The sequence below is a fragment of the Aythya ferina genome (genome assembly GCF_964211825.1).
Source record: "Aythya ferina genome assembly, chromosome: 1".
Taxonomy (NCBI): domain Eukaryota; kingdom Metazoa; phylum Chordata; class Aves; order Anseriformes; family Anatidae; genus Aythya; species Aythya ferina.
Window position 1 is genome coordinate 142,490,884 of NC_140296.1, and position 576,716 is coordinate 143,067,599.

At 40.2% G+C, this 576,716-nt stretch overlaps 6 protein-coding genes and 5 long non-coding RNA genes across 40 annotated transcripts in view; 3 read left to right on the forward strand and 8 right to left on the reverse strand.

Moving 5' to 3' along the window:
- Positions 1 to 960: 960 nt before the first annotated feature.
- Positions 961 to 303,280, reverse strand: ERC1 (ELKS/RAB6-interacting/CAST family member 1). 16 transcript variants are annotated; one of them, XM_084511005.1, is made up of 20 exons: positions 303,158 to 303,240; positions 302,339 to 302,475; positions 293,066 to 293,899; positions 238,364 to 238,780; positions 224,063 to 224,137; positions 222,001 to 222,156; positions 220,123 to 220,206; positions 217,057 to 217,224; positions 208,887 to 209,054; positions 189,427 to 189,564; positions 187,957 to 188,097; positions 186,692 to 186,832; positions 173,368 to 173,561; positions 144,414 to 144,549; positions 124,954 to 125,085; positions 110,010 to 110,170; positions 63,424 to 63,568; positions 36,510 to 36,611; positions 19,821 to 20,009; positions 961 to 8,016 (listed from the first exon to the last, which is right to left on the reverse strand). In XM_084511005.1, the coding sequence occupies exons 3-20, from the start codon at positions 293,732 to 293,734 to the stop codon at positions 7,879 to 7,881; spliced, it is 3,354 nt and encodes a 1,117-aa protein (XP_084367131.1). In that variant the 5' UTR covers positions 293,735 to 293,899; positions 302,339 to 302,475; positions 303,158 to 303,240; the 3' UTR covers positions 961 to 7,878. The 16 variants fall into 16 exon arrangements, with proteins under 16 accessions (XP_084367131.1, XP_084367122.1, XP_084367130.1 ...); XM_084510996.1 differs by having other exon boundaries at positions 302,284 to 302,475; XM_084511004.1 differs by lacking the exon at positions 303,158 to 303,240 and adding an exon at positions 302,947 to 303,013 and having other exon boundaries at positions 302,284 to 302,475.
- On the forward strand, positions 303,269 to 318,629 carry RAD52 (RAD52 homolog, DNA repair protein). 3 transcript variants are annotated; one of them, XM_084511103.1, is made up of 13 exons: positions 303,269 to 303,392; positions 305,220 to 305,347; positions 308,557 to 308,645; positions 309,948 to 310,049; positions 310,585 to 310,678; positions 311,982 to 312,049; positions 312,330 to 312,448; positions 312,537 to 312,612; positions 315,499 to 315,695; positions 315,900 to 316,042; positions 316,664 to 316,744; positions 317,283 to 317,528; positions 317,823 to 318,629. In XM_084511103.1, exons 3-13 carry the CDS (start codon positions 308,559 to 308,561, stop codon positions 317,879 to 317,881), a joined length of 1,272 nt encoding a protein of 423 aa, XP_084367229.1. In that variant the 5' UTR covers positions 303,269 to 303,392; positions 305,220 to 305,347; positions 308,557 to 308,558; the 3' UTR covers positions 317,882 to 318,629. The 3 variants fall into 3 exon arrangements, with proteins under 3 accessions (XP_084367229.1, XP_084367230.1, XP_084367231.1); XM_084511104.1 differs by having other exon boundaries at positions 315,906 to 316,042; XM_084511105.1 differs by lacking the exon at positions 309,948 to 310,049.
- Positions 309,910 to 316,074, reverse strand: LOC311432651. 3 transcript variants are annotated; one of them, XR_014690216.1, is made up of 4 exons: positions 315,946 to 316,074; positions 314,473 to 314,591; positions 313,460 to 313,597; positions 309,910 to 310,106 (listed from the first exon to the last, which is right to left on the reverse strand). It is a non-coding gene; the product is annotated as an uncharacterized lncRNA (long non-coding RNA). The 3 variants fall into 3 exon arrangements; XR_014690217.1 differs by lacking the exon at positions 309,910 to 310,106 and adding an exon at positions 311,567 to 311,903; XR_014690218.1 differs by lacking the exon at positions 309,910 to 310,106 and adding an exon at positions 311,567 to 311,903 and having other exon boundaries at positions 313,460 to 314,591.
- Positions 318,630 to 322,441: 3,812 nt separating the features above from the next.
- Positions 322,442 to 426,572, reverse strand: WNK1 (WNK lysine deficient protein kinase 1). 8 transcript variants are annotated; one of them, XM_084510936.1, is made up of 32 exons: positions 425,652 to 426,572; positions 392,897 to 393,069; positions 388,322 to 388,542; positions 386,186 to 386,343; positions 367,954 to 368,042; positions 366,324 to 366,543; positions 365,767 to 366,103; positions 364,509 to 364,696; positions 359,023 to 359,451; positions 355,744 to 355,815; positions 354,984 to 355,133; positions 353,449 to 353,922; positions 352,124 to 352,405; positions 351,933 to 351,986; positions 351,349 to 351,440; positions 350,641 to 350,803; positions 349,962 to 350,078; positions 347,621 to 347,794; positions 346,765 to 346,816; positions 346,464 to 346,604; positions 344,681 to 346,107; positions 340,519 to 340,602; positions 336,728 to 336,814; positions 335,966 to 336,035; positions 334,398 to 334,477; positions 333,226 to 333,884; positions 332,119 to 332,321; positions 330,889 to 331,083; positions 329,560 to 329,631; positions 327,200 to 327,241; positions 323,879 to 324,066; positions 322,442 to 323,586 (listed from the first exon to the last, which is right to left on the reverse strand). In XM_084510936.1, exons 1-32 carry the CDS (start codon positions 426,432 to 426,434, stop codon positions 323,272 to 323,274), a joined length of 7,791 nt encoding a protein of 2,596 aa, XP_084367062.1. In that variant the 5' UTR covers positions 426,435 to 426,572; the 3' UTR covers positions 322,442 to 323,271. The 8 variants fall into 8 exon arrangements, with proteins under 8 accessions (XP_084367062.1, XP_084367066.1, XP_084367063.1 ...); XM_084510940.1 differs by lacking the exon at positions 359,023 to 359,451 and having other exon boundaries at positions 329,539 to 329,631; XM_084510937.1 differs by lacking the exon at positions 351,933 to 351,986 and having other exon boundaries at positions 329,539 to 329,631.
- LOC311432668 lies at positions 380,566 to 386,236 on the forward strand. Its single transcript, XR_014690232.1, has 3 exons — positions 380,566 to 381,133; positions 384,509 to 384,580; positions 386,114 to 386,236. It is a non-coding gene; the product is annotated as an uncharacterized lncRNA (long non-coding RNA).
- A 3,796-nt stretch (positions 426,573 to 430,368) lies between the features above and the next one.
- LOC311430300 lies at positions 430,369 to 445,712 on the reverse strand. Its single transcript, XR_014688680.1, has 2 exons — positions 445,592 to 445,712; positions 430,369 to 430,939 (listed from the first exon to the last, which is right to left on the reverse strand). It is a non-coding gene; the product is annotated as an uncharacterized lncRNA (long non-coding RNA).
- An 8,326-nt stretch (positions 445,713 to 454,038) lies between these two features.
- On the reverse strand, positions 454,039 to 455,082 carry LOC311430299. Its single transcript, XR_014688679.1, has 3 exons — positions 454,957 to 455,082; positions 454,660 to 454,828; positions 454,039 to 454,271 (listed from the first exon to the last, which is right to left on the reverse strand). It is a non-coding gene; the product is annotated as an uncharacterized lncRNA (long non-coding RNA).
- A 51-nt stretch (positions 455,083 to 455,133) lies between these two features.
- On the forward strand, positions 455,134 to 501,548 carry NINJ2 (ninjurin 2). The gene is made up of 4 exons (XM_084506825.1): positions 455,134 to 455,421; positions 498,473 to 498,704; positions 499,428 to 499,612; positions 500,488 to 501,548. Exons 1-3 carry the CDS (start codon positions 455,236 to 455,238, stop codon positions 499,589 to 499,591), a joined length of 582 nt encoding a protein of 193 aa, XP_084362951.1. The 5' UTR covers positions 455,134 to 455,235; the 3' UTR covers positions 499,592 to 499,612; positions 500,488 to 501,548.
- LOC311430298 lies at positions 455,513 to 497,393 on the reverse strand. Of its 2 annotated transcripts, XR_014688677.1 has the most exons (4): positions 497,323 to 497,393; positions 459,808 to 460,021; positions 458,918 to 459,067; positions 455,513 to 455,650 (listed from the first exon to the last, which is right to left on the reverse strand). It is a non-coding gene; the product is annotated as an uncharacterized lncRNA (long non-coding RNA). The 2 variants fall into 2 exon arrangements; XR_014688678.1 differs by lacking the exon at positions 455,513 to 455,650 and having other exon boundaries at positions 458,478 to 459,067.
- A 1,540-nt stretch (positions 501,549 to 503,088) lies between the features above and the next one.
- B4GALNT3 (beta-1,4-N-acetyl-galactosaminyltransferase 3) lies at positions 503,089 to 557,905 on the reverse strand. Its single transcript, XM_084506824.1, has 20 exons — positions 557,695 to 557,905; positions 527,133 to 527,236; positions 526,399 to 526,476; positions 520,536 to 520,631; positions 519,921 to 520,011; positions 518,968 to 519,068; positions 518,550 to 518,617; positions 517,918 to 517,996; positions 517,392 to 517,458; positions 515,743 to 515,886; positions 515,224 to 515,333; positions 514,784 to 514,884; positions 513,386 to 513,462; positions 511,917 to 512,922; positions 510,100 to 510,398; positions 509,687 to 509,840; positions 508,902 to 508,974; positions 508,282 to 508,435; positions 507,639 to 507,765; positions 503,089 to 506,884 (listed from the first exon to the last, which is right to left on the reverse strand). The coding sequence occupies exons 1-20, from the start codon at positions 557,834 to 557,836 to the stop codon at positions 506,776 to 506,778; spliced, it is 3,180 nt and encodes a 1,059-aa protein (XP_084362950.1). The 5' UTR covers positions 557,837 to 557,905; the 3' UTR covers positions 503,089 to 506,775.
- Positions 557,906 to 560,486: 2,581 nt separating this feature from the next.
- CCDC77 (coiled-coil domain containing 77) overlaps positions 560,487 to 576,716 on the reverse strand; it is a 16,321-nt gene continuing 91 nt past the window's right edge. The window contains exons 2-11 of one of the 3 annotated variants that reach the window (XM_084507306.1): positions 575,136 to 575,352; positions 573,648 to 573,790; positions 572,582 to 572,678; positions 571,186 to 571,252; positions 570,356 to 570,450; positions 568,901 to 569,049; positions 568,315 to 568,555; positions 567,314 to 567,439; positions 567,077 to 567,229; positions 560,487 to 565,292 (exon numbers count right to left, since the gene is read on the reverse strand). In XM_084507306.1, coding sequence (XP_084363432.1) covers positions 565,146 to 565,292; positions 567,077 to 567,229; positions 567,314 to 567,439; positions 568,315 to 568,555; positions 568,901 to 569,049; positions 570,356 to 570,450; positions 571,186 to 571,252; positions 572,582 to 572,678; positions 573,648 to 573,790; positions 575,136 to 575,352 — 1,435 coding nt within the window. In that variant the 3' untranslated portion in view covers positions 560,487 to 565,145. Of the gene's footprint in view, positions 565,293 to 567,076; positions 567,230 to 567,313; positions 567,440 to 567,835; positions 567,936 to 568,314; positions 568,556 to 568,900; positions 569,050 to 570,355; positions 570,451 to 571,185; positions 571,253 to 572,581; positions 572,679 to 573,647; positions 573,791 to 575,135; positions 575,353 to 576,716 lie in introns of those variants that run through there. The other 2 variants (XM_084507308.1, XM_084507307.1) reach the window with 2 other exon arrangements.

Consider the following 576,716-nt stretch of genomic DNA (forward strand, 5'->3'; position numbering starts at 1 on the left):
ATCTAGTGCGAGCAGAAAGGACAAGGCCAGCAGAAAATCTCAGCAAACAATCTGCTGCACGGATAGACAAAAGGGGGAAGGAACGGAGAGGCTTTAAAAGAGAAATTAATTGGAAAGTGTCCTGACGTGGGGAAGTCTTGTCTCCCTGGGCTTTGGGATAGCTGCAGAGAATCTGGTGGAGTGTGTTTAAAATGGACATTGTTCTACCACTGGGACCTGGTGTTGCAATGCTATTCTCTTTAGAACAGTTAAGAAATGCCAGAAAAATGAGATTGTACAGTGACATTACTCAGGCAATCTCCTGTGTCCTCAAAATGCAGCTGGAAGCTGGACACTGGGTTGAATTTGTTTCCTCCAGTGCTGCAGGGGGGCACGGGCCACCTCAGGTGACAAAGCTGCAACTCTCCAGTGGTGGCTGGTGCCGCGGGGACAGGACTCACCTTCAGGTTTCTTGTGAAGCACGCTGCTGCATAAGGCAGCCTTGCTGGCCTTTGCACAGCAAGTCTTTCCAAGCACATTACTCCATACGACGTGATCCTGAAATTGGCTCAACGCTCGATGTACATCTGGGATTCAGTCACTCATTAGCAACGTTGAAGTCACATTTATTTGGAAAACAAGCGAGAGACAAAGGGAAGAGCTCACCATAAACACGGTTGCTTTATCTCCACTTACCTGGCCCATGAGGTCCCAGAGTATCTGGGACACCCCTACGTTGATGCTCGCTCACGTTTACCTTGCGGCAGCCCCTCTACACCCACCCACACTGCCAGGTGCAGGGGGAGCCAAGCCCCCCAGCAGGGTTGTCCCAGATCTGGGTCAGCAGATCCGACCCCAAGCCTGCTCTCAAGGAACTGCCACGCAGCCGCCCAGACCTCCTGCATGCCCACTGATCCTTGCTGTGCAGGGAGGGTACCGAGCAAGATGCACTGAGAGTTACTGAAATGAAGACATGGCACAGAATTTTTAAATAATTTTATAATTTCCTGATGAACTTAGTCTGTGAATAAAAAAAGAAGAAAAAATGAACAAAGTGTTTATATTATCAAGGCAAAGTTGAATATAACACATTTTCTTTGCAGTTTCATTATCCTGTCAGTAACATGACTCCAGCGATAAAACACATACAAGTTGAAGGCAGCGTGCACACTTGCATCACGGACATCAATGTCTCCCGCTGCTGTTATTTCAAAAAGGAATTCAAGTACACTAGATCCCATACCCAAAGCCTGTCTCCCCCTCCACTAAAGTGCAACATGTCTCTTCCAAAGCAAATGAGGGACCCATATCTGCAGACTGGATGGAGTATCCCACAGCTTTTTAATCCTTGGGGCAATCCTCCAGATTGCCTCCCCCCAAACACACACTTTGTGAACCAGAACCCGCTGTGTGGCCCTCATCATTTACTGTCTTGGAGGGAAACAGCAATGTACTAATGTAGTGGGCTTGGAGCGGCATGTTAGACTAGCATAGAAGTTATTCCCCCATTCATGGTCCCATTTGATACATCCTCCTTCAGACTCTGAACAGATAAAGGCATTCGCCACCCAAACCTCCCCAGATATACTGTAACAAGCATCTCAGAAAGGGCCAGGTGCAGCCAGCTGCCCTTGAGCAGGCACAGAAGACAGGGCACGTCCCATGTGCTGCCAAATGAAGTGCAAAGGGTGGCCACGCTTCATGAGGACTGAGGCTTGGCCGTGTCCACGTAGAGCTGGCAAGGTGAGGGAGATTAAAGGAATGAGGCTGACTTGTAAAATCTGGCTTCAAATTTGGATTTTAGATGATACCCACATTTCATAATAAAAGAGACTACACATGACTGATGAAGAGATCAATTTTTTGGTCAGTCCAAATGGAAAAAATAATGTTTTGAGCAGTAAAACCACATGAGCATCGAGAACTGAAGGCAGAAAAATCTACTTAAAAGCAAAATCATTTTAATTGACTTTCAAGATCCAAACTGGAAGTGCAAGTAGCATATGATAATTAAATTTGAAAGAAAAAATAATTTAATGAATTACTTTACCTATATCATAGCAAAGCAATTTGTGGTTTGTTTTTTATGTCTCTCTATGTTACATGCCAATTTATCCTCACATTGCTCCTTCTAGCTCTGAGGTAACCACAGCAGAAGGCAGCTGCTAGTCCTTTAAGGTAACATAAACTGTTGTGGATATGTGACCATGACTGGACACAAGGAGATAAAAATCTGAAAATGGGCCTACACTCCACTCCTAACTATTCCAGCCAATCTTGCACGTGTCCCTGGCATTTGCAAGTGCAGTCCAGAAGACTAAAAATTTGGCCAAAGTGTCTGGTCCACTTACATCAATGGTTCATATTTTAAGGGACACCCGATGTAGGCAACTGTTACTAGAAAAGACTGATTTCCAAAATACTCCTTCATTCTGCCCATTTCTGTATTACACATGTAGCATGTACAGTATAAAACTGGGAAAGAGGGAATTCACAATACAGGGTTCGTAACATTTCCGAAGAGGCCAAGCTCTCCTGGACCTCAAAAGCCTGTAAAAGGCCACTGGTTATAATTATGAGCCCACAAATCCTTTTCCGTACAATCCTGAGAGGAGGAGTCAAGGCTTTGTTGCTTCTGTACTTGAATTCCTTTTGATGAAACTTATTTTTTTATATATTTTTAAAACACATCTTTTTCGGTTCTACTACTATCTTTTTTAATCCGACAACAGACACACATTGTTGGTAACTGCCCCAGCCTTAGGACCACACAGACAATATCGACAAGCAGAAAACAAAACAGGAAAAAACGCCCCTGAAAAAGTCAGGAGAGATACTGATGACAGGGTTACAGCACTCACCACACACACTGGAAAAAGTCAGGATTTCTGTGTTTATGCTTTTGACACTAAAAAGTTTCAAAACAGTTTTTCTTTCTTTCTTTTTTTTTTTTTTTTTTTTTTTAATAGTCAGTGGACACAGCCATTTTGTTCAGAAGGATTTGCTGATGTGTAAGGTTCCTCCCGTATATGTGGAAAAAAACAATTAAAAACATCATTTTGCTTAAAAATCCCCCCAGACACTCGTTTTCCTCACCGCGCTGACAAGACTGATTGGCGGGGCTGCTCTCGCCAGCGGTGGCCGCCCAGGCCGCCCTTCGCCTGACCCTTCCACCCCACCAGCTTCACTGGGGCAGTGTTAGTTATCCATTGCCTTCTGCTTCCTCCCCGATTCCCTGTTTCAGTGCAGATGTTGAGCTGAGCAGAGGCTTCTTTTAATGTCAGATGCCTTGATTGTACTCTTTCCCTTTTTATTTCATCAGTGTCATTGAGAAATGCATGCGTTACTTTACATAGTGATTTTTTTTGCTTTACAATGGTATCAGCACACAGCTCTTCACATTCTTTGTAAAGAGCCCTTCAGTGGCATTGACTGGCAATTAGTACAGGAGTGGGGACTCAACCCTGTTAACCTTTTATCAGTTGCAGAAATTTCCCAACAAATTGAGCATTAGCAGCAGAATGGGTGGAATTAGAGGGCAAATGAAAATAGGTGCCCCTTTGGTTCAAAAAACAGAGTTATGTGTACAAGCTTATGACATTAATGCTCCCTTGTGCAAAATACTGAGAGCCACAAAGTACCAGCAAATCTGATAGAGAAGGTGTATTCCAGCAGTGCAACTGGAAACTGCAACAAACAGCCTTGTGCATCGCATGACCTTCGCCTTCCATCCCCTGGACTTGGCAAAAATCAGATACTCCAGAGAGAGTTTGGCATTTTCTAGAGGGATAGCTGGTTAAAGGCAGTCAAAATGAGTGAGAATACCAGAAGCTTAGCGTTTCGCTTGGGAGCACTCCAGTCAATTCTTCCAATCACAAATAGTGCTAATGTTCTCACACTGCAACTCTAGTGTTATAATGTCCTTTTAGTGTTTTAAATGAGGCTTGATTCAGAGGAAAATATGTACTTGGGCTCATGGATATCATCAACATCATGGTTGGGGTGTCAGCTTTTACACTGTACATGGGCTTCAGGCTTGAGTTATTTTTTAGCCCAAACACAGCTAAAATTACCTATTTAATTTTCTACAGACAGCTTCTCAAGTCCTTAAATCCCTGTTTCTTTATAAATGACAGCTTGTAAGAAAAAAAAATATCAAAGCAATCAAGACTTTCACAACTCCCAGAGCAAATGGAAGTTCACAAAAGAGGAGAAGAACAAGCAAGTTTCCCCAGGCACACTGGGAACTGGGTGGGGGCCCATGGAGCAGGAAGGGCCCCTGAATTTCCCAGAAGTGCTGCAGTGTAGGACTGTTGTGTTAGGAAACTGTCTGCATCTCCCTGGCTGCTGACACCTGGATAAAAAGATTTTAAAGGAGCTGGGGAGGGTTAGGCAACTGGATGAGTGTCATGGTATATGCACACATATGGCCCTTCTGATATGTAGTTTCTTGATGGATTACAATAACCAAATCCATTAATTACCCTAAGGCCAGCGGTGTGGCACTCACTCCATACAAGCAAAAGGAAAAGCTTTCACTGGTCATGCTCAGCAGTGACCAGCAGCATCTCCCAAATCCCACAGTTTCCCAAGCTATTCACTGTGACAAGATCTCTATCTACACAGGATCAGGGAGATTATCTGAAATAGTTCAATGGAGATCAAGTCGGATCAAGTCTGTTCCCAAATGAGATCTGCTCTCTCCCTGAAAGCACTTTACTGAGGTCTAAGATCAATGTTTAAGATGGTAAGTCTAGAAGCCCCAGAAGATAACAGTAGTTAACGAGAAAACTTACAAAGGCCCAATAATCCAGATGGGAAGAACAGCAGGTGTGTGGCTTGCAGATAAAGACCAAATGGCCAGTGTGAAAACTAGCCAGGCTTGACAAATCCTTTCAGGGATGAAGCTGGGAGATGTGTAAACAGTGAGATTCACCTGGTTTCAGATGCATGGGTCCTAAACATGCTGTCACGACAGCAACATGCCTTTTGCTGAGGCACTCTCCAACCTAGAAACAGAGCCTCAGGCTGGCAGCTGAGTTAAGGATGCACGAGAACCAGCACTGAAACTGGGAGCTTTCCTGTGATGTACGGGCAATGCAGCAAACAAATGCAATTGAAATAACAGCCAGAAATGACCACCCCTTGCTCCCATCCCCTCCCCCTTCCCCTGCAGCAGAAACGCTATCAAGGAACATCTCAGTAAGAGGTTTACAAGCAGGAGTCATTTGAACCATCGATAAGGGAAATTCCACAGCTTCTCACAGAGGAAGGATTGTTTTACAGCAGGGAACCAGGGCAGCTGGAGATTTGACCATATAAGTTAATGAGATAGTCAGGAGTGGTGGTGGTGGTGTGATGATGTTAGGCTGATGGCCCTGATGGTTTTACAGGCAGCATTAAATTCCTGGAGTGAGTAATTAGGGGTGATGAAGAAAAAGCAAGAGGAAAGATTTCAAAACAACTGCTCCTATCAAAACGTGCTGACTCAAATAATAGGACCAAAGGGGTGGTTCTGGTATGAGGCATGGCTCAGTGGTATGTACAGTCACTGTCTACATACCTTCCGGTATTTCCCCCTTGCAAACATTCAGGTTCCCATTACTCTCCTGTTCCATGAGAAAAAAAAAGCTTTGGGACACAGGCTATTACTACACTGAGGACTAAAGCTACATGTCCCGATTTGCAAAGCGCTGGCAGTTCAAAACACAGAAAAGGTGTGAACCACCTCTTCTTTGGAGATAAGATATTTCTTCCCAGCAGACATGGTTATGGATGCTTCCATGGTTGCTTCTTTGGAATCATTACAGCTGAATGAATTTGGGTGTGATTTATTTTCAATCAGTTAGTTTTCAATATAATCTATGAGTATATAAGTTTTCAGTTTTGCCCAATTTTCAGTGGTTGAAAAGAAGACAGGGTACAGCTTCACTTATTCAAACTTTTGTTGGTCTCCTTTCTATTAGAAGCAATCAATCAGTCACTTCTAAGTATAAAAATACGGTGTGAAGGACCTACAGGGGAGCTGTGCCATGGATTTGAAAGACATAAGAAATGCAGTTTTTCTGAAAGGGTTTGAAACATTTTACTTAGCGTAGCAGTTTAGTGCTTAAGCTCAAAATAAAGTAAGTTATGGAATTAAATTGAGGGCTCTGAATGGGAGGTTTACTGAGAGAGATTATGAATGCTATAATCAGCTGATGTTTCTAAAACTTGTAAAATCTGTTAGAGTTACAGCAATGGCTGCAGGAGTCACAGGGTTTAAAATTAGCTGGTGACTAGAAAGCCAAGATTTCATCCACTGCTGTGTTGATATTTGGTCTCCTTTCCCCCTCCCCTTGTTCTCTTAAGTAATATGAGAAAGCCCGAGGAGAATACCTCCTTTAAGGAGCACACGGGGACACGTTAAAGGATTCTGTCCTGCAGATGCCCTCAGAAACACATAACCATTGGCAACCAGGAGAAAAAACATGCCTCCCCTTTAACACAGAGTCCAAGAATGAACATGAAAGTCCTACCCATAAAATAGGATTCTGATTTGCTACCACAATGACAAATTGACCTGCTATTTCAGGTCATATTACCTATCAGCAGGGGCTTTAATGAGTGTCAAAGATGGCTGGGAGCAAGAGTAAGGCCTCTCATATACATATAAGAATTGCACTGGTTTAACTAAAGCTGTGATTTTATACCTATCTACTCAGAGGGGTGCCAACCCCAGTAGAGATGCTCCTCTTTATAAGAAGGGGTTATTGCTCTGAATTCAAACTCATTCCTTGTCAACCTAAGCTAAACCAAAATAAATTAAATTATAATTATAATAAGAACTATGTTACCAATTTACCTAAATTAGTTTTAAAATTATACTTCTAAGCTAAGTGATGCAATCTGCTCATGTACAAAATGCCTGAAACTATTCTGATGGCAGCTAGTGTTCACAAACCTGTGGCCTGAAAAAATAGCAATGGACAAACTATACAAATCGATCCTGGGAGCTGACCTGTTGACCACACCTGCTTGAATGGAGAGAGCTCTCTATAAAATAAGAACTTAGGAGGTACAGACCTATGATGAGAAACTTCAGCTAAAAAACAAACAAAAACCCAAGAAGCCGACAGATGAAAACAGTTATATGAAAATATGCCCCACTCAGCATTTCAGAGTCAAATCAGTGAACAATAAAAATCAAAGTTAAGTAAACAGAAAGTACCAGTATGCCTACCTTGTTTCCCAGCTGCCAGACGAAGTGACTAACAGGGCCAAATTGGGAAACTTTCCTTTCCTCTCCTCTCTCTGTTATTTAAGAACATAAGAAATATTGAGACAGGCAGTGAGACCTGAGCTAGCTAGCTGATACTGGCCAGTTGTGAGCCATAACCAGAGCACACTCAGGTTTAGGTTTTAGCACTATGAAATTGAGGCTTTCAGCTTTTATGAAAAAAAAAAAAAAAAAAAAAAAAAAAAAAAAAAGAAGCAATAAATGGCAAAGGCAAAGGCTATCCTTCTGCAACCTTATGGAGAACTAGAGCTTCTTGCATTCAGTGGATCCCCTCTTCTTCGCTCAGGAGACTTGGAAGAGCTCTGCTTAGCTGCATCCAAAATCACAATACCATCAACAAAGTCAGTGGGGAATTGGATGCTAAAGTAGAAAGGCAGTGAGAAGCTGAACACAAGCATGATTGATTAATCACAGACTGGAAGAACCTAGAGAGCAGATAGTTTTTAGAGTATGTTGTTTGTCTGTGTTTTTTTTTTTTTTTCTTTTTCTTTTGTTTTCCTTGTAAAAGGTGCACCAGAAGTTTCTATTCCATTTTCTGTCTTTCACCCTCCTCTCATGGCTCCTTGGACTGACTGGGCTTGGCCACTGGTGTGCTGCTCCAGCGGGGCCAGTGGCCGAGGTCATGATGACTCCTCAAGTGCATTGACGACTTGCTCCAGGATGTCAGGGCACTGATCCGCTATCTGCTGTAAGATGGCATTGGCAAACTCCTGCAGCTCTGCGCTTTCCTTCTCGCCCTTTTCTAACTCGTCACGAAGCTGCAAGAAACACACAGAGCCACGATCATTCTCTGCTATTAAACACGTTCACTGCATAACAAGTCCTGCCCAGCAGGCTCAGCTCTAAGCTAAAACACCAGCTTCAGAAAGGCAGCTAGCAGAGTGCTCCATGCTGGGCACTTCCAGGATTGACGCCTTCCCTTGGTGACTCCCCTCTCTTGATGTCACTTTTTGCAGTCTGCGGGACCAGATTTGTGACCTTCCCAGTACAGGCCATGTCAACACGGGAAAACTAAGTGGCTTAACTACTCCCAAGTAGATTGTATTATGATAAATACTAGAAAACCTTCCTCTGTAGAATGTTTTTTTTTTTTTTTTTTTTTTTTTTCCTGAAAGCAACTGTGTTCCAGAAAAAAAAATATACTATTTTGCTAGTGTATTAAATAGTTTGACTTTTATTCATGAATAACAGGATGCATTAACTTAGGAATTACTTCCTATATGACATCAACAGAAATGTTACATAACTGTACGAAGTGCACTCAGCGACAACCAGAATTCTAATTTGTCTGTGGAAATAATCACTTTCAGATATGGTGCTTCCTCACTCAGTCATAAGGGTACCATACAGAACTGTGGTGGAGCATACACATTTGTTGTTTACTGACTATAAACTTCCTATTGGATTACTCTTTGTTCAGAGTAGTTGGCTCAGAATGAGACGTGAAACTTCAAAACTTTATCTTATGTGCTTTTTGTATCATCTACAAACTGTTTGTCCAACAAATGGTGTTACAAACCACACCACGCAACACACTGGAGTTTATGTGAACATAGTTTTTAGCTCTGAATCTAATGGCCCTGCCAGAATTAGGGGCCCGCAGCCTTAGCAAAGAGCAGGAAACATCTGCCTTCAGTAACCTGTTTATCTGACCAGCAATTGATAAAGCCCATGCTGGCCTGTGAACTGTGCAGAAGAATCCCAAGCAAGGCTGTAATTTGTGCAAGCATTAAGGGATTACTGTAGTCACAATGGTCTGAGGGTCTAACAGAGCGAGGAGACGCAGCATCTCTTACTAGCCCAGACGATATCATTAAATAGATTGGATAAGCTTTCAAGCATACAGCTTTGTCATATACCATACAGCAAAAAACCTGCTCTGTTTTATTAGTGGTATTATTTCTTCTAATTCATTCTCCATAAACATAAGACAAGTATATTTGTAGCAGGTACCTATACTTAGATTGGGTTCTGAAGTTCATTGCAAGCTGTTGCATTTAAACGTCTTTGTCATTTTCAGCAGCCGTAGTGATTACCTTATCTGGTTTTGAACCTTCCTTTAAATATTTTTGAGTTTATATTACCACCCTTCAGCCCCATAACACTTCTTATTCTTAAGTTATTAATATTTTTATTGGAACTCTACGGTGTTCATATGTGACACTGAAAGAATGTCACACTGGAATTTCTCATCCGTGAAGGGATACCTGCTCACCAGCATATTTTGTACTTCTGTAACACTGATTGCTGTAGGTTTTAATAAGGAACAATGGTCAGATGGTAGGACAACAGATCAGTTTACCCCAGTAAGAGCACAATGCAGGGGGAAAGGTTTTATTTCTACAGCTAAAATTCTGTTCAGATAGGACAGCGTGTCTCTGCTTAGAGGTGGTATCAAGGAAAGCGTAAGATTGCTACGCTGTTACTGCAAGAAATACTGCGTATAACCAAACAGCCTAAGAATGACTACAAAATAAATACAAATGCTTTTTAGGGAAGCTATGGCATACACTTCTATAGACAAAAGTGAGAGAAAGGAAATTAAAAGGGCAGGCCAGCTCTACTACTCCCTTTACTAGGCAGGGTAGCATATAGTAAATTATTTGGGTTTTGCGTGCTGAATGTTAGTTTAATGTGCTCTTATGTGCCTTGTTCCTACTGGCTGCCATACTCACAGCACAGCTATATGAATCTGAGAGGGGCTGATGCCAAGAATCACAAGGCAAAAGCAACCCGATCCTGCTCCACAGAATGACATGAGCCGGGGAAGGGGGGAAACGAGCGGGAGGGGAGCACGCGGGGCTCCGTGAGGGCTCTCGGGGGAGCGGGGAGGGAATCCAGCAGGAACCCAGCACGGCTCAGGAACGGCACGCTGCGGTTCTGCGATTAGCCTAGTTCCAGCAGCCTGGCAGAGTTGTTAGTCGGAAACCTGCAATGGGTGGCTAAGCCTAGGGGAGGTCCATTCAGCAAGCAGGATTGAAAGAGCTGGCGCTGCACGTAAGAAGCCAGGAGATGCGGTCTGAGGAGCTACGTCCCGAGTTGCTGGTTGCTCAGCCTAGTGAGATGCCAGCAGCTCACGTGGGCCCAGAAACAGCAGCCTGCAAACCACCTACTGCTGGGAAATTCATGGGGCTGGTTTCAGTACGGGACTCTGAGGCATGGCTTCCTTGGCTTCTGGGGCCAAAGCGAAGATTTCAGTGTCATTCATCGGAAGGGTGGAAGGTCATGGAGGCTAGGGGAGACAGAAGGCAATGGGAGAAGAAGCAAATGATGTCATTCTCCTTTTCTTTATCCGTCCCCTTGCAGGAGCCTGTTCTGGGCTCTCGAGTCACCAGAAGAGGACCAGGAGAGGGCAGTGTTAGCAGGGAAAGCACAGCCCGGGCTCCCCATGGGCCATGCTCCACCACCACCTTCTGAGCAGAGATCTGTCCTCCAGGTACGCCAGCCAAATCTTCCACGTGAAACCCCAAGAAAGGACAAAAAAATGTACAACATCAACAGAACTTAAAAGTACCTCGGTGGGATTAACCTTCAGAAGTGAAAGGAGGTTGGTGGGCAAGGGGGAATGCTGTTGGCTGTTGTCCTCAGCCAAGCAGCACAGCAAAGTCGGTGACTTCTCAGTTTCTTGCTGCATAATTCATTTATGTGGATGTATGTATAATACGAATATTTCTTACAAAATCAAGAGAAGCCCAACAGCATAAGCCCCCACCAAGGCTGAAATAAATCAAATGCAATCAAACAAAAGTAGCAAACTTAACCAGATGAAGAAAATAGATGAAGAAAACTTTCTCAAAAAGTAAGTTTTGGGCCATCAAGAGGAGACTGCTCTGAATGCTGAAGGCAAGCAATAATACTCTGTAAATCAGCATAGACAGAAAGTCTGTGCAGCTGTCTCACAGATGTCTGTGATGCAACATCTTTGAAATAAATAGCAATGATAGCCTTGCATCAAGTTTGCTAGCTTCAGAACATCTAGGTTTAATAATGAGATTTCTACTTAAACAAAGTCATCTTAATTGACTGTGTGGCTGGTACAGCATTTCTGTATCATCTATGTCATCTCTGTTTACATCATTCCTCTCAGAAACAGCTGTGACCAGCATACGTCACTCCTCATTCAGACAAGCTTCTTAATGGGGAACATCCGTGGTATAACTTGATTCACCTAGACGTTTGGCAGTCCAAAATTTAGAGAATTTCTTTAAATTTATTACTATCAGCTCTTCTCCTGGTTACCTAGGTTTTCTTGTTGTGAATGCAAACATAAAGAGTGCCATGCCATTTTTCTATGAAAATAAAGAAGTGTTAACAGTCTTTTTCAGTTGGTATTTTCAGCTCAGGATATGATAAGACTCATACACCTGCCTCATAGAAATGGCATAAAAAGAGAAGGTCAGATATACTTTCCCGGTTGATGACAAGTAAAAATAGGCGACCTGGAAAGAAAGGGATAGCAAGGACTCCCAAAGTGCTTCATAGCATTTATGCTTTATCTAGGGACAGAAGAACAGAAGAGACATTTCTGTGTCTCAGGGGGATGTAAGCTTGCAGATAACCTGCAACAAATTCAGACACTTTTCACCACTGCTGCCTTCCTGGGTTTAGAGCAAGTCATGATACTTTGCCATTTATAGTTAAACTCCATTAGTGAAAATAAATAAACAAATATATTCACCATGAAATTACCTTGCATTTGTACTTCTCCGGAAGTTATTTAAAGATTAATTGTCATTCAGAGGGAAAATAAGTTCATAGTTTTGAAATATGATGCCATGGTTTTACCCGTGTACTAGGTGAACCACGGTGCTGCTCTGCAGAGCCTCAGTGGCCTTTGCTTGCCCTACTATGTATGCAAGGCAACATTAAGCTAAGAACCTGCTATATTTATTTATATGGAGGATATTTCCTCTGGAATGCATTATTCTCCTCTCAGTAATTCTGCACAAACGGTGATGAAAAAAAGGCAAATAAAAAAAAAATAATGTATCGCATGCGGATGAATTCTGCCTATGGACAGTAAAGCTGAAAGTAGGAAAGGAATTGCTTGTAGAGAGAAGCACAAAGGCAAATTAAGTGCAGGGCTTCTACAAGGCTACAATGTTGGGATCTGTAATCACATTTTCCCCAAAGTTCAGGTGCTTTTGTATCAGACTATGGCTACTCTGAAAAACAGTGTTAGAGCTTAAAATAACAGAAGTAAGCAACAAAAAGAAACTCAACTGATTTATCTTAGCCTTTGCTTTGTCTGAAAATCAGTTAAACTACAGTGTACCTGGGGCAAACATCATCTTTGCATCTTTCCAGACACATCAGTCTAAATACATATGTTTGGAGTAATGAGAGCTGATTATATACTACCCTTTATTTCTCAACTTTATTAGACTTATAAAATGGACCAAAGAATGGGTTAGGAATATAGAACTCCCAGTCTGCCAAACATTTTTTTTCAAACATATATAATTTTTTTTTTCTCTATCTGGAAATGTTTTATCTTTTATCAAAATATTTAAAAATCATTTAAAAATTAAAATGAGATTTCGAGGTAAACATTCTGGCTTGCCTTTTTAGAGTAATGTCTAAACGTTAAAAATATGCTTTAAATATATCTAAACACAGTTGAATAGATTTCACCACCTATTTTGAGAAAGAACACCCTTAAGAATTTGTTGAGGGATACCAAAGCACATATTTGACAAACTTTGTACATGTGATTTATCCTGCATTTCTGAGCATCACCAAGCTTTGCAAATAGCAGAAATATTATTTCTTTGGTAGTTTAGGAAATTTCAAAAGAAATGGGAAGAAGGAATTAAATAAGTATGTGTATGTTATATTTTGCATTTGGCTGGAGAAGTTTGCCTGTGAATCCTGTCCTTGCAGGTAACAAAGAGTAGTGCATGCCTGTGTCACAGGGCTACCAGTGAGGGCAAGGCGCCGCTGTACTGCACGTACCTGGTACAGGTGAACCCCACTGCCCTCATCTATAGCGACTCACAGTTTGGCATCTTACTGGGACGGTGAAAAGCAGTTAGGCAGCAACTTCCCCTGGTTTCGGTTGTTAAACATTACCTTATATGTCAGCTTGCTCTTGTGCAGCAAGATGACTAGGCACTGCAATTAGTCTGTAATCCCCGCTTCATTCTGTACCTACACCTCACCCCTTCCCTCCTCTGCTGGTGAATGGGGCTGCAGGGCTCCATGGGGACTCTGTGGGTTTATTAAAGGCAGTGACTGATAGCAGCAATCACATGACAGGGAAACTCACCTATCTACAAGACAAATCTGAAAGAAAACTCTTTTAAGTCCTTGCTTAAAACTTTAAAAAGCTAAGAAGGCTTAGGGTCCAGTTTTTGTTGTTGTTGTTTTTTTTTTTTTTTTTTTGCTTTGTACCTCCCGAGTGCTAAAAACAGAGAAGAGGACAAAGCAGCAGGTTGTTAAATGAAATTAAGTTACATGCATCCATTTATTTTAGGATCAGAGCTTGAGCTCTTCCTACTTGTTTCACATTACGTATTTCTCTTTAAGAGGAAGTTCAGGACTTTTGTTTATTAAGAAGTGATGGAGAATCCTGTTAGCTCGGAAATTTCTGACAGACATTCCAAGAAAGAAAATTCTGTGGAATATTTTGTTTTTGTACAACCCAGTGAGGCCAACAAGCAACACAAGGATGCAGCTGCTCCTGCGTGTGGTTACCTTCACGCATGAAGGACACCCCGCAGACCTCCCCAGCTGTCCCTCTACGCAAGCAAACCACAACCCCCTAGCGATGTCTCATGCCAGCGGAGGCTGCAGAAAAACTCCTTGAGGACCACAGCATCTGAGAGAGGCACGGAGTAGCGGAACCTGTTACTAATAACAAAACACATGGAGAGGTGAGTTGTCTTTAAACAAATGCAGTAATAGCTCAGAGGTTGTCACTCCATCTGCTTGCAGGAACTGCTTGAATTGAGACCACACAACATTTTAGGCACTTGTCCCACCGAACACTTGACCTTATCCTGAAAGCAATGCTTTTCTCTTTAGATCTCTTTCCAAAGTATGAATAATTAGGGTTATTGACTGACAGTATATATCTCAATTAACATTAATTATACTAATTCCATGCACAAATAAAAACGGACACTGTTATATCAGAATCAACTTATGGATAGCGTTTGTAACTTCGATCAGTATTTAAGAATTATGACACTGATTCCAAGTTCTTATCCTCACCCAAAACATTAATTTAATATAAAGGCTCACGATGCTACATAATGTAATAATTTTAGAGAGTTCCCGTATCCATTATGTTCCCAGCTAACCTCAGCAAATGCATTTGCACTTAAAGCAGTATATAAATTGTTGCAATTATTACTTCTAATTTCTAACAGAGACCAGAAGTGGGCTGTTTAACTTTAACATACATTATGCATTCCCATAGGATTACAAATTAAAAATAAATGACATAAATCAGGTGGGGGAGATAACAAGCTAATGGAAGAGCAGTCCAAGAAGGAACACAGGATAAACTCTGAAGTAATGTAGTAACTTGGAAGTACTCAATGCAAAACCACACAGTAATTTCTTTACAGAAACTAAATAAGTAATTTCTCATAGATGATACAGAAGTAGGAACACGAGATGACTCTGAACAAAGAAGTATACAGGAAGTTTATAGAATAGCTGTTTGTAATTCAGAGTTAAGTTTATCCCACTTACGATATTGTTTGTATAACAAAATGTGTGTTTAATACTTGAAAAATTCAGCAGGCATATATGCCATTTTAAAACTGATTTTTAAAGCCATGTATATGCAGTCTGGTGTCCTTCTGTACAAAAAGCTTAACATTAACTCTGATGAGAGTGAAATGTGAGTCACGTACGATGTAAATTATGCTGCTCCTTGGAACTAAGCCACGACTAGTTAGCTGATGCAGCAGGTTTTCACTGATACAGTGAAGTCGCATTATTACCTTTTTCCTTCCTCTATTTTGAGCAGCCAAGAAGAGAAATTCCCAGTTTCTCAGGAGAGGATTAGTAACCAGGAATCCCTAGACAGTCTGTGCTTTGGCTGAAGTTTGTACACGGGGAGAGGAGATAATGTTCCTTTACTACAAGGGCTCTTCTATGACAATGAAGTTTTTCAAAAGTGCTTCCCTCTCTCAGCTCATGGCCGAAGCTATGGTACAACGCTGGACCAGTAGTCGTGTGAGACTGCCTTCCATTGCCGGTGTCCCCTGAGAGAGTATCTCATGGAAGTAAGCCTGCCCAGCTCCTACAGGCTGCTGTTGATGCCCAGGTGACAATACAAATGGTGCTGGAAACACCTCTGGAGAAACAGGAAGAGGTCTATTGTACAGAAAAAGTGGTGCCTGGGGGTGGGCAGGAATAGCCAGGATGAAGCCTGGATATGTCAGACATGGCTGGGAAGAGCCACTGATGGCAGGGAGCTAGGGAGCAAATGCTACCCCCTACTACTTGCAGGGCTAAGAAAATTATTTTAATCAGACTTTTCTGATATATATATATATTTTCCCCCTCAGAATGACCTTCAGCTGGATTTGAAGTGATGAGAAACATTTTTTATATTGGTTAAGCTACTGGTGGAATAAATACTGTTGTCTATCTGGTTGCTGTATTAATTTGTCTTTTTAGTTTCTCACACTGCTGCCTTCCAGCCACAGTGCAGCACAGCCCCAACTTATTTAAATGATGGTTTTCAGCAAGTTCCTGTTTCTTTTCCATTCTCCCCTTTTGTAAAGATAAGAAAAAAAACAAAAACTGAACTATAAATAAAAATGTGGAACATATCATTACGTTCTTAATGTCATTTCCTTTCATATAGGAACAAAATCCCTCACTTCAAGGCAACCCACTGAAATGTGAAACGTAGTTGAAGTTCTACAGAGCCCAAGAATATTAACATAATGATATGTTTAGGGCAAAGTGAAAGAAAATATTATATTTAATAGAAATTGCTAGCATAATGCAATTATTTATAATGAATGAATGGAATTTTTATTTCTCAGTGTCAAGATTTGGAACATTCATCCTTCTTTCTGGTAACTCCAATTTTTTAATAAGAAAAGTTGAACAGGACATGAACTAGTCGAAGGAGGACAGTTCCAGCAACAGTGCTGGCTAAAATGTTTGGGTATATTGGGTCAGAACTGACTCAGAGTAATATTTTCCACCACATGAATAACTTAACGACATGGTTCGAAGCACCGTAGATTCCCTACTGCCCACAACTTAGTCTCGTATACCCAGTTTAGATTAGTTTTTGAGATACCATATACTCGTAAAATACTGCCTTCAGGACTTCATTAAAAGTGCACCAAAATTTTACTACAGTAATGCAGCTTTAGAAAATGTCTTTGAAAAAATGCCAACAAAGTTAATTCAAACAATTATATAGCATTCTGGTCCCAGATTTTGATTAAAATCAATTGAAGTCACTAAGGAATACAGTTGAACTCAATGGTATCATAAAGAAACTATTATACATGAAAGGTACCAATTATCAATCAAACTTTGAGAATCCACAAAATTATTTATGTGGCAACGTAATCCCCTTTGAACTACGGTGTTGATGCTGGCAGATGCTTTTCCAACAATGACTTGTACATTAGTTTCCGTGGGTCACTGCATATGTGCTAGAAGAGTGAAAATCTTCCATCTACTTCATACACTGGTTTTACCTACCAAAAGAAGCCACAGAAAACTCCTACTATTTGTACCCAGATCTGCCCAGCAGGTATGAAAAATCTAAACAGTATTGACTACGAAACTCATCAATCTAAAGAGTATTGACTATTGAAACACAGCAGGACCAACTTTCACCAATAATAGTTGCTGGAGTGGGAGATCACAGCTCTAAAAGCAACAGCATGAAAATGAATTCTCAGCTATTTGTTAAAAAAGAAAAAAAAACCAAACTACTATATAATCTAATTGGTGAGAAGTGGATACATTGGCATCACTCTTAAGTGTCATTGGTTTTCAGTTAAATGTATCCTCCCTAACTATGGTAACACTTCTTAACGTTCAAGAAGATTAATTTTTTCCCACTGAAGCTTGTGAAGCATTATCTACAGATCATATTAGAAGGGACAGGAGAGAATTTAATGCACTGGATTTGAAGTCATTTACAAAACTCATTAAAATTCCAAAGATGCAAAACGGGTATTCTGTCGTGGGCTTCTGCAAATCTGGAGAAATTACCCCTCCCTCCCATGGGAATACTTTAAACACAAAGGAAATTCTGCAGTTAGAAACAGAAAGGCTCCACAGAAGATAAATGAAAAATGTGGTTTGCAAATTGAAATGTATCATTAGTTTGTATTTTCCAATTGAAGCTTGTTAAATGCAATCTAAGTGAGCATGGGAAAGCAGAAGAGACTGCTACATTTTATTTTAGCAAATATTAATGATATATGGCAATCACAAATGGAATAGTAACTTTAAACAACTGGGGGGATAGTAATGCACAATTAAGGCAATAATGGGAGAGGACAGAAAAATCTAAAGACAACTTAGATAATTTCTTTTCTCACAATTTACATTTGAATGCTTTCTTCACTGGGTAACCCATAAATGTTGCTAGTAGACTGGCACAGTTCAAATAACCTTTTATTAGACCAGTACACAGAACTGGAAAAAAACAGGTAACTGTTTTGGGTAGACTGTTTATTCAGAAGGACTTGCCAAAGAAAACCTTTTCCATTTTCTTCACCTATGCCTCTTGATTATAGAATCACAGAATGTCCCAAGTTAGAAGAGACCCATAAGGATCATTGAGTCTAATTCCTAACAGACCTAACAGAAGACATCACCTAGCCACACAGGTCTTATATTCAAAGACTGTAACAGATAGCAGACTAGCCAATTTCAGGTGTATCCAAACTTTGCCCACATACAGCCTTTATTTTTTGTTGTCAGAGATGGCCTCCCATACCAGTTTTACATTCATTGATTCATCTCAATCTGAAAGACATGGTGATTCAAAATCATGTGCCTCATGTTTTGATCTATAATGTAGAAGCTGTACCTCTTTAATATATGAGGATGGCATGCATTATACTGAAAACCTTTTAATCCTGGATCAGTGAGTACAAAATCCCAGAGACAAAAAAATGCTGACTTGGTGCATAGGGGATAGCAGGATCTGTTGGAAAAAGGAATGTGCCAAGCCTATAGAGACAAATGTAGATATTGAGTGAGGCACACAGCACATGTTGAATCAAGGAAATGTATGAAGACAGGTAGAAAGACAGAGACCAACTGTTTTGTACCATCTAGGTCCTGTTACAGGCATATTTATCTCTAGAGGTCTGCTCTTCTTTCTGAACTGTTAGATGTGCTCCTGTTGGCTTCCTGTAATTTAGTTTCCAAGCTGCTGTCTCAAACTTTTGAATAAAAATTCAGCCTTGAATTGAAGGAAACATGCTTAAACATCACAGAAGAAGAAAACCAGAGCTGAAGTATTCAGGTTAGACTCAAGATAGTGTTCACTGACCTGCAAATCCCCTTTTAATTACATTGGCCTTGCACTATTTCATCTACATACTGGGTGTGGTGCATGTATATATATATACACACATACATATACATGGAAGTGAATAATTTAGTAAAAGAATTGGCATTATAATCCAAAGTCAGGGTCAAAAGGATAAAATTAGTCACATCTATTTCTGGTACAAACTTCTTATATTCATTTAACTAATGTGTTTGTAATATAGGAGTAAAATTAAAAATTAAAGTGTTGAAATAGGAAGGAATGAGAAAAAAGGGTTGTGGAGAATGATGGATTATAGTATGAAAACAAGAGATAAAAACTGCCAGTGAAGGGATTAAGGAAGGCAAGACATCACTAGAGTTGGGAGAAAGGAAGATTATTTCTGCAGCTGAATTATAGCTAGATTGACAGTCTTTGTAGAGACTTCATCAGAGAAGCTGTTATTAAACCCTTTCAGTTCAGTATTCCAAAACTTCTGGAAATACAGTGTTGGATTTCTGAAATCACTCTATGTGTATGTATGTGTGTGTGTTCACATGTGCATGGGTGGGTTGCACTTAGCACAATGGGTCCAAATCTCAATTCAGGTATCTGGGCAAGGTGGTAATACAAAAAAGTATTGATAGAACATACTACTGCAGATGGTAACACTGGTTATATTTACGTAAAGTGTGTGACTCATAAAAATGTGCCAATTAAAATATAAATGATTAATGTCCTCTAAAAAAGATTTAAGATCCCTATCACTATGTTAAGTTATAAAGTACAGCGAAAATCTGTTAACAGGTAAAACATGGCAAAAGTGGTATCTTGTGTTAGTGGGTTAGATTTCCCTTGTGTGTAAATATATGTCCTCAAACAGGGAAAAAAGGCAAATAAAATTCCACAATAAATATTAAAGGCAATTTCAAAAAGCATTGGCTCCTTCCTCCAACCGAACAGTGGGTCTTTGCTACCTGTTTTCATGACTTAAGGAATGATTTCACGTTTTGATGTGGTGCATCACTAAGACCTACACCAACATTTCAGGCTTTTGTTCAGATCTTCAGATGACAAACTCACCTGCTCCTGGGACATATTCTGCAGCTCTTTCTCCCAAGCTGTCCGGTCATCATCCAGGTGGTAGGAAGCAGGTGGGGTGAGTCCACGCAGAATCAGGGGGTCACGGTCATGGCAGAGGGCTGTCAGATGTCCAATGTATAACTTCAACTTGCTGCGATTCTGATCGAGTTCTAAGAGGGGCTGAATTGTCTGAAATAAGAGAACAGAAGAAGTCAAGAACTGTCTGAGACACAAGCAATGATGAAGGAAAAGATCAAGGGCAAGGTTACATACTTGTTCAGCTTTATACTGAAAGAAACCTGAACACTCTCCCTCCCCACAGTATTCCTATCATATAGTCGCATAACCATCCAGCACTGAGGCAGAAAGAAATGAAGGACATCAGGAGCAGAGAAAGATGACAGCCATCTTATTGATATATGAAATAATGATGATATGGGGTGAAAAATGAAACAGTATGAATTAAATGGATTAAGTCTATTGATTATCCAGCAGCACTCAGTCAGCTATTTCCACTCCCTTCTTTAAAGAAAATATATTTTTTTGGATTAAAGGTGCCTGTCAACAGTAAAAGCAAGTGCAATTGAGATTCTCCCTCATTTTAAAAACAACCATTTCACTATTACATAAGTATGCATTAAACATGTTCCAAAGAGTGAAATTTCCAATGATGTCAAGTTGCTGGTTTCAAAGATGAACATCTCTCTATGGTAGAAAACGGAGAGATGTATCTTAAACAGAAAGTCTTCTATTAGTTTTGAAAAGGTGATGACTTTCAATTACTATTGCAAGCCAGATTCTACACAACAGACTAAAAACATAAAATCAAAGAACTCTAATAAGTACTATTTTATTTCATTATACATTACCTAATCTGAATGCTCATTGCAAGCCCTGGCATCATCCAGTTCCCACAAAAATTATCAGAAGAGCCATTTTTCATTTGCTTTACTAAAAAATAGAGTTCAAATGGATAAATACATATGTGGAAACCCTCACTATATCCCCACCCAAACTATTTCATATTGTTCTAGGTATTCATGGGCATATATTCAAAAGTGCAGTATACAAAGCTTTGACTCTAAGGTTTGCAGCTGATCAAAAATTAAAGAAGAACCAGGCACTGTGCCTCCACTCCATAAAATGAGGTGTTGAAGCTATAAGCACTGATGCGCACCAGCTACAAGAGTTGGAAAGCCTTGCTACAGTGCTGGCAACTTGTCTTTGTGTTCCCAGGCAGAGGCTGCACCTGCTCTCTGCTAACAGGCTTGGGATATCTTTTCAGTAGGACATCTCTGACCCCACTAATGAATAAGGAGTGAGATAATCTCTGAGTCAACAGAAACAGGGTGCTGGCACCACTTTCAACAAAGACCCTGGCTTCGAGCCCTTTTAATAAGGCTGTCAGGGCTCACTTATTTTGTTTCTAACACTGTTCTACATGGATTAATTTCTGTAGAGTGAGAGGATCTGAGAGCGGTGGCTAAGCAGCTAACTAATGTCAAACTCCTTGTCCCACAGAGAGCCAGCTGCGCTTGACAGCCGACAGCAGAACATCAGGGTGGCGGCAGCGAAGACAAGCCAGCAGCAGCCAGGCTGAAGGGACAGACAAGAAACCTGCAAAGAGAGTAAGCTCGCATGCCCTGTTATAAACCTTACCACTATGTGTGGCCTCGGGGCAACATCTGTTTACAGATATGAACACGTATAAAAATATGGTTTGGTGTATCAAGACTGCAAACTGCTGCAGGGCAGAATACTGTTCTCTTGTAGAGGGCAGTAGGAAGGGATATTTTAGTAACATCAGCACAGTCACACTTCACTTCCATCACCAAGTACAATGTTCTTTAACCAATTGCACCCATCAGCTTTGGTTGCTTGGTGAATTTACATTACCTATCTCAGTTTCTTATAATGTGGATCATGTGGATTATGATCTGAAAGTGCACTGCCTATACAGGTGTAAAAAAAAAACCCTGTGACATTTCTAATTTAACTGATGTCTTTCCTTACTATACCGTTTCTCCACAGGGGGGAGAATGATGGGAGATCATACCCTGAAAAAATACTGTTTCATTAAAATGTGGAAAATAAGTCGTCAATGTCTAATAAAGCTGACCAATCAACACAGTAGGTGCCTTGCATTCTCTTACAGATAACACATTCTATCAAATATCCATCCGATGTGCAAATTCCACTCTGTAAAGACCTGGACTTGCCAACCTTCCTGACTGTTCTTTGTGATAAAGAGAAAGCAGAGCTATCTGGCAAGTAGTGATGGAAGACTTTAATATAAGAGTTGAATTTGATTGCTTGGGGATGTTCTTTCTGTACCCTTCCCCCTTACCTTGAGCAGCACGTTTCTCCCTTTCTGAAGATAGGCCAAATGAGGCGTGTGAAAGTTCTTAACTAGCAGCGCTCCCAAAGCTGTTCACAGAGCAATCATTTCTCTCACTTGGGATCCATTAAACCCTGCCAGTCAAGTAGGAAATGCCCTTCTATTTGCGTTCCTGCCATATCTACTTTGAACTAGACACTTAGCAAAAGGCACCGTGCTTCCCACGCAGCAGAGCTGCCACTGTCTTATCTCAAGAGGGTGTAAGAGCACTTGCTAAGTGGAAAGGCAGGGCAGTACTGGACGCATAAACCACATCATGCTCCCATGTTCAGCTCAGAGCTGTAGAGCTTTCTAAGAAAACAATGGGGAGACAGGCCAAGCCCAGGAATCTCTTCTGAAGCAGCCAATCTTCATTAGTTGCACTGATACGTTTGGACCATCCTCATCAAAGCATGGAATGAAGTCTGCTTAATGTACCACCTAGTTCTGAATATTGCAAATAGCCAGCTATGTGTGAAAGTTCATTTCACTAAAAAAAGCAGTCACTACAATGCTGAAGTGGAGACACAAAATGCCTTAACAAATTTCTGATACAAAACCAAAGCATCTCTTCTACCAACAGAACAGACATTTGGGAAGGTGTTTCCAAACAAATCCAACTTGGAAACAACATGCCCAGTCTTTTCTGAGATTTCACACACACAAAAAAACCTTTGAGCATGACAAATAGGAGTCTATTTGTAGCTCTGCAAGCCATTATGACAAAAATACGCTTTAGAATAAAATTAATACTGCTTCTTCAACTGTAGTTCTGCTGTTGCTGTACAATGGTCAGCTTAAATATAGGCAACTGTATTTAAAAGATTTTATGATAAAAGCCTGCATTTAAATTCATATATGCACTGCATAGATAAGAAAAGGTACTAGTAACCGAATCTGGCTGGAAAGACTTATCTAAATGTTTAGTCACGCTTATTGTGAAAGATGAATACACCTTAGATACAGAGACTGTTGTGTCTAAAAGTTTGTCTGAACAGTGTCTAATGTAAATATGCAAAAACACGTAAGTAGTTATATGAGAAAGAAAGCCAGTGAATGGGTGGTATAAGTGCAGCAGTGTCGAACTGAGACAAATGCGATATTGACTATCCGTAAATGTCTGCAGAGTAAAGTATGGTTTTAATCAACATGTAATAGGACTCAGTCACCACAACCACCAGCTTTAAATTACTGGTTCTCCAGGCAAAAGGACTAATGACCCAGTCACCTTTCTCCCTGCTAGAATTCCCTTCTTCTCCAAAGGAAGCAACCACTTTTCTTTGCCAGAACTAACTAATTAACTTTAGTTAGTTAACTTCAGAGAATATGTTTTAAATTTCTACTTTGCAATAAATCTGCAGCTCCCCATTTGGAGTGGAAGGAAGTCTTTTATGTGTCCAGTCTGTTTTTCCATTTGCATCAGTTGATCTAGAAAAAAGTTAGTTGCTTACAGAATCTCCTTACCCCTCAGAATCATGCATATGGATCAACAGCCGTAATCCTTTTTCTTACAGAAACATACCTCTGAATCCTCTGGGCAAACAAAAAGAAGAAAGTAACATCTTGACACAGCAGTGCTAATACAGAGTACCATGCATAAACTTGGCATTGGCATGACTGCTGTCATTAGCTTGCCTATGCTGCTTGCAACGTAATGTTGCATGCATTTGTATTCACTACAGAATGCAACAAGGCAGAGTAATGTACATATGTGGTCTTCATTTTGCAACCAAATAATTCAGTAAACTTTTCTCCACTTACCCATAAATATTTGAGAGAATCTCTGAAGAACAGCTATACCAAGAAGAAAATGAAGAAAATAAAATGGAACTGATAAATAATCTCAGGGTCAAAGTAAATAAAGTGAGATCAAAATATAACTAGATTTGCAAAAGTGTTTGAAAGAAGTGTGCATGGAAGGAATCAGGAAGTTTCCAAGGAATTAACCGGTTTGAGTAATGCTCTAGCTTGCTAGCCTGGTCTGTGGACCTTGACTGTACTTTGTAGATTCTGCAAAGGCACAAAACCAATGACAACGATGACACCTTAAAAACTTCAGACTGGATATAGCAAATAGGCTTTGAAAAGAATCAAGTTAAATCAGGTAGCCCTTTATCTCTTATCTAGCACATTTATCATGCAAGCACAGCAAATTATTTTCAGCTCCAGTTTTTAGCCTTCGTTGCTTACAGACACTGCCCAACAAAACTTACATGTACTTCTCAAACTACCGTTACACAGGAGATGGGCTTGAAGTCTCAGTAAATAGAGACTTGATTTGTTAAAAAGAAATTATTCCAAGGAGGACCTGAAAAAGCCAACAAAAGATGGAACAGATCATAGTGGGCCCTCAGATGCCTAAAGAAAAAAAAGTCTCCTGTATCTGGGTTTTGTTACAGATATCATCATAAAAGAAAATTTTGCCAATATAGCAAAATTTCTCGTATTGTAAGATATGGAAATAAACTAAGAAACAGAATGATACAGTCTGGAAGTATTTGCATGGCAAATTGAATTATGCCTTTTCTCTGCTCAAACCATTTGTGTTTGTTTGGCAACAAATGCAAGGGTTCAACTATGATCATCGTGCAACCATTGAATGCAGTGGAGTTTTATGAGGCATGAATTTGGCTCAGAAAGTGCAAAGCTTTCCCAAATTCAGAACAATTTATCACTGATGTCTTCCCTTCATTATTTTAAATGGAAACAGAAGAAAGTTCTCAAAAAGACTCTGCCTGACCTCAGTTCAGTTCAGCTCAGTTCACTGCTGTACAGAGATACTTGGTTTCTTCAAGAGACCACAATACAAAGGCTCAAGGACAGGCTCAGTTTTCTTTAGATTTGTTTTAGAGACAAAAATGGATTTAAATCTAACCTTCATCATTTTCTCCTCATAAAACAAAACAAAACAACATGCGTGAGGAGGTGAAAGAGATTCTGGCTATTTTGACAGAGCTGTCTTACTCAGTTCATTTCTGACAGAATCAATTAGGAAGTCATTTTTATAAAGCAAATTCTTTCTGAAATTTTTATACACCATGAACAAATCCCATGGATTAATGATTTCCAGAGTTCACCCTCTTCATCTTGGGAAAAATCCAGACCAGAAGAATAGAAAAAGCACAAAACAGGGAAAGTAGATTTTTGTTCTCTCATTTAAGTAAAATCTTTTTTGCCATAATGTAGGTGAATCAAATAATTGCAGTGGGTTGGTAGGATTCCTAAAGCACTGAAAAAATATTTCGAAAATATTTTTCTACATAACAAATCCAGAAGTGCTTTTTCATAACACTGGCAACTTTTGCTTACATGGGCTGTGAAGCAAAATTTTGTGGGGAACCATGTGCGGAATAGCAGGGACTACTAGAGATCAGAACTGAAATACACTGGCAGGACTGTGTGAAGCTTATAATTGGCACATTGGGAAATACTAAAGTTCAGCAAGGGGGTACTTCAGCAGAGCTGAAAGGTTTCTCTACATACGGCGACTCCAGCTTGAATTTTACCTGTTTCACCAGTCCCTTGCTTTCAAAAGCAAGAGCATTCACCGAAATCCTCACCCACTAAATATAACTAACTGCTCTATGCACACATGGCATCTCTTTCTTCTGTAACAGCCCATATGTCTCTTTCCTAGTTGAGTCAAAGGACAGAAATTTGTGACTTAATTGCAAGATGAGATCAGAACATGCAAACTCAAATGTTGTATTTATTTGTCTAAGTTTTCTTTTGTTTTCAAAATCTCTTGGGAATCTATCAACCCAGCAACTTAACTCTCCCAAAAACAGGTGGAACAAAGCAGAGTAAGGTCTACAGAGAATCTAACATCTTCCACTGCTTTTTAATATGTCAATATCCACTTAATTTGAGAGTGTCATTCCTATAAGTTTTGATAGTTACCAGGTGAAAATTTTCAATAATAAAATTTTCAATAATAAAATTGATTACAGAAAGCTGTGAAACTGGGTAGTCAAACTTGGGACACTGAAAATTAGGATATCATCAAGAAAAAAAAAGAAGTATTCCTGTAGCAAATGAAAATGGTTCAACAAGCAAAGTGCTCACAGCTTGTACAATGAAACCGTGGACTTAAAAAAGCATCCTCTTGATCAAACTTCTGAAGATGCAATTAAGGAAGTGAAAGTTTTGATTTCACAGAACACATTTTATTCAGATTCCTTCATCACAAGAATATTGCAACTTGAGAATATGTAACATCAACCTGCTTGTATTTTTAATCTGTTAAAATTTTCTAGCACTCATTCTCTTATTAAGAGTGAACAAGAAAGCACATATATTCCTTGCTATGCTGTAGTTTGTCTATTACTTCTTCCTATTACAAGAGATAAAAGGAAACAGCAGCTAAAATGCTTTTGTTTGAAAGCCGAAAATTTTATCACATATACTGGGAGAATCTGTCCATGTGAATGCTTATGTATCAGGGACTGCATTCTTTCGTCTCCCTGCTGTCTGATACATTGTTAATGGAAAACAGAAGGCATTTCTTAAGTAGTCTACCAGAGAACACAATCAGTGCTCTTCCTGTTCAGATGAACTATAACCTCCCTGTTCATGGGTGATACGAATCTTCGTCTTGTCCCTCTCTAACACTGAGTCTTCATTCAGTTGTTTCAGCTCTCTACCTGCTACATGACACTTTCAAAGCAAAGCCACATGAAGCCACAGTCTGCCTGGTTTGTCTGTCATCAAGATTTCCTTGTGGAATTCTTTGCTCTCCATTCAAATGCAAATTTCCATCAATAAATATAAATATACACATATAAATATCTATATAAATTCTTCTCTATAAGATGCATTAAATTAACAGATGTAGTTGGATTGCCTGTGGTGAGACTACTATGAGTTGGAACCTGGCATCTCTGTCAGTAATTACAAACTTCACCAGCCAGGAAAATATAGCGTCTAGGTTGGCTACATGCCCTTATCAGTTTTTATTTTAGTCATATTTCTCTCAAGCTTGTTTTCATAGTTAATAAATTGGAAAGCAGGTTTGGGCTTGGTTCTTTCTCTACTCTAATGCTGTTCATCCTCCCTCATTTCTTTTCTCCAAACTGCACTGGCACACCCCGGCTGGCTGCAGCTACTCCACTCCTGTCTCTATCCCGTCTATGAGTGCCAGAGCTCAACTTCACTCTCCTTTATGCTACCAACAGCATACTCACAGTGAGCAGAAGCTTCCTCCATGGTTGCACACTGGCATGTGGATGAAGGCTATAAGAAATCTAAATGACTAAGTAATTGGGAGATAGTACAGACTATCAAAAAAGTCTGTAAGTGACAACGCTCTCCTGGAAGCAGCCAGAAACAAATAAAAATGTTTGAGTATAGAATTCTTACTTGCTACAAAGAACAAGCTGTGAGTAGAAGAACATATTGAGCTGTAAATCAGAAAAGAAAATAAGACACAGACCTGGAATAATCTGATTTGGTAGATATGAATGATAGCCTCTTTGCAATTGTTTTGCTGAAAAGCTCAAATCTCTACAAAAAGAAACCAGCCATCTGTTTTGAATGTTTTAGAATATAAGTATCTATTTGTGTTCTACTTTGATCTGTAAGAATAATAGGAAGACAGTGATACAATCCAGTTACACCTCTGTTGTGAGTGCTTAATTCATCCCAGAACTGCAGATTACAAAATTCCATCTGGAAATCTTAGCCTTATCTTTCTGGGATCAGAAAGAAGACTAACAGTGTATCAAGATCAATTCTTTTGTGCTGGTAGATAAAACATTATTGGACAGAGAATATATTCTTCCAATATAAAATAGTTACTAAGATAGCAAAATAGTATAGTTAAAAAACCAAGCTAACAAAAGAACTGTTCCCAGGGAAAGGACTGGGAGCAGAACTTAATGCCTTTTTAAGGATAGCATTCTTCTCAGGCTGGCCCATCCCAGTCTAACAATACTCTATGTACTGGCTAAAAGATTGCATGCCAGTACAGGAACAGAATAAGAGAGAAGGTGGAAAGGAATGGTTTCCAAACTGGGATGACAGAACATTAATCATATAACAAAATACTAAGGTTGATATCACTCTCTCTTAAATTGGTCACTCCAACGAGATGGGATTGTTACTTACACTGAAATAAGAAAGTCACTGCAAAAGGCTTTTCATTATTCAGTCATTACAGTCAAAATGCTTGAAAAGTCTTGAAAAGAATAGATAACTGTTTGATAGGTAAATCAAACATTTTGATTTTGAACTGTACTTCTTGAGTGAACAGCTGTCAGTCTATGCACCCTCCTTGTGCCTCCTTGCCTGAGCTTGATGGCAGAGAAGTCTTTCAGTTTCATAATTAACAATGACGCCCACATAAACAGGACTCCAGAAAAGCAGGGATGGAAGGCAGGTCCTGTGATTAACCAGGACAACTGTATTCAAAGTGCTACCCTTGTAAGGATTAATTAGTTACATCATCTTATTGGAGTGCATCGCACCAGGGTTCTTACTGCTACAAGTTTAGCCCATCTGGAAAGTGGGAGTGAGGAGTCCTGACTGTTACAGTATGACAAAACAAATCTGGCATCTTATCTCTCAGTCAGGCCAAGCGATAATGTTTAAATAAAGTAAGATTATTTCATGTAGCCGCCTTCAAATTTTGCACAGTGAATGTCTCTAAGGCAAGGCACATTCTTTCACAGTGATTTTACACATATGAAAGAACTATAACAGATATAATACAGATACACCACACAATTAATTTGTAGATTTTTATGGAGGAAGAAATAACCCTTCGGAAAACAAAAGATGACAATGAAAAGGGAGAGAGCTGTCTAAAGAGCTTTGTTCAGTATGCTATAATTAGAGCTCCTTCAAATATTTAACACATGGGTTAATGGGTTATTATCCCTTTTTTTGTGAAGGAATAGGATCTTGGAAAGAAAAATAAAATAATTAATAAATCAAGTTGAACACAAATCTAACACAATTTTGGGAACAAATTCAAAATGAGGTATCAGAATCACCATTATACCACTGTAACAACACAGTTTTAGGACGTTGTGTAATAATATTACCTAGCACTTATGTAGCACTTTTCCCAAGCAGAACTTACACTTCACAAAAACTTCAGCTCATTTTACGATTACAGAATTTGAGACAGAGAGAAAGAAAAGAAGCGAGTGGTGGGAGACAATGCCAGGAAAGAATTTATCTTCTGAATCGTGGTCTAGTACCGCATCCAGTAAAGTATGTTGTAATATGAGTCAGGCATGAAAGCTTGATTTTTTTGACCTAACAATTAAAAAGACCATACTGAAAATAAATTTATTTAAAAAGCATCTGCAGAGAAGTTTATTAGCTCACAGTGTAGTAAGTGACAAGACTGAGAACCTAAAAGAATTGTGACAGTAGGATGAGCAGCCCTCTACATTCTGCAAGCATAAAATGTGCTTCATGTTGAGAGAAAGATCACATTTATGCAGTGAATGAATGTCCATGTAATCATCTGAAAATGGATCTCATCATGAATAAGATATATCCTTTGCTGAAGGAAATCAGTATATTTATTCAAGCACCAAAGAGTGCATGAAAAAAATGAGTATTCCTCTCAAGCTTCTCAAAGTACAGGCACTTTTTCTTCTGCAGTGTTCTCAATAAGAAGTTCATGGGTGTTAGCAACTGTGGTAAGGGTTGCATTAAGTCCTGAGATGTCCTATCCTATCTCCCTCAATATCATTACTTCTGTCCCTCTTACTCTACCATCATACTAGCCACAGCTCTTCAGACTACTGTCATTTGTCTCCTACTTCTGCCATCATCCTCTAAATCTGTATGAATAGCTAGGTGTGCTGACTGACTAGGTGCCCATGTTTATGCATTTCCTTTCAGCTGTCAGATGGAAATAAATAAATACCCCCTCAAAAGAAAGAAAAAGGAAATCATGAATGTTCATCTGGGGCATTCCTGAGGGTGAGAGAAAATTGGTCTTCAGACACCAGAAACATGGCTTACAAGCTTGAGCATTCAGTTGTTGTTTTTGTCTGCATCTGCTTGTATCAACTTCTCTGGGAGCATAACTCTTTCTATTGTTTTCACCTCAAGACTTTTTAATACCTTTATCCCAACAGAAGGAACACAGAAAGGTCATTCAAGCTACATTACCCTTGAATAGTCACAAATGTCTATTTAGTATAAGACTGTTTTTGGAAACAATTTATTCACAAGAGATGTCCTTTAGAATATTATAATCTAATGATGAGAAACTATACCTTAAAAAAAAATCAAACAATTCGTTTCACAAAATCACAGAATGGCCAAGGTTGGAAGGAACCTCTGAAGATCATCTAGTCCAAACCCCCTGCTGAGCAGGATCACCTAGAGCACATTGCGCAGGGTGGCATCCAGGCTGGTTTTGAGTATCTCCAGATAAGGAGACTCCACAACCTCTCTGGGCAACCTGTTCCAGTGCTGTCACTCTCACAGTAAAGAATTGCCCTCTCATATTCAGCTGGAACCTCCTGTACTTCAGTTTGTGCCCATTGCCTCTCGTCCTGTTGCTGGGCACAACTGAAAAGAGACCAGCTCCATCCTCTTGACACATTCCTCTCAGATATTTATACACATTGGTGAGGTCTCCCCTCAGTCTTCTCTTTTCCAGGCTGAACAGGCCCAGTTCTCTCAGCCTGTCCTTGTACAACAGGTGCTCCAGTCCTCTAACCACCTTAGTAGCCCTCCTCTGGACTTGCTCCAGTAGTTCCATGTCCCTCCTCTACTGAGGAGCCCATTAAACATATTGATGACTTCTTTTTTTTTTTCCCAGTTCTTAAGTTTGGATGACTCTTGTCTACAGGGAAACCTTAAGCAAAGCCAATTACAAAATTAAAAATATAGCCTTTGCTACGCAATACATACGTAATCTGTTGATGTCACCATTATAATTTGCATTTTTTGAAAAGAAATCTATAAAATTTACTTGAGTTGACTGTTTTTCAGTTCTCAAAAACAATTTAAATATTTTCCTGTTCTGTCACCCTCCTCTTTCCACCACAGACATTAACTCTGAAATCTTAAAAAGATGTGTTAAATTATGCTAATGTCTTGAGGAGTCAACTCACAGTACTTATTGTTTCTGTGTTAAAATTTGTGAAACTCAAGTATTAGAAAAACATCACAAAAAGAGGTCTTTTGTCTTGCAAATTTTTTTTTTTTTTTTTCTTACAGTAATAGTAATGTTCTAATATTTTCATCATCTTGAAAAAGAAAATTTTATGTGCTCTAGTTTAATGCTAGCTCTTTGGCTATTACGCTGTTACTTTAATAAGCATGAAATTAATTTTCAAATTTTGTTCCTGGAATTCAAGCACAGCAAAGCCAAATGTTTTGCTCCTTAGCAGGCATATCCGTGACTTCAGATTTTTTTGGCAATCATTATTAGAAAACGCTTCCACAGAATGAGTTCCAAAATTGTATGGTGATGGCATCTCTTAGGTTCCAACTTCTACTGCAAGCCAGAGCCATGGAATATGGGAAGAGGAATGCTATATAACGGCATGCACGCTCAAAAACACAGACATAGTATGTATAAATTATAAACTGGAATAAATGTCTCAGTTCTCAAAGTTTCACTTTTGCTCTTTCTGTATTCTTACTCTTAGCACTTTTAACTTATCCTTGCTTTTCCATGTGTCCTTCATTCTGATTGCCTTTCACTCTTCTGACAGCTTTTATGTTATCCTATACCCACAACAGCCATCCAACAAAATCAGTTCTTCTTTTTGATGTGCAGAGTTAACACAAGCAGATTTCTGAACCATGCTCACACTTTCTCACATAGTAGATAGCATGGCTGTACTTAGCAAGAAAGCTAGATGAGTAGAGCAGCTTGAGAAATTTATGTATGGAAGCTCTGCTGCTTCTTTCCCAAATATAGCATATGCACGGCACATGTTTACAAGAATATACACATGCATACATACATATCGTTAATATGTATTTGATATCATAAAGTTTAAATCCCTTTTAATTTTGATAAAAGTAATAACTGATTAAGCCATTGGCCAGACCATTTTAGTATTTGAGAAAGACAAAGGGGTACCCTCATGAGAAAGCACATTTGAATATGCTTGGATATAGAGAAGCATAGAGCTCCATCTGGGGAATAAAAGGAGTCATGAGAAATTCAGACAGAAAGGAAATGAGAGAATCTGTCCTACAGAAAAAGGCTGGTATTTACACTGAACTGTAAATTACCATTCTATGAAACTACAGGTAGGGCGCATATGTTTAGAAGTAATACTGCATTTCAGTGGAACTGTATCTGATAGTGCTGTCATTTTAGCATTAACATTTTCAGTCAATTCCAGAATTTAGAAGGGAAAAGGCCTTTTGTAATATATATATATAAATAATGTAGTTTGTTACTGTACATATTTTGGTGAATTCCATTATCTTCAGTATTGACCAGAGAAGATTGCATCTTCAGACCTAAAGGAATCTTGCAAAAATAAAATTATCTCCAAGTCTTACAGTATTAGGCACTATTTGAAAGTCATTGTAACATATACATTCCATTTAACACATGCAGATTTAAGTACTTCATGGCTTAAAATCTTCTCTTTACAAAGGGAAGGAGGAGTTTTTCTCTGAATGTACGTGGAATATCATGATAAAAACATGTACTTTGTTAGGAATAACAGGCTTGGGAGGCATCAATCGGCTTTAAGCTTTTCTCTGTTGATGTATGCAAGACAGACTTGAGACTGACGTGTTTCTCAGATGGGATGCCTGTTAGGTGAGGATGCTGGGTGCCTCATTATTTTCACTAGGATATTCTGTAACACGCTTTCCTTGCTCTGCTGTCATAATGTGGAAGCTAAGGAAAATGCCTCAAGTACAAAGCAAAAGCATATAACATATTTAACTGGTATGAGGAGCACCTATTAATTCAGTAAACTAAGAAGTCATTCTCTTAGCACAGGTACATTCATAGATGAATCAGTAGATGGGAGAAAAAAAAAAGAAAGATCTTTCTATCAGTGTTTGTTATATAATCTTCATTTTTGCTCTGGTATGAAAATCAGAATAATCCCTACCTTGATTGCAAGTGTCTTCTTTCTTTTCATCGTTTTCTTACCTGATCATTCCTGTTTAATTGCCATGCTTCAGCAAAACTTTACAAGCATTCTCTCTAAAACCTTTAGCATCATATACTAACACGTAACCATTACAAGAGCAGTGATTCAAAAAGAACGCAAAATCAACAATGAGTCTAGATTAATGAAGCATAGTTTTTTTCACTAAGAGATTTTCTCACTTCAAACCCCAAGGCATGAAATTCAAGTTTGACAATGCCACAGTTGGATTAAATTTTCAGATGGTTGACTTGAAAAGACATATCTGATCTATAGTCAGACAGACATATAACCCTGCAGTTAATTGAGCAAGTGTGAAGAGATGAGAGTAACTTGTTCTTTCTTTCTTTTTTCTTTTTATTTTTTACAAATCTGTTTTAAAGTAATAATTTCCACAGAGTTTTTCAGAAGAATTTTCTTACAAATAATTGATATGGAAAAATCAAATTCTGAGAAAAGCTACAAAGAAACTCATGTGGAATATTTTTTCTTAAGGATACATGAAAAAGTTCCATATAATTTTTTAAACTAATATCATCACTTCTCAATCCTTTAAAATACTTTAAGTAGTTAAATAAATTTATTTTGCTTTAAAATTGATACTACAAGGCTTAAATTAATTCTATGCACTGTAGCCTTATAATCCATATTTGATCTTTGCAGCTCTGAATCTCAAGGCTCCTGGACAGGAAAGCATGTTTTCTTCTTTGCTAGAAAATGTCTCTGTCCTGTGCACTGCCTTCTGTTCCGGAAATGTGTGTTGTTTTTTTTTGCAGAGATAATTTGACAGCAGAAAAGATAAAAGTATAGGGGCAGATATAGGGAAACAAAACGCAGTTTAAATGACAAAGAGCTACCAATTTCTTCCCCATTTTTTTTTGAAAGAATGGAAGATATGGGAGGAAGAGAGGAAGCTTAAGGGGATGTTACTCTTTACCTTCAAATTTACAGACGATTTATATTCTGAGTCAGTATCAAGAATCATCTGTTCTGAGCTGATAAATATTTGTGAGTATTTAGGTCAGCCTGCATGGCAGCAATCTCAGCAGCAGATCTCAACATGCTTAAAACCTTTAGGAGGAACATTATCTGCTGGAGGAACATTATCTCTGAGCAAATTTTTTACCAACCAGAATCGAAAAAGCATACATAGATTTGGCTACAGTGCAAACTACTTTGAAAAAGAATCTTACTGAAAACATTTCCTCCGTGAAGTTAATGATAAATTATGAGAGACATTTCCTGTTCTCTCATATGTACTAAGAGTTTGCTTTGCATATAAACTCAATTACATGCCCGGGAAAGTTTTCCCCACAACATCATGAAACAATGACATGATTATTAGAAGAAGAAAATCGCAAATGACAAATAAACACACAAGAAACACCCACATGCAGAGACTATGCAAGCAAGGGAGAAGGGGTACGCCCCGGTTTCACAATGCACGCAGCAGCAAGATGGCAGAGTGACTGTTGGAAACTTTTCTAATGGCAAGAGAAGTTGATTCTCACCGTTCTGAACAAAATGGCTGAGCTAAGAGCATCTGACTGGTTATGCCCAAATACCCTCCTCCTCATCCTAGTGGTGCAGAGGTGACATTGGGAGAAAAGCCCCAGAGCAGCGTGGGAATGAAATAAAGAGTTGGTTAGTATTTAAAGCACATATGTAAGTACATATAGTAGTAAAAAGTGTGGTCTTAATTCCTTACACAATATTCAAAGTTACACTTTGAGGTACAGCTTGCTTTGCTTTCTTGTAGGCTTTGCTAACTTTTAAAATACCCCTATGCAAAAGGAAAAGTACAGTTGGACCCTCCTCCTGCCCTCTCCTTCCAGCTGCCCTGTCTTTGAGGCCTTTGCAAGAACTTCCTTAAATATTTAATCTTTTCATTTAATCTGTCAATGCTACACTGCCTTCACTTGCAAGCATGTACTACAGTTACACCGTGGAAATGGCTTCATTTCACTCCACACTTGCAATTCAGAAACAACAGATATTCTAATATTTCATCTAAAACACAGTTAGGAAAGCAATTTAATTTGTAGCCTTAACAATTGCAACTTTCCTGAAGGAGCTAAAACCAACATTTTCCAAAAACATTTCAGGAAAGTTAAAGATGCTCAATTTGTAGTTCTTTCTTTATCATTTAGAGGAGGGTATTACAAGATGCAGAAGGAAGTTGCTTTGAAAAAGAGAATTTTTCTGCTTTCCTTTGCATCCCTTACTATTTTCTGATACAGACATAAAGAGAAATATTAATTATTTGTGTTGTGTTTTTTTTCAAGGTGAATATATATATATATATATATATATATATATATATATATATATACCACCCCTCCATTTTCCTCATAACTCAGTACCTTACTCAATTTCTGTATTTCACAAGGTTGATGCTTAAAGGTCTAGAATGAGATGCCTTCCCTCAGTTCTCAACAATTTCTAGCTCAGCCAGAGGGCAAAGAGGAGTGCCAAACATTCCTTCATTTTGTCAAGGCAGTGATTAATGATCGCTAATATTTTAATTAAATTGGAATGGATGAGATTACAACATGGGATATGCAATTACGTTGGCATTCTCTGTGCTACCCAAGGGATAGATAATCTTTCTGATAGTTATCAAACACACGGCTGTGCTTCGTAAATGACACAAGAGGCTCCTCACTGCCTTGGAGATGGTAAATTGATTTTCCTTCAGTTCATGGCCCATTGAGTTTGTGAGGGAGTAGTCTGTGCTCATTTGGCACAGAGGCCAGGATTTCCTCATGGGAAATGAAAGGAACTGCTCATATGCAATGCATAGATCAGAAAGCTGATCCTGGAGCATGATTTCCTGCTACTGAAGACAAGAAACAGTCCTGGACACTCCACACATTCAAGCAGCAAACCCGAGTTATTAGATCTGAATATGCTACACAGGACTCCAGTCTTGCATTTTAAGACAGTAGCATTTCTTTCTTCTCTTTCATTGTCTGCCCCCTCTTCTCCACCCACTTAATAACAGCTTGGTACCAGGAACTGTTTGTTCACATTTTGGGAGTTTTCAAGGAAGCCAGCACAACAGCAACATCAGTTTCTGCTTTATAACTGCACTGTGGAATGCCATTTTTGTTCCAAGATACTGCAAGCATGTTGGGGAAAATTACATATAACTCAAAATAATCAGCCACCATAGTAAAATTACTTGACAAGAGAAAAAGAGAGACACTTTACCTGGTCTGGGGAGGGCTTGTGGTTGGTTTGGTTGGAATGGGATGAGGATTTGAGGTGGTCATCCTCATAGTTGTCAGCCATCAGCTTCATACGGTTCTGAGTCTATGCAAGAAACAGAAGAATTTCAGCCTAACGTGGTCATACAGACTAAAGGGACCATAAGCTACTTAGGCTATCCTGTATATCCAAAATCCATACGTGTAAAAAAAAAATTCAAATATACACACAAAACATTAGTAGGTATTACTATACGAATAGGAAACACATTCAAACTAGTTTACTACGAGGCAAAGTTAGTTTTGCAATTAACTGGCTCATCTGACCTTCACCTAATAAAACTGGCGCTGTAGATATGTGTACAAAGAAACCAATTACTTGTTAAAGAATCTTGGGATTAAGATTGAAACACCAGCTTGGAGAAAAAAAAACAATTAAAACATCAGTTGGATGTACTTAAGTAATTTAAAAAAAGAAGTCGGCTTAAAAAAAAGGTAAACAAGGTGATAATAGTAGGAAAGTTGAATATTGACTATTTACTGAAAAAAACATTTAATCTAAATATGCAAAACCATTTTCAGTTAATATACCAGACAGTACAAAAATCCTGAGGTTACTCAGAAAAATCTGAACAATAAAAAAAACTTTCCTGTGAGGAAGTTAGGAAGTTAATAAATTAGTCTTTGGGAAGAAGAGGTGATGTAATAAAGATGTATAAAATTACAAACTGCATACAGTCAAGCAAAGAATTAACAAAATTTGAAATGAGTTTCTTTACTTTTCTTAGATTTTTTTCAACTTCACAGGAAATGTCAAGATTCAGAAGATATACATATATATTAATCACAAAATATAAAATACATATGGAATTATTGACTACTATATATATGGAAGATACATTTTGTATGAGTTTAAACACAAATGAAAATTCAAGGGGCACTTCCACCTTGCACAAGGACAACTGAGTACAAGGTTCTCCTGTTCTCCTTATTTCTAGGCAATATATTGTTTAAAAAAAAAAAACAAACAAACAGGTAAAATAAATTGAATACTACCTTAACATTACCACTCTAGTTAAGCAATTTCAATGAACATGAGAATACACTACCTAGCTTTGTCTGCAAAGGAAAAAGTCAGCGACATGAAGCCCTGTTAGTATACAACTATCCTGAAAGGAGGTCCCCAGGTACCTACAAACACACACACATTGCTTACAAGGACCATTCAGACAGAAATAACGCTCTGCAAGTAGATTTCAAAAGACAGCCGGATCTTGGGTCTTGCAATATGAACTGCTGCCTTCGTGTCAGCTGCTTCAGTTGAGGTTGTCTGGCTGCCACTGTCACTGGGCTCTCACATCTGGAGCAGACCCCAAATGGAAAGATGGCATTTCCCAGTTTATAACGTAGATGAAGCCCCACTTTGAGCTTTGTAAAATTCCTGTATTACAAAAAGCCAAAAAGGCTAGCCAGACCTGTGTTAGATATGATACATAGTAAATTATGTATAGCTAGACATATTAAAATCATCAAAGATTTACTAAAATTAAATGTCTTAAATGAAAGCTCAAAGCTCACTGTAAAATGCCAGTTGTTGATTCAATCTCTTCATAACTGAATGAATTTCTCATGGAAAAATATAATTTTAATGAGCCTCAAAGCTAGAGAACGTAGATTCTAATTGACTGCATTCAGATCATTATAAAGAAGGTCCAGGGCTTGAATCTGGATTTGATTTTATTTTGGATTAATTTAACAAAAAACTAATAACAAACTGAGCTTAAGCAATAAGCAATTTAATCACACGAAATCTTTATATTGTTTGCTCTGTTTTGTCAAACAAGTTTTGAATTCCAAGTCTGACTCATCATTCATAAATCATTACTTGAAGTGTTCTACATTAATACAACCAGTTTACTGTCAAGGTATATTCCCTATATTTATTATTTTATTACATTTAAGACTGGATATTTAATAAATTCTTCTCTGCAAGGAGACCGAATGATTTTAAATGATTTTGCCTTTCTTTGGAATTTTTTCATTTTGATAATAACTTTCCACATGACTTTCAATGTGTATGTGAACGGATCTGTTAAGAAGCAGAAGTTTACCGGAAGACTGGTACAAAACATTAACTTTTGTGACAAAAGAAAATAGCTACTCCCAGACAGAGGCAGCATGCTTTATGCTTTTGCATGTAAAAAAACCTGTCTTAGTGCCAATATAGGAATGAAAGAATATACATATCTAATCATCTGAAGCACAACATCGCTCACAGAAAATTCTGAAGTGGAATTTAAGAGGTTGCATACCCCTGACTTTTAACTTCAAGTAGAATATCCTACTGTTAATACTTAGCAGAAAGCATGACATGAGGCTGAGAGAATTGGACAGGTTTAGCCTGAGAAAGAGGAGGCTTCCTCAATTATTTTGATAGGAGGAAAGCTACATTCTTCCTGGAGGGGACAGGACAAGAGACAGTGTATACAAATTAGAAAACAGAAGGTTCTAGTTAGAGATCAGGAAAACCCTTTTCATAACAAGGATTATCCAGCACTAGAACAGGCATCTCCATCCTTGCAGATTCTCAAAACTCAACCGGACAAGGTCTTGAGCAGTCTGCTCTGATCAGACATGCTTTGAGCAGGTGGTTGGACTAGACGGTATGCAAAAGTCCATTGCCATCTAAATTATGCTGTAATTCTTAGTATTTGGACTTTTCATTTTCAAATAATTTTATAGTTATCAAGGCTGGAGTTTTCAAAAGTGGAAAAAGCTCAGTTCCAAAATACTTCCTCTTTCCACAAATATTTAGCAGCTTAGCTCCATTACAGCCATTTGAATATTTAAGCCAGACCAATGTTTCCAACACCCCAATGACAAACATACAGAATCAGTTCACCTAGAAGGAAGTTTTCTATGTTGCTCCTTTAATCCAACTTGAGCTTCTACTGTTTCGGCTGTTATTCTAAGAGAGCATGTGTCTGATACAAATATCTTGGCAAGAAAACAACAAATTCAGCACTGTGATTTCTCCACAGGAACTAATTGACACATATATATCCTTGGAATGAGGCAAAAATTCAGAAATGGAAGAAAAAAAGTTTATTTCCTGGTGTATACTACAAGTTATTTTCCAGCATTAAAGTTCTAAGCAGTGTTGCAGACATATTTCTAATATAATGTAACAATTTTCTAATTCTCTCTATGTCAAACATGGAAATAAAATGCTTCTGCTTTAGACTTGAATGCTAACTGAAGAACTTCTAATTGGGAGATTTCAAAATAACTGGAAATACATGAACTGAATTTTCTCCTATTGCTTCTCTCCAGAAAAAAAAAAAAAAATGTTCACAAGGATGGAAATTTCTAGAGTACTGGCATATGGCTGTTGTAATGATTTAAAAACAAACCATTTACTTTACTGTGGGGAACCACTCCAACATCCTGCAGTCCTAAACTGCGTGTCATTGTGCTATTATACAATCCTCTCCCACCTTATGAGGTTATGGCTCAGATCCTAGGGCAAACATTTCTACATCACTGTAAAAAATGTGAACAACAAAGTGGTTTAACCACTGTGTCCTGTGAGAAAATAAATGAGCAATGCAGACAAATCAGTTGTGTCAGGAGAACATTTGTCTAAAACCTACAGAGCTTGTAATCAGAACTAGTGATGATAAGAACTGGATGCCAGATCCAAATTTTGCTTAAAACATATCATTTGCCACTATAGGTACCTTCTTCATGCATGTGAAGATGAAACACTAGACTGAAAAAAAGAGACAAAACCCCACAAAACTCAGTAGGTTTCTTGATTTTTTCCAGAAGGTTTCTTTCTGTTTCGACAGAGTGGATTTCCTAAACTTATTCTTTCCCCTCCAGTCACAAAACAAACAAACAAAAAGAAAAAAGCACCAAAACCCCAAACAACAACAAACACACACAACACACACACACACACACGAAACACTCCCCGTCAGAACCTTAGAAATCACTCTTCAGTCTCCCAGTAATCACTGCACAAAAGAACAGTCCCACAACCCTTTAGACTAGCGTCAATCCTCAAAATTACTGAAGAACCAATGTGCAATTTCAGGCTCCTAACTGAAAGCCAGATAGTTTGCCATAAGAGATTTGCGGGCCACATACAGTGAACTGCAGGTCTAGGGCATAACATATGACAAAAGCTTTCTCTAATTATATACGACTATGCTGAAAACAATCAGATCATGCCTGCCACCCCCTCACACTTTTTTTTTTTCCCCAGAACTTCTGCTGTCCTTTTATCACCTCTCTGATACACATATCCTTAATGCGCTTCCTGCTTCTAGTCATTATTTAACCTCAGCCCTTGTCCTATTCCTTGCTATAACAGGTGGTTATTTTAAAAGAAAAAGCACCTGAGAAAAAATGAGATAAACTTGTTTTTAATAGTAAATGTGAATGCTCAGCATTAGCACTGCTTTTAAACATGCTCTTTTCTTCTGTTGTTTCGTGGTTCTGCACTACACACTTATTGTTAACTGTATATTCCCCATACTTTTTCTGGTTATCATACAGTTTGTTTCTGCCTGTGCATTATATTCAATAAATGTTTGGGTAAACAAGGAAATTACCATGGAGTAGAGCAGTTCTAATGCAGCCAACACCTGAAAGCTTTCATTCCAAACAGCACTTGTATAATATTTTAGTTGCCAAAACTGTAGCCATGGTGAATTTTGTTTAAGTATCATTATGTTCCTACTTCATGGATGTACTGCTTCCAGGCAAACTCACCTGCAGGTTCCTAAGAGTAAGCTATTTTATGTTCATTGCAGGCTACACCAGTAGCATGTTTGTGCACCTGTGTCCTGAAGACCAAATTAATAGATTTTATCACAGCTAAATTACTATAAGAGAAAAAAATAGACCTCAAGCTGATCCACAATGTAGGAAAGTCAGATACATATCCTGCTGGTAAAACCTAGAGGAGTGCTGCCCAGGACTGACAAGCTCTCTATAGTGGAATTCCACACATAAATTTGAAAACTACAATTTTATTTTCAGACATCGTTTATATTTTAGAGAATAGTTTTATTTGAAAGCTTGTACTACATTGTACATTGCAATGAGAATACAAAGCTTTCTTAAGCATTTCAGTGGGATAGCTAGTGTTCTGGTAACCACGACACTGGCCAGTTTTTGAAACCAAATTTTATTTGAAGGAACAGCATACTTCTGTATCTCTGGACAAGACCTCTAATAAACATCAGATACTAGCTCATAAGCTATGCATTCCCTATATTAATTTAGGCAGCTTCATACTCACATTGCATTAACTTACTCAAAGAGTTCTTGTCAAATCTCCTCCACCATGGGACACTGTGGAAACCATGACATCAGTGACTGCTTCCTCATTTTTTGTAAAATACTTGAGTAATGCAATTCTGGCTTTGCTAACCAGTCTAAACAAGCTTTATTAATCCTTTAATGTGGAGCTTAAAAAAGCCCCACATTAAGTAAACATTAATATAATGACTGTACTTGTGACAAATGGATATGCGGTAGAGAGAGTATGTCAGTGAGTTAAAGGAGTCATCCCATTTCTTTCATAGAATCATGATTCAGCTCTCAGAGCTGGATGTTTCACTGAGAGCAAACACACAGAACTGCAACAGTCTGAAAACTTTTTCTCTATTAATAATGTAGCAATATATATATATTTTTCTAGGTCATTAGCCAAATCCAGTAACTGAAAATCATGCTCCTGCAAAGACTTTCACATAGTCCTTTTTTCCTTTCTGAGAACACGCACTGAGACATACTCTCTGCAAATACCCAACCATCTCCCTGCTGGAATCTGGCTGCCAGAAACAATGAGAACAAACCCTCTTCACCTCTCATTACAACGTGATGCTGTGCATAACTACCTTGGGCATAATATCCACCTTGAGCATGGGGTCTCTGAGAGACTGCATCAAGTGTTTTATTGAATGTGCCCTTTACATTCATAATATTTAATGGTCCAGGAGACATTTTTCAGGTCTGTGAAGATATGGTACATGCTGAATTGTCATTTTTATTTATAATGTTTAAAAGACACGTCATTAATAAGGTTTGTTTTTCCTTTTGGCTATGTTTCATATTTGCAACTGAAATTGCAGTATTAGCAGCAAACAAACACAATGTTCATCTGAATGCAAATGAAAAACCTTTTCATTACTGAAATTCTGTACATCCCGGAATCTATGTTTTAGCGATGGCGACAAAGAGCAAGTGCTCCATGCAGCTGACAGGAGTTTTTCAAATCCCACAGGATTTAACACAGATTCTACCTGAGATAAAGGCTTCTCCATCAACTATTGGCAATGTTACAGCAATGTTACATTATAAAGTGAATGACTTTATCAGCTCAGTTAATTTCTCTATTTAGTTATTTCATTTTTCTGTTCATCTCCCCACCTGCCATAATTACAGAGAAACTTCGTTCTGGAGAATTCATATTCAACTTCATATTCACACTTTGAACTAAACTAATGGAGATCATTTGTATAGGAAGTCCTCTCTGAGGCTTGACATATGCAGATATATGTGGACGGATTTAAAAAACAATCTTTGAACTGAAACCTTCCTTGTACAGGAATGTGTCTCTTGGAGCTTTAATAGTTCCCTAGGAGATTAACAAATAACCAGCTACAGGTTTGCCTGCTGACAAAGTTCACTGAAGCCTATTGCTCTGGATCCTCTCTGGTATAGAGAAAACCAGTGGTACAACTGACAACACAAATCAGACCTTGTGCTTAGGATGCATTATTGTGTTATATCCACACGAGCATTATTCCATCTGTTCTTTTAGCCCTCTTGTACTCTCTTTAAGAGACACATCAAGCTGTGTTTAGGTCTGACTGAACAGTGGTAATATAACTGCTTCTCTTGTATTTCACAGAATCACAAAGAATCACAGAATTTCTAGGTTGGAAGAGACCTCAAGGTCATTGAGTCCAACCTCTACCTAACACTAAAGTCCTCCACTAAACCATATGGCTAAGCTTTACATCTAAACATCTTTTGAAGACTTCCAGGGATGGTGACTCCACCACTTCCCTGGGCAGCCTGTTCCAATGCCTCACAACCCTTTCAGTAAAGAAGTTCTTCCTAACAACCAACCTAAAACTCCCCTGGTGCAACTTAAGCCCATTCCCCCTCGTCCTGTCACCAGGCACGTGGGAGAACAGACCAACCCCCACCTCGCTACAGCCTCCTTTAAGGTACCTGTAGAGAGCAATAAGGTCACCCCTGAGCCTCCTTTTCTCCAGGCTTTGTTTCACAAGGCCCGGAATCTACCAGACACAGATTTAAAAGATAAAAAAACTAGAAGAATAAAATAATAATAATAAAAAAACCCTTCTCATCTCATGGCTAACTACTCAGGAGTAAAACGTATTTTTGTTCTTTGGCATCTTTTCATTACATATAAGGGTCTTTGGCAGAAAGATCAGTAAGGTGTGTTTTGCTATGCCTTAAAGACATGTCAACAAGGACTGAAGTCTAAGACCATTTACCATCATATTGTAAATTATAAAAAATTTATACAGACTAGGTGACTTTAAAGCAGGATCTAAAGGCCAAATGCCATCCTGTGACAATATCCCCAAAGAATACTGGATCCCTCATCCTACACAGCCCCCCAAAATTATTTAGTGAAATTGATCTGAAGACAGCAAGCAAACCAAATGAACTGCTGTTTTAATTCTTAGGACAAAATCAGAGAACTGGTTCTATATATCTTCCAGCAGTGAGCATATACAACCTCTACTTTCTAGGTTTAAAGTAAGCAGGTATTTTTTACGAGCCTGCCCCATGGTGCTGTCTATCAGGGCAAGTCTGATCTCAGCTCCATGCCAGAGCAGAAAAGAAGGTCCTTACTGTGCCTTTCCTGCCAGAGAAAGTATGAGCTGTTGCCTCTGCTGCCACATGCCCTGAAAGCAAAAATCGACTCATTTATTTAGATCAGCTTAACATCAACTGGTTGTTGCTAAATCACGCTGCTACATCCATTCTTCATCTATTGTGTAGTCCTCATTACCTCTTTCATCAGTTAAGAACTGATTTCTTTTGCAGACAGCATGGCTACTCTTGAAGAGCATAGCAGTCCACTTTATTACTCATTTTATGCTAGCTAATGAAATCTGCGTGCTTTGGATTTGTATTCTACATCTTCTAAGCATGGCCTTCAGCCCTATAATAATCTCTTTCTCCAGTCCTCCTCCCCCATGGTGTCTCCAGGCAAGAGTCAACTGGGACCAGTGTGAAAGTATGTATGTTCTGAATGCCCAGGCATATGCATATGCTATAGCCAAACAAAATACATCACGGTGCAGTTCTTCTTGCCTTTCCCTGTGTGGGAGCACTTCTTTAGACTTTTTTCTCTTCTACCCAGCTGTGGATGTTAATTAATTTCCTGTAAGTTTCACGATCTTTGAGACTTCTTTCCTTCCATCAAATTTGGTTGGAATGGTTGATAAATTCAAAAGCTACTTGGTGGGGACTACAGATTGGATAAACAAATGGATAGTGCTGTCATTTAAACTCTGATTTGCAGGACATTAAGATAAAAGCTGGTCCAAGCTAGTATGTTTTGCTCAAGTTGTAATAGTTTGTATGTACTCTCCATGTTCTGTAGTTTTCTGATGCTACTCTCCATGCCTTTTCTTTAAGACTCTGGGAGGCCAAATTGCTACAAATTCTCAAAAGAAGAGCAGTGAGACTCATGTTTAGCTCATGTGTCTCCTGAATGTTTAATGTATACAGTTTATTCAGTCTCTTTAACTTACTTTGATGCACACCACTAAAGACAACTGACTTCAAGAAAAAAATGAAACGCTACTTCTATAGTAATGTGAAAGGAAATACCATTCTTTGTCATGGTCCTCATTACTCAAACTGCTGAGAACTCCTGATTGTACTTCTCCTGCTCATTTCCCCCCCCTCATAGTGTGTTTGTGGGCCCAAGCTAAAAATCCCATTTTACATTTTATCATCTGTGAGAAAAATAAGGTGAAGCACAATTTGCTTATACATAGAGCATAAACATTTCTAACAACTGTTGGTGATACATGTAATTTACAAAGGAAAAAAATCAAAAATAGTCTCATTATGCTAATTAATTCCAAGATATAAAAAAAGTGATTACTTTAAACTTGAGCAATTTAAGTAACAAGGTTAAGCACCAGAGATAGGTTTGTCTTACAAAATCTATAAATATCTGAAGGCAAAAACTCTAAATTACCTACATAGTATCGCACAGAACAAATATTTCTATTGAAAACTAAGAAAGTTTTTGTTTGTTTGTTTGTTTTGTTTTGTTTTACATAGATAATGGGGCTTTCTGTTTTATTATAACTTGAAATTTCTCCTTCCCTTTTCACTTCAGCTTATCTCCACACCCTGGTCATTTTATTCTCTTCTATATAACTTCATCCCTCTTTCCTTCATTATTTTTTCTATTTGGCTCTCCTTTCCAAAGGAAACCCGCTTGCTTATGCTCAACACAGCTGCCTGTATTACTCCAAATGACTTACTCACTCTGCTTCTGTGTCATAGTCTTTCAACTAGTTTCATTCAGAATCTTTCTCAGTGCAGTGGTACTTATGAAAACTGATTGGCAAAGTCCCACCTAGGACTTTATATGGAAGATGCATCCTACTGTAAAATCTTAAAACCTAAGTCATTATCACCTGCTTTGACAAAATCATTTGTAGGCCATCTGCTCAAGTACTTATACCTTTCCTAGCTGATATAATTTGAGTTTTCAAATCTTTGTCTGTTGTGGCTGTGTTTTTACAGTAAATATAGTAAAAGTATTCTTTTTTCCAGATGTTTTTATTTTTTGAAGGTATATACTAGTGTTTTAACCACAGCTCTTTTAGCCTTACATATTTTCACCGTTATTTGACTCACCACTTCAATTGCATTTGCCTGCAGCTTCAAAGAGTTGTTAATAGCAAACCCCCTCTATGCATGCTGTTCTTGGCAAAAAAATAGTTATGTACAGATACAAATTCCTAGATTCTAAAGCGATGTGAGCTGCTCAGTATCATCTCAACACAGACTGTCTGTAACAGCCCAGAACCTAGCTCTGGGTGTATACATGAATGTGTCTGTGTCTACATGATATAAACAGTGTTGATAGCAACATTTATGGAAAAAAAATAATTTACAAACCTTTAAGACCATTTGGCATGTTCTGAAATTAATTTAAAAAGCTGTTGTGTATGAAAGATAGAAGAAGAAAAACAATGCTATTATTTTTTTGGCCTCACTTTCATCTTTCAATCTAGGCAAAATTCCCCATATCATGGAGGGAAGAGTTGAAAGGGCATTTCCTTTGACAGCCAACAGGGCTTTGCTGCCCTGATCTAAATTAATGCTAAGAATTTTCTTTGTATGGCCAATTATTAGGGCTGACATCCACGTAGAACAGCCCTGTCTCATAAGATTCATACAAACACACAGACATTACATTCCTGTCTGTCCGCACCATCTGTGCGTGTGGTCTGCAGACACAGAATTCCTGTCCATCTACACTGTCCCTGTGTTTGGTCCACAGAGGCAGAATTCCTGCCCAAGCACATAGCAGCATATGTGTAATACAAGGTTGCACAGATGATTCCTGTCCATCTGCCCTGCTATTGCATGCACTATAGAAGCAAGGGGAATCACAATAAATTAAAACTTTTTTTCTTTTTTGCCCTGCAGAGGTTGGTTTTTAAGTCTGCATCAATGCTTAATTAATAGGACTAGCTGGAAAACCTGAGAAACAATCAGATTTTCTACTGCATTTGTGCCAAAATTATTCTTATTAAGGAAAAATAAATTCATGGCACAAATATGCCAGTTTGGTCAGATAAGTTTCTCTAAGGTGTATGCATTTCATACATTATTCCTGCCACTGCCTTCTCTATTTCTAACCTGTTGTCTTTCTCTGGTTTATATTATATTATGCCATGAGACAGCAGTAGAGGCTCACCCCCTGGGCACCATAAAGCACACTGTAAAGCTTAGAAAAATCTTAGAAAATTCCATCTCTCCTACAGAACCAGCAGAAGGAAAAGGTCTGTGGAACAAGATGAAAAACTAGGCAGATCATACCTTTGCTGTTTCTTCCTTAATGATCATTTTAGTGCAAAGTCATTAAACTTAGAGAGGTGATGGGAAAGCAGATACGAGAAGAGAAAGAGAAATCTTTTCATCATCTGATACAATGAAAAGGATAGAGATGCATAATGAGGAACTACTCTTAGCTTGTTCTCCCTGGTATCCCCCAGTCTGTGGATCCTTCTTTTTCCAGTCTGGGAGCACCCACTGATACCTTGCCTGTCTCTTTGTGAGATACAGAAGAGATACAAAATGAAAATTTGTGCATATAAATATTTTCCTGACAAAGAGAAGAAAAATATAGAACAAGAAGGTACAGTACTTATTACTTCCACAGAGCAAATAAACCCATGCAGTCTTCCAAGTTTAAACAACTTATGTATGCATGTTTTCTTAAGGATCTCTATATTGCTTTCACTATTCTTTTTTTTCCCAACAACATTAATGTCAGCAGTTGGCAGCAGTTTGGGTTACGGGCTGAAACAAAGGAGGTGAGGCCAAGGTTTTATCTAATAGTGTTTTGGAGATGGAGGGCACACTGGCGTGGTGTCAGAAATTACAGTTAAGTTTCAGCTTAATGTGAAACAAGTGGGAAGATTCATTTCTTAAACCATTAAAAGGATCAAGTATGGTGTAACAGTGAAACCGAGTGTTTAAAAAATTAAAGTTCTCTCCTTAGGAAAAATTCCGCTGTAAAAACAAGAGATGCCCAGGTTGTTCAAATCCTATGAAGAACTTGGTAAGGGTCAGCTGTGAGAGCTCCATTTATTTTTTGTTTATTCAACTACAGGAAATATTTGTATTCACTCTAGGAAAGACAGGAATCGGTGGTAAACAGAAAGGGAACAAAAGACTGAGTTCTGTGATTGTAAAGTTGTGATCAAAGAAAGAGAACAATACCCCTAATAAAGCAGCCATCCCTTAACCAGGGCTGTATTGAAGATAAAAGACCATTACTTCCCCCAGGCACCAGTACCAATACTTAAGATCAGACTTAATATTCATTTGAAGACAAAAGCATTATGGAAGTTGGGAGACTAATATTCACTTATTGATAACCTAAAATTGTGTGACATGTTACTGCAAAGGCAAACTTACTCATATATGAAACTGAATGTGCTTTAGTACCTCACTGATCTTATCTCCATATGATAAATGTGTGATTTCACCATGTAAATTCAGATAGTAATTTTCTGTTATCTGAGTTTGAGACTTATTTGCCTTTACGCACACAATCTTTAAAAGCACTTCTTGGTACTGAAAAGACTCAAACCTTTGGTACCATGTTTTAAGGCAAAGAAAGGGCAGGACAGAAGCCATTCGTTTACTTTGTGTTCAATAAAAGTCCACTCAGAGACAGCAGAACACAAATGCCCTAACACAATCTGTCAAAATCACTACCTCGTATTTGACAGCATTGTCCACAGACATGCATTCACGGGAGGAACGGGAAGCGGGATTTCCATCAGTATCAACTTTCTCATCCTTATCTTTCAGAGTTGGCAGCTGTTAACAGAATCCTCACAGCTTCCCAAGTCAGAAAGGAGCAAAAAAATCTCCATCCTCTCCTTACACACATTTATAAATGTCAAGTGGAAAAAACATGATACCTAGGGAAAAAATGCATGCCTTTTCTTTGGTCATGAATATTTTTTCATCTCAGAGAGCAGGGCATAGAGAACATACTGTACATATCAAGGAATAAGAGTCATGGATTTACTTAGCACCAAAACCTGAATAAAGTTGGTTTTTTTTTTTTTATTTGTTTTGTTTTTTAAGACTTTGATTCTTCAGAACATAATAGCATGAATTTAACAGAACTGAGGGGAGTCTGCAGCTATCAGCACCCGTCCATTTGCAGATTCTATCATAAGTAACTGATACCTAATTTCATAACTCTGTGACTGGTTTTGATAAACCTGATATGCTATTCTACCAATTTAGTATGCAAATTAGTGAAGGGTTAGAATCAAGAAACTAGATCTAATTGCCAGCATATATCTCAGTTTTCCAACTGCAATATGAAACTTCTATTTTATTCTGCACTATCTGTGCACTAGCCCAAGATACAGTGTACTGGACTAGGTTCAATTGGATTGATTCAGAAAGGGGAATTATTTTCAGAATTTCATGGAGCTTAATACAGTATATGATGAAAAACCTGTAGACAGAGATATTGCAGGGCATAAGCTGAAAAACATCCAAGACCGCTGTTCGTCAACAGCTCACTATTTACTGAAGCTGAAGTACATTCTGTAGAGTTAAGACTTAATTTTGATTTAATTTGATGATGGGGATTACAATTCTCTATTGCCGGCTATGTATTTTTCCTTTTGCAAGCAAAAAACTCACTGATTTATTATGTTATTCCACAGCTAAAACCCCAAATATGCAACATATACTATCTTATAGATCATTATTTTTCATTGCATATTTCTAGGCACACAATTCTTTCCACCATTCTTCCTTCAAGTAAAGAACACAATTACTTGCATATTAATTTGTACAACTGCTAATCTGCAATCTACTTGAAATCTTCTACATCTTTTGTTTATCTCTATAAGACAAACAGTCAACACAGATCTCTGACTTTCACATTCTCCTTAAATTTTTTTGGAACACATGTTGCATTATCTATCACCTCACCAGTTACAGTTCTTATATGAATTAGAACCAGTACTAAAGCTGGTAAAACGGTTTTGGCTTTCTGCCTCTACCTTTCTACCAACTATCAATATGTGAATTTGATATCAGCTGTTCAATGGCATCTTTCACAATTAATAGATTCAGAACCCCTTGGTAAGGAATATCCTCTGGAAACTCAATGCAAGGCTGCTCTTCAAAGTCATTTTTGATTATTTGTCAATTCTTTAAAAACATTTGAAGAAGTGGGGACTTCCATCACTTTTCCTGCAGCCTGATCCTTAATCATTTAATGCTACAGACAGAAAGTTGCTAATTTTTTCCTTTCAGCTTACCTCCTCACAGTTTGTAAACTAATTATGTTTTACCTTACTTAGTAATGATTAAGACAAGTTTCCAGAATACAATTTTACAATACTCTGCTAGAAAAAAACTGTAAAAATGAACTAAATTTTGTAAAAACATGTTATGCGAGCTGTGCCTGTAGCAAAGATTCTGAAACTCTAAACTGACAGAAAGGCATCAGCAAACCCACTGAAATGGGTTTCAGACAGTTGAAAGGCGAATTGCTATTTATTTAAGAGAGAACACTGAAGTGACACGTTCACTAGACTTTTCATCCAAACAGAAGTAACCACAAGTAAAGTCTTGCTTTACAGCATAAGTATGAAACTGTTCAATGTGTTGTGTCTTCCCTGTGGAATAATACCAGTAAATGTAGGAACAGATGATCATAACGTACCAAGTTGGCACATTTTGACTGGAGATGAAGTTAACAAGACATGTGTCTTCTAGACAATTGCTGATGCCAGGTAAAACAGCTTAAACTAATAAGAATTGTTATTATAGAAAAAGACACATCAAATCAATTAAATATTAAGGATGATCACATGCTCATCTTGGAAAATCACTGTATTTTTACTGCATTACAAGTCATTCTAAATTTTCCTTTGTTAGAACTGAAATTTTAGCGTTAAATCCCTTTTTATTCACACACAATATATTCCTGGGTTTGTTTTTATCAGGATGAGATCTGATCTCATCCTCTTTGTCATCAAAACTTCAGAGTTCAGTAAACAATGTGTCTAAATGACAAGACTTAAATGTAATCATAAACTCTCTGTTTTTCCGGTCAGCGTTCAAACATCATCAATCCAAATACCGAAACTGTGATGCCAAACCAGCTCAGCCACAAGAACCAGTTGTTGGAAAGTCTCAAATATTTTATCCCTGAGGCACATCCTGCCACTGGACAGCAAACAGGAAGTCATTGTGTATGGACCCTTCCCAACTACCGCACAAGCTGTAACAGTCAAGCAAAAGAAGATGCACCCATAATTTTATTCCTTGAATTAAGGACTATTGGCAATCTCGAGCGCTTCTAAACTGCTGGTTCTAAGCTTTTGTATCTATCTCATGAATTCCTCAGCTAACAGAAAGACTGTCAGAAACTGAGGGTAACTGCTTTCAACATAAAATTTACAGCACAGAAGTCTTACAAAAATTAATAAACACATGATCTGTTCCAATATCTTCTCTTTATTTAACCACAAAAAAAGGCCTATCTGATTAGTGGTTTGTGCCACGATAACTACAGAAAATCACCATGTAGTACAATTCCAATGTGAAATGACAATGACTATATCTATATTGCACCAATGTCCAGAAATAGTATTCACAGACTAAGGAATTACTATTTTTAGGTCCCAAACTAGACTTCCTAGTACAGTCTTCTGGAGCCACTGAGCTCATCCATTGTTCTTAACTCATCATTACAACTCACAAGCCAGTTCTCCCCTGTGTGGGCTTAACAAGTATAACTGATGACAAGAACCATCAGGCTGGTTGTCACTTCATGGAGAAGGCACATAAATGGGATGTAGGGTCTCTCAACTGCTAACCTAGATTTGTTCAGCAATCCTGATTTTCTAGCCAGGGACAACGATGCTTCAATAACTTAGGATGGGACTTTTTAATCCTTGAATGAGAGAGACTGTAAATGTGGCAGTGGATGCTGTCAACAATTATCCTATTAATGTATATTAATTTGTGCAAAGTTTTAGTGAATTAAAAAGCTGTAAAACCATAATATGAAAATCTTAACACATTCAATAAAATGGAGGAATATTTCTAATAGACTGAAAGAGTTTATTTTTGAAAACTGAGATCAAACTTGGGAAAAATATCAGTCTATAGAGTATTTCTGTAATGTTACAAATGTCTGGAAATAATGGTAGCAAGCGCTGCTTTGTCATCTGAGTTCCAAAGCAATTTTATAAACCTCAGTCTTTCAGTGAGGAAATGAACCTCGGCCTCCAAGCAAACCTACAGAGCCACCATTGCAATGCCCTAAAAACTGCTGACTGAAGTCCTAGTCAAGGCACAAGCAGAAAACAGGCATGCCTGTTTACAGCAGGGCCAACAGGCAGTTTATTTCTCTGGCACCATGAGGCCAGCTACAGCAAGGAACTTGCTTGAACATACATCATTATTTAGTAATACAAGAGGTAGAGGGTAAAGGTAAAAGGAGGAAGGAGAGGGGAATGAGTGTATATGTAATACCACAGGAAGATGAAATGCTGCCACAGAAGACTGCTGACACTGCACTGAATGCTGTTACTGTGGTAACTGATGATTAAAAATGATGGGAAAAAAGTCTGGAACACATGGTAAGGAGAAGGTAGTTTCTTTATGTTGTACTTCAAGGCTGTGTTCAAGGGCATGATAGAGCCTCGCTTTCAGTGCCTGCTCGGCTGTTGTCAGGTTGCTCGGGTCTGTTCCTGGCAGAAGTCCCTGCTTGACAGAAACAATTACCGAGGAGCAATGACTGGCAAAGCAAGCAGTGCCGTGATTGATAATCTGGGTGGATTACAGGCCTTCGACAAAAGCCATGATGCTTAACTTTGACAGCTGGCAATGTTTGATGAGAGCCAATTAGTGGATATACATCACTTCAGCCAGAAGTCTCTTCTGTTTCTAGTCCAATAGCTTCCTGAATAGGAAGTGCACAGAATGCTTTCCCTCACTTCTGTCTGCTCACATATATGCCAGCTACACCATCATAACTGCTAAAACCATACTATAAAAACTACATATTTTGGCATCTCTGTACATTAAAGACAGTAGATTCAAATTTTGTAAAGTTGCGTTTGACTCTTCAGATTGAGGTGGTAGAAGACCATGAAAAAAGTCACTTTACCATGACTCTACATGCCTTAGACTGTGTAATTGAAGCTGTAACTGCACTATTAAGGTAATACTTCCACTACAAGTGGCAATATTTCACAAAATGCTTCACTACTTAAAAATTTTCTAGCAAAGTATCTGTCCTTTGCTGTTTCAAGCAGGTTAACACAACACTTGGAGAATATTAGCATTCAAAGAATACCTTCTGTTTTGCCCAATACTTGCAGAAACTTTTGATGTGAAAGTTCCCTTCAAACCCTTCTGCCTGTTCTTAGCTTTCTTATCACATAGGTTTTATTTCCCCATTTTTTCATCTATTTCCACTCTTGTTAGTGCAAGCATGCAGATACTGTGGCAAAAAGATCAATAATGGAAGATGAATCCAAGTTCCCTGATCTCATCACTTATTTCAGACATTTAATTTTACCTTGTTTTCTTGGCTACGAAGAAGTCACCACTACCACACTCAAAATAACTTAAATACATCTTCCTCTATACTTCCTAAGTCCCCTTCTGACAGTGTCATGATTTGAGAGGTACCTCCACTCATTAAACTAGGTGAGCAAAATGGCACCACCAAGAACTCTCAGATGCTCTTGGAGAACAATGGCAGTTCTGTCACAGAAACAGCTACATTTAGCAGTTATCTTCTGGGATTGTATCCATATCACCTAAAGATGAAATTCTTTTGCTGTTAGGATAATCTGACATGGTTTCAAATCAGTGCAGCTAAGGCAAAGCAAAGACTAACTGCATAACTTGCAGAATCTGTATTATTTCATCAGCAGGGTGGTAATAAAAACCTACAGAAGTGTGGTAGTTCTGATACAACTCCATGGCAGTGAGAGAAAAAAGCTTGCCTGTCAGCTGCCTCTGACCCATTTTACATTCTCCTGTTACAAAGAGAAATCACGCTAACCAGTGGAACTTCACTTTGGAAAAGTTCACAGCAGAGAAGTGTCAAGTGTCAGTGTGCTGGGTTTCCAGGGAAACAAGCAACAGTGGAAAACGAGTATTTTCAGGGGGGAGAAGCTATTCTGGAATCTAAAATTCTTTCCTTTTCCTCATGATCCCACGAACCACATTTACTTGAGAAACGAATCTTTACAGTACCTTGGCCTCATAAGGAAAGTCAGCCAAAATCTTTGCAGGAAAGAAGCACAAAGTAGTACAGAAAAAAACATCTTTGGGACTTGAAAGTCTAGATTAAATAGGTATTAAATATTGCATAAATGCTGAATATTACTAGTCACGACCAAATAATTTCTCTCAGTTTACGGGAATGGTAAGTAAAGCCCCTCAATTCATGTTGGCCTCCAGAGGAAGGAGTGATTATGATAAGGAGACAGAAGCAGAACGGAACAACACATATCAAAGATTCCTCTGAATGGCAAGCAGACTTAGCACATAACCCATACTTACAATAGCACGAGGTTTCTTATCTCCCTTTGCTAAGATAGAAAGGAACTTTTTCAAAAAGTTGAGAGTAACTGAACAACAAGAGTGTATATGGGTAAAACAGGAAAGGTGAGGTGCCAGATGAAATGGAAGCACTGAGGGATAAAAAGTAGACATTACTGATGTAGATTAGAACGAAAAAGAAGCCAAAGACAATGGTTTATCTTCCACTCTGACAAAAGTGAAAGCTATCAAAAGTAAAGCCAAGAAGATCAGAATGCTCATGCCTTTTCTCTGTCTATCTTCTCTAAAGACTGTACTCAGTTGACTAACAAAATTAATTTCAATACCCAGATAATATCATTTTAGGTCAGAAAAGAACAAACAGGATGGTACTCAGAAAAATCAGATGTCTTCAAATTTACTAATCCTGATAAACTCTTTCCTACTATAGTATAATCTACTATAATGAAAGCTATTAATGGTTATTTTGGGGAACCTGGGGGGAATGGTGGGGTTTTGGAAGACTCTGTTAAGGTCTCTGACACTGTATCACATGACACACTCACTAACAACTTCAGGCTAAGGAAAAGCCTCATTTTGAGTTTTGTCCAATTTTGGATACCACACTTGGAGAAAGAAATAGACAAATTAAATGAAATCTGAGAAAGCACAACAGGAGGGATCAGGTATCTAGAAAACAAGACATATGAAAACTGGAAGAACTGAGACTGCCCGATTTAAAGAAAAACACAGAGGAGATACCATCAGTAAACCAAAAGGGCTGCTAAAAACAGCTATGAAACAAGTCTTTTTTTATTATTATTATTTCTTTCTTTCTATGCTCATACCAGATAGAAAAAAAAAAAAAAAAAAAGTAGTAATGTGCTTAAATTGCAGTAAGGAAAATTACAGATGCACAATGACATTATAATGATAAAGACAGATGAGCCATAGAAAAGATTTCTCAAGATTGAAAGTCTCCACTAAGAGTATTTAAGAACAGATTACTGGCATAATTGGTTCTGTTTTAAGGTGAGATGAATTTTCTATGATTAAAATATAAAAGTGTGGGCACTAAACTGTTTAGGAAATTATACTCCAAAGTACTTATCAACTGTTCACTAACAAAATGGATGAATAAATCAAGTGTGTTACATGAAGCTCTGTCCTGAGCCCAGTACTATTCAGTATTTTTTCATTAACAACCTGTGTGATAAAAGAAACTATGTTTATGAAATATGAAGGAAGAAGCTTAGGTGAGTGATTTTGCAAGCATGCTAAAGTACAGAACCAAAACTCAAAATGTTCTTAAAAGGCTGTGGAACTCATTGCAGGCAGAAGGGATACTCAATAGAGGTGTTTCCCTATCCTCTCTCCACCCAGCTGAAAGCACTAAAGGCCAATGAGGCAGATGTCCTGGTGGGCATCTGTCATAAAGTGCCTAACCAGGCCAAAGAGGCAGATGAAATATTCTACAAACAGCTGAGAGAAGTCTTGCAATTGCTAGCGCTTGTTCTCGTGGGGGATTTCAACTTACCAGATGTCTGCTGGAAATACAACACAGCAGAGTCTAGGAGGTTTCTATAGCACATGGAAGATAACTTCCTGACACAGCTGGTGAGTGAGCCAAATACGGATGGTGCCCCGCTGGACCTCTTGCTCATTAGTAGAGAGGAACTTGTGGATGATGTGAAGGTTGAAGGCCAACTTAGGCACAGTGATCATGAATTAACTGAGTTTTTGATTTTTGGAAAAGTAAGGAGGGGGGTTAGCAAAACTGCCACCCTGGACTTCTAGAGGGCAGACTTTAGCCTGTTAAGTAGACTGGTTGCCAGAGTCCCTTGGGAGGCAGTCCTGAAGGGCAGAGGTATCCAGAAAAGGTGGACCCTCTCAAGAAAGAAATCCTGAAGACACAGGAGCAGGCCATTCCTACATGCTGAAGAATGAGCCAGCGTGGAAGAAGACTGGCCTGGCTGAACAAAGAGCTGTGGCTAGAGCTCAGGAAGAAAAAGAGGGTTTATGACCTTGGGAAGAAGGGGCAGGCCACTCAGGAGGACTACAAAAATGTCATGAGGCTGTGCAGGGACAAAATTAGAAGGGCCAAAGCCCAAATTGAACTCAATCTGGCTACTGCTGTTAAAGACAATTAAAAAAATGTTTTTACAAACACGTAAACAAGAAATGGAGGACTAAGGAGAATCTCCATCCTTTATTGGATGTGGGGGGAAACACATTGACAAGAGATGAGGAAAAGGCTGAGGTACTTAATGACTTTTTTGCCTCAGTCTTTAGCATCAAGATCAGTTGTTCTCCAAGAACTCTGTCCTCTGAGATGGCAGGTAGGGATAGGGAGCAGAATGATGCCCTCATAATCAAAGAAGAAATGTTTAGTGACTTGCTACTCCACTTAGATGTACAAAAGTTTATGGAGCCAAATGGAAGGGGTATTGAGACAGCTGGCAGAACTGCTCACCAAGCTGCTTTCCACCATTTATCAGCAGTTCTGGCTATCATGGGAGGTCCCAGTCAACTGGTGGCTAGCAAATGTGATGCCCATCTGCAAGAAGGGCCAGAAGGAGGATCCCAGAAATGACAGGCCTGCCAGTCTGACCTTGATGCTGGGGAAGCTCATGGAGCAGATTATCTTGAACACGATCACACAACACTTACAGGACCACCAGGTGATCAGGCCCAGTCAGCATGGGTTTATCAAAGACAGGTCCTGCTTGACGAACCTGATCTCCCTTCTATGACAAGGTGATGCGCTCAGTGGATGAGGAAGAGGCTGTGGATGTGGTCTAACTAGACTTCAGTAAGGCTTTTGACACTGTTTCCCATGGCATTCTCCTAAAGAAGCTGGCTGCTCAAGGTTTAGATGGGTGTATGCTTTGTTGGATTAAAAACTGGCTGGGTGGCCAGGCTCAAAGAGTTGTGGTGAGTGGAGTTAAATCCAGCTGGAGGCTGGTCACTAGTGGTGTCCCCTGGGGCTCAGTATCGGGGTGAGTTCTCTTAAATGATCTAGATGAGGGGATCGAGTACACACTTGGCAAGTTTGCAGATGACACCACGTGCACAAGTGTTGATCTGCTCGAGGGTAGGAGAGCTCTACAGAGGGATCTGGATAGACTGGACCAATGGGCCAAATGTATGAAGTTCAATAAGCATAAAGGCGTGGGGCAACACAACTCCATGCAATGCTACAGGCTGGGCGAAGAGTGGCTGAAAAGCCATCGGGCGGAAAGGGACCTGAGGGTATTGGTCAACAGCCTTCTGAATACAAGCCAGCATTGCGCTCAGGTGGACACGAAAGCCAACAGCATCTCTTGCTGATACAAGAAGGCGTGTAACAGAAATAGTGGGGCCAGCAAGACTAGGGAAATGATTGTCCCTCTGTACTGGGCTCTGGTAAGGCCATACCTTGAATACTGTGTTCAGTTTTGGGCCCTTCACTAGAAGGAAGCCATCAAGGTGCTGGAGCATTTCCAAAGAAGGGCAAAAAAGCTGGTGAAAGGTCTAGAGAACAAGTCTTATGAGGAGTGGCTAAGGGAGCTGGAGTTGTTTAGCTTGGAGAAAAGAAGGCTCAGGGGAGACCTTATTGTATTTTACAATTACCTTAAAGGAGGTCATAGTAAGGTGGGGATCAGGCTCTTATCCCAAGCACCAAGTGATGATGAGGGGAAATGGCCTCAAGTTGCACCAGGGGAGGTTTAGATTGGATATTAGGAGAATTTTCTTTACTGAAAGAGTTGTGTGGCATTGGAACAGGCTGCCCAGGGAAGTGGTTGAGCCACCATCCCTGTAGATGTTCAAGAAACATGTAGATTTAGAACTTAGTAGCATGGCTTAGTGGTGGACTTCAGTACTAGGTTAAACGTTGGACTAGATGATCTTAGAGGTCTTTTCCAACCTGAATGATTCTATGATCTGAAAAGTATGTTAAGAAAAGGCAGTATAATACAAATGTACCCAGGAATCCAGTATGCACTGTAATCTAGATTCACACAACTTAGAATGAAAATTTTGAGATTCCATCATCAATAACACTGAATCAAGCTAGTTTCTGATAATTTCTGCAACAGTATATTAAAAAAGAATTGGGAATAATTGTGAAATATATATAATAGAATCACAGAATTATAGATGGTTTAGGTTGGAAGGGACCTAAAAAGTTATTTAAAAACAATTCAATTGAATAACACTCCAAGCTCAGAAAACAGACACTGAAACAATTCAGTACCTCCTAACAATTTCAACACTATTACTTAACATTTATGGCATAGTAGTGCCTCGAGATGTCGGTGAAGCTGGGCCCCCACTGTGCTAGACACTGTACTAGACACTGCACAAACACAGAAAATGACAATCTTTGCTCCAAATAACTCTTTGTAGAAAACCCCAAACTTTTGAGACTCAAAGCCCACAGACAGGAAAACCTCAGCCCATTCATATATGCCTTCCACTTAAAACTCAAGTCTACAAGAGTAGGACTTCACACTGGTATAACAAATATATCTTGATTTTTAAAACTTAGCCTGACTAGAAGATGAATAAATGGCAAATAGGCTCTTTTCTAACAGATGAGTGGTAGATGTGCTGCCACAAAAGAGGCCAGTTTGTTGGGACTCTTTCAATTCCAGCATGACACACATTGCAGGGACTTCTGTATGGCATATAATCTGAGCACACTGGCTGGCGCTCGCCACACTACATCTGGACTTTGTTAGGTAACCTTCAGCTCTGTTTTCTTGCATCAGCTCTGGCCCCCTCATGTGAAGCAGCCTCCCAACCACTCTTTCACTATGAGCTAGTCAAGGAGACAAAGTACTTTGGGAGGAAGTAAATTGGGACCACATTAGCTGGTGACCCTCGCCCTGCAATTGGCCTCCCTTTCCGATGATAGAGGAAATCCCTCATACAAACTGACAACCAATATGAAACAGGCAGCTCCATTTACTGGAAAGCCTGGTCAATGCTGAGTGCCTCATTAGGAAACGGTCTCTATATTGAGCCACATTCCTGCAATTCTGAGCCTAGAAACTCTAAATTAAAACAACATTGATGCCATATCCTCTTTCTGAAATGCCTCTCTTCATCCAAACTTTAACATACATACTTAAAGAAATTAAAGACCCAAAATGTCTTTGGCAGTACTCCTTCCTTCTCTTTCACAGTAATACCCTTCCTGCACAAGTGGCTTGGAAAGTGACAATGTTGGGAAGGGACAAAGGAGAATTAAAGCAAAGAATAACTGTGGAATCTTCCAGAGTTGGTATAACCTTTTCTTGATGAATCTGTGTGTCGTCACCTACAGTTTTAAGTGAGTAAAAATCACCTGAAATTGTGGGGCTGAAGAACTTGGACATTATTTTTTAAGATGTAAATTGAGGCTTATCAATAGACGGTTCATGTTTTAGGAAAGAACTGCATATTTATACATCCTAAGAAAGGTAAAATTAACAGTGAGTCAGTCTACTAACAGCAGAAGCTATTGTAGCCACACAATGATTATCAGCACAAGCAATGAAAAGGTATAATCTGAACCCCATGCATAGACAATTTGATCCATTCACATTCATTATTGCAGGGTAGTCAGAAAAAACACTTTTCTAAAACATTATCTCTCTCAGAGGCTTTTTACCAGTTTGCAGTTGGGTTCGGAAATAAGGTCTATGGTATGTACCACAGTATGTGTAACTCTTCACACAAACCACCCACTTCCGATAGTGCTCAGCACTTCTGTTTGTGTCCTACATACGTGGAAACGGGAACCTCTTAGTCAACTGTGCCTACCAGCCAACTGGAAGAGCTGCTTTCCCACAACAAACTGTAAGCGTTTCCTAGAAATGGGATGGACTGAAATATAACATGATTATCAGGGAGGTCAACAGTTCTGAAATAGTATTAAAAACACAAGGAAGGAATTATCAAGGTCAGAATTCCAGATCTGAATCTGAAGGGATGAATGAACGTTTTAAGATCCAGAATTGATTTTCAAAGTCTTCCAGAAGATCCTGATTAACTAGGATCACTTGCCTTTCTTGAACAGCTGTGTTTAATACATCTGTAAATTTAAACGACTTTTCATTCACAATTTCTACTGGAAATTTAGGAATTTCTACTGATGAAGAAGCACAGCAAAATACAAGGCTGTTGACCTGTTTGACCTGCACTAACCAAAGAGGACCACAAGGGCCAAGTACACTGATAACTTGCAAAATGTGGAAAAATGAAATTCCCTTTGACTATATCTGTAATGAGGATCGTGGAAAATTTAATAGCCTCTCTGCTGCACAACCTTCTACTTCTGGAGCTGTTAAATTCTGTACGATTTGAGTTGGTGACCTTAGTGCAGAAAAAGTACATACCAAAGCTGCTGGTATTGAACAAATAAATGTGATGTCATCCCCTATAACTTGGTGAGTTGTCTGTTGATTTAATTACTGTTCCATAAGTAACTTTGAAAAGCTTTTCTTTTAGTAGTATTGAAGGTGGCACACACACAAAAAGGATAAAAGATAATACTTACAACCTTAAGATGTATGATAGATTTTAGGGAGCGTATGTCAAGTCTCTGATAGGTCAAATAAATATCTCTCAGGTAGAGTTTAAATATAGCACAGATTGTTTATATATAAACATATATTCTGCCTTAGGGACTGGGGATGGACTGGACAATACCTTGCAGTACTTTTATATGTGGTTTTGTATTTGTTCTTATATTCCTTATATGTAATACTCATATCAGGCATGTTTTGAGGAGATTACGATTTACTATTTGCTTTCTTCACAGTTCTTTTTAAGAGAAAGAACAATGACAAGTCTCTACCGCTGATGGCAGTTCTGGAACCAGAAGCTTCAAAGGCATTTGGATATTCCAACAGATTTTTTGAAGAAGTGCTACTGTTTCAAAACAGAGCACGTCAGCCCAGAATTGGTCTCACTTCATGGCAAGAACAAATTCAGGTTAATCTCTTGTGCATTTGAAGTTTATTTTGGAAATGAATTATCCCACACCTATGCACAAAAGCACTTAAAATGGGCATCCTTAAGGGAAATGTCTTTTTAGGAACAGTATATATTATGGGACTTAACATCACTGAAAAATAATGATGTGAACTACAGCAATACTAAAAATCAACTAAGTGAAACCTAAGTCACTACAGATAATCACAACATTAATAAATAAATTGCATACATACAATCTTCGGTAGAAAAAAAATCCCTAAAGATCATTCTGTCTACCAGCCAAGGATAATCAGAAGGAAACTCAGGACAAGTTGCATGAAGTAGCTAGCATTTAAACTCAGGACAAGAACTGCTAATAAAAATTTCCAATTTCTCTTAGAACAAGTATTAACATATACTAAGGCTGTTACGTCTACCAACAATTAAATGAAGAAAATAAGTACTTTACATTGCTGTGAACACTTCTGAATCCCATTTTAGTAGGAAGTCATATGGATGACAAGTGAAAGTAATTGCAACTGTTGCTCAAAAGTAAATAAGTACACTGTATCTCCCACTCATTTTAAAGCTGTTGTGAAACTATACAATTACTGTTGTAAAATTAAAATTTAAATAATTGCCATCTTAAAAATACACAGCCAGTAACCTACTTGTGTTTCCTAAAGAAGCAGCAGAGAAATCCCTTATTACGGCAGAGACCTGGTTTTGTCTTAGTGTTCTTGACCTCAACAGAAATGATCTGTTTGACAGATGAAATGCTGTGCATGATAAAACTTCTTGAAGATGGAATCAGTGGTATTGAAACAGTTGATACTGGGCTGACAGCAGTATTACATGTTCTTACAGGGAATGTGGCATGGCGCTAACACAGAAGAATCCAACAAAATTGCTGAAGTGAAAAATCTACCCAGATCCTGGATCTCTTATTGTCAGGGTTGCCTTCTGCTTCCACAGTGTTTTATCAGTAATGTATTTTTCACTTTGCATTTAATACTGAAACAAAATTTTATGGGCTTGAATAGAAACATAGTTTTTCTGATTGTTGTACTAACACAGAAAGGTCTTAGGAACAGGAGAAGGACAGAAATAGAAATGGACCGATCTCCCCACTCACGTGGCCTCCCAGATTCCACTCAAGTAACCAGCATTCCTTTATGAGCTTCTGTCACAGATTAGAAACCACAACAGAGACCGTGTGGTGTAATATGGTTCAATTTGACCTTTATGGCAAGGACAAATTTCATCCATTTATGCTTCCTCCCTGACAAGGCAAATATAGAACACCAAAAGAAGTATCACTCAATTTCCCCGAGTCTCTGGAAGTTAAGAATAAATGTCTTTTTCATTCAGTTTCCTACATAGTGTAGCACGTGTACGACAAAAGCAGTGATACAAGGAAACCCCTCTGATTATGGTGGCTGTTTAATTAAAGTCTTCGTGCTCAGTAGCTAGTTTGAAATTGTTATTCATGTACTTTTTGTCCCAACAGACAAAGGGATTATGCATTATTATTTCCATCAACCAAAATAATAATGTCACACCAAATTACGAACTGGTTTCTCTCCTATCCCTCCTCTACCCACCTGCTGCTTGAGCTGTTGTACGAGGCGGTCTTTCTCTCGCTTGAGTGCAGCCACTTCATCTTGGGTCTTCTTCTTGGAGGATGAAAGTTCTAGCAGAGCAATATTGGCATCTTTTTCACTAATGGCAGCAAGAAGGGCTTCCTGTCTGAAAAACACAGATACATGATTATCCTGCAAAACTAGGAGCGCTTAACAAAGAACCATAGACATACCATATACCATAAACATTGTAAGAGCATGCAACTCTGCTGGGCAGAAATAAATGCGGTTGTCCCGGTTATGTCCATTGGTGGAGCTGGAAGTCAGACCCAGCTGCCTACCCCAAGGTGATAGTGCTTATAGGATAAGAAAAACATATAATAAAGCTATAATTTTGCATTCGGCTCCTAATTTTTTTTAATAACAACCATTTATTGCTTCTTCAGATGAGCATTTTCATTCTTTATAACGTTCTAAACATTTCCAGAATGGACTTTAAGAATGCATACAGAAATACTTGACTAATCGTAAGACTTCCGTGCTAAATTATTGTTAGGTTATGCTGTGTACTCATGCAGCTATTTTAGAAGGAAGGTGGCATGTGACAAGTTTATTGAAATCACTTGAGCAACACAGTGTATTCCCAGAAGCATACAATGACACAGACACTTTTGTGCTACATGACAGATGTTGAAATAGATGCCCTCAAGGATGCTTGATCTATTCTTTGACTTTTTTGTGAGCAACTAACTTAGTGATGAGCTCTTCAGATGCATGTCGGAAGGGAAAGATAGGCATGCTCTCATCACAAACCTTTTTCAGCTTTGCAAAAATGCTGTAAGCAAAAAAAATCTGTAGTAATATAAGAACTTGATATAGAAATAACTCATCACACTCCTACCCAATTGCAAAAAAATTCTCACAAATACCCTTGCAGTTCAGAAACATTTTGTAGATACTGGAAAGAGGGGAGATACAGATAATAACCCTGTCAATAAAATAGCAGTTCTCAAATGTACTCAAAGGATTTCTATATGTTAGGAAAACCAACTATTTCTGCCTTTTGACCTTAATTCTCACCTTTAGGTGCTGTGCTTAAGTAAAGATGTGCAACAGGACATAAAGGAAAAAATTGACCTTATTCTCCAATAGGGGTGGCTTGTCCCCCCTCTCACAACAGAAGTATTCACCTTGTGAAGAAGGGATAGAATAGACATCCTTTCTAACCTTTTGTGGCCATTTGAAAGATGGCATCAGGCAGGAGTGATGAAGAAAGAGGAACTTGGAACTTACAGCTTTCATATCTACCTTTTCTTTAAAAATTTAATTGCAAATGGAGTTAAAGTTGTAAAGATCCCAAATTCCCAAATAATCCGAATTTTGACCTAATTATATATAAAAAATAGCATATTAATGTTGATAATTCGAGAAAAAAAATTTAAAGAATAACCAAAGGTGCTAAAATTATTCTGCTAATCATGTCAACAGTAATTATTATGCTAATGCTGTTGCATAAACAGTTGTTTATTAAAGATATGATAAATGTTAAAGAATCTTAGTGTAAACAATTAAGATTGATGTTAATTATACCATTACATCCTTCTGTTGTCAAGATCTTTTTTTAATCAAGCGTCACCATCACAATCTGGTGATTTAGGATAACAATGGCAAACTGTTGAGGGTAGTATTGACACTTAATCTGCTTTTTCTAATTCATCTATTATCAATCCTTAAGGAGACTAAGTCAGCTTTCTCATTTCCTTTCTGTATCTCCTTTCTAAACAACTTAACTTAATTTTAATCTTAGGAATTTTTAATTGTGACAAAACAAAAATACTTGCTGGAAAAAGTACTCATCAGGCTCCCTGTGAGTGAAGAGATGACTGAGCAAATTTGAAAAGAATGGGACAAATGGACGCTGCTACCATTTAATATTGATGTCTTAAACATATACATCCAATATATATATCCACAGGGCTTTGAAACTGATGGCTTAGAAAGGGAAACAATTGGTACTACTGGAATACAGAAAATTTTATGTTAGATGCTGAAAGCCTCTCCATTTTTATGACCTTGCATGAAAAGATGCATCTATTACTGCCATGTGTCTGAGAATGGGGAGTGAAATAGTTCCATCAGGGAGTTCAGGGCTTAAATCAACGGTATAGGGAGATGCATACCTAAATAAGTAGGATGTAATCAGATAGTTTGCATTGGCTGCAGCTGAGTTTGATGAAGAATTTACTGTCCTGGATAAATACTAATCCCCCCTCCAAACTGTAAGAATAACAGCACATATATTTGCTTCTTGACCTTGCCCTTTTAAAAAGTCCGAACAATAGTTTTTCCTCTTTAAACACCCTCAACACATCATTTTAATAGAATGGGACCAAGCAATATCTACACATGCAGTTATGCTGACAGATCTGAGTAGACAGTAGCCTCTGAGAAACTCAGGGTTGCAACCCTTTAGCCGAGTGCAGCAGTAGCCAGCACAGCACTTTGGACCACAGATAAAGAAGAGTTATGTGAACGGCGTGTGCACTCCACAGCACCAGAGCAGAAGCCACTAGTTTCTGAAGCAGCTTCTCTTAGGAAGTTGTAGGTATGAGACATCCCTTTTGAAAAAACTCTTGTTATTTTTACAGGTGAGAAAAACTTAAATACACATCTCTCACTTGAAAGGTGTGGAGTTTTGCTAAGACAATAGGTGAATTGATGAGATTCATTGATGAGAAAGTTCACTGCTACTTTCACAGCAATGATAGTTGGGAATGGAAGAAGAACTTTTTCTTATGGATTACAGTTTAAATGAGAAGAGGATGATGATGTATGACCTGGCTTCCTTCTGATCCCAGTCTGTGACCATGCTCTTACAAATATTTACACCAGTTAAAGCTGAAGACCTGCACAGGCAGAACATTAAAACAAGCAAACAAACAACAAAAAAAAACAGTGCTAAGATTTGATCTCTGTTTGTCCCTTCTGTTGGTCCAATGATTACCAGTTTTGCTGAAGTTACCCGTATGCTTGCTCTTGTAAGGATCTCAACTAAAGCCATATATCCAGTATATATGTATATAAAAGCAAAGACAACAACAACAAAAACCCCATGCATTTCAAGAAGAAAAAGTGTGTATTTCAACAGACAAAATTTTTCACTATCTGACAGCAGAATGGAAACATAATGGACTTTCGGTGGCTGGAATTCATCTCTGGATTTATACAAGCATTTCTTGTACATACTAACAGAGTAAGCTTGCTTTAGGTGGACTACCAAAACATCAGAAACTTGACAAATCCTGTTTAGAGGGCACCTAGATATTGCCTAGACTGTATGTAGAAAACACAGCACCTTAAATTATTCCTTGTACTTCATGACACGATACCACAAAGTCAGGCGTTTCTAGATGTTTCAGAATATTTGAAAGATAATCCAAATACATTTATGCTACAGAGAAATACAGATATTCTGGTGATCTAACAGAAATGAGAAGAAGAAAGGAAAAGGTGCACCTCAGAATCCCAGTTTCAGTGTCAAGATTAGAGGTGTGGGAACAACTGATAATGGTTGCACTATTACTGCAACTTTGGTTCTGTTGCTTTTGCTGTATGGAAAAGTATCCAGCTTTGGATGTCTGCCTGAAACATGAAAAATATCAATAGAATGAAGTGACAGAACATGATACACGACCTCTGCTTTTTCTGGCTATCGGTGTCCTGGGAAAGACAGACTGGTTCAGAGTTCTGGTAATTTTCACTTTCTTTAGAGTAATCTGTTTTGATTCTAAAGAAACACTTATTCTTTTAATAGTAAATCCACAATCCTTGCTGATGATTCAGGACCAGAGCCAAGAATATCTCTCTAACAGTATCTATGTAGCCATTACTCTGGCATGGAAATTTGAGGTGCCTCAAATAGCATATAATGCATACCTTCTGCAATCAGATCCTTTGTTGCTCATCTCTACTTAAATGAAAACTCCAGGACCAGGACAATGAGATATGAGAAGCGATCTGTTATCAATTTATTGCTGCATAATACTGATCACAATGGCTTAGAAAAGAAGCATCCTACTATCCAAAACTTCAGTTCTGCATTGTGTGTGAAATGGGATTGTTGGTCAAGAAGTGGGGAGAAAGGAGTTGTGTCTTTCTGAATCTTTTCTGGAACTGATGCAAGATGAAGTTTGAACCAAAATAAGAAAAATATCCTCTGATGTGATACATGCATACTAGCTGTACTTTTTAATTCTACAAGCTAATTGGATAATCTTTAATAAGGGAGAAGTATAAATTTCACTGTCACCTCTGCTGAAAAGGAGACATGTCTGTAATGGTGCACTACTAATGGTGTTCAGCAGAGCCTGGAATTGCTAGAATGCTTCCAGAAGCCAGGAAAGAACAAATATCACCACGTAAAATAAATTTTTTGTGTCTGAAGAGCAATATTAATTTCTAGTAGTTTCCCTTCTCAAGTGCTGCTATCCCCACACAGGCCAGAAGAACTTATGGTAAGAGAAGGTGAGGTTGTAAAAAGGAGAAAATGGGCTGCTGTGAGAAGGGCGTAGTAGCACATGAACAAACCTGGGTCAGAAGTGCTGGAGTCAGTAGTATAGGCTCAACTTCAGCTTAGGTAGCAGTCAGTGGTATAGCCTTTGCTTGGTCTGCATCTCTAGTTTACAACACTGCAAATGTCCTAAGAGGTAGGCAAAGCATGTACTCGTTGCAAAACCCAAGATGGTTGATCTTTTACAATAACGTAGGTTAGGTCGAGTTTCTGTATCAACTGTAACTCAGCAGGGGGAACACTGTCTTAGGATTCAAGGAAATGGCCTCAAGTCACACCAGTGGAGGTTTAGGTTGGATATGAGGAAGAATTTCTTAACAGAGAGGGTGCTGTCAGGCACTGGAAGGGGCTGCACGGCAAAGTGGTGGAGTTCCCATCCCTGGAGGTATTTTAAGAGTTGTGTGGACATGGCGCTTAGGGACATGGTTTAGTGGTGGACTTGGTAGTGCTAGGTGAATGGTTGGACTTGGCGATCTTATCAGTCTTTTCCAACCTAAATGAGTGCATGATTCTATTTATCCCCCCATTTGGGCAGGTGCTGTAGCCTGTGCCAAGGCTTTACTGCCACTCATAAGCAGTAAGGAGGCAGGAGGCTTTAAAGTGACCTAACATAGTATTATGAGAACAAGAAAATCTAGTGAAAATAGAATTAGGCTGAAGCCTTTTCACTGAATGGGAATTATGACTGCTACAGACTGGAGTTGTACCAAGACAGGTAAATTCAATTCTTAAGAGACAGTGGTGGATATATTCTGAAGCTTGATATGGCAATATAGCTGTCCTCTGGCATACCTCTGGATTCACCCATCAGCTTCCCTTTTCTCAGCATTTCAGCTGGGTCTGAGAGTTCTTACACTTGATACCAAAGACACAGTGATAATGAATGACTCCAACTCTAAGATACAGATGGATTCAGAGGATTAAAATATTTTATGGAAGGTAGTGAAGACTGCAGAGGTGAGAAGTCATTGAAAATTGCCATGATTGAATTCTTCCAATGAGAAATATTCTAAGCCTATAAAGCACTCCTGATGAGGTTGTCCTGTCGCATCTATTGGCTATCCTAATACTTTTGTTGAGACACAACAAAGAACAGTATGCAAAGACACATCTCTTGAATGTAAATGTCTGTTTTTGAGAAGATAGCGGGACAAGATGGCAACAGTTTAAATTTCATCTTGGTTTTCACTATGGGTCTTGAATCAAGGTAAAGCTTTAAGAATGTCCCTCAGCCACAGAAAGCATTTTTATTTTTATTTTTATTTTGATGAAAGCTAAAAAAGAGAACAATATACTATTATACACTTACATATTACTAAGACTGTAGAAATAGAAGGCATTAAGCATATCAGTATTTTCTAAACCTCTCTGCAGCACAGCAGACAGGGCTTAAAGTTATACAACATTTAAATTAAGATGCTGAAGAGTATTATTCTTAAAGATCACTTCAGCTGCAGCGACTTTAGTAAAAATGGCAGGTGCTAGCATCTCATATACCTGTTTACAGAGACCCTAGAAAAAGACAAACACAGCTGAGATGAGATTTCTCACATGGGTCTGGGTGAGGATAAATAAGTGATCTGCAGCTTGAGTGACCAGGTGTTTGAATGAGCCTGGAAAATGGCAAACTGCAGCTCATACAGATTTAGTTACCAAGAACCACAGCATATTTTTGCAAACGGGGACGTGAGACTTTCTAACTAGTCAGTAACCCTCAGCACTGCAGGACTAATATTCTGGATTCCTAGATAATGAGTTGTAGCAGGATAAGCCAAAGAAGATTTAAAAAGGTTCATCAACAACATTTTAAGTGTTTTAACTACCAGAGTAGCCATGCGTGTTCTCTGGCATACAAATAATAATCACATCAAGATGTCTTTAAATGGTTCCCTATAGCACTTGGTTTTGGGAGACCACGTAGTCCTTTACAGCTCTTTCCTAGTGAAGGAGAGGAATCCTTTTGGTAAAACCTTATCAGAAAATGAACTTTATAAGGAGGTTTTAAACTATACAGCACAGTTCTGAGGATGTTAACATAGGAATAATTATTAGCTGTATAATTAGGAGGAATAACAGGCTGCAGTCAACACTTGATGATGCTTCAAAGCATAAATATTTTAAAAATTCATTAAAATAATTTTACATATTTCAGGAAGAACACAAATTCCATATATAAATATTACAAACATATTATCTATGTAATTCCAAATTATGAGATTCATTCCTACATGGAATATTTCTGAAAGTGCAAACTAAATAACTTAAAAGCAGTATTGAGACCATCTGCAGCATTGATCTTAATGCCACTGAGGACTTGGGTTAATTATATGAAACCTGATTTCATTAAACCCACTCAGGCAGGTACAAGCTCTACAAGCTCACAGCAATCCAGTCAGCTGCTTCAACGGAGACTGTTGCTCTTCTGTGAGGAATGACTGACCTGCCAGGGTTCTCAAGTTGGTATATTAGGATAAACTGTAATTACGCCTGGAATGCCTTTAGTATGCAAGGTTTAGATGTAGAAAGGTTTTGCTATTTTATAAACTGTTTAGTCTCCAGCTGTTCTGCCATCAGTCTCCACAGAAAGAAAGAGCTACTAGTTGGACAGTACTTGCTTCAGTTGTGTGATTTTAGTTCACAGCATTTACTCAAAGCCTACAGCAAATGCTGATCGAACTTCTAATGTTTTTCTATCACAGATATTTTTAAGACTTAAAATGGCAAATCGCCATTAAAATAAGAACTATATTATTTGCATATGAATTAAAAACACCCTTCCCTTCAAAGTAACAACATAAAAAAATATCAGACAAAGAGATTCTGATAAAATTTCCAGTTTTATGTCAGATAGACAGTTAGGCAGCAGCTTAGAACATAGAAGTGTTAGGACACAGTATTTAGTAATTTCATAAGTTTAGTAGAACAATACTGTTTGGCTGAGTGACATTTGATAAACTATTAAAAAGTAATTACCAATATAATACACAAAACATCTGACCCAATGGGATGGTTATCCTAGCGTTAATGCCATATTTTTCATAATAAACTGTGTCAATGCATCTGCAATGGTAGTTCTAAACTCAGCGTTTTTTTCCCCACTTTTTTGTCTGGTTACAGAATATCTTCAGAAAATTAAGAAACTTAGACTGCTCTGGACCACATAGAGAGAATTCCAGATTATGACACTCTGAGGCCCTGGCAGCTGGAACCCACCATCCTGCCACTCTGTTTACTGCACCTGCAGTACCTCTTAAGGTAGGAGGCAGCTCACACAAAGTTCTAGATACTAAAGTTAGGTTCTTAAACAGCTTGGACAAATACAGACAGGAAGATCAGAGAACACCATTTTAATATACTAACAGACCAGCACTTTATTTGAAAACAGCTGCCAAATGCTGCACCAGCTATAATTTCATCAGCATTTAAGATGCTGCCATACAAAAAACACAAAGAAGGAGCACAAACCCCTATTTATCTAAAAGAAACAGTAGCAACATCATGCTGCAATAAGGTGGGAAAAATGCAATATACTACCTGTTCTTTTAATTACAGCTGGCAGTATTCAAACCTCAGGCTGGAATTAATTTGGGAAATTAATTTGGAAATGGCAAAAAAAAAAAAAAAAAAAAAGCAATTACTTCGGGAAATTATTTTTCCAAACACAAACATACACCCTCAATCAAAGGGATAATATTTCTTTCATTCTTGTACTTCCTTTCTGAATCAACAAGTTACCTTTGTCTTGTGTGGACAGCATTTCCACAGTCTCTCAACCCCATGATCTAGATTGTCACAGCTGCCATATTTACTCATGGCTTACAGAAAACACTGATCAAGATTTTACAGCTTTTCTATCACAGACATTTAAAATGTGATAGATTCAAATTTAAAATGCCTGTGATATAAAATAGCAAATTACAGTGATAATAAGAACTGTATTCTGTAAGAAAGAATTCAGATAAACTGAGAAAAAAAATCAGAAGTCATTTGCCATCAGCATATTGAAGCCTCCTGAATTTACACCTTTTCACTGTTCTCTTCAATATTATCACATACAAGTGAACACAACTGGAAAACAAGAGATAAACACGTACATTCTTTGTGACTGCAGTTGTGTGGTCACAAGAGATGCTCCTTTAATTTTCTATTGCACGAATAGTGTGATAATAGCAAATGTTGCCTTTAGAAACAGGTAGCATTATCATTTGTGCCACACTTGTTAAAAAAAAAAAAAATGTTGCTAATATCATATTTGGACTTTTCTATGCAACTTTTCTCTAACATCCTAAATGCTTAGAATCACAGAAGCATCATAGTCATGCTCACGTCTCAGCTCTGAGTACTCAGAATTTCAGTACAGCTCTTTACTGTGCCTGCCAATGGTTCCAGAAGAAATTTGAAGGTTTTTGCGGAGAGATTTTTCAATCAACTCCTAGTTTACTGAACTATTTTTATTGATTAATTACTCCAGTGAGAAAGGGGCTGCTACACACAGCTGCTAGACTGAGTATGAGCCTTACCTACTTGCCTCTGAAGAGTGGTAGATTCTGAAGATGGCACATTTTAGAATCCTAACATTTGATATTATAAGTGATTTGTCCTATAAAGAGTAGTAACTATCCTTGTTTGACCAGCCTTCCGTGTAGAAACCAGAGAGGAGGCAGATGTACTCACAAGGCTTCTGAGTTCCACAGAGCTGACTTTTCTGAGAGGGAATTCCTTGCACTGTCTGCCTTCTTCTATAGTTTAACAGCAGTCCAAATAGAGCATAAATTAAGGTATAATTTCCATCCAAGCAATGCAGTCCACCAGAATATGTACAGCAGATTTTGAAAAATGACGTTATAAGAAAGGCAGCTCTTGTTTCTTTCCTGTGACACAGTAAAGTACAGGTTGAGCTTTGGCTTAGCGTGTGGTTTCACAATCAGCTTAAGCTGACATAAGACAGGGCTCTTGTTGAAGAAGATGGTTCCTTTTCAGGTTCCTGCTCCCTCCCTGGTGTCAGCACTACTGACTGTGTATCCCTGAAACCTGTTGATCCAGTTAAAACTTCACCCTGGCTAAATAGGAGAAACCAAAATCTGTCCACAGGTTCCTTATCCCTAAAGGAGCTCAAGACACTGCTACAGCATCAAGGCTAGTACAGTCTGAGCTTAAGAATAAAAGTGAATCATGCTATTCACATTGATTATAACACATCAAACAACAAGAAGTGCTAAGGTGAAAACAATTGTTCTTTAATTAATTATGTCTGTGTGAATCACCCTCCAGGTGAAAGCTGGTAGAAAGAAATTTCAGCTGTGTCAGTCAACAATGATTGCAATACTGCGGTCTTGGTGTGGTCTTTGATCCTGTGAAAAGATCAAGCCATGACTTACAACATAGTTGGATGAAGAAACTATCCAACCTACAGACTTGAATCAAAGATTTTAACTGATGGAGAATTGACCTCCTTGCTAAATGACTATCATGACTGTTATTTCTGGTTGGTGTAATTATCACTTACTTTTGCATCTGTCTTGTTTCCATAATTGATTTACTCATTCCAATATGTCATCATGCCTTCTTTTCTTTATATTTTATCAGTCTGCTCACTGGAAACTAAGGTGAAGGCATTCATTTACTTTCAGTATGATATGTATAGTGCTGCTAATCCCAGCCCTGTCCCCACTGCATTGTGAGTTCCACTTCTTTTCCTGATCTTTTTATTTCATACATATAAAATGTCTTATTATTTAATTTCCTTTGGATAATATAATACAACATTAGTTATGACAATTCTCACTTTATTCCTATAATGTCTGCCTCCAAAAAACAGCTCTCTTTCTTGGTTATTTTTTAAGGTGATGTGCATACTGCTGCACACTCCTAATTTTGTTTGGATGCAGATAGACAGTCAATTAGGTTTGTAATTCTTCCTTACACTTTCTTCTCTTTGTTTGGGATGCAAAGACCTCAAAGTTTTGTTGGACTTTTCATTTATAAACTCCCTTCTTCCTTTACACTCAAATCCTTGAGTTCCTCTGTTCAATTTACTTGCAAATACTCTTATTTTTTCAAGTATTTTGTACAGCTTTTAAAAATTTAAATATATGTATACTCAATTCATGGTCACTCCAGCTGAAGTTGGTTTTGTTGATGATTTCCTCTCTAGCATCATCAACACTAATTACCATCCTGAAGTCTTTAACAATGTTACTTTTTGGTGATCAAGTAAATATTTTGTCAAGAAGTGCAGCAATTTCTCTGATTTGTATCCAGTAATTAATGTCTGAGAAAGAACATGTTTCTCCATTGCTATTTACCTCTACCACACCTCTATGCCTAAAGTCAATAGCAGGCTATCATCCACTCCTTTTATGGTCCTTAAGTTATTAAGTCCTCATACTGTCACTTTTTTTTTTCTTTTAAATTTCCTCAGAATCTCCTGTATCTTTAATGTATGCCTACCATTTCTAGGTTTCCTGAACAACTTCTACACACATTCTAGCTGCGCATACTATCCTATTATCCATTAATTGCCATTATCCTGGTGACATCTGGTTTCATTTTACATACCAGATGTGTAGAGCTACTTCTTTTTGTTGTTCTTTCACAAACATCTCAATTTTCCTCTGCTCTTCAACAAATTTTCTCTCTAGAGTTACAGACTTCTTTCATTACTTACTGACTATTTGATGACCAACCTGGATACATCTCTCCTAAATTCCTCCTCCTTCTTTGAGGGTTCTTTTGTATGCTTGTGCAAGCCTTTCTTCCAGAACCACTTTGTTTCATCTCTAAAAGATATATTTCCTCTCAGGTCAAACACAGCTTATGGGATTGTTTACATTACCACTGCAAAGGGTGTCTTAGCATTTGGTGATAGTAACTACGGCAGCACTAATGCTGACATCTGTTCCATCCTAATCCTAACACTTACTACCTGTACTTCAGGCTTTTCTTGTTGCTGCTGCTGCCCAGGGGATGGATTGAAAAGGGAGTATAAAAACTGTCAAGTGCCTGGATATGGCTGGGGATAGCAGCATCAGACAAAAAAGATGATAGATCATTCAACACTGAGGCATCACTTTGCTTTCTGCTCGTGGTAGCTTCAATGACTGCTGTATTAGTGCTTAAAAAAAAAAAAAAAAAAGTGTTTCTAAGCAAATAGAAGTTGTTGAAAGGTTCAAGGACAGGAATGGAGCAGTTGTCAGTGGTTATGGATAAAATTTGGATATGCTTAGTTCTGTAATTGCAACAGAAGAGGCCTGAGAAGTTTCATTTCCTTTCTTTTTCCAGACCAAGGTAGGTGCAGCTACTTGCAGACGCTCAGTGCAGATTTGTTTGAATTGGCATTACAATATATTCTGATGAGTTCTGAAGATAAACAATTTTCCAGATGCTTACACTAAAGCAGCTGGCATTCAACAGTACGTAGGAAGCATCCCACCGTCTTCTGTTTTTATCTCTATCCAGTCCCAGTTCTGGGGAAGAATGAGAAAAAACTGAAGCTATATGCTGTAAAACAGTTTAAGAGACTGAGTATGCATGTTCTGCTCCAAAATAAGTGCTGTTAAGCCTGATCTAAACCTTGAAAATAGACTCTTGACAACCCTTTATTATCAGATCCCTGCTCATCATGATATATGATGTTGTACAAAGCTTTTTTTTTTCACGTACAGATTTAAGGTTTTATAAACAGATTAATGAAGATCAATAATCTCAAAATAAGCTGTTATTGTCTATGTTTTATAATGAGAAACAAGTGCATAAAAATTAAGCAACATGTTGAAAGTGACAGTAAGTCATTCATGTGTGAGGGAATTTGAAGAACAAACAAGCAAACCACCACCATTTTAGCACATATTCCAGTTCAAAACACCTTTTCTATTGAGCAGATTTGAAGTTGTGTTTATCCTTTACTTTAAAACTACATGAAGCACCCATGAAAATCACTTCATTGAAGAAACATTATCACATGTAAATGGACCTCTAATATCTTAGAAAAAGTAAAAAACTCAGATTTCAAGCATATGAAATAGAAAGGAATATGATTGCCTTAAAACAAACTTAAACCTGCTTGCTATCACAGAGTCCATCTCTCCAGAAATCTTGTCTGCATATAGATAACAGAAGGCATGGGAGTTTCCATTTAAATAAATTCTTGCTTGTTTTGATATAGATGCCCTTTAATTGGTTGTACAATTGCTAAGAAGTATAATTTGGCATCTGCTTAGGTGTAAGATTTGTGGCTAGGTTAATTTCTTGCAATAAAAATTCTTGCTAAATTCCGAGTTGTTTAACTTCTGTCTGCTTTACAGAAGAATTAAACATATTTTCCAAGGCTGATCTCAGGATGAGAAGGTTAAGGCAGACATTTGAGCATGTTGCAAAGAAGAGGACTGCTTTCTAGGTTACAGCTTCTTCATTCTAATAGTATTATTTACAAAATATTAGACTTCTATTGGTTCTTTATAATGTCTAAACTATTTTAAATGATAAAATTAAGACAGACAAATTTGTTACAGGAATACACAATGGAGATTTACACTCAGTTGTATAGAGATTCACAGGGAACAATGGCAGAAAATAATTGAGGCAGGGTGATATGGACAACTTTTGATCCTGAGACTATCCTTAAGTAATGAGTATTTTGCATAACACCGGGGAAAAAAATCTGAGCATTTTCTGAGGTATATGGATCAATGAATGTATAAAAAAGTATAAAGATGCTTTATGTAGAAAAAATCTTTTAAAAACTGAGATGGAAAGACCACCAACACATCTAACACAGGTGTGAGATTTTTAAAGCTAACAACTGCTAACTGCAGAACACATAAACAAGCATAGTCAGTTGAAATAGAAACATGACTAAGTATTTAAAACAGAAATGGAGCTGAGAGTTAAGATCTATTCTTCATGCCTATCACTGGTGGTCTGACAAAGAGCACATCATCTAACCGCCTCTGTAAATACACAGTACAGTGACATCCTGAGCTGAAGAGTCAGGTGTTGTTTTTTTTTTTTTTTTTTTTTTCTCTCTCTCTCTTATTTATTTGTTGTTAGCATTAAGGAAAAAGGGGATTACCAAAATCTTGCACACCTAAAGCTGCCTTGTTTTTTGCTAAGAGCACCATGATTTTCACTTCTTCACAGAAGAGGCTGAAAGCGCTACACAAGGTCACAACACCGAAGCAGTGAAGAAACGCCTGAGGAGCAAGAGGATCCCCCTGTCGCCAAACCCCTCGCAGACACACAGCACAGAGCTCTCGGGCAAGACAAGTGAAACTGCCCGCTCCGAGCAAACTCACTTTATGGATTTATGGCAGCCTCTAGTTAAAGCCCATCTGGGTTGGACGGGGGGGCCGGGACGACCATGTGCTGGTTACATTTTTGCCATTCCTGCTGCGGTATGGCATGAATAAATCACAGGGCTGAGGTCAGAACAGCCAGCCCATAAAGTGATTCATGGACCCAGCAGCACATTCCCCTAGGACTATGTACTTTATTACAGTAAACCTCAGAACAAGATACAATTTCCTGTCTCAAGGAGCAGCCTTTAAATCAGGACACCTGGACAGCCCTGCAACCACTTAAAGAAACAATAGGCCTCAGCCCCACCGCTGCCTCACGCTGGCCTGCGCTCGCCCCAGGCCTGTTGCGTTCGACACTAAATACCACCTCGAGGAACAACCTCCTTCCGCAACACATCACGGGGGGACGAGACTGTGGAGTAAACCTTCTGATACCATCCTGTTCTTCAGACGTAGCTTCCTCACCCAAGAAATGCACATTCTCCAGCTGTTACTTCTCTTTCCACTTGAGCTTTTAGTTCTCTTCTGTGCTGTCAGAATTTGACCCAAAACGTTAAGACAGCAAAGAAACTTGAAAGGTAATTCACTTGTTTCTCTACTAGTGAGCAGATCCTTCACTCACAGCATTACTTATTTGGAAGCTGAAGAACCTGCTGTGCAATTTCAGTTACAATACGGATGTTCTCCTTGCAGTCTAGGGCACTGATCTGACTTTTGGTTTTGGCACCTGGAAAGCAACCCAAGTGGTGACAGAGATTATGGTATTGTTAGGCTTCTGAAAACTCACAGTTTCACCTAAGAGTAATGTTGCCTCCTATGCCACAAGTTACGTTTTCAGGAGAAAGAATAACAGAAAACTCATTTTAAGCCAAGAAACAAAGCACTGGTTATTTTCTGCTCTAATTATCCTGAGGAGCCCTGTTTCTTAACACTGAAATCCCATAAACCTCTTGGCTGCAGAGGAGCAAGCTGTCACTGACCTGACTTATATTCTTATAGTCCCTTGGACTTGTCGTGCCTTGGTTAGGCACATGCTGGATGTATTTTTGCTGTTCTCCTTAGAAACAACATGAAAAATTGAAAATGGAGGCTTCCCATGTCCACACAAATTGTGGCTACTAAAGTTGGACAGAAGAAAATCTGCTTTGCTCCTTCAAATCCATAATGGATCATATGAAAGAAAGTTTCACACAGGTATACTTGTTCAGCAGACATCATTCAATGAGGAACGTGAATAAGAAAAGAGAAGGAAGCTTCCTTCCAAGCATTTCATGGCTATGGTCATTCTGTAGAATCACTCTGCAAATAGTGGAAGAGATCCTGATTATTTTCACCCATCAAGTTTCTTTCAAATCTTAAAATTGTAAACATAACAAGGTAACATTTCCTGAGAAGCTGCCTCATAAAAAACAGCCAGGAACATAAAGCTTACATATACCGAAACACACCTAAAAGACTTGATGACTTGCAGAGAATGAGACTTTAAGAGAAAGTGATAGAGGAGAGAGAGTTTTACGGAAATTTAGGGGAGAATTCAAACACAGGAAGTAAAGAATGCTATTGAAATGATCAATGTAGAAAAAAAAAATCTAGATAAGGAAAGAGAAGGATCGGTAAAGCAGATGTAAGTAATACTAAACTCATCAGATTTGTCCAGGATGGAACCCTCACGAAGCTATTTGCTTCATGATTACTTTTCCTACAAGTGAAAACAGTTATGTAGAAAACTACTTCCACCACCTGCTTATTTTCTTTTATTGTACTTAAAGGATATCCTTCACTGTTGTAGATTGTTTCAGAGCTTACAGCAAGCAGAATCAAGGCTTATTCATAGATTTTATCCTATACGATTTCCTGTACAGAACAAATACTTACATCGTATTCAGTTACTCCCACTGAACCCAGTGACTTGCTCTGGAGGATAAGAAAATCTCAGAAAGACAACCACTTGTGACTGAAAGCCATGAAGAATTAACTGTTATTCCTCTGAGTTTGTCCCAGTGGTTAGTCGTTTCCAGTGTCAAAAAGTCAGGTCTCTTGCTAATCCTATTTTTTCTGGCTTCATTTGCTAGATACTGATCCTTGTTTTGACTGTTTGCTGGAATAAACATTATTTTAATATCATTATTATTTCCTTTCTAGACATTAGAACTCTACAGAATATCATGATAACCAAGAACTTACCATAAAAGTAAAATTCATATTCTATTCCTAGTCATTAATCCTACTTTTATATAGCCAAATTTTTTTTGCAGCCAATGTCACACTGCATTTTTCCATAACATCCCAGTATCTTTTCCAAGCCATTCCTCTTAAAACAGTGTATAATATTTCCGTATTATTCTAATTTATATCCCTAGTATTCAGACGCACTTTGTGTAAATGCATTCACATTAAAAGAAGCAATTTAAATTGTTATACATGACTTTTTAACATTAGGTAATGTTATGATGTTTTATTTATCATCTGCAGTTTCTACTGACTGTTATTTTACACTTATTTACAGCTCACTAATAAAATGATTATTAGCATCAAGACTAGTACCAATATTAAGGAAGCTCAAACATAAATAGCTCTACTTAATTTTAATTGTAAATGGTAAATACTGATAACGCTCACTTTAAGAATATCGTCTATTCAAAACTAATAATATGATGGTAGAATTGGTCATTTAGAGAACTCAAATGTAAGGCAAGAATTAGTTGTATTGAACAAGTGGTTTGTTTTCTTTTAGGCAAACTTTGGATATAATAAAGGAACATTATGTGTTTTTGGCATGACATATTTTACACAAACCAAGCTGACTGATATTAATTATCTAATTATTTCTTTACACTATAAGAATTCTTTATCAGATTATTCATTATTTTGCTCATAAATTGTAACAGTTAATCCAGTTAATCAACTTACAGCTAGTTAGTCATCCTGCCTCCTATTCTGCAACACTTCCACAACTTTAGCATTTCCTTAACTTCTAGAATTTCACCAGAATTCCAATATTTATTAATCTTTCAAGAAGCCAAAATTCCCTTTAGCCAATTCCTTTAAGTGTTCTTAGATACCAAAAATCTTGGCATACCACCCCTAACACATGCATAACATCTTCAGCAGTTTCTTATGTTGTAAATGGAGAGATATGGAATGCCACAGTGCTTTTCTAAGAAGAAAGGCAAAACACTTCTGTTCAATTCACATGTGATCCAAAGAAATATGAAAAGATGTCTAAACAAGTGAAATAGTAGTTTAGTCATACTACAAATACCCAAAAGGGCTTAATTGAACTGAAGAAAAAATGGAACAAATTAACTTTGCTTTTCCAGTAATCTTAATTAAGCTGACTACTTTACTTTTACTTAACCAAACCCAGCAAAGTTTTATAATTAAAAAGCTTTTTAATAATTTGAATGCTGGCATAAAAAAAAAAAAAAAAAAAAAAAAAAAAAAGTCCATCATTTCTTCACCACAGCATATATGAATGATGTTCTTTCTGAAACCAAAGACAATACTCCTCTTGCAAGTGGGGTGCATTACTAAAAGTGTTGCCAGCACGTCGAGGGAGATGATCCTGCCCCTCTACTCAGCCCTGGTGAGGCTTCACCTGGAGTACTGTGTCCAGCTCTGGGCTCCCCACTAAAAGAGGGACATGGAGCTCCTGCAACAAGTCCAGCAGAGAGCTATGAAGATGATTAGGGAGCATCTCTCATACGAGGAGAGGCTGAGAGAGCTGGGTCTGATTAGCTTGGAGAACACTGAGAGGGGATCTGATCAACATATACAAGTTATCTGAAGAGTCAAGAGGTTGGTGCCAGAATCTTTTCAGTGATGCCCAGCAACAGGACGAGAGGCAATGGGCACAAACTGAAGCAGAGGAAGTTCTGTCTGAATATGAAGAAAAACTTCTTTAATGTGGAGGTGACAGAGCTCTGGAACAGGTTGCCCTGAGAGGTTGTGGAGTCTCCTTCTCTGGAGATACTCAAAACCCACCTGGACATGATCCTGTGCAACATGCTCTAGGTGATCCTGCTTGGCAGGGGGGTTGGACCAGATGACCCCCAGAGGTCCCTTCCAACCTCAACCATTCTTTTATACTGTGATTTCCATTGACTTAATTTAGTAAGGGCTGTATTAAGAGAAATAATTCTCTCTGCCTTCTAAATGGCTTTAAAAATCACTAAATACTACTGAAAAATTTCCACCATTTCAGCTATCTACTTAAAAATACACATAAAATCAGAAAAAAAAAGTTGCAAAATGAAACTTGCAGAAGTTAAGAAATGTAATCATAACACTATCTACTTGTAGGTATGCTTTATGCATTCTATTTGTCTTTTATTAAATGAACATATATGGGTTTGACCAAAGAGTCTATATGTCATTCCATCTCGACAAGCTTATTTATTGTAACAGCAATATATTCAGCGACTGGCAGGAGAGCACCTTAAACTGCTTAACAAAATCAGATGAAACAGAAAGTAGCACTGGCATACTTCTAAGAATTTTCTAGCTAATCATTTGCACCGAAGTTTTAACTATGACATACAGAATGGCCTCCAAGGCTGAGTGAAAAAGCAAGTTTTTATTTTTAGGTTTTATCTAGAAAGGTATAATCCTATTTCTGAAAGCTCTGCCCAGTAATATTCTATTATCAACATAAGTCCAAACCATAACAAAGTCAAGAAGCAAAAGGAAATATAATCTATACTTTTTCTTTCCTCTCATGCCTTGCTTTTTTACTTACTGATGTGGTAAAGACAAAGTAATGGTAACTAAGATTATGGTAATTAAGTAGAATAAATTGTAGAAGTGAGGAATATCTCTTCCGTTCTCTCCATTTTATGGCAGCACTCTATATAACTTTCTATTCAAATGTAATTAATATCACATCTGCTTCTATCAAGACATTTGTTTTTGGTGTTTAGATCTGAGAGCTCAGTTGTGCAACATCAGCACATCAGCGTGCACATCAGCGTGCACATCAGCGATACTGTGAAATGCTCAGAAACATGCCAAATTTACCACATTTTTCCTGGTATTTTTTGGGTTAGTGGTATTTTTTAGGTTATAGCAAATACCAAATGGACTCTTTTTTTTTTTTTCTCTAGATGAGTGTCCTATGAAAGCTTTACCCGTGGTGTAGCTTGGTAACCAAAGTTCACCACAAGCCATAGCAAGGGGATTAACACGACTAGCTTTCATGTGGCTCCAGAGCCGTCACTGTGCTCCTCGGAGAGATCAGCGCCTTTTCGTCTCACTGCAAAGAGAGCTGTGTGCTCAGGGGTCTATGAAAGACTCTCTTCCCCATCAGGACATTGACAGAGGCCACTGCATGTTCATAGCAGAGGTCACACCGAGGGGAGAAAAGCAAAAACAACCTGGCTGGAACAGACACCTTCTTCACTGAAAAGTCAGTCATTCACGCTTTCAGTCTTGTACACCTCACTGCAAAAGATTTTGAAGTAGTTCACTTAAAAATAGAGCAAGGAGCCTGCTCTTGAAGCAGAAATAAAATACACACTCTAAATATAACCTATTCCATACTACTAGAAAATACTGCTTTGAGTAATGGCCCAAAAAACTCTCTGGGAAAAGGCATGTTTTAGAACAAGAAGGCTATCATGCTGTAGCAGTTTTACAACATTAAAGCTAATGGCAGTTTTTCATTAATATGGCTAGTCAATATTATTTTGTTTAAATTAGCATTTCACAATCTTTTGATGTCCTGAGTTAGCTACCTAATTGTAGACGTTTTCTTTTCCTTTTCCAATAGCAAAGACTACTGAAAAGAGCAAAAGAATGCTACCTATGGGAGAATTCATAGTTCTTATTAAGCCCTCCAGAATGAGGAGTGCTGGAGCCATAAACCAAAGCAGTGGAGGAAGAAAAATAGAGTTGAGAAGAAATTCCATGTTCTCCAAGAACAATGAGAATGGGTGGCAGAGGTCTGCCTGACCTAAGACAGTGCATTTCTTCCTCTCTCAAACAAAATGCTGTTTATGTCCAATGAGCAATTCAACCATGAGAAACAAGACCAGACAATTTGCCTCCCCAAAGGTGGCAGATAGAAGCTGCGTTTATATTCATTGACAAACTCTCTTTTTAATTTTCCATGCAGTTGTATCACTAAAAGCTCTCATAGGCTCTGTGGAGTTTCCACAGTCATAAAAAAAATCAAAATCCAACAACATAAAATGAGTGGATCCAAATACTGTGTGTGTATGATACCCACCCATATGTGTATGGGATGTTGAATAAATACACCTAAATGACATGGTAACTCTCCATAACTCTAAATAGCGTTTTCTTAGAAAGTCTGAGAACTTTTCCAGAGTCAGAATAGGTAAAGGAGGAATGTCCAGGCTACTCAGCAATTTTAGGAGGGGAGGGTGTGGGTAGAGAAGAAGGGGGTTTTTCAGTGTAATTTGGTTACAAAGCTTGTTTGCACAAGGCTGTACTGGCCTCATGGTGACTATTCATAAGAGATCCCCAGAAGAGCTGTAAAGTCTGCCTATAGCCCAGGTGCTATAATTGCTGTCTGTCAAAACAGAGCTGTTTTCTCAGCAAACATTTCAGAATGCCCAATGCTAAGTTGATTAGTTTGGGGTTTTCTGGGGAGGAGTATAAGGATGATGATTGAGAGACAGAGTAAAACTGATGACTCGGAGACAAAACTTTGATTTCATTAAAACACTCCAGAGAGTGTTTAATTTCTCAGTTAAAAGAGAATTCCTGCCCTTTGAAGGGAAGGGAAGCAGGCAGAGAGAAGGAATTATTGCCAATAACATCCAATGTAAGAAACATGAATCAGTTCAAGAGCCAAACAGATTGAGGTGCTATCAGTAATGAAAATGGTTCAGCTGCCCCCTGAGCATAGCGTTCATACAGTGAAACCATTCCCCAGCCACAGAGATGATTCCCTTTCAGTACACCCTGCGTTCAGCACAAATAAAGCTCCTTCTTGGGGAATTTCAGACTTTTCTTGCACACAACAGCTTTGAGAGGCTCCATCTTCACACTAAGCCTATTTTGAATCCAGCCTGTTATGTGTTTGTAATGGGGAGAGACAGATCTGGCTCCCTCAGGTGCTGGCAGCAATGCTGACCACACAGAGCCTATTCAAACCACATAATGAGATCATCTACAGGATTTTTAAACAGGCTGAGCCTGTGCAGGTTCCAGACACCTGAGTATGTGAACTCTATAAAAAAACACTTCTTGCACGAAGCCTCACGCAGAAATGTTCGGGGTGGGAGAGGGGGGATAGTAGGCGGAGTTGGCACTAGGGGAAAAGGAAGGAAATGAGGAGCATATAACAGAGTGAGACTTCAGGCATCTTTTGCAATTAAAGAAACTCTTTACAGGCCCTTAAAGTGGCAGAAGGCATTACTTGTGCCTTTAGGCTGTGACTTACAACTTCCTACCTGGATAGCATGCTTAAGAAAGGCAACACAGATGGCAGTCACCTACAACCATAGTACCCTCTCGCAAACTTCTTTAGGAAGGACTTGGTGAAGCAAGTTCATAATCGCTCTTCCTGTACATTATCTGCACTTCTGTATTTTCCATCAGAAACCATTGCTCCTGAACATCCACAGTATTAAAGCAACTTCATTTGTACTGCTCAGGTTACATCAATGTCAACGCTTACTTGAAGTCCCATGGTTTTCAGGGTTTGGAATTTTGCCATAAAAATTCACTTCAGACTGAAACATGGCAAATTAGGGCTCAGCCCCTCCTCATTTCCCAGGCAGTTTCATGCAATTTTTTATTTTATTTTATTTTATTTTTACAAAAAAGTCTCTGCAAACATTTAAGATATTTTTGTTTTTCTCAAACTAGAAATGTCTTCAATTATTATTATTATTATATTTGACAAATGTTAAATGTAAGTCTCAACATGTACATTGAAGGTTTTAATTAAAAACAAACATCTTGTTAAATCCAGTTCAGCATATGTTCCTACCAGCGTGCACCTTGTTTTAGCAACAGTTGATATGTCTAATAACTATAGAGGGCGTGAGAATGGGTAATTAGAAGAGTAGCCCAAACAGTACAGGGAAAAAGTAGTAACATTTTATGAGTATTTAGAAAAAAAAATATAGAAAGGGTAACAATGCTTAAGTATAGCAGCAATTTTAATAAATAATAAATACTGCGATGGACTGATTAGAAAAAAAAATCTGAGATTTAATACTGATTAACTAATTTAATGATTTCTAACAACACCATGTGAAAAAGTAGACTAATATTATTACTGGACCTTTTCAAGCTCATGGTCATTCCCAGCACTCTGGGAATGCACCTGTGAAGCAGACATCATGCCAAAGGTCTTCAGAAAGCTCTCTGGCCCACTTAAAAAGGCATTTTCTTGTTATCACTCTCAGCGTTGCAATGCCTCAAATCTTGGAGGATCTACTCATGGAGATCTTGCTCCATGAATAGAATTCACCGCCCAGAATTAAGTGTACAGGTTCCCTTGGCAGCTAAAGAAGAATGTCATGCACCTCACGATGGGATTAATGACATGCAACAAAATGGTAAACACCTTAATCAACAGGAGAGAGATCTAGAACTTGTTTCGTTCCTAGTTTTTGGAGTTAAAAATACTGTCATGAGAGGATCTAACTGTAAAAGACAGATTCACAGCCCTCAAGTGCTCCTGAGGATACACATCTGAGACAGGCATTTGTGCGCAACCGCCTGAATCAACTTCTTTTACAGCATATATGTGAGAACTGAATGATGACAGAGGAAGGACATGGCAGTGACCACTACAGTGGCTGTCTACAGGAATCCATTTTATAACACTGCCCAGGAACTGTGAAATTCAGTTATGGTCCCTCCTCAGTCTCAGAAAGCTCAAACCCACACTGAAAGACAGCTGCTGGAGTAACCAGGCTATCAGTATTCTAGGATGTGACCTTTTTATGCAGAAGGAAATACAAAACTGTAATCTTTACTGACAATACTCAACAAAATTCCTCATTTCACGTTAAGCTATTACAAATGGTATGTCAGTTTTTTTTATTGTTTTGGTTGTGCATTTATGATTTTTATGATCTTAAACAAGCTTGTACCAGGTAAACAGAATACCCTCTTAAAAATGTGTAGGAGACAGGTTTGTATTTAAGAACAGTAAAAGAACATGTGGACTCTGCAGAAAACCTCCAAAGCCTCCTTTGCACATCTAGCCAAAGGTGGAGTTTGAAAGTTAGGCCTCTGCACTCTGAAAACAACTGTATCAGATATAAGGAAACCAATAAAAGTTAGAGCCAATGCCAGTAAAAAGATGAAAGACCTGAAGAGTAGTAGTCAAGTTCTTAGCCAGTGCAGTGGATGTCATAAATGCCAAAGGGCATTTTTGCAACATTCAACTATGAATGTATGAATCTGTATGTTAATATAAAAAAATGGATGCAGTTATAAATACAGAATTGTATTAGACAGACTCTAGCAGGTTTTTAAGAGCAATAGTCTTACATGCTGATTTCCAGTCTAGAATTTGTTTTCCTTCTTCTCCTTTCTTTCCTAACTTGCACACAAATATTTCTCCTTTTGAATCAAGGAATTACCACATCAATGACCCTGATGACCACATCAATGAAAATGAATCACTTCTGACTCCTTTTCTATAAGGTTCCAAAATCAACCAAAAGGGGGTGGGGGTGGGGAGGGAGCCTCATTTGCAGTTGGATAATCAATGTCAATACCAACATATCTGAAATTTAAAGTCTACAACTGATATCTGAGCTGGCAAAGGACCTTAGGACTACAGCTTTAACAGCACTGTCCCACCATGAAGTACATTCATTTAATGCAGATTGTATGCTGATCAGATCAAGACCTTATAAGACATGCTAAGAAGTTACAGTAATAATGATTTTTCTGGATGTTTCTTTCTCAAAAAACAAAGCAACAACAACAACAAAACAAACAATAGACAATTCTTGTGGTTCTCTATTAGCATCCTTTGTCTAAATCACAGGTTATTGCACAAAAAGGAGGATCACATGAATGATCAAATTAATGTCTTATCAACTAAATGGCTGCCACTCACTTCAATTTTTCTGTGTATTTCTATTTTAGTAAGTTCACCAAGTTCAATGCATTGCCATTACAGACAACCATACCATATAATCACTTTAAAATGCAGTTTAATTTTCTCCTCAGTTCACTGCATCTATCTGAAGACTTCAACAACTGTCATCAGTTTGCTGTCTAAGAGAACAGAATTCCAAGTAGAACCAGAATGGGGCCTTAGCATGAGATTTTCTTAGGCTTGATGTAAAAGATGGAGAGGTTTACAGTTCAGGATTACTCTACGGTTTGTGATTAGAAAGGATGTTTCTAGCCAAAGCCACGTTACACTGCAAGTTGTGGTAGCATCATATATAAAAAGAGGAACAGCAGGAAGGAGATTTTTTCTTATGAAGTTCCCTGAATAATCTAGATTAGTATGCCAGCAGAAAGAGAAATACTTTTAGAACTTTCAGCTGGCATGTATATGGAAGTCCTCCATATGCTCAACAAGTTACAGTGAAAATTACACAGCTCAAAATACTGTATGCAAGAAGCTGAAATACAGCCTGCAGCACTATACAATTTTAAGTACTAAAATTGTATAGATCCAGGATTGGGCTCCAGTCAATTCTGTAGCCATTCTAGTATCATGGATGTAAATTCTCATGTTCTTACACTTCAGCAGATGAAATGACCTCTGCGATAACCTTTTCCACTCTAAAGAGACATTACAAAAATATAACTCACATTGCTTTTTGCATACATATAAACAGTAGCAAACAGGATACAGTGGGGAAAGTTCACCCTGCAAAAACTGAGATGTCTCATTGCTTCAGCCACAGGACAATAAAAGAGATTGGTTGAGATTTTTACAAGTTCTGACGGCCAATTCCACTACTGCTGGCTTGCTCATAGGATTTAAATATCTGCATCTCAAGTTTTATAACTTGCCTCCCTAAGGAATTACTAAGCTTTTTTCCAGAGTCTGTTTAGAAGGGAAACCATTCAGTTTGGAAAAGACAGGACTAATGCGCTTACTCTGGGGGCTCTGGTTTTGGCTTAGTCCCCTCTTATTCCCTGTCAGACACAACAAGAGTGCACTTGATTGCTGGGAGTCAACAATTTTAATCCATAAAGTTCAAACACCAGGATGCCAAGGACCAGACTTCACTCACAAGCATTACCATGTCAGGCTCTTATTTCCTGAAATTAATGGAAAAATCTGAGGTAAAGTAAGATAAAGTTACAATAAGGAGGAATGCAATCAGTGATTGCAGTCGTAGCAAAAGGGAATCAGATATTTCCACTGTAGGGAAACCTAAAGCAAGTATCACTTTTCGTATGAAAAGAACCACTGTGTGATCAAATTGCTTGAAAACTATTTGGAGGCACTTCTGAAGAAGCACCAAATCTGCTTCCTCCAATCAATTCTTGCCTTTTTTTTTTTTTTTTAATTTCTTCCTTTTTTTTTTTTTTTTTAATTAATTGACAAGGTAATTGAAGCAATCTCAAATCCAACTAAAAACTTAGATCTGATCCACTTTGACACTTGATAATATACAGAAGCACTGTATAGAAGAATGAGGCATTCTTAAGAGAAGCTGGATTAAAGCCATGTGACAAAAAAGATCTGCAGATTTTTAATGTTATCCCATACCTACCTACAGAAGAAATAGAATTCTGCTGCTTGTCTTTTCATGTAGAAAAATATGATTTCCTTAGCATCTTCCTTGAATTATGCCACTGATTCCAAGTCTACTTGGCTCAAAGCTGTTTCCTTAATTTCAATACTTCCACAGATCTATTCCAGCTTTTTCTAGTTCTCTATTTCATATTATCTAGCAAGAACTTTTCTTTCAATGTGTAATACTATAACTCTGACTAGTACTCAGTTCCTGCTTCTTAAACAGACTAATCTTCCCTTATTGCCTGTATCTTCATTTCTCTTTCCATTTGTTATATTCCTCTTTAAATCTTTTTGGCATTCTTTATATTGACATTAGCCAATCTGGGTGCCAAAAAGGGAAACACAATGTTTTACAATGATTTTTTTTATATGATCTTTAAAATTCCTCAATGTTCTCTAATATTTTTATAATTGCCACCTCTCAGATTATGGTGACAATCACCATTGTGCTTTTTTTCTTGGTTGTATTATTTTTTCCAATCTCAAGCAATCTATAATGTAGCATAGCATGTATACATACATCTACTTGTGCAACTTCGTTCCAAAGCTTTATCTCAGCTTTCATCTTCATTAGCACAGTAACAGACATTTGCCATTAGTATTGCTGTTACTAGCAATTGAAAGATCTCATTTTGAATTTCTGGCATTTGAATTACATTTTTATTCCTAATATATTCAGTGATGTAAGTCTGGATTCTAGTGGTACAAGTTAATAAAATGTTACTGCTTATGAGAATGTACGAACATGAGAAATGCCATAATGGGGCAGATGAATGATCCATCTACTACAGTACTTTGTATTTGAAAGCAGCAATTGAGATGCCGTTTAGGGAGAGCACTAATCATTTTCTGCGGTCTATTCACCTCATATTCTGTCAACATTGAGGATTATAGTATTAAGGATATTATAGGGGACATCCCTGTCTAATCTCATTCTAGTATCCACTTACGGACCTATTGTCCATGAATCTGTCTAAACCATGTTTGAACCCGCTGTCACTTCCTCTACAGTGTTCTGTAACACAAAACTTCACTATCTGCTGTATAAAGAGGTGCCTTGATGGGTTTTAAACCAAACTTTAGTTTCGCTGAGTAAAGCCCAATTCTATTGCAAATTTTGGTTTATAGCAGTCTTGCACTAAGCTTATCTGCAGGTAAGCTTTCATGAGCTCCTGCCTGCTCTGCAATGGATCCACCACAGGACACAGCTACGCCCATCAGGCAAGTTGGTGGCATCTCCATGATCTTACTCAAAACTTACTTTGTCTCAAAATTGAAAAAACAGCCTTTTTAGTCTCTCCTCTTAATGCAACTTCTCCATTCCCTTCATTATTTTATCTGCCCTCTCTATACCTTCTCTAATGCATTGCATCCTCACCTAGATGTGAAAACCAGAAGTGTCACAATACTGAAAATGAAGTCACTGAAGATGAAGCAGCTAAATGATATCATTCTCTTGTTCTTGATAACTTCGCCTCACAGTATGGAAGCTATATTCTTCTTTTCAGAGCAGGTCGTTGATATTCAGCTTGCAGATCAGCTATACACCTGTGACACACTGGTCAAATCACTGAAATTAATTTTGTTTATCCTTGATTTGCCTACAAACAATATAGGGATAATACATACCTTGATTCAAGTAACTTGATTAATATTTGGAAAATACTTCAGGCAATTTTAATTGCTTTGCTGAAAGAAAGCAATGCCATATCTCAATTCCCACTAAGAGAACAGATTTCTGTAGCTTCTGGAAAGAGAAATAGCTGGAAAAAAGCCCTTTCTTCTTACTGCTAATCTCCTGAAGGAAATTACATCATTTACCCTGTAATATCACTGTGAAATCTATGCAACCTTGGCTATACATCTATGCAAAATGTATCTATTACATAAATACAACACAACAAGCATTACAGGCATCACTCATTCATAAAGGACACATAAGATAATCCTCCCAAAAAAGAAGGAATCTTAACAATTAGGATTAAAATTATCATTGCAAATACACAGCATAGAAATGGCTGAAGTGCTTGAGAAGAGACACACACACACAGTTCCTATAATTTTTAACAGCTATATGCTTGACCGAACAAAACCATCAGCTGTAGAATCTGATGTTTAAAACACCATAGGAAAATGTGAAGACAGAGTAGCTCTTTCTACTGACAACATTCTACTAAACTCTTAATGTGGAGCCTGATCCTTTTTAGCCACGTCATACAACTTAACAATGCAAAATACAGCATGAAATGCAGGGTCAGCCCACAGGAAAGATCATCTGAGCTGAAAATAGAAAATGCTCATCTTCATCTCAGTCCTCCACTTATCAGAGAAGTGCAGCCTCCACACAAGTAGCCCTGTCCTCCTATACAACATCTGTGTCCTCTTGTCAACATCTGTGCAAGAAGAATCAGAGTCCAAGGTGATGAATACGCTCTTCCTGTTAAAAGCACATCCTTCTTCACTCAGAAAGTGGCACAGTACTACATTAGTTAAGCATTGTTATACTGCCCTAACTTCCCCTATAAATACAAACTCAAAAAATAGTTTCTTGCTCTATTGGGTGTCCATGGAAAGGTGTTGGCAGTGGGTGGGCTGCAGGGGGAACCTCTGTGAGAAGAGGCCATGGGTTGCCTCTGCCAGATGCTGCCAGCTCCTGCCTGCTCTGCAATGGATCCACAACAGAACACAGCTAAGCCCATCACACAAGTGGGTGGCATTTCTATAAAAGGGCAAGGAATGCCAGACAGGCAGAGGAAAGGCAGAAAGATATATACCAGAAAGAGTGAGAAACAGCAGTGTGAACACCAAGGTCAGAGAAAAAGGAGGAAGAGGTGCTCCGGTTTCAAAAGCAGATACCTGCTGCAGCCTGTGGAGAACCCATGCTGGAGCAGATTTTTTTTCAAGAAGAAATGCTTCCCCTTGAGGAGAATTCATGCTGGAGCAGGGTGGTAAAAGCAGGAGAGGGATGAGGGGGCAGACAGCAGCTCTGCTGAGGATACCCATCACGTCTCTCCCTGCACCACTCAGAGAGGTGGGTAGAGGAGTCTGGAGTGAGAGAGTCAAACCAAGTCAAGACTGTTTTGCCCTTGACAGTAATTGGTAAGCAATCTCCATCTTCATCTCAACCCATGAGCTTTCTCATCCTATTTTTCCTATTTTCAGCTCTGCCATGAAATATACTAAGAATTGTAGTGTAAAAAAAAAAAAAAAAAAAAAGCTTCATGCTTTCTAATATGACACTGAAGATACAACAATCAACTTTCCAGTCTCAGCAGTCCTTTTTTTTTTTTTTTTATTTTCTTCCCCAAATACATTTTTTTTTAGTCAGCCAAAAGTAACAGTGATTTTGGCTCTATGTCATTAATATAATCAGTGATACCAAGAAACTTAATCACGATGACAGCAATGTCAATAAAGTCCTGGAAGAAGCCAAAGAAGTTTCTGTACAAACTTACTCAAAAGGAAACGTTCCCTAGACTAAATTGCTTCTCTGTAGCTGTACACAGTTTCATGAAACATAACCTCATGCTATCCAGATGCTTTCTGTGGATGAGCAACCACCTTGTTTTCTGAGGACAATCTTCCAGAAGGAAAGAGGCATTCACTAAACAACAGTGAGAAACTATAGCAGAAGAGAATGGTTACTGGGCAGGACCAGCAGCTCTGACACACCCTTACTCCTGAGTACACTTAACAGAAAATGAAAAAGAAGAAGAAGAAGAAAAAAGGGGGGGAGTGAATGAAAAATGATTTCTGGGCAGATAATTACTTGGTATTTTCTAACCCATAATCAAGTTTAAAAACAGTGTGCTCTGGTTTCCTTGAGAGAAAAAATATAGAAAGCTAAATATGAATGGGCTGTGAAAGTTTGGCGATATTCATCAATATAAGCTCCTTCCTAAAGCACTAAGAAGTGCTTTTAATCAAGGCATGTCTGCTTTTCTACTTAATTTTTTGTTAAAATATATTGTTATCCTAATTCTCCTGAGAGTTAGAAGACATTACCTGTAGGCTAAAACCCCACAAAACAGTGAAAACTGAAAGGGAGATTAGATAGGAGACAAAGCTGATCTCCCTTATGCCTGAATACTGCCTAGAAGAAACCTGGAGATGAATTTTTACTTTTTATGCAATGCCTCCAGTTTCCAGAGTGTGTTTCCTCCCCCGCCCCAGACCTTGCATAGAGGAAGGTGAAGAAGTTAAGACTCACACAGATAAATGGACCATCAGGACATCAGAGTCATTCTGAAGTGTGCACAAATGGCTGGTCTTCTATGGCAAACATTTCTATTTTGTATTTTGTCTCCATGCTATGTAATTCCAGAATGAATGAGAGAATTGTAATTCAGTTCAGACAAGAATATTCGAACCCACTGCTCCAACTTATTTTCGGGGAAATTCTCACAATACCGACCTGATCAAAACCAAAAACAAACAAACAAAACAAAAAACAAACAAACAAACAAACAAAAAAAAAAACAAAACAACAAACTCTTTTCTGTGACAGATTCAAGAATGCTGTTTGACAGCCTTTCATTCTGTTAGAAGAAAAAAAAAAGATTTAAAGAAATAACATAGCCAGAGTTTATTAGCAACTCTACCCAATACAACTGCTGGCTCTATTTGAGCGAGGCTCTTGAGATAGAGTTGCAAGAGGTCAGACTAATTTTAGGGATTCATCAGTGGGCCATTTAAAAGCTAAATAGGGTAGCTATTGGACAAATACATTCCCTAAAAATCAAAAGAATGAGAAAACAGATATACTCACTTGTATATTAATTTGTTTGTAAATGCTAACCCTGCTACTTCTTCCAAATTTCTTGGGTTAAAAATAATTCCTTCCTCTTCTGAATCACAACATTCATGTTACAAAGGAGGCATCATGAAAAAAGTTATTCCTTCAGTACTGATGAGTTGTTAGAACACTGACTGTACACCATATGAGATGCAGTGGTATAGGTAACAAAGCTATATACTTCACCATTTAAGAAAGGACAAATCTAATCTGAAAGTGATTTGCTGCTTAGATGGCATAAGCAGGGCTATTTGCTTCCCCATTTTTGCTAAAATTGGTAAATGTCTATGTGAACAAGGCTGATAAAGTAAGAATTTCTGGAATTCCTGAATTTCTTCCTGTGGAGGGGCATACACAGGAATCAAACAAATTGTATGAAAATAGTCCTCAATTTAATTGCTAACAATAAAGCAAACAAGTTTCTTATGAGGTCTTTACATATTTCTCTCCACTCCCAACACCCCTCACACTCCAATCCCATCCACTAGATTTAACTTTTCTCAACGTTGGAATTTGGGTACCTACAAAGCATACCAAAGTAACTGACATACAGTCTGATAAGTGTAAATATTGTCAGTCGTATAGACATACAGAGACAATTTGGGTCTACTGAATTAGGAAAAGCAGCTATATATATATACTAATACAAGTCATATTTGTAATAACAAAATTGAATTCAGTCTAAGGATTGTACAAATGATTGTGCTGAGTTAGCCTGTTTTGTTAGGGCCAGAAGGGAAGTAGGGAAAAAAAACAAAACACCACCTTTTACCAAAAGAGTTAAAATGCTATAAAAAAGTCTGTGTATGCAGCCCAGGTCTTATAAGGAAATGTTCTTAAACATTTATTTCTTGAAACACAAGGTTTCAATCAACAGCCACTGGAGACCCTGGGGTCATGATCTTCCCTGTATGCAACCCCCTCAGCGTTCTGCATAAAGGTCAGAGAGGTTTACCCTCTAAGCATGAATTTGCCTTCCAAACACTTTGACTATGGAATAAACAGTTTCTAACTCAGATTGCGAAACTCTTAGCATTGTTTTCTAAGAAAAATGCAAACCCCATACTAAGAGATTTCATATTCACTGTCTGTGGACTCTACAAATTAAAGGTCTGTACAATCTCGAACCTTTATTAAGTCTGCCAGCAACAAGTTGAGAACACTGTATGTTACAAAGTCCACTGAGTGCATATGCTGTATTCCTAAGTTATCTGAAAGTGCTTCTTACAACTTGATATGCTAATATATCCGTATTTATTAATGTATACTTATAATGAATGCTCATGCTTGCCATCAGCTGGACTTGTATCAAAATTGAAATATTGTGAGGTTACAGCTTAAATTGGAATATGATCTGATGGAAGACAGAAGTTTAAAGAATAAGTCAGAGAAGTAACACGTTTTAGCACATAAAACAGTGAGTGGAAATGCAAAACAGTGCCTTAGGAATGCATCTGCAAACCCTGATCTGAATATTTTAAGGATTAAAAATTAAGGTCAAGAAATTTCTAATCAAGCACCACAAGAAGTCCAAACTAAACTGGAAGAATTATCTCCTGAAGAACTTCATACAGTATTTTAAAGGAAGCTACATTTTATTTTGCATTTGATAAACATTTCAGCCCTGTTTCCACCATTGCTTCCATTTGATTGGGCTGTCTGGTGCCTGAACCCTACAGAGCTGCCATGCTGCACATAACACGATATATATTTCTTTAGTATCCGCTGGTGATAAGTTACATTACTGAAATTCGTCCAGGAAAGTATACCTGTTAATTTTACTTTAGATGGATTCTATTAAAACGTGAAAATCTTGGCAAGAACTGGGGTGAGACTTGCCCACTGTCTGGGTCCCTTTCCCACCCAGCCAACAGGGCAGACTTTTTAGTTCATTATCACCTCATCAGTGTTCCTGTCAGCTGCCAACAGTGAGAAAAGACTAAGCCACTCACTAATTCCTGGCCTTCCTGCCTCCACTGAAGCAGTAGTAAATCCAGAACAGATGGATGCTCTTTAACCCCTCTCAATCCAGACACCTACTTTAATCATTCTAATCAACCTGCTCAACTCAGAACAAAGATTGACTGGCAGATGCACAGTGATGGAGGGATCAACTTGTTGCAGCTCAGCTCCAGCACCGAAAGCACTACTCTATCTCCAATACACTACTGATACAGGAGGAAGCTGGAGAAAGGCACCAGTCCAACTGGGTCAAGAGTAGGATAGACCTTCTAGAGAAGAGAGGAAACCAGCAGAGGAGGGGATTGTGAAAAATGAAAAGATTATTAAAAATTAACATCTCATCACAAGAAATCATGAATGAATGAAGACCAGGAAACATTCACTCAATGCAATGGCCATTTCTTATTTTATAACAAGTCGCACTTCAAGCAACTTAACAGCTTGCTGTCAGTCTTTTCCCAGTACACAAGACAGAAGAACTACCTTGACTTGTGTCATCTCAGACTTTCCTGAACACAGATTGCCATTTCAATGCACTAAGCCAGAAGAAAAACAACTTCACAAAAATTGGAACATTTTTTGCCAAGTTAGCATGCTGAATTATACAGTGGAATTTTGTGAGTGTTGGGTACCATCATTATTTCTATAAATATTCTTGATTAAAGAGTAAAAAGACCATCCTGCCCTATATCTTTGATAAGAAAATTGTGTCCCTTCTCTTACAGTTTTGAATTTTCAATTATAAGCCATGTACTTACAAATTCTAGGCTACATCACCATAAGGTTTGAAATTTATTTATATAACCACAACATTAAAAGTTGTCAAATGGGGAATGTAAATCACAACAGTCCATTTATTCACTAACACAATGTGTTTAGTGCAAAATTTCATTCCAATAGTGGCTTTCTATGCATCATTTGATAAAATTTGTAATTTTGCTCCCTACCTTTAAAAGCCTTCAATAATGCTCACTCAAAGTTCCAGGATTAGAAGGTTCTTCTGGAAAAATTGAACAGTCAGCTTTGTGTGAGCAGGAGAAAGGCTGTTTCAGCAATTGGACAATTAAATTAGAACACAATCCCAGACTACCTTTAGGAAAACTACAAAGTATAGTAACTACAGAAAAAGATGTCAAGTTTGGAGATATTAAGACATTTGGTTATCACTCCAAGATGACCTCTTTTGGTGCTGAGAAGTTGTCTGACCAGACTGTACTCTCATCCCTTAATTGATGTCAATAGAGATGGTGATAATTCAGTCATTCCTGGTGTGTGTTTTGGGATTCAGTTACCCAAATAACGGTATCTAATGCCATGTTAGCTGTCCCAGGATATGTGAGACATTCACAAGAGGCTGATAGTGTGACACACAACATCTGGAAGGTCTATGCAATTATGAAGTGGCAATAGAGGTCCAGTGGGATATTCTAGTGCACCTGAAACGGTAATAGACACCAAGGTTCAGACAATGGATCTGCAGTACTGTTCTCCTTAAAACCAGTAATAAAGTTATCAATAGGTATCCCGGAGATATAAATTGGGTGAGAAAGGAGCTCATTTCTATCTTGTATGTACAGTGGTGGAAGTCTTGAAAAATTAATTCTTCAAGAGCAGGCACACTTAGGGCACTCACTGGTAGGCAGAAGACCACAGGGAACAACACAGGTGTGCATCTTTTGGTGTCTATCCTAATCAAAAAACCTTTTATCATTAATATTACCCTTTCTACACACTTTAATAACTTTACTTTATTCACCTGCAATGGAATATAAACCATATTTATGGCAGAAAACCCTCACTTCCTAGTAAATAAAATTTTATATTGGAGTGCAAATTGCCTTTTGGAACATAGTAAAATGTCTTCAGTGTGGTCTGGAGGTCACTCTGCTAAAGCAACCCAAACGGTTTTTCATGCCATTTAATTTTTCCATGCTGAATTTTCCTTATCCATAAATAAGATAAACAATACTGACTTTTTTTGCAGAGGAGCATTTTGAGAATTAACATGGCACTTTTTAGATTTTCAGATGGAAATTGCTCTGTAATGTAAAGTAGCATGGTTAAGAACTGAATGCCATAGCATAAATTAAAATTATAGAAGGTTGCATATATATATATATATATATATATATATATATATAAATCTATTCCTAGAGGTATTTTTTAAGGTCACAAGGAGAGAAGATTTACTATTCTCTATTCTCTTTTGGTCACCAAACTCTTGTTCATTAAAAGTTTAGGTGTGTATTTCCAAGTCCCATGAGGCTGCCACCAAGATCAACTGGAAGAACTGAGAAGTTAGGTAATGAAATACTTTCACTAGACTATCCTAACTCATGCCTCAAAGCAAAACATACAGTTAAGACATAAACTAGAGAAATGTGTCGATGCAGTGCATGAATTGTAAGAGGAATGTGATTTTTTGGTTGTTGTTGTTCCTTCAGTTAATACTTTTAAAAGACTTTTTCTAACACTTGTAGGATCTCCTTGGGAAAAGAGCAACAAAAAAGTTAGATTTTGTCCTTCACAATACATGTTCCAGATATATTAGGATATATAACGGAGATCAAATTTTAACCAAAGATCTGTAGCTTTTGGTCATGAGAAGTCAAATTCTCAATCTTTTCCAAGCAGGCATCTCCTGACAAACTTATGAGGCGAAAGTTCTGCTTATTAAGGTACAACAGCTTCAAAATATGAATGACTTGATGGTGGGAACAAGGAGTAAAATAACTCTGAAAGAACAGTAGAGGGTTTTACTCCATGCCTCATTCTATAAATTGACAGTAATTAAATGGGTATTTAACATGCTGCAAACATGTTAAATAATCATTAAAGCATTCTAGTAAAATTATCAGAATCTCAGCAAATTAACTGTACTAATTTCTAAAATAAAAATGACACATTCTCTACACAGGTCAAACAGAACATAAGCTATGCATGTGCATCACATATCCTTGAGTTTCTGCACAAAGAAAAAGTAGAACAGCAATCGGGCTAAGCTCTGTGCACTCTAAGGAAAATGCATTTCATTATTAGGACTCATTGGTATGAATAAAGCATAACTTGCTCTACTTTAACATATTCATTCCCTATTGCTATTTTTTTTATTAGTCAGTAAAACAAACAAAAAAAAAATCAGAATTAAAAGATAATGCATCTCCCATGTATGGGAATAAAGCTTTTTGTTACTCATACCACTGAGACAAAAACCAGATCATTGCCCAGAGTAATTTCTGTCCCCCTAAAACTGTACCTTTATTAAAGGTCTACAAGTTCTGGTTCAGAAATAGGTAACAAAATAAGAATTCCTTACACTTTGTTATATTTAAGTTACACTGAGAGCATATTTGCCCATAAAATGGAACAAGAAATGTAGCATTTGTATAAATAATACACTTGAGGTAATGGAGATATAAACGTACACATCACAAAGCCATCTGGAGCACAGTTTTCCCCAAATTTGGGCACAAAGAGTATAAAGAAATGTGTTGTCCGCTAGGGTTTCTCTAGGCATCTTTTGTACTTTTCAGCTTCCCGCACCGAGGAAGTGATACTCCAGTGCTCCATGTTGTAAAGGAGGCAAAAGGTCCAGCAGTTAGGACCACTGGAGTGAAGCCTTGGTAAGAGGTTGCCTGAAGTGATTCTGCATGGCTCCATAGCTATTTGATTAACATTGACTCTAGCCCACAGGCTCCTTCTGTTTGGGCCAAATGCAATGCTGACACACTCTGCAGCTCAGCACCAAACACCCTTTCCATTCTTCAACAGTTTACTTGCATTTCTGCGTGCTGGTTTCTTTTGGCTCCAAAGACAGCTTCACCTGCAGGGTTTCATTTTTCTGTTTGACACCTTGCCGTTGATTTTCCCTTATTGCACAAAAGAACTTGGTCCAGTGCCTCTTTCACAAATGCCTCTTTGTAGTAAACGAAAGCCTTAATGATCATATTTTGATTGTAGACTTGATTAATTTTGACTTTGTTTAATTTGTGACCTTTGCTGAGATCTTTAGGGCTGGGAATTAGAGAGCACACTGTACCACTGTACTTCGGACATTGCAGGTTTGCCAATTTGTTTCATGCCTCATTTGTCACAAAACCTATGAAATTGTAGTCCAAAGCCAGCTTCATATTTTTCAAGGTGAGGCAAAAATGTTATTTGTTTTTGTTTTAAATTAACATCTCCTTGCTACATTCATCTGGTTTTTCAAACTCAAGACCAAAGCCTCACTAACAATGAGAATATAGCAAGCAAGACAAATCTAAAGATCAGCTTATCAAAAGAGAACAGCTTGCTTCTCTGCAATTACAGCACTAAAGTGGTAAGATAAGCATACTCAATTTTAGGTACAGGCATACAATAAAGAAAAAAAAAAAAGGATGTAGAAAGGATTTGCATGAGAACATACTAGAAGAGAGAAGTAAATGAGGATTTATATATCATACTTGCACAGCTTTTTCTATTAAACATTTGTCTCAAGTTATTTAAAAACATAGAAACCTAATAAGATTTTGATTTCTGACATCACTGAAATTCTGTGGCCACACGATTCCTTCATGTGTGAAGGAATCACATCATGTTTCTGGCTTCAGTTTACTTCTTTGAGAAACAACAACAAAATTTCTCTGTTTTTATGAAAAAGAAGACTTTGATAAACAAGATCCTTCAGTGAAAAGAACTAAACTGCACAGTATTAAAACTTGCATTATTGATATTTTTAGAAAATAATATGGCTAGCAGAAGTCATAACGACTTTCTCCAAATACCAGGAGATATCCCTGGCATTCTTTATAAGCTAACCAGGCTTAACCCTTTCACATCTCCAACCTACTGAGGGCTTGACAGTGAAAAAGAATTTTTAGCTATCTTTAACCAACAAAGTGAATGATCTAAAAAAAAAAAGGTAGTTTCCCTTACATGAGGAATATTCAAAATGGATTACATGCTAGGACAAAATTTCTCTTTAGAAGTTGAATCTGCAAACCTAAGCTGGTATTAATAGAAAGAACTAAGCCCTCAGCGTGATATGTAAAACAAGTTCACATATATAATCTATATATTTTTGAAGAGACAATTTTGGTTCTTATAGACATCAACTCAGGGAAGTATATGATCTGTGCTAAAGAATCTGCAAGACAACACCCTCTCTATTCTGTTTCATCTTCATGAAAGCATGCTCAACCATACCTAAGCTATTTGCAATAGGTTGGTGTCATTTGTGTGTAAAAACCTGCAGGGAACAATATTCTACACCCTACCCACACCCTGTTCTTCAGTTTAGTGAGATCATTTTGAATTCTCATCTTCTTCTCCAAAGTGCCTTAATACCCACATTGGCATTTTGGCAATATGTCTTTTGGCTTGTCAGCCACATCATTACTGCACATTTTGAACAGTAGGAGACTTGGAGGAGACCTTTAAGAAAATCAGGTAATACAGGTTTCCATTTTGACAATGAACTAATTGTTCTTTTCCAGCTACCTGCTTATTCACTTTATAGTAGTTAATCAGGAACATAATCCCTACTTTGCTGATGAGACAGTTCTGAGAGATAATGACAGAAATCCTCCTGAGGTCAAAACATATCACATCTACTGTATTACCAATGGCATACGGAGACACCTTGTTGATTTGTCATGATTTAATCTCCACAAATTCAGGTTACCTGTTACTTAACACTTGACTGTTTTCTGAGTATTTACAAATAATATTTCTTATTTACTCCGACATATAGCTAGGAACTGAAGGTAGACTGATGAAATCCTTTGGTTGCTTACAGCTACCTGCAGTTTCATAGCAGTATTGCTGGCCTCAGAGCTTTATTTATGAGATTAAACTAAATGTTCAAACTAGTTGTTTTCTAGATTATTTAGCAAATACTACTTTATCATTTAGTTCAACTTAGAATCACAGAATCATTAAGGTTGGAAAAGACCTCCAAGATCATAAAAAAAGGTTGATCCCTAGATTACAAAGTGGATATAAACTAGTGTGATCTTTTAGTTTCCAATGCTTTCTTGACGTAAGTTTTAAAGAGCAAAAAAAGCTGTAAAGTGCCAGCAGACTGAAAAAGAAATACGGGTTTATGGAAAGCTATAGCATTATCTGTTTTGTGCTTGAGCAAGGGCTATAAAAAGGGATCTAGGGAACACCAAATACAACATTTTGTTGAATGTTTCAGTCTTTCCTACAATTCTGTATGTCCTAGTTCCTAGTACTAAGAACGATAGCTCTCTCTCTCCTGTAGCCTACATGAACTATAATGCTATATATTGGACTGAGAGACCTGAATAAAACAATGACAACAGCACATCTTAAAAAAGATGCTTTTAGGGTACTTATTGTTTTCTCTTAGGATTTCCAAGCAAACAGTTCTGGTCAATTTTCCTGTTTTTAACTCCTCTTATGATAGTCCCTTGTGCTGCACACAAGACACCGCCAAACAAACCAACAAGCTCTCAAACCCTCTCACTATGGGATTTTCTCAGAACTTCCTTAGACTTGCAAATGATGTTTTTTATTTTGCCTAAAGATCTCAAATATACTGTTTGAGAAGGGAGGAAAACAAAAAGATATACTGAATATTACATAGTGAATATTCACATTCAGAGCAATTTCAAAGATTATAGGGGCTGCCAACAATTTGGGTCATTTCCCCATGTTTCTTATATGACTCCCATTTCTTCTCAGTTTGTCCTCCAGGACTGTAGGGAACCAATTATTTGCTTTAGAGGTTATTTCTGTAATTAAAGTAAATTGACCTGACTTCTCTTGAAAAAGGAATTTCTGGTCGACTACAGAAAATAACATGAAGTTAGTAAGCTTTGCCTTACCTACATCCCGCAAAGCTTCACTGCTATTTCAAAAACAATAAAAGAATGACTTACATATGCACAGTGGCCATATGAGCACATCTAACCTTTGAGATTTCCCTCCTTGTATTTTGAACTATGTTGACGATGTCCGGATGGGATTTACAATGGCTCAAAGCTACTATTGTTCACACTACATTAAATCTACAATATATGCAATGAGATACCATAATATTTTCACTTGGAACTTCTATTAACCCACAACTTGACTGTATTTAATGAAATATGTAGTGCTCACAGAGTTGATTTATATGCATCACTATTTACAGTGCGCGTTTATAAAAGAGTAAAAAGCACCCTAAGGAGCTCATGGTTCTTTTGACTTTAACAGAAAGTAAAAAGCGCCTGATTTGGTTTAGCTCAGTAACACCCCTAGAAGCCCCAGAATCTTATAGCAGGATTAGGAATGGCGACAGGAATCACTGATGCAGCTGAAACAGCTAGCATAGGAAATGTACTATTGCTACCAAACCTGCACCAAAAAACACTCATGCATATTTTATTTTTAAAACAAAGACCACAGTCATATTTATGTTTGTTGTATACGTATATATCAAGTATACAGAAACAATAAAAAAAACTGCTGAAAACCAGGAAGTCCATTTCTGTCTGTGCCGTTCTAGAAATAATTGGAGTGGAGCATTCATACACCCAAGGGAAAAATACATAGATTCTCCTGAACAGATAAACCTTTACTTCTAAGAGAACTTCTGATTGTCTTTCATTACAGAAAGTGTATTTTAGAATATAGCAAGGGGAACAGTGCTTTTTTACTGAAAAATTCCTTTTCAGTATCTAGCAGAAGGTGGTATGTTGGTGCCCTCAGAGCTATTTTACAAGCAATCTGCTTTAAACATTAGTCAAAACAAATCTGTCACTGACTCCATTCTTCTGCCAATTTAACATTAGTTAAGCTGAGTGATTATATCTAGAAAAAGGGATTATTATTTTTATTCTTTTAGATAAGATGATCTGTACAATACGCAGGTTATGGTAAACACAAACTTTCCCCAAAGTAAAGTCAGTTGGGCAATGAAGAACACAGGGCACTAATGACTTCCAAGACACTGTCTTGTGCTGCACCTGCTCTAGGTTTGCAATAATGAATTAGAAAACTGAGAAAAGACAGGAAGGGTGTTCATTTGCTAATGCTAGGACTGTGTTAGCCTAAAATGTTACACATTTTAGTACTCTCTGTGTATGCCAAAGATCTCTACTGATGAGATTTTTCATCCTAATTTCTATAAGAATACTGTAATCTGTAAGTAGAAAAAAAAATGAAACCTGCGCATTGTTAACACTGAGGTTATATGCTATGCTTTTTGCATTCTGTCTTGAAAGAGGTGTAATTTCATTGCACCATCTAGAAATTGGGTTCCCAGAACTACTCAAGGGATCACCTAGACTCAACCCAGACCCCGGAAAACATCCAGTAGAAAAAACACCTCCCATGGAAAGGCATGGAAACAAGAGCACAGTGTAACTTACTTTTCAGGAAGTAAATGACTGGACCTCCTTTCCCCAACTCCACCCTATAACATTAATAGCCATAGGAATTACTGAATGGAACAAACCCCTTTAACACCACCTGGTGTACTTTTCAGCAGTTGGTCCTGCTTCCAGGCCTGTCATGCCTCATTAAGATAGTACAGTACTTTCTCTATATAAGACTGTTCTGGGGGACCATAGAATTCAAGATAAAATGAGATATGGAGGTTTTATCATAAGACAGAATGGGACTGGGGCATATAGTGCCAAGATTTTAGTATCTGAGAAAACCACAGAAGAAAAAATTTTTCAAGGAAGGTGAAGAGTGAAAACAAACCAGTTACAAAAGACATACATAACTTCCCGATAGTTAAAGAAACAGAGGAAACCACAACAATCCAATTCTGTCTCTGCTCATATGGGGCACCTTGTTTACACAGGCTTCACTAAAGGTCTCACTTCTTTTTCTACTTTGCAGTTTATCCTTTCTGCTAAACCTTAAGATTTACATTTAATAGTTCTCTCACCCACGTGAATCATATGACCAAAGAGCTTTGTACTGGTGCCCATAAATGGGTTGAGCTTTTCTGCTTCTTTCCATGATTTAGGACATTCTACAGTTGGTTTCACTGAAAACCAAGTGGCAGGCTGCCTCTGATATTACCACCTTACTGATATCTAAGGCTGCTTGAAGGCTCACTGACAGTGCAGCAGGACAGAAAGGATAATAGACATCAAAACCTTACTTGCCAAAAGAGGGAAAGTGCATAAGAGATTGTTTTCTATCAAGCTTTGAGCTGAATGAAATAATTACAGCAGAACCCACCAAATGTCGAGGTAACCGAGATCTACTGTCACGTTTATGAAGAGCTTAATGGTTCACTATAGTGAGGAGAATTGTGAAGCCAAAAAAAATGAAAATACATTTTCTGGCCCTTCAGTAACCTTTATCCTTACAAGACATACAACATATCTACACGTAGCGTTTCAGCTTTCCTGCTGGCTTCTGTGGGACTCATTTTGAGATTAACAGCAGCTCCAAGTTCATTTTATTTCCAGTCATTCAATCTTAATGTCTCTATTTTCCAGTAATTAGAAATGGGCATTTTTTCACATTTCTGACTACTGCAACAGAACTTTTTACAGCTTAAAAGTCAAAATCTTACTGGGTAAGTATATCAAAATAAAATAAACATATATTTTTATGCTCAGGAATTAAAAAGGACAAAACGATGGGAACGGGATATTTTTTATGTTCATTTTTACTTTGTGTCCTCCTCTGAAATAGGCATTTTAATGAAAAAAAAAAAAAAAATCAAAGCTTGGAGGGGAAAGAAGAGGCTGCTGCCATGCACTTGTTCAGCTTTGCCCCAGACAGTAAATCCTATGGACATGGAGTGCCCCCTGTGGGACTGGAGATTACTTAAAATTGCAACAGTAATTACAGGAGGAGCGCTGGCACCATTGCTGTGATTGCCCATTGGCCTGATATACCAAGTGACTCATAGACCTTACAGTCTAGTTCAACATGATGAAGACTTTGAGCTTACCCTAGAAAGCCATACCTTGCAAATGCAAGGTTAAGATATTACTAATTTGTAGCACACAGGACAAATGTGAACTCACTTCAAACTACAGAGACAACCGTTTATATACGTAGAACATACACATACTTCCTTTATTCCTTTGCAACTAGGAATCATTCTTCTCCTCTGGAGAACTGTCATAAGACCATAGGCATAAAATACGACTCTACAGTGACTCAAACACTTCTTTAATTTCCAAGAGCACATTTTCCAGTGCGCTGACAAGCTATTGGATGGACATTGATACTTTTTTTTTTTTTTTTAAGTTTTGCTCATCATGGATATATATAGCATGAAAAAATTTTGTTTGTTGAGTCTGTTTGCTGCGTTTGAATTACTTCACACATCATTTTGAACCAGCAAAAATTACTTTTCTGGCAAATAAACTCTGTGCCAATTAATCAGTTGCTTTTGGACCACTTTCAATTTCAAACTCCTACTCATACCTCCAGACAATACTGCTTTATTGCTGAGAGGATGAACTTTTTCAAAGATAAACAATCATGGCTTTTGCTGACTTCTTTTTCTTATCTGACAGCCAGAAAATGAACGTGTGGACTTATCAACCATCTACCAAATATTTTAAGCAGACTTGCATGACATACAGGAAAACTGTAGCAGAGAAGGATGAACATAACACTGCCTAGGTTGGCATCTTGTTTTTAACAGTAGCTCTCAGCAGGCCTTCCAACTCATGGATAAAATAAAAAACAAATGCAATCGACAGCTTAATTATGCTACACAGCCCTGGTTCATTTCTGATCACCACCTACCCTCTGTACCAACAATCTTAATTAAACACTATCTGGCGGAAAAATGGAATGCATTCATGTAATCAAATAGTACCGTGGTAAATATTCAAAAGACCACTCAAATAAATTAACGAGTAGTTAAAACACATTTATGAGAGCTTGATTTTGAAACAAATTATGTTCCATTGTAACAATTCCTTTGTAATATCCTTGATTATTTTTAAAGAAAAAGAAAAGATAATAGTAAATTATTCTTGGATAAGTAATACACTTTGTGATGTGCGCCAGCAGGATCAAGGATTCAACTCTGACACGCCAACTACATTATATAAGTCTGCATCACTTGAATTATAGAGCTAGCAAAGACTTCATTTAGCAAGAAAGGGCATAATTCAGGAAAGGGCTGTTGGACAATTTTCTAAAGGAACAGATTGAGAAATGCTCCAACTGGGATTTATTGACCTTGAAGCAGATGACTTGGGAGATCTTCTGGTCCTTCTGACCAAAACAAAAGGGCTGCCTAGACAAAAAAAAAATAAAAATAAAAAAGTCTCTTCTCTACATGCAGACACAGTGTCTGTTCTCCTTCCCTATAAGTAGAGAGTCCACTGCTACAGTTTTGGCAATTGCATGAACTCGGCCCCAGATTAGAATGTTTGTGCTCAGTTATTTTCACACACTGCCAAAATTTGCTGACAACACCAGGAGAAAAAAAGGGAAAGGAAAACTGGTGATTTTCAACAGTTTATAACTCAGCTCAGCCTAAGCAGGTTTTTATGGGACAAAGAACAGAGATTTCTCTGTAGACAGCACTTTATTCCTGCCTAATTTAAAAGATTTGCTGTGAATGATGGAAACATTAGAACTTAAAGAAAACATAACAAAACAAAAATCCTAGCAGTTCACTAATGTTTTTTTTTTTTTACAGTAGATCATGTTTGTTGATATCAATAGAGAGACCATTATCTAGCTGCTTCATAATTATTTATAACAAAGATAATTTTTTTTTTAAGAAAATAAAAATATTAGACTTAAAGGCAGAGGTGTTCAAAATACATAGTACTTCTTTAAGGAGTGAAATTTCTTCCTTGGAATACTTCATATTTCTGCTGTTCCAATGCCACAGTAGTCCCTAAAGAGTGTGAAATGATCTTCTCAGAGTTACAGAGTCAGTAGTAAACACAAGTTGTACTCTAAGAAATGCTATTTTAAATGTATATTATCACTAACATAATACATAACAACTTCCTAGCACAACCCCAAGGTAGCTTTCTGGAGGAATCTTGCTGCTTTAACTTTCTTTCAGTCCACATCTAGAATCTCCTAAAGCAACATAATCTAAGCTATTCTTCTTCTTCTTCTTCTTCTCTCATTCTCCCCTACCTCATTAGTTGACTGTAGGGCCCAAGCCGTTAAACTTACACCTCTAACAAATTGCAAATTTAATCAGAGCTGCATTTGAGTATCTGAAACTCTTCCACTGAAGTGTGCCCTAAAACTTGGGCAACAATATTGCTTTATGGTAATCATGAAAAGTAAATGTACAGCAACTACTGTTTTCTGTTAAGGATATCAAAATCTGTTCAAATGCTTCACAAAATCATTCAGTTGCTGTTATTTTTTAATTGAGACAGTAGAAAACATTTTGTCAACATTAGAAACTTCTGCAAAACTGGAAAACAGCTGAGAAGAGTACTTTTTAAAAGAGGCATGGACTGGGAAAATGTGGCAACAAAGAATATACTGAGGTTCCTGTATATAAATATAAGATATTTAATTGACTGGGAGTCCTCACTAGAGACTTGTTTGCAACAGAGCCTCTCAGTGAGCATGAGTTTTTGAAGTTTGGATGCGTTTGGCAGCTTTATAGAACTTTAAGACAGATCAGCTATGTCTAAAACATGTTTAGCTAGTTAACTATACAAATGTAATGTTTTTTCCATCTTTCCGTCCATGTGCTGACAGCATTACCATTCTCTCCAGTGTTCTTCTTCTTCCTTCTGAGGTACAATGGATCTACCAGTTTATGCAGTTCCCAATACTAAATTTCAGTACAATAGCTTTCCAACAATAACTTACTTAGCTAAGAGAAGTCATCATTTAAAAGAAGTGAGTAGTTATATTGAAAGCGCTGGAGCTACACAATTTGAAATACATTTCAGGATATACTATACAATACGTTTATATTTTAATGAGAAGGTTTGGCAGAGCAGTTTGGCAGAAGAAAGTACTGCCAAGTGATTGGATATGGGATATATCTCCAGTTGCTTTGGATTCCCACATCACCTTAAGAGCTATTCTTCCCATCCCCCAGTACACCAACTCTCAAGCCAGTCAAATTTATAGCTCAATAAAACTTTTTTATTAAAAATAAGAAGTGTGGCTTTCAAGTACTGCAGTCTTCCAATGTCCCTATGCCAGGTCTAGATCAGACTGTAGTAGTTGAATATGATGCTGAAGAAGCTTGGCCCACTTTGCAGAGCACTCCTAAGTTAGAGTTTCAAGATCTAAGCCACCTCTCTTTCCATTTTGTAACAGCTGTTTTTCTATCCAAGAAAATAAAAGGAGGGGAAAGGGGAAAAGAAAAAAAAAAGGAAAGAAAAAATGAAAGGAAAATGAAAGAAAAAAGGAAAAATGAAAGAAAAAAAGGAAAAAAAATAAAGAAAAAAATAAAATAAAAAAATAAAAAAAGAAGGAATGAAAAAAAAAAGAAAAAAGAAAAGAAAAAAGAAAAGGAAAGAGGCTAGTATAGAAAAGCTAAATAAATAAATAATGGCTCACAAAAACCACAGTGGAGGAACCACTGCTGGTCCTGCCAATAAAAATGTTCCTTCTCTTCAGGGCTGGCTAAACAACTGAAAGTGTTTCTAATGAACTGCTGGCAGCACTATCCATCATTGCACTAAATGGATTCATGTCTCCCTAAACTAAGGATAACTATTCATCTATAATGCACAGTCAGAAATTAGGAAGTATTTAAGCCTTAGAAGTCTAATTCCTCACTTTTCCCCATCACAAAGCTTGGTTTTATTCAGGTCTCCTAATGTAAAGATGACAAGAGAAGTCTGATAGAGAAATTCAGTCTCAGTTCAAGTACTAATGAATCATCCACATGAGTCTGAAAACCACTTTAGCAGACTAGACATCTGCCGTATCATTTCAGCATTGCAACTATCTGACAATATGTTTGTCTCATTCCTCCTTCCTTTTTATCATTTGTTACATTGACTTGTGCCTTCCCTTTAAGTAGATCATAGGCCACTCTAGACAAGATGGCACATTCGTAAGACTTAAAATAATTGGGTCACAACAATTGTTTAGGAACACTGAAGATGCCATTGTGCAGATAATAGCTTTCTACTGCAAATGTTCAGAAGATGTGTTTTTGAGCCCCAACAGAAGTATGAAAGTAATGTAGATAATCCCTAGTCAGAAGTCACTTCTGAAGACTTGACTGATTATATAGATAGCTGCCTACAAAGGCATACTCGTAAAATGGTTGTCTTTAGGTCACTGGGGATCAGAGAAGAATTCAAAAATATCAATAAAACATGCTTACAAAAAATGGTAAGAAACACTTACTTCATCTCCAGGACTTCCTCCAAATGTTTTCTTCTTTCTGCTCGTAGGTTGGTCAAATGGGTTTCCTTCTCAGCCAAAGACTGTTGAGTAGAGGACAATTTTGCTTTCATAGACTCCAGCTCCTGCTTAACCTTCTCCATGGCCATCATCAGCTCCTCTACCTAAAACATTTTTGAGGAAGGCAGGAAGAGAGAAAAAAAGTACAATGTGATCACCTGGAACTTAAAGGTCACAACTAAATCAGAGTCCGAGGTTACCAATGCATGTACACTGCATAATACTGTAGACCAGAAGAAGCATCATCTAGCACTGTGGAAACTACATCTAAACTTGATGGAAGCAGCATTATATTCTGTGGCTTAATATGCTCTGCTGACTGGAACATTACCGTTATGATACCGTATTACACATCTCCAACTCTTCAATATTTCTATTTTAGAAAATGTACCACAAGGATAAATAGATGATCTATATGAATTAAATTAGCTCAGAAAATTGCTAGGTATTAAATAGAACACATGGATAATATTCTGAAAATGTTCTCTGTAAGTAACCCCTAAAAAGAAGCTACGTATGTACTTTAAGAATGAAGTTAACAATGTTTCTGAAGTAGGGAGAGGACTGGGTTACCATGCAGATGTAAGTAAGGATACTTCCCTCAAAATAAATGTTGAACAATGCTTATAACCACATTTTGTGATTTAGCAACATAAATTACCTTCAAAGAGTTACTGATAGCAGACAGGTAAAGAACAACGCTCTTATCTCCAGGTTATTACAAGATGGGAAAGGTTCACAATTATCATAATTGTAGGTTCTAGAATAGATGCTGCACAGATGAATCTATTTGTATTGTGTTCTGTACTATGAGCAGGTTTTGTCACAGCTGCAGTTCATCACTTTAACATGCAAAATCACAATAAATGCTGAAGCATAGCTATATGTAGTATAAAAAAAATGGATATTTTAACAATAATTTTATAGTAATGTTAGATGTCACAGAGATTTCTTTCTCCAACATCATCCTTATAGATTTTATCTATCATAACCAATCACTCATAAATAATTTTATAATGTGTTTCAAATGTGAGAAACTCAAATGTTACTATTGCACACGATCAAACATTCGTATAAATTTAGTATGACATTACAGCATTGTATTGCATATCCCCAGACAACAATCAACTTGTGCTTCAACCTAGAAGTGAATTACTGAAATTATATTAAGCTCAATTTCTATTTACATGGTTTTACAATGAGTTGGGAGCATTACTCACTATACAGGTACTAGAGGATGTAAGGTGTGGAGTCTACCACTGCTTACGGTAATAAATCAAACACTCCAAAAGGCAGAGCTATTGGCTCAGGACAAACATTGATAATCATCCTCAATCATTTATAAAGCAAAACTGTAATTTAGAATTGGAATATTCATAAAATCTAGCATAGACATACACTGCTTAAGGCAAAATGCCTATCTATTTACGCTAAACTGCAGCTGACAATAGAAATTCTTGTGCCCAGCAAATTAAGAAAAATTTAAGAAATGTCATTGTCAAAAACTATTCAAAATGTACAGCCAATACTTCACCCAGCAATCAGCAAACTGAAGGGGAATTTCAGTGATGCATAGTCAAAACTGGCTAGCATGCATAAAATAACCCAGTTTTCCTGTCTTGTTCATGTGCAAAACAAGACCAGAACCTCTGTCAATTTTTAAAATAAACAAAGAGAAAGCTCCGTAGAAAGAAATGGGGAAAAGTTAGAAAAGAATGTAAAGAAAAACTGCAGAAACAATGAATAGCAAAAGTACTTCTGGGAAGAAAACTGATACCTAGAAAGAGAAAAATAGCAACATGCTGGACAAGTGAAGGTGTACTAGTATATCAACTTCTACTTCCTATGGCTGGATCAGAATTATCGACATAAACATTTTCCTTTAAATCAAGGAGAGAAGAGGCATGGCATCTATAAAATCCTCCGCTTTTAACAAAAAGCAACCTCAAATAAACAAGTCCCCAGCCAACTGCAACAATCTAAAAGGTTTGTGTCAATCTGTCAGTTGCCCAAGATAAAACAATCTTTGAAGCAACAACTTTTCCATAATGAAGTTTGAAAGATTTCTGCCATCTGTCATTCCAGTCCCAGTCATCCAAATTTGTGATATTAACACCAAAGGATCCGTTTGCTTGATGCAGATCTGTAGCATAACAGTTCTGTGCTACTAAGACACAATGAGGCTGAAGGCCAATAGCTAGGGCAAGGCAGTCACTGCTGGGTGGCAAGATTAAACCCTTCAGCAAAGGCTTATATTAATTGGAGTACTGACTTCTGTGGGTATTATATTCTTTTTCTAATCACTCCATTCGGTAATTTTTTCATTCTGAGGTTTTATTCTATGTTTGTGAATGTTAACATAAAATTGATCTAATCATATATTGGGAACAGACAAAACGTGAGTAGATTTCACGTGGCACCAACAACTTTGCTTACTGAACTGTCACTACCTTCCATTCTGTCTAGAACCCATCATTTGTCATGCTACTTACTAAGGACAAAATTCACTGAAGTAGTAATGTCTGTATTTACAATAAAGACTTCATTGTTTGAATTCATCAAGCTATATAGATATTCCATGGCAGCATTTCCATTAAACTTATAGAAAAGAAAAACTTTTTATGTGGCAAGTTATGAATCTTAGTGCAGATCTGTTTACATGTCCCTGTAAGCAGTCCTGTGAGAAATGATACAGAAATAATCACTGGAAGCAACTTCCTTGCAATAGATGTCTAATTTAGCCTATACATGAAACTTTAAATCCACCCTTGATTTTTTTTTCCCCTGAGAGCATCTAATTAAATAACAAAGAAAGTGTTTGCCAATAACCAGAGATTTCTGAGACATGCTGTTGACGTTTTCAATTTAACTCAAGGTAAGCTTGTGTCCAATGCCTAGAAAGCTCCTATTTCAGAATGTGTAAAGAGCATACTCTCACTCCTCTTCTCTCTGTGCTGAAATGATAGTATAATGGCATGAAAGAATCCATAGTTCAAATGTATATGGGGTTTCAATCATGCAGATGGTCCAAGCTGTTATTCTTGTTATATTTCTTTCCTTATTCTTTTTTTTTTTTTTTTTTCCTCCTTCTGGTCAAGTATTTGAATACTGTTATGATCAAGTGAAGAAGACTTTTAATGAAAGGTCTCAAAGGGCATGACAAAGGGACTTGACTATTAGACTAAGAACCATGCATACTCCTAAACTGGAGATATGGTACCTCAGATGCAGTGATACATGGGAAACTTACAGTTTGATGTCTAACTACTGAAAAAAAAAAAACCAGATACATTTTCATTTTTCTGACTTAGAGAAAAAAATTGTATTTCTTCCAGTATAAATACAGGTGCTGTGGGTTATGAGATAGCTGTATATGTTCATTAATGTATCTCAAAAGTTCCAGGCAGAAACAAAAAGATGGAATTTTAGAAAACAAAGATACAAGGACCACTAGGAACAATTTATTTTCAATGAGCATTTCATAAATCAATCACTAAAGATCTTGTTTTCAAAACCACCTCAGGAAACTAACTTACATATTTAAAATTATTGGCTTTCTGAACATAGGCCTTTCTTGGATAAACAACGGATTAGTATTACAAGACAAAATGTACTAGAAATCTGTACTTCTGTCCAAAATGAATTAGGCCACCAAAACAAAAGGTCTTGAAATTACAAGTCAGTAGTAAGAATACTACAAGTCCTGAAAAAAATAATTAACATTTCTCATGAAGTTCTACTCAGTGTCTCAGAGGACCCTCTCCAACTTTTTTTCAGATCCTGAGTTTTTAAGCTATTTTTCATTTCACTGTGTACATTAATGAAATGATAAAGGGACTGCAAATTTCTGCATTATCTTTTACTGAGCTGAACTGATTAGACTGCAGGACAGAGAGAAAAGAAAGAAACAGACATGCAAAGAAAGACAAAGACAAGAGTTCTGGCTCCATGTAAACTTGTTTGGATACCAGAAAATTTTCCCAGAACAGATGTTAAGACATGGAAAAAGCACAGGCCAGACTTGGGACTTAAGTATGTAATTTAACTGCCTCAAGTAACATATTACAGGGAGAATGCATTGAGTCTGACATAACCTGGATTGCCAGCAGGACCAGATGGTTTGCTTAAATCACGAGCTAATAAACCTTTACACAAAATAGAAGGAAATGAATTATGGTTTCATCACAGCCCCATTTTTGTTAAAGCAGTAGGGTGGCTTTAGGTACTCCTAAAGACCATAACCAAGACACTTAACTAAATTCTTGGCTATTCTGAATTGAGGGAACAACTTTCAAATTCTTATAGCTATTGGGACAGCTGATGGGTATAGCTTTTTGAGAGCTAAAATATCAGGGGAGAATGAGAGAAATAAGTAAGCAGTAAAAGGAGAAATCTTAGTTTTCAGTAAAATTAGAATGTTATTTCTGGTTTGTATATTAACGACAGCCATTAGCTGAAAGACCTGTTTAAAGCTCTGCCACACTGGCAGCGGAGCAGAATGGCACAGAGCAGAATGGCCCTGCCCCTATCACATGCACAGCTCTGGCTCTGCATCAAGCCCCTCTTACTCACTACCACTGCAAGAACATGCATATTCTGGAAGGCATACAGAGAAAGTGGGTGCAGCTACTGGCTTCTCTGTCACGACAATGCTGTCACATTGTCACTAATCCTTTTGAAGCACGTATGTGAGGTTAAGATGCTTTACCTCCGCTTTTATTCTGTAACTGTAAGGATACTGTAAGGATATCCTAAGGTGAACAGATGTTCATCACATAAAGAGAATGCTCTTCCCTACACTGTACATGCTCCACATGGTCATTGTTGATGAACACTACCATGAGATCCTACACAGACAAGTGAAAAAAATTTTTTTTTGAATGTTGGAATTCCTTAGCTGAGATCCTGCCTAAAGAAACTGGGAAATAAACATAGCAGAATGTTGTGCAACAGTTACAGTGTTTCTGCATATCACATTTTCCTCCATCCCAGAGGACGTCAGATTCGCAGCACCCCTTTTGCCAAAGTCAACTGTGTATAGTATTACAGGGCTGTGGCAGACTGCATGTACTAAGAAGAACAGTTTTGTTTTTTTCACAATGAAGAGAGGAGTTGGTGTCAAAACTGAGAAACTGGCTGGTGGATTATCAGTTCTGAGACAAGGCAAGGTTTCTGATTATCTGTAATATACAGCAATAATTTTAGTGCTAAACTATATATACAACAAGACTTTTAGAGATGAACTGCGTGTTTCTTTACATTAATGTGTATCCTTCTTAAGTCTTTGAGTCACTGATGACTCTAAGCAATGAAGACTAATAGTCAGACTGACCAGAAGATATCTGACATTACAAAGTCACTCCTGTAGTACCCCCAGAAACACAGGAGTACTTGAGTACCATCGGGAGTGATTTTTGCTCATATTCTGAGAGCCTTGTGTTCTTGGTGTGAAGGAGAAGGAATCAAAGCTCACATATGTTTAGGAAAGAGAAATGTCTCCTGAGCTTAGACGTTAGGACTGAGGTAGTTACAGCTGTGTCCTGTTCGGATGTTTGGAGGTAGCTTTGACAGTTGTATCTCCTAAATGAGGGCTATAAGCCATATAAATAAGCAATGGCCGGCTGCTGGGACAAGAGCTCTTGAGAAGGAAGCAATAATCCTCTCTGCTTAACACACACACACTAAATGAGTCACACTAGGAAAAAAAAGCGAAAGACTGAATTCAGATTTCTGTTAAGGACAGAAGCCTGTTGCAGTCTCCATCATCTGAAGACTATAATAGGTTAAAATTGTATTTTTTACACTGTATTGAGCTAGAACCTTCATCTGATGAAGTATATTCACTATGCTTTTTAACCCTTGCAACCATACCAAAGGAAGCTGACCAATTTTATTTTACGTGGATCTACAGTCATATAGTCATATGTCTTGTGTTCATCTTCGTGACTAGCAATGAAGTTCTCCAGTCCCTTGAGAACAGAGCAGCAATGACTACTTTGAAAGATAACAAACAATCTTGACAAAAGTTGGATTTAAAAACTGGATTTAAAAATTACTACGTTAGTACCATTTAAAAATCACTACAGAGGTAGACAAAGTAGAATTTAGCACACTTAGCACTTTCTGCAGAATTTTGCACATACAAATTTAGCACTATTTGTTAATCCAAACAACTCCTTCAGAAAAGTGGCTAATTCATGATACTGCAAGCACAGCTCTAAACAAAGACATCTTCAAAATAGCTTGACCTTTCTTAGGGTACATCTGTGATTGCTGCTAAGGTGGTAGTAGTAGTAGTAACTGGGCCAAAGGAAGCATTTCAGCTCAGACTTATTACCAAAGGATCTAAGCTCACAAGGAGTCTGCAAACCACACTGGCTTTCCTTTTGTTGCATTTTAGATAGTTTCATGTTAACTGGGGTATGTCACCATGGCAGACTTAAATTTAGACATACCCTAATAATATTCAAAGTAAATATTTAATGCTGTGCTACACAGCACAGATTGTCAATTTATATAGTTACAGATTGATTCTCCAAAGAGAAAAATTCTGGGATGATATATTAACTCACTACATGTAGTGAAAAATGGTATGCTAATTCACCATTCAGCTTCAACACTCTTCCCAGAAGATGTTAAGGATTATGAACAGTTATTATGTGAAAGCACATGCATTTACATGAAGGTTGAACATATGGCTAAAGTTTAACTGAAGAAGTACAGTCTCATTGGCAAGCTCAGGAAAGTTTCCACCTCTGCTAACTTGAGGAAGCAAATCTTTAGCATTGTAGTTAATAGAAAACAAAGATCAGAATCTAGCCACAGCAACTAAAAAGTAATCCCACTGTTCTGAGCCAACTGAACTAAGGCTACAATTCATTGAAGGCTTTGAAGGAATCTGATGATAAACAGCAGTACAGCAACGTCTGGAAGCTTTTGCGTCAATAGGAAATGTTTCAGAAAGAATCCTCAATTAAATTAACCTCAAATCTCTCTCTGTCACTCTTTTGTGTTTTTCTGTATAGAAGAATGGTCCAGAAATGAATACAATTTCTTTTCTTGCATTTAATGTATTTTGATGAAAAATCAGTTGTCACAAAAAAGTGTGTGTTTTTCTAATTTATAAATTTAATATACAAGTCTTATGATTTTTTCTATTGCTTTAATCTACATATTATTGTATTAAATTGCAACCTTAGATGCAAGTGTAAGATCACAACTGGAACATGGAAAAGAAATTCCAATTGGAAAAGTCACAGCACTAGCTTTAAGCAAATATTAAAGAAAGTATTTGCTCCAGTCCTTACAATTCCAAGTGAGCTTCACTGTAAAAATCTGCATGACTTTCTCTTTCAAAGCAGACTTGAAGGCAACTCAAGACTTTTTTCTTGAGCCAGAGCAAATACAATACTATGTAGAATTAGGCACTTGAGAAAATACCATATCAGATAGAGAGGTGGCAAGATGGAGTTTTCTCTAGTATGCTTTACTATATTAAAGGAGATAATTTGAGATCAATACTTGTCTATTAAAAATTTAAAAGGAATAAAAATCCAGAAAAAAACATTGTTAAGATTCCTCTTTGCACCAAATTTCCATGAATCAGTTTCCATCAATATTTCTCATTTCATTAAAATGGAAAGCTGATTTAAATGGAGAAATGCTCAATGTATATTTTGAACAGAAGCTAGCTATAATTTCAGTATCCCCAATTCTCTTAAAAGTCATCAAATTTTGCTCACTTTGCAACTGGGCAACAAGTTTAATAAAATTAAAAGATTTGGGTTTGTTTTTTCCTCTATAATGTTAGAAAAAGATTTCTGTCCGAAAGTCATCTTTGGTTATGATATTCTATTTGATATTACAGAATCACAGAATCACAGAATTTCTAGGTTGGAAGAGACCTCAAGATCATCGAGTCCAACCTCTGACCTAACGCTAGCAGCCCCCACTAAACCATATCCCTAAGCTCTACATCTAAACGTCTTTTGAAGACTTCCAGGGATGGTGACTCCACCACTTCCCTGGGCAGCCTGTTCCAATGTCTAACAACCCTTGTGGTAAAGAAGTTCTTCCTAAGATCCAACCTAAACCTCCCCTGGCGCAACTTTAGCCCATTCCCCCTCGTCCTGTCACCAGGCACGTGGGAGAACAGACCAACCCCCACCTCGCTACAGCCTCCCTTGAGGTACCTGTAGAGCGCAATAAGGTCGCCCCTGAGCCTCCTCTTCTCCAGGCTGAACAAGCCCAGCTCCCTCAGCCGCTCCTCGTAGGACTTGTTCTCCAGGCCCCTCACCATCTTCGTCGCCCTTCTCTGGACCCGCTCAAAACTGAACACAGTACTCGAGGTGCGGCCTCACCAGAGCCGAGTACAGGGGGACGATCACCTCCCTAGCCCTGTTGGTCACACTGTTTCTTATACAAGCCAGGATGCCATTGGCCTTCTTGGCCACCTGAGCACACTGCTGGCTCATATTCAGCCGACTATCCACCATCACTCCCAGGTCCTTCTCTGCCTGGCAGCATTCCAACCACTCATCTCCCAGCCTGGAGCTCTGCTTGGGGTTATTGTATTTCTGTTAATTATTCATTGAAGAAAAAAAATCCGTAAAGACCCCCAAATAGGTACAGCTGAACACACCTATGACAAGAATAAAAACTGTACTCTGTAACACCTCCTGAAAAGTACATTACTGAAATCAGAAGGAATTCTATATTTTCCCTGACATACTGAATCACCCCTCCCATGTATGCAGTGTGACTTGATACCAATCTGGATATTTGTAAAGGGGCTACACAATCCATTAAATTACTCTGGGAGGACAAAGTAAATTTAGGGAGAAGCTTCACGTCTGTGAAGCTGGTGGCAGTCATTTTTACCATGCACTATGTCCATTTTTACCATGGACACAGTGCACCTTACATATCCAAAATACTTCCTCTAACCAAACAAAAAGAATCAGACAAAAGAATGAAAACATTCTAGATCTTGAAAAACAATTGCAAGACTTCAGGCTAATCATTTTGTTAAAAAGTTCTAAAAAACATTTATATCAGTACAGGAAATTTAAACCTAACTTTTTAGTACATATTTTAACTTAATATGAATTAAATACACATACGACTTTGTATGTGTATGTATATACATACTCTCACAAAACAGATTGAGTTTGGCAGACTGTTATAGAAAGGAGTTTTGCAGAAAATATTCAAGAGTTCAGCCAAATAGAGTGTAGACTGCTTAGACAAATCAATGGGAAGCAATCAGGCTCCAGCAGCTTCACCCCCAAACCATAGCTTGGATAACTGCCTTGATCTTCAATCACTTGGTTTACCAAACTTCTCAATAAGAGATAGAGAAGAACAGATGAAAACGTTAGTTAAAAGCAAACTATCCAGCATCTGTTATAGAGGAGACAAGATTCTGACATTTCTACTGTGCTCAAAAAACAGCTGTAGGTAAGTAGCTCGTGAGAAATTCCACTTTATATCTTCCACTTACAGAGACCTATAGGAAGTAACTATGTGTAAGAATTTGGGCTGTGAAATAACTCCTACATTAGACATATTTTAGAAAATATTTTAGATCTGTTCCAGTAACAGAATAGCACAGCAAAAAGGAGATATGTTTAAATTTATTTCACATTTTTAGATGATACTTGATTATAGTCAGTGCTGAATGTTAGGGTCCAATACATAATAATTATGTTGTAAATGTATTTTCTATTCTTACAAGAAAAATAGTTAAAGCAGTATATGTTAGGAAGTTTAAACAGGATCAGAACGGTGGTCTGATGGCAAGTGCAGATGAGGAGTATCATCCAAAACTTGGGTAGACTTTTTGTATAGAACCTTACAGATACAACAGAAAAGGCTCTTGGAGGCTGAACTGTATATTCAAACCTCTGCAGACCCTGTACTTACAATAGGGAAATCCTGATGAACAGGAGGTGGGGAAAAATGAAAGAACTGGGGAGGAAGTTCTAGCTGACTGACTTATTAACCAATTCCATATTTTCCTAATAAACAGATGCAAATTCAAAGTGGGCACATATGACAGAGGATTTCAATAGTTTTGTTATCAACATATTTTACACATCATATTTACATGACTGAAGATTAAAACCTGCTGAAATAGCTTATAAAGACATTGGGAGGAACAAATTAGTTCCTCCCAACGTATTGTTTAAACGTACGTTTAAACAATACAGTACTATTACAATATTCAGTGTTTTGTTTCTTCTCAAAAGGCTAGGCAGAGAAACCTGCCATGTGCAGGATAAAAAGACACAGTGTATGACCACAGATAAAGCTATTTATAGCTATAAGTTTATATACTTAACCTAAGTTAAAATTTCCCACTGAGAACTGTAACTTCAAAAAATGTTGATGGAAGGTGTCAAAATCAGACCGCTAACTCAGCAATTTCAATTTAAGGAACTACTTAAGGAAGAAAGCAGAGAATAAGCAATGGCTAGTCTTTCATGTGTTTATTTGCCATAACCTCTTAGGGTACCAAGTTGGATGTTAGCTGACACTGTATAGAGTGAGATAGCACTTAAGCAGGATTTGATATTCATGAGAGAACAGAGTTACCATATTATCAGCAGAGATACTACTGAAAACTGAAACTATCGCTTTTCAAATTTGAAGGAAATAAAATAGGACAGATGATAAAATGTGATGTACACATTTTACAGTACACCACATTTGGCAGTACACCATCACACTCTTAGAAATATCAGCCTACTGTAAAGGCCACAATAACAGCTTTTGGTAAAAACATTTTTGTCAATAACACTAATACAATTTTGTTAAAAATAATACTAAGTAATTCCTGGCTCCATTTCTGTGTCTTGCTCCCACAATTCAATGCCTCCTCAGGTGTGCTTCTGTTCTGTGTGGGGATCCATGAATGAGATTAGCAAATACGTCCCTGTGAAAAAACTCATTCAAAACTGTAAGATAATTACTAATGAATTAGGTCATTCCTCCATTTCACAACATGGCCCCAGCAAGACTCAGGCTGGTAAAACTGAAGGGATGGTCACTGAAGCGAGGGGATAAAAGTGAACAAAGAGAGGGAGGGCACAAGCACCTCAGATTAGTACAATTGCTAATTTCCTCTATTTGTGAACTATGCCCTCCAGTAATTAGGGATCAAAATGCAAGTAATTGTAATACTGTGTTCCATGAGCCAAGGACCTGACACTACCTATTATTGTCACTGAATTATAAAATCTGAACTTCTGTTTCACTTTATTGCACAAAAAAGCCTTATTTTTTTTAATGAAGAAACACATTCCAAGCATTGTTCTGGGAATGGTACTGATTATGATTTAGATGATATATACAATAAATTTCTGCCTCTTACTGCAATCTTATGAAGACTATTAAAAAAAGAAAAAAAAATATGTGTCCATATATCCGTATACTTTCAGATTTCAGTCTAATGGGTTGAACTAATGGGATCAGGCACAGTCTATAGCTATAAGTAATTTACAGTAATATTTACATACAGGATTCAACATGTGAAGCAACAAAACCAGCTGAATATACTGGAAATAAAGAAGTTGTTGAAGAACTTTCAAACTTTCATATCCATGAAGCTTTTGTCAGCTGGAGAAATCTGGCCAAATATAAACAGTGTGTTAACACACTTAACCCTAACCCTTCACACACATGGTCAGGATATTCTCAAACACTGGATTAAAAAGAGCAAGGTTTTAGTCTGAAATGGGTATCTGAGGACCATGAAATCCTGAGTAGCTTCACATGCAGTGTATTTCAAATCTGAAGCCTGTAAAGTAGCAGGAAACCACATATCATAAGATGATGGAGGGTAGGATTACACAACACAGGACTACAAGAACAACATTAAATATTGGGGTAGAGGTACACACAGATGAGATGTCCTCATACCTTGAACCACTTAAAGCCAAAATGGTTGACCTCATGCACTGATTCATTAAACAGCTTCAGACAGGCAGTGAAGTGGCAGAATGGTAGAAAACAAGATAAACAGAAGAGAGGAAAGAAAAAGCATGCAATTAAAAGCAAATTATAATCATTTTGGACAATATTAAAATTTCAAACACACACCATTCATATTTGGTCTAAGAATGTTTCTAACCTATTATTATCACTTGTAGAGATCAAAAGATTAATATCCTACACAAAACAAAGCCTTGCCTTTGTAAAACTGTAAAGCTAAGAGTGTTTCACGATTCTAAAAAAAACAAAGCAAAACAAAAAAAAACACCTCACCAGAACATAAAACAAAGCAAGCATTCTCTTAAGTTATTGAAGAAATTAAAAATATTTGAAGGAAAGTTCCTTCCTCACTTTTGAGGTGTAAAACAGACACTTGCTATCAATCTGTTACTTGACTAATCAAAACCAAAATCCTATCGTACCCCGTTTTGCCCATCAGCTCTCCTGATGCTGAGTGGAACAGGACACTGGTTACTTTTCCTTTGTGCTGCATTGTTGGTCATATTTTATAAAGCACAGTGTGTCACAGCTGGTGGCTTAGTTCTTCTGCTGGAGTAAGACACAGTTGTCATAATCAGCGCTGGTACGGACTAGAGCTTTTCCTCTTCTGATCCCACTACTTTCAAGCCACCCTTCTTCCTCCTCTTCACTTCCATCCTAACTACTACATTTCTTTCCTGTTTACGATGCTATTGCCCACCATATTCCACCAATCTTTTCCCACACATCTTACTTCTTTTGGCTCCCTTCCTGTACTCACAGCCTCTCAGTGGTCCTCATGGCTTATCGACCCTCAGACTGCACAGTTCCCTGCCTTGCCTCATCTTTCACATTGTAGACCCATTCAATCTATTTACCAGTTGCCCCCCATTTTCTCCAAGCTCTGACCATCTGACCTCATTGTTTGCCTCGCATCAGGCTTTGCTGGTGAATTGTTTGAAAAGTTCCCTTGCTGACAAAACTGAAATTTGTGAATATTCCCTAAGCACTAATTTCTTTCTATATTTTAGTTTTAGGATGTCTCAAGTATAAATAAAATTTCACTTCTATAACAGTTTCCTGTTTTACTAACCCAGACTTATCTCTTCTCCACAATAAACCTGCTGCTAACAGCTCACAGTGGACAGACATCCATAAGGAGCTCATGCTAACAGGCTAAAAATGAGTCCCTCCTGTCCCTCCTTTCCATCCTGTGACTGAAACGTTCCTCATTATTTCATTTCTTTTCATCCAGGACGGAACAGATGTCACATTTTTGTTAATCTTGATATCTTTGACTCAAACATCCTTGTACAAAGGTTATTGTGAAAAACTTACTTGCAGAATTTATTTTATGGAATATCTCTAATACCTGTTTTCCAATTGCACTATATTGCTATAATTCTTTGGCTGGGTTTCTTTTGTTTCTGAGTCTGCAGTCTTGTGCAGATTGAGACAATTTGTGCAGTAAACTTGTCTGTAGCTTTTACTGCATTAATCTTAGTAGCATGCTTCTTTGCTAGGGAATCAAATATAAGTTACCCATCATCTACAAACTGTACTTCACCCACCCTTCACTTTAAATACTGAGATGACCTGTAATCAGCCACTAATACAAGCCAACACCATAATTATATTTGTGTAAATTTACAAGTTACATTTACCTTTGTAATTATTTCCCTAACTTCAGATACTTCTAATACCTACAAAATCAGCCTACAACCTTCTTCAGAACTCTCTCTCATAAACTCACTAAACCCTAGACGCATCTTGTTTTGCGTCTATAGCATAGCCATCACAAAAGGTTGAATTCTACATGGCTTCTGTGTGCCCAAAAGTACAATTGTCAATGTCCTCTAACAAAGAAATTAAAACATTATGACACCCTAGGTAACAAATTGCATGCTATTTTGGTTAATTTGCATCTCAGCGTAGAACTTGCTCCTTAGTGAGATACATATTTTTCTTACAAGGAGATCTATTCTTTGATGTCCTATTCACTACCAAGGTAACATTTCTATAACAACTAAAAAAAAAAAGTTTAGAAAGATGGCAGTCTTTAAAGTGAACTCCATAAGGTTATCCAGAATCTTTTAAAATGCAGTTAGTCTGATCTTTTTCATTTAAATAACAAACAGAAAAAGTCATTGCAATGTAACTGACCAAATGCTCCTTGTTTGCTAATTATGGTCAAGTGAGGAACAGTGTAACTGTGGAAAAACACTGAAGAGGTTCACAAAACACACAGTAAGAATGCCAGGTTCAGCTTATTCTACTCAAAAGCTTTATCAAAAGCTCACAGAAATTTTATTCACTACATATGTTGTGGTTTCTTAATGACTACTTATGGAGGTTAAAAATCTGACACATACATGATACTTTTATCCAGTCTGTGGCACAGAATAAATTAATGCATAGAAATTTACACCTGCAGCTTCAACACACAAGTGTCTGTTTTCTCTGTGTATTCTTGCCTTAAATCAAGAGAATTGTCTCTCTATCCTGTAGCTGTGCAACTGTAAATGACACGAGGCTGCGGTCCACACATATGGCCATGCTAATAAAAATAAGCTTCTTCAAATATGTGCAATGAACAACACAGTGAGTGTAAATATCTTTACACGTAGGAAGATAGACATGATGGGGAAGACTGGTCAGAAGAATTATTACGGAAAATAATATCTTAAAGCACAGGATACCTTATATTTCTATTTTCAAGAAAATAGTACTTACAAAAAACAAATCATCATGAATGCTTTGCAAACTTTATGGGTTCAGTTATGGTGTATTTGAACAGAGATAGCTGATCATCAAAGAAAAACATCTGTGTTTCACAGTAAAGCAAGGGAAACAGTACTTTACTGTCTGGTTAGTTTCCTAAGAGAACTACCGTTGACTTTATGAGATTGCAGACCTGTTTCTCAGCATTGATCCTGGCTGACTCCTCTTGTGCTAGCACCATTTCCCGCTCTGCAGTTATCTGAACACTTTCTCTGAGTGCCTCTTCCAATTCTTCAATCCGATCATCCTTTTTACGTAGATTGTCCTGGAAAATGACGGGAGACTAGGTGAAGAAGACTTGTTTGGAATGACAGCCTTTTAATCAACCAAGTTTTATGCCAAGCAAAATGTGCTTCTCCCTACCAAGGCGCAACTGCAGGCAAGTTATCTTCACACAAGGGAAAGAAAGATGAAGGAATGCAAGAATAGGAGGAAGATCACAGTAAAGAGAAGGAAAAAAGCTAGCAAAGCAGGTCCTCAATGCAAGAGTGTTTGCCCTCTGCATCAGACATACCAGTCTTGTCAGATCACCAGCGCAGCGTAGCTAAGCAAGGTTTGTTTGTAAATAAAGATTAGTATGGAGTTCCAAAGAAGGAGAGTAGCCAGAATTGGTGGGAAGGCAGCAGGCACGCAGAATTGCCCATTTGCTCACACATTCAGCAGCAGTCATGGTACAAAGGGAAACATAGCACTGCGGTCTTGCAATTTGCCATTTCCAGGTTAAGTGGGAGAAAAGTAAACATTAACCCAACGGAGTTTTCCATTGTTCACATAAGTCTTTAAGGAAGTTTTTCATTAATAAGGAAGTATGAAGGGTTCATCTGGGAAGTTTGAACCTCAGACATCCGAGTATCAAGATAGTCTTAAAATACATCCTTCAGTTAAGAGCATCTTCACAGTTGCAGGTTCAGAAGTCCAACCCATGTACGAAGACCAGTGAAGAAAACTGTAACTCTCCTCAGAAAATATACTGTTCAATTGGTTTATACACGCAAAATAAGTTCGAAAAATTATATACAAACTAAACAGCATTCTTATTTGTCTAGAAGACCCTCCTTATTAGCATTGCTAAGGAAATAAATGTCTGTCTCCTGCCTCTGCTATAGTGGCTTGGACAAAAGATTGCAGAACAGGCTATCCTGACAGATATATGTGAACATCTTGGAGCATGGCTGCTTAACAAATCCATCAGAAAGGAGCAGCTTGACAGAAGATTTCTGCATTTCTCATCTTGCAGATCAGTTTAGATCATATGGTTCAGATCAGATATTAACGCATGTTTAAGTTAACACAAAGATTTTTTAGCCATCTCAGCAACAGTGGAGGAATGAAATATTTTTCTCTTTGGTTTTTGCATTTCACTTTTTGCCAGATTTACCCCTTAGTTTTCTGTCCTTACAGAAAGTTTCCACTCTCTCCACGTTTCACACCATATAAAGAATAAGGAAAAAAGACATCTAGCTTGGAAGAAGTTAACTTTGCAACCTTCGTAACACTAAAATCAGTCACTGGAGTTTAAAGAATGAACCTTATACCTTAATTGCTGCTTCCTAAAACTCTGGATACCAGGGATACTGTCATATGAACATCATTTCTGGCAGTCTCGTGACTATCACTTCTGAAGACAACCTTTCCGCTGAGATGCAAAGCTTTGTATCAGACTAATGCAAGACCCCTGGCACCCCTGCCCTTATGTAGATGAAGGCTAGCATTCAACCACTAGCAAAGGCAGAAGAAATTTGTTACACTTTGCAGATGGACCAGCTTTCCGCTGTTGGTTACTTTCCAAAGTGGACCACAGGGCAAGTAATTGCTGATTTCTAAAGAAACAAATGGAGAGACTTCATTTCAAAAAATCAGAGTTGCAGAACATGTTTTCATACTTTCTGAATCCTTCTGAAACACTGCTAAAGTCTTCCAAAACTGCTTCATGGTTACGATTAGCCTAACTGAAGATTCAAAAAAGTTTACAAAACACCCAGCACAGAATACTAACTGTGCCAGACATGAAAACTATTTACTTGCCAATCTGCATTCCATGAGAAATATCAGCTGTACTTCTTGATGTATTATTCATGGACAGACAAGGAAGTGTGAAAGTGCATCTCTCCATTTCAAACAACTGAAGTGGGAATGGTTCGTTTGAACAGCTGCATGTAAAATGGAAACTTTTAAAATAACATTGCAGAATAAAACATTATAACTTGTACTGTGTGCCCACTTTTCCTCATTACAGGCAAAAATTTAAGAGGATAATTTGACACAGTAGAGCGCTCTGTTCAGACAGATAAATCCTTTAGGGACAGGGGGAAGAGTAATTGATGGTACCAAAACTGTTCAAGACAGTACTGCACTACCTGCACTTGAAAAATCAGTAGTCATATATAATAAATTAAATGTGATTGTACATATAGACTCAAGATTTGCAAGTTAAAAAAAAAAAAAAAAGACAAGTGTTAACTTAGAAAAAAATGCCTACAAGTGATGATATTAAACTTCAGTTTGATATGAATTACCCATCCAGTAAGGTAAGTTTAGTTACAAAAGTTCATCTTCCATCTCAGATAAACAAAAGAGCTCTGAGAGCATACGTTTTTGGTGCCACAATAGGTCTACCTACCTTACAAAATGACATCCATGTCTGGGTGGAGCATAAGATTGCTGCTTAGCCAGACACCAGAAGGACTCCAAAATGCAGAATAATTTCAGGAGACTTTTAAATAATTAATTTGTTTCCAACTCTTTTTTTTTTCCATGCTTAAATAATCAGTATTTGATATTTTTATTTTTAATACAAGCTGCTGTTTGAAACCAAATAGAGAAAAAGTAAAGAAGAGCATTTGCCTTTTAATGTACCAGCAATATTTTCCCAACTGTTTGGCTCTAAAATCTAAAACATGATAGGCTCGTGTTAACCTTCAACCTGTGCTGCTGCTTTCCTCTTTTTAATTACATTAAATATTTTATCCTTATTGTTACAAGTATTTGGAGAAAGAACTGGGCTAATCATAATGACCACTGCCTACTAAGTTATACTGAGAGTTTTCTATGGAAATAGAAGATTTTGATTTTTAATTCTACAAATAGTTCTGGCAAACTCAAAAACAAAACAAAACAGACCAAAAAAAAAAAAAAAAAACACAAAAAAAACACACCCCACCCTACCAAATAGGAACAAAATAACAGCTTTAGAATGGAACAGAGATCTGAAATCTTTCAACATGAACAGGATACAAATACGCCCTATCCAGATGACGAGGTTGTGATAATAAAGTTTTTAACTGCAGGAAAAAGATAACTGTCATCTCATGATTTTTCATATGCTGCTAAAGTAGGTAACCCCAATGGTGAAATGGATTGATCCTCTGAAGTAGAGGATTAGAGTACAACTTGTGTTGCTTCATATATACAATAGTCGTGACAAAGAGGGCAAGTTTATTTTAATAAAATTGCAGAATGATAGATCATAGCAATCTCCTTTCATGAAACTTATACATGTGACTACAAAGAAAGAAAAAAAGTGTTACTTACCTGTAGACTACCTGGATTCTTCATGATGTATTCCCTACCCTACGTCTCAGTGACTCTCCCTTAACTCTGCTCCCAAGTTCCGTAAGTGTGAGAGGCCATGGCAGAGAGGGAATTAAACCAGGACAGGGGAGATCGCTCTGCCTTTATGCTCATTGGTAACACCACAATGAAAATGAAAAACCCAGTCGACACTGTGGGATTGCCAAGAGTTCAGCTCCAATACACATTTTTGCTACAAATTACTATGATCCCGTAGCTGATTTGTAAGCAAAACCCATTCCAATACGTGTCCATCTTAGGGCCTGAAAGGAAAAGGAGGTGTGACTGACACACATTTCTGGGCTTTTTCTTTCACTTCAGGAAGGAAGTGGTAGGATGTCCAAGTGATGCATATTAAAAGAATGTATCAATTTAATCTTTTCTGCATTCATGTAATGTGTAATATGACATGAAGCTTTGTGAAAATGCATGAAATAGGATGGAAGTTTTCACCAAAGCATTTAGGTTCAATGAAGTCTGAGGTATCCTGGCAAACTTCTTCGTAATCGTGTCTTGAACTAGATTCACAGAAGTCTTTATTGCTTAATTTCACTCTTTGAATTGAAATTAAGACGGATTTCTCCAGTTAACTCTTGGGAAAGATAAGTTAACAGTTTGTGAAACCAGTGAACTGCTTCTTTTGACTGTTAAAAATATTTCTAGGACTAGCCAATCACCTAGTCAGGGCAAGACCATTCTCATATAAACCCATAATATGTGTAATCATTCAGATTTTGCCTTTTGGGCTTTCATAGATGAGAAATGAAGAACACAATACTGCAGTGCTGATTGCACTACCGCATTGCCAAACCCAGAAAGAAAGATGCTATGACAAAATCAGAAGGCTGAACTCCAGAATTTTGCAATTGATAATCAATTTGTTAATGAATCTTTACTGTTTTTTTTTTTTGAAAAAAAATATTTGTAAAAACCTGCAGGCCTTTTCAAGAAGGACCTGAACCTTGAAGTGAACATACAATGCTGTAGTACCAAAAGAAGGTATTACAGTCTCATCTGATTTCAGAAGCAAATAATCATAGTTACTTTAAAGCTCAAGAGTACATGGTGAATTTCCTTCATTTGGTTCCACATGTTGATAAACTACTTTTAGAAGTCTCTGAACAAGAAAAGCATGAAAAAAAAATGTTGCTCACAAACGGAGAAATCTCTCTTACACTGATTAGAAAATATTTTGACTTAGTAGGCTTTCAAGCATATATATATTGGGTAAATGTTGAAGGACGGAACACCATAGTACATTATCTGAATGGTAGTTATCATAGAATACAGTTCAAAAAGAGCACTTGGGGTCCTTGAGCAACTCATCCAAAGCAGGAGATGCCCGTGGTGAATTGTTTCTCTCTGTATTCATTATCATTTGCTGAAGAATATGGCAATAAAAGAAAAAAACATGCTGTCTTGAAGAGTGGAATAAAAGAAGACTTTGTAAATTCCAAATGAGGGAAGCATGTCTAGGGTAGTTTATAGCTTTGTTCAAGGATGTTCATGAACCACAAATAAACACAGACCCGATATTAAAGATTCTGAAAACATAGCAACAGAGATGCTGGTACTTTATATATTGCTGGACACGAGCAAACAGTGGATTTGACAGAATGGGAACTACAAGTTCTAATGCTAGTATCAGTGTTGCATATAGCTGCCTCCCAAGTCCCTGTCTCTCACAAAGTGAGCCAAAAAAGATTTATTTGGAAGTATAGCAACAGCATATACATGTATAGTTACCGTGAGTTTCTGAATGAAAGGAGAAGTCTGAGAGCTGAAGAGAACTGCCAAGTAGGAGATCCTCAACCAATGTTTCCGTATCATTGGTGAGATCAGGGACTGAGATGCAGAATGACCGATTCATTAGGACAACATATGTTGACAACTGAAAAATTATGTCTGCCAAATAAGACATGTGGATTAGAAATCAAGCCTGACATGTTGCATAAATGCAGAAAAATAACTTCAGGAGACAAAAGAAGAAAAATTGCAGTAGAAGAATTTAATTCCACTAGGGGTTGAGAGGGAAGTGTGATGAAGCTAGCCACAGCCTTACAAACATGAGGGACAGCAGAAGGGGTTGAACACATTCTCTTGAGAGTACCATAACAAAAAACGAGAAGACACGTACATCTAGAGCATATGTACATTTGCGGATCATCAGTTGCAGAAAGAACAAAAAGTATTTTTCTTGCAGAAAGAGAATATTGATGAAAAATTATTTCCAACACACAAATGATAATTGAATTAGTGCACTAAAATTCACTGTGAAAGGAAGCCAACAGTTTGTGAGAAATGGCCTGTGATTTTTTTGTTTTGAAAGAGAAAGGTAGTAGAAAAATGGGGTGGTGTTTGGACAGCGTTGTCCTTTGGGTATCACTGCTGCAGAGTGGGAGGACACAGAAGAGTGATGTAGAGCTATAAAAGATGCTGCTGACAATATCTGCTCTTGTACATGGGATGATCGCACAATTTAAGTGTTACGTGTACGGACAATCACTTGAAAGAAAATCATTAACTTCTGTGCTTGAGCATATTTTATAAAATGCACGGTAATGAAAACAGCCATATGTCTGTTCTACCCTGCACAAAGTCCTCATGAATGTCTACTTCACGGCTCTTAAGGAAGTCCTCATGGCTACTAAGGAAAAAATAAAAATATGTAGATAGTAAAATAAGTCTGTAAGACATCATGACAAGTTTATGATGGGAAGCATATTGGGTGTTAAGATTACTTACGTAGAAGCTGACTGGTGTGTTAGGCATCTGTAAGAAAAGAAACACACCATGCTCTTCTCTTCACGTTAAGAAAATGAATACGGAACTAATTAATCTATTGGAAGTTATGTGCACTTATTTCTGTTCTTAAATGTTTATGTCACAAAGAATCAGTAAAACAAATACAGAAGTGAGAATGCTATACAATGGTACTAACACTAAAAGATATTGAAAGCAACAATTTTGAAGTATATCAAGATGTAAATAGTGTTCTGTATGTAACACATTTACAATTGTAAGGGCAAAACAAGCACACCTTGTTCCCTACAACACATTCACGTGGAAGAAGAACAAAAGCCAAGAAAAATATCAATGGTAAAGACACATCGCAACAGATAATACCCAGATACATATTACTATTAATGGATCCACTTTAAATGAATGGGAAACAAAAAGTAGGAAAAAAAGTTAATCAAAAGAAAGCTTCGCAAGGAAAAAAACTTAGTTAAGAGAAACTTCTCACATTGTCTGTTTCTTGAACACATATGAAGTGCTTAGTAAAACTCGTACCTATCATTATTTCCTGAAAGGGGCTAGAAATGTTTCTGAGCACTATACATGTACACAGAATGTGTGAATGGTGCCAGCCATTCATTTTTTTTTTTCTTCCAACATATTTTATGTGCTCTCACTCACAGCTGTGTTATTTTCAAAAAGTGTTTCCAGTATATATACAGCAGTTTTGTTCAACATCAGCAGCAATCTGAAATACATAGAGCTTGTGGGTTACAGTAACAAAGGATCTTATCAATATTATTTTATTATCTAATAAATCAGTATTAGTTTAATTATGTCCACCCTAAAGCTCTGTACTTCCAATCTCTCTCTCTGAAACTGAAGTGGAATTCCACTGCAGTCTAGATTATTTATACACTACTTGAAGGAGGATGGAGAGGAAGGAGAAGAAAAGGCCCAACAGACAGCATTACACAGAGAGGCCTAAAAGTGAAAGGCATAAGAGATTAAATCTATGAGAAACCGGCAACTTCTCTTACTGATAGCTACCACGCTTTTGACACTTCTTTCCTGTTACTACTCTAAGTCTGGCGTGCCAAACGCAGTAATCAGACAGGTATGTTGATTTTGTATATGTACTTTTCATTAGTAACAACCTAGACAGACTAAAGAACCTCGCCAATATTAACAACCAGGTTTACCATTTAGCAGCTCATGTAGGGTGCCAACAGCTTTAACATTTACTTCAGCTGTTGCAAATTACCACATTTGTATTTTTTAAAACCTACAGAGTCTATGCTTCTTTAAAACCATGGTGGGTCACTGCACTGACTATTGGAATGAGACCTGAGGCTGACAATACTGCTGTGAAAGTGTTTTGAAGTGAGCAAAAGCAATACATTTCTCTTTTATTTTTCTGTGAGAGGCTAATTGGGGAAACGCTACTACAAAAAGATTTCTTCTTCATACACAAATCAATATTATGACTCAAGGCACCTAAATACATATGAGATTACAGCAAAAAACAGTGACAGTTTTAACTAACCGCACTGTTAATATGAAGCTTGAACCCGTAAGTTATTCCCTTGATATACCTTTATTCCTCTGAACTCTCCTTCACAACATCAGTCCTGTCATCATAATTGTACTAATATATCACAGTAGCTGTAAAACCTGCCTTTCTTTGCTCATTTTCAATTATTCAGCAGAAAAGAGCAGCGGAAGCAGCATGCTTGGACAGCCAGCCACAAGAGCATGCTTCTCTCTTTTCTCTTTTTCATAGCTGAACATTCGACAAAAAATGCTAGTGATACACCACCACTCAGGAAATGTTTACCCAGCAGTTGATTCCACTGAAACTCTCTCTTTTTTCTCAAATTAGAAGGGAATTCCTGCAAGTTACCTCCTGTCTCGCACATTCATTTTAGTCTCTGATACCCGTTTCTTGATTTTCATCAGAGTAGAATAGCTATTGTATTTGTGCTCTGACTGCAGAACTGTTTCCTTTAAAGCAGCCATCAGTTCCTGGATAGGACTAACAGTTTAGTGAGATGCAAATGCTAACCACTATTCATTTTACTTAATGTAAAAAAGCTGTAATTACTTTCACCCCATGCAGACCTTCTCCTACCTCCCCAGCTTCAAACAAGAGATGATCAATACCATTTCACATGTCAGAATTAAATCATCAGTGGGTCTCACACCATCTGGGAACACAACACCCCAGCCTACCCGCAATCCCTCTGGATGCCAGATGCACCAAATGAAGTTAATTTCAAGGAAAAGATCTGTCTCAGTACATGCTGAATTCAGCTGCTAACCAAACATATATACTGATTTAGGGAAATATTTGCTTAAAATATTAAAAACTTATTTTTCTTCTCTCTTCTTCTTTACCAATAACTGCACAGATCAGCTTTATCGCACATGAAAATCTAAGGATACATTTGCAAACAGGAAATGAACATGTTTATGTATTTAAAAAACAAATCTGTCATGTACTTTAACCTATTGTTTATTACACAACTCAACAATAATGATTAATACTGTCCCAAAATAAACAGTTTTTCAACTTTAAAATGACTAGGTAAAGAAAAGAGAAAAACATAACAGCTCATTTAAAAAATGAATTTCTTATGTTCTTTTCTGAGAAAACAGAAAATGATGACTTTTAGTTAAGTTTTGTTCTGTCTGAATCCTGGTCAAAGGTCATCTAAGTCAATGTGAATTATGCTACTAACCAGAAACCCTTTAAAGAATGATTTTCAGCCTATAATCTTCATGACAAAGTTAGGTATGACCTCATCTTTATGTGGAATTCCAAGATGTTTCTTGCTCACTGGTACATCTTTCTGACTTGGATACAGTAACAATCTTTAAAAAAAGAATAGGCAAGAAAGACTGAAGAACTAAATGACTATTTAGCTGCGTGGCAATAGTCAATTCATATGCAAGTATGGAACACTAAACCAGTTAGATACCGCAGATAAAAACACAATACTGAAAAAGATGAAAACTGGAATTTTAGGTATTAACATAATGAGAAAATCATGAGTTGAAAATACTGAAAGTGAAGTATTTGAAAAGCTTCTTGTTGGTATATTTTCACTGCTACACTCATAATATGATTTGAACAGGCAACAGCACCACAGCATGCAGAAAAATTGCCACAGCAATTCAGTTGTATAAAAACCAAAAGGATGAGAAAGTGTAAATTCTTCACATTCTGAGATATTCTTCATTTTTGTATGACATTTTTACTGTTTCTATAAATGCCTGAAGTAGATCAGAGGAAGGAGAAAAATAGTTATTATTTTTCTTTAGTCCTAAATATTCCAAAATTATCTATTGTTCTCAGCCTGCAACGTTGCAAAAAACCTCCCTGGCTCCTGACTTCACTCATTTCTTTTCCAGTGTTTAAATTTATTTAATATCTGTTTGAATGGAAGCTTGTTCTTATGTTGGTAACTTTTCTCCTTTTCTTTAACTTTTCTACATTCACTATGTGCTTTCTGAGGTGGACAGCCCACATCATTACCCATTATTCAAGAGGTGAATGCACTGCTGATGTACTTACTGGCATACTGATATTTTTTGTTTTGTCCTTTAGTACTTCTCAACATTGTTGTGTGTTTTTTTAATTTTAATAATTTTGGTAACCAATATTTTCACGAAAATTTTTATTCTAATTACAAGATTGTTGTCAAATATTAACACAGCTAGATCAGAACCTGCCATTGTACACCTATACTTAAGATTGTTTCTCCTGACATATTAATACATTCTCAAACTGAATTACACTTGCCAATTTATTGATGACTTATAGTTATGAGATACTTGTGGAACTATACAGTTTATCTTTTATATAAGTATCGAGAATCAATTAATATAACTCAGAAATTTAGCCTCATTTACAGAAAATGTTACATTAGCCATTTTGACCAGGTACATTACCTCAACATAAAGAACTGTACCATATAGATCTAGGACATTAAGACATATGAACTTATAATGCAACAATTGTTTACAGTTTAAGAACATTCAATGGTTCTTCAAAAGGAGGAAGAGAGAGGTCCAAGCATGGTGATTGGCATAGAAAAGAAAGCTCTGCATAAGAAGGGCACAGATGAGTGTTGTTGGGACACTGAATTCCATTAGCTTTTACTACCTCTCTTCATGCCTGGCTTTGGAAAACTATCTGAGCTCAAGGACATCAAGACTTAAGATTTAGAGCATCAGCGATAAAAGATATTGAGTTGCTGGAATGCATTCAGAGAAGAGCACTGAAGCTGTTGAAGGGACCAGAAAACAAGACTCAGGAGGAGTGGCTGAGGGAACTGGGGTTGCTCAGTCTGGAGAAGAGGAGGCTCAGGGGAGACCTCATCACATTCTACAAATACCTGAAAGAAGGTTGTAATGAGGTGGGTGTTAGTCTCCTTTTTCAGCTGGCAAGTGATGTCAGGTTGTGTCAGGGGAGGTTTTGGTTGAATATCAGGAAGAACTTTTTCACAGGAAGGGTTGTTAGGCAACAGAAAAAGCTGCACAGAGAAGTGGTGGAGTCCCCATCCCTGGAAGTATTTAAGAGATGTGTGGATGTGGAGCTTAGAGGCATGCTTAGGTGGTGGACTTTGTAGTGTTAGGTTGAAGGTTAGAATTGATAGGTCTTATCCAACCTAAATGATCTTATGAAATGATTCTGTGGGGAAAAAAACACAACATCCTCAACTGAATTTGCTGGCAAATTTTAACTGAACAGACATTTTCTAGAATGTTAAGAAGATAATGCTTTAATCATCAGTAAAAGACTAAGTGATATGAACAGAGGTGTGATTTTTTCCCACCACCTGTATTCAGATCCCACTGTATCTCAAAATTCAATAGCTGAAAGGACTGATGCTAAGTATTTCACAGCCTTCTGTCAATTACGAATACATGACTTGCAGCCTAAACTTCAATGCCAGATAATATTTGCACATCACAGTAAGAGTAGTTGTTCATATATGTATGTAGAGTGTGTAACATTTCACTGAAGAGGAAAATTCAATAGGGAAAGTGCTCATTAAAGGCAGAATAGGCTTATTTCTACAGGAAAACAAAGAGTATTTTAAGAACGACAGCAATTTGGGCACCTTGCTAAGCAAGATTAAGGAATAATACTGAATTAGAATGAAATGAATCAGGTTTATTACTATGTGAAATCAATCAGAGGAAATGCCAAAGCACTTGTTGCCACAGGTACAGATCATATTAAAAAAATAATCCATGTATATCATTATGATTTTAAAATAAATTATGAACATTGTTTTTAGGTTCCCAGCATCACCCTATCCCCACTTCTTTTCTGTTGGTCAAGCCAAGTAAAAGGCAGAATTGCATCTTTACTCACCAATGAGACTATGAAATGAGTGGCAGCAATTGAACATTTTTTATTCCCAGGCAGAGATGAATTAGAAACAATTTTCAACACAGCAAGTAAAAAAAAGCCTAACAGAGAAAGAATGAGGAAAAAAAAAAAAAAAAAGGAAAATGCAAATTTATTGCCATTTCTCAGGCTCATGAAATAAAACACCAAAGTGAAAAGAGAGCTGTTTTTCCCCTTGAATGTACTCCTATTGTTTGGCTTAAATCTGGCCCTCAGTGTTTTCTGCTCTCAGGAGAGACCTCCTCACAGGAACCACACCATGTTGTCAACAGTTACATTAATCTCTCTGACAGTTTTTAGGAAAGGAGTTTGAACTCAGATACTAATCTTGGAAAAAAAAAAAAAAAAAAAACTTGCAAAAAACATCTAGTGGTTAAGGTTGCTGGCACACACTCAGCAGTCCAGTCTTCACAGTACTTAGTTTCTGGCATATTATAATGGGTACCAATGCTGCTCTTTGCCAAACAGGCAACAAGAGTACAAATAACAGGTTTCTTCTTCCACTGACACCTAATGTTTCTGCAGTAAGGACTGGGTGAAAGTGTGTCTGGAGAATAATATTCCTGATGGATCACAGGGAAATGTAAGGATGGAGGGAGTCCTCTTTCCTCTATGAAAAACTCTCAAGCCTTATAATAGCTTTCTCTCACTACAAATCTCAATTTGCAGTTAAGGAAACATTGGAATAATTGGGAGACTGCCTAATTCAAGTTGTAAGTAGTGACTTTCAGGACTTTTTTCCAGCTGTCTGTTCAAAACTGCAGAGCATTTTTACATTATATAAGAAGACAGAGTAACATGGTTCATCTTTTTTAAAGAAATGAAGGCAGTGTGTTACATCTAGTCTGAACATAATAAATGTATGGTAAACTAAACTGTAAAGTGAAAACAAACAGAGCAGATGGTGGAGTGTCTGTCCAGGGAGACACTGATCCATTCTAAATGTCAAGTCTGTTCTCAGGCTTAGTTTCTGTAAACTTTACAGTAACAAGTACTCTGCAAGGAGTGCTCTCATCTGGTCAAATACAGAAGAAGGCAATTCCTTAACAATTCTTTAATGGCATAAACGTCTATTATACAGAAATGACAGATTCTGTCTCTATAAAAACTGCCATAGCAAATCTAAGAATAAGGCCATATATGTATTCCAATATTCAAAAATGTATAATCAATTTCAGTGGGAAGAAAAACACACATCTCCCTCCTTTAACACAAACAATTTGTATTGCAACAGAGAAATACATTCCTGAGACAATCATTTTTCTGTTCAAAAGTATATTATTTCTGTTGTTGCTTCAACGTGCAACACTGCACACAAGAGCAACAATAAGGTTATTCAGACCTTGTAAATATTCATCAGAAAAAAATGTTTTTCCTAGAACTTGACTAAAACTTGTCACCACAATTTGCTCATGGCTCATAGCTCACATTGTAAGAATGCTAAAACATCAAATCTCAGGAATACTAGAAAATTCAGAAATGGGATAGATAAATTTACATTTTTTAATGGTCACCCACACTACCATATACTCTGTCTGTATGCAGTGATTTGGAAATACAGATATCAGACTTTTGTACAGAAAACCGGGAGAACTAGTATTATAAACAGACACAGATAAATACTCCTGAGGCTTAATGAGCATTACAGGTTGTCTTGATGAGCTTCCTTTTAGTAAATGAAGACCCACTGTCTTACAAAGTCCTTCAGATATGTTTGTAAAAGTCTAAGAGTTGAATAGTACTAATGCTCCTAATAATGGGACCTCATCTGAGCAGATGCTGCAGAACTTGACTTCAGTCCTTTTTGTTTATCAAAATGTTTTTGCTACCTTCTCCTGTTTTCCTTCTGACAATGTTAGCAAGTCTTCATGATCTTCCTTGAAATAAAGTTGTGTTTCATTACTTCAAAAGAGAAAATAGAATTTTCCCATTTAGCTAGAAGCTCATTTTTATGTGTACTACTATTTTGATGCAACTGGAATCCAGGCATGCCTAATTATGAATTTTTAATTCATGAAAAAAGGCTAAAATTCAAAGTAATCCCCAAATAGAAACTTCCCCTCACATTAAGTCATGACAAGCTTTGCTAAAAGGTCATCATTTTTGGAACCTCTCCCAGACATCCAGGAAAGTTAGGAAAAGCTCTCTTGACAGAGAGAGTTATGACATGATAAGAACAAGACCTAGTTTTTCTCCAGGCATCTGCCAGGGTTAAATGTTTGCTTGTGTCTACAACAACTGTACAGTGTGCTGAAAATTAAAACCCTAAAAATAATCAATGTCTGTGGAACATTGTATTTTCTGTAACATATTGTAAAAGCTGACGGAAATTAAAATTACTACTGGAATGTTACATCACTAACAAAGCATGATGCATATTAAAGTGGCTACTGCATATGCATAGTTGGTTTTCTAATGCATAGCCAGCTGTCACAGAATGTGTCAGAAAAAGGGATGGAGGGTCAATTGATCCCCAAGCTACTTACTGGCTACCATTGCATAGCCCAAATCTAAAAGGAGAAATAATTTGCATACAGTCGTCCATTAAGATTTTTATGAGCCATGATTGTCCTTTAAATTAAGTATTTGTTCATATCTGTTGTGTTTTCATTAACAAAAGTTCTGTGTAATACTGGAAGCCAGACAGTACAAATCCCATTCAGACTATGTGTGAACTTAGAATCATGGTTTTGCTTTATTATAAAGAACTCAAAACAATGTTAAGTTCCATCCTTTGTGGTAAGCTGTGGAATGATACAGTGACTAACGAGAAAAGTTAGCCCTTCAAAAATGGCAATGAATTTCTTAAAAACTGAATTGCAAAGGGACTTCACATTCTCTCAATGCTTTATGTGCTAGGGGCTCTGTTCTAGAGGACAGAAGGATAACCTAGAATTGAATATACTATTTAATGAGACTTGAGACACCTGAGTATGTGATAATGACACCTAGTCAGACCCAGGCAAGAATGACACCTTCAAAGCTGGGCAATACTGAGAACTATCCACTAACAGTGGATCCACTAAGGCCCAGACTTCTTTCTGAGGAGGCACCTAAAAAGTACTGGGAGAGGAAGGGAAAGAGAAAGAACATTTTGATCTGAGTAATTCACAAAGGTGGACCTGAGCTCAGTGAGAAAATACGTCTGATAGGTCAGATTGTTTTTTGTAATAAAACCTGTAGATGCAAGATGGCATGAAAAATGGGTTTCTACCAGGCTGAAATTGAGTATCTGACAGTTTCATGGGCCTTAACATGTTGAGCTGTACTATCCAACGGATAAAGAAAGTACACTCCACTTAGCTGGCAGGCTAGGTTGGAATTCGATATGTCAGCGGTCTATATGGAAGAGAAATTAGCCAGGAACTCAGCACTTGAAATTCACTTATCCTAGAAAAACATGTAACACCATTTTACCTAGCATAACCAATTTGCTTCAAAGCTGATGATACCTACTAAGTTATGGAGGAAATCTTGAACTTCAAGTTTGGAGAGCTTTTCTTTAAATCTGTTTAAATTGTTTCTTCAGTAGCTTTATATATACTGTCCAAAAGCAAGTTAATTGATTAATTAGGGAAGCATGATCTCTCTTTACTAACAACTGAAAGAAGACAAACCATCTTCTCCTTCATCACGCCATGTTACCATCAACAGATCAGACTAAAACACTTTAGCTATCTACCCTCAAAATTCAATAAGCATGTCAGGATGAAGTTCTCCAGTAATTTAAGACCAAATGCATTGGGCTTCACTTGGCTTTCCAGAGTTTTGAATTCTATACCAACTGTATGTACATGCTATGGTGCCTCATTACAAACAGTTCCTGATATGTGAAGAATTCAGAAGGTTCATTTGGTGAGAAGGCAATTTGATTACTATTCCATTTTATCCAGGTAAAATCATAACTGAACAAAAGGTTCCCCCTCAAAACTCCAAATCTGTTTAGTCTGTAATTCAGTTCTTTTCACAATAAGTATATTTGTTCTTACTGAATACTCTATACATAAAGGAATTATATAATCACGAGAAAAAAAACAACAGCATATATTTGCCTCTTTGCATATAAATTGTGGATTATGAACTATATATTAAATTATTCAAACATGGGTGTTTAAAAAAACAATTACTAAATTTATTCAGTGTTACAGCTGTGTATTAAAGCATCCAAATATATTTTACACAGCTTATGGATATGCAGTTCATCAGCAGAAATTTGCTTGATTGCTGGATAGTTGCTGAAATATAGATACAACAGTAGACAACTCCAGACACAAAATATTTTGAAAATTCCTCCTGAAAACTCTGGAAGATGCTGGAGGGATAGGACACGAAAATACACATACTACCTTCCAAATATTAGTTTCAAGTTCCCATTCAAGTATCTTGAAAATTCAGTAAATGTTACGTCTCTACAAAAAGATAGCATATCAGTTCCTTTTCACAATAGCCAAGCTTTAGTTTCTTGAAGCAAAAATTTTCTACACCAGCCCAAGAGCCTCTTTTTTTATCCTGTTTATAGACCAGACACTCGTTAACCTCTCAGATCCCTGGAGAATTGAGGTTTAAGGGAACCCAGGAGGAAAAGACAAATTTGGAAACCCATTTATCCAGCTCACTAGAATTGAGACATTATGGTTTTCATTCTTCCCCCACTCCCCAAAATACCAAATTTCCATCATCAGAGCTTTCTGAATAAACGAACATTTTGTTACTGGACTCAGGAAGAAAGAAACCACATGCCTGTTAGGGACAGAGAGAGGAGGAGTGGAATATGTGCTTGGGAGCGTGTTTATTTGACTGGATTGCAGACGGTCAACCAAAGAACATGCAGATCATATATTTTTAAGCATTTCATAATGTCTTATTATTAATTCCAGCCAAAACCACCAAGACCAAAATTATCTGAAATTGGTGCTTGTGTGTCCTGACCCCAAAGCCAACAATGGTTGCATAAAAAAAAATCTATGTTCCTCTCAGGTTTAATTTTTTGTAATCAATTAGAAAGCAGTGCCCTTTAGAGTCTTTAGAGAAGACAGGTCTCCATAACTAACAAATTGAAATGTGGTCCTGGGTAAATTTTACTTCCAGGAAACCAAAATGTTGAAATCCTTGAGAGAGGGAGGCTATAAGCAGAGGGCTCTTCTAAAGGAAGGAGTTTTTATTGAACCTGTCACTTGTCATTAAACACTCCATATTTTACCATAGCCTGATATTTTCATTAGAGCATACAGACCTTTTTCATCCGTGAATGAAAGCATTCCCTTCAGCCTTATGTTGAATATGGGGAAAGACTCTTTAAAATTGAGCCCACCCAAATGGGACAATTAGGTTCACAAAAGCAGAAAAGGAACCAGCAAAGGTCAAGTAATATTAACACCATGATAACTTATTCATTTTAATTTGGGGTATCACATGTTACTTCAATCTTAAGTTCTTATTTGCATTTGTTAACATCTATTTTTATCTCAGAAATACTTACATATGATTATAGAGAAAGCAGCAGAACTACCGAAGACACCAGTGCAGAATAAAACACAGCCTAAGCAAAGTGGAAAAAATGCATATTGCTGTATAGAAATATCTGATTGGAAAAACCTGAATGTAAAAGGGTAAAGATAATGAAATTACACACTTTGACATATTTGTTCTCAACTTTACCTTCCCTTTTAGACCTCTAACCTGCAACAAAATAACACTAGAGAAAATGAAAAAAAAATCAAACTTGGCTTCCTCAAAAGAGAAAACTGTTATGTGTCTAGTTTCTAGATTTAATATGGTTATTCTGACATTGATATTAAAAAGAGGAAATATTTACAGCAAGTTTATGCTATCTATGCTACTCCTGGTTTTATATCTATGATATCTCTACTGCTAAAACACTTTGCAAGTAAAGAATTGGATAGTACATTCAAAGGACAAGTGTACATTCTTAAACAACTCTGATACAAAGCAGTGCTGTTCATTAACGTGACAATTTCCGAGTAAAAGCTGTCTCACTGCTGTCACCAAAGCTATAAAATCTCATTGAAGTATCAGAAATATGTCTTAAAACTTAACTAATTTTAACAGGACTTAAAGTTCAGTAACCCGAATATCATTGTCTGTCCATTTCTATGTAAAGTGTTTGTACAACTACACATAACTTATTGTTCTAAAGAAGGGCAATTTTAATATGCTAACAGGAGCTGTGAGAGAACAAATTTCAGGCTTTTTTTTTCAATGCATTCCATTTGTGTAACAGAAAGAAAAATGAAAAGGGAAAGAATAACGTTGGGGAAAAAAAGTCAGTACAGAAAGCCTTGCATTTTAGAAACTGTAAGTACTACATCAAAAAAAAAAAAGATCTTGTGGAATAGTATCACCTGATAAATACAACATGCATAGAGCTGAAAGACAGATGTCAAGTACTACTTTCCTTTTCAAACTTAAAATATAGATTTATACAATACAGATCAGAAATCTAAACAAATATTAGATTATTTTTAGAAATTTTAAGATATTTCGCTAATACAAGGAGGATTGTGTTATTTCAATTGAAGCTGTCACATAACAAGAGCCTTGTGGATTGCCATAGCATTACAGCCACAAAACCCATTAGCAGATGTAGAAAACCCACATCCCAGCCTTTTATAAAAGTCTGTAGTTATGAAATCATTTTCATACACTTGGAAGTTAACTATTTCAGTGCACTGCACATGTAGGACTTGAACTGAGGGGGAAAACCACAAAATGTTGCATCTGAGAGCATTCCTCATGGACACATGTTTCTGCGGTTCTTTCAGAAGTTCTTGAAGAGTTGAAACCACCCCACCGGAATTCCACAGAACAGAGCAAAGAAGTATCTGTTTAAATTAAGGAGGGGATTTGCCTCAGCTAGTGAGCTCTTAGGATTTATTCTACGTCCTTAGCGTAGATGTAGTAAGAAACATAGCTGGTAACAAGAACCAGGATTTAATCTAGGATAACAAAGAAAACACCTATGAGAAGGCTTGCTCTCTAAGGATTTAGAAAACAATTTTAAAGGTCTTAAAGGTAGATTATGATTTCCATGTTTATTTTCACTTACCAATAGGAAAGTTATTTTTGTAAATTCAAGAAATCACAGGCGAAATATTTATTATCTCTTGGCATCATGGGATCTTCGTTTTATTTCATGGCAATAGTTTAACGTTTCTATGAGAACACTTGAAAACTTAACTGCTTGATAAACCATCTAGAGCTGACATCAACATAGAGGAGACTGAAAAATATTTCACTTGGTTTCATGGTGGTGACTTTCGTATGCCTAGATATATTTGAGATAACCAGTTAGTTCTGAGTGGCAGGAGCATGTTATGATTTCAAAAATAATGCAAACTGTCTAGTAAGCATACTGTGAATTCATGGAGTAGGGTTTCATTGTCAAGCAAGGCTGAGTAAACACAGAAAACAAGGTCCTTCAATTACCCCACAACAATTTCAATTTACTATAAAAATACTTACTTGGTTATCTTTCATTTGCTGAAGAAGAGGCACCAATATAAGGCAATATCAGCTTGGAAAACACACAAAATAGCTAAAGAAAAATGCTATTAGAAGAGCAGTGAAGGAAGAAACATCACACCAAACTCAATGTCAAAATGATCAAACTATTTCAATGATACACTTCATAACCAAGTTGGCAGAAACCTTTCTTCTTTTTCTGAAGATGGAATAAGCTATGAAGAAAATGGGGAGGCTTCTTTCTTTGAAGTGCTCTGGGATAGATGTGTCCTTTTAAATAATGAATAACAAACTTGTATGTAACAGCTACGAAAATAGATCTGGGAGTGATGTAGCTATGGCTGATTGTCCATACTACTTTTATTCAATTCTTATGTTACCTGAAGCTGTTGGGAGCTGTCGTTAAGATTATCCTCCCGTCTCCTGGCCTCCTCCAGCATCTGTGCACTCTTCTTCTTCTCTACTTGCTCTTTGTGCTTCAGATTTGCTACCTTCTTATTTTGATCTTTAACTTGCCTGTAAAAGAGAAGAATACTCAGAATGCAGTCCAGCGTATGCTTCCAGTCAGGCCTGGTGCTTGTGAGTTGTACTGATGAGAAGTGGTACCCTCAAATGTGGTGACTTTGTTTGCACGCATTGTAAAAACCAAGTTTATCCTCAAGTGTTAACCTCAACTGTTAAGTCAACCTAAAGAACACTTGAATTTACTCACTAGTATTAACTTAAATGTGGAAATTTTGCAACAAGAACCTTAAAATGATTATATAGTATATAACCTATTAATCAAAAGACACATTTGTCCTCTTATGACTATGTGGTATGGGTTACACAGAAATATTTTCTCTGTTCATACACATGTGCATATAAAAAAAATGCACACATCTAATAGTGTGTTTTGCTTTGGCTACCACTGTATCTAATGTAAGGATAATAGGAGGATTGAAAGGAAAAACTACTGCAACATGATTTAAACATAGAAGAGTTTAAAACCTACAAGACCTAGGCAGTTTGTTTCCAGAACTAAAGCTATTTATTTCTTTTCAAGCTCAAGTTCTACTTGTTTACTAAATATTTTGAGGAATTTTATTATTTTTTTTTTTAAAAAAAAAGGACCAAGAAAGAGCAAGTAAGAGCAAACTATTTCAGAAGGCATGATAATTTCCTTTTCACTTGCATCTATGAATTATTTTTGATGATCCTGGCAACTACCATTGCCTGCAGACAGGGTTTGGCCTTTCTGGGCATTAAGACACATGGAGTATTGAATCTAATTACAGACCCTTTAATCTCAGCCTCCTGACCACAGGGAACTTAAGTTTAAACTTTTAGTCCAATCAAAACAAAACAGGCTAGCTTTGCTTCCTCAGCCCTTTTCTCCATAATTATATCTGGAGTTCGGATTTTGGAATAAAAGACAGATTCTTTGGTTGCAAGATTTCCCCAAAACATCATACAAGTAGTAGAGACAGCTCTTTAATTTACTGTTTAGAAAGCAGAATGATATACTAGCTTCCTATCTGGTATGTTATCCACACAGAGAAGGAAGAATGTTTCTTCTGTATTTCAGAATACTTTTAGAACAGATCACAAACAACTTTGCTTTAATATTTTCTCCAGAACTCGTAACAACAGTATCATCGAGAACATATCTTCACTATATATATATATATATATATATATATATATATATATATTCAAATTATGTGGCATATGGCTAGTCAGTGCTTTAAATTCTCGCAGAAATGTAGTTTCAACACTGAGCTCTGCTTTTTGCAATGTAGGGCAACCGGAGCTGGAAAAATTGCAAAGATAGCAAATTTTCCTTGGTGCTAAAAAAACTTCTATTAGTGAGAAAAAGTGCTGACATCCTCCAGAGACCAAGAAAAAAGGAAACTCCTTTTCTGATGATGTTAAAAAATTATTGGCATACTTAACTACCTTTTCCAACAGTTACAGCTGATTCGAGTCAGAATGCTTTTTAAACACTACTAGTATAATTGTTAAGTTGCTCTAACCCAGTGCTACACACTGGTAATGGGCACACTGCCCAGTTTGAAAGCAGACTTGCTCAGTGATTAAACAACTTATTGGAAATATTATGTTGGCACCAGCTCAGCTTGTACAATACATGGCTCTAGCTGTCCTATAAAATAAACAGAGAAAGTACAGCTAAGTTAACACAGAAAATGAAAATATGCAAGCCTGACACATTCAGCTCCACATAAGGATTCTTATTCAACACCTAAATTAAAAGTAAGGGAAATAAGTATTTTTGATATACTTGCAAAACGCGATTCATCTGCTGCAAATATCGTATTTGTTACTGTAATCTACTGGTTAGATAAGAGAAAACAATATTAATAAAGCTATAACCCTGATCAAAACACGTATAGGGAAGATCATCTCCTGCACAGTCCAAAAATGTCTTCAAACAAAATATGCACTTCAAAGAAAGGAGTAATTATAAGGATCTGTGCTATTATGTATACCTCCTCATGTCTGAACCAAAATTAATGTCTTCCTAACAATTAGGTAGATATTCTGAGACAAATTCAAGCTTTCCTAAAGCAGTTTGAAAGATGTAGTCTTGAAATTACCTAGTGCTTATAATACTCATAGTAATGTTGGTAATTGCCATATTCTTTGGAAACTTGAATTTATATTCAGGATACAACCATCACTCTGTTCCTTTTTCAAAAAGCAACAAAAAGTTGGAGAATGAACCTTTCAAATGATACACGTATCCACAGCTTTATCTCACTGCTGAGTAGTCGTGGCATTGCTAGACCAAAATTTTGGATAACAACATTTTTTGAGGTATGGCTCCTAAAAATATTCTGCACTCAAAAGAAAAAAATCTTTTCCAGTGCTTAGAATCTTTCTCCATTTTTGCAATATGTCTTGCCAAGTACTGGTAGAATGGATCTATTGGAGAAAACAAAGTAGAATCAAAATCAGGCTTCTAATATAAAAAACAAACAAACAAAAACAACAACCAAAAAAAAAAAAAAAACCACCAACCACAACCCGCAGTCTTTCAACTAAAGCTGGGCCAAGATTTTCAGAATTAATAATTTTACAACTTTTAATTCTAGGTGCCTAATTTGTGATAGTCCTGCTGGAAAAAAAAATAATAAAATAAAAATAAAAATAAAAATAAAAATAAAATAAAATAAAATAAAATAAAATAAAATAAAATAAAATAAAATAAAATAAAATTTCTGAAACTGGACAATGAAAATAACTATTTATTTCTATTTAATTTTCTTAAGTGAAGGATAAAGCTGTATCACAAACAAACAAAAATCCATGCTTTTCCTTTATGAAATTTTTGAATTTCTAGCAATGAGGAATTGCTGTTATCCTAAACACCATGGGAAGTGAATTAAAATACTCAAAATAAAACATAAAAATTTTCAAATGAGAAGATTCCACATTTTCAAAGACTTTTTACATGGGGAGAATAATTTAAGCAATGGAAAACCAATGGAGAATCAAGTATTCCTGAAAAGTGGAAAGAAGACTGATCTAATTCACTTTACTACCTGCAAGTGCTTTGGCATATTTTTCATTCCTTTAAGATTCAATTCCGGTAAGATTAATTGCTTTACAGGCCCTATTATTTATTAAGGTTTTAATGAAATGAATTTATTCCATGCTAAATTGAATATTTTTGCATTTTAATACTAATCTCATCATCTTTTACTGTTATGCACACCAGCATATATAGCTGTTAATTCTTTCCTCATATGGATTTTTCATGCTACATGTTAATGTACTGTAAGTTGTTATCCTCATCTGGCTGTCTTTTCTGGGGTAATTTCAGATGTTCTTCTGGTGAAACAGAAGGTGACAAAATCTTAACTGAAAGTATGCAGAAGCTAATTTTGAATTTTCTAATTAAGTTTTAATGTTGTTCTTCAGTTATATACCTAAACCACAACTGCTTTTGTACTAATCCAAGTGTAAGTATACATTTACAATGCATTAAAACCACTACAGGAGCTTATCTTCAAAATAAAATGCACATACATACTGTATTTTGAATAATGAATGCAAGTATTAAGAAAAAATGCACTGATTTCATGCACACCTAAAGATATCGCCTGTTTTATTCATCTTGCTTAGGTTCTTGGAAAATATTTCTACATTAAAAAGTAGACATACTGTCAGTCATCCATGTCAGAAATACTGTGTTTAGCTAGAGCCTTCATTGATGTAGCATTACCACCACCCACAGGACAGTCCACAGTTGCTGCAGCTACTAATCCTGATGGACAGAGGAACTTCACTGGCTTTAAAGCACACTGCTTCCCAACATAATCAAACCGGTGCAATATATATATATATAATCAACATTACAAAAAATGTAAAATGCCTGTATGCAATGAATGAAGATCATAAGCACAGTGATATAGCTGAGGTGTGGGATTTTTTATTTGATTTTTTTGTGTGTATAGTCTTGGTGCACAAATAAAAATGTTTACGTTTTGGAAAGTATAATAGAAGGAAAGGATGAACTATTCCTAAAAATGCCACTTAACACGGAATAGAAGAAAAAATATTTTCAAAGGCGTTGCTTTAGCTTTTAGTTGCTTAAAACTCACTTTACCTTACAAGTAGTTGATCACCTAACCACAGAGAAGAATGGCAGCATTTGGAAAGGTTAATTGCTTAACCTCAAGAAAAAGAAAATGATGAATGAAAGCTAAATAAGCGATGTAGGAAACAGGACTGACCGCATCACACAGTCTCATCACCACAGCTGCATGTCTGATTAACAGTCAAAGCAAAGCTGCCAAAGCTCAAACAAAACTCCCTATCTTACCTATTGAAAAATTAGGATCAGGGAAGTAACATACTGCTGAAGATCTATATGAAAGCTAGTACATCTGGACTTTTTCTTTAGAGCCTAAGCATTATCTGTGGCTGGTCCTTTGCTTTGTAGGGCAGTATCAACAATCCCAGCTTCTAAAGTAGTTCTACTACTGTTAAAAAAGAGGTGCATTAACTTACAAAGTAAAGGAAACAATAATTTCATTACAGTTTTCAGACAGCTTGGTCTAATGTTATTAACTCTATTCCACTTCGTGTCTGAGATAAAAGTCCAGTCAACATACTTTCAATGAGCTGCTTTTGTTCAGATGCAGAGCTGGGCTAACTCCAGCATACAATGACTTCTTCTGCTTGTGAGTCTCCTTCAACAACCTCTCATCATTTTGTTGCACTGTTTCTTGCTGTTCTGTGACATTTATATGACAAGCTAACACATGCCAATGAAAATATTAACAGACCCTGTGAATTTAACTGGTCTGCTGTATGTGAGTCAAGAAGTCCCATGGTGGCTTTAAGAGATGGAGAGGGTGGACTTCATTTCCTGAAGCTAGGAAATTTGGGTTTTTAAAACAAAGTGAGTGTTCAGATCAGCACTGGAGGGGGCAAGAACACCAGGAAGGCTATGGGAAACCATCTTACCCCAAATTTTCAGAACAGGGGCCTAACAGTGTCTGAAACAATAGGTAGGGAAGTCAAATACTAGATGAAGATCTCAACTCTACACAGGTTGTCTTCCTTCCTCAAAGTTATTAATCATATACATGGTATCAATGGATGCTTTCTGGTGCTCAGCAAGCTAGTCATCTCACCTCTGTCTCTAGCTTTTAAAAAAAAAATTAAAAAAAAAGAGCAATTTTTTTTTTTTTTTTTTCCAGAAACAGCTGATGGGAAGATAGGGAAAGCGAAGAACATGGCATATAGATTGGGCAAAAGTTGGAGAAACTCTGTATAATCAGAAACACAGTCTAAAACCCTTATATTGTTTAAAACCACCTCTAACAGAAACCCACTACCTGACACACAAGCAATACATAAAGCTTATAGATAACACATTCTAAAAAGTGAGATAGCACAAGTTATTAGTGGTATATGGTATGTTTCATGGGAAGACGTAAGCAAGTCCTAACCAGATCACTCTATCAGCCTGCAGCAGAGATAACAGCACCAACATGCTACCTTGGAACATTATTTCTCTGAGTAACGAAAGGCCTTCAAACTCAGGTCCAAGCTTCTCTGAGGTAAACGCATCAACCGTCAAACACAACCAACCTTCTGTATTTCTCCATACAATGCATAATTACAATATGCATTAATACATAATACATATTAATAAAATAATACAATATATATTATGTATTAAAGTTTGCTTTTCATCTTGTTGTTCTAAGCTCTCTGACTCATTCTAGCAGAAAACTAAAAAATGTAATCAAAACTACACACACTAAATCTGAATGTTACAGGTGCTTCCACTGTGAAATGTTATTTCTCAGTGATCTCTAGGGAACACACATTTATAGAAACATGGAAATAATTTTCCTCATGAAATGATGCAGCATAAACAGCCAGTGAATTTAAAGAAAGGTATGTAATAAATACAAGAACAAATAGAGAGATTTTACTAAAGATGAGAAGCACATGTGTCTCCACTGCATACTCTAAGTACTATCAAGCTATTCTATTTCAGAGAAAATAGATTTTTTCCTTTCAATCTCTTGACTGAACGAAAACATAGAATAAAGCAGGCTATTCTCCAGTCAGGAGGTAGCAGCCCAATTACATACAAACAGTGAAGTGTTGTCTTAGTATTCTCAAAACAATTGGAAGAAAAGAAAAATGTGCTTTAATGAACTGGCTATAATCGAGGGATAAACAGCAGAGATTAACAGGAGATCCTTCATTTTAGTTCAACAAGTCCATAATGAATTAAAAAAAACAAATGTTCACTTTTAGACAGGGACAGATACAACATGCTAAAGAGAAGACTGAATCAAAAAGCTTCAGCTAAGCATCTATTGCACTGCGTGTTTTCATTCATCTCTATCATCTATTATTGTTGTAGATATAATCTGCAACACGTAATCACACCACTCTTTTAAAACTAAAGTGCAGCTTCCCATCTATTTAAACTCTCAAAATCTACTTAGTAGGAAGTAAGTTTTGTGATATGGTATGTATAGTAAATACATACCATAATTTCATAACTGATGATAAATTTGAAATTAGGTTTCAGAGATTAAATGTCAAATTAATTCAACATCAAGTTCTATAATTACCCTTAACCTTAAATATTGCATGCTTTAATTTTTATTGAAGTTAAGAGCTTTAAAAGTACAAACTCAGAGTAAACCCTAAAACAGAGCCATAAAATAATGATAGGGGTACACCTTTGTTAAGAAAAATACTAATGCTTTAAGACCTTATGACCTGTTATGACCTTAATAACAGTATTCAGTAGTTCAACAAATAAGTTTGTTTTGTTGTATTTTTTCTTCTGCTTTTGTTAATTGAGCAAACAGATGCAAAGCCAAAAATGACATTTGCAAAATGGTTGATGAGGCCTCAGTGTGGATTCCTTCTCCCTGCTACATGCTGAGTTAGTTGAATTTGGCCCTAGCAGTGTAGGAAGAACTCCCAAAAGTGCTGTTCTTTTTACCTTCAACTCCAAATCATGAGCCAACCACCCTGTGAACAGATCACACACAGCCAGTCACTCTCTGCTCAAGAGACCTGCACGATTTGGCGGAAAAAAGTATTTTCTAAACAGCAATAAAATCTTCCTTATGAATGGCATTTTATTGAGGTTTCAGAGGGTATTTTTGTGATCTAAGATCACACACATCTCTTTTAACTGCAGTCCCACTAGCCAGAAAAGAAAACAAATCAAAACAGAGCAGTTGTTTTCTTTCATAAGAGCATGCAATCTTTTCATTCCTGCTAGAATAATACCTGATACATACAATAAAAATAAAAAAATGGAATGTAAAAATCAGTCATTGAAACAAAAACAAGAATTAAATATAATGTAGGGGGAATAAAGTTCTAAAAGCAAAGCATTAAAAAACTAGGCTAGAGTAGCTTATGTTTATTTTACTGCATATATTGAACAAGCTATCAATAAAGAAAAGTCCTCTTCTAAAAGCTTTCATAAATGTGGGATAAGGGTTGTATATTATGCTGTTATTTTGAAATAGGTCACATTAAAGAATCAAAATACGTCTTATAGTTTAAAGCTGACAGCTATTGAAAACACAGTTTACAATGAAAGATATTAAAACAAGCAGTTGTTAAGGACAAAAAAATAAAGCAAAAGGAATGTACCAATTCAGTGGAAAAGGATTTCTGATATCAAAGAAAAATAAGCATGAGAACATTCAGAATCTTGACTGTGTAGGGAAGAAAAAAGTTAATAATAGCTCCATGGAAATGATGTGAGAACAGAGATGCTAGCAGGACCATTCTGAAAAAAATACAAAATGGTTTGCTTCAGGGCTAAAAGCCTGCTGATTTTTACTGTACTGGGATGCCCAAATAAAGATAACATTCTTCATCTGTTCTCCTTAAAGACAAAATTGTTTTCAAGAAGAATCTTCCAAACAGACTCTCACTATAGATGTAAATGGATAGGTGTTTATCCTGCTGGCTACAAAGAAGCAGTACCAAATCTGATGCTTCTGACAAGATCAAACTCAGCCATGCTCAGAGACCATACTGGGAAAAGTATGCAAAAATGATACGGTTGATTGCAAAGCAATGGCATCATGGCCATCAAATTGTATTTTGCTACAGGGTCTTCATTAACATCAGAATTTGAGATGGGGAATATATAGCTCTATTTTGGTATCCAGTGGGTGAGACTGATTGCTGGTATGCAATGCAGACTACAATCTCTCAGGACTGCATGTTTGGCATATTTCCTTCTGGTGCTTAACAAAGAGATTTATTATTAAGAGGTAACTCCTCATATGAAATACATTCTGTAGCACTGGCTTTGACAGCTCACATCAGGTTAATATGAAGAGTGCCCACAGAGATCATTTGTTACAGACTTTTGATTGCTTAGAAAATGGGGAACAGCAGCATTATTTGTAACAGATACACCACATACAGGGCTCAATTGCCTATCTAAATAGTACATATGGCTTAGTTCTTGTTCCTCTAATATAGCTGTAATACTGTCTTCTCAGTCTGTAGCTCTAGGTCTCTGGAGTTCAGATAGGAGAACTTCACAAGCCAAGTGAATGCCATGAAGCTTTTGGAGAACTTAGTGAGTACAGAACCTGTGTTGCAAGCAACACTTGAGAGCATCTTTTCATCAGAGGTTTCTCGTCTTGGTAATGTGTGCGCGCAATGTTACTGGCTGTGCATTTCAGGACTTCCACCACTTCATAAGTGGATCTTCTGCAGAACAAGTACGTCCATGAGCATTTTGAATAAATACATTCCTTTGGACATTATCTGCATGAGCACAGAAAAAAATCTGCTGAAGTGAGTCCACAGTTACAAGACATGCCATGCTCCAGATTCCAAAGCATATCGTCACTGATATCCTTAATGATCACGACATTTGTTAATTAAGTTATCTCTAGTTTAGAGTTTCTGCTGAGGAAGATCAATTCTTTATCTAGAAAATTATATTACTCCAGTGAACTATTTTTTATTCCATGACCTTGAGACAAATGAGACAAAATGAAGATTTGAATTGATTGCATTTGATCACTTTACTAAGACAATTGCCTTGATGCAGCCTGTCACTGAGTTACAAGCAGGTATGAATCATTTATGACTCCTTCAATGAATTAATTTTCCAAGTAATCAGGAAACACTTATAATCTTAGGAAAGATCAACGAACAGCCTTTACTGTCAAAAGGAATATTCCTAATAGGAATCTCATGTGTTTTCTGTAAATTAAGCGTCTCTGTATATGAAGTTATATGGTGCAGGTTGAGACTATAACCAGTGTTGAAAATTTGACAAAAAATTATCGAGGCTATGGTCAAAATGGGATACAGAAAGACAACAGAAGCATTCAATAATCTTTCTACTTCAAAATAATATTAAGAATTTCTTTATCTGTTATTCAAAAAGCATCCTCCACTATTCTAAGATGCAGAAGAAAATATGCTCCTTCACCTCTAGACAATTCAAGAAACCAACTACAATTCCTTAAAAGGTTTTGGTGTTTTTTTGTTGTTGATAGCTTTCAGCATGTGCAGGTAGGTATAAATAAGCATAAATACAAATGTATTAGTGGACACTCCTTTTTAACCTAATTAAATTAAAAAGACGTGACACTTTAATCAGAAAATCACTATCTCTTGGATTAGGGCTAGATTTTCCCTGCTGATATTTTCAAAATAGTAAGAGATGTATTTTTGTCCAATTGAAATATATATATATATATGGGGAAGATTATATCTGTAACTGAAAACTATTAGCAGTTCATAAGCACTCCTGAAACTATTTCACATCCTTCAAAGGAAATAAGACAAACATGCTGATTTGCCATGCTGACGGGATCTCAACTGCAGCTAATTTTCAGTGAGACCATTCTTTTTATTTTTATTTTTTTCCTCAGCAGGTGTTTATTCTGAGGAAAACAAACTTCAGCTTGATAGCAGAAATGGTTCTGAGTTTGGGGATCTGCAGTTTCTTCAGAGACATGGAAAGGAAGCAAATAAAAAAATTGCATTCAATAAAAGTCTGAGGTACCCAAAGTGTAACAGTGTTTTCTAATTTGTTAAGCAAGCAGTAGAATTATAAAATGTGAACTGGTGTTCTAGGCACTGTGTAAAACACTATTAGGTCCTGAATATAGAATCATAGAATCATAGAATATCCTGAGTTGGAAGGGACCCTTAAGGATCATCAAGTCCAACTCTTAACACCGCACAGGTCTACCCAAAAGTTCAGACCATGTGACTAAGTGCACAGTCCAATCTCTTCTTAAATTCAGACAGGCTCAGTGCAGTGACCACTTCCCTGGGGAGCCTGTTCCAGTGTGCAACCACCCTCTCTGTGAAGAACCCCCTCCTGATGTCAAGCCTAAATTTCCCCTGCCTCAGCTTAACCCCATTCCCGCGGGTCCTGTCACTGGTGTTAATGGAGAAAAGGTCTCCTGCCTCTCGACACCCCCTTACGAGGAAGTTGTAGACTGTGATGAGGTCTCCCCTCAGCCTCCTCTTCTCCAGGCTGAACAGGCCCAGTGACCTCAGCTGTTCCTCGTACGTCTTCCATATGTGAATTGTGAATTAACACATATGTGAATATGTGAATTAATTTCTGGAATGTAATGACAATTATTGTTTTTATATATTTGTTTGTTTTTAATAGCGTCTGCCATCACCCAAAGTCGCCTGGAAATAACTTCAGGTTATCAACCGCATCTTTACCAGTGCTATGAATAACAAAGAAATAACTGGACAAACACCAACCACTTTGTTCCTGCACAAGAGAAAGGTGTTCTTTCTTTGAGCTTTTTGCACTGGAGAAGACATGGGTAGTGAAGGATGGAGCAATGCTGTACTTTGCATTGCAGAACATAAATCACAGCCGATATCCCATGAGAAGAGTATGACTACACTAGGGACCATAGGAGAGAAAGTGCTGCCGCATCTCAGTTCCTTGGACAGGACTTTTCTAAGCAGTTCTAAGACAATTCATTGAGGGATCCTCTATGTTTAATGATATTAACAATAATGTGTCTACTGAAATATGTATTTCAGGTGTTGGTATCCAAATCAAGCACTCCTGACAAATTGAAAGTAAGTTGCAAGGCCTTGCTTCTAAAACAAATCTTCAAATGTAGCATGGGAAATGTAACCAAAACAGACTGCTATCAGAAGCATCACATAACTTAGGAGAAAAATTAGAATAAATTGGGCATAGCACATATTTATTCATCCTATTAAACTTTAACCAACAGAATAATACTTTAAAACAATCCTCTAAATATTAGGATTTTGTTTACACTATAAGGTTTTTGCCCAAGTTACAATAATTTTTGAAGCTTTAAGCATTAAATAATACAAATCAGACTCCTTCAGATACATTTTAGCTGTCATTTGTTCATGTGATCCAAGTATACCCATAAAAATCATGGAAGCAGGCAAAGGAAACAAACAATCAATTACTGAGTGCTTTGACCCATCCTTTTGAGCACTTGCATATTCCACATTAAATGTGAAATTCGTGCTGAAAGCAAGAGATATGAGAAAGGGAAGAAGGAATATCTTAAACTAAGAGTAAAAAACAACAATTACTTGCATCTTCTATGATCTAAAAAGATCTTCTATGCAAACTGCTGGAGAACAGACAGCAAGCAATGCTAAAAGGAAAAACAAAAACCACCTTATCCTAATTAATGATATTATCATCCTTTAAAATATGTTATGTGAAATAATGAAGAAATATTTGCTTTTATATTCTTTATATATATTGCTACAAAGAGTTAGTACGGAAAATATTTCTTAGCTGTTTATTCAGATCTCTATATGACATTGCCACCATGTTCTGCCAGTAATATCAATGTAAAGTTACAGAATACACACTGAAAAGTAAAGTGAGGGTCTATATCTATGTAGTATTCGGTTACAAGAAAAAGCTATTAACAACATTACTGCTGGTATTTATTTGGTATGATTAGCTGAGGAATTCAAGTACATCCAGCATAACCAACAATACCACCAGCTGAAAATTCAGATTAAACAGGCATACTTTTTCTTTTTTAAACACTGCAGACTGAAGGAACTAAGGCTTTTGGTTTATTTGGTTTTTCGGAATATTTTGAAATTTGTGTCTGTTGGCTCTTGTCATATTACTGAGCAACATGAAAAGAGTCTGGCTGTCTCCTCTGTACCTTCCCATTAGATAGCCAACAGACCACAGCACGATGTCCCACAAGGCTTGAATTTAGCCAGTTCTCTCTGCCTCATCTCATATGTCACATGCTCCAGCACGTGGTCAACCGTGGCTGGGCTCCCAGCTGGACTCACTCCACTATCCCAACATCTTTCTTCTACTCAGAAGCCCAAAAAGTCTTCCAGGTGCAGCCTCACAAGTACAAGGTAGAAGGAAACAATCACTTCTTTTGACCTGTTGGCCATGCTCACGGTAATACAGCCCAGTAAGCATTTGGCCTTCCTCATACCAACATGATACTGTTGACTTGTTCAACTTGTCCTCAACCACACTTCAGTCCCTCCTTTCAAACCAGCCTTCTCGCCGGCTGGTCCTCAGCATGTACAGATGCAGGGGTTACTCAACCCCAGATGCAAAACTTTGCACTCACCTTTATTGAACTTCATGAGGTTTCTGCCAGCCCATTTCTCCAGCCTGTCAAGGTCACCCTATAAAGCAAGCCCTGCCCTCCAGCAGCATATATTCCCTGTAACCACTCCCCACCATTTGCTATCATCCTTGAAATTTTTGAGGACACAGAGTCTCATCATCCACATCATTAAAAAAACATTAAACAGTGCTGATTCCCCTCTGAGCCGGTAATCTCATCACTGAAGGCAATCAGGTTGGTCAGGCATGATTTATGCTTGTAAAACCATACTGCCAGCTCCCTATCACCTTCTTGTCCTTCAACTGCTTGAACACGGCTTTCAGGAGGATCTGCTCCAAAAACTTCACAATGACTAAAGTGACACTGGCTAACCTGTAATTCCTGTAATTCGCTGGCCACTCCTTCTCATCCTTTCTGAAAATAGGCATGATGTTTCCCAGACATCAGGAACATTCCCTGACAGCCATGAGCTTCTGAAGATGATAGAAAGAGTCCTTGCAATGACATCAGCTGGCTCCCTCAGCAGCCTTGTATGTATCTGATCTGATTCCATCAGCCTGCATATTCCTAATTTGCTTAAATAGTCTGTAACTTGGTCTTCCACTTCTGTGAGTAATGCTTTACTCCTGCAGATCCTGCCTCTAGGCTCAGGGACTTGGAAGACCTGAAATCAGTGATTATCAGTAAAAATTAATGAAAAGTTACTGAACTTCTCATCTTCTTCAGTAACATTTTAAGAAAGTCTCCTGCCCAATTGAATTCTCTGTACCTTTAGTAGTGTTTTCTTACTGTTATTGTTTTTTCTCTGAGTCCAGGATCTGCTAAACCTTTTGGTAGTCAGTAATGCAAACATTTGTACGAAGACTAATCTAGAACACAGATTCACTATCTGTCCATATACCTACCTACCTTTCAGAGTTATTGCAGAAATAAAAATCTAGCCATTTTCAAGGATTTTTTTTTTTTTGCACAGAAGTAAGCCATTAAAGAAGAAAAATAACATTCAGATTTTATTCCTTTGACTAAATGTGATGTGACACATATGGGTTAGTCAAAATGTTTAATGTTGCATGAAGTTTGAATGATAATTTCAGCTAATCTTCTGATGATGACATGCTAGACAATCTATTAACTTTACAGTTAACATAAAGACATGTTTTAAAATGTATTCTAAATTATGTCACATTTTGATTTTTCAAATAGTACGGTAGGAAGCTATCTTTTCTGTCATATATATATATTAAAAAAAAATTATGAGGGGCTGCTCTAACTGCATTTGACTCAGAGCTCCTCAGAATTCACAGCCTACTGTTGCCATAAGAACATCCCACCAGTGCCATATGCAGTCACATGTCTTTCTGTGCTCCTTCAGTTCTAATTCCCACAGGAAAGCTGCATGCTTTGGGAATACACGTACTGAAAACAGTAATAACATAGAAGAAAAACAACTCATTGGCTAATTAATTAAATTGATTTCAGCAGGTAATAGGAAAGAAATCAGATCATACAAGACTGCAGAAAAGGGAGAATTCTGAGATGATGAACAGCTGTGGATAATTGCGCTTTGTTAAGATGCAATCAAATGAGGCAAGAAAAAAGGCCCTTTCAGAAAAGCAAGATTCCTCTTCAAATGGATGATGAAAATTCTGATAACCATTATTCCTAAAGCAAATGCTAAAGACTATGCCAGTGAACTGTTTTAACAAAAAACATAGTTCTATTTTGTGCTCTACCCAACCTTAACAGCCAACAAGTCTGACTCCTTTGTTTTTTCTTTTCCTTCTACCATCTTGTGGATGCTGTACTTCTTTTCCTCACTCAAAAGGAATGGAGAACTTCTACAAGTAAAGAGTATTCTTCTACATAAAGAATTCCATAAACCCATTACTGATTTAAGTAGAATTAAAGGAAAAATATGTTAAATTGAAAGCAACTATTAGAGGTCATTACATTTTAAAGACAACCAAGGAAATTTAAATGGAAACTCCTTTGAAAACAAAACTCTGCTGACCTAAAACTAACCACTGCTGATTCTACATGCTTGACATTTTTATCACTTCCTGCTGTGGTAAATGAGCAGCATCATGGCAGAATAAAGACCAGAGTCTCCTGAAGGTAAGAAATTAAAGAGCCAGCCAAACTTCCAGTGAAATTGGTCCAGATTGCCCTGGCACTTTCTCAGAACACAGAAACACAGCTTCCTAGAGATACAGTATATGACACAGTTTATAAAGGTTATTTCCATAAGAATGAAAAACCTTTAGCACCTTAGACTATTCATTTGTATGCCTGTAATCGACTACTCAGCATTTATGTATTATTTTACAATTATTGAGTAGTATCCTGAATTTTCTGAATTTGCATAACTTTCTATGAAATATTATCTATCATTTTCTTACAGAAGGATGCTACGCTTTGGTGGTTAGATATGTAGCAGAAATTTAGGACTCTGGAAAAAGGACTGAAACATTTCTTCGCATTTATTACTTTGTTTTTACTTTAATTTTATAAGGCTATAATATCATTGAGTTGCTATACAGACATTTAATTTTACATGGACACTCATAACAGGCTTCTATCTGGATCCATGCCACAAGCCTGCACTTATCTAATCGCCAAACCACTCCGCTGTGTGGAAATAAGGTTTACAGTAGTTTTTATTACTTCCTATTGCATCAAATTCTCTTTGGTATAGCAAAGATTCCAGAAAAATTCTGGTTTTCTATATCTTGCTATCTTTTTCTATTTTATAGTAATACCATCTCAACTTTTGTGACATGTATCTGTAAGGACTGCTTGAAAGTACTGTAGCATATGACTTCATGGTGTTTTTCTAATTTTTCCACTACTGGGGCTGATGACACCAGAGTAGTTTTATTGTTTTTCTTTTCTCTGGAACTCAGCATTAGATAGTTCTTTAAGTAAAACTCTCATCAACAGAGATGCTTAGCAAAAAAATCCTTACAGAAAACTGAGTTAACACCCATGCCTTCTAAGTCTATTTTATTTACTATGAACCATTGTGAAATCCACTCTAGACCCTCAGAATTTTAAACAGTAAATACGTGTCATAACAGCAATGATGATGTAGATTAAACTACTGTTCTTGTCCAACAAGTTTATCAACAGGAGAGCTTAATAGATGAGACAATTCAGAGGTTTTGCACTGGTTACAGTAAGCAAAGCTGTTCTTCCTCATTCATTCAAAGTATTTCTTCCTGTTTCTAGAAAGCACACATACCTAATGTATTTTTGCACATATTCGGTTCTTTTTCAGGAAGACACATGGGCTTTGATGTCTGAAAAAAATAAGTGCTTTTACACCATTAGGAGAAAAATAAAGTTATGATTCCCATAGTAGCTCTCAGTATAGGATGGAACTTTATGGGACAGAATCTTAGAATCATAAGTAAGCTATGTCTTCATATCTTGCAGCTAACAGTAATTAGGCAAACAATTAAATGCATAGGAAAGAAGAAGTTCTGCAACCCCTGTAATTTTCCTGTTGTCCTTAGAAGAATCTTTTCATTGTGTTTCTGGCCAGCAGGGATTTTGTTGTTCCAAGAGCAGTCACTCCACATATTCCCTTACACTCCACGTTTATTTTAACAAATACAGGAAAACCTCAGCAACTAGCCATCATAGCAATCAATTAAAAATATGTATCAATAATAAAACCACTAAGAAACTATGTGGACTGAATGGAGAATCTCTTCAACACCAGTCAGAAAACTTTCCATCTCTTCAAAGATCCTAACGCTTGGACACCTCAAACTGCAGTCATATCTCCTCTGGATATATTTTACGGTATGTTCTGAATCAGAAAGAAAAAATCACCTGAACACCCTAAACCCCTCTTTACCACAAAGTCCAGTATACGTGCAGATTTGATACAAGCCTATAGTACTGAAGCCGAAATGTCTTTGACAGATGGCTTTTATAATATTTAGGATTCCATCAGCCAAACAAAGCTCATCGAACTCCATCTTCAGGGGCAACCAGAAAACACACACTACCCTACTACTACTACTACTCATGCAAGAAAAAAACATGGTATGCATTTCATGATGAGAATGCTCACAGGGCAGAAAAGCTTCCTGGCAGTTCTTTTCTCAGCGAACTGAAAAAAGAGGGTCATTCAAGGATGGTCCTCCTCTCAACAGAAATAACAAGTATGCCAGTACAACACACTAAATACAGAAGGTATTGATGGACAACAGCATGATGAACTTCCAATCTTTTTCCAGTTTGTGGGAGGAAGGAAAATGTGCAGCCAAGGCCACAAGTGCACCATCTGTGCCAAACCAAGGTCAAAACACTGACACAGTTTAAAGGCGTCAGCAGCATCACGCCATCGTGGGATTCCATTAACCACTGCATTTTTCACAGTGCTAATCAGGAACAGAAAAACCTGACATCGGTCAGTAACTCGGAACTTTAGGCTTTAAAACAGAGGCTTGCTGGGCAAAGACAGTGCCTGAAACAATTTTAGTCATTCTCTCATCAAGAGTCATGGATGCTTTCTACCAAACAAACTTAATCAGCAAAGTCAAGAATCCAAAATAGTATTTTGATTGTTTTAAAGGTAACTAGGGGTTATAAGGTCATGCACTCTGGCTTATTGTATTACATAGATCATAGAAGTTTGTTCCTAGCTGCACCTCTATTGAAATTCTGAATCTATGTTCAATGACTGCTTAAAAAAAAAAAAAAAAAAAAAAGACGCAAAAATCTCATTCATGGCCACAAGACTTCAAAACATTGTCTCTTGATTTTTTTTTTTTTTGTAGCTTATAAATTTTTTGAAGGCACAAAGTAATCTTCTTGCTAATTTATGTATCATCTTTAATTTCATTCTGATAACACAATGCACTGAATATGCAACAATTATAGTATCAAAGTTTCTAAAATTTCAGTTTCTGTTCTGAAACTGCACCAAAACTAGCTCTACAACAACAAGATTTCAGACACAGATGCAATGGTAAAAATTCAACAGTTAAGAAAGCACACTGAATAGTATTTTAAAGCAACTAGTTTTGCAGTCAACAGCACATATCATGGCCGAGAATATGGTGATGTTCAAGCTTTTTTCTTCTTGACATGACAGATAAAACCACAGATATTTAAATTGTTTTACGATCTTCTCCCACTTCTTCCCTGTGTACTACAACATTGATATACAGTGGCTTTAATACATTTTTTTCCTTCAAGCACAGATTTCTTCTGAACATCTGCCCTATCCAACCCATCCTCCTACATGGACTTGACCAAATCTCTGATTTTTTATTTTGTGGATCATGCAAATTAATGTGCAATCTTCTGTGAGATCTCAAATTTAGCTTAATAGACAATAGTGTTATAAACAACCTTATTAAAAATCAATACTGACCTTGATGTGAGACTGAAGGAAGCAGCAAATCCAGGAAGGAGATGCGAAAGAAAAAGAGTTAGAGTTTGTGAAAACAGTGTCCAGAGATAAGGCAGTTCAAGAATTCAGGACTAAACAAGCAGATCTACATAAGGTAAAGACACAAAGACATACAATCCTTCACAAACACAAAGAGCTGCATGTTTTATAGACATTAAAAAAAAAAAAAAAAAAAAAGAAAAAAGAAGAAAAGGACACTTAGATTACACCATTTCACTCAGAGGAAATTTTCTGTAGACAAAATAGTCTATAAGTCTATAATACACATATCAATTCTTGGAAAAAGGGAAAAAAAAACAACTGTAGAAAACTTTGGAATTACATCACATCACTAGCAAGTATCCTTCTTCCAGAATTCTTGCTAACTTTTCAAAAACATCGAAGTTGACTGTCTGAGATGAGCCCTAAGATGTTCCTTAATGCCATCTTCTTCCAGGGGCTTATTTTGTCTCCATAATCAAGAAACATTTTTTTAATTTTTCCTGCTGATGACCCAGACTTGTCAAAAGGGAACAGAAGGTAAAAAATACATGAAGTCTTCAAGTCCTGAAGACCTGTCAAAGCTAAAAGTTCATCTTTCTTAATGTTGACATTGAAGTCACCTTTTCAATGGCAAAAAAAGGAAGCATCTGCCTCTTCCTACAACGTTCTGTCTCAACTCTCCCATGTACGGTGCAATCTAAAAACAATAATGACCGAACAGGCATATCTTTGACAGTTCTCTCCAACATTGTTCAATAGCAGGATTGGACAAACCAAAATGCTGGAGTTCTCTGTAAAACATGAGACCCCATAGGTTCATTATTGCTTCTTTTCATATATCTTCAATATCTTTTCATAGGCATCTGCTGTCAATTTCACTGATAACAGCAATGTAAGTCAACAAAGAGCCATGAATACATATTATTTTAATCTGATTTTAAATTTTATTCTTTTTCAATCACCGGAAGAGAAAAAAAGTAAATGTCCTGCTGCCCAAAACATCAATTTGCCTTCTACAGCGCATGTTGTGCTTTACTGATGGACAGATTTCTCTTTATAAAGGCCTAAAGGTAGGCTATTGTCTGGAGAAAATATTTCTATAGAATAGTCTAGTTGCTATATGCCTTATTACTCTGGCTATAAGGAACTACATAAATGGAATTTAAAGTCCTTACCTCTGGCATAAATTTTACAACCAGCTATGTTGGATATCGAATTTGTACAAGGAGCAGTTTCAAAGTGAATTTCAAAGTGTATTGTTGTTCCATAACGTATAAACCAGTGTAAAGATATATTTCTTAGGCTTTTAAATTCATATCCTTCAAATGAGTTCTTCCAGGATTGCTCTTTTAAAGGCTGTGTTATTTGGGGACTTCAGGAAAGATGAGACTTGGAAAATGCAAAATACTACATACTCAGTGTTTGATCTTCAACTAAGTCATAATGTTCCAAGAGCCCCAGTTAATTTATATAGTAAATGGTGCAACTGTAATTCTGACTGAAATCCAAGATTATGCTCTCTAGGATGAACTATAGAACCATGTCTGGTCAATTAAATTTATCAAAAGGGAACAGAAAAGTGAAAACAACGGCTTGGCTAGATGTGGGACTAAATAAGAAAGGGGAAAAAAAAGTTTGTCTCTTTTTATAGCTGTTACTGAATCCAGATTGTGAAAGCTTAAGAATTCTCATTTGTGTTACAGGGACACTTTGTAGTTACTGTTTCCATTACGATAATATTATGATATTGTTTCTTCAAAATAACAGCGGAAAAAAACTATAGGATAAAATTTAGGATAGTTCTGCAGTATTTGAATTAACCACAACATTCTTGCAACTGGTATTAGAAGGTAGTGTCTTTTGTTGGCATAAGATGAAGGCAAAACAGTATCTGAAAAGCTGTGCTGAGGTCACTTGCAATTTTCTCTACAGTACAGAAATATTATTTAGCCAGCTGCACAGGATTTGAATGGAGAGTAATTATTGCTACATCTTCATTTTGCTATGGAATAAATTATTTCTTAGTAAGAAAAACGCATTTTGTGTAATCACTAGTCCCTTTTTCATGCTTTTATAAGGGTTCAAAATATTAAAAAAATATATGAAATAGGATTTCAGGATAATCGCAATATTTATCCAAACAGAAATGAGGAATGTGTCAGTTGCCTTTGAAAGCACATTACAATTAGAAATAAATCTGGAACAGTGCTGGCACTCAAACTAACAATGAGGCAGACAGCTACAGTCGCTAGCAATATATTAGGACAGTGAAGGGCGATCTGCAGCAGACCAGGGGAGCCCCCAGTGCAGGGGCCACATCAGTGAAATTGATCAGCACAGCACAGAAAGCACCTGCCCCACGGAAGCAGCCCAAGCAAGCAGACCCAACGCAGGGTGAAACACACTCATGACACAGCGAAGAAGTACTTTTTGGTTGGCACTATTTCACTCTGAACAGGAACACACATTTGCAGCATTCCTTACAAGATCCAGCAGCAGCTCTTCAGCCCCGCCCCATTAATTGCGTACCCTGATGCAATCGTCATACAGGGACACAATACATCAACTGGTAGTCTCAGAGAAATCCATTCTCTTTTAAGATGCTAACTGATTAATCTTAAAGATCTAGCCAATTTAAATATGATTTCTGGGTACAGACCAAAAGGTCGTGAAGTGTGAATATTCAGTATTTTAATTAATGTATATATTTGAAAAGCTGTTTATCATCCCAGCTATAATTTTTTCCTTGAGCTTGCGTGTTATTAAGTGTGGAATAGGTCTGCCTTGTTAATTTCAGATGTACTTAGGGAGACATTTGTGTAATGATTTCTAGTCAACCTTTGAATTCTACTTGGCAGTGAGTGATTGTGTACATTTACTACTTCGTATTTCCTTCAAAGTAATCTGACAGATTTTCAAGAATACACACTTGATTTTCCTTGTGTCAATTTGGACGTAGAAAGGCAATTTATGCTTTACCACTTCTGAAACCTTTTCTTGGTAAAAAAGAATGATGGTTGGTCTTTTCCTTTCTTTTTATCTGATATTTAGAGGGATGGAGAAGAGAGGGAAAGAGTTTTTTTTGCACACACATGAGCACAAATGTGAGCTTGGGTGTCCCTGGGAGAACTAACATTATTTCACTGGCATAATGGTTATTACTGTGTTCCAAGACAACGTGAGGATTTATCACTTTTATCCTTACTGTGTCGGTTGTACAAAAAGGAATATTTTTTTTACTCTTTACATACTAGCATTGTGAGTATGGGTACCCTCAGAGTGCTTAAAGATGTTGACTTAAACAATGCAATACAGCTTTTTAAAAGGTGTAGCCAATGCAGGTAACAATGAAACACTGATACACACACTAGATTCATTATTTACATAATTTTCTTTCTCCTCTGATTTTATAATTATTTTAATTATATCACAGTTCTTACACTCCACTGATCTACCAGTTGTGTTGGGAGGTATTTGCTAAATAAAACCCATCACTGGTATAATGCAGGCATCATCAGATGACAGCTCCTATATTCATTACAGTGAATAGATTTGGGCAGGAGAGGGAATGCTTAATAACAACCCTGATTTAATGATAAAAACAATCAGAACTTTAATGCTACAGTAAAGCTGTAGAAGCTTTCTAAAAAGCTCACAATGGATGCTTCTCCCTCCTTATAAATATTGCTTTAGCATAAGGTCCTCCTTGGAGGGCACAAGATAAGATGCTTAGTCTGGGAAGACCAGATTAACTAATGCTTTTAGGCCATTGCTGAATGTAATCGAGGATACAGTCTGCACATAGCTCTGTAGAGACAAATTGCTCAGTTGAAGAGTATCATTCAGGAACAGGCTGCCCAGGGAAGTGGTGGAGTCACCATCCCTGGAAGTCTTCAAAAGACGTTTAGATGTAGAGCTTAGGGATATGGTTTAGTGGGGACTGTTAGCGTTAGGTCAGAGGTTGGACTCGATGATCTTGAGGTCTCTTCCAACCTAGAAATTCTGTGATTCTGTGATTCCTGCCTGCCTGAACATGGAATTTCATGCTTGAACACTGGATTAGGAGGTTCAGTGATGGGGTACCATAGGCAAGCTCATTCAGCCATAGCCTGCATCAGCTCTGACTTCCTGATGTGCCAAGGGCTGGACTATTCTGGGTTCTGTGGCTGTGTATTTTTAAGCAGCTGCTTCTGCAGTAACACAAAGTTTCGGTTTCCCACAAACGAAAGGAAAAGGGAGAGAATGGGAAATAAAGGACAGCTAAATAAACAACAAATGAGAAAAGTTTATACTATTATAAGAAAAAGGTGAGGATGGATTGAGGAGTCACTATAAAATCATTGTGAGGGCTTCTTTATCTGATCCTCTCTACAGTTACTGGCAATCTCTCTCTCTCTCATCCTTTCTTAGAAGTAGGTTTCAAAAGTGATTTCAGTGTTGATCTTAAGGCATCTTAACAAAGGTTGACTTTCTGAAGGCAGACACTTGCCTTCTGAAAATCAGAATAATTTCAAATGTCGGAATTTAAGTACCTATGAGTAAAACTGTTTGTGTCTTGTATCCTTATCTGTTTACAGCAGTTATAGTGTTATAAAATCTATTATTTTATCCCTTGTGAAACTCCATGTGGGACTTCAGGCCTAATGTTCATTTTGTATGATGACAAAACAAGACTGAAAAGAAAGGATTTCTTCATTTCCAAACTTGGAAATCATGAAAATCTTTACTTTCAACAGATTTGTGTGGTCATTGATGGAGCTGGACTAATTATGGGCCTAACTACTTCTTTCTTTACAAGACCTTGTTCTCAATTTCTTCTCAGGTATTAACAAATTCTGCTGAAATTGTCCATGACAGGTATCAGTCTCACCCTGTTTTCTGGGCGACAATTACAGATGTGCCCTTTACACACCAAAGGCAACAGTCTTATGGAAAAATGTGTTCATGTGGTTAAAGACTGTGTCACTTCACTGTGATATATAAGCTCACAAAGGAGGTGAATTAACGTTATATGGCAATCTTCATTTTGGAATGTCTGAAATTTTGAGTGATTAAACTTAGAAATTTAATACTCACTTAATCTAGTGATTTTTGATGGGAAGCAGATGAAAATCTTTAAATTTTGAAGGAGGTGAAGAAAAAGAGATAAAAAAACACTAGTATGCACATGCATGCATCTGAAAGCATAATTAACAACAGAGAATTCTGCTCTGTATTCACACCATTCAACCATGACATAAAAATACTCAATTTGCCTTTGTGATTTAAGGTACCCAAATGCATTAACTGTTTTAAATTGATACTTAATTATTTCATTTTTTCCTGTGCCTGAATAAGAGTTCACATTATTTTTGGATTACTTTAACAAGCCTTCCCATATTATAACATAGAATTATAGATATACCATCTCTTAAGGTTAAAATTAACTGTGATGATTATGACTTTATCAACACCTTCCTGTTCTTTAATTTGATACCATCCCTTTCATTTTAAATTCCTTATATGCCCTGATGCAGTTCTTGTTTAGAAATTCTCTTTTAAAAATCTTTTAAAATGCACAGAAGCAACTTGAAAGCCCTGGACAATTATTGCAAGATATCAGCAGTAGTTTGAAAATATGTATTTCAACTTCAAATTGTTGACTTAAGATAAGCTTAGGGCACAATTTACTACTATAGTTTTCTTTATACTAATTTAGAAAACCACAAATCTGATGGAACATGCAGTTAATTTCTCTCCTCCTCTACCATCCACAGATGCAAACATATTGCCATCTTATAGGCAGAGTAAGATACTTCCTCCTACTGTCCGTGTTTTTCAGCATTCCTTCTGTATCGCCCTACATTTTTGAATCTTTTATTCTTTCTTGAGAAGAAATTTTTAAGATGAGGAGTATCTTTTAGCTTCAGAAAAGCTATACATATCAAAAGATCTAAGGTTTCTTCTTTAACAAGGCATCCTTAAATTCTTTCTAGAAAGACTCACCAAAATCTCTCCCTTAAAAGTCATCATCTTCAGCTGTCCTTAATGGGACTGCTGGTACTCCAAAGGTGGGCACTGTCTTCTTTTGGTCCCCAGTCAAAGTCAAGTTTCCTTCAGAAAAAAAGTGGTAGTGCCCTATGTGCTTACAAGGACTACCTATCCAATACAGTGAGCATACCAAGTTAAAATCTGGTTGAAGTCTGTAACTGCTATCATGACTTCCATACATACAGTGCTTACTTCTGAAACAACATCTACATATGTATTTACTACTGCCTCTTAAGTACATACTTTTTGTTTTCTCCTCTTTTTTTTTTTCTCTGTACAGGACAGTAACCACAAAAAAAATAATAACAAGGCAATACTGACCTCTATTAATGGCACATTTTAGAGCACTTGTGTTTTAGATGGTTAGCAGAACTTATATCGGAGATTAGAACCAAAGGTAAAACACAGCAGAAAATTAGACTAAAAAGTACCAGTTTCTACAGAGTTTAAATCAAGAATAGCAGCAACCCTGCTTTGGACTGTGGTCATAACCACCGTGGCAGGACTTGAACGCAGAGACTGTTAGAGCTTGTATTTGGCATAACTAGTTCCTGTTTAATCTAAGAAAACAAGCGTAATTGCAGCAGCCCCAAACAGCAGCAGCAGCAGCAGCAGCCAGCAGTGACATTCCACCCCGTACGGAACAGTAGCCTTACAGAGCACTCACTTTCCCAGGAAGTCCCACACAAACCCCCCTACGTGTTGCGGTGCAGGGACCGACACCTGGTAGGGAGGGTGCAATTTGCGGGAGGCGTGCTTTCTGAGAAAAGGCATAGTCAAAAAACCCCCACACGTACAAAACAAAACAACTCGTGGAACCAGGACGTGACAATATAAATGGAAAGAAAAAGTGAGGAAGGAAACAAGACACAAAATGAAAAGTTACAGAGAGACAGGAGGTTATGGAATGGCAATGCAAAAAGCAAACAGTTCATTAGAAAAAAAGTGAATAACCAGACAGCTACAAAACCTCTACACCACCACAACTGGGACAAAACCAAAACTTTTTGGGCTGTTCACCCACAAAAGAAATGGAAATTTATGGCCCACCTCCCCATAAAAAAAAAAAACAAAATCCTGCCCACAGAGACTATAAATTAGTGAGTTTGTGCTCCAAATCTGATGTTGATTCCAAAGTGTTTTTCAAAAGTTTGCATAGCATGCACCACATTTAATACATTATTTTTGGAAATCTTCCCTCCCATTCACAAGTGAAAAACAAAGTCCCCCACCCAGTAATTGCAACAGTTACTAAAGAGTGGAAGCATTTCCCTATTTTTTTTATTATTATTTTTTTTTAATCTGAACTAAAGGCAGTTTTGCAATCATTGAAAAGGTTCATAATGACAGCCTTCTGCTTTCCACTTCATCTTCCTCTCCTCCTACCTTTTCTCCTTCTGCTTCACTGTACATACCTCTCTAACAGGTGTTTCATTTCTTCTCTTCTACGGACAAAACCAAGTTATTATTTCTCTTCTCCTCCTAGTCCAGTTGTCACATATAACTAGCATAAGGAAAAACTCCAGGGAGAGACTGTCTCTTTTGAAAAATCCCATTTTCATGACTACAGTTACTCTCTGAATGTGACTTATTTCTTCTCATGTTGCCCTACATGCTAAAATAACAGTTCCTAACAGACACAGCTATATTCACTCCTGTTTGCTGACAAATGCTTCTGCAAGCATCAAAGTTCTTATTTACACAGAAGAGTTTGAACAGCTGTAGAGGCATTAGAAGTCATGATTTCTAGCTTACTCTGCATGGACTGGTTTAGGAAGGACTCTTACAAGGCAACATTATCAATTCTTGCCTGGAAACCAAGACTGTAGCTCTAGAACGTCCTCATAACGTGCCTGGATATATCCGTTTAGCATGAAACAATAATTTATAAACAAACATGGTAAACACCTATATTGTATCTATATATATTAAAAAAAAAAAAAAAAAAAAAACTATATATTTAATAGGCATGTTAAAATCTCTGCTTTATGTAAAAGCTCACAAGTAGAAAGCAAGCGTTCAGAAAACAGAGATGGGGGGGGAATTGAAAAGAACTAAGGCAAAATAGAAAGTTCAGCAATTATTCAGATGAGAATGTACTCACTTTGTAGTCATGTAGTCACTACAAAGTATCTGAAATGATACTTTGTAGTATAAATGATATTTATAAATAAAGTGATTATATTGCAGTTCCACCTGAAAAATCATTGTTATTTTGCTAATTTACCACACTAACAATATGTACCTTGGGTCTCCAGAACTTGAGGACCCTTTCCATTCCCACTTACAGTGGTTAATGAATATGAATATTTTCAGATTTTTTTTTCCTTGATTTACATAGCTGCAGTAAATCACATAATAACAAAAGTAGTCTCCTCTTTGACACAGCTGAAATACATGTTAAAATTACTAGAAGCAAAAGAAAAGAAATATTCTATCTCAGTACTGGCAGAAAAGAAAACAAGCTAAGAAGTGAAGAGGGCACTCACTATATATCTTTTAATAATAGCAGAGATCAGTTGGTAAGAAGGAATGGATAACAGCAAATAGTCAAAGTATTCCACAAAGTTGTTATGGAATGATATCCAGTCACTTTTGGGTTTTATGCTTTCATTGACATAGCATAACTTTGTTTTGTGACTGGTAAGCAGCAGCAAACAACCACTTTAGCACAGAAAACTTAGTAACTGCTTTGCTGATCTCTGGAATTTCATCTTTTCAAAGAAAAAGAGTCTCTATAACTCTTTAATGCCTGGGTGCCAGTGCTTTTATCTATAAAAGAGAAAAAGGTCTGGCTTTGTTTCTCTTCTTTGCTATCTTTTTATAGACTATAAGCTATTTTGATTATAAGCCATTTATATGTATTCATTCAGTTTTTGACACTGAAAGTCCCAATCTGGACTGGAATTTCAGAATGCTAACATAATTTAAAAAAAAAATAAACAGTCAGACATATTAAAACCACGCATAAGAAAATTCTCTTCCTGCCATTCCATTCTCCTCTACGAATCAGATTGTAAGGAGTGATTAATATTTCCAATTCGCTTTTCCTGGTCAGTAATTCCTTCTGCATACAGAAAGAATTAAATCACTAAGAACAGATTTCTTCCCCCTACCTTAGTTCTTTTTGATGTTTGTTGCTCCTGACCCCCTCATCAACTCGTAATACTTACATCAGGAATTCAATGCCTGAGATAGACACTTGTAAGGGACTGAAAAATCCTGCAGGAAAACATGACTTGGAACTACTATTTATATTTCTTTAGCTATACTTAATGCACCTTCTCTACCAATCTATTGCCCAAATGCTCTTCTGAATACATGATATATGGAATGGGCTGAAAGTTAAATCATTCAGAAAAAAGGGAAGATGGCTAGGAAGTTCATTATGTTCACTTTTGAGTGTTTGAACTTATACCACAGTTGTAAGAAGTAACAAAACAAGATGATCCGTACAACCACAAAGAGAGAAGAAACCTAACTGACAACCTGAACTGCTCTATAACTTTCAAGAAAATAAGAATACATCCTACAGTGAAAGATACAGCTGAGTAAAGCTATTCAGTCCAGTAGTTTCACTGCAGTACAAGCAAATTATTTGAAGTTAGTGGACTCAGAGGATCTTCTCCCCACATGATTTATCACTGAGATTTTCTTACACAAGATGAAAGAAGAAAAATGAAGGCACACAGCAGATGCTGCGGAAGTTAAAATCTCACCTTCCTGTTAATGCTTTCTCTGAATATCGTGAAAACAATCTCAGATCCCTAGGGTGGCCTTTCTATTAGCAGAGCTTCTTAGAACAGAATTTTTCAAATCATTCAGAGGAGCCCATTATTTGACTATCATCAACTCAATGAAAATCACTATCGCCCTCATGAAGTACCTGAAATATCTTCTCTTTAATTTCTCTCACTTCTCGGACACTATTCTGGCACAAGGCAAATGCAAAGGGGAATAATCAAATTTCCATTTTTCTCTTCTAAGTAAGTGATTCTTTATCATGAATGGTTGAGTAAAAAACAAAACAAAACAAAAACAAACAAACAAAAACAAACAGGTATTTCTGCTTAGAAAATCTCTCTCAAACCATTAGAAGGTGAGAAAATAACAGAGAAGAGAATCTGTTTCAGGTCATTCTCAAGATCTACTGGATTGTGATGCAAATGTCATGGAATCATAATACACTACTATTTTTGTTTGGGACACTCAAGAGTAGAAAAAATATCTCAATATCCTGTCTCCAACACAAAGATGGAAAATGTTTATTACATTTGGTTTGGACAAAACCTAATCTATTCATTCAGCTTTACATTAGCCAAACTTCACCTGTGTCTCTACCATAACAAAGAGTTTCAATGCCATCTGTCAGAAGAAGGTAACCATCATGAGTTCGTAAAAGTCATTTTTCCTGTTTGATTTTTTTTTGTGTGTGGGAGAACCATACCCGAGGAATTTATTAAACAAAATGAATAAATTGTTCTTCAAATACACTACAGTGTTGGCAACTTTTCCTACCATCTCCACTCCCTGACAGTTCTATCTACCCTTCTAGTTCTATCTTATCAGCTCTGCTTTTGAGGAACTAGTTAATAAGAGCACCCAGTAAGAAAATTTTCACTACTAAAATTAAGTACTGAAGCAGAAAAACACTAATGAGACTTTCCCAAAATAGACACTCCAAGGTTTCTAAGACAAGAAAAACGGAATACGTTATCTCTAACTTTAGGCAGCTCTTTTGTGACTGTAGTAAATTTATACCGTTCTCACCTTTCCAGTTCTGCAATCTTCTTATCCTTATCATTCTTCTCATTTTCCATCTCTTTCAAGATTTCCAGAAGACGATCCACTTCAGCCTGAGCCTTGCCAGATTCTTCCCGATACCGTGTTACCTCCCGTTCCAGCTGCTGCATACGATCACTCAGCTCTGGACTGGCCCTCGCCTCAAGAGTTGCCTCATGAGCCTGTGAGAAAAAGAGTCAGGAAAAACACTTTACTCACACACATACTTTACAGATATTACAATGACTGCAAAACTATATCTACTTCAAAATGAGAAGATTAATTATTAAAGAGAAATGAGCATAGTGTGCATATACCACTTTAAGTATGGGAAATATTTTCCAGGAAGAGAAAAGTTCAGAAATGTTTAAAAAAAATATAGAGAGAGTTCAAAAATTTTAAGTGATTTTTTAACTGAAACAGAACTGACAAAAAAAAAAGTAAACATATGAAAAACATTAAATCTCTTTGAAAGGAAGGAAAAAGAAAATTCCTAAAATACACTTCTATAACAGTGATATAAACATAGAATTAGATATCTGAGATATTTTTTAAACTGGATAATCTAGAAAACCAAATCACAGGTTAATAGCTTCCAATTACTAAATCTGTATGTGAAATTTCAGATAGATTTGCACAGACAGTGCTCTTGAACTGATGTCCTTGTTAGTTATCTCAGAAATACAGATTAATATGAATATGGCTACATAATGAAATTATCTTTGACTAGTTGTTTAGGAAGCATGTTTTAAAATCAGGCTATGAGCACAAGAAGCATCAGAGGACTGAGGACAAAATGGCTCCAGCTAAGACTCTTTTAATTAATTAATTTAATTATTTTAAGTGGCCTGATTTGTTGTAAAAATGACTAATTTATTAGTAAAATGAATTCAATGGTTCCCACACATAGCAAAGGAAAAGAAAAGGCAGTATTTATGCTTGAGTTTAAACCAGCAGACTGAGGACTATCTTTTCAGGGTCCTAAGGGTAGTTGTCAGCTTGCATCAGGAGAGCTGGGCAAACCATACCTTTGTAAGACATTCCCTCCCTCCCCCTATGCCTGTGGATCTTGAACTGCTAATTTGATATTAATCAAAGCTCCTTCAGAACTGCTCAAATTTGCTTCAGTGAATAGCAGGTTTGGCGGAGCTATTCCGCCAACCAAGACTGCCTGTGAACTCAAGGCCTTGCTTTTCCCTGGAACAAACCTACAACAGAACATAAAACTATTGACTTTTCCCCCTGTTGTGTAGCTTGGAAATTTATTTTACAAGCTGCAAATGTTCTGCTCCAAAGCACAGTAAGACTAGATCCAACAGGATAGGACTCTGTTACTTTTAAAGGCAACTGGACAGAACTGCAGCAACATAAACGTCTGGGTTTAAGCTGCTGCTTCCATAGAACCAACCAACAGCAAAGACACGCTTGAAGAAAGCAGTTTAGTTATTCAGCAAAATGAGACTGAAGGAAAATACCTATTCACTGACCTCAGCATTTTAACCTTGGAATCTCCTGTTTTTAATTAAAACTGTTAAAGCCCACACCCTGTTCTAGTGAAATTCTGCTGAATCTCAGAGCAGAGTGGTCCAGGACAGAAGCATGCCTCAATGCCGCTCTTTACTGGGACTGTGAGACGAATCTGGGTTGCTCGAATACTGGAACACAGAATCACCTAGGTTGGAAGAGACCTCCAAGATCACCGAGTCCAACCTCTGACCTAACACTAACAAGTCCTCCACTAAACCACATCACTAAGCTCTACATATAAATGTCTTTTAAAGACCTCCAGCGATGATGACTGAACCACTTCCCTGGGCAGCCCACTCCAATGCCTAACAACCCTTTCGGTAAAAAAGTTCTTCCTAATAACCAACCTAAACCTCCTCTGACGCAACTTTAGCGTAGACCAACCTCCACCTCGCTACAGCCTCCTTTATGATACCTATAGAGAGCCATAAGGTCGCCCCTGAGTCTCCTCTTCTCCAGACTAAGCAACCCCAGCTCCCTCAGCCACTCCTCATAGGACTTGTTCTCCAGACCCCTCACCAGCTTCATTGCCCTTCTTTGGAAAGGGCACACTCCAGCACCTCCATGTCTTTCCTGTAGTGAGGGGCCCAAAACTGAACACAGTACTCACGGTGCGGCCTCATCAGAGCTGAGGAGTGCCAGAGCACTTCATGTTGCAGAGCCTTGGCCATGCAGCAGCCTGCCTGAGGGCCTATGCTAAACAGTCGGGGGTTTGTTTTATTTGAAGCAGGAGTTCCAGATAACTGGATAACCTGCACAGTATTTTATCCTAGAACAAAATGCCTGACAACTACTAGGTCTCTGGGGCTGGGCTCTCTGCAGGACTGCCCAACAACCACCAATCCTGGAAGAACAGAGCCCTTTCTGGAGGCCGTGTGTTTAGGCTCCCCATTTCTGAGAGACTTCCATGTCAAACCTCCCCACTCTGTCACTGAGCTGTAAGTCTGAAAATCCTGCTTCTGAGCTGCTGAGCCAGCTCCAGCTCCAAGTGCGTCCCTGGTGAGCCTGAGAACTTTGTGAAACCTTTTGGAGTTAGGGCTGCCTATGTTTCCACATTCCTTACCGCCAAATAAGCAGTATGAATTAGAGCGCACTTTCCAAGGGTTTATGAGGCAAGTGGAAGTCTAAATAACGTGTTGCCAACACAATGTTGAGGCTGGGAAGACCTTGCAGCAATGAGACAGACAAGTGCATCAGTTCCACTGAACAGCCACAGGCATCAGGGAATGTACTTCGTTTTTGAAAGAGTATCATTGAGTGTTCCTGAAATGCTTTATCAGAAGAAAATGCAAGAAATCTGAAATGTTTGATCTCATTTCCTTTTCAATTATACCTACATTTCAGACAAAAACTCCATCATTCTCTCCCACTTGCTGGTTTGCAGGAACTGGGAATACTGTTTTTGAGGGGTGTCTATGAATAGATGCCTATGGAGGCATCTATTTTTTCCTAAGAGACACTGTGTATAGAGTTAAGTCTAGTTTTTCACCAGAGGCACAGCCTGAATTCTTCTATACTGGATTTGGGTATGTTCCCAACATCTCAAATTGTTTGTTTTAACAAATACTCCTCCAGGTTCTTTAAAGTCATCCAAAATACATACTCAGACAGTCAAGAACGGTGTTGTTTTTGTGTGTGTGTGTGTGTGTTTTTAATAAAAAAGCAAAGCTAGGCTGTTAGCATGGATTACAGAGTTCTCTAGTTCCAAAGAAGTTATAAGACCTAATGCAATTCTACAGTCAAGACAGTTCTGATTTATATTACTCCATGCTAATAAAAGCATCTCCACAACAACCCAAGAGACACTACTGAGAAGAGGAAATCAATTTTATTTTATAGAAAATTAGCCAACAACTCAGTGTGTCTGGTTCTTATAGAATGAAAGAGCTATTTACACGACATAAATTATTAGTTAAGACACGTAACACATGTTATTTGTATATAATGCACATAAGTATGGATACTTTCACCTAACACAAAGAGAATGTTATGTGATATGGTGTAAACTGGAGACCACTTCCTGAGCTGTGAATTACTGACTGAGTGACTTTGGTCCATTTTGTGGCTTATGTACAAAATACGTGTTACATGACCATATCTACAATCCTACTGGATTCATTTATTGTATAGAAGAGAAAACCAATGCATTTGGAGGTTTCCCACAAACTCGTATCAAGATCTGAAACAGATGAAATTGGCTGCCTTCCCAGTGTAACATTGTGTGAAATAATTCAGCAGTATATTAAAAAAAAAAAAAAAAGTTGAACAGAAATAATGAATTCCTATATTCATAGTGGGGAAAAAAAATCTAAAATCATACACAAAAAACTTCCCCGGCCCACTAAAGGTACAAAAATTCCAAATACCATTTTCAAAACAGAATAGATATGTAAAGTGCCAAATGAACTAAGACAGTTTCTGCTGTATTAAGAGACCATAAAAAGTACATATTGATAGGTCTGCTTCCAGCTCTGACTGAGGCTTGCTTGTAAATCTGCAGCCTCTTAATATAGTTACAAGCAAGTACGAAAATGTATAAATATATGATTAAAAAATAAATTGAAAAAACAACTTGCTTAGGGTGAAGGAAACACTGTATTTTTCTCTGACAAACGAGGTACATAAGTGAAGGTGTGTCTACACAGGCCATTGAGTTTACCTGATTACAAGCTACTTTAAGTCACTGTTACTATTACTGTTGGCCCTGTCATTAGCTTTTCTCATCTGATTCAGCATGGAGTCCAACAGGTGATTTCAACCTACTTTCAAGAGTGTTTTAAGCTTGTATGTTTCATTCTCCATTAATCTGTATGAGAAACACACACACAAATTTTAGCCAAAATGCAGCACCTTCTTAAACTATGCTAAACTATGGTTAACAAAGCTCATCTGAGCAGTTTTCATCCCTTTCAGTGTAAATTTAATTCCAAATTCAAAGTGGTTCGGGACTGAGAATAGTTGATCTTAACACTCTGGATTTGCTCTCAAAGTTCTTAAGGGTGAGTATAAACTAAGAGGTGGTTTAACAGCTTTCTGCTTTTCTGCTCTTAGCCATTTCCCATCTGGAATGTGGTAAGTGATGGGGTGAGCACTTCGGGTACCTACAGAATAAAAGAAAGAGTGATTGTTCTTCAAATAAATGTACTATAGCTTCTATTGCTTCCACAGAAAATCATTGTATAAAGCCAATTTCTGCATCTAGAGCAAAGACGAACAATTTTTCACAGAAATAACCACTATTTGCAGATGGAGAGGAGAAGAAGGCAAAACACATTGAAAAGAATTTTGTAAGCTAGCATTTCTCATGCCAAAAAATTCTTTACTAAGAGGAAAGGTGATCTTACACAGCTTAATGTATGTCAGAGGCAAGGAAGAAAACAATAGCACAGATCTAATTCTAAAGTCCTAAAATATAAGTAAAAATTCCAAACATTATGACTAAGATTCCAAATCAATATTCCTAAAAGGTTAGCTAAATCAAACAGCAAATAATTCACAGCACTTTCTACTTTTACCTATGAATAGAGACAGTAAATTCAGTTTAACATTTCACATACAAATGTTGCCAAGAACTTTTGGCCACAAAGTAGAAGTTCCCAAGAATATGAAATCCCTTTTTAATTCACCCTCATACCTCCAAGTGTGCATCACATCTCCTGAAAACAGTAAATGCATACACAAATATGAAAAAAATATCATTACTATTTATTGAAAAAGACAAGCACATATAACGATTCTTTTCCTATTGTGATGGCAGCAATTTAAATGATGAAAAATTTGCACTGACTTCCACCATGCCTTTATTAGTTTCAACAAAATTATATATTTGAAAGCAATCCTTTAGCTTCAATGCTCTACACAACATACTGTGATGGTTTTTCAAAAGGGTTGTGCTGGAAGTAAAAGGCTTAGCGAACTCTCTAATATACTTAGTACCAGAAAAAACTTTAGTCTGTCACAAGAAGTTGTTTTTTTATCTTATTTTTAACAAAGTCTTTTAAATCCCCTCCAGGAACTTTATGATCTTTATTAATGTGAATGTAAAATTTTGACACTTGAAAAGCAAGTATTTGGTTGGAATAATTTTATAAAGAAGACAGAAGGTCTAAATGAGAGGAAGATGTCTCAAGAGAACCCATTACTCTAAAAAAGAAAACAACTATGGGAACTTGCATTTTTCTGAAGAGATCAGAAAGACACGAATTCCCATAGCTGATACCAAACATTATCAATTTGCTCTCTTTGGAAATTCCACCAACACAAAAAGTATACAAGGAAAGAAAAGAAATGTCCAAACTATGGTTGTCTTTGCAAGCATACTTCGGCATCCTTATGCATTCCTCTTCTGAATCAGGCTTTAGTGACATGGCCAAAACCTAGTATTTTAAGAAACAGTGTTTCATTCTCTCTCTTCATGCACAGAAGAGATTTACTCAAATAATCAGCAGATACTCAGTATTTGTGAGGATTTGGGGGGCTGGGAGGGTTAATATTCAGTGTGTGGCTCTATGCCTTATTTACTCTGAAGTATACAAGCCACACTTTAAAAGAATGTATTTTCCCAGTTTTCTATCATGCGAATCCTGATATTCACTTAATGCTTTCCTACTATTAGATATATATATATACATATATATATATATATATATATTTTTTTTTTTCTAAATGGCAATCTTCTTCCTTATATACCTCTGGCTCATTCTCATAATATTTTTCACACAATACTGAAGATTGCAAGAGGCTGGTAGACAACATTTTAGTTATGAAATACTATAACAACCACCTCATAATCAAAAATTAGGAAGGCCACACAGTGTTGCAATGGCCATTTCTTAGCTTTTGGATGTCTAATTTTTTAAAATTAATGTTATATTCACAAGGCTTTTGGAAGGGGAGATAGAGTTCATAAGTTTAATTTTTTAGGTACGATAAAATCACACATGGGGAAAAACACCTCCCTAATATTATTTAAGATGATGTTGATAATATCATCATCCATCAACAAGGCTTGTACTTTAAAAAACACCCCATAGCTTCTGCCAGTTCTCTAAAGGGAATGCATCACTTGTACTTTAGCTTCTTTATTGGTTATATCATAGGTGGGAATAAAACACAAAGTTTGTTCAAACATTTTGTATTTTCTGACTTTAGAGTAATGGAAATATTAAGAAATCTTGCATTTTATTAAAGATTTCACAAAGAATATGCTCTCCTGGGCACAGATTCTCCTGCCTATTTGCACTAAGTACAATCCTTTCGTGCTATAATTCATTTCTCCAAACTTTTGTCAGTGTTATTTGGCCAGGTTCAAATTCCTCTTCTCCTACCCAGGCAGATTCCACTGATCTGCCAGGTGTCCCCATCTTTCTCCTTTGTCCCCATCTTTCTCCTTTCCACTTTCTTCAGGTTTGGGGACACAACCCCTTCCTCACACCATGTGCTCCCTGAGTCCCAGGTTCAATGCAATTTTCCTGGTAATGTTATCTACTCATTCCCTCAGCAAAATCCAATCTGTTTTTCTCTTCCCAGGGGCTAAATTCCAGTACTGGCTTCCAATCCTAGCAGATTATTTGTCCTGACCTGTTCTGCACAATGAGATGCTGCTTCTTGCTTCTGCTGTATTTGTATCAAGCAGTTGCTTGGAACCAGCAAGTTATTCGTTGAAGAGTCTACTTAGCACTTACTGCTGCTTGCTCAAATGACCAGACATAGAAGGCATTATGGCAATGAAGAGAGAAAACAATAAGTTCTTCACTCCACGCCAGGGCATAATCAATGCAGATATAACCTCTGGGAAGTTCAATTGCTAAATCTGTATCTCTACTGAGCACGTGCAATTAGGCAATGCAATTAACTGTTAGCCAGTTTAGGTAGATTTAAACAGGGGCCTAATAAATGCCTGGTATAAGGACCACATCCTTCCATAAGAAAAAACTACTGGTCTAAAAAAAAAAATAAAGATTAAAAACCAATCTATTATATATTTTGTTCTTGAAAACACTCAACTGTTATGGCTGAGAGATTCTTTCAAGAAGACACAATATCAGACAAAGTCTCACATTGAATCAAACAACATCAATTTCAAATGACAGCTTTTACAAAATCATAATTAATTATAGAATCTATTTAATAGGATGCATTAAACACATTTAGTAATAGATTGTACCTATAGCCTAAGCTATAACAGAAGAGGATGGCAAATTCCTTGAAAGTGAATAAATATATTAATTTAACAGAAAATTCCAGAGTGCCTGTTTTTCATACCTGAATGCATACTACCTTTGGGAAAAAAAAACTCTCTGTCATGAAATGCTAAATAATGTAAAAGCCATATACACTAATCGTATATCATTTAAGGACGTTACTCTAACCTGTATGCATCAAATACCTTAGAATACTTATTAATGACTTTTTTTTATGTGTAATAAAAATTTCAAAATGCAGCATAGTAGTTTTTATGCTCTAGTTGACACTTTGTTGTTATTTCTGATACTTCTAGCAACTACTTTACCCTGTTGCACATGTAACTTTTTTTCTAAACCTAGTCACATAAAGGCATACTAGTGTCCCCTTTACTAAAACAATTTTTAATACAGAATGCCAGAAAAACTGGGGAAAAACAAACAAAAAAAAAAGCACTGAAAAAGCACTGGGAATTTTCTAACCTTCCAATAATTATTGTCAGGATAGACAGCTACATTTTCCCTGAACACTGTCAAAAGTAACAGCCTTCAGAAAGTTTCGTAACATGATGTTTTATGCATGCATTCACAAAAGAAACCTCTGATGAAAAACACCTTGGATTACATAATCTGCAGCACCAAGATATTATTATACAAACACTCCTTGAAAGGAGTGCTCTTTGACATCAACCAGAAAGTTGGTAATACAATCCAAAAATAAACTGACATAATACCAGTGAGCTTATTAATGATTTATATTTTTATGGAATCTTTTACTTGCTCTATCTTAATTATTATTCCTAATGTGATTCTGTACATGGTGTTTCAGAATACTTTCACACAATAAGCTTGATTTGCATGGAAATTCCTCTGCTTTTTTGGTCTGAAAATGCACAGGCAATGGAGATGAAAGAAAAGCTACAGGACATCACTGGCAGCAAAGGGAAACAAAAACATTGGCACAACATTAAGTTGTCCAAGCAAAATGAATTTACTAACACAGCCAAAAATTAAAAGCATCTTAGAAGACTTTCCTGAGCCTGACTAGTCAGATGTACCATTGCATTTGTTTGTATCCCACTACATTACCCATACCCACAGCACTAAGTAATTCACCGATATACGCTGTGGTAGCCCAAATATGAAAGCACAGGTGAATACACGTCCAACACACAAAAACTTAAATGGAATTGACAATGGCCTTACAGCCATTACAATGGCCTTATAGCCATTACTAAACAGCTTTTGTAACAAGGAGAATATGGAAAGGTACCCTTGTGCAAGTTCTAAATTTGATAATGTTTTCTTGCTGTAAGAGCTTTGTTCAGTCCTCAAATCTTTAATGTAGTCCAGTGTTTGATGACAAATGACAAACAGCATCAGAGCCTATATAAAACTAACCAAAACAGATCTTAGGAAAAATACAATCTGGGTCAATACCTCATTTAGTCTGTTTTTCCTGTCTTTTGAAAGATATTACCCTCTTTAACTTGAAGGAAGAACACCACAGCAGGAAAAAATCCTACAAGTGAGCCTGTTGAATCTTGAGGTATTTTCCTGGCAGGGAATCACTGTTAACATTTCTCTTATGAAAAGTCCCCAGAACAGCACCAAGGGGAAGTTTGTTAACATATGGTTTGGGACTCTTTCCTTTCTCTACTCTTGATCCCTTTCAAATGAGCAAAATATCTAGAGGGAGAGGAACTATTCACTGGCAACAAAGACCTGCTCATCTTTGCTGGAACAAATTCTAATATTAGTAGGTCTCTCCCAGATTAGAAAAACAAAATGAAACAAAGCATATTGGCTGGGAAAGATGAGAAAGAAAAGGCTAGGAAAAGACGACATCCTGAAGACAACACAACTAGAAGAAAACTTTGTCACTAAAAAATATTACCAACACACTTCAAAAAAAAAACATCTTAGAAAGAAACGCTTGGAGAGAACCTCCCTATGTTTGGTTTCCCTCTAATAATTCCATCTCAGCATAAAAGGAGACTGTTTAATGTATGACATCAAACCATGTAAACTCAACAGGGATTTATGGCTAGCTTTCAGCACGCAGAATGTCCTATAGTATCTCCTGGTGGTAGGTTGAGTGCAGAGGCAATGGCAGTAGAATAGTAAGAACATTTAGCACAGAGCTTTGCATGAACATAATGTTATTACTAAAGAAAAAACATCACCACCCACAGCAACCCTTCCAAACAATATAAAAAATACTGAAGTTCTATTTGCTACAAAATAGTCATTAGTAAGAAAAAGAAGAGTAACGGTAAGAACTAGACAGCTAGAATCAGGAATTGCAGACTGCCTACATGGAAAGAAAAATAATATCAGCAACTTTTCAGCATCCCTGTGCTGCACTTGGTTAGTAATATTTCACTTTAGTATAACGTTAAATATCTTTTACAGACAAGGTGGAAGCTTGCACTTCTCATGATTTCTGAAAGGCTCACTTTTTAGAGATTAGTGAGAATTTTTTCCCAATGACTGCCCAAATCTTATTTACCTCATGGTTTAACAGTGCTCCAGTTCAATCTCTTTTGAACTTCTGAGGCTAATAAAGTTAACTGAAAGTACTCAAATTGTTCAGTAGAAATAAGAGGCAATGGAACCAACAATGATATTAGACATATCTCTATTCATACTGTAAGGGAAAGAACTTAGAAGGAAAAGCCTCTTGCCATTTACTGTTAAGAGCTACACATGTGTCCTTCATTCATGTGTCTTATGCAAAAAAAAAAAAAAAGGCACTATGTTATTGCAATAAAACTTAACATAATAAAATTCTTCTGATCATTTTTAATTCAGTTTTAAACTGAATCTCTTGTGTAGCAATTAGTAGTAAGGTGACAGTCATCTGCAATGGTTAGCAACGCAGATGTGTAAAACTGGGTTTTTATAAAAGTTTTAAATTGGAGCTGGATTATCTATCATATAATTGTTTCAAGGATGACAAGAAACTAATCCACCTTGAAAACGTCGAACTGCCTGAATAGCTAATGCACTTAAAGAGAGAAACCTTTTAAAAATATTTTCTACTTTTCTGCAAATGACAAAAACCATTGGCAAATTAAAAACAGCTGGGAAAAGATTATTAAAGAAATACCTAAACTTACTCATAACTATAAAACATATTCAAGTGGTTGTTAACTATATTTTCTGCTGTAACAAAGAGAAACAGTAACTTGATTCTAGAAAGCAAGGAGGATCAGTGGTAGAAGTGGGCTCTTTCATCCAACATGAGGAAAGCAGGAGATAGTTAATTACATGAAAGCACAATGGGGTCCTGTAGCTGTAATTCCTTTCTAAGAAGCCAGACTAGAGTGACATTATCACCAAAAAATCTTTCCTTTGAATTTTCCCTTGAATCAGAAGGATGCAGCTGTTGAATCAGAAGGATGACAGAATATTTTTTAAACTGAAAAAGATATTGATACTTTTGTCTCAGCAGGACTTCAGAGAGCATTTTAGGCACTCTGGAAATAATTGCCTGAATGTCCCAGTGATCAGTAATGCCTGAAGCAGAGGAGATATCCCGAGTATTACAGAAGTATATACAGACAATATAACGAATGTATATCATTTTTCTCAGAACCAAATAAAGAATACAGTTATTTGTACCACAGCTGTCTTGCATAGTTAAGAGTGATCTTTACATTTGAACTATTTTCCTATTTTCATCCTTAGGATAAAGGAGAATAATTCATTCTCCTAATTATTTCCTGAAACAAAGAGAATAGATTATAAAAAGATAGGGTCTTATGAACTGGCTCAGTGTCCTCATGCAACATTATTGGATACCAGTTATTAAGCACAATCTTCTCTAAAATAGAATGAGCAGAGGTAGGCCTGAAAGTACTATAATGTAGAGCTGTCACTACAGTGCAAAGTAAGTGCACATTCATCTTCTAGATAGCAGTGCTTCACCAGATTTTGCTCACCCTTCACAGGTGCTTGCTTATACTATAGAGATACTTAGTGCATATAGTGAGAAAGTGATCTCTGGAGAAGCAATTAAAAGCAGTACATTTAAAAATGCTCAATATAAAACCACATTCCCTAAATAATTGAATTTCCACAACTGTTTTTTCATTATCTAACTTTGTTATGTACTCTCCCAGTTCATACTATATTTGTTATTTAAGTAATTGTAACAACATTCTCCACTGCATTTGTGTATCTACAAACTATTACTGTTATCCAGATGCTATAAGAACATCTGGCTAATCTTAGGTACAATAATATATTCCTCAACTCGTTATCAGTAACACACTGACAAGGCATGAAACTGCAACTCAAATGAAAGGGTCCTTCAGGACTTCTGAAGCACTCACCCATTCTGCGGTACATTGAAAACAACCTGTAAGAATGATCAAATGTGCACAACTATTTATTCTCGCTAATGTACATTTCTGAACAATAGAACTGTTTCTTGATGATAATAGAACTAAAAAGAAGGGAAAACTTCTTTTTCCACTTGCCCAGGGAAGTGGTGGAGTCACCATCCCTGGAAGTCTTCAAAAGACGTTTAGATGTAGAGCTTAGGGATATGGTTTAGTGGGGACTGTTAGTGTTAGGTCAGAGGTTGGACTCGATGATCTTGAGGTCTCTTCCAACCTAGAAATTCTATGATTCTGTGTGATTCTGTGAAAACATGAGTCTAGATATGTATATATGGAGTTTCACTCACAGAATTCTTATGTGCATTACTGTTGCGTCACCTTGCACTCACACAAAAGTACTGCTAAACAGCTCTTAATTGTTGCCTCAAAATTTAATCTCATATTCATCTGAAAAATTAGGACAGAGTTCCAGACTAGAGAGAGCACACGCATAATCTAAAACTTAAATTTCTTTCAAATGTTGTATTAATATACAAATATAAATGTTTGTCTTGTTCTAATTTTATGAATAAAACCATTATCACTAGTTCGCTTACTGTGTTTTGTGTTTTTTTTATTACCTACTCTTCTAAGTTAAAATCAAATTAATATTTCTCTTAAAATATAGTATATGGGCTACTCACATCTAAACTAAAGAATGCTTGCAAGGTTCTGTTCAAATAAATTAGCTTGCCTGTAATGGTGTACTACTCTGCTAAGCTGCATATTCCTGCTTATCTACTGCAACTGGCAATGAGATTAAAACAAAAGATTAGATACTTCACTGGTGACATTCTTTTCATTTGTTTTTACACATTCCCATGTGCCAACCATGCACCTGTATTTATCACATTAACACCTACATGTGCTGATAATTTATAAGTGAAACGTTAAAATGTTAGCTGTTACACCAGTTTAATGGTACAATTACTACAGGGAACTGTAGTGAAGCAAGCTATGTGTCTAACTTCTAGTACCTGTTAAAATATACACAGCCAATAGCACTGTTGTTGCATGAAAATGAAGTCCAAAATTAGCACCGGAGTCTGAAAGTTACTTTCTGATAGGCTTAACTTGCAATATGGTTTGCATGGACACAGCTCCAGAGTACTTGCTGAAAAGCAACTCACAAACCCAAAGTCTTCTGTGTAGGCATGGACAATTTGTCTAACACTTGATGTTTATTTTGCATATATAAATATGAAGTAAGATTACCTTCTTCAGTTGAGTTTCCATCTTCAAACATTCTTCCTTTTTCTGTTCCAATGCAATTTCCAGTGTCTTGAGCCTTGAATCTTTCTTCAGTCCCGATGAAGCTAAGGATGAAGCATGTTCCTTCAGATCCAGTAACGATGTCTAAAATAAAAGATGCAAAATAGCTATCAAATAAATACTTTCTTTGTGTAACAGCTAGTTTTTTTGTCTTCATTTTCTTCCTATCCCTTCACATGATTCTCAGGATCCAACTTAGAACTATGTATTTTGTTGGGATGTTCACTGGATGTTCACAGAGCTGATTTAAGACAGCTTGATTTAATTCAGGTTCTCAGGATCAAAATGAAACATTGTCTAAATTTGTTCCAAAATCATTTTTAAAGATGGAAGATTTTGCAAAGATTTTGCAAACTAGAACTAGCTCTTCAGTGATAGTCATATGTAAGATAAAAAGCTTTTAAATAAAACCATATTCAAAAGTCATATGTGTTTAGCAGATTTGGTCATGTATCTAAAACTTTCAAAGCTTTTTTTCCATAGAGCTGCTATGGATGAAACTGATTTAAGCCACCTGTGTCCAGAAGAAATCTCAACTTCTTGCTTTCTGAACTATTTTTTGATTATTTTTTTTTCCTGTAAATGTTGACTTCCCTGTAGCATTTGTAGATGCATTTTTTTGTATCATTTTAATTTGATAGTTTTGAGATAATATTGTAAGTAGACTTGAATGTTATTATTCCAAGAAAGGAACAGAATACTTTGATGTATCTCTGATATAGTCAGGCTATCTTTTCTAGCCAGTTGGTTCATTAACAACGACTAACCTAGTTACCAAAACCAGGCTCTTGTGAGTCAAAAGAACTACTTATATTGTTGGCAAAAAGGAATAAACACTATCTACTATCTGTATGCTTTCTGTGCCCACAGCTTTGATCTACCTCTGTCCTTCCCCTTCTATATTTAGCTAGGAACAAGCTCGTTCTCAGTCTTCTATAAGCACTGCTCCAGTAAATGCTATCATTGACCACTGGACATTCACTGGTATAATTACCTGCTGCTAATAATGGGACTGTGTACTATCCATAAAAAGATCGTTCTGAAATGGTTATGATTTGAAAAATTCTCTAACGATGTATTTTTACTTTTGAAGATTCCTATAAAGGAACCTTTCCTATAAAGGAACAGTTCATTTTCTTCACCTAAGATACAACATATACACATGGAACAAACAACTCAAATACAACAGATTCATTTCGCTGGTCAACCTCTTTCTCTGTGAGATCTCCTTGCAAAATGCCAACTTTCTCTTTCAGATCCTTAATGTCTTTTTTGTAGTTGTCAATCTCTTCCTGTTTTTCCCGTTCATCTCGGTCACGTTGCTCCTTTAGGCGCTCAATGGTCCTTTCCTGACAAAAGAAAGTACTCTGTGAGGAAAATCCCTCTTAGTCATTCAAATTCTGAGGCTTCTTATCACAACACTTTACATAATGTAGAGAATGATGAGTGTAGGATACTGCAATTTATTTTTATTTTGTATAACACATCCTCAAGAAGGAGAAAATTTGTCTTGAAAAATCTATGGATTCATTGCTAAAAAAAATCAGGCTTTTTGTACCTAAAAGTTCACATTACTGCTACAGTGTAACACAATTTATCTGCTTATGATAAATAAAATTACCCTAGACTAGAACATGTTATGTATTGCTTCTTTATTTATTTAAGTCTTATTTTTGAAGCATACAGTTAAGCCTGTGGCCCTTCAGATAGAAAGGGTGTAGTGCCTATGTGACATCAGGATCAATGTGTGCTAAGAAAGGCAGTAAAACAACTTTTCCGTATACCAGATACCAACAGAGCCTTGGTTATCCTGGAAGCTGAAGAGGTGCAAGTGAATTCCCCAAGCTCAGTCAAAGCTTTACCATAGCTTTAACATTTATAGAATCTGACAGGTGCTGTAACCCTGGTTCTCCAGGGATCAAGAAAAAATATACAGTAATTCTACGAACCACCCCACCAAAACAGAATAGACAAGGTTGTTCCCTCAGTCAGCTATCTCCTGAGAACTGGGCAAGCGTACAAAAATACAATGAGAATAAAAAAGCTGCAAATGAAGTGAGACTGAAATACAGCTACATCAGGATAACTATGCATTTTGATTCAATACTTGGAACTAATTTCATATAGCTAAACTTTATTTTTAAAGTTATTAAAATATCTGAGGAATGAACATAAAATGAAATTAGATATTGGCCAGACTTTATAAAGAAAGAAGGAAAAAAGCAGATGAATGCACAGCTGCAATGTAGCGCATCCCACAAGAGCATGCAAACAGAGGACAGCATGAGCAGTACCCAAGCATATAAGATGATATAAAGAACACATTTTTCTTTCACAAAAAAGAAAAAAATATGGTAAGTAGCTAATGACTAGAGAAATAGCTTGTGGCTCAGCTCTGTCCTCAAGCCTTACTCGTAGTACTACAATCGCACTGTGGGATGCTATACAGGACGGCAGCCCAGGCTGCCACTCAGAATATCCTACAGTGCCCTCTAGTGAGAGATGCACCTCAGCAGAAACATCACTCCTGATGCCTCAGCTGTCACCGACAGAAGAGTTGGTATTGCACAAAAGGCTTCTTTTATGCAGAGCCCAACAAACACATAGTAAAGCTGCCTATAGAGAGGTTATTAGTAGAAGGACCTTTATTCACTCAGGGGCTTAGGCGTCAAACTCACTTTTTCTGCAAGTGCTTCTTCCAGCGTGGTCAAGGCAGTATCAGTATTTGTGGTGTCTGCCTGCAAAGATTTCACTCGATCCTTTAAGCTGCTCATTTGCTTTTCCTTGTCTCTTAACTGTTCTTGAAGATTTTCAATCTTAAAGAAGAAAATTACATTTTAAGAAAATAGTGATCAAAACCATTCAAATCATCCAAAAATATTACATTTTTAAAAATGCTCTTAAAACAAAGGAAGTAGGTGAGGGCATCATTTTTATAATCCTACATGGAAACATCAAGCAATGTAATCAAAACCATCAAATATTAACAAAGAATCAGCAATTTTTTTGGAAGCTGGGATAGAACTCAGGGCAAGAAAGTCTAAATATTTATCAAGGAAAATAAACTGAAATGAAGAAATGGTATTATACCTAATTTCTGAAGACGTTGGGCACAGTATGATTGAAGGAAACAATTAGGTTTGATATTAAGGAAAAGCTGTTGATATAATAACAATATAAAAGAATAAAAGCTGATAAAAACATTATTGCAGATATAAACAAACAAACAAACAAAAAGGTTCTTAATTATTACGAATCTGTTAACTATTCTCCTAAGTATTTCCTTTGACACTGCATTCTTCACAATACTGGTATGCTGCTTTTTCATCTTAAAGTGTTTTGCTATATGGTATACTAACACCAGGCATCATTCTCTGGGTAGAAAATATATCATCCTTGTTTTCTCCAGGAATAGAATTCAATTGATTTATGAGATCTGAATATATCTTTTGACAGACCGAGAAGACCCAAAGGTAAGCTCATATTATACACACACATGCATCACAAAGAACAGACACATTAGCACATTATCATTGCCTGTCGAAAACAAATTTATCAGCAAAGGATTAAAGTGGGTATAGATTTTCTTTCTTTTGTTATTGCTGACAGGTTCTTCTTGCATCAGCAAACATAAATCATACACTGGAGAATGACATGTGGCAAGTAAGGTGCCTGTCTTCAAAACAATTGTAGCAGGATATTATTTGAAATCAATTTATAGAAGACAACCCCAAGGACTATCTAGTCCATTATTTAGTAAACTTTTTGAAAGCATTACTAGCCTTTTTGCTTCACCTGTCTAACAGCAGTTAGAAGCTCTTCAGTTACGGGAAACACATCAGATATCCCCACTTTTAACTGCTCTACCCTGGAAGAACTGAGACATCGTGATCTAAGAGCAAACAGGTATTTAAAGCCATCAGCTACTACTTTGTTCTCTATTAAAATCACCTCTGGACCACTGTTTTGTGAAACAGTCTAGATCAGTAATGATATATTTAAAAGATTCTGCAAGAGGCTGAACATTTAGTCACAAAAATGGGAATTTATTATATGTGGAAGCTAGAAGGAAGAAAGGAAGAACCACCTAATTCAGGGAAACCCTTGCTAATGGTCTTCTGTTATTCAGAGCCACTGAAGAAATCTCCTGGTATAAGATTCTCCATACTGGGTTGGGTTTTTTAATTTTTCTTATGTAAGCACATGTAAACCTATGATCCAGCTTTATACACAATTTATATATTACTGATAGCAGTAGAATGCCATACATGTTTTGTTTTGTTTTTCCTTCCAGTTTTTAAGGAATGTACTAAAATCGTTTTCAGTTTATCTTCCTCATCATTTTATCTTAGAGGAAAAGTATTAGGCCTCCAAACTATGCTTAAAATTTTAAATTGAGCACAACAGAAATGACTTCATAAATTTTGAAGATCACCAAAGAAGCATAACTTAGTAATATCTCATGTGACTTGGAAATTACTGAAAATTCCAACTTTTTAATGCACTCCTATCTATTATTTAATGCCCTAATAGCATATGCATGTAGCACACGGAGCCTGAGAGAACTCCAGCAGTTGTGAATGGAAGCCCTCACGGTGCCCACACATGCAGTTACCAACTAGGTAACATCCCTGAGAGGAGCCTACGTGGCTGCTTTCGACCTTCGGAGCTTTCAGTGTCGTCAGCTGTCTAGACAGACTGGCTGTTTAGACAGCCAGCCATGAAAATATACTACAAAGAAGCTTGAGCTATTCTTAGACTCATGTTTACTTCTGGAGGCAAAACACTCCAGCAAAGGCTCCAAGTGGCTGGAGAGGGGAGAGTGCAGAGTGACTTTCTGCTGTGAGCAAACTGCACACAAGAGAAAGCTAAATAATTCACACCAGCTACGTTAAATGCTTGCCTGGGGAGCACAACCATTTGCACGAGCACAACATGCATTTACACGTGTGACAAACACTAGTTACTGTGATGAGAGTAAAATGACAGCTATGTAATAGTACTGTGTATGACTGAAGCATCTTCCCATTACAAACGCACCCTGTCATATATACATGTATATATATATTTTTAAAAAGGTTATATGCAAAGAAGATGAACTTATCTATTCTTTCTGTCTACATACATGCTTTGCCGTCTGAAGTAATGGATGTTTTCTTGCTCTATCCTTCAGGGAACAGCAGGTACAATAAACTGTTCCAAGTCACACTAATACCTAGGCACTATCAAGAAAAACAAACAAACAAACAAAAAAATAAAACAAGAACACACACACACACACAAAAAAAAAAAAAAAAAAAAAAAAAAAGCTACCTACAAATGTGCCTTTTGCAGCATGGGATAACTGATGGTTCCCAACAAGGATGTGCCTTTCAACTACAGAAACCTGGCTCAACTCATGAGTCCAAATTTAAACACTTACACAACACCAGATGCAAAATTTCCTTTACAAAATCACAATGAACAATAACTGAATTTCTTTATTCCATTTTTCTCCCAAACCTGCACCACTTAAACAAATAATAGCTAAACTACAGGTTATCCAAAACGATATAATCAGAAGAAAAAAGCAATTAATATTCTACACTTAGCCTTTGTAGTCAGTTAATATAAGTGACGTTGCTATTATGACTTTGCAAGTTGTCTGAGATCCTTCACTGAAAAGAATATATGATGTACCTCATATTTGTTTTACCATCCTCTTTTCCTATACAACAGAAAAAATGAAAAAGTAACACCAAGCAAATTCACAAATAGCTGATAGAAATAAAGCAGATGACCAAAATAGGGTCTTTTTCCCCAAAGAAAGATGAAATAAAATGCAATGGAATCTCTCTGTATTCCTCTGGAATACAGAAAGGGACAAGAACTGAAGGAGCACTGTTTAGTCTTGAAACAACCACAAAGTGACAAATTTTCCCTGAAATGTTCTAGAAACCTAGGAAATATACATATTTATGTACAAAAATTTTTAAATGGGAAATATATATATAATATCATTAGATCATTAATAATATTTACTCTTCATATACATACTTATTTTGAAGGGTAAAGACAGGGATCTTCTAGAAGCTTAGAAACACTAAGCTTACCGTAAAGGTATACATACATACACTGGAATGATCTGCTCTGCATAGCAATTTCTTTATCAATAATGATTTACTGAAATCTTTTTCTCCAATTTTACCTGGTGTCAGGCACTATTTTGTTTCAACCTGGATGATTTACTCCTAGTTTTGTGAAACCAATTATTTCACTTCCCGGCCCTGAAGCACAGGAGTAGAGGCAAGAGAAGTTGCCTCTAGCATGCTGATCCAAAGGCAAGAAAGCTTCTACTTTTTGCAAATAGTTGTCCTACTGAAAACCCCATACAAACGCAAAGAACAAACAACAGCTCAGGGAATTAAATTAGACATATCTAGTTTAAGACTCATACAGACCATTACATTCCCTAATTTCTCTAGTTACAGGTTATTAGTAGATCCTTTGTACTATGCTTCAGCCAAGAAAAACTTTTGTAGAACCCCCATAAACCCTGAGGTGTGGATAAATACAACACTCGAGAAGCTGAATTCTACTGTGCCAGTGACTTCTGCATCAGAATAAATACAGTGGGTTTGTGAATTGGTAATTCAATTTCTTTTTCTCTTGCTTCCTGTTACTGGAAAATATTTTTATCCTCCTTCAAAATGTTTGTTTTTATTCAAAGATCAATAGCTTCCTACAGCTTCTTTCATTGACTGAAACATGATTTAACTGTACTTATGTTTCACTTCCAACTTTTTATTTTCTCTTTGCTATTTTGTTTGTCTTCTAAAAGGAACAAAGTGATAAAAAAAAAAAAAAGTTTTAAGAGCCCTTTAAGTTAGATCATTCTTTGGCATATTCAAGGTCCTTTTCAATCTTGAGACATTTCACATTTCATTGCGTATTCTGTTTTTAACTCCAATATCAAATAACTAGCTATATCACTTACCTACAGACAAATCTTTCACCATTCTTTTTTTGTATAAACAGGGGAAAATGCTTATGTTCTGCACTTCCCCAACACAGCTCAGTAACGTGATTGCTTTCATCAGTAATATTTCATCTTCATCTTGATGTACACTGAATATATAAAAGACAATCACTGTAACATAGGATAATATTCCTTGATTGTATTACAAGAGCAGATGTACATGACAATCTCAGGGGGCTGCTAAGCCTCCCACTTTTTTGATCCCAGGTTTCATGCAGTGCAAGCAGTACTGTAAAAAGGACCTAAATAACCAGGTGGGACGAGAAGTTTTCTCTTCTATTCCTATGGCAGAGCTGCACAAACAAATAAAAACTTAATATAAGTTGCGAGTTTTCTGAACAATTCTTCCATAGTTTTATAACAGCACTATTGGCCAGGTCAGCTTCAGGGTCATTGACTAGAATATGATGGAATCTCACCAAGTACAGGCAGAGGTGAGTCTGTCCGTGTCAGGAATAACAACATGGAGGAGAAAAAAATAGTGTGGGAGACAGAGTTGGCAGCTTAGCAAGCATGTGATGATAAAACAGCTCCAATTCTTTCTGGTTGAAGAGAGGTCGCTCCCTTCAATGGCAACGTAAGAATACTCATCCATTGCAAAAAGTTGATAGTCTGTAGTCATATTTTATTTTGCTATAATCTCATGATATCTGAGAAGCTGAGAAAGCTGGGGTTGCATCAGAATCAAGATGAGAACAGAACTGTTAAAATAGACAAGATCACATCATTGTGTCTGACATATGCAAAAAAAAAAATGTTGCTTCAGAAGGGGTAAGGCATTTACACCAAAAAATTGAGAGGGAACTGAACTCATAAAATTTTGTTCCTAAAATGTGTTGGTCACCTCAAGTCCCTAGAGATTGTTAAAGAAAAATACACTATGAGTTTTATAAATATTACTATGCTCTTAAAGTAACTTTTGGAGACCAAAATGACAGCACATAAGCAAAGATTAATGGTCAGTTTTATAAGATTAAGCTCTAGTTTTATAGATGTCATACTAAAAACCTCATCATTATGATTGTCTTTCTATTGTGGATGGAGACAAAATTTGATCTTTTGTACGTGTATTGGCTCTGTTTCAACCTCCAATATAAGGTGTTGCTATTCAAATCCAGAGTGAAATAATGTATGTCATTTGCGAATATCAATTGTATCATAGAGTTGTATCATTTAGACTGAAAGTAATATTCTTGCTATTAATTTTTATGGTTAAATTTTGAAGACTAGCAACAGTGTGCTACGCTGAGGTTTCAGGCATACCATGTCTTGTTCCAAGGGTGAGATTTTTAACCTGTTTTGAAGTTTAGTATAGATCAAAGAAATTTTTCTTTTTTTTCACTAATGTTTTGGCAAACACAAGTGAGAGTTTCTTCCAAAGTTCATCCGCATTCAATATGCTCTTTTTACTTTATGATTTAAGCAATGGATATAAATGCAGTTAAACTATTGTAAAGTAACACTCTTGTTCCTGAACAAGAATAAAAATGAAGAAGCTAAAACTGATTCTGGAATACTTTGTATATCAGTTAATTTCATAAAATCTGTGAAGCATTAAGTCAATTAAAGACACTCTAAAAATGCAAGAAACCAGTGGTGGTCTCTCTCTTTTCCGTTTTCTCTACAGATCAAATTCTGGAGTACCAGTTAACACTTCAATGTAGAGATGGTGAATGTTCAGTTAAGTGCTAAATCTGTTTTTTCAATTTACATTCCTCTTGCTACTCGTTGCAGATATGATTACTTTTTATTTTGCCTCATGGGTAAGATGTTTGTTTTTTTTCTTAATTTTTACCACTCTCCTACTTCAGTGCTTACCTGGAACATCGCTCTCTTTGCAACATATCAGAATATCAATTCAAAATGCCCTGATGTTGCTGAAACTAGTATACTGAGATTCTGGGATGTACAATGGGATTCCTTAACACCTTGATCTGTATTGGTGTAAGAAAGAGAAACAGGCTAAAAGGGATGGGGAGAGCATGGAGGAGGACACAACTGAAAAAGAATTTGCGATTGGGAAACTCCAACACAGGGGTACATCACATTGACTTCTACCTTCAGGGCACTTCTACTTCAGGGGTACATTCTTATTGACTTCTACCCAGGTCCAGTTATAATTCAGAATAACTTCCATGGGTGGAGTAAAACCAAACCAAACCAAAACAAAAACAATTGTTTGCTTTTTCAGAAGATTAAATCTTTTGTCATTTTTATTCTCATGATCTCCAATCTGATGAAAATCCTTAGAAATCAGCATGATGATCTTACAGTATTTAGTTTTACACACAAAAAAATTTGTAGCTATGCAGCTTAGAAAGCACAAAGAACTTATTATTGTGGTTTCTGTTTAAACAAACAAACAACATCAAATAAATCTATGGGCCACAAACAGGCATGTTGCTTCTGCTTCTAAAGGAAGAAACGGTTACAAAGTGAAAACAATGCTTAAAAAGAAATCAGGGAACTGCTAATCGAATCAACGTTTTATTCTTGACCTGACTTTGTATTCACATTTATGCAATAATACTGACTTGAGAAAAGAATGGTATGGAGAAAGAAGAGCTGCTACAACAAAGCCTGACTTAATAACTTGTATAGACAGTTAATTATTTTGTACCTGTGATGAAGGAGTTACAAACAATTGACACTGATCCAAAAGACTATTCTCTTTTCAGTGTTTTTTGTTTGTTTGTTTTGTTTTTGTTTTCCACACAAAGGTGCTGTGCTAGTATATTTATATCTACTAGAAAAATAGTTCATCTATGTTTACAGAAATAATCTCCGAGGACATTTCCATCCCTTTGTTTTCTCTTGTTCTCCTTTCCCTCGCATACTTAATCACCCTCTGGTAGCACCGGTTTGCTGACAGATCCCTGCAAAATAGAACTAATGAACTGTCGCCATAAGCTGAGTTACAATTATAGCATCATCTGAATAGAAGAGAATTTTTCCTGCGCTATTGTATTCCCTATATCAAGCAGCATTTAAACCAGATGTTTCAGATCATACTCTCAGAATATAACTATTGTCTTTGTAGTCTTTCTGTCCTGCTAGTAAATAGATTGAATTTCCTTCGAACCTTCCAACACAATGTTATTACCAAACTTTTCAGTTTCTGAAAACTTACGCTGAGAAGCATTTTCCTTACAAGCTTCTAAGGAGAATCTTGCAGAGTTCAAGTCAGAAAAAAAAAAAAAAAAAACAACAATAGAAGGAATGAAGACCTACAGACTGTAGGCTGACTCTTGAGTTGGCAAATAACCTGAAATTCACATTTTCAAGGGAGCTAATTTACACATTCTTAAACATTGTCTCTGTTCCAAAATATTTGCTTAGAAAAAATTACACATTAGCAATGAGTCACGTCCTTAGACGGCCATAAAACAGTTAAATTTACTTAAGAAATTACTTCATTCTGAGGAGGTTTAATAATATCAATAGCCCAATCTAGTCAGAAACAGTCTTTGTACTGTAAAAATCCTTCCATGGTGTGTTGGCCAATACAAGAGAGGTTTTTGAAGAGAGGGGTGCAGGAGGAGACACTCTTTTTAACCCACAGATATTGGTTATATTGCAAAGCATACAGGTTTTAATATGAACGGACAATATTTAAAATGCAAATTAAATAATGAAAGTATAAAAGCTGATCATAAGAGATTTGTTTCAGCACTATCTGAGCCAAGTGGTTAACTACATAAAATCAAAAAAAAAACCACATCTCTATCACTGTTTTATCTTAAAGCCTCACTTGGTGACCTCTTGTTTTTGCCAGTATTTATCAGCTAAAAACATGTATGCATTACCCACTAATATCAAGATTTCAAATTGGGTTGTTTGTTAAGACAATTCATTGTTTCCAACTTCAGGACAGTACTTTCATTCACCCATGTAATTTATTACAGAACAACGCTATCTTAAATAGCAAAACAAATTCATTTAGACTCTGCTTCTCTTCTTCTCCTAAAATGAAACGCTAAGCTTATGTATTACTCATTTATTTCACATGTGCTAAAACGTCACTTATACTGAGAACCATAATCGAAATCAGCTGGTAATTTATTTCACAATCTAATTATGGATGACATACATTTTGTTAAAATCCTGGCCTAATCATGAAGAATAGCATCATGCTAATTTCCCTTTCAGCTGTGTCCTGACATTTTGAAGCAATGTCTGTGACTGTGCTTTCTAAAGATTTCCTCCTAAGAGCCACCAAATACAAATACATTGGGAAAAACAAACAAAAAAACCTGAACAACAACAAAAACACCAACAACTGTTTTGGGGATGTTTCCTCATTCCTGTACCAAGTCCCAGGAAGGATTTTGCTGATATATGTGCAGATTTGATTTAGGAAAGTTCCTTACAGAAAAAAAAAAAAAAATACTATAATTAGGAGAATTTTTCTATTGATGGTATCCAAACATCCAAAATAAAGAAAACCAAAACTACGTCACTGTGGAAGAGAAGAGTCTCTCCCTTTCTTACAAAAGGCTGATAAATCAAGGAAAACTTGGAACCAGTAAATGTTAGCATAGATCTTACATTCTGTTTTATAAGAAACAGAGTAAAACGAAGAAATTGTGACATTCCTTTTGGAGTAGTTCAAGCTTTACAAGGCTACATAATGCTTAAAAAATTTAAAGTGAAAAACTTAGTAAATTATGAATTAAACCTCTACACTTGAATAAACCCCAAGTGCAGTGTTTCATTGAGTATTATTATCAAATATTCTTCACTCTATAGCAATTTGATCTCTCATACTCAGAAATACTGATGCTATTTTCTTGATGTGCTTTAGACTTTGATTTTGGTTCTACATAGAGTACGGATACCATAACTAGTGAAACACATCCACCTAGTAGTATAGTGCTACAAATCACATACTCATCACAGAAAAAAAAAAAAAAAAAAAAAAAAGAATGTAGAGGCTTAACTTGCAACTACACTGCAATAGCTAAGAACGGAAAATGGAGAGCAGAGAAGACAAACTGAGGCAGTGGAAAGGATGGGAACGTGGGGATTTAATGTTGACTAAAAGGAAATCCTCACAGCAAACTAAACTTCATTTTCATTTACATTATCATTAAGGATCACTCAAGCAAGACAGCTCTACACCTTGAACAAAGATTTTAAATGAGATTTAGACAGTCAATTACACTGTCCAAATCACTGATTTATTAAAATGATCAAAGAAATACTGTAAGATAAAACTGCCCTAAACCAGTGAGGAGAGCTCTGGAAAGGATAGATGTTTTTAATTCCATTATAAAACATGCCCAATCCACTGCCATTATCCTGCTTCATTCTCCTTGAAAGGAAATATAACGATGAATAACAAGGGAGGAGTAAGGTACTACTGCAAATACTAAACCGAAGAGTACGTATGTGTATTTTGAGTATTTACCTCTTATTGCTTTTACTGAATTTCTTCAGAACACACAGTGACAGCTGACAAAAATATCAAACTCCCAAATAAAATTCTTTCATGGCCTGTGCTCCGAAGATGTATGAGCCTAAGAACTCAATCTATTAAATTAGTATCATCATTTGATAACATTGTTTTCCATTTTATACACAGACTGCCTTAGGCAAATCATCACTCTACTAAACTTAAAGGCTAGAAGAGTGGTTCTCTTTATGCAGAAGTTCTGTGTTTACAACCATGCTCTTCTCATCTTTGCTTGAAGGTAGGTAAGACCTTCGTCATGCAGAAGAGCATCCTAATTATCAAACTCATGTTCTAGGACAACGCGATCTTAGTTGCTCCTTGTGACACTGCTCCATAGTGACAACACACTGGAATGAAGTTTTCTTAACCTTTGCGTTAGAAAAGTCACAAGCCTGAAAGCTACTCATATACTTGTGCCTTATGTCAGTCCTAATGACTGTATAAATATTGAACAGACACCCAACCTAGAAGATTACCTAGCCTAGTGGATTCAAAACCCACTCTTGAAACCAGGAAATATTGATTTATACTGAAAAATTACTCCTGCCCTGTTGTAGTGAAGATCATTAAGTTGGCTAGTTGTATCAGTAATGTCTGTTCCAGACGTAGCTCAGACAATCCCCTGAGGAGCAGAAAACGCCTGGACAGCAATTCAGCGGTGACCAAAGTGTTGGAAATTGTGAAGTCTTGCAACCCAGAGAGCAATGAAAAGCCGTGTGAGGAACACTGATGTAAGCAACCTCAAAAAAGGCATACGCCCTTGCTTTTCCTGTCTCTTCAATCATAGGGAGCTTTGTATTTGTCTAGCATGACAGGGAACACACCAACAAAGCTTATTAGCTTTATCTTGCCAGAAAAACTACACGTTTAATTTATAATGAAACCAAGAGGCCCCAAAGTTGGCTGTTTTCCCAGATCCCTTCAAGAAACCAGAATTTGTCAGTCCCACTACCTATGAGTAATGTTCTGTCTTGCCAATCAAGAGGTTATCTCAAGGCACAAGAAGGATGTAATATTAAAATGCTCCTCTTTGAGGGATACTCAAAAAAAGATCCCTTCTGTATATGACAGATTTGCTGAATTGTGGTTTCAGTTTTTTGGAACATAGGAGCAGAGATAATACCAGAAACCCCACTGAGTTTTCTTGTAACATTGCTGGTGCTATCAATCTTATGTAACACTATTACAGCAACGCATATCAGTTGAAAACCCTACATTAGCCAGCTACAACAGCTGAACTACAGAACCAAAATCATTAACCCCACAGTCCTGTTTTCCCTCTCTCTTTGAAATTACCTATCTAAAAGGACAAGTGAATATTCATTATCAAAAAAAAAAAAAAGGCAAGTACTCTAGTTACCAAAGGCAACAGGCAAGATTCTTTAGTAACATCAGCATACGTCAAGAAAATGTTCTGTACATTACTATATCTCAGAATAAGAAATTGGCTTGCTATCTTTCACACACATCAGAACAGCACCTGATTTTTGAAAAGAGTATTATCATTCATCTGGGAATACAGGTACATATGTTACATATGATCCAGATGTTTTTATTTTTACTGTGGTATCACACAGTGCTCCAAGCAAAAGAGGGAGCATATATTAAAGAGAGGGCTGTATAAAAATAAAGCAACATATGCTCCAATTACAAATTCTAATTTATAAACCAACCAGACATAATATTTGTTGTGAATCCAGTGGGTTCCTCTAACATAGTTGCTGCATTGGCAACCATAACTATACACTAAAAATTACTGAATAACATAAAATGTGTTTTGTTTAAAACTGTTTTTTCAAATTTAAAATTTTCTTTCTGCACTAGGTCAAAATGCTCCATATAATTTACTAAACAATCTCCAAAGTGCACAAGTAAATTCACTTACATATTTCACTACACTGAAGTTTAATAAAAGTGAGTTTTATGCAACTTTCAGATTTATTTTTAAAATGTGCATTTAAAAAACACATTTTTTGAGTTATTTTTCCAAATCCATGCAGTATTTATTTGGGATTCTCCATCCATCTTACATTTTAGGCGACTAGTAATAATACTTATTTAGGTTATAATGATAGCATTTTCTGAATGATTCCACAAGGCAGCCTAAAAAGAACAAGTCACAAATCACATAATCCTTGTGGCCAACATATCAAACATCATGGCCACTGTTGGTAAATTACCTTTTTTAATGCTTTTTAAGAATGACCAGCCATATCATTATTATTTTTTCTTACAAATTTCTTAGAACTCATACATGTAGAAGTTAATAGGTGGCAAATTGCTTGAATAATGATTACAGTGTTAGGGTGATCCTACTGCAGCTGCTACCCTTATGAACAGATAATTGCAAGGAAAACAGCAGGAAATGCATGCACTCTAAGTTCATATATGAAAACCTAAATCTAACTAAATGAAGAGAGCACTATTTGGATAATTTTATATAAATACAATTCTATATAAATCCTAACTGCCCTCTGATTCTTGAAAAAATTCCATGAGAAGCTTAAGTGCTCTGGAATAATTATTTGATATTCAAATATACTATTTGTGGTACACTGTAGAATCAAAGAATGTTTTGTTCTAACTGATATGAAAAAAAAAAAAAAGGAAAACACCAAGAATAAAACTGATATATGTTGAGCCTAGAACCTGTATTCAGAAAGATTTTTTATGAGGCTACAGAGATAGTATTCAAAAAGAAAACTGGATAAGCTCCAGGTTTCGCCTACTCTCCTGCATGATAAAATCACGATCTGTAGACTGATAAAACAAGGAACTAGATGCTAGTGACTTGAAGAGGAGATCCACAAGAGTCCCAGATACAAAATTTATCTCGCAAGTAGAAGAGGAAACCAGACACCTGAGGGATGCTAGAAAGAACAGATATATTCTGCAGAGTGCAGTCTGCCATCTCCAGGATATAGTGCAGAATATCAGAGACACAGCAGGAAGGATACATCTGTGGAAACACTGAGGTAGCAACTTGGCCAATGTGCCTGGTGCCATCCTGTTGGTTAGAAAGTCCTTTCTTACAAGACAAGTGTGCTTTGTTCACAAAGCTACTAACATCCATGCGATATGATACAACATGGCCAGGTGCCAGAGTGTGTTAGAAGTTTATGTAGGTCTGGGAAGAGGGAGTAAGTAGCTGGACTTGATAATAATATACCAAGAGAATCCTTCCACTAGAACTAAACCATGGTCAGATCATTAACACTTTTCTTAATCAAAATTCTTAGAGCAAGGAATGACAAGAAAAGGCACAAGACATTAGGAGGAGCTCTACCAGCAGGTCAAGGAAGGTGACACTTCCCTCTACATTAGCACTTGTAAGGCCATACATGGAGCACTGTATATGTGTCACCCAACTCAGCTGTGAGACATCTGTTCCTTTGGAAACCAAAAGCCCTTAAAATGAGAATGCTGGAGTGCTCCTCAAGCTACAACAAGGCATCTGCCGTGACTAATCTGGATTAGGCAAAAAGATCAGAAATATATTCCTTGCTGAGTCCCTGAAGAATACACTGTCACCTCCACCAGCAACTGTAAACTAAGGATACCCGCCACTGAAAAGACTGTCTGAAGCTATGCTTGTGAACCTTCTAGGGCCAATATTCCAAATCAGAAAGATATGTGTTATTATGTGGCTAAGAAAGTATTTTAAAAGATCAAATCTCATGGGCTAAAGCCTTTCCTGAGAGGTATATGATATCTTGCTGACACTGAATCTGAAATGGTTTTAATAAACTCTAAGATCTTTTTGGTAATCAGACATCTTTAAACTTATACTAAAAACCCACCCTAATAGACTCTTACTAGCTACTGTATATTTAGAGAAAAACAACAAAAAAACAAAAACCATCATGCCAGCTGAGCTGGGCTGCAACTGCTCAAAAGCCTCAGTGGATTCTCAGAGAAGTAGAAAGTCAACGAATAAGGGTAAGGGATCATATTTTCAAAGTGTTCACGGCTCACTGTCAAATGAAAGTAAATTGTGTTTCATCCTCATTTCCCATATGGGAATTAAACAACTAATCTCCCTGAATAGTGGAATTAAGAAAACCCACAGGATCATTATGCTAAGAGGGTGTTCCTGAAAAGAACAGGAACTATACCTCTTGTAAATTTCTAAAAGCCATACATTTCAAGTTTGCTGTGTTCAATGATAATCAGTCAGCCTGTAACAGAACGGTTGGAGTGAAGGAAAAAGCAGCAGAGGTCTGATATCCCTTCAGGGACACGGAGGGACAGGTTCCCTCATGACCCTCCAGGACACATCTTTGAGGTCACGACTGTCAGTTTTTTTAAACAAGCTGGCACAAGCCTGTGGGGACTCTACGTCCTCTTTGTGGTAGTTGAAATCTCTAAATTGGGTTTGGAACCAGTTCAGTGACATGAATAGGGACATGGTGTAAAATGAGTGGAAGAATGGCTTTTTCTGTCAGAAAAATATTTATGGAAATACGCCCAATCCTTGCTTATTAAGACACATTGTTCCCGAAGAAAAGTAACTATTTTATCAATCCTGTCTGAGCAAAGAACACATCAAATACTTTCATTCTGCCTCCCTGCAGAAGCTGGGCTGATTAGCAATCTAATATGACCGTGTAGCACTGTACAGTGCTCCTCCTTACATGCTCATAATTCAATCATGTAAAAAGCAGAGAATAAGCTTGCCCACAGGTATATTACCAAGGCAAAAAATTATCCGGTCTTAAATGAGAGGCCATATGATTACTCACTCTGTAAACATACATCTTTGATGGGACATTCTTACTTTGTTCTTTTCTACAGAGAAAGCAAAACCTGAAACTCAGACACACACTGCAGGTTTGAACAGGTCATCAAGTGAAGTGTTAGTAATACAGGATTTTTAAGCATTAAGTGTCATCTTAGAAAATCTCAAAGGCATATCTATAATTCCACCCTACATTTTATTAATTCTTAGAAAATCATATACATGTATTCATTAATCTGATAACCAACATGAAGGCCACACCAGGGAAGATGAAACTACAATAAACTGAATTAAGGTTTGAAAATGCAGTTCCTTCTCTATGTTCTCTTGTCTCTTCAGAGTTGTATCAGAAGAGATGCTTGAGGAGGTGAATCTACTTCATGGATGAGGGAATGGAAACAAAATTACCCTTAAAGTAAAAACACTGAACTTTAGAAGTTATGAATACTAAACCAACTCCGTTCTTGCAGTAAATATGACCAATACTGATTTTAAACAACTGAGTTATAAATTCAATTTGTAGTCTTTCTCTCCTGCTATGTAGTATTTCTTATCATTAAGCATAAATATTTGTTTTGATTTCTAAGCTTTTTGCAAAGTAGACAGAATTTATTTTCCTCTGGGGAAAGGTAATGCTTCTTACTCAAAAGAGCAGGAGGAGTGCATCTGGAGTCTTCCTGAATACTGGCTAAACAAGTAACATCACCATAGCCACAAAAAAAATCCGTGTTCTTCCTCTACTTTATCACAGGTCAATTACCACACTATGTGTGGGGAGCTGCCAAAAAACACCCCTATGTTCAGACACTAGAACTTTATTTGCCTGCAGCTGCATTACACAATGAAGGAGTATTAACTACACTCCCAAAGATGAAACATGCCCCTCCACCAAGCAAAGGGTGAACAATTAACTGTTTTTATATAGAGATTTTTTTTTCTTCATTGTAACTGTTACTTACCTTTTGTCGCAAATGATACTTCTCTAAAAAGATTTGATTAGTAAGCATTGACTTTTTTTTTCCCCACTCCTCTCCATTCTGGTCTACCAGCACTGACAGACAGATATGGCAGAGAGAATAATGAAGCACAACTTAATCTTTTTCAGGTTCAGACTTGCTCTGAATGCTCCTCATTTTATTTTCTGATGTTTTCCCCTCATTTGGGTTTCTAACAACTGAAAATGAGATTTTATGCTAGACTTATTTTCAATTAATTAAAAAACAATAATCCCAAAGCTCTACGAAACAAAGATTTTGCATGAAATTTTCAGACATAAAGACCATTTCTGTAATGTCCAAATTTCTAGCATTTCTACTGCTTCTCTTGTCTCAAGTAAAGATGCTATCAACCACCTCCACTGTAGAAGCTTCCCATTTTGGAAAGATTCCACAACCGAAGATATGAAGCACGTGTTTTTCTCAGCAATTGGTACCTATTGGGTATCAGTAGCGATGCCCATTGTCATGTTAATTTTTCAGATTTTTGTTGCTCATAATCTTCTTCTGTGTCTTTTATTTGTTTGTTAATCAGCCAGTAAACATTACTTTCTTCATCTGGATTTCAGAATGACCAAAAAGTATACTTTATTATATTAATAAAAGTGGTGAACTAGAATGATACTAACAGTTCATAAAACAAACCAGGCAATGACCTATGTCAATGAATCCAAACAGAGACTCAATATTAAAGGGTGTATTTAAAATAATTTTTGTCTCAACAATGGAAATTGCAGAAATTTAGCACAATGCAATTTTGGACACCATACCAAAGTATTTCTTGTCAATGTCATTAGAATAGGGGATTACACATCTAAAACAGCCACAGAAAATATAAAAATTAAGAACAAAAGTCCAAATGCCATGATAGGCATCATTTGGTTATGCCTATGTTATTAGTAGAGGTGCCCTATGTAATCTTAAAAGAAAGTAAAAAGCTTTTCCTAAATTGATGACATGTAAGTTAATGATTTTCCAATAAATATTTTTCTTTGAATGTCTTTATGATTTTAGTATTTGATACAATTTAATTTTTTTACCTAGCATTAAAAATATGTTAGAGTTCAAAATCTAGTTCATGAGAGCACACACTTCAAAACTAACCTCAATCTGAGCATATGCTGAAGGAAAAATAGTTGGTAAATTCTGATTAAATAGTATCTATTAATCAAATACTTTATCTGGTTACATTCCTTCAACATGCCAACACCTGTACCCCATTCTTCCTCATAACTGCAAGTAGTAGTTTTATGCTGCTGCTGTTTTCAGAAATCCACAGAAAAACATTTCTTAACACTATACAAGATGAACACTTTTTTGTACCACACAGCTTTCATAATCATTCATTGTATTCACTTAAAATGCCTAAATACCGTTTAAATCATGCTGTAAATTTAAAATAAGCATTTAATAACAGATAACTACGCCAGCAGAAAGATCTGCTGCTACCAGATCATCCAGATCTTCAATTAAAAATCTGATCTTTCTGAACTTACCAGTTTATAATCAGAGGGACAAATAAAAAAACTTACTGTCATTGTATGGATGTGAATGTTTAAAGGCTACACATTTTTTAAATGTAAATAAAATTCTGAACTGCCACTAGAAGATCTGAAAGCACGTGTATAAAGCATAAAAGAGGCTGTGCACTTCAATAAAAATGTGTACTTAAGAAATGCAAAAAGGTAAAAAAAAAAAAAAAAAAAAAAAAAAAAAGAGGTTTTTTTCCTCTTTAAGAGAATAACATTCACATTCACATGAGAGTAGATCCAGGCTTATGAAGTTTCAGGCAGAAGGCTGACATAACTATCTGTAGAGTCAAAAAAAGGAAAGACACATGTACCAGATAAAATGAGAGTTCAAAATTTTCTCTAGCACTTTAAAGTAACAGATTTTATGCAAGAAAGTGCAAAGCACAATCTATAGAGATTCTCAAACTTAGTCTTAAATTTCAGGTCTGAAGTAACAATTAAGAAAATCAGTTGAAAGTTTAAAGGACTGAATTTATGCTTATTTACCTTGGACCATACAAACCAAAAATAAATTCCATACTGCTTCAAAAACCTCAGGTTCAAGGATTGTCAGCTGAATTCTCCATAAAAATATTCTAGGTTTGCTAATGATAGATACTGAAAACAATATCTTTGGATTTAAAAACCTAACAATTTAACAGTTCATGTTAAAGAAAATGATTCCAACAACTTGAAGGCTAAAGCAAATTCAAATCTGTGTGTGATTCTAGTTAGCAGCAGGAAAGAGATATTTTTCTATAGACAGAGTATATGTTTCTTTGTTTAAGAAGCTCATAGACAGGTTTTCAAAAACAGCTCAAATTATTTTTACAGTAATATTGTCCTTTGTTGAGCTATATAGGAAAACAAGAGCTCAAAAACTCCACATCTAAAAGTTTGGGACCTCACTTTCTTATCTGGAGAGATCAAGTACTTTTACTTGAAAGCAGCAGCAAACAAACCTCAAAAAACAGGGTAGCCACATGAAGAGGCAAGATGAAACTGTCTTAATAATTGTTAGAGTGGTTTCAAGAAGTACAAGTAAAGAAAATGAGCAAAAATAGAACCTTCAGCACTGCTTATGAACGAACCAATAAAAGACCATTCTAAAGAGTTAAGTAGAACAAATAAGAAGAAAAAGCCAACAATGTAAGAGTAAACAGAAGTAAAATAACCTTGCTGACATTTAACATTTACAAAAATGTCTGATTCCCCGCTTCTTGGTTAAGCATTCTGCTGGGATCTCAATCAATGTTTGGAGTGTACATGACCAATTTTGAAAACAACGAGAAAGTACAGTACAAAAATTAGAAGTCTTTAAGTGTACCACAAAGATTAAAAAAGTCAAAAAGCGAGACCATGAAGACTGGGAATAAGGCAGTTCTAGAATTATTAACAACACATATATGGCTAAACTCCATGGCTGAACTTCCATTCCCACATGAAGTTGGCTGTAATGGAACTGATCATGACCTAAACTTTCATGATTTATAGATCATAGTCAAAGAAAAGGCATTGTCCAGGCTTGAGAAATTAATCAATATTCTGAACTATTAAAATTACAAGAACTCCACAGATTGCTAAAGCGTCTAGGGAAAAAAAAAAAAAAAAAAAAGCACATTCAGACCCTAATACATACATAACAAGATCCAAGAACATCTTATGTACAAATGCAAACAATGAGAAAAAATTATTCTATAAACTAATATATATATACACATATTATATATATATATATATATATTTTTTTTTTTCCTTGCCCTAGGATTCTAAGTCCTTTAGGAAACCTCTCTAATTTCTGTGACAGGGTCTACATCTTTTTTTTTACCCAGACCTCCCTAGTTTCACTGACAAGGTCTACATTTTCTTATCCAGAAAGTTATGTAGGATAGTCTTAACTCTGATTATCCTTTTCTACAAGTTCCTGAGAAGAATTTAGTATGATGTAACAGCATTTCTAATGAAAGTTATACCTACTGAATTCTTCTGAATTTTTCTCAGTAAATTACAGAGGAATAAACCTAATTGCTTCTACTGAGACAACCCTTCATTCATTCATTCACATACTGGTATCAGTCACACTGTACCCAATGCTTCACATCAGTGCAGCTTTAAGGTGATTGGTGTGAAAGGATTGATTTTCCATGAGACATGCCTCCTACAAATACTTCAGGCATTTTTTAACAGTGCAGTGGAACCAGAAGCAGCACCTGCGCCCACTGAAAGGGAACATTTGCTTTGAATTTTTTTCTTTTTTCTTCACAACTTTAAATTGAAATTCATCATTCACCATCTTCTCATTAAGTGAACAGACTGAATCACTAACATCCAAAATGTAAATTCTAGTTCAGACGTCTTGACAAGCTTAGGAATGAGGTTGTGTCAAAGATGGGTATCTGACTTAGACGTCTACAATCTTACCTTCTTCTGAAGAACGTTAACTTTGCGCTCCTTCACCTCTAGCATGTCCTTCAGGTCATGGATCTCTCCTGCTTGTGTCCCTTTCTCCTCTGCTATCTCCTGAATCTGCTTTGTCTTCTTATTTAGCATAGTCTCCTTCTCTTCCAGACGTAAGCGTAATGCATCCACCTAGATTCAAACATACAGAAACGGTTTGTTTAGCAATGAAGGAGAGAACTTTTGAAAAGATAAACTGCTCTTCCACAAGGAAGTGTGTGCTATCAAATTACAAATAGAAAGGGGACAAAACACTGAAAACAATCATGTTTTAATTCCCAGTTATATGACATTAATGGTCCTTCCTGAAGTATCTCGAACTATACTTCAGACATAGCTCAGTCTTACAGGATACAAGTTAGGCATTTTCCCCCCTCAAAGTAGAGGCCAGAAGAATACGTTTCTTCTAAGCTGCAGAGGTTCTCTCATGCGTAGGAAAATCAACCCTTTTATTTGAAACACTAACAATGTTCAGAGATTCAAATGTTTACTATTAGTACCAAATAGTCACTTCGTATTCAGGTTTTAATTAAAGTATTAGCTCAGCTTGGAGGTAATGAAAACACAGGTCTGTGTGGCCACTTCAGATAAAAACACGGAAAGAGGGTTACTTTACAAGGGCTAAGAATATTTAGTTTAAATAGCAATAAAACAGTTTGAGTATTTTTTTTCTGTAGGATGCAGCTTTGAATTAAAGATAAAATGGAACAAATTACATGCTATAGAATATTGTGAATGCAATTTGGACACACAAACATATTTAGAGTCTCGATAACCTTAGAAACACTGAGAATTCTGAGGTACCCTCAAACTTCAAAACCGCACATTGAGAAGCTTTTGCTTTTCCTTCTACAGTTATCTTGCACAAATGAAACACAGAGCTCACAAGACAAAAGAAATGGGAGAAGGAATCAGAGCTACCCGAATATAAATTTGATGAGAAAAAAAAGGTCACCACAGAGCACAGACTAATCTCAAACACCATTGTAGAATACGAAATCCAACACCAGCAACCTGCTCAAGATAGCAAAAGAAACCCACTGACCCCTATCCACTCAGCATTCAGACAAAGCTCAAATCTGCCAGCTTGGCTGCTAATCTTATTTGACAGTATCAGATTTGGTTCCTGTTAGCTGAAGCCATTACAGGACATCAGTCACACAGAGTAAACAGGGTGATTACTGAATTTCTTGGTCCTTCTGCACAGTGGAAACATGAAGTTAAAAGACGACATGGACAACTCCAGCTAGGGAAAGAGTTTAGGTAGTCACTTGCTTACGGCATTTTGAGCAACGTTTAGTTTTAATGAGTTATTCTAATTCCACTTTATTTCAATTTGCTAATGGAAAGGTTGCCTCTAAGGCTCTACGTTTACAGTATGTTACGCCCACAAAAGCCGTTGTTGTTTTGTCTGATTCTTTTTACATGGAGCAACAAGTCCTTGCCAGAGGGAAAAGAACTGCCCTGTTCTTCCAATCAGCACTGCGGTCCTGCTGCCACCTCGATGTCTGGAGCCTTCTCACTTACACATACATTATTAAAAGCACATTCCTAACCTCTCACCCAACAGGCAGTGCATGGAGTATATTTTGTAGTGATATTACAGGAACAGGTACTACCCAAATGTGATATATGGAATTGACACTGTTTGTAATGAAAAGTTTAGCAGGTGGAGCAGACTGCCTTCTTTTAAGAAACAGATTTAGAGATCGATTAGGTATGTCCTTCTCTGCATATACCTATTTACTATATAATAGTAAAACTAATTGTCATTTTCATTCATACTTGAAGGGAAACTGAAAATCTCTCTCATAAGCATATCTATATACCCTCAACATTTGTGTTACAAAATATTTGAGACACTCCAGATGTCTACAGCAAAGTATTACGTGAACATAGAACATCTGCAAACAGAAATTTATCCACAAAAAGCTTTCCATTTTCTGATTGATTATCCTGTTTGAACTCTATATTAGCTTACGGTTTGGGGTAAATTGCATTCCTGGTTTTATTTGTGTGAGGTCCCTGCCTAGGAAACCACAGAAAACACTTTCAGGAATATTTTCAAAGGCTGGCAGGATACACAGTCATCACCTTAACACTATTCCTGGCAGAACACTGCACTTGTTTATTCATGTCAACTCAGTTTATGTATGGCATCCTCCCACAGTGACAAGAATTGAGGTCTGTGGGAGTCAGGTGATGCCAACTTCAACAAAGCCAGCTTAAGATTTTCTCTGCACATGGAAACGACTAGGCAAACAGCTACTGAGGTGCTGACGCCCCTTCTCCTGACTTCTGTGTCCTGGATGGTGTTGTCTTAACCCAGACTTAACCCAACTGCTTTCACAGTAATAGTCTGCTATGTCTTTAATTACGCATGGCAAGTAAAATCTTACAGCACAATTCAGGCAACTGCTAGTTCCTCGTATAACAATGTGCTTGCTAACTTGGCCTGCACATACCATCCAATTTCCCAAGAAGCTTTAGTAAAACAAGAACATTTCTGGCTGCCTTCAACACAATAGCCTTCCTAGACAGGCACCTCTCTTCAGCTGCGTACCATACATAAGATTTTTCAATTTCTTCCTTGTAAGAAGCACGTACGAAAAACACTGTTAGGAGCCACAGAATTTTCCTGTAGCAGTAAATAATACTCGATGACTGTTCCTAATAGCCATATATGAAGCATGCAGAATTCTGAATTTCCAAGAAAAACTAGAACATTAGTAACTCCAATAATTACCAGAATTAACATAAGAAATTACATAATATTTAAACTAAATTTATTCTTAAGCCATTTTTTTTAATCTTGGGTTTTATAATTAGTCTTAACTTTAAGAAGCAAATAACCAATTTATAGCTTGGGGAAATCATTAAAATTTTCAAAAATCCACAGAAATTTTCAGAAGTGAACAAGGAGCTTGAGACAACAGGACTTAGGTTCCACATATTTTTTCTTATTTTTCCCATCATCTCTAGTGTGCACCAGCAATCAGGCTATTATTGTGATGCTGGTGGTTTGCACTTGGGTTTATGAAGATGTTACTGATGCCTAGAAAAAAAACATACTTTACTCTGTTCCTTAGACTGAGTGACTCTTCGCATCTGACTGCCATGTGATCAAACCATGGTTGAACCATTCATTTGGATCTGTGAATGAGGCCATGCTCTATTCAGTAACATCAGAAGGTAGAATCCCACAAACATTTTATCTAAGGTCTGATTTCCCTCTATTGGCAAAATTCAAAATATTTGTTCTCTGTTGTTCTTACTACACTGTTGGCAGCAAAAGACACAGACGGAGTATCAATCCTGAAATGTGTTAAGAGCTTGCTCTGACTTCTAACTAGAGCCAGCTACTTTATAAGGTAGATGTTGAAGTAATTCTCTCCTATCTATGTCAGCACTCAGAACACAGAAATAATTGAGAAATGCACAAAGGAAGACATAAAAATATACTTGGTGTGTGAGGTGAAATGTTATTTTTATGCTGCCACGGATAATGCTATATAAAGTATCCAAGTACCTGAAATGAAAAACGACACTTTAAAAAGGATCACTTTAGTAATATTTTACTATTTGATTTGTTTGAAAGACAGTAAACACAAAATGAGTTCAGCTATTTCCCTGAGAGCATGGTCAGGAGTCAAACCTTAAAAGCTATGTTTACTGGCTGATTTTGCATGCTGTGGCAGTTCACAGGACTTGATTCTCAATTTTTGACATTGATTATCTTAATAATTAAATTACATTTGACTCTTCAACTTGCTGTACCAATTGCAGCAACATCCATTCTGGCATGCAGAAGTGAATTTGTTATGAACATGCAGCTCCCAGTTATCTGGGCCACTAAGATGACATGAGTACCTCACAGAGCTGAGGCACACACACTGGGCCGAGCCTGTTTGGTTCTTTCTAGGCCTCTAAGCCCAAGGCAGGACTGATGTACTTACTATTTTCAGGGCCTGCTCAGGTCAGAAAACAGTTCCAACTCTTCTTCCACAATCTCTAGTACATGGTATTAAATAAACACAGTGAACACAGTTTTGTGCACTGAGAACATTTGCAGGTGTCTGCGTAGGTCTTAATGGGGCCTGTGCTAACAAGTCTTGCTGGAGACACCCAGCTCCTGTTCATACACACCTCATTAAATGTGATCCACTCCCTAAATGCCTCTGGTTTGGGAGAGTCTACTACTATAATTCCAAAATGCTGGTAAAAGCCCCAGTAAAGTAAGAACTGTAGAGAATTCTGCATTCTATTAAGACATTGAGAGCAAATAACATATGTCCTGAGGACCGAATTCATTTTTCTATTGAATATAAATCTGAATTCACCATCTGGAATAGACCAATTACAGTACCATGCCAGCATGGGCAGTATATAAACGGAAAGTTCTCACTGATTAATCTAACTTCCCATTGAAGTCACATACCTGCCAGCAATGAACTAAGCTAAAGGGCTCACTGGGACATAATACTAACTTTACATGGAAAAAATCCAAAATAAATACTTACTTTTTGTTTTATTTACAAAAGGATTGTACACTTTTAGAGCTATTTTTAAAGGCTCCTTCAGAAAATGAAAAGTTAACCACAATATCCTCTCCACCCAATAGCCCTCAAGATAAACACCCCACAAATAGGACACTGTTCTTTGTAGTTCTAGCAATGGCAGGTGTCAGATGCACTTTTGAGACATTTTACTAACATCTTTTCCTCATCTATCTGCAGTTTTCTTTAATAGAAGACTAACTGGCAAAGGCTCTTTTCCCTCAAAATGCTTATTTAAATACAACCTTAAAATACCTCTTCCCTGTAAGTATTTCTGCCAATATATGGCAGAGAATGTTCCTTTCCTCATCCTCCTAATTTCCTCTAGGTGTCTAAAGAGAAGGCCTAGAGATATTTTAACACTGACTGCTGCTGTCAACAACTCAGTGAGGCCAAGCAGGATCTCGTGCTCCTACCCTGCTGCTAGTGAAAGTTATTTTATGGAAAGATACACTTTCAGAAACAGTTGCATCGCAGGATGCAACAAACATCTCAACAGTGTACTTTATCAATGCGTTTCAATCTTATGCTTGAGGGGATCACTCCTGAAAACAGAAGAAAGGTAATGTGCATGGTGATTTAATTGTTGAGCTTTCTGTCAAGTACATCAGCAAGGATGAAATAGATGTGATCACCTTTCAAAAAGTATAAATATCTTGGAATTACATAAAAATTCTCATGAACATAAATGGATAATTCTAAATATTCAACTTAACTCTGACACAAAGGAGTACTCTGATTAATCAACAGCACTTTTTATGTGTTCAATCCGTGCCACATTGCTACATTTTACTATGGAAAATACCCTAGGCTGTATTTGAACTACTCTTCTAGAGAAGTTACATCATTTACAACTCCATAATCCATTTAACTCTGTCATAGAAGCATCATTCTAAAACACTACTGTTAATGTTTTAATTCCACAGCATCTGCTTACTGAAAGACAAGGACAGGAAGACAGACAGAAAATCATCCTTCACTGTTAGTGCAGTTATTTCAGCTAAGTTTCAGTTATGGTATCTGGAAGCAAACTATGTGAATAACCTAAAAGCAGAGAGTAGAAAAACTCTCTTTTCAGGCACTTTTTATTATTAAAGGTGTTCTCATGTTTCAGAGAAAGTGAGATTTGGTTTTGCATTCTAGTGCTATATGAGAAACCTATTTGGAAGAAACCAGCAATGAATAGACATTATCAGTGATTATATAGAAATACAGCAAATCAGAGAATAGAACATAAGGATTTTCTACAGTAAAAAAAGAAAAACAAACAAACAAACAAACAACTGTGGCCTTCAGCTAAAATGACATCAAAATGTTTTGAATAACTATCATGAGTGTCAAAAACATCTTTTTGTTTTTAAATAATTTAAATTATGCACATTTTAGTTGAATAAATACATTTACCTCCCATAACAGCTGAAATAATGACAATCAATGTTAAGACATTAACTTTAATAAAATCTACCGAAGCCTTTTAACTTGTTAAAAGTTAATTCTTCCAGGAACTTCATGTCATGAGCAGAAAAGTAGTGCTTTTTACTATATATAAGGAAGAAGTGAAATGTTTTTCTAGCTTTGCAAGTTTGCCACAATACTCAGTGATTTATTTGTAATACTTTCAAACATTATAATGGATTGAAACCTACTATTTGTATTTTTTTAATTGTTTGCTTACCTAATATCTATATATCTATATATTAGGTAATAATAATATCTATATATTAGGTAAGCAAACATTATATTATATATATATATATATATATTATATTATATATATTATATATATATTAGGTATAGATATATAATATCTATATCTTTCAATAATATTCTGAAAGGTAATTTCTATTCTTTTTAAATTTTTTTTTATTTTTCCTAAATAAACATATACAAATCCAGGGTACATTCCTGACTAGCAAAAAATAATGAAGAAATTTTAAAAGGATTTTATGATCGTAAACTAACACATTTTCACAGTTACACCAACGAATACCAATGAACCTAGTTACAATAATCTAGAAGTATCAATATAAAATAAAAACAAATGCAAAATTAAGGTTTCTAGCTTGTAGAATTAAACCACAACTAAAATGGTCATTTAAATTAACTCACTCTATTTCTACTGCCAACAGGAAACTAGAAAGGAAAGGGTTGTTGTTGTTGTTTTTATTTAATGCATTTTAAAAAATAAACCAGAGAAGGTTTTGAGTGCATACTTTTCTCTTTTTGTTCCAGAGAATCTTAACAGCTCTTCATCTGCTATCTCCTCGGTCAATCCAAGTTATTTACCCATGTCAAGTTGTCTGTTAATAAAATCAAGTTTAAACACAGACCTTCATTTTCAACTTGAGCTTAAAATTTAAAATTGCTGCCTTTGACCTGGAGATTATCTTTGTGGGGTCTCTTTGCATTTCTTTCCTTATGTCAGTTAAATTTAATACCTAAAGATATTCTCTTTCCTGTAAGACTTGGATCGCTTATTGATGTTATGTTATGACTTTTATAGATGCTTTTGTTATGACTTTATAAATGTTACTTATGACTTTCACTGTTATATCTACAACACTACTGTGTTAAAGGAACTACTATTTCAGCTCTCACATAAACCTGAGAACAAACAGAAAAGCCATCTTAGAACATCAAAGGACATTTGCTGCGTAACTTGATTTCTGCAGATAGCTAAGGCCCTGTGCACCCATAGAGTTACTGAATATGGCTAAAGGAAAGCTACATGAGGGTAAAAAGTTCAAATAAATTCTGTCGCACTCCTGTATTATGAAATCTTTCTACCAGCTTTAGCCACAAAATTTCTGCATGCCTATTTCATAGCTCTTAGCTTTTTGCTATTTTAGCAGTAACAACCCAAAGATTTTTTGATGCATGACCGCCATCTTTTGGACTTCTCCTATCACTACAATTTTCCACGCCAGTGGATTGAAATGCTGTCTTCACTCAACACGTCACGCTTGTTTTTCAAGAATGTCCCGTCATGTATATATTCTACTTATTGCTCATTTGCTATTTAAATATGCAGTCATCTTACACAATATGGGAATTTATTAAGAATTTGTTAGCAGTTTTGAAAATATTATTCCTTTATCTTTGAATATGCTTCGTAAAGCATGAAAGCCTGTATTTCAGGTATAAGCACAGACTCACATGCAAGAGTTCCAGTACATGCTGATAGTAGTAGTAAAGCCACAGGAAGTTGTATACTTCCTTTCTTTGATCTCTTTTAGCTACGAGATCACTGAAAATAATTCCCCCTGGCTCAGGCATTGCAACTTCCACTTTAGCTGTGCCTTGGAAAAATTATTGACTATATGTTAGAGGAGCATATTGTACAAGTGTACATTCATCCACAGGTACATATATTCACTTACACATACTTTCTTTACCATCAAAGCTCTGGAAAGAGAACCCAAGTATGTAAGCAAAGAAACAATGTGCTCAAAACAAGCAGTATCGCATCATTATGGAATTGTATAACCTAAGCAAGAGGAAAAGAAATAATGCTGTTCATCTCTTGATCTATAGAAAGTCATAAAGTACAGAAAGTCATAAAGAACTGCCCATTTTACCTCTGTTTGCAGAATGGCAGCTCTTTGCTCTTTAGCTGTAAGAGACTCTTTCAGGACTTCAATATGCTGTTTGCTGTCAGAGAACTGATTTGTGAGGGTCTCCAGCTTTGTCTGCAAGGCTAGCAGCTCTGTGTCTTTGCGTGACAGCTCCTGTTTTACCTGACCGATCTGAAAAAGAAAGAAAAGATGGGTAAAGGAAAAAATAATGATCAATTTGTATCATTGCTTCAAAAATAGTGTTAAATTCACTTAAGTACCAACAAAAAGTATTATACCCTCAACTTGTCTCAAATAATTTTAAAGCCTTCAGTTATCTTGAATGGAGAGCCAGCAAAAAATTGTGTCATGAATAGATGGTACAAGGAGAAAGAGAGGAGAGCAATAACATTTTTTTAAGAGATGTTCTTTTTTGACAGAGTCAATCTATTCTTAGCCATCTTTCAAAGGACTGACCAAAACCAGTTACTTAGCAGGGATAAGATTTTAATGAAGATGAAGCAAAACTGTAACAGGAACGTACCCTTACCCTGCTGCATCAGAAAAGATGAGACAGGTACAGGTTTCTCTTCAGAAGCATGACATTTGCTTTCAAATGTCAAACCACTGAGCTTTTCTATCCTCAATCCAGACTCATATTTACAAAGTATGTAAAGATGCCTTTATTTTTCACACTCTTCAGGAAACTAGGATTTCTCTCGTCTAAGAAACACTTTTAAATTTAGGAAAGATGCTTAAAGCAGATGCAGATATACTTCAGAACAACATAACAATGATCAGAGGGCTGGAGCACCTCTTCCATGAATAAATGCTGAGAAAGCCTGGGCTGTTTAGCTTGGAGAAGGGAAGGCTCCAGGGAGACCTCATTGCAGCCTTTCAATACTCTAAGAAAAATGTAGGGAGATTTTTAACTAGGGCCTGCAGTGAGAATTTTAAAGTTAGAGAGGGAAGGTTTAGATTAGATATTGGGAAGAAATTCTTCCTTATCAGCGTAGTGAGGCACTGGCACAGGCTGCCCAGAGAAGCTGTGGCTGCCCCATCCCTGGAGGTGTTTAAGGCCAGGCTGGATGGGGCTTTGGGCAGGAAGGTATACCTGCCCATGGCAAAGGGGGATGATCTTCTGGGAACTTTCCAACCCAAACTATTCTGTGATTCTGTTAAAACCATTTTCAGAACCACATGATGCTGAGAGCAGTTTCCTATGTTTAATTTAGTGAATTAAATCAGTATGGAAATTCATATTTATTTTAACAAATGTAGGTTGGATTATCATTTAAAAATATAAACAGTATGAAATTTAACAGTAAAGCACTAAAATGAGATGAAATCTCATTTTCAGCACAATGATCATTCAGGACAATTTTGATGTAGACTTGGAGAGTTATGTGTTTTTAATTCAAGAGGACAGGGAACTCTGAAGGTAGATTTTGTCCAAGTTTATAACCAACTTTCTGGCTTGTGTTTGATACACCTCAGAATAAAATATGAATATATTACTCTTGCATATTATACAGTAGAGATGGGCATCTCTCTAAAAACTAAACAGTTTTCCCTTTTTTAGCTTGAAAATTCTGTGATACTAAAAAAAAAAACCATCCACCTCAAAATTGGGATTTCTGGGAATGTGTCAAGAACAAAATTAAATAGATATAAGCTATAAATTGTATTTCAAATCAAAATAAATGCAAATACTACTAGAAATTACTGAAAGGCTTGGGTAAATGTGAATTTATCTTGACAACAGTGTTTCAATAATGGACAGTTCTTTAACAAAGAGTAATCAAATAGCAACAAAAGATTTCATCAAGGACTCTTGTATTCCAGTACGAAATGGCACATGGAAGAAGGGGAGAGACAGAAGGAGGACATGTATCTCTTTAAAAAAAAAAAAAAAAAATCAAAAAACAACCCCACAAACTCTGTCTTTAAGATGGAATTATGTGAAGGAATATGAAGAATTTAGTTTAGAGAACTATTAGATAGTTGATTGTTCATTTAATTCAGATATTAATTGGTTGTTTTTTATACTTTTACTAAAAGCAAATATGTCCACAGAATGATTTCACCATCCATTTAAACAAGAGGATACAAAAGTATTGATGCTACCAGGACTACTTCTGCTGTCAGCTACTGACCAATACAACCAGTTATAACAACTTGTTATGTTTTCTGCAGTATCTAAGTAAAAAAGCCTCTTTAAAAACTTCAAATAACATTATTTTTTCAATTACTAGGTTTGCTAAAAATATAGCAAACCTTTCTCAACCCAGTTTGGTCTTTCTTTTTTAAAATAAATTCTCTTTGGAATAGGCCATTTTAGAAGAGATGCTAACCCTAAGTATTTGTGTTTTGATGAACTGTTCTCATCTGAACAGAACCACATTCATTTACATTAAAGTCCTGAAGTAGCACCCCAACATAATTATATTTAGAAATCCCTGTTTCGAAGAAGTAAGCCCACACTGCAAATGCATTAAAGTTCTTTTGGAAGAATGCAGTGCAAAGGAAGTTAAGGTAGTAATGGGTTCTCCCATCTCCTTGATGGGACATTATGAACACTCAGCAAATGCACTACCTTCACAGCAAAGGAAGAGCCTAAGTTCATGCTGCTAATATGAAAAAGTCAGTTTTAAAAAGTGTTCAGCATCCAATTTCTGCCATTTTCTTGTGAAAGAATGTTAAGAGGATTCAGCACATGATTTTGAAATGTTATAAATTATTTTTATTCCACTAGGGAAAGTGAATCTCTTTGAAAGTCTGGCCCCAGAATGGGTGCTGAATGCTTTTGAAAATCTGTTTCAATAGAGAAAAATAACTTACTGATTAAATGAATCATACCATTAAAAAACAAGCAATAGAACTAATATAAATGTTCAGTTGAAGAGTGATGTTATGGACACCAAAACCACGTGAATAAAATGCAGCTACAGGGCTGAGCAGGCTGTTAGTTCTATGGTTATATAAAGTTTTAAGGAAGGTAAGAGAAGAAAAGTTACCCCGAAAGCAAGAGAGCTAGAAAGCCCCAGTGCATGGCCACTGCACACAAAAAATAAATCTTACGGCAGAGACCTCGGCCTGGAGACCAGCCACTCTTTTTTTCAGGTCCTCCCCTTGAACCTCTTTGGCACTTAGCTCTTCCTTCAGTTGCTCGACCTGTCACGACATTGTTATGCTTTAAATGTTTATCATTTGCCATCTTCTAGTTAGCCTGTTTCAAACAAGTAACTAAAAGTGACAAAGAACTGAACAGAAGGATCAACACTGGTCACTCATTTTATCGTCTATTCTTCATTAAGTCTTCTCAAAACAGAATTTTATGTCTCTGTGATTTCACATAGGCTGCCAGACAAATATTTGGTTATGAAACAAAGATGTATAGTTATGGTTATGTTTATATATGTCAAATATAGGGCACTTCACCCAACAGTTTTGAAACTGGAATTCACCAGGAAATCAGGACAGGAAAAGGAAGGTTTTACAGTAAAAAGAAAAAAAAAGTTAATTATCAAGATACAGTCACATATGACTATACAATACAATATTGAAAGAAAACCCAATAAAGTTTTGTGCATTTAAAAACCAGAGCAGGATAGCAAGATATAAAGAATGGAGCTGGTTATGACTCATGAGCGAATAGTTACCAAAAGGGAACACATTTTCTGCAGGAAAAGTAATGAGCAGATGCAGTAGACAGAATAGACCCAGAAATTAATCAAGTTGCTGAACAGACAGATCTGTAAGAACACAGAGGGAGAAGAGAAGGAAAAATAAATTGTTGCTAATAAGGGAAGAAGAAAGGAAGGAAAGAATAAAAGAAATTAAAAAGAACAAGGAATTTTTTTTAAAAAAAAAAAGGATAGAAAGAAGAAAAGCATCTCCCCCATTCCTAATTTGGACGGGGGTATCCTTCAGTTCCTAGAAGCAAAACAGTAGGATAAAGGAGGAAAGTGTAAAAGAATAGATGTGGTTATCTTGAGGTAAATCAGTGAGCTGATGTGAGGGAACTGGAAGAAACATATACTTACTTAATGTTTCTTCTTTAGGGCAAGTAGTAATTTTCCAAGAAACTTTCTCCAGCATTCTTTATATAAGACAAGTAACTTAAAGCACAATAAATGCAGTAGGTCGGAACTGTTCAGGACATGGTAATTTTAAACCTCTGTTCCAGAGATTTGTGCAGTGCTTTTAAGGAGTATGCACAAGTTACTATGAAAAGCAGGGCTGCTGACAAGAAACCTAAATTTACCGTGCAAGGGAGCCTGAATCTTTATTAGAAGATGTTAGGGTTCCCTACCTAGAAGACTGAGAAACACTTCTTTGAGAGAAACAAAGAAGCAATTGATATTTATCTATAGTACAACTTTGGCTATACACTGACACTGCAGTGTTCATCTTTATGTCTGAGGACCAACATATCTCACTGTTGTATTTGTCCTGAGGCACAAATATTCCCAACTGCATAAATTAATAGTGGCATGACCACTGTTGTAGGATCTACTCATATTCTGACTCCACTACAAGAAGAGCATAATGGAAAGCTGTTACACTGACAGTTCATGTTCTTTTTAGCCTTTGCATAATAAAACATAATTTATTCAACAGGTCACAAAAAGAAACACACTTTTTTTTCTCTCTCAATAGACTACATTTGAGAAGACTATAGACAAAATAAAACTTGAAACTATAATGGATTATCAATAGTCTAAACATAACCACAAAATACTTCTGAAATAAAAGAACTATCATAATGCTATTTTGAAATTTGTCTTTAAAATTCTCTTAATTATTTTAAAGGTATTTTATTGGCTTAGGACAACATACAAATAAACTCTGACTATTTGCCAGCACTTGAATGGGAAACCTGATAACAGGTACTTTCCTTAAGATTTATTCTATCTGTTTCTTAAGGCTCATTTTGTCTTACTACTGTCACAGTTTTCTCAATACCTTATTTTTCATGAATTTGGAATGACTACGGTACACCTCCATTTGCTTCATTTCCTCTTCACGCTCCTCTGTACTCAGAGCTCCATTTGACTTCAACATCTGAATCTCTTCTTCCAAATCCCGGAGGCCACGCTCCATGGAAGAAATCTTTGAATCCTGAAAAGGATTAGAAGAAACAGATAGTGACATACAGCTAGATGATTTGATAATATATCTTAAAAGTAAAATATGAAATGATTTGTTGGACATGTACCCACCCTTGAAATCTTGTCCCTAAGTTTTTACAGAAACAAATCTACACCTCCTTGCATAACACCTGTCTGAGTGCTCAAATACTCATTTTTCATTTTTTTTTTTACACCTTTCAAGGCAAACAAGGATTTAGTACTGAGAGGAAACATGGCTAGGGGCTTGGACACACTATACCTAAAATAAATAAAGGACTACGAAAAAAGGTTGCCTTGTAAGGCTAAGCCAGCATAAAACAAAGAAATTTAATTCTAACTGAATGAGCAGCATAACATGGCTGCAAAAATGGGGAAAAAAAAAAAAGAAAAAAAGAGAGGGGGGGGGGAGAGAGAAGGAAAACAAAAGGTTTGTGTTAATAGTAATTTGTGTGCCGGGTCACAAATGGAGAACATAAAAAGCACTGTAAGCAAGGAAGACGTGCAGCAATCTTTTTTGTGTATATAAAGCAGTAAAGGATGTTCACGCATTCTGATTCATATACACAACATATAAAACATGTCCATCATTTAAAAATATACACCTGGAACAATGAGAAAGCCTATCTGCCATTATCTTCATGGTTCTACAGAATGAACAGAGGTTTTCAGTTTACCTGATTTACTGTTTCTTTAGAAGTCTTACATGTTAGGAACAGCAAAACCTGATTCATACAGCACACAGAGTTGCACACACATTTTCTATTACATGCATATGCCTTTATGAAATGCAATCCATTAGAGTAGCTTTTTTTTTTTTTAAGTCAGTGTCTTCAAAACATTTTGTCTTTCCTGAAATACAAGATTTCAAACTATCCCCCATTCTTATATAGACCAATCCTTCATTTTTTGTATGTGTGTGATAATCAAAGCATAGCTGAATAAAAGCTTAGAAGACCTTTTTTTTATTATTATTCATAAGATATGATTGTTCTAAAGGACCATTTTGAAGATTTAGTCTGATTCCCTGCTTAATTTTTGATGCTCAAGTTAAAATTGGAAAAGCAGACTTTTGCTACAAAAAATTACAGAGGTATCGAGGTAAAGTTCTACACTGTAATTTATAACAGTATCTTAATTTCAGCCCTCATATAATTTCCAAGAAATACCTGTGTTTCTCTTTTGATAATAAGACTGCTTATTGTTACCAGATGGTAAATTAGTTCTCATTGCTCTGAACCATAAAAAAGACTAATAAAAGAATGACAGTAAAAGAAAGGCTTTGAAAGCACAAAGATGGGAAATGACTACAGAAAACACTGAGATGGAATGGACTGAGTTGGAAGGGAAAAAAGGAAGGAAACCAAAATAATAAGGTTCAGACAAAGAAGGAGGGAGAAAGAGAGGAAAATTCATCCAGAAAAGCTGCATTTAAGATGGCATACAGACATCTTTCTAATTGTAAGACCCATTCTTTAAGTGGATTTTGAGGTTGCAAATTGCTAACATTATTAACACATGGAAGGTGAAGCAATGACATTTCAAAGGTTGATAGTGTAAAAAGGAAGTAAACCACATCATCACAAAGAACCACTAGTACATCACACTCATCTTTGCAATACAATGGACTATTAGTTAACTGAAAGAAATCTCTATATGCTGTTGTAGGCAGGCAGTAAGCAGTTTTCATTGTGTTGTGAAGCAGTTATGTGTCTTCCCTGATCAGTAATATAAAATAAAATAATAAAAAATAAATATATTTCTTTTAAATTAAATTATTGAATTAAATTCTCTAAGAAGACTTGCAAAATAGTATGGTATTTGATACAGTCGCTTTTCCTATGAGAATCTGTTTTACAAAGCATATGCTCTCCTACTGGCTATATGCAACCATTTACCTTCATCTCAATAACAGTTTGCAGAGCCTTTGTCTTGGCTGAGTCAGGAGCATTTTCAAATCGTCGATGTATCTCCTGTGTCAGCAGAAAACAAAGCAAGAGTTAGCCTAAAGGCATTTTGAGCCATTTATCAAATAAAAACAAAATTACTACAGCTTTCTCTTTCTAATTCACGGCATAATTCAACACCGCTCTCTGATGTTACCAGTTCCTTTATTTTGTTTTATGATCTCTCATATGAGAGAAAGGATACACAAATGTTCATTCAACAGAATCACCATCTCAGTTGAAAAGGCACAATACTTACCATGTACTTACTCAAAATAAACTGCTAAAATGACAGATGAATCCACTAAAAGAAAACTATAATCTACCTGGCAAGCTAATCTAAACGGATACTATTTTCACATGGAAGTGTCTACATCATTTATTTGACTAGATGCTTACTGAAAACAATAATGCTGTAGTTCCTGTTTCAGCAAGCTATAGGGTGCAGCTGTGTTGATAAACCTTTTTCAAATTTTTTACTCCAGAGTAGCAATGCTTAATGATGTAGGATGAAAATCTTTCTCCACTGGGGTTAGAATTCAGCCAAAAGTACATGACTGGCTATCACATTGCTCTAAAGATTGGAGTTTGCAAACAGGAGGATACAAATGTCCATGTGATATTTCTGTTGATACCAATTCACAGAAGCAGCATGCTTCAGAGAGCTCTCTATGAAATAAAATGACAGAAAGCAGAAATAGCTTGTTCTCCCATATGCAGTAGGTAGATGTTTCAAACCAACAAATGGAAATACAAGAGAAACATATTCCACTTTTTCATTATTTGTGTTAAAATAATATTGTCCTTACAACAAACACTAATATTAAATGTAGGCATGTGAATACGTTTAGGATGTTAATATTATATGACATGAAAGTACTTTGGTGCCCAAAGGCACCAAAGGTTATGAACTGTGATACCAGTTAACCTAACAATCTGAGTACACACGCATAGTTTAGCCACCAGTCCCCTGAAACCCCTGGAACACAAATCCAAAAAGCCATCCACAAGCCTGTATTTTCAATACAGATGGTGAATGAAGAGAACATACATGTATTATATGGTAGTCATACATGCAACTTGCTCCATACGATCAATTACTTGAATGAGAAAAGTAGAGTTGTATAGTGTTTTAAAAACACTGAAAACATTACCTATTTTTAAGTTTCCAGAGTGGACACAGTAACTCTATTCATGCATTCACCAAACAGCATATTGTTGGAAAAGCATCCAGATATTTTACTTCTCTTGAATGGCAGTTCTGTAGTCTTTGATGAACTCTCAATGCATTTACTACCTATTTGGTTGAAGTGAACAGCACGGCTTGGAATGATCTATTGTGTAAGAATACACAAACATTTGAATGAGAGTGACTTCTAACTATTCTTCAGCAGGGACTCACATATCCCACATCCTCCACACCCTCCTTAGATTCTCAAAGTCTTTTCCTGTGATTCTCAGATTGAGAGGAACCAACAAAGTAAGACGCATGGTGGCCTTTTTGTAAAGGCACATGTAGCACACTGAGTGAGGTGGTATTTGAGAACACTCTTTGTAACACACACCCTATGTGCTGTAACACCAAATTATTCTGTAATCTTTGCTTGACTATGAGAGCATCAACTGAAAATACACACATAAAACAATGCCTCTCAAAGAATGACACAGCTTCTCTTCTGTGTCAAAGAATGACACAGCTTCTCTTTTCAGAGAGAAAACTAGTAAAAACTGTCCACAGCTGAAGACACCCCAGTCACATGTTGTGGACATTCTCAAATTCACGTCCACTTTAAAAAAAAAAAAAAAAAAAAAAAAGGCTATGGGGGAGGAGAAGAAAAGAGGGTTTGAGTAACACAAAATACATGTATGGGCAAAAGGGAATCATTTTGAAAATGATTCTTCACCATTTTAAGCTTTGATAAATCAAAAAGGTGAAAAGTATACTATTCAGAATAGCATGAACTTTCACTAAATGCAGAAAGTTATGTCCCCAGCTGTTCCTGTCACGTCAGCTGTACAAGCATCCAAAGACTGTTATTGTAGAAGAAAATGAAAAAGCTTGATAATAGAAAAGAAAAACAAACAAATTCCTGTGAACTTTTGGAAACTGAGAAAATGAAAGATAAAGAGGTCAAAAACGAATATGTCAGAAATCTATTTTGAATAATATATTGTTTTTATTTTAGTGGTGCATTTATGTACTAGATCATTTCCAGTTGTGCAGAGACATGGTCTCTGACCTTAGACCATACAAGCAACCTACTACGGAAATGCAGTAGATGAAACACCCAGTATGAAAACAGCATGTCATTAAAGGGATGCTGGCACAACAGCGTCTGCTTTTGACATTGCACAGCATTTTCCCAAATAGAAAATTATTTTAGGCTTTTTCTTTAGAAAGGCTGTCTCTCCACTGTCTGAAACGATGCTTTGCACAACAGCAAACGATGTGTCCTACTTCTATCATCTTAAATAGCTTCACTGTAATTTAGGTGAATTATAACCTGCAGAAAAACAACACCTCCCACCTCTCAAGTGCATAGTAAGGACTTGATTTTGGCAACCTGCCTATGATTCTGACAAGACTGAAAATAGGGCCACAGTCACACCGAACCTCCCTATAACACAAATTTAAGTACGGCTGCTAGAAGAACATCATGCAAAAACATCCTTCTTAACATTGAAATATAAGTTATGCACTTATCCTTGTGGCAGAAAGGAGAAAGCTTAGTATCTCTCCGACATATTCAGATTATATTGTGGACAAATGCCACATAGAAGCTTGAAAATTAGTACTTTCATCATCAAAACAGGACACTGCACAATAATTAAAGTGCAGGGCCACATGTAGGTATCAGGGTCAAAAAAATACAAAACTAATCCTTTTTTCTTGTGACTTATCCATTCTGATCAAGTAATAAAACATCCTTCATTTCTTCTATCTTCATGCAGAAAGAACTTTCATATCTAACTGATACTGTTCCATAACAGATTGGTAAGATTCAACATCGTCCATCCTTTGAATCAAACTTAAATTATAATAAGGGATGAATTTTCACTTCAGCATTTCATCACTACCAATTTCTAATTAAGAATAGTTATTTTCCTTTTCTTCGAACAAGATATAAACTAAATGTTTGTGTCTTATTACCTTGCATCTGCCAACTAGGTCTGCAAGGTAGTACTGTATCCCTGTGAGAAATAATACCATAACTTTCTATCTAGCATAATTACATAGAACAGCTGATCAAACGTACTAAGAACATTAAATATGTAAAGGATATCTGTGATAATGTAATTTTAATGCACCCCAAAATATCTGAAGGATGTCATATTTTAAATGTATTTAGTTTGTTGCTTTTTTTTTCCTGACCAAGAAGTGCAAAAACAATTGGAAATTACAGATTATAGTTCAGAATTGAGGGAGTCCTCAATACTGAGCAGTATCAGCACTACATCTAGAAAATATTAGCAACTTATAACACATGCACATGATGATGAAGGGAGGAATTTATTCAGAACCTTTTCTTCCTAAATATCCTGGCCATATCATTCATTGCTACTCCCCCAGTTACTCCCACATGTGATTTTGCAAGGAATTTCTCAGAAACATGAAAGTGCACTTTAAGTGATGACATTTTCAGGGAAGTAGGCTTCATGCTTAAAAATACAGCAACTTATCTTTCAGTATTACCATGAGATAAGCACTTTCCAAATGCAGAAGAGGACACGCCTTCTATTTCCTGCAGAACCCACCTATAATCAGGCAGCATATATCACATGGAGAATGAAGGAGAAAAATATTTGAAGGTGCTCTTCCATGCATTAATTTGTTTTTAGTAAAAAATTGCTAAAAATGATACAATGTGCAATTCAAAACACCACAGGAAAAAAAAATAACTAGCCTAGCCATGCCTTTATATGGTCAAATACGATGTTCTGTGTAGCATGATCTTTGCATCATTCAGCAGACTGGGTAGTTATCTAATGTTTGTTTTTATTCTCCAACATGTAGTCCAGGCCTTACTCAGAGAACATTACACTTGTACTTAAAGTTTATTTTCCCAGATGGCTTCTGTCAATCTTTCACGTTTAAATTTTTGAAAGAATTTAGCACCCTGGTTTCTATTATAATGAAATGCAAATATTATAAACCAAAAGAAAATTTCAGGAATGTAGTTCAGTGTCAGCATAAACTATCATTGTTACTTTTAGAAGCTATTTAATGTACCAAATGGATCTATAATTGTGTAGAAGCGCAAATTGTACCTGACTAACCTGATTTTCCTCTACAATGAGATGACTGGCCTCGTGGACAAGCAGTGAACAGTGGGTATGGCATATACTGAATTACTGGGGCCTTTGACATTGCCTCCAAACATCCTTGTAGCCAAATTGGTGACATACAGACTGGATAAGTGGTTTATAAGGTAGGCAGAAAATTAGCTGGACTGTCAGGCTCAAACTGCGTTTGGTGGACAGCAATATAACGTCCAGTGGGCAGCTGCTTACTACTGCCAATCCTTGGAGCTTGATACTGTGGCTGATACTGTACGGTGCTTTTATTAACAATCCAGGTTATGGGATAGGTTGCACTCTCTGCAGGTTTCCAGAGTATATCTAATTTGGGGAAGACACGACTAGTGTGGTCTTGCTGGAAGGAAGAATAGAAAAAAAGACAACTGTATTCTCCTGGGCTTTATTAGCAACAGTATAAATACCACGATGAGGGAAGCAGTTATTTCACTCTATCTGGCTCTTGTGAGACCACTCCTGGAGTATCGGGCCCGCCCAACTTTGGCCTCCCCAGCATTAGGAAGACATTGAAAAGCTGAACAGAGTCCAACAGATCAATATGGATAGGACCTGGAACATACGATGTAAGAGAGGATGAGAGAACTGGGTTGGTTCAGCTGAAAAGAAAAGGCTTGGGGGGTGAATCTTGTTGATGTCTAGAGCTATCTAACCAGACACTGCAGGGATGATGATGACAAACTCTTTACAGAAGTGCACAGTGGAAGGATGAGAGTCAACAGCAAAAGATGTAAATTTTGACTTACAATATCACAGAATCACAGAATTAGGTTGGAAAAGACCTTTAAGATCATCAAGTCCAACTCTTAATCTAGCACTGCCAAGTCTAACCACTAAAGTGTGTCCCTAGCATGCTGGAATAGGACTCAGAGCTGTTGCAGAATCCCCATCACTGGAGAGTCCCAAACTGAGCAGGAGGTTGCATGAAATGACTATTCTGCAGAATCCAATTATCTCTACTAATTGGGAGCAGAAAGCAACTGAGTATCACAATTGTTTAGTTTCAGGTTTCCTACGTGTATTTTTTAAGAAGTGCTCAAGCCCAGTAATTTGATCTATATTTCAACAACACATAAAACTGGACTGAAAAAAAGAATGTGCAGTAAGAGTCCTCTATAATTTATCTCATTAGTATTAGAGTTTTGCTACTGAAAAAATACAGTTGTAGAAGTTTGGAACCAATAATCATAGTAGTTTCTTCAGAAATTACTTCTGTATGTCTCATTTCCTGTATTTGTGAACACAATCAATGTAATTCCCTGAACAATAAATTATTCATATTAGTAATGAGCATAACTTTGAATCATGTGCTGGAAATTCAACACAAATCAATAAGGGAGGGCGACAGTTGCTTTGAAGCTCATATACTCCTAGCTAAAGAAATTCATCTTGATGTTTTGCAATTTGATGAATACATTCAGCCAGTGATTTCAAAATCCAACCAAGAACTAAAATACCAGCACACACAAAATTCCTTTACAAAGGTATCACTTAAAGTGATAACTAGCACACAGTTTCTAGTTCATCTCAATGTTCAAATCAGCAGAAAACAAACGCAAAATCCTCCAAAACTTCAGCAGTAGATTAAAAGCAGGAGACAAAGATGAGAGAGACCAATTCAGACCATCTTACTAGTTTTAAGTAGTAAATCATTGTGTTGAAGTCTTGGCTACAGGAGTATAAATTCAAAAGCTAAAGAAAAGTTGATTAAAAATTAAAATACTGTTAATTTATAACTTTATTTAATAGATGTGCTATTCAATCTTTTCTTCTCTCCTATTTAAAGAGCAATAAACCTATGTTTTCTACTTGTTTCTTAAATTAGCTTCCAAATTGTTAATTGTATTTTCAAATTTTACTTTTATACTTTCCTGTACTGAGAAGTTTCACACTTACAGAAACGAAGTTCCACAAACATCAGCTCTGCTGAAGAAAAGTGTAGGATAACATTAGCACTTCCAAAGAAAGTATGCCTGAAGCTGTCTTTTGTAAACAAAGACAGTCATGTAAAATATACTGACAAGCAAAATCTTTGAATATAAGGAGATATCAACAGGCTTTAAAGCTTAATTATTTTACTTATAAACCTCAGACTGGTTTCTGCCTCTATAATTGTTTCAGATGGTTTTAAAAATGTCACCTAAGGGAATCAGAGGTGCTAAAGTGAACTATTAGTCAGAAATTTTGCTTTGTCTAAATAAAAAAAAAAGACATACCTATTTGAAGCTTCAGTAGCTCATTCATATAGCAATAATTTATTTGAAATAAGTGTATAACACAGTAAATAAAAAAATGTAAATTCATAATTTTAGGCCTGTATGCTGAAAAAAAATGTATGAATAAGCACATTGAAATTTTTGTAGATTATTTCATGTTGATGAGATCACAACTATTACACAGAGAAAAAAGCTTCATGGATAGCTGTAGTTCTGCTTTTTTCTATTCACTTAATTACTGCCGATTATTAAATAATTAACTAAACTCCACAAAAATCAGAGATTTTCTATATAAGAATTGGAAGGTGTTTATGATTTCTTTGTAGTCTGGAAAGACATGAAAGAAAGAAATAATTTTTCACCCTAATTTTTCAACCTATTTTTTGGGGTTGGAAACTAGTTCTGCGAAGAAATGTCATGCAACCAACCCCTAAACCAAGGAAGGATGAAAATAATTACTTTAAAAATATTTAGCCATCATTCTTTTATTAAGGCCACATAACACATTCCAAACTATAACAGGATCAAATAAAAGCATGCATAATTTGTTCTTTGCACATTTTGCTCTCACGTTGCAATAGCCCAAATTCTCAACTTTTGTTCTACAAAATTTCAATATGCTTGAAAACTAAAGAAATCCAGTGATTCTATCCAACACAGGAACTATTTAAATTATCTTGATTTAAATAATTTCTCCCTGCTATCCTTGGCTAGAAGAATGAAAAAGCAGCAGAACAAAGCAGAAACTTCATTTTTTAAGCCATTAGAAAGGTGTTCTGTACTACAATGGCATGAAAGTTCCAGCTTGTGAACCAGGCTATATACTACTGCTAACCTCTCTCTAGAAGTGTGTCTTATTTATGTTGCAAAATCTTGGAATAGGACAAAAGCGTTCTTTGAGATAACTCTAATTGCTCTAATTAAAATTGCTAAATCCTTCTCTAAGCCTGGAGCAGAAAAGGGTAAGAATTTTAACACATGCATGGAAAAAGAACTTCTTTGCACAACTTGTCACAGTTAATTAAAATCTGCTCAGATAAGGCAAACAACCTTTCTTTTCACAGGGCATTTTAAAATGGCAAAATCACTGTTCAGCAGTCCTCAGATGGTATATTCACACAGCACAGCCTACCTACCCTTCTCACTGAGCTCTGTGCTCCTCCTGTTTAGCTGTCACTGCATCAAATTAGATAATTTAAAGCTAAGCCAGCTACATCTGTATTATAGCCTAGTAGGTCTGCTCTCTGCTGTGCCAGAAATATACTCTAAGTGGAGACACTGGAATGAAGGCTCACAGAAATGCTGTGTTACTTCCTATAATAAAGTAAGCACTGTTTGATTTGAGAAAGCTACAAATACGGATCAGTCCTTGTAATAACGCCACACTAGGTTACCATAAAATAGTTCACAAAGTGGATGTTGTGGGGTTGCCATTTCAATGCACTCTGAAGATGAAAACAAATAATAGCTTTTTCTGCCATAACCTCTATCCTTAAGCCCATTTTAAATGTCTACCCCTATGAATGATCCATTTCAGCAACTACCTTACATACAAAACCACCCTTTACCTGTTAAATACTGTATTCCTAACTCCTTAATTTAGTTTTGCACTTGGAAGTATTAAAAATGCATCATTTGAATGGACCCAATTATTTTAAAAAATCAAAATATCACTCAACTAAACCTGCAATTTACTAACAAACAGTTTTTGTGATGCAAAATGCAAAGCTACTGCTGCTTACTCTTTCCTTGTTCCATACCACGCTATTATGCAAACCTTGAATCTAGAACTGACCCAGGAAGAAACCTTCTAGGAATATTGCCTCCGTTCTCTTTTGGAATAGAAGGCGATAGCCAGCCATCTGTCCCAGGGCTGGATTCACAGCTTTCTTTCCTATATTTTTATGTCTAATTTTTGTCAATTAATTCAAACGGCTGTTTTCCTTCATTACGATGAAATACATCACCACTCTGACTACTACATTGGCATCTTAATGAACGCCTCACCCCACTTTTAATGCCTGCTTGGCCTCAAAGTTTGCACCAACCACTCCCCTCTCCCAGGAGAACCCTAAGGCTACAAGATCACCATTTGACTTAAACGGAGAGTTGCTTCTGACCTCTTGCTGAAGGTGTTGACAACAGCCTCATACAATCTCGGCCACAATTCGTTTGCAGGACTTACATCTCCTTCATTGCAAGGACAAGTTAGAACTTCTCTGCAGTAAGAAGGACTAACACTGTGCATGACTTCTGTGGCACCTTTTCAGGAAAAGCCAAAGGTCAGGGCTATGCATGTTGTCAGGACCCTCAATGCATATTATACAAGGTACTATGGGATTAAAGGCTTCGGAGGAGGATCAGGTAGATACCACTGAGCACAGTGGCCAATGAAAAGAGAATACATTTGGGAACTTCCCCTCATACACCCTTCTCGGTCCTTAGGATAGCAGACATCAAAGGCTATCCCTATCTGAGCGTAAGGAATGCAGTGATGTGTGAGTATATTCTGAGGACTCCAGTGAGTGCATGCCATAGCACTGCTGTGAGCAAAGATAGATTCGCTTGGTAGCGCGTATGTGTCTGGTAACAACCCAGAGACAAACAGCTCATCATCACATGAACTGCTGTTGGAAAGTTTGTCCTGATATCCCTTGTGAAGGAACATGAAAATGGGACAACACTGCTGAAGTCTACTGTATCTGACAATAATACACACTGAGCAGCCTATTTTTGTTCCCCTTGGGTAGAAACAATGCAGATGGTTTTGTTTTTATTCTTTCTTCTAGGCAGATGGGAAATTTGGGCCAGGTTTTTTTTTTTTTTTTTTTTTTCCAAAAACTCTCAAGAAGTTACTCTTTATTGGCTGTGACACCATTAGTGTATAATCACAGGTCTTTGTTCAGGTAAATATATTCCTAAAGACAGATAGTAATGAACAATTCAAAAGAGAAAGGATTAACCAAGTTGGTGTAATTGTGTTGGACTGTCCTTATGAAACTTAGTTTGACCGTAGTAATCCTAGTCTCTAGAACATCAGATGTGGACACAATCACACAATATTCTTCCATAAATTGCACTGATATTTGGTGTATCTATTACTCTGTGTAGTGGAGAAAGGACATACATCTACTCAGTGCATTTAGCATTTTGGGAGGAGCGGGAAGGATGTCCAAAAGAGCACAGCAAGCTTCGTTATCTTTAGAGCTATGTGCTGTCACTGCCATCAGTGATCATTCCGCAGCAGGTGAGTTTGGAACAATGAAGTGGCAGTTAACGTCAGTCAGGAGCTATTCTGAAAGTTGCAGGTCCAGCTGCTGGATTTCATCAAGTATTTCTTGCTGGTATGATAATAATCTTGTTTCTGAAAGTTAGGTCTAAAATACCAACAGCAATATGAATAATTTTCACTAAGACTTGAGGGGTACTCAAAATAGCAACATCTTTTTATAAGCTATGAAGCTTAAGCTTGTTTTCCAGGGAAGAGGAATGTGATGCAATTGCACTGTCATCTGCTGAAGTCACTGCATCCAGATGTTCAATAAGACATTTAATTTTTCGTTATTTTATGTTCATGAGAGACTGCCGTCTGTATCAGTGAATTGCCAAATACACCCTACATTATGCTTGATACAGGATCTTTCCTTTGGAAATGTAAGGAGAGATTACTTGAGCTTCATGGTATTCAGGACAATATTCGGAAAAATTTCAACAGAGCCAAAATGATAAGAGATACCTCACGCTATCTGAAGGAAAATCCGTTTCATAGGCTGGATATGGTAAACTGAGACAGTTCTCCGGGAGATGGGAAAAGACATGAAATATCTTCTGTATGAGGAACAACTAAGTAGCAAATGACTTCAGCCTGCAAAAAGAGAGAACTTGAAAGGGATATGACAAAAATCCAAACTCACAACTGGCACAGAGAATCCCAGTAGCGATCACCTGTGCACTGTCTTCCAGTACACGAACAAGGAGCCATCTATGAAGCTACTGGGAGACAGGTTCAAACCCAAAGGAAAAGAGGCAGGTTCTTCCTGCAGCAGAGAGCAGAACTACAGAACCACTTACAAGATGATGCCACAGATGCAAAAGTTTACACAGGCTGAGTAAGACACTGACCAAGTACTTATATGGCAGATCCATGGAGGATACTTAGCTGACAAATCACAAGTTCAGGAAATACCCAAGGTGTAAATCATTTGGAAGATGGGAGAGTGTTAAAGAAAAGTAATGTGTTTACCCTGCTCTTACCTTTTCCTAGATGTCTGTGTACGGTCACTATTTGAAACAGAAAACTTTCAATAAAGTGATCCTTGGCCAGATCCAGTACAGCTATTCTTTATTTGCTTTCTTAGCTCAGACTTGTGGTTCTGTTAAGAATTTCTTTTCCTCTGGAAATTAGTGCAAACCTTACTTTAATCACAGTAATAGCAGTAGCTGAAGAAAGCAATTAATTTACTTTTGAAGGTCAGACTGCTGGCCGCTGCACCCGCACCATCTGAGAGACCATCTGATGACCTTGAGTCACAACATCACCATCTGAATTACACGTAAGCCTCAAAGCTGGAAAATGAAGGGATACCTTTCCCTCCAGAATGCCGACTTCTATTACTATTCCTAGTTTTTTTAATTATTTTTTTAACCAACAGCGTAATACACATGCAACCCAGTACCTGTGAATTCTGACACCTCAGAACTTGCTTTGGCTAAGATGGTCTGAGCTAAGATGCTACTGAAGTTTTTCTCAGCTTTTCTGATGTGTTAGGACATAAAGTATCCACAGTGACCTCCCAGCTCTTGCAAATCCTTTGGGGATATTAATGTTTCTTTTAACAGCAGTATTTAAAGAAGAGTTTAGCACACCTTTTCAGGTACTGGAAATACCAGTTAAAGAACAATCAAGAAAGTAGATGGCTTTCTTCAAGACAGCTCAGAAACTGCATAGTTAGTATTTGGGGTATCAAAAGGCTAAAATAACTTATGGATTTGGAAATACAGATAAATATTCAGATAATGGAAGATTAAGTGGGGAAGGTGATGCAGATAGACCTAGGAAGATCTGCACGCAGACCACTTCCAACTGTGGGACAGTGATATTAAATATGAACCAGATCTCACAGAACACAGCAGCATGGTGCCCAAGAACTCTTCAAGTTTACCAGCTTGAGTCTACAAGCTTGAGGTAGTAAACTTGCTTCAGAGGCAGTCAGTTACAGTTCAGCAACATACCCTAATTTTTCCCAGCCTTCTGGACCCCCACACATGAGACTCATTGTCATGGTTTTGGCTGAGATAGAGTTAATTTTCCTTGCAGAGGCTTTTATGATGCTGTTTTGGATTTTTGATGGAAATAGTTTTGATAACAAACCAATGGTTTTAGTTGTCGCATAGCAGCCCTTACACCAAGTCAAGGACTTTTCAGCTTCTCGTGCTGCCTGCCAGCGAGGAGGCTGGGGGTGCACCAGGAGCTGGGAGGGGACACAGCCAGAACAGCTGGCCCAGGCTCACCGAAGGAATGTCCCATACCACGTGGCATCATGCTCAGAAATAAAAGCTGGGGGAAAGAAGGAGGAAGGGGAGGATGTTCGGGGTGATGGCATTTTTCCCAAGAAGCCATTATGCGTGCTGAGCTCTGCTTTCCTGGAAGTGGCTGAACTCCTGCTTGCTGATGGGAAGCAGAGAATGAATTCCTTGGTTTGCTTTGCTTGCATGCATGGCTTTTGCTTTACCCAGCAAACACTCTTTATCCCAGCCCATGAGTTCTCCCACTTTTACCTTTCCCATTCTCTCCCCCATCCCACCTGGGGAGAGCAAGTGAGTGGCTGGCTGGTGCTCAGCTGCCTGTTGGCATTAAATCACAGCTCTCGTGCAGACAAGCCTGAGTTGTCAACGTAGTCGAGCTTGGAGCTCAGGAATAACACATGGGTGCTAATAAGCCCTTCGTGATAAGGCCCAGTTCATTATGGAAATAGTTTGGCATCTCCCACATAGCACCATGTCTCTGAGGTTCCTACAGTGCTCATCTCCAAGGCTGTTTTTTACATCATATCAACAGCTTGAGCTACAAGTTGCAAAATTCCCGGCTTATCCTTCTCAGTGCATTAGCCATGGGTTGGCAGTAAAGAGTAATTAAAGTATGTTAGATAAATGGCATTTGCACTTAGAAAATCAATGTCATCTCTACCTTCTCCAGGAAATCATTTACCATAAACATTAAGATTTAAATAATTGATGATTTCCAGACGTGTGAATGAAGTGAGAATTCTTATCTTTCAACATCTACTCATCATTGAGCAGAAACAAAAGAGACCGCATTCCTAAAAAAAATTACACAGTTCCCGCCAGCTTTTCATTTACGTTGCCGGACTTAGAGCAGAAACAAATGGAAGCCATTTGGGGCTCTTCCTGAAATAGATACAAGAATTGGAACAGAATTATCATTGGTCGCTAAATAAAGGAAAAACTGTAGTGTAGAAACTCTGGAATCATATTATCTTCACTCCAGACACTCAAGAGATTACTGCTCTAAAAAAAATAAATCTGGCCTAAATCTGGCTCAGAAATGCAATGGGGTCTTGCTTTCTTATATAAATGCTTACAAGAGCACTAGTACAATGGGTTGGGCCATGGAAAACATATAAATAAGAGGTATTTTATAATAAGGTATATTGCTCACAACACTCATTTCAAAAACCTTTTTGCAAGACCTTGCTTCCCCACCTTCTTAGAGAAGGGGCTTAGATCTTGCATATGTGTCAGGCTTTCAAAAAAAATGCTGAACCAAAAAACAGATACAATGTACAAAACCAGTCATAGATTCACATGCACACATTATACATACATCTATAGCCATCAATTCATGCATTCAATCTAGAGATGTATATTAAATAATCTTTACAGAAAATTGTACAATTAGTGAATACATGCATATAAGTACGTACCTGTGCGCATACACAACACACACTGAATTAATAGCCTTTCAGAAGCATAGTAATTAGAATGCTTTAGAAGGCTGGTTGACTACAAGTGGAAAATGCACTTAACGTCAAGGAATTTAATGACACTGGCTACACCATACCTTATTTATTTTCCTTTATTTTTCTAAGATGCTCGTATTATCTGTATCCTAAATTTTACTGTAATCAGTTTGGGATAGTGAGTAGTGAAGAACGCCTGTCATCATACTCCCCTACTGTGCGATACAGATGTAATAGCGTGTTTTCTTTTCTGTTTTAAGAGAGCTGGGGGAAGGGGTTGCAATATTTGCAGCAGTGTCCCTTTAAGTAATCTTTTTTTTGGCTGTGCATCCAGGGCAGCTAATAGTTTTATCAAATACCCTTCACAGCAAGACGACTGTTTCCATGGAAACTGTAGAGCAATCATCCATTACTCCTGCAAAGATTTCTCTCAGCTCTCTCCTAAATACAGGTAGCTACTTTCACTGAAGCTAAATTTGAATGGAAGAATACATTTTACCGTCCACGTTTCAATTCACTTCCAGAGTTTCACATGGGGGCAATGGGGAAAGTGGGGCCTAAGGCACAAACCCCAGGAAATCACACACAAGGAAGTTTTACGACAGGGAAAAAATCTGTTGTCTGCAATATAAAATACAGCTTATAGACATAAAATTCTTTCCTTACAGATGTGAAATGGAAAGGATGAGAAATTGAGAACCAGAAATGAAGACAGGAGATGAACCCAGAGTTTGGTCACTTACCTCTCTCAGCACGTTGTTTTCTTTTTCCTTCTGTTCAAGAAGGCTCTCCAAGTGGTGTACGTGCATCTCTGCTTCAGCCAACCGTCTTGTTCGCTCATGATCTTCCTCAGTGGCTTTTGCTGACAGACCTTTACTTTGCAGCATCTCCAGCAGCTTTTTGATGGACTCATCACGTGCATTTAAGGTCTGTTTCTGCGTCTCAATACGCAGTTCCATCTCTTCTAAGGTTTTACGTAGCAGGAAGAGTTCCTTGGCCTGGCGTTCATGCTCTGCATGAAGCCGTTGGAAGTTCTCCTCTGTCAGCTCTGCCACAAAGGGCTCACTGGTTCTAGTGCTGCTGTCCTGCTGAAACAGTTGGTTCAGGTCCCGCTGGATCCGCAGTTCATCTTGGAGAGCCTGGATAGTCATCTGCATATGCTGAAAGAATAAACAAACAAAATCAGAGGATTCCCTCCACTGGAGAAATAAAAAGGACAATATGAACCACTTCAGTCTTCCTCAACTACCAACAAAGAGGAAACTTCAACACTGACAGAACAATATTGTTTTTTGAAAGCAGAATTTTAGAGAAGAAACCGGGTTTTCTATAGTACTTTCAAGTCCCTCCTTTTATGCATGGTAGAGGTTGCTTAACACTAGAAATCTTCTTGAGTGATACTGCCACTTCCACCAACCTGAGTGAGTCACCATTTCAAATCCAAAAATCCAGATTTTGCTGGTAGGCAAAATCTGAGAGCTTCAAATATTCTTCTTCCAAGTAGTTGTCTATGCTACAGGAGAATTTTGCATAAGAAGTCCTGGATGAAAATTACTCTCTTGGCAAAGCAAAGGGACACATGTCTATAAAAATATATGTACTATTTAATAAAATGTAATCAGCCACAGAGGCTCCTCTAGGTCTTCAGTACTGACACTGTATATAGTCCAGATCTCAGTTGACTTACAGATGAGGCTTTATCATGTCAAAAAGAAATACAACTACAGAAAAATGGGTATATGCTGACTGGGGGGCATACAATTTTATGCACGAGGATCTTAGTAGAGAACAGAGACTGCTGTCTTACAAATAAGAAAGTGCAGTCAATCCAATGATCAGCAGTAATTTGTGGTTGTGCAAGACAATAAATCCTATCTCAATGACTATGAATACAGTGAGATAAGTGCGATGAAATAGGAGAAGCACAGTTTGCCTGGGAAAAAGTCTTTACTTCATATATAGATAAACATTTGTGTTCCTCTCTGTAAGACAGAAGTATTAAGACAATAAGAAGGAAGTACTAAGATTCTGAACAAAGGTCTGATTACCAGGGATGAGATACCCACTGTGTGATATATCTCAACTCGCTTCTTGAGAGTGGCAGATGTGCTCACAATTTAGTCTGAATGTGAACAAGTTAGATGGCTTGTTCTCTGGGGTTTACTTTTGTATTACAGAAATCAATATCTGCAATACAGCTATTTCCAGTATTCACCAGGACTAAAGTATAAGTTAATATTATAAACTGTTACCAGACTTAATGCTGGAAACACACTGTTAAGGTCTGTAATGTAAAGACGGTGCCAATTTTGTATGTTTGACATAAATTCAAGTAGCTCATTTCACTCAAACATTGTGCAAGAGAAGATGTAAAAAGATTTAGGTTGAAGTATTACTTCAAGAATGTATTTACCACAATTGCTATATAAAATTCCTTAAGGATATTCACAAACTGTCTGGACACAGTCCTGAGCAACCTGCTCCAGGTGGCCCTGCCTGAGCAAGGGCGATGGACCAGATGGCCTCCAGAGGTCTCTTCCACCCTCAGCCATTTTGTCATTTTATGATACTATGAAAATACAATAGCTAGATATATGTACTGCAAATACTATATTCTCTCTTTAACTCGTTTTAGATTTAACAGTCAGTTTGGTTGTAGGGAATAATGCATAAAGGCAGTCAAATCCCATTTTCTTTACAAAGGTCAAAACTCCAGAAGTACTTCTCCTTTTGTGTTCTGGCCTGTTAGAGGACAGTTCAGTTCTCTTAAGTGGTTGTCACTGAAAACTTGGCTGAAAACCAGCCACAGCAACAGAGTCTTTCCAGCCAGATCTCTGATGCAGCTGTTGGAGTGACTACACCAGTGCTGATCCTGGCACAGTGTAGGGTTGGGAATGTGCAGCCAAGGAGCTGGTAGAGAGAAAAGTGGAACTATCCCTTATGTTATCAACATAAACTGAAATCAGCTTAAATGTGTAGCTTCATGACTGATTTAAGGTGCTCTAATTGCCTTTTCTTCTATTTCAATAACACAATTCTTGGCAGTTAGTCATGCTATTAATCTAAAAAAATAGGTCACAGAATCTGTGTGATAACTTGGCATAGGTTTATTAGGTTAGGGGATAATTAATTACTCTTCTTAAATGTAGATTGCATTTATATATTGGTAGGCACTTGGAATTTATTTTCAAGTTGACATTCAGTAGTACAAGAGAAGAACAGAAACATCTCAAATGAATCAGTTTGGATTTGGAAACCTTTTTAGCCAACACTTTTTTTTTTTTAAATGCAGATTTCCATTTTTATTCCTTGTCATTCCTCCAAACCACAGTCAGAGTAAGAATGTCAGAAAACCTCCAAGCTTTCAACCTGAGGCACTACTACAAGTGTGCCAGTGTGCAGGTAGGCAATCAAAGCTACTACAATCTGTTCAATTAACGTACAGTGATCGAGCTGTAAGAAAAAATCCACTGTGCTCATGAAAAGGTTTGCCTTATCTGCACCTATATAACATGAATAAAACCAGTAGACCTTACCAGCAGAAGCAAGAGAATATCCTTCTATTTCCTTAAACTTAAAAATGAATTACCTAACTAGATACAACTTTACAATTCCACAGGAGTTAATTCCATTTGTAAATATGGCTTTGAGAAGCCCTACTTATACAGAGCCCAGCTGTGTGTTGTTCTTCCAGCTAACAAGCTCCCACATGCTTCCACCTGCCTCTCCACATACTGCCTCCTCAGCGTTTCCTTTCTCCCAAGCAAGAAAAGAGCTTCTTCTGAGCAACCACATCATCTACTAAATGAGATGACTTCCTCTACTCAGTGTTGTCTCGGAATCAAACTTGGGTTATTTATAAACATCAATGGACTAAACCACCACAACCAAATTCCTGCATTCGAATTTTAATAATTTGATCTGCTGTGAATCTCATTGCGGGTTACATAGGCAAATATTCCGTCTCATAGACCCACAGGAATTATCTCCCCCAAAGCTGGGAAAGACCCTATTATCACTTCTGGGCCAAAGAACCAAAATCTGTCATACAATTCAGAAACAGGATGTGAAATAAAATTTAAATCCAATGACAAATGGTACGCAAGGGAATCCATCAGTTTTAAGCAAGGACAGGACTGGTCAGCAACTGCAATGAATGCAGTTTCCCAGGGAAAATTAAGAGCTATGGAAGAGAGGAGGGGTTAACCCTGATCACTGTTCTCCAGGCTGCTCAGCTGAAAAACTTCATTATGTGCAAAGGAGCTGGAAAACAAGCCACAGAATATTGTTCTGTGCTTTAGACACCCACTCCTTTCTAACATGAAAGAGGTATGCAAAATGGGTTCTTTGCTCTGCTTTCCAACAAATTTTTACGATTTTCAGAATAATGAAACATTATTTAACCAACTTTTATTAGTTGGCATCATAAATAAACCAGTTTTTCAGTTATCATAGCTCTCCTTTCACATCATTTCAAAGAAAACATCCTTTTCCCTCTGAAGGAACAGACAAGTTTTATCAGCTTCTCATCCATTTCTTAGACTTCACTTTTAAATCAGTAACTACCCCAGAAAGGCAAAATCTTTTCCACGTTCACATAACATTAGCCACTGATGTTAATTGGATTTCTAGGACCTTCAATCTGACTTGAAAAAATACTGCTGAAATGATCTCATCTAGGAATAGACAAGTGAAAATACCTTTAATCCCACTGAGCTTGGTTACATCCTGCCGGGTAAAGTACCAATCTCACTCCTCCATAGTTTAATAAAGATAACGTAGTTAAAGTCAAAGCAATTATATTCAACCTGTACTTTGCTTGAAGCTTATTGCTTATTTCAGACCTTGAGGATTCCCTGTTTTTTTCCAGTAATGTAAGTTGGTCTTTAAGCCTCACTACAAATTATAACTACATCTGCAAATTACAAAGATATTTTGGGGAGCACAGCTCCCTAGTAAGGGTATTTCTGGTTTTATCTAATGTACTTCTGTCTTTGCAGTACTAAGCCCCTTTTGGCTCATCTCAAATGTTAACACCCAAGGTGCAAACAACCTCTTGCCAGCTGTTCCTCTGCCTACACTACCTCCATGGGGCAGCTTAAAAGTTTGCTAATTCGGCTCTACACAAGGACAAGGGCTGCTTTTCATCCAGCAGCACAATATTTACATCTGCAAGCAGAAGAACATGATTCAATCTCCTACTCCGCCTAGCAGGATTCAAATTCACATGTCCCTCACCTTGGCAGATTAGTCAGATGAGTTTCCAACCTACAGTATGAATCCAGTCAATGATACAGAAGTTCCTTGTACTCGGTTCACCAAAAATCCCTGTTGTTGTGGGCTCAGGGTAATGCAACACACCTCTTGCTACACTGGTGAATTTGGGAACCTTGCTGCAGGCAGCTCTTTTCATCTCTCCCCATTGAAGCTTTTCTACTTTGCATGAAATATTTAAAGATTCTGTAGGCCTGATGGAAAATACTGAACAGAGAACAGCTTCATATTCTAATTGGTTGCACACACGAAAACAGAAAGACCTGAAGAGCAATTCTTCCAATTAATTTGAATGTTTATCGTCTTACCATTCCAAAGGCAGTGGAAGAAGTGGATTTTAACATCCTAAGACTGAAAAGGGAATTTAGTCAATACTTTACAGCCAAGATCTCCATTCTAACCCTAAATTTTAGATCAAAAGGAGGCAAGCATTGCTACCAGCATGATTTTGATAGAAAGAATTAAATTGTGACATACTTCTAAAAAGAAGGATTTCCATACTCACACTGGCAAGACAGAGCTTGACCTACCAAGCTAAGGTGTTTCAGAGCAGTTGTGTGTTTGTTTTTAATTGCTTGGTTTAGGTTATTCGCACTGCAGATACTGTCTTTGCAACTACCTTAATGAGATGCATAACTCGCCCCATCCTTTATTTGAGAAGGCTGAATGCCTAAATTAGAACTGTAGGATCTGCAATAGAGGCAAGGCACCTAGGCTTTGAACACTTCTGTAGTTAAGTTCTCTTTAATCTTCTGGATTCTAAGTAGGTTAAGCACAGAAGATTCTAAGTAAATTCTAAGTAGGTTAAGCACAGAAATCATACTTTTTAGAATACCAAGAAAAAAACAATCAGTATGTTCAGGGGATACCTGTCAACAATCAGGAAAGAAGACGCTAAGAACCTACTCTTTCCCAGAAACAAGGAAAAACATGACACACAATTATACAACACTTTGTCACAGAAATGTGTCACAACGGGGCGGGAAGTATTTTTACATTCTGCAAAACACAATGCCATACATACATATACGTCCCCTTACTCTGGGAGAACACTGAGGCCTCTCATGTTCAGGAGCAAGGAAATATGGGGTGATGGCAAGGAAAGGGAGGAAAGAGGTCCCACTAAGATATATGTGGAGTATTAGCAGAGTTTCAGCCTAGGAGATAACTATTTAAGCTCTTGTTCACCATCTTCATGCATCCAAAGCACGTATGTTTGCTCAGCGGACAATAAACTGGTTTGGGGTGGATCTCTAACAAGGTATTCTTACAGAAATGACTGAGAGATTCTACTTCGTATAAATATCTGACTAGTGACTGGCTTAAAAATTTGAACCTATGTCTCTCGAATTGAAGTGCCATAAAGGGAAGCTGAATCTCAGCTCAAGGTCTTTGAATTAGGCAAGATGCCCCTTACAATCTCTCACACTCTAGCGTGCATCCCTGAATAAGTCTATTTCCTGCTCAAGGGTTGATCTCATCTCACTCTTTTCTAATTTTTAATCAGAAATTCCACTCCAGAGAGAAGAAATCTTTTCCGAACACAAGTTTTGCTGATATTGGCAGATTCAATAAATTTTCTCATTAAAAACATTATTGACAAACTTAGCTACTGAAAATTTCCTGATTACTTCTACTGTAAAACCACAATGCCAAGACATCCTGTACTGAATGACAGCTTTATGATGTACATGTATTTGGCAGTTTTCTGTGAATCTGCTCAGTGATCAAGCTGTTCTGCGTGTAGAAAACAGTAAGTGCTTGGAAAGACATAGGACAGGTTTGCATTTATTGTATCACATATTTCTGGGTACAACCCAGGGCTGAAGGGAAAAAAAAAAAAAAAAAAAAAAAAAAAGAAGAAAGAAAAAGACAGATATAATGTGCTAATTGACCAAAAAACAGGTTTCTGAAGATGCCAGTTTATAGGTAATCTCTTTTATTCAGCCACCTATTTTTATAGTTGGGGGTGGGGAGAAAAAAAAAAAAAAAAAAAGAGACAAACCTAATGCCAGGAAAGCCCTTCAAGGTCTGAAATAGATACACTTGGAGTACCTAACAAAAACTGCCTTATTTTTATCTTTAGGTCATCATGACTACATTGCTACTACTCTAAAAATAAAGAAACAGTAATTAGAGTATGTTTTATGTCCAAAGGACAATTCAGCAAGGTCTACCTTCAAATGTGGAGCAGCAGCAAGTGACAGAACCTACAGGAGCCCGTGAATGCACTTTTCTTGCCAGTAAATCTGCATGCACAATCACAAAGTTTTGTATTATGACGATTCCTTTAGTGTTCTTCACAATGAAGGCGTTTCAAACTTTTGTAAGAGGATGAACTCCATTAAGCTCAAAAGCGATCCCATGCCAAACGCTAGAATAGAGTTTGGTCACAATGGGAAATCACTCTCTCCCATTCTCAAAGAGTTAATGTTTTGGCAGCCTTTCTGGGAAATGGATTCTGCTGAATGCACAGTAGGAGCAAAGGCCTGGCTATCTGAGGGAGTCCCTGCTGACATTCAGCTGCAGCCCACGCAAAGAAACTGAAAAAAGGGCTAATGTCAGGTGTCCAGCAGGGCTGGGATGAAACAGAACTTGTCAGTTCCAGAAATGCTACATATTCCCTTCTAAAATGGATCAGGGGCTTCAAAACCCTTATTTGAATGGAAATGAATGGATGATTTTTATAATGTTTTGCTCTGATAGAAAATACAGCTATGACTGTAATAGGATTTAATTTATGAGAGTCAAAGAAATAGACTTGTATGTTAAAGACAAACATACATTGCATTACCTCGGAGACAGCAGAAGGGCAAGATAATAAAAAATGCTATAAAGAGCTTAAGTTGTCAGCAATACATTTTTCAGCTGAACTAGACTGACATGAAGTGACTCACTTGGTTTAAGGGGGCAGTGTGAAGCAGCCTAAGTCCTTCTCCCATCTGTACAAAAACAAATGAAAAACCCCTACATGCACACATACAAAACAGCAGAAATGAATTTAAACTCCAAAAGTAAGCAGACCAGAAACAACTGGTAAACTTGTAGCCACAGAAGAACCAAAACTGCAATTCATTAGCTTCATACTAAGTGTACAGGTAGATGGCATCAAAATAGCTGCAAGGTAAAACAATAAACACAGTATACCAGTTATTCAGTGGCAAATGCTCACCTGAAAAATGTTTATCTACAGTAAATACAAAGCAGCTTATCTGGCAAAGGAAAAAAGTAAGCTATTTGTATTTTCAAGGAGTAAAACAAGTGTATGGGAAGTTTCTATAGAATACCTGATGCACTAAAAAGCATAACTTATTTTGAAGCAATTTGTGCACATACTTTTTTTTTACTTTTTTTTTTTTGATATTGTTTTGAATATTGTTACTCTGTGTTGATGATGGAGATTCCAATGAGCCATCATCATACAAATTTCTTGATCCATCTCTAGAAATAGATCATGATGTTAGGCTTTTCACACAATCTTATTTTATGGGGAACAGGAGAAAAGAGATCACTTAAATGTATTATAGACAACAGCAGAATTTCCATTTGTTTTTGTTTTGTTTTTTTTTTCTAGGTATGCCAATATGTTCTCTATAGTCACGGGGTATAAACCTTGTGATCATGATCAAGAGATATCTGAAAAGCTGAAGTTATACTGCTGCAAGCATCATCCTGAAAAAGGGATTACTTCTTCTGACTAATAAGCGTTATCATCATACTAGCTAACAGTTTCCAGGTTCTGAAGATGAGTTCAGTTCTTAACTGTATGGGAGTAAAGGCCAAATATTTATTGTAAGAATCATAATCTATCAGAAGAAAATGTAAGTCCAGTTATCAAGTCCTTGGTTTACAAGATTCTGCCCAAGTCTAGTTTCAGAAGTCTACAATCCTGGGCATGGGAGAGGGGAACTGGGTGGGTAATTATCTACTTTCTCATGTGCTTCTACACAGAAAGTGACTGCAGAAACCAGGAACATAAGATGCACTTCTTCTGTATGAACATAAGCTCTATCCTGCACATGCTTTACCAACACATAGGGCTACCAAAAAACAGCAATGAAGAGTGAAAATGGGTAAAAGAAAAAAACAAAATGTATTTTTCCCTTTTCAGAAGTGTGCTTTTAAATGCATTTTAATATAGAAAGTCTTTAACAACGCGTCTCTGTACTATCATAAACTATATTTTTCACCATGCAATACCAAGGAAAAGTAGATTGGAGGGTTAAGGGATAACAATTGTCTGGTTAAGAAAAGAGGCCTGAGAATTAATTTTCCTAGTTGAATTGTCTCAAACATTTATTTCTGCCATTTTTTCACTGTCCAGAACCTCAGAAGATTCTGATGATGACAGTCTTCATCCCTAGTTCCCCAGGTGGAAAAGAAAGCTCATCCCATTCTGGGTTGTGATTTCTGTATTCTTCTGTATCAGGGAAGGGAAAAGGAGATGATAAGAAAGAGTAAACAGCGTAACAAACACACCGGGAAGCTCAGCAGGTAAGGTACGCTGGGGAACAAACAAGAGACATGTATTAAATACGTCAGATACTATTGAGAAAATCCCTGCCCAGGATATATTTACATGTATTTGTTCACATTGCTAGGATTGAGGCATCTAAAGCAAATAGCTAATGAAGGTAAAGAGAGTGCCCTATCTATCTACTTCAGCTTTTTAAAGCTGCAGTTTTGCTGTAAAAAAGGATCGATAGTAGATAAGCCAAGCAAACGACCAATACTGCTAAAATTAGTGTGTCGGGACTTATTATTGCCTTATCTAGAAGAGTGGGTGCACAGAAAAGCTGTTTCTCAGGGCCAGAGAAACATAATCTGAGAAAAATCAGAGAAAATCATCTTTGACGGACAATAAAAATAAACCTGTCATCATATGGACTGATAGAAAACATAAGAACATACGGAAATAAACCACATTGATTTCATCTGGTCCTGTATCCTACCTTCAAAGTTGCTGAAAGAGAATACCTGAGGAAAACCATAAGGGGGTGAATATACAGTAATAGTATAATAATTCTTTTCTAGTATACTCTCCCAGCATCTGTAGCTGAGGGATTTCTTAAATCTGAGATGGTATCTTTGTGACAAAGCAATAATAAAAATAAAATATAAACAATATGAACTAGCTCTATCCCTACACTGATTTTCACCCGGAGAAAGACTGGAAAATCAGAAATGGTCTACCAAGAAGCTACTTCGATGGTATACCAATGTCTGCACAGCAGAATGAAAAATCAATTCAGTCAAATGTAAACATGTTTAATTATTTAAACAAACAAAAATTTCTTATGAATGAACTGTCATTTGACAAAAAAAATGACATTCTACAAATGAGCAACACTGACAATTTCTGTACTGATTTTAACCTCATTTAATTTCCTGTGAGACTACCCAAATTGGGTTAGTACTACACCACTTAAATATCATCTTTTATTTATATCCAAATACAAGCTTTGATTATTTGCTTCTGTGCTGACAAAGAAGCAAAGCCCTTACGCATATGTAGTTTTATACATTACAGAATCACAGAATGGTTGAGTTCGGAAGGGACCTCTGGGTCCATCGGGTTGGATCCCCGCACAGAGCAGGTTGCCTGGGACCACCTCCAGGTGACTTTTGACGGTCTCCAAGGAGGAGACTCCACATGCTCTCTGGGAAGCCTGTGCCAGCTCTCTGTCACCTGCACAGCATGGAAAGGCTGCCTGGTGTTCAGAGGGAGCCTCCTGTGTTCCAGTTTGTGCCCACTGCCTCTTGTCCCAGCACCAGGCACCACTGCAAAGAGCCTGGCTTTATCCTCTCTGCACCCTCCTTTCAGACAGCAATAAGATTCCCCCTGAGCCTACTTTCTCACTGCAGCAAGATAATTCATTATAAGTTCTGTCTCCTTTATTTGGCAAGCACCAACCTCCTTTGTCACAAATTGTGGTGATTAAACGGATCTTAACGTAAGAGGTTTCTGGAGGAGGAAAACCAAAAACCAACACACAAACATCAGACTGATCCATACTCAGGCCAGCCACGACACATCTTATAAAACTCCATCTTAAGGAGTTTTGCAGGGCTATACAACACACTAGAACTCAATTTCCATTCACATTATAGATTACTTCTAAATATTGCATGAACTGAAAAGGTGGAACAGGTGTTTAAGTGCCAAATACAGATTTTGTGAAACCCTCAGCCCATGGAAGTAGTTAGAAATTATAATGGTACTTGAGAGAAAGAGAATATTAACATCTCCATATGTAGAAGTGCCTAATATTTTCAAATTAATAGCTTCTATATGAAACATGACTCATTTTGTTAATAGGAGCTCTTCTGCAAAAATGTATTCTTATTAGCCAACTGTATTAGGGAGGTCAGCAAATACATCCTTCCATTAGCTGATGCAAGGAATCAATCCAAGATAAAAGGTGCTCTGCTACGGAACCTTTGATCTCACGTTCAGTATTTTCCAGGATATGTGCACACATCGACCCTGAGCTCTAAAAAGGAAAAACAGCTGATCATTGATAATGAAAGGATAATATATAAAAAAAAAAACAAATGCAAGGAAAAACAGTTGACTGCTTTATCCATATCAACTCCTGTGCCATCTTCTTCCCAAATTTAAAACCTTTTATACTAGCTGATTTGGGGAGAGTGCAGTATAAATATCAATACACATTTGCAAGAACACACAAGAATATGACCACAGTATTTTGAATAACTAAATCTGCACGCATAAACCCTATTCTTCTCATATAAAGATATACCATATGGAGTAGCCCTGATATTTAAAACTTTTTGAGCATTTCAAGCTTGTGATTTCTGTGGATTGATGCACCATTCACAGGGTAAGCTGTAACCAGTATGTTGATTTCAAATAATTAGTTTTAATATCGAACAGTAAGCTTTTCAATTTTTGCTTACCCACACACAGCAAAGCATTGTAAGCAACTCACTGCAGGCAAATACAATATTTACTTCTGCCTGTCAGTCTGGAACACAATGTAGTGGCATCCTACAGCTGTAAGTAATACTAGAAGATCTCATGAGCTATCTGATGCTCACAGACTATAATTAGTGACCACAGCAGTATTTTTTCCAAACGTGTGGCATTTTGGTGGTTTAGGAAATACTCTCTCCAGATGACAGGATTAAGGAGTTTTCAAACTACAGCAGATTAATAAAAAGCATTGCTGTCCAGAAATTGAGTTACTGAGATGAGATTTCAAGAGCCCACTACCCAGTTGAAGAAATGAAAGATTTGCTAGCCCCACCAGACCAAATCATAAAACTTGGACAGAAGCTCACCAGCACTCTGAAAGTACTGAAATTTGTTGTTTTTAAAGAAGTTTTCTTGAGAAAGAAGAGCATCAAATGACCAGATATGGCCACAAATATGACTCCATGAAGGACTTGATCCTGTCAAATGTTAGGACATGTAACACCCAGGATCTCATAAACAACAAATGGCTGGTACTGTGCTGAAACTATGACACATGAAAAGTTTTTGCCAAGGTTGTCTTTGCAGTGTTCAACCAAGACAGGGACAGAACCAACGGCACAGAAGAGCTGCTGTCTCTCAGCTGCTCAGCCTGTGGGCAGAATGAGGTTTTGCCAGCCTGCTCACATCCTACCCTGGGTCAAGCAGTTTGCAGCCACTGGGTGCAAGTTCATTCCATGGCCAGGAGATGGAATTGGGAGTGGGAGCAAGAAAAGCATAGGAGATGGACAATAGGAATTAGGACATTGGCTGCTTATAATTTTCCTTGTTCCTTGGCAGTGTTGCAAGGGAAAAAGGGAAAAGTCAGCTTACGGTGCTGACTTTTAAGTACAGAGTGCTGAGACACTGTGTGCCCAACACACCATCCCACTGCTTCACAAGAAGATAGGACCAATTTAGTTACATCATGGTAATACTTCCATTCTTGCTTTGCTTGCTCATAGTTTCTCCAATATGCCTTCTTAACTGCTTGCTATCCAATATGTAACTGTAAGCATTGCATCTTCTCACATTTACAATCCTGTCAATTCTTCAGCAAGTTTCCTGAAAAAGCATCTATGTGTCTTGCTTGTTTTAAGCTGCAGTATGAAATAATTGAAGACTTCCACCCTCAACTGGCCCCAAAATTAGTCAGTCATTCTCCCTTCTCAGAGCAGGAAGTATGGGCTTTTTTGACTTATCAGTGCACCAGTCAGCCACAATGGCAGCAATCACTTGATGTCCATCTTGCAAGATTAGGAGATTAGGGCTTTTAGTTCTCACAACAAAATCACCTCCTTGCCAAATGAAATATATGAATCCATTCCATCCTCATAGTTTTTCTCATTTTCTTCCAAATACATGAACGAAAAAAGTAGAAATTCATTATTTGTGACAGAATTTACAATAAAAAGCAACAAGCAGTGAGCCTCAATTAAACCTTTTCAAACCTGTTGCTATCTGATACTATACATGTTATCTTCTCAGCTCTCTGCCACAAAATATTGGCTACACTCACTAACTAAGGGACTTGAAAATGTTTATTCTGGGTATGTCAAGTCTCTTATGCTGAGTGTAGTTTTGGGAAGACAGGCAGATGAAATGTGTTACTGGAATTTTGGGATAAATTTAGAATATGGTTACAGTAATCATTGTCCCCGTGAAAGAACATATTAAAAAACACTGATCCCGATGTTCTGGCACTTACCCTCCTGCTGAAATGACAGGAGTGCCTTTGAGGGCAAAGCAGAGTGCAGCACTACGCTATAAAGGAACTTTCTGTGACCTATAAGAGGTAACACAACATCCCTTTGATTGAGTTCAAGCAATAAGCTCCCGTGCGAAAAACATGCGGTTCAACCACGCCAAGTGCAAAATGCTGCACCTGGACATTGCACTGGGGCATTCAAATTCCTGCTGAATGTACCGTGACAGCGATCGATGCTTGGCCCACATGCTGCTTTGGAAGCACAATCAAGGATTGTCATTATGAAAATCTTTATTGGATCTTTTCATCTGTGATGAAAATAACAACTCAGCAAAGTTTTCCATGTAGAACAGCAGTTCTTCTCTGTAGACATCTTCCCAGCACTCAAGCCATGAGGTGCAGTAAGTTGGGTTCTCAGTAAGCATCAGAAATGCATCTCATCAAAACGCAAAATGGATAAGCTAAAATGAACATCTGCGATAGGACTGACAACAAGAATGACTTTTGTCAGTGGAAAGCTTTACTACCATCCTGCCTAACCTTGCATATCACTCAAGCAATCAAGGAAACGGATAGAAGAACAAAAATGAGATCTGGGTTCACCATAATAAACATTAAACTACCAAACACTGAGAACTGTCTTGCATTTCCCATCAAAATGGATAGTTGGTGTAGACTGTGTTGATAAAATGGTTTAGAGTAAAAATTGCTCTCCAGATGAATATTGGCTCTTAATACATTTTTCAGGAACTATGTATTCATGAATCATTACTACATGGTCATTCATGCAGTATATGTCATGCTCTTAGGCTTCCTGCAGAGCAATGACTAAAGTCTCTTGCTTCTTTATATACCAGACTGAGAACATAAATGTTCGAGATCTGTAAAAACAGAGATAAAATAGATAGAAATGCTGTACAATCTAGCTTTTTGGGTCTGGTTCAAATGCATTTATGCAAATTATCTTGGAACCAAGTGTTTTGCATTTAGAAATGATTCAGAGAAGCATCTTCATCTGTTGATACATCTCTATGAACAACTGTCAAGACAGAGAGGAGAATGGAATTCCCTGCTGTGAGCATGAGGTGTCAACCCACCAACTTGAGCAAGAGTTTAAGCATGGCACAAGCATCTGAACAAAGATACTAATCTCAGAGTCTTTAAATTCAGAACTATGAAAAAGACTAGAAAGGGCTTGTAACATTGAGAATCTCTTAACCTCATTTGTCTAGTGTTATGCATCTAGCTTCAGGGAGACAGAACAAGAACAAGGTGGCTTCTGAAGTCTAGCATTCCTGTCTGTTGGGTGTGTCCTAGGATCTAGAAAGAATTAGGGAATGGATTTCCTCTAAGCCACCTCACTGCAAGATTGAAGGGCCAGTGCTAGGATGTATTTACAGTTTAAGGTACACTTCAGAATAACTGACTGAACTTTCCCTGAGAAATAAATATCCTCCCTCCTTCCCAGCCCCACACACTCTCTTGGCTTTACAGAGAGCGCTCATTAATCAGGAAACAGAACAAAAGTAAAACGCAGCAGCATTTAATTCCCTTTTTTTTTTTCTTTCACTCAGAAAAAAAAACAGATGCCTAGACCAGCTTTACTAGACACAAGACTTGTACATCTAATTAACACAGACACCCGGAACATATTACTAAGGAACCACTCCACATTCCTGAACTTTATAGTCCTTGCATTCCTTTTAGATTCCATCTAACATTACCATATGTTGTACAACGCTCCTGCTGGTGGCACTGCTTGGAGATACCCTTGATATGGAGATTGTCAGCAGACAAGCCACAAACTCAGGACTGAAATGAAGTGTCCTGAATTATTGAAGATGCATGCACATTTTTCCCCTCTAATTAGACCCCCAAACACCCAAGTCCAGTAGAACAAACCTCAATTTCCATTAATGCAGCTGCAGCACAAACATATAATTTCCAATAGCTATTTTTAACTAATGAGCACAAGCAGATAAGTACCTAAGCTTTCAGGGACATTTGGTTTTGGTGTCATGGCAAAACTGGGTTTTGCATTGTTATGTTTTGCTTTTTTTTTTTTAAGAAACTTTTTTTTTTTTTTTTTTTTTTTTAGAAACTGCTTACAAACATGCTGTTCTTGGAGATCAAGATATGAGAGAACAACCTTCTGTTTCCTTTATGCTCTTTGCTACTGAGAGTAGACAGCCGTTTGTCATCTTGCTCTGCCACCAGATTAATTGACTACTGTTTATATTGTATCCCTCCAAACAAAATTTTGAGGGATAATCTACCTAAACTGGTAACTGCGTAACAGCTAGCATCAATAACAAACTCCAACAGACAGCAAGGCTAGAAGCTAACCTATACGGTTTTACAATTACCTTCTGGTCAGAACCTAGCTATTACATTCAGGCAGGCACGTGGTGGTTTTACCCTGCTGGGCAGCTGAACACCACAACCACTCCCCTCACTCCCCCTCCTAAAAGGAAAAAATTGGGATAAAATACAATGGAAATGGCTCAAGGGCTGAGATAAGGACAGGAAGATCACTCACCATTGTCACAGGCAAAACAGACTCAGCATAGGGAGATTAATATGATTTACTGCCTATCACTGGCACATTACTCACCTCAATTTCCAGACTAACAGGGCCTAATATTGTTTTAGAGGAGGCAGAACTGATTTTAGAAGATCTCAACACTTTGATGCCTAGGTAGAAGACCCCAGAAACTGATTCTCTGAAACACAGAAACTAAACACTAGTCCAGCAAATGGAAAGCAAAAAAGCATCATGCCAGAACATCTGTACCTGTATCTAGCTACGCACACAAAATTCCTACAATTCTAGTTTCCTAACATGTACTTCAGTTTAGCTAATTTTCACAAAAGAACATCTTTTATGCCTGTAATTTAAATTTCATAGCTTTCATATCATAGTTATACCATTCTTTTTAACTCACCTACCATGCTATATCACAAAATAAAAGCCATTTTTGAAGTTCAACATTCAGCTGCAGGCATTGTTTGAGTGTTTTTTGGTCACACTTGGTAATTTATTTGATTTTTATTCTATTTTTCTTATCCTGAGAAAAATCTCATTAGATATTCTGATATAAAACATTCAATAAATGTTAAAGGATACTGGGTACCGGAATATGCCTTTTTAAAAATAAAACACTGTTATTTGACTAGGTTTACAATTAAAGGACATAACAGCTTCTCTTAGTTAACTTATTATGATCAATTCAAGAAAAAAAAATCAGCATCAATTTAACCTGAAAATAGGTGACTAATTTAAGTGATAGGAGTTGAAAAAATAACCAGTTATTAAGTGGCTTGAAATTGTATATTATGCAGAATATGTGACAAAAGTGCTATTTTTAAAAATCTCTACTTCAACTAGAGAAGAGTGACTTAGATCCTTAAAACACAGAAGCTGTCAAAAGAACAGAATATATATAATAGGGGAATAAAACCATGCAAATGTAACCTTTCTTTAGTCCATATATAAAACGTAAAAAATAAACATCTCTGGAGAATGTGCAAGCAAATGATGCAATCAGACTTCTATCAGTCAGAAATCATGATCATTTTACTATCATGGCTTTCCTTGAACCCAGATCATCAACTCTTCAGGCAGCACCTGTCATTTTGGTGCCTGTGCTTGTACATCATGTGGAACAATGCAACACCAACTGTTACACACAATCACAATATAAACAGTAAGTCAACTTACTGTTTATATTGTGAAAAAAAGGACTTAGAGCAATAAATAATGAATGAATAACGGCTTTCACAAAAACATTACAGTTCTCGTGGTCTAAAGACCAGAGCACAAGGCTTATATAGATAGGCAGTAACTCCAGCAGCTGATAAACCAAAACCAGCTTTCACAACCCTAGTCCTGTTTAAGGCTTTGCTGCTTTTGTATTAAATATTTGCAGTTATACACAAGCAAATATAGAACCTTGATTATATACTATAAAAGCAATATTTTATCTAAATTATGATTTTTAGAATTGAGTATTGCATATTACATTCTTCCCATACCATACCCATCGTTAATTCGTCACTATCCTACAGACAATTCTCTAACTCATGAAAGCTCGTTACATTAATAAGGAGGGGATATTATAAAGTGAGTTTATCTACAACTACCAGCCAGAACTCTTCTCTACTGAAACTGAGAAACATTACTCAGGCCAAAATTTCTCAATTTCTTCTTAACCTAAAAGTGGCTATTTTCTCCACCTACAAAAAAACAACCAACCAAGCAAACAAAAACAAAGAAACCAAACCAAACCAAACCAAACAAAACAAAAAAAAAACACAGGAAGTTTGTGTCCACAAATTTGGTCTTCTCTCAGCTACATCAGTCAGTACAAAAAACTGTTACATACTCAAAAATTCTTTCCTATGAGGGTGGTGAGGCACTGGAGCAGGTTGCCCAGGGAAGCTGTGGCTGCCCCATCCAAGGCCAGGCAGGATGGGGCTTTGGGCAGCCTGGGCTGCTGGGAGGTGTCCGTGTGCATAACAGGAGGTTGGAACTTTAAGGGAATCTTTAAGGTCCCTTCAAACCCATACCGTTCTGTGATTTTATGATTCTCTAAAAGCAAAATAAATAATTAAATAAATAGGGAATAGCAAAATAAATAGGGATTATTATATAATACCTACATAATAGGGATAATAACTTAGTTCTTCCTTGCACCTGCACCAGAAAAGGTGAAGGTATTGCTACACAGATAATAAGGGTATCTTACTGTAGCCCCCCAAAAAGGAGAAAGTTTGCCTACAGTAACATGGACTTGAGTAGAGCAAATTCATGACAATGTGTAGCATCTATTTTAAATTAAGTATGGTAGCTCAACCCTGTAGCAAATATGGTTTCTGAGTTCTCTTCTGAAAAATAAAGAATTTCTGTGGAAAAAAATCTGAGTACTAGTGATGTAATAGTTAAGTAACAGGCATAACAGCACCTAGACACTAAATAGACCTTCATTTTTATGGAAGACTATCAGATCGCCTTACTGGGACATTCGACAGCATATTTTGAGGAAGACTTTAACCCTTAACATCTATTTGCATCATTTCCCTTGTAACAGAAGTATCCATGACTCACTGTTGACACCATCCCATGGCAGGACACAACAACCTTCCTGTGCTTCTCAACACTGTGGCTGGCGATGATTCACCAGTAACTCACTCCGGCCAAGATTTCCTGTGATGCAGACTTCTGTGTGCACCAGTTCTTCAGGAGCCTTGCTTATTCTCAGTTTAACATATCCAACATCCACAGCAAGGTAATAAAGATGATGCCACGTATCTTGCCTCTATTACATAAAAGCACCTCTATTTATTCAGCCCAAACAAAAGCTTTGGTTACTTTCTAAAATTAAATGCAATTCAAATGCTCAAAAATACTAAGACAATTATGGATTTTTTTTCCTCCTCAGAACAGTTTGTATTGAAGACCAAGTTCAAAAGATAATCACTCGTCTTAGCCAACTGCATTTAAGATTTTCCATGAGAAGTTTCGAGAAGATTCAATCTTTTGTTGGTTTGTCTGTTCTCCAGATGTTTTCAGCAATAGGAAAATAAAATGAACAATAAGGCACTAAAAATAAACAACTATACTGCTACAGTGTCTTAAATGGAAAAGTAAGTACTCTTGATAGGTGATTTTAGGAGCAAAAAGATGTAATTATCCTAAACTACTCTGACTGAAAAAATCCATTTATTTCTTAGGAAAGAATAACACAAGAACCTTGATTTCCAACAGTTCTCCTGCAGCCAATAGATGGTTATTATGTATGTTAATTTTACATTATGGAAAATTAATGGATAGCAGCTAAGTAATGAAACCAAAGCTGAACTATTGATCCATTTACTGAATCCATTTATACACTTTCATAACTGAGTTCAAAAGGCAGTACTAAAATTTATGGAGAAAGCTTTTCCTTTCCTAAGAATGTATGAATAATAAAACTAGAAATAACTTTGAAATAAAACTGTTTTCCACAAATTATAATAGAAAAAAAATCATTGGTAAAGACTGATTATGTATTTCAGAAATTAAAATTTAAAAGTTAAAAAAAAAATCAAGGATGCTTTTAACAGACGTGAAACTTCCTGAGTAGTTGTCTTAAACAAGAAGAGGTACTCCATTATCCTCATTTCCCCTATTTCTATCAAACTTTAAGAAACAACATCCTTCAGAGACGCTCTTCAGCCTCATACTATATTTTAGAAGCATTTGTAACATAAGCTTGTTGTCCATGTACAGTATTCCTCAGTGGCAAGACCAGCTATAACTTAAACGAACAAAAAAGTACAGAAATAGCCAAATGTTCAGAAGCTAGTATTCTTGATTTAAGTAACAAAATCAACCCTAGAAAGCATAGATAAAGCTCCTTAAACAATGAAAGGATTTTCTTACAAGAAGTACCAAAACAAGTGGTTCTATGCTGTTCTAGAAAGGATGGAAACTGTATTTCCAACCAACTTGTCTCTCTTCTCCAGGAGCCTGACTTTACTTTAAAATCCACCAATCTTTTTCCAGAGAAGACATAAAGGCTAAATTCCTTGCTGCTCCTTGCCAATATAACTGCATGAATATTAACTTTTTTATTGAATAGCTATACATTTACTAGTGAGAACATTCTTGTGCTTCTTGCCAACACTGCTCTGCATATAAATTTTAACAGACTAATCACCATTAACAATTTTTTGTACCAAAGCATTGTCTAATGCACTCAAGACAGAGACTGTTAGCCCTAACAGTACCTCGTTAGTACATGCCCAATCCCTCCATTTCCATGACATGTTTTATAAATGAACTCCCCATGTCTTCCTGTCACCAGTTTCTCCTCGAACACAAGGATACCCTACTTTAAAAAGAGTTACCTTAAAAATAAGGTAAGGGCTCCATGGAAGCAGGCAAGACATACAGGATATTAACATAAATACAGACTTTCAAATAATCTCCATTTGTAATGTTCCTTCTCTCTTTAAATGATAGTCTACATGTCATCCCACTGCTGATGATCATGCAGTACCTGCATATTGAATGGATTATCAGAGAACTCATGGACTGTAGCTAAAGCTTTTTTGTTTTCTAGACCCCTCAGTTAGTGGCATGCTTAACAAATGTATGCAGAGAAGTCCAGTCCAGTTATGAGAAGAAACTGTCAAAATCAGATTCTGTCCATCAGGGAAACAACAACAACAAAGACATACTTTCAGAAATGCCAAGTTCTGTATAAATATGATGACGACGTCCTTTACAAGGTAGCCTCTGTAACGTTGTTCCCAGTAAGGATGAATGGATTATTTTGAAAACAGGCAAAGGACGATACTCCACAAAAACTACAGCTCAAACCACATGGGCTAAAGCCTCCGCAGACGTACAAAACTCAACTGCATCCTGAAAGAACAAGGCAGCAGGAAAGAGAGAATCAGTTCTCACATGCCTGAATTTCTGCAGTCCTGCCTGCTGAGATAACAGCTATTAAGAAATCCACTCCTGTGGACAGATAGAGAGGAAGACAATAACCGCATATGGTTAGCCTAACGTTAATACTTGTTTCCTGTTCTGTTGTGGGTTGGTGTTACTGACTTGTGGTATTCACAAACAAGTAGCACAAGAAGACTTTCTTTAGAAGAAAAATATCAAAGGTTACTCCAAGACTATTGTTATTTCAGAGCTGAATTCCATCTGGATGGTAATCAAGAGTCAGTAATCAGCTACATTCATTTAGGACATTTTAGATATTTGTATCAAATGTCTTCTTTTATGAATATATTGAATACAAACATAAATTTCTGGGCATGGAGACATTTACCAGGTGCTAAATCTCCAAAATAAATGTTGGGAGGAGTACCTCTTACTGAGTCAGTCAGTTGATCAACCAATCCAGGACAAGAGACAACATCTGGTCTAAAAGTGAAATGAAAAGAGGAAAATGAATGGTGCTTATTTTAGTCAGACAAGTAGAACTTCCTCGGAAGTTGTAAATAAATTTCTAAAGGAAAGAATGTGCAAGGAAAAAAAAAAGTCAAGCTGTCTGGACAGCACATAAAACTTCAAGAAAGCAATTATAAAAAGCAAATGCTATTCCAAGATGAGGTTCCCTTCAGTGTATGCACATAGGGGCATCAGGTATGCAGAGAAACTACCCAGCAAGGCTCATCTCACGGAGAGGCATTCAGTGCAGGAGCTGGATGTCCTTTGAAGGAGGTGTGGGGTAGAAGAACTTCGAGATTCAACTTTGGCATAAATAAATAGTACTGTGTTCAGTTTTGGGCCCCTCGCTACAAGAAGGACATGGAGGTGCTTGAGCGGGTCCAGAGAAGGGCGACGAAGCTGGTGAGGGGCCTGGAGAACAAGTCCTACGAGGAGCGGCTGAGGGAGCTGGGCTTGTTCAGCCTGGAGAAGAGGAGGCTCAGGGGCGACCTTATTGCTCTTTACAGATACCTTAAAGGAGGCTGTAGCGAGGTGGGGGTTGGCCTGTTCTCCCACGTGCCTGGTGACAGGACGAGGGGGAATGGGCTTAAGTTGAGCCAGGGGAGTTTTAGGTTAGATGTTAGGAAGAACTTCTTTACTGAAAGGGTTGTGAGGCATTGGAACAGGCTGCCCGGGGAAGTGGTGGCGTCACCATCCCTGGAAGTCTTCAAAAGACGTTTAGATGTAGAGCTTAGGGATATGGTTTAGTGGGGACTGTTAGTGTTAGGTCAGAGGTTGGACTCGATGATCTTGAGGTCTCTTCCAACCTAGAAATTCTGTGATTCTGTAATAAAGAAGCTTCCTCTTCCATTTCTGTGTTGCTCTTTTATAAGCCATTTGTAATGGTGTACTTCCATGTTTATTCACAGTGTTTATTTACTGTTAACCAAGCATATTTGAAAGGCGTCTTCAAGATAGCTTAGTTACAGGACTTTTATAACTCCATGGCTGCAAGAAATTTGTAAACACACCATTATTTTAAGTAGTGGTCAGCCTTCAGCACACTGCTCTGAGCACCCAAGCAATGACAATGTGCTCTCAGAGAACATGAATGGACTAAGTTGAGAGCTGGAAGAAACATCTTCCTGTGAGCAGTAGTAGCAGCAAAGCTCTCCAGCATGGAACAAAGCACTGAAGAACTCATCTAGAGACCAAAATTTTTTGAAAGCTCTTCAGATTGCAACACTCTTTCATTCATGTGCAAAGATGCTGTACTAAAACTGTTTTCAAAATTACTTGGATGAAGCTAACAGATCCACGTTCTTGAGACCTATTTTAAAATGATACAGAGAAGTACTTTCAGAACAAGGGACAGGCCCAGAAACCCAAAGAAAACCTTACCACATCACATTCCTACTAACGTGTGTATGCTTTCCCGTCATTGATAAAGATTCAAGAAAGGAGCCTCTCTGCAATTCTGAAGCAATCCTACTAAAAACTTGAGTAAACACACCATGTGATGCAGATTTTCCATCTTTGGCCAGATTCCCTGCACTGCAAGTTCCCAAAAAGGAGCTTGCTTTTATGAACAGCATTCAAGACATCAGCATGAATATATGGAAGTTTCAAATCCGTGAGTACCCCAGAAAAGCCAGTACAGCTGAAATCACATTAGACACAACCTGTGCTACCTTCTGCAACACTGTGGGGCTTACAGAAGAAGAGATACATTAGCTGATCAGACCCACAGAGCAGAGATAAACTCAAGACAATCCTGGAAGAAAAATCAATAATATTCTCCTGGAATTGAAAGAGGCTGATCTCAGGTCTTCCCTATTTAGCAGATGGAAAAAAAATATCACCCCGTGAAAGGCATTCTGAATGCCTCAGTCATGATGTGTCACTTAAAATGTCTCATTGTACAACTAGGATAATGACTGTTCCCTGCAAGCACATTGCCAACTGCTAGTCCCCATTTTAGATATATGAGAAGCTAGTGAACCAAAGCCCAAAAATGTTGTAAGAGGGGGAACTGGAAATTATAATTTACTGAAAATGCTTTAGCCATCACCTGCAAATGATGCTTTATGACAGAGAGAAACGTCTGGCATGCTTCCCACACTCCTTGTATCTTAAGAAGATTTATGCAAGAGAAGCATCTTTAGCAGACCAACAGTCCCATGAAATATAACTTGACCTAGCAGGAGGTTTATTTGCCTATTTCTCTGACACCAGATAAAAATAGTACCCTTCATATAACGTGATTCAGACTGTGTGGATGGGAGGGGTCCCTGAAAAGGGAGGGTGAAAAAGAAGCCGGATATTATATGCATGACTCTCAGCATCCAGCAAACAGGGATCCAAAAGCAAGGCATTTCAGCCAGACACATGACTAACCAAAAGTGACTACCGATGGTGGACAGAGATTGAGGCAAAATGAGTCATGTGCTTCTCAATGAACACACAAAATATGCCAATGAGAGAAAACAAACTGAGTATGTGGCTGAGTTATAGCTCGTAGCCTGTACATAAAGATCACCAAAGATGACATTTAGATACACTGCAATATCTGCCCAACATTTAAAAGGTTAAAGTAGGAGACAAAGTTGGCTTCTCTATGCAGTCAGCTGCATAGAACTATCTGCCCCATCTAGAACTAGAACCGCCTCACAAGACCAAGCACTCGGTAAGTGCATATGTATGAGGAGCTTTCACAGCAGGGGAATCATCCAGGAGTGCTTTGAGCTGATCCCAAATTGAAAATAAGTACAATCAGTCTGAAGAGCTTCATGTTTTACAGTCCTACACAGGATGATGTTAGAAGAGCATGTTCCCCTTCCATTCTTAACACATCTCGTCCCTTACAGTCCATCCTGTCAGACTTGCAAACCTAGTGAACTCCCTGTAATCTCACCACTGCAACAAAATAATTCAAGGACACGTGAAAAAAGAAAATGTGCTTCGATGCCAGGATTTAATCACACTCAAGACCATATGGAAGCAAGAATATCCCACAGGGAAAAAAACAGTTTCTGCATGGTCAGCTTGTCTGGTGAGGCACACGGTTTAGAGGAAAGGTGCAGAGTATTTGTCAGAGCAGCATGGAGGGGCAGAGGGCAGATTTCTGTATGGACTTTGAGGTAACTAGAATGCACTGACCACTTGCTATAGAAGATCCACAGGAACTGAAAACACACATGACAAGGGATACAGACATCCCCCTAAGCCCTGAGCACACAAGAAAGATGGTCTTTATCATTTAATAAAGCCATAAACTCAAGTAGGAACAACCTGACACAGAGCGCTAAGTAATTCTTTGACTCACCTCTTAGACTTGCTCCTGTACAGGAAGAGATATGAAAGATTTCAAAGACAAAGGGCTGAAGCAGCGAGCTCAGCACCCAAAGAATCAAGAACAGAAGTGCAGAAGGCTCAATGGTTTGTGACCAGTGGCCCAGCAACCAAACAATGGAAACTATAAACTCATGCCAGTGCCCGTCTCCGTTACTGATGATATTTAGTACAAGAGTTGCACAGCAGCAAACAGCCTGGCATTAGACTGTTGAGAAAGAGAATTTCTTTCTCTAGCTTATGAGATTCCAGGAATAGAACTGTACTGCTGGTAAACCTGGCATTTACTCTCTTGGCCTGTGCCTCCAAGCAGAAAATGTAGAGGCCTATGGCCAGGCAGTCTTTTTGTATATTTTCAACACCTGTATCAGTTTACTTAAGATGACTGGAGGAAAAGATGTTAGAAGGTAGTAGAAGACTTCAATGAAATAGGCATGGTTTTGTGAAAGGAAAACCCCAGTGCTTTAGAGCAGAGGATAGTCTAGAAGTTGAAGGCAGATCACACGCAACTGGAGGCCATTATTTGGCAAAAGTAGCAGCTTTGTACTTTCTATTATCCTCCCTCTATATCACTCAAAAATGGAGCTGATTCTTTCAGGATGGAAGGGATCTTCGCTCGATGCCACAGGCCTTAGGAACAAGACTATATGGAGACACTATCAAAGGACTAACTTCATGCTAGACTTGCCAGTTATGGTCTACAGATTGGAGGAAAAATCAGAGTTGAACGGTTATATACACCTCAAACATTTAAGATCGTTCTGGTTCAAGGCCAAAGCTGATGGATGTTTCCTGCAAATAACTACGTAGCGTTCCCTCCTTTCCATGAAAGGTATTAGACTTGATGCCTTTGTAAAACAAAGGTTTTCTCAGGAATATGGTCCTCCAAGAAAAAAAGAAGTATTTGTAAAGCAAAGAGAAAAAATGACTTAGAAACAGGTAAAAGCATGAAAGTAGAGTATGTGATGCCAGCTGTTGGTCAGCCCTGTGCCACTAAAGATACCGTGTCAACTGGAAGCAATATTTCTTTTATACCTTACAGATACATAGAAATGTTGTTCATAGTCTAACTCCACCTCCCACTTAAAGCAGGGTTAGTAGCAACACTAGATCAGGTCAGCTCCTCTCATATATTTACCATCATTAATGGGTTGTGCCATAAAAACATGAATTAGAAACTTCAAGCAATCATTGACATATGCCAATAGATTTTTCCTTTTAGCTTGTTTAAATAGAAAATAATTTGTATAGCATTTGTGCATAATCAGTCTTGCTCATATACACAAGCAGTATTTCAAGCTAGAAGTCTAAATCCTGTATATGTGCTACACGTATATATATATAATAATACTGAGCACAGTTTATATCTGTTCAATAACAACTTTTCAACGTCACCATAAAAAATTTAAGCTCTATCCTACAGACCTGTATTACAAAAGCATATAGCATAGCACAACTGCCTCTGTCTCAGAAAAGCAAGAATTCTCAGAGATCATCAAGATTATTAAAGTAGCAAAACTTTACAGTAATGAGTTTTCAGACTCAATTATTTTCCCGCCTTGGTATTTTTCACAATTTAGTTTGATTAAAACTAAACCAAGGCAAGAAAAAGCAGTGAAGATAATCCATGCATCAGTGTTCATAAATCCCTAGCAACAGGGCTAAGTCCAATTCTTCCCCCCAAAAAAAAGAAAAAAGAAAAAAAAACAGTTTATAAAGATTTACGCCTTCAAGACCACAATAATGCTGTACTTTTCACCAAAGATCAATAATACCACATCTTTCAATGCACCATCTCCTGCTTTTGTAAAAGCCGCTGCACTCCCTCAGGCAGCCTCATTTCCTTTTCTATTTATCTGTTTGGAACAGTGGCCAACTTCTATGCAATGGAAAACAGAAACCAGCTTAGCAAAAGACAGGTTTAACCAACCTAACAGGCAACAGCTGGAATAAAAAAAAAAAAAAAAAAAAAAAAAAAGGAAAAGGAAAATAAAAATAAAAAGAAAAAAGACTTTAGTTTACTAGGATAATGGTTAGCAATGTTGGGATTTGTAGAAATATATGGGCACATAAACCAAGACAGTGCAAAATGAAAGTTATAAAAGCTTCAATATATCAAGACTTAAAACACTCTAAAAGACATAAGAAAGGATCTTTGCTTTCCTTCCATTAACATTTAAGGTTTCTTGTTACAGATTAATGTAATATGTTGAAGACCTTGCTGCTCCCTCCCTCTCCTCATAAATTGCTCTTCAAGAAGTGTTTTCAGACAGCAAGTGAACAAATTATGTTTGTGTTGTGGCACACTAGATTAACTTGAAGGGAATCTAGCAGGCCAGGCTGCACACAGTTATTTTTACAATAGCTATTTAGAAAAGCTTACTTCAAATTATCAGCTTTTAAAAAATCTGGCAGCCCAGACTAAAAGTACAAATGCAACAAAACTGGTCTCAAGTAAACTGCTTCCTAATCAAGGGTCAATAGTCTCTCTGCATCTCCCATCAGGAGCAAGTTAATTAGTAAGCAGTGAGCAATTAAAAACACATACAAAATACCATTCCGTCCTGAGTAGGGTCTGACTCCACCATCACTGTGACCCTGAAGACACTGTTTTTTCAGAGTTCAGAACATTTCTTCTGTGAGACGCTTTGTACCTTTGGAAGCTGATATACCACTGATTGCAAATTGTAGCAGTCATGGCTGTTAGTAATGCCATAGAGATAGAGCATTTGGGACGGCTTCCTTAGTCTTTTTGGTGTTTATTGTTTTGCCTACATGCCGCTTCAAGTTCTTTTACTCTTCAACTGTTTCTCATACACAAGAACAAACAAAATTCACATATATATGTGAATAAAAATACATTGATAAAAGATATCATTAGAGAACTTTTTTTTTTTTTTTTTTATGAGAAAATGATGCTCCAGAGCATGTTATATTTCCAGTCCTTCGATTAGACAGGTATTTTTTCTGAGTCAAGACAGAAACTGAACACCTTAACTGCTCCTAACTTTATCCCTGAGGTATGAAGCTTCATTTCTTCTACAGCTTATGCAAAAGAAGTAGCAGTTAAAAGAAATATTCAATTTTTTCCACCAACAGAAGTGACAAGAAGACTTTATTGGAACTCATTTGCTTGTGAGCACTAACTTGGTATTACTGCCTGCGGTATTTTTGAGTCAAGCTGATTCTGTGAGATTAAGTACTTGGCTGACAGGATTTTTTATTTTAATTTTTTTAAAAACCTCATAGTTTAAATTTTAACCTCAGCAAACTAGCCTGGATTCCAGAAGCTGCATACTCCTACGAACACAAAAAAGGACATTACCAGTTTCTTTGGATATCAACCTTCTGAAATGTACAGTTACTGAGGCTGCCCGACATTGCAGGTGCTAGCTAAAGAGCCTACCACTCAGACTACCACTTCAGTGGCAAACAAGGAAAATAAGTGCCTGTACATAAAAAAAAAAAAAAAAAAAAAAAAGGCAGAACAAACATTAATTTGTTCATGAATTCAAAATGCCCTTCATAGCCAAATCGCACAAACTCAGCAGAGACCACATGCCCTGTAGATCTCATTCAAAAGCCACACAACTTAATGCACATCTCCTTTTCTCTTCTGCTCCCTTACGGCATTAGAGATACATATTAAGATAGGCAGGAAAGCTTTAGGTTTATCTCCAACTTACCAGACTAAGAGGGTAACAGCTAAAAACTTCATATGTTTTGTTGAATATTTAGTTCTGTAATAGGAATTGAAGTGTAATATCACTAATTGGACTGTATATTTAAAATTCACAAGCATATTCTAAAATTCGAGTAAACTAAAGATGCACGTGAAATCTAGGCCTCAGTGTAAACAGTCATATTTCCTACATATCCATTATTTTATGCTGTTTTTGTTAATTACTGTCATTGACAAGCATGTCCCTTTTAATTTTCTGCCACGTTAGCAGAGGACAGGTGAAAAAAAAAAAAAAACAACATCAACTTTTAGGTCACTCAACCATGTTCACCAACACTAAAATATTAAAATAATGCAGTTAGACCTCTGGAACACCAGTTTGTCAGAACAACCATAATCATTTGTCAGGGGGTACCTACATTTCTCCAGACCTGACGAGCACCCTGATTCATCCATATCTGCAGAACATAATTCGATTACGTTGTTATAAACTTACATTTTACCACTCTACATTGAGTTCCTCCCAGAGAAAGATATATTTAAAGACAAAAATGTCTGCTGAAATTCAAATTAAGCTTTAGCATGCAGCACTATTTTACAGCACTGAAATGTAATTTCAGAGGCTGAAAATTTCCTAGCTGAAAGAGGCACTCACTCCTTGCCAATTAAACACTTGCATCCGTCTAAGAGATCAATCCGTCCTCCAGACTGTATTGAACAAAGACCCTTAGAAAAGCCTCTGCTCACGCTATGTAGTACTGAAAAAAAATACTGTAGCTTTGTGAATTAGTAAACAATAGCAGTTTGAAGCTCACACATTTACTTTTTCTGCAGCTTTGAGTATAAATTCCTGTATGTCACCTCTTTGAGTTTAAACATTTTCTACAATAAATCGTGTCAATAATTTTTCATTACTGATAAATGTAATATTGAAGATTTATAATTTTTAAGTCTTGAACAGCCAAACTCATACCTAAAGTTAAAGAAATACAGAATTAATAAGTCAGTGGGAGCCAGACATGTATATCCACAATTGCCTGAGACTGACTTCCTTAGGAGCATCTGAAGAATATTCCAGCTATAACAGAACAGAGAATATCTTTTTAGCTACGTATTTTAAATTATTATTTTGAAGTCTGCAAAATGTTTACTATACCAGAAAATGGCACTTTTTTTTTTTTTTTTTTAAAGAGTTTATATATGCCATCAAGGAGATGAAATGAGAAGCCTTAAGTTCATTTGAGACTTAAAATAATTTTTGGAAATTATTTACTAGCTAAGTTTTTCTTCTTGCAATATGACTTTTAAGATCCAGAGCAATATCCACTAGTATATTGCCTATTTTCAGGACAGTCAAATTCTACATGAGATGTTTTTTTTCCCCTTTTTAAACCTCAGAGTTCTCTGTAAATTTGAACCACAAAGCTATACAGCCTAGCTAAATATAGCATATAACAATATCTTGTTTATATTGATAAACCATCAACAACATCAAACATCTAGATCACAAGATACTGTAGAACGGTTTCTCAATACTGAAGTGTCAGTTATTTCTCCCACCCCCTGTCAATTAACAGCTAACAAAATAAAAGTTTTATTTGTGGATATTATTAATTTGTCAACTAGATTCTGCAACAGCTTCTCAGATCTCTGTCTGTTTCTATATGGGGTCAATAAAATTACAAAAGCTATGGAGAAAGTGTGTAGAGAATAAGGAAAAATATTAATTTGTTTTTGTAATAAGAGAAATAAATACCATATAAAGTTGTTAGCCAGTATGTTAGAAAACATACCAAATGGGATGAAATGAGAACTGTGATACACATTGTCACATGGTATCAGAAATTTACACAAGTTCATTCATGATAACCAGTAATAGCAATATTTACCTAACCACAAAATACACAAAATGAAGATGAAATGGGTAGACTTTTTAAGCTGCTTATGAACATTTCTTTCTATGGCTAAAGGTGGCTCAAGAAATATAAGCTACATATGTAATAAGAAAACAGTAATTTCTAAATAATTGCAGGATCCAGATCTGCTAACCCAGTTATCTAAGGTGTATGTGTATGCATATATGCATATATATATATATATATATATATATATGAATAAATATATAAAGTTCCTAACGAGTCACCAAATGTTTACCAGCATATTAGAGGAAAAAGACTAATAATGACAGTAGTTAAATGCATATTCATGTTGGAATATGGCCATTATACTAAAATCAGCTACTGAAGACATTAACACAAAAAGAATAATAATATCATTTGTTAAATCAGAAGCCAATTAATTACTTTCTTTCAGAAGCATCAAAGGATTCATTAAGCATGAACATGAAAGGTACAGAGAAATCCAGATCTTGCTTAACGTGATTTATTTCCATATTATTTTGTTAACTTAAAAAAATCCATTAAATTACTAACAAATTAATTAGCAGTTTGTTTTTCAGGGCAGGGAGGTTTTAGGCTGCTTTTCAGAGACCAATTCGTTGTTCTTTATACATGTCCAAATTCTGCTTTTTCAGATTTGCTTGATTATACCACCTTATTCCATTATTTACTCACTGTGATATTATTTGCAGCAAAACTACTCTTATGAAGCCTTAGCCAGGCAGACAAAAGGCACCAGAAGTATTTTAGAAACAGAACCCAAGAGTTCAGCCACTAAAGAGTTCTTCAAAAAGGCATTTTTTGAAGATTGAGGAAGCAATCCAGACTTACACCGAACTCCAAGAATGCTGAAGGCAGCATTAGCTTCTAATGAGGAAGTGCTTATCACCAGTTATTCGTAATATTTAGCCCAGCACTCCCTTTTCCACATTCCCGGGATGTTATGGACTAGCCAGCAATACGAGCAGTTCCAATTACAACTGCAGGGTGTGCAGGTGTCAAGGTGCTGGCAGCAGGGGGGCTGCAGGCAGGGAGGAGGCCAGAGGCTGCCCTGTGCCCGGTGCAGTCAGTTCTATGGGGTCTCAGGTGGACCCACCGTATTTAAGAAAGGGCAGAAAATGCCAGATGGAGAGAGGAGGAGGAGAGAAGAGAACAGCAGAAGTAAGAGAATAGCCAGATTGGAGCTCCATGCTAGAGCAGATACACCCTAAAGAGACTGAAACCCATGGAGAACCCACACTGGGACACATGAAATGGGTGGGAAGGAAGGAGCAGCAGAGAGAAACTGCTCTGTCCTGGCCTCAACCCCTGACTGCCCCCTGCCTTGCTGAAGGCGTTGAGTATAGCCTGGGGTGGCAACAAGCAGTTGGGTGACTGGGGTAGTGAATTGGAGAGCAGAAGGGGGGGAGGAGAGGTGTCTGGAGTGAAGCTGAGCCTGGGAAAGGAAGTCAGATGTCTTTCCCCAAGTACTTTAATGTTTGTCTTTTTTTGTTCCCCAGTAATTAAATATTTATGTTAATTTGCAACAAATTAAGTTAAATTCCCCACGTCAAGTCTGTTTTACCAGTGACAGTGATTGGTTAGTGATTTCCCTGTCTTTATTCCAACCCACAAGCTTTATTGCTCCTTGTCTCCCTATTTTCTCCCTGTCCCACTGGAGCGGAGGACCAGGAAGGCAGCTGTGCGGGTGCCTGGCTGCTAGCTAGAGCCAACCCAACAGGGTAGCATGGTAACAAGGTAATGCTAAAATGCCACAGCAACACTATCACATTTCAACCCAGTTCTACATCACTGAAACTTACTATCCTTAAAATCATGTTACTTGATTACCAAATGCATGGCCGCTAAAGATCAGCTCTACTTCAGCTGGGAAACAGTACCAGATAATGGTCATACTTGTGCTCGCTTTCTGAGAAATCTTTGTTTCGCTGAACCATGACTCCAAAAAGAGGCCTAAAGATTTACATTCCAATTTCTTCACAGTTAACACAGCATAAGCTGCAGAGGAAAGATATGCACGTGGTAAAGTGCCTATGACAAACATCGCCAAAAAACGTTCAAGGCACTAGTGAACAAATCTGTCTAAACTGACTAGTTAGAGTAAATAATGAACAGCAATCAGGCAGCTCTATTTCCACTGGTTTGGCATAAGCACGAACCTGCAACAAAAACAAAATCAGTTTTAAATTTCTTTAATAGTTTTATGATTTGTGAAATCAGAAACTATAATTAAAAAAGCCAGAGCAAAATTCTACCAAACTTAAGGGTCACCTGCTTAGCATCTACACAAAGCATTATCGACATAAGGATGACTTTAACTTCTACATAATCCAAAGAATTGGATTATTAATATTGTTGTTAATATTGATGATGAATATTAATTAATATTGTAAATATTAATATTGTAATTGTTAATATTGTATTATAAATATTGTTGTTTACTAGTCTTTACTAGTGGTCTTTATGTACAGTCACACTCTGGGTATCCATACATCACTAAAACTGAAGATGGAGAGTTTTATCAGATAGTGCCTGGACAGTGAGCACCCACATTCTGAGAGTACAGATATGTAGAGCCATAAAGTAATATGGGCTGAAAGGGACACCTGAAGTTTATTTAATCCAATGTCCTGCTCAAAGCAGGGCAATGAAACCCATCTGCACAGCAGTTTGCCCAATCAATCTCTGAATGTCTCCAAGATCAGAGAGGCTGGTTAGCTTCTTAGAGTGTTTAATTACTCTAATGGTGAAAACTGCTGTTCCTTTTCTGCTGCACACCTCTGAGAAGTCTGCCTCCATCACGCTTTCCCATTGGGTAGCTGAAGACCACAAAAAGATGCCTGGAGCCTTATTTTCTCCAGACTGAGCAAATTCAGTTCTTTCAGGCTCTCATATGCCCTACAGTTCCCTAATCATTTTGGCTACCTCGCTGACTCGCTCCTGAACACCACATTCCTTGCTGTAGTGCAAAGCAGAAAACTGGATGTAGTACTCCAGATGTGGTCTCAAGTGCTGAATAGAAGCAATATTTGCTTCCCTGAATCAGCTGACCATACTCTTGCTAGTACAAAACAGCATACAGCTGGCCTTCTTCACCACAAGGGCACACTACTGCTCTACATTCACTTTGAGGTCTACCTGGACCCACAGGCCCCTCATCAGGACTTTGTAGCCAGTCAACCCCAGATCATCTGAGTAGATGGGGTTTTTCCCATTCCATATGCAGGACTTTGCACTCACCTTTATCAAACTCTGTAAGGCTTCTGCCATTCCTTTTTTCAGCCTTATGAGGTCCCTCCAAGTAGCAGTGCTGCCCTTTGATATAGCAACTGCTCCCCATAATGTGGCATCTGCAAATATGCAGAAAGTACACTCCCATCCTATTATCCAGGTCATTGATACAGACACCGAACAATACTGACCCAAGAATAATACTAGTAATCCATCATCAGTCAGATTTTTTGTTGTTGCTGACCACCCTTTGAGCCTGGCAGCCCAGCCATGTAAACGCACTCATTTGGTGCGTATTTTGCCAATTCGGCCATAAGCATGCTATGGGAGACCATGTCAAAGGCCTTGCTTAAGTGCAGGTAAACATCCACGTGTGTGGCTTCCAAGAGGATCTACTACGTAACCTTTCCAGAGACTGAGATTATGCTAAATGACCTGCAGTTCGCTGTATCCTCTTTCTTTCCCACATTGAAGGTGGGCATGGTGTTTGCCTTTTCCATTATCAAGTACTCACGTGTATGAGTTTTTTCATGTGGCACTGACCCTTTCATGTAGAACGATCCACATCGGATGAGGCACTCAGAAGTCCTGGCAGGTAGATGGCTGACAAATACCACGTCGGATACACTGGTTCTGATACTGATTCTCTCTCCAGAGGGAAGATAGCGATTCTACACTTTATTTGTTGATATAAAATGTGGTGGCAGTGGTGTCTTTATCTAACATCACAGAGGTGTGCATATAGCAATAGTCAAGAACAAACAGGGCCAGGGGGATGACACACAACATGACAACAACTTTCAAATCCCACCCCATCTCTTGAAAGAGATCGCTGGGGGTGAATGACTGAAGGGTCTGGAACTACACAGTAAGTTCAGATACTTACAAATATGCTGTCTCGCTTGCTCACATTCTTTACAGAATTGGTCTGGCTCTTTTTTATTATTATTATTATTTTATTTTTTTTGAAACAAAATTCTATTTCCCAAACAGGGATTTTAAGTGGGACAAAAAACAAACAAAGAAACAAAAAAAAAAAACAGAGAAAAGAGTTATGTTTCTTGGATACACTAAACACCCACTTTGATGCAGAGAAGTTAGAAGTCTAAGCATTTCCACCATTAGAATCTCTGGCATTGAAAATGAAGCTCTCTGCAGAAAAAAAGTAAGGATACCCTCAGTGTCAATGGTATGACCTCAGTGCTGTAGGGAACGGAGAAAGTAGGCTCTTCTAAACAGATTCACTACACTGAACTGTTGAGAAGATCTCAGACAAATATTTAAGCAGGTGCAGACAAGCATGGGCAATATACAGAACGGGTGAGATTGCAACACTGTGTTTGTACTTTGGTGCTAATGGTACACGAATATCAACAATGCAAAACTGAGCTATCACTTGAACAAATTAAAGACTATGAATGCAAGAGGAATTCAGAAGTGCTAGAACAATAAAACTTGTATGAACAAGCTGAGTAAAGGAACTGAAACTGCTTACCTACAAACCAATTTCATAAAATACAGTGGAACTACGAAGGGAAAAATCAAAAAGGAACAAGCCAGACAGAGATGAAAACATACAATTGCTTTAATGATGAGACATGCTAAACAGATTTTAGACTTTTAAAACAAATGCATGTTTTACACATAATATGCATACATATGCACACACACATATAAACATATTTAATAGAAAATAAACAGAAAATGTCTTGATATATCCAGAAGACGTATTTTGAGTCAGTCTCACAAAGAAAATTAAGTAGAGAATGCCTTTAAAGTCTGAAAATAAAAGAGAAGGGGAGTGGAGAAAAAAAGAAAAAAGAAGTTTCAGGACAGTAGTTCCTGATCAAGATTCCCAGATCTAAATGAATGCAAGAGCTGGGAAGAAGATATCCATATAAATGATTGAAGGTCAAGTAAGTGATCAAAGATCTTTCACAGCATAAAACCAGGGAAGGTTTAATACTTCCAAGGTACTTATGCAAAGTACCATTTTTACAAGACAGTCATCATAAAGAAGCTGAATCAATAGGCACTTGAAATTAGTGGTGAAAGATGCAAAAATCAGATTGATTGTTGAGTATCTATTTGATAAACTTGAGAAGTGTTTCTGACAGCATGAATACACTGTGCAGCAGCTGAGAGGGACAGGATTGAGGAACACGCAAGAAAAACAGCCCTGCGGACCCCAAGGTCAGTGCAGAAGGAGGGTAGGAGATGCTCCAGGCACTGGAGCCGAAGCAGACATCCACGCCACAGCCTATAGATACATCCCAAATGATACTGCAGCTCACAGGCAGCCCACACAGGAGCAGCCTTTTGGCAGGAACTGTGGCCCATGGAGAGGAGCCCACGCTGGAGCAGGTTGTCTGGTAGGAACTGCAGCCTGCGTGGGACCCATGCTGGAGCAGCCTGTTCCTGAAGGACTGTACCTCATGGGAAGGACCCAAGCTGCAGCAATGTACATAGGACTGTAACCTGTGGGAGGGAATCCATACTGGAGCAGGGGAAAAGTGTGAGGAGGAAGAAGCGGTGGTGATGAAGCGTTATGTACTGAGCACAGCCTCCCTTCCCTACCTCCCTGCACCACTTGGTGGGGACAAGAATAAGACTCAGGAAGGAAGGAATTCAAGCCTGGAAAGAAGGTGTGGGTCGGGGGAAGGCGTTTTTTACTGCTGTCTGTTTCACACCATCCTACTCTATTTTTAATTGGCAATAAATCAAATTAATTTTCCCCAAGCCATCTCTGTTTTACCCATGACAGTAACTGGTGAGTGATCTCCCTGTCCTTACCTCAACCCACAAGCTTTCATCTTATTTTCTCCCCCATCCTGCTGAGGAGGGGGAATGCCAGAACAGCTTGATGAGCCAGCCCACCACAAGAGGTGATAAAGAAGGAGCTCCTTTCGCTATCCTTGTTCTGGCAGGATCAGGATGAAATAAGATGACTGGTTAGAAAATAAAGCAGAGGGAGACTCAGCATGGTTTATGCCAATTGCTACAAGTTAAACACAGTTTGTATCTTCCATGGCGCCCACACACTGCAAAACATGACAAACACGAAGGTGACAGAAACTGGAATGGAAAGGTTGTTAAACAAGAAAGACAAAACTCACCGAAAATAACTGAGGAAAATAGATCATCTAGACAAGAGTAAATTTAAAGGCTTTTCGCTGATGCTGGACAAGCTGTTAGCTTATGTATTATGTACATTCAGCTTATGTATTTATATACATTCAGGGGTGCTGAGAAAGACTTATTTTCCAACATATAGAAAGTAATTGTCACGATAACTGCTAAATCAGTTTACTACAAAAACAACAAAGTTAAAATTTAGTTTTTTAACAAAATGTAATTTTTTAGCAGATAAAATGTATACATGATATAAAAAGTTTTTAAAAATTCAGGTCTTTAATATTTAAAATCTGAACAAAGGCATAATAAACTGGCTAAACTGATAGCGAATGAAGAATTACTAAGGGTAAATCAAAATAAAATGGCTAACTGTACTCTGAAGAATTAATCTTTAAGGCTATCCTAGGGAAAACCCTCAGGAGACTTGGAAGGCAAGGCAAGGCTACTGAAAAGGCTAACAGGAAGATGGTCTGACCTGAATTGAAATTGAACAGTGAGCCAGAGGCAGAGCAGCTACGGAACTGCCATGCAGACTGAGTGCTCTTCTTGAGGTTTAAAAAAATAATAATGTGACAACCTAAAGCTCACCACAAACTCTCATACAGATATGCCTCCATGTTGATTAATATTTTAAAAGTACCGTCACCATCTGTATCATGAGAATATCTTCCTCCCTCACAGAAATATTTAAAAAATAATGATTGTCATGAGCATTTGTTCAGTGCTATGAAACACATGAGTTTTGTGCATAGGTGTTAACACTAAAATCATAAAGAATCTGAGAAACAAATGCATCTAGTGAAGGTATTACTCAACATTTATGAAATAAATCTGCAACAGAAGCAAAGCCAATGAAAAGCTGGGAGACAAAACAAATCAAAGTGATCTATGTCCTGAACCCGGGATTTGGAAAGATAACAATCATACTTCTACAAATAACCTTGGATTTGTAGGAATACTGTCAAACGTAAGACCTGAAGGTCAATCTGGATCTAATGCACCTGCACTAAGACTCCTCCCTGGAAAGGCTGAGTGATCAGTGAAAAAAATGAACACAGCGATAGCAACAGCACAGAAGCAATCATCATACCTGACATGTTTTCATTTCACCTCTAACAAAAGAACGGATGCGATGCCCTTGACTGTCAGGACAGAGGAGAGCACTCCAGTTGCTGACATAGAGAGTCTGCAGCAACCTTGTAAGCCTGGGCAGCTGATGCTCTCTCAGCACCAGTATGTCCAGCAAGAACACATCAGTAATACTGGAAACAAAAGCAGGCAGTCTCATCAGTACCAACCTACTCAATACAGCTTGGGGATGCAAAGCTTTGGCTGTCTGAAAGTCCACCTAGTCCTATTATATTTTATGGAACGTTTTTCCAGCTAAACTGATATGGGAAGCTCAGTCACTGTGGAAGAACAGGAGATTTATAAAGGCTATATAAAGGTTACTATAAAGGCTTAGACAACCATAAAACCTAGATCACAGTAATAAATGCCCCAGAGACCAATACCTTCTTTCACTGAACATTTTACAGACTTTTTTCTATCGTCTCATGAAGGTGAACCTAGCACTGCTAGATGGGAGCCGTACACTTCCTTTTCAGACCCAACCTAGGTCTATTCAGAAATTAAAAGGAAAGATGTCTTTTCAAAATAATCGACAATTTTTGTACCTGCTTAGAAAAAGACTTCCAGAAAATCATAATCATATAACGGCCTGGGTTGGAAGGGACCCTAAAGATCACCTAGTTCCAACCCCACTACCATGGGCAGGGATGCCACCCACTAGCCTCAAATACCCCACATGCCCCAAGCCCCATCTAGCCTGGCCCTGAACACCTCCAGGCAGCATGGGGCAGCCACAGCTTCTCTGGGCAGTTTGTGCCAGTGCCTCACCACCTCATTGTGAAGAAATGTATTTTCTGTATGCGTTTACATTTGTTCTTTAACTAATGATGCTGGTGACTGTTAGTATCCTTACTGGAAGGCATAACTGAAACAGAATAAGGAGAGCTTTCAAAGCCTGTCAATTTAGTGTACAAACAATTACACATAACTTGATACTGTATTTGTATCATATTCTTTCCACACCTTTCTGAAACAAGATGAGTACAGGAAGTCATCTTCATTTCTGATTTAGACTAGAAACACAAGCACACATAAGACACTATACCAATCAGTGTTTCAAAGGAAAATTATGACAGAATAATCCCAGTTGGAAAGGACAGCAGGACGTCATCTAGTTTAACCTCACGCTCAAGGCAGGGTCAGCTATGAGATTATATCAAGTTTCTCAGGACTTTATCCAGTCAGATCTTGAAAACCACCAAGGTTTTTCTCATACCTGAACAGAACTTTTATGCCCATTGTTTCTCACCCTTCCACCATGCAACACTGTGAAGAGCCTGGTTCCACCTCCTCAATAACCTCCTTATAGTACAGACTGCTATTAGGTCCAAAGACCTTCTCCAGGGTAAGCAAGGCCCATTTCCTCAGCTTTTTCCCACAAGGCCTGTACTTCAGCCCACTACCCAGCTTGGCACCCCTTCAAGGAACTCACTAATTTGTATTTTCTTTGGATAGGGCAGCCCAAATCTGGATACAATATTCTACATATGGTTTCACAATTGCTAAACTGAAGGAGATAATGACTTCGTCTGTTCGTAATAGCCTCCTCCTCCACTGCCAGGGCACACGCCTGGCTCACACTCAACTTGCTGTCCACCAGGTCCCCCAGATCCTTTTCTGCAGAGCTGCTTCCCACGCAGCCCATCCCCATCCTCTGTTTCTGCAAGGAGCCTTCTTCCCACTCATTGTTGCTGAATCCCCAAGGCTCCGGCCTGCTCATTCCTGCAGATTAGGTCTCTCTGACCAGCAGCTTTGCCCTAGAACATATCAACTACTCCCCCTGCTTGGTGTCATCAACAATCTTAATGAAAGTTGACCATGTCACTTTCATCCAGGTCATTGATAAAGATTTTAATCAAGACTCAGCTCATTACAAGAAGTGGAGTAGATGTTAACTCATTAATCACTACCCAGGATCTGAAGACACTAACAGCTTTTTACCCACGTGTCTGGCCAACCACTCTGACCATAGCATTCTAATCAGAATTATGAGAATATTGTGGGAGACTGTGATGAAAGCCTTGCTAAAGGCAATGTAAATGATACCCGGTTCCTTATTCCACAAATTCAGCCATTTTATCAGAGAAGGCAGTGAGGTCAGGCATTATTTACTCTTGGTAAATCCATGCTGACTGTTCCCTTCTTGTCTTTCACTTGTGCTGAAATGTTTTCCAAAGGAACTCATCCCGCAGAATTCCCAGGGACTTGCCTGTGATCCCATGCCTTATCTTTTGACCTAGGCTGAAGACCAGGTAACATCTACGTTTCCCCAGTTGTTTGAGACCCCTTCCTCTCATCTTTAAAAGAATATGAAAATAGGGAATAAGCCTTCCACTGGCATAAGCCAGCAATCTCAGCACCCTCAGTTTCATCCCATGATCTCACACAGAACAAGTACTTCCAAGTACTCCCTGACTCAATGTTCATTCAATTCACTGCTGATAGGTCTCCTTGAACCCAGGTTCCCATCAAAAAGGCCTGCTAGATCTTCTAGAGTACCTCAGCAGACTTGCATAGCACAGAAAGATGCAACATTTTGTTCAGATGTGTTCTCTCTCTATTTGCATACTGTGGGAGAATGTAGGAAGCCAAGTGGGAAGGTTGAAGAGATTGAGTAATCGATCTAGGGGCTCAACACTAGTCTGCATTTCACATTAAGAGTTCTTGAATAAACACCTCAGCTCCACATCCAGGAGTAAAGAAAAGAATTCTTCATTCCTTTCCTCCATACTCGCCCAAGAATACTAATTTTTCAGAAACCGAAGCTTATTTTTACTCTGTTTATAAAATTGAAAGGAAAATTCTATCGTGAATTCTCCTGCTTCTGTCCATACGCTGTTTGGAAACAGAGATATTGAGTAGGAAATAAGTGAGATTTATCTTGTTCTAGAGTTTTTTACAAAACATGTTTTACAGTAATAAAAACATCATTATAGTTCTAAGGTTATATCTCAAATTTATTTCTTTCAGCCTTGTTGTTTAAGGAACAAAGTCAGATGAAAAGGAACCCTTTTTTCCAAACGACTCCAACCAGAACAGTTCCCTGACACTCACTTCATCTGAAGCTATATAAAACCAGTACAACCAAGAGGGGACAGCCATGCCAAGTTATATAAGGTTAATGATACTGGAAACACAGCACTTTAAAAAGCAAATTCCATCCAAGAACTACATTAAAAATATGTGCTAAGTTCAGGACTTCCTAATAATTGGATGGCTTCATATTGAACTAATTCTGCTTTATTCTACATATGTTGAATGTGTTCTCACATTATTATAATACCAACTGTTCTCCATTTGGAACAGAGACTGAATGGTGCTAATTAGGGGACTAAAATCATATTGATTGTAACCACTGGTATTATCCACAGCATGTGGCAATTAAATATCCACCAAGAACAAGCAGAAAACTTAGATCAGTGAGAAAATATAATTAGGGCAACAGCTATTTTTTGCTTTTGTTTTTGTGTTTATTTTTTTTTTTTTGCCCAGAGTTCTTGTCAGGTGTCAATCATCAAATTGGTCAAACATTTCCCTACAATTTATGACACTCACACTCTTCTGTTGGAGACCTGACTAATGGCCATTCAGAAAATGTACAAATCATAGTCAATATAAAATGTGCCTTGAACATGAGGTATTATAAGATCTCCATGATACAAAGGGCTCCTCTTGTTTCCATGCAGACCATTTAGATGTGTAGCTTGGATACACATGGGTGTGCACCTTAGGGCATAATCTGTTGCACAAAAAAAAAAAAAAAAAAAAATCAACTTGTGCAATTTAAACGATTCCAGTATCAAAAGTGATGTAAGAGCAATTGTGCTACTCACATCCTAACAGCTAGCCCAACGCTGAAGGGAGGAAAAAAAAAAAAAAAAAGAATATGTATTTAAAAAACAAGTAAACAGCCCCAAAGATAACAAATCAAAAGACAAAGTACTTTGTGGGGAAAAAAAAGAAAAAAAAAAAAAAAAAAGTTTTAGCTACCAAGTATTGCATATGAGGCTGCAGCTAATAATTACTATTTACTTCATTTATCAGTACATCTCTCATGCCTTGTGCTTAATGTTTTCCATAGGTTTCCTCTTCTCATGATTTAACATTGTACCGTTTAATATCACCTTTCAATGATGAAAAAATGACATGACAGACAATAATACAGAACATGTTAAGAATAGGTTAGTAAGGAAGAAGCTTCCTACTGGAAATTTAATCAGCTTATGACAGTAGTAACAGTTTTGTCACCTGAAGAAATACTAATACAGCATTGCTCATGACTTGTACTTCTGGTTTATGACTTATACAAGGGAACGCATAGTATAAGTTACACCTGGCAGAAGCTCAACCAGTTACTTTAGGATTAATAAAGACCATAAGCCACCAAATTCACGTAGTCACGTGCTACCTTTTTAATTATGAAATATCTCACTACCTATTCTGATTTCTATTGGTTAAATTAACCAAAGATACCTATCGAAAGGGGACACTAACGGCAGAAATATTGTCCATCCAAAAATAATTTTCACTTAAAAAAAAGTTCCCTCTTGGAATGAAAAAGCAATGAAAATATAAAAATATTGGAGTTAATATGACCCATTTTTCTGGAATAAATGTTATTTCTGCATTTTTGTAGTCTGCTATTCATGAAATACTCACTGTCTGATCAGATATGAAGTCCAAAAAAACTGCAGTGCTCAGCAGCAAAATCTCATCTCATTACATACAAGTCTGTATTGCACAGTGACCCATCCTGTTACTGATACACTACTAAAAATTGATACCTCCCCTTACATGATTAACAAAATTAACTGTTACAGTTGCTCAGTTACAGAGAAATACATGTTAACTCTGCAGGACAGATAAAGCTCAACACATTCAAGAAGAGGTAGGAAAGAAAATATGTCCTGCTTCAAACCTTAGTTAAGGATATGGCAAAGCTCCTATGAATACGTATCTGAAGAGCTCATAACACTCGATACATCCAATTACCTTATGAAGAAGGAGGCAATTTTGCTGTCTAATGGTTAGCACTGAGGACAAAAGTTCTCCAATGTCTCAAACTACAGGAACCACTAACTGCATGATTTTGAATAATCACATTATATCTAACCCAATTTAATGGTTTGGAAACATTTTGCAATATGCATTCACTGACAGAAATAACACTTATCTTCCTGAGTGCTGAAATACTTAACTTCATCAGTATTTACGTTCCTCTGAAGGCTCAAGCATTAGAAATTATACAAATGTGACTATATCCACAACAGCCTTTTATTTGGCAGCAGTGGCACTGGCTGAAAGATCCTCAGATAGTCCGTACTTGTCACGTGTTGGCTGGTTTCACACAACAGTTTTGGTGCACATGAAGTATGTAACAAAGGAAACTAAAAGAGCAGCTCTGCTTGAGATGCATACCAAACGCATCCCAGTCCCTAATGGAGAAATGAAGTGAACTGTGTATCACCCCTTTGGATAGCATAAAATCACACGTGCAGTGGGTTTAACAGCCAAACTGCATGCAGCATACATGAAGAGGTCCTACCACCAACAACTGTCTATCTATAATTGGGTGTTAAGGTGTTACTGCACCAAATAACTTGCTAACACATTCAACCTGGGAAGTACAGACCCACTTTTTCCAGACCAGCCTTCAAAGACTGTCTAGCATTCAGCACTTCACAAGGAAACATTAACATCTGTATTAACTGTAAAGGGAAGTGAATTAATGATTTCTTCCACAGGTTCCCAGTCTTTCAGATTAAAGAAGTCTGACATGAAACACTATAAATGGTTAATTAACAAAAAAGTGATGCTAAATACGAATTCATGATGATTCTCACAAAGAAAAGAGACAGACCTCAGACCTCTTAAAAGCAGACAGATTTGAGCTGATTCAGCCAAATGGAAAGAAGAATCATCATTTCTGAATAACTATATGCTAAATTGATTCTGCTTTGGGAAAACAAAGCATGCAGTTTTAAAAGGCTAGCCTTGAATGCATTCCCAGCCCTAGCAAAAAGTAAAAGCTTTTGCTAGATAGAAATGCTAACTTGGAACTTTCCTTAAATAGCAAACATTGGATTTTGAATCTTTTTTCTAGGGGGATGGGGAGGTAGAATGTAATGACAGTGTAACTATCAAATTCATTCAGCTGTTACATGTGAGGTGCAAAGTCCAATTTTAAAGTCAAATTGTGAAGATATTTAGTGATTTAAAACCACAATGCACAAAAAAGCCAGGTTTTGTAAGAGCAATTAGAAGACATTATTTCCAGCTATAATAGCTTATAAAGCACTAATTGTAGAACTACTAGTAGGATTTTGTACCAGAACACAATTGCCAAAAGCAGATACCTCTGACATTACATACAAACCATAACCTGAGCACACAGCAGTACCCACATTCACTTCAACTCTTGGTCAAATATGTGCACAGTACTTGAATCATGGCCAAAGCACACTTATTAAATTTTTTCTTAGCGTCAAAACCATCTGCTAGTTCAAACCAACATGAATTTGTTGTTAAGAAAAGTTTAGATCAAGTCATTTTATTGCAAAATAAGGGGGGGGGGGGGTTGTTTTTGTATTTCCCCTCCAAAATACAGCACTGAGGATAATTCCATTCCTTGGAACCTTCCGCACAGCGAATGAGACCGGAGTAAGTCCAAACACTCTGCAAAGAGGATTACAAAATGGTTGAGTGTTTCATTTTTCTTCTTTCACAAGAAATGCTTTTGATTGCATATACATAGCATAATATTTGCTTTATAATATGAAAATATATCTATGCTTCCTTAGAAAGTTCCCTCTTTTGAGTAACTAGGCTTAGGGATCTATTAAAATGGTTACACATTAACAGGCTCAAAACCATATGGCCAAACCTGACCCATCAGATACCAGCTGAAGGAGAAAGCCTTAAAAATTGTCCTCCAAATCAAAGCATAGTTATAATAATAATTTGATATTACTCAACTGATCTACTGGCCAATAAAGAAAGACTGGGAAATTCCACAACCCTCAAAAATAAGCAGATCCCGTGGGTTCCCATAAATACACTTACTTCATACTGGATAGAGCTAATCTTCAGAAACAACTGCATCCATTAATTTTAACATATACAGAAGAAAGTTTTCAGATATGCACATGTATTTGTTACCCTAATGTAGAACACACAAAGATTGCCATGCTTGGTCAAATTAAAGAATTATCTAGATTTTTTACGTATGCCCTCTCCCGGAGTTCTTCTGTCCTTCCTCATCAGAATCACTGAGCGGAACTACCAGAAAAGCACTGAAGTCTTGATTTTATGCTCTAATCTATTACTGTGCTCTACATGGTAAACACAACAAAGTTATTTGTATTCTTAAACTCAATGGGGACAAATAATGAGTCACTTAACAGTCTGATTCTCCGCATTTAGTCAAATGAAGGAGATAAGCCAGTTGCTTCCTACCACTCCAGTGCAGGGCATAGCATTTCCTAACAATTACCTAATTAAAAGCTTTTACTATAATGCTATTTTTATTTGCTCCCACTTCATTTTTCTAGGATTCTTCTGGGGTTTATCATTTCACTTAATCCTAATCCTTTTGTCATCCTCCGCATGGATTTGTTTCTATCATGCAGCAAACACTGAAACCACTTGCCAAAACCATTTTAAGGAACTTCATATACACATTTCTAGTCAATGTAAAAGCCAGACCCATAGTTGAGTCTTACTATGAACTGAGGGATTTCTTGTGCATCAGATAAAAAACTGATTTCTTGTGCATCAGATAAAAAACTGTCCCATAAGGCTTCCATAAAACAAACCTTAGCCTTAAAAGAGAAAGGAGCAAATCATGACCTAAATGTTCCACTCCTTCTATACCTAAAATGCAAATAAAACCCCCCTTTTTCTTCTGTATAAGAGAAAAACAAATCCAAGTCCCCTTCTATTTGTGTGCATAAGATGCACCTTCTGGCTCTTGAAAAGGAGGAAAAATACTTTCATTTTGTACTCTACTTGCAAGAAATTATTTAGTTTCAGCATGATATACATGTAGAAACCTTCAACCATAAAATCTAGCTCACCACAGGGGAGCTGAAAGGATCTAGCCCAGGTTGCAGAAGTATGACCTCTCTTAAAGCCATGGTCTGTCATCAATCTACTGCTTCTTTAGATCCGTTCTAAGGTGTGAACTGATTACAGAACATCGGCATCACCTACAAATAAAACTTTATTTTCACAGCACGTTGGAGTTTCTTAGCTCTGTTACTTCTGACATTTCTAACATTTCCAGTAAAAGCTTAAGTAAAGTTCCAGTAAAGCTTTGGCACAATGCTCCAAATCCTTTAGCAAATCAAGCGTTTAGTATTTAACACTTCAACGTCTCAAAAAAGATGTAGCCAGAAGAATAAACCTCATGGAGGCTTATAACTAAGACTGCATGCTGCAACAGGCCATGTGGGTATCTTGTCTCACTGGTGAGGCAAGCTCTAGTTTTCTCAAGCTGCTTTTGTTGCTTCATGGTTTACTTCTGCTCATCTGAGAATCAGAACCTGTACACAGTACCTGAAGAAAAAAAGATTTTCACCTCTGAATGGTGGCAGTTTGGGTGCTGCCTTGGCTTAATGGTCAGGAAAAAGCAACCAAAGTGATCAGAAGAAATACGTGACCCTTTATTCTTTGGAATCCATATCAGTATCTAATTAGAGGACCATCTCAAAAGTCACCAAGTAGCTAGGACCTGGCAAGGATCAAAACCCCATAAACTTAATGCCAGTCACTGCTTCCTCATGTAGAAATCCGTGAGGGAATCCATGTAGAAATCTTGTGTCTGTGAAATGCTCAGATGGCAAAGGAGTTATTTAGTGAAGTGCCTACTCCTTGATAGTGCTGCTCCTAAGAACATGAAGTATTTATTGGCCAGGAAAAAAACACAACCGTATTTGGCTTTGATACAGATACCAATGAGACTTAGTTAATCTTGAACTATCATTCATTACTTACTTGTTTTTCCCAAACCTTAGGCTGTCTCCCTGTCTCTCTCCTCAGCCAAATGGGGTAGAGATGCAAGGGGTAAAAACATAAGGCAAAAAGCAGTAAATGGCTGCCCTGTAGAAGAAAGGGATGGCACTGCACTATAGAACTTCAAAATAATGGAGGTACACAGCAGATGTTAACAAAGCACTGTCTTAGAAAAATAGAATTTATTGTAACTTCTCTGCTTATTTGCAAAGCATTGAAAAAGATCTTCCCATTGGACAGCTGACCTCCATCCCTTTCTCCCTCCCTCACGAAAAAGCATGTTTTTCTTGTATTATGCATGAGATTACAAAAGTCATCACCCCTGTGAACTAGTTTTACCTTGCATGCTTGCAATGAACTGCCTGAGATTACTGGGAAACTATATATTGCCTTTAAATTGCTTTTGATGTTGTGGAATCAAATCCTGGAAGAATCTAAATGCCTCTGAACAGCTCCTCACCCTTGCTGACTTACAGTATTTATTTTCCAAGACACTGACAAGAATCATTAGATCTCAAAAGCAATCCACACAGGAGATGCAGGCAGCATAAAACAGCAAGGACTAAATCGTTTTCCTCTGTTTCAAAAGGATTCTTGACCAGCAGTCCCTACTCAGAGAAAAGCAAAAGAAGACCAATGTGCACACATTTAAACCATTTAAAAACAATAGGAAAAAATAATGATACATGATCTTTTTTTTTAAAAAAAAAAAAAGCGTATATGCAAGCAAGTAGCAATTTTTAGCATAAACATCAAAACTTAGATTTACCAATGATAATATATTACTTTGCATTCATGAAATTGCTGAAATTAAACTGAAGAAGTCAATCATATGGTATTTTTTCCAGTAGCTATTATACACTGCTGGAAGCTGAACTTCTCTGATTTCTGATGCCACGACCCCTGAAAGAACTCTTAATAGGTGTCCTGTGCCAGTATTTTGGCATCTGATTAGGTTAATTTCAATTAGCATATATGCAATAAGAAGAGTATTTTATGCTTTTAATTAATTTATTTTAAAATAATGCAGTCTCTTCCAAAGGTGAAACCATAAAATTAGTTTCTTCATGGAGTTCAACTAAAAAAATTCAAATTATCATAAAAAATCCTCAAGTATCGATCTGGATATTGCTAATGAATCCTTCCATATATTCTTTCTTTTTGTTATGATTTAAATGTAAACACCAACTCTGCAGTTGCAAACTATGATTTATACTGGTATGCTTCAGTTTCTCCCAATCAGGGCAAAAGTTTTCAGAGTTTAATTCAAGGCAATAAAAGAAATACTCTCATTCCCTTAGGATAAATAAAGGAAAACTATTTAAGTATTTTTTTGGAAGCAAAGGTGGTGACCATACAGGACAACACAACAGGGCACGACTGAGTTGCAAAGCTGTAAATGCATGAAGAAACTACTTCCACTTTGCAGTCTAAGGTACTATTGCAACCACTAGGGAGGTCAATCAGATAAACTCACATCAACACAGGATGATACTAACCATGCTTTTCCTTGAATTTTGTTCACTACAAAAGGTGACTATGGTCCTTCCAAGAGGACCCATTATAAATATAAAAATACTGTCTAAAGATACAGTTATGTATATCTTGTACGTTATGAAACTAATTTTTGCTGAAAACACTTTCTTTTCAAGGTGTAGTAATTATCTTCAGGGGAAAAAACAACTGAGGTACAGTTATGACCCTCTGCATTTAGAATTCTTGCCTTTGTTCATTAGATTATGCTAAAATAATACAGAAAATGTAGGAAAAACAAATCTGTAGTACCAAATAGCTATGCATTCGTGCTGACATGCCATTGTAATTTGATTTCTGTCAAGAAGCTCAAATCACCAGAGATCACTACTACCTTTGATAACTTATCCAACACAGTAATTTCTTTCAAAGTACAGAAATATCACTTCTAAACTCTTTTGCTCTATAGCCTTTATCAGAGACTATCATATATAGAGAAATGTATTTACACTAAATACATAAAGCTTCTGTCTTACCAATGGCTCAAGCATTACACAGACAGTTAACAAGATCTCAGGTACCTACTGTGCTTAAAAAAGAGTATTCCTTCCAACCATGAGCTTAGGGATGGTGGCCCACTCTACTGTGGGCCACCTTCAAGTCTGTGAGACTTTCTAAAATCACCAGATTGGGGGAAAAGAAAAAAAAAAAAAAAAAAAGAAAAAAAGCTGCTCAATTTCAATTTTTGGCCTGGAAGGCATACATGAAGACTGGCATGCGTATAATTGGTAGCGCTTCAACCCTTTTTCCATGGACTGGCGTTTCCATCAGAAGTGCTCCTCTCCTTTCTACTTAAATCAATACCACACAGAAAAAGACAGACACACAAGAATACTACATTTAGTATTAGAAAGCTCTAAGAGCAGTACAAGACATCTACTAAAATGAACAGGAATGTAGAAATATCTCTGTGCTACTGCTATCAGTTCTCACTGTTCAGCTGCTCACTGAGTGACGAGCAGGAAGCTCAATCTGTTCCAAACCTGAGCCTGACACAGTTTCAGGATATATACCACATACTTTAGATAAAGAAAGAACACTTTAGGGGGGAAAAAAAAAAAAATAAGGGAAAACGACTCAAATACCAGAAGTAAGATAATAGAAAAAAAAAAAAAACAACTTCTAGAGAAACCTAGTAATTCAGATATGATTTTTGAAAAATATAAATACTGAACAGTGAAATAATATGCCCCAACCCCAGTTAGGAAGCTGAACAGCCTCACTGCACAGCAAACAAAGAATTGAAATAGCAGAGTAGGGGAACAGTCTACTATACGTTACTTCAAGTAACTCCTCTTCCAGCTTAACAGAAAAAAGCACAGGCAAACTACTAAAGAAATTCAACTGATGCCACCCACTTTATTAAAAGCTGCTTTTAAGTTGGCAGTGTTATCCCCCCCCCTTTTTTTTTTTAATGAAACAAGTAGGGACCAGCTGTTCAGCCTATGCTAAAGTTAAAAGCAACTCAGGGATGACTTCAGATCAGTAAGAAACATGGGAGAAAAAGAGCATTAGGGAACTTTGATAAGTGCAAAACATCTAATTTTTCTTTCCATGTAGAACTGCAAAGAAGCAGAACACAGAAGGCCCATCTCTTAGTAGATTACGTGATTCAGTAGATTTCTGAAGTCACTACACAGTGCTGCAACTTCATAAATGCTTCATACTAAGCACTCCTCAGGAGATAGCTTTGAGTCACTCCAAAAGAGAATTAAGTTATTATGTCAAGTTTCAACTGAGGAAAGACAGAGGGAACCTCAAAGCTAGCAGTGTTCTAGAGAAATGACAGATCTGTCATTGCCAAAAAATATCTAAGTGTGATACAGATGATGACTTTAAGCAATGACTATGGAACTGCACATGGCACAATTAAAGATCCATAAAGGGAGAAAAATCTAGCTTTTTATTAACTAATAACCAACTCAAGAATGATACTAGTATTAGAAAGATACAGTATGAGGACAAACAAATCAAAACTTTCAATATATAATTAAACAAAACAAAAAGTAAAATCAGTGGAGAGGGAGAATGAATCTGATTTTACTCTTTAGAAGTTCAGCCAGTCTGACAACAGCAGCACCCAAAGCGTTTAAAAAACTAACTTATGGATGACCATGTTAAAAAGTGAGATGCCCATTCCACACGGCTGTTAAATGGAGACCACTTCTGACTGCAAGGATGTGATCACAAAGATCTGGAGAAGACTGCTGGAGAATGCCAGCCACACTTTTCCACCTCAATAAAGTAGAATATTCTGTAAGTGCTTACCCCAAGTAAGGTGAAATTCCTTTCAGACGTATTTTCTTGGTTAAATTCTCTCACTCAGACATCCAAGGCCTCTAACCACAAAGAAACCACAAAAATACATCAAAGTAGAAAGATGTTTTCAGCCGTACTGCACTATTTCAGCCAAAACATAAATCAGATCTCAAACGGATCAGACAATGTGGTTAATTTCAATGCAGGGTGCTAGACATCAAGTTTGCACTGCACTAGTTATTTTTAAGGACAATGACCTTGGTATATACAAGTTTCAACTGAAAGGAATTCCTTTTTTCTCTCCAGTTCCACGTAGTCCATCACGGTCCAGTTTTTAGGGAAGTTATCAAAGTGCCAAAAAACCCTCTGTTTTTCCTTCACTCTTCTGGCTTCTAAGGAAAAGATTTTCAGGTAGCCTTTAAACCACACTCACACTAAAAAACAAACAAACAAACAAACAAAAAAACCCACTACTTTTCAACTCAGAGAAATATACTTCCTACGAAAGCATGCTGAGGAGAGCAACACCATGATAAAAGCAAGCTCCTGTTTATTGGCTCCATCAGTTCCTCCCTGGATATGCATGTGTTTGTTAACCTTTGAGAAATCATCTGGACTCTGCTTCTGGCTTCTTGCAAAGCATAGCTGGATAACTAACCCACACCAGACTGCAAACTACTGTATTTTTCCAAGAACCTGCTAACTCCAGGAATATTTCCATTTTAAGCACTGAGCTCCTCAAAATGAGATGACAATGACATTCCCCATGTACCAAAAGAAAGTACTTTGTCTCTTCAAGATCAGTAACAAAAGGATGAAAATGAAATTCAGCATATGCTGTGCTCCACAGCTGTTAATACTTGCTCAGAGTAGCCGCGGAATACAGCTGTGCTGCATTACAGCTGAAAACACCTCAACCGAGCAAGGCTTAAGCAGTCTCAAACCAAGAGAGGGCTACATGGATCCATGTGCATTACATTTTCAATATTATATCTAAGTTAGCCCTGCTAAGTAACATACTCTTTAATCTCCCTGTTAGTTTTTTTCAGGAGTTCTGTTCCAATAATCACCATTTATTTGCACATGTTCACAAGAAATAGGAAAGAAAACTCAAAGACAACAATGCATATTTCACAGGAGACTGAGGTAGCAATTAACCAAAGGTCATGTTTTCACATTTTTAACTTCCAGGACTAAAAGACAACAAAGTCTTTCAAAGTTGAGGTGACAAGAACAGCAGTAAAAAAAATCCAATCAGAGACAATCAAGTGTACAGAGAGGAGTAAAGCGCCAAGATCACAGCAAAGAGATGGTGATGACTACCAGATAATGGCATGAGTCAGCCAGCATCCTGGCTCCGTGAGTCAAGGCAGTTTTTTAAATAACGCATTTGTCCTTAGCTAAACTTAATATACCACACAAGTCCTGCCCATGACAAAAGGCTTTATTGAAAGGAATGTGCCGAAATATTGGTGTACAGATCTAAAATACTAGTTCCTGCAAGTACACTAAAGATAATATAGCAGGAATATATTAAACTTGTTTGGGGGAGCGTAGGGGGTGGTAATGAACAGATTTTTCAGGTCCCCAACAGACCAGAGAAATCCCTTGTCTGTTTAGACACTGAACAAGTCTGTTTAATTACAGTAAATCCTATTAAACTGGTCTTCCTTATAAAGGCTGAAGTGACCAATTCCAACAGGCTATAGAAGACATAATGAATTCAGAGTTTAATTAGGACATACTGTTAGCTAACTATAATCTATTAATTAGCATTCTTAGTTTTTACAGCTCATTGCAATAATACCCTTTTACTTTTAAATTGCACCCTTCTCTTTTTGGACCAAAGTTATACAATTCTACCACTGTGGTAGTAATTATAGTGATTGCCTAGAGAACAGCGGCCTGGAAATATCTGTAAATGTTTAATTAGGGGATAAAGGAAAGACAAAAAAAAAACTCAGATAGCAAAATCAGTGTTCTCCACTCTATACATATTCAGTAACCACTTAATCCATTCTAAACCAAACACTCGTTTCTCTTGCCAGATTTTCCAAGCATCCTCAGGTGTCAAAACTGATTTGATAAAAACATTGTCACTTTCAAAGGCATTCTCTTCAACATGAAAACAGAACTTTAAAACCACGAAAAGGGAATTTGGGGCTTTAAATACCCACCTGCAGCTGAAATACAAGCAGCACCAGAAAGCTGAGTGAATGGCATTTCATGTTTTCATTACACATTTCACGTATTTCATTATACTATTTTCGTTATTACAGCAGCATCCTAGTTTTGGCTGGGATAGAGTTAATTTTCTTTAGAGTAGCTGGTATGGTGCTGTGTTTGGATTTAGGATAAGAATAATGTTGATAACACAGGGATGTTTTAGCTGTTGCAGAACAGTGCTTACATCAAGCCAAGGACTTCTCAGCTTCTCGTGCTGCCCGGCCAGCAAGGAGACTGGGGATGCAGCAGGAGCTGGGAGGGGAGGCCGCCAGGACAGCTGACCCCAGCTGGCCAAAGGGATGTCCCGTGCCACGTGGCGTCATGATCAGCAGTAAAACTGGGAAGAATTGGCTGGGGGGACTGCTGTTGCTCAGGGACTGGCTGGGCATCAGTTGGCTGGTGGTGAGCAAATGCATTTTGTGTCACTTTTTTTTTTTTTTTTTTGTTGCTGCTGTTGTTTCTTTTCTTTGTGTGTTTGTTGTTTTTTTGTTTTGTTTTCCTTTCTTATTAAACTGCCCATCTCAACGCACAAGCTCTCACACTTTCACCTTTTTCAGTTCTTCCCCCATCCCATTGGAGAGGGGAGTGAGCAAACATATATTTGGTACTTAACTACTTACAGTTTAAACCACAACCACTAGTATAACTTAAATTTTCACTGGGCTTCTCCTAAGAAAATAGTTTTGTAACAAAATTATTTAACTTTAGGTTTTCTCCAACATGACACAAAAGTGAATAGAAAATATCACACACATTAACAAATACCACACTGTGGTACCGTTACTCAGTAAGAATACAGTTATAACTGCATAAATTCATTACATTGTTTCATGCAAACTCAGAAAAAGCAACTTACTGTATTCAATTAGGTTGTTAGAAAATGTGAAGAGTCGAGACAGTTTCAGTGCAGCAGATTATCACTAACCAAAAAGAATCTACTATTTAAAGTCACAGGTCACCTGAAAGTATAGTGTAACGTGTCAAGTACTACCAGTACTATTTTCTTCCTCCAGTACTTTCCTTCTCCCTTTCATCTTCCCAAGCAAAACCAAAAAAAGCACTGCCTAAAATAGTAAATATACCTAAACAGCTTCAAAAACATGACCATGCTTGAATTATAGAGGCCATTTCATTAAACCTTCTTGGATACTTTAAAAAAGGGAAAGTAATTTTTCCATGGTGAGGACTGACATGCATTTCAGGGAACCTTTCAGAACTGGACACTGGGCCTGTTTTCCATGAGGGTGGTGAGGTTTCTTACTGTTTGGCCACAAACAACTATACAGGAGTATACCAGTAGCTACTTCAGTATTAAGCAAGCAAAAAGGTCTAGATGAGAAAACCAAAAAAACTTACTGTAAGTAGAGCCGACTACAAAGAGACCTCAATTTTAACCAACATCTCGGGTTTATTTTAATCTAGAGATGCTTGTAAGACAGACAAGACAAAAGATGCCCAAGATTCTCTGTTCTTCTGCCTATTCTCTAACTAGCCAGACCACTACAAAAAAGAAAATGTAGAGTGCTTTATGAGTTGCATAACAAGATATGCACTGCTTATGACAAACGATGAACAGGTATTAAACAGTATTACTTAAATGTAGCCAAGAACGCAGTTTATGTATTTGTGAAAGCTGCGGGACTGTAGGTTTTAACTAGAGATCTAAATTAAGACCAGCGTCATGTGAAGTTTGTTTTACTGGCAAGATGTCAACGTTCAGCACCATTCCGCTGTATTTGGGGTCAGCAGTTAGTACATTCTGCCTCTCAGAGAATGCTTCATGAGGTAAGCACTATAGAAATGATTATGAGCAGGTTAAATTACTTCCAAAGGGAAAGCGAGTGGTTAGCATCAATCCCAGAAAAGAAGATGATAAACAAAGAAAAAACACAAGAAGCAGAAACCAGCACTGAAGAGGAAGCTTACAAGTCTGACAAGAAACATTTAAAAAGAGGCTTGCAAGTTGAAAACATTTTAATCATACCAATTGCCTGGGAGAAGCACCAAAATAATTTAGCTGTCTGTGTGACATGCAAGCTTATTAAACTCATTTAAATCATGCTACTGCACTAACACAGCAGTGACATTAGATAACAAACCTGGTTTTCTTCTTGCAAAACTCTATACTGTTCCTTCCAAATGGTGATTTTTGAAGCTTCATCTTTCCTCAGAGCTCTCTCTTTTTTTAGCTCAGGACTCCAGAAGGTCTTGATGCTGTTCATGGAAGAGCTCAGCTTGCTCTCTTTCACCTCCACATCCTTGCGAAGCAGATCATTTTCCCGTAATACTTCTTTGAGTTGTGTCTGCAGATCCATTATCGTGTTATCCCTGGCCTGGCGCAGCGAGTGAGGCACGGTGGATGCCATACTCACTGGAGGGAGATGGTGCTCCCCAAACGCAATAGTATCGCTGGCAACTCCACTGCTGGCAATGTTAGGGCTGCTACCCATTGCAGTCATCCTAACACCGTAAGGCAGCCGCCCCCCAGATCGGCCCAAAGTCATGGTGCTTTTCGGGGTGTCTGCACCCACGTTCTCATGGTCACTTAGATACATAGGGCCAGACGTAGCATAGGCAGCGTTTAAGGACTGGATATTTTCCATAGAAAGGGTTTTCCCACTGCCGCCCCCAGTACTACTCCCAGAACTGCCTCCTGTGCTGTTGGTTCGACGATGGCCCAAGCGTGGTGACCGTGGCAGCCTTGGTGAACGCCCTGGGCTCTGGTTGCTTGGCTCAACCTTGCCAACTGACCGAGCACTTCCATACATGATTACACTGGTGGTGTGAGGCAGTTAGACAGGCATAAATCAGGAATGAGAGAAGTCCTACGAAATTCTTCAGTGGTTGTAAGTCAGCTTAAGGCCAATCACAACTTATAAAAGATCCATTTGTCCATCTTTGGAGTCACATGCTCACGATGTTCAGGACCATATCTGTGCCAAGAAAAAGAACACATTAAAGATCCAGTTCATCAGAAAATATTTCATCCCATGTTAGAATAAGAGCATATTCTACCACCATTGTATTCCTCCAGCATCTTTTTAATTCCCACCAGCAATAAAAGCGATCTTTTATTTCAACCCTAACAGTTGAACTCAAAAAGGAACTTCTATTCTTGTTTTTCCGTTGTCATGTTATAAAGGTAAAGAGAATGAAAACCTCATCAGTTTTCAAGCCATAATTTTGTTGATCATGATCTGAACTCTACAAATGTTGAGTAACTTCTTTTTTCCCTGCTATTTCTAACTCACCCTTTCCTTCACCTGTTACTTTTCTGAGTAAAAGAGACTTAACCAAAATTTAAACCTCATTCAGTTGTATTTTTTCTTTCAAGCACTGCTAGCTCCTATAGGACAGTTTCTAAATCCAGTGTGTACCTACACTGGAAAATGGTTCCAATCTCTTATTTGTTCTCTAAACAAGACTTAAATCTTTGTTCGGGTTAAATAAATATTTTAATCGAAATATACTTCTCATTTATCAGCTCAGATTAATTTTATTAAATGCTATCATTCCAACAGCAGGGACCTCTCCAAAAATAGAACAGCATGACAACACCATGCTGCAGTTCCCCCTCCCTGTTATTTTTGTATTCCTTATTTTATGCATATTTTGCCATTTTGTAAGTGTGCTAGCAAGTACCTCTTTGGTACAGGCACTGGGCAGACACCACAGATAGTCAAGATCTATCACAAGGGCAAGAAACAGGGATGAAATCTATTCTCATGACTGAGCTACAGCACTGTGGGACTATTCCCACCACTACCCAGTTCTCACTTTTTTTTTTCTAAATTTATTTGTTTAGTAAAAACTATTTCAAGCTCAACTAAAATCAAAAATAAAACAAGACTGAAAGATTTCTGGTCTGATCTCTCCCAGTTTGATGAAAGATGACCTAGTGGTGTCCAAAGTCACCACATATATCGTAACATATCTCCTTTCACACTGGCTTTCATCCAGCCTCACCTTCTGCTAGGAAGTTTGGTTTGCCAGATATTAGGAACCAATCAATATTTGCAGCTCCTATTGCTGAGGGCATGTTTGTGAGTTGGGCAAGCAGATAAAGTATTACAGTTAAGAGAAGAGTGCACTTACAAAAAAAATGTAGAACTTGGGGAGTGTGAGGGGAAGGTAGAGGAGAGTTGAAAACAGATTAAAAAAATATTTGAAAAGTACTGGATGAGGGTAGAAAACAAGGGGGAAGGTAGAAGTCTGACGAAGGAAAGACTCTCACAAGAGTCACTACAGGAACACAATGCAAGAAACTGTTTAAACATGGAGTTTTAAATCACAAAACAACATCTGAGTAGAACAGCTCCATTTACACGCTATTTAATGGAAAATACAACAGCATGAGTAATTTCACAAAGCTTACTGTGTAGCTGCTACTGTGCTTCATGAGCAGTGCTCAAGAAGTTCAAGTGCTCATTCTGTCTTTTTTTATAAATGACAACCATAGCTACCCTGCTCAGTCTACCAACAACATTGCTATGGAGCATTTTAAACACACATGTAAAGTAAAAAAGGGCATGGAAAGATTGCTGGTGGCATTCATAATTAAAGTTAGCTCCCAAAATATCATCTACAGGTTTGTTTTTTAAAAGCAAGTTACAGATAGGAAGTTTCTCATACTTCAGCCAGGTATCCTTATGCAAAGCAGTACAGAAATACAAACTAAGAAACAGTGCCGACTTTGTTGCACTGAAGTCATTTCAATAATCAAGACACTGTGCCCCAGATCTGGAAAGAAAACACTTTTTCCAAATAGAAAAGCTAGTTCAGACTAATCTCAGCGTTTGAGGCATCAAAATGCTAAAAATGCTGCCACAGCACCCACTGAGCACTCAAAACAAGTTAGATATTTCTTTGACACTACAGAAATTACCTTCATCTGAGAGCTTGTCTTTATGAGGATTCTCACAAAAATTAATCCATAGTACTTAATTTGCTAGAAACTCGCCACCGTAAATCACTGTGAATGCTCATTCACTTCAACAGCTTTAAATGTTTCAGCCCGAACCAAAACTGTTTTATTTCATGAGTTTCAGCTAAAGCAATTTCCCCTCCAAAAACGTGAAGTTTAGATGTTGCTACCAGCATGTTACTGAGGCATGCAGAAGCATCACCTAGCAAGTGCTTAACAACACACAAGAAGCATGCAAAAGATTTTAGATCATTTCTAATCAGCTAATCACCCCCAAAAAGGGAAAAGGGGAAAAAAAATAATGAAGAGTTTAAACTCATGGAATTACTCTTTGGCTTAGGTAATATTCTGTCAAACTATTAATAGCTTTTGAATGAATGAAAGCGACTAGTGTCCTTGGCAGGAAAGTCACTTCCCACGCAGCTGAGCAGAGCTGGTCGCACACAAGGCGCGGTTCCGCGGTGATGTTCCGACACAGCAGGCAGCAGATTAATCCTCTTCCAGCGCAGCTGAAAACACCAGTTCTATACCAGCTCATCTCCTACCCCTTTTTCACAGGCAGGCATCCTCTCTATTAGTCCAAAAATAATAAAAATAAATTAAGGAATTCATTCTATAAATAGCAACTGCTAGAATTTGCTACTGAGTTAGAACATCATCAGAAGTAGAGGCAGGACTCAGAGTGGGCACGTGGCAGCCAGGAAAAGACACCAATTCCATACATTACATGGCACTCACTTTTCTAAACAAGCAAACAAACAAACAAAAAAGTCTTTGGAAACAAGAAAACTTAACTCACCGCTACTTCTCTTCAAATAAGAACTTTCACTATATAATTTTTAGACTTGAAAATTGTGACTATTCCAAATACTAACTAAATACACCTTTCCAATCACGCAGCCAGTTCCAGTATTTTCACTAACACAGAAACTTGTCATAGTTCAATGAGAAAGAAAAAAAAATCACATTACAAGATAAATTATCTCAATTCCTCTTTTTGATTTATTTTTTTTCTAGTAGCATTCATCACTGATTATTTCATTTTACTGCTGAATCCAGAAGCAGAAGTAGTTAAAGAGAATTCACACTAGCGAGAATATCTTTCATCCTGGAAACAGCAAAGTGAAGGAAATGACAGAAATGCCTCCTCCCATTTGCAATAGCAATTGATCAGGAAGAAGGAAGTTATAGATCTCTTCCAGTAAGCATGGAAGACTTCAGAAAGCACCATAACCAGAAAATGTAGCTTTTCAATATTCTGACCCACACTAGCATTTTATTAGGAGTCTCAGAAGTAGGGCCTCTTATCTTTCATGAATCCAAGATGCAGCACTTCCTTTTTTCCTCTGTGACTTGAGGTTTACTTGCAGATAGATCATCCCTTAACCTTACAGGGTGGTCAAAACCACAAGGAACACTGTTGAACTGTGACACGAATGCTTTGCAAATTCCCCTGTTGGTTTTAAAAAATTTCAGTCTTTTCTGTCAATACAGGAAGCCTCACCTATGATTACAAAGAAAGATTATAAGCTGAAAGCGTTTAAAAAATAATAATAAAGTGCTGAGGTCAGTGCTAAACCATTTTTCCCCTCAAGGTACAACGCATACTTCCACAGCTATGAAACAAAACTCTTTTGTTCACTCTTCATTAGTGAACAAAAGCTTCCAAAGGGTATCATATCTGCAAGCTAATTAAATATAATCCTAAAAAATTAACATCAGTCAAGCCAAAAACACCATACAGGTATCTAAAGATCAGCATAGCAGCTTTGCCAGAACAGAGACATACAATCAACCTGCTTTAGGTGTTAGTTGTAAATGCCATCTTGTGATCATGAATGAGATGAACACCAAGAACAGTTTAAAAAAAAAAAAAAAAGTATAGTCTGACAAACATTTAAACATACTACAGTGTAACTCATGGCAACAAAAATGAAATAATTTCATTAATAGAGCCCAGTTACACTCAGTGAAAAGCAACAGAGGATCGAGTCGCCTTCAAAACAGCAAGGCAGCTACTTCTCCAAGAAGTCTATCATTATCCAGAGCCATGTATCAGTACAACTGGTTAACTATCTACTGCCCCAGAAGCCAGCATGCTGAAAACGCAGCCACACCAATTCTGCACGGCTTCATGGAAATGGATGTGTACGGCAGCTACAAAGTGAGGGAAGGCACGAACAGGTCGTCTTGTGAAAAGATCTAGTGGTTTTCAACAAAAGAGCTGTATTTGGGCATTCTGGAAGTGTAAGAATTGCTGGAGGGACCAGATTAATATCAGGTTCAGGATAAAGAACCCAACAAAATGAGATGCATTTACCAACACTGTCACACTCAGCCCCTATTTCTAGCATCAGATGTGGACCAATGGCTCAGAAAGCAGACGTTCCTGGCTACACCTATCAGAAAACCTCTGTTAATGGTGCTTCGGTTTTGTCAATCTCCAGAGAATCTTTCTTATAAATATATAAAGCCTCTCACACTCCTTCCCAACTCCCAGATCTCCAGGAACAACAGTAATAACACAGTAACTACTTTTAGGTAAGGAAGCAAACCAAATACAGAAAAACGTATTGCAAAAGCATAGGAATATCCCTGCTTACATTCGCTAAAACAAAGAGACTTTAAGGATAACCTTTGCTGCCTTCAATAGGTAATGCTTCCTCGGAACTGGTTTGCTGGAGTTTCCATTCAGCACTGCCACAAGCTGATGGACAAAAGCACATACAGAGCTAGCTCTGTAAGAGCATCACTGCCCGATACTCAGGAACCAAGCAGTCCAGCAGTGAATGAGGCAGGAAAACCCATCTTACAGCACAGTGACGCCTCCAGTGTCTCCCATCAGTCACATACTCAGCTTCCAGAAGAATGAACTTGCCTGTTCATTCCCTGTTTGCAGAAGGAGAGCTTTGTACGTCAGTTCTACTACAGCAACAAAGAAGTCAGCCTTTCCAAGGAGCAGCCTGAATCTGACAATGCAGTGAGGCAGACACACTGCACTTCATTAACAAAGGTATTCATTTTTCACAATTAATACCCTTACAGTTAATCAAGATATGCAGTAGGACCTGGACTTCCCTGTTACTTTCTGGTGTGCACCACAAATTACAAAAGCCAGGGTATGCACTTTTTATAAAGAATGAAGAGTATTTATCTTACAGTTTGACTTGTTGGCTTGGAAGTTATTAGGTTTATCTGTCCTCTAGGCTTTAGATTTGCCCTTTTAGATTTGCAAAGAAAGCTTGCCAATTTTCATAGCAAATTAGTGACTACTACACAGAAAAAGGGCAGAAGAAAGTTATCTTGGAAATTGTTTGCAAGCCAGCCAGTGCTGGATACAAGGCACTGAACCCGTGGAATTCAGGGTTGTTTATCCATATCAAAATACTTTTATCCTCACAGCCCTGACTGCAAGAAAGCAAAGGAGATTAACAAAACTAAGACAGAAAGATGACAGAAAAGTTACTGTTCATATTGTGATTGATTCTCATTCCTAGATGTGTATGAATAGATGTCAAAGCACCAACATCTGTTTATGTCCAAGCCATTTTAGTGGTGTTTGTTTTTTTTTTTTTTGAGTTCACCTACTTGAACATCTGCTGAGTTGACTGAAAGTCATAGTGCCCTTATTCTGCTTCAGTGAACACAAGAAAATGTAAATTGATGTGTTCTCCCTCACAAATGCAGACAGAGAAATCTTCCTAAAAAAAATATCTCAAAAATCACTGAGAATGTGGCTTTGACATTTTGAAAACCATGTTCTGTAAATGTAGGCATCCATGAACACTGACCCTAACATTCTGAGGAAAATCCCAACAGTTGCACATTAAAGGTGCGTTTTGTTTCAGAACCTAAACTGCCACTCCTGTTACAAATCTTCTGAATTGGGAAGGTTGGCATAAATGGTATGCATGCACTTTAAATCATGGCGTAACACAGAAGCATCTTTATTATCTGTCCTTTGTAGATACAGTTCTGTTTCCCATTCTTCTCTTCCACGGTTTCAAGGCATTACATCCAGAACACGCTGAACACAAAGCAGAACTATGCACTGGCTTCCTAGTGAAGTCCTGCCTCCCCAGCATACATTTCCTTTCAGGAGATCTACTTGCTCCGCAAGGAGGACATGACTAGGACAGCAGAATACGCCCTACCCTACAGCAGCTTCTCTGCAAAAGCAATTTCAATTGACATCAGGTTTTGCTGCTTATAATTCCAATTATTATCGGAAATGATAAAAGCACAAAGGGTACGTTTTCACCATCACAGCTTCAGACAAAGCTCACTATTATTAGAAAGATGCACGTTTCAGCTATGGCTTTGTTCACTCCTATTTACATACTGTGTGATACACCACTCACTTATAAGCATGTTTTCCTGCAGCTCTGGAGATCAGCCTCAACCAGCAAGGGAACACAAGGTACTACTGATATTTCTAAAGGCCTTATCTCATTTTTCAGACTAAGGTGGCTCTGCTCACAACAAACTAAGAGTTAACCTGTCACTTGATTTGCTTGCACAAGCAAATTCTTCCCCCTTGTCAGGGGGTTGTGTGCCAGTAAAAATTTTTCTGTCTTCCACAGGAGAGTGGGGCACAAAGTTCTTAAGACTATCTGGACGCCATGCTTTAAGGTTTCACAGGTACGGCACAAGTCTTGGACACTGTTCAAGCACCTATTCGCTCCTTCAGTTTTGTCTTTCACTAGCAGCTTCAAATTTGTTACAAGGTGACTGGCACATGGTGCAGATACCATCACACACCGTGAATCGGCCTCAGTTGCGGCTTCTTGCCTGGGTTTACCAGAGATTGGACCCAACAGTCCCTCCCAGCCCTACCTTCTTAACACAGAGGTACATTGACAGGTCCGCAGGCACGTCAGGATTTGTGCTAGGCAATGAACTGGAGCTAAGTCCCTAACTTTAAAGCAAGTATGAGATGAAACCAACAAAATTTGGTATGTCTTTTTTCTTTTTAAAGACACTACGATGAGAAGCAACAGAAGTCAGAGCATGCACATAAACTTACTAGTGATGAAACAGCCTCGATTAAAATAATTCTCACTCTTCAAATTACCTAGAAGGTTAAAGACCTGTAGACATGGATTTGCTGTGTATGGCTAAAGAGTTTATAGCCTGATTTTCAAGCATACCATCAATAAAAATAATGTGTATGTAGTACACACAGCTGTTTCTCTTTTTTTCCCAGGTGGCACGCAACCAACAGCCAACTTCCCAGTACTGGAATCAGTAAGAAACAACCCTGGAAGTGATAGAGATGCTTTAAAAACCCAGAAGTACCTAGAAGCACTGCTGAATCTGCATAGACAGCTAGCCTAGGCTCTCCACAGGTAACACCAGCACAAAGCATGCTCCTTCTACAGAATTAGAACCACAGAACGGGACCTTAAAGACCATCTGGTTCCAACCCCCTGCCATGGGCAGGGACACCACCTACTAGCTCAGGCCATCCATCCTGGCCTTAAACACCTCCAGGGATGGGGCAGCCACAGCTTCTCTGGGCATCTCTGGATCTCTCTCTTAACATCTCTAGATGCTTCCCTTAGGAAATATCACTTTTCTTAAATCAACACCAGATCTTCTAGGCTCTCTTGATCTATTGCTGCTATACAGCAGCCCAGGAGGTGATACAAGTTACTCCAGCTTAAGCAGATGCCAACTGATAGACAACTCCTCACCTGAGTGCTCATACTGCAGGGTGGCCAGCAAGGATCACGAACATTATTAATTCTAGCAACTGGTTTGATTATCTGAACAGCTGCATTCATGCATCCATACAGTTCCGGGCGTACCATGCTCAGATAAAACAAGCTAGACCTGGTGAACCTACCTACAATTTTCAAAAGCCTTATCCAAGGAAGGATGACAGGGAGGGGTGAGGGGAATAACAGTGGGAGAGTATCCCGGGTATTAACCTGATAATAGAGATGAGACAAAACGTGGACAACATTTCATAAAAGGACAGGCTCAAAAATCTCAATGCTAAGACTTAGTAAAAACATGATGCCTTCACGTAGCCCAGGTAACACAAACCCAAAGAGAAAGAAAACTGCTAACATCTATGGAGTGACCTGATTACAGCAAAATTGGCAATGTGGAGAAAGTTCAAATTATATCAAATATGACAGACTCAGGTTTTACTCAGCAGATCCGCAATTTTTCTAGTTGAAGCCTTTTTTATGGATAGGATAAGATAGATAGGAACCAACAATTGCATTACCAACTCTGCTCATGCTAGCATGGGCAAGGTGGTGATTTTTCTCTTCTAGCCTCACTCAATACACTGTAAGGGTGCTGACTCATATGTGACCCCAAACTGGGGCACGCATCTGAGCTTCTGCAGCTCTCAACCCAAAATACCAAAGTGTGCCTTACAGCGATCTGTCAGGCTGCAGTAACTCAGGAGGAGAGGTTACGTTCAGCCACCTACAGCTACGGATGCAGCGCTCGCTGGGAGAGGAGGAGGGCAGGCAGAGGGTGGAGGTTACCGCTTCAGACATCCGCGCCGACCATTTCCTAAGAACCAGCGCTGTGCAGTCCAACCAGACAACTTCTTCTGGCTACGACCTGTTGGGTTTGAGGCAGCACACTGCTCACCCCACCTCCCCCACCGTGCCCCACGAGCAGCCTGCCTAATCCGCAGCGCACCCCCTGCCCTCCCCACCCGCTCGGTGCCGGTGCCCCGGCTCCGTGTGCCCCCGGGGCGCCCCCCGCCGCCCTCCCAGCTCCGCGGCCGCTCCCTGACACCTCCCCCGGCCCCCAGCCCCCCCCGGCTCCGCGGGGCTGCGGCTCGGAGCACACCCGGGGGGGCCGGCGGCAGCACCGGGCCGGCTGCGGGGACAAAGCCCGGTGCCCGCTGACACCCCCTGGGGCCGGACACACGGACACGGACACACGGAGCGGGGCAGCGGGCGGTGACAGCGTGCGGGGCCCGGCAGGGGCGAGGCCCCGCTGCCCGCTCCGCTCCGCTCCCCCCCCACACCCCCACCGCCTCCCCCCGGCCCTCGCTCGCGGCCGCCCCGCCGCCCCCGGCCCCACCTGAGCGGCGGCTCCGCGGCCCCAAGGCCCCGCCGCAGCCCCGGCACGGCCCTGCCCGGCGGCTGCCCGCGGCCACCGGCTCCCGCAGGCCCCGCCCCGCCCCGCCGCTGGCTCCCCCCAGCGGCCGCTACCGAGCAGCGGCGGCACCGACACCACCAGCAGCGCCCCCGCCCTCCCCGTTAGCCCCCGGCTCCCACCGGGGCCCCCTCACCTGCACGGCGGCTGCCCCTGCCCCGGCACCGGCACCGGCAGCGGGGGGAGGAGGAGGAGGCGGCGGCGGCGGCGGCGGCGGCGTCGCCCCGGCGCCCCCCGCCCCCTGGCGGCCCCCCCCGGCGCTGCGTCAGCCCCCGCGGGCCGCTTGGCTCCTCCGCCGCGCCGTACCGCCCCCCCCGCCCCTCCCGCCCCTTCCTGCGAGCAGGCGGCGGCGGCGGCCGGGCCCGGCACAGGTACGGGGCGGGAGGGGAGGGGGCGTCCGTTGGTGGGCGCGCGGGGCGGCCGTTGGGAGGCCGTTGGAGCCCGCCCCGCCGCGGGGCTCAGCCCCCGTGCAGCGGCTGCCCGCGGGCACCGTCACGCAGGGGGTGCTTCCCCGCTGCGGAGAGGAGTTAAAAAGCCTCTCCTCGCTTTTCTTTTATTGAAACATGAAGCAGTCTGGCTGCTTTTAGAAAGAAGTATCCCTACGTAAATAATGTATTCTTAGGTATTTGAGGAATATTCTTGCCAGATCTTTTCTCCAGAACGAGCGCCTTTCTTTCCATAGAATCATTTACGTTGAAAAGCCTCCAGGACTATCTGGCCCGACCGTCCCCTACCACCAGTGTCACCCACTGACCATGTCCCCAAGCACCACGTCCAGCCTCTCCTTGAACGCCCCCAGGGACGGTGACTCCACCACCTCCCTGCCCAACCCGTCCCAGTGCCTGGCTGCTCTTCCTGAGGAGAAATCTCCTCATTGCCAGCCTGAACCTCCCCTGGCGCAACTTGAGGCCATTCCCTCCAGTCCTGTCACTAGTTATCCGCAAGAAGAGGCCAACCCCAGCTCCCCACACCTTCCTTTCAGGTACCTGTAGCAAGCAATGAGGTCTCCCCTGAGCCTCCTCTTCCCCAGACCAAACACCCCCAGCTCCCTCAGCCACTCCTCACAGGACTTGAGCTCCAGGGCCTTCACCAGCTTCACAGCCCTTCTCTAGACACGCTCCAGGGCCTCGATGTCTTTCTTGTACTGAGGGGCCCAAAACTGAACACAGCACTCGAGGTGCAGCCTCACCAGGGCAGAGTACAGGGGGACGATCACCTCCTGGTCCCGTTGGCTGCACTATTCCTGATCCAAGCCAGGATGCTGTTGGCCTTCTTGGCCACCCAGGCACACTGCTGGCTCATCCATCTTTACAAACGTGAAATGAGTTGTTCAGGAGTGAATTGTTCACATTTTGTTTTTGTAACTGTGAGGTGTTCAAGTTTCACACCCGGAAAAAAGCTTGTGTGCCAAACAAATTGTTTCTCTTTTCCTAAAGTTCTGTCTGTTGTCATAATAAGAGATCGCCTCTTGTAGACCTAGCTCATCATTTGTTATAAGAGATATTTTCCTTTATAATTTCATTAAAAGATTCTTTGGGAGTGAGTGCCAGGTAATTCATTCGATGAAACATCTTCTTACAAAATTATGTAGTAATGCAAATAAAGTGAGAAGTGACATGAGGTACCTATATTCTTAGAAAGCAAATAAATGACAAATTTAGAACATTTTGGAATGGTCTGTGCTGGTATTGATGTATTTTTAACCAATAAAACTTTGTGGATCCTTTGCAGGCAAAAGTGACAATGGGGCACAATTTTAAAACAGTGAACAGAATCGTGTAGGAGTGAAGTAATTTATACCTAACATAGCTATTAAGAATGCTTAATAGTCATGCATGCCCTAAAACCAGGACAATATGCAGTCTCAAGCACAGCAACACATACGTTAAACTAATCCGTTTGTATTGGAAGTGGGTTTGTAATTGCAGGGGAGGTAGGGTCCTATAACTGCTTTCAACTGATGTATTGATGTTCACAAAGGCTGTCATAACAGGAAACTCACCATAATGGGGAGATAATTTTCTTATCCTGTGTTCCAGAAATGCAGGAATTTACTGGATAGGCTTCATTTCAGATATTGGATGGTTTTGCATATTCTTAAAGAGAAACACTCCCTCACAAATTTACCAAGTTTCTATGCTGAAGCTGGATAAAGGTTATAAAAATCTTTATGAATTATTGTGTTGTGGTTTGTGCAGGGAGGGTGTCATCATCCCAGACATTCCAGAAGTAAACCCAGTCCTGTCTGATAAACCTGAGGGTTAAAGGGATTTGCTTCTGAAGACACACACACAAATTCCACTGAATTAGCTGGGACTGCTTGAAGGTACGTCAAATCTGAAACGTGCGTAACTGAGGAGAAATTGTTAACATTGTGTTCCTATGCCTTGAAAGCAAATATGTTTTAACTACTGCAGACAGCACAAACTTTCTGTGTTAGATGTTTTCATTCTCTTTTTGGAGTGCTTTTACTGTAAAACATAGCCTAGGTCAACAGAGAGGCATTGATAGGGTATAGGCAAGCATCAGAGGCCAACACCCAGATTTTTCTCAGCAGCTGCTCCGTTCACTACCCCCATACAAACCAATACGCTCTTTAGAGTGCTGCTGAAAATTAATATTTCATAGCTGGTTTCCCCAAACAGCCTTTTTTTGATTGAATACCTAATTTGTTGAAATTTTAAGCTTTTGCTATTGACGTTTTTAAAAAGCAACATTAAACACAATAGTGGTAAAAGCTGTTAAGATTCTTTGCCTGTTCTAGCCTACCAAGGCTGTGTTCTGCAGCGTTGTGCAACGTCTGTAGTCTTATGTGTGTTTTTCTCAGCGATAAGAAAACTTTCTGAGAATATTAGCAGTTAAAATGAAAACAATTCCCCGTAAATACTAAACAATGGTCACAGATGTAATAAATTATAATTACTAGGTATCTCTAAACCATCCTCTAAATCATCTCCATACAGGGCAAGAATACATGAACTTGAATTTGTAGTATTTAAAGGCAGATTGAAACTATGGCTTTTTAGAACTGGTTAATGCATCAGGAAATCTCCTACCGCTGCCTTGGAGGGTATTTGAGGCTCTTTTGTTCTCTAGTCAATAGCTTATCCTTATTATCTACTTCAATATTTTGATGTTTCATGTGAGTTAAAATATACAGCAAGAAGGGGAGTGAGGAAACAGCATCCTACTGAGGAGTGGAAATCTTGCCTTTCCTGGTTCCGGTGTCGAGGGAGATTTATAATTCCATTTGCAGAATTAACATTTCTTTCTTCTGAACTCCTGCTCAAATAATTTTGAAATTGAAGTCCTGTCACTTTGAAATGTTCTGAGAATTGCTTGGAGGCTTAGGGCCTTGCTGTGCTGCGTTTCACCAGCTTGAAAAAAGAAATCACATTACTCCAGTAGAATGTTTGGCTTAAACAAGATTCACAGCTGAAGCAAACTGTTGGTACAAGCAAAGCCTGAAACTAAACCAGCATCAGCTGTCTCATTCACACAAGCTGTACAGTAAATCATAACTTGAATACAAACCACTGACATGTTTAAACTGTTTATTGCAAAGACGTATACTGCTAGAATTTTCTAGTGGAATCCGATCCATTAGATTAAAACCATATGATGTGATGCTATTTTTAGTGGAATTCTGTTTCCTCATTCTCATTCAAAATCAGCCCCCATACCTTATTCAGAGTTTTGTTAAAGCTATATCTCGTTTTAGAATTTAAACTGACAATGGTGCACACCTGATAAAAACTTAAAGGGTTTAATACTGATTTCAGTTAAAGCAGTATTACTTCAAACTGGCACCCACCTGCTGTGTATATAGATTTGTGGCAAACTGCTAACAGGGCTGTGTAGGCACATGCACACATTTCTTTCATTGTTTTTTTCTCCCACAGGCTTTATACCGATTAGGATCTGATTTAGGCTGCCTGGAGTGAAAAAATATGCAGTATTGTTCAAACTTTGATTTCCTCCACCACTCCCTCACCTCTTTTTTTCTCTCCCTAAATGTCTCCCTGCTATGGATGCAGTGGACTCTGCTTAAAAAGGCGAATAGCCTACTTAAATCACGAGTACATCTCCTGGTAATATGAATTTCTATATGTTCTGTTCCAAAACCAAATATGCTAACCACAAATTGCAGCTAACCTTTGATTGCAACATATTTAACTGTATAAGCTCTGTGCAATTACACAACTATGGGACAAAAGGTAAATAATTGTAGCCAAGCAAAATTAAGGAGAAGTTTAGCTACACCTGGTATAATTATTGGTATTCACACTTGCCGAGGAAACGGCTACTATCCTTTTTTTCTGAAAACTGTTTCTAAGTTCTTACTAAAAATTTGGATTCCTTGTTTAGAGATCAGAAAAACAACTTGTTTGAAAAAATGCTGAACTTACAGTAGCAAAACATAATATTTATTAGGCTCCTACTGACTGTCAAATATCACTATCTGTAGAGGAATTTAAACTTTATCCAACTGTTTTGATATCCCATCTGTCCTGTGTGTAGATTGACTTGCCTTATATTTGTGTTGTATACAGAAGTCTTACGGACTGATAGACTAAAGCCAGCTGTACTCAGCATTTGTGTAAATACAATCGGGATTGCCTCTGTGGGCTCATACCGAAGTGTTGCTGTATAAGCTCAGCACTACTTCTCCAGCAGCACAGTGGAGTGGAAGCCCAGTTACCACTGGGCAATTGTTGGATACTGACTTGGAAAAGGGTGCCATCTACTGAGTTATCAGCACAGCTTCTTAAAACGTGTTCTGTACAGCTTCTGTATGATTTTCAACTCTCTATGGTTTATGTGATACCACCATAACCCAACGCAGTTATAGTCAAAACAATCTAAAATGGAGATGAACAAGTCAGGGTATGGACAAGTACAATTTTAGAAAGTTCTTCCTGCTTTTTATCAAAGTATTGGTGAATACTGAAAGCAATGTAGGAAGACAGTGGTGAAGGATCTGAAAAACTGAGATGTTTTGGTTTTCCTTACCTAGAATGGTACAATGCATTCACGCTTATCTAAAAGGAAAAATATATATATATACATATATATGTTACCAGTTTCATATTCAGAATAATGACTCAAAACATTTTGCTGGTGTTGTTCTAGTCTGATCTTATATGAGATCCAGATGCTGTGGAATTTTTACTTATTTATTTTACTAGCAAAAATAATATATTTGTTCTTTAAATAAAATAATCATTTAATTCAATTCAAGCTCACCCTCATTGTTTTTAATGAAGGACCAGAGCAACACCTCTGCTTCTCGGATGAAGCTAGTTATTTCTGCCTACATGGTATAACATATTTAAGAAGAAGAATTTCAACTGTTACAAAACATCACAATTTCTAATTGGTCCTGCAGAAGTTCCATGGAGTTAGAATTATAACATTGATGTCTAATCTATTGCAGTGGACTCAGCGCTTGCTGCGCATTGGACTTCAACACCTTTTTGACATGTCTTCTTATGGACTGTTACTTTCAGTGTTTGTATTTTCTTTTATCTTCAGGGATGCCTGAAAGTCAAGGGAAAGACAGTGAAAGCCACACCAGCAGCAGCAGTTCCAGCACTAGCAATTCAGTTGCTCACTTTGGACAGGTCAGTTCCTTTGTCCTGAGAGGGAAGTGGAAGTTCTGTGCTTGCACTTCTGGAAATCTGCTCTACATATTTATTTTCTCCTTTTAAAGTTGGATGCTGTGCCATAAAATGGCTCATTTTATTCTCTTGTATTGGAGATGGCTTGGCTCATGTTCACACACATTCTCAGTACTGGTTCAGAAAAGTAAACTGTTTTCATTCACCTACTTAAAATAAATAAATTGGGGAAAAATGTACAATAATCAATTTTCTTTTTTGGCAGTGAATTCCCTTTCCCACGATAGGCATTTATATGTAGTTTCTTAATGTGCACGTACATTCTCCATTTTTCCTTACATCTTCTAGTAACAAGTTCACATTCTAGTACCAGAAAAAGACCAAGTTATTCCCTTAAGTTAAACAGAACCAAAGATAAATGCGTGAGGTTTGGCAGGCACTAGAACTAAATGGTACATACACACTGTCAAATACTGTTCTACTGAGTGATGAGGCAGCCAATATGTGAATACACAATACTTATGATACAGGTGGTGAAATCTTTGTTCTGTCCCACATTGTAGTGTAGCAGCACTAGCTTTATAATGTTTGAATTCTTAAACATGCAATTAGGCCTCTCTAACCTTTGCAGAACGTAAACTGTATTTCTGCTAACACATACAGCAAAAGTTACAACACTCTGGGCTTCCTAATGATACCAATGATGCTGGAGTTACCCAGAGGACCTTCCCTGCACTAGGGGAATATGCTGAACACTACTCAATAAATTTCTAGTTTGACTGGTTGCCTGAGCTGCTGTCCTCTTTGCCTTTGATGGAATATGGTGATAGAGTAAGGTTAAACGTTGGTTTTGTTGGAGTTTTTAGAGATACTTTTCATGTGAAGAATTATATTTTATTTTTGAGAGGTATGTGCAAACATGTACTTGTATGCTTATGTCAGGCAGCCATGACTAAGACTATGACCACATTAAGATTTTGATAGGACACTAACAGACCTGTCTCATTTAAGTTCTTCTAATATAAGTGATGCTTATGAAAAATTGAAAAAAAAATGCTGCAGTTTAATAATTAGTGCTTGTATACATGTGACCCCAAGAATAAGGGAAAAAACAAACAAACAAACAATATAATGCACAAGTGTATACACACACCCCAACTTGTCAGTTACACCCTGATTCTAAAAATGGATCATACACCTCTTGAAAGGACAGTATTTGGAAAAATAGAATTAAGAATTGAAATGAGAAGAAGAGAGGGAGCTAATATGGAGGGAATGAGAAATGTTGTCTTTGTTTTCATCAAGTGTCAATATACAGCAAGTGAGTATCAAGCTATCCAACATGCTCTTCGTCAGAAACTGGGTCCGGAATATATCAGCAGTCGACAAGCTGGAGGAGGACAAAAGGTATGAATAAACTTGCACAGATATTTCAACTCACTTTTTTCTTTTTCAGGAGAACTACTGTAAAAATAATAAATAAAATGTTTTTGAAATTAATTTCCCACTGGTAGTGCAATATGCAGATATTAAAGTAAAATAAGGATTGAACGAACTCTGGCTTTAACTTAGCCGTGGGTCCTTATACACTTTAGGAAAAGCCACTTTTTAGTGCTTCATCCTTTAAAAGGGAATATTTGTCTACTTGTGGAACGTTAATTTTTTTTTCCAGAACTGGAATATATGAATCATTATATGACATTAGATGTATTTTTACCTCTTTAGCACCTGCTACCTCTACTTCCATTAATTCACTTCTATTTTCAGTCATTTCCCCCCACCACAGTTGTTATCAGGAGAAGGTGAACCTAAATCTGTACCATCATTCACATTATCCTAAATTTAGCTGTGGTTCTTCAGTGTAAGATGATCTGTGTAATTTCTTTTTAAAATAAATCATGTATATATGCGTGCATATATGTATGTGTGCCTTTCTTTTCAGGTCTGCTACATTGAGGGTCACAAGGTGATCAGTCTGGCTAATGAGATGTTTGGCTTCAATGGCTGGGCTCATTCAGTCACTCAACAGAATGTTGGTAAGTACCTCTTTAGGATTAAAAAATAAATAAAAAATCTGTCTTCTTGTTTCACTATGAACCCCTGAAGGAAAAGTCTTTCAAATAAGGACAATGGTATCTATCGAAGAACATGATCACTTATGTGTTTCTTGGTATGTACTTTAAGTGTTAGAACCTGGCAAAAGGCATGTGGAATTTTCAGGTGTCTTAGTAGCAGGTAAGAATGAGAGAAATTTAATTATAACGTAGGTTTTCTTTTCTGTTTAGCTCTTACACAGGAATATGTCAAATTAATTATTCTAACGGTGCTTATTAGCTATTTTAATCAAGTTTTCTGATCTCTGTGGGAACACCCAGTCAAGAGTTACAACAATTAAACTATTTGTTTTAACACCCAGCAGCCCTGAGCCTACTGTCATTCTCACCTGGAATGTTTACATTCTAAAAAGTATCTCTGAGTTAATATTCCCCTAATCTTTAGCGACTTTTTCTTTTTTCCCTACCGATTCCTCTTCTATATTTGTAGCAGAAAGCTTTGAAAAAACACTTTCTAGGAAATGATATTCAGATGTTCTTAAAGCTTAAGCTTCCCCTGTCCTGAAAGTTGAAATAGTAGCTGCTAAAGAAGCATTGTCCTTGCAGATCTGTTATGCTTAGGCCCAGGTCAAGTTGTTGAAGTAGCTCAACCCAGCTGATTAAATGTACATCTTTGTTTTTCTGCCCCGCTCACTGCCACCCCACCCCACGCCGCCTCCCACACTTTCAGAAATATTTCATATATCTGGCTGGTAGATTCTAGACATAGAACAGGTAATTTCATGTTTTTTCACCTAGTACGTACCACTTTATTTTTTTCCTTTTCAGTCAAGAAAAGGCTGATATCATTCAAACTTTTTTTCCCCAAATTATCCTATAACAAGTCGTGCCTTAGCAATTCAGAGACAGAAGATTGGTATACTTGTTTATAAACCCATGTATCAAAAAGTGATTGCACCTCTGGCAGGTTTACAAAACAGTTGATCAAGCAGACTAGATGAGTGCAGCAGTTTATATGCATAATACCAGGGTGCAAGTGTTTGACAGGTCTAGATGCTGATAACCAGAAAACATAGCATAACATACAGCATATATTCAAGTTATTAACTGTAGGCTGAGAATGATATCTTGTAAATCATGCTCCATTTTGTAGAAGACACAGTATCTCGGGCCCATTCAGCGAGTGTGCTGCAGGTTTACAAATATCCTGAAGAAATAAAATAAGATCTACATGTGGATCAGAAGTCTTTTCTGTTATTTAGGATGTAACATTTTTTCCCCCCAGATTTTGTTGACCTCAACAATGGCAGGTTCTATGTGGGGGTTTGTGCGTTTGTGAAAGTTCAGCTTAAGGTAAGTGGCTTTTTGTTTACTCTGGCTATAGCTGAGCAATTGCTTAAGGCTGGGAAAGAAAGTTGATGTGTTGGTCAGGCTGTGGTTCTCAAAAATATTGCTGTATACCAGAGAATATAGCAGCGCCTATAACATTGACCTTGTTATAGAATATCCAGCTAAGAGTGAATAATCAGGCTTAGGAAAGCACAACATCTAATGAGAAGTGATAGATGTGCAGAATCTCCCTTATACTTAGCTGTTTGTTGCTTTGTGTTTTTTTTTTTAAATCTTACTGCAGGATGGGTCATACCATGAAGATGTAGGTTATGGAGTCAGTGAAGGCCTTAAGTCCAAGGCCTTGTCCTTAGAGAAAGCAAGAAAGGAGGCAGTAACAGATGGACTGAAGAGGGCGCTCAAGTAAGTGAAGATCAGTACTTGTACATTTGCAGAAGGGAATTGAGAATTAACTTGTTTTCAGTGACAATGAACTGTCTTTGTTTCTCAGGTGCTTTGGGAATGCTCTTGGGAACTGCATCCTAGACAAAAACTACCTACAAGCTGTGAATAAGCTTCCACGTCAGGTGCAGTACATGGACTTTTACAGCGGGGACTGTTAGATATTGATTGTTCCTGATCATTCATGTTAAAAGGAATGTAATAACATAAATGCAACTTATTCCTGAATATTTCCTGATATGACACCCACAGCCTTTCTGTGCTAGTTTGATTGCATGAACTCTCTCTTACTGAGTTGTTCCCTAGCATTTTACCAGAGCTACTCCAAAGTTTAACCATTTGCATTAGGCAAGCTTACTGTGGTGAGGAAACAGTATTCTACTCAAGATCTTATTGTGCCATTTGGTGCCATGTTGTTTAAGTCTCTCTTTAGTGCCAGTAATGCATACAGTTACATCTGTGTTCATAACACGTTAAATGCTACACCAGCAATCGTTCACTCTTTAAACTAGCTTTTTCTAGGTGTCATCTCCTACACGAGCCCATTTAAGCTTTCTCAGTTTCACCAACTCATTTCATCACTCTCATCCAGCCACTTGTGCTTGTTCATCAGCAATGATACCGCTGTCATTCATAGACATATCACAAATGAAATTGAAATCCTTGGGAGAATAGTGTTTGTCAAGGTAGCATGCATGTTATTTTGCCCTGTATAAGACAAGAGGCAAAACTGTTCTTTGTTTGTTCTCATTGACAGTGGTAGCACAATCTAATTTATTACTTACTTGGAATTTTAAAATCAGATTTATATGACATATTACTCTCATTGCTGGACTTTTTCAGGAATCAAAAAAAGGATAGGAGTTGACTTCATACAGTGACACAATAGGCAGTTGCTGGAAGAGGTGATAAGAGGTTGTAGGCAGGGCAGAAGAATAGCCAGACAGTGCATCTATTATCTGCATGACCTACCTTCAAACAGATAAAGCTCCTGTGTGCATTTCTGCAAAATCAGGACAATTTCATTTAGTCCTGAAGTCTCTCAAGGTGACAGCCTGTATGTCAACTGGTGATCAGCAGGCAGAACTGTTCTCTACATTTTAGTGAGCTCTGGCAGAAAATAAGGAGTTTTTCCATAAGAAAGACTTCATCCTTCGAATAAAGTTACTTAAAATTAAGTAAAATCCACACAGTAGCAATATCAGTATGTGTGCTGATGGTTATCTTGTCCCTTCACTAATCATTATTCAAACCTCTGCAAAGCTCTAATGCACATCACCAGCTAGATAGAAACTATACTTAACATGCTCATTGCAAAAAAAAGTTCACAGTGTGCCTGTATTTTAGCTCTCAGAGGTCTGTTCATTGTTCTGTTTAGAATAGTTAACAAGTAGTTATTTTGGTAACAGTATTTTTGTACCGTGGTCTCAAGCAAAGTTAGTTTCAAGAGGTGATTTCAACTTTCAATGTAACCTAGTTGGGTCCTTCCCAATAGAACACTGCAAAATACTAGATGCATTTATGTTACAAGGAACCTAAACATTTAGACTGGATTCTAAAAAACCGTGGCTGTTTCCAGTTGCTTCAAAGTTGTACCACAGAAAAGCAAAAGAGGTAACTGTATTTTCTTCTCATGATACATTAGCAGCACACAAGTGTCCCTGAAACTATCCTCTGCTTGGCTTCAGAATGTGTTGGTACCCAAAATTTGCAACTGAATGAGGAAAGCTGGGTGCATTAGACTTGGCTGCTGGAGAAAAGAGTAGTGTTAGGAAAATACACATTCTAACTTGCTTTAAATGCCTCAATAGTATATACTACTTAACAAATGGTGCCTCTTTAATATGAGAATAGTTAGCTTGTACAGCTGATGGGTACATGCCGTTACTTTCCCTGCCATCGCTACAGTTCTGAACAGTACGGGTCTTTCTGAACAGTAATAAGCCGCGTTACTTCTTGCTTTGCTTTTCAGGCTCCTTACTTACCTTTAGGTTTCAGTTTGCAAGGAAGGAGCTGCAGTTACTCTACCCTCTGAAGTACTAGGTCAAACAGTGAACCTTCCGAGGTAACCAACACCCAGGAGAAATGCCTCTTTTGGAGGTCTCTGGTCCAGAGAGAGAAAAAAAATGCGTTGTACATTCTGTCATTGACAAGAGTACTGTAAGCCTATTCTTTCAGAGCTATCACAAAGCATGCTTTGGTATAACGTAGCAGCCCGTATTAGTATTAAAGGTGCCCTGGCTGTTAATTAACATTAATCTTGTTAGCTCCTGATGTGTACCAGCTGGGGGCAGTAGGCCCCTAGGCAGTAACCTACCTTGCACGTTGGGGAACAAGCAAGCCTTATACCACTGCTAATCCATGGAGCTGCATAGGAAAGTTACCTTCATCCTAACGGGATCTACTAAACTCTGCTGGTCGGCCTGGAGCTCTAATATGGCTCTTTCCAGCGAACTTAGGCTGTAGGAACTGGTCCAAATTAAAGATGAAACAGATTTCTGTTTTGCCAGGGTCATTTTCTATTAGTGGCATTGCCACAAACTTATAAAATCACAGAGACAAACCATTCTGTCTTTAATAGAAACGGAGTACCATACCTTCCTCAGTGATCACGTGCTCACAGAGCTATGCAAATGTCTGCCATTGCCCTTTATACACATGTGAAAACAGAACTGGCAAAAGTAACAGACGCCAACAACAGACTTGTGAGACTGAGGAGCTACAGAAGTCTTCCTCTATTCTCAGATGCAGCAAGCACAATATGGGGAGACATGAAATATCTGCCCTGAAGCACTCAACTATTAAGCTGACACAAAGTTGCATGAATTCAGTGATAAACTACATCAGTGATGTATTAAAAATGCATTTGGGTTTCCTATCTTACTGCTCCACTTCGGGCAAACAGAATAAGATTTCCTAACAGTACCATATAGAAAAAGCCTGTGCGTATTTCATAAGTTGATTACAGAAATTTCTGAATATATTTCCTTTTTTTTTTTTTTCTTTTGTAGATGCCCCCTGAGTTAGATTTGGACAAAGCTAAAAGACAGGACTACGAGCCTGAAATTGAGAAAGCAAGATACAACAGCTGTTTGGAAAGGCAGAACACAGGATGGAGACAGCATTGCGAGGCAGCATCTACTTGCAAACCTAGTCACACAGAGGCTTCTGTAGTGACAGAAGATCAGAAACAGCCAAACAGTTCCAGGTGAGACCACTGCTATAAATTTATTTCACAAGATATGTTTGAAGTTACTGTCCCCTTTAAAACATGGGGATGGCCCAAAGTGGAAGATGCCATAAAATACCAGTTTAGTGGATTTTGCTTGCTGTTATTTCCTTATACAACTTTCTTCATAAAAGATAGTTGCTGGAATCCTATTTTAACTAACTTTGTGGTTACTTGGGGGAGGAGCAGAAATTCAGATTCCTTGGCTATTGAGTGCGATGCCACTTACCAGCGGAAATTGCGCCAAAAGCAGCTACAGCAACAGTTCCGGGAACAGATGGAGAAGAGATGTCAGGTTACAGAAGTCACTCCTAGCAGCAAACAGGGTAAGATGTGGCATTAAAAATTGGCAGTTTTAATGATAGCTACTGGCAGGCACGCGTTATTCTTAACACAAGAGCCTGACAAGTTTCTTTTGCTTCTGTACCGTACTATCACACACCTTTGAGACCAAAGGAAAGATCATCGTACTCATTTCCCCAAATTCTTAAAGTGGCAGGAATGTCATCTCCAAAACTGCATAATTAAAACTGTAACTCTACAACCACTCTAAAGCTTCACGTAGCACAGCCACTGATACCTGTACCGTTAACATGCTGCATCACAGCTGAGGCTGTGGCACTTCATTGAGGCTGGCAAACAGACCTTGCATTAACCACTAATATGTTGGTCCTCACTCATGGGGAAGTCTGGACAGCTGTGTTGTAAGCAGGAACTTGGGGGCAGGGTAAAATAGGGTAAAAAAACAGCTTATAGTAATGCAATTGCTCTCACCAGTCATCATCAGCATCTCACCATTCCACATACTGCTTCCAAAATGTAAGCAGCTGTGGGAAAAGGGGGTGCCTGGTGGAACTGGTGATGATCATTTCAGATTATGCTCTGTTAGGGAGGAACAAGAGTTCTTCTGCACTTCTAACTTTAATCTTTGTGTTATCTCTGTCCAGCAACAGCCCATCCTCCTGTAAAACAGGACTCTCCAGCAGCAGTACAACAGGAACTAGCAATAGAAGAAGATTTCTTTGCAGGTCAGCCAAAAATAATTAATAACAGCATGTTAAATCATTAACATTTATATTAACACTTCAAAGTAGCATAAAGGTAAAAGTTGTGAAGAGGTTGGAGTAATAGAAGTGTGAGTCTGATCCTGAGAGCTTAGCAGTAATAACCTAGCTTGAATAGCAGGAAAACGATATTAAAAGGTACGAAAGATGAGATGCCCATCGCTACAAGGGCCTTCACAGCATGCCTTTCAGTAGAGCATGGTTATACGCATTTGGTAAACCCTTTTCTTCAAGCAGTGCTGCACAGAAACAGAATATCTGCAGGGTCTGGGAGGAAAGTGTCTTTGCTTAACATAACTGGCTGTTTGAGTTGCATACCACAGCATGTGGACATTGCTTAAGTTCAGAGCACAGGGGGTAGTACTGTTCTCTGGTAGTGCACTGACATTTCACTTTTATAGTGGCCACCACGCACTACAGGAGAGTGGGCTGGTCCTGCAGTTGTTGTTCCTGTAGTACCACGCTGTTATCTGTGGTTTCATCATCTTTTCATTCATTCTAGATGATCCTGAACTTTGGGACATTTCCTTGGAGACCACTGATCTGAACAAGATAATGGGTCACAAAATGGCAGGCCCATTAGCTGGACACCAGTCACCAAAAACACCCTGTGGACGTCATCAAATGATTACTCGTAACAGGACCCCTCAGGGAATGAATTACCACAAACCTTCTGCGAGACCTGCACAGCTGCAGCTGTCTGCTGCTCGCATGAGCAACAGCCACGGTGCCGACCAGCACACACCAGGTACGTGCTGTAATAAAATGTCTGTGTTCTTTCTGTCTTACAAACAGCTCCTGACTTTGAAAGCATTGCTAGATTGCTTTGAACGCACTCGTTGGATTATTAATCTGGAGAGGGAGAAACACCCCTCTTTTTTTGGACCTGGCTGCAGACTGCTGTGATAGCGGGCTAGGACAAATATTTTTTCCATCCAACTGTCCTCTGAAGGAAGAGCTAAAGAATGAATCGATGAGCACTTACAGAAGCAGAGAAAAGCTTTAAGAAACTTGCATTTCTCACTGTCTCCCTGTTTCACAGAGCCCAGCCCTCACAGAAGAAGTCAAAGCTTGAAGAAAAGGAGGCTAGAACCTACATAGGACACCTGGTGGTATCGTTACCTACATACCGGGTTACATCCGAAGACTGCAGCTGGCTGTTCAAAGTATGTGAGGAAGACTATTAATAGATTGTCCTGTGTGTTACAATGAAGCAACACAGAAGAGGCTAATACAACCAGCAAGAACTTCACCTGCTTTTGGGTTGTTACATGTATCAGATTTTTTCTCTGAACAAGTAATCATTTGTGCCTCTGCAGTATCGACTTGTGGCTCTAGTACAAGCTGGAGTTCCAAGTAATTTGCCTGAAACTGTACCACAAGTAATGCTTAAAATGAGTTGCCATTCATCATTTCTTTCTTCCTCAGTGTTGCATTTCATCATAGGGGAATGTTTTGTCAATAAAATGAGGGGGTGGGTTACAGTCACACGAAAGCATACATGCTGTGCTCTCCTGGTCCGTGTGGCTGTTTGCAGCTGTGGCAGTGCCTGCCTCCTGTGGAGCCCAACTGTTTCCCCTGGGCGGTCAGAAGCGTTGCCCTGACACAGCTCTGCCTCAGATTCTTCCTCAGCCAGACCCGATTCCTGTCCAGCAGCAGCAGCGCAGCACCTTTGTTCACCTGTGCCAGGGTAGCAGCGTGCTGGGATTGCTGCTGAGGAGTGCACAAAGCATCTCAGGCTGTTCCTTTGGACTCTTTGTAAAATGAATTGGGAGCTGCAGGTTTTTTAAATAAGCTTATAGTCATATTTTTAACACAAAAATAAACATGAAATTTGGAGAAAAAACAACTCCTTGCTCTTCGTGCCTCATTATTATTCAAACAATGACAACTCCTGTCCTGTTTAACATGCTCAAAGAAGCTAATGTGCTCTGACCAGGTGTGAGCAGGAAGGTAGAGACACCACTGCACACAGCATTTGCTGCAACAGGGGGCAAAGTTTCCAGTGGGTTTTAAACAGAGCAAAGCAGCAGCTATTCCTTCAAATAAGGTCAAAGAAAAAAATTGAGGCAGTGTTTCAGAACTACTCCCATGCCCAGCGTGAGAAGCCCTGCTCTGGAGGGAGCAGTTCTGCTGGGCAGGAACCTGGCAGCACCACGGCAGTGTTCAAGCTGGCACCTGTGCTGGCTGCACGCTCCCTGGCAGGTGGCAGTTTGAGCTCCCCACATGCTGAAGCTGGTTCTGCATTACCCGAGGCCCGGAGGATGGATGATGATGATGCAGCATGGCTGGAAGCTCAAACTGCACCAGGAAAATTTACAAATGTTGATGAATCCAACCCCAAAATTGATGTCAGACTTGAAACAGGCCCTCGCTCTGGGGCTTTGCCATTCCTGGGTTATCTGGACGTGCCTCTTAAAGCAATCTGTTACATCTGAGGCAGTAAGCATTTATTCCTGTTCCTCCTGCTTCCCCTTCGCCACTTTTCCTTTTTCCTTATGCAGACTATTACCCACTTAACTCCCAAACAGGACAAAGAACAAGCATTGATTTAACTATGGAAATAGAAGACAAGTTACAGTTAAATGTAACGTATTATACTTAGAAAATAGTTTCAGATTTCACCAATACTGGTTTCTCTCCAACTCAGGGCTGAGGCTCAGGAAAGAAATACATACCACATGTTTGAGTCATGCACCCACTGTTGAAATAAGATACCTGTAAGGAAGGGAATGCACAGACATACAGCGTTACTGCATTCAACAAAGCCTCCCTCTCCAAGCTTTTACAAGAGAAAAACCTAGAAGTCTAAAACAATTTCATCAGCTTTCTTGACTCCAGAACAGTGCAACTGTAGATACGCCTCTGCTAAGAGGAATCATTGCAATATACCTCATGGACTGGTCCTTTAAAAAAAAAAAAGAAAAAACGAAAAAGCAGTGAAGATTACACTTGGAGCTTTTTCTTTAAGGACTTGAGCAGCGTGACTCGTAACAGAAGCCTTTCTTAAAATGGAAAGAAATGCAGCAGTAATTAGTGTTTAGAAATGTCAAATAATTCCTGCAAGTTACAGCTGCTTGAGAATGACTCTGTAAAGTGGTTCTACTCTTATACCGTACCAGTAGAGTCTCATATTTGGAGATGGAATTCAGATTAGATCTGGACTACAGTTAGCCCCCCGCACCACAGGTGCTGCTCCCTTCCACCCAAGAGGAGGAGGGTGATGAGCCCAGCAGAAGAGGGAGTGGGACTGTTCCCTGCCAGGGCAGGGGCTTCCCCAGCCCTTTTAGCACCCCTGCTCAGGCTTCATTGCCAAAGAGGAAGCACCGAACCGCAGCTGGGCACATTTCACCTGTGCTGCAGGCTGGGAGAGCAGCCAAGTCCCCAAGTGGCCCAGCTATGCGCGGATAACTGCGCGACAATCTCAGCCACGAGCGCTCCCCTACTGCTCTGGGCATTATCCTGCACACCTTCTCCCTCCCTCTTCCTTCACCTCTGGGACTCCTCCTCTCTTAAAGACTCATTCTGTGAATGGCTCTTTGCAGTACCTTGTTCCAGAGAATTTTATCAGAAGGTCCAAGGCTCACTGATTGCTGCTTTTGAGATGTTAAGGGTCTCCTTGGAATGGGTTTCTTGCACTTTCCTGCGATGAACTGGCTAAAAATTACATCACTCCCAGAGCAAGAAGGAAAGGTTGGAACCTGCTGTTCTGCAAGAAAACCTGCCGCTCAGCAAAAGCAGGTTGGGATTATTTCAATGACTTTGTTTGATACTCTACAAAGGTAACAAACGGCAGCACAAAGCGCAGTCGTACAAAAGCGCAGTGCCTGGGTTTAGTGCAAAATATACAACTAACTACTACGGCCAGGGAAGCCCAAAGTTTCAATTCTTTTTATTTTTTTTATTTTTTTTATTTTTTTACAGTGTACATTGTTAAATAATGTAAAGAAAACGCTTGTAATTCAGAAACAGATTTTATGTGGAAAAAGATACTCAAAGTGTAATATTAAACAAAATAATTTAACAGTTCAGTAGCATTAGTTTATTCCTCTAGACTTCAGTTATTCATCCACAGGAGGGGAAGGGGGAATCAATGGTAAATAAAACCAGTTCTTGCATAACATGAAGTGAAAACGACCTCAAACTTACTAGATCAAAATTAAATAACCACGTGCTGCGTTCAGCTGATTACTTCCCCTGTCATGAATATTCCCCTTGTTTCATTACTGCCGCGGGTTTGCAAAACTGCTCCTTTTCCTCCAGCACACCTCTCCCCTCACACTGGGTGTATTCAGGAAACCTCTGCATCCCGTCAGACCAAGGAGCAGAGGTTTTCTCTTCAACTTCAGCAGCAGGAACCCCTGTTTTCTGCCCCCCTTTCCACCACACTCACGCCGTGAGCCTTGAGCCTCCTCTCCTGTAGCTCCAGTCTGCACTTTAGTTACAAAGAATAAACCCCCGAACCTAAGGAACTCGGAGCCCAGCCTCCTTGCCACTGGCTTTCACCCTCAGGCATTCCTCTCCACCTTGTACATGCCCTTGCTGCCAAAACTGCTGTAAAAAAAAAAAAAGTGACAGGAAAGGAATGGATCTTGCGTGTTTCTTTGTAAAAATAAAAGCGAGAACATCCACAGACAGAAAAAAACTCCCTATTAAGGCTCCACGGGGGAACAGCACTAAGGGAAAAAAAAAATAATCAGGCAAGTAACATCTCCTTGATGCACCACCTTCCAGGATACCACTGAGCTACTCCCAAGTACCGGGAAGCAGAACTCTGATCCTTCACAGCTTTTTGCAGCACTATGTAAATACTGGCTGGTATTATTTTTACTTTGAAGAGGAAACCAGTATTTTTAAATATGAAAAGGGAAAATGAACAAAGCAGAAGGTACAGTACAGTTACTTAGAGGTGACGGTTAGCTACAGTCCTGGTACCAGCTTGGAATTTGTTAGTGAACAAAATCATAAATCCTCCAAAATGAGACTGAGGAAACTTCTTGATGCCGGCTGTTTCAAGTGCATCCATTGCCGGCAATGGACGTTGCACCAGGACAGTTTATTCCTGGCTTAAATGGATTTTAAAAAAAAAAAAAAAAAGGAAGAAAAGCAATCCCAGCAGACAAGCCCATGCCAACGAGCAATGGCACCTCTCCCTCAAACCACATCCTGACCAAACATCTTCACCACTTCGCAGGTGGAGTCAAACTGCATCTGAAATGGGACCTTTCCCAAAGACACACGTTCTCCTCAGCCTCTCCATTTCTGATCCAGACCTCCTGCCTCTGTAGACAATATTGGTTAGTCTCAATTTGGCGTCACCCGCAACCCTCCGTCCCACCCCCACCTGGCCCTCATCACACCAGCAACTTCAGATCACCCCTCGGACAAGTTTCCCCCACACGCGGCACCTTGTTCCCATCCCCTGCCTCAATGACTTCGCCCTCCACGCACCTACTCTAAACAGCAACGGTATCGCTAAGAAAACTGCAATGTCCCGGTCTCTAGGTACCAGTAATCCATCCATCCTTCTCTGAACTTGCCCTCCGTCCGCTTCGGGGTCTGCTGGGAAGACGATGCTAACTGCAGAAGCAAGAGAAGTCCAAGGCACTAAAATATCCAGCAAGCATACTGGGAGAACAGACAAGTATTCAAGTACATTAATTTATACAATTTTACATTCACATTTATTTATCTAATACAATGAAAATACAAAGGAAAAAGTTAAAGTGTCTCCAATAAGTATAAGGATATAGCTAGCTTTTTTTCCCATTTTTTTCAACTTTTTTAACCCTCTATATTCCACTCATTTTTAAACTACTGTTGTCCAACAACATTTATATATCACAGTGTTTCCACATCAAAACTGATGGTAAGTACATGTCCGCAGGGAACTTTTAAAATTTTTAAACAATTTAAATTGCTCTAATGCTGCAGTCAAAGCTGTTAATATCTTACTTAAAGCAGTAATGACCTATCAAGCACGGGCTGCACTGCAAGTCCATTCATGTGCCCCACCATTCTGGAGCCAAATACAATTGACTGGGGAGAGGGAGAGGAGGGGGATTTGGACAGCTTTTCTCCTGGTCTTGGTTCTTCAGGGAGAGAGGAGAAGTGTGCTAAAGCCTCATGCTAGGATTCAACTCTCCCAATCTCAACACACGTGGATTCAGCCTCAAACCAGAGAGAAATTTTACAGCAAGACTGCGTTAACTGACCCCAGAACTGATCTTCACAGCTCTCGCTCCACACAAGAGCGGGACCCCTCGAGTCAAAAGAACTGTCCCATCGTAAGGATGCTGATCATCCTCCTCCCCCTTGCAAGCGTGTGGGGAAACCCCCTTTACATAGTTAACAGCAATGGTTGGAAAAGAGAAAATCATTCCCAGTCTGGCAAGCCACCAGTTCATTGCAGCACTAGGAGCTGATACAGGGCCCCGTCTCCCTCCCCATGTCCTGTCCCGAGGTCTGGCCAGCACGGTGTCCGAGCGCGGCTAAGTGGTCCGCAGGTTGGAGCCTGGAGGGTTGCTGATCGATTTCTGCAAACTGCTGATGTTGAAGCTTTGCAAAGATGCGGCACCTACGGGCTGGAACTGGCCAAGTGGCTGCTGTGCTGGACCACCCGTCCCGCTCCACGGAGCGGTGAAGGACGCGGCCGGATAACCATACTGCTGCGGAGGGCACATGGCCTTCGTGAAGGGACCTAAAGAGGTAGCTGATGCTGCAGAGATGGGCGTAGCACCCAGGGAAGATGTCATAGAGATACAGAGCTGACCTGGAGCCGAGAATTTTCTTGCCATTCCAGGGCCCTGAAAGAAAATCCAACCCTTGAGTTACACAACTGCTTAAAATCCACAGGCTATCCCCTCAGCCCTTCCAGATGGATGTTTGCAAGGACGCACTATGGCCTTACTCTCCAGTTATCCCCCTTCCCTTTCACAGCATGTAATAAAATGCTGCACGGAAAAGATATACCCAACATTTTTGAGGCACAGTTGTCCATGCTACGTGGCAACCATACTCTGTTTGACACACTAATGAGACAGCAGTGACAGTTGACAGTTTCTTCTTATAAACGTTAAATCTTGGGTTAAATCTTACCTCATAGTTGCTATGCCCTTTGCCAACTTTCTTGCCAGACAGGTTCATGGCATCTCGGGCCCAGTTATCTACCAGCTTGTGCAGGTCATCTGTGAAAGTCCCTTTTCGGCTAGAGGCAATAGCAGTGGGCTGAGACTGGGGTGCTTGGCTGTTGACTGTCGCCCCGACTGTGTTAGTGCTACTGGTCCCTAGAAGTACAAGAAACAGGAGTCAAAACTCAGGTTAAAGATCACCTTCCTCTAGTAAATGTAGTAATTGTGGCAGTGGTACAACAATAGAGAGCCAGTTAAAATGCCATGCAGATCAAGTCTACATTTCAATTCCAAGGCACGCTGAAGTAGGAACTACAAGGACTCCTACAGGCACATCTGTTTCAGGGGTATGGTTGCTTTTCAAGAAGAGCTGCAAGTAGTCATCTTAAGAGGGGAATGGTAGCAGCCTCTAGGTCTTTGCAGAAGAAAAAGAAGATTAGATTTTGGCACCAAATGACAGAAATCACATCATTCTCTCATCCTATGCCTTTTAATCAGCAGCAACCACTATCAGCACAAGTCAACGCCACCTTGGAGGACACAATGCTGGATGCTGAACAAGGAGCAGTACAATCAGCATAGCCAGCTGCTCTGTAGAAAATTATCTCCACTACGTAAAATGAAGAGGAAAAATTCACCCAGATTACACAAAAAAGCCACAGTGAGAAACAGCCACTGTTGTTCCCAATAGCTGCCATACTTCTGTTCTTGAGAATAACCAGATGGGACTGTCTGCATCCACCAAAGAGCCAGGATCGGCATGGGAAGCCTGCACTGCATTACATTTTGCTTTTTGCCTCTGAAGGCATTTTTTTGCCATTATGTTCACATTTCCTATGTCAGAAGAACAAGCATTTCAGATGCAAATGACTAATACAGCTTAAAGAAGGCAGAAATGAGAATTGTTCCTTGGCCTTGCTGTGAAAAGTTTTTCTGTTCACTGGGCTGACCGCAAGAAGACAAAGAGAAACCTTCACAGAAATACCAGGGCTTGGTTCTGCTACAAAGCTTGCTTAACAGCAGCCTGTAGAAAACATCACAAAGTGTTGTTTTGGATAGCCTCCCTGCCCTACCCCTCTCTCATAAACAAGCAACTTCACTCAAGTTTGAGCTTTCCAAAGCTACCAAAATGGTAATCAAAGCTGTATACCATCAAGGAAGCTTTCTGAATTCCTAGTGGTACTGCAAAGTGTCTTCATTTACAGATGTGGAAATTATGGTTAACCACTAGGCCTATAGTTGTGGGTTTTGTTTTTGTTTTTTTCTGAAGGACAAAGTAAAGGCAGAAGTAATCTAGATTTCTCAAACCTATTTAGTACAAAACCAATTAAAGCATCAAAAATAAGCATCCTGCCATTGCGGTGCACACCCCCTCACCTGTTTGGTCTTGGTTCTCAAAGCTCCTCAAACCTTTCTACTGACTTGCTCTGAAGACTGCAACCGGCAAGTCTAAAAAAACTTGAGTGTATGGCAGGATTTCTGAAGAAAACTGATTAAAAGTGGAGCACGAAAAGCCCCAGCAAGGCAAATCACCTCTGCGTTGTAAGGGCCAAATGAGAGTCCCTGTCTCCCGCCTGACAGCTAACCCACCTCCACCTGGCCACCTGCCCCATTGCTCGCAACCACGGTACCAAAGCGAGAACTGGCTCCAAACCCCTGCAGGAATGCTTCACGTTGAGGAGTGGATCAGGAAGGTGAGGTACTTACTACGCAGGACAATTAAGCAAAGTGTTACTGCCTCTAGTGGTGCTGAAGAGGGAAGGATCCGCATCCCTCCCACCAGTTCCAACTCGAGCATGAGCACTCCCGGGCACAGGCAGGCAGACACATGCACCAGTACCCGCGGGAAGGAAAGCGTTAGGTTCCCTGACCAGGGCGTGCAGCTGCAGCTCAGATGGACAAGTAACAGAAATTCACTGTAAGGCAGTAAAGAAAAATCTACAACAAAATAACGAGACCCTGAAGCATGCAGTGCACGGAGAGTGCTCAGAATACAATTATTTCATCAGAACTATGACATGAAAGGTGAAATTAAAGACAAAACAAGCAAAACCGACAAAGAGGTACTCAAGAGGAGGCATCAAAACCAGTAACAACCACATTCCACCACGAGGGTTCATGCAGAGCTTGACACACTCACTCTCACACTCTTCGTGATGGCCAATATCTGGGTTTGGTATCTCACATTTCTGCTGTGATCAGTAAGCATACAGCTTACAATCTAGGCCCTAAGCTGAGGAGCTTCTTCAGGCCACAGAAAGAATAGAATTATTCAAGGAATATAATACTGTGCATTCATCTGAAAATGAGAGAAGTCTCTTAGGAAATCTCAGGAGCTTTGGAATGGATTGGATTAGGGTTTGGTTCAGGGTTTAAGGCTGGTGGGAAAGGCAACGAGAGCCTTGTCTACAAAATGACTTTGTTTCGGAGCTGCAGCCCCAGGTCGCAATGTGAAGCAGACCAGCCCGTACCATTAGAGGCAAGCTATAAAATTACTGCAGCTCCCACAGTATCAATTTTAAAACTTCCCTCTCAGGAATTTCACATTTTAGCTCTGATGTATTCACCACCTACCGAAGCTGCCATCCAGAAGAGTCTGAAAAGGAAGTGTTTCAAGTTGTAGCGTTCAATGGGAAGAGCCCCCCGCATTCCTGCTCGGTCACAGCAGCCGTCCCCAGTTCTGCTCTGAGGTGAGTGATCAGAAGTGAAAAGGCTTCTCCCTCTCCAGCCTGCTACCTACAATGCCTTTATTCTACTCTTTTTATTTTTTTTAATCTCCCCATAAGCCAGCAGTGAAAAGGCACCTTCAAAATCTGAAATGGCACAACCACATCCAGGCTTTTCTCAACGTCTCTTACTTTCAGACACAGACCGGAGATCTGGGTCTGATGGCTTGCTCTCACTCTTAAAATGCTGAAGGAGTCTCTGCAATTGGAGCTGTCACCGAGGTGGCAGAACCCAGCAGAGAGGCAAGCAGGCCAGCTGCTCAAAGGTACGGTTTTAGCACATCACAGTGAGCTGCTGCCCCTGATGCTCGATTCACTGTCATTAGCAGTGAGCAAAGAGCTCTGCAGTGAAGGTGAGGCTCTGCCCGCCTCCACCTTCCTGCAGCAGTAACAGCCACGCTGTATAAATATGCTAACAACAGAGTAGACATTAGAGGGCACAACAGAGACAGACAGATGCTGTGCTGGAGACAGAGTCAGGGAGGTAAGGCTTCGGTGACCAGAAAAAGCCAATGAACAGCTTCACAATCAGGAATTGGAGATAACAGAAATAAGATAATTACTACAGAGCTGGTTGCAAGGACAGACTTTTTTCACCATCTTCCCTGAAGCACAAAGAGAGAGTCGTTTGTTAAAGATAAGAGAAACAGTGAGAAGTGTTTAGTATCAGCAAACAGTACAAAAAGCTTGGGGAGAAACAGAGGACGCAGCACAGCATGACTCTGGAAGTTACCACTGGGACATTCTAGGAACAAATCCAAAGGCTGGTCTGACAGCTTTATCAGTTGTACTTTCGGAGAAAGAAATGGTTCAGCCTCCTGCTTTTATTCTTCAGAATTCCCAAAATAGTGAAGAATGGCAGGAAGCAGCATTGTTATCACAAAAGGAAAAACAAGCTCATCTGCCATTTTTTTCAGGACATCGAAAGCGTTTCACAGCTCTCAAGTTCAACCGTGTCACAAAACGAGCAGAATTTGATAGGCCAAGTGCTTTCATAGTTTGTCACCCTATTTCCCCAAGTCTTCCCAGCTCCGTGGAGCAGTTCAGACTTTCCCTGCCAAGCTGTACCGCTCTGTTTCTCCAGCTGCACAGTGAAAAGCATCAATTACTGCACTGTTTCCTCAACACTGCTGATTTTAACCCAGCATCTTTTCCAGTTGTCACTCTCCACGACAGTCTACAATAGCATTTCAAGGACAAGACTCCGGGAAGCAAGCAACTTGTAAGAAGCCGGGAGCCAGGCCAAGCCGTGCCATACCTTTACAAGTATTACCTGCTTTTACAGGACAGCTACAAAACACTTTTCAAAAGGAACCCATTTCCCTTAGCACCAGTCCCACAGGCAAGGGATATACATGCCAAAGTACTCTTCTAGCCAGATGATGTGCAATTTGCAGCAAGCCAAGGCCTCGTAGGCATATGACACTAATATAGTCAATTCACTATCAAGTCCAGAAGCAGAATGGTCATTCTTTATACTCTTTATACTTTATACTCCCTACCCCAAAAAGGACAGGCCAAACCAGAGAATTTTAAAAAGCTAGCTTTGGTAAGCATTCCACTCCTTCTAAGAAAGGAGCCCTAAGTCTTTGGATTGCAGATGTTAGTTACTGCACACCTGCACAGTAACGTACCTAAAACCAGTGCAGTGGGCTAGAGGTGTAATTGCAAAACTCAGCAGCCAGGAAAAAATCTCCCCTCCCTCTGACTCACTCCTGTCTCAAAGGACTGAGTTGGTTGCATTGCAGCTGTCTCTGCAGGAGGCCAGGTCGAATTCCTGCACACAGTTCTCTGGCTGCCAACTGCATCAAGACAGATGCTACAGGTGCGTGGTACCATCGTGCAGTGCAGCAACTGAAGGTCTCTGTTCAGCACTTAAAGCTTTCTCACACCAAGTCATTCCAGAGGGTGGGAAATAAATGTCAGAGCATTCGAAAGGTCGGGTCTGCAGAAGCAGCATGGGGGATGTCACAGCACTCCCCATCAAAAGCATCACATCAGCAGCCTCAGCTCAAGCATGGCCTTACTTCAGAAAATCACATCAGAAGTTTGAGGCTCTCATTTTAATCTGGCCTAACGTAAGCACAAGCGAAAGGATTTTGAAAAAGCTGCAAGATAACTTGTGAGTGCTGACAGGATGTCTGACGTTGGCTATTTCCCCACCTTTACTGCTATTTGTGTCATATTTAGTCTGTCTCCAATTCACAGTAAGAACTTCTAAATCTGGGGCTCATCCAAGTGTGCCTGGAAATATCCTCTGAATATTTTTAAAACCCTCAGCACTTCAATCTTTAGCTATCCATCTGCTAATGAACACAAGAAGTCACTGCTAACTGCCTACAGGTGGCATCAATGCTCTGCACTGCAATCAACACTAGTGCTGACAGCATGCAGGAACACCCAGCTTGCACAGTAAGCACACTACTGGAGGAAGACAACACAGGCCTCCTGCGATCAGTTATAATAGTGCCCAACAAAGGAATAATTTGGAAAACAAACCTTCGTCTGTGTCCCACTAGAAAGAGTGCTTCCCCTCCAAGTCTTACGTCAGCTAATATATGCTGAAACATAATTACTAAGCAGGCCAGAACAAAAGGCCCAGGCACCAACGTCTTACAAGCTAACCCTGATTTCTGGTATCTCACTGAACTGCCCAGAAAAGTTTCCACCAAAAGCTTGGAGAAATCAGTGTTTGTTGTTATGGGTTTAACAAGAGAACACCTGAGGTGAGAACCCAAACTTCTAACGGCGTGCTAAGAGCAGCTCAGCTGTGCCATGGAATGGGAGGGAATACAAGGTGGCAGATGAGGATGGGCTGCATGAAACAGATCCAGGCAGCAGAAGAAAACAAAAAGACGAAACAAAAAAAAACAGACAAGGAAGGAGTAAAGGTGTTACACACAAAGAGCCAAGCAGGGCGTACTCAGAAATCGGGTCCTCCTGCCACCAGGCTTGAAGGTCACTCTCTCAGATGCACAGTTAAACTTCGCACAGCCTGTGAGAAAACAAAAACGGGAAGAACAGAGGAAGGAGAGGAGAAGAGACAGAACACCACTACAAGATGTTAGCAACTTGAGGTTGGAAGGGTGAAATGCATTAACATGGCACACAAGAATAAGCCTCAAAAGAGTGGACCAAAGAGTACGCAGACAACATACGGAGTGGAGAGACTTGCCTTCAACAGCTGCAGACATTAGGCCAAGTTTGCTGGGTTAACCTCCAGTACATAACCCAACAATAGGGTTTCAATCAAAGCCAAATGCCAGCGAACGTATCTAACTGTAAAAGATTCTGTACAACTCTGGATGTAGGGAGATGAAAGTAGCTCCAAAACACTTGGAACAGTTCATTAAAAAAAATCTCTAAAGAAAATTCTTCCAAGAAGTCCATTTCTGTTTTCCATTTTTACTTCTCCAATTTCAACAAAAAGTCATTTGATTTGATGCATTCAAACAGTCTATGGTAAAGCTTTTCAATAAGATAATAAATCAGAAATAATGGGAGCAACTAAGTTCACAGAAGTAAAAGAATCCCCTTAATGAGTGGCAAGGAAAAAAAAAAACCCTTCCCAAATAAATCAGGGCTGAGTGAGAAATGCTTTGATAACATACTAACTAATTACAAGCCATTCTTAACTTGAGTAAAATTAACAATTTATTATTCCTACACCATTCCATACTCCTACACTCTTATCCAGCATATCTCTAACCCATAATGCACAATATGGGCCTCTTTCCTTTTATTGCTTTTATCATTAACAGAAACAGCTAAAGCAGTTAAATCTAAAAGGACTAAGTCTTCTGAAGTTTCCTACCATTTCAATCATCTCTTAACACCAAAGCTGTTCTGCCCCTTCCTCAGTCTCACTTCACATCTGCACATACCTCCCCCCCGGCTCCTTCTAATCTGTCTCCTCCTCATCCTTCCAGCCAACACCTTTTCCCCCAGGTCAGAAGAATATTGCTTGCTGCCATCACACTGCATTCTTTGTGTCCTTCTTAGTGTTTTCATTAGGGCAGATGGGGCCATATGCTATATATTCACTACCTCAACACTCTCAACATGCCTTACTTATGTGAGAAGCTAGAAAATTAGTTGCAAAAAAAAAAGTCGTTATCAGTGTCCATGCATATGGGTTAAATTCCCTGTCTGTTTCACAATATGTATTAAATACCAAGTGTCATCAAGCTGACCATTCTCTCACCAGCAGCAAAGGTGCAAGACTCGACGCTAAGTCCGTTTAAAGTCTTACCTTGGCCTGGTGCAGAAAGGCTTGGTACCGAAAGGGCACCGTCACTGGTAAAGGCAGAGTAGAGATTTTCGCTAGAAGGTGAAGGTTTGAGGGGCTGTAACAGATGGTTCTGTCCAGTCTCTGGAACGCTACCAGGAGGATGAAGAGTTTGCTGTGGGGGTAAGACTGATGGTGCACTCTGAGCTGATAGATTGCCTATAGGAAGAACAAAGGCAAAACACACTGAATATTTCAGTTTCGTCACGTCATTTTCTAAGCTTTTGTCATTGTTTCCAAGTGAGAGGAAAAAAAAACAACAGAGGAAAGTATGAGTTAGCTATTTTGTTAGTAATGCAGAAAGAAATGCAGGGGCAGGTTGTGGGGGGAAGGATATCACCCTCTGGACAAGCATGACACTCCCAGAGAGAGAGAGGTGCAGGGACTACAGCAGTTTGTAAGAAAGGAGTTAAGACTGGAATAATTTTATGTACTTTGGTCTTAAGGGAACTCAGTGTTAGCTCACTGTCACGGTCACACTCAGCCCCTCTACCAAATAACAAAACAGAAGTGAGCCCACAGTGTGACTGGATACAGACCCTGCTGCATGACATGGGGCTGACCCTCCAATGCTGTTTACTCAGTGCTACAGGATTTGAGGGACATATACGATTACACAGCAAGCATCTGACAAACACATCAATCAGTCACAGAACTATTTTCCAATTTGTTATAAATACTGTTTTAATGAGAAAGGAAGCCTTGACAATTGAAACTTTCAATTTGGTAAGTATAAAGAATTGTGACTGGAGATGAGTGAGATGGTGATGAGAGACCAGTCCCACTATACAAAATTATTTTCAGGAGAAAATAACAACAGTTTATGAAAAAAATCCCTGGTACAGTAAATTTACACTAATCTACACTTTTCACTCTGGATAGGAAGGATTCCCAGTCCTCTTAACCAGACACATACCACTAATATAATACAAAAAAAAAAAAATCTCAATTTGATAACTGCTCTTACAAAACTACATGATATACTTTCTGTATGTTTCAGTAGATTGCAAAATCCACAAGCAAGACCATCAACTAGCAAAAGCGATTTAAGACTTCATAGTCCAGACAATAGAGGAACTTGGCGGGAGAAGGAGAGACAGGAGAGAAGGAGGTGGACAAATCACATCCATCTGAAAGTGACAGACAGCACCATGTCAGTACTATCTTACCTAGAAAAAATGTAGAAAGCCTTACCTGATAGTTGAGGGCTCTTATTTCCCTGGGAACTGCTACGGCTGGACTTGCTGCCTTTTCCTTTAGTGGGTCGTCTTCTCCTTCCTGAAAGGGGTGCAGCTGGGGGAATAATTACTGCAGGCGGGACCTTTCCTAATTTTGTGTACAGTGATTCAATCTCCTGCTTCTGGCGACTCTGCAGCTCCTGGATCTCTTTAAGGTGCCTGACAAGTAACAAAAGAGTATGACTTAAAAAAAAAAAAAATGTATGCATGTGTGCATACATTCCTTCCCAGTTTGTTTGGTCACACTTCCATTAACATTCAAGAACAGAGGAAATAAATCCCTTCCACAAATAACCACTGAATGCATATGGCAGAAGGCCTGTCTTTTTCTATTGTGCTTTAACGCTGACTAGAATTCCAATACAAAGCTCCCAGTGCTGTATCATAAAACCAGAATAAACAGATGTACCGACAAGAACATACAGCTACCATAGAAGATCAAACCATACATCATAAATGTTGCAGGAACAGTTAGATTACTCATTTTATGGGCCTTGGAGGCCATACATTTGTATTGCACCATTCTTTTCAGATCAGAGCAGTTGCCAGCTGTTCTAAAAAGCCAGCTTTCAATATAAATTAGGAGGTCATATTCCTTGATTTCTGAGTTTTTTTTCTAAATTAACAGGGATTATTCAGGAAAAGGAGAACGAATACCAGAATGCATATTAGAAATGCCTAGTTGTGTGTCATTTTCAAGTGACACCAATATTTCTACTAACCACTGAATTTCAGTCCTATGCAAAAACTTCCATGCATCTGCATAGATTTACCCAGTGTGGCAATCAATCTATATATAAACACATGCAACAAGATTACAGGTTATAATATTAAGCATAACAAGTGTGTACACCCATTGTTTGGAACTTTTTAGTTCCCGCTAAAGGATTTTACTTTCCATATAAACACCAGCAACGGGACCTGATGTTTAGCAAAGGTTTAGTGTTTTAAAGAAGTTTACCTTTTTCTTTGTGAAAAGTAGAGTCCAGAGGAAATGAAAAGATATTCATACTGAGCATCTGCTACACGTTTCATACACACATAAGACAAAACAAAGCCTTACTTCTCCCGTAATCGACGGAGTTCCAATTTCAAGTCTTCATCTTCAATATCCGACTCGTTGTCACTGCTCATGTAGGAAGAATTGAACGAGTTGCTAAGGCTCTGAACAGGGAGGCTGATCTTTGACCCCATGGGCTGGAGAGAGTCTGGGCTCCCTGAGCCGTCATCCACATCCTTAGCCATTCCACTCAAGAAGGCAGCCTCCAGCTCAGAGGATGGACCATTCAAATGTGGGGACTGCTTTAACTCCAACTCTTTCTTAGGAGCTGCGGCCGAAGAAGCAACTTGTTCCAAGTCCACGGAGAGAGGAAGAGTCATTGGCTCTTTCTCTGCACAGGTGACCTCATCCTGAGTCTTTGACACTGAAAAGCGCCCCACTTGGTCTGTTGTTGTTGTTACCTGAAAGCGTCCAACCTTCGTCGGCTGACCAACATCTACTGGCAACTGCAGCACAGGAACTGGCTGAGGAACACCACCTCCCACATCCACAGAAGAGTCAGTGACAACCTCACTTTTCCGACTGCCAGCCTGCTTTACCAGTGTACTCTCTGGACTACTGCCAGAAAGAGGCGAAGAATCAGAGGAGGTGGTTTCAAATTGCACCGGCTTAGTTTCAGGTTTGTCACTCTCTTTTAGCACATCATCCACTGCCACAGATACCTAGAACAGAAATGTTATCACACAGATCTTCTTAGCTCTTCCTCAACATGATGCTCTTATTTACCTTAAATACTTAAAACCATATGGGGGGAAAAAATAACTAGTTTCCCCGGAATGCCACAAAGCAAGCTTCTTCCCTCCAAGTAACACATGACCACACAAAATAGCAGGTCTAGATAGGCTGGATGATTAACTGCCCAAAATCCCAACAGATTCAGAGGGGACTTGCATCACAGTCAGGACTTCCGTCACATAAAGGCCAAGGCCAACAGATACGCAATTAATCCTTGACATGATGAAATGCTGGATTCACAAACTAGACTTTGTATAATCTAGTGCAATCCCTGCCAAGAATAAGAACAGTATCTGCACAAAACCCTCCGATCACAAGCTCATTATGGGTATTTTCTCCCAATAGGAAAGCCTTCCAAGAAGCACACTGAGCTGGCACTAGGTAGTAACTGCTCAGTGAGGATTCCATATCAACAACTACATCAGTTTAACATCTCCTACCTGAAATCGTCCCATCTTAAGAACACCAGCTCCTGCTGCAGCAGCCATACCACTGCTCTCTCCACCACACGATGCTGAAGCTAAGAAAAAGGAGAATGGGATTGAGAAGAAAATCAGCAACAAGCTATTTACACTTCAACATTTCAAACTCAACTATCAGCTGAGTATTTATGTCATGCTTTTGAATTCATGGAACCTGATCTCTTTTCTCAGCTTTGACATATAGAATTTTAAATTTGCATTTTGATATTAAGTATTTTTCTATGAAGTTTCCCTGTGCAGTACACTTGCCACAAGTGCACTTTCTGATTGCAGTAAGAAAGCATACTGATTTCTAAAAAAGATGTGAAGTAGCCAAAGAATCAAGAACAACTGAAATTTATATAAGAACACACTTACTTTTAGTTCAGTACCCACAGTGACTACCTAAATTTCAAATGCTGGAGATAATTTCTTAATAGAAAAATGGTACGTTAAAGAAATGCTATGAACGATGTTTACTCAAAGCAGTCTGAAGTCTGCAGAGCTGGATCCTTATATGTTGGCTCCTAATTTTATTGTTGTTTGCACTGGCAGCATAAGGTTACAAAGAAGCTGAGAAATAGCATTCTATATTTAAACTAATTCTATTGGACAGCTTGCTGTGTTTATTCAGCAACTTCCCAGTTCGTTTACTTTCACCATCTAAACTTCACCAGGCAAAAAACATTCATTTTCTAGCAGTAGAATGACTTCTATGGTATCGTTACCTACTGGCATACTATAATGGGACTATTTACTATTGTTTTTATTAGCTTCTGAAGGTTCGTCATTGAACATGAGGCATGTGCAATTTTAATATTATTTACTAAATTAACCAGAAATAATGTTAGTATCACATTCGCGGTTTCTTTTTTAAAAAATGAAGGTTTTTTGTTTTTGTTTTTTAATTGAGATGAGTAGGAGAATACTGATTGGAAAGCCTCAGGCTACTTTTGCAGTTTGGGTTGTTTGATTCTACCCCCTAATTCCATCCCCAACAATAAAAGTCATTTAGATTTGAAAGTCATTGATCATCCACTATTCAATTGCTGATCATCTAGTCATTCTTCAGCTGTTCTAAAGCAGCCAGAAGAATCTTTTTTGTTACCTTGTTTCTTTAATTTCTAGTTAACACCAATTTCTCTAACTAAATAGAAATAAAACGGTGATTAGGAGGAGATATCTCACATGCAGAACAGCATGACAACACAAAAGTTCTTACTGTTACTGCAAAGAATATAACGAAACAGAAAGCAGTTCCTTCAAATCCTGAAGCTGTACCTCAGAAGCATACTGGACATTCTTTGCAAGTCTTAATTTATTATTTTGGTCAGCTTTGAATACTAAATAATTTATTATAATATGCATGCATCATTCCCCTCTCTTCATCTACAGTGGAAAAGTTCAGTTTAGCTACTAAAAACTAATACAATTCTTAAGGAATTGTCATCATATGATGGCTATATCCTTTCAAATTGCTAGTCTGTTCAATTTTGTATTATATCTCTGTGCTAAGAAACCACCTGAAATAACAAAGGCTGTCTTACCTTCTTTCAGAGACTGTGTTGCTGTGGACACCAGCCCGGTAACCGTTGTAGATGCCACTGAGGGCACAGACTACAAGTTCAAGGGGGGAAATAAAAATAAACTTATGAGAATCACAGTCTGATTGAACTCTCAACAAATCCACTATATTGCATATTACTGAATCTTTTAGTTCCATCAGGGCTACAGAATAACCCATGATAGGACTAATGCAAGACCTTTTAATCTGCAAGACAAGCAACACCAGCAACACATTTTGCATGCCTTACAACCCAAGGCTGTCAGCAGTACCTCCCTTTTTACTCTGCAGAAGTAATGCGTAAGTAGCCACCTGGAGATCATAACATTAACCACTATCATTATTTTGTATCAAACTTCTATTATAGTCGTGAGCATTCAGATCCACACGTTTAACAGCCCTCCCAAATTTAGACTGACATAGCACATACTGCTTCTTTAACACCCTCTTTCCCCTTATCCCATAGTCACTTCCCCTTCTATTTCAGTGATATTAATGACTTTGCCAAAAAGCTATTAAGAACTAACACCAAAACCAGCCTCAAGACATACGGTATCTATCGTGATCTATGGATTTTCCCTATTTTGTTTGACTCAGTCTTGCAAGCTGAAAGATGACTCTTCATTTTTATTTTTAAAAGTCTATGGACTAGTACAATGATATTAAAGGCAGTGATCTAAGTGCATGAACTTGAGAGAACACTGACGTTACTCAGGACTATTAACTGCTACCATTGCAAACGTACACAGGCAGGAGCAGATGTCACTGGAACCGTCTCTGGACTAAGGGTTCTTCTCAGCTTAGCATCCAGATCTTCCAGTGGCTGCTGGGACTGATGAGAGAGGAAAAAAGTAAATAGGTGTCCCAGTTCAAGAGAAAAACATGTCACATTTCAGAAAACAGCCGTATTTAACATTAAAATTTAAAGTAGTCAGTACAGCTTCCATATTTCTACCACGTTCTGTTCCTGTATGCTCACATTTCACATTTATAGCACAGTAAGACTGGGAACAATTTAAGCAATACATTTGGTAAAAATAGAAAAAGAAATGTTAACAGGAACTTCTGTTTTTCCTGAAGACAGAAGTTTGCATTCTTCCCTTAAGAATTTTGTAAAGATGCTGTGATCAAAATACTTAACAGATAGGCGGGCTAATTTAATTCAGTAATACTGTAAAAATGACATTTTGTCTGAAATACTGTATAGTTCTCTTCACTCATGCTTACAGGAAGAGATTTGATTCAAGTAAACAAATGAGGAGCTGAGATATCAGAACAATCAGGAGATAAAGATTTCTTTATGAAATAATAGTAGCAAAATGAAGCTTGAAATATTATTCTAAACACACCTTAAAAAGGCTTATTTTTATTCCTTATTAAGGAATAAAAAGAACAGGTATTTAAGACTGAGGCACAAACTGTCCTAGACTGGTCTTGGGATGACACACATTTGAACTGCAAATTAGGAATCTGATACTAAGGAAAAAAATATAGTGTAATGAGCTATTGACAGAATCAGTAAGGAAGGCAAGCCTGGCTATTCCAAGACAAGTCCATAATTTTCCAGACAGTTATTGTGTGACAGCAGCAAATGCTCTTCACAGTCAACTAGATTTGATCCAGTAAGTCTTCTCCAATTCTGTCTCACACTCCTAGACAGGCTTTAGAGTTCAAATGAGAGGTGAAATTAGGTCAACTGTTTGCAAAGGACAAGCAAGAGATCTCTACTTATACCTTTTTTACCACAGACCCTACCAGAAAGACCTATGAGAAACCTCAGGAAGCCTTTTGGAGTAGTCCTGTGGTTTGAGTCACTAAAGTGGCTACAACTACTTTGAGTTTGGGCAAATGATTACTAAGATACCCAGTTCCAAACAATGACCAAAAAAATTACTGTGAACTTAATGGGACTTATTTTGAACCAACTGTTTTCAGATCCATTTGCTAGCATTGCTTGTGGTAAGAACACCTAAGAATTGTCACCAAATTGGCATCTCCTCTTCAGCAAAATCATACTTCAAAAAGAACTGGCTGACAGGCTCATAAAAAGCTTCTGCCTCGAGGTAGAGGAAAAAAAAAATTGCTTGCTAACACTACCACCTCATAGCTCTACATAAGATGACCAGCTTCTCGCTCAGCTGGAGACAGAAGATACCCATGCCTAATTACTCATGTTCTGCTTGCTAGTAAGAATTACATAAAACAAAATACAGTAGCAGTCTCCTTTCTGTTACAGGTTTTGAGAGCAATGCCTTCACTTTCGTAGTCTTCTTACATACAGAGAACAAGTATTTGCCTTCTTACACTGCATAATACTCTCCCAAGCAGTGGGCTGATCCTCATTGCTTTCAAAACATTGAAACATACTTTTTGGAGGGAAAAAAAAAAAAAAGAAAACCAAAAAGTAACTCTGGACATGAAAGCCATCTGCAAGGACTCATCGATTAAAGCTGGATGTAGTACTGTCATTGATTTGCATATGCTCCATCAGGAGGACTGAGAAGGTGATCGAGCAGGAAAAGATAGGGCGAGATGCCAACTTTCAGCATTTTGCAATTTAGGCCTTCTAGGCCGTTCCCATTCTAAACTCTAGGACATACTCTGTGCAAACTTGTCTGAGAGATTCTTGGGATCACAAAATAATTACATTTACTGGGAGAACTGAACAAACTATTGAATAAAGACAGCTGCTGCACAGACAGCACTGAAGGAAAAAAAATGGAAAACAGAGGGACAATTAATGTCATAGCCGACAAAAAACACACGAAAGCAGCTAACACCCTGCTGTTCAACTCTATTCATGCCCTTGGAACCAGGGAATACCATATTTCTCACATTTGAAAGATAGAAATGAAAATCCAATTAAAAAAGTATCTTTGAAGATCAGAATCCTAATACATATAAATCTGTTTTTACAGTTTTAGTTATAAAATGAGTCATGATAGCTCATTAACCAAAGCCGCTTTAACAGCTTAAATTATTTACAATTTTCTAAAACTATTCCTTTGTATGATAGTCAATTTAAGTCCTTTCAGATAGAGAGGTTCTCACAGACTATTGTAAATCCCAAAAAGGAACAGCTTGCAAAGAACTAAAATGACCTTTACAGTTCATTTTAAATTCACTTCCATAGGTGAAACTTGAATTTGAGAGCTCTATTTCAAGAGATGAGAGGGAGACTGTTACCAGGGTGTCAAGGAGCAGGACTTTATCAAGGTTAGCTCACAGTCTGCATTAAAATTCAGTGGTCAAGGAGATAAATCAGACCATGATGCTCAGAAATACTGTACAAGCTTTCATGCTGTAGTTATTTTATTGGAAATAAGAAATAAAATTTAAAAATATTTTTTTAAGTTATTGAAAAATAATTATACTAATGACTTAAAAATAATCCCATTCTATGAAAGGACAGATTCCAGTTCAAGTGTAGCTTTAGGACACATATTCAAGGACTATTCCCTGTGGACCAAAGCCACAGATGGAAGAGGTAAATACTATAAAAAGTATACATACATAGGTAGTGCTAAATTTACAACAAACTTACTTTGAACCTTAAGCAGGCACCACTAGGTACACACTGGAATGAAATATCGATCAAATAAAAATTGAATTTAAATTTAGGATCGTAATTTTCAATTTGAATAGAGTTCTATAAAAAGCTGTCTGTTTATTCAGTCTTTTTTCTTTCACAAGTAGCATATTGCCATCTCTTGATCTCATGGGTTTTGTCTGGTTATTTTTTCAGCCTTTCTTTGCATATTGAAGTGTATTCTTCCCATGTGACATTTCCTTGCACAGCATTTAGAAGATCCATAAAACAATTTTGCCTTAATTTTTTTTCATCTAGTTTTTTCTTTTTTAAAGAAAAGTGAAGACATTTTATCTTTGTGATCTTGAGTTGACCATCTGTCCAATTCACATATAAAACACCCAAGCTAACTGTTGCACACAAGGACAGAAACTGCATAATGTTAAGCCACTGTTACATTTCAGCTCTTGTTTTGGTCTGGAGCTTCACAGACCTTTTACAACTCTGAAAACCTACTGAAATAAGTGTCTAGTAATAACTGCAAAAAAAAATAAAAAATAAAACCAGGATTTCTCAAAGCCAGGAATTTTGTTGTTTTGTTTTGTTTTTTTTTTGTTTGTTTGTTTTTTTCATTAACATTTAATTACAGTATATAGCTATTTAGGGAAGCATCTTTTCATCGTAAGAAGAAAACAAGTTCAAGTTTATGCACGTACTTACCTGTGTTACATTTAAAAAATAAATTTAAGGTTCAGGTTAAAACACTAAATAACTCCAAGCCTGATTCAATTGCTTCTGTACTTCAGACACTGCGTACAGCATCCCAAAGGGGAAGCTGTACCTCTAGTGCTGAAGCAACTCTGGCCACTGCTCCATTTACACAAAAGGGGTTACTCAGTCAAAAGAACAGAAAAACAGACATTAATAACATGCAATGGAGAGTTTAATCGAAACATGCTCTTTGAAAGAAAAAGAGGCAGATAAAAATCTGCTGAGTCGTGTAGCACCTGAGTTAGTGAAGGTCCCGGAAAAGGTGGCAGCGGCTCACTGGACGGAGTGCCAGCTGGAAGTTCAGAGCCTACTGGTAGCACCTATGATGAAGAGGAAACGCGAGTCCATCAGACACGGCACAACAGGAGGATCAGACACCACGTTACAGTCAGTCGTGCTATATGACAGAGGCCTCTACATTTTTTCTGTGGAGACTTCCTTCCTGGAAAGTTAGCATCGAGTCCTTGGGGAGCTTTGTGACAGCTGAAGCGTGTGTGTCAGGGCTGGAAGGGTTGTCTGGTTTTGTTGTTTTAATTCAGGCTGCCTTTGACTGGCCACAATTACCAGTTGAAGCAAGCTGCTCTGCCCAGGAGCAGAGCATCTTGGCAATTGTATTTTCAAGTCTGCGAGAAATGCTACAACAGCATTTCTTCATAAATAAAGCCTCTTTGAAACGTTTTTGGAAGGGTGCAGGAATGCACTCAACCTCCTCACAAAAGATCTCTTTTAATGGCCCACTAACAACACCAAGCCATGTGCTGCTGGCAAGCTGTTCCAAGCAAAGACTTGATCAGAAACTGTCACACTTGAGGATGTCTCCACTTGTTGAAAGCCCATTCGAAAGTTTCTTACACCAGTCTCCTGATCCATTACTGGCCTTGATCCTGAGGATATTGATCACCCACAGAAGATGACTAGGCCATGCAGCTGAATAAGGGGAAGTCATCCAGGTTACATGGAAGGGGTTAGAGAGACCGGAAAGGTTAGAATGAGGGATCAAAGCCTCCCAGCAAGGTCGGAGAGCACATTCCAGTTAGTTATGTCCATTGTTAGGGAAGTGGGAAGTCCTAGGAACTAAGCAATCCATTACACAATTTGCAATTCTTATTCTCAGCTGTAACCATGAAGGTTTGTCCGTGACTCTGAAGTTTCAGAAACACAGGATAGCCTTATGAGTTCCAGCGCTGGTCAGCCAGCTTCCCATCTGTGACAGGAACACTGCTGGGTACGTGTCACCAGCCCAAAGTCTGCTCTGGTCCTTGCAAACAGAACCAGTTCTCGCCTGCAGTCACGTTACCACAGCTTACCTAATAGTTCAGACTGCAGAAATAACTGTCCAGTGAGGATACCTGCCATAATTATCCACCCTTCCCCAAATGTTGGGGTAGGAACTTAGCCAAGTTGTATTACCTCAGCTTGTGTGCATGTGCTACGAACATACACATGGGCATTACTGTTTCTGATGCATGTTGACTTGTTCAGCTGTGGTAAATTAATCACTTTGTTTATAAATAAGAGGTAAAACATACTTTAAATACATTCGTAAGACAACTCAAAACATATTTACCGTGCAGGCTAACAGGCTGACCATAAACAAAATCAAATACCCCCCTCACCCCCCAGTTTAGTAAACCCCAGATAACTAAAGCATTAAGCTCCTTAAAAACAACACCAAGTGAAACTAAAGTTAAGTTTTGGAAGAAAAAAAGAAAAAAAAAGAAAAAAAAAAAAAACACAAAGTAATTTAGAAGTGAAAGACTCAGAAAGGAGCTAGTTTTCCTAGAACAGACATCAAAAACCCCAAATATTTACTACATTTAAATCCAAGCATTTTTAATTACAGGTTTGCAATTAGCAGGTTTCTAACTATTCCCAACTGTTCCTGAACCAGCAACTAGGTTTTACAGTTTTTTAATCTTTCTTTAATTCTCAGCTTCATTTCAGTATAAATGCCTCTGCATCTAGATTTCTTCCCTAACTTCCTTGGCATTATTCATGCGCCTCCACAGCAGAAATTTCCTACTTTGCATTTGAAAACAATCTAAAAGGGAAAGAAGTGCCCCACTGGGCAATAACACAATTTTGCTTAAAATGTAACTTCTGAGTCCAAGTTGGTGAATCATTTACAATTCAAGGCAAGTGTTATACGGACATGACCTCCACTAGGTAAGAGAAAAGATGCCATTTCTAGTATCTGCTGGGGTTCAGGGAAAAAAAAAACAGATGAGTCTCCACAGTCTCAGCTCCATTCATTCAGTATCCCCTTTTACATCTCCATCTCTTACTTCTCCATTAAGTTTACTCCAGTGTGGTCTTTGTTAAAGGTGGATTTAGAGGTCAACGTGTAACCCATGGGATAACTGTAGACTTATACTCTCAGTAGCATCAGTATGGTTTACTTAACCTTCAAGGAAGAAAACCCAAGGTAGGGAAACAGAATATGAATGCAGCTGAGAGTAGTATAGCAAAATCAATCAAATAGAAAGGGATTCCTAGAAAACTGTAACAAATAAAATAAGGAGAAATCTTGGAGAGGCTGGTGAAATTCTCAAAGGTTATTGCTATAGCAGCTATAAAATTCCCTCAGGTCTCAAATTTTACATGTTAGTCTACTAACACACTATTATGATTAGCTGTAACTTCCTTATCCAATATAAAATTAATGAAATTATTTCACCAATTCTTTTCAGTGATCACATCTGGTTTCGTCCTAGAAAAATATCTATCTCTACACAGGAATGGTACCATATTCATACCCCATCTGTTCCTTCACCTTTGTAAAAACAGCTGGGAAAGTAATAACATCAGCCTGGTTGGCAAGGCACAGGAGTTCTGCTCTCTACCTCACCCTAGAAACTTAATTTATTTATCGTAGGGCAAGGCAAGAAGCCTTAAGTTTGTTTTCTGTTGCCTTGCTCCCCTGAACAGAGCATTCAAGATTCCCCAAGGGGGAAGTATTAATGATTCTACCGCTAGCAGAAAAATACAGCAGCATCAGTGTTTTACAGCATGGGAAAGAAGCCTCCAAGGACTTGGATGTGCTTCTCAGAGAAGCACAGAAACATAAAAAGGGGAAAAAAAAATACGTTTTGGTTATGAAATCAGTGTTCAAAATTAGAGATAAATAAACTTAGATTTTCAAGTCCCAAGGAAGTACTGGCTAAAATAGTAAGGGAAGAATCATTTTCTACATCTGCTACATACACAATCACAGAGGCAGTGTGAGGAAGCTGTATTAGTAAGAGTACAAGGGAAAGACTGCTCATAAATGGAGATGGTAGGAGCATTAACTCAGTTAGAATGCCTTGAACATTAACCAGCTTCAGGTCATTTGGGTAACTCTTAATAACGTGCTTTAACTTTTGGTTAGCCCTGAAGCGGTTGGGCAGTTGGACTCAATGATCTCCGTAGGTCTCTTCTAACTGAACTATTCTATTCTAATAACAAGGTTGGCTGAAGACAATGAAGTGTTGGTGAGTGGGAAAGAATGTTACAGAAACAGAAGTGCACATTAAGGTTTTTCTTTTGTTAAAAACCTGAATGCTTCTTCAACCATTTGCACGTAAGGTTTGAAAAGGAAAGAGCTAACTATGGTTTAAAATACTGAAATGCACTGGCAACAATTCATAAGATAATCGCCAGCCTAATTTGACATACCTACACTTCTGGTTAGTGAGCCAAGTAGCAACTTCATGACATCTCAAATTGTTACTATACAACGTAGCTCAACACTTTATGAAACAGTGCTTGCAGAGCACAATTCAGAAAAAAAAATACTGTTTATGTTTCCAGATACTCTCATCTCTTCAAAATTTTTCAGAACCCTGTTTTCACAAATCTAGCATTTGGAAGAAAGAGACTATCAGACTATCCAGGCACTATGTAAGGAACAGAGGACTTAAAAAAAAAAAAAAAAAAAAAAAAAAAAAAAGCACTGTCAGGTTCATCCTTGCTTTCAAAGATCAGGCTAATGATAAGAAGCAAAGCTAAGCTAAGCAATCACAACTACTTTATGAAACATAAAACCTCCCTGACTTGTTTTACCTATTATGGATAAAATAAAAACCTATTTAAAGCAAGACTCTCAAACTTCTATTTGGAAAAAGATAAACAAAAAAACCACACACTTCATGGTGCTTCACTCTTCATGGTAGGAGTAAGAAAAACGAACAGTGACATTTGATAGCTCAGACACGATATAGAATTGGACATTTGTTTCAGCATGGACAGAAGAAAACACCTCTTGGGACAAATAAAACAAGATGAAATTTTCCTGCTGATCTTATAACCAAAGACATACTTGTCTAAATAAATATTTTGCTGTAAAAAAAGGGATTCTGTTCAAAAAGGCTGTTTTCTACAATACTTGAATATTCACACAAACGTTGCATTTCTTACCGGTACCCTGCTAAGAGGGGGCTTCGAAGGAGAGGTGCCTGGTTTCACTGCTGCTGTTGCAATGCTGCTTGGTGCCGAAATATAGCTGACTGGGGTGATCACTTGCCCAGGGGTGGCAACTGGTGTCAGCACTGGCAAGCCAGTTGGTCCAAGAGGCAAACTGCTTGGAGGTATACAAGTGCTAACGGATGTCAGGGGTTTAGTTGGTGCCACAGCGGTGGTTGGTATCCCAGGAATAACAGTAGTTTCCATTATCAGCGATGTCTCCAGAGATACTGATGGATGTGCTGTTCCCACGTTACTGTGTTCACTGAAGAGAGACCGTAGCTTTTCTTCCAGGGTCTTTATATCGTCAATACCAGGTGCTTTAGACTGAGCATCAGCATCAGCCTCCATACAGTGAACGTGAGGTTGGTTGGGTAACGGAGCCGGCTGAGGCTGGCTGTGTATCAATGTTTGCTGTACTGCAGGCAAGTTAGTGACTGGCTGTGGTAAGACACCAGGTAAGGGAACCTGGGGCAACATAGGTGTTGCACCTGGAATTTGGGGCAGGACAGGTGTTGATGTAATTGCTGATGGGATGAGTAAGGGATGTATAACGGGCTGAGTGACGGAACCACATACGCTTGTTGCTACAGAGGATGATAAAGGTGCAGAGACTGGGAGAGGTAAGCCAGCTGCACTGCAAAGCTGTGATTTATCTACAGGCTGCCCACTCTCAGGTAGTGATTGTGGAGCACTGACAACTGTTGTTTCTGCCAGACTGGAGACAGAGCCACTAGTACTAAGCTGAGGAAGCTGCAAAGCCACATTCTGAGCCAGAGACAGGGCAACAGATGTCTGTGGTGCTGCTACACTACTCACAATTTGAGGAGCAGACTGAGATGTCACAGCTGGTGCAACGACACCAAGACCAGTGACACCAGCAACCTGGGTAGCTGGCAGTGCCAAAGAAGCCGGTGTGCTGATGCTGGGGGCAATGTCTGCAGTTACTGGCTGAGCAGGCTGGGACGTGACAGTTAAGGAGAAAGAAGCAGGGGCGCTCGCACTGGAAGCCACACCACTGGACTGCTGTCCAGACTGTGAGGCTGGAGGAGGGGAAACAGAGCTTGGCACACTTGCACTTGGCGCAACTCCAGCAGCTGCACTTTCTGAAGGCAAAGTAACAGAACCTGGAAGAGAAACACCTGTGCTAGAGGGAACAGATATTGAAGGAGCAGCTGCAGATGTGGGAGGTGCACCACTGCCTGCCATGGTAGAAAGCGCGGGTGGAAACGGTGGTATTGTTTGGTTGAACACTGGAGGAGCTGTACTAGGTCCTTCTGTCATCTGAGCATGCCCCATCTCAGAGAAAGCTTGCTGCAAGCTCAGTGATGATGCAGAGTGGGAGAGATTCATTCCAGGACCATGTAGTGGAGATGCAGCAACTGAAGGAATAGAAAAATATCAACACTGTAATGAATTTTGCTAAGTGAACTATCTCCTACTGCTAGACTAAGACCAAGCTTATCTCTCTGCATAACTTAGAAAATATATATATAAATCCAGGAACAAATTAAAACCACTGAATTAAGGTTTCAAAGTATTGCAGACAGCCCATCAACAATTTTTCCTGCAAGAATCCTGCATATCATCATCCAGATTATAACCACTCCTTACCAGCCCAGTCATTTCCCTACTTCCAAGTACTTTAAGTGCATAGGAGCTTGTCTGTTTAGTCAACTAAATTCAGTTTTGAAGAACAAGTCTTAGCCTTCAGATTTTAAGAGTTTAGATAACTTACCCATATCCGGAGTTTCTTTTGCTCCAGGAATAGCAGAGGTGAAAAATCCCTGTTCTTTTAACCGACTCTCAGGGACAGGGCTGACAATAAACCGTCTTCCTGCAGAATGGACAACCTGGGTAAAGGAGCTAGGAGGAACCCCTAAACAGAAAGAAGTTGGATATTCAGTGATACAGAGTTGCAACAAAATACATCACCTGCAATATGGAATGTGAACTCCATCATACAAAATAAAAACCTGGCTGCACCCATCCGCTGAAACAGAAAAGGTAACTGTCGAAAAAAATCACAAAAGACTTACCTATTCTTTGTGGCATGGAAGATGTAGGATCTGGCTGTTTGAACTCTAATTTCTGTAAAGTAAGATAAAATTTAAAGTTCTATTCTGAAACAGAAACCCACAAGATAGTTCTTAAAATGCTAGCTTACTGAAATGTGGGCATTTAAGGTATGCAGTGCCATGGACCCAAGCACCAGTACTAGACCAGTAGAATTTTACCTAGACAAATGTCATCTAAGCGCTTTTATAACTTCGTGGTTTAGTGACTGTCAATGTAACAAATTGATCTAAGCATCTTTTTTTTATAACAGGAAGTCCAGCCTATTTCCTTAAACAATCCATAGGTAAATAAATGGATGTTTCAAAGTAGTTCTAGGTGGAAATAAGGCAGAGATTCAGGAAATATCACCCCTTATGATTCCCAACAACCAGCTTCAATACTTGTGCTTTCCAATTGACCCATCCAATCTCTTAGTAGCTAACTGACCACAGAGGGCCTGAATCCAAGCTCTCAGTGTTCATGGAGCAGCAGAAGGCTAGGGATTTTAGTGTCCTACTTTACAACAACCTCAAACCCAAGAATCCTCAGCATTTAATACTGTCTGCCTAGCAGACATTTGGTTAATTTCCTGTTTGGAAATTCAGCACCTTCAGAAGCATTAGAACATGTCAAAAAACAATGGTTTAAGTTATTTATCTTTCTAAATGAATTTTAGGCTTTCATCCTGATCTGAAGCTCTGGTTATCTTTTCATTTCATTTTTAAGCTTTGATATTTCCCATGAAAGGATGTTTCAGTTCTAACTAGCTCTGCTCACAAAACAATACCACCCAAAACTGAAAAGGTGAATAGCTAAAGCAATCCATCTTTTACATACCTGCGACCCTTGAAAGAAGCCATCATCTTTTGTCCGCATACTCTCCAAACCCTGATCACCTTCTGGCTCCACACTTACATCCTCACTCAGCATTTCATCTGCTTTCTCAATGATCTCTCGCACCTGTTCTACAAATGAGTCTCTCTCAGTTGCTAAAATAAACTCATTCTGCACCTGTAAAGACAGCAAAAGAGCAATATTTTTTATTTATCACAATTTATTTCAGAACTATGTATTGAACATTGAGTGACCATAATTTAACTTTCAGTGTTACTGTTTGTCCTCCCTTCACCATTCTTATGCACAAATTAAAGTTGATGACATCCTGAAGGGAAACAATTGTTTCTCATCATCTCCAGCACTGAAATACTTGCCCTTGTTTTCTCTTTACTGTGGAACAATATTCGATCTCATTTTCTACCTGTCACCTCAATCTTTCCTTAACACAGTGAAATTGAAAATTAGCAACCCCGTTTTACTGGCACATTTAAAGAAAGATATATTAAAAAAAATAAAATTCTATATTGCAAGATGGATTCTGTGCTACTCTATTTCCATTGTGTACTGAACTAGCTCTTGAAAGTCTGACTGCAGTACATAAACACAATTATTACGTTCCCTATTTGGTGAGAGGAAGCACATTCAGCCTATCTAGTTCCAACACACTGTACTGCTTTATAAAAATACACACTGCTGCTTATGTTGGGGTAAATGAGATTAAATAAGTACACTGTGCATTTAGACAAAAATTCTTAGTTTGTTAGTCTGAACCAACAAAAAAATCTGTCTCCTGAAATACTACACAGTAACATCCTCCCAGAGTCGGTTACTCTACGAAACCTAAGTAAAGATGTCAGTCAGAGTATCTCTGTGGGGAAAGAAAGTGCCTTAGAGGTAAAGCATGAGGCACTGTTCTCAACAGGTTTTTGGGATGCTGGTTCAGAAACCCAAGAAACAGGCATGATGTACTTATATCAGCCTTTGCAATGCAGAATACTTACTAATTAAAAAAAAAAAAAACTTCAGTACTTTACTTAAAGTAGTGCCAGATACCTAGGAGGTATGTGGAATAGACCTTGTAAGTCTGACTGAAATTAATATTGAAAAGTCTTATAACGAAAAGTTTCCTCAATATTCAACAAGAAAGTGGCGAGCACAAAATTCTAGATTAGGTCATGTACTTTTGATGACGTGACTGTGCTTTGGAAACAGTTCACTTACTTTGTTTGCACTCGTCAACCGTCTGCTCTTTAATCAAACATACCGTTTTATTCCTCCATAGGATCAGTTGAGACATGATACAATGTAAGATCTGTATCGCCGGCATATTTCTTGACACTTAATATCATGTAACTGACTTGTTTACACTGTCAATACAGGTACATAGGCAAGAACCAACTTCCTTTCCTGGAAAGGCTTTCTCTCCTGAGTCTCTAGTTTGGTTCCTTCTGAAAAGGTAGGAACCCAGCACAGACCACCTATTATTATTCTGCCACCTTTCTGTGCCAAACAGTGAATACCACACAAGTGTCCAAGAAGCTGGGGAAAAGATACTGCTTTTTGTGTTACATCCCGCTTCAAACCACTTCTTCACTCCATTTCAGTAACGCTAAAGTGATCTCAGTCTCATTCAGATTGTGCCAGCACGGGAATATAAATCTAAATTAAAATAATTGTGGGAGGCTCTATTCTACACTACATGGTACTTGCATTTAAACATGTCCTATATAAATATGTGTGTGTGTGTTTAAATGGTAAGTTCTTTTCTATGTTTGACCAGTATCTGCTGAATGAGAGGCTTATTTGTTTATTTTCAGAGACATTGGCTAGCTTAGTCAAAAGCAGCAGTCATTACTAACTTTCAGAAATGAGAAAAAAAGTGATTTTCATTCCTTAAAGGGCAGAATCTTGATGTTTCAGTTAAGAACAACAAAAACTCAAACCTTAAGCAGAAGTTTTAAAGATTTAGCAATGTTGTGGCCTTGGAAAAGCAAATGATTTATTTAACTTTGTGGTGTTTTCAAAAAGTTGTCTGCAGGTTTTCCAAAAATTAGACCGTGAAGAAATGAAAGCAGATAGACTCAGTAAAACCTGAAATTTTAGGATTAAAAAAACCTGACTCAAATGCTCACATGAATTAAGAATGCAATATTAACTGTCAATTTCATATTCCACTCATATTCCAGTCTCTAGCTGTACTTACAAACCAATAAAGTGAGCACAGGAAAAAGAGGAAGCAGGCTATGCTACATGGAAAGAAGCAAGTGAGAAAATAAGACTGCTTATATTATTACTGTGATTAAGACTGGATTCAATCTTTTATTTCTGAAACGTATCTTACCATAATCGAAGCAATTTCCTCAGGGTTGTCACCATCCAAATCAAATTTGAAAGTAACCATTTTCCGATTATGTGTCTCTAGCTGGCATTCCACTACCCGATCACCTTTATTTGAAACCTAAAGTAAATAAATTATGAAAAGCATGAGAATATAAGGCTTGAGTTTTAAAGCCCATGGAGGCAAACCAAAAGTAGTGCTTTAAGATGAACACATTCTCTTTTTCTAGACTAATAAACGGTGCAATTTACTGCACTATTTTTCTGAGGATCTGCCAATTATTCAAACATCCAAGGTTACCTTGTCCACGTTTCTCTAGAACTCCTGATGCTCCCTTGTTCCTTACTAGCTTACAGGTCACTGGCCTAGCTTTACTAGTAAGATTAAAGCAAATATTCAGGAATAGTCTGTGGAATCACTAGTGGCTAAGCAAGCTGATTTTGCCATCTGTAATGCTCCCAAAAGCTCCTAGTTATGACTTTTGGAATACTTACTCCAGAAGCAGAAGAAATATAGTGGATAGCTTGTGTGCTTAGAGGTGTCTGGGGGGAACAGCAACATACCAAACAAGCACACAGAAGACACATATTCCTCAGAAGAAAAGCAACTTCTGAAGTTCAAAAACAGGCATCAACATTACCAAACTGTCACTTAAGTTAAGAACAAAAACCACAACACTCACATTTAGAATTCTCAGTTTTGGCCTAGCAGTCTTCTCATGGCGAGAGCGACTACGGACAGACCTCCGCATGTGACGCTTGGTAGTCCTCCCTTCGTGCCTCCCACTAGAAGCTGGAACATTCTCATTGCCATCACTCAGTCCTGAAGCAACATCAGAATGTGCACTAAAAAAAGCAACTCTGTATTAGTACCCGTGCACTCCATAGCTGTAACAACAATACCGTTTACCCTGCCAGATGATATTCTCCTCAGGATAGCAGTGGCTGCCTGTTAATCACAGAGCAGGGGAGAAGAATCCTGTCAACCAATAAAGCTGCTTGAATAGTAATTATAAGAGTAATTAATTATGTATTTCTTGTAAGCTGAGCTGTACATCTTCCAAATATGTTTTCAAGCTGCTTGAATTTTAAATTCTGTTTAAGTGCCAAAAGGACAGAAAAGCATCCCTTATAGTCAATACAAATGATTAGAAGTCACTATGCATGAACCTATTTACTCCCTTCATAGTCTGCTGTAAAGCAAACCTTTCTTCAACTCTCATAAACCTATTTTTCCTCTACGAAGTTTATTTCCTCCTGTCCTCAGAGAACACCTCAAATGAAAAAGAAACATTCCCTGATGAAAGAGAGGTATCTAAAGATTTTTCTTCCTTGGATAATCTGCCACATAAAGTTGAAATTCAATATGGTGAAAAGAAATCCATGCTTACCTATCCATAGAGGAAGCCAAAGGAGTGGACTGGGCAGGCTGTGTTGATGGCAGCGACTCTGAAGGAGCAGTCTGTGAGACTCCTTGAGTGCCCTATGGATAGAAACCTGCATCAAGAACTCCAAAGAATCCCCATCCTTTTGAAGTCACCCCTTAGTTTTCAATTTTTCCTCCCAAATCAGTTATAAAGCTAAAAGCACTGCCTTTTTAGAACTTCAAACAGCTGGCATCTAGAAAGCTCTAATTTACAAAAAGATTGGAGAGCAAACTGCAGTGAAGCAAATTGTCATCCTGGGGAGGAGTGGGGGAAGGGCAGAAAATCAGCCATCCTTTCTGCTGCTACGTGTCACTACAGTTTGCCATGCAGCCATAGTCTTACTAACAGAATGTGCAAAAGGCAAGCCAATGCAGAACTCAAAGACGATTCAAATTCTCCCTAGCAACATCAACGCTGCAGGGAACGGGCATAACGAGAGGATCTCAAAGGCTATCAGTTGCAGTTTCTCATTGATATGGCAAAATATTCTACAGTACTAGCAAGAAGTGAAGTGTTAACAGGTTTTTGCCTGTAGGAGGCACACTCACTTCCCAACAGAACAGCCAGTGGCAACAAGGTCCCCACATTGGCATGACATTCTGCTGTAAGAAAAAGGTTATTTGAAACATTAATTTCCATCTGAAGACAAGCATGGAAGGGATTAGTTCCCCACACACGTACATTGTACCGTAATTTAAACACCCTAAATGTATCGTTACATTATATTCAACATAATTACCTCCACAACTGCCTGCTGTGAAGAGGCTGACGAGGCCTGTTGCGCTAAACTCACTGTAGGCTGGGGCACTTGAACCTGTCCTCCTAGGTTGCCCATAGGAACTAAAACATTTTGCTCCACATACGGCTGCACAACAGGGGCAAGATAGCCTGGCTGAGCCACTACATCTGTGGGTAAGGGAGGGGACAGTACAGCAGAAGGAACGCTAACAGAAGCCACAGCAGAGGAAGGTGCAACACTTGAGTCTCCTGGGTACTGAGGCGGCAGCCGAGATGGAAAGCCCTGCAACAGAAATGAAGGAGTCAAGTTAGCGAGTATCAAAGCTAATTAGGAAAAAATAAACAAACAAAATAAAAAAGTGTCAGTTTCAGGGGCATTTTCTAACTTTCCTTTCTGTATTTATTCAAGTTCTTCCAAAGACCATCCTTCCAGAGAAGCAGAGCAGCTGCTCAAGTAGCCAAAGCTCAGCTTACAGGTCATCATGCTACAACGAGCAAATTCCCACCCAAAATTTCAAGTCTCAGTTGAAACAATCTTCATCTCCCAACTCTCTCCAGTTGCCTATGTGACTTAATATTTTAAAGACCTGAGACTTGAAATTAGTTTGAAGAATTTTCAGGCTGAACTGCTCAGACTACGTTATGCAACTGCTGCTGATTCTCGAGACTATCAGTACCTCAATGCAACTTTGTTCTAAAAGAACAATCACACGCCAAGTCATAATTTTTGTCACTATTCATATTGCCATTTTTACAATGATTGCACAAAGTAGATTGAAACAGTCCTTGCTGACCAGTCTAGCACTTCATGATTAGCATCAGGTACTTACTTTATATTCAAGATCCATGTTGCCTTATTTCTAGAAAATCAGTGTAAACCCCTCCCCACCTCCCTTCCCCTTCCCAGACTTGGTATGAAATACTGACATTGCTGAATATGCTGCCACAGATTCTCTTTCCAAAACAAGACTCCCATATTTAAATCACAATGTTTTGGGTCTCTTTTTTTATTCAACTTGGCAGATCTCTTGGATATCCTCCTTGACACAGTTGTTGTCCAAAGTCCTGCACTATGTTTGTCATTTTAGACAAATTCCACTGCCAAATGTAAAAAATAAAAATAAAACTCAAAACACTAGGGTGTTGGAGGACACTTTTTCCTCTTTAAAAACGTCCTTGACCACAAAACAGAATTCATCTTTGTGGCTCAGTGGCTCTCTTCTGAGAAGTGAGTTGGCCAAGGCACACAGTTCTGAGCTGGCACCTTAGAGCAGGTGAATGTGGAGGGCAGGGGTGGGGAAGAGCTCTGCTGGCTTGCAACAATACCTGGTAAAGAGCATCTCCAGCAGGAAGTGAAGCTTCAGCAGCTTGTCCAATGCTGACTGGCAATCCCACGGACTGGACAGCCGGCTGTAGGAGCTGCGGGAGAACCTGGCTGGGCAACTGAGCCACAGGCTGCATCAGTGTGGGAAGCTGGCTAGGGACAACAGTTGATCCTACAGGGATAGCAGTTGCCGCAGCAGATGTTGCCAGCGTGAGCAATGGCTGATTCATGCCACCTGGCATTGAAATGGGCAGCGACTGGAAACCCGGCTGAGCCACTGACACGTGAGGAGCTGCTATGGGCAACTGAGAGACCGAGAACTGGGGAACCATGGAAGTTGGCAAGGGCTGTCCCATGGGTAGAAAGTGAGAGCCAATAGGGACTGATGGGGCAACTGATGGTTGAGGGAGAGAAGGTGCTGCAACAGGTAATTGAGGCTCGCCTTGGATGATCGACACTGGTTGGGAAACAGGAAGCTGGGGAGGTAAAGAAAATAGAGATAGATTTTTTTGTTTTTTAAGCAGGGTTGCAGAAAGCAGAATTTTTATGCATTAGTCAAAGAAAGAATTATTCAAGTTACAGCACTCTGTTAAAGTGGGTGGGGAGCACAGTTGGCAGAGTGGCTGGGAAGTTGTCTGGAGTCCCAAAAGGTCCTCACTTCGCAACACTTCCCCTGAAGAACTCCACAAGCTCTTGAAACAGACACCCACAGAGGGTGAAAGAGCAACATTAGAATACCCTGAAGCACTGACTTGTGCATAAACAGAATCCAATTCCCCTCAACTCCGTCCCCAGAGCCAAGCCTGTCCTCTTACAGGAAAAAAGCACAAATCTTTCAACAAATCTCTTAGCTTTGGATATGGGGACTAAAGCAATGGAGAATGAAAAGCCACTGTGCCAGCATTCAGAGAATGGCAGGGGATATGTCAATTAAAGCCAGCAAATGATGCAACTTGAGAGACAGTTTAGATGAACAAGCAACAAAACAATAATTATAAAAACAAAATCAAGGCTCACATGTTCAAGATAGAGATATGAGCCAAAATGAAGTAATACTCAGTAACAGAAGCTTCTTGATCAGGGAGTAAAGGAGAAGAGCTGAGTAAGAGAGATGACAAGAGTGGAGAAGGCAGTCCTTATGGTTCACTACCTAAATATGTGAACATGTGTTTTACACACACAATGGTGCAGAAGATGTACATTCTATGGGAAGCAGAGAAATGACAAGTTCCTGAAAATGCATTCATAGTACTCCATTCATCAAAATGCCTCATGATATTTTTGACAGTTTAAAGATCTTTGAGCATGGAAGCGCTATCCCTCCCTCAAATAAATTATTCATGACTGCCATGTGTGAAAGAAAGTTTCCAATACATATTTTCCAGCCAACCCGACAGTTGTAGTATACCAAGAACACTACTATCTGGATGAATGTTTTGGAACTATTCAGAGAAGACAATAAAAGTGAAAGTAGCAGCATATTTAATTTGCCAGCTGTGAAGACAGATCTTCTGCTGGAAAGAAAAATACTGCTTACCTGTGTCCCAGCTGCTGCCTGAGGCATTGGCATAACCTGTGAAGTTTGAGTTTGAGAGACAGTTTGTGGGGGAGTGGCACCAGTAGAAACTGATGGCTGCGGCGCTAGGTATTGTCCAGGTTGCTGAGAAGAGGCTGGCTGCTGTGCATTCTGTAGCAGGGAAGAGAGGCAGAAGCTATTCTTAACGCCCCAAAAAGGAAGATTTAACATTATATCTATTTAAATTTCAACTTTTATTCCCTGCTAAGCGACCTTAATGGTTCTTCTGAACATACTGAGTGAATTAAACTTTAACCTTCCTTAGTATTACTAATAAAATTCCATTATCAGCACCAAATCTTGCAACAGGATTTTTGTTTCAGTGAAAACAAGAATGCAGATTCTATAAAGGGAAACAGACAATTAAGAAGATACTATTTCAAGTTGGAAGAACTCATCAGAATGAGGTCTGTCTGTCTAGACAGTCCATTGCAAATCCTGATGTGCTCTTCCTTGCATGGCATCTCCACTGCAAGCTTAGTTAAGAGCTGGGGAAGACAGACATATGAGAAGAAGCATTAACATGATTCTAAAAATAAATTTCAAAAAGTTACCGAAATTAGTCTCATAGCATGTTAAGACTGTATAATAGACAGAGGATTCTTCTTTTCTTGTCCAAAACTATGAGTTGAAGAGTAGACAGGGAAAGGCTGCTCCTTAAGGAGTCATCAAGTTCCCACACTGAAAATATTTTAGTTCCAGGTTTAGAAACTGATCATACCTGCTGAGTGTGTTGGGTAGGCTGAGAAGGTACCGATGCACTACTTGAAGTAGACTGGCCTTGCACTTGTGTCTGGAGGGGAAAAAAAGAATCAGCTTAAAAAAACATATGGTTTCTGCAGCAGGCAGTTAAAATCATTTCTGCCTGGAACAAGCTGGTTGTAATAGGTTTCTAGCTGTTCTTTTTGGACAAGTAGTTCATTTGGCCAAATTCCACTATGAAAACCAGAACAAAGTAGTGCCATCTGGAAAAGTACCAAACTCCATTTTAAGTCTTCCAAGACAAACAAAGTCTTTGCAACCCAGATGCCCCTCGATTTGAGACAGATCAGCCTACCATCTTCTTCCTCCACTGATGACGTGTTAAGATCAGGATGCCTTGGTAGGTATAATAACTGGAAATAGAGGCATTAAAGTTTACCTTTTCGTGTGTTCTGAACACAGTTGGAGGGGAGGGGATAAAAGAAGGCTAGAAGAAAAAACTGTTTTAAAAAAAAATCAACGATATACAGACTTCTAGACCAATAACAAAGTACTCAATACATGTATGTATCATTTGTTTTTTTTGAGAGGCATGTCAAAATCCAAGCCAAAAGTCATTTCCAAACTCACTACCAGCCAAGAATTAGATTTGGAAGAATCTGGAGGCCCACATTCTAGCTGAGACAGAATTTTGAATGAATAAGCAACAACAAAAAATGGCTGAGTGGCATACAAATGAATATGAAAGATGCAGAGGAAAATGGAATGGATTTTCACCGCTGTTTTTGTGAGTGACCTTTTTGATCAGATTCTGGAGACAATTAGAGACCTCCAGATAAGTTCCCTAAGCACACACCGCTTTGGTGAACTGCCTTTGTAAGAAACATCTGGTGCATAGGTATATCAGGAATATCTACTAAAATGTCTTAATTCTCTGAATATTTAGCTTGCAGAAGCTTATTGGGAAAAAAGTTTATTAAAATCACATTATTTTAATTATAAAGATTTGGGGGGAAAGATGGCTGCCATTGAAAAAAGCCTTTTTTTTCTTTGCAGTTTTAGAAGCTTTTTGAGGCCCTTATTGGCTACAATATAAATATAATCTATAACCCATTGCGATAATATCTTTGTATTGACTCAGCTTGTGTCTTTTAGATTCTGATCTTTAGTGAATTAGATAAGAGCTCCTGGAACTTATATTCTGTAAAACAATCTGGATTCCTTATTATGTTTTCCAGGTGTATTTTTCATCTTCTGAAGTTCAGCAAGTTGTTTATGGAGAAACAATCTCAAAGTAATTTCAAACTGCTTGCACAGAAGCTTCACTCCACAAGTTCTCCTACAGCACAGAAGTTACTATCTATTACACTAGTGATTAAGCTGTTTCAGCTTTAACAAAACACCTTTATATCCCATACAGAAAGGCTTAAGTACTTAGCTCTAGATCTTACCACAAAAAACATAAACATTCTCCTCTTTCATCCAGAGGAATCACAAAATTGCTAATACCACAATAACTGAAGCGTCAGAGTCCTCAATTCCAAGAACACCAAAAGGAACAAGAGAGAAGCTTACTTAAAGTAAATCTTCTCTTTTCACCACAAAAAGAATAATCTCGTGAAAAGTTTCAGAATACAAGCACAGACACAATACACATACTCCTCACATCCATGGTGTACAAACACATTACTGAAGGACATTACACTCACTACTGCAAGGACATTTACCATATATTGATAAAACACACACCTCCAGCTAAGCTTCAGGTCTCAAATTTTGCTTTTTCAAAAGGACACCACATTCTAGGCTTATAAGGAAGCAAAACCTACAGTAGCAGTCATTTGTGCCACTAGTTTACTACTCTGCTTGTTTCCTTTCTTTAATGATCCTGCAAGTGCACTTCCAAATCCATGTACATGTAATATATACTGCGCTCCATTCCATTTTCTCCCCACTTCCTTCCCCCAAGCCTACGAAAATCTTTCACAGCTTTCAACAGTCAGCAAATTAATTCTTTTCATGCTGTTGTCCACCGTAATATTGTCCATACAAATGCTCAACTCCAGATAACACATTGTCATCAAACAACTGAAGAGCAGAAACAAAATACAAAGCAAATTTTACTATCAGTACTGACTCAAACTGCATAGAAGATGCATTTCATTAAACCCATTGGTTAACAGCCAGTTTGGTACTACAGCTATCTCCTTCCAAAACAGTAACTGGAACAAAAAACACTGACCACTCATTACCCTTAACACAGAAGCCCTACCAATATTTCACCCGAAGCTGAACACAGACTGAGGGGTTGCTGATGCCTCATTATTTAATAGCAACCTGTTCAGCTAAAGAAATCCTAGTACACCACTGACTTCTTGTAAAGGCACCCCCAATGAATGCTAAAATTTGAACCACATGGAGCAAGTGTAAGAGCAAGGCTCCCCTTTAAGTGCAAAGTATGATTTATAAAAAGCAAAGAAATTCTGGAAGGGTTTGCTCCTGTAACCTGAGGATAGAGTGCAGGTGGTCCTGATGAAAGCGAGGTGGACAAGGCCTGCTGAGTCGAGGCTCCCTGTTGGAAGCAGATGAAGAGCTGCGACTCTTGCAACACCTTCTGAGGCAGCTGAACAATGGGCAATGAGAAGTCTGAACCAAAAGCAGAAGATGAGCCCCCTGTAGGGGGAGGAGACTGGAAATCGCCAGTGTCAGAGGAAGTCATCTGTGAGGAATCACTGGAGTATTCTGGGCTTCCTTCTGGCCAGCTCCGCCTGGCAGAGCCCCCTCCGGGACCTGCTAACTCAGGACCAAGATAGTTATACTGCTCCTCTGTCACAGGCTGAAGCCGACCGTGCAACCCTACGCCTTGAGTGGATTCCTCTTGACTGGTCTCCATAGAGCCCCGGCGACTTCGGTAGACCCGTTGGGTTAAAATTGCCCCGTCTGCTGGAGCAGAACTCGGTGTGTGCACATGGAACTCAAAGACACAGCTCGTTCTGCCATCCCCGCTGTGCGAGAGCACAGCTGGGGCCGAGTGCGGAACAAATACCTGATGGAACGTCATCTGAGCAGGGTCTGCACTCAGAGGAGCTGAAACACTGGACAATGGAGAAAGGGGACTCATCCCAGAATCCAGCCTCAGGTTCTGAACATGTCTTGCCAGGAATGCTTGCCCCGACTGATAGTCAAACCCAGAGCTTTGTGGAGGACCACCTTGCACATGCTTTGACTCAGGGACCTGCTTCAAATGTTGTTCAGTCACGTGAGAGTTATAAGCTACTTGATCATACTGCTCGGATACCTGTGATGGATAGTGCATGCCCACCAAATATACAGCTTCTGGATGCATTCTGTAGTGAGCATCCTCTGGAGGCGTTGGTCCAGATCTATAGTCACTGTGTACAGGAGCTGGCTCAAACACAGGATTAACTTGCACATGCAGAGGCTCTCCAGCGACTCTATGAGCTGTTGTGCCCAGCATAACCAGTGCCTCTGGTGTCCAGTTGGTGGGACTACCACCAGGTGGAACTAAACTCTGGCCAGTCTTCAGCAATGGCTGGAAGTGGCAAGTTTGGGCTTCCAAAAATGAAGTGCTCTTGCGCCGCTGAGCGACTGCCACCTTCGGCGGGCAGACAGGTGGTGGTGAGAAAGACACCGGCCGTTCATGAACGGTTGGGAAAAATATCTGTGAATCTGGGAACGTTGGTGTTCCCCCACGCGGATGCTGAGGCTGTATCGACATGAACAAGACAAGTAATTCATACATTAAAAGTGAAGCACATTAACATGCACAGTTCACTAGGCAGTTCTGTGAAGTAACTTTATAGAATGGCTACTCAATTCATGGTCAAAAACATACAATACTTAGGAAACTTAGATGAGTTGTAAATATCCATTAAATACATCCATGGCAGGCATAGCTACAAATGGAAACATTTGCTTGTGTTAAAGCTGCTTTTCCAGTCCAAATCCAATCATCCACTAAAAACTAGCTTTGCTCATGACAATGGAATGAGATTTATTGTGGTGGGCTATCCGTTGTGGTCATTGCTTGAAATCCAATATAACTCCTGACATTGCTGCCATATAGGCATATAAAAATTCAGAGTTTGATAGCAGCAACAGTGCAGAGCCTCTAGTTTGCATTTAGAAGACAAAGATGACATGAAATCTTAGTATTATCTAATGTAAAAAACACGGCGCTAGTGTCCTGTCAGTAGTGTTCTCTGTATGATATCCAGAGAGCTAAAGACAGACCTTTTATGAGATAAGATTGAACCATTCCAGCCTACAGCTGAAAAAAAGAAAAAAATCCACTATAAAACTGCATGGTCTTTGGATTCTACCAAATTCAAACATCTCTTTTGATCACTTTGATCCATTTGCATCAGACTTTTTCATATAAGATATCATCAGTCATTGAAAAAAAACAACTTTTTCCTGGACAATATGACACTCACAGGTTTAATAACAGTAAAGTCCTTAAGCAACTCCACTCCATATGATGTGCTATTACAGGTTAGACTTATGTTAGTCAACACAACACAGGGAAAATTTCATTGGAGAGAGTTCTGTATAAGAACACTAAACAATTTAGCAATGCTGCCTTTTTTCATCTTTGCCTACAGTATACTGAGAGAAGGCATTATCAACCCTAAAGGAAAAAAAAATTGTTAAACTCAGCAGCAAATATATTATCTTTAATACAGGTGCTACTTAAAACTTTTTCAAATTGCCATTTCCACATTGTTCTGTTTCTTTTCCCCTCCCATCTTACAGAAAAGCAGCAGCAAATTTCCATATTGACCAATACTAACAAGACAGTCCCTACTCTTGTACTGCTAAAGAATTCTTCCTATGCTTTGAAAATTAGTTCCATATACTTCAACTACAAACGAAAGTTTTCCAGAGCTTATTTTATGTAAATTAAAGCCCCAAACTGAAAACAGACTACCTCCTATCCTGCAAGCTATATTGCATCTGACCTTTTGAAACACATGGGGGTTTTTATGGCTTCTCTCCATCATGCACCAGCCAAAGTGTCAACTCCAATTAAAACTTAAAGAAAAGTCCTCAAAAGTATTAATATTCTGAATTTCTACTATCACTACACTACCTCAGCAAACCAAAGCTTCTAGAATAACCAGCCACAGCAACTAAGCTTTAAAAGCTGTCTGGTTTGTGCAAGGCTTAACTAACATTGAATGCCTGCTTAGAAGTTTGAAAATAAACAGTCTTCTGACATCAGGGGATAAGAACTAGTCTTCTCTTTACCTTCTGTGGTACAGCTGAATAATTTCCATTTATTTTTACTATCCTATCCTAAAATACAAAATAAAATGTTATCAGTGTTTGACCATTTAAGTGTACCACTTCTCAAGAAAACAAAACAAAACAATAATCTAGCAGCACAGTAATTAGGAATGAAAAATTAACTTTTCATTTTTTCATTTAAAAATGCCCGAAGCCCAGGATGTATTTAATGATAACTTATCTTACTGTGCCAGGAGGCAAATGGCAACACATACAGGACTGACAGAGAGGGAGGGCAGGCTGGAGCGTCGATGCTTGCGTGGAGAGGCAGAGTGCATGGGCAGGACACTTTCCAGGGCTTTAGAAAGCTTTTCTGCAAAGGTTTCTTCAGGGACAGTCCGAAGGTAGAAAGGAGAAAGAGGTGCAGACAGCGCTGGTGGTGGGGTGCAAGGAGCACTGAGAGGGATGCAGGACATAGAGGGAAGAGCAGGAAGGTGGGGGACACAAACTGACATGCTACGACCACGTTGAAGCTAAAGGAGGGAAACAAAAGTTAAGAATTGAACACTTAAAAAAATAAAAACAAAACTAGCAAAAACTCTAATGAGATAGAAAAGAAATGCAGACACACAATGATAGGCCCAATACTGACTACTATGTGTGCAAGAAGATATGAGAATGCTGAATGAATGCCAACATACACCAAGAACAGGATATGCACCCCTAGGAGGGCTCAAGTTTGCCTTAGGTTACTGAACAAGGAGGAAAGTTTCCTAGCACCCTCACAAGAGGCATGTGGAAGGCAGAAAAGACAAAAGAATGTTTTCTCTGGAGCCATCAGTGTGGTCCATACTGTGTATTCACTCCATTTGGGAGTTTGACAAATCAAAAAGCCCTTAAAGTTACTGATGAGCTTTCGTTTGTTCTTAGTTTAGCGAGTGGATGTGTTTGTACTTATCACCTCACCAGTCTCCCTGCTTGGGCACCTCCCTGAATTAAGTGAACTGTTTACAGTTGGCTTCTTCATTAACTAAGATGTTACCATAAAAGCTTTAACATTACATATTCTACAGCAAAAGTTGTGGAAAAAGTTGTTTTAAAATGTGGAAAATTTAGGAAAAATTAGTCTCAGACTAGCATTTTCCAGACAGTGGGCCAATAAAAGCACCAAGATTTTGTAATATTGCCACAATCCAGAAGGCCATAGGGTCAAAATCCAACCAACCTGGAAGAATCAGAATTAGACTTTTGACTATTTGTTTTTAGTGTTTTTTGTTTGTTTTTTTTAGGGTGAGTGGAAAGGTTATGTTTTAAAGAGACAGCCTTCAACTGCAAGATCTCCTCTAATTATATGTGCTCCTCCTATGGATGTAATTTCTTAAGGTAATTGAAATCAAATACACAACTCCAACAAAAAAAAGTCAAGATCTCTAGTGGAGATCTGATTTTAAGTATTTCTGATAAAAGAAATATTGCTAGACTGCTCAAGATTTTGGAACAGAGGCATAAGGAACCTCAAGGAATTAAATATTTTACCCTTGTTACCTGTTCCAAGTCAGTACTAGTTATACATGTAATTCCTGACTGATTTATCTAGCCTGTTCAGAAACCTCTCCAGTGATGGTGTCTACAGTATGTCTTCGCTGGTTAGAAAAAAAACCTTTCCCAAACAATAATTCCTTGCTCCTATTTAAGCTTTTGTTGTTGTTGTTGTTGTATCTGACAACAGTGTTGTGACCTGATTAGCCTCTTCTTGTGTTATGGAAGCCTTTACGGCATTCTCTCTCCTCAAGCTCATCTTCCATGGACTCAACTCAACTCCTTCAGTCTTCTCACACAAACCCTGTTTTCTATGTTCCTAGCTGTTTTGTTTTTGTTTTTTTGTCACTCTCCTCTGAATTCTCTCCCAGTTTACCCTCAACTTTCTTCATCAGGCAGGGTGTCCAGAATAGACTTACCAAAGGCCAAGAGCAACAGAACTACTTCACATAACATGATGTTTGCCTTTTTCACAACAGCATGATGTTTTTGACCATGTCCAGCTTGTGGTCCGATATAATCCCTGACTTTTTTTTTTTTTTTTGGCAGAATTGCTGCCTAGTTGGTTGTTGCTCATCCTGTACTTCTGTAGCAGATTACTCCTGTTTAGGCATGAACCTTGCTCTTGTCCTGATTGAACTGCATTCTACTTCTTTTTAGGATTATTTCTCCAGTTGTCAATATCATTTTGACTTGTCATCCTGTCTTCCCAACAAACTGTTAGTAGTTCTTGCAGTGTTCTACTCCGTTCTGTCAACCTTCTGGTACCGTGGTCGTCACCATAGAGCATGAGCACATTTTAGGAGTGAACTAAGCAGCTTGACTTTATATCTGTTATGTGCTTGTTTTCCCATCCCTCTCAAAAGATCATGGTCTTTCAAGCTGGAAGCTAGCCATCCCAAGGCTTCTGGTCCAAGACATGCTCGCACACCAAAATATGTCTTATCCAGAGCAAGAGCTTATTTAGAGGGCTTGAAAACTCATTTGCTCAGGGACTAGCAGTACCACACAGCTTCAGGCTCTGACTGAAACCAGGATGTTTTCCAAAAAGATATGACCACTGATGATTCTATAATGGAGTCCGCAAGCACAAGTACCAAAAAAGTGAGGACCCTCAAGTCTAAAGTATCACATCATCTCCCTGCATGGCATTACCACATAATAACGTAATGTCACTGCCTCAGGTTTTGATTTAAAAAAAAAAAAAAAAAAAAAAAAGACAAGGGAACCACTGAAGACAATGTAACAGTAGCAGAAGTTCTACTCCAGAGTCGGAATAGACTTCTGCATGGTCTCATACTCTTACCTAAAACATACCAAGGAAAAAACATACCAAAATAAAAGGGCAACACAAATGAACATAGTAGGAAAAGTATTTGTGCCCAGTGCAGACTTTCCAGGGTAAAGGAATATGCATGGCAACTGATGAGCAAATCAACGCAAGCTAGAAATAAAATTGGGAACAAGGGCATGGGGTCTTTTCAGTCTGGAGTTCTCACATGCAGCATTCTATAACAGTTAAAAAGATCTTACCTTCAGAATCTGTAATAAAGTCTCACAGAACATACATAGCAATTTCATATTTAAACAGCAGCTTAAATTGTTCTAGCCCCTCCTTCAAATCAAAGTAACAGCTTAACTTTAGCCCCAGTAACTTCATATACACACAACACACCTTCCCAAGTGAGATTTAATGCTTATTTCCATAGTCTTGTACTAAGAATGTTATTTACATCCATTAAAATCTCAATCCAAAAGCTTTTCTTTTTAAGAAAAAGCTTTACTTTAAAGACAAATATACCCTTGTATTTTAACTAGACTCGGTCACCCTATAAAAACAGGCCACTAATTGCTCCCATACAGAATTTGTATTGCATGCAAACCAAAACATACATGGAAGATTGCCTGACAGACCTTCCTCTCACCTTTAAAAAGAAGGAAAAAATCACAACCAAGTAATTCCATGCATTTGCAATACTGTAAGTTCTGGCTTACCACTGCAGGTGGCTGATATCCTCCATGCTGTTGTGACTGCACTTGGCCAACTGAAGCTGCGTACCCCTGGACTGCAGCTGTTGAGATTGGCTGGTCGTGTTGGGAACCATAAGACACAGTCTGTTGACTGCTCACGCAAGATTCAGTATAAACAGATGACCCTTGGCCACTGTCAACTGTCCCGTCAGCTGCAGAAATTAAAAATAAAAATCCACATTTCAATAACTGCAGTCTTGTTTCGTAACTTGAATGTATTATAATAGAATACTAGATTGCATTTGTTTCATGTCACATAGACTTTATAAGCATTTTACCTCTGCTAAAAGTTATGCTGGTAGAAAAACTGAGGTATATTTTTCCTTTCTCAGTACAGTAATTCCTTACCAGTATGCCTTCACCTAACCTCTGAAAATCAGTAATTTCAGGAGTTCTTTGGAAAGATACTTAAAAGTAAATTATGCTCCCTATTAAAAGCTGAACTAGAAATGAAAACTTAAATTCCATCCGTCATGAATGATCTTTCAGTTTTGTTTTATTATTTTTACTTATTTTTATATAGAAGCATAAAACAGGTTAGTTGTGCTGGCTGGTAGATGCACCTGAAGTAGGCATAATAGAGAACTTAAAATCTCTACTTCCTTAGGGCAGATAGCAATTTGCTAATTTCATCACTCTAACATGGAGCTTATCTAACTTTATTATTCAGGTAGTTATTCAAATGTTGGGATGCCGGACAACACTCCCAACTTTACCTCATCTGTTCACGTTAAGTATGTGGAATAGGAAATTAAACTTTAAAAAAAAAAAAAAAGTTCTGATCTGAACTGCTTGCAACAATCTAATTATCACCTTAAACAAAAGTTAGTGACAATTCGTAGAGTTGTTTCTAATATAACTGCACTGGTGCAAAACTATGCAACCTTCTGCACAACAATATATTGCCCCTGCAGGAGGGCAGCAAGAACTAGAACATACGTTCATACTTCAGGTGCCTGAGTTTGTTTAGTTTATTAACTTATAACAAAGGAAAATTATTTTGTGTTAAGACTGAACTGCAATTTGCACTGTTGACTTGGCTCAGCTAAGGCACACGAATGCATCGTCTTTTGATGTACATTCCAGTGGCCTTATTTTCTTCAGCAGACAGCAACATCGTAGATTAATTAGTGCTATATCCACCAGAAGTTCAAAACTCTCTAAGGGTGGGGGAAATAGTGTAAGTGCAAGCGTTCCTAAATAAACCAACTGACACACTTACAAAGAATAGATATACTGGGTTGCTGGAACTGCAGTTGTTGGTGTTGATCAGCTTCTGGTTCTTCAGGCTCCACTTGTGTAGAAACTGATGCTGAAGTAGTGGGGACAGGAGTAGTACCACTGACAGATACAGGATGCTTTGACCCTGCATGGGAAGCACTTGAGGGTTGCTGTTGCTCCGGCTGCTGCTTCTGACTACCTTCTTCCTGAAGCTTCTTCTCCTGTTCTTCTCGCACCAACTGACGCTGTTCTCGCTTTCGCTTAATCAAAGATACCCTGTCCTTGATAGCTTTCGCCATTGTCTTGTGATCCCCTTCACAGACATAGCCAGATTCCACCTGAAGGAGGATATATTCACAGAATTCAGACTGTCATAGACAGCCACTGTTGCAGCACTACAACATAAGCTATCACTCTCTTGCACTAACTTCTCAGTCACAAACTTCTGAAGTAGTTTTATTTCTAGACATTAATGGTAAATGCAGAGGCTGATGGGCAATATTTCACTGTCAGAGAATGTCAATACCTTCAATGTTTTGCAAGACCACCACCACTTACCATTTCCTGTGCTACATCCTCTGGGACATCTCTCTCCAAGTCAAAGGAAAACTCTATCGCCTCATTATCTTTATATTTGCCCTTAAGTTTTTTGATGTCTTCAATTCGCAGCCAGAGTTTAATGGCAATTTTTTCTCCATCATCTTCCTCTGCTAGTTCTACCCGTACTCCAGTCTCTTCTTGGAAGAAAGCATGATTCAAAAGGTCCTTAATAGCATACCTAGCGCATTGGGAAAGAATGTAGAAAGCACACAGTTATTAGGTTTTCATAAATTATTAAGGAATGTCCCTGCCTGGTGATCCACTAAATTTATTGTCTACATTTCATGTTTCCTCCCATTAATCCTCCCATTAACTTGACAGCTTATCATCCAGATTTCTATATAAAATCATGATAGAGAAATAAAGTACAGATGCAGGAAAAAGTCACACATCGGTCAGCAGAAATGCCCACAGATTTTACGTCAACAAAACTGAATAGGCTATGTGTTAACTAAAGAAGAAACAGTTTGGCTTTACTGAAGATTAAGATCTAACACAACCCACAGTCCCCAAATCAAATCAGTAATCACGAAGCATATATTTCAGTCTATTTCATGGTATTGTCAGAAGTCTCATCTAGCTAATTCACCACTAGCTAAGCACTACATGATTTCTTTCATATTCTGTACTATCTTGAACCACTTCGACTTGTATTGTTTGGCACAAATACCTTTGTCCAGAAGGTACCAAAGGTCAATTATGTTCTTATATACACAGAGTAACAGCAGTAGTCAAAAAGCTAATTGTTTAAGCTAAATGGCAAGAAAGAAGTGACATGCAGCCACAAAATTAACTCAGAATGGAAAAAAAAAAAAAAGATAATTATTTTAAACAGCTTTTAAGCTGTTGTTTTATGAATAGAAATTAAAAATACACAGCAACACCATCAGATGGAAAACTTCAAGAATGAATAGAATGAAATTAATCTACATCCATAAACTGACAAAACAGCCTCCAAACGCAATAGTGGGAAGCTATAGAAGGACAGAAGGCTGAGGCATTCTTAAACTCAACACTCAGTAAGCAACAACTATGTAAATGCAGAAAGTGAAACAAAATCCATCAAATAAGCCATTAGAGCAGCTACAGGTTTTCTGTAACGCTACAAGCTAATTACTTCAAGTAGATGTCATCTTGCAGAAAAACTGAATGAAAGTGAGCAGCAAGAACTTATAAAATAAAGAGCCCTCGAAATAACCAGCTATAAATACCTACAGAATCGAAGGGACAACAACAACAACAAAAAAAACAACACAGGACTATGGACTGATGAACCAACCAAATAAACCCATTATTACCTGGTAATGTGGAAAGACTGTCATACACTATTTTACTGATGAGGTCAAAGCTTTACAGCAACAGTAGAATTTGAGTAAAACAACTTGGGTGGTTACCATAGCTTTTGCATTTTTTCTGGCACTAAGGCTGTAAAGCAAGTGTTAAATAAGAACCTACCAGAGAATAGATCCTGCAGAAGTAAAAATAGCTTCCTAACTTTCATCAGACCCCAACAACTAATTGTATCTGGTATTAACACAGTTACAGAGTCAATGGTAATACCTCTATCTGGACTAGAAAGAAAACTTACCTTTCGCCTTTGTTTTGCCGAATGCATCCCTCAATAATCTCCTTCACTTCAGGGATTGCTACTTTATCAAAGCTGGCTGGCTTGACACCCTGGAACATACAAGTAACAACAGAAAAACTGAAAGGCCCACTTGATTTAACTTTCAATTGTGCAAAAGTTCACATACAAACCAACTATTTTTATTCAACAGGTAACTGGCCCAAATTGCCCACTAGTGGAAATTACCATGAAATCTGCCCCCAGTCTTACCATTCATCTGTTTGCTAGTGAGTTTTTCAAACATGGATTTTTTTTCCCCATTTCTTAATTAGTCCTCCATTACAGTAGGAATTGGCAGTTAGGTGCCAAGGTATGTTAAGCATACCATTTAGTTTCTACAGAAGGCACGATGGTTAGAGGAGCATACACACACTAGACCGGGAATGGAAATGTTTCCTACATAACACTAATGCACAAACCCACATGATTAACTTAACAGTCTTCAAAGGATTCTGCTGCTTCCCAGAATGTTTCCAACATGCCATTATATGAACTAATTTTGGCAGAGTGATTTTAGGGGAAGAACATTAGCCCAGAATGATCTGACTGAATCATTAAATAACTTGGTCGGTGTTTAAAAAATAAAAAAAAAGACTTTCTTGTATCTTAGCTCTTCCTGGATCTACTAATCTCCAACCACACCCTTGCACGATTACTGCTGAACTCCGGAAAGTTAACAATATGCACCTTTCCAATTGCTCTTCAACAACACATGACAATTTCTCCAATACATGTTAAAGCCATTGGGGACAGAGGGAAACAAAATTTAACTTCAGTCAACTACTCATTACAGTCAAGTAAATAAACCATAAGATATGCTCAGTTGGGTATCCTGCAAGCACTGCAGGCACAGAAAGCCAAACTCCATCATTTAATCATGTCCAAAAGCTCTATTTCAGGAGGTCAGTTGTCCAAAACAGCAAAATTTGGCACTCAATTTTACTTGATTCAGCCTTTAGCTTCAAATTCTGTATTTTAGGACACAAGAGAGGGTGGAGCCATCTTGTTTAAATGCTGTTATTTGAAGTGCCCAAACTTTCAAACCAAACAATCCTGAAATCAGTACAACTTGGCACACAATACTACGTTACAAGCCTTCAGTTCCTACCTACCACCTACACAGGACACATCTGACGCCATGTCACTGGCGAATTGCAACTAAACAAGTGAAAAACCACAGATAAAGTGCAGATACACATGAAGCAGTAATACAAGCAGCATGATCTGTGTCCTAAGAAGACAGTATTTCTCTCAGCGTACCATTAGATACCCCTCTCACCATTCCTCTATTGTCAGTAGCAAGGAAGGCTTGAAATGGAAAGGGTCAAGTCTCCGAACCAGAGCCTTTGCAACTGCAGACCATCATTTAAGGGAACATGGACTTAATATTATAGTAATTTTCATCTATATTCAGATACTGTTTTTCTTCATAATTTTCATCTATGTTCAGATACCGTTTTTCTTGGCCAAGCATTGCATTACATTGAATTCAATATGCTCACTACCTAAGATACTCTCTACCACACTCTTCCAGGAGAGGGCACAGTGGACTTTAACAGATGCAAATGCAAGACTGGAGGTGCACAACCACCCAGTCATTCAGTGAACAGTAGCATTTGTCTTTATGTTGTACAAAGGTGTTGTGATCACATCTGGAATTTAAAAGAAAGGACAAGAACTACAGAAAGACACAGATCTTTCACTTAATAAAAACTTCCTGTTAGAACAGCATTCTGGATTTTCTATTTCTTTGCTCTAAGATTTGTTCCTATGAAATTTTAGCAATTGAGATTCACAGAACTGAGGAGTATATTGTGACAAGAGTAAGCCCTGAAACACAGCCTGTCAGTGAACATTAATTTAATTCTTAAAAGCTTCAGTGAACATAAAACTTCTGAAGATCAGTGCCTCAGCTGGTAAGACACCAGAGCAAAGTTTGCCCAAGTAAATTTTAATATTGTAACCAGGTCACATCATAAGTCTCCAGCTACATGCCACAGAGCAAAGCACTCTAAGAGATTCATAAAACTTGTTTTTGCATTTACTACTTGCATTTATCTCTGCTCATACAGCAATGATGGGTCACACAGACATCACCTTTAACCGTGGCCAAGCTTAAAATGGTCCCAGCAGCTCACGTTCATAAATGTACAAGATAGATCTTTCTATATAGAATAAAATGCTCACCAACGTGCATATATATGCAGGCATAGTCTGTGCAATAGTTATTTGTGTGCTTGTTGAATAGATTTATATCTAAATTTGCCAGAGAAGTCGCCTAAAATTTACCACATTCAATACTTCTAAATAGCCCAAGTTCCAGCCATACCAGCAGCCCACACGTACGTTCATTTATACTGTGGCAGTAAAAGGAAGGTGTCGGATCTGTGCCATGATCTCATGTCAGAAAAACTGAAAACTAAGATGAATACAAGACAACTGGTACAACAATGTTATTAACGTAAAGAAACCAGAATGTGAGCCGTCTTGTTGCCCGTTTGACTACAAGTGCTGCTCTTGCACAATGCCAGGGTGGAAAGAAAAATAAATAAAATCTGTGATTCAGTCTGATACTATGTGCATCTCTATCCTGAGAAGTTAAATACTTGTGCAAAGTGTTTGGGACCTTCCATAGAGGCCAGTTTGGATTATTCCAATTTGTGAGTTCCAAACCAGTAGTTCAGTTAAGAAGAAAACCCCTCCAAGACTCTTCCAGCACACCTTCCATATTCCTAACTGTTACTCAGAAAATCTGGGAGACCTTCAGACTAGGGCCTAAAACCAATGCAGGACTAGGTATTCAAGCACCTTTCTTAGCTTCTTCCACAGAATTGCTTAACTCCAGCGCTGGCCAAGCATCCCTTATGCTAAAGTTTAGGCTATTTAAGCAGCATCACACTTAAAAAAAAAAATTCCCCTCCAAGTGTTGCAAATGTCAGACTACTTCACATAGCAAGACAGAAGATAATATTAATGATAATTAATACATCAACACAGAGTTGCTTTTACACCTTCATCACACCATCACAGAGAAACTAAAGGGGAGCCCTACAATGCAAATAACCTTGATGTGTCCTTAAAAGCTGAGGAGCTGGGCAGCCAAGCGTACTCTCACTAGATTCCAAACAGAAAGGCGCTGAAGTACATACTAAGCAACTCAGTGCTCCTGGTTTTAACACTTCACACTTACTGCAAGACTGTCACGTTCTTACATGCTTCTCCTCATTCTCTCCCCAGTCTCCAAACTGCTTAGAAAAAACACATAATCCAATTGTTTTTTAATTTATTTGTCCCATTAATCAGAGCTAAATACCCAAATCCTACTAGCTTTTTTTTTTTTGTCTTAATAATTTGCTAAGGAAATGAAAGGAAGAGCTCTTGGAAAGGAAAATAAAAGCGTAAGTAGGTAAAACAGGCACACATGAAATCAAACATTTTCCCAAGCTATTATCTACAACAGCATGAACTGGCACTGGTGCTGAAGGCAGCAGCCTCCTGCTCTCCACTGCCCATTTCCACATCCATGTCATTTCCCCCCTCTTGCTGGCACAAACCTTTATACAGCTGCATAATGAACCAGATCACAGCACTTATCAGACTTGAAACAAACTCGGCCAGGTTCACTACATCGTGGCACAAGCTCTGAGGCTTACAAAAGGAGCACTAGGGCTATAGCTAACAAGGGCAGAATCGCTTCCCTTGAAAGCAGTGCAAACTTCAAGGAAACTCACTAATTTTTACATTTTGTAAAATGTAAAAACCTTTACATTTAAACCTTTAAAATATGGGCACGTATGTAAAGAAGCACAAGGTGCAACTGATGCAAAGTTGGGTATTTACTAACACTTATCTTAGTCTTAATTTTAAGCACAGGAAATTTCAAGTTTCACTTAACTTAGACATGATAAATTTTGTGATTTTTATCAGATTTTAATCCGGTAAAAAAATTGAATTCCAAAATTGTAACATCCACATTTGTATAGTTATATGATTCGCTAAAAGCAAGTTCTATAACTCTAAAAAATTCCGTATTTTCAAAATATTTTAAGCACAAGAACTCCTCTTCACAATTTTTGCCTAGAAACATGGTATTTTGCATCAGGGCTCACCAAATAACTGAATCAGTGGTTTAACATCTCACTGTAATTCAAAAGATACTGAAAATATTGTAAGAGAATATACAATCAATGCTGTATTACTTATTATACCAAAAAAAATGAAGAAAAAGCATCATGTACCGTCAGCAATCCTAATTATATAAAAAAATGAAAATAGCAATACAGCTTGGAAATAGCAGGAGCAACAAGTGTTCTAGCTTTGCTGTTCAGGATTTTAACGTACATTAGGAAGTTGCAGAAAAAGTATCATCGAGTTTAAAAGCTGAGGAGCCATTCCATGCAAAGCAGTTCAGACTTGTTGAGAATTCGGATCCACCACCCCCCAAGTCCTTCACTGCAGCTACACACAATTCTTCTGGAGCTGACACTCTCACCTACCTCTTTAGCGCAATCCTTGTGAGAACAGCAACAACAGTGGGAATTAACAATTACAAACACGGGACAGATCTCTCTTTTTGTAAAATCCATCAGGAAAAAGAGATGCACACACCAAAGAGTTAGCTGGCTGTTAATTTCCGAAGGGAATCCGTTAGGCTGTGGACTTAACGCACAGCGGAGGGAAAGCAGACATCAAAGTTAGAAGGAAGCATTGTTTTCTGTTTGATACCCCTTGTACTTTTCCAAGTCCAGTACATGAGGCTGCAGAGGTTCAAGCTCAATATCTGCTTTTGCCACTCAAATTCTGAATGGAAAGAATGAATATAAGCAAGAGGTAAGCTTCTCCTTTCCTGCCTGCCCAGCTAGCTGCGAGGAGGAGGAAGAGGGGGCAGCACAGGGAGCCTTTACTTCCTGCATGTCCCCGCCTCCCCGCTTGGCTGTTCTCCTATTCTCCACCCAAGTTTTCTACCATAGTTTAAGGCTGCAGGAGGAACATCACCCAGCTCCACGCTGGCTGTGGCAGAAGTACACTTGGGAATGGATCAGTCAGTATGTTGCTCTGACCCAAGCTTGCTGGCACTTATTTTGTGCTAGGAGGGAAGGCAGCTGCTGTTTCTCCTCTTCTTTCCATGGAGCTACATAAGTGTACTTCCCAATTTAATCCCAAAAGAACATAAACTTGCACTAGGATAACATAGGATAGCCCATCTCCCTCTTCCCTAACAATTACATCTGCTACCAGTGCTACCATCACCTGCTCTTCTTTTACTAGGTTCTTAACGTAAGGGAATAGGTATTTAAGGAGATTCTCAAACTGCCGGACAAATTTAGAAGGCTGTGTTGTTGCTTGTTTTACATCACGTGCATGAATATAATCTGGAGTTATATTTCCCAACGCCTTTTGCTGTATTCCAAACCCAACATGAAGTCTGTTGTTTTTTTCTTCCCCTGGTATCTCGTTTCAAACAGCAATTGCAGAGCTTGCTTTCTAATAAAGTGAGTTGTTCACAGCTTCCAGGCTTTTTTTGGAAGGACAAAAGCAGCAATGGTAAGAAAGCTCACATGCACAGCTTTAAAGTGCAAAGTGAACAAACACATTTTGATAGCTAGTAGGGATCATTCAAAACTGAATATAATAACAGTTTATCAAGAGCGCTTCTCAACCCACAAAACGGCAGACTCAGTTCCCCAAGTATACCAAAATTATACCAATATTGTTATACCACAAACACCAACGTTGCAAAGCAACACCTTCTGATCCTTCACTGGGCATTTCAGAAATCCCCTTCACCAGCTGCAGTGAAAGTTTAGAGCTATCAAGGGAAAAGAGGCCCTCAAAGATACTGCTATGTTGCGTGGCCTTCCAACTGCTTAGCTCTTACACCCTCACATCAACTATTGATTATCACCTCAGTTTTAACGGTGCTTACTGGTATCTTCAATAAAGCACGTCAGAATTTCACTTGCCAGTGTTTATGATCTGTTTGTCACTGTTACAGTGGCACTCAAACCCAATGACAGCAGGTTTTGTGCAGTCAAAGCCAATCTTCTTCCCAGGAACAGCACCAAACATTCAACACATTAAATTAAGGCTGCACTTCTCTGGGGTGCACCGTGTGAGATGTGAAGAATATTGAAGCCTTTCAGCTTTTAGTATGCACACAGTGTACCTGTCCCAGTCTAACCATGATGTTTGCTTGGCTCTTTGCAGAAGTACTTTAACTGCAGAGCTTGAGAGGAATTCTACCGTAACTGATTAATCTTCTCAAACAAAATGTTCAAACTCTGCAGTCCAGAGGCTAATAGAATCAGTAGCAAAGTCAAATCTCAAAAACAAAGTAATTAAAAGTCTCTATATTTTCTTTTTAGCTAAGTTGGTACCATGCTAGTTTGAGCCAGATCCAGGCTGCCACAACCCATTAATTCAAGGAAACTTGACAGAGCATATGATTCCAGTGGAAAACAAGCCAGGGATCCTACCTCCTTCCCATAGTCTCACAGAAGCCCTTGGGCAACAGTATATATAGCATTTAAATTACTTTAACCCTATGATCTTCTAAAGGTCACCACTGGCTATTAGTTACTCACCCAGCCCTCAAAACCTACAAGTTTAACTATTTCACCCCCTTCTCCACCTCTAATCCCTCATCCCAATACTGTTCTATCACCCAGAAACGATCTTTCAGATTTCTTTCCTTATCTCACAGAGTATATTTGTATCATAATTCTCATCCCAGTTCAATTGAATACCTGCATATCTATGACGAAAAGACCTCACTTAGCATTTACTCAGCTCAGAAGAAATACAGGTTGCCTACAGAAGCTGCATTAAAAAGAATGAGATACAGTAGAGTTCAGACTAAAATTGAAACGATGCAGCACATTTAATGGAAATGAAAATTGAGCTTCTCTGATTTCAGTATTTCCATAGTAATTAATTCTGGACAATTGATAATTCTGTCAGGAATGAAATCGGTAAATCCTGCAGAATAAGCTCTGCACAAGATCAATATCCTAACAGGGTAAACAGTAGTACTGCAGTACAAGCAACAAAAGCCGATGAAGGCTTTCGATGAGCTAGTCAGCTCACAAACCTTTACTTAGACCATTGTCTTGGGATAATTTTGCCCTGTTCTGAAGAGAAGTAATGACTGCACATTTTGAACCTGATACCTTTTGAATTTGCCTAATCTACCAGCAGCCAGACCAGAATTCCCCTCAACTATTTAAGAAAGCTCTACACCACTAAAATAGCTCAACCAGTGTCTTCAGTCTGCAGAGGCTGGAGATACGACATTCACCCCCCTCTCCCCTCATCGTACTGGCATGCAAGTAATCTAAGTCCCATGATTCTTAAATTTCTCCAAATCAGCAGTCTTCAGACTTGCAACAGATAACCGTGTATGTCCAGATTTCATGCTCAGTTACGAAGGCAGTGGAGGCAACGCTGTATTTATACAGGCCTGCTTGCCACAACCTGACTGATCAGTTTGGGAACTGTTTTCTCCTCAGTGTACCAAGTACTCTCAAACAATTTGAGATGTTAATAAAAACAAAAGGCTCGTCATATATTTAATAGCAAAAACATCCCATGCATACATGATTGAAGCTGTTATATGCACAAGATACATTTCCAATATAACCATTCTACCCACACTGACTGTTATTCTTTGAGTTGTGAGGTTGCGTAAGAGCAGCGTCTAGTTATTTGTATGATCATCTTTGGTAAAAAGAATAAATACATATTCCTTGTCTGAATAGCTATAACGTCTTGCTGTCATCTCCACATCCATATTCTACAACTTATCTCCAAGCCCACAAGCTGCAGGACAATTACACTGTCTCCTTATCCAACTGCTCTGCCAGCACCTCAATACTGTACATTTTACTTACAGCCAGAGAATTCAGTGTTAAAAGCCTTACAATTCCACATACTTAAAATCCATCCTATCAGCAAATCTAATTTAAGAAGCTGAACTAGTACTAGTCTTAACTCTTTAGAGAAATCCCTGGTTGTGTTTCTTTCCAGCATTCACAAGTAAAAGTTTGTAACAAGGTAAAAACCACTGTATTTGTGATAATATTGAACTGTAATTTAGACTATGCGCTACTGCTAGATATACTTCATGCCTTACAATTACCACATTGACTAGTTACTTAGCCCAGCACACAAGGCTTTTTGATTTTTCTTAAATATGCAAGTTCTCACATCAGAGCCTCCAGGTAAGTACAAACATCAACCTATTTCAAAAGTTTTAAGAAACTGGAGCTCTTACAACTGGTTGAACGGAAAGCTTTAGTTAAGAAGCAGATGAACTGATCACAGCACCTCTCGTAGCTGCAGCATCCCTTTCCAATGAACAGAAGAAATCACAATCTCTAGAATAGGAAATTTAGTAATCAAAAGGCAAAACACAATTCCTTAGTGTACAGTTGTCAAACCATTATGATATGGCTGTGTGAAATGGTGAAAAGGGCCTTGTTTAGAAACACACACGATAAGGATACAAGTTCTTCCAAAATGACAGTGACAGCACAAGCAGACTGAGAACAAACTTGGCAGTTTTTATTCTTCCACACGAGTACAAAGGTAAGATCAGCTTAATTTATCACACAGTTGTTAAACTTGACACTTAGAAGCAGGAGTACTGCCTTTGTTATCTGAACAAGAACATGCAATGGTGCACATCTTGAGCTAGCTAAATGAGCCGTCGTTTTGCTGGGATTTTAGCTTGGAAACGGCTTTCAAAAAAAAAAAATGGGGGCATGCCTAGACACACATCTCAATGCTATAAATATAGAAATACCACAGTGACACAATATCAGAAACAAAAATGTCTTTCTTCTATTTTCAGTATGGAAAATATATTTTTGAAAAATCAAATTATATTAGTTGCATTCTCTGCTTTAATTAGCTATCATTCTGACAGAAAAACATCATGTAGCACTCAGTTTAAAATTTAAGTACAGCAATAATAATTCTAAAGCCACAGATAAGGTCCAGTGGACTTGGAATTGAATTAAAAAGAACAATCCAACATTGAATCCTTTCCATGGGGCATAAAACCATATTCACTGCCAGAACTACTGCTTAGAAGATAACTCCTAAAAGGCCTAGGATAATGTTGCAAACTCCAAAAATAGTGCACAATTCAGACAATGCTCCAAAAGTCACTATCTCACTATCTCTTTTATTTTCTGACTTACTAGAATAGGAGCGAGGGATTTCTATTTGTGTACCAAAAGACTCGGTTTCAGAGGAGGGTCCTAGAAAGTATAATTCTCTGCTACTCAGAGAATTATGATGATAATAGGTGGTAAGGTAGAAACATCTCTGAAAGATGTTTACCTTCAAAAGGCACAAGCTCGGTGTTAGGAAGCTGCAAAACACCTTCACTGGAGGGAGAAGCAACAGTCTTTTTCCCCTTTAGCATAAAAACATTACGCACAACAAGCAATGGATTTTCTCATAGACACTTTCAAGCTTGGTGTTTCTCTCATCAAAAATAGTGTAGGCAGGAAGACCAGGGAAGAGATCATCCCCTTGTACACAGCACTGGTGAGACTGCACCTTGAATACTGTGTTCAGTCTTGGGCCCCCTCACTACAGGAAGGATAGCACATTGCTCAAGCATGTACAGAGAAGAGCACTGAAGCTGGTGATGGGAGCAGCGAAATGTCTGAGCCCCCCAGAACTGGGGATGTTCAGTCTAGAGAAGAGGAGACTGAGGGGAGACCTCACTGCTCCCTACAACTACCTGAAAGGAGGCTGTAACAAGGAGGGTGTCTGTCTCTCTTTGCAGGTGAGAAGTGATAGGATGCAAGGAAATGGTCTCAAGTTGCACCAGGGAAGATTAAAATTGGACATAGGAAGAATTTCTTCACAGAGAGGGTGGTCAGGCATTGTTATGGACTGCCCAAAGAAGTGGACACATCACCATCGCTGGAGGTATTAGAGACGTGAATGTGGCACTAAAGGATGTGTTTTAGTGATGGGACAGCAGGTCAGGTTGATAGGTGGACTTCATGATCTTGAAGGTATTTTCCAACCTAGACGATTCTATTATTCTCTACTTTTGAGAATAAACTACCTGCAAATTTTCATTCAATTTTGGTAGCCTTCACTGTTCTAATATGGGAACAAAACAAAGCATTCAAATAGGCATATATGCTCACATGTTATTGCCTGTTCTGGGAACAGCTCGGAGTAATTTTTAGAGACCTATATAGGGTTTCCATACAATTTTAGCGGAGTTCTGGCCTATGAATCACATAACATCTCAAAATAACTTCTTTTGTTTTGTTTTTAAGCTCATTGCTGCTGTGAGCTTCTGCAAGACTAAAACTTTCCTGAAGTCAACCCATTTCTACCCCAGTGCAACTATAGCAGCACAGTTGTTCGGACAAGAAATAGAAGCCCATCCATTGTTAACATCAGTACTTTTGACTAGTGGCACTATGCTGACAAAAAAACTATCAGTCTCCCCATGGAAATCCTGAGTTTGCGACTTCAGTGATTCATTAATGGTTCTTATAACACTGCAAAGCCAGGCACTTTCAAATACTGACCACTCCTCTGTTCTTAAGAAAAGAGTCACCTTCCCATCTTCTGGTAAGTTAAATTAACCACAGTTAATGTAACAGCTATATAAATGTCTGTACAGGACAATTTTAGATATTAGCATCACAATTTGACAAGGCCAGATCCTTTAGAGATACTGAAGTGTGTTGGTTTTGTGGTTGTTGTTTTTGTTCTTGTTTTTATATATATACACATTGTTTACTCAATATACCATGGGCTAATGTAGGCTTATAAAAACACATATAAGAAGTCTGCAGTATAACCAAATTTTTGAATTCCACATTGAAAAAAATGTATTAGATCTTCATTTTCTGCACCTCAGCTGATAGCCTTCCCCCATTTTAGTTCCTGATCATTTTAAAATCATACATAATTTAAAATTAAGGCAGATCCCAAGCTCAGCAGAGATCAAAATAAGAAAAATCCCCTTTCACTTGAACTAAATTTGTTTTAAAATACCAATATGGACATAACAGTTTTAGTTGTAATCTAGGCACTTTTGATGCTAAATACGACAAATGCCTCTTAAGACAAACCCATAAAAGTGATCTACTTTTAGAAAGGAATTCAGCTGAATGAGTCTTTTTCCTTCCAACTTCATATATCTACCCCAGTTTTGTAAACTGTGTAGCATGTTACATCACAGTGTTCTAGCTGTTTCCTGTTGTTTCTTACTTAGATTGTTGTTTTTTCTCTAAAAAGAGGGACTTAACTAAGACAAAACTTAAGATATTATTAATGCTTTGAGACCTAGTATTCCTATTTTGTCCCCCTTCCATTTTTAAGGCTATGTATTTCTGAACTGATGAGTCAGTGACTGTACTTCCACTCAGGAAGATTCCTCACTCTTAAAGAAGTGCTGTTTAAAATGCTTGCAACTGAGCTGAATGGCTACGGAAGACGAGCAGCAGAAGCTTACATACTCTTTAATCATAGAATCGTATCACACAACAGCTCTTGTTGGAAGGAACCTTAAAGATCATCCAGTTCCAAAGCCCTGCCATGGACAGGGACACCTTCCACTATATCATGTTGCTCAAAGCCCCATCCAACCTGGCCTTGAACACCTCCCTCTACCTGCTGGCCACTACCCTGTTGATGCACCCAGGATATGGGTGGCCTCCTGGGCTGCAAGCGCACACTGCTGGCTCATGCTGAGCTTTTGATCCACCAGAATCCCCAAGTCCTTCTCTGCAGGGCTGCTCTCAATGAGTTCTCCCAATCTTGCACAATCTTCTCTTGTACAGGTTGTCTAGACCCAGGTGCACCTTGCACTTGGCCTTGTGAACCTCATTAAACTCACATGGGCCCACTTTCTAGCTTGTCCAAGTCCCTTTGGCTGGCATCCCTTCCTTCTGTTGTATCAACTGCACCACTCAGCTTGGTGTCCTCTGCAGACTTGCTGAGGGTGCACTTGATCCCACCATTTGTGTTGTTGATAAAGATACTGAACAGTACTGGCCCCAGGATGGACGTCTGAAGGGCGTCACTGGCCATCCAGACACATTTAATTCATTATTTAATTCATTTAGTGTGATACGGAGGAATTACACCTGGTGTGCTTTTTTTTGTTTGTTTTCCATTTGATACTTAAGTGCCTGAATTTTCTTCCTTCAGTCAACACAATTACAACCATTTTCCCTTTCTTACTATGTTTCCTGTGCTTGGTTGAAGGCTCAGGGATTTTCAGTATGTGCTTTAACAAAAGACTACTTGCTTTATTTGAGGGTTCCCTTTCCCTGCTTTTCCAATGTTCCTTACCAATGCTTTTTGCCTGAGAACTTGGTAGGAAGGGTGTCTCTATGTATATGAATGAGGCTAAGAAACCAAGTTATTCAAGGTAAAGGAACAGAGCTCTATGTACACTTAACAAATCTCAAATTCCTTCTAGAAAGTAAAATAGGATATTCATCAATATTCATTAGACAAGTAAAACTAATCACAAGTCTAAAGGTTAAACATTTATATTTGCTGCCTAGGATTCTTAAGGGAACAAAAAAGAAGACAGAGGTAGGATGACTTGACCATTTCTTCTCTAAGGAAAATAAAGAATTTAGTTGATTAAGTTAGGCAATTATGATGTCTAACTTTTAAGTCACTAAAGAAGAAATTAATTTAATCTCAATTGACCAAACTGCAGCAATTCATAAGTGACTGGTTTCTAGCCAAGACAATGACCTTCACTCTAACCAGTAAGCTTCAGTTCCCACAAGCTAGGGAAATTACAGCTTTTCAAACCAGTTAGACACTGCCTGGTCTGGTTACTCATTATGTACCTTGTTCCCTCAGGCCTTTTTTAAGCTCAGTACAACAGAGATGAAAAAAAGCTGTGCCCATTCTGTGGAACATTTCAGTACAGAACATTTTGTGTTTTGCTTTGTTTTCTTAAGTCAAAATGCAAAATGTTTTTTTTTCTCATCCTAAGGCTCAGAAGGCAGATATTTATTTAGAGAAGAGACTGGACTTTTGATGACGGCAAGGATGAGTATAAAACTTCACTTTGTCCAACTAAGCGTGAAGAAAATTAAGTACAGAGAACAACACTAACGGGAAAATTTAAAAGGTAAGTTTATATAACGGGAGGGGGCAAAAAAAATGTTCTGCTCACACTCACGTTAGATGATCAGTACATTTAAAACTGAGGATGGTCTTAACTTTTTTTGGAATTAACATGTTTGGATTTATGTTAGTGATAGTCATGCAAGAATGAGATGAATCTGCATAATAAACCCCTTTAAGTGTCATTTTACTCATCCCAGGACTAGTCAATCATCTAGCAAATTTCAGACTTAGATATACAAGCATTGGAGATGGAGCAACCAGCACCTCTGGTTGCTCCAGAGAAAAAATAATCTCTGAAAAAAAGTGGCCAAGGTACAGACCTTGGCCACTTCTATTCTCTGCCTCCTGCAAGCTTTCTTTTTGTAGCACAGAGATTATTTTTCTCAGAGAAAAATAATCTCTGTGCTACAAAAAGAAAGCTTGCAGGAGGCAGAGAATAGAAGTGGCCAAGGTCTGTACCACATCTGTGAGTGGAAAGCAAATGTAAGCCAAAAAAAAAAAAAAAAAAAACTAGCTTTTGAAGCAACTGCATGGGTTACATGTCACACTGAGACAAAGCAGCTGCACCTATGCAGTTATGCCTCCACTGCGTTGCTTCCCAAACAGACTAAATTAAGAAATCATACTTAAGATGTCTGTTCTATAAGTATCTGTTTTCATTTAAATACACATATAGCCCATTTCAAATATATTATTGTGACAAAATAATTGAAATATGCATGAAACAGGTCAAAGAAAGAATACCAGTTGAGAGAGAGGAACGGTGTCAGACATGAAAATCTTCCCAAATTTTACCAAGATCTTATTTAACTTTTTTATATATATATAAATAATTACGTGACAATTAAGTACCATTATCACATTTTGTATTAAACTGCCTGTATTGCTTGATATGGTTTGGACTTGCAAAAAAAGGCGGGGGGCATTGCATAACCTAGTACTGCATCATGCAGTTTGACACAGCTGTGTCTGCACAACTGGGCAGGGGCAAAAAAAAAAAATCACAGGAGCTGACAACACTACCTTCATGGGTAGCTTTAATTAATAGGTAGCTTACTTTCCAATTAAAAGCTTAAGTGTGTTTTTTCTGAGGTCATGTAGACAGCAGTAAATGCCCACGGGGTGCATTCAGTCCCAGCTGAAGAGACTTACTGCTTAAACCACAGATTTTTATTTTTTTTTAATAAGATAATCCTCAAAATCATAGCTTCTTTAAGTACTCACTACTCATTTATTTAGAACCATTTCCAAAGAACAGTAGAGGATAGCTTCAAAGAGGGATATATGCTTTTGGTGGAGACAAAATTACAACATTACGTTCTGGTGAAAATAGAGGGAGGCTAGACTCTTATACCTGAGCAACAAGACATGCAGGTATTTTCTATTCTAAAGAAACTGCTAGTGATAACGTCTGGACTGAATGTGGTAGAGCATGCAAACACAACCGGAGGTAAATACTTTGTGTTAAACTCCTCCTGATTTCTTTACCAGAACGGTAAAACAACGTAACACCTTGGCCCCTAAAAATTGCAGACAGTTTTTTTTTGTTTGTTTGCTTTGTTTTTTTTTTTTAAAAAGGGGGCTTTTACTCAGACTCTTCTACTAAAAGAATTCCTCTGAACAAAGTCAAGCCAGAAAACCAGTTTAACAATTGTTTTCCATGCCAGGGAAAATTCAGGATTTTTACCCCAGTGCTCCTTTATTAAAGAAAAATAAGAATCTCTCAATGAACACATAGACAAGATGGTCATCCAGTGAAACGACAGACTTGTGCAGCACTGCTGTTGTACATGATGCAAAGCAACAATAATCAGCTGGGCCATAAAGTCTCATCACAAAGACAAACTTCAGCCTTTAGATCTGATATCTAGGTCTCTGCTTACCTAACTACATTACTTCATCAGAAAACTGCTTCCAGAAAAAAAAAAAAAAAAGAAAAAAAAAAAGAGAAAACCCTGAAGAGGTAGAACCACCACATATTCTGAGCAATCTTGGCAAATGCCTCAAGCCAATGCTGCAGAATCAGGCATTGGCTAGAGCCATCCTAATCACAAAAGGAATAAGGTCAGAAAGCAACGCAGCTGAAGGCCATCCTAGAAGAGAGAACAACATACAGACAAAACAGGAGAGAAGAATGTAAGCTGGCAGTACCAAGTCCAGAGCTGACAGGACACCATGGACATTAAGACTCCTTATACAGGTTTCTCTCCTAAGCAGTAGTTAGGGTCTAAGCTAACACAGCAACTGTGCTTTTTACCAAGCCCAAGAGTTGCTGCAAAAGGGTGGAGGGAAATCAAACAATTTAAATACTTATCTCCTGCACTCAGTGTCTGTACATTTTGTCTTATTGCCTTTGGAGTTTCAGTGTTTATGATCTTTTATGATCTTTTTTCACGATCTTTCAATGACAAACTGCCATTAGCATCTTCCCCTCTGGTCTTTGTGTATGCATGTAGATAAAATAATCCTTCCATTTAAGGCACAAGCAGCACTACAGCTCCTACCTCGACTGGTCTAAACATTCCTAGAAAAGCAGCAAACTAGAGGTTAGAATTGGAAGTGCTAACCACCTACCACAAACCACAGTCACCTTCTAACCTAAGTTAAAAGGAAATGTTTTGGTAAGTACCTTTGGATGCATTCCTACAGGAAGTTTTCCCAATCCATTCTGTTATTGATGGTTCACACAATGTCCTTCTAAGTGCTGAATTTCTCTGCTGGTTCACCCCTCAACCATAACTACAGATACTGTCAGAACTCCTGAAGTATCCTTCAAAATAAGAGTAAGAGAATCTTATTTTCTTCTACAACGAGTAAAGGACAAGGGTAGAAAACTGTTTGTATTTTTTTTTTACCAATGTGAAAAGAGCCACAGAGTATTTTATTTCGCTTTCATAACATGCTTGTGCTGCCCGTGTTATGGAAGAACCACTGAATTCTCCATTGTCATTTAAGACAGGTTTATGCTTCATTTCTAGATAATATCATTGTTTCTTCATTGAAAGTATTCCTTGAAAGCTAATTCAAGTGTTTGTTTTGGCTTTTGTTCTTTTTGTTCGTTTTTAAATAGACTGCTTTGTGACTGTAATGCAAAGAACAACAAACCCAAAGATACCAAAATACACAGCCTTTCATTCTCTGCCTAGAAGCAGAGAAATGTACATTTCATTTTATTTTCTTGTCCTTTACTCCTTCTGAAATCAAGTAAATATTTTCTTTCATATAAAAATGCATTTTAGAGATACCAAGCAGCAGATGAAACAGCAGGAAATAAAATCAATGAAATTCAATCTGTGAACCACCAAGAGCAGAGAAGAGTAAAAAATGTGTTAGGACAGACCAAAAAATTACCATTCAATGTTTCTTGTCCACTTAGAAGATCAACAGTCAACCAAACACAGTGGGGAGAAAGAAGTATCAAGTTTGTTAAAGGTACAAGAAACAAGTGGTAAGTAGAAATCCAGTAAGTCTGTATATAAATAAGTCTGCTACAAACCCCTACAAGGCTTTCCAATTGCTAAGTACTTCACAGAGCAGGGAAATGACAGACCTGGGGACTTCCAAGCCTGGGACTGTCTCAAAAGCTGATTATTCTCACCATAGCCCAGTTCCTAGCACACTTTAAGGAATGAAAGGGCAGCGGCATCAGATACCCGTTTGATATAAAGTACCCATCCATACTGAAATTATGTTTCTTTGGCTCTGGTCAATATACAAACCTAAGCATACTGGAAGATACCCCTAGAACTGTTTTGCTAAACTAGTTTGTTTTCTTTCACTGATCCAGATAGCTTACACATCAGAACATGCACAGTTAACCACTAGATTTTACCCTTGTTCCTCTTGACTTAGAAGATTACAGCTAAGTTCACCATCATACTAAAAAATATACATATATATATATAAATAAAACATACTCTTAACACCTGTTCAAAAAAACACCTATTTTTCCTCTTCCTCCTCCTGTCCCTCTCCCACATTCCCCTTCAAGCAAGAAATCACATTTTATTTTACCAAGCCTTCCTTCAAGAATTTATTGCTTCTGCCATGAAGGCCCTTTCTCCCCTTGTCTGCAGTCAGCAATTATATCTGCCTTTGATACTCTGAGGTATCAGGAATAAGCATTTTTTCCAGCCGTAAGCAAGCCATTTGTTATTAAATCCTCAGCTTCTCAAAGATAATACACACTAAAAGATTAACATGAGTAACTCTTTCCTCAATTTGTAGACTAGTGAAAGTCATTTTCTCCCTTTGCATGTGTGCACAGATATTCTGAAAAAAATCAGTGCAAGTTTTTGCTTCTCCAAATGGCCTATGTTCTTTCTGAACGCTTAGATAAGAAGGCTGAATGTATGCAGTTAGTTTTACTATGCCGCTGTACTTCTCATGGTACTGTTTTAGAGACCATAAAGTAAATCAGCTACAACCACTCTCAGAATTTCTAACGTTAGTCTGCTTTGTATGTTCAAGGTCTGTAGGCTCTACTTAGTCTAGTCAAATGGGCAAAATTCAGCTCTTGGTCACCTTTTCACCATTATTTGGTTTCATTAGTAACACTACTACCGCATTTACCAGCACTTTTCACAGTGAAATATCTTCCTGCTATTGATTAAGTACTTCCACTGCATAATTATGAGAAGTGCACCTGACACAGTAGCTAAGAGCCATCTGGTATTCAGTAAACTTAAAATCATTGTAAGTAACAATTTATGATTTGTCTTGGCAGGCTGCTACAGCAAAGTGCTCTGAATTTGTGAACCAGCTTTATTTTAGAGAACAAAGTTGCCAAGTAGCTTTCAGGACTAAAATACTACCCCCAACCCTTCAGTCGCTTAGAAAATAATGTTATTCTAATGTGTTTTCTTGTTGTTGTTGCTGGGTTGTTTGTTGTTGCTGTTGTTAAATCCCAAGCTATACCTTCTAATATACTGAAGGAGTATCAACATATGCAAAATTTTATTTCCATTCACATATTTTACAGGCTTCTGATCAACCGTTTGTACTCCCTTGCTAGTGGCCATAGCTTTAGAATCAGAAGCGGGGAGGAACTTACGCTGGTCACTCGACGGTAGATCTGCGCAGCATTTTGGCACTCAGAATAAGGATACTCAGACGTTGCCATCTCTAGCATACACATCCCAAAAGCATATACATCAACGGATTCATCATATTTCTCCTCATACATCTCGGGGGCCATGAACTCTGGGGTACCTTAAATTAAAAGAACGATTCAGACTCTAAATGTCTCAAAGCGAGCAGAGGCTGCTGGCGTTACTCACCGCAGGAGGAAGCAGTTGGGCAGACCTGTGAGACAAGAGAAAGTGGAGGCAAAAAGAAGAGGGAGGAAACCCTTAGTCACTCTGTTCCATCAACATACTTTGTGAGTCTTCCATTGCAAGGTCTTTATGGAATAAGAATGGCATGAAAGGGCTGATGTAATTCTTGTTTGATGCATGTTAGTGTAAGAATCAAAACAGACTGGATCAGGCATCAAATGGAGGGAAGGGGAATAAGAAGAGGGGAAAACAGTCAGACTAGCCATAGGCTGCAAACCAAATACTAAAGAGAGTTAAGACACTTACCTTTTCTCCCTGTAAGAAAGGAGGCACATTAAACCTGTTTTCAGGAATTACCTGACTGCCCTCTGCTGCAAAAGAAGTAGTACTGGTAGGAGCCCACAGCTAGTCTCTGACCTAGTGCTCTCCACCTATTTTTTCAGGTAGAATAGTTCAGGAAAGGCCTTGCAATGAAAAACTCTGTCGTTAAAACATAACTCTTCATGAAAAAGGATAAGAAGTAATTTTCTGCAAAGGCCACTCACCAGAGCCCTCTTCTTCATATACTTACCTTCCCACCTGCAGTATATTTATAGGCCTACTGCAGATACAGGCATTAGTGAGGAACATCCTACAGTCAAAAATACTTAGAAATACAGAGAGATTGAGTTACAGGCATAGAGCGTGAGATTCAACAAGTCCCATTTAAAGAGTTTGAAGAGAATTTTTGCTCAGGGAAGCATCACTGCACCCTCTTTGCAGTCCAAAGGATTGCGTTGTATGATCAGATTTACTTTAAGCCAGAGATGCAAGTTTGCTTGTAAATTTAAACACAGAAGTATTTCCTGCAGACACCAGATTCAAGACAGTTTACAAATCATTCAACAACCACATTGCTCCTTTTCACCACATGAAACCAGAAAAAGAGAATGCAGTTGTAGCCACTTATCCAAAGGCTAACTATTAACAGCAAAATACAAAGCTGTAATTTTTTAAATAATAAGAGTATGTTTAAGAAAATCTTTTTTTTTTTTTTTTTTGGTATGGGATATTTTTCATTCCTACTAATACTATGACCTGGTTAGGAAGCAGGAAATATTTCAGTGACTACTTGCAAGATAGTTTACAGGTATACATCATTGATCCCATCTGGGAATCTAGAACAGGACTGTTGAGCAATATTGCATTTTAGCAAGCTGAAATACTAGGAATAAAAGCAACTTCATTTCCTGCAGCCTACTCACCCAACTACAAGAACAAAGCTGATAAAACCAATTCTATACAGAATTCACAGGAAAGGTCATCCTAGTTCTATCAGCCCAATAGTTTATTTCTCAAAAAAAAGGTCATTAGGGGATACTTAAGAACAGACTAAGTACAGGACTACACTTCCACGATGCATCCCCTTCCACTGTCTGGGGACTTCCTGAGTAAGACATTATACCACAATTTGCAGTATTTTGGTTTTTTTTTGATACATCTTAGTTTTTGATTACTCGCAAAATGTAAGAGATTTAATATTAACACCTGGTGACAATCAAAAATATTGGTCATACAAATTATTGCTAGACTAAATATCAATGTTGTTTAGTCACCAAAATCCATTTGGACATTTCTTGAAGAGGCATATTAAAGGTGAGGTTTATAGTTAAGAGAGGTTTTATCAACAATGTTACATGAAATTGTTGGGCAAGGCAGTATATCTGTACTGAAATACTTAATGTTAATACAAAAAAAATCAAAAACACAACCAGCATTTCAACATGTAATCTCAACAGACGGGAAACCCAGCCTGCACATCTACACGCTTTGACCATGTACCTTTGAAACCATATTTTTAAGGAAAGCTCTTAATATTCAAGTTCCCAAGTATGTAGACTGGCTTGCCAGCCTTCAAAACAGTAGAGGCTTACCTATCACACTTTTGGCAAAAGAAGCTCGCTTCAGGGTTGCCAGACCAAGGTCTCCAATCTTGACTGATCCAGTGGGGCCAGTAATGAAGATGTTGTCACATTTCAAGTCTCTATGAATAATGGGAGGAGTGCGTGTGTGTAGAAATTGTAAGCCTTTCAGTATCTGACGGCACCAGCTTCGTAGTACTTTGATTTTCATCACTTTAAATCTTTTCAAATACCTAGTGAAAAATAATAGTACATTAAACAGGTTCCAATGTCAACCCAGTGTCTTTCAAAATCAAGTTCTGCTACCAAGTAGCAGATTATGCTGTACCATTTGATGCTCTGAAGTGAAAAAGCAGTAATTAGATTCAAAAATTTCAGCTTCACCCTCTATTTTAAAAACTACCCGTGCATTTCACAATTGAAGAGCTAAAGATGCACCCCCTTCCTAAAACAAACTGCCATATTGAGAATTTCTACCCAATTCCTTCTAACCAGGAGACTATCATGCTGAAAGACAAAAACACTTAGATTGCTAAGTCTCAAGGCACTGCTTCCCCAACAAAGAGTTAAAAATTTCTGTATTACACCTCCCTTATCTACTTATTTGAGAGGATTATTTCCCCCTACTTTTCATCCTGTAACCACTTACCACTATAAATAGTTATAACCTTTTCCTTGACGGAACAGGGGGCAGGGGCAGTAGAGCCAAAGATGCTAACAAAGAACAACCAAGTACTGAGCTGTTGCAAACTGTGCATGAGCTATGAAGTCATTATACCCCGGTTATCAATATTAGTCCAAACTTTTTGACCAAGCACCCCAGATTACACTTTAAATCTGATACAAATTTACTTGCTGAGTGGCTAAGCAAATCAGAAATTCTCAGAGATCACCTCCCTAGTACTATCCCACATGAGATGTGATCACCTGAATCTGAGCAGTTGCTATTTCAAACCTACAGACAGGTAAGAACGTGAGAAAAAATCTTTTAAAATGTTATGCCAAAGAATTGATGGGGAAGAGTTCGTACATAATGTCAGCATCCCTTAACTGTGCTAACAGCCTTAACTCTTCTAACATTGCTGCTTTCTAAAATCCATGTCAGAAGAGTCAAAAAATCTTTTCCAATCTTTTCCAATCCTTGTGACAGAGGAGCGTGATCTTATCCTACTCCTTGACTTCAACAGATTAGAGATGCCACAGGGTAAACAACCTATGACAGTATTCAAGTGTTTTCCAGCTGTGTAGTCCCACTATCCCTCTCCAGGTGGAAGAGTTTAAAGTGAAGAGTTCCTTTCTTTCTCCTTTTTAAAAAATGCAGGCTGAAATACATTTAGAGAAGGAGCTGCTAAAATAGCTGCTGCATACAGCAGTAACTTTATTCTTATGTAGCCAACGTTACTCAGTTAAATCTGACCAGTTTTACACTGCCACAAGACTGGTGGTAAATTCCGTGACCAGGATGGAATTCAGCAGACATATTCTTAAAACCAAGTCCGGTTCCATTATTCTGTGGCAGTGTTCAGTCTCTTCTGCATATCCACTTAACCAGGAGCATAAATCTTGATACAATTACTTAAATCAATGCCAACATAAAAATTCAATATATAAATCCCTGTTACTTTAACTTCTCCAGTTCAAAGGAAGATCTGGAAAGCAAGTTGCGAGCAATAATTCTGCTGTGAAAGCAGAACTGTAAAAGCAATCAGGACCTTATTCCAGAAGGAGTCTCAAAACAGAACGTAAAGACGGACAGGGGAAAAGCCAAGCCAAGGAAGGAGACAAGCTGAAGGAGGTCCTGGATCACATCAGCTACCACTTGAATTCTTGCTATTGACACAATCCTCATTCATCTCTCTTGAGCCTGTTCCAAAGATCACATGGTAGGGGCACTTCAGTTCAGCATCTGGAATCCCTAATTACATTCTTGGTTTCAACTATGCTAGCCTACTGCCAGCTCCTCACTGTTAAAGGACCTGGGTCCAACCATCACCCAGCATCCTGCAGTGTTGCTATATTTTTTCCATAACACTGGCATGAACTAAGGCACGTGTCACTTAGGGCAGAAAGCATTTCAAAATGGAAATGTATAAATACTTAAAAGTACACGGACAGCCATATTAGCCAGTATGCTTTCAATTTTCCTAACGTTATATGGTAACTCGGGTTAGGAGAGACCTCGGGAGGTCTCTGGTCTAAGTGCCCTTTCCATGCAGGGTCAGCATGAAGTCAACCAGGTTAAATTTGGGTTATATCCAGTCAGGTCTTGGGAATCTCCAAGGATGGACTTGGGGCAACCTGCTCCATGGCCTCAGTGTAAAGGATTTTTTCCTTATACCCAGTCTGAACCTCTCCTGTTTCAATGTATGCCTGCTGTCTCTAATCCTCCTGCCACGCACTAAGGAAAAGAGCCTCTGATTTCTTCAGAGGCACTGGAAGGCTGCTTCGAGGTCTCCCCCAAAGGCTCCCCATCTTCAGGCTGAAGACGCCCGGTTTTCTTAGCCCCTCCTCAGACAGTAGGTGCTCCAGCCCCTGACCATCTTGGTGACCCTGCACTGAACTTGCTCTTAATGTCGTTCTTGGCTATTTTACATTAAAGACAGGTATTTGATCCGAGCACAGAACACTCCTAATAGTTAACTACAATGAACAGAGAAAAACAGGAACTAGAGCTTGGCTGTCTCAATCTTTTCTTTTTTTTTTTTAAACAGGAAGGCTCGTGACCTATCACAGCATCTCATCTCCAGGAGCTAGAGGAAACCCTACTAACTTAGCAGAAATAGTTACGAAGGCACGTATCCTATCAGATAATTAACACTTTCTTTTTAAGTAGATCAGAAGCACATACTACAGTGTCCTCAGGAAACAAGACTAGAGGTTGAAACTTAAGTCTGGTCATTATTTTTTTTTAAAACAAAGTGGCAACGATGGCTATGTCCCTAGTCTCAAAATGAGGAAGATACCACTTACATGAAAAGCAGATACTATAGACATACTGAAAATATACGGAAGTTATACTTCGTCAAATTTCATATGCTAAAACAAGTGCGCAGTACAAAACCAGGAATATGACACAGGTAAGCGAAATATGATATTAATCATATTAAATTTGGTGTTTCAGAAATTTCTCATACAATTTACCTGTCAGGTCTTAAGTGAAGTGGACAAGAATAAACTAAAATATAACGAAGTACACAATGGTGAAAAAAATGAAAGTCTACAGTTTAAGAGATAGCAATTACAAAGAAAAATAGTTTTTTTTCTGGATAAAAAAAAAGACCATCATTTAGAGTAGAAAATAATCCCATGGCCAGCAAATCTAAAGTATTTCTTCCCATCAAAACATTATCTTATGGCTGTCTGTTACTACTGTGTTATGTTGCTTATGCTACTACACAACAAGACAATCCAAACATTACATTTGTGAGGGAAAGAACAGGCTAAAAAAGGGAGAAAAGAAAGTTACATCTAACACTACACAGACTATCATGAAAATAGGTAACTGTAAATAGAAGCACCTGTCCAGAGCTGTAAAACCTTTATACTGCTTTAAGTACAGGATATAAAGCAATTGATCTATTACTTAATCTGAAATACCTTAAACAACCTTTAGAAAAACAAAAGCCTTTCCCAAACATATGGAGAAAGAAAAAGTTGTAACATCTTTAAACCTCCAGCACTATTTCAAGAGACAAACACTTCCATATAGTTACTTCAGACTCCCGAGAGCATTTTTTCCTGCTTTAAGCATGTCCATTTGTGGCTATCAATAAGCATCACCAAAAAAAAAAAAAACACAAAAAGTTCACAGGCTATTTTAACCAAATAGACTGCAAATTGTTTCCAGCTCCTACAGTCTGCTCACATATTTAAGATCTGAATGCCTCTCCAAGACTTAAATGGGCACCAAATTAAGACAATGACCCACAATATATGAATTTCAAATCCTGGCAACTTTAATTCCAGTAGATTTATGACAACTGTATGCTTCTGAACAAGCTCACATCTCTGCAAGATTGTACAGCGCAAGACAAAAGCATGATTTCTGTTTAACTCCCTCCAAGCTTTACACACCACTAGAGGGCCCTCACAGCAGTTTGATTTGCTGGTGTCGGACTTAAAGACAGATCTAGCTTCACTCAACTACTTTACATGGCAAAATTGCGAATACTTTCAGGTTTTTCTCAGGTACTACTTCATGAAGTTTCAACTAAATAAAAAGGGTGTTTTTGGTTTTGTTTCTTTTTACATCCAAAGCCTCACACCAAACAGAAGTGAGCTTGACAGGAAAGGGAAAAGGTCTGAAAAGTAAAAATAGAGCATTCTCTTTATGAGACCACAAAATCTTACAGTTCTCCTGCATGTGCTTACTATCACAAAGAAGAATCTGACAATTTTGCTAACCTAAAGAATAATCCATTGTATCCTGCAGTACCAAGACTCTTCTTAAACAAGAATTTCCCTACAGAAGTTCAGTTCCCACTAAAAGGGCTTTGTTCTTATCTATTCTGAATTATCAGCTGCTTCTAGTGCTCTAATTTTGTGCTAATGTTTATCATATGCTTTGACATGGTTGAATTTACTTACGTTTTCAACGTTCCAGATGTCATGAGTTCCGTCACAAGAACAATACATTTTTTTCCTTTGACTGTAGACTCCCAGGAATCATAGAACCTGACAATATTGGGATGCTGAAGCCCTTTTAGCATCCCAGCTTCCTCTTTAAATCTTTGTCGCTCTGACTTGGACAGTTTCCGATCCTAATGAAAAAGAAAAGAAAGCTTTGCTTTATTGCTTAGAAAAGCAACAATCTGAAGAACAATTATGTACAGGCAGTGAACAAGCATCAGCATCTTTTAAATGCCATTTTGCTCGCAGTTACCGTTAAATACTTTATTTAGAAGACATTCTATTATTGCTTGTTTAAATCTTAGTTTCCTTTACAGTCTGATTGCTCTCAGAGGTAAGTCCAGGGAGACTGGGAATTTTCTCTTCCTGTTTCCCTCCCACACTCCAAAGAGGTTGTCTGACTTGAGGTAGAAGGGGAACTTAATGTCCTAAAATGTTTGAGTATTCAAGGACAGGCAAAACAGGATCATTTGAGTCACATTTCACAGATATTCTTTTAAAATATATATATATAAAATATGTATTGTATATAATATATATATGCATTATATTATATATAATATATGATATATATTTATATTATATATATGTATATCTATATTATATATGTATGTATGTATAAAAGTTATTCCTTTGTTTATAGAATCCAGACCACTGGTAAGAGATTGCATTAACTCTCCATGAAGACAGTAGAGCAACAAACCTAACATGTTGGATGCACTTACGGTAGACAAATGAATTTGGGTTAGATTTTCTTAGATTAAAAGTATGACCTCATGATTGAGCAAGTTTCCTGTAATCTAGCATCAAGGAAAACAAAGACATAATTCACGTTAGAGAGACAGCAAGCTTTTGGCCAGAGACAAACCATGAAAAAGCATTCCTGGACAATATTACTGTATTATCTACCAACAAATGGCTATCCAATATCTTCAGGAGTCTGACCAGCTATTTCCAGAACAAGTTGCAAGTCTCAAAAGAAGGAGAAAAGGTCTCCTTCCATCTTTCAGTTTTGTCAGTTTCCCAAGGCATAGTCACACCAGTCAGCCTGATCAACTGACACGAATTGGAATCATATGTAGTATTCAAAACATGTCAGGATACACTTAAAGACAAGAATTTTACAATCAGCATTTCTACCCATTATTTACGAATAACTTAGTGACCTTTGTCAAATCTGGGCAATGATTTTAAGTCACTCCATTTCATATTTCCTTTTCAATTAGAAGGCTGTATAAGCATGCAGGGTTTACTCATACTGCTCACAACCTTCTATTGTCCACCAGGCTGTAACTCCTTTTCCTTTGTTAACAGTTAATGTGTTTTCTCAATATAATTCAGCCACGTTAATATCTAAAACATCCTCTAGTCACTTAAATTATCAACATTTTCTAAGAGGCCCACAGAGTATCTTTGTGCACGGACAGCCTACTTCATTTCTAGGTGAAGCTCCAGTTTTCAGGTGTGTAAAAGTCTTCCAGGTGAAAGTTTGACAACAGGTTTGCAATTACTTCAGAGATCAGTGCTTATAACTGTCAATCACATATATTTCTGTGTTTGGGATTTTTTTGGAAGATGCCAAATTCATGTCACGAATTTAACTAATAGGTATCAAGAGTTTTCAATCCTGAAACTATTTTTCTCTGCAGAAATTAGCGCTACCACTTCCCCTCTGCAGAAATTAGCACTACCACTTCCCCTCGCGCCTAAAAGAAAGCATCCTTGAGCAAGCGTAAGTTTTGCTAGATCATGTTTGCAGAAACACTAAGCAAATACGTAAATACTCACATCTGATGAGATTGTGTTGTGTTTTTATTTTCAATATGGAAGGAATGCTTCCATTTGAGCCACCTTATTCTGCTAATAGTTTTCCTTTCTTTACAATAAGCAGCAGCACAAATTCTGTCCAAGGCCAATTTAATCCCAACTGTTACAAACAGCTGCGATGCAGAAAAGCAATGAGCTGCTACAGGTACTTCAATCAACAGATCATATGCACATGCCTTAAGAAACTCAATCCTTAGAACATAAAATTACAATAAAATAATATTTTTACAAGGGAAATGAAGCAAAGTGTTCTCAGCCTCTGCACTTGGCTGCAACAATTACTTTTTTATATTACTTAATTTTAGCTATGTAATATGAATACTTGCATTTATGTTTGTCTAAAAGAAGTAGACTGTGGATGTACATTTGGATAAGTTTCCTTTACTTTGTGCATTTTTGTGCATGTCATCTACCTCAAACATGACTAACCAATTTTAACCCACACTTGACATTAAATTCTCATCTAAACCTGCGTAAGCCTGATCTCCCTTAAGGGCCTCATTCAGTCTTCCCTAGCACTGCACTGCTAGCCCCAAATAGAAACTAACAAGTGCTAATCACTCTTATCAATGAACAGACTCCTAATGGGCACGCATATTTTGAGTCATTTCTCTTTCTGGTCACATTAATGGTAGCATCGTGTTCCTGCAAGCATATCTGTGACGTTTAAAGCAGACACTCAACACTTCAGTGCTGGCGTTAATAGAAGAAAAAAAAAATCCAGACAACGACAATAGACTAATTCAACACTTCTTTGAAAGTCATAGTGCCCTAATGAACTCAGACAAGTCAGGACACAAACACAGGCAAACAAACACAAATCCCACCCAGAGCAAACAGCTATGTTTTTGCAACCAAGGGAACATCACACCTTCCAGGAGTGCACTGCAACAGCAAAAGTTAACATTAAACAGAGCTGTAAGAAAAGGACAGAGAGGCCACTTGTTTCATAAGTCTAGCAATGCACACTGCCTCTAACTACCCTCGTTGCCTTGGATCCCACACTCATCCATGACACGTATTTCTATTTCTTTCCCTAAAGGAACAACTAGGTAGCAGAAAACCATGAATGCACCTGAAGAGGCAAGAAAACCAGCAATCAAGAAAATACTAGACCTCATGTACAATTATACCAACCAAATTAATCTGTATACACAGACTGGTGCTTATACTTGCACAAACTACCTTCCAATGCAAGCTGCAAATAGCCTACAGGCTAAGCAAAAGGGAGGCAGTGGGGCAAGGGTGGCTCTTGCGCATCTCCACCTCTAACAAAACCATAAAAAGCATCATTGTATATCATTTAAAGTAAGCTATTACCTTTGATTAAATTGTATTAAAGGTGAATCAAATAAGATCTATATCCTCTGCAGCCTTTTTCCCTGCAGCTTGAGGTCTAAAGAGGTATATAGAAAGATCAGAGCAGCATCTATTTGCTGCTTCCATCCAAAAGCAAAAACAGATTCCACGATTTGACACTTCAGTATCACAAAGCATAAGACTGGGTAAACAGTTTTAATGTTTTAACTTACATTTTTATTTTTGATAGCCAGAAACAAAACAAAAAAGGCATAAGATGCTTTTCTTAAGTCTGAGAAACAAATTTATAAAGAAACCACTTTAAGAACAGCTAATAATATATGGCTTGTTATCCTATCCTTCAAAGACCAATTTGTTTTGGAATTTCAACTAAAAATAAAAAAATTGGATATCCTCCCTCCTCCCTCAGTCATTCCTTTTTTACCATATAATGAAGCAACCCCAGGCAGACAAGATGAACTCCTAAGCCTAGACATTAGCAAATCACATTCTCGCATCTCAGTTATAGCATGTGCTGAGCCGATATAGCACAAATATTTAAAAATATACAAGCTGTCAAACTCGAGGAGAGCTTGCTTCCTAAAATGGACTTAACTATCCCATAAATTGGGCAGCATTGTTCTTCCTGAACCGATAGCTTCCCCGAAGGACTCAAGTGCCACATCCCAATCACTGGGCTGCCCTTCCAACAAACTGAAACAGATGTATCAAGCCCACTCTGTTCATTTCATTCATTCCTTTCCACCTACATTAAATTGTTTTGACAAGCCAGGACAAACAGCAAGGCTTCCCAGCACGTGACCCCCAGCTCTGCAGTGCCAGGGGCCTGAACAGAGAGAGGCAGTAAGTGAAACAATTGTTTGGCTCAATACCATTCAATAACCTTTCCTCGGCAGTTTTCATTTATCCACGTACTTCCCTCTGACTTCTTTTGGTCAGGAAACAGCTATCAGAGGTACTTACATTATTCTATGTAAGACAGAAATCTTGGCCATTCGTGATAAACCAGGTACCCCATCTGGAGGAGTGTGACTTCAAACTGTTACTACCTGCTTTCTATCCCCGTGCCTAGGTACCTTATATAAATGAAGAGGAAAAAAGAAAAACAAGACACACAACTAAAAACACTCCCCCACATAAATTAGCTGGTTTGCCAAGCCACAGAAAGTGAGGCACATCAGCAGAAGTTCTCTATATTCCCTTGGTGACTTTTTCCAGCCAAAGCTCAATATCTGTTCAGCATCCTTCTGAACAAGGAAAGGAAATGCATTTGTCACCTAAATTAATCTTAAATTTCAGCTGGGTTGCTCATATACCAACTTCCTGCAGAATTTTTCAGTGCTGTCCCAGAAACACGGCGACGAGAAAGCCCACCTACCTGCACGGCACACCTGCAGCTGCCTTCGGGAGGCACCATGCTCCGCTCCGGCCACCCTGCTCTGCTCACAGCGAGCTCAAGGAAGGGTCTCACCCTCTGTCTTGCCTCAATGTCCATTTTTGCTAACTATGAGCAACCCTACGTGATATTACAGACAGAATTGACACACTCAACGGGCCTTAAATGGACACAGGTAAGCACTAAAGACGTAACACGCTACTCTCCAGCACATGGGCACAAGAAACCAAGCAAGTGGACAACGAGAGAAATACCCCACATGGCAGCAACTAGATCCACTCTCTGCTCATGCTATACATCTTAAAAGTTAATTGTACTCTGCTAAGGAACTGAAAGAGCTGCTCCCTCTTCCACAGTATGAGGAAGGTACCCAACAGAGGAAACAGACTGAGCACTTTGCCTACTAGAGACAGGTTTTGCTAGCTTTCTGCACGTCGTGCCACTAGATCCAGAAATTCTGCATTGTTACACTGCTCGCATAGGCAGTGGGCTTCGGCTGGTTTGGGGTTTTGTGTGTGTTATTTTAAGAACTACTCTAGAGCTGCACTGTCTAGATTTTATCTAGGAGAGATGTGCTAGAAAACACCAGGCAAATTAGTAAGAAATTCCTCTTCAAGTGATGTGCTCTGACAATGTACGGTCACGTCAGCTTTCAAAGCATTGTTGAACGACAGATAAACTGACTCACAACCAAGGTGAAATATCCAGCTCTGCTGAGGTTACACCAAGTGGCATTTTGTCAAGCTTTCCAAATGGCTGAAATCTGGGGGGAAGTTACTGCAGCTCCCAGCCTATTATTCAAAGGAAGAAGTAGTATACAGAACAGACAAATGCTCTTCTGTGTGCATTTGTGCAGCATATGAGAAAGGCTTTGCAAGCCTTTTAGGCAAGGTTAATGAGGGGTCATCAGAGGAGAAGCTAGCAAGACAGTGCTCTGATATTCAGCGCTGCTAATGGAACCAAGGCTTTGTAGGCTGCAGTGTTCTCATCCTGAAAAAATCTAGCAGTTAAGAGGAAAAATGAGTACAGTGACCATTAAGCTAGATTAACAAAATATCAACAAAGAATCCACTGAGCTTAAAAATCATCCAGCGTTATGCAGTCCCTACCTAGAAACGGAATTCTGGCTGCACAAGAGCTGCATCTACTTTTCTGTGTCAACAGAAACCACTTTAGACTTCCTAATGTTAAAAGACTAGGTAGAACATGAGAAAGAAAAAGGAAGGGGGGAGATACTGCTTAAAATGCATCTCTGTACAGCAGCAGACATGAAGATTGATTAAGGATCTGCACATATCCTTCCACCAATGTACCTTTCTACAAGCCTCTGAACACAAAGAACAGATGAAATGCAGCTGAGCATCTGCTGTTGTAAAAGCATGCAAGAGGGTTTTTTTTTGTTGTTTGGCATACAGTTTCTCAAATGTTCAGAGCATTTGAGCACCCTGTTTGGAAGCTTAATTGTATAACATGATGTTTATAGAGTTACATAAATCTTTAGCTAACCATGGAGCTACAAATCAGGTCTGCAAACCATTTGCTGTTCAAGCAACTCCTGCTTCTTTGCACAGCTCTCCTACCTTCCAATAGCCCAGCCTTTCACAGGCAAGTCTCTGCCATGTAAGATAGTAGGGGTTGCTTCCAAAATTTGAGTTTGATAATAATTTGGGGGCTCTGAGCACACGGGGGAAGACCATTAGCTGCCAAGGTTGTCAGCTGCTGAATAAAGCATTTAGAAAGGCAATATGTTAACACTGTGGCTACTGAGGACAGTGAGTGCCACATTTGGATACCCCAACACAGTACACAAGAAGTCACTGTATCAAGAATTGTCAGAACACAGCTCTCAGTGCTTCCAGACTGCACTCCGCACACGTGGAATAATTTATTAAAAACAGACTGTCATCTTATACACACTGGTTGTTCTTCAGATAAATCAAATGTTATATCTGCCAAAAAATATAAATACATTGGCCAAAAGATAAGTTAAGGAAAAAAAAAAAAAAAAAAGCTGCTTGCCAAAACAGACAAAATTAAGAAAAGAGTCAGGCTTCCTCGCCACAAAGCAACATCTAAAATTCTCTTAGATTTCAGAAGGCTAGGCATCTCCCAAACACAGAACTCCTTAGCTGTCCCTCCAACAGCCCAGGCCATTCATCCCCAGAAACAGCTCTGCAAAGATTTCTGGAAAGGTTTTTGAAAGAAAGGGTTTCCTTGCTACTTCAGTGTTGCTTCCTTGTCCACACTTAGAGAAATTAGAAACCAAGATCAATCATCAATCTCTGTGCTTGCATGAAGTCACGTGGCTTGCTGGAAGGGAAGAATACCTTCTGCTTGATTATTAGGCTGCAAGTCCCAAAACAAAGATGTGTAATGGCAGAAAAGCAGGCAGTCGTATCAATACAGAAGGATTAGTTAATAAGTAAGTAAACCTGAGGAATTCAGTACTCCTATATTCTGGATGCTAACAAGCAGCAATTTTCAGTCCCCTTCCTCCTCATCCTCATCTTAATTTGAAGACTGAAGACAAAGCTCCTGGGATGGGCTGCAGAATGAAAGGCAATGCCAAGGTAACGCTTGCTCTAAGTACCATTTCATGTCCCCGCTTGGGAAGTCTCCACAAGAAGATTCAACCTTATATAAGCTACAGACAGTTGAAGTGAGCACGCAAATAATCCTAACACTAAAATATAATGTACATACTTAACACAGTGGAAGGGAGGATGGTTAAAACATCTACTACACCTTTTAAACTTCATGATTACAGGTAAATAGTTTTATGTAGACTTCTCCCTGCTCAAGTGAAGTATTCAAAAATGCTCTGAATTTGAGGCAAAAACACAAGTCATCATCCTAAGTGAAAGGTCAGGGGATTACTCACGCTAAGTTGTATGGTTTCCTGGTGAAAAGAAGGTAATGTATAGGTTATCTTCTGCATTTTCATTTCTAGCATTTCAATGCACAAATCAGAATAGCACAGCAGAAAATAATCTTATAAGATTATAATCTTACTATAATCAATAATCTTACAATCAATAGAGAGAAGCAATACAGCAAAGATGTGCAAGTTTAGTGCTGCTACCCAAAGGTCAGAACTCAAGAAATTGTACACGTTATCTCGACAGAGATGATACTTGGGTGAACTGATTGGGGGTGGAAGGAGAGGAGGCAAATGCAATTTAATAATCAAAAAGGGAGCAGACAAACCTTCATCAATCAAAATTTAGACAAATTTCTCATGAGAGTTTAACTGTTCTGGTGACTGGATGGAGAAAATAGGTCAGTAAAAAAAAAAAACCTCTGGGCTTTCCTTGTTTATTTTTCTTTCCGAGGTGATTACTGATTCAGGGCTTGATTCAATAGGGTTCCTCCATTCATAAGAAACCACACCACACAAGGAAAAAAACAACACAAACACAAAGAATTGGCAAACAGCAGACCACACAGGTCAGAAGCAGTCTGCACCATGGAGGTACTTCCATGTATCTTTGCACAACTGACCTTTTCTGCTAACACACTGAATACGAAAATGTACGACTTGGAGGGGAGCTTCCAATTCTCTCTTGGAAGAGAATTATTTTTCCTGTTGTCTAAGCTTCACGGCAATAAATCCTATACAAATCCAAAGCTAGATTTGAAATAGTTTGGTGATTTACTGAAAGCACCGGTAACTTTTTACTTTGTACTTAAAGACAGAATAAAGGGTGTTGTATCGTGGCGGTTTTTTTTTAATGTTTGTGTCAGAACTAGCAATATCATGCACACAAAAAAAAATATTGCTGTCACTAAAAGGATTTAGTCTGAAGTCAATTACACATTTTTGAAAGAGGTGATGTTGAAGCTTCAAAAGGTAAGAAATACAACTTCATCTAACATTAAAGAAGGAGTATCCACAACCAAAGCCTACACATATGATTGAAAGATACTAGCACTGCTCCCCATTTTTCCTGCAACTGCTTGTTAGTTTTGATGAAGCTATGATTCATCAGCATGGAGGAAGCAGGGAGAACACCACCAATAATTATAGTCCTCTGTTGTGGTCTTTTTCCACTTTCATATATGCAGCACCCGTGCCAGCAGGCACAGAAGCAGCATCTAAGACACCTGGTGGCAGCAATGTCATAGACTTGACCTATGCTTGAAGAGCCATCCTCACTGAGATACTCTGATAACAAGGCATTAATAGTGACCTATGTGCTTGTTGGTACCAAGTTCTAGCATTGTTAAACACAACTGACCTGTAACTAGCCACAATTACAAGCTTCTTCCAAGTCTTCAGCTAGAAAAAAGAAAGTTGGTTTCACAAGGACAGTCAGAACTGGCCTAGTTCTAATACAGCTATTGCTGTACAGGAAGCAGTCAGTACAGGAATAACTGCATCATGCAAAAACAAAGGGCTTAAACAAAGGAACGCTGCATCAGAGCTGATCGCACTGACTCAGGTAGATATGAAGTCATTCTGCCTCACTTCCTCACGCTGAACAAACAGCAGAAGTGGAATCAGAAGATAAGGAGCGTGTAAATACAACGTGCATCAGGAAAACAGCAGCAGCAAACAAACTTTTGCCCCTCTGCAGGGCAGCAGCAGGTTGGAACGTTTCCTCTTTATGTAAGGTGACAAAAAAATTGCAACACTACCCTCAGAGTTTATCTTTTCGGACAGCAGCACTGGGAGGAATTTGTATTTCCAGCAGTGCCAAAGATGGCACACCAGTGCACTTCGATACCATGCTCACTGGAGACAGAGGGAAGCACGCTGCTTAAAGGCTGGGACAACCAGAAACATCCCAGGTCTCTCCAGAAAAGATACTGATGGAGAAAAGACCCTATACAGCTCCAAAAGAGCTAGAACAGGGCTGGCTGACAGGCTACCAAGATAAGGACGCTGTCTGATTTCTTAGCTTTCCACTTCAATTTTAAGAAACATGGGCATGACCAGGCAGTAAAGCACCGAGCTTTTCCCAGGAAAAATAAAAATAAAAAAATCACACCACCTGTGAGGTTGGTCCAGGACTGCCCCGTGCGTAAACACACATTAATACAAGTCTGTGTTACTCCTCTCCCCTCTTTATCTTGCCAGCCTGAATGTTTACAAGCAAAGTAAGCAGGCTGGGTTGAGGAACTGATCCAAGAACCAAATTCTAGTTTTGCTGAAAATAATGACAACAAATCGATATACTGCCTAATCCCACAGTTTCCTTCAGGAAATCTCAATTATTTCACTTGCACTCTTCACAGTGCAGAATACAGCTACGACAACTACACAGTAGCTTCAGAAAACTTATATTCATACTTTATCAAGTCAATTACGTGTTTTTTCTTTGCTCTCCTCACAACCAATAGGAGGGAAAAATAAAACAGCAGATATGAAACCTACAGCTTAGGCATGACCTTCTCTGGAATCTCTCAGGTCATTGAAAATGTGGTCTAAAAATGGCAAGCAACTGTTTAGGCTTCAGTCATTTCTATTCTAGGATTTCTCTAGGCAGCATTTGTGTTTCCTTACACAGAAGTCTGGGAAAAAAAATGCTGAAAGTTTTAGTTAGTTTGTTCAGCCTCAAAGGATGAACATAAGGGACAGTAATCAAAATGCTGTGCTACACAGAAATAAGCAGTACTAGAACAGAAAACTCTATTTATTTTCACTTTAATATTTCTATTTGATCCATGGAAGATAAAGGGGTAAGTTTGCTATCTGATATCAGCTCACAATAGGGCTTATGTCTAATATATATAGCTTATTAAAGAGTTGAAGTGCTAGCTGAACTGAATTCTTGATGAGCTATTAACAAGCTGGACCATCTTATCACTTGGCTCAGATGGCTCATTAAAACTTTCAGAGCCCGTGTCAATTCTCATTTTGTGCTGAAACGATTGCTTTGTTAGAGAGGGGGAAGTTACATTCAATCACCTCAGTTTAGCTTGACTGGGAAAACCCAACTCTCCATTTAGGGGGTGACAATACTGCAAGAAAAAAGCCTCCTCCGTAACCCATTCTGTTTCCCTTACTCATCTATTAACTCACGGTACCTAAAGAGCAACTGTCATTATTTTCATTTCACATATTTCTGTATGACCATAAGAATCTTTCATGAGTAGGCAAAAGCCTGGAACAGTAGGGTGAACCCTTACCCAGTTCCGATAGAGGCCAATCAATTTAGAGAGTCAAAAGCATAGTGCAATTCTTCATCCTAAGTATTTCACAGAACTAGTGGACAACGGGAAGAGTTCTCTATCTCCATTTTCCATTTTTCTGTATGGTGCCAAGCTGCACTGATACGCTGGTTGGAAATGATACGGAAGTGTGAAGATGGCTCCCAAGATTTATAAGCCATAATTAAAACTACAGAAGATCAGCAAAGATGGACACACACACAAACTAGTAACATTCCCGTGCCACTGACTAGTTCCCTTACAGAAATCCCAGCACAAAACCAGAAGTGACAAACTTAACCTGGCTCAAGCATTGAAGTTTTCCCTACGGGCCTGCCCATGTTCTTCCAGTCGTAAAATTAACTCACAGCAGCCAACAACACACATTAGCTTCAAGTTTATATACAACGTAGGTACATACCCTGCATATGCAGCCTAATTATATCTTCCTAGCTTTGCTGCTTCTTCTGCAAACACATCCAAAACGAGTACTTGAAATACTTTACAAAACTGGGGATTATCAGTTATGACATACCAGGATGACACATGAAGTATAGGCCAAGTACTGGCAGTCAGCAGAAAATCCTTACATAATAGACAGAAAATTCCCCGACAGATCTTTCATTCAGTATTAGATCTCTCCTCCAGTGTTCCTCCCAGGTTCATCACAACTCCCCCACAAGTAAGGGGGATGAAATCATAAAGGGATCTCGTGTAGGGAAAGGTTAAAGAATTCCACCATTTACCAATGGAGAGTTTTATGAGGTGACCAAAATTTGCATTCCAGATGAGGTCTTAGAAATGAGTTGCTTCCGTGCTACTATTAGTGCTAGCATGCCACAAATATCAAAGTCCTAAAATGAACTGGAGGAGCATTATCTTTCAGTAAAAATAATAAAAATGCAACAATAATGTCATCTTCCTATGATCTAACTTAATGCACATCTTCCTCTCATGAAAGAAAGCAGAAAGCAGTAGTAAGTCTTCCATGGATACCTAGCAGGAAGACTTAGGAAATCATGTTCTTCCATCACTCACATCTTTACTAGACTCTTGTGATGATACCACATACATAAGACACCTGTGTTTACAAGTGACAATCAATATCAAAAATAAATTTAAACATATCAAATATAAATTTACAAATATGCATATCACCTTTCATAGAGGAAGGTAAATGATCAACGCTGAGCCAAGAGAGAGAAAACACTCAAAAGTTTAACAGTGGGAAAGCGGTAGGAAGAAAAACTACAAATAGTGGTGGAGTCGAGCATACTAAGTATCCAGAAGTATAGCTGGCTTTACAGTGCAGCTCTGAATAACTTTATAATGAGTTAAAATACAAAAGAAAACAATGTAATTGAAATGCAGCTGGACAGAGCAGTCAGCTTGTATCCTCTAAAGCAACTCAAGATGCAATACATAAACACAGTGACTTTGCAGAACGATAAATCAAGGACTAAAATAAGTTGAAAAATACTCAGAGAGTTGGATTAACCTCCAGGAAAAGGTTTCAACAACTAAAATGTGGTATTGTAAGAGTTGAGATGAAAGATTATCAACAGAGTAATCTCCCAGGTGATTCAAGGCAGACAGCTAGAGAAAAATACTAGAGGAAGTTTAGGATGAATATTCTGAATTCTTCTTAGCATTTGGAGAATATATATGGTACTACCACCATGGGCAGGGCTATTCTGTATTGACTAAGGCTTTCTCTGAAGAACGCTACTGGGAACATCCTGCATTGCTAGAAGGTCAAGCATGACCTAAAAGACCTCAGATACTCACCACAACCTAACGTATGAATCAGCTATTCAAATTTTTACAGCTTATCCAGAAAGTCCGTCATTATATTGTGCTTTAGTTAAATACTGTCCTTGGTCTGGTGCCATTATTTCAATTGTTTGAACAGCAACACTGAACAAATGTCAAAGTAAAACCGTGAGATCTGTGGATCTTGTGGTCCAAAGGGTCTACCTTAAATAGAACATCAGAATCTGTAAAAATGTTTCCTTGTTTTCAACATACCTCCTCTTTTGGCACACTGAAGTGTGAACTTTATCTGCATTTCAACATTACTTGTGGTTGTGAACTGAAAAGCATCATCCCCCAAAGAGTTAAAGCTTTACTCTTTCCATACACTGAAATATCTGATGTTCTGCACATCATGCACCAAAGTATTAACAACGTTAACACTGAAAAGGTTCCCTTAGCCAGAAAGTTATCTGGAAACATTTTTAGCACCATGGCTCCATCTAAAAGACATTCCTGTGTTCAGCAAGTCTGCATACACAAGAAGCCACAGAAGTAGGAATTCAAATAGAAGTGGTTTGTCAGAAAAGCTGCACAAGTGTTCTGGTACTGCATCCCTTGCTCCAGTGGCAATAACTACATTTCTGTGGGTAAGAGAAGTTAAGTGGATTTGAGGCATCCCGTATTTCTGTTTAAATTAAATTCCGTGCTCTATTTCACCACCCCTTGCAGCATCCCAGGAAGGCAATTTTAATGAAGCTACAGAGTGTCATGGAGACACTAGACACTCAGAGCTGGTTTTAGTCTCAAGTCTAGCAGTTACTGCTTCATCAAGTACATGGGCTTACTCTTGCTAGAAAGGATTATCCTTCCCCACTCCTGAGACAACCAAGGCTACCCAGGAACATTATTTATCACAGGCAGAAACAGGATCTGGATGGATCTCTGGATAGGTATCTTGCAGAGCAGCTATACTAATTTCCAGAATAAAAGCCTTCTGTCCAATGGGATGCAAGTAAAAGCAAGAAGAAATCCACATAAGCAACAGTCCAGGAGCACCCCAGAATCAGGTCCTGTTGCCCTTCCCACACGTTCAATTAACTCAGAAATGACCCAAATGGCAAGATGAAGTTTCTAATCAAAACTGCTGGTGTTTGAATGCTTAATATCTAGAGATATTAACGAGAACCTCAAAGATTCTTTCTGAAGCAATTTCAGGTAGGTTTGTACTTTTTCTTCCATGAGATGCCACGACAATATAAAAACTTCTGCACAGGATGGCTCTGATCCAAATAGAGACTTAGTGCTTCCGATGAACAGCTGTGTGAAACAGTCCCTCGGGGATCCAATTTTAAGACTGCTTTTGCTAGGGGATCAAAAGTGGAAGCATCATAGATTTACCTCCTCAAAACACCAGGAAGTTCTTGAGAAGACAACTGTCTCCTTGCCACCACAGCACTTCTGTGCTTAGAGCTTCCCATCTCAGTGCACTGTAGAACACTTCATACTAATTAATACTAATTACTTACAGCTTGGGCCACAAAATTGGATCCTTCCAGGAGGGGCATAAAGGAAAGGAAAGTATCTGCTTCTAGTTTTCTCTGATTACCAAAAAACAAGGGCCAAGCACAAGCACCTGCTGCAGCAGCACCTCAGAAATATGGGAAATAGATTTCAATAGCCAACAACAATATTAGAGTACAGAGTAGCAAGTTTTAAAACTCTAAATTTATGGTAACCGCACCGGCATCAATACTTAACAGCCTGTAATTGTGAAAGAAGAACAAGACCAAGAGGCTGCCCAGTAAGCAGGACTTGGACAGATAGATTAATCACAGTCAAGAGTTACAGTCCTACCTTCAAAGTTGTTAGCAGGCTGAAAAATTTATGAACAGGCTTCTTCAGAATCAGTTGCAACATCTCTGTCCACCAGAAACAGACATTCCCCCTTGTGATTTCACTTTGCAAGTAATAAAATCCAGACTCCGTTGCAAACAAAGGGCTGCAGTTCCACCCCTGCTTGCTCTTGCCCTGAGCACTTTGGCTACAGAGGCTGCTAGTTTTTTGATGCTATTTTAATCTCTTCTGTGCTTCCAACACATATTGAACCTCTCAAACTTTCTTGCGACTTGTCATTTTAAAGCATGCTTTCTCAGACAGACCCAGTGCCCGCGTTATCTGCAGCTGAAGGTCTGCATAACCAATCATTTGGATCTCCATCCACACAGCAAATTAACATACAGCGCAAAGCAAACCAAGATAGCCTGAGTACTGTCAACTAAAATGCTGACTCAGTCCAAACAACTCCAGTTCGGAATTAGTCACACACGTAAGGCTGTAAGGTAGAAGATGAAATTTCCGTGCCACTATGAGCTCTTATCTCACTTGATTTCACAACTTTACACCTAAAGAAGGGCTTCACGAGAAATCTACTGGCAGTGATCACCTTTGTAAAAATTGGACACTTTTCTCCAAAATTCACGTTTTTCCAAAAAATAAACAGTGGAACAAGATGGTATTGTAAGAGCAGGGTGAAACCTTAGGACGGTAGAAGAGACAATGGCTGCAAGCATCCAGAATGAGGTAAGAGATGGAAAGGACCAATTTCCAGCTAATCCAAGGGATAACTGCCTCTTCCTACTGCAAGCTCCTGCCAACCCTTCCTCCCAAAGCACCTTCAAGTTTCTGCTTCCCAGGAGGGGCACACAGCACGAGACACAGCACAGACCTGACTCTGAGCTAATTAAAAAAGCATTTCCATACAGCGTGCTAGATTCTAAACACTAGAACAAAACTAAAAGTAGGCAAGTACTACTCCGGTTGTAGCTATGTTTAGCCTGTTTAGATTTCTTGCACTTGTTTCATTTACATACATTTCTTTCCGACTATTTTTCCTCTGCGCAATCATGACAACTCGCGTTACACAAAAATCAAAACATCTCTACAACCCTGCAGCCTGTATAGCAACAGTGCTCGCTGGCAGCCCTGCTTGACTTAAACCCTGAATTATCTAGTCCAGTTTGACGTGAAAAATCCAAAAGGTATTTAAAAGGCCAAACTGCAAACATATGAACTCCTCTATTTTACAAAATATATTGGATTGAAAGGATAAAGAATCTAATTGCCAAATGCAGTAAAAACATATTATCCAGAAACATCTTTCTCTCAGGCTTGTGGGAAAGCAGATGGATTTTAACAAGAGTGCTTGCTTTTAAAATAAAAATTACTTTGCAAGATCTGTATTTCCTATAATTAAAGCTATTTGAGCAGTGTATTTTCACAGATGTTTGCATCAGACCATCTACAACATGCCAGGCCCACAGCTAGCTCTCCATCACTGGAACTAAGCTGCAAAGACGGCTGCTTCTGCAGAAATAGAGGCTTCTGTTCCACAGAAGATTTTCTACTTGGAAACTTCAATCCTTATTCCTCAGAGGAACTTATGCGCTGATGGAGTATGCCTTTCCTGAGGATATCAAACTTTAATAGCTTAAACATCTGCAACAGAAACACGGGAACTGAATTATATCATACAGCCTACCTTGTATTTCCCATGCTGAGTTTGGCTTGTGCGTGCTATGTAAAAATAATTACGCCACGTGCATTGGCTTTATGATTTACAAATAGATGCGGAACAAACTCCTTCAGAGGGCATCAGAGACACTACCACATACCACTGTTAGACTGTAACATGGATCAAGACTTGGAGTTTAAAAAGATAACAGAGGTTCCAGATAAGTCTCATATCAAAAACGCCATCTATTTTGAAGCAATATTCTCAAGAATATTTATTTGGAAATACTTCCTCAGAACAAAGGCAGCTCACCTGTCTCAACGCTGCTTTTAGGTCCTCGCTTGACAACTCTGAAGTGCAAAAGCTCAAGAAGGCACTGGATGCAACAGAGTAAGCACTTCTCTGAAGCACCTGCACCACCTTGGCTGAAGCTTCTGAAACAAGCTTGAAACAGACACTCAGCTTGAAATCCTACAGCCCAAGTGGTTGAGCCATGCCAGTTGGGAAACAAAGCAGGATCTTATGACAGGAATCAAGTGGTGCTACCTGATGTATTAGTCCCACGTGTGCTGGTAAAAAATTGAACAGGAGATGACCATTATGTAAATACAGAGCATTAGCTACGCGTTTCTTCCAAAGTCAGCTGGAAAGTTATGTATTTGTGCTACAGAGCTGACTTCTCAATCTGCTTGACTGTACAGTCCAAAAAGTGCAGTGAGGAGGGAGTTCAAAAAGCAGCTTCTAACACTGGATGAGAGACCTGTATTCATGCTGTCAGAGGAAAAAAGACCTGATTGACATTCACGTTAAGCACATGCATCACACGCAGTGCACTAACTGAGAGCATTACAGCAAGCATACTCAACGGATTTCTCAGTTCTGGGCTCTCACACAGAGACTCTTTTCATTGCACGGCAGCCTGGGTTCAAACCAAACAGTTTTATGGCATTAGAAAAAATATTGCAGTAGTATTTCTAATGATTGAAGAGGACAGAGCTCATCTGGAAAGAGATGCATGTTGTCCTTATACTAAGATCAGAGGCTCTGCTGAAGGAATCCAGCCTATCACGAAAGCAAAGCGAACCCATTTTCATACTTTTAGAAGCAGCAAAAGATAGCAGCTTGCACACTATGCAAGCAATGCCTAATGGTAAGGCAAAGAGTTTCAACTATATACAGCTTAATAACCATTTGGACCATCATTTTAAAAATTGTCACGAAGTCCTGCTCTAAACATTCAAACACTAAATCATTGTGGTGGGAGGTTTGCCAGCAAGGTCCAGAGGAGCTGCACAAGTATGAACCATGTTTCTTCATGCCGCTCCATCCCAAGAACTCCCCCAAGCTACTCCTCTGTTGCAGCTTCTGTTCAAGACCAAGAAAAGACAGAGAGGCAACAGCTATCCTTGCTGTTTCCAAGAGCACGCGCTGATGAGTCCCAGACTCTCAAACTGAAAACCTGACACTGAACCAGAAGATGGCTGTTCAGATGAGACTCCAGTCAAAGGCTGGCTTGCGCTCTGATACCAGAGCAAGAGGTCACCCCGTTATATGGCTAAAAAACCAGACATTTATCAGAACGTGACATTGCAGACAACTTAGCCATTTTTAAAAAGTCAGAAAACAGTAAGAGCTGAAGTCCATCGAGATTCTGAAGCGAGAAAGTTGCAGACTTGTTTAAACATATCCATCTTCTAGCATACCCATAAACACTGTCCATATGACAGAGAAAAGCATGCTGTTTCCATCATCTAGACCAGCCATGAAGATTCGAACAACAGGCGTTTTCGCTGAAGGACAGCTGCAATTCAAAGGCCAGAAAATTCTCATTGAAGGAGTCTAGAACAGCTTCATCCTCCTTAGCTCCCGTTAGATCTCCCAAACCTCTCAAGCTGCAAATCATCTGTTTCGTACTGGCTGCAAGGGCTTCTATCCCACAGACACTGCATTAGGGAGCTCTACGAGCCGTGAGAAAACCGTTTCTAAAAACACAACATGAATGCAAGAAAAAGCCAGATCTGTGTAGACAAAACAGCTCAACCAGACAAGGGTTGAGGTTTGGGTTGGTTGTCTTTGGGTGGGTTTTGTTGGTGTTTTGTTTGTGGCCTGTGAAGTCTAGAAGCTCGCATTTATTGTTCCATTTTACAAAAGGGTTAACCATGGACATTCAGAATGCCTTAAATACCCCTTGGAAACTGAAAGCTTTTTAAAGCAAGGAGCGCAACCCCTCTGAAAGGTCTGAGCAGCAGGTAGTTCAACCAATACATGACCGATTTCCATGCTTTTAGCAGAAGCCTGTAGTTATTGCAAGTTTTTGTTTTATTTCTAATTCCATTTCCTTCCTATACACTGCAGTGCTCATTAGTCAAGAACTAAGATCTCACTTTACAGAAATTTGCTGCAGAGAAGCTATTCTAAGTTAATGGCCATGCCCATTCTCCCATTAAAGTGTTTTTTTCAGTCATGTACTTAGCACTCAAGTTTTTTATGGCACTTTGTTTCACATTATGCTCAGTAGCCCATGCAACACATTGCATTTTGCAAACACATAGCCAATGGCCATTGGCAGACTTCCATCTCCCCTTTCTCAATATTATTGGAATAAATCAAGGCTCATTTACACATGGATAGCAGCAAAACCCTCTGCAATCTGCAAAGTTAACCCCCTTAATTATCAGCATCAAGTAGATTTATTATCAACCTTGTTACTCTTGATTCATCGTTAGCTAGGATCACAACAAGTATCTCAGGTTTTTCCACCAGAAATCCAGATCACTGGCCAGTGGTCTGGATAAATGTTTTAACCTAATAAAACTACAAAAGGAAAGGAGGCAATTAGAAGGTTTCAGAGCAATCCTTTTAGGAATGGCACCACTAAAACCCAGCAACAGTGGCTGAACCATCACCATCAGTGTAAGATTTGCTTATACTCTAGGAAAAAAAATAAAATAATAAAACTTCACCTGAAAAAGAAATTCAAACTTAAATGCTCCAACTTCATTTCTTCTTCTTTCCATGAGTCTAGTGCTAAGATAGTTCCTAAGAGAGTCGTAGTACAGCTTTATTTACTTCAAGTTGGAGCAATGCTTTCAGCCCTCTAAACTAACAATTTGGTCACCAGCTTGTGATCCCAGTGACTCCTGATAAACTCACAGCTGTTGGATGGAGTATTTATACATGAAACAACTGACGTATTTCCATCTGGTCTTCATGACAAGAGGATGACTATATAGAACAGCAAATCACGACCGCTTCCAAACAAAACTCAGGGAAGAGGAAAGGGAAACTGCTGAGCTGGACTGCCCTTGACCCACGGCACAAACAGACAACTCAGCTGTCACTTATGTTTTGGTCATCTGAGAAGCAGCAGAAAGTGTATCTGAAATGAGACACCCTATCCAGCTGAAGCTCATGCTAGTCCATGGGTCCCCCCCCCCCCTTCCTAGAAAGAGATTTGGCTGGAAGAGGGGGAAGAGAGAAGGCAAGAGTAAAAGACAAATTCCCAAGAGAACTGTAAGCACATTTCCATAAGACCGATTTACCAGCTGGAAAAATCTGTTTGGAAGAAGGCAGCTCCGGGAGATAAAATTGAAATGCAAGTTTTTAACTCTGCTCATCGCTCTTTTACATATGGCAGCCCAAACTCAGGCAGAGGTACAAAATCCACTTCATCCTGGAGTAGAAAGGAAGCAAAAAAAAATCCATGTTTTGCCAGACAGTGTCCAGAGACCACAGGACAACACAGGAAGGCCGAAGCTAGGAAATAAAGCAAAGTGTCATTGGCAATGACCGACACAGTGTTTTGTTTGGAGGGCAGAGGAGTGGTGGGGAGGAATGAGAATACTTCCTGAACAGGTAAGCAGCAAGAACAATTACCATTCCCACACGCAGGAACCAGAAAAAAAAGATGCTGTTTCCGTGCGCGTTATTGCCAGAGAAGATAAGGAAAGAAGTCAGAGGGAAAGTGGAAAATACTTTTGTACATCGTCAACTCATTCTTTCCATTCAAAATTCCAATGCCAACTTCCTCAGATTTCATGCTCCTTAAGTGACAAAATATACTTAAAACATCACCATGCTTGCAGCCTGCAGATTTTAACGGCACCCACCCAAACCTACCTAGTTGATGTCTACCAGTGGAGTCATTAGGCGGTAATTATCAGTGATTTTATATCGCAGTTACGCCCCTTCACATTTTACAAGTTTACCCGAGCCATGTGGTTTGTTGCAAAAAGTCACCGAGATGAGAAGTTGAGCAACATATACCCTTGGATGTGATACAAGAGCAAAATCACAGAACGCGAGCATAACTTGGGAATTCAGAACTGTCTTATAAGCTGCCACAGTAGAAGCCACAACTGTTTTTTGACAGAGGTCAAACCACCAAAGAACTCGAGCGAAGCAAACCTTCAGCTAAACCATTCAGTACGCCAACCAGCAATCCGCAATAATCGTCAAATAATGTCTACCACAAAAAGACTTTGGGGCGCTATTCTGCTGATGTTGAAAGTACAAGGATCTGTTTTAGCAGGGTGGATTCTGGCACACTCCCTTTGTTTACCCCTTCCTAATCTGAAGCTGCTTGAGCTTTTTTTTTTTTTCATAGAACTGGACCATTTCTTTACTTCACCGTTTCTGAGAATTACCGTTTCACTTGTGTTAACGTTCACACATGAAAACAGGACTATCAGAGTTCTTACAGATTCTTTTGGACCCGTTTATCAGCAATCTAAAACTCAAAACACTACCACCATGGTCTAAAAACTAAGACTGCTTTGCTTTCTCTGAAAAAGAAGACAAACAATGGGATTTCACAGCGTGGCTTTATCCAACAGCAACACTTTATTATGTTGGTAACATTAGCAGCTTTCCCACATCTCTACGCTTGCTGCTGCAATACAAAATTGCACTTTTTTCCCCAGTCATGTTCATGTTAATACTTTACAGCTCTTCATCTACAGACCTTAGCAGACAGATCCAGAAAGCCTTCTGAAACAGCTAGTTCACCACTAGCCAAGCCACAGGTGCTGTATTTGGGATAGATCGCTCCAAATCCAAAAATGGCCTTCAAATATCAAAACTCTGATCACATTTTTTACCTTGGAGACAAAATCTGCAGGAGCATAATGTATTACAAAATACTAAAAAAACAAAGAGCAACAAAATGTTCATCCGTACTGGCTGCTGCCATTATATAGCTCAGTCTGAATACATGTATAAAATGACTTTACATGCCCAATGCAAGTAACACAGATACTTAATTCACAAGTCTCTAAAGAACTGAGAAACCGAGGCATGTTGAAATCAGGTGACTTATTAAAGTGTTAGTAATTTAATAACACAAAAGGAGGTATTTTGGCAAAATAAATCCACAAAGTACTACATTAAGACTACTTTCATGAACTAGCCATTCAGAGCAATGGCAATTTTCAGAATCAATTCACCCTTTTAAACTTGTATAGTCCTAAAGCTTTACAACTCATGCCATGTACAACCCAAGAAACAAACGTTTTTGCTATGCCCCACCTATCTTGCAAAAGCCTCTTCAATTCTCAAAGTCCTGTAGAAGAAACCACTTAAGTCAGCCATAATGACAGATTTAAGCACCTCCAACACCAATTAATCATGGTTCAATTCCACCTAATTTTCTGAGATTTACACAAATTTGAGAAGTAAGATTTCTTACAGGGTGAGAAGAGAAACATTTTTGGATCCTAGTTGCAAAATACATGCAAGAAAACTGGCTATCTTTCTCATTTGAAATAGATAAACACTATCACATATATTTACAAACACACGTCCACCTAATTGGTCCAATTAGTCCTGTCCAGTTGCATTGATATGCTGCAATTTGTGCTGCATTATGCTTTTTTTTTTACCCTTACCATATACGCACACTTCCAAAAACCCTATATCCCATACGATGCATCCATACAGACACCCTAAAAACTCCAAGGACACCAACTATAGGGAAAATGACCAGTCCGTCAACAAAATGAAAGTAGAAGTGAAAAGTGTGTGACAGAGCTGCATTAGTACAACCTGACTACAGGAAGTTTTGGTTGCAGGCGTATTGCCTCCATAAATCGAGAAGTTAATTTTGGACATGATAGTTTTCATTACTCATACCCGGATAATAGAGACAAAGTACTTGGACATTCTGAAATACCTGAATTATACCAGAAAGCAACTGGAAAGATTTCCTCTCTTATACAGACAGAAAAGATGTAGTCCATAAACAACCAGATGTTCACTAATTATTCATTCTGTACATGAAATTTACTTCAGCCACGAATGTAACTCAAACCAGAATTCCCTGGGATCTTTTCCCTTTCTGCAAGCACAAAATGACTGCAACTGCAGGCTGAAATTCCTTCTTCTTCCCCCTCAGATTTCTTCCTCACAATTTCATTTAGTTGCCACTACCCCGAGAAGTGCTGAACGTTCAAGCATGCAAAAGGGCCACAAAAGAGACAAATACATATTTTCCTAGAAGAATACCTATTAAAGGCAGTTATTTTTAGGCAGATCTTCAGATATAGACCACACACAATCTATTAATATACTACAGTATTTAAGCTTTCAGCAGCAACCCAGAGCTGCTTCTCTTCCCCTGTCCCTTTTTTGATCCCACGAGTAAATACTGAACCTCTCAGATATGTTAAGGCTTGGGTAATGAGAACTGCAAAAGAAACCCTACCATCACCTGAGCTGGCTCACAGTTGCCATCAAGAGGCAACAAAAATCAAATTCAAGTACCACGTGAGATTTTTTTTCCCATGTGCTGACAACCTGCATTTCTGCTTTTCAGCTGCTTATCTGCAGACAAAAGCTCAAGCTGCTTGCAAAGGAAGTAGAGAAAACCACAGAAGAAATATGCTAACAGTGAACTTAAAGTCTTCTCCTACCAGACGTTTTTGCAGGTTCTCCATTTTCAGCACACTGTTCCTAGCAAACCTAACAACACACTAACCCTAAAGCAAGATAAACACAAATAAAGACCATGCCCTCACAGGACATCCTACACATTACGTCCAGAGATGACAACATAACAATAACTCAATCTTTTCAGACAGCCTTTCTTACTCTAAGATCCTTGTCTGAACAGACTGCTTTCTAAGAACCCTCCAATTCAAATTTAGTCTCACCTACCATAACTTTTCCTTAGGGAATACCCAAAAGCTCGGAGTCCGTATCGGCTATAGAATAATGGAGCACAAAAAGTTACCGCCTTGCATTTTTATATAGATACACAACTTACATTTCCTGAATGAAAGTACAGTGCAAGCAGCTGAATAATGAAAGATGCAAACCAAAAATAGTTTCGTGTTGGAAAATAACTGTAAGAATAAGATAAAGAAGCAGATTTGAGAAACAGACATAACATTTTGCAGTATTTCAGCAAAACCTGCTAACAGTTCAAAAATTGCCATTAACAGATGCGTATTACATAAGTGTATACAGATTTGCAGATCCTTAAGATAATCAGCCTGGATTGCTGAAGCTCTTAATAGCAATATTCGTGGGTTATTGTTTGTGTGTCATTAGTCTTCGCCGGGATAGAAGCTGTTCTCATAGCAGGCAAACTCATTCATACTGGGGTCATAAACTTGCCAGCAACAGTCAGCAAAGAAGAAACACATCACATGGTTACTCAGAGGAAAACGTCCAAGGAAACTGGGTAACACCACCAGTTGGACAGACATAAGCCATCATGAGACTCTTATCGACCAGCCAAAACCAGATAAAACATACATAATTGTTGGTATTGCTTTGTACCATCTTCTATTTAGCCAAGCCCTACACAGTTGTTTCAAATCTACCCTATTTACATGGGGTTCCTATTCTTTTCATGTTCTTCTAAATGGTGGTAATAACCCGCAGTCACTTAAATGAGGGTGTTGTGTTTTTTTTTTTTTTTTTTCCATCTGTATTTGCTTGCTTTCTCTCGCTAGCCCCCAAATCTGCTATCAGAACCCACCATCTCCAGCCACTGATGCCACGAAGTTAGGAATGGCTGAAACCATGCAGATAAAATAGATGATCTGGGAGAACTAAACAGAAACCACTAAGCTTGAATAAGGAGTCTAACAAAGCTTGTTTTCCATACCATCTGCTGTCCTACGAAAAAAAAAATAAAACACAGTGCGGTAGGTGGCCATCAAAAGCTTCTATCCACGACCTCTTATTAACAAAGGTGACAGGATCCAAAGCATTCTGGAATATGGCTCGAAACACAGCATCCACATCACAAGTTATCAGTTGTCAAAGTCTCCCCTTTGATTTAAATCTTACTGGTAACATGCTCGGAGGAACCCTGCCAACCACTGCAGAAATTAGAAGACTTGAAAACCACCATACCGATCTCGTCCTGCAAACAGGTAACTTCAGAGAATTGCTGCTCAGACTATGACAAATCATAGACCGGATGATTTCACTGCCACATTCTTGGGCACGCCAAGTACGAAAAGAAAAAGGAACCTACATTAAAACACCCAGTCAGGTCCAGGGTCGCTGACATTGCTTGAGAACTCATAGGTATTTTGTCTAAAGCACAGATGGCCATCAAGCATCAAGCTTTTTGCAAGATTTCTACATTCTGAGCAAGTATGCAGGTAGCAGCCCCAAAGATTCTGCTTAGACCTAAAGTGATAAATCTAAAGGTTGTAAGTTTCTCTGCCTGAGTGATTTAGAAGGATTTAGAAGGCATTATTCTTGTGAAAAGTGCTTATCACTTTAGGTGAGCAATTCTTAAACTGAATCCGGAAGACAAAGAAAACCCCAACACAAGTACAATTTTGACCAAGCTGCAATTTCCTTTGCCAAAAAAATAAGTATGTTAAATTGCCCGTGATTCAGGCAACGTAAAATGCAGTGCTGCTGGGAATTACCCAGGCAAATCTGGAAGCGCTTTAGAACAATCTGGATGTGCGTAATGCATGTGTCATCACCAGGTGAAAATGACAACCGAAATGATGTTCAGAAGTACGTTTAAAAATGAATCTGAATGCTTCTGCTCACTGCATTCCCTCCCATTTTGTTCTGAATTATTAAAAAAAAAAATATTTAACAACATCTGTGATGATCTTGTCGTGAGCATCACCTTTTAGGGTAAGAGGAGAGCATCACACGACCTACGACATTATTAACACGCAGTTTGTCCTTTGTAAATTGGGAGTTCGGGAGTAGCCTGTAGGTTGTGCCCATAAAACAAGAAGTGAGCAAACTGCCTTTCTCAAAGCTGACCTCAAGTGCCTATTGCCTGAGGCCACAGATTCAATCCTCATCACCTCTCCTGCTTTCCCAAAGGGAAAAAAAGAGGGAAGTTTTTAGAACTTGCAACCAAACCCACACATTGCATTTCTAAGTTTTTTGGAAATTCCTAAACATGCTGAGGAAACTACAGGTAAAGTAGAAAGAGGATGCTTGTAGTATCTTGACCATAGACATTTGAACCCTGTTTAAGTTTCGGTATATAACCTAAACTGTTCTCAAAAGCATTTAGAAGAAAGCCTTGGGGACTGCAAGCAGCCTACACAACACTTACAAGTGCCGGTGTGAGTTGAGTCTCATTGGTTAGGACAAGAATTTTCACACCTTACTTGAAGAGACTTTCAGATGCCCCAGATTAGGTAAAAGCCCTCAACTCCTCCAAGAACTCAATTTTCAAGCAGCACAATAAATCCTGCTATTTAGAGGAGGAATTGTGTATTAAATACACTGCAGGAATGTTCTTCCAGACATTGTACATGCACATCATGATCAAGTTAAAACCATGGAATCGTTATTTAAAGTTTAAGAGTCAAGAATAGTAACTCAGTACCATCTGCTATTAAAAAAGCACATGCTCTGCCAAGAGAAAGTCTTATGCCCAGCTGCAAACTTGCATGGCATTTATTATTCCTCTTAAAGCCCAAACATTACAGCCATTATGTCTGCATTTCCCTTTTTCAACAGTTTATAGTCCTCCAGATCAAGACAAGCTTAAAAATGTGAACCTGAGGAGCGGAACATAAAAGTACTTGGCTTTTATTTCAACTCAGTTGTGATTCAGGAGAAATAGTTAGTAATCTCTGAAAAGTTGCTAGTCTTTACAGGATGTGAAAGTTTCTGAAGACATGCATGACAGGAAGCACCACGGCTGCCCCTGCTTAGCACAGGCTTTGTCACATCCAGCATGGAGAAGCCGGGTAACAGCTGGAGCTGTGCTGTTTAACAAGCCGCTGGTATGAAACAAAACAACAAAATGAGAAAGAGGACATGTGGCCCTGAGGGAAGTTACTAACCAAGAAGTACTGAAGCTGCGCTGCACCAGGCACTGCATCCATGGAGACAACCAGATCTGTTACTGCTTGTTTTATTTATTACTCTGCTAGACAGCTCTCAAAGGACCCTACACAGGATGTCTCCAGGGAGCTTTAGCAGGTTCCCTCCCCACTTTCAAAGATGGATTATGGCCCCAATATTTTCCCTTTAGCCCTCAAAAATTAGTTACAGAGCCAAGTTTTTATTTTAAGCCACAGCAGCCCAAAACAAATCTTCTTTAAGAGCATTAGTTCCACAGCTCTCCAACGCTCATGAACTGACAAACATGACATTTCCCTAAGAAACACTGCATTTTTCAGAAGGTACATAGCTGGTTGTAGTTATTGTCTCGCAAGCAGCCAGCAATAAATTGAACAACAGCCATCCCCTAAAAGTGATATCCCTTTGAGGTAAGATTATTTTCCTAAGTAGAGGTCTCCTAACAGCTGCAGCTCCAGAATGCACTTTAAAGCTCCCTTCTCTCTTTTCAGGGTCACCTTTGTGAAGTCTGAAGGAGTCTGTCCACTGTTTAGATTTCTGCAGGTAATTAGTCTGGCTCCTTTCCCATGTCATTTATCAACTTGTCAATTGTATCAATTACAGCACAAACACTCAGGAATATGGCTGGTTTTGTTCTTTAGCTAAAGGAGGAGTTTTCAAATCTGAGATGTGAAGGCAGTAAGTACCAGTAACTTGTTCTGTGCCACAGCAGGGAAAAACAGCTGCAAATAAATTTAGAGTTGATTGCAGAAGACTTCAAGCTCTCCAAATGTGCAGACTTAATGAAATCCAGTGTAACCTGAAAGTGTCATAGTTTTACAGCTTTTGCTTTCAGTGGTTTGGACTTCATTAGCTCCTCTCTTCTTAGCTCTGCAAAGCCCCAGTGATATTCACAGGAATTGTCATGTACCTTCGTTTATGAATATTTACAACAATCACACATCTAGCACAAGTAGTAATGAACAGGATACATTACAATGACTGTAACAGAAGCATATAACAGTTATGCTCACAGACCACTGGAGTATTTTAAACACTGATTAGAAGTACAGGGTAGGAAGAGGAGTCACAATACTGGATTAGACTCAAGTTTGAACTGTTTCAGCAACAGTTTTGTAAAATATAAAATATTCAGAACTAGAGCACAGTCACAATTGTCAAGGAATGCACATTTATTTCAGGCTGTTGACTATTCCTCCACAAGCAGAATGTAGTTGTTTTCTAGTAGCATGTCAACAGTCAGATGACTTCCAGGTTCACACTTCTCAGCTTCCTCTCACTGCACAGAGGTTTTGATCTCGTTTTCCATTTTGTTTTAGTGCAGCTACATGTGCATCACAGCTAGCATCTCTGCACTCAGGCTGGCCAGTGAGCAATATGCAACCAGCTTAAAAAAAAAAAAAGACTACAGGATGCCACAGTTATGTGATACAAGACCTTTTTTGGTTGTCAGACAAACATGCAGCTTCTGAAACATTCCCAGCTCAACCAGTTGAGAAAGCAAAGAATAATTCTTTAAAAAAAAAAAAAAAAAAAATCTCTATCAGTAAGCTGATACTTCTCATGGTGAGCCTGCAGTCAAGTGGAGCCTCCTGAGTACAGAGGCTATATTCCGTCATTGTCTGCGCAAATAAAACTCATTTCTAAGTATAGCCGTAACTAAGAAATAAAAATGGGTAGAATTAAAACTAAAGTGTCACTAGAAGTGAAGATGTACCTCATATCTAAGCAACTTCCTGCATTTTGAGCTTAAGTTAACTTTTGCACATTGCTACAGTCAAAAAAAAATCTGACATATGGAAATATTATTCAGCACCTCACTACTTCCTGTAATAAAGAGTGACGAGCAGCTGCATTATCATTCCTACCAGACTGCACTACCAATCTCATGGTTCACATTCAGTTATGTTTGTTCTCAACTGGTTTTCATAGCTATTGCCTATGAAAAACTCCACTGGTAAGCCATTTCATACATGGACATTTCATACCTGATGCTCAATCTGTAACTTACAGTCTGCAACAGAATTGTGCTTCTTGTACCCTCCACTAGTTAATTACCCAGAAGATTCATAACTAAAGGTAACCAAATTCACATTTGGCTTCCCTTCAAAGTATATCTAGCACAACACAACTCCTTGTACCATTCACCTTTCAAACTCACTGCCTAGCTTCAGCAGCTCTGCCTTGCCTAAGGCAGCCAGCACTCGGCCTCCTTTCCCCCCCAGCAGCTCAGGCACCCAGCATTAAGCACAGCAACCTGACTAATGCTGCTCTGATGACGGAGTAAGAATGGTAGAGACATCAGCAAGATGTATTTCCTCTCGAAGAAGGGAAGGCTGGTCAGGCACCAGATACAGTTCATGAATACAAGGGACAGGAGTGATACAGCACTTACCAGACAAGCAGTGCAGTTCTACACATGCAGTTTACACCAGCAGTGTTTTCAAATAATGTAAATACCATTCTAGGAACAATTTCTAGATCATGCTTCCTTTAAAAGGAAACCCTGTCCAAATGAAAGAAGGCAAGACTTCAAATCCCTGACAAATACACAGTTCAAAAAAGAGCTCAATTCTCCTCCCATACTTAAGAGTTACGTATTTGATTGACAGCACCCAGCGCAGTAATTCTGCACAAAGTTTTGCAGTCCAGCCAGTGATTGGACTGGCCTGTATTGCTCTGTGAACCAGAGGTTAGGTGACCACCTTTAGTTTAACACTGACTCAAACTGAAATAGAGCCTCAGAGAATGACACATTACGCCTAAGATTTGACTTTTATGGTCAGCTACATGACTACCACCTTTGGCATAAGCCTATTACTTAACACAGATAATACAACAGGAAGAGGCAGCACATTTTAGCCATATTACCTGAGCTGTATAGAGGTATAAGGTGGCTCACTGCTCAGAAGTGTAACTTTTTAAAGACTGAAGAGCAACACAATTGTACAGGAAGAGATTTTAAATTAAATGGGAACAGTGGCAATAAGCACTTTTGCCTGCTTCTGCCTACTTAAAGACCATTAAAGCAGGAATCTTAACTACTACTTCACTAAATTTATGAGATGTGCTAATGACAACAGTAGGAGGCACACTTGACTCAGAATAACTAGAGCCAAGATGAACATATACAATGGGAATAAAAGTATGTTAATTCAGTGTGAGCCTTCAAATTTTCCTTGCAGCAACTGAAGCTGAGCACTGGCCCTAAGCAGTTCCTGCTGAGCTCTTCACAGCTCCGCCATGCTCCTCTCCATGCAGGGCTGTATTTCAAATTTGAATATCTGCATCCAATATTTAAACTGGGTTCAGCTACAATCTGCTAATACAGACAGCTAAATTTAAACTAGGATTGTCTATCACTCATACCTTCCTTAGAATTTTATTAGACATCTATGAGCAACCTTTAAACACTTAATTCCCTCAAGTCAAGCCTTCCCATCTTCCTCAAATGGAGGAAAATTAAGCCTTGGCCAGGACCTCCCCATGCTGAAGGCACTAACACCATAAAGCTAACCCTAAAAGTTCATTCTCTCCTATTTCCACCACAGTTCAGTACATCAAGCATAAGTGCCACTGAAAAGCCTGCTTTTGGATATGGAGCAATACTCCAGGGAATCATCAACTTGGGAACCTGAGCTGCATGTGGTAAACAGCGCCCAAACTCCTTTCTGGTGAGATGGACATTGACACTCTTTGATTTTATCCTTTATCTCTAGAGAACACATACACAAAAGTTAGATCCAGTTACACTGTCCATCATTATAGTCATTCTGCCAGAGACCACTACAAGTTGTTCCACGCTGTCCTTGATCCACAAGGTTCCTACTACAAGATTTGCTCCAATATTTAAACGCTAATTCACCTGAACTGAAAGCGGCTGGCATATTCCTGCCTTCCAAACAGCAGAGAACTTAAAGAAACTGAAGCAATCAAGGTGTGCTAGAAAAGCCTGAAAAGAACGTACTTCCAGAGAACTGTGATATACCTCTATCAACTTTGGGCAAGCCCAGAGAGGGACAACTCAACCTGCATAATCCTGCCAAGCAGCCTCATCCTGGCAGCGCTACAGTTGTACTGTAGAAGGCTCTGGAGAGGTGGGATGCCTACAGATGCCTATGCTTGCTAGCATAAACCCTGGTAAGAAAAGATGCTTTATTGGTAAAGAACACACTTCAAGGCAATTAAAAATAAACACAAGTCAGTTATGGCTGCTATAATATAGCATGGAAGAGTCATTCAAAGAAAGCAATTCACGTTTCCAACATAAAATAAACAGGCTTTGAAGGCTCACCCATCCTTGAGCCATGGCATTCTGGAAAGCCAGTATGACATTTAAGTTTGTCTATTTTTGTGAATCTAGATTTTATTTTGATACAAGTCATGCATAAGGCATTTCATCACCCTGTCAACAGTTACAGTTTTCCTAGATAAAAAGGAGAGGATGTACCCATCACACCAACAACTCCCAAGTTCCTCCTTTTATTTCTAGATGCAAACAATAAAACTTTATCTTAAAATATTCTACTAACTGTACAGTCTAGCTCCTCTGGCAAACACTTTAACAGCTATAAAACTTGTATTCATGTTTCAAAGAGGCATTTTGTATGCACTCTCCTTATGAGAGAAAAGCTACCGCCTTCAAAGTAACTTAAGCCAGAAGGTACTCTAATATCCTTAGTCTCCAAGCAAAACACCAAATATTTCCCCCCTAGAAACATTTTCATTCGAGCTTTTTGCAGCCTCACTGTCACTTAAATTATTTAGTTCTTCAATCAGCTGAAAGCTCTGCTACACAGTCCCTAAAAACAAACTTCTTTATTAAGTTACTTCAAAGAAGGTGCTTCTTTAGGCAATGCTTGCATAGTACTGAAGATGCCTAGGACACTTCAGAGGTAGTGTTAGTTGAAAGCGACTGATGCCAAGCTGACATTAGTTTCTGATCAGTAAGTATGCTGTAAAGATGAAAACAGACCCAGGGGTTAAAGTCACAGAACTCCAGAACTGCAAAGATTATGATTTCAAATAAAAGTCATATCATTTTGGTGGATTACTAATCTCCTCTCAGGTCAAACTGCATATGAAAAGCTTAAGCAGAGCCTAACACTTTTTATTTAAAATTAATGCTCAAAGGACCACCACAGCAAGAACATAACTAGCATGTAGGAAAAGTGCGTGCTGAAGTGTCTCAATGAAAACTGAAGTTGATTCTACACTCACTGACTGTGGAAATAAGGGCAACAATATAATAATCAACCAAGGTATTGCTGAAATGCTTGAGCAATCATCCAAAAGCAAGTATCAATACAAACAGAGATCTTTTAATATATTCTGTCTGTTTCACTGGAACAGACACAGAATTGCTTTTGAGGGTAACAAAGTTTTGGCCTAGTACCACACTTCACCCCACTGAGCTACCTGCTTACAGCCTCCTCAGAACATCCTGGGATTTTGACCCAATGCTCTTTTGTCTGCCCTAAATTGCATGAGAACACACACAATAATAAGGCCACATTACATGAGTCTCCCTATAGATTGCACTGAAGCCACCCTAAAAACAAGCGCTATCCTTTTAATTTAACACTGAGGCTTCGAAAGCCAAATACTGCACCAGGTAGTTGTTCCTGGTACTCCAGCTCTTCCCACGTCTTTTAAGGTTGTTGCACAGCAACCTGCCTCTCAGTTACACAAGCTCTGACTCGCACGAAATAAGGGTGTTCTTGTCATCATCAGGCTGGGCTTCTGCAGAACGCTGGCGCTGCTCTGGCTAGAAACTTGGTAGAAGAACAGTTTCTTACTCAGTTTGATCCACTAGTCACTTGCAAACTTTAAACTTCAGGTTTTGCAAAGCTTCAGAAAAGAGATGATTATTTTCCTCCTTGTACCTGTATTGAGCAAGAACCCTACATCTTAGAATGAAACAGTAACTTGCAAAACTAAAGGTGATGAACTACATGACTCTGGGTATATCCTAAGGTTACCTCCTACAAGGATCCCCTGCCACAGGCACATTAAGTATCTGTGAAATTTACACGTTAATATTTTTCTAAGAAAAGCACCTAAAGAAATTGTGAAAAATTAATTCTAGCTCAAGTGGACATTTCTTTACATTGCAGCAGATACATTCTTCTTCTGCCTCCCTGATGCTATGTGCAAGTATTTCTACGATCCTCCAAGTTTTATTTTGTGGGTGTAAAATAGAATTATATTTCTTATAACATTTTGCAATGTATTTTCTGAAGATAAAAAGCTAAACAAATTATTCAGACTCTGAGGAAAGGCTGCACCACCTTTCTTCCACAGGAGAGGCTCAGCTGAGGTCTGCAGCTCCCCGCCTAAGTCAAGCAGACCTCAAAAATCAATGGATTTTGTCGTTGTCAAGCATGCAGCCGAGCACCTGGGAGACGGAGCATGCTTTGGCGATGCCGAATTTTTATTTACATTACCTGTAGCTCGCACCAGGCGACTTCCACAGTGGTGTCCGTATCCAGCCCTTTGTACACGGTCTTGAAAGAGCCTCTTCCGATCTCGATGTCGAACTTGAGGAAGCGGCCGTCGGGGGAGATGCCCACCGCCTTGGTCTCCAGCTCCTCGATGTCCTCCTGCTGCGTCCTCCGCTCCTCGAACTCGCGGCTGGCAGCCGAGGCGCTGCCGGCGGCGCTGCTGGGGGGCAGCGCGGCGGCCTCGTCCTCCTCCTCTTTGGGCAGCAGCGGGGCGGCATCCTTGGCGGCGGGGGGCTCCTGCGGGCACTGTCCTTCCCCGGGGAGCGGGGCAGGCGGCGGCTGCTGCTGCTGCAGCAGCGAGCTGGGCTGGGCGGCGGCGGCGGCGATGCCGGAGGTCCGGCCGGCGCACTCGGGGGGCGACACGGAGGGAGCGGCGCTGCCTCCCGACACGGGGGCCGAGGGGGCGGCGGGCTGCAGGCTGGGCAGCTCCAAGGCCGTGGCGTTGGAGTCGCAGATGACGCTCCGGCGGAAGAAGCGGTGCTCGGTGGCGGCCGCCCCCCGGCTGTCCTTGTCCATGGTGTGGCGGCGCCGCCGGTACTCCTCGCTCCGGCCTCCGCTCCCCGCTCCGCCACCGCCGGCCCCGCCGGCCCCGGGGGCTCCGTGCTCGGCGGCGCCCAGCTTCTCCCCGACGGAGCTGTCCGAGCTGGAGCCGTTCTTGGGCGGCGGCGGCGGCGGCGCCAGGAAGCGGGGGGCCGGGGGGCCGCTCTCGGCGGCGCCCCCCGACATGGCCGAGGGGGAAGGGGGCACGAAGGGGGAGAAGAGGGAGAGGGGCCGAGGCCGCTCAGCGAGCGGCGGGCGGGCCGGGCCGCCGCCGAGGGAGCTGCGAGGGGAGAGGAGGAGGAAGAGGAGGAGGAGGAGGGCCCCGGGGGCTCCTCACGGCGGGGCTGGGAGGCGGCGGGGTGCGGCCCCGCTCAGCGCCGGCATCCATCGTGCGGCGGGGCGCCGGGCAGCGGGGCCGACATGGGGCACCGGGGGCGGAAAAAGGGGGAAGGGGAGGTGGGGAGGAAAAAAAAAAAAAAAAAAAAAAGAAAAACACAAAAAAACCCCGAGCCGCGGGGCTCAGCCCCGCCTCGCAGCGGCGCCCATGGCGGCCGCGGCCTCCGCCCGCCGCTCCGCAGCCTCCGCCCGCGCCAGGCCGCGCTCCACAACGGCGGCGGCCTCGCGGGGAGCCCCGAGACGAGCCCGGGGCCGAGCCCGGAGCCCTCCCGCTCTCCTCCTTCCTCCTCCTCCTCCTCCTCCCGGCCCTGCCGCCCTCACCGCAGAGCCGCCCGGCCGCCGCAGGTGAGCCCCGAGCCGAGCCGAGCCGAGAGGCGGCGGGGCGCGGAGCGGAGCTGCCCCGGGGCCGTCTGGGCGCTAAATGGCGGCGGGCGCCCGGAACCGACACACGGCGGGGGGGGCGGGGCGGGAGGGAGGGGAGGGGAGCGAGGGGAGGGGAGGGAGGGGGAGCGCCGCGCCGCGCAGCCCGCCCCCTTCCGCGCCCGCTCCTTCCCTGCGGCGGAGGGTGAGAGGGGAGATGGCGGCGCTCGCCGCGCGCGGAGCTTCATGGGAGTTGTAGTTTTTTGTGCGGGGTTTGCGCATGGAAGGCCGCAAAGGGTTTTGTTGGTTTTTTTTGGGGAATCCCTTTGTCAGCAGGGGGAGGGAGCGGCTCACAGCTCGCCCTCCTTCATGCAAGGGCAGCGCTCACCACGCTGGGTGGGAGCGGGTGGTGGCACCACCGAGGAGCAGATGCCACAAGAATGGCGGCTAGCCATGAGTGCCACAGAACCCATGTTGCAAGCCTTGGGAGCGTGAGGTGTTCAGCTTCACACCACCTCCTCGCCTCCCCGCTTCGAAATTTCGAGCAAAGATAACCCCCTTAGGTGCACGCACAACATATGCATGACATAGTCTACTTTGGGCCCTTTTTTAATCTCAGTTTACATCACCCGCACATGCATCAATTGGCCAGGTAACCTAAAATGCAAATAACCGGCATGTAAACCATGCTCACAGTTATCTGAAAGAGACAGCTTTTGCAGACTTTGCCCTCAAAATGATCATTTGAGTCAAGGCTTTGGCAGCTATAGCAGCATAAAGGATGTACAACAGTCAGAAGAGCAGGAAGAGCCCACGTGAACGCTGACACAAATCAGGAACTGTCAGGTTAAAAAAGCCTGGGTACACTCGAGTCATCTACTTATTTATATCATGTTCCGCTTTCATAGTCATGTACCAAAACCAAGCACTTTCCTTCTTACAAGAACAGCCACTTGAAGACACTGGGAATGTACTGGAGGAGGCGTGAATGATTTGGTACCATGCCTTTTAGGCAACTGTAATTTAAAAATACGTCAAGAAATAAAATGTTAGGAAATCTCCCTATGAAAATAATATGTTCCCAGGAGACACTCTGGCACTTCAAATACCTTAAAAAAAAAAAAAAAAAAAAAAGTTACTTCTAAAACAGCAGTTTAGAGGAAGTTGTACATGGTGTGGCTGGTGTGAGGCCTGAACTCATCCTGCACAGCACAACACAAACAGCCCCTACAGAGCCCTGCAAGCCCCCAGTCACAAAATACCAACCAAAGCAATTCTCATATGCTTGTACTCCTCACCTAAAAAATGCAGTACTCCACACTAATTGGAAGATTGCTGTTTTCCCTGTATCAGCTACTCTTTGTAACAGGAAACAAAATAATGATACAGTCTTCACAAAGGGGACAAAACGTACTTTGTTGTACAACTCTTCAGCAAAGACTTCTGCACTGTGTAAGCATTCTAGAGCTTGCCTTCGCTGCAAAAGCTGATCTGAGTTAGTATATTCTTTGTGCTCCAGTAGAACTGCGTTGGCACAAGTGAGTAGATACTCTCCAAAACAAAGCTGAACTAAACAGCATGATTTGATTAGCAGCAAAGAGTGACTGGATCAAAACTGATTAACTCATAACTCAATCTGCTGTATCTTCACTGCCCTGCCAGTTCCAACAATTGGCCATTAACATCTTTAATATCAAGCAGGGGTCAGGTTCACTCAACACTTGCCTACAGGTATTTGTGTATCTCTTCATCATGGAATGAAGATTTATTTGTAGTGTCAGCAGGCACATCCATGGAAGCTTTGCACTATTAAGGGCAGTGGGGCATAGCAGCGGGACTCCAGCAAGGGTTTGTAGCCAAGGCCCCATTATCCACCCTGGTCCATGCCACCCTATCCTCACTGCTGTTGTTGCCTTCTGGAGCTACATTCAAGCAGAGGTCTGCTTTCCTCCCCTGCCTGCTACGTTTTTGCAAACACTTTGGGTGGGATAAGTGGCAAACTCAGGAGTACACAGCAGACCTCACTCCAGCCTGATGCCTGTTGTAACTTAATGAGCATACACCTAAAATAACACAGTGATAAATCATGCCTTGTGGTGCAAGCCTACAGCTTTCTTCGGTGAATTCCACTTGCAGTATCAGTCATCTTCGGCAGGCAGCTCCCAGGCCTGCGCCCAGCCACATACCTACCGTATGATCCACTGCAAAAGGTGCTTGGGCTGCAGCTGGGGAACCACCTCCCTGCGGTCTACACGAGTGGTTTAAATGCAACCTCGCATGCAGCCCCTCTCTTACCCAAGTGCTTTTCACCCATTGTTCTTAAATATATTTTCTCTTAGTTAATTAAGCAAAATCTTTGTAGAAGAGACCTGAAGCCCTAGAGTGCATAGCCACAGGGGGCCCGAGGCAGCCTCCTACCAGAAAATTGTGGTAATTATGCAAAAAAGCACCTCCCCAGTGTCTGATCCAGCACATTCCTTAGTGCTCTTGAAATTCGGTAAGGTTAGGCGTCTGGGCACAACGTGTTCAGCAAGGTCCCTAACACCCAGGTCTTCTCACTGGCTCCTCTTCTGGGCAGAGATGGGTATAGCAGTCACCCTTGGGCAAAAATTAAAAAAATAAAAAATAAATGGTTGAGCAGCTGACCTGGAGGTGGGAATGATGTATTTTGCCTTCTTTGACTCACAGAACGAAGTGGAATGATTTTGGCAACTAAATTTTATGTGGGTGTTGTTTTAATTTTGTCAACCTAAAAAAAGATGAATATAATAAAGAGCGTGGGGTTCCTTGCCCTTCAATTTTATTTCGTCTTTTTTAGTCTGTAAAAATGTGTTTAGGCTAAATGGAAAATTTCAATATTGCAGCAAGATTTAATAAAGCATTAAGTAAATTCTATTTGTATTCTATGTTTAGAAACAAGTAATTAAAATAGTTTTAATGCCAGAGGTCCTCAGCCAATTAAAAATGTCCTTTTCTCCTGTTGCTGTAAGAAAAATACACTGAAATAAGGAGTCTGACTGTACTTGAGAAATTACAGGCAAAGAGACTTAAAAGATCTTTTGATTAAATCCAAAGGGCTGACACTTGACATAGTAAAAATATCCTCCTTCTATCAAGCCTCTTTTAGTTACTGTCATCGTGCTTGGATCAGTAATAGTTTAAAATATTACTCTGAACAAAGCGTGATTTTGAAGTTGACTGAATCAGAAACTTTTTTTTTTTTTCTGTTTTACTTTCTACAGTGAAATTTCATTCACCGTTAGCATTCCCGACCTGCCCATGTGACAAAGTATTAATGCGAAACAGCTATTCTCTATTTTCTCTTATGCAATGCATTATGCAATACAGAAGGCTATGCCATAATTTTGATGCATGTGATTTTATTCCAGAACCTAAGTGCTTTGCAAAGAAAACTGTTCATGTCAGTTTTATTGCAGATTACAACGTTGCAGCTCCAGTGCCATATAACAATAGTGACAAGCCAAATTTTTTGAGCAGTTTCTTCTTTTTTCTTGATGCTTCTGGAATCTAGGCTTATGCCACAGTGTTCATTTGTGCTTCCTGATGCTGGAAGTTAGTGAAACCAAGTGTTTCAGGACTCCATGTTTGAGAAATTAGAGTATTTAACTTTCCAGATAATCTGGTTTGTTTTGTTTTCCCCCAGAAAAGCCAGCTTTAATTGGAAACATTCTAAAACCTTCCATTTCTTTTATTCTTTTATCTTTAATGAAATTTTGTACTTTCAAGTAGCTCTGGAAGTCAGGTCATTGATTATGAAATCATTCATTCTGAACTTTGGAAACATCTCCCTGATCCCTGGGTAGATTTAATTCTTCAGACTCTGTAATAGGTGATTCATCAGATGATGTTGGATGGTGAGTCCTGCCAAAACCTCTGAACGTGGGTAGTCTCTCAACAAGCAGAGAAGATGGGAACTGGAAAAAAGAGCAAGAATTACCAGTCTCATAGGGCTCAGAAATATGCATCTCTCCTGAACTCTCCTGACCTGCAGTCTGCTACTTCTGCAGCAAAGGCAAGAACACGCCAGGACCAAGACACCTGGGCAGAGTGAGCTCTAACTAAAGGACCAGTGAAAGAGGCAGCCAGACAGCATGAGAAAGACTCAATTCAGAGATGTTGATTTTATGTGATGTTTCTTATGATTGAGAAAATGTCGACAGCCCTGCCATAAGCCTGGTGTGGAGCATGTTTTTATTCATCAAATGGAAACCTGCATTTCCCTTTCACACCCCTCATCCTAGCTGCTAGAACAGAAAGCATAACTCTTTTTATATCCTTTCTTTCACCATTCTCTTGATCTAGGTTAACAAATATGTTCCAGCCACGTGAAAGTAAATCAGTCAGAGAAACAGTTGACAGATACATTGCTGGTTTGTTATCTGTGTTTTTTAGTGACCAAAGTACAGATTTCAGTTACGTTAGTAACCATTTTTAGTCTGGAGCTCATCGTAGCCTGTGCTGCAGGCTCCCTGTTGTTTATATCTTATCAACTATTGTATATTTTATTAGCATATCTATTTGTCTGTGTATGCTCTCTAAACATAATCCCTTCAGATAAAGTCAAACAACAGGAACATGATAAAAAGACATTAAAAAAGCCTCAAATATTAAGTTTTACCAGAGGTGAGACTCAGTTATTATACATGCACTATTTCAAACTGCATCAAGCTGTAATGAGAGGTGCTGTGGCCAAATTTAATGTCATCCATACTGGGGCCAGTGGAAAATGTCTGTACATTTTGTTCTTTATGTCATCTTTGGGGCTATTCTTGCAAAATTTCTTTATATAAAAAGTTTGTTGGGTAGCCTAATAGTGAGTAAGCGTGGAAGCGTGGCCATTTGCTGAAATCAGCGTTGTGTTCTCCTTTTTTTCTGTCTGTAGTGATGGCTCAGGATGTCTCATTTATCTTTTTCTCTCTGAAGCTTTAGGGAATTCTGTGCTTCACAGCAGTGTCATAACACATCTAAAGCAAGCACAGAAGCAGGGGTACTGCTTTAATGAAGAGGAGCTCTTTGATGAAGGTAAGCGGAGAAAAGTGTGAAAAAGATGATGATGCTGTGTTTGCGACTGAATCTGCCCATGATGCTGTGGCGTGGCTAACCTGCCTTGCTTGCTGCTTGCCAGCCACAAGCTGATGAAAATCAATCACTCACCCAGCAGGCTTGATCCTGTTCCTCTCTACAACAAAGTACAAAAATCAAACACTACTCATCTCGGTCAAGGGAAGAGCAGGATAATAGTCCAGCATAAAGAATTTCTTCATGTCCTTCAAACGAATACTCTGGGCCAAATGCAAAGTGTGACCTCTTTCTGTCCTATTTAACCCAGAAGCTCCAGCACTGTAAGGTGCTCAGCATTTCTGAAAGATGTCAAACATTCCTGAAGGATAATGACTGCCCTCCAGCACCACTGATGGCAGGGAACAAGAAGCACTTGGTGCCTCACAGCAGGGCTCAGCACCCTGCAGAATTGAGCCTTGGCTAAGGCAGAAGTTCTACAGAAAAAAAAAGGAACATGATGATTTGACTGAAGACACCAATATACACCTGGAGTAAACTCCTCAGATGACTTCTCTCCTTGCAGAACACCAGTGTGAAAACACCAGTGTGTTGTGCACATGGCAGCACTCTGTGCACAGCCCTTACCACTTGCAGGCTCACTCAGCTTGCTCCTCTTGCATGCTCTTGGGATCAGGAGTGAAGGCACAGACCTGAAACGTAATGCTGGCAATCTTCAGCCGTTGCATGGCCTACTGCAGCTTTTTGTCAGTAGTGAGGGGGGTTATTGGTGATACACCATGCTGGTATTAAATGTGACTTACAACAAAGCCCCTTACCTGTTTGAACTTTGTTACACGTGTAAAGTTTTCAAGCTCATGTAGTTTCAGTGGTGTAATTACATTCTAATGAAAAAATACCCAGTGTAAACAAGCTCTTGGGGACCACTGCCAGATGACACAGGTCAGAGAAGCTCTCATGTTGCTCAAATCTGTGTCCAAGGCTGGGCAGAGAATCAGGGAGCTGCAGCTGACTTGCACACAGTGATGGATTTTTTGCTGCACTTGGTCCTAGTGACATGCTCCAGGGAATCTACCTGGTGTTTATCAGAGATCTTGTGAGGCTGATGGGTGTCTTAAAGCTCCAGGTGAGAATCCTGCTGGAGAGGATATTTGGGTGGATTTGAAAACCAACATAAGCTAGAGAAGTTCTCAGTTTCCTTTGCATCCATGTGATATTACCTTAACGCAGACAGCCCTGGCAGAACTGTCACAAATTGCTGGTGGATGACTCCGTCACAAAACACCAGCCTCTCCAAGCTAATGATGTACACAAGAACTTAACAAGTAGCTTCAGATGAAGCAGAACTGAAGTCCATAGTATGACCATCTTTGAGATGTGACACATTTTTAGAACTGTTTAATGTACATATATATGACATCTATATTTCAATGTTTTTCTCTCCGAAACAACTCGTTCAATTCATCTGCCTCTGATATCAACACAGTGGTTCTGCTGTTTCAGTCCTGAAACCTCAGCCTTTAAAAATATTTTTATTTCATATTTTTTCTTTGAAAACAACTCCTCCTCTCATACACCCCTCCACAAACTATTTACTGCCACCAATAGGTGGAATGCAAAGGTTTTGCCTTGTGGGAATAAAAGCCAACATCACAGTGAAGACCAGACTATGCCTATAGTAAGGGCGATGTTTTTCTGCTCTGATAACTCCTCAACTGCCTTAGGTAGACAGGACAAAGCCTCAGGAAACAGGTATCTTTAGACACAGCCTTCAAAACTTCAAAACTTTCAGCTACATAAACATTAAGGAGGCAGGTTGTCCAGAGAAAGGTCTGTATAAAGGGCAAATTATTAAAGCTTTCTGATGAGTCAGGCTCATTTCCTCTAGCTGGTGCCACCCTGCCTGGGATGCAGGGCTTAACTACTCCTGGTGCCTCCAAAGGAACCATGAGTTGTTTATTCCCAGCACCTTCTCCCCCCATCATTACCCCCTCCACTGTGTCTGGAGACAGGATACAAATCTGCAAACACTTCAGCTGGGAAACAGTACTTAGTCCTATGAACAGTCCCATTGACAGTTTACATTGCAAACAACAGTAAGTGTCTGAAGGATCAGGTTCCCAGTGATTATGTGATTACAGGGACAGCAATTAAGATTCAAAACAATGCAGGTCATGGAAATGCAAATCATTCTGATCTCTCCTAAAGTACAAAAAATCTCCAAATCAAACATCAGTACCTAAAATTAGATCCACAATCAAGTGACAGAGATTATACAACATTCATTACAAGGTTTGCCAGGATTTTCAAGCAAAAAGCAACCCAGAAGGAAATATAGATCCACACATTAGGACTCCTAATATCACAGTAAGTAAATTACTTTTTAAAAACATCTTGCATTACAGGGGATATGTAATCTCAGGGGAACCAAACAGTCTCTGAGCAGCTTACACTTTTGGCTGGGGCCCAAGATACCATGAGGCACAAATCACACAAATGTCTCAGTTTGTGTAAATTCTGCACTCAGCATCTGCAAGAGCTTTCTTCTTAACTGTAAAAAATTCCTAGTTGATGCTTTGTTTCTTTGCCCAAAATTCAAACATGATATATGTTGTCAGACACAGAAGAATAAGAATTAAGAAGAATAATGGTTATTCCTCAAATACGATTTTTTGTCCCCTCACTGTACCATGTATGTAACATATCTCACACGAGGTATCACGTATTGCCAGTCAGTTCTAACACAAAACCATCAAAAAGGAGGACAGCTACAATGCTGTGAAGATTTCTTCTTAATGAAGCCATCATTTACCTCCTTCAAGGGCTTAAAGCTCTGTTAAAATGTAGGTAATTTTAACATACAATTATTCTTGAGGACTTGACATGTGATTATTTGGGCATTATAGCAGTCTATAAATATTTAAAGCATAAAACCACAGAGAGGGTTCATGTAATACAAGAAAGTAATATTAGAACTACCACAGTGAATTGTGGAATGGAAAAATGGAAAAGTTTGAATATGTTTGAATGTGAAATAATCTCGCAGTAAGACAGAGCTGATAGTGCTTTACTTGACATTATTTCGGTGGCAATCCCAAAACAGCATTCAAAATCTCCTGAATTAAAACACATAAAATGAGAGACACATTGGAACGTGAAACTGATTATTTCTGTAAACTGAATCCATCATCCTGGTTGTAAAAGTAATAAGTTCATCACTGTCAGTAAGTGGTATAGTTACAAATATTTGCTTAAAACAGCAACAACAACAAAACACATCGGTTTACACTCTGAATATGGACACTTGGTCATCCACCCCTCCTGTTTCAAAGCCAAGATGTACAACCTCTTTAGCACCTGTAAAACTGGTAGCACCTGTGCACTATGCCAACGTATTAAGCTGTTCATATCATTTTATCAATGTTGCTGAGGTCTTTGTGCAGGAGAGAGAAGTAACCACCACTATGGCATGGTTTCTGATCTGCTTGTTAACAGCTCAGCTCACTCAGCTGGCTGGTTCAGAGTTTTTAAAAATGCCAGCTGATAACAATATGCTCTAAATGTTGGAGTAAGCAATTGCATAACATATATTTAGCTTAGTGTCTAGATTCCTTTTTCTTTCAAGTTTGCTTGTTAAAAATAAAATATTTTGGAGAAGAGAAGAGAAGAGAAGAGAAGAGAAGAGAAGAGAAGAGAAGAGAAGAGAAGAGAAGAGAAGAGAAGAGAAGAGAAGAGAAGAGAAGAGAAGAGAAGAGAAGAGAAGAGAAGAGAAGAGAAGAGAAGAGAAGAGAAGAGAAGAGAAGCTGACCTTAGACAGACAAGCAGCATTTATCTAAATCTGTACTATACAACACTATCTAAATCTGTACTATACAACGCAGGATCTGCTTGTGCAAGGGACACTCTTAGGCCAGACACATAATGTTGGGAATGCTAGAATCCCAACTACTTTTCATTTGATTCTCTATAAACCCTCCAGAAGTAAACCAGAAGTTATTATATATGGGAATTTTTCTTGTTAAATCCTCTTTTACCACTCAGAAATTTACTATGTGGATTTTGAGAACATTATACTTGCTTGAGGTCTGTCCCATATCCCTAGATGGTTTCCTCCCACCAAACTGGCTCTTGTAACTCCAGGATTTTGAGAAGAGCAACAATAAAGACCTCCAGAGAGAGGTTCGGTATTCCAGGTGTTATGAATTCAAGAGGAGGATGAAATAATGAGGCAGTAAGTGAAAAGCAAAAGGAAAAGGAAAAAGGAAAAGAAAAAGTGTTATTGAAACCCTCACTAAAGCCTCTGTATTTTTTTTCTGTTTAGAGAATGTGGTTTTCATAATATGAATAAACATCACCACCTTAATAATGGGTTTGACACTACATGGTAGATGAGATTTCTATCGGAACAGAAGATTGCTGAAGGCAGATCACTGAACACTTACGTGAGAAAGGAACATGAAGAGCTTAGCTGAGCACAAGTAACCCACACTTTCTCCAGCAGTGTCAGCTTAGTAACTTCCAGTCTAAAAACTATGCCTTGTTGTTCTTCACACTTGCCAGCATGAGGTTGCCCTACTAACACATTCAACCTTGTCCCTTCTCTGTGCTTCTCAAGTAGATCACATCTTTGGATGGTTGAGACACACGCTGCCTCTCTGTTAGCCATCTATGGATTGTTTTTCTACCTGGATTCCAGATTGCACAATGGGTACAGTTATTGCTTACCTAATGTTTGTTACAAAATCTGTGACAGCATTTTTTCCTCACTGCTCTGCAAGAGGAAATAGCATTTTGTTTGAAATGCTGTGCTGAGTGTCAACATGAGAGGTGTTTTAAAAGAGCTGGGAAGTATGCTGTCAGGAAAATGTTTTCAGGCCTACCTTCCTCCCACATCCAACTGTGATGAAATAATCAAATGTTATACCATTCGTACTTGGGAAGAGGATGACTAACAGCAGCTAATTACGGCTCAATCTGTTGCCCTCAGCAGCTATTGGTCTGAATCACACCTGTTGGCATGGAGGGGCACAGTGTGCAGTGTGGTGCTCTGGCGGCAACTTCATTTTCAGGGGCAGTGACTGGGATGAGGACTCCACATGTTAAGAACCCTGCCACAGAGGTGGCTAATACTGTATCTGACGCAGCAGAAGACCCGATCGCCCTGCCTCTGAGCCTCTGCAGGCCAGCCATGTCCTGCTGGGGGCCCTGGGCCAGACCATGTTGTGTTGTGTGGAAAGGAGAAGGTGGTTACTAATTTCTTCCTGCTTTACCCCCCTCCAGCCCAGGCTGAACCTAGCTCAGTGGTACTGGATATGAGATCCTACTTTCCTCCCCAGTTTGCTGCTGCAGTAGCAAAGAGTTGGCAGAGGGCCTTCTGTATCATATTTGATCTGTTGACACATGCAGCAGTGCTGGACTCTAACACTGTAGGAGTTTCCGTCTGGAGAAATATGGTAGCCCTTCCTGCCTCCTCATTCCACTCCCTACGGAAAACCTCCCTCTTGTTTTCCCAAATACTGGGCCAAATAAAATATACCAAAATAACACTGGAGACAGAGAAGGAATCTCTTGCCTCAATCTTGGCCTTGGAGCAACACATGCAACCGTGACTCGTCTCACAAGTGAAGTCAGGCGGGTGGAAGCCAGGCAGGGTTTCATCAGCAGGGACTGCAGGTTCACCCTTGCTGCTATGCAAACAGATACCCCCCTTGTTTGTGGTGGCCAGAATGGCCACTTTTGTCTGTTTTAATGCTAGGTTGAGTTCATGAGAGTTCACCCATTATACACTTCAGCTGAATAACTTAAAACTTTCTAGGAAAGAAAGGGCCAGCAGGTCTTGAACCATGGTGGCGTAGCTGCCTGCTGGCCAACGTGTGGTGACGCTTCACCATTGCACACAGAAGAGGCAGGAAAGTGATACTTTTATCAGTGTTAGAGATTCTGCCTCACCCTCAAAGCTTTTTATTGCTTCAAGGGTGTTCTCCTGAGTAATCACATAATTCTGCTGCACTTGAATAATGTATTCAACATCTGACATGAGCCAGAGGCTGGATTTCTATAGCATTACCCACCCCTCACAAAGCAACCATTATTATCCTGTCTATGCAGAGCACAGCTCTCTTCTAGGAAGTCTCTTGCATGTGGGGCAGCAAGGCCCCACACAGAGTTACTACAGAGCATCCTTTTTAATGTAGAGCTCCCCAGTATCATTCCAGGCCCGAACCGTTACATCGTCTCACCATCAGGGGCTGGGATTTGGCCCAGAGCTGGTGATGTAGTATAGCATTGTTCTTAGCAGTAAGATAAGCATTATTATCAAGCCTCTGTCATCACTGTCCAACCTGGGACACCTTTAATGCATCATACTCCTGCACAGTTAGATTAATGGTGCAGTCCCTTTAAGAGAACCAGAGGCAGGTTTCTCTAAAATGCAGCTTTTCTGTCAATTTCTGTTAGGATGTGTGAGATGTGTGTTTGAAAAGCATATTAGGAAGTAAAGCCATATTTAATTTACCTTGTCTTATGTGGATTTTCATTTCTGCGTGCAGTAAGTGTCAAGACAATATGTCCAGTGATAATGAATGACCACGTACCGTGTGCCGTAACTTCAGCTCTTTTTAGAGAGTTTTAATCTCTTCCTGATTTCCATCTGCCTCCTGTTCTAATGAAGGCCATATGGCTCTTCAGAGCCACCTATGTGCTAACTAGATTGGATGTGAGTGTTTGAAATATCACTCTTCTTCTGAGGAAATTTCCATTCCAGGTATGAGCTGGCAAGTATGGGCTTACTGACTAGTAGCAGACATTTCTTGGATTCATGAAATTAAAAGTTGGTGAAAAGGGATCATCACCATAGTCTCACTGGACACCCTATTTAACTTGAGCTGTTCTGTGGGAGAACCTATTCTCCCACATGACATCCCTAACTGGTGAAACCACATTGGAACCGTAGAGGTGTTCAGTATCTAAACAAAGTCCTGAAGATACCATTCTGCAATTTATCTCCATCCCTCGGTGAGTGATATTGTGTTGGCTACGACAGGCAGCAAACTAATTTACACCAGGTGAAGTTCTCAGCCTCCATTTTCTCCTCCTTTCTCTTACTTTCCTCATCTGGTACTGGCCTTACTGTTTTCAGGAGATTCAAGTTGCTTGTAAAAATGTATATATGACATTTGTGTTCTGAGGAAGAAGTTTTTCCGGATGGCTTAACAGCCTTTCAGTGGTAGCATTGTTTGGCAGATGCCCAGGACAGAACTTCGTGTCACTAGCTAGGTTTTCATACTTGACTCTGTTGTGCTCCCACCTTTATGTGGAAACACTCCAGTGCCAATCACGAGACCCTTCCTTGTGGATCTGGCGGTTACAGCAATCACCACGGCAATACAGGAAGAGTGCTCTGTTCATCTACAGAGACATCGAGTTGACAATTGCATGAATATACATGTGATCACTGGTGAAGAAACAAGAAGAGTACTGTTAAAAATAAATAAAAAATAATAATAAAATGTGCAGGGAATCCAGCATTAGTCGATATTTCCTGCTACACAAGCCCTTTTCCACTTACCTAACTTCCTCCCTTGTGAACTCCACGTTTCCTCACCTAATTCCTGACAAACAGCTTTGGCTTTCCTATTCTATGCCCCACATTCTTTGGATTTTTCTTATAGATGTTATGGCTGAGATTTTTCACTTTCTGCTCATTTTTAATCATACTCTCTCGCTCTTGCACTCAGCTCCTCTGGTCAACTGGTTCTCCACCTCTGCCCACCTTTCCACCTCATGTATCATCACCACCTGCCCTCTCCTCTCAGCCTGCAGAGCCTCTGTCAGTGGAGGCCTTTAAGAACAGGTTCGACTCACACTTACCAGAAATAGCATAAGTACAGTTCATTCTGCCTTCAGGCAGGAAACCAATTAAAGGACTTACCGAGGCCCCTTCCAGACCTGCATCTTTCTCATTCTATTATCCTTCGCATTAGTGGGAGAGCAGTAATGGAGCCATACTTCTTGGCACAAGTGTTCCCAAGTGATTGTTATCTTGGACTCTTGGGCTTGCAGCTGGAGCTCCCCTTTCAGCTGCCTGCAGGCTGCAGCTAGTGCCAGCACTCACGCTTGCCATTTCAGCTTCTCTGATGACTTAAACACCCAACCTTCTTCTCTCCGCACAGTTATCGAATTACTTTCATTTTCAGTCATTCTACATTTTCCAAGCACAACGTCCATAGGTACTTCTCTTATTCTACCAGGGGTCTTTCCCTGGAACTTCCCTGTTAGTCATCAGCGATTCCCTCCCACTCTTATTTCAGGCCTTTTGAGGCAACATCACTTGTGTGCACTAAAACCATGCAGCCCCCACAGAGATCAGTTGGACTGCGGATATGTAATTGAGAATGGTTTCATTCTTCTTGTTGTGTGGTTTTCTTCTCATTTTCATGCCATTCTGATGATATTTGTCTTTGCCTTTTCTGGTAATTCTGCAGGTAACCTGGGCAGCACACAGCACTCCGCAATACATCCCGCAGCCGTCTTGATTGTAACTACTCTTCCCATCAGCAGCCAAATTTGCTGTCAGGTAGGCAAAGAGAACATCCCATTCCAGGAATCCAGCCCTTCCAAAATTATTAATTTTCTCTTACATTAAGTTCCTTGGTAAATAGGTTTATAAAGAGTAAGAAATGGCTTTACTACATGTAAAAAGATTTCAGAATAAATACCGCAGTATAGCCATCCAGCTGCAAATTGCTGGTATCTCTTCAGAACAATTAGCCTATTATACATCCTCTTAAAACCCGATCCCATCCCGTAACCTTGGAGCCCAAAGTATGAAGCCATCCACTAGCTTCCTTATACTTCGGATCAGCCTGCAAAAACAGCTTACTGTTCCAGGATCCTTCGCAATAGGGTTGCTCATTATCAGCCCTCAGCTATTGTGCTAACTGTTCCACACCGAGTACAAAAAGCAGCAAAAGGGTTTGCCTGTGGTTTTCTATTATTTTAAGCACTCTGGACTGAACTTACATCAATATTGTTATTGGTGTACTTAAAATAATAGCCAAAAGAATAGATGACTGGAAAAAGGTGAGGTGGTTTGGGGAGGAGGAGGAAATGCCAATGCTGCTGGAAAAACAATTTATTTTTTTAAAAAACAGCGTTTCACTGAGGCAGGTTTTATGACAAGCACCACTGACTTCCATGGAATTGCTCCTAATTTGTACTAGAACTCGGAGAAGAGTAGAAATTTTAAGGAGGTAGAAAAAAGTTGAAGCATATAAAAAACTGGAAAAAAAAAAATAGGGATCTTTGAAACAATCAGAAATTTCCAGAACCCTCATACAGAGTCCAAAGCTCATGAGGTCTTTGAGCTTGTGCAGCCCTCTGAAGTAAAGCCATGCAGCTCACTGGGGAGGGAGCTCACAAAAGGCATTTTCAAAATCAGAAGTCTGACTGCTGTATGGTTTCCTTAGAAAACCAGGGTTGTCCCTGTGCCATTAGTTAGTATTTATTCACAACAGGGTACAACATGATGGGTACTAGTGGGTCATAATAATTCATTCCTTTGATTTTTGCCTATTCCATAACACTATTTCTGGCTAAACTTCAGTCTGAGAGGGAATCCGTGAGTATAAAACATGACCTTTTTTTTTTTTTTTTTCTTTTAGTTGTGCTCTATTTTATTTCTTTACATTCTTTTTCTGTAGTTCAGTTTTCTAACTGTTTTTATTATTGATTTGATCTCTGTTATGCTGGAATACAGGAGCACCTCAGATGGTCAGGTACATTTAGTCAGGGGTAAAAAACAAAACCAAAACTGAGACCAAAATTCTGTGATGTGAACGGAATTTCTCTTTTTCTCCCTATCATTTCCAAAGAAAAGCTAGTTGTTGTCACACCCTGCTCCACACAGGAGACAGCTCACAGCAGGCTGCCCACACCACGAGGGTCCTCCTCCATGTCCCAGTGCTTCTGGTAACACCACCACTCTCTGGGTCCCCTTCATGTCTGCTTTAGGGCAATTGGAAGGCAAAAGGCATCTTCCTCTTTGGGGTGGGCGCTGGCAGAAGGACACACCATCCTTCTCCCCTGGGTGTTGCTCCAAGCAAGGCTTGCTGGCCCTCTGTGAAGCTGGTGGAGCAGCTGGTCCAGCTCTGTAATGAAAAATGCACAGGTGCCAGGAATTTGCCCGAGGGTATGGGTCCCAGATGAGAGATGCAAATTAGGAGGAGTAGATGCCACTTCAGTCAGGGATGGATGGAGAGACCTGTCCAACACAAAGACAGGCCTTCCCCTAGGGTATCTGGCGCTTCTGCTGGGGCTGAAGGAAGACAGGGATTTTTCTTATTTGATTGAAAATCCACTTTCCTTTGATTTATTATGGGAAAAAAAAAAAAAAAAAAAAAAAAAAGGAAAAAAAAAAAAAGCTAAAAATGAGATGCTTTCAGGCAAGTACTTATGCTGTTCATTATCATAGGCTGGCAGGAGGTGAGATGGGCCTGTGATGGTAAAGAGCTGTGCCTTTCCTTTATCAGCTGCACTTTATTCAAACTGCTTGTAAAGCCATTCCTATTTCTCCTCACTGACTGAGGGATGCACGCTGCCAGCAGCCCCTGGTGAGAAGGGAATACATCTGGTTGTGGTATTTGGAACAGGAGAACAGGTACTGAAGGCTCAGAGTCTCAGTCTGCACAGGTGACCAGGATAAAATACAAGTTTCTAAGTAGGGTGTTTTCATTCAGGGCTGATGCTGCCTGACAGGAAAAAAATCTAAACCTGTTCTCAAGTAAGCAGAATGGCACCTGAAACAGAAGTTTTACTGTTGTGTGTAAATCAGGATGAAGTTTGATACTTAGAAATAGCGGATTTTGGAAGTCCTGTTTCAGGTATTTGTAAGCAAGATGGTTACTTTACCATGCTAACTCATTATCTCCCAAACGCTTTGCGTTTGCTATGGATCATATATTGGGTGAGGCTATGATTTTCCTTTGTCTGTAGAGGTCACGGTGCCCTTGTAACTCCTACATGATGGGCAGTCACAGATGCCTGACATAATCAGGTACCATGGCCAGTATTTCCACAAAACTGGTGATGTTTGTGAGAAATGCTTTTGTTATCATATTTCTTGGCTCCTACAGTCCGGTCTTTTTTTGGCAAAAGAAAACAAACAAAAAACAAACAAAGTACCCTTCAAGTTAGTTAATGGGCATGTAAAAAAAAAAATCCTTTGGGAGTAATTTTTTTTCTAGCATAGTGATAGATTTCACTAGGGAAAAAAAAAAATATTTATTCCAAAGTAAACTGTTAGCATTCTAGGCCATTTTTATAGGTTTCTATCTATTATAATCTAATCACAACTATTTTTAGCACACTAGTGAATAATAACATTAGACGGCGCTGATCTCCGTGAGACAATTTGAGGCTCCCAGTCGAGTATCTGCTGGGGAAGCACATCATAAATAGCACCATCACAAATTTGCACCTTTGTTACAGAGGCTGGCAGGCAGATCAAGGACTTGGAGGGCCTGCCATCTGAAGTCGCTTCAGCAGGAAGATGTACTGTCAGGGATCAGAACGGAGGGGGCTTTTGTTCTGCTGCTGGAGGAAGTGTTTGTAGATAAAAGGAGGATGCTGTGCCTGGGCCATCAACCTGACAGTTTTCAAGACATGAAATTCACTTAGAAGTAAGCACGGGATGGTGGGCTGGAAAATAAAACGCATGTATTTTTACATTGCTTCCTACCTTAAGTAGCATCCCAAACACCTTATAAATGAATACTGATGCTTAGTTACCTCCTGGAATGGAGGATTCACAGCATCATGATCAAACAGCTGAAATTGCACAAGCATGGTAGCAGAAGTTTCAGGGCTACATGATAGTCGCTGGGGATGTTTCCATTACCTTTACTGTGTTTCAGTCAAGTTCTCAAGACTCCTAGAGTGCAAACATTTGGCCACCTGTCACAGATTCATATTTAGAGACCCATCACACCTTTATAAACCTGAATACAGGTACAATGTCATCTCTTATTCCTTGAGCAGCCCCTTCAGATCCCAGATGACATATACTGGGTAAGACATTGGAAAGGGGAAAATTTTAAAGCCTCAGTTCATCTTGTGCTGTGGCTAGAGAGATGATTTTAGCTTTTGAACATCTTTGCTATCTTTTACATATGCAATAGAAAAAGCTTTTTAGATGCACTTTCTTTTGTATCTCTGAAAAACAAAGAGTATGAAAAGAAAGAGAAGAAAGGATGCCTTACAATAAGCCTTCAGCTTCCTTTGTTCAGTTCTCAACACTCCTGGAATTCTCACTTTACCCATCATCCGTAGCCCACCTATACTCCTGCCATATTATATTACACATATTATATCCTCCATCCAAAGATCTCCAAGCACCTAGTGAAATTCAGCAGCTGATTATTTACTATATAGACAAAGAACATTTTGCTCACTACTGCAATTTAGACACATCTAGGACGGGACTGTTTTAGGCAGAAAGCAAGTATTATTTGAGGCATATAGTGGCAAATACCATGTTCTCAGTGAAAGAAAGGGGGATTTTAGACAGAAATGAATTAATTGCACATCAAGGATGTTACCAGGATAAAAGAGATTTATATTTTGATAAAGTCCAGAAAGTGATACAGGATTTTAACTGACACAATTAGTTAAGTCCATGGTTTTACTTCTGAGCTGCAAGCTGCCACTTTGCAAACCATTCTCCTTACTAATCCGAATGATGGAAATTGGCTGAGAGGAAAGCACTGCCAACACAGTTTTCTAATATTTTTTTCAGAGAAGGACGACTAACCGCACCTATATTTTGAGTGTCTCACAAGAAGAGCTTGTGCCTGGAGAAGCAGACACAATAAATGACCGCCCCGATACAATCCCACCCGTAGGTCTCTGCCACAAGGTCTCTGCTTTCTGCCAGAGGATCTGAGTCATTTGTGGATCCCTTGGAAGCAAGGCTGGTGTCAAGGATTTCACCTTTTCCCCCTCTCTTCTGTCTTGGCAGGCCCCTGCTTCACAGCTCAAGCAGGATGGACATGCTGTCGCTTGGAAATACCAATGCTTTTGTTCATGCCCATGCAGGGAGGGGCTGGGTCTTATTCCTCTGGCTTCATTTGAATGCAATTTAGTGGGTGCAGCAAGAAGTGGATACTCACTCAAGTAGAGATTCTGGCATCATCTGTACCAGTGCTAATTTAAGGTAAATTTCTGACATCAAGTGATCAACTCCAAATATACTGCAGTATACATGAGAGCAAAACATGTCCTTAAAATACTAAATTTACTGTTGCTGCCTGTGTGACTGTCAGTGCTATAACAAACATTTCAAAACATTTATCATCCCCAAAGGCTAATTAAAGGTAAGCAATGCTTTAGCAACAGCTCACCCTTACAAACTGAACATTAATTTCTGACAGGATACATGGCAGAATATCACTGTTGATGCTCTCTGGTTGTTGTTTGGTTGGTTGGTTTTTCCATTCATTCTTTTCCCTTACCTACAGCCTGGTCTTCAGTGACAACAGTGAACAACTTACCTCAAGATGGGAGAAAACAATTCCCTGCAACTTCCATAATCAGCAAAGGTGCCTCAGACCTTTTAAGTAGATGACTTTGTGAGTAGCTAGCTATAGCTTGGCTATCGTAATCAGATCCCAGATTCAAGCACGAAACATTACAGGTGATCACACACAGCTGTGGCCTCCCTGCTCACACAGGGCTTGGCTGTGCAGGTTGAGGAGCAGATGGGTGTTCAGTCCCATTACTCATTCACCTAAAGCTCAGCATTTTGCTTAATGCTTTGCTGTTTGAGATCGGAGTGGTCAGCACTCTGCAGATTTGAACCTGCTCTTCCTACCACATCAAAGGGTACTGGGGCAGATCTGGATCTCCCACCAGTTTTAACTGGTATAAACTATGTGATAACAGATATGAACTGTGTTATTTAATAGGTAACTCACTAGTGAGTTATGCCCCACTTAGCCTGTAGTGAAAGAGCAACAAAACCCATAATGGTTTGGAAGCAGTAAGTAATATGACTGAAACACTAGAAAAGTGATTGGAAAGCCAGAATTAGTACACACTCTGTGGCCAGCATTGTATATTTAAGCATCAGTTATTACACAAGCTAATGCTGAGCTTAGCACAATGATCCTGATAAGGAGCTACTGTAACAAAACTCCTTACACTAGGAAGGATTATAACTTCACTTCCCAGCTGTAATCAGAAACAGCCCTATAGAAATGAATGCATTTATGCTGGTGTAAAAGCTCAGTATTAAGACTACAAGGCAAAAGAAAATCATGCTTTGTTTAGTGAATCCCTGCATCTTTTTTTTTTTTTTTTTTTTTTTTTTTTTTTTTTTTTTCTTCTGTATTCCCTCATCTCACAAGCACATCTGGTGTTTTAGGAACATTGTATTCAACAGTGGTAAAAGGACACTAGGGCCAAGAATAACAAATGAAAAATGAAAACACTGGGGCCTCATGCTGATCTCATATGGGTGTAAATCAGAGGGATTCCAGCAAAGCCTTTGGAACCACACCAATGAAATACTTGTGTCTGATTCAGAGTGAAAACTGTAGAGACTAGTGATTTTCATCACGACTCACACTCAGGCCTGAAATTCTCCCATTCCACCAGGAAATGTTACTGCAAAAAGACCTCTTAAAGGGCTGCTCACAAATATCACAAATGCTGCGGAAGTGATGAAGCTAAAGCAAAAACATTTCAGTAGCTCTTGTGTCTGCACCTCGTAACTTAAAATACCTGTCAAACCAGATTAAGCATAAGTTTTTGATTAGCAATTTGCAGCCCAAAAAGGGCGTTTGTCAGCAAATAAATACATATTTTGCACCTAATTACTGCATCAGTGTATGCTTGCTATTAAGCCCTTTAAAGCCAGAGAAAAGTCTTTCCCCTGACTTCAGAGTGGGTTGGATGGCTCTCCAAACACAGTCTTCAGTAACATGACCTTCCGAATAATATACATTATCGAGCTTTGCATGTGGGGTCTTGACCTGAGGCATTGTCCTAATGGCAGCACTTGGAACACGTGGCAATTTAACTAAATAGACTGTCTTTAAAGTGTCAACAGGTCTCAGCTGTTGTTGATAAAACTGTTTGAAGACAGCAGACATTAAGACCTCTTCATCCCCCATTTGTTGTGGGGGAGATCTTAGGGCGGGGGAATAATGTAATCATAAATGTCTGTACAGAAATAATCTGTGAGACTAAAAAATCTATTTTCCCCTAGAACCCAGCAGCAAGAAAGCAAAAGGACGTTCAAGACACAGATATGATAGCAGCATTAAGTTTCCTAATCCCACTTTGCACTGTGAAAATCGATTATTTTATCTTGTTGCAATATACTTCCCGGAGATAAATCATGTCAAATCAGAACCATTATAAAAACATGGGTCTTCCCAGACACAGGATGCCAAACACTCAGTACGTTTTGTGCAATTGCCAGGTGCTGCTGTTTTAATTCAGTCCCATTGTACCTGTATTTTTACCTCCCTAAATAGCTCCCTTCCTCCATCCTGTTTCAAATGTAGGTGGAATCTCCCCCTCCCCTGCTCTGTCCCTTCAGGGCTGCTTTAAAGCTCGCTGTAGACAAGAGGACTTTTTGTGGATTTAAGGGGGCTTTGTAGGAGGCCTTGGCTTTAGCTATCCTCCACATGTTTTGCTCTTAAAACAGCTCTTTGCAAATTATGGCTTTCATTATCTTGTAGTCTTTGCTTTTGGAGTTGTCTGCAGTTCTTCAGTACCTGGAGGCAAAGCAGCCCAATGCTCCAGTTCCCACCATACAAAATCTCTCCTTATTTTTCTCTGCTGTCCTCCAGGTGCTTTCCTACCTGAGGATGCCCTTTTAACGTCCCTTTTGCTGGGAGTCAGCATGCTGCTTGCTTTGTAAACAGAGGAATAACCTACTTAGGCTTGCCCCTTGTTTGACTTTGTATTCAATGAACATCAAGCCAAACAGCAGCTCAAATACCTGACCTTAGAGACTGAAGTTCAGTAAGAAACACTAAGATCTTGAGACAGAGGGTTTCATATTACTGACTCCTATGTCTTTCATTGATTAGGGGTTTTACAACTGATAGTGGGTTTCAAGGTTTATTTGGAAACTCTGTCAGGAGGGCAGGGGTGGGGGAAGGGAGAGAGCAAGCAAGACTGAGGGTTGCTTTTATAGTTAATGTGCGGTGTTAAAATGGGAATAAGCAAGGATGGCAGAAGGGAATGCCTTTAACAAGCCATTTCCTGACCTATCCCTCAACTTGTCCTTAGGTCAGTTCTCTGTGGGGTCATGGGGTGGAGGACTAGACACTGGAGGGAGGGAGGCTACAGGAGAGGGAATCTGAGAGGGGTTCATTGTAGAGGGTTGGTTCACTTTCTGCAGAGCGTATTTAGCTCCAGATGAAGTAAATGGAAGTGATCTGAATATTCTGAACTAATCTGTATGAGTAAGCCACTGCTGGATTTGAGTTCCCAATTCTCAGCCGTTGGGAAAATGGCATACAGGTGAAATGCTGTTGCCACACAGGGAACTTTGCAGCATTTGTTCGCAGAGTGCAAAATGTGCTAATGGCAAGATCTGCTGCCAGGGACAGGTTTGGGAAAGATTCCTTTCAAGCAGAGAGGAACATCAGAAAAGGTACTAATATGGAAAGGGGCAAGAAGGGTGAGCATCCTTAGTTTGCCCATTTCCCAAGAGCCGTGTTCAGAGAAGAATTCCAGAAGAAAAGCAAAGGAGCATGTACGAGGGAGTTTTAATTAGCTGAACTTTCCAAATTTTACCCTGGAAAATGGCTTCAAAGCTGCCAGATCCAGCAAGGCTAGGAAACACTGCTGAGGCCCACACGGACAAGTCACATATGGACCGAGGTCATAAGCGCTGAAGTCAGTAGAAAGATCCACAGGGAAATTTAGATAGCAGCAAGTTTTAGGTTGAGAAGTGTCACAGAGGATGTTTAAGTAATCACTGGAGGACTCAGAAAACAAGAATTCATTATGACTCCAGAAGACCACGCAATGTTAGCAGTGCTCATGTAACAGGGGTGTGTGCCTCGGTGTGTGCGCACACACACGCGTACGTGCCTCCTGACCCGCTGCTGGTGAAGTTTCAGGTATCCATCTGTCCTGAACTAATGAGATGAAAAGAGAGCGTGAAGCAACCTGTAATTTCTGCAGGCTGCTGCTGAGGTGCAGCAGAGAAGGGGTGTAGACCGGAATGCACATAACCCCTTCCTAACCTTTCACGCCTTCCTCTGGAGGAGATAAGGACTGACATGGGATTTCTTTGTCCAGGTGAGCTCCCAAAGAGCTCAAGGAAACACCAGTCAGGCTGGAGTTTGACTTGGCTCCCCCTCTTTGGAGTGGTATCTTCTCCTGCCAGGCCTGTGGTTAATTAATGTTCTTAACTCACCTCTGCAGTGGCAGGTGTTTGACTAAGGAAGATAAACGCCAAGAGTTCAGCACCCAGGAAACAGTGCTTAGGCTTCAGGAACCTCTCTCTGAATGGGACATGGTCTCATCACTCCAAAGCAAGTCTGGGCTGCTAGGATTCCTGGGAATTATCAGTAGCTTCTTAGCTATACGACCTTCAGCTGGTGGTCAGGAGGTGACCTTGGGCTCCCTACAGCCTGCTCTACCTTTAATCTATTCTCACTTTCTGATTGTGGCTCACCACAACATTTAAAAAATGTGAAGAGTGTGCTAGAAGAATCTTTTTGGTCTAGCATCTGTCCTGGCTGTCTAGCTGGAAGTGGTGATTTTCTTTCAAGGACAGACAGAAAATTTGCCCTTAGTCAAACCCCACAAAAATTACAGTCTGTGCCCCAGACTCCTATTATCAGTCCAAATCCACAGAAGGTTATTCTGCTATTATATCTCTCACTTGCACCCCTATGACCATTTTCACCTGTGCTGAATGAATGCAGACTGCCAACAGTTCAAACCTCTCCAATTATTCAACTGAAAAGAGTTCGGAGAGCAGCAAGAGTGCTCGGAGATCTATGAAATATAACTTATGAGGAAACTGCAAAGGAATTTTTGTTTTCTTAAATATAGAGAAGAGAAGACTGAACAGAGACATGATAACAGTCCTCAAAAATGTAAACGACTTCACTAAAGAGGAAGGAAATAATCTCTTCTCTCCCACATGGAGAGGATAAGAGTAACAGTCTAAAAATTGCAGCAAGGGTTTGGATTTTTTTTTTTTTTTTTTTTTTTTTTGGGGGGGGGGTCAGTATTAACAAAACCATTTCTAGCTGTAAGGGAGGTGATATAGAAGCACTGGGACAGGACACCTTGGAAATCTCCACAGCTGGAATGATTTTGGAGCAGGCTGGGGCAACGTCTGTGCTAATGGGACAGGGACCACTGACCTACTGGTACAGAAAAAGCAATCTGTGACCACTTAACATCCCTTCCAGCCTTGCTTTCATATAATTTAGTGATTGATTGGATAAGTATACATCCATTTGTCACCCTTTGGGAGAATTTTAGAAATATGCTTGCACCTTTGGGTTCTTAGTTTCTGGAGCCTTAAAATTATTCCCCTTCCAACTACACTCTGTGGTTCTCTCCTGCTAAAGGTGAAACTAGGCCTGCCAGCCGGGAGCTAGAACCCTACCACTCATTGATAGACAATGGGACTATTGCACCTAAATAAGTTGCAAAAAAAAAAAAAAGGTCCTTTTGGCCAAAGAGTTGCTTGCCTTCACTTTTGAGGTGGCATGCACGACAGCATTGCCGAATTGTGATCTTCAGAGATGACCACCAGTAAAACACAGGAAATGGGATTTGGGCCCAGAATGGTTAACGGGTCCAGTCTCTGGCTGCCACTGGCAACCACATTGGGTAGTTCTCTTGGTAGGCTGCGCAAACCCCATCTCCAGATGGGTTTGGTTGCTCGTCCTTGCTGCTTGCACTGTCTGGCTTCTCCAGCGCCTGCACTTTGACAGCTGAGAACCTTCCTCTAATTTCTAACCTTGCATATTTTCTTGGCCAGTTTCTTAATTAGGTCCTGTGCTAATGCTGTGTTTCTACTTCCTTGGTGTTTTCCAGCTTAGTGGGTTTGTAGATGACATCAGTATCCCTCTTGTTTTTCATTTTGTTAAGCTAAATAAACCTAGCTTTTTTCATATCCTCTCAGAGGCGCAGGTGAATGCACCCATAACAGCAGCATACTCCTTTTCTGATATAATGAAGAGGTGGCCCAAAATTGTAGGGTGGAGAAAGGGTGTCTCAGAAACAAAACACAACCACTTTCATAACACAAAATGAAGGCCTGGGAAGGGTTAAGAAGTGAAGTTGCACTGTTATTTGCTCTGTTAGAAATGTAGTTGTCCTACAGAAACTCTTGTGGTCTTGGTTATGGTTCCCTCTTGAGCACCACAAGAAATCTGAGAGTTGTGGGGAGGAGTAATTCTTGCATCCATCTTTGCACAGCACAGCCCACTTTCTGCTGCTGGCAGTCTCCGCTGGCCAGAGCTGAGGCCTGAGAATTGCAGCTCTTCCTCCCACATCCCCCTTGCAGAGGCCAGCCCCACTGGTGGCACCAGCACTGCAGCGCTGTGGTTACACATCCAGCAGCAATGCTGCTTGAACCGGCTCGTCCCCACCCTTCTCCACTCCCAGCTGCTTTTTCCATTTCCCGCTGGGCGCCCTTCTACTGCCAGCATAAGTGTTTGTGCAGTTATGTGCAGAACCAGGTCAGGGATCTGATCCCAGCCAAAAAAATAGCCTGGCAATTTTTATTTATTTATTTATTTATTTATTTATTTATTTATTTATTTTCCCCAGCTGGAATAAGTTCTTCTGTCTGGTTTCTTGGGTGGCTGCGCAAGAACTTTGGCTGGCATATGGGAGGGAAGAGGACGGGGGTGGAAATAAGCAACTTTGCCATGCGTGCTCCTCCCAAGTGAACGCGGCTCTTCCACTGAGCCTCCCCTCTACTCTCAGCTAGCGTGGGCTGATCTTGCAAGGGAAATCGTACTCGCTCTTTGTCATGCCCCAAGAACTCCCCACCCTCCTTTCAAGGAACGCTGCTCTTTCCCCATCCATCTGTAGTACATATTGCCAAAAAAGACTCTCTAACCAAATCAACATCCATTAGAACAGCCGGGTTTTGGAGGTCTCCCGCTTATCTCATTTAATAAAAGCAGTCTGGAAGAGTCAGTGAGCGTAGATCTCATGAGCGGTGCCACTCATATCACACAATCCCTTTTAGATGTTGTGCTGCACTTTCTACGCCTTCGTCCTTGGACCACTGTAATAGTGCATTATGCCATCATAACAATTACTAGAAGGACAGTTTGAAAAGTTTAGCTCATTGCCATCAGATTTAGCAACAAGTAAATCTTAGTTATATCTGTGTTCATTAGGCATCCTTTCTTGGTAAGCTATTACGATTCAAGTTAAAATAAACCCACTTCATTCTTTTCTTTCATTTTCCAGTTCTGAGCTTTGCTATTAGTGACATACACAAAAAAATTCCAAGAAAAATGTTATTGTTTGAAGTTTTCTCATTCTAATGTGTTTGGCTCCAGACAGTTCAAGGGAGGTTGATACAGCCATTATTGCTAACATGCTTTGCAGAAAAACTCTTTCATGCTGTCTTGGGAGAGCAAATTGGGAACCTAGCTTGACTGAAGTGATGGACACAAGGATTACTGTAAAGTTTGACTGATTTCTGTAGGTATTCTGAGGACATAGTGCAAGACTATTACTCTTTGCAATACTTCTTTGGAGAGTGTAAGGAAAAAACACCCTATCATAGCATTTAGATACAGTGCTAAGAAAAACTAGTTATAAAAGGGCATATTGTTATAGATCACGCAGTCTTGTCTGAAGATAGTTCACTGGTGTTATTTGTTTATCTACCAAATAAAGTGACAGATACTTCATTCCAGTCTGCCTACCAGAAGCTATTTTGGACTTGTTTTTATGCTCATGACATGCGGAGACTCTGAAACTTTGGCCAGACTTCATGGGTCATTCACTGGAGATTTGTCCACAAAGAACCTGCACAACATGAACTCCTTTTGATTCCCAGGAACAGCCTCAACAAACACAGTATATGCAGTATAAATTATCTATTAATAAACCAGACATATTTATTTATTATTTATAAATAGAACAACCATAGATTTATTTATTATTTTTGCATAGACTAATCTAAGAAAAGTATTTTAAAACAGGTAACTTTCTATATGAACGTCTCTGCAGTAGTATACTTTCAGGGAGTTGTTTTTTAACATACAGACTCCCATCAGCACAGCAAGTCAATGGCAGCAGACGCCTGCATTTTGGTTTAAGTGCTCCTTAAAAAAAATAAAAAATAAAATTAAAAAGTCATCAGTTGCTGAAAAGTAGCAATGAATGGCCTAACATAACATTCAAACAATCACTTAACTGACAGCAAGACACGGGGATCTTAATTCTCATTCAAGAGTAGAAGCCATGAAGGTGGCTTTCATTGTGATTGCAGAGTCAGCCTCACCTAAACTTGCGTAAGCAGGGCATATCTTTTAAATGAACCAAAATCTTTTTGTCTCATTCTCTTTCAGAAGACAACGATAAATCTGAAAACTGACTGTGTTATAGAAACAAAAGAAAGCAAGAATACAGAAGCCAGTTGCTGTAGCTGCTGCTACACATTTTAGAAGGGAAGTTGTTGGTTTATAGAGTGCATGTCTAGGTGTTGGACAGGGGCCCAGATTTGGCCCAAACGACAATTCTGCCTTATGTTTTCAGCAGAAGAGTTAATGCTTTATCCCTTACTGTAAGTCAGGATTGCCAGGGATGTGGAACCTCCATGTGGCCCAAGGAGCTTGAGAGGAAAAGGATCTGAACTATGAACTGCTGCTCCCCAGTGAAAGAAACCTTGACCCACTGCATGTAGACACGTCATGGAGCAAAAGAGCTTCTGACAGTAGAAAAAACCTTTCTCCATATGAATTGTATGGGTACGCCCCTCTCCTTGCCCCAGATAAGCCTGTGGCTGGGTCAGCTCCCAGCTGGTTGGTGTCAGCCCAAGGAGAGGCCAGAGGTGAGGGGTGAGCTGGGCAAAGCTGCAGCATCCCTAACCAAGGTGGGCTTAAGCTGCTGTGGAGCCACAGCCCGAGGGTCAAAAGAGCTGTGTCCTAGTCCTGCTTTTCTGCATGGTGTTGGCCACTTACTGGACATATCTCACCTCTTCATCTCATACATCTGTAAGGAAGAAAAAAAAAAGCTGGTAGAGAGGAATTCAGGCAGAGTAAGTTCATCAGCACTTTGAAGCGAACTTGCAGTACTAAGCACTTGGTATTATCACTGCAAACCTAGGCCTTTGCTGGGAAGCATCAGTGTGACAAGATCGTCTACTGACAGAGTTGTCAGCACTTTTTATAAAGCTGGACTACTAGGACATGCATTTGGTTAAGCTGTTTAAACAGAATATATTACTTAGCATACATTTTCCATGCTACTGTAACTGCAGAAATTGTCCTTCAAAAAGCCAAACAAGCCTACCTGATCTGCAGGCAGTGCAAAGTAGCAGAATTTATCTGAAATCTAGAGAATTGCACTGATTTTTCTGAGCATTTCACCTAATACTTACTTATTTTTCTACGGTATGACTTGATTCTGGCTGTATAAATTTCCATTCCAGTGTCATTCGTAGTTGTTTTTAACTTCAGCGAAAAGCAGGATTTCATTCCAGCTGAGACCAGCCATATCAAATTCAAGCTGGAAAAAGTGTTGGGGAAGGGAAAGGAAGGGCATTTTGGCTGGGGAGAAAAATGAGAAGAAGTGACTACAAACAGAGTGAAGTGGAAACTTCATCTCGGCTGTAACAATATCTTCCTTGCAGCAGCAGCAGCTAGCTGGCACAACTTTCTGGACCTAATCTCTTTACCCGTTAGTTTTTCATCCGTACTTTCTGCTGCGTGCTGGTGAGGGAGGGCGAGCTGGGTATCACTGCCGTGGCCGCACAGCCCATGCCAGGAACCTCTTGGTACACCGTCCGCATCACCGCGTCCCAGCCCGAGTGAGCTCATGAGGCTCAGCTGGGCTCGGAGGTAGCGCCGACACGTAAGGAACACAACTGTCATGGAAAGTCTAAGAGGAACACTTGTTCCACATGCTGCCTGGACAATGAAGAATCAGCGTGCCACCCCCTCTCAGCCCCCAGCTGATGCCAAGGCGGGCGGCCGGCCGCCGGCAGATGAATAGCAGGTCTGTTCCAGCAGCTGCGCGTCCCGGTCCAGCGAGGAGAGAGGCTGCGGGAGCACACAGAGTGCCCCGCTCCTTGCGTGGTCCGCCGAGGAAGGGACCTGGGGGCAGCAGGATGGCCTCAGAAGGGGAGAGCATCAACCTGCAAGTGAGTCCATCTCGGGGAAATACCTGGGGGAAGGGGAAGTGGGAGGGAAGATCCCCGCTTTGGGGGAAATATCCATCCCTCCTACCACTTGCTCCTCAGCTTTCGCAGCTGATTTCACTTGAAAATGCAGTGCCGCTTTTTTCCTCTGCTGTCCTTTGAAGAAAAGCCAGTGGCAGGATCTCTTCCCTTTTTCTGGCAGGAGTTATTATGAACCTTTTTCCGAAAGAGTCTGGGAAAGAACGGGGATATTACTAAGAAGGGCTGCTTTTTGGGGGGAATGAGAGGCAGCAGGGGCAGAAATTAAGAGTTTAGCTCTCAGAAGGAGGCAGCACATACTTTACAAGCTGCAAAAATCTGTGCCTTTCCTCATCTTACAAAGCCTTTCTCTGTTTGGCAGAAAGTGCTCCTGATCTGGAGAGGAGGAGAAGAAATAAATACAGAAAATGCTGAGGGAGCGCAGAGGCCAGGGTTTCCTATGTGGGGTTTATAGAAAACAAAACTTCTTGATAAAGCTCTTTCAGTTCTCTGTGTTCCTCTTCTGAGTGTTTGTGTTTTTTAAGAAGGGTGTTTCTTGTGCTCAGCATGTGTTTTAGGAAAGGGCAACTGCCCAAGGCTTTGGAAAAAGAAACTGTTAGAGATGAAATGGAATCAAAAGCCCAGATCACAAACACCTGTCAAACATCAGAACTTCAAGCCCAGATTTGCACTTCAGCCAACTCTAGAGAAGGGGAGACCACGAAGCTTTGCCTGGGTCACAGCTTCCAGCCCTGGGAAGGTCAGCAGCAGTGTCCAAATTCTGCAGCTGATTTTTCTGTCTGTAATGGTCTTAACAGCCCTCAGACTTGAAAGTGGGGAAGTCTGTCTCAGTTTTTAACTCTTTGGCCCACGTCACAGAGGCCGTAATGTAAGATTAGAAACCTTTGGGAATAACCACATTATCCCAGAGATAGGTAAGTGGTCTAGAAAGAAGGACCAAAGATCTCCGATCCTGCAGAAAATAAGGCTCACGTCTCCTAAGATACGAGGTGCAGAGCAGTTTTTTAAGACCTTCTAGCAGTTAAGTTCAGATAAGAGATACCATAGCTGAGGAAAATATACAGGTGGCTTTGACAATTGTTGAAAATGTATTCTGTGTAGCACTCAGAAAGAGAGAGGTTAGGCTTTTCTAGAACTAGGTAAAAAGGCAAAAAATATAGAAATCAGTAACACAGAAACTGGGGAGAGAGGGCACAGGGAAAAAAAAAAAAAAAGGCTAAATAAAAAGCCAAACTAACTCCTTGGATATTAAATATTTCCGCACAATGGAAAATTTCAGGTCTATATTGGATTTTTATCCCAGGTTTTATAGATGAAAAAATCAGCTTTGCAGATTAAAATGCTCATAAACTATGGAAAAATCTGGACTTGAGATTTTTCTGCCGTCAGACTTTTCTCTTTCAACCCATTTTAACATTAAATGAGAGCCAAAAGTGATCCATGGAACCTTCAGCCAAAAGCAGTCTTTACGATACTCAGAAAAGGTTGGTAAGCCCTAAAGGTCAATGTTCCCTTGAGTTATAATATTGAAAAGAGCATACAGATCTGTTTCTAGAGCTGAAAGATACAGAGTGTTTCTATCTACCTCTAAACAGGTTGCCAGAAGAAAAATCATGCTACTGAGATTTTCGTAGTGACACCTTGCAGGGATGAAGCTACCAGAAAGAACAAAACACACACAAATGCACACAGATTTCTGCATTCTTAGGACCAGAAAATATGCAGGGCTGGAAGGGGAGGGAAAGAGCATGGCATACAGCTGCACAGCTGGGACAGGCAAAGGGTCCTGGCATGACATGACTTGAGAAGTGGGGGATGTGGGGATTGATGGAGGGGGGTGGGGAAGAAGTCTTTCAGTAGAAAGTAAATTTAAAAGCCTCTGTTGAGTCCCTGCTCTGAGCACTGCCTGCAGAGCAGGTGTTTTCCTGGAAGTTTCCAGCTGTGGGTTTACAAGGAGCCGGTGGGAACGTGTGCTGCACACTCTGGGGCGGTGACGTGTGACTCGCTTCTCCTCAGCTCCTGGCTGGAGTGGCAGGCACAGTTACGAATGTTAACTGTGATACAGTACAGAAATAGGGATTTTTATTTATAGGGTCCCAGAGCAGTTGCACCGTAACTACGAGCATTTCTTACACAACACTCACATAGCCAGGCTGGAGAGGTAATGAGAGAATAAAAATCATATGAGCCTCTAGCCTAGCACAGTGGAGAGCTAGAAGAGATCAAGATTTAAGACATTTCTAAGGATGATTGATCGGTCACCCACTTTTTTGCTCATCCTAAAAGAGGAGAACAAGAGCTGGTTTAGCAAAACTAGAAGTCTCCCTAACAGGAGGCACTCCCTCGCCCAGCGTGTCATCAGCCTGTGGAATTTGCCATCTCCTGGAGCAGGTCAGAAAGACAAATATTGGAGCAACATTGAGAAGAGGTCAGGAAAATGTTATGACCAGTAACAATATTTACAGTTATGCAAGTTAAAAATGGTACCTTCAAATCCCATAATCCAATGGCAGGATAAAAATAAAAACCCTTTTCAGCTCCCTACAGGCAATAGTATGGTTGCTGACCAGACTGCAAGTGGTGTCTTGCATTAGAGCATTAGAGAAGATCTTTGCCAACTGACCAGAAGTGAAACCTGGAACAGGTCTTTACCAGCAAGAGGTATTTCCCATTAATCCACTTTCTCCCTCACAACATTTTTCTTGTTCAGCGTGTTTCAAAGGAGTCTCTTTTCCAGTTTTGACTTCTAGGAAGACTAACAGAACCTCAAATTGCACAGAGAGATGCTACAGGGAAATGAGGCTGAAAGGAAAAAAGAGCCACAAGGCTGTACAGCATCCTCGCCAGATCTACGCTAGCCAGCCAAGTGCTAAGACAAAGCTTAAATTAAAATCTTTTATTGGAAAGATTAGCTTACCTGTTAAAAGATAAAACTTTAACACAAATTAATTTCAATAATGGATTTTTCTTACCAGACGTTTTTATTTGTGGCTTCCAAGCAAAAGTTTCATCTTCCCCTATTTAACATCTGCCATTGACAAGAAACTGAGCAGGCAGACCAATAACGTGATGAGATATAACAGAGTATATTCCAAGATAGCTGGGATCAGAAAAACATGTTTGGGAGAGAAACAAAAGAAAAAACATACAAAGTCCTATCACCCATTCTTTTTTGCTTCAGGAAACAAAGGCTTACAAATCAAGATAGTAGTACAGCTTTGACAGTCACATTCTGGCTGATTTATCTGCACCTCTTTATGCTATTACTCCCCCTGACTCTCATCCCCTCCCCTTGCACAGAGATTTGCAGGGGGAGTGAGAAAGAGAGAGCCATACAGGGCCATTCTTTTCAGCAGCAAAAGACCCATTAAATCTGTTTAGCTGTGTACCTCAGCTGCTGCAGCTCATGATTTGGCATCTTAACACAACCCTATTTCATTGGTGATTTAAAGTAATATACCAGGCTTTGAATGGGAGCAACTGTGATGACATCCGTTCGACCACTCCCTCCGCAGTGGCAGTAACCAGGGGAAAGTCTGTGGGCAGCTGAAGTCAGTAACACTCACACGCTATTGCCACAGCTTAGGTTTGTCAAAGCCCAGGATGAACACTGCAAAATGAGGCAAAGATTAATGTTGAATCTAAATGGCTCCAGCATTTTATTAGGTTTGCATTTTTATATTTTCTAATTCATGAATGAGTGTTATGTTCTGCATAAATGAGTGTTTAAAGGATGTGCACTGGATGAACGCCATCCACATTCATATTGCTAAAGAGACCGTGTAGTGTATGTTGCTTCTTTCTTTTTATAGTTTCTTACTCCTTGGTTTAAAAAACTTACAATCCTCTGGGATGAGAAACAGAAATAATACATCACCATTTAGGGAATCATTCATACATCAAAAGTAAAAAGAGTAAACAGATAAAATAATCACTCCGGAAAACAGACCCTATGCTAAAATTTTTGGCAGAAGCTGTTTGGTGAATGCTTTGAATGCTATGTACATCTGCAGAAATAAAGACAGGTTTATAAGCAACTTGCAAGGGATTTTTTTTTTTTTTTAAATCATTGGATAATTTATTTCCAGTGCTCAGGTTTTGACCAGGTCAGCAGCAGGAAAATTTTAGACATGCAGACAGATTGAGTTAGCTGTAGGCCTAACAGGAGGGATTTTTCTAAAACGCCCACAAAACAAATGGAAAGTCCCACTTACTGCTCTAAATCCCATCTCCCACATCCCACTTTTGGTCTAGGCCTGATGAGGGAATGCAGTGAGTGTGTTAGACTTTTGGTTTTGAATTTTTTGTTTCACGGCTTTAGCTTGTGCCTCAAGGCTGTGACGTACTTACAAGTTCTTGGCTTGGGCACTTATTTGCCTGCTTCTGCAGCAACAGCCAGCTTGTGCTTTCTAGTGCTGTAGGACCTTTACCCTCATTTAGCAATTTCCTAGAATGATGGCAATATAACATCACCAGCCAAGCAGTGTCCCTGCCCCAGTGGACTTCAGTAGTGTTGTTTGGGTTCTGGGACAATCTGTGTGATTTGTGTTTGTATAACACCAGTCTGCAGTGAGAGAGAGAGAAACAAAAATCTTTCAGAAAGAAAATCTCAAGTGCTTCTAAAATAATTATTCCTGTGACATACATCACTGTAGTGTGTGCAATTCAATCATCAAGAGTTTGTGGAACTTACCATGTTTTTAACAAAATTAGTCCAGTTATTACAGCCCCTCTGGCATGATCCCACTCCCCACTGCCAGGGTGCACTCCTCCTCCTGTGCCATTCATTTGACCATGGTACAGCTGATTCTCAGGGAGCTAAACTCAGAGAAAACTCATCTCTCTTTGTCAGGGTTTCTGGTCTGCTGTGCTGAACTGGTTCCTGGCAGGATCAGACAAGGGCTGACACCCAGGAGAGGTAGGTCTGTGTGGCCAGGAGAGCATGGAGAGGTAGCAGGTTCTCTCATTCCAGCAGAAGCTGCCTCTCATTTCAGATCAATCAGCTGAAGGTCCAAGTCTGGGTGTAGCCAGCAGTAGGAGTAGGGAAGGTCCAAATGGTAGCAGTGATTGCTTTCACTAGTGCACATCACTCAGAATGCAAGATTTCAGATTGCTGCTCAAGACTAAAGCCTTTATAGGGCATGCTAGAGGTTAAGGTGAAGAATCACCAAGCGCTAGTCAGTCGACAGGCAGATATGAAATATGCTATCACACTTAGGAGTGAGAATGATCCTGTGCTCTTCTCCCTCAGTTGCAGTGACCTGCAAAGTCTGTGTAGCATTACCCGTGCTGATTCCAGAGACTTGTAACTCCGACACTAGCAGACAGACAGCATGATGACAGGACACTGAGAAGAAGGAGACTTTTTCTTAAGCCTGTACTAATGGGTCCTTTTTCTCCAGCCAGATGTGGCATTTCTCCTCTACCCTGTACATTCCTCCCACCAGCTCTAACTGGTCCAGACTTCCCACGTAGAGAGCACATTCGTTTATGCCCTTCCCAAACAAGGGGATTTTCTCATCTTGAGCAGCTGAACCTCACATTTCAGGGTATATGGGGAAAATGAGGCAAGTGGAGTTGATCAGATCCTTGGAGTTATCCCATAGAAACCAGTGGCTTTATGCACTGGAGGCTGATCCAGCCCTGGCACTCCACCTTGTTGTGGGGTGGCAAAAGGCAAGTACCAATGTCTTAGTGAGAGAGGGAGTCTGATCCCATGCTAGCAAACCACGTCCACAGTGAAATTCTGGGTGTGAAGGTAGAGAAGGGCAAGGGATGTTGATAGGAAGCATATCAAGTAGTGAATTAGCCCGACTGACCACTCAGTAAATCTGGTCTCACTGAAACAATAGGCATACAGAGGCTTCCTATGCAAGAGTATGAGGGACTCTTGTTAGAAAGGGTTCTTACACTGGGTTTAGGGCTAGTATAGGAGTCTGATAGCACTGCAGCAGAAAGAAAAGGCAATGATATGCCATGAGAATAGCAATTTCCTTTGATGTATCTAAAACATTGCCTGCCAGGACTTGGTGAGAACCTGCCAGCAGTTGAACATAGGTCCACAGCAATATTACGTGCCAGAGCACCTCTTGGGAGACAGATTCATCTTTGACATGTCTTCTCTGAAGTCACGAGAGGCTCACAGGAAGAGACCTAAGTTTTTTTATGCCTGTTGTGGCAAGAATTTCAGAGTAACCCAGCTTAACTGGGCAACCCAGCTTAATTCATATCATAATCTTTGCTAGGGTTGTTGAACACTCATACTGCCACAGGCCCATACTGAGGTCCCACTGTGCTCTTTGGTGACAGTCCTTGCCCAGAAATGGTTCAGCAGTGGCCAGTGAATAAGAAAACAGGGCACAAAGTAAGGAGACAGAAGAAATATATTACCTGCCTGTACTGCCTGCTGTTGGACAGGGGTACTGCCACTTCCCTGAGGTAAGGGGAGAGGACCACGGAGGTCAGTGGCTACAAAAGCATAATAGTTATAACAGATTTCTGTGCCTACTCTATAAATATAATACCACTGAAGCGGGGTAGTGGAGAGGGAGCAGGCCTGGGAAGCATGGGTCTTCCTGGGGGGGGCAGGAAGGACATGAAGCAGTTCAGGAGGTGACAAGATGGCGCCTGTGAGTGCCAAAGGCTGAGGGGATGCTCTGAGCTTTGCATGGTGGTGGCCCCATGCCCTGCCAAGAGAGGCAGTGAGCCATTGCTGCTGCACCCCATTTAGAGGACAAGGTCAGCTGGCAGCTGTACTAAACCAGTCCAGGACAGCCCTTCTGCCACCTCCTGTGCATCAGGACGCCTTCCCCCTCGTCCTGCAACCCTTCCCCTCAGCAGCAGTCTTTAACAGCCCCATCTCTTCCCCTTTACCAGTTTTACACACTGAGATACAGACAAGTGTCTCCCACACCTGCACGTCACAGATTTGATGGCACAGCACATGGGTTTTATTTAGTGAGTATTCATGAGCCTGGTTATGGTCATGGTAACATACACTTCTGGCTGGCCAATGTCAAACTCTTCCACTAAGCCATCTTTGAGTGTGGGAGTCCTTTACAATGTGAAGCACCTGCTAAACCATGGATAAACTGATTTTTGTGTCTTTTGTCAAAAAGTTGCCTCCTTTGGCTTCATTCCATCCCATGCCTGAGAGCCGAGCCATGCCTCTGCTTCTCTGTTCACCTCCATCTGACAAACAGGTACAGTTCCTCCACTCATTTAGCCAGTAAAAATTGAAGCCTTCAGCCCAAGCTACCATTTCTCAGCTCTTTCTGAAAAATACATTTTCATTTGTCATGTCTTTCCTTCTGAGAGCCAGCAACAGGTGATGCTCCATGCATACAATAACCCCCCCACAAAAAAGTGTGAACTTCTCTAAGTATGAAAGGACATGTGGGTATTTTCACTGCCATTTCCCCATCCCTGGTTTGTGAGTCAAATGTTTATAAAACTCTCTCTGAGAGAAGGGAGTACACAAAAGGAGCTCCAAGAAACTTAACACTACTGTAATCTGGATCGCCCCAGGTATGTAAACACGCAACAGAAACTTCTGAATTGTACACCAGAATGATGGAATAGCCTCAGTGCAGATGCTGCAAGATTCACATCACCAGTTACCATACACCTTGACACACACCTTTGAAGCAGGCAAGTTATAATTCCTTGTCAAATTACATGAATCAGCTGTGTGATTCTATAATTATAGCTGTGAAAACCTTTATACTCGGGATCTTAGAACTTTCTATCCAAAATAACCCTTAGGGAAGAAATTTCTCATGAAGCTTCTTGGGTCAAGGTTCAGCGAGTGCTGGAAATTCTGGGGGAATCCTATCAGCTACTTTAGAGAAATGAGAACAAGAAAACGAGATGTTGTGTTGTTTTGTGGATTGTTTGGGCTCTTTTCTTTTTCTTTAGGTTTTTAATTTTTGTGAATATTTATGCATATTTGCAGGACTCTTCTCTTTGTAGCCACACAAGTCAAAGTAGTATTTTTGGGGAAACGAAAAAATCCCCAAACTCACCACAAACCCTAGTTATGTGAGAAAAATATCTGCCCCAACCATTCTGAAAAGAGTCAAAGGGCAATCAACCATTCTTTTGTAACCTATGTTTTTCTGAAGGAATGTTTCTGCAGAAATTAAATACACTGAAATAATATGTACATGGGACTTCTGTGAGAACCAAGTTCTGTTGTCCTTCATTCTCCAAGCATTTTGTGAATATCAGTGGATTTAATTTCACAGTCCCTACCAGAAGAAATAAGTGCTTTCCTGCTTATTTTGCAGACGGGTAAGTCAAGGCAGAGGCAGTTAAATGACCACTGATGTATCCAAGAACATACAAACAGAAAATGACAGAAGCAGGAAGGAAAACCAGATCATCTCTGACTGAATACATGAATTGCCATGCAGCAGCGTGGTCTGTGGTTCCATCTGTACTTTTCACTGACTAAAGTCTTAATCTCCACTTTTCCTTTTTTTTTTAAAAAAAAAAAAGAAATTGTTAAAAGATTGTTGTATTTAGTCATCAGAGAGCACTCTGTTACTTCACACAATGTAAAGTAAAACATTAATTGAAGAATTGAAGCAAACACAATTCCTACCCTGTTGAATGTAACTTTAACATCAATTGGAAACAAATTTTGTTGACAAGCTTTCAAAAGTACAGGCACACAGCTGTGTTTGCACCTCTTTCTTGGTGGAGCTAGAGTCATGTTCAACCATGTTGGTGTAGGAAGCAAACCCCAAAGCCAAAGTGAAGCAAGCTAAATTAAATTAAACATAAATTCTGACTCAGAATGATCACACATGCTCTTGATACCTCTATTCTACTTTAAGTTTGCACCCTTTTTTAGCTGATTCAAGATTAAATGTTCCTCCACATCCCTGTGTGACTTCAGGCTGTGTCTACGTATTTTTGCTGACTGGAGCTGAAGCACTGACTGTGGGGAGGTTCAACCTCACCACCACCACCAAAACAACTGCTCAAAGTAATCACTCTATCAAGACTGTCTGGGCTAGGAAACTTCCATTACTGAGTTTCTAAGCTAACCCAGATCATTGTGAAAGAGCTTGTTTAGGGAATGCGCAATTATGTCTTCTTCCAAGGAAGAATTAAGTCCCCTGTCTTCACGAGTCTGGACAGAGACAGAAATGGCAGCTCCTTTAGACAGGCCCTCATCCATCTTATTGCAATGGAATAATTGTTCCCTTTCTTGGATTTTTCTTGGCTGGTCATCTTAGAAAAAGATCTAGTTCTTCTGGGATGATTTGGGAAGATCATAAGATTTACAGTCTGGGTTCTTTCTATCTTAAAAATAAAGAATAAGGAAAATAGATACAAACAGAAATACAACCCAAACCATTCCTGCATAACACCAGTGCTTGTTTTTCCTTATCTTTAGCCCACGGCATACCTCAACTGGCAATCCACACTGATCAGAGAGACATCCAGCAAAGAATTAATACGCCACAAGAAAATATAATAAGCTGCTGTTTTCCTCTCTTTTAATAGAAACAGATTTGAACTCCATTTTCATCTTCATGTGCTAGATTCTTGGGAGTTGATTCTGGACCAAATCCTTAGCCAGTCCCCATTTCTGGCATGTGGCTGTGAAAAAGTTGCCCAAGGGAGTTGTGTCAAAGGGCTTTTACTTTGCTCTTAATGGCTCCACGTAGGGTCTGAAGGAATCTGAAGTGCTCACGAAATGTGGTTTCCCCTCTGGTGTTTGCTGTTCAGCTTGCTCAGCAGCTCAGTCCTTTAAAACCATTGTGAGTGGATTTAGCACTTGTGAAATAATGCTGGCCTATTCAGATCCAGAGAGGGATGGGCAAAATCCACCAGCACAATAGAAGCCCCTCTTCCCTCCTCCTTAGATGAGAAGCAAGGGTGCAACAGAGTTCAAGGGAGAAAACTACTCATACCCAGGTGCTACACAGATCCTGGGGGAAAGAGATATGGGCCTAACAAAATAAAAACGCTAACACGCGTTCAGAGGAGGTAAAAACCTCATCCTCATAGAAAAACAAACAAACAAACAAAATCCTTACGTATAGAAAGCAAATCATGAAGGAGAGGAAAAAAAAAATAGGGATAAGGTGAGTCTTATCCCTGATTAAAGGCCTGTCCCTCCTCCTGCCCTGCAGCCAGGAGAGCAGACCCAGAAGAGGGCTCCAGTGGGGTGTGGTGCTTGGCAGCACAGCAGGAAAAGCTGCAGCTCATCTTGTTTTGAGTTGCTTTGGTTGTGCAAGGATATTGATTTTCTTCTTTTGTGCCCGTGATTTAAGAAACGCCAGAATCCCACAAAGCTCACAACATGGCATGATCATGGGAAGAAAGAAGGAAAATCAGCACTCAGAGACCTATTACCTTCCTAGGGACACAGGTAAAAATTCAGCAAGGCTCAGAGTCCACAAGTGACAGATTATGCCTGCTAGTAAACAAAATGGGGTGAATAGATAGAGAGGACTGAGAGTCATGGAAGCCTGTCCCCAGAAATCAGAGAAGATGGAGCCCTCCGCTTCCTCCTAGCCTGAGCTACTAAGTATAGCAAGAGGCATGTTTCATCTCTGAGCCATCTAATGCACAACTGTTCTGCTGAGAGCTTGAAAAAAAAATAAAAAATAAAGATAACTAATGTTATCTCTGATGTGGACGGCGTGGCAGGCATGCTATAGATCTGTATCTGTATGCAGAGATTTGAACTCAGGACCAGGCTCAGACAGGCAGCTCCAGAGCAGATGGCAACAGTGCTTGGTGGCTACTAATTAGGTTAGCTTTTGGTGAGTGATGTGGAGCTGAGCAGTCCTCTGATTCATTTCCAGCCCCCTCCGTGCTACCTCCAGCCACAAGCCTCCGAGCGCAACTCTGAGTTACTGAGCTGGGTCACTCTCAGGGCAGACACTTTTTGGGCCATGGCGAGATGGCAGTTCTCGAGGAACCCCAGGTGGGGAATGGGCTTGGGACTCGGACACGGGCCAGCGTGGTGGTGGTGGTGAACTCAGGTGTTTACAGCCAGGGTGGGGCAGGGGCTGAGCCCAGTGGGTCGTGTTAAAGCACTTCCTCTTGCCTCACTTGCACAATGTACAAACAGGGACATTATCTCTCCTGTGGGAGCAACTGACTCAGATGCTTGGCCAGCTGCAGGGAAAGGTGTCTCCATAGCTGCCAACAGCAAAGACTATTTAAAAAAAAAAAAAAATCCATCACTCTGTGGCTGCACATGATAACAAAACAGCCCTCTTTTTTTGTGTGTGATCCAAAAGCATTTTTTTTTCTTCCTTTGCTCTCCTCCCTGTTTTTTCCTATCTAAGAGCCCAATCTGTCTGTTTTTGGTGTGCCTAACATATGTTTTTGGGCACCCCCGCCACATTTTTTTTATTTTACATATTATCAAATGACGTATGAAAAGTAAAGTTCAGCCAACTAAACCTCGAGAGAGTTATGCAAGAGCAAGTAGCACTGATACGTATTTTCAGCTTTACCATGAGCCCTGTACAATTAGCCATGTACGTCCATGGACTTCATACATCTGTTATGAAGCACATTGTGGGTGCATTGTGCTGCAGATCTGGCTGGAGCAGTTTGAGAGGATGCTGTTTCCCAATGGCATGCTGCTATCCTTCAATCAGAAGACAATGCCTCTAGCCCCATTCTCCTCACCCCCTCTGAGAAATAAGGGGACAGCAACTAGCTGAGTAACTGCTCTGGCTATCTCAGCCGTTTCCACACGCATTCTGTATCACTGCCCAGCACACGATGAGGCGCTTCTTCGTTTGTTATCATCTGCCCAGTGGGTGTAATTGTAAGGCAGATTCAGCAGAAACAAGAGCAACGCTTGTGGGAAGTTTGTCTTAGGACTAGCAAAATACAGAGACTAAGAGAAGGCTGTGATTTACTGATCACAATCTCTGTTTGGGAGGATCTGTGTCTTTTGAAGGGCTGCTTGTCCTCCTGGTGCGTTGTGAAGGGCAGGTAGGCCTCTGTGAATCCTCCTGGTTGCATTATAGATAATATCCCGTGGGCCCAAAACTGTGGGAATATTGTATCTGTTACCAAGCAGCTCTGGGTCTGCCTTTTGCCCAAGGCACCTGTATTACACACACAGTCAACGCTAACATGTTGATACCTGCGAGCAGAGGGAAATTCACATTCTGTGCTTAAATGCCGCAGGAGCTGAGGTGTTAGGATGTGCGAAATTAAGGTAGGGAGGGCAGGGAAGGAGAGGAAAGGCTTCGCAACTACAGGCAATGTAATAGGCATAGCTGAATGAAGGCCTTCGAGATAGAAGAGGTATCCTTTGAGGCAGCCTTTCTGCAGAAGGTAGATTATGAGGTAAAGCCTTTTCAAAAGGCCCAATGAAAACAAGAATATTTGGTGCCTGGGTCGAGAACTGAGAAGAAAAACTGTAATGATTTCCCTAAATATTTATCTTCCTGTCAGGTAAATATTGATTAAGAGTCCCTGGTCATGATAATCATGTTAACAGATGGAGAGGAATTTCTTTTGCCCATCTTCTCTGGTCATCTCATCATCAGCAAACACGGTATCAGGATGCTCAGACAAGACATAAACTGTGAATAAGCATAAAGGGGCAAACTTGCATTTATTTTCAGTTTTGCAGAGAAACTGACTCTAATGAGCGCAAAGAAAGGCACCACAAAACATCTTCACATAAAGCTGATCTGCTGCAATGACAGTGAGCTGTGCTGCAGGAGGCAGTAACCAGAAAAGGAGTGTGATCAAAAGAGTGCGATCAAAATTGAACAAACTTTGTGTTAGGTATATGCAAATGTCAAAGCACACAACTAAAACTGGGAGCTAGTATGAGCTGCTTCTCTGAGCCCATATCAATTAACGACAACTGCAACAACCATGGGACTCCAAAACACAAGCACCCAGTGCCTAGTCCATCCTGTACGGTCCTTTCTTTTTTCCTACTTCTCCCTACACTTAATTCTCCTCAACTCTTTGATCCCTCCTCATTCAAGAGTCCATTTGGGCACAGTTTTATGGCTGCACTCTTACAAGAACCCATCTGCAGTACAAAATGCAGACTGAGTGAACCCAAATGAAGTCCAGGGCATTTGTTCCGTATCAGCAGTTCCCACTTATTTTGTCCCTCAGTCATCTTGAAGTGAGAAACGACAGGATAAACACCAGAAGCAGTAACAAAAGAATCATAAGAAACTTGCAGTTCATACAAAGTTTTGTTTCCCACTCTAGGGACCTTTGAGGGTGTTTTGTGGTCGAATGAGAGTGCTTTTCAGAATACAACTATATTTGCAGAATTTGGGCATTAAATTGTCAGAGAAAGGGTTATTCTGCTTTAATCTCCTCCCATTCCTATTCTGGCCCAGAGGCTTTTGCTTCCCCAACATAGTCTCCTAGGAAGCCCTCATTTGCTACACCCCTTCCCAAAGGTCTCTCAAAGCAACATCCACCCAGGAGATCTCTGAAAAACACAATTGTCACTAAGGGGATTTGGGCCTCTCTTTAATTTCTGCTATGCTGTACTTTAGCTCCTCATTATAAAGTTAGCTCTTTAAGGTTCTTTGTCTCTGCAGGGTTGAAAGTTGCTGACTGAATGTCTGGGTCCAATTTTCCACCATTTTTCCTTTAACTGGCATTCACAGCTAAGCAAAATGTTTGTATAATGCTATAAGATCCTTCACACTAAACTTATTTAACATTTTGAACCTGTTTTTCAAGGAGTTCATTAAAAAAAAAAAAAAAAAAAAAAAAAAAGCACGAATAAATAAGAAGTCACCAGAAGAAAATGCTAGCCTAATCTTTTAGTATAGAGCCTGAACTGTGGGTTGTTTTTTGTTGTTGTTGTTGTTGTTGTTGTTTTCTTTTTTTTTTTTTTTCTCTCTTTTCATGGATAGAAGAGGACTGACATTTTTCTAATCTGAGAATTTAGTTCCCAGGGACAGTGCATGAGAAAACAGCAGTAATATACAGAACACCCAGGAACAGTTGTTGAAAGATTCTCAGGGTGTTACTTCTGGCAGGACATCAGGTTCCAATAAAAAACACTGAAAACACTAGACTAACAACAACAACAACAATAATAATATTTTACCACAGATGAAGTGTATTTTATCTGAGGGTCACAAAAGGCTTCTGGAAACAGCAAATGAGCTCCTTCAGGAGGCGTAAATGAAATTAATGCTCTGTGGATGTTTTCATAGGTTCACTTCTGCAGAAGACAGGCTATTTTGTGCAAAATGTTAGAGGGTGCAGAAAGAAAAGAGTTAACATGTATAGGCAAGCGTGAAGCATTCTTTGTAGTGAACTTGCATAGACATAGTAACCTATTTTTTAATGTTTTCAGTAAATCAACTGCTGACATTCCACACACACAACCTGAGCACCTGTCCACAAACCAGGTAACCAAGGGTTACACTGTGCAAATACACAAAGTACTGGGTGAATTCATGCACATCTATTTGACTCTAATGTGAAACTCTATATGTTACGCTTGCAATTCCTGCTTGGCACCTTTTGTATGTTTTCTGGGACCAGTTTGAGACTTAAAAATATAAAAATATGCACATAAAAGTATGTGAAAAGTTAGGGACTAGAAGTAAAAGTTCAGCGTAAATCACCTGCAAACTGCTAGAAGCTTTGGACCCAAACCCACACTCTGCAGCATTAGGCTACCTCTTCTAGGGAACCTTTCCATGGTGCAGCTGCTTTTCACAAAATAAAAGATGCTGCTTCACTCTGGGCTACTGGTGAATCTCAGCCTGCACTTCATATATGATACTGTGAAGATGTTGCTGGCGTTATTATACTGGCAAAACTCCCAGTGGAAGAACAGCTTTTACCAACTAAATGAGTTGTTCATCAGTTTCCACAAAGAGAAGACAACGTGACATAAGCAGTCCAGAAAATACATTGCATCAACAACAGCTTTTATAGCTTAACTTGATTGCTTATGACTTTTTAGCACAAACATACAATCAAATATTGCTGCACTGACCTTACCTAGGTGACCGTAAAAGGAAAGGGTATATTGAGATTAACGGCACCTTTCCTCAGGGTCTCTCAGTGCATATTTTCCATCAAGATTACTTCTCGCTCTTTGTAGTCATTTTCATGGTCACCATTGCCCTTATTTCCCAGCCCAGCACTCTCACCAGACAGCAAAACCTGTTGAGAAGTCACTGGCTGTGCCCCTAACACACAGAAACACAAAAGTTGTAGTCACTGTTTACACGAAGGAAATTATGTGAAACAAGTCATGCTTCCTCTATGTCATCAGGTTAACAACAATAGCAATGAAGGTTTTGTTATGACACCCCCAGTCCAAGGTAATGACTAACAGACAGAAAGCTTGCATATCAGGATGATCTAACAGCCTGCTGCTCCCCAAAAGGGGAGGTCATGCTCTTTTCTTCAGCCTGGAACCCCTTGCTCCCTCCTTACCTCCTGCTCCCAGACACATCTCTCCTTGCTTTTGTGTGGCGTTTGACAGACCTTTCCATCAAACTATTCAGCTTATTAAAGTTGGAGGAAATGGTATTTTTGTTTTGTTAAATTAGCTTGGCTTAATGAGCTACTTTGTCTCAGAACACGGTCTTATGAAAGCCAGAGTGTAGGAGAGCAGAAGGCCCATAGCAGAAACATTTGCTTTGGACTCTTAGATCAGCACAGCTACAAGGTGCAACCCCCAGAGTTTGGCAAACAATGCTTTCTTGTTGGTAGAATCGTTGAATTACTCAGGTTGGAAAAGACCTCTAAGATCATCTAGTCCAACCTCTAACCTACTACTAAAGTCCACCACATGCTATTAGTTTCTATAGAATCACTACCTTATCACAGTGGTAGCTTCACTTCTTCTACATAGATGACCATAGCTGCTTTCTGAGAGAATTTGTTCAAGCCAGAAGGGGGATTAGCAGAATAATTAGTATAATTCAGAAGCCACAAGCTACAAATGGACGCCTCAAGCTGTACCGTGCAATCCCACAAAAGAACGAAGAAAGGCAATTAGAGCTGATGACACGTGACTGGAATAGCCTTCGTGGGTTGAATATACCGTGATGGCAAGACATCACAGCCACTAGGAGCTGTGTAATGCTTTACTCACTATCAGGTAAACCCACGTCTTCTCTGTGGATTGAAACAGTATCTGTGACTATATGACTACGCTAAAGCATACAGAAGGTCACCAGATGTCACAGTGCACTGCAGAATTCAGCCCATTTTCTCTGTCCAGTTTTGCTTGCCCTAGACCTGGAGGGCACCTTGTCAGAATCCTTAAATAAGCTTCAGTGCTACCCCACTTGAGTGTTTTCACCTCCCGACAAATGCATGTGCGTTTGTTCCTTTCAGCACTCAGTTGCTGCACAGAGGTGACAGAAGATGTGGATGTGTAACCGCTATCACTGGACATGGGTTAAAAGTTTATGAATTTGTCACAGCAGCTGTATTTGGAAGCTAAGTTCTGAAAAAAATAAACTGTTGCATCTTTCCAGATTTTGGTTTTGAACAGCTCCATAGTTACGGTCAGAGATTAGAAAGATTTTTGTGGTGTGAAAAGAATGGTTTGGAATTTCTTGTCCGGCCCTCTGCCCTCAAAACTTCGGAGATGACTCACTAGCACTCACCTCCATTTGTTACTGAGCTAAAACTTATCTTCTCGGTTTCATTTAAAGTTCCACTCTGTGCCCTTTCAGAAGCAGAGCCTGTTCCAATATGAAAGAACAAACAGTGTTGGAAGTGAAACTCAGAATTCAAGTTTTCAAAAGCCCTCATGTTAAATTCCGGCTGAGCTAACATGCACGTATGCACAGAGGCATTTGCACACATAAATCATGGCTTGCTTACATCTGGCACACGCAAAGAGCACACTGCTTGGCACACTGTTTAAATGTACCTCAGCTACTGGACTGCATTCAGGTCCGCAGACAATTTTGAAAAAGTTCCTTTCTAGACAGGAGACACTATGCCTTACTGAGCATTTAGCTGATATTTGCATGGAACAAAGATGGTTGCTGTTGCTCGCCATTTCCTCATAAAGTCTCATAAAATCCCTGCATCCATGGGATTATTGAGATGGGTGCTTTTTGCTCCTGGGACGTAGAAGAGCTGTCACCATATCCCAGGTGTTATTGACCCTGCACAATTTAGAAGCAGCATTTACAAGCAGTCATACTTCTGAAGCTAACTGCAGAGCTTGACCAAGCCCCAGTTCCAAGTAAACCTATCTAAAGGAGCAAGTAGCTACACCAACGTACCCAGATTAAGTAGTTTATTGCAGTCTCACAGAAACTGCTCACCATTTTTGCTTGCATGTTGAGCCCCAACTATAGAAGATAAGGCCAGAAAAGTCCAAGCTAAAAATATCAAACTGGTGCCATACCTAGATTGCTTTTACCACCTTGTACCAGATTAAGTGCACGTCAAGTGAATTTTCCAGAGTGGTTTGTGAAAACCCATTAGCCAGTAAAGCATTGATCGCAACTCTTTAAACTACTTTTTTGCTTTTTCCCCTGCAAGTGGGTCAGGTTCCTGTTGTATCCTAAATCTTAGCTTCTGAGAAAGGAGTATTTCTGTTACTCTTAACCTGGAAATCTGCAATCTGCTCAGAACCGCTTTTGAGTTATGCAAGTCCAGATCTGTACTTCTTTCATAATTGTCTGCCATGGTAACAAGCAGGGCAGTGCCACGGCTGGTCCCTCAAGCTCTGTACTCATGCCAAAGATAACCAGTTATGCTAGCATAATTAATTTTGAGGCATTAAAAACCCAACAGTTTTTGTCTTCACTGGCCAGCATATTTGCCAGAAAGATTCAGCAAATGTAATTTTAAAAAGTTCTTTCCTCTGCTGAAAGGGAGAGCAGTCTCTGAGTTTAAAGAACAGCTGAAAGATCCTCATTTAAGGATTAATCATCACTTTATAACTCCTGCGAAACCTACACTCCAGGCTCTAATTTAGTTATACACGATATCTGTGGCTTGCTAATTAAGAACAACACAGGTATTAACCTTTTTTCTTTTAGGCCCTTAAATTGCTGATTTAAAACTCCACTCAGTGTGAGAAGCAGTTCTGAATATCTGAAGTGTGAAATAGCAAGGACATTAGCGTCTTCAGCCAAACCCACAGAGGCTGGAAAGAAAGACATGATTTACATGTAATACCTCAACCTGTAACCTGGAGGACATCTGGAACTCCTCAAAACCAGACACTGCTCTATGAAAGGGGGACTCCTCTCTTGTGGTGCAAAGCAGATTCACCACTTAATGCTGTTCGTTGCTGGGGGCTTTAGCCTGAATTTCTCCTATACTTTGATAGTGCTTCTGAGTGCTTGGGATCATGGAGTGGTAGCTCATTTAGAGTGACTAAGGCAACATTTCTTCTGATCGCATGATATTAAGAAAGATATGATTAACTTCATCTTCAGTACTGTGTAAAAAAAATTTGACTTTTCCTATTTATTTGAGCCTGGATTTGATAGCAGTTTTGAATAACAAAAGTTGATGTCCACTCTGGTTCAGTTGCGTAAATAGCTTTGACTCCTCTTGCAGAACTTTCAGTTTGTTCAATTCCTTTATGCTACCAGGACTTGGTAATCACTTTGTAGCTGCAGAACTGCTTTCTTAAAAATAAAAGGATTATAAACGCACGAGATCACATGCTGGACCAAATCAGAGTTCTCAACAATACACAGCACCATGGACGAGGATATGAGTAAGAGGAGATGAATGATAACCCTGGAGGTACTGGCAGAATGCAGCGTATGCACAGGAGCACAACAAGAGCAAGGGCAGGGCTGGAGACAGATGTTAGGTAAATTAGACACATGCAACCACGTCTCCATCACGCGGGGATGCATGTGACCCTTCTCCTCTTGACTTTGATGAAGGGATGCCATAGACAGATAGTTCAATCACTCTGGCTGTGACATTCTGCAACACACAGCGGAGGTTCACACTGGACCAGTCTGCTCTTACAGTTTCCTCAGTGTCAAGACACGACTGCAAGTAGACTGAAAACTCCTTCTAAAGAGGACTGTGGTATATAGGGGTTTGGGAGCAAAGGGTGGTGGGGCAGCCTCTACTTCTGTTCCTCAGGGACTTTCAGACATCTCCGAGGCACATTGCTTAGCCCCATGCTGCACTGACAGAGACAATCTGGGGGTCTTTGGAATAGAAGGGAGTGAATGGAACAAACACCATTTGTCCTGAACACTACTGCTAGTTGGCATCGTGACCTTACTGCTTTCTTGGTAAGGGATCTTGGATTCCCAAAGGAAAGTAATTGCCAGCAAGGTCCTTTCTGTGCATTTTCCAGGTAGCTGCAATCCTTTTTGTCATACAGAGTTGTCACTTCCACAGCACTGTGATTTCTCAGTCAGTTCAAGGATATATTCCAGAGGGTACAGACTTGCAAGCTTTCCAGAAACACCAGGTAGTCCAAGTGGGCTGCTTGCTCATTTAACTGTCAAATATACAGCTAAAGTAAGCAGTGCTTTCTCTGCCTTCCTCTCCATTTCTAGATGCACCCCGAGGGACTAAATGCAGTTTTAAAGGTGCAAGAGCATTTATGATCTGCCTGTAGCAAGTAGTATCCATCCCTTATCCTAGCTGGAAAAGCTCAGACCCACTGCAGTGATTCAGCTAAGATTCCAGTGACCTGACTATTCACAGGCACAGGGTATTTTCGATAACAAGCCCTTAATTCTTCATCCTGCAGGCCCAGCTGGTCCACAGAGGCTGACATCATTTGACCACATACTGTAAGATACTAACCACTTGAGCTTTTGCCAGAGTAAAATTTGATAGCTGAGCACCAATCAAGATCTCTTTTGGAATCAGCATCAACTATATATGGTACTATTCATCAGTGGCATGCATTCAGTGTCTTTATGGAATTGGCCAGTAGTCTTTTTTTTTTCCCCCCTCCTACAGATACATTTGCCAAGATTAAAAAAAATAATGAAAAAACGTAAACAATTTCCAATGTGTTTCCAAGTGCTGAACTATGTTTTCTGAACCACATTGTTGAGTAGTGATATAAACTTAATGAATACTCTCTTGGGCTGCTATTCAAACAGTGATTCTCCATTTTCTTTTCCGATTATGATCTCTAAATCACCGAACATTAACATTATCAAATGGGGCTATACACAATCCGGGTTCATTACAAAGTAAGCACATTCCTCTCTCCAGGTTTAGAAATCTTGTCTGAAACAATTTTGACTGTTTTGGAATGAAGAATACTCTAGAAGTAAAAACTGTCCGTCTTTCCAAATATGTGCTGGTGTTGCTATTGCCAGTTTGACTCAACTGTGACATATGCATATTTCACAGGAAAGGTTTTTTTTTTTTTTGTTTCCCTCCAAGCAACTCAGTGTTCTCTAAGTTCTGTAAGATCTGATGATGAAATACTGAACAAGTTTTGTTAACATTTACTTGGGGCATTATAACAGCTTGGCCAGAAGTTTTAGTCAGAAAAAAAAAAAAAATCATGATACAGGATCATTCTGTTGGAAAAATAGAGTTCTAATAAAACTCTCAAAAGTTATGTTGATTCAACCAAATTTGTGAAAGTTTTCCACCTAAATGTTTCACAATGAAGCATTACATCTTTTCTTCTTGAAATGGCTGTCTATTTTGGATTTGGTTGTCCTGGTATTTTATGTTATGAAGCATTTAAAATATTGTTGAGATTAATCAGAACGTTTTCTCTTAATATATATATTTCATTTATAAAGTTCTTTTCTCCTCTTAGACTTTTCTTTCCCAGACAATTTTGAAATGCTTAGCCATCATTCCTGATCAGAACAAAATAAACTGAATGTAACCAAGTAATCAGTGCATATTACGCACTCTTTTCTGGGTCTGAGCCACGCAGGACCTGGATAAGTTACAGCTTTCTGCAGAAAAGCTTGGCTCTTTGGCTCAGGCTGCAGGGACCTCCACACTCAGCTTTGGATGTTGTCTGGTTAAAGATTTCGGCATCGGTGCTGGCTATCGCAGCAGTTATCTATACTCACTGGATTTGGTAATCCTAGTGCAGTAAAACCCACCGACTGTGTGGTCTTAGTAAATACAGAGCAAATTCCAAACTGTAGTAAGATATCTTTGTAGCTTTGACAAACACTTTATACTACTAATACACTGATTAATAAAATAGGAGAGGTCAGGTTCTGAGTGTGGCATGGAGAACTGAGATTTTCTGCAAGATGTATGTTTCCTTTTCCTGATCTTGGAAATTGGATGAACAGAAAACTGTCAGTTTTCTACTATGTGTTTATTGATTATGTATCTACTGGGTAAAATTCAAGCTTTCTCCAGCTGAATACAACAATCTTAACTACACTGCGAGAAAGTCATTTACAGTTGTTAGGGCATGTAATTCAGGTTGTTGCAGGCAAACCCTGGAAAGAGTTGGAAACTTACCAGCCCAAACCAGCTAGTGCTCATGCTGTTCCAGCATATACCAAGAATCAACACCTCTAACCCATTCTCAAAAGGCTAACCTCTTCACACATTGTCTCAGACAGTCGGGATGTAGAAGTGTGAAGAAGAGGAATGTTTGGTTCAGCATTTAACTCAGATATCAGCTATGTCTCTGACTGCTGTCTTCTTACATTACTTCCAAATATGCAGATATCTTTGTAGATGTTTGCAATCTATAGTTCTGAAAGCCAGGATTAGCTGCAGCCTAGCAGCCAGACAGATTTTATATGCTTAAGTCTGCCCTCAACAAAGAGATGTCCCATCACATGTAACAGTATGCTGTGGGCTCCTCCGTAACTATTCAGATCTTCATAATTCATCACTATCTTCAAGTGATCAAGAAATTATTACGTGCATGGAGCCACACACACAGCCCTCTGGTGCTTCCAATTATTCATACACTTGAAAGATCCTGCACAGAAGGCCACACACTGCTGACACCAAGAGCTGGACAAAACACCTTCACATGCTGTTCTGTGTTGCATGGTGTCAACGTCATCATTACAGAAAAAGTCAAAACAGGAAGGTTCTTCAGATGATTCAAGAGCCTGCCAGCTTGTCGTGCAATTGCAGTAGTATTAGTACAGCTTCATAGCCTTTCTCAAGAGATTTTAGGCCTTGCATAACTCTACTGACCATCTACGGCTCTGGGATTTCATTAAAATCTTGGTGAATCTGTTACATAAAATAAACTTTTGATGTCAAGATATGACTGGATCTGAATGACACTCCACCTTCACTGTATTGAACTCTGCAGTTTATTGCCTCTTCAGGTCATGCTAGATTGTTCATAGAGAGGAAGATATACAAATATCCTGGAGAGATTTTAGAACGTGTGCTGTTCTCTGGCAGGAAGCTAGGCAAAAGCAGGCAGGAAGTCAGTACAGGGAAACTATAGCTTTTTTAATTTTTTTTTTTTTTAATAATCCAGTACTAGCAGATGTACTTTACCATCATCATGTGGCAAGATCTTTATGAGCACCCTTGTTTTTAGAATCTCAAACTCCCACTTTTTGGGGTCAATATCCAGATCCCACAGAGCTGCTTGAACAAAGCCTGTTACACACATAACTTGACTGAATACTTGACTAAGTCTTAACTATACCTCCATTGTAATAGATTGATAGAATAACCACAATATTAGCTAGCACCAAAGGTGACTGAAGTTTGCCGGTGTACAAAAATACATTTCAGAAGTTCAGGAAGAGCAACACATACTCATGAGTCTTTAGGGATCATTAAATAATGCAGGGTTGCCTCCTCTGTAAGGCTAATGCGATATTAATTTTCTTCTTCTGCACTGAATCCAGTAACTGGTACTTGACTAGAGCATGTAATATGCCACATCTTCATTTGAAGGTTTCAAGAGGTGGAGATTTTACCTTGTCTCTTGGCAAGTTATATTACTCTCTTCATTTCTAATTTAAACTTACCTAGATTCAGCTTTCTGCTATAGGTTTTTGATGTTTCCTCCAGAAATAATACACAGTTGCTTTAAAGGTAGATTCTGCTTCTTAATAAGTCTGAATCAAGATTCTCTTAGTTTCCTATTAGAAGGCTTTTTTTTTTTGTAGTGTTTTCATAATTTTTATGGCTCTTTGCCTGTGCACGGTCCAGATTTTCTGGATTTCTCAGCTACAAAAAAGCTTATTTCCCAAGTTATTCTGGTATTGAACTAATTAATCTTACAAACACAGCTCTGCTCCTGTCATGAATGTAGAGCTGCTATGCCCCACATCAAGCTCCTGTTCAGCTCTATTTTCCATTAGCACTCTTAAATCCATTTCAGGATTATTGCCTTCCATTTGTGTAGTTCTTAATGCTCATAAACTGTACTTCATTTGTATTGTATCTAGACTTTAAAAAAGACCCAATTATAGTTATGGATTATAACTGATTATAGTTACCTTTATCTACTATTTTATGTCAAATCAATGCAAACTTGCCAGACAAAACTACCTGCCATATGACCACGTTGATTAGAATCGAGACTTAACCATATTGGATATACTGAGGCTAGTTTCACCTTGTGGCACACAAAGTTAAATGATCTGCTCTTACTTTTGCTACCTCTACAAATAAAATCAACAGATTTTTGTTAAAAAAAATTTAGTCCTTACATACTCCCTTAGCCACATGCATAGCCTCATGGCCCACCTGCCTTTCATCACAGGCTACCTGTCATATATTCTGTTCTCCAGGCTTGCAATGGTCTTTTGTACCTCTATTTTAAGCCAGCTTTGGTCTCAAGAAATGACACAGGCAAAGAACTCTTTCAGCAGCAGTCAACAGGTTGACCCTAGCTTGGATGGTTCCAGCTCTAATGCTCAAGATCTATGCCAGATCCAGCTATAGCACAAGCTAATCCCAGGCACCAGACCATTCTACGGGAGCTAGTAAAGAGCTGTAGATGACAATAAATCTGCTCAAGCAGGATAGCATATAAAGCAATGCATGTTTCCGATTAATATTTTCTGAAATAAAAAAGCCAAAAAAAAGCCTCACATTATACTAGGCACAATACAGTATATCCTTTTTCCTTCTGTACAAGTTGAATACAATATCAAACTTTCACACAATTTGCCTCTACTATCAAACAAGCTGGATCGCAATTACCCAGGTTATCTTGCCCTACAATTGAGTTAACTCTCCTGTAGACTCAAAGTTCCTTAGTGCACAAACACTTATGACAAGCTAGCAAGAGAAGGACACCCATCTCACAAAACTCTCTTCTGCATAACTGGTGCTATCTAGGCATGCTTTTTTTAAAGAAGAATTCTTTGTGGTTGCTGTTTAACATCTTTCTTAGTTACTTGGGAGGGTTGGAAAGTACTTCTGCATCCCCAGGAGGCATGATTACATCATCTGGCTTGTTTCTAAACACAAAAGAGAACTACCGAATATTTCTGCCTTTCCTGTATCGTTAAGACTTTCACCATCTTCTGCTAGCAAGCAGGCTATGTATTGTTGGGAATTATTTTATTTCTGTTATCCTTTAAAATGCCTTACTGTCCTTAGGCTGAGATAGAGGTTTTATTTTATTTTTTTTGTTCTTGCTCAAGTCTCTTCTCTTTATGTTTCCCCAGTCTCTAATTTACATAATTGTTGCCTCCTTCCTCTTTCTCCTCTTCCCCATCTATTTGATATATTTTTTAATAGCTGCCTTCACTTCCTCACTTAATAAGAAGGTGCCTTTAACCAAAGCAGTCCTTATTCATGATTATGAAATTGTTTTTAGTAAACTTTTCTAGAATAATTTCCACCTTCCATTCATATTTTCCTGTCCAAATCAGTTCAAGTTTCTCTTCCCAGTCACTTTCATTCATCATTTTCCTGGTTGCTTTGAGAAATAACCCATTCAGAAACACGGAAAACTTGGCTATACAGAGAAATAGTAGACAGAACAGAAATTAAATCGTGTCTTTGCTAGATTTTTTGGGCAGGTATGAATACCATGCATGATGAAAGACTCTTAAACATCTCAAAGGAAAAAAGATTTTCAATGTCCTTTCAGAATGTGCTGGGGTTCAGTTCTTGTTCTAATTTAGTCTAAGTATTTAGCCATTAGCAGTTGCTGCCAGGCTTGCCCTGGCAGTCTCTTTTCTGGGAATTAACCAACTCTACTCAGCTCAAAAATTATTGGAAATCTGTTAGGCATTATTTCTGGAGAAGTGAAAAGTTACAAGGAAAATCAGATTACAAAGACTAGAAGTTCAAAGATGCAATAAAATACTGAGTACTTAATGAAGAACAAGCTTCTGAAATATGGTTAACAGTAACGATGATTAGATCGTGCTCTTAGTGAACTGTGTTAGATTGACAAGTCCCAGGGGAAAAACACTAAAGCATGACATCAGTTTACCAGATTTTTTTCTTTTAAGTACATTGGTGAAGAAAACAAAATGTGTAGCATATCCAGAAAACTAAGAACAGATGAACATAGTTGACTAGATGCTTTTCCTTCCTGTTAAACACTGCTGTTTGAGAAGTATAGGGAAGCAAAGAGCAAGCATTCCTAATGACACTGTAGAAGTTCAACAGGACTGAAATAGCTAATGGTTATGAGATTAGGGTCTTACTCACTACTGAAAATTGATGTAGCTAAGATGTGGTATGAATATAAAGACTATGAACTTTATCCAGATAATACTTAGTATACTTTCTTTTATTTTATTTGAGGGTAAGTGTGATAACACACAGGAGTATTTACCCATGAGCTCCCAAATAGCTTTTCTGTTCTTCGCTTAATTGAAACCTACTGCAATAGCTGGAAGAGAGACTATTGTTCCCAATTGTTCCCCCCTAATAGACATTATACAAACTTTGCTACATCATAGCTACTTACTTGATTTTAGTACCGCTATTCATGAAGAAAATAGAATAAAACAGGAAACTGGTATGAATGGCTGTCAGCAGGAAATATTTAAGTACATGTTGAGGGGAAATCAGGGCTTTGGTGTATGCACAGATCAGGGATCTGTCGGAAGGAAAATGACAATCCTCATTCTTAAGAAAAGACTGATTCATCCCAGGCATGTCTGCAGTTATAATGCTACTTCAGGCAATGTAACTGCTGCGAGGGCTGCGTTTTGTATTTTATATGGGGTGTTACAGGGACAGTAATTCCATTGGAGGAATTAAAAAAAAAGTGGATATTTCCCCACCACCACCAAGGCAGCCACCTTGTATTAGCTCATTTTTATGTTTATAATCTTGGATAAGAAAGAGATTCAGGAATTTCGGACTTCAATTTTTGCCAGCCAAGTAGACCAGTAATTTAGAGATTAGATTACACTTTTCAGATTCAACTAAAACCCATAGTGTCCTATCTCCACTGAAGTCAACTTAGTCATCTTAAGAGCATGATGTTGAAATAACTGAGGAAAAAGTTACACTGTTATGATGAAACAGAGAAAGTTTTTATCAAAAAATTGGTTTAACTGGGGCAGAGAATGAAGCTAGCTACTAAATATTTTACTACAGAAAGAGATCTGGAACATATACAATTTGGTGCAGCAACGTGTTTGTCTCCTATGTTATTGGCAATTCTCTTTAAAAAAATAGGTCACTGTTTTAAGAAATATTTGTAAGGAGCATATGTAGAGATAATACATTGCAGCTTGAAAGCAGTGTGCTTTTTAATGGTATCATTATTTCACATACTATGTAGATTGTTTTTCAGCTTAGAAGATTTGTCAAATTGAGTGGCTGTACTTAGCCTTATGTTTATATTTCTCTATAGTTGAATGCTGAATTAGAGCCATAATTCTCTGTAACACATTGTTGCTTGACTTTTTTTTTTCCCCCATCGCTGCTTTACATGTTTCTTCAAGTCACGGGGAATTTTACATGGGATATAAATGGATATAAACTTTTTTTGGTGTGTTTCCCCACCCCACTTCTGGGAAAGGCTCTTCTGAAAAAAAAAAAAACCAAAAAAAAAACAGGTAATGCAGATGACTATATAACACTTGTTTTCTACCTAGACTAATACAGAGTTGTCCTTACTTAACCTTCAGTATCCATTTTTAAAACATACCTTTAAAACCTCTAAGGAAAGAAACAACACTGATGGTGCTCATACATTGCAACAGGTTGCTCAGAGGTTTTGGGCAGTCTGTCCATTTAATACTTCAGTGATATAACCTTCAGCAACCTAATGTAATTTCACAATTGGCCTAGCTTTGAGCAGAGGTTTGGACCAAATGGCCTCCAAAGGCCCTTTCTGTCTTACGTTATTATCTCTTACATATGAAAATAAGCAAATATTTCTTAAAGTGGGGAAAAGAGAATACTTAGGAAGCAAAAGGAAACATTTTAAAGTGGTCTCCTGTTCAACATGCGCATCCTGACACAAGTGTTTCTGTCAGGACCACTTGCTTCTCCAACAGTGATGGTGAAAGATGACAACTGGCTTTAGTAACAGGAGCAAGAGCATATCATGCTTTGATTTGAGTCCTGTTGGCAAAGGTGAGATGGTGCACTCTCACACTGGTGGTGACTGGAGTGCATCTGGAGCTTGGCAAGGTCAGGACTAACAGCAGAAGTGCAATGAGAGCTCATGTGGAAGGCAATGCTGATGGGCGCTGATGCTGAAAGCGTCAAATATGCATGCTGTTGCATTGAGTTCTTCCATAAGACTGGCCACAGAGGCATCTTTCCCCTTGACAGAAATGTTGTTCTTCAGTATGTGAAATAATTATGAGATGAATATGAATTGAGTGCACTTCCTCTTGACCTACTTCCCAGGCAGGGAAGCAGAGCTCAATGCCCTCCTGCTTAGAAAGGTAAAGTTATCTCTCCATGTTCCCTAGGCTCCACATAAGCCTCTACTGCCTGGTACCAACCACATGGCTAATTATCATACCTACTATGCAGTTTCTTCTAATGGTTTCCTTCCATCTCATGTCAACACCCAGGCTGACTAACCAAACTGGTTTCTTCAGAGAGAAGGTGTTTACTCCATCAATAAATGCACTTTTTAACTGTGAAGGTAAACATCCAGAATGATACCATGACTTGGCTTTGAGAAAGTAGCAGATCATCCTGGAGTGCTCCAGGACTGTGTGCATGCAAGTCCTGCCTCATTAAGGGAATAGACCCTTCTTTACTCACAGGGTTTCAGGAGGCATCTTTTTTACTTCACCACAAAATCAACTACGTGTTCCATTAGTGCTGGGAGTCTGGCTGGGGCCCCAGGCCTTCATGTACAAGTCCCATGGCAGCTCTCCAACACCCACACCAGCCAAGGGCTTAGAACAGGGCAGTAATGCCTCTTCTCTGAAGATCTCCTTGCATGAGGAACATAAGCTCCAGAACTGTTGCTTTTGATATACAGATCTTCCTGTCCCTTCAGATGTCTGTGGCTCTCATCCTGGTGAATAAGAAACCAGAGGATGCCCCAGCACAGCTCCTTCTGGTGTTTCAAAGCCAGTGACTGTGCTGGCAGACTTTGTTGGGTTTGGTCTTGGGGGCCTTTGGGCTGACAGGCAATTATTGCTGCCCATCTCCTCTTCCTGCAGAGTCACTCAACAGTTCTTGCATCAAAAGTAACACTGAAAAGGTAGAAGTTGCTGGGACTTCCTAATTTGGATAAGCTTCCCACAAAATAAAGGGTGTGTTAAAATAAAATACCCATTCGCCAATAGCAGTTTGTGCTTTTCCAGGTAAATGTCATAGCTGACAATTTGCTGTAGCTGGGCATTACTGCGTCCCGGTTGTGAGAGCAAAGACTGAGGGTATAAGAGAAAAGAAAGCCGAGGAACACAGCAGACAACATGCTGTGGGGATTCCTAAATGAGCGCCTAGCCAAGTCTGCACAGCCCCACGTACCAATTTGGACCGGAAGCAGCAGAAAGCTGGGTTTGCTAAATGATTGCTTAGTTAATCCATAACCTGAATAACCACCCACAGATAAGTGAGAGCTTATGGCGTGTAAATTGCCAGAATGTGACCTCGATTCCAACTTCACAGGCAGCAGAGCAAATCAGAGGTCTGCAAGTCACAGAGAAGAAAATTGTGCCAGGGAAGAGTCTGATTCACAGGTCCCATCCCCCCTGCCCTGTATGTGACACTGGAGATCATACCTTTGCTGCAAGCTTCACCCAGGATGAAATGTGAATCAGTGTACATGAATCACCTGCCAAACCCTCGAGTACGTCAGTGATAAGATAATGCAAGATTCAAAAGTGCAAGTACCGTATGAGCAGACAGCACAGCTAGAGACAGTGACCATTGCTGAAGTTCTTCCTGGACACGATTTGTGTTTTTCTTCTCACACTCCACACTAAGTTACGAATTCTCTCAGCTTGTCAGCAATGACAATTTCTTTCAGTTTTGAGCATCAGTAGTTGCTACTTTAATATTCGACATCACTAAACTTCCCATAACTACCAGGTTTGTCCAGAGACTAAGTTAAAGTTCTAGTTTTGTTCAACTGCAGTCTTGTTCCATCCAACCCCCATACTGAGACACTCATCCCCAAATGACAGTTCTGTTGTAAGCATGGATATTTAACAGGGAATCTCAGATTTATTTGCAATAAACTGTTTCAAATGCATTGTTTTGGCTGTGAAAGCAGGCACAACTTCAGCTGAATTGGGTTCTGAATTTCTTAATTTCTACAGCCTAATTAAATGTACCTTATCTAATTACTTATACAAGGGAAGATTGCCTCAAATACACATAAACCCCACCTGACTTGCAGAAGTGCTCAGTATGTGCCAAATCCAAAGCCAATAGGAACTATTAATCAGTGCCCTTGGACAGAAAACCATGCTCCAGCACTGCCCACTGAGTGCCTGCTCCTGTTTCCCCCAGGGAGGTCAGTGGAAGCTTTCTTCCCCACCACTTTCAATACAAGCACAGCTGGCCATCAAAGCAGGTACATGCCAGACAGGTCTTTCTCTGAAGCTGGCTGCAGCCAAAAGACCATTCCACAGCCATTTGCTTAAACGTTGCTTTGGCTTTCTTGACGCAAAACACTTTACGCTGATATCTAGAGTGTCACAATGAATCTCAGAGTTTCTAGTAGTCACTTGAAAGAAGGTGGATGAAAATAAAGACCTCAGACGGTATAATTTTCAGATACCAGCATTTTGCTATCCTGTTGCCTGGAACAGCTACCTAAGCCATGTATTGTGGCTGAGGATTTCCCACCGGTTATACTAGAAGTTCCAGCCCTGCTAGGCTCATTAAAAGGTATAGCACTTAACTGAATGGATAGGAGAGACCACTATTAATTTTGAAGTGGAAGAATCATAATTCAGTTTTTGCTTCCATGAGTCTGATACAGAATATGTTGGACCAGATGGGCAACAGCAATAAGGTCTGATGTGCTGGGATTGACCCATCCAGGACATGTTGGCAGGTACCTGCCAACTGATCTTCCTCCCCATGCATGTCTATCCATAGAGCACTCTCACAAGCACAACTTCAGCCACATGAGCTTTCTCAGCAGCCTGTGAAGGCCAGCACATTTCTATTCAGTCATCTAGAAAGCCCTCACTGCTTTTGGAAGCATAAAACCCCATTCTCTGGGATGCTTGAACACTCTGTTTTGAGATACTGTTCCCTTCATTTTCCTGTCTCAAATTTTTGTTCACTATATGTTGGGGTAAAAACTAACAGGGTATGTTCCTGCTCTTGCTGGATTTGAGACCAGGTAGGCATTCACCATTTAAAACCATGTGGGAACACTTGCTTCAGAGCAGGATTGTTCTGAATCATTGCTTTGGAAACTAAAAACAGCTGGATGAAGTCTATCATTGCTTGCAGTCTGCGCAAGAGTTGCACAGGATTTAGGTCAAGGACAGTTTTATTTCTAAAACATTAGATAATTTGACCTTTAGTATTGCTTTTACCTAAAGCTGAACAGCAACAGCTGTATGAAGAACTGGGCCCAAAACATAATGCTTGTCCCAGTCTACTGCAGCTTCCTTTCTGTGCTGCAGGGAAGAGAAACTTAAGACTCTGGCAGGTTGCTATTGAAAAATCATAGCATATAGTATTAAAGCAGGACAGGCAGTTTTACCTGAAGAGAAATATTATTGGGAGAACATGTGCCAGTTAGGTGGTTAATATTAGATATCAAGAAAAAAAAAAAGAGGCTACATGAACCATTAAAAAATAAATCAAATTTAATAAAATCTAGTTTTACATGCATGACCATCTTCTGAAGTAGCACTTTTTACAGAGCACCCCTTCTGAGCTTTGCTGTACACATTACTACAATCTTCCAGGCGCTTGTTTGTTATTTTAATACAACAGAAAAAGCACAAGATGAATTCTGAAATAGATTGATAGAGGGGAGAAAGAGAGAGAAACTCTACAGTTGCTACATATTTGTTTTTCTATGGATTCCATCTGGCACCGTATCTTAAATGAGTTACATGAGGCATTTTTTAAGCCCAAATGATTAGGGCTTTCTTGAATTATTTGCCCTTACTCCAATACCTACATTGCAGCTGGTCAAAGAAGTTTCCAGATTATACAGTGATATTTTGCAATACCTCCTCACCTAGAGCTCTATCTAGATAGCATATAACCCATTTTAGTCATCATTGTATCCAAATTCATAATGCACTGGAAAAGAAATGCGAGCATTGGGTAATTAATGGCACTGCAAAAATTCTTGCTACCATCTTAGCGATGGAGCAACCCTCACGTTTACAAAGGAGCACCACCTGCTGGTTATCTCGGTTCTCGTCTAATCCGTCTCTCTCCTGCCACCCTCTTCCCAGTAAGTACTGAAGTCAGATCACAGCTTTTAGGGAGACTTGCTGATGGAAAAGGGGCTGGCTGCTGTGACACGGGACCTCGAGATTTCAAAGGTGAGCCTCTGAACTCCTCAAGGCCATGCCCAGCAGGAAGCAGCTGTGATGGCACAGCTGGAGCAGAGGGGGACGAAAATCCCCCTCCTCACCACCTCACTCCCTGCTCAGTCTCAGAGGCCTGCACCGAACAGCTCCCACGTGAAAAGCAAAGACAGGGGTCACTTCCTTTTCCAGTTCCTGAGGGCCTTTATCCATTTTATCAAGCTCTTTCCTTATTCCTCTCACTTTGACTTCCCTTTAAACACATGACTTTGCCTTGCTCATGGCAGCACCTGATGGTTGAAATCCAAGATGTTGGGTTTGTGTCAGTTATGCCAGTGTCCTGGTGATCACCCAAGTAGTTTACTATTATCTACTTAATGCAGTTTGCCAAGTAGAACAGCCATACTACCTAATATTAAAAAAAAAAAAAAAAAAAAAAAAAACACACAAAAAACAAAAACTGGTCCTGGCACTCAGTTTTACCACTTTGTCTGATCTTACTTCAAGGGGGATGCTTTCAGAGCCACACTGATGGAGAATAATTTAAAGTTGTGAAGTTCATCTGAAATGGCCGAAGATAAGCATTTTATTGTTTAACTTTTGATGAACTCAGTGTAAGTTGGATAGGAAAGTCCCAGTACCATTTTTCAGAAGTGGGAGAAGTTACTGGCCACTGGCTGTTTCAGTTCTGATCTCTGCCCAGCTGCGATTCCCAATTTATGTGCAGTATTACCGATTTACCAATGGCCATTTTTACAGCACACTATATCACTGCCCTGACTTTAGCACGGCTAGCTTTTACAGCACCATCAAGCTGCACTGAAGGATGGAAAGAAAAAGAAAAACAACTCCATCCTATGAATCCTTCTGTCAACATAGCAAGCTATAAACCCAAACAGCAGGATGACCCCACCCTTGAAATTACTCCAGGAAGAGAAGGGTAAGCCAAACTTAATATTTCTAATTAAGGAAAGTCATCTACTCTATTACCACCTTAAATCCCCTCCCTGGACTTTACTGTTTGTCCTACGCCATAGAGCTGGCCCAGCTCTCAATTATTAACAATATAGTCAAAGCTTCCCAACTCAGATGCCTCAGACTGGTAAACCCTTATAAAGCAAAATGATATCAGAAGCACTAATCTCAGATTGTCCTTACAAAGCCCTGGGTGCCCAGGAGGACAATGTGTTGGGTCTTTCATCTGTTCCTCAAAAAGGAAGGGCTCCACGGTGACCTGGTTAGCTGTGTCCCCACATCCTAGTTCCCAGTGCCCTCTAGTGATAACGCCTTGCCCAGGATGCCAGGTTCTCCATGAGAAGTGAGCCTTTAGAGGGGCTTAATTATAGGGCTTGAACCCTCTGCACAACATTGAGATCCTACTGGATTTATGTAGTTTGTGAAAATCCACACTAAGAAAAGATTTTAAAACCACTCTTGCAATCTTCTGCCTGCCTCCTGTCCCATCACCCTCTCTCATTGCCAGGGTCAGCCTACTAAGGAGCTGCCTCCAGGGCCCTGCATGGGGTATGAGGATATCCCACAGGGCCCACTGCTGCCTTTCCACAAGAGCACTTGTCCTGTGGGTAGATGGATCTGTACAGGGCCTTTTTTCTCCCCAGAATAAACTTCCAAACGTTAATTGTAGCAGATGGCACAATTGCATGGCTCTGTTTCTTCCAATTTACTGGAAAGAGACTAAGTTGCATACTTCAGTAAAAAGGGCATGGCTGGGACACTTCTCCATTTGGGGAAGGCGTGGGAGAAGGGCTGCCTGTTCGCCCTGCTCCTCTTCCCTCAGCCACTGGAAGGCTCTAGAAGAGGGGAAGACACCCAGAGCATACTCCACAGGGCTATGCAGGGAGAAGAGGGTGAGCAACTCAGCAGGAATTGGGGAGAAGGCTCTCCCAGTGATTTAGTGAAGACTGTCAGGTTTATGTACACCAGGAAGTCTGTGGAAATTGCTGGGAGAGGAACCAAGACTGAAGGAATGAACTCACCCTGCAAAGGCACTTTGTTTTAAACATTAATGTGTCTCACCCAGCAATTCCCCTAATTAAAGAATTACCTGTTTTTAGCTTAATAGACTGCTCTCATAATTCCAGCTTTACACACTGATGCCTTTTGATGCAAGGCCATTCCACTTCAGGGATCTGTCTACTTCAGGTTTCCCTCACACATGGCCAGAGTACAGGTTCTAGCATAAAACTCACATTGAGCCCATCTGGAATTTCCTGGTGGTTCAGATTCACATAACTTTACCTAACATCTATGGATAATAATCACACGTGTACAGTCTGCACAAGCTAACTGTCAAATCCATCATGAAGTTTAACTTCAGAACACTTAAAATCTGATAGAGTTAGGATAACAGGCTCTGACTGAGAGCAGTTAGACTCGTGGAGTGCCCACAGGGAGACCAGAGCCCCATGGTGTTAGTTACTGTACATATGCAGAAGAGGAAGGATTTTCTTGTACCAAAAAGCTCTTAACATGAGATGTGAAACTTATTTTTACTGAGAATCCAAGACAGATATTGTACAACAGCTCAGGGCCAGGCTGAGGCCTCACGAGCTCCTGGAACTGACTTGACTCACACGATCCCATTTCTCTCCATTTTAGCAACAGCAGCATTGAAACCCTCTAGAATGCAGCTAACTGACTCGCCACAATCAATCCAAGAAGGAGAGCAATAGCCTCAGCTGGACAACAACCAAGCCACAAGCAGAAATGCTAATGCACTGGCCCCACACAAAGCAACACCAGGCACAAAGCAAACAAGCACGGCAGTTCCTCAGCCAGGCTTGGAGATACAAGCCATGGATGTGCTCCACAGCACTCAGAGGTGCTCCCTCTCACCCCTCAGAGCACCTTTCGAGCACAGCACCCTGCGCCTGCCCCAGGTCACCCCAGCCCTGGCAAGGCAGCAGCAGCCTTTCCTGGCACAGCACACTCCCAAGCAAGGTGCAGCCCTGCCTGCCAGGGTTTAATGGAAGGGTGTTAACACTAATTGAAGCCGAACAGCCACAGCCATGCATCACTTGGCATTGTCTTACGTTAAAAAGACACAGCCACTTGGTAGAACACCCCTAATGTGTTTAAAAGTCTTCCCGGAGACAGATGATGTTGTTTCTACGTGTGACATTCCCAAGCAGCCTAGCACAGACTTGAGATGCTGCTCTGCATACTTCCCTGCCCACTGCTGACTACACACATCTTTCCCTGTAACCCAGCTACTGGCTCACGAGTTTCCACATTCACTACCTAGTTTGGCCAGCCCTGAAGGAAAACAAAACACATACAAGCAATTAGGATTAAGGGCTTATGAATGCTTAGATTGGCAGCAGCACCTTTATTTTTCCCCTTCCTCCTGATGGCACAAGGCCTCAGCTGGCACACAACTGAGTGTGCCTGTTCTGAACAAAAATCTGTAGATTTAACCCTTTTAGATCAAGAGATTGGTTCAATTTCCTGGCAGAGAAGGAAACTAAGCCTGGCAGAACGTGAAGAAAGAACAGCACACATCTAGGTGAGACCAAATCAGCAGGGTATGTTTGGAGCTGCTGGTGCAATAGCAGACAGACACAGACCCACAGGACAAGGCTGTTGTGTTAGCACGTGAAGCTGGAAAAATGCACTGCAGATAAACTTATAAATAATGGAGGCACCAAAACCCCTGAGTTGCACTCTTTACGGATGATTTCATCAGCTCTGCCTCTCCTGAAACCCTCAGATTCTCCTCTCCTTCCAGCCAGACTGTCACAGCTCCCTTTCCCTGGGGAGCCCTGAGCTCTCAGAGGGTGACCGGGGGCATGTACCTGTCAAAACCTGCAGATGAACCTGAACCCCAGAGTGGCTTAAAGGGAGGTTTGTCTGCAAAAACACTAAGTAAAGCTCTCTGAGAATAAAAAAATCACCTAGTTTCAAAAACTTCACTGGCTTACCTGATGAATCCAGCCCATGTGTATTACACACCCAAACACGGGCACATATCATGCTTCTACAGTAATCTGTAGCCATGTCTCTCTCCAGACATGCCCTGTGTGAGCCATCTCATTATTTTATGGACAGGAAAATGAAGATCCAGGGAGAGCATGTAAAATGACCTAAGCCTCATAGCAAAGGACAACACACAAGTTAACCTTGGGCTTCCTCACATGGAAGCCAACATGAGCCCAGGGCTGGGGTAGCTCTGTATTGAGTTGCAGGTCACCAGACCACAAAGGATCTTTGCTATATGCTTGCCCCATCCTAAGAGTTTTACCTGAGGCATCTGTTACCAGCCACAGTCAGAGGGGAGCTAGCACTTTGGTCCGACCCTGCACAGCTCTCACCATCCTCCCACAGTTACAGAAATCAACCTGACCCTCAGCAGCGAATGCAGACACCCTTAGAGTTGAAAGATGTTCTGATTTAGGACCTTGCCCTAGGAGTGTTTTGAATTAAGATGATCAATATAAACTTATCTGCTCTTTGGATCTGGCTGCAGCCTGAGATCAGAACCAGCTTTTCTTAATATTTTGTGCCATAAGCCATCCAGCTTGGGGATTCATCTTAACATGTTTAGCTTTGTAAGCACAATGCAGCGGTTACTGTTGTGCCTCCCGGCTGCTCTTCCATTTTTTATAAACTCATTTTCTCTGCTAACCTACTTTTAATTTTTTCTCCCCCCATAAAGCTGTTTTTAGCCTCCACTTACTTTCTTCTCCCCACCCCCCAAGTCACCAGGATAAGTCTGCTCTGGGTGCTAAACACAAGTGACTTGAACAGGCTCCAGCATCTATATCCTGGCTTTGGAAATAATTGCTCCTGCTAATCCTTTCAAGTGCACTCCCAGCTCTGTGCATTCAAAGAGGTGTCCCCCCTCTGCCACACGCCCACACCCAGTTGCTCCTGTTCAGCAGCCAGGGATCACACATCAGCACATGCTAGCTGTTAGTGCCAAGAAATACATGTGCCCCCAAGCCCACTACTTGCTCCTGAGCTGGTGAAGGAGCCTTCATCCACAGCGTCATTGCCCTTCCTGCCTCTTCCTCAGTCCAGTTTACCTGGAAAAGAAACACTGCCTTCTATTCCAGCTCAGCTCTGCAGCCTGCCAGTCATTTCCTGGATCCCTTCAATTCAGTATCATAAATACGCTTAACGAGGGGGTTTAATATAGATTTGGTAAGACAGTTATTTGTGCAATACATAATTTATGCTGCCCTGTAGCACGGGAAGCCATGTGCAGCATCCGAGAGTGAACAGATTCAAGGAACTTGCCGTAGAGCAGCGCAGTGTGCCAAGGGGAGGGCAGGGCGAAAAAGGAGAAGCAACCTGAGTGAAGGAAAAAGGAGCTGAAAAATGTGTGAGAGAAAGGCAAGGAGAGAGGCACAGGTTGAGAAAACCACGGAGAAGACAGAAGGAGGAGGAGAGAAGGAGGCAGATGGGGGCAGAGCAGGTCCTGCAGGATGAGCAGAGCTGGGGAGAGGGAGAAGGGGAGCGCGGCGCACGCATGCCTGATGCGACAAGCAGGTCTCTGCAGGCTGCAAGTGCTGCAGCCAGCCGGGAAGCAGAGCCTGCTGCCGTGTCAGCCGCAGGGCAAGAGCAAGGAGAGGCACTCATCTCGTGGGGCTCTGCGACCTCCTGACTCGCCCCGCTCCTCACCTCTGCTGCCAGCCACGGCCAGGGGACCTCACCACTCACTTCCAGTCCTTTAGCTCTATGTAGGTTTCCCTGTTAGCCTCCTGCATGGCCTCATTTCTGAGCCACAGTGAGAACACGAGGCCAGCCTTTCAGCTGGGTAAATCCAGGAGGCTCTGCTGACAGTCTCACAGCACTTCATGCTCATCCCTTTACCCGTATTAGTGTCCCACCTAGAGACCCGCTGGCTCAAGGGTGAGGTCCCAGCACCGTAGGTGCTGCACTGTGGTGACATCTCTGCCTAAGAAAGCTCACCAGGTTTGCACGTGGGTGTGAGATGAGATACAGAAGGTGGGTAAAGCGAGTGGAGAGTTCAGTGAGACTGGAGAACATGAACGGCGCTTACCAAGCAAACAGGATCTGTGCTGGCCATTTGCCTGGGTTTCCACTTCTGAAGAGGCACCGGCCCTCTGCACTGGAAGCTACTTTTGGTTGAAGAAAGCTCATCTAAAACCACTGGGGTCAGTTTTACACTGAGCAGTGCCCTGTCACAGAAATGTGGGGGCATCTCAGAGAAAGATCAGCAAGGTCTTGATCAGAACCACTCCTGCATAGGGGCAGAGCCTGAGATACAAGGAAAGCATCCCTGACTTATTTTCTGGGGTTCATCCAATGCAAATCAAAGGCAACACAACCATTTGGCTCTGGACAGGACTCCCAGCAAGCAGAACAGATTGCTATATTAAAAACAAAAAAACCCTAAGCACAACTGGACGAGCTGACAGACCCTGCAGAGGCCGAGGAGGGGGACTGGCCCTGAACGCTCAGCTCTCGTTTTGCCTGCAGCAGCCGTGGCAGGGTTTGCTCTAACTTCTGCTTGTGGAACACAGCCAGGGTGCTTGCTGCCAGGCTAAATAGGAGATAACCAGTCCTGATCTCACAGGGTCTGCAAGACAGTTGGTATTGACCAGAGTGCTCTCTGCATGTCCCTCCTCTGCAGACAGACATACAAAGGTACAACCTGCTGGGGGGCAGGAGTCTGGCCATCTCTGCTGCTCCCCATGCTGCCACCAACACTGCCAAGTGCCCAGACGTGGCATGTATGCCAAAAAATATTAAAATTGGCTCCCTTCATCCCAAAGTGATTTGGAGCTGCAGGAACTGAGCTGGAAAAGCAGAGCAGCTAATAACCGTGCACACACAAGCATTGACTTAGAGCAGGGCTTTCCATCTCTGCCTCCTGCATGCAGAAGGGAAACAGTGCTCCTCTCCTGCCTCGCAAAATGATGAGTTTCTGTGTGCTTTAACCTTCAGCAGCTGATGTTTACAAAGTACTTCTGCAGCTGCCAACTGGCAAATACTGTGGAAAAACACCCTGGGTTTTCCCTGGTGCCTGATGCCCGGTGCATGCCTGTGTGTGCTCGCCTGTGTGCGGCTGTTTATCAGCTGCCATCCCCGCAGTGCGAGCCTCCACACCTACCCCTCTGCGTGCAGGGCCTGCCTTCACGCCTCTGTTTGCTTTGGCACCCTCCAGCATTTCCCTTGGAAAGGATGGCCGGTAATATAGCTGCTCCTCAGACAGCCCCTCTGCCAGAGCGCTCCCACGAAGAGGATTATCATCCACATACTTCTCAACCTCACCCCGTCCCACTGTCTCTTTCAGCCTCTCCTCCCCCAAGGAGAGGGTCACAAAACCCACAGGTTTTGCAATTAGATCTGCTCTGTGTTCCCCCCCCTCCTTCCCCTCGAAAAATACAAGAGCAACCATAAGTTTTGCAGAATTTTTCCAAGCAGCTTTAAAAAAATGTTCCAGCCCCTCACCCCCTGCAGCAGAACTGCAAGCTTTGGAAAAAAAAAAAGTGTAGGTGAACCTTCTCCAAAGGTTTTCATAATAAGGTAGCTATTTCTTGAAGGAAAATAAATAATAAAAAGCAAAGAATTTCCTTGAAAACTAATTTCAGTGGAAAGTTTTCAGGTAGATTTAGTTAGCAAAGCGGCGCCGGGCAGCTGTGTAGGCCAGCATGCCCTCTGGTGCCAGAGCCAGGCTTCACAGGCCCTGCTGCCTGACAGCTCCCCATGCAAAAAGTGGTAGGCCCCACACACTTGTGGTGATATTCTGCTCCTCCTTTGTAAACCAATTCCTAAAAAAGATAAAAATAAAAGTAGAAGTTGGAAGCTAAGTATTAGCGCACGTGTCTGTAGGGGAGTGCTTGGAGTAAAAATAGAGCCTGTTATAAAACATCGCTGGGTGCCTCACTCAGCCCCTTCAGTGATCTGCGTGACTGTGCCACATTTACACAAGAGAAAACAAAAATGATTTGCCTGAGGTCAGACTGAGGCTTGCCCAGGCTCTGTAGGGGAATACAGCTGTCTCATACAGAAAGCCAAGACATCCAGAAGATACTGCAGTGATCCCCGCTCCCAGGAGGGCACACTTTCAACGCGACTAGAAAGACACCAGCTCTGCCCTGATGACCTAAGGCACATTAATAAGCCTTCAGGTACGTCCTGTGGCTTGCCTTAGGTCTCTGCTTGCCAAAAGGGAATCACAAGCTCCCCAGCGATCCCACATAACCCCCTGCAGCTCCCTGGGCAATCCTGCTGCGGGAAACACAAGCTGCTCATGAATCAGCTCCTGGACCACAGCCATCAGAGGACTGAACTTTGAGGCAAAGCTAGAGCAGCGTCGGTCCCATTTTGAGAGCTTTGCACACACAGCAGCAGCCCAGGAATAAAACAGAAGAGGCAGTCACAGCTTTCTTACCCTTGCCCACAGATGCAGTGGTTAGCTGGTGCCAGCTACAGCACTGGCACCCCATCAATGCCATCCTCCCACAGCAATTGAAACACCAGCTCTCTGAAGACTGCTGCTCTGCTTAAGCCTCATGCTATCAGACACTCCAGGTCTGCATTTGTGGCTGCTGGGCCAGACAGAGCACTCGGTAAGGGCAGAATCCATAGAGGAGCTGGATTGCTCTAACTTTAGCTGCAATCAATAGGACTTCTGCAGTGTAAGCACTTCTGCAGACTGGTTGATTGCTTAGCTGCCTTCACATCAGCCTGGCGCCCAGCTTTCACTATCTAGTAACCTTTTGGCCACCTTTGTTGATCTACCAAGTCAGGGCCAACAGAACCTCATAACAGGAATCAAGTGGGTTTTTTTTTGTGTGTGTGTGTGTTTTTTTTTTTTTTTTTTTTTTTTTTAACTGCTCAGTGCAAGGATTTCCCAGATCCAGCAGCTCCACATAGGAGAGCAGCAGCTTTTTCTGCCTGCTGTATCATCTCCTGAACAGAGGTGCATGCCATTATGCTCACTCATATGAGAAAAGACCACATGAAAACTACTTCCATAGCCTGTTCGTCTGTGACACAGCTCAGCACATTGCAACTCTGCCCCAATTCTCGCTACAGGTAAAGGAGCTGGCAGCTCAGGAGGAGGAAGAGATTTTATTCAAAAAGGACTGACTTGCCTTATTTGTCTCCACATAAGCTGCTGGGAACAGATGTCTCAGCCTCCTTGTGCCAGTCACTTGTTTGACAAAAGCTTTGTCTGGTTTGTACAGAGTCCTTGTTCTGGCATCCTTAACTCATCATTACACAGAGATAAATTGTCAATGCCCAGCATTGTAGCGCTGCTGGGCAGAAGGCAGACCTCAGAGATGAGGATGAAAACATGCTAAAAGAGACCAAATCTCAAACCTGGCATTACTGGGCGTGGGCGTCACTCTGTTGTGACAGGCTCATATACTTGTAAGTCAGCTGAGAGCAGGTCATACCTAAATCTAGGATTTTAAGATTATCCCCACAGTCAGACCTTTTGCTGGCCTCCTTTTCCCAGACATGATACCTCTTTTCTGTTGCCCCAGACATCAGACAGCAATGTTAAAAAGCCCTGAACCCCTGCCCCCCCACTGCCTTAAAGTTTTTACAGGCTCCCCACTCTTCTACTTTTATCTCCTTCCAGCATCCTTTACCTTCTGATTTCCACAGCAAGAAATACAGGCTCTGCAAAAGAGCCTCTTAACCACAGCTGCTTCAGGATTAGAAACCACAAGAATTATGTGCTTGAAACTATCAAAAAAAAAAATATATCCCCAAAAGCACATTTCTACTCCCAAAGCTGTCCCCTTCATAGGTGACCACACTTCATCACTCATTCCAACAGGACACAGCCCTTCCTGCACATCTTTCCTCACACAAGGGCAGTATCTGGCATAGCCACAACCCCCCTCTGAAACCTGGTCCCTATCGCAATGACAAACCCGGCACAAGGCTCTCCCAGGTTCGCTGGCTCTGCTCAACACAGGAAAAGCCAGCGTTGCCCAGGGACACACAAGGAGACCAGAGACAGCAGCACGGAGCACTAGCCATCATTTTTCTCTAGTGCTCTGCCTGTAGGAAAAGATTACATTTTGTGCTTTATCAGAGACAAATGGACCAAAGGAGCACTCACCACTCGACAAAGGCACAGCCCTACTTCCAGTACACGCCTGGAGACATCTCTTCTGCCACTCTGAACAAAAGAGGCCCTTCAGAACCACACCTGGCCCTTTTCTCCAGATTTATAGGGTCGTCCATCAGCACTGAGGGCAAGGCTGCCAACCCTCACTCACTAACAGCTGACAGGAGGCTGATTATCCAGAACTGAAGCCTGTCTGCTACATTGGCATATTGTTGTTATTGATTTTTTTTATTTCTTTTTGACAATGATCATAGCTTGCTGCAGATATATTCAAACCTTTTGTTATTGTTGCCTTTGCTGTTTTGTTTGTTTGTTTGTTTGTTTGTTTATCAGCTGATGGCACTCTGAGTGAGCTGAAAACACTTGTCTCATCCATCTCGTTGTCCTTTCATCATCTGGGGCAAGGCAGCTGATAGAGGAGCTTACTTAAGGGTGATAGAGAAAAAGTGGATGGCTAAAAGCAGCCAAATGACCTACACCTTGTAATTACGTTAAAAGCAACCAGATGACCTATCCCTTGTAAATACCTGTTTCTCTCCGCTGACAAAAACCATACCTGAATGGTTAGTTCAGGTTAGTTGTGATGAATCCCACCCCTTGTCTCCAAGCATTTTAGTGCCTGATGTTTTGAAGAAATGGGTTTCAGAAACAGACAAAAAAAAACATGGATTGTCACATCTGCTCTAGTATTTTGTCTAAGCTAGTAGCTAGGAACAAGCATTCAGAGAAGATCCAAAGCCCAGCCACTGACAGCCCTTTGAACACCCGACTGGAAAAGAAGATCTCTCTTTAAGCCCCCTGAAGTTTGAAGCTTGTCTGTGCCCTGAAGGAAGAGAATTTAATATTGCTTGTAAAATCCCTGTCTCTGGGTAATCTATGCTATTTTATCTCTGGACAAGCTTGTTTTCCACACAAATTCCCAGTGTTTTTCTAGCCTTGCTGAGATCTTGATCACTGCTTGTGTTTTGTGCCTATTAACACCATGAGACGACTGAGAGAAATTTGGGTGCTCTCACCAGGTTTAAAACATGAAGCTGTAACTTTCCCAGGCTTTCTAGATAAACCCCATGTCAAGGCAGAATAGAGGGTCCTGTTGGCTTAGGAATTGTACCAGTTCGTGTGGTTTCTCTCTCCTCCCCAGGGTACGAATCCTCACCTCCGGATGAGCGGCCCGATGAACATCAACCACTACGCGACGAAGAAGAGCGTGGCGGAGAGCATGCTGGACGTGGCGCTGTTCATGGCGAACGTCACCCAGCTCAAAGCAGTGCTGGAGCAGGGGGCTTCCTTCCAGTACTACATCACCCTCATCGTGCTCATCAGCATCTCCCTCTTCTTCCAGGTGGTGATCGGGATTCTCCTCATCATCAGCGGTAAGGTGGCTGTCGAGATGTGCATGCCCTTGCACGGTGCTGCTGGCAAAGGGGTGGGAGGGAGAAGCCCCTTTCCCCAAGCCATTCATTCATTAACTCTTCATTATCCTCACATTTAAACAATCCCACAGTTCTACTGCCACATAGACAGTATGTTAACACCATTGTTTCAGATAGGCTTGCCCAGTGCTCCATCTGACATGGAAGTTCTTGCATTGAGTCTCCAACACGTGCCCACTATTAAAAGTGGGCAGAATGCTAACTTTTCCTGTATATCCTACGTGCTTTCTTATAGGGGATATGGGATCTGAGGCCACAGAAAGTCCTGAGGCCCAACCACAGCAGGATGTTTCCAGCCTTGTCCCCTGCTTCACCCAGCCTTACCTTGGCACATCCCATGGCCATGCAGTGGGTGTCTCGTGCCTGGCCAGCATGCAGCAGTGACTCGGCTGCTTTGGGTTGGCCATTGTAGGGCCATGGCATTTACATGGCAAAAAGAGACAGGTGACATAAAAGGAAGATGGTTTTCCCCTGCTCTGTCCTCCTACCTTGTTGTAGGGAAGGCTGTGGCCACTGTAAAGCTCCTGGGACTATTCCCCCAGCTCTGTGGCTGCTGTGTCCAGGGCCATGACAGACGTTTACCAAGCAGGGAAGGTGTGCAGGGGCTGGGGGACTTGAAGTCAAGACACAAATCACGTTTTGTTTTTGCACCAAATCACACAGCTCGCCTGAACCTGAATGACGTTGCAAAGCAACCCCGCCTGAATATACTCAACAATGCTGCCACGGCTCTCATCTTCATCACAGTCATCATCAACATCTTCATCACAGCCTTTGGGGTGCAGAAGACAGGCCTCTACCCTACCAGGAATTTTCGACCTTATTAAGTCAAGGGGCAATGGAGCCAGGTAAGAAAGGGGTGTGTCCCCATCACTGCCAGCCCCTGGAGGGGCTCTCAGCATCATTGAAAGGTGGAAGGCAATGCTGCATGGACACACAAAACCTTCCCAGAGGCATGCTGTTGTCCTGCGGGCACCCAGGGTCATTGAACAATTTCCTTGTTCAATGGGAGAAGGAGGATTTCCTTGCTTGGTCTGTAAAGCGAGAACACCAAACACCCTGGCTGATGGAGTTTCAGAAGACTGTGGATCTCATGCTAGATACTGATAGCAGTTGTGATCTAGAGCTAAATTTGGGAAAGACAACCGGGCTTGTTCTGGGAGGTATCTGAAGATGCAGCATTATCTGAGTAGAAAAAAGGGAAGGCGCCTGGGAGGCAGTGGGCAAAGGGGCTCTTAACCATGATCAGTGTGGTTTGGCGGGGGCCATTTTAAGAAGCTAACTCTTATTTTCAGGAGAGAGCCTTGTGAATGAGTTCAACCAAACACTCGGGTTCAGAAGTCAGGTCAGATGAAGGAATGGCATCTTCTTAGGTCAAAAGTCCTTTAGGTCAAGTAGCAAAGTTTGAACGTCTTGCTTACTTGTCATGCCATGTGTAAACACAGCTTAGAAGGAATAAACTGGGGCAACAGCCAGCAAGAAAGCTTGATAGACGCATGACACAATGAAGGAGGAAGTGTTTGCGACTCACCATGAAGGCCCAAATCCTGCATAAAACACCGCTGCCTTGGGGCCTAGCGGGGTGGGAGCGCTGAGGAGCTGCAGCCCCCACACACAGCGGTGGCCGTGGTGCCGAGTGACCTGCTCCATTCTGTGTGCCCCCCTGCCAGTGTGGCATGGAGGGGCCTGCCCCGACCTTACGGTGTTTCTGTTTGTCCCACAGGACCTGAGCCATGTGCCTGGAGGTGGATGGAAGCTCCCCTCTTTGTTTGCACCACCTCGGCAGGACCCCATCAATGAATGGAGAGAACTGGGTGAAACTTTCAGAACCTGTCCGCGCTTCCTGGCATGGCAGCCCCTTGCTGTGACGTTCACACAGTTCTGCAAGGGTGACAGCTTCCAATGCTATCTGAAACTAGAGGAAACTTTGCAGTGATTTCTAGAGAAAGCTGCAGGAACAGCAGCAGGTACACGATTTCAAAGCGTACTTCTGTAAATCTCATCTCGTATTTTAGCTGCCTACTTCACATATCCAGCATTGGCTCATTTTGTAGAGAAGACCGGACAATTTACTTTGTAGGATAAATAAACATAAAATGTCCAGCTTTTTGGCTCAGGCATAATTTGCTATATTTAAAGCAGTGCTGTCTAATAGTTTACCTCCCAAATGTAGGAACGGATTTCTCAGACTAAAAAAAAATGGTTCTCATGGGAGGATAGGGAAGTGTGTGTATGTCAGCATGGCTAAAAAGAGTTCAACTATTTTCCTAGTTGTTTAAAAATAAAATTAAATGAGAAACAGTTATGAAAACAATCATATATTTCCGGCATTGGGAAAGTAACAATGACAGAAAATATTATGATCTGATGTCATTGCCAGGGACCCATCAGGAATGCTGTCTGAGCAGCCTGACAATAGGTAGGAGAAAAACATTATACCTAATGAGGCATCCTAGGCTTAATTGCCACGATGGGAAATGACAAATGAATAGTGTATTACTTTATAAATAAATCACCATCATATAAGGTGTTATCACTAACATATATGTTTTCAAATATCTAATCTTCACATTAACAATATTGGGAACTCTCTTGTACTGCAACATTTTTCCTTATAAAATGTCTTTGAATTTTCAGATTTTTTGTTGAAAGAGTACAAATGTTGGATCCTAAATTTTGTAATTACGTAATCATGCTAAAATGGATATTTTAGTAGCCTGGCTTAATCCTATTTAAATAATGATATGCTTTTCTGATTATTAAATGATTTTTTTTTCCTTCGTATGGCAGAATCAATCTGGCTGTTTCATTTTGCATGCTCTTACCACCACTGGGAAAGAACTGACATGGAAATTTCCACATACCCGTCTTCAGGAGCTACCAGGAGTGACTGACACTTCAAAAAATATTATATGATAAGATATTTAAAGATACGGGCAGATTCCATTTATACTCCATATCTGAATTCACAGAACAAGATTTCTGCTTAGGGGTGGCCCTTCTTTTGCAGGGAGATCATGAGCGACCTTGCCAACAACAGCACCTGAGTAAGGCTACAGGCAACATCAGGTTGTGGCTGCAAATCACAGGGGCTTTTTTGCAACTGCAGGGCAGTTGTGTAGAAAGTGCAGGTGGCAAAGAACAATTATGTTACTTTCCAGAATTTTAATTAGTGAAGTTGAGCACCGTCCTAGTCTGTTCTGTGCATCAGGCAAAGACTCGCCTGCCACTTTGTCCCGGGGATGACAGGTCTGGGGTGGCAGGAAGTTTGCTGCCTGTCTTGGTCCTCAGTCTCTGCTGATACCGACAGCAAATGGGGGTGGGTGTATCTGAGATGCCTCTGTTATCCTGCTCTCCTCCAGAGAGACCCTTCACTCCAGAGACACCCTTCACTGGAGAGGCAGAAATGCTGGAAAACCATCAGCAAAGGGCCACTGCTGGCCAGCTGGGTTGATGAAAGGGCAAAAAATTGTGTACCCTGTCTGCAGATCCCAAATCCTGTGAGTCACTGCTCCAAGCAAAGCAGTTAGCATTGATGAGTGAATGCAACAAAAATAAAGGCTCATCTGAGAAAGATGCAGCAAGGGGAAATTCATTACCAGACCTTTAACTTCAACATCACGGTCTCAGAGAGCTGCCAAGTCAGGTACGGCGGCGAGTGAGGCTGGCCCGCGTGGAGAGGGATTCCCGATAGCTGGCAGAGGGGAGCAGAGGACTGGCAGCGTGCTGGAACTCCCCTGTCACCTTGAATTACCGTTTCCCATTTTAATGGGATTGGAGTCATTAGCAACCTTGGCTGCCTTTTTCCTTCTCTCTGTCTGACCCCCGTTTGTGCCAAGCTTTTTATACCCACAGGAGGCAGAGCTGAAGTAAAAAGGGGCTGAATTTTAATCCCAGTAAGCAGTTGCCATTAAAGAGCTGGCTGCCCATTGGCACAGGTGGTGCCAAGCACCCGGCTTGGGTCTAGGCTCTCACCTGCAGCCTTCTGCAGGAATCATCCCCTGCTTGCAGGAGAGACAATTTAATTCTCTGCACAATTGTCCACAGCACTGCTGCTTTGCTGAGGCATGCATTTGTTCCATGTTTCTACCCCGCTCCATGGGTCAAGGAGACAAGACAGGAGAAAATCTGTTTTGTTACCACCCCCTTCTCTAGGGCACCCTGCCTCCAGGGGTCTACAAGAGGTCTTGCTCCTGGCCAGCCTCACTGCAGCATCTCATTGCCTGCAGCCTCAGTGACGTGAGGCCAGAGGAGCAACATCTGGTTCCTAACCTCTGCTGTGGGGTGATGTGGGTGTGCAAGAAACACGCAGACAGAACTGAGCTCTTGTAGGAAGACCGTGTATTTATAAAACGTGGGGGAGAACCGGTACATCCCCCCAGTTCTGACAGAGAGGTGGCCCAGGGGTCGTCTTGAAGGCACAGAGCCACTTTAAGGCAGATAATTCCAAGGTACAATCTCGATTTTTAACACAAGGCATCCGTATCTAAAAAGTGAACAACATCAGATGTTTTTAGGCAATGAAAAGAGGCGAGATAGATGTTCATACCAGGCAAACATTAACGACGAAACAAGTCACATTACTGTTTTCACACAATGCAGCTCTCAGTCCTTCTTGGTTCCCGTTGCTGAGCCACAAAACAAACCTCAAGCCTAAACACACCGGGGAACCAAAAAGCCCTGACAGTGGAGCTGGCTCCTGTGGGCAGAGCCACCTTGCAGTGCCGCCCGCCCTCGTGCCCCCAGCCTGGCCACATCCTGCTGCGGGGAAAGCCTGTTCCTTCAGCGTGCCCCACCGTTTCCCCAGCCGGGGCCCTACCGCAGCAGCTCCCTCCCTGCCTGTGCAGCTGGTACAAAGGACACGGTGTGCAACCCATTTCCTCCTGCCTCCCAGACAGGACGTGGCCAGGATGCATGTGCCCCATGGAAGCCAGGCTCCCTGTAGCACTGTGGGGGCTGTGCCGACCCCCAGGGTGAGCCCTCTCTGCAGCAGCAGGGAGCCCACTCTTCATCTCTCCATTTGGAGGGGAGAAAAAAGCTGCAGGTTGTTTAGGAAGAGGGGCAGCAGCCTGGCACTGCTCCTGCAAGATCACTTGTAGCCCGTCGTCTGCTTGCAACCTGCAGCACTCTCTGAGCTCCTGGGCTGGAGGATGGCTTCTGGCCCCATGGGCTCTCTGCAAGCTCCTCCACGGGGGCTGCCAAGTAGTGCCAATTAGTATTTATTAATCGTGTTCACCACTGCAATGCTCAAATACCAACGAAGAATGGCCATTGTGCTAAGAACAGAAGAGCAGTTGTGATGGCAGTTTTTACAGTGGGGACACCGACCCTTAGGAAATTGGACCAGACCCCAGTAACTCCTTCCATGTCCACCAAGGAGCCCCTACGAGGTAAGAAATTCTGCTTGCTCCTGGCCTGGGTTACAGGCGTGCAGGACGGAGCAGTCACCTGGTCAGCTAAAGCACGGGGCCAAAATCCTACAGCTCTGCTGGCTGTGCTGCAGTGAGGGTTGCACCCTACTTTCTAGTCCACTCTTTGCTGGTTGTCCTCCCTGGTGAGGAGGAGGAGTTACTCATTATCATATATACTATATATATATGACCTTCCCCGCACCTGACATCAGGGTTGCCACCAAATCCACCATCTCCCCATCTGCAAAACAGGCAAAACACCGTTCTCTGCTTCACGGGGCCAAGCTGCTAAGGCCTGGCTGCGTCCCCACTACTCGCCCCCTCTGCCAGCCTCTCCCCGTGCCTCAGGAGCTGCCTGACAGAGCCAGCCCGGACAAGCTGTGAGCACAGCCTGGGTGTCTGGAGAATATCTCACTTGCGTGCTCACGAGGTTGTGCCTGTGTCTGCGAGTGAAGCACAGGCTCCGACACGAAAGCGCGACCGACACGGCGTGTTCCAGGCAGAAACAGAGCTTATTGCAACACTACATCCCCGGGCTCTGGCCTCCTAAACTCACATAATGCATTAAAAAAAAAAAAAAAAAAAAAAAAAGTTGATGGTTGTCAGCCTCTTCCCCCTCCACCCAAGGGCAGCATTTCGTTCCTTAGTGTCTCCATAGGAAAAGTACCTTCCCTCATTAAAAAGACTGCTCTGGCTTGTGCAGAAGGCTGAGGCTGCCTCCTCTTAGATATTCAGTGTCTACATTCTGGCAAGGGCTCCATGGACTGAGAGACAGAGCAGTCTCTCGCATACTTCTCACCATAGCTGCACACTGAAGCTTCCTTAAATCGGTTTGACTCCATCAGTCCCGCAGCCCAGGCTGAGGCAACCAGATGATTTGACAGGATTTACATCTCACGTGCCAGGACTTGCATGTTCAGCTTTCTGCTGCAATAGTGGAACCTGATGGGCTCGCCAAGCACCACGGAATTAATAACCAGTGAACACCAATTCCGAATTGGCATCCACTCCATCAGTCTGAACACAAACAACTCTAGTGCCGTGTCAGCATCGCTTGTGTGCTGCATACCTCCAGCGCTCGCTTTTCAACAGCTCCCCGCAGAGCTGGGAGCCGTCAGCAGCATCCTATGCCACGCTCCCTGCTGAAGGGTGAGATCAGCAGCAGCCTTTTCAGCATCGTGCAGGGACCCTGAAGCTCTGGTGCAGAGCGCTGACTGTGCTGCTGCGGATCTTTGGGTTTCTGCAGTCCTGTAAAATGGTTTTAGGGGTAAAAATCTTGCCTTGCATTAGTGGGAGTTTTAGGGGCTGAGAATTCGCTCTAGCATCAGGCTGGGTCTTCCCACAGCTCTTTTATTGTGCCAGCAAGGGTCTGCCCATCATTTTATTCACTCAACCCTCTTCTGCCCACACTGTTCCTTGCACCCAGCACAAATGCCAAGGCCTGAGGCCACCTCCCCTGTAGCAGGACAGAGCTCCCAGGGCTGCTCCAGAAGTGAAGCTGTGCCAGTTCTTCCACCAATGCAAGCAAGTCTGCTCTTTAGATAAAAGCCAAACTATGCTCAGACCTCACTCTGAGGCCATAACTTATTAAATTAACCTTTAGATGCTGCATAAATGTACAGGATTTAGAGAGCAGAATAATCTGTCTCCTCTTTTTTTCTAACAAAATCACAATATCTCAATTAATAAAATATTGCCACTTCTCCCTGCTAGGGTTTCCCTGATATTGTAAGGACAAACACGCATGTCTGTCAGATAAGGTTGCAAAATTCCTCCTGAGATGCCCTCCTAGCGTCTCTGTATAACCCCTCCACTATCCTCAGGCAGTGGATCAATAATTCAGGGAGAGCTGAAACATCAACCCCTGCCACCTTGCTCAGCTGCAGGCAAATGTGGCTCTCCTGGGAACTGTATCTGGGTCTCAATCCACAGCCCATAATTTACTGAATGAGCACAGTTTCTCATAATGATTGAAGTGAAGAGCACAGAGAAATGTCTAAGCACCAGCAGCCTAAAGTGCCTATCAACTCCTCCTCATCCAGATCTTTTTGGGGTCAGCACACGGGCATGTGGACACAATACAGTTCAGAGAAACTATTTTGGTCCCCTGTCCAAATGTATGGATACCAGAGAGATGGGGCAGGGGTTGAGAGGGAAGGAGAGGGTTTTTTTTCCCATTTTATTTTTTTTCCCCTTTTTTTCTTCAAGTATTGAAAGAAAAGCTGCATTCCTGTAAATAAACCATTCTGGGCTTAGCTGAGAGCTTTGTTTGTTTGCTCTGCACCACGCCAGACTCGACAGGAAATATGGCACCTCTCCCGCTGTGCCATCCACCAGGCCGCACGGCAGGGAACACGACTACTTCACTGGGCGACAGCTTCCCCACACGGCTTCCCAGCAAGACGTGGATCCCGTGTTTTGGATGCAGTGGCTCCCAAGAGAAGCTCCTCATGCCTGACCGTCCCTTCTTCAGCTGGGCCGTCCCGCTGGAGGGCTCTGGGGGCAGAGGGAGAGTTTGTGCGCTTGGCTGTGTGCCTTGATAAAGTGCACGCCGGGGCGAGACGGTGGACGGTGCTGCCGGGCAGCTCTGGTGTTGAAGGCTACAATGTCTTCAGCTGGCGCCGGTTCCACATGCCCCGCTTCGAGTGGAACCAGTGGAAGAAGTTTCTCAGGGAGAGGCGCTCCACTTCCAGCCCAGCCTGCAAGATCCTGGAGGAAAGGAGAAGGGTAAATGCAGGGGAATCTTGATGACAATGATACCAGCGAGCTTAGGCGTGGGAGATCTCCTTTAAGCAGTCCTGTTGTCAACACACCACAACCAGGCTCAAGAGTCCAGCATAGCTCAGGGTATCTCCTACCCACAATCAGGCATCTAATGACACTCGATGAGTGTTTATAGACCCCTGAGAGCAGGACTGGTTGGGAACAGGCACAGGCCAGCTGCATGTGCCAGGCAAGGAGGAAATCCTATCAATCCAACATGGGACTGCTCAGGGTGTTAGACTTTTCCTCAGTGAGCTGACAGAAAAGACATGAGAGGTCCTGAAACCTACAAATCCAACCTACAAACCCCGAGGCCTACAATTTGTACAGCACAGGTCCCACATCATAAACTTCTCAGAAATCGTAACCCTACTTCATGATCCTAAAATGTCTCTCTGACAATCAATTCAAGAAGACGGAGTCTCCATGATCACCAGTGCCCAATCTGCCCATGGCCAACCAACAGCATGACTGGAAGACATCAGGAAACAGCTCCTCTCTTATCACTGGCTGTATTTTGGGTACACTCACATGCTGGTTTTGAAGTCAGGACTTCCTCAAAGACTCTCCCTCACTGCCCAAGCTGGTGGTGGCATTCACCACCTCCATCTCCTCATATCCCCACTCCCTGGTCACTGCTCTTCTGTAATCTAACACGTCTCCCCTCCTGAGCACAAGGCTGATGACAATGAATACTTACCTGTCCAGGAGTTCCCAGTCTTCTCCTCCCCAGCGGTCCCGAAACTCTTTCGTGTTCATCCCTCCGATCTTGTCCAGGTCAGACTTGTATATGCCCAGAAGACCGAACCCATTCACCTCCCAGTAGCCTGAGGACAGCACAAAAGAGGCACAGGCATGTTGGTGCTTTGAACCACCAAAGATTCAAGGGTAATTTGCTTCTGTGGGGGCTCAGGATGACCACCTCTGTCTAAGGGAAATCCTATGCCTCAATGATCGATGTCACTTTCCTCCCCCTGACTTGGGTTGCTTTCCTTCAACCCAGGGCTAGCAGCTGTCCTCAAGAGGGCAGGCCATGCCCTCTAGGAGAAAAATTGATGGAAAGAAGTAAAAGAGGGGCTTTGAGGTACTTAAATTCACTGAGAGCTTTAAGAGATGACTAGGAGAAATATCATATAAAGGGCTCTTTTGGCTCTGATCTCAAATGCCAAGTACCCAACACAGTTAAACACCATCCTCTGATGCACTCTCACCTGGTGGCCCAGGTAGGACATTAAGCTCCAGACCTTGACAGCAATGGAGAACCAAATCTAGAGTTTGCAGGCACCCTCCTCCTTCCCCCATTCCCCGAGGTCTGAGCACAAGGGGCTCCGCTCCCCTATTACCGTCAGGCCACTGCGGGGAGGTGCCGCAGTGCAGCCTCATGACCATGGGCGCGAAGGCCATCTTGCCTTCCACACAGTGCTTGCGGACAGAGTCGATGATGCTGGCCGGGAAGTGGATGTGGAGGTCGCAGAGGAAAATGATGCTGTGCGGATCCTGGAACCAACCACGTCAGTTAGGAAAAAGCAAGGTGACTTTAAGCAAGGCTTTCTTGGGGGATGGGAAGACAGAGATATGGCAGTCAACCGAAGAGTCACTCATTGCTAGATCAGAAACTGAAATCCTAGGGGCTGGCAGAACTGCCTCTGGCTGGCTGTTCAATAACAGTATGAGATTTTATGACTATGATCTGGCAGAGCCAATATCATGAAGCTGCTACTGATGATTTCCCTCCTGTCTCATGGTCCAAGCAGGTGGGCCAAGTACTGCATGGACCACAGGGACTGGTCTCCTCAGAGAAAGGGGCGAGGTCCTTGCTCCAGATGGACAGGAAACACACTATGTTTGATCTGTTCTGTTGGGCTATTCCCTAAAAACCAGCATGTTCAATATGAAAGGCAAGAGGTAGTGCTGGACACATACCAGAAACCCACCGATCCACCCGACAGCTCCCCAGGCTTACCGTCACGAGGTCTATCCCTGCCTGCAGCCCAGCAGAACGCTCGAAATTCCCTGTCAGCTTCAAGTACCGATAGCTGGGGGTCAGACAGGAAAGAGAGGATCAGTGTGTGCAGGTTGATAAGCACAGAAAGCACCACTAGCAGCAGTACACCATGGGTGCCATGCTGAGGAACTGTCCCTCACCCCTGTGCACCCTCACGAGGAGGACAGCCTTTGGGCAAGCACGCAAGCTCAGCACTACCCCAGCTCCCAGTGTGCCCTGAGGGTCTTCTCACATATCCAGCAAGGATAAGGCAGTCCTCAGCAAAAGTCCTGCCAGCTCTATTTGTTGGGTATCTCTGGGACCCCCTAGCACTGGAAAGGACCAACCAAGGCTGTTTCAGGTCAGAATACAATAAACCACAGAGCTATTCCAGCAAGAGGAGTCCCTGGAAGTCTCCACGCTCATTTCTTACAGCTTTCTTGTCTTCTCTGGCTTCCCTCTCCCCCATCACTGTACAACTTGCTCTCTGTTCTCTCTTGCAAACTTGAACAAAACCCTGGAGAAAAGAGATGTACCTGGATGGATGACTGCAACAGGTATTGCCTTAGAGATTTATAACAGTATTATAGCAGCATACATGTAAGCACATTATACAATATAAGCATGTACACATGCAAGGGTATCATCTCCCAGTTTCCAGCTGCAGGAGGCTGTGGATGGCCAATGCACAGAGATTTGCAGATGTGCTGCATTTGCAGGAGTATACTTGTGAGTAGTTCTATGTGATCAGCCAGCACCCTCACCTGTGCAAGCTAGACCTTTTCAGAGCCTTCTCTACATCCATGTCATCACTGCTGTAGTCCGTGATGATGACGTTGAAGTAAGGATCCTTAGTGACTTGGAACAGCTCTTCCATGTCAGAGATGAACTGCAGCACCCAACGTGCCTGGTTTTTCACTGGTTGTATTGCAAGAGGGGGAGAACCAAAGGAAAACTGATTTCAAAGATGGCATGGCTTTCAACAAGCAAGGCTTCTTGCCTCAAGCCCTGATAACATTGCAGGGATGCTGACATAGGTCCAGGCTGAAAACTTGGACCAAAGAGCCCAGAAATTTGCATGTTTTTTTGTTGTTGTTTTTTTTTTTTTTTTTTCCCCAAGGTGTGACAGGGATTTTCTCTGAGCCTTTTAAGACCCATGAGGGTAGGTTCCCCTTACCTGGCACCACAAAGTGAACCACAGCACGGTGGTTCCAGGAAAAGCCCTGGGGCCAGCACAGCTCTGGCTCTTTGGCCACGGCCATCAGGTGCCGCCGGCGACCCCATGCCAGGTTCCTCATGTTCCTCTCCTCCTCCTCGTCACCGCCAATGCCCTGCCAGCCCCGTGCAAAGATGTACTCGGAGAAGCGGACCAGGCGCTCTCCCTGCTCCAGCAGCTCCAGCTCCAGCAGGTAGCGGCTTCCCCGCATGCGGTCCTGGCGCTTTTCCACGTTCACGATCCGCTGCAGCTGGAACCGCCTGCAGGAGACAGGGCCAGGGTGAGCACGTCCCCTGTCCACCAGCCCCTCTCCCACCTCCTCCCTGCTCAGCTTATTTGGCTCTGCCAGGCTCTTTCCTCCTGGGTTAGAAGTCCCATGGGAAGGCTTAGCACCTGTTTCCTAAATCCACAAGCACGTGGGATTAGACCCAGGATCCCAGCCAAGAGAAAATAGTTGGCAAAGGAAATGAAATAAAAGGTGACACAGAAAATAATAAACACATCTGAATGATTGTAGGGCTGGTAAATAGTGTATTCAACACCTCTTTCAAAGACCTTGGCACAGGAAGTATGGCTGGGTTGGTGAAATTGGCTGATGACAGCTTATCAGCCAATACCATGGACTAAGACCAAGCAATCCTACAGTAAAGACTGGGATGAGCTGCAGGTCCAGAATGGCCAAAATGGAATGAAATGCCAAATCATGTCCTTTTAGGTAATAACAAGAATTTCTGCTGTAAAATGGATGCTCGTCAGTTAAAAATGCTAAGAAAACCTTGAGAGTACCTATCATTTACACCATGACTGCGACTGATCTGACCCTGAAAAAACAAACACAATTTTAAGAGGTAGCATGAGAGCTACTTCCAGCAGAGATTAAGAACTAATAACTGCATTCTATAAAAAATCCAGAATATTGGCCATTTATGGCCAGGAAAGCTAACCCAGACTGAAACAAGCATGGAAAAGGATAGATAAGAAGATCATGGAAATAGAGGCCAACTCATCAGAAGGGGGAGGAAAGCTGGACGCTTATAGAGGATCACAGGAGGTATGTTTGTCTGCCAGAAAGGCAATCAAAATGATAAGTCTCAGCAAGAAGAAGAACCTTATCAGGGCAATGTAAATAGAGAATACCAGAGAAAGCTGATCTCCAGTGGGTCATCAGAGCAGTGAGAAGCTGGGACATCTTCCCAAATCACTGCTAGGATCTAGAAATCTAACTAGTTCTAAGATGGAGGTACAGATACAGAGTAAGATACTTGGTTGTTTCTGAGGTCAGTGTACTGATCCACAATATCTGACTGCTCCCTTCTGGTCCTATGCCCTAAATGGTGCTGGATTCGCAAACTGAGGGGTGACAGGCATTAAATTACGTGCATAAGAAGCTCCAGTCCTATTTCATATCAGCAGGGTTTCTTAATCATCAGCTGGTAAAATGCTCCTATGCGCTCTCAATGCCTACACTGTGCAAGGAGGAAGCCAGCAAAGGGTCAGTGATGCCAGCTGGACTGAAATCTTTCACCTTGACAGCCACCAGTTTTTGGAGGGTGATATTTAGCCCCCAGACATGATCTGGTGTCCAATAATTCTGATTTTTCAGCTCAAAGAGGTGTTTAAAGCCCATTTTTTTACACAGAATCCTTGCCTGAAGTTTTAATTTCCAAATCTAGTTTATCTTCCAATTCATTCTAGCTGCTCACATCACAGGTGCTCCCTGTGCAGCGTGGTTCACAAGCTCCAGGACACTGTCCCTTGGCTTTCACACTGTGCCTTACCCTTTATTCTTTTGGTTGAGCTTCTTGAGGAAGACACGTGTGACTTCCAGGGCCTCCCTCTCTTTGAGCAGCAGGTTTCCTGACGTGTTGCACTTGAGGTCAATCCAGTCAGTGCGCAGCATGTGGAAGTCCAGGTTGCTTGTGCTGAAGGTCTGCTCCCAGTTCACCGCCTGGTCAAACACTGGTACGTAATCAAAACCCTCCTCGTCCTCCTCCTCTGGCTCCCCATCCACCTCTTCCTCTTCCTCTTCTGCTGCCCTCTCCACAGGCCCTGACTTGCTCTTTTCCAGAGGTGCCACCTGCGCCTCTCTCTCACCCATGTCCTTGCCACCAGCCACCTTCTGCTCAGCCACGTAGGCCTCCACTTGGTTCAGCCACTGTGCCAGCCGTGCCGGCTCCTTGCTGGGGCCAGCAGTGGCCACAGGGTGCCTGCCAGCTTTGCCTGGGCCTCCTCTCCCAGTTTGCACAGTGCCTGCAGGCTGCAGCCTGTCCTCCGCAGCGTCGAGGTCTGCTCGAGGTCTCAGCCCTTTGGGAATCCTGAGCCCTGAGTCCCTGGTGTAGCTGAGAGGCTGCTCCCTTTGCGACCTGCTCCTAGGAGGTGGGTTAGGCTTTTTAGCAGGTGCTCTGCCCTGGACAACCCTGGCATGCTGTGGAGGGCTCTTGGAGTTGTCTTTGATGCCAGCTTTTAAGTGGGATCTCTTCATCGCTGGGTTCCTCTCTGTGCCAGCCCGGCTGAGGCTTTGGTTGGCAGGGGCCAGTGGGGCTGTCTTGACACCAGCCCTTTTCATCCCTCTCCTCTGAGGTGCCTCTCCTGTGTCACCCACTGAGAGGAGCCGCCGCCGCTCCCGGAGGGAATAGTCCTCGTAGACATGCTCGCTGCCCACCACGCTGCTGGGAGTGGTGCCTGTCGGCTCTGCCTGCCACGTGCCAGAGGGTGCCGGGGGGCCAGTGCTCTCCACGTCCTGCTCCCCGTACTGCAGGTCGTCCAGGTTCCCCTCCTGGAAGCCTGCAGGAGTAATCGCAGTTACACCTCTGGCATCCTCCTTCCGCTTCCCAACCCCACACCCAGTGCTGTTGCCAAAGGCCGGGGAGATGTCTGGCTTAACCTTCAGCTAAAGGTCTGGCCACAGCTTTGCAGGGCAGGTGTGAGCACAGGCTGCCACACTGCACATTTGGCTCTCTCATTTCTGCCCACATTTTTGCTGGGATTGCTCCTCAGCTACATTGCAGGCCTGAGAGCTAGTCACCACGTTGTCCACTAGAGCCCACTGCTTGTTGGCCTCACAGTCTGCCCTTAAAAGTGAATGTGACAGCAAAAATCTCCCAGCCACAGCGCTCTACCAGGGAAAGGGTGTGACTTGCTCAGCATGGAAAATCATCAGCTTCCTTCAGCTGGTGCTGGAGGATCACACACACGCAGTGACAGATAAAAGGATCCTCCTGGCTCTGACGCTAGGGCCAGCCCCTACCTGGCTGCTCTGTCTTTTCTGCAGAGTCCAGGTTCTTCTCTGGATGGTCCATTTTCATGTACTTGTAGAATCCAAATCTGCAAAGGAAAGGACAAAACACCAGTCTGATCAAAGTTGCTTTGCCCTCTCCAAATGAATTCTTGCCACTGCTACAGAGGAGATGGCCAATTACTCTGATCACATCTACCCATCCTCTCTAGACTCTCCTTTTGCAGCAAGTCATCGGCTATTATCATCAGCCTCTTTCAAATCTTGGGGCAATCAGATCTTACTCTGTACTGTCAAAGAAATCAGCTTTTCTTGATTATCATCCCAGTTTTTCAGACGTTTTCTTGAGTGCTGCTCCATGTGCACAAGAGGAAATTCCAACACAAGTACACTGAAACACTGCTTTAGCCTCCCTTAAACTGCTCCTTAAAGCTCACTTACAATGTAGTACCTAAGGCATTGTGCTGCAAGCCTGGCTCAGGCAGATAACTGCAATGATCTCCCTCTCTCTTTTCTCCCTTTCTCTTTTCACACTGTCTGTGTGCTGTCCCATCACGTGCCTGTGTTTTGGGCTTTTGGGAGGGGTTTCCCTCCTTGGATTGTTTCCATACCTGCTTGATGCCAAGCAGAATGGACCCATGCTTCCTGAATTCTGTTATAATACAAACTGTTTGTCAAAGCAAAAAACTTGTGTGGCACCTTCCAGCCCACAGCAGCCACCTTCTCCATCCTTCACAATGAACCCCAGTCCCAGCAGTTCCCTCCCAAGCCTACAATAAAATCTATCTTTCCAGCCCTCAAAACAGACCTGTGGGAAGGAAGATGATCCTGAACACAAGGAGGCCTCCACCAGCTATCTCACTGGAAAAGCAACTCTCTTTATTCTGCTGCCAATTCCTCCTGAAAGCAGAGGAATCCTCACACGAGGTATTTCCCTGTGGCCGGGGAACATGCAAGTGGTGGTTCCCTTGCAGAGCCATCACTGGAGCCAGACCTCGGTGAGGATGAGCTCCATGTTTTTATCCCTCCAGAGAGATGCCTGGTTGTGAGCATGGTTTGGCTTCAACACAAACAGTGACAGCCATCAGGAGGCTCCAGCTGCTGGCATGCAAGGTTTGCTGGCAAATATGTTCCCTGATGCATTGGAACAAATATGCACTGACCCAGCTTCCTGGTTAATAGAGCAAGAAAAGTGGCAGCCATTTCCCTTCGAGACCTAAACATAATTTCACGTAAAGGAAGCACTGGCCATCCAAAGAAACTATAAGTGCTTTAATGTTTTGCAGGACTTCAGCAATCTTTAAGTTGAGTCCTAAAGAACTGAATATGAAATTCCACCTTAATTCCAGCCCTCAAACTGCCTCCTCCCTCCCTGCTAGGAAATGCTGCCTCCCATGCACAGCATCCTACCTTTCCAAGTAATATGGGTTTTCCTGATAGAAGCATTTGTTGTCTTTCTCCATATGGCTAAGGCGGCTGTAATCATTTGGGTAAACAAAGGATAAGTGAACCTGGGAAGAAAGATAAAGCAAAACCCCTGTCAGTGCCAGATACCATTCATAAGGTGACCCAGCCATGGTTGCAAGGTGCCCAGCCCTTTGTGCTTGAGGTCTGAAGGGCTCTGTAGGACACACACACTTGTACCCCAGTGAGACCAGTGAGCAGCACATAGCACCCACCTCCCTTCTCTTGCCATTGCCCTCTGGCACGTACTGGGATGCTGCAGACCTGAAGAGTAGATGGTCAAATCTGCCCAGGAGCTTCAGGTGGGTGGCCCATGGTTAATAGGGTCTCCCTCCTTCCTTCTCTCATCCCCCTGGGCAAATACCAGCTCACGGAATAAGACTTACAAACTGGAGGCCCTGGTAGCGCTGCAGAGGAAACCCATTCACCAGGTAGCTGGGCTTGTAGGGGCAGTCTGGCAGGGCTCGGCGCAGGTGGGACTTGCTGAGCAGAGGCACTGAGAAGAAGAAACAGGTTGGCAAGCGTTGCTGGAGGGACCCTGCTGCAGCTGATGCATGAGCATAGATATTTCTGGGCCTGCTTTCTATTTATCCACGTGAAATGCTATCAGATACACACAGCGAAACAGTTAGTACAGTACATTTATTCACATTGCTCTACGGCACTTAGACTAAAATATGCTTGGGGACATTGTGTGAGCTGGACTCTTAAAAAAAAAGAGGAGAAGGGTTTACTCTGTGCTTTGTCTCTTAGAGTGGAGGATGTTGCATGCTCCTCCTCTCTTCTGTGGGGAGGAAAAGGGGTGGCCTCTGAGAGCCACGGCGTAGGAGGACAGCCTCTGTCAGCTGTTCTGCACGTGCTGGGGCAGGCTGCAGCTCCCTCCTCAAGCCCTCTGCAAGCCTCACCTTTGTAAAGAGTGTCCCGGGGGTCAGGCTTCAACATGTCAGCGGGGTGTGCCTTGCCGCCCGCGCTGTCGGCAGGCCGGCTCGCGTGGCTGGCCAGAGTCTGCGGGATGTGCCCGACCTCGTCCATCTTTAACAGCGTCTCGTCTAGAAGCCAGAGAGAGAACGGAAGGGGGAGGAAGGGCTAACTCGTCCCCTGTCTCCAACAGAGCCCTACCCCAGCCCTTTCCCAGTGGTGCTGCAAAAAAAAAAGCTGAATGGGAGGAGAAACCTGAGAAAGAGAGGTTTCTCCTGTGCTGGAAAAGGAGCAAGACCCTGGGGTAAGGCCTTCAGTGGCTGAAGAGGTTGATGCTCCAGCAGGGGAACGGATGCCCACAGTAAGCCAGGAGCAATGGGAAGCTTAAGCTCAGCACTGGGCATTGGTTATGTTTTTTTTCTTGAGCGCTGCTGCCAAAGGATTATATATCTCTGCTGATCTGGCTCTGAAATGAGCAGAACTGAATAAATATCTTAGAAGGAAAGGCAACATGCTGCCAAGGGCATTGGGGTTACTGTCAGCAGCTTTTGGGTAGAGAATAACACAGGAAATCCATATAATGTGTGGTATAGCCAAAGGCTGGGGTGGAAGAGGGAGACACTGTATGGGCAGAAGGCACCAAATAAAGATAAGACTGAGACTGGAGCACTGTGCCAGCCATGAGAGGATCTTATGGGCTGTGAGCCACCTCTTCGACAGGGAATTAATAAGCAGAAAAGAACAGAAGAAAAAAGAAAGGGGACAGAAGACATGACTGAAGACCTAGTCCTGGCCAAATGGTGGGTTACAAAAATGCAGCAGCAGGCTGTAATCTAAGACACTGCAAACAGATGTCTGGATTACATCAGGGAGTCTCCCATAGGCAAAAGTGTTAGCATAGGAAAAAAAACACCACCACAGAAATGTTGGAAGGCAACAGTGGTAGATAGGGAAAGGGGGAATGTTGGCAGGGGAAAGTGATGCTGACAAAGCTAGATAAGGGAAGGCAGGACTGAGGAGCTCCTTAACTGATAAAGGCATCACTTGATGTGCTAAAAAGGGTTTTTAAAACAGGAGGGACTGGACTGATGTTCTTGCTGCAATCCTGCAGCAACTTGAAAAGACTTGAAGGGGGCACAGAAAAAAGCAGCAACGTCTGATACCACTAGATGTATCCCATTGTGTCCCATGTCCTGAGTGAAATTTGCTGGACGTCAGTGAAATCAGCAGCCCCTTTGCCCTAGTCATGTCCAGCTGCCAGAGCAACCCCATTGCTCCCATGCTGTGGGCTCCATGTCCTCCTAGCTCTCCGCACAACAGGCAGGCAACCTCCACCCTGTGATCTCTCTCTCACATCTCAAACAGTTTCCTTCACCCTTGCAGACTCTCTTCTCTTTCCTTCCTTCCTGACTCTAGATTTCCCTAAAATAATGTTCCAATACTTCTTCCTGTATTTAATAACGAGTCACATACTCATGTCCAGAGGTCTCTCTCCTAACCTGCCTCCACTTCTTTCTTGCAGTGATCTATATACATGGAATTTGGCTGGCTAGACTGTGATTCACGGTGAAACACTGATGATAAGTTTTGGAAGAATGGGGAGGTGCTCAAGGAGACCTGTGGTGAAGATACTTACTAGCAAAAAGGGAGAGGTATTGGGAGTCAATGACTTTGAACTTCACATCTGGGTCATTCAGTCTCCACTGGAACAGAGAAGCACATTGAAACAAGGAATTTATACATTTAGCCAAGCCTAGACAAAAGGAATAAGCACACGTTTTTTGTTGTTGTTGATGTTTTTTTCACCAGGTGGGCTCACAGCTTTCTCCTTCTTACTATGACAGTCTACCTAACAGCAAAAGACTCGCAATGAGCTGAGATCCCCGAGAACTTGTTCAAAGCAGGAAAGGACGAAGAGCTGCAATAGAGACCAGAGAGAGAGCAGAACTGTCCCGAACAAACAGAGAAAATGGTCCTGACACAGCCAGGATTATCCCACATAGAAGCATGTAAGGACTCTGGACGGGATTAGATACATCTCCCACAAAGAGGAGCTGGGGCCTGAGAAGGAAGGAAATCATTACAAACTTCATTCCCAAGCTCTGAGGGGACGAACACACCAGTGCCATTTGCACACAGCATGGCCATTTTCATAGACTCACTGCTACTTCCACATGGTCTGTTCCTTTGTCATCCTGCTTGTGCAGCACCTCAAAGTAGTACCTGCCTGCAGCTGACAACCTGTGAAGAACAACATGTCTGTCACCAACAGCATTAAGGAACATTTCTTAGCTTGTCAGCAGACAATGAGCGGAGAGCAACCGCGCCCACGAATCAAACTAATTCTCAGGGCAAGCAGGGATAGGGCTGCCAAGAAAATCCAGCTGCCGACAGCTAGATAGGTAACTTCCCTCATGCACCTGGAGCACTTCAGAACCTTCTCAGTAACTCTGAAAAACTCCCTTTCAGTCTCATCTGCTGGGTTTTGGCCTCTGGGAAACCTGGCCAGTTCCAAGGCAGGAAGCTTAGGGTACAGTTCATAAAAAGAAGTCTGAATTTGCTGACGGCTGCTATCTCCAGGGAAGAAAAAATCCGTGTTGCCTTTCTGCAGTGAATCAGCAAAGCAACTGGCACAGGTATGGAAGCCTCACTTCAGCTTTGGTGACATCCCAGAGCATTTCCTTTCTCCACATTGCTAAATTCTTCAGAACAAGCCTGTGTTGTTTTCCCCTTTCCTTGTCATTTCCTGGCCATGTGCAAAGGTGGCTGGGAGTGAGGGACTCTGCTCACTCACCTCACCACCTTTGACTGCTGGCTTCGAAATTTTCCAAACTCCCCTGGTGCTGTCCACTCCTTCCCTGTCTGTGAAGAGACAGAAAATGCTGTAATTAAGATGAATTTCTTCCCTGGTTACTGTGATGGAGCAATAAATAGGGAAAATTGAGCTGCTTCTCCTGGTAAGTCATCTGTGAGATTCACAACCTGTGAACAGATTTAAGGTCTGTAATCATGAACCTGGGGCTGACAGCTGCAGTGCCAACTGCCTTAGGTTATGTCGCATTGTATTTGTCTGGCAACTGTGGCAGTGGTGCCTGTAGCAGGGCAGGAAAAGAAAATCGACTAGTCCAAGGTGGCAAGTTAGATGGGAAAGCATCCACCCCCACAGAAACATTCAAGCCTTTGTGGAAGCAGTCACGCAGTGTGCACTGTACCTTGCCTACGCTGGCCAGCAGCTGGAGGCCAGAGGTCTTTTCATCCAGACTCAGCCAGAACTCAGCGTTGTCATCCGCAGCAATGGCAAACTGAAACTCCCCTGTCAAGAGATGGAGGGAGTAAGTAGGGCTCTGGGGTAAGGGCTTGTACACAGAATGGAATATGTTCCTCTAAAATGCTGTCCTTACCCTTTTTTTTTTTTTTCTGGTAATATCAGGCTTAGCCTTTGGACATTAACCTTGCCCCTTTTGACCTTTCTGAATTCTCTAGTTCTTCTGTGATTAAAAACCAAACATTACTTACAGGTGCAGCTGGTTCCCTGTCCCTCCTGCGCTGGCTTCACCTGACATCTAACCTGGAAAGCTAAGAAGTCTATGCAAGGGCAGCCTTGTCTTTGTTCCCAGAGCAAATGTTTTGTGTGAAAAGCCACATCTGAATGGAGGAACGTGCATGTGGTGCCATGAAGGGAGACAGAGACATTTGTGTCTGGCTGTTCTGGCCAGGCTACAGGGATGGCAGTCAAGGGCCTGAGGACCAGGAGAAAGGGGCGAGTGTTAGCACGCTGCCCTGGGCAGAAGCACGTAGCTGGGTGACACAGATGCTGTCAGACAGTGTTCATGCACCCGGGGAGCAGTAGCAACATGATCAATGTCACGTACAGTCCTGTGCATGGGAGGGAGGGAAGAAAAGCTTACAGGCCACTCGCGCCTACGTACACGTCATGGGGCTGTGCACTCACAATGGCATCGTATTGTAGCTATCACTTCCAATCTCTTTTCTTATGTGCTACTCCTTTCCACCCTACAATGGAGGCAGACGTGCTTCATCCACACCAGGGCCACAGCCAGCTGGGCTGCCTACATGAGGGGTCTCACGCCCAGTGGGTGAGGGCAGCCCTGTGCAGAGCCAAGCAGGGACATGAGAAGTGGCACAGTAGCCTCAGGGCCCTCACCGTCAGTGAAAGGATGCAGGTAGCCAAATATCCGGAGACCGTAGTTGGTCCATTTTGGGGACACTGCCAGTTTCTTCAGTGTAGTTCGTGTCTGAAGTGGAAGGTGAAAAAAAAAATAATAGATGTGATAGGAACAAGAGGCGAGAGAAGTGGTGGGGGACAAAAAAAAAGGTGCAATAAGTGGGTAGAGGGAAGTATGAGGCTTCTTTTGGGGGAGGATGGGGGACGGTGTGTGATGGATGCAATGGGAAAGAGCAGGTGAGATGAGAGAGGAACTGGAGCTGCTCAGGAGAGGGAAGAGCCACATAGGGGATGCCAGAGAGATGCTGGGAATGGGAGCTGGCATTCATCAGCCACTTGGAGGGAGAGCACCGAATGCAGGGCTCCTTCACGCTGTGTCCCAGCTCTGGCAGGCCAGCAGGGACAAAACGAGCCTCCTTCCCAAGGGCCACTGAACCCCTGTGAAAGCTTCTCAAGCTTCTCGCTCCCCCAGGGGCAGGAAGAAAGAGGAGGTGATGGAGAGGGATGGGGACAAGATGTGAAGGGAGTGAGGGTGATCCAGATAGGAAGCAGAGCTGGGAACAGTGGGACAGAGGCTGCTGGGGTCTTACTCACGTGGGGGTAGAGGGGGAAGTGGAGGTTCTTCCTGAGCTGCTCAGTGGAGCTGCCACACCAGTCCTCGAACACATGCAGATTGGCCTGGCCCTGGAACTGGGGGGCAGAAGCAGGGCACCATGAATTGCTGTGTCCCCATCCCCCGGCATCCTTCCCACCTCCCTCCCCTGCCCTGCCAACCTCAGCCCCTGCCCCAGCACTGGAGGGCTTGTGAGAGAGAAGAAAGCTGCTGCGGGTCTGGGGCTGGGCCAGCTGACAGTCTGAACAGCTCCAGGGAGCTGTGATAATGCCAGGGAGAGCCCAGTTAAATGGCTGGGGCTCAATCTGGAGCCATCACGGAGGTGTTAAAGCAGAGACCAGTGCTGTGAGGTCTGGGATATGCTGTGGCGCGGCAGCAGCCATAATGATCCAAGCAAGGAGACTGTAGGGTCTTACGTCCTCCATGAAAGTATTCTGGGCTCCCCCACCATTTCAGGGCTGTTTTCCTGACCCATGGAAGAGGGGACACCCTCAGGACGGGAGGTGGCAGACCTCCTCGAAGCCTGTCTGCGAGGTGAAGCTCAGGGAGGACAGCGGGGAGAGGCAACTGCTCTGGGAGATGGATGTATGAGCAGGGTAAGGAGCAGCAGCACATGGACAGTGTGGCCTCTGTGTGCCCACGGGGACACAAAAACACTGACAGGAGCTGGGGTCCAGGCAGCAGAGGAGGGTGTGCAGGGGTGGCTGTCCCTGCTACCCCACCAGCCCCACGGGGAGAGGCTTTCTGTGCCTGATGGGGACCTGCACCACAGATCTGCTGGGAAAAGCCTGGTGGCTTGGCTGCTGTGGGATTGCAGATGTGTGCTCCTCGAGGAACAAGCTTGAGTTTGTCACAGCCAACCGTAAAGGAAGGGCTGGCTGCCTCCCAGGGCAGCCCAGGCTCTCTGCGTGCAACCAGTGGAGCGGGATGCTGAAACCTTCCTTGCGGGGTTGGCATCCAAAAGCGGAGAATAAATAAGCTGGAGACTGTACAGGCAACCTTAGATGGGGAAATGCTGAAGAAAGGAATAGGTTGCCTTGGGACTGGGGAGGTTTTCCACAGCTGTCTTGCCTATATAAGGAGCTACAGAGCCTAGCCAAGGCTCTGCGAGCAGGGCTTGGAAACATCTGAATAGCACCCAAATGTCTACAGATGGCAGCAAATTTCTAGTTTTGGTCAGGGAAGTCTCTCGAGCAGGGCTGCAACAGCGTGGTGGAGGAGGATCTAGCCCCTCTGTGCACTTCTGGCAGAGAAACCATTTCGCAGAGTTATTTTTCCCAGGACAGCAGGTTGGGGTTTGGTTCTGTAATAAACTGGGGCCTGAAGGAAGGACGTGGAGCAGACTTGGCCAGGCCCCAGCTTATGCAGTAATGCTCTTTGTGAGCTGTGGGCTTTAGTAATGCACGTGAAAATCATCTCTGCGTGCCAGGCAAAACACATTCATAACCACTGCTGCTCTCGAGTGGTCTCTTGTCAGCCTGCTCTCACTGCCGGGGCTTGGCTGATGTCTGGATGTCCCTTTTGTTCCCCACCGCCTCTGCTGACATCCCTCAGCCCACACTCTGCCCATCGGGCAAGAGAAAAAGCAGAGGGACGAAGCAGATGTAATTTCCCCAAGTGATGCTGCACAGAATGAGAGAGGAACTGCGCAGAGGGCTCAGGGCAATGGCTGTAGCCAAGAGAAACTTGGGGCTCTGCAGGGAGCTGCAATATGAATCAATCACTGCCAGCATGACACCGACTTGGAACCTAATTGCTGGTCAGTCCCATGCACCCTGGTGAAATCCAGGTTCATACCCAAGGGTCTTACACTGTTTTCTCCCCCAAATCAAATAACAGTTGCTGTTTCTTGTGGAATATGAGCTGAGGTGAATAAGCTGGGCTCCCCCAGCTAGTCTCTGCCAGGAATCGAGTCTTGCAGCAGTGGCTTTGTTGCTATCCACAAGAGATGCTGTTTTTTCTTCTGAGAGCACTGTTTGCACACTGCAGATAGCAGCCTCAGATCTCTATCAAATGCAGCACAACACTCCCACACCGTGGACAGGCTGGTGCTGCACTGCCTTCCTGGCAAAGGCACCCAGGAGATGCTCCCGAGACTCAGCGCTGTAACAGAGCTACCCTGGCTTTGGAAAGGGGTAGCCCAAACACCAAAGCAGATCCGTACGAGGGAATTTCCAAAAGAGTGCCCAGATCTGCTCCTTTGCAGGGGAAAATTGGAGCAGTCCCTCCTAATGCAAAACTTTACTGCAGAGCTTTGGCAGTGGGCAGCCTAGTAAAGGTAAGGCAGACAGCCCCGCAACAAGTGCTCTGTCAGTGCTGTGAGAGATTTCTAGCCCGACATCCCCACCTCCAATGTCTTTACAAAGGCACCTAAGAGGAGTTTCTCGCAGGAACTAACGTGACTGCTTCATTTTCCTGTACTCACAACATTTAGAAATAATTAACTGGTAAATAATAAGCATTTCTTGCACATATATGGGCCCCTCGCTACAAGAAGGACATCGAGGTGCTTGAGCGGGTGCAGAGAAGGGCGACGAAGCTGGTGAGGGGCCTGGAGAACAAGTCCTACGAGGAGCGGCTGAGGGAGCTGGGCTTGTTCAGCCTGGAGAAGAGGAGGCTCAGGGGTGACCTTATTGCTCTTTACAGATACCTTAAAGGAGGCTGTAGCGAGGTGGGGGTTGGCCTGTTCTCCCACGTGCCTGGTGACAGGACGAGGGGGAATGGGCTTAAGTTGAGCCAGGGGAGTTTTAGGTTAGATGTTAGGAAGAACTTCTTTACAGAAAGGGTTGTGAGGCATTGGAACAGGCTGCCCAGGGAAGTGGTGGAGTCACCATCCCTGGAAGTCTTCAAAAGACGCTTAGATGTAGAGCTTAGGGATATGGTTTAGTGGAGGGCTGTTAGCGTTAGGTTGGAGGTTGGACTCGATGACCTTGAGGTCTCTTCCAACCTAGAAAATTCTGTGATTCTGTGATTCTGTGATATATAATCTTAGAATGGCTCGGGTTAGAAAGGACCTGAAAGATCATCCAGTTCCAACCCCTGCCGGGGGCAGGGATGTAGTTTCAGTCTTTTCTAAAGTGGTTCTTCTCCTATTCTGCAGCAGCCTACTGTACTGTTTCCTCTGAAGGGGAAAAGAAGAATTTTATTGACAGATACATGCTGGCTGTCCAAAATGCTGCTCTGGAAGTGAAAACTGAGCTACACTTTAATTTTAGGCCCCCAGGAGTCATGAGTGCAGCAGCTGTTTTGAAACCCTATCACCTCTGTGCCTCCAGCTCGCCTCATGGCTGCCCAGTGCAGGCAGCTGAGAAATTCCTCTGTTTGCTATTTGGGTCCCCTCTGGAACAGGCAGAAAATAATCTGCTTGGGGTGTTTGCTGCAGTTTGCAGCAATAAATGACACCATCATTCACAATCCATGCACAGAGCTCCTGAGAAACATTGATGGACTTTTTCTGAGTTTGAAAATTAGTTGCAAGCTGGGAAATCAAAGGGTTTGAAAGTTACAGCCTGGTAAATAACAAGTTAAGTTGTCCTGCTCCCCGTAACAGCATCTGCTTTGGAAATTTTGGACAGACTTGCTTGGCCAGCACCAAGAATAGAAGCCCAGGGGCTGGGCCATAAACGGGAGCTGGCATTACGCGGCCTGTGCCTTCCCATCTGCTCAGGCTCCTTCTGCTGCTTGGGTCCCTCCCTTCCAGCCCCACCTCCCCACTGCTTATCTCCACCCCACTAACACAGCAGCGTTGCAAGAACCCAGCTGGGATCCAAAACGGCCACGGGTCATGCACCAAGGGCACTGTTGGCACAGCACATGTGCTCCACGAGCACGTCCCCGGGAGCTGTTCTTCCCCAGGAGGTCTGGGCAGGCCAATTCCCCTGAGCACGGCGTCATGGGCACGCAGCGAGGAGTGCCAGGAGCCCCGAGGAAGGAGCAGAGGCTGGTGCCATGCTGGGACAGGATGGGGAAGCGAGGTCTTTCCTAATTTAATCCTGGCCAGCCTTGGCATCTCAGAGGCAAATCAGCTGCGTGCAACCCCAGGAATGCGCAGCGCCAGGGATGATAAATGCGGCACAGAGAGGGCCTGAGCTGGGGAAGAAAGGCGACGTTGTGCTGCGAACCCAAACTCCCGAAGCTGAGTTCATAAGCCTCTTCTGTCTCTGTAGGGTGGCTGCTGCCCCTCCTCCTGCCCAGGCCAGCTCCCCCAGCTGGGGGACGTTCAGCAGCAAGCAGCTGGGCTCTGCTGCGAGCTCTGCAGCCACTTGTGGGAATCCATCAAGATGAGGCAGCGTGTAACACTTTTAGGGGTTCCCTACATGTGCACTTTCCCACCACATTATCCACATCTGAAGATTCAAACCACCTGTTTCATCTCCTGATACCGAAAGAGGAAAACTGAAACCTGTCCTCCTCTGGTCATGCTGGCTGTCAGCGCTCCCTGCGACCCTGTTAATTATTCACGTTTGTCAAGAACATACCTCTGTTCACACAAAGCCCAGCTCCATGACCTGTGGGAGGCAAACTGCCTGCCCTCGCCCCAGGATCCAGGATGCAATTAAGTGCTTAGAGATGCTGCCGGGAGGGCACAATGGGATCATAGGCCCCAGGTAATTAATTTGGGCAGAGTTACAGGAAAACTTAATCCCTGGGTCAGGAGAAATGTGCGCTTTGCTCCCCAGCCTGCAGCAGCAGCCCTCTACCTGGCAGGGCTCTCCTCCCCAACAGGGAGCAGTGTGGGACCAGGCACGCAGCACCTTCGCAGGCACATCCCACCCCAAGTCCTGTCCCTTCCCCTGGGGCAGGCAGGGCACCAAGCTGGCACCCAGGCCTGGTGCCAAGCAGGGAGCAAGGCAAGCTGCTGTGCACAGCACCCACCTTCTCCCAAGCCACACTGCTCACCCCACCAGGTGCATTTCTAGCCCAGAAACAGCTCACTGCACACCACAGCTGGCAGATTTCAAGGCTAACAGGCTTTTGAGAAATCACCAGGAGATGGAAATCAGAGCCAACAGGCTAAGCCTGTGCGAAGCAATGGGGATGCCACGCTGAGCCTGTAGTGCCCGGTGCTGTGGGATGAGGGAGCAGTAAATGCACCGTGTCAGCCCTGTGTGCTGCAGCAGCTTTGGCCCTGAGTGAGCTCTCCATGAGCCCACTTGTCTGGGAGGCAGCCCCTTCTAATTGGTGCTGGTCTCTAATCACCTCGAGGAATTTAGGCAGCTGACTCCATTAGCCAAATGCCCCCTGGCTGGTGTCCCTCTCATTATCGTCAGGCTGCATTGCTCCCTTATCTGAAGAGGAATGGCGAGATAAGGGGACAGCAGAGGAAAGAATAAATGAGGCGTGAAAGAAACAAAGGGAACATTTGCCCCAATCTTCAAGGGTCACCAGCGAAGGTCTCTGTTCATCAGAAGTGTCAGTGAAGTGGAGAGACCTCTGTGTACATCGAGCAGGAGTTGGGTAATACGCAAATGCCAGAATATGAGAGTAGCATAGCCTCTGTGTGCCACAGTCAGGTGTTTGCTTGTTGAATACTTGGTCCTGTGCACTCCCAGATCTGAATAAACCTCACCTTTTGGGGACAGCAGACTGCCTGCTCTCAGGGAATTATGGGCAGGTGCTTGATGCCTTGATGGCTGGGAAAGACGCCTAATTATCAGGAATCTGGACACTCCTGTCTTTCCAGATGATTACTTAGGTCTGTAAGTGTCATTAACCCAGGAGGGAGCGATAGGGAATAGACTGTTAGTGAAGCAAATGCATTTTCAGGCAGAGATCCCTCCCTTCCAATCTCACAGGTCTCTAACTACAGCTCCCTTGTGCAAAAGGCTGGAGAAAGGCACAAACCTCTGGCATCCATGGGACAGGGTTGTCCACAGCTGCATAATTCGACTTATTCCTCCCACCTCTTTGATGCTCCTGGTTCTGAAATACAAGGAGAGGACAATCAAAGTAACCTGACAAGTGACCAGGTACTGACAGCTACACAAGAGTCTGTTTGCAAGAACATGCACGAAAAGAAGCAATTTCCCATAACTATTCCAAGGAAGAGGCTGGCCACTGGAGACACAGGGGAATGCTCCTTGGCTTTCTTGACACCAGCTTTCCAGAGTTCCCCATTAAAGGGAAGGGATATCAGCACTTTATAATGACTGCTAGTACAGAGCTAAAACTTAGGTCATTATCCCTTAATTATTTTTTTTGCCCACCCTCATTTCAAAGGGTCCAAGCAATAGTTCTTCCAAGCAATAGTTCTTCCAACACTTCCTTCAGACAACAGCAACAAGATGTACTTCGCTGGAGCACTACAACCTCTCTCCTGACCTTTCATTTCTGCTTCCATCTCTTCCTGTGCCACATACCCAGCCAGCTTCACATCACCACTGCAGCTGAGCACGTCTAAAATAACTCAATTGACTACAGTGGAGTCTTTGTACACTCTCACTGCTGTGAGCCAGCTCAGATTTTGCTCTCTGGCATGCTCTCTTTTCTTCACGTAGAGAGAGCTGTCTCGTGGGGCCACCATGAGAAAGGAAGGCTTGTCCTCCCAAATGTTCAGAAGATATCCCGAGTCTCCTCACCTGCTGTCCTATCTTCTGACGATAGTTAAACGGGAGGCTTGGGTCCCCACCCGGGACATTTGTGTCTGCCAGAGCCTTAGCCAGTTCCCTCCAGTCTTCATATCCTGCACAGAGGAAACAAAGAGCTGTCAGAGTACAGGCTAAAAAAAGAAGCTGCAGCAGTAACCAGAATAAAGTGGTTGGTCCCTCTTTCGGCTGAGAGACCTCCAACACTCTTGCATCACCCAGAAGAGACCAGGAGTGTATGTGACATGGAGCTGGCAGGCTGACACAAAGAGAGAAAGAGAAATCACCTTTGTCTTCCTCAAAAGCTCTTCCCTTGTTCTTATTAATTTGTTGTACTAAAGATTTGTCATAGTTCTAAAATGTATTTCAGAGATTTCATTAATCATCACAGGACTGGGAACCTCTTTGTAGATCCTTCAAACAATCCCATTGGTCAAACTAAAGATGACCAATTTTTTAAACTAATAATCCCAAAGAAAAAAAATAATAAAAAAGACAATAACCAGATTCCTAATTAGTTCAACCATCAAAAGAATATTATTCTGATTATGCACCTTTTTGCACAATAACATTTTTCAATCTTCTTTTCTTGAAGGAAATACTGAACGACCACAAAGACCAAACCTGATAGGACATTCAGCTGTAACACCTGAAGTACTAGCACTGATGCATCACTACATAAGTGAAATCAGCTTTCAGGTTCAACTCAGCTTCACTCCCCTCCCAGTCTGCTTGAGACAGGATCTGGTTTTGGATCCTTCTGCAGCTCCGTTGGCCTCCTTGCTCTCCCAAAGGACAAAGATGAGCAGATGCAGTGTGTATAACCTTGTACCTCTGCATAACCACTGTCGGTACCGCTAACAGAAGGTGCTGGTGAGCACAGCTCGTGCCTCCCAGCAGCGTTACGGTGGCTCACGCCGTGTGGTTTTTGGAGCTGCTAAACATTTTGGCATTGAGTCAGCAACTAACCAACCTGCCAGCAGCTCAGCACTGTGCCCACAGCACATCAGAGCTTAATTGCAAAGAGCACAAGTGCCCAAGCTTCCACCAACACTTCTCCCAGGCTGGTAGCAGAGCAGCTCAAAATCCACATACTGCAGAGCAGGGTGCACAGAATCACAGAATCACAGAATTTTCTAGGTTGGAAGAGACCTCAAGGTCATCGAGTCCAACCTCCAACCTAACGCTAACAGCCCTCCACTAAACCATATCCCTAAGCTGTACATCTAAGCGTCTTTTGAAGACTTCCAGGGATGGTGACTCCACCACTTCCCTGGGCAGCCTGTTCCAATGCCTCACAACCCTTTCTGTAAAGAAGTTCTTCCTAACATCTAACCTAAAACTCCCCTGGCTAAACAAGTGCATTTACAAGTGACATGATTTCAATCAGCTCAGTTGAAACCAAGGCAAACCCAAAACAACCCCAGGAACTAGAGGTCACAAATGACCCCTTGACAGCTTCCCTGCCTCATCTGTGTTAAGCAATTGGCCTGTTATCGCACCTACAGAGTTGCAAAACACTGGTAGCTTGTTCCTGAAGCTGGGCGCTGCAGTGTCTGACAAAGGTGAGTAGAAAGCAAAGATGTTGATCCCGCCCCCCGTGTTGTGTGGAAAAAAATGGGGCAATTAATGAAAAGAAAGTGCAAGAATTGTGGAAAATGTGAAAGTAAGTAGTCAGAGATGCCACTGAAGAGACAAGGCTCAGGGGCAACTCAGGTGCCCTGCTCTTCTGACACGAGTGTTGGTTTAAGTGTTTGGTTTTGATTCGGGCCCTGATAGATGCTGTTCAGCCACAAATTTCTGATCGAGGTCTTCCCACCAGCAGATTCTGAACTTACAGGGTTAGTCAAAGACTAAAAATGTGAATATCAATTTTGATCTTCTGCATATTGTTTTTCGGTCAAATAGTCTGGGAGTCTGGGTGAGTAATCTACTGATTAATGCAGCTAAGCATATCTCATGCTTCAGAGATTGCCTGTCATGGGAAAGGAGATTTCTATGTCTCCACATAAAATAGCATGTGAAAGCTTCCACCTTGTTCAGAGCAATGAGGCAGAAACCACTGTTTCCAAATGTCCTGCAGTTGGATGTACAGTCCCACTCGCAATGGGGCTGGAACAGTCTTTGGAGCTGACATAAAGTTCAGTGCTCACTCCTTCAAAGGCTCATTTTGCTCTTGGGAGACAGGGGCACACGTTCCTCAGAGGAGAGAGCCAGAAGAGTGGGCCTGGCTGGATCAGACAGGAAATAAATAAAACTCAAAAGAAAAAAAAAAAAAGTGAATAAAACAGTGAGTTCACTGTTGGAGACTCATTGAGGGAAAAAGACACCAAGAGAAGCAGTTCTTTCTCTTTTGCAGAGGGGAGAGATTATTTAATTTTGTTTTTAAACGCAGAACTTTGCCGATCTATGGAATAAGCTCAACATGAGATGCCAGGAATCAGTCTCTGCTGGAAACAGGATGCTGGCCACCACCGCCTGCCTTTTGGGCTGGTCCTCCACGGTGACTCCTGGGCTCGTCTGCGCTCGAGCTCCTACGCACGACTGGCATGGAGCCCACCTCGGAGCATACACAGAAGCTTGGCTGGATACGAGTGCCAACAGCTGACATTTCTCTGGCCCTTGGAAAAGAGAAGAAAGGGGGGCAATTCTCCGTGTTGTACAAATATTTACCTAATGCTTACATCAGCCAAACGCAGAAGAGACAAAACAGCTAGAAATTAATCTGGAGGTAGCGTTCTCCTTGCTGGGTAATTTGTACTTTGGCAGGCTAATGCCCCGACGTGGTAGGAAATGAATTTCAGAAAATAATAGCATAAACGCTCCCCTTAGAGAAAGTTCCTGGTGCTGCAGCTCTTCGCTGAAAGGTTGTCTTTTCCACCTGGGGATTTCCATGGAGCATCCCTGGAGGTGAACCTGGCTTTCCTTGCTAGGAGGAGGGAGGGAATGATAGAAAGTAGGAGAAGAGACAACGCTCCTTCAGCATCCTGCAACCAGAAGACCTGCTGAAGCCAACTGCTGCCTGAGGGAACAAAGATGGTCTTCTTGCCAGCTCCCTGAGGAGCAATGAGATGTTCTCAGGGGCTCCGTGGAAGGGTAGAAGGGTGGATAGGTTCATGGCAGTGATGGAGGGGAGGGAAGCCCTGACCCTGTCAGGTGAGCAGCTTTCTCTCCCAAGGTTGATATTTGATTACCCTGCTGTTACTACTGCTGCTGACATAGCTGCAAATGCTACCAATGCCCAGGTGCTCACCAACCCTGTTGTAGCCAGGCTGAATGCTTTCGCTCGGCAGCCTCAGGTAGCAGCAGGTCCACAGGGTGGTTTGCTTGGGAGGCTTTTTCCTTCTGATCTGACACCATCCTGCTCCTCTGCTGCTACAGGGACAGGGCCAGAAGAAACGGGCAGGTGTAAGGCAGGGACTTGTTCTTCATCACCCACACTGTCCAGCAACCCCCCAGCGTGGCATGACACTTTAACCCTCTGTTTGGTGATCCTATTTCTCCTCTCCCCTTCTGGCTGGATGTTTGCAACTTGCTCTCATCCCAAGGGATGTCAGTGTAGTTAGAGGTCTTTCCTGGTGTTATTTCTGGCTGAACAGGGAGGCAGGGGCAGTGCCCAATACCCCCAAATATTACCATTAGGTGCCTTGAACACGTAGTAGTCCAAACCATATTGGGGAAGTTGCCTGAATGTGACAAAGGAGCCGAACTTGAAGCTATCTGCAGTCTCTCACATGCAAATACATCAAGCCTCCTGCCTTGAACACAAACCTCACCTCCACCTCAGTCACTCCCATTTAGCTCATAGCCTGCTCACAAATGCAGTGCGCTGGGAGTGCTTTCACCCTGCTGCCTGAGGTTTCGGCTTATAGACTGGCAGATCCTGGGGACACGCTGCCACGCCGTGCTGTGCATCGCATCCCAGGCAGCATGGTGTCACGGCTGCAGCCTGATAGCAGCCAGCTCCTGGTCACCTGGCCGAGGCAGCGCTGCTCTGGGGAAGCAACGCCAACCTCCTGGTCTACCGCACACACGTCTGAGGTCCCCAGACACCAAGGGTATGAAGCATGAAGATGAGGTGTGAACTGACCTCTTGAAACTGAAATTCGGGGGAAGGATGAAGTGAAAAAAACACAGCCAATGGTTTCTGGCCACGGGGTTAAGGGAAGGTTAGGGCAGATCATGAATCAAGGGCAGGGAGGCAAAGAAACTATTAAAAGAAAAAAAGTCATTCAAGCGTACAGCTTGATCAAGAGAGATTCTCTCTGGTTACTTATTTAAGTCAATAAAAGCCATAGGCAGTGAACTCCTTGCCTTCAGATCAAGATCAGAACAGCTCTCCTGGAGTTAAAAGGAGTTAGGAAACCAGTTGTTGCAGAGGGAACCCGGCAAACCTTCCCATTTCTGGTTATCACAGAACCCCACAAAATACAATTGCTGACCTTCTTCAGGCATAAATCACGAGTCGGAGACAGCTTGTGCAGACAGGAATTACTTCATCCTTCCTCCAGTTACATCTCTTACTCACTGCGTTGCGAAGGTGCATGGCTTTGCTGCCCATCAGTCTGCAAATTCCGACATCGCGCTGTGGAGCATCAGAAGTACGTGGGTATGACTAAGGAAAAGGCAGAGTGCTCTGCACGAGAACAAGAGAGGGAAAACGAGCGGCTGTAACAGCCCAGGGCACTCACGCAGTCTTACCTGCAGACTTACGTGTCAGGTAACACCTTGCTGCTGATGCCTTCTAGTTATAGGAGGAGTATTTCATATGGGAAGGAGGGAACTGATAGGCAGTGGCTGGGGCACTAGCTTGTTTTGTGGGGGATAAAATTCACATCTTGCCTCTGCCCCTAAAATTTTCCATTGCTCGAGTTAAATCATGGGATATTCCTGTGCCACAGGATTATCTAGCAAATATTGCTTACCCCCCGTGAGTTCAGCAGAAATACACACATGGAGATGCAATGCTGGATGTGACTCAGACAGTCCACGTCATCACCACTAGCTGCACTACCCTTCAAAATTACAGGACCGAGCTCATAGATCGACTCCAGAAATGCCACACGTTGCAACCTGGTGTATGCTAGAACAAACTGACTCCTACCACGCTGCTTATGAGGGAAGAGATGGAGGGGGGTACTTTGAATTTCAGCGAAAGAATGTGGACCCAGCTGAGAAGAAGAGCACCTACTGCCTTTTTTAGGAACATATGATGGAGACTGTGATTTTGGCACTGCTAACCTCCACAACAACGGGGCAAGAAATCCTTTCTACTCTGCTTCTCTTTGGCAGTAATCCACGGGTCATCTTAACCACTCAAAACACACACAGACACATTCAGATAATAAAGTATTTGTTATCAACATTATACCCGTAATAGCCGTGCAATTAAAGTCGTAAACTGCTGGCAAGTTCGGAGCACGTGGCAGTCGTCTTGCTGCTACAGCATGCTTGGCCCCGAGAGGTCATGCTGCACAGGCTGGCTCCGTGTATGCCTCCTTGTAAGACCTGGCTGTCAAAAGCAAGCAGTTTCTCACTTTTTACATTGTTTGTGCGTCGTGTTCTGCAACAGATTTTTCAAAACAGCTGCAGCTCACGTTAAAAAGAGCAGCTTCCAGTCACATGGAGATTAAAGGCATTTGAGTAATTCACATTACGGTATTGCAATTAGGGAGCCAGGCTTTCACCAGTCATTGTCTTTAAAACATGGGATTTGCATCAAAAACATCTACTGACGGAGATCAGGATGTTTGGCTTGCTTGAACTACAATATTTGCAGTGCTTGTAAAAACTGGCAGGTTGACAGAAGGGCACAAAATCAGGTGTCTGCATATAAGTCTAAATTTTTATTTTTATTCCTGCTCTTATGATCAAAATCATTTTCTACTTTGTGGACTCCATTTCTTGCCTTTTTTTTTTTTAATGGTAACATCTGACTTTATTTTTGGAACAAAGATACCTTTAATCTTGGAACATCTACATGGGTTTCTACCAATTCACTGCCAGTGACCACATCCTCAGCTGCTGACTCACACTGCAGCTCTATATACAGTCTGCCTTCTTTTACAAACAAAAAAAAATAATTAAAAAAAATCCCTCTCTGGCCCTCGGGGTGACTGGCATGAAAAGCAGATGTTCCACCTGGTTACGATCAGTGCAAGTGGTGTTCTTGGCCCTCTCCCCTTCGTCTGCAGGCATCGGTGAGGCCATGCCCTTAGAGACACCAGAGGCAACGAAGGCTGGTTCTGCTGTGGTAACAAGTTAAAGCTAGCGTTTGCCTCCATATATCACCAGCTCAGTGGGGTAAATCATAGGCACTGCACCCAGAGACAGAACTGGGTGGCTTCCTACCCACTTTTATTGCCACGTACAGTGTTGTCATTAGCGGCAGTAAGAACTCCTTGCAAAAAGGAGCACACTTCTGAATGCTTTCAGCCACCAGCTGATCTGCTCTTTTGATGCTCCTGGTATCTGAATAAACACAATGGAAGCAACGTATGTGTGAGGCTTCTCTCCCCTGAGCACCGGGAGGTACCTGCAAAAATAAATAAAGAGACTGGCAATTCTATACTCAGCGATCTTTACCATCTCATTTTCTTTTTGCAACATAATTGTGCCCAAGGAAGTTCAGCAAGTCATTCACATAGCTTTCAGAAAGCTTTGAATACATTTTTCTCAACTGATCCAAACACCGCAGCATGCTAACGCTGCTCAAAGAGCTTTCCAAGGGTTTTTTAATATAGGAGCTGTCTAGGATGTGAAGCTGAATGCCAACTGTGCCTTTGAATCAACCTTTCTTATTCCTTCACAGAATATAGCTAACCCATTATTTCTTCTATGTTGGATGAGGATTTTCACAATGACTCAACAGCTTGTCGCCGCTTCCATGTAGATGCAACATTCCCAAAATATCTGCTTGCTGCTTGATTTTCAGTCAAGGTCTGTGGATCTTTGCACTGTAGAAAATGTCTTCCACTACTGCCATGAAAATATATATTTATATATATTTCTCTACTGCCATTTATATTTGCCATTTTACTCAAAATCACCGTTGCCATTTTCTTCCCCTGAATTCATCTCGAAGGCAGTAATCCACTCCAGCTCAAACATATTGCTTCTGTGGCCTCTGTGGCCAGTATTATTGTACTGCACAGCCTAGTTCAGAGGTCACTGACTCCAGTCACCTTTGGGACAAGAGACAAGAGTGAAGGAAGAGAGGAATACAGACAAAGAACAAGCTGGACAAACATCCACCAGGAATGGTGCAGGTAGGGTTGACCTGACTTTAAGAAAAGGAAGCAAGCTCAAGGGGCACTCCTGAAGGCCACTCCAGAAATATGATTTATTATTAAATAATATATTATTATATTATATTATATTATATTATATTATATTATATTATATTATATTATATATAAATATATAATATCAAATGCAGAGAAATATAACCCTATGTCCAAACCAGACACCACTTTGTGTTGGGGAAAGGGAGAGATCTGCACCTCCAGCCCAGGAGAGCAGGACAAGCCTGTAAGAATAAGGAGAGCTAGGAACACATCTGATGTGGAGCACAGAACTCTTCTCCCATGACTCAGAAAAGCCTGTTATGAACATCGCAGCACAGAGATTGGGCCACTGGTGCTCAAGGACGCTCCAGGCTCCTTGCAGCCACCCACAGCAGGAGAGCTCAGCTCCCAGTACTGAGCCATCAGCAGGTCAGGAAGCATCCCGTCAGACAAAATGGGAACAACTCTACTGAAAAGTTATGAGATGGGAAAAAGCAAGAATAGAGTTAGAACATCTGGAAACAGTACAGAGTGAGACTTGTTTTTCTGCAATAAGGACTAGCTCCATCCTCATATTAACAGTAAGCAAATCATCTAAATAACAAAGAGGAATTGATGGTGCAGAGGCTGAGGTATGCTTTGGCACTCATTGGCAGGTACACCAGAATAGAGACTATCTGAAGCTGGAATTTTGAGTCAACTGAAGCCCTTCTTCTAATGTTAATGGGTTTTAAATGAGGCTGTAGGACTACTCCAAAAATTTCAGGAACTTGGATGCAATCCCTGTGGGCAAGCTTACTTCCTCGATTCCAGTGCAAACCTCAGAACTACAGCTTCTGTTCTAGCTTTGCACATGGTCAAGTGCCGTTTAAAGTGGCAGCAAAAAGCAACCGGAATTTCAGGATAATCTTCAGGAATGTCTGAAAATCCTCATCAAAAGGTGGAGAACACCAAAAGCTTCATTTGGCCTTAAACCCTAAATGCCAGCTTTCATCTCTCTTTGTGAAGGATGTGTGTCCTGAACCCACCACCAGCCCTGTTTAGCAAAGGAGCTAAATTTGTAAGACTGTCCTCTTCCCTCTGAGTCATCAAATTCTGCCTGCTAGCCAGAGCAGACAAACATGCAAGACGGACTAATGATTTGATGTGTTACGGAAAATCCTAAATATCTATGTGCTATACCTTAAAAAAAAACTGTTAAACCTCTGAGTGCCAAGGGGCATACTCAGGTTCCTCTGGGACACAGGCTCATAAATCCCGTGGACAAAGCAAGCTGCCAGCCCTCCCTCCGGGCAAAGACTCAGCACGAAACAGGAAGGGCTGCAGGGCACAGACACTTATTTCTTGGCCGTCTTCATTTACCCAACAAGGGTTGCTATGGGGAAGAGCCATGGCTGCATACGGTCTCTTTACAGCACTCCTACCCAGTGATGTAGAGAATCCAAACCACCAACTCCTGAAATATCGCTCCTCCTCTTCCTAGGCCAAATCCCACACCGGTGTCAAACCAGCCTGCGCAACACGCCTGATGAAAATCACAAGGAATGCAGGAACCAGGAGGCGTTCAGAGAGATGCTCGGAGTCCCAGCAAGAACAAACCTGGAGCCATTCCCAAGCTGGGACGTGGCTGAAGCTTTCAGAGCACAGGCTGCGGGGGCCCCTGCTTTCCACAACAGGTCCCTGAGGCCATCAGGCGGCCCTGAGGGCTTCCAGGAGGTGATCCTTCACCCAGAGGGGATGGCTGGGTTAGGCACCTTGGAGCAGGGGCCGCCCGCATTACAGAGCTATCCCATTTCAGCGGAATGTTTAACCAGGCGACAGCTTTCTACCAGAGTAATAAAATTGCCCTGCCGGCTGCTTAAGGTGGCTTGCAAGGACCGAGCGCAAAGTTGCAGCTTACTTTCAATGGGGTTGGAAATTTCCGTAGGACAAGGAAGAGGGGTTCCTACTGCCTTGCCCTAGTCCAGCGAGTTCCTAATGAACTGAAGGACAACCGAAGCCGCAGCAACTATCCAGTCTGCCTCTTGTGCAGCTCAGCACAGGAAATTCACACAGTAATTCCTGCGCTAGCTCCAGAATAAATATCCAATGAAAACACGGATTGACGTTGGTTATTTACACACTGACCTGAGATTTCATCCAAACTTTGTTCTCAGTCCCTTCATTAAGTTTTACTGACCTTTTCCACAGGCTCTTGGTACGATTCCTGCTGAGCTCCAGTGACTCTGGTCGACTCCATTCCAGGACGGGATGAGTGTACACCTTATACAACTTAACCACATACATGAAAATACCCATTTCTAATGTGTTCTGCCAAACCGAAGGGGAGTGAAAGCAGCTGGCCTCTTTACTGCATTTAGCCAAAGGACTACTCATTAAATCATCCGTCCTTCGCGTGCCACTGACCCTAGTAACTCACAGAGCTCCAGGTTATGCGCTGGTGGAAGAGCATCGGGCCTCAGCTCCAGTGCCCTGAAAAACTTCAGTATGGTTTATATGCTATGTAATGTTTTATGTGAAAAGTTCCCAATGCTGTATCTCCTGGGATGGAGATGAGGACTGTGTGTGCATCTGGCTTTTTGGTCTCCACAAATAGCCCAGGGCAGTCCATTCTTGATTAGTCTTTTAATCCACTTTTTCCCCTTGCTAATACAGAAATGCAGAATTGCTGAGGTTGGAAGGCAACTCTGGAAGTCATCTAGAACAAACCCCTGTCCACAGCAGTCACCTATAGGGCCACTTCTAGTCAGGTGTTGAATACCTCCAAAGGCAGAGACTTCAAAACCTCCTGTCAGGTATTTGTACACACAGATAAGATCTCCCTGAGCCTTCTCTTCTCCACACTGAACAGCCCCAGCTCTCTCAGCCTCTGCTAGTGTGAGAGGCTCCGTTTCTGTAATCATGTTGATGGTCCTTGGCAGGCCTCACTTCAGCATGTCTGTGTCTCTCATCTGTGGAGCCCAGAACTGGACAGAGGGCTCCAAATGTGTCTCACCAGACTGAGCAGAGGGGAAGGATCATCTTCCTCAGCCAGGCCTAATGAAGCCCGGGAGGCTGTTGGTCTTTGCTGCAAGGGCACATCTCTGACTCACAATCAACTTGGTGTCCACCAGCACCCCATGGTCCTTTCCTGCTCCAGCTGCCCAGTCCCCAGTCTACTGGGGCATGGATTTATTATTCTCAGGGAGGAAGAACTTTGCATGTCCCTTTGTCGAATTGCAGAAGGTTCCTGCCAGCCCATTTCGCCAGCCTGTTGCAGTCCCTCTGGATGGCAGCACAAACATCCAGTGTATCAACCATTTCTCCTGGTTTTATATCAACAAATTTGCTGAAGGTGCACTTTGCCCTATTGCCCAGGTCACTAATGAAGATGTTAAACAATATTTGCCCCACTGTCACTCCCTGGTGTACACAAGAGATTGGTTTCCAGCTGCCTTTTGTACCACTACACATTTGTTTTCTTCCAGTCCTCATGGACCTCTGCCAGTCACGACAAACTTTCAGCGATGATCTAGAGGGGCCTTGCAGTGACACAGGCCAGCTTTGTCAGCACTCGTGGGTGCAACACATCAGGTCCCAGGGACTTGTGTCTGTCCAGTCAGCTTAAATGTTTCCTAACCTGATCCTCTTCCACCAAGGGTAGATCTTCCTTGTGGTCTTTCCCTCTGGCCTTAGGGGCTTGGCATTCCTGAATACCAGTTTTACCAGGCTCACAATTTCCCTTGTCTTCGTTTTTGATACTGATATACCCGTAGAAGTCCTTTTTGTTGCCCTTCACATCTCCCTCCAGATTCAGATGTGCTTTGGCTTTCCCAACCCTACCCCTGCACATTCAGACAGCATCCTAGCTGAGCTGACCCTGCTGCCACCTCCTGCACACTTCCTTATTTTGTTTGAGCTTAGTCAGGCATATCCATCCATGAAGACCTTCTGCCACCATTGCTTCTCTTCCTCCATGCTGGGATGGAGGCTTCTTAAGTTTGGAGGAGCTGATCCTTAAAAAAACACCCAGTTCTCCTGGATCCCCTGCTCTCCAGGCCTATCTCCCATGAAAATCTTTGAGACAGGTCCCGGTGCATGGCAGTCTGCTCTCCTGAAGTCCAAGGCTATGATCCTGCTTTTTGCCCTGTTCCAAGTTAACTCTGACCTGTTCACCACGTGAGGCAAAAAGCAGCCGTGAAAGCAATTTTAAACCAGTCATCTCAATACATTGATAACTCTGAACTCCAAAAGTTTACAGCTTAACTGCTTTTGCAAGTTCTGCCTGTAAATACCTGGAAAGTAGAAGTCCCAATGGAAAGTACTGGGATTTGAGCCAAGCCACGCATGTGCCTTTTTAAAGCCTGTCCTAAAATGGCCATACAATTACCTACTTTAGAGTTTCCAACATCACTGTGAACCTTTCTTTCTCTCCCTTTCTGTGCTCTCAAATACTTCATTGCCCCATTAGAAATCCACCTTATCCACAGCAAGTTTCAGATCTGTGATCAAGAGTCTTTGTGATAGGGAAAAATGAGAATAGGAGGACAAAAGAGAATAGATCAAATGATACAAGGAATAATGAAAGGTCTTGCAAGCTAAGTTTAGTACTTATGTTCTCTCTGTATTTATGAGATCCTGATTTTTCATTCAAATAAAGCAACCGCAGTATAATATCGAGGTTACCACATCAGCATTTCACAGGATTTAGAAAACTTGGAGCAGAATGTAAATCCTGTTTGCTGCAGGATATTAGGGCTTTGTCTATTTTATTTTGTAATACACACAACTGCCACTGTTAGACACACTGTTCTACTTGGATGATTAATGCCAAAATGAGGCAATTAGATTCTAAGCAGCCTATTGTCTGGGAGCTTATCCATCCACCCGAAACCTCCCTGTTGTGATGCAACACACTAAACAGGTAAACTGGGAAACCAAAACAAAATTGTTCACCTCTGTCAGGTTCATTTCTTTATTGCTGTGCCTGGATCTCAGCGATATTTATGCCAGAAGGACAATCTGGCTTATTACGTGAAATGAAGTTGGCACAAGTTCTGAACAGCCCAACAAGTCACTCTCAAGCCTTTGTTCTTTTGGCTGACACCATGAATGTATATCATACACATAATTTTTATTTGCTTTTAAGGACGTGGTGTACCTCACTGACTGTCCCAGTGCCCGACCACCCTCTGGGTGCAGACCCTTTCCCTAACCCCCAGCCTGACCCTCCCCTGTCCCAGCTCCATGCCGTTCCCTCGGGTCCTGTCGCTGTCCCCAGAGAGCAGAGCTCAGCGCCTGCCCCTCTGCTCCCCTCGTGAGGGAGCTGCAGGTGCCATGAGGCCTCCCCTCAGCCTGCTCTGCTCTGGGCTGAGCAAACCAAGGGACCTCAGCTGCTCCTCATACGTCTTGTCCTCTAGACCTTTCACAATCTTCACAGCTTTCCTTTTCAAGGCTTCATCACCTCGCTTTCTAAACCACCAAAAATAGCAAGGATGAAGAGGCTAATGCAGAGGGTCTGTGCACTCAGGTTCACATGGACTTGTTATTGAACTGCTAGTGGTCCTATCAGAAACATCAAGCCCCTGGGCACTCTGATCTTCATTAGAAATTAAAACCAAAAAGCTTTCTAGTGAAACAAAACAGTTTTCATCTAGGGATCTCTGAAGCTAGCAAAGTCTCCCTGGATTTAACTTCAAATGCTTATAACTTTGCATAATTGGGAAATGTCAGAGCAACGTTTTAATGCATCTTCATATACGATCAAAAGCACGGTTGACAGAAAACCAGATGAGACACACAGCATGCCCCAGACCCTTAGAGAAATCTGGTTGCTAAAGCATTCTGCTGCTGTAAGTGACCCTTGTGTAGGGATGCCCTTGATGAACATCTCTAACTATTTTGCACCATCTCATATGAAAGAGTTTAATTAGTAACTTTATCCCTGTTGCAGATGTTAAGGAACAGTTACAAGAAACACAGAGAGCATGCATAATTTTCCACTGAACTTTACTGAAATTTTTAGGATGCTTCTAAATTTGAGTCCTGTACTTAACCCTAGAAACTCCTAAAGGTCTTCTCCATAAAGACAGAGTCTGCTTGTGCTAGCAATGTAGCAGAGACTCTGTAAAGCTAAGCCCTCATGCAGCAACACTTCAAATGACAGGAAAAACATCCCAGACAAAACCCTATCCTAAAATTATTAGGACAGGACAGAGATCACAGAAGAGGAAAAAAAATGTTTGTTTGTTTTTCTTTCTTTCTACCAACTCTGCAATAAAAAGGTGACTATCCATCTTCTCCCGTCCCTTCCTAGTTGGCTCCCCACATTTTCTATTTGATTTCTTCTCCCCTGTCATTCCCTTGCACTCAGATACTTCCAGCCTCTCATATTTTTGAGGTAGCACTCAAATGCTCCGATGATCCTCTTGAGACTCCTTCAAGTCCTCTCATGTTTCCCTGAGAGCTCTGTCTCCTCTTTCATCAACTGCTTGCAAGTCCTGTCCTGGTCTTACAGCACTGGAAAGAAATGCAACTCGATAGCATTAATAAAAGATAGCTAGTTCTCCCTCTCCCTTTCATCTCCTCTCCTCTGGCCGCAAGCAATTTGCCTGCCGCGGAGGCAATGAGTGAGTGCCTGCCTGGGCTGGCACTGCCACGTCGAGCTCTGGGACCCACTCCAGGCCAGGTTGCCACCTGAGCAGGATGGCGAGCGAGCCAAGATGTTGCCCCGCTAGGCTGCTCCAGCCTCTTGCCAGCACCTCAGGAGGAGAAGACCCGACAGGGAGGAGCCTCCCTGACACTCCTTGGGGATTGCCTGGGGATATTGCCACCATATTATGGTGGCACACCAAAGGCTCCCACCCAACCAAGCACCCGTATCTCCCCACCCAGCTCAGCATCCCCCTGGGGACACCTCCACTGAGTGGCCTTCCCCAGCAGCCTCCCACACAATCATAGCTCAAGGCACCTCCAGTTTTCATCTAGAGGCTACAGACAGCCCATGCCCCTTCAAGAGCCCCTGAGAAACCAAACACCACTCCCTGGTCCTTTCCTGCTCAGTGCCCAAGGCTCTTCTCAGAAAAAAACATCAGGTTTTGTGACTCATACCTCACACACAGGTAAAGCTAAGAAAACAGACAGTGACTAGATAGAGAAAAGAGTAATTAGCTGTCATATGAGAAAAATTTGTAAGAGATTCTTCCCTCCCAGGACTTTCCCATCTAAGACGTGAGAAAAGCACCAATTACAATCTCCCAGCAGACTCCCAGAGCTGCAGCAAGGGTTGGGTGTGATGGACACTAAGCAGCCCTGCTGTCTATTGGCCTGCTGCAAGGGCAAGGGGGAACTGTTAGTGCTAATGTCCTTACGGTGTAGGGTCACATTTGTTACAGCAAAGTCCTTTTCCCTTCCTGATCTGATAGGGATAGCACCGAACGGGAATGGACTGGTGGGAGCAGGACTCAGTAGTTGTGAACCTGAAACAGAAATTAAAATCCTAGTGAAACCCTGATGGCTTCAACACCACGAGCACGAGAAGAGCTGCAGTGGAGCACACTTGCTCAGCAACCTGAGGTGCCTGCTTTAATCAGATCCCTTGAGACACCAAAACACAATTACAGTTGAAGAGGTGACACAGGACAGCACCTCAATAGCCCACATTTTATCTCTTTTAGTAGCTTGCTCCAGTTTTTAAATCTAAAAGGAAAGTTTCTAACTTACAGTGCAAGCTGAAAAAACAAGCCAGGTTATTTTTTGCTCTTTAAAAAAACAAAAACAAAAACAACTGGGATCTTGCCCAATGGTCAAAGCTGCCCAGCAGCTTGTGTATACAGCTGTATACAATTTGTATGGGGCTGTACAGCTACGGGAGCACAAGGAACAGAGTAAAACCAATTTGCCACAGACAGTTATATTATAAAGAATCTCTTCACCGCTCATCTTCCCAGCAATTAAAGGAGCTTTCTCCCAGTTTTCTCAGCAATTGAACCACCCTGGAAGAATCAACCTCAACATACTTTCAATCCATGCTTTTGTTTACTTAAAGAAGGCCAATTTTTAATTCACTTCTTAAGAGAACTCAGACCAGGGTTGGATCATCAAAGAGCTAGCCTTAGCCAAACCAGGAGGAAAAGAAAAAAAAGCAATGCCCATGTAATGAACTGTTGCTAAACAACATCAAATACATCTGAGGAGAGTTTGATCTGCTCCTGGAAGTTCCACGAACACACACAGAAAGTGAACTAAATATGTTAGGTTATTTGTTGCCGTTTCTTCACTCAGCTCAAAGAACTTCTGCCAGAAATACAGTTACTGTGCATGGAAGAAAAACCACAGAGGCCCGCCTAGGGCTACTCAGCATGCAGATGTGGTCCAAACTTACTGAATTTTGCTGGTTTCAATTAGGGACCAGAGCTGGTGCTTTAACCCTGTGCTACAAAACTCCCCTCTGAAAACGCATAGCGTGTGCACAGTACCTCACTGTGCATGTAATAAAAGCCTTGCATAGGAATTTAGTAATTAGCAGATCAGATCAAACCATTGGTTCATCCCATCAGATAATCTCACTTTGACCAGTGGCCAACATCTAATGTTTAAAAAGCAGAAGGGAAACAACCTTCAGAAGTACCTTTAGCTGTATTACTTTACGGAAGAGAAAAAAAAACGTCCTCATGACCTATGCAAACAGGCAGCTTATGCCCCGCAGCACAAATTCTGATTACTCTTCTCTTACCACGCGTAGTTGCAAATATTATTAGTCATAAAATTATCCAACCCTTTAAAAAAATCCATCCACACCATTTGCATCATTGGCTCCCGTAGCACTGAATTAACGATGCTGAAATTACCTTGCACGTACACGATAGATGTTATTTTATAAATAATGCTTTTTAATTTAAGGGAGTAACGCCCTTACGCTATGGGGCAGGAGGCAACCAAGAGACCGATTTCATTTTTGGAGCTACTTTGAATTCTGCCGTAGGACTGCCTTTAACTCTTTTCTCCTCGTGGTAAAAGGATTGAAAAAAATCTCAACGTCTCCTGTCACAAGGAAGCCTCTGCTGCCTTGACCATCTTTGTCATTCCTCCTCTGTGGTCCTTTCCAGCCCTGGGCCCTCACCCAAATTAAGTTTCCATCAGCTGCAGGCAGATTTGTTGCTCAGCCAATTTTTACCATGCAGCATTAATGAATAACTCTGGGGTCACTCGCCGTCCCCTAGTGCCCCCTACGTGCCAACATCTGAGAGGTCTGTTTGGATTTTTCAGGTCCAAGTAAACACGACCTGGTGTCACAGCCTCCTCTCCAGACAACTCTGGTAACTTGGAGGGATCCAGCCATTCAGATTGAGGAGGCAGTGGTTTGACCATAACACGTCTCATACTGGCCTGACTTTAATTAGCTGATTGCAGCCTGGTTTTGACCTCAGAAACACCATGGTCAATCTGGAACAACTTCCCTCAGGGACACAGTTTTGAGAGCAGAGTTTGGACCTTGCCATGATATTCGGATCTCCTCTGCACTCCTGTGAGAATAGAGCATCAAGCAGTTGTGAGAACATCTCTGGTCAAAACCAGACCACCAGGGTCCAGCTTTCAAACCCCGGTGACCAAAGTCCAGCAGGTTCAGCCATGCCAAGTGGGGCAGTCATTGCAGCCAGCACCTCCCTGCAGCATCCTACGCTCCCCTTCCATACAAACTCCTGGGGACATGACCAGCTTGTCTAATGCCCAGATCTGTGTCTATAACCAGAGAAAACCCAGGGGAAACCATGGCATTTCAGCCCGGCTTGACGACAGTATAGGTTGCTTGGCTGCTGCCATGTCCTTGTGCGCCATAAATAGCCTGGCTGAGGTAAGGCCCTGCTGAAGGCCTGGAAACTACACGAGGTTCTTGGAAGCAGCCGATGGCGTTTGGCCACTCATATAGGAAATACACTTGTACAAACACGCTTGCAGACAGTTCCTCATCAGCTCCACATCCCAAAAGGGTGCCAGAGGTTAGTTCATCCACCTCAGGGACAGCATTGACCTGCTGTCTCTGACTATCCCCATGCAGCTGCCCCATCTTAGTCTTTTCCATTACCCACCCATCCCGACTGTTCTGGGGTTGTTTCCTTGGATGCTTATCTGTGTCCCTAATCCTAGCTCACGCTCTGGCTATTTGCCGTTGAACCCAGGCCTCCCTGTGTCTTGCGGTGCAAGGAGACACAGTCCTTCCAGGAGATGCTGTCCAAGCATGGCAGCCTTCTTCTCAGTGCCTTCCCCATCAACACTACTAGCAATTTCACTTGTTTGAGATCTCTATCACCTCTATCTTCTCCCATCCCAACTACACAGCTCCAACATCATCCTAATAAGGGTCTCATTCAAAATTAACCAGCACTGAAATGCTCCTGTGTGAGAAAAATCTCAACAATTTTATTCTTAGTTTCTCACATCCTGCATGGTGGATGCAAATGATTTTCTCAGGTCCCATGATGCGTGCTAGCAGCCAAGTGTAGGCTGGGGGAAGGAAAAGGCTCCATACTGCTTTACTGGCCCCCTCCACTCCACACAAGGCACTGAAGAATCAGCTGCAGCAAGCAGCTTCTTGAGCTCAACAGGACTTTTGCCACTAATGTCCAGGAGAAAACTATTTGGCTTATACTGTTTTGCTGAAGGATATGCGTAGGTGCCTGGATATGCGTATTTATCACAGTGTGTGATGGCTTCCTGTTCAGCTATAAGCCCTTCTCACACCACACTTTCTGCTAAACAATGCTAACCAAGTTAGCCTGTGTCTGTACTGAGTCCTTGACTATGTGGTTTCTCACTCCACCATTGACAGATTCCCAAGCAAAGCGCTTGGGATTGTTGCCCAAGTCCCTGCAGACCTCTGTCCAGCAGTGATGTGGCACAGGTAATGATTTGCTCAGGCCAAGTACATGGCAGGGTACCTCAGGGCTACTGCTGCTTACTGGCATGGACAGCCTGGGGCAGTACAAGGAGTTTTCCAGGCACTGCTCCCAAGGCAAAGCAGCCCATGCCACCTGATAGACCCAGCACCTGCCCTTGGAGTGAATAAGTGGATAAAAACAATCACATGTAGCCAGGAGGAAGTGTAGCCAGGCTTCCCTCACACTTCTGGGTCATTCGGAGATAAATGCAGCTCCCAGAGACACAGCAGCCACTCACACTGTGCCTGCCTGGACTCTCCCACCTCCACACCCTGCTGCCATCTGTCCTCAGCCAGCATCGCCCACTTCACTGTTCGCTCCCTTGGCCATGACCCTTCAGCCTCATCTCTGCAGCACCAAACTGAGGTACCACATTGAAAGGCAGAGAGGGTTTGACATTGTGGTTTTGATTCATGAGCACCCCTGCTTCTTTTTATCGTGGACTTCCAAAGCTAAATTTCTTAGTGTAGGGCTAAGAAGGCCCATGGGCTAGACCTGGGAGACGGCAGAGAGATGCTCCACAGCACCCCAGGCTTGGAAGTCAGCTCAGCCTTTCCTGGTGAGCAGAGAGACAGCATGTGATGCCTGACACCAGCTCCCCGTACAGACCTCCACATCAAAGCCTTCCTGATGGAGAGCTATTGAGTCTGGCCCTAATGGGCTGTGCCTGGACAGGAAATCTGGTAATTGCCACAGAGCCAGTGGGCTTTCAAGGAGACCCTCTGCCTCCCGGCATGAGTTCCCTTAGATGTGGAAAAGGCAGGCCTGGCCCTCTGACATGCATCAGCAAGGCAGGACACAATCCAGTTTTGAAGTTCCTGTTAGAAAAATGTGAGAACACGTTACAAGGTTGAAATTTCCAGATCCTCACAGACTGCCTTGGTGCTGTTTGTGTGCTACCTTCACCTTTTAAGCTCAAGGAAGTGACCAGACATCTAGTAATACCTGTTATCTTGGCTACGAGGACACAAGATTCTCAGAGACTAAGAAGGATTTCTCAGAATTTTAGACTTAAAAACAAAAACAAAGCAACATCAACAACAAAAATTTGTTTTCACCTTGGTGAGCTACAAGTGAAACCCTTTGGATCTTTGCTTCCTCAGATATAATGGCTTCTTTGTGCTTCCCTTATGAAGGTGTCCAGCACCTCCAGGTACCTGCATACCTGCCAGCACTGGAAAACTACAGAAACATCCAGGGAGAGGAACAGGAAGGTCTTGTAAATTTGATTAAGTAAAAATGAGATTAAGAAAGCCTCTGAAAAAAACAACTGAGGAACAGGATACTAAAATGGATATGAGTACGCTCCCCTGATTCTCTCTCCTTTGGGAGAAGGATGCTCCCTCTCCCAGCTTCACTGCTCCAGCCCACGTGGCTGATTGCAGCTGAAACACACCGCATGGTGCACAGGGGGAAAGGGAAGGCCAAGAGGGGGGCCTGTGCAGAGGAGGAGGATGGGGTAGGTGCAATAGCAGAGGGGACTGCTCAGCGTGGGGACAGGCTGACAGAGCACTGGGGAGGCTGCCGTTCTCTGCTGCACGGCATGAAGCAAGTCAGCACGTCACTGGTGTGGGATGAGGTCAGAACTTGAAATGGAAACACACGGTCGCAACCCTAGAAAGGAAAATTACAAGAGCCATGGCTGCAGCATGCCTTATTTATTCCGGGATCTGACCTAGCACCTTCACGGCCTTTTCTCTCCACCTTAAGGAAAGCAAGAAGGGAAAAACAATGTAAGAGAGCAAGCTGTGCAGGGGGGAGCTTGGCAGCAGACAGCAAGGCTTTCAAGGTCATGCAAACAGGCAGGGAAACACCAGAAGAGCAGTACATAGCTGGGGCCAGTGACTCGCAGGTACACGTGTGCCTGGTGGGGACGGGTACGTATGCAGGGGGTGAGTATGTGGGGAGCACATCTGTGCACCCCAAGAGCATGGGGGAGCGTGCAGCTGTGGGTGGGCAGCCTCGGAGATGAAGGGATGGATGGATGGACAGACGGACGGATGGACATTCTGCAGGAAGAAGCAGAGCAGCACATGGCCATGGGTGTGCATCTGTAGCCGTGCAGGTGAGGTGTGGTAGCGTATAGGAGAGAGCTTGTGCTGCAAGTACTGACACACGCTGTGGTTACCTGGAACTGCCGACATCCTCTGGGCAGGCAGCAGGCACAGACATTACAGCCTGCATCTGTGATGTGCCTGTATATGTACAGCACTTCCCTAGGGCACTTGCACGGGGCACAGCAGCACCTATTAGAAAAATATCACTTCCTGCAGTCTCTCGCCTCTGATGCTTTCAGTGCATGGGTATTCTACGCAGAGAGGATCCTAAGGTGAGAGGGTAAATGAGAGAGACCCCGTGCTGGAAAGGGACAGACACCAGAGGGAAAGCTCACTTACAGTGACCAAAACCACTCACTCCTCCTGTTGCCCACAGCCTGTGTCACTCATGGTGTTTTAACACAGCACCTAAGTCTGCGATCCCATCAATCCCAAGCTGGTTTTAACATCAACCCTAGCATCAATACATTAGGGAAGAGCATAATATAGAGTCTCACACCTTGACTCTGCACAAAGGAGACTGCCACAGCCCACGAGCCCATTATGCAGGACAGACGCATCGTAAAGCTGGCCTGGAAGACATGCCTCAGGTCTATAAATCAACACAACAGACACCAGCAGCAGGGAGTTTAAGAGGAGAAGCACATTGCTTGGCTGCTAAAACCCTCACCTCACCTCACCTTCAACCCACAGCCACCTCAGGCTTGAAGGGAGGAGGAAAGGGCTGTGACCAGCTCATTACAGGGCAGCTCCACGCAGGCCACCTTGGGTCAACTCAGCGCATGTGAAGTTGTCCAAGCACTAGCCCAGCTGTCTGGCATCCAATTCCCTGGCTGCCCAAAACCAGACGAAGCAGAGTACACGTGCTGCAGTTCTTCTGTCGGGAAATACTACTTAACCTGGAGCAAAGAGGTTTGGTTAGGTGTGCTCAGCAAACAGGGGGAGCACAGCAGTGTTGTGACTGAGCCTTGTAAATATCTCCATACGTGATGCAAAATTAGGTTAGGCAGCTGTTTTCTTGGGAGATTTGGCTGCTGGTTTCTGTGCTCCAGGCTGGCTTGGTAGTACAAAGCCTGCTCTGAGTGGAAAATACTGTACTTGGAGATGGCTTGAGAACCTGAGCATGCGTACCTGCAGAGCAATGATGCAAGCATTTTACAAAGCTATGGATCCAGTCAGTGCTACCATATGTACTAAAAAAATACTATCTGGAAGCACCATTCTCCCCACCCCTCCGTCAGCAAACAATGACTACGAGCAAGGAGGTCCCTTCGTTGTTGCCAGCAAGCACAGGAAAAAGCCACTTCTCCATCACAGAGCAGCCTTCAGCTGGGAAAAGACGAGAGCTGAAGTGATGTGACTGGCTCACAGCCTGGCCCCAGCAGTGCCTGTGCCTGCAGGGTTACTCCAGCCTCAGTCCTTGTGTGCTCCTGGGGCCAGCACAGAGCTGCCTCCTCCTCCTTCTTCACCCCAGGGCCACAAAGCAGCTGCTGGGAACGGGGTGTCAGTGAGAGGAAGCAATCTTGTGCCAGAGGAGAAGAGGAAGAGGAGGATGCAACCTCCTTCTCCCCCAGCCTCCCAGCCAAGTCTCCATCTGGTGGTGCCTTCTTCACCACGCTGGGTTTGGAGCAAATCCTCACCGGCAAAACCAGCTGACGGAGCTGGTCTTGACACAGAGCAATTCATCTTGCAGCTGTCCCAGCCCCGTATATTTCACCTTTCTTTACCCATGCTAAAAATACCTCGATGGCCTTTACATGGATGCTCCTCATTCCACCTCTGGCAGGGAAAAAGGGAAGCCAGGGACACGCTGGACAGTTTCATTTCCCTTGCTTCACCAGAAGCAGACACAGAGTGGTGCTCACAGAAGGCAGGCACCTGTGCTAGGCTGGATGTTAGGAAGAACTTCTTTATTGAGAGGGTTGTGAGGCATTGGAATGGGCTGCCCAGGGAAGTGGTGGAGTCACCATCCCTGGAGGTCTTTAATAAAAGATGTTTAGATGTTGAACTTAGTGATAAGGTTTAGTGGAGGATTTGTTAGTGTTAGGTCAGAGGTTGGACTCGATGATCTTGAGGTCTCTTCCAACCTAGACAAGTCTGTGATCCTTGGTGCATGCCTGCAGACAGCTGGAGAGGCCACCTGGCAAGTTACCTGGTTGAAGGCTTAAGGCACAGCCATCCCAACAGCACTCATTTCTCCACTGTTTGTACGAAAAGGGGAATTTCACCTGCCTTTCAACAAAAAGGGTCAGCAAGCAGCCCATGAACATACCTCCCTAGGTTTTTACTTCTTGCAGCAGCTGGCCTGGCTTTCCCCATGAGTATCCCTTTAGCTCCTTGCCACTGAGGTGCTGTGGAAAGGGAGTTCCCTGAGGACAGACCTTCCCAGGGCACACCGAGCAGTCCCCATATCTCTACCACAAGACCTGGCTGTGCTCTGCTTCACCATTTGCACCCTGGCACCCAACCCATCACTGAAAATAAAAACAACAACAAAAAAAACTTGATTTAAACCTAGATTATGTTTATTCTGAGCTTTATTTGGGTGTCAGGGGTGCCTGTTGTGTTCCACCACACACTAATGGATCAAGTCCCCATCTCTGCTGCACCCATCCACCTATTTCTTGCCCCAGGTTGTGCAATTCAGGTGAGTGCAACGAACGGGAAATGTTAAAGGTGGGAAGCTGTGAGGTGAGACGTGCCTGGGGCAGCCAGGCCAGCTGGATCATACCAGCAGGTCTGGCTGGGTCCAGCGTAATGCTCCCCAGTGACACAGCGTGTTTTCCCCTTGCACTGAACTCCACGGGAGCCCAATTCACGCTTTTCCTTCGTGGAGATCGAGTACATCAGAAGGGTAAGTACCCGCTGCCATCGGCATCGCAGCTGATATGCCCAGCAGCATCCCCGTTCCCCCACACCCCGATGCTGCCTGACGCTCCCCATCCCTTCAGCATCCCCCCAATGGGGCACCCCGTGCACTGAGGCACCCAAAAAGCCAGCAGCACGCCGTGTGCTCCACCACGGGGGATTCAGGGCTGCTTTCCTCTGCCCTTTGCCAGCCCCAGCTATGTCAGACGCTGCGTTTGGCAAGAGCAGCGCTCCCTGCTAATTTTAGCCCCCGGCTCTCCACCCAGGCAGCTCGAGGGCTGCGGGAAGCTGGGCAGCACCGAGGTGAGGGCTGGGAGATGCCTTCAAACAGCCTGCACGCCACGGCTAAATATAAGCCTGTGGTGGGCGGGGGGGCAGGAGCTGGGCCCTCCCCATCAGAGGCCACAGCACAGCTCCCCCGGGACCTGCTGCCAGGGGCTGCTCCTGCCCAGGGGGATCACCAGCGATTTGGGCTGCAAATCCCAAATCCCTGAGAGGATCCCATGTGCCACACATACTTCCAGAGTTTCTGGATTAAATGCTACCTGACTACAGACTATAGAAAAGGATAACCATCTTTTTCGTTGATTTTCAACAGAAAAAAAAGGGATTTTGTATCCCTAGTAAACAAAGAGGGACACGTGAAAGATTCCTGGCTGGGCTGGCAAATCCTTTTTCTGCAAATAAAAAGCTGGCAAAGTGCTGAGTGTTTGCAAGTCCGAGGAAGAAACAGGTAACCACGCTCTGCAAGCCATGCAGAGCGGCTGCAGCGCCAAGCACCGTGCTCGGTACAGGGAAACCAGAGGTCTTGGCAAGCACCACTGCAGCAAAAAGCCATGGTGGTACCAATTTTCAGGGCACCAAATGCCCCTGTGACACCAAACATGTTCTTAACGATCTCAGCAGAGTTGCTTATGGTCCCCATCAGCTTCTGTAATAATCACCCCTGCATTTTCCTCCACCCTTTTTAAAACCCAGGGTCAGTGGTTTACTCTGTGCCTTCCAACTCCTTCCCACATCTCCTCTTTTCAGTCTCTACACCCAATACCTTCCAGACTCTGCTCCACTAAAATCCCAAATGTCTAGGTCTAGACTTTACTTCTGATTTCAGTTCCTTCTGCCTCACAGCTCTGGGGTGGCCAATGGGTTTTCTGACCACCCTGCTCCAACGCTCATCTCACTGTGCCCCATTTCAGGCTTCTCCTTACTTTGCCACATTATCCCTGCTGCTTCTTTCCTTCTTTACTCTTCTTCCAGTTTCCTTTTCTTTCTTCATCTGCATGAGCTGCAAGACAAACTGAAACTTTTTTTTCCTGCTCCCCAGCATGCCTATGCGAGATGTCTAATTAAAACAGAGTTACAAGAGCAAGGTGAAAACAGTTGACAAGGAACTGTGGCACATTCAGAGAAATTTTAGGTGTTGAGCACAGCAAAAGGCAGCAGCAGCAGCGCTAGCACCATTAGGGCTTCTTCAGAGTTGTGGTGGGGATGAGGACAAGGACTCAGTGGGAGGGGAAGGCGCAAAGAAGAAGGATTTATCAGAAGAATTATACACCTTTATAAAGGTGAGCGACTTCTTACTCAGGAGAACAGTGATAGGACAAAGGGGAATGGTTTTAAACTGAAGGAGGGGAGATTTTGATAAGACATAAGGAATAAATTATTTCCTAAGAGGGTGGTGAGGCCCTGGCACAGGCTGCCCAGAGAAGCTGTGGCTGCCCCATCCCTGGAGGTGCTCAAGGCCAGGCTGGATGGGGCTTTGGGCAGCCTGGGCTGGTGGGAGGTTGCAACTAAATGATCTTTAAGGTCCCTTCCAACCCAACCCCTTCTGTGATTCTGTGATGAAAAGACTTTTGTCTGCAAGGGCAGAAGAGAACAATCATTACTCACGTTGGAAGGGAACAATGGCTAATACTAAAGAATTTCTGATGCTTAACATGCTCACAGAGTGGTCTGGCCAACAACATGGGGCAAACCAAGCATGAACTTGGCAAAAACTTTTTCCACAGACTGACGTTTGGGCTGTGTTTGGCCCTGAAACTCTTCCTAGGACCCAGGTGAACTTAGACCCACATGGGTATTTGCTTTGCGTGCAATCCTAGAGGGGCATGACCTGAGGCTCTGGAAGAGCTGGACCTGCTGGCTTGAAGCAAGAGAGTCTGAATAACCTACATGGTAAATAGAAAAAGAAAAATTGAAGGCGAATTGAAAGGAAAAAATATAAATGGTTGAAAAAACGGTCTGCTGAGCATCCTATAGGTACAGGGCTGAAGTTTCAATCAAGAAACTGCAAACCAAATGAAGAGGACCTAATATTATGAGAACAAGCACTGATTCAGTGATCCAGAGATCCACATCGGTTGCTTTCGCAGTACAAGCCCACTGTGCAAACTGAGAGCCTGAGGGCAAGACAGCGACTGCAGACACTCCCCAGAGCAGGCAACGGAGATAGAGCAGCGCATTATGCCATGGTCTGCCTTGATTGAAAACAAATTAAAACCTCTCAGCCGGCCTGCTTCCATCAGACCACAGCAGCCAGTGCTGGTGGCGAGCTGCTGCAGCAGGTGACGGAGCCCGCTGGTGCGTGGCAGGACAGGCAGGATGCTCGTGGGATCAACCCTGTGGCGTGGTCTAGATGGGGTTAAGAGCACCCAGCCATGGCTGCTGCAGTTTCACAGAAAACAACGTTATTTAATGTAAATAAAACTAATTTAGGAAGCAAAGCATTTGCGAGGAGGGCTGGAGATGGCTCAACCAGGCTCCAACAAACAGCGGGGCCAAGGAAGCCGCCGGAGCTGCCAGCACCACGTACACAGGCCAAGCCAAACAGCCCACACTCATGGCAGGGAAGTGAGCGGCTCCTTGAAGCAAGGCAGAAGCCGACTTACTTAAAATGAACAAATAAATAAAATACCATAGATCATGGATGCAGACAGCAAGAAAACCAGCCGCGTATGAGGCAAAGGCTGGGGACACCCGTTGCATCTGCCATGGAAAATGGGGGCACGAGAAGCAGGAATAGCACAAGGTGCAGTACTGCAGCCATATAAACGCACCAGATGGGACTATGCCACAGAGGAACAGGACAGCTTCTGCAGATTGTAGAAAGAAAGGAGGTAAGAAGCCACGCTCACCCTTTTTCCCTCAGAATAAAGGAGGGAGTCTCAGACGGGACACAGCCGCAGCAGGCTGGAATACCAAAGCCTTAGGAGATGACAAAAGCAGAATTACCAAACTGGTGAGAGCGGTGCTGATGCTCCAGGGAGACTCACAGGTCTACCCAGCAGTTTTTGGATCGTATGAAGCAATCCCACATTTTACAGACTGAATCGTGTTGCCCAGCATAGGGAATTTAAATCCTTTGTTGTTCTGAGGCTTCCTCGGAAAGAGCTGATTTACTTAGCAGCAACGCTCCCCCAGATATAACCCCAGTACCCCAAAGCACAGGGGAGTCTCCCCAAACCATACCAAAGCCTGGTGCTGCCCTGGCACAGGGCAGGTTTCTCAGGCAACCAGTGGTGCCAGGGAGCTCTGACCAAGACCAGTGGACAGACCTGGTTTCCTTCGCCCTTCTGCTGTGCATACCTGCACTTTGGACGCTGCTTGTAGTTGTATTTTTTATTTTTTTAAGCTCCCAGAAATCATTCAGAAGTGAGCTTGGAAGCAGAACAAGAGATGAGCTCAGACTGCAAAGGCCCAAAGCTGGAGGTGTATTTTGGCTGGGCTGATTAAAGGCACCGACTGCAAACGTCTCAGAGCATAAAAAGCAGAAGTATGCGAGGACCAGGTTCACACCTGTTTCAACCCAAGGCATTACGTGGGTCTTTCCTTAGATCTCACACCACATGAAATGAGGCAGTGCATTTCCTCTTCTGGAAAGCCCTTCTCAGCTCTTACTGCAAGCCTGAAAATAGCAACTGAATTGGGAAGTGGCTGGAAAAGGGAAAAACTCTTCCTCCACATCTGCCTCAACTTGCAGGTGAGCGACGTACGGCAGAGCCTTTGTGCGGCTGTGCCAGATCACCCGATGCCAACCACAGGCAGAAATGCATCTCCAGAAGACAACGTGACTCCTCTGCCAAGCCTCCAGCACGGGGAGATGCTGAGCAGGGCACAGCTCGGTGGTATCCGAGCCATCCCCATGCAGCCTGGCTCAGAAGGGAGAAGGTGTGGTGCGGGAGCACATGCTGCGCTGGCACACGTCCACGCCAACCTGTCACCGTGACGTGTGTGCACACAGGGATGGTGTGCACACAACTCAGCACCCCTCGGAGCTCTTCGCTGAACGAGCAGCTTCAGCTTCCCACCAGCTCCCCTCCTCACACAAAGGCAGCGTCTGCCCGTCCAAACCAGGGCTCGGCCAGGTTTTAAGCAACTCGTGCTGCTTCATAACAACCTGCAGATCCGCGAGCCGCGTGTCAGAAGCCCAGATAGGAAGATAACACGCTCCCAGTCCTACTTACACACAGCGCAGAAATGCGGAGGAACAGGGGTGGGTTGGAACAGCCAGCGGGAGCGGCTTGAAGCAGGGCCCCCTCGGGTCCCTCGTTCCCACAAGCTGCACCTCCAAGGAATTTCATCTAATCCTGCACACCCTGCTCTTGCCTGGCTCTGTGTCACTCACACCTGCAATAAAGGAAATCAGTGCAAGCTCCCCAGATACCACGGGCTTTGCAGCAAAAACAACCACCAACCCAGTCTGCAGAGCAATGGCTGGGAGTGACCTCCCCTCTAAGCCTGCTCAGCGCTTGAGATTCACTTTTATGATGTTGACACAAGATTTTAAAGCATAGAGGGATTGCTGCACATCCTCCCTGCTTGCCAGCAACACTCCCTGGCACCAGCCTTGCTCCCTCGGAGCCAGCCTGGGGAAGGCGAGGAGCAGAGGGAGGTAGCAGAGGAGGTCCCTGATGCACCAGCTTCATCCAAGCATCGGCCTCGTTGGTGCTTTCTCCCTCCCCAACTCCTCGTTCAGCTACAAATAAATAAATAAATGAATAAACAAACTTTTCTGCCTCCAGCACTCGCTTGCAGGAGCAGCGCTTGCTGTGTGGCACTTAGGAAAAAGGACAAAACACACTCCTGCTGGAGAGCCCACTCCAAAAAGGGTTAGCGCCTGTCGGCAGCGCGCAGGCTGCCCGCAGCTCCCGGGTTTCTTGGCAGGGAGGCAGTGCCCTGTCTGTTACAACTTGTTTGGGATGACAACAAGCCACATTTCAGGGGAGGAGAGCTGTGCCCATCTTCGACTCACATCAGCCTGCTTGTTTTTCCTCCCTCGGCTGTAAACATGTTTGTTTAGGATTCCTATAAATACCTACTGGGCAGCAGACCAGCCACATAGTCTCAATTAAAAAAATAAAAATAATAAAGAAAGAAAGGAAAAGAAATATGCAAGCCTCGCAACAACAGAAGCACCCTCCTGCCCATGAGGTACGAGTCCTGCCAGTCAGGTTTCCAGGGAAGAGCCTGTAGGAAAACCTTCACGTAATCACTTTGCAAGGAAAAATGATTTTTTTTTTCCTTTTTGTACCAGCCTGACTGCTCCTTTCAGCAGCACCTTCCTAGGAAAGGTGTGTCCCTCGTGTCACTCACTTTCACCTCCCCCTGCCCAATCCATCCCAAGCCAGCAGCCAGGGAAGGGCCTGGATCAACCCAGGGGCTGCACGAGCACAAACCCTGCAGCTCAGCCAGTTCCTCAGCCCTTAAATTTGAGGTGACAGCACAAGGAACCTCCCGGCCACAGCCTCTTCCAGCAGGTGGTGATACTCTAATAAGTGGTACCCAATGGCTTCTGTGGCGCTGTATGTTCTGCGAGGCCCTTTATTCTCCTGCAGCCAAGCTTATCTGCATGCTGAGCCTTGCTGCATAGCAGAGCTGCACACACATGAAGGGAGAGCAGCCAGGGACACGGTTTCTGAGCACGGCTTAGGCTATCGTCTATTTGGGATTTGCTTCCCCTGCCCCACAGCCACCCGGTGGGGGAGAGGAGCAAAATGCTGGGGAGGAAGGGCCATGCCTGAAGAAAGAAAAAAACCCACTTGCTGCTCCTTTCACAGGCTATCCAGCAGTGCCTTTTTGGGAGGTGAGAAGAAAGCTCAGCTGCAGACGCAGGAGATGGAAACAGATCTGCTTTAGCTCCCTTCCAAGCCCAACAGCTTTCTGTCCCCAGAGGAAGGAGCTTCTTAGTCTTATGCCTGGAAAAATTACCGAGCAAACAGCCTTTGTATTCTGCCAGCAGTAACTGGGGAGGCTGTTGCATCAGATGAGTGGGGACGGCAACCCTTGCTTGGTCCCCAGCTGAGACTTACCGTAGGGTTCCCACCTGGGACACAAGAAGGAAAACAAAAACAAGAGGGGAAAAAGGAATTAATTGCTCTGAGAATCACCCCTCAGCTCTGTGGGATCTCCAGAAAGAGCCCCCACGTGGAGCCCCAAATGCAGCCACCCCAGTCCCAGGAGAAGAAAGCGCTGCTTGGCTTAACAGCCAAAAGAAATCAAACACTGTTTGTTTTTCATTCCAACTTCTGATTTCTCTTAAAACAGGCTTTTGGAGGTATGGGGTAAGAGCGAGGGTGGGGAGGGGCACGGCTTAACCCCCCTCCTGCTGGCACTTTCCAGGACGCTCCCCAGGAGCCCAGGATGCCAAATGCCCGGGGCAGAGCATCAGCTCCGGGCGTGCACAGGCTCTTTTGTGCCATGGAGCCTCCTGCTCGAGGGCTTCACCCCACCAGGCTCGCCAGCAGCCCCTGCGTGCGGCCACCGGCGACGTCTCCGGTGGCTTTGGGAGCGCCTGGAGCTTTGATTCAACTTCAACGCCGTGCTCGGGCTGGTAGGGACCGCAGCCGTGTCACTGTTTCCAGCCTCAGCCTTGAAACCGGACGATTTTTTTTTAACAAAGATGTAAAAATAACTCCTGCCTGGAAGCGGGGAGGAAGGCTCCAGCTCACAGCACAACCCGCGGGCATCCCCTCCGCCCGCTGCTCCCCGTCCCTCTCCCAATGCAGCTGCACGCACCTGTCTCGGCCCCTCTCCCCCCCATAACCACGGCTTAGATATCCCAGATATTTAAAGCTTAATACTTTTAAAGCTGTCTCTAGGGATAGCAGGGGTGCAGCAGGGGCCACAGAGGACGTCCCGCCGATTGGGCTCTGCTTTCCCCTATCAAAGCAGTCAGCCCCCCGGCACCGCTGCCCCAATATTCCTGCATTTAACCTCCAGATCTCGCCCCAGCTCAAGCTGTGGTCCCGCGGAGGACTTTGTAAGCAGGCAGAGGCTGCGGGAGCTCCTTGCCTTGAACCGGCGCTTTGCAGACCACGGACCCGAGGCACCGCCGCCGCTCCCCCCCACCCCACAAAGCCCCCGGGGCTGCCCCGAACCGCCCCGCTGCCGCAGCCCGGCACCCCCAGCCCTCTCCCCGGGGGTCACTCACTGCGGTCCGGGGCCGCCCCCCCGCCGGGGGCTGCCCGCAGCTCCAGGTAGGCGGCCCACAGCCCCAGCGCCAGCGCGCCCAGGGCCAGCAGCAGCCGCAGCAGCCGCCGCCGCCTCAGCCGCGCCAGCAGCCGGCCCCGCATGGCGCCGCTCAGGGCGCCGGGCCCCCGCCGCCACCGGCCATGCTCCCCTCGGCTCCCCTCGCCTCGGCCCGGCCCGGCCCGGCCCCGTTCCCCGTCCTCGGGGCGGGCCCAGGTGCGGGGCGGCGCCGCGGCCCCGCTGGGGGCAGCTCCCGGGCGGGCTCGGGCTGAGCTCGGGCTCGGGCTCCGCCGCCGCCCCCCGCACCTGGGGCCGCCCGCACGGGGTCGGGCCGCGGGCGGAGAAAAGCCGGGGCCAGGGGGCAGCCCCCGGGGTGGGAGCCTGCGGGGCTCGTCCCCGGTGTCCGGGCAGCACCCTGAGAGCCTGCGGGCACCCGAACTGCCCGGGGAGGAGAGCTGTCCTCCTTCCGAGCATCCCGCAGAGCTACCTCCCTCCAGCTCCCCGCTGGAAAAATTTCCCTTCATTCCTAAAAAGCCCACCCGGTTTGGTATCTCGTTGTGACCTTTCCTAAGACAGAAACCAACCCTGTGGTGCCGGAGGCAGGTTTCCTCTCAGCCCACAGGCTTCCTCAACCTCCCCGAGGACCAGGTCCGGCCTGACACTTTCGAGGACACCACACTCGCGTTCCTCGAGGCTGCACATGGCCTTGCTCCAAGCCTGAATTTGCCAACACACAGCGCGACTTCCTCGGTGCTGCGAGCACGCAGCCACCCCCAGCACCCAGACAACAAAAACACCTCGGAGCTGGGCACCGGGGCGGGCACCGCGAGGCAGAAATCTCCTCTGAAGGTAGGGCAGTCTCTGTTGGCTTTTTCTTTTTCCAGGCACGAGAGATGAAACAAGCTTTTCATATTCATTCAGGAAGAAAACACTACAAAAATATGTAGGAAATGCGCATCTAAATTAAACTTTATTATTTGAAGATTGAGAATCGAATGATGTGTGGATTGAATGATAGAGCCACGCTGTAATGAAGACGCTGAAGCTGTCTCTGGAGTAAAAGCTTAAGGAAACAAAGGTGGTGTTGGCGTCTGTCACAATACTGAGGAACTGAATGAACCTGGATGTAATGTAATGAGGAATCTGTCTAGCCTTACACTGTACTTAAATTATTTCAGACTACTTATTCATTACAGAAAGCACTGATACCCAGGGGGTAAGATCATCACTTCCAGCACTGTCTTAAAAATACCTCACTTAAAATGTTTTTATCCTCAGTCTGCTGGAGTGTCCCGAGGCACACAGACTGTGGCCGCAGACCTGCCCGCCTCTCATCCCAGTGACCAGCCCTAAACATCAGACAGATTGCTGCCTGCTGCGGGATGTAGCTGCTCTACCCTACCCTGAGTGCCCTCTTCAAAGAGGGTATTCAAGCTGATGATTTGCCAAATGAGCCAACTGGAGCATTTTTTTTTGCTTTGTTTGGGGTTTTGTTTGTTTTCTATTTTGGTTAAGTTTCCTCATGATAAAAGCGGCCTTTGATATGAGTGCTGCACTTAACGACGGCATCTTCTGTTCCTCTCTGGCTACATCCCTGTGCATCCCTGCCTCTTTCTGTTATGCTTGTGCTTCTAGTTATCTAACAACTGTTTCTCTGTTCTCTAAATTACTTTTAGCTCTGTGCCAACATCCTTCCTCTGCAGACTCCCCAAAGGTTCAATTATCTGCCTCTTGCTTCTTCCCTTTTCTTCTTCTTGTGTAATTTTCATCTTCACGCTAATTACCAGCTCCACACCAAGTACACCCAACTGTCCCTAGCTGCTGCTAACCCTGGTGACTCCAGAGCCTTCTTCCTGACTTTAGCCATGCTCTCAAGCACAAACAACAGCTTCATCTCGACATTAATTGCAATGTCTCAAAGGCAGAAGTGCTTCTAACAGGAAAAGGCAGTCTCCAAAAATACCATTGCCCATTCTTTCCCTTTCTGGCTCCTCAGGACTGGATTCTGAAAAGTGTTACTGGTGGAGCTATCCCCGTACCCATCCACTGATGCTTCCAACGCTCGTGTGACCGACCCGAGCCTGCCCTACAGGTGACCATGCAGGTGATCGCTCCCTCAGCTCAGGCTGACAGCAGCAGCATTGTCTTGCCACAACTCGGGTGGAAAATCTCATTCACGCTCCCATCTTTTCACAGCATCACTCCTCTTTCATAGGTCTCCAGCCCTAGCTGTCCAGACAAAATTACACAGAAGTGACCCGTCCTCCCTTTTCAGCTGTAAAGAGGACACGTTTTTCCATGAACTTCACCTGGTACCTCTAGGAGCGCCTCCGTACTGCAGGTCCTGCCCTGGGAATGGGCAGGAATTGCTTTCTGTGCTTCCAAACTCCCTCTCAATATCCACAGCACATTTACACTTCCAGGAAAAAAAAAAAAAAAGAAAAAAAAGTTTTTAACTAGTTCAAGATGAGATCTTTCAAAACACCTTTCAGGACATAGTTGTTTGCCACAATGAAAGATATATCTAAATCTGTGATCTTTCTTGAAATCCATATCTTTTTGAATCTGACTAAAATCTTGCCCGAACTTCCCCCTTCCTCTTAAAAGCAGCAGTTCTTGCTTTATATTTCAAGTGATGGCGCTCATCATGCCTATGTTTCAGGTAATTTTATTAGGGATAATACTGAACACAAACCTGAACAGCTTTGCCTGTGATGACACCAGCCAGACTTTTATCCACCAGAGCTCGCATTGAAGGAAAAAATGTTTAACTGGGCAGTGCAGGAGTGACTCTCTACTGAGCTAAGTGTTTGCAGTGAAAGTAAGTCAAGTTGAACCCTAAATCAATACAGGTGAATTCAGCACATCCTGGATATGTTTCACCAGGGTAGATCCAGGTTTTTTATTAATTCATAGTGAACCCATTTCAACAATGAAACCCTTAATGCCTGAGTAATTTAGCATTTTCTTGCTTTGACATTGAAATACTACCGTGTAGAAAGCCTCTCTGGACTTTCTGAATAGAAACCGGTAACGCATTTTTACTCAGTTGTAATTTGTCCACAATCCAAAAGCACTGCAATTTGTAAAGCACACAGTTTGGTCAGTATAAGTGAATACTCGATCCCATTGAGGGCTCTGTTTATAAAGTTGCGTTTGGAGCTTACTTGAAAGGCAGCCACGCTGACTCATATTCGAAGACACCCATTCTCCAAACAGTTCACTTGGTGCTGCATGGGCAATAGCACAAGTCCACCCCACCATTCTCAAACACTACGGCATGCCAGAAGTGTTTCCTTCCAGCAAGTTAAATTCCAGTTACTTCTGATGGCACATTTCAAAGAGAAAACCCTAAACAATTGATGCAACTTCAGAACTGAAACAAACTTCATTCTTTACACTGTGCCCAAATCCTATGAATACAGCAGTCCAAAGGAATCGTTACACTTTCACCTCTCACACCTTTTGAATCTGAATGTTTTGGTATGCAATTCCAGTCCACATGCTAAAAATTTACTGCTACAGCTAGACTTACAAGTTTAAGAATACCTGTTTAGGGGGGTTAAAGGGGATATGTCTTACAACTCAAAGCAATTTAGGAATCTAAAAGCAAAATGTTGCAAAAAAGTAAAGAAAACTTAAAATGTCCCTTGTATACAAACAATCTATTATAGCACTTGGAATGGGGACAAAGTGACATCTTTATTAGGCTTCTGAGCAGGCATGAATACATTCCGGTGTAACAGAATTAGATGCATTTGTGAGCTGTAATTAGAAGTCTGAAAGACATAGATTTCCATGAATATGTATAGATCTAACAAAGTACACAGGGATGTTGCCTCTAGCTAGCCTTAAAAAAATGTGGCTCATTATTTATCAAAGAATTACTTCCTGGCCTACATACACGCACAGTTCCAGTTTACATTGTCCAGAGAGTCCATCCACACTGGCAAAATGTGTGCATTTCTGAACAAACACTTATGCAAGCAATTTGAGCACAGCTCCTGCATACAAGCATCTGTTCCTATTAGTTAGAGCCATTCTAATAGCTGTCAGAACTGTTGTTACAGTTAATTTGCCTAAGCACAGTCACGGCTTCAATTAATTTTGGAATTATTGCAAGTTGTGGTATAGGAAAAACATGAGGTTTTGTGGTGTGTTTCCCCCCTTGTGTAACCTTGCTGTGTAGTTTGAGTCAACACAGTTCCTTCTTCTATTAAGCAGCTTCATGAGTGCCAGAAAACTCTTACTGATATTGCCTATGAAAAAAAATCATAGGTTCAAAGGTAAAAGGGACCATTAAATAACTTCCTGTCATTTCACGTTGTATTTTATTAAGTTCTAATGCATCAAGCCTAGTAACTTATTAAAAGAAGCTATCTTTTCCAGAGGTGCAATCATTTTTTTTAATTTTAGGATAGAGAAGGAAAATGTTCTCTCTGCTAAGTTTGTTATAATGAGGGAAAAAAAAAAAAAAAATTCTGATTTAAAATGTATGCTTTTTTTGGTTGTGTTTGTTTTTTTTTTTTTTATTGGGCTCCAGGCTTCGGCTACTGGTTTTTGCTCGGCCTCTTTTCGTTTGTGTTGTCGCAATACACGTATATTAATGATACATGTGTGTTAATCAGATCTAATGTAATACAACATGAGCTCTTGCACAATTTTTCTCCTCTGCTGAATCATCTGTAGTTCTGTGCCTTGCCCAATATTTCAACATCCTTTCTGAAACACATGCATTCCTTCCTTGCCTAAATAATGCTATACAATTAGTTTTCCCTTACTCCTCACGTTTCCCCTACACAAGGAACAATTTACCATCCTGTTGCACAACGTTTGTCCAGTTCCAACCTTTAATCCTTGCCAGTCTCTGTATTCCAAGAATCGGCCATTTTAGAGAGATGTTACCAATTCCTCGTACCTACGTATATAACATAGCATTTAGTTGTGTTGAAATGACACAAGTCACACGTTATTAACTGCAATTAGCAAAAAAGAGACTCATTCTTTAGACTGAATGACTTTTTTTTTTTTAGTTTTCTTCACAATTGTGGAAGAAAATTGACTAATATGGGGTCTTGGCACCTTTTTCAGGAAACCTTTAGGAAATGCCAATGGTGCCTTACTGACATCTTAAGAGCAGTTGTCAGTGGCAGAAAGCACTTGACTTTTTTAAGCAATTCTTGGCTGGAAGGTCCCTGTTTGTTTTGGCAACATGAAAGCAACATTTCACATGATCACGTGATGTCACAGAAAAAGCACGTACAATACCTTGCACTTTCTGCCCTTGGACATATATTCAACCTTCCAAATAAAATGGATTTACAGATCAGCACTACCGTAATTTCCTCCCCTCCTCTAATAGAAAGGGTTCATAACCTAATGACAAATGAAAAATAAAGTTCAAGATGCACTTTGATGTGGAAGCACCAGCAGAGATATTGGGAATGTCACCATTTTATTCCGTTCAATCTTGCAAGGTATAATAAACATTAGTAAAGAAGACAGGAAATTAAACATTTACATCCTTCTTCCCCCAATACTTCCTCCCAGTCTTACAAATGTGAATGTCCAAGCCTACAGCCTTTGTCCAGACACACTTTGTGGCTTTCAGGTGAGGAAAATCAAATTTCAACAGCAACTTCTAGCTTGGAAAAGTTGAAAATAAGCAGAAAAACATTTATTTCTACCAATTCAAGAGGCTTTTTTGCTAGCTACCCATCAGCTGAATTTAAGGACTAAATGATGGATTGCACAGTTTAATAATTTTCCTCAGCTGTCCACATAGTGTCAGCACCTAAGCTGTTCATCAATCCATCTCTGCACCATTTAGCATTTTCAGCTAAACTTGTCAGCGACAACACTTTCAAACAGCCTCTTGTAGTAGCAGTTGAACATCGAGGTACAGATTGTCAGCCACCCACACCGAAGTCTGTCTGTGGTGAATCTGACTTCAAGCATAGATGTGCCCAATGAGAGCCAAAGAACAGGACCATAAGAGACAGCAAGCTTTTCACAGAGAGGTTACACAATTGAAACAAGCCCTGACTTTTCAAAGGAATTTCCCCACTGCATTGTTTTAGCTGGTACTATAAAAACATTTTTTCCCCAAATCTTCACAGCACAGGAAAAGCAGTATATACACCTCTCCCAAATGCTGTGTCAGGATCTCCATAGCCACTACCACGTCCAAAAGAAACTGCCTGTTATTGCACACCAAGTAATTCTCAAATGGGAAGGAACTGCTGGTACCCTGTAAGTATAAACTTCAGAAAATTATTCTGCTTCCGTCACATTTAACAAGTTAGGGAATGTACATTAGGAAATGAAGGCACTGAAATCACTTTTCCAACACAGATATGCTTTCCAAGGTGGACAAGATTTGCTGACGCTACAGTAAAAATACAAATACCCCACATTTATAAAAGTGGACTGAAGCCTCATTGCAGCCCTTTTCACAATTTCATCTGTTTTCAAGAACAGCATTGTCCTGATGATATGAAGATAATCACTACATAGCTAGAGTTATATTTATCATGTAGCAACTAGGCACTGGCTTTTCCACCCCAGTTTCAGTTACAGTTCAGTGACAGCTGTACCACAAGCTGACCATGACCTGTTGGTGCATGGCCATGGTATAGTTTAAAGCTACAAAGGTAGATAATAGGAGATGCCTTTTATTATGAGCTTCCTCTGTGTGTTAAGATAAACTGGGAGAAAGGGGACAGGAAGATGAAATTAGATAGTGCAGTATTTCCCTCCCCTCCACACATTCAAAGCAAGAGTGGAGCAAGTTGCTTGTTCTTGCAGATGAGTTCTAAAAACAGTTACCTTTTCCCAACATATTAAAATCAGTCAGGTTTGTCCTGGCTGGGTTAGAAATGAACAAAGGGAAGACATTTTAAAATAGTTGTGATGTCAAGGGTAGAGTCAAATGTAATAGTACATACTTTCTACACAAGGTCTTTTTCGAGGAAAATTTGCAGTCACATGCTGAATTGCCTAGGCACTGTAACAGTAACCATTTAAAAGTTCCTTCTCACACAGGGTAAGGTGAACCAAGCAAACTGGATTTTGAACTAGATCCTTCAGTGATCATTAATAATACATCTGGTTTGTCATCTGCTCCAAATAAAGTTTAAGACCAGTATACATTGCCCCCTACACCACAGATACGAAGGCAGGAAGTCATAAACATATTCCTGATATAAGTCATCTGGTACTTTCTGTACCAGTCTTATCAGGTGCCATCTCAACTGAACGAGCAACCTCATTTGGCTTATTAGAAATGGCTCACAGACCACTGATGGATGTTATGACACTAACTGCAGATTTCCTCGAGCCTTCTGTCACTGGATGCCATTAAAGAGGCAACGTCCCCTTCCTCAAACTATGATGCCAGCTAAAACCTCAGCTTCAGCAGACCCTCAGTTCATTCTCTAAGCCATAGATTTTTGCTTTTAAGTTTTTTAGTTCTCCTTGAATTTTACGGGTTAGCCTGTTTCCTTGACGGACCTCACGGAGAACTTCAAGATCCTGGTCTGGCCCAAGAGTCAGAGTCACCTAAAAAGGAAGAGAGAAACAGATTAATACAAACAACATTGTACAGAACACATTTTAGAGAGTACAGTGAGTCTATCTGAAAGAGAACTCTAAAGGAGATGCTTTGCAGCTAGCAAAGAGGATGCTTAAGCTATCATCACTGGGCTAATGCATATCACCAACAGAAAAGTATTCCAGAACCAAAAAAAACCCACAACAGGTAAAGCTTTCATACATTAGGGTGTTACAGTATTGGTGAAAAATAAATCTGAACAGAATATTATCAAGTTTACCCATAACCTTTTGGGTTATTTTTACTTCCTATATTATCTGGAGAGCCACAAAGAGGCAAGTTAAAATACTTATCAACTTTTATATGGCTCTAAGTTTCTCTTTTGATAGGAAGACAGTTTATCATCTTTTGCTGTTAGAACTAGAAGTGGTCTAACTTCTGTGGCCAACCCACTGCCTTCTGAACCACATACAATTCAAGTACAATTCCTAATCTCAGGCCAGGTCATATAGTTGATACCGAGCTGAACAGAAGCTGCCAGGTAATCATAGTTCCTGATGGCAAACTAGGAAGGGCTGCCATTTCCTGTCACCCTGGAACTGGATAGTCTGCTAGCCCGGTCACATTCAACATCACAGCAGCACAGACGTGGAAGCTGCTCTCAAAGCTCTTTTCTCTTGACCCCTCAGGGTGTCTCATTGTCATTGTGTAGTTCTTGGTCAGAGAGTTTAATATACCATTCAGGAAATGTAGTCATCTATAGTTATTTTCACTTAAGAAGTAAGGATTTAAGTATCACAGGGGAGACTTCTAATAAGCATTTTATTCTTCTGCCCTCTTGTGGCTGGAAGTGTAAAGAAATTAGGAATACGATTAAGAACATACCCAGAGTAACAAAATATACAGCTCTGAGTAAAGATAATCATAGGCAATTTTTACCCCATCCACATATGGTTGAAGTTTAGTCCTTAAAAAACAAAGTTAAACCCAGAGCCAAACAAAAAAAAATCCAAGCCTTTAGTGAAGACAAATGTATTAATCTAAATGAACCAAGCTGTGTGCCAAAAACACAGAAAACAAGCAAGTCTGTGGTGCTGCCAAATAGACGACTGAAAGAGTCAGTTGGACAAAAGCAATGCCTAGTGATCCTCTCAAGCATATATTAGATAAATATCACATTGTAAACTCCAGAAAACATCAAGGCTGTGGCTTAAGGCCCGTCTAAGCTGTTCTGATATTCATCTGCACATCTAGAAGGTGCATCTTATCTCAAAGTTACACAGCTTCAGCTTCAACTTCAAGCCATTGTTTCTGCTGTGATTTTTGCAGTTACAAATGAGACATTTAAAAAGGAATAACAGAATATTCACAATACTTAAGTCAGTATTCTACCTCTTACTGGAACAAAACCCAAAGCAATGGCCCCCAGGAAAAAAAAAATCAACATATTCTTTGTAGAATATTCTTCTACAACAGGCTACTGTCCTGCCTTGGAATTTTGAGACAGCTCAGACAGCTGGAGGTATCAGGTAACTTTCAGAGCTGTAGTAAAAAGATATCGCTAATGTAGAAACAGGACAGTCCCTGGACAAACTTGATGCTTGACTGATTAACAATGACAAACCATTTTTGCTGAATAAAATACATAAGAGGGCAAACTTTATCAAGCATTAATATCTAAACGGCCATTTAGGAAAGTAATTCTTTTCCTTAACTCTAGGGAATTTAAATACTGAGACTACACCTCTATTGGGTAAGGCCATAATGATCTGCTTCAGCAATGAGTTGTTACCTTAAACAGCTGCTTCTCTACGTCTTTCAGCTTCTGTCGAAGCTGTTTAATGTCATTATTAAAGCCTTCCACTTCCAAGTTACGCCGTTTTTCCAAAGCCTCATATCGCTGAGTCATCAGCTTCAGGCGCTTCCCCATCTTTTCTGAGCGTTCCTATGGAGATGAAAACTCAGTGGGGTAGTAGAATAGAGGCTGAAAGATCATCACATAGCTGGCTGATGATTACAGACTAATTACCTTAAAGAGTTCTCTGCCAACATCTCCCTCCTCACGAATCCTAGCCAGCTCACTTTCCAGGGTGATACACTGCTCTCTGTACATGTTTGAGAGCCGCTGCTCCTGCATCAGTTGCTCTTGCATTGACTAAGATGCAGAAGGAACAGAAAGAATTAACTGTAAAGCCAGTGCTCATGACATTTCCCCTGCTCTGGAAAATCAAGTGTGACAGATGGACAGTAAGATTGGCAAATAATAATAACTGGAGCCAAAGTTAATGGAATAACTAGGTAAGGACCCCTCCCACAATATTCTAGAGCCCCTTCCATCACCAACACATCTTAATTAGGTGATCAGTTCTTCATGACAGTTCAAAGAACTCTCTCCACTTCCCCTTAAAAATAATAACCAACAATAGTGCTGTAGTTCCTGTTTTCTCAGCTGCTTGCCCAGTACTGCACTTCAGAACAATCTGCATTCAGTGGCAGATGAAAACAATTCCCTATTGTCTGTTTACTTGCTAAGTCCTTATTGCTTATTTACCTGCTTCAGATCTTCTCGCTGGAAGCAGATTAGAAGTAGAAGAAATCCTGACTGCTGCAGAAGTGCTACGGGACACCAACTGAAAGGATTTTATTCTCCCCTAACAACAGGGAGGAACAGACACCACATTCTAAGTCCATTAACTGGAAGCATTTATACTTAAACAAGAGCACGTGCAACAAGCAGGTTAAGAACTGTTGGCACATGTACCATGTGATTTGCACTGGGCATAAGAGAAACCAATAGTGAAACACTACCATAAATATTAGCTATACCTTTCACCTGAAATTTAAAAACACTGCAGCAGGAGAGCTGAGTTGTTGTTTTTTAAAAAACCACATTAGTGCCAGCAACAATGCAGCTTACAGCAAACGTGTATAGCTTGGCAACAACTAGCTACTGCCTATCTTGTCAAGATCCAGATGCTTGCAGTTTTCCAAAGACTGTTAGAAAGACCTCTCCCTGTGACAAAAATTTACCTTTATTTCTCTACTGTGGAGTTTCCAAGCTTCATGACCTGTTTGAGGCATCTTCTTGGTATCTCTCTGCTTCTTCTCTTTTTCTGACTCCCTGCTGATAAGTTGATCTGGATCTTTGTCAAGTTTCCTCAACAGACTGTCTTTCTCTGCCATCCATGCTTTCTCATTGGCTCGGGCATCAAACTTGAGCTGGAGAAAGTCACGGGTACTCTCATATAAGAGATTCTGAGTCTTATGGAGTCTGTAAAAAGGGATCCCAGTGGAGTTAATTCACTTTTTTCCTAGTTCCTGTCCTAATTTCCTCAGTCTTCATTGCAAGTTGGAAGAAACATAAAACTTAGGTAGAGGTATTTTCCTAATACATTTAGTTCCTCTAATGGAAGAAGTGATGTTCTTTCTATGTGAAACCGTATTTTTGATATGTTGACTACCCTACCTCCTTCCACATACTGCCAAGCAGATGGCTGCATAATTTGCTTTTCTGCCTGCTGCAGCAAGCAACATACTGAAAGCCAACATATTTTTGTTGCTCCCCCTCTTCTCATCTCATGACTACATTACATCATGGTTATTCTCTCACACTCACTTATCTGTTAAAGTTTTAATCTTGTCCTGGTCCCTCTGATGCTGGACCTGGGCTTCCTCCATATGAATCCGCCTGTCCTCTAGTAATGCCTCAAGCTGTTCCTTGGATAATCGCGTCTGTTCTTCTAGCTGAGCTTGCAGGGCCTCCACCTGAATAGGCATGCAGAGACATTACTGAGGAAGCTCTCACAGCAGGCCTGCTCCTGTCCTTGCAAGTCCCTTTTAAATTACAGAATTCAAGTCAAAGACTCTACCCAACAATAATTTCTAGAGTTTGGAATTCTCATTTTTTGTTTTCATTTTAACATTGATTTTCTCAAATAACTAAAACATTTTAAGAAAAATATTCATGCCATAAGCAAGACAGGTATACTATACAGCAGGAAAAAAAATAGAAACAACAGACAACAGAAGCAACAGATAGAAAATAATGGCAAGATTTAAACTGCACACAGGATGTAACAAATCCTGTGGAATATGCAAGCAGACTTTTCTCCCTCTGCTATCAACTTCCAGTGGAATGGTGATAATTAAACCCAAATTCCAGGAAGGCAGCAATTCCTTTCATCTTGAAGAAAAGAAATTGCTCAGCTAGAATGAAGCATTAAATGCACATGAGATGAGTGAAGGAGAGAGATGCAAAGAGTCTTGCCCTGGGTCAGGGAGACAAATTGGAACAAGTATTTGAAAAATGTAAGTATGTCCTATTATAAGGTACTATTTGAAACAAAACAAAACAAAACAAACAACTTGACATGAATTTAGATTGCTTATTTTATGACAATTTTATATGATATTTTTACTCCAGAGTAAATGTTATTATGACAGGCAACTGCCCACTAGGTCAGTGACTACTGTTCTTGAATGAAAATCTTGATCTGCTGTACAAGTTTGCTATTTGCTTTTCTTGACTCATCCTTCCTCATGCTTTACATCTATTTTCTGCTATCTTCTCCAGTTCATGATTCTGTACATTCCATCCTTCACTCTGTCATGCTACCTATACTGTCTTTCACTGAAGTCTAGCACAGGGGACTTTTTTTGCATTTTATTGTGGAAGACTAATTCCATCTGAGACCCGTTCCTTTTGTCATACTTCCATGAACCACCCAAACCTGCAGATTTTCCAAGGATTTAATGTAAACTGATAGCTGATCAAGGAAATTATGAGAGTTAACATCACTTAAAAATTCTGTATTTAAAAGCACCATATTCAAGTTGGCTTTCCTGGAACATATGCTTATGTAAATTTTCCAGAATCAGACCCAAGCTCTTAAATCTAAACCATTCATCACAAAGAAACAGCTAAGTAAACTGACAGAAAGTGGGAATCGTTAGTAAGATGTGGGACTAATAAATTGGTAGAATCTGTATCTTATGTAGGCAGACAGCACATTTGTCTACCAATTTCCTGGATAGCCAGAAAATATGTCCTTCGGTTAGTGAAAGATTTTACCTGAAGTAGGAGTGTTTGGTTGTCCCTCTGATACCTCTCAGGACTTTCTGGTTTCTCTCCTTTTGCTGCTCGTTTTGAAGAGCTCCTCTTGGTGCCTATTTGCAGAAATCAATGAGAAGTGGAAAAGTGTACTCCAGTCTAAGTGCAGTACCTTTCCAAACACGGCGTGCTGTATGCACTGGATGGCCTACAAGAACAGGAAAAAAATTGCAACTGCGACAGTCACAAAGACTTCCAGAGGGCTACCTGGATGAAAAAAGCTTCAGAGCTTATGGCTCATAAACTTTTATCCCACACTATCACACCTCAATATTTAGGCAACCTACCTACTGATTTTCTTGGCATATTCAGAAAGTGAACTTCACAGATTTTCTTAAGTAAAGGATGAATAGGCAAACACAGCTGCACAAGCATCAAACCTTGAGTGAGTTTTGAGCTCAAAAGAGCAAATCCCTAAGTAGACATACAGACCCAAACTACTGTCTGCACTAAAGACAGGCAGAACAGCACATCTTGGAATGGCTTTGGCTAAGAGTGCCCATCCAGTTCGTACCTGCATGGGTCTAGAACAGCCATTCCACAGTCACACCAGCTGCTTCTTTAGCTGAGCAGATCAAGGACATGAGACTCAGCTCAGGTTGTTTTAAAAGATTTTGAAGGGAAGCCTAGAGTACTGAATGCATAAGGATGCATTACTGAATCCATGGATACATTTAGGGAACTTAATGGAAGCATACCAAAGTACTCAAAGCACATAATTGTTTTGATAGACTGGACAAACACACAAGTATCAAGAGCTGAGCTGCTGTTAGACCCTTGTGGTACAGTACCTGTTCTAGAAGCATCATATCCTTCATGTGGATCTCTGGATTTATCTGGCCTTTGCAGAACAGTAACCTATAGAAACAAGATCAAATATCTCAACATCTGACTTCTCTAAAGTTGCAATAATCAAGAACAAATCTTAAAGATGAAAACGGATAAAGATATCCAAGAGAACAGCAGTACCGTACTTCTGTCACAAGAAAAAGAAGATATTCACGATTTGAACGGACATGTTGAAAAAAGTTGCCTTTGTAATGGCTAACTTGCCATTTCTGCTTTTTTTTTTCCCCAAAAAAACAACTGGAAAGTAATCCTGCCCTTGATGGCTTCATTAGGATGAAAACCAGCACCCTCAACAGGAAATAGAGCATTTGGGGGCAGACAAAAAGAGAGAAGGTGAAAATGAAAATTATGTTATTTCCTTCTTTCATATTCCTTCTCTTAGCAGCCCAAAGAAACATGAAGCTTGATTTATCAGCACATTCACTCAAGCTACTAAACAAGCCTGGGATAAATACTAATACAGCTAATGAAACAAACCAACTGTTGAACTGAAATCCACTTAAAAACAGGAGGCCATGAAGGAACAGGTTATAACCCCAATGCTTATCTCACGGCAGATACTGTATAGCATGCCTAATTTTAGTGCTACTCTGTATTACAGAATTTTAAAGCTTCTGCAAGATTTTTGCACTGCTTGAGCAGTGCAGAACAACAAGAGGATGCAGAGTCCAGCCTCTCTCCCACACCTTACTCCATGAGAAAGCCTTACATTCCATCATACTCTCCGTATATTTGAATCCTGCAACTTTCTTGACAAGTAGGTTCAGATACACTGTTCTTCATATGAACTGCCATTTAATTGGTTTGATACTATTTCTTTATTTCTGAAATATGCAACACAGTATTGACTAGAGGGGATGGCTCTTCTGCAGTCTCCTGCACAGGAATTTGCAACAGCCATCTCAGCACTGCTTTACTCTTTACTGAGATCCTAATGCTACCTTACAGTGGTAGTCTGAGATAGCTGATCTTAAAACAGCAATACCAGGTGATTTTCTGCACTTCCTTTTTTTTCTTTTGTCTTTGTAGTCCTCTCTCCAGCTTCTCAATAACCATTAGCCACCTGGCTTCAGACTCCTGACATTTAGGAGGCTGATCTGTGGGTGTTCAGAAGGGGGCTGATGCTAACAAGACCTACCTTCAGTATGCCTGTTCCCATTTAATATCTCAGCAGCTATACTACATCCTGGTGTTGTTATAGAGCTACAGATCTCTCCCACTTCGGGCTTATTTAGCAACTTTTGACATGTGGGACAGATCTGGTCTCTGGTCAGTCTCTCATGTACAGATCTTCATGTTGCAATTAAAAGCACAGATCTGTAGAAAAAATGAACTTGCCTTATGTGGTGGCTCCTTGTGAAAATACGTTACTTCTCCTTTGTCTGTTCCCACTAAAGCCAGGAGGTGCTGAATTTTTTTCCTATCCTCCAGTTCCCTAGAATTCAAAGAAAGGTATAAGTGCTTTACTATTTTTAAACACATCAAGACGTTGTGACACGGTCTTTCTAGTTTACTCACTAATGTTGTCTCCAAGTTTTCCAAACTGTTCAGCTCTTGAGAACACTTCTTCAAAAAGGAACTCCCAAAGAAATTACCGACGTGGCATATTTACAAAGGAAAATACCAATTCTGTTGGCATTGGGAAGCATTCTTCCTTCCAAACATAACAATACTAGGTCGATAACACATGGTAGCAAAGAATTTGCATTCCAGAGTTATGAACTACCTAAAAACCTTGCAGATACTTCATTCAATAGATTGTAAGCACGTCGTTTTTTAAAACAAACTAGATTAAGTGCTGTATCACACTTCTGTCACACTCCTGAGAAGTGCCACAACACATCAACACATTTTTTGACTTAAGATCTTAAAACTTTAACAGAAAACTTGGTATCACCCACACAAGTTCTTAAGAAGCTTGGAAACTCCTTTACCACTGGCAGCCAGTCCCATAGAGCAGCGTGTACTTCAGTTCAACAGCTACATGGCAATAGAATGGAGTGGCTGCCACCATGATCCCAGCAAGTCAGGAAAATTATTTGTTTTCATCTGTTTTTTCTACTTGAGTTTAAGTGGAAGACTGAGGGAAGACATTGTGCCAGGCAGGTGCAAGGTCTACTTAAATCAAAACCTCCACTGGCCAGCTTGATTCAAACATGTTCATACGTTCAACTTCTACTCTTTTTTTTTTTTTTCCTGCTACTGGAATAGGATGTATAAGTGGAAACATATTTAGTAGCCCGATAGATTGTATTCCACCTTCAAGACTGGTATGATTTCATAGAAGCCCTCCTTGGGAAGTGTGGCCTGACTGCTTCTCTGAAAACTCTGTATCTGGGTGAGAACTAGAACGTAATGCACACTCGCGCTACCACCAGTGACCCAGTCCACAATCCAGACACACCTGATTTTCAGCCGGTCGTTCTCTGAGTAAAGGCGGAGGACATGTTCCCTCTCCTGGAAGAGGTAGACTTGCATGTCACTCAAAGCCTTTTGCAACTCCGCAATTTCCTCTTCTCGCTGACGGACTTCCCACTGCAGTTTGTGCTAGGTAAAGAGAATGAGGTACTTGAAATGATGCAGAGCACTGGGCAGCCCTCAGAAAGTACAAACTGCTTGCGCCAGCCCCTGAGCCTGTAACTGGAATGTACCAACCGTCAGAGTAACTTATTGATCTCTTAAAAATTTGACCAGATGAGGGCAGTATTGGAAAAATTTTAAGTGGGTTTCAATAGGGAGCTCGCAGTCCCTGTTGTCATCATGGTCAGTATCCAACACCAGTAAAAAGGCTCGTGCTGAGGGCCTCCAATTTCCAATGGTTACACTTCTGCGCTGGCAGCCAGAGTGGCGCAGGTAAGAGGAGTCTGACTTCAACAAGAAACTAACAAAACCTGTAAAATAGTACCTATTCTTAAAAGCAGCTACTGAAGAAAAAACACTGATCTGTATGGCTTAGCAGTAGGAAATTTGTCTAGTTACTATGTTTCATCAATGTTTGTCTACCTGGAGTGGAAAACTGACAAGCCCTACAGAAGACTGTTCCCATAGGACAGAAGGCACTATTTTGGAACTTCAGACCTCTTTTTCCTATCTTGAATTAAAGAAGTTTGGATGTCTGAAGGCTTTAAGGCTGCTTCAAGCATGGCCAGTAGCTGAGGAAGGACCTCAGTGGCCATTCTGCTCCCAAAGGGATAATAATAATAATTATAATAATTATTATAATAATATAATAATAATTCTGTCATTCAGAATTACAAAGATGCCAGCTAGAGAGATGTATGCTGTTGAGGCGTATTAGAACACAAATTAAAGATAGCCTCTAAGATTTTTTTTCCTCTTTAAATACAGAGATATTTAAGTTTTAGAATTTCTTTTAAGTTTCTACTTATTCGCTGTGTAGTACTCCTGCTACATATAGCCTATGGCCAAGCTTATGAATTCCACTGCAATAAATACTAATTGTATCTGTATATCAAAGCTCATTAAATTTGCACAAAAGCACGCTCGTTCCTCACATTAAGAGGCAAGGAAATTAAACTGGATGCCATCTGAACTGAATATCTAAACTCAGGCTTCAATTTAAAAGTAAAAAGAACAGGAACAACCAGTATGGAAAAAAAAAAAAAAAAGCAAACTATAATAAATTAAGAATAGAAGAATATCGTACAAGTGTGTTTCCCTTTGCTTTGACAGAGGGCAGACAGCTAGATTTCGAAATCAAAGCCTGAGATCCACTTATTTCTTCCTAGCTCAGTACTCCCCTATTATTGGTAACCCTTCAGACCAGGTGTGCTGAGCTCTGAAATGAAGAAAAGCATTAAGTCTTCACAAGTCAAGGAGTTTTGTGTAACAATACACAGCCTATCAAAAAAAACAAAGATCTTTTCCTAACCTGCTCATCGTACGTTTCTTTGTATCTCTCCAGCCTTTTTACCAAATCCTCATGCTCCTCGTCGAAGTCAGCAATCTTCTTGCGGTAGTATTCCAGCAGCTCCCGGGAAGGGCGGAGGAAGGCCAGGCGCTCGTTGATGGATGGGAGAGGAGTAGAGTCCTCCTGGTTCTGAGGCTGAGAACTAGCGTGTCTGGATGAGACATGGGGCGTTGCCAGCCTGGACAGAAACATTTTCTAATGACATGTGAGCCTCAGATAATAAAATAAAACATTAAAAAATATATATATAAATTAAACCATGAGATTTTTGCTTTTAACACAGACTCGATTTTAAACATTGGCTTGTCTGTGCTCCAGGTATTCATGGGAAATCACAGCATTTAGGGGAACCAAAACGTTCAACAAAAAGAACTGCTGGCAGGCTTACTATATTGCGGAGATGGGGCACCTTATGGAAAAGGGAGGAAGACAAAAATGTTAGGGGAGGAAAGTCTGATGGGTTATTTGGGGAGGGTAAACTTGAAAGGAAGAAGAGGCAAGAAAAAGAGGAGAGAGAGGAGAGAGCAAAGATCACAAAGTCTTTTGCTTTGGCATTAGAAGCAGCAGGCACTATAGGATAAAGACAATCTGTAATAGTTTCTCTGATAACCAGAGAGAAAAACACTTTCTAAAGACTTCTGATTACAGAGAACAATTTCAGGTTAGTCGATGCACAAGCCCTCATAACTTAAGATGCAGGTTTAGGAGTCTACATGCTTTCCTTTTTGGTGTTATCCACAGAGTTTGTCAACCCTAGACAGTGAAATGGAAACTCCCAAATTACTGATTTTTATGCTGAGGTAGTAGGAAGAGACTGTGTTGCTATTACATAAATCACGTTAAGAATATGTATGTGCATTTTAAGCAACAGTGACTGCATTCAGACATTTAACATGCTCAAATAAGCACCACATTTGCCTATCTAGAGCTGCACACAATTCAAAATTCTCTTGAGAAGTGTTGTGTTTTTTTTCATTATGTTGAACTGATGCACCATTGTTTTACGATACCATCAGTAACAGAATTAAAGCTAAACAGCCTCTTTAGAAAAGATCTATTTAATAGTGTAAGAGCTCTCTCCAGAACCTGGTTCTGGAGCCTGAGCTTTGATCAGAGGCCTCTGGCGGGTGACACAGAAGCTGTGGTGACCCTTAGCAAATACCCATCAGGGCTTACAGCAGAACCCAAAAATGCAACATCCACAGAAACCTTACATGTACCAAGCTCCTTAATTCCTGTCATTGTAAGGAAGGGATAATTAAAAGCTTCCAGATTATTTCCTGTACGAACTTCCCCAAAAAAGCTGTGTGGAAAAAAAAGAAGCTGGACAACAGACACGCTTGAAAAAAAAAACAGCAACAAGGGAAAACAGGTGAATACTTTATTACTGGAGCAAAGGACAGCAGAAGTAGGCAGAAGAAGGGAATAGGAAAGCAGAGCAGCGCGGGAGCGGGCACAGCAGCGCCTCGCCTGAGGCAAAGCCCGGTACGGGACACGGAAGGGAAAGGCGGGCGGCAGGGCCCGGGGTAGCGGCCCCTCTAC

What these genes read in the sequence shown, in the direction of transcription:
- ERC1 (XM_084511007.1), bottom strand. Translation starts at nt 293,734, where the DNA reads ATGTATGGAAGTGCTCGGTCAGTTGGCAAGGTTGAGCCAAGCAACCAG. An exon ending in CCAAATTCATGAAAAATAAG is followed by an intron (nt 220,207 to 222,000) that starts GTATTGAGAAAA and finishes ATGTCGTGACAG; the next exon opens with GTCGAGCAACTGAAGGAAGA. An exon ending in ACAGCTCCCAACAGCTTCAG is followed by an intron (nt 125,086 to 144,413) that starts GTAACATAAGAA and finishes GTCATTTTCCAG; the next exon opens with GACAATCTACGTAAAAAGGA.
- RAD52 (XM_084511103.1), top strand. Translation starts at nt 308,559, where the DNA reads ATGCCTGAAAGTCAAGGGAAAGACAGTGAAAGCCACACCAGCAGCAGC. An exon ending in CAGTTGCTCACTTTGGACAG is followed by an intron (nt 308,646 to 309,947) that starts GTCAGTTCCTTT and finishes GTTTTCATCAAG; the next exon opens with TGTCAATATACAGCAAGTGA. An exon ending in GGACTGAAGAGGGCGCTCAA is followed by an intron (nt 312,449 to 312,536) that starts GTAAGTGAAGAT and finishes TTTGTTTCTCAG; the next exon opens with GTGCTTTGGGAATGCTCTTG.
- WNK1 (XM_084510936.1), bottom strand. Translation starts at nt 426,434, where the DNA reads ATGTCGGGGGGCGCCGCCGAGAGCGGCCCCCCGGCCCCCCGCTTCCTG. An exon ending in ACATCTGGAACGTTGAAAAC is followed by an intron (nt 388,543 to 392,896) that starts GTAAGTAAATTC and finishes ATTTTTCACTAG; the next exon opens with GTATTTGAAAAGATTTAAAG. An exon ending in ACCCAGTATATCTATTCTTT is followed by an intron (nt 364,697 to 365,766) that starts GTAAGTGTGTCA and finishes TAATTTCTGCAG; the next exon opens with CTGACGGGACAGTTGACAGT.
- NINJ2 (XM_084506825.1), top strand. Translation starts at nt 455,236, where the DNA reads ATGCCAAGGCGGGCGGCCGGCCGCCGGCAGATGAATAGCAGGTCTGTT. An exon ending in GGGAGAGCATCAACCTGCAA is followed by an intron (nt 455,422 to 498,472) that starts GTGAGTCCATCT and finishes TCTCCTCCCCAG; the next exon opens with GGTACGAATCCTCACCTCCG. An exon ending in GATTCTCCTCATCATCAGCG is followed by an intron (nt 498,705 to 499,427) that starts GTAAGGTGGCTG and finishes CAAATCACACAG; the next exon opens with CTCGCCTGAACCTGAATGAC.
- B4GALNT3 (XM_084506824.1), bottom strand. Translation starts at nt 557,836, where the DNA reads ATGCGGGGCCGGCTGCTGGCGCGGCTGAGGCGGCGGCGGCTGCTGCGG. An exon ending in GTCAGAAGATAGGACAGCAG is followed by an intron (nt 526,477 to 527,132) that starts GTGAGGAGACTC and finishes CTTGTATTTCAG; the next exon opens with AACCAGGAGCATCAAAGAGG. An exon ending in CAGCAGTCAAAGGTGGTGAG is followed by an intron (nt 517,997 to 518,549) that starts GTGAGTGAGCAG and finishes TGTTCTTCACAG; the next exon opens with GTTGTCAGCTGCAGGCAGGT.